Source organism: Mustelus asterias, chromosome 10, assembly GCF_964213995.1.
Source record: "Mustelus asterias chromosome 10, sMusAst1.hap1.1, whole genome shotgun sequence".
NCBI lineage: Eukaryota > Metazoa > Chordata > Chondrichthyes > Carcharhiniformes > Triakidae > Mustelus > Mustelus asterias.
In genome coordinates this window covers 58,731,926-59,204,113 of record NC_135810.1, presented here as the reverse complement: position 1 = coordinate 59,204,113, position 472,188 = coordinate 58,731,926, and the positions used below count along the sequence as shown (strand labels likewise).

Here is a 472,188-nt window from a genome sequence, read left to right as displayed (position 1 = left end):
CTCCCTCGCTCTCTCGCTCCCTCACTCACCCCTCCATCGCTCGCTCACTCCCCCCTCCCTCGTTCCCCTCCCTCGCTCTCACTCCCCTCCCTCGCTACCCCCCTCCCTCATTTCCCCCTCCATCCCTACTCCTCCCTCCCTCCCTCATTACCTCCCCCTTCTCTCGCACACTCCTTCCTCAGTTCCCTCCCTCTATCCCTTGCTCACCCTCCTGCTCCTCCTTGCCTCCCTACCTCCTTTCTCAGCTCCCTCCCTCCTCCCTTCCCTCCCACCCTCTCTCCCTCCATTCTGACCCCTCACTTACCCCACCCTCCCCTCTGCCCCTTCACTCCATTCCCCCCTCCCTCCCATCTCCCACACCCACCCAGTACTCCCCCGCACCTACCCCTCTCCACCCTCCCTCTCCTCCTGCCCCCATTCTCTCCTCCCCCACTCCCCCTTCCTGCCACTACCCCGCCCACACCCCCCTCCCCCCCCATTCCCTGTCCTCCCCCTCCCATCCCTCTCCCCTCGCCTCCCTCTTCCTTCCCCATCCCCTCCATCCCCCCTCCCACCGTCCCCTCCCTCTTACTCCTCCCCTCCCCTCGCACCCCTCCACTCTCCCCCTCCCTCCTCTCTCTCCCTTTCCACCTTCTCCCCTCCCTCCGTCCCACCCTCCGTCCCCCCTTCTCCCTCCACCCCCCCTCCCCACCTCTTCCCCCCCTCCTCTCCACCTCCCTCCCCTTCCTCTCCCTCCCAACCCCCTCTCCCTTTCCCCCTCCCTCTCCCCCTCTGCCTCCTTTCCCCTCTCTCCCCCCTCCTCCCATCCCCCCTCCCCCTCCCTCTGACCCCTCACCCCTCCCTCCCCTGCTTCCTACCTCCCTCGCCACTCCCTCCCCCTTCCTCCCCCTCCCCTTCTTCGTCCTCCCCTCCCTCTGTCCCCTTCTCTCCATACCCCCTCCCCTCTCCCTCCGTCCACCCCTCCCCCTTCCCCCATCCTCCCCCACTCATCTTCCCTCCCTCCTCCACCCCCTCTCCCCTCCCTCCTACTCCCTACCCCACTCCCTCCAATCCCCTCCTCCCTACCCTCGCTCCAACCCCACTCCTCCCTACCCACCCCTCCAACCCCCTCCCTCCGTACCCCCTCTAACCCCCCTCCTGCGTACCCCCTTCCAACCCTCCTCCTCCATACCCTCCTCCAATCCACCTCCTCCATATCCCCCTCCGTACCTCCCCCTCCAACCCCCCTCCTCCAGTCCCCCCTCCACCGCACCCCTCACCAACCTCCGTCCTCCACAACCTCCCAAATCCCCCCTCCCCAAACCCCCCAAATCGCCACCCCCCAACCCCCCTCCCCCGCCCCCAAACCCCCTCCATCCCCCTCCCCCCAATCCCACTCCATCCCCCTCCCCCCAAACCCCCTCCATCTCCCCACCCCCCAAATCCCCCTCCATCCCCACCCCCCAAATCCCCCTCCCCTCTAACCTCCTCCATCCCCCGTCCTCCACACCCTCCATCCCCCTCCCCTCAAACTCCCTCCATCCCGCCTCCATCCCCCCTCCCGCCACCATCCCCCCCAAACCCCCTCCACCCTGCCTCCTCCCAAACCCTGTCCATACCCCTGCCCCCAAATCCCCTCCATCCCCCCTCCCCCCAAACTCCCTCCAACCCCTCTCCCTCCAAACCCCTCCCCCAAAACCCCCTCCAAACCCTCCTCCCCCAAACTCCCTCCATCCCCCTTAACCAAACCCACTCCATCCCCCCTCCCCCAAACCCCCTCCATCCTCCTCCCCCAAAACCCCCTCCATCCCCCTCCCCCCAAACCCCCTCCAAACTCCCCTCCCCCCCAAACCACCACCATCCCCCCTCCCCCAAACCTCCTCCATCCCCCTCCCCCAAACCCCCTCCATCCCCCCGAACCCCCTCCATCCCCCCGAACCCCCTCCATCCCCCCCAAATCCCCTCAATCCCCCTCCCCTAAATGCCCCTCCCCCCACACCTCCAAAACCCTCCATCCCCCCGAACCCCCTCCACCCCCCCTCCATCCACACTTGCCCCCAAACCCCCTCCATCCCCATCCCCCCAAACAACCCTCCCCACAGACACCATCTCCCCAAACCCCCTCCATCCTCCCCCAAATCCCCTCCCCCCAAACCACCTCCCGCCCTCCCCCCCAAACTCCCTCCATCCCCTCAAACCCCCTCCACCCCCCCCAAACCCCCTCCATCCACACTTGCCCCCAAACCCCCTCCATCCCCCCAAACAACCCTCCCCACAGACACCATCCCCCAAACCCCCTCCATCCTCCCCCAAATCCCCTCCCCCCAAACCACCTCCCGCCCTCCCCCCCAAACTCCCTCCATCCCCCCAAACCCCCTCCACCCCCCCCAAACCCCCTCCACCCCCCCAAACCCCCTCCACCCCCCAAACCCCCTCCACCCCCCCCCAAACCCCCTCCACCCCCCCCAAACCCCTCCACCCCCCCCCAAACCCCCTTCACACCCCCACCCCCCCCCAAACCCCCTTCACCCACCCCCCCCAAACCCCTCCATCCCCAAACCCCCTCCACCCCCCCAAACCCCCTCCACCCCCCCAAACCCCCTCCACCCCCCCATACCCCCTCCACCCCCCAAACCCCCTCCACCCCCCCATACCCCCTCCACCCCCCCAGCCCCTCCACCCCCCAAACACCCTCCACCCCCAAACCCCCTCCACCCCCCCCAAACGCCCTCCATCCCCCCAAAAAACCCCCTCCATCCCACCCCCAAACCCCCTCCATCCCATCCCCCCCAAACCCCCTCCATCCCATCCCCCCAAACCCCCTCCATCCCATCCCCCCCAAACCCCCTCCATCCCAGCCCCCCCAAACCCCCTCCATCCCATCCCCCCCAAACCCCCTCCATCCCATCCCCCCCAAACCCCCTCCATCCCATCCCCCCCAAGCCTCCTCCATCCCATCCCCCCCAAACCCCCTCCATCCCATCCCCCCCAAACCCCCTCCATCCCATCCCCCCCAAACCCCCTCCATCCCATCCCCCCCAAGCCCCCTCCATCCCATCCCCCCCAAACCCCCTCCATCCCATCCCCCCCAAACCCCCTCCATCCCATCCCCCCCAAACCCCCTCCATCCCATCCCCCCCAAACCCCCTCCATCCCACCCCCCCCAAACCCCCTCCATCCCACCCCCCAAACCCCCTCCATCCCACTCCCCAAACCCCCTCCATCCCACCCCCCAAACCCCCTCCATCCCACCCCCCCCAAACCCCCTCCATCCCACCCCCCCAAACCCCCTCCAACCCCCCAACCCACCCCCCCAAACCCCCTCCATCCCATCCCCCCCAAACCCCCTCCATCCCTCCAACCCACCCCCCCAAACCCCCTCCAACCCACCCCCCCAAACCCCCTCCAACCCACCCCCTTCAAACCCCCTCCAACCCACCCCCCCAAACCCCCTCCAACCCACCCCCTTCAAACCCCCTCCAACCCACCCCCCCAAGCCCCCTCCAACACACCCCCCCAAACCCCCTCCAACCCACCGCCCCAAACCCCCTCCAACCCACCGCCCCAAACCCCCTCCATCCCATCCCCCCAAACCCCTTCCATCCCCCCCAAACCCCCTCCATCCCCCCCAAACCCCCTCCATCCCCCCCCAAAACCCCCTCCATCCCCCCAAAACCCCCTCCCACCCCCCCCAAAGCCCCCTCCCACCCCCCCCAAAGCCCCCTCCATCCCCCCCCAAACCCCCTCCATCACCCCCCCCAAACCCCCTCCATCACCCCCCCCAAACCCCCTCCATCACCCCCCCCAAACCCCCTCCATCACCCCCCCCAAACCCCCTCCATCACCCCCCCCAAACCCCCTCCCACCCCCCCCAAAGCCCCTCCATCACCCCCCCCAAACCCCCTCCATCCCCCCCCCAAACCCCCTCCATCCCCCCCCCCAAACCCCCTCCATCCCCCCCCCAAACCCCCTCCATCCCCCCCCCCCAAACCCCCTCCATCCCCCCCCCAAACCCCCTCCATCCCCCCCCCCAAACCCCCTCCATCCCCCCCTCCCCAAACCCCCTCCATCCCCCCCCCCCAAACCCCCTCCATCCCCCCCCCCCCCAAACCCCCTCCATCCCCCCCCCCCAAACCCCCTCCATCCCCCCCCCCCCCAAACCCCCTCCATCCCCCCCCCAAACCCCCTCCATCCCCCCCCCCCCAAACCCCCTCCATCCCCCCCCCCCAAACCCCCTCCATCCCCCCCCCCCAAACCCCCTCCATCCCCCCCCCCCCAAACCCCCTCCATCCCCCCCCCCCCCAAACCCCCTCCATCCCCCCCCCCCAAACCCCCTCCATCCCCCCCCCCCCCCCAAACCCCCCCCAAACCCCCTCCATCCCCCCCCCCCAAACCCCCTCCATCCCCCCCCCCCAAACCCCCTCCATCCCCCCCCCCAAACCCCCTCCATCCCCCCCCCCAAACCCCCTCCATCCCCCCCCCCCCCAAACCCCCTCCATCCCCCCCCCCCCAAACCCCCTCCATCCCCCCCCCCCCAAACCCCCTCCATCCCCCCCCCCAAACCCCCTCCATCCCCCCCCCCCCCAAACCCCCTCCATCCCCCCCCCAAACCCCCTCCATCCCCCCCCCCAAACCCCCTCCATCCCCCCCCCCAAACCCCCTCCATCCCCCCAAACCCCCTCCATCCCCCCTCCTAAACCCCCTCCATCCCCCCTCCTAAACCCCCTCCATCCCCCCTCCTAAACCCCCTCCATCCCCCCTCCTAAACCCCCTCCTAAACCCCCTCCATCCCCCCTCCTAAACCCCCTCCATCCCCCCTCCATCCCCCCTCCTAAACCCCCTCCATCCCCCCTCCTAAACCCCCTCCATCCCCCCTCCTAAACCCCCTCCATCCCCCCTCCTAAACCCCCTCCATCCCCCCTCCTAAACCCCCTCCATCCCCCCTCCTAAACCCCCTCCATCCCCCTCCTAAACCCCCTCCATCCCCCTCCTCCGCGAGGCACAGACAGAGGGGCTCCCGCTCTCTCAGACACAGCCCGCGCTAATTGTGTGCCATTTCGCCTGGCGGCCGCCAGTGGCAGCGGCGGCGCTGCTGCTCAGGCCCCGCCCCCTGCTCCCCCCTCTCCGCCCGCAGCTGGATGGCCGGGAGCGGAGCGGCGGCTCTCACATCCGCGGTTCGAGTCCGCCCGCCGTCGGGAGCAACTTGCCAAGTTTCAGCGCTCGCCGCGCTCTCTGAGAGAGTTTTTTTGGTGTTGTTTTTGTTGTGTTTTCTTTCCCTCCCTCCTCTTATCGAGTAGTTTCTCTCTCTCTCTCTGTTGGTCGGGACAGGAGAAGAGGATCGTGTGAACAAGAGATCTTGTGTTGTGTGAGGAGAAAGTATCAGCGGGAGCATTAAAGGGGCCACTTGGAAGGAATATTCCCGTCAACCGGGAGCAAGACATCGGCTTCAGCCATCTGGATGGAGGTGGATTAAATGATGCAAAGTGTTTTTGTGATTTTTAATCCAAACAAAAGGGAATCCGAGACTTTAATTTTATATATGTGTTTAAGTGTGAATATATTGCCAGCTCTGTGGTGAAATAAGAGACATCCGCAGGGTGAAGAAACTTGTCAGCATTGTGGGCTGGGGGGTGAGGATGGGGGATTATAACATGCCCCCAAACCCCAAGCACAGCGCGATCGTGGAGAGGTTGAGGCAGCGGATCGAGCTGTGCCGCCGGCACCACGCCGTGTGCCAGCTCCGCTACGAGCAGAACCAGCCGCAGCGCATCGAGCAGGAGCGCAGGGACAAACTGGCCCTGCACCAGAAATACCTGGAAACCCGCAGCAAGAAGACCCCCAAAGCCAAGCAGCAGCAGCACGAGAGCAGCCGGGCCAGCAAGAACTGCGACAGCGAACAGCCCCCAGCACCTAACGCACCCACTGAACACAGGAATCTCACCCTGATCGCCGTAAGTTCCCTTCCTTCCTTCACTCCTTGCACCTTCGCTTCACAAAACAACCAAAAACAGACAGGCACCGTGTGTTGATCTCTTTGGAATTCCTTTTGTTGTTGCTTTGGTTTTTGTTCTGCATCAGGTTTTATCTATCTCTATATATATATATATATATATATATATAATGTTGCAATTAGACTTTGGAAAGTGTCTCTTCAAACCTCTGCGTTTTTTTCCCAGCCTGTTGACAGACTTTACTTAACATGATTTATGTGAAATTGCGAAGAGCAAAATGTCAGTTTGGTTTCATCTTTTAAGAAATGCCCATTGTAAAGGCTGTCCCATCGCTTTTTTTAAAAAAATGGCCTGTGCCACAAGTATTGTAACCATATTTCTCTGATAAGACTTGTGGAACTTTAAATAAATTAAAGAGGCCCGGTCTATTGACTCCCTAATCTGTTTTGTGAAATAATAAGCAGTGACCTGTGTGGAGGGTTCAGTCTTTAGTGTGTACTTTCAAAAAGCCTGTCTGTACTGAATTGAATGACCCCCACATCCCATTGGAAGAAACAGTCGAGCAGACATGTGATCAATAAATTGAATGTGCTCACTCAAAACTTCTGAATTGGCTAATAAATTGCACTTGCTTATATTAATGGTTGTAAACATTAGGATAAGAATTGTTTGGGTTTCAGCAAGTTTGTTGATGTTTTTATCTATGATTTTGAATAACAGTTATTGTGTGTATATTGTACAGAATAGCAGACAGCAATTAGGAGATAAAAGGCAGTTATATAATTCCCAGGCTCTGGATTGATGTATTTTGCCCAAATTATGTTTCTGTGGTATTTGCACTTATTAGTCGTGTTGGTGGTTTGCACCTTACTCATAACTGTCTGCTAGTGTTTATCTGTATGAAAGATAAGTTTCTCAGTCAACTGAACCCTTTTTAGCATATCACCAGGACTAAAACATGTTGACGTTGGTACATTGGCTCTTTGAGCCACAGTTTTGTGAAAAAGACATTTCAATATTGTACATTTTTCCATTTATTTTCTCCCTTGTCCCCTCCTTCTAAAAGTGTTGGTTTCTAACAGGAGAATGGCTCCACTGTATAGTTGTCCTCTACATATTATCCAAGTTCCATTATTTTTGTGAGCTTGATGATGAATGTCAGCAGGTTATTTGACTGGCAGCAAGAGGAGCATATCATATCTGTGTCTCATTCTGTTCTTTTCTGATGTCCACATATGCATATTTCCAACTGGCTTTTCTCGGTATTGAATAGGAATCCTAGTGATTTTTTTCCTTGCATAACCCAGAGGTGCCGAGGCCATTTGTAGTGTTCCTGTTGTACTCTGGCTGAGATCAGTTAGTGAGTACAGAAGATAGATCATTTCGGGAACTACTCAGTGTGACTTAGTTACTCATTGCATAAACTCGAGACGAGTACCCTGACTCTGTTTGTGTGTGTGTGTGTGTGTATTTATATAAATAGTTACAAGCTGTAATTCACTCAAGCAATTGTGATGACATCTCAAACTGTGAAGTTGAAGCTTTAGCAGATTATAAGGTTCAGCATGACATTGAGATTGAATTACGGCCTTAAAGTCAATGCCAGCTATTTGTTTTTGTATCATTATTACTAGTCGAAATCACTTTCTCCAAAAGCTGCTCATTGACACTATTTTGCATAAAACAAATAATTCTACAAATTTCAGATTTATAAAACAGAAAAATGGTATCTAGGAATAAACATAAACAAATGTAAGAGAATTAAAAAGTATAATAATTATATGTCTATCAGTGTACATAAAGTTGACAAATGGCTTATTGAGGGCATGCGATCTCTCCTCTGTAAGAACAATCACGCTTAAATGAAGGTTCTTTCGTATTGTACCAATACACCTGTATGGTATCTTCACCCATCATTTCAAATTACCGTCACCATTTACCATCACCTTTGGTAGAATTGTAACCATCGGGGTTTTAATCTAGCATTCTTTTGCTCAAAATATTCTTTCCAGACACATTTACTCCAGGACATTTATCACAGTTTGTGTGCTTAAAGTGTGAAAAATTAACACTCAGCGTTACACTTACTTTAAGTCCTAATGTACATACGTACAATATATACAGTGTATATATTGAATGCATGTATAGTTATCTTTGGACAGCTTAATAATTGAGGATGAAGACTTGGATGTAAAAGGAATCCAATTAATTATCATTCAGATAGTGAACAAAAGTTCTGTGTGACATGGATTTTCTTTAAAAGGAGAAATGTCTATATTAAATAATCTTACCAGACCATGAGAGATGGCTTGGTGACAGTAAAGGTGGGGTAATACAGGAATATATGATAGTAGGAGCTGTTGGAGAACTATTGACTCTCTCAAGCCTAACAATCTCAACCATAAAACTTTCAGTTGACTCAGCACCCACAGCCTTTTGAGGGGAATGGAGTTCCAGGTTTCCATTGATCTTTATGTCAACAGTATTTGCTGCTTTTACACATTAACGGCTGAGCTCTCATTTTAAGATTATGCTCTCTTGTTTTGGATTTGCCATCAGAGAACATTGTTTCTCTGTATCTACTCAATTGAATCCCTTTATAATTTTAAACACCTTGATCACCCACAATGTTCGAAACTCAAGGGAATCCAAACCAAAATTAGGCAACTTGCGCTCATAAATTAGCCCTTTAAATTTTGGTATCATTCTAGGTGAAAGGGTAATGAAGCTGAGATACATCAGCCACAATACTGTGTGGTTCCATCAAATTCCTGAGTTTGAAAATACAGTAGTTAGCTACTTTTGAACATACTGTTACATAATGTGTATAGTAGATCTGATTTTAAATATTTTGCGAGACTCCTGAACTGTTTTTGCGAGCAAGAACTGTTAATGAGTTGTTAATGAATGCATTTCGTGAGCAGTGTTTGCTTTAATGCTTGAAAATATTAAGTAAATAAATAATTTGTATATATTTAGCACCTTCGGACTGTATCAAAACACTTCACATCCAGTGTATCATTTGGAAGTCATTAATCTTGTGTAACAAAATGACAACTAATTTGTGCACTGTAGTGATCAGTTAATCTGTTTTTGACATTGCAAGAATGTTGACCAGAACAATCCCCTGTTTGTTTAAATAATATCATGAGATTTTTACATTCATCTCATCAGGCAGACAGTCACAGTTTAATGTCTCATCTGAAAGACAACACTGCAAGAAGCACAGGGCTGTTTCAGGACACCACAAAGTATTAGTTTAGATTATATACTGGGAGAACAAGGCTTGAGCTCACAAACTTCTGACCCTGAGCTGAGCCTGCTACTACTCAACCAACCTGACCCTTTAGGATTATACAGAGAATAATAGCCTGGTTTCATGTAGCAAGACCATCAGCATCTGAAAAGAGAAAATAGGTTGACTCACTCAACTTTCACCTATAATTCTCCAGTTGGTATATTGTGGGGAGAACGTGTTTTAATGCCAGGCAAGTTTTGTTGTAAGAGCTTGTTTCCAATTTTAAAAGAAAGTTATTTGTTTTTTTTTATCAGATTTGATACCGGGTGTAAAAAGAACTCGACCTATTGAACCTGACTTTCTCATTAGAATAGTTTTATTTTGCAGAACTCCTGCTGAATTTTAAAATGTTTCCAGTCAAAAACAGATTGTTGTTAAAAAAATCTATTAGTTCTTTAACCTAAATTTAAGATTGGTTTGAATCAGACCTCAAATAGCTAATTTTGTTTGGACACTGTTTCTCTAAATGTTTGTTCAGCAAGCCTTTTTCAAATGTTCCTGTATTCTAAGTTAACCATTAATAAAGTATTAGTCCATGACAGATACATTTTACGTTAATTCTAAGGGTTCAGGACATATAATGTACTTATCAGAAAATAGTTTGTCACTTTGACTATTTTGACTAATTTCTTAGGCTTTGTTTAAATCACATGTTTAACATTAACCTGGATATCACGGTAAAAATGATGGTGTGGCTATCAGCCTCACTAAAGAATAAATTGGACAGCAACTTCTCTATGTGCGCAGTTAACTGTGCAAATCAGGAAGGTGTTCTTTGAGTTCCCGGCTCCTTGAGAAGATTTGCTGTAACATTACTTCACCAAGAGACTCGGCATTGAAATACCTGCAACCGTGTGAAGTTATGGTGCCAATAAGATAGGTACTCACTGGTCCATTTCACTGTAAATTAATTTTAATGGTGTGACAAGTCTTAATTACTATGAAACAACCTTTCTAATAGTTTTTTTGTTTTTAATCTCTTTTAATCATACCTTTCGGCCCCTCTATTAATTTTTGTACATGATTATACATTTAATTAACTATTCAAGCACGTACGTTCTGATTCAGATTCTATGGCTAGGACTTTCAAAGGACTCCAGGGTTGGGACCCAGTGCGGGTGGACTTTGAAAATCGTAACACCTCTGAGACAATTTCCAATTTTCCAAGGACCATGGGGCTGAGGGAGCGGGGAATATGCTCACTGCCAATTAACAGCCACTTAGAGCTTCTTAAAGAGGCCTTTCAGGAACAGAATGCAATATTCAAACTTTTTTCAGGGAAGCCCCAAACAGTCTTGTGTACGTTTGTACACAACTGTCATGGGGACTCAATACATTTTTTGGGTGATTCTTGAGTCAAATCTATGGGCCAACTAGTGCCAGTATGCTCATTGGTATTACCCTGTCATGCAAGGCCGCTGTCTGCCTTGCTCTACCTTCTGAGGGGCTGCTTGCTCAAAGCAGCAAAACAGTGAGCCCCCAACATGACTGCCACTTGCATTTGTTACTGATGCCAGGCAGGTAGCTCCTGCCCCCAGGAGGCACATGGTGCCTCCAATTAGTTGCTGAGCTCATCTACTGGCCACTGAGGCCATTTACAATTCACATCGTGTTTTGAGAGCGATGCAACTTGGACATAGGGTTGGGAACCGGGATGCATCCAGGTGTTGGGACCCAGACCCTGCATTGAAAATCCGGTCCAGTGTCTGTGTGATAGGTTAATGGAATACACAGCTGCTTCCTGCTTAGAAGAGCCCAAATCCCCCGTAGAAAGCACTGTGCTGCTTTGACTCACTAATCACAGCAAGTTTCAGCATAAAAGCCCATAGGAAAGCCTGTGGGCAAGTAAATGCACGTGGAATAAACAACAGGTGCCATTCCTTCACTGTTAACTGAAAAATCTGGTCCAATATATTTCAAGGTAGTTTTCAGGGTTCTTGTGCTTGCATTGATGTCCAATTTCTAAAGCTATTCCTGTTGGCATAGAATCTCAACAAAATGCCTTATTATTGTACATCTTTTCCTTGTAGATTTCATTTCAAGGTACTAAAGATTATAAAGAAACGTAACAAATAATTTGAAGCAAGATCATTCTAAAGCATCTGTTAACTGACCAGATCTAACATTTTTGTTTTAAAAAGACAAAAGTTTTATTTTCATTATATATAGAGATTTCATTGAGATATAGCACCTGTGTATATCTTTGTATCTACCAGTCAATTAAGAGGAAAGTGAATGCACTTTTTTATAACTTGAAAATGAAGGTGATTAGAAAACCAACGAACTCGTACTGCAGTCAGACAAGTATTTCTTTAGTATATCTTTCCAGGGTAAAGATGAACATTTTAGACATAACAAGGTGGTGAGGCTGAAATAAAGTTGTACTAAGTCCTGAAAAGATATTGGAGTGATGAGTGTTGTAAGTTATTTCTGCTGGGTTAACTTGAAAGCTACTGGACTGGAAGTTGGTGGTAGAGTTCTGCCAGTAATTGGAGGATTTCCACTGAACTCTGAAGATAATTAATTGAATGCAAATGAATTCTGGATTATATCTGTTAATTCCCACCCCCAGCTCCATGTAAAAATTCCTAAATTTGACAATGTTAAGAATTGACTAATATATCAGACTGTTACATACAGTATGGATTGTATTGTAATTTTTGTGGGGTTTAAGTGACATCATGAGATTTCAACTCATTCAAAACCCATTCAGTCGCTCAAATTTAAAGTCAGGTCGCATAAGTCACAAAAACAAAGATATCAGAGTTTATCAGTGTTATAAAAGATTTCATATGTTTGAAACATCTCCATTCTATGGTCTTGGCGGCTGGCTTATTCAGTATTAAACAAATATTTGGTGGCTGCCTCAGTTGAAATGTCTGATTTGTACTGAATTATTACATTCCGTTTTTTCATCCCTAGGACCATGCTTTGAAACCAGCCCAGAGTTTCCTCTTCCTGCTGGTTCCAGACCTGAACTTTGCTTGGGCAGTCCTAGATCAGTTTGTGGTGGGCAATGGGCCCAGACCACAAAGTTGGTCATCATTTTAATTAACATTAAATTGGCAGTTGCACTTGGGCCGTAAGAGTGGTTTGCACGGAATATGGGCAAGATCACACAGGCGCTACTTTGACAGGGTTAAACTGAGCTTTGGGAAGCTGTACATACTCGGAGTGACAACTTTGGCACAGATTACAAATATAGAGCTCTGTTTATTTCCAAGAATGATACATAATGAAATAGGTCACAATTAATTTTATTTCTAGGAACCCTTCCTTGCTGATTTTCTATACTCCTCGGCTTTCCAGAAGGCTTTGGTGCATACCTGGCATCTGATCCCACAGACACCAATCACCCTCCAGTGACTTGGTGCCTGCTACATAAATGCAAGCTTTTCTTTTCTTAGACCCGGCTGTATTGTCCATTCTGCTGTGCTGACTAAAAACAGTTAACCCTTATAGAGACCAGGGATCAAACCTGGAACTTCTTGGCCTGTATGGCTTGTTACTCATTGGATAATTTTCTTGGACTGGTGGGAAGTCCGTTCATATGTTTAAATAAAAATAAATGATTGCCAATCGAAAATAAGTGACATTCAGCATGTCTGGAGTCGAGGGAGCTTTCTCCCTGCAGCAGACCATGACCTGAGTGCTTGATGCTGCTACTGCGTATCCAGATTGAAAAACTGTTCCATGCTTTGACACAAAAAACCCTTCTTTAATGAAAACGAAAATTATGGTAAATTATTTGATACCCCATTACTTGACTAGACTGATGAGTTTTTATATCACTATCCATAACAAGAGGATTAGACATGCTGTGTAAATAATGTGAAACGATTACGTGATTCAGTTTTATTTTATTTAAAAACATATTTTGACATCAAATGCCTTGATAAAATGTGAGGAGATGTGTAATTAAAACTTTGTCAAAAAAGTGTTTCTGTTTAATCATTTGAGTCGAATGTCTTGACTTTTTTTCCCCAGTTACTTCTATGAACACAGTGCACTTAATTGACTGTATTAACATTAACGGGTAATTTTGATAACATTTTGATTTTCCAGTAGTTTACACCCACTTGTGTACGCAGCACTACTTGAGTTTCTGAATTGGTTAAATTCAACTGAGTGACAGATCAGTGAAATGATAGTCAGGGTGCACTGTTTCATAAGATTAAAAATGCAGTCCTACCACCCCTTGATGGCTAGTATAGTCAATAGCTGCCAGATTTGATTCCCAGTTTCTGTTGAGTAGCTGATCCGAGTTAGAGTGGTAGTTGGAGCTGTACAATCGGCTTCAGCATCTCTGGAGCAAGAGGGGTATCAGTAAATGTGTCGGGACTTTGGCTGGGTTCAGGCTAAAACTTTGTTGCGATGCCCCTGACAGCCAGTCTGTGGATATTCATCGTCTAGGTTCCTACATGAAGAATAGCTACGAGGACAGAGTAATGAAGGATTGCTCACATGTGTGGGATTGTACTTGATTATGGACTTTTGAAGAGGAAAGGAAATCTAGGGAGAATGTTAATTTAGAAATGAAGTGCGTTTTTTCAGTACCTTTGAATATCTTTAGAAAAAGTGATACAGAAACGGAAATGTTTGTGCTTAGTATTATGGCTCAGGCCATGACGATGCAGATTATTTAGACGCGCAGAAATCTCATTATTGTGAAAGTAATGAGAATGTAGCAAGCCATTAATGTATTGTGATACTTATAAGCTATTATGTACCATCACTGACCATGTCTAATGCCCATGTTTATGCCTTTATATATTTCATGCTGTTATCTATTGCATTTATATGCCAGGTATTTGGATTAGCAATATTGAAACTCCTGTAAGCATTCTTTATCAGCTTTTCCAGCAACATTTGACTGAGACTGGTTGTTGGGAATGAAGCAATGAGGGAAAGTTCATGTGAGGGAAGATATGGTAAATTAGAAGGAAAGAACAAGGCAAGAGAGCAAGGTATAAGGGTAACCATAAAGGTAAAGTCACCATTGTCCCAGATGACCATAGGCTGCTCTCCACTTTGAGAGAGAGAGCTGACTGATGGTGATTTAAACCTGAGGATCACCACACCTCAGGCGACGGGCAAGGTTGAGAAGGCGGGCCTTAATGAATAACCACAGCTGGTACTGAATAACCACAGTTGGCATTGCTCTGCTTCACAAACCAGCTGTCCAGCCAACTGATTCCCTAAGGGTAACAATAATCAGAGTGAACAAACTTAAGAGTGTGGCAGCAGATGAGGCCATGTTTGCAAAAATAGTAAAAAGACAGAACTAAAGGCTCTGTATCGGAATGCCTGTTGCGTTTGCACAAAATGGCTGCATTGTTGCTCAAATCAAAATAAATATGTATGACCAAATAGTCATCACAGAGACATGGCTGCAAGCTGACAAAGGCTGGGACCTGATTATTCAAGACTACTTAACAGAATAGGAAGCTAGGAAACGGTAGTGGGGTAGCTCTGTTAATTAAAGATGACATGAGTACAATAAAGAGAGATGACCTTTGTTCTTAAGAAAACATAGAATCAATTGGGATAGAGATAAAAGGTAGCAAAGGTAGGAAGTCACTTGTGGGAATATCTTCTCGACCTAACAGTAACTGCACTTTAGGAGGGGATACACAGGAAGAAATAATGGGGGCTTGTGAGAAAGGTATGTCAATAATTGTGGAAAATTTTAATCTACACAGATTAGACAAATCAGATTGACAAAGGTAACCAGGAAGATGAGTTCATAGGGTAGTTTCGGGACAGTTTCTTGGAGCAGCACATTCTGGAGCCAATCAGAGAATAGGCTATTCTAGGCCTGGTAGTGTGCACTGAGGTATATTTAGTTAATGATCTCATAACAAAGGAGTCTCCAGGTAGCAGTGATAACATGGTTGGAGTTCTCATTCAGTATGAGGGAATGAAGGATGAGAAGTATGGGTCTAAAGCTAGTGGTTTATACTTAAACACAATTACAAGGGTATGAGGACAGATTTAGCTAATGTGAACTGGGAAAATAGGTTAAGGAAAACAGGACAGTAGAGAAACAGTGGGATGCATTTAGGAAATATTCCATAAAACTCAGCAAAGTGGTATTCCATTGAGAAAGGGAGATCCTAGGAGAAAGATGCCCTAGGAAGTTAAAGATAGTATTGAATTGAAAGAAAAAGCATACAATGCTGCAAAGGTTAGTGGTTTGTCAGAAAATTGGATGGATTTTAGAAATCAGCAAAGAATAACTAAAAAAGTAACAAGGAGGGAGAAATTAGAGTGTGAGAGAAAACTAGCTGGAAATATAAAATCATAAACTATAAAAACATATAGTAAGAGTTTCTGGGAGTATTTAAAAAGGAAAAGAGTAACTAAACTGAGCTTTGGTCCCTTAGAGGGCGCGACTGGGGAATTAATAATGGGAAACAAGCAAATGTTGAACAGGCATTTTGTGCTTATCTCCGCTGCAGAAGAGACAAAAAACGTACTTGAAAATCAAAAGGTAAAAGGGAGGCAGGAACTTAAATCAATCACAATCACTAGGGAACAGGCACTGCGAAAACTATTAGAATTAAAGGTTGACAAGTCCTCTTGATCTGATGGCTTTTATCCTTGTGTCTCAAAAAAGAAGTGGCTGCAGAGATAGTGGATGCATTGGTTGTAATCTTCCTAGTCTCTGGAATGGTCCCAGTGGATTGGAAAATCATTACTATAACACTTCCATTTAAGAAGGGAGGGATTCAGGGAACTATAGACCAGGTAGCCTACCATTTGCCATAGGGAAAATGCTAGAATCCATTATTAATGAGGTCATAGCAGGACATTTAGAAAGTCAAAAGTACAATCGGGCAGAATCAACATGATTTTGTGAATTTGACTAACTTATTTTAGAGTTTTTTTGAGGAAGTAACAGGCAACGTGGATAAAGGGGGTTATTTTAGATGTTGTACTTGGATTTTCAAAAGGTATTTGATAAGGTACCGCATCAAAGCTCACTTCACAAAATAAGAGCTCATAGTGTAAGGGCCAATATATTAACATGCATAGACGATTGGTTAGCTAACAGGAAGCAAAGATTAGGGCGAAATGGTTCATTTCAGGTTGGCAGGCTATTAGTAGTGGAGGGCCACAGGTATCAGTGGCGTCTTATCTATTTTCTATCTACATCAATGACTTGGAAGGGACTGAATGTATGGTAACTAAATTTGCTGATGACAAAGGTAGGAAAGTAAGTTGTCAAGAGGACATGAAGAGTACAAAGGGATTTAGGTAGTTTGAGTGAGTGGACAAAAAATGGCAGATGGAGAATCATGTGGGAAAATGTGAACTTGTCCACTTTGGCAGGAAGAATAAGAAAAAAAGTATATTATTTGAATAGAGCGAGACTGCAGAACTCTGGCATAGAGCGATGTGGGTGCCCTGGTACATCATAAAAAGTTGGTATGCAGGTCTAGCAAGTGGTTAGGAAGACAAATGGAATGTTGGCATTTATTGCAAGTGCAATGGAATAAAGAAGTACAGAAGTTATGCTACAATTGTACAGCTGAGACCACATCTGGTGTACTGTGTACAGTGTTGGTTTCTTTAAGAAAGGATATAATTATATGAGAAGCAGTTCAGAGAAATTTCACTGCACTGATTTCTGGGAAGGAGGGGTTTTATTATGAGGAAAGGTTGGGCCTGAACTGATTGGATTTTAGAAGAATGAGAGATGATCTGATTGAAACACAATATCCTGAGGGGACTGATAGGATGGCTGCTGGGAGGATGTTTGTCCTTGTGGGGAAGTCTAGAACCAGGGGATTAGGGGCCTTTCCTTTAAGACTGAGGTAAGGAGAAATTTCTTTTCTCAGAGGGACGTTAGTCTGCGGAATTCTCTTTGCAAGAGAGCAGTGGAGGCTGGGTCACTGAAAATGCTGGATTAGAGAGATTTTTGACCAGCGAGGGAATCAGGGTTTAGGGGGGCAGACAGGAAAGTGAAGTTGAGACCAGAATCAGATCAGCCATGATCTTATTACATGGCCATTAGGCCCTTTTAATAGGTTTGAAGGGCCTAATGGCCCACCCGTGCTCCTAATTCTTGTGCATTCTTGTCTCTGAAGCAAGCACCTTCATTAAGTTCAGAGTGATCCATTCAACAACTTATGTTTTTCAAGTTTGGAAACGGTGATCAGATGTTTGCAGTTGCTGGTTATATCTGTTTGCAGTGGGTTGTTCAGTTGCATAGATCATTCCAATGGTTTAATTCCTGGAATATGATGATAAACAAAAATATCAAACAAAGTAGTTTTGCCCATTTTCAGTTGAATTGACAGCTTTGAAGTTGTTGTGGTGAGAATCTAAAGGCCATTCTGTTTATTTTGGATCTTTTGATCTGAATCAAATGATGAGCGATGACTGGGCTTCAAGGAAGATGTTTCGGAGGCTTCCTTCAATCAAAGGTACCAGCCGAGAAGCTTTCAACCTTCCTTGGATGGAAGAGTGCAACTATTTGGTCTGTTCCATTTATTTCACTATCTTCAAATGAATAGATTTGAACCATTTTTCATTCCTTTTCAATTATGCTTTGGTATAATCCATCTTGAATAGAAAGAAAATGAATTGTAAAAGCTGAAGATCACTTCCCCCTTTTCCCCAGATTTCAATTTATCAATACTTGAAATTTATCATCGATGGTTGCTCTTCCATCCACTCTTCTCTTGCCCATTGACATTCCCTTCCTAAATCCAACAGTCTTGCCTCCTTCCTGTCTGCTTGCTTCATAAAAGCAAGATTCATTAAAAACCCTTTCCTTTAAATATGACTTTGCTTGCCTCAGCTTGTTTACTTTCCTACTCTGTATCCCTCATGTATTCTACATTGTGTATGAGATCCCTTTGTTTTGTAAAGAACATAGGAATGTAAGTTGGTGAGTTCATTGTTGATTTGTATTGTAGCCGGTATAATACATGTGATGATTAATTGCCCATGTAAAGGACACTAGCTTTTGGAACGTGCTAATATTTTTCTGTAGAATGGAGTGATCCATTCAACAACTTATGTTTTTCAAGTTTGAAAATGGTGATCAGATGTTTGCAGTTGCTGGTTATATCTGTTTGCAGTGGGTTGTTCAGTTGCATAGATCATTCCAATGGTTTAACTCCGGGAATATGATGATTAACAAAAATCTCAAACAATCTCTCTACTCAGATCAAAAAAATTTCAAACTCTATCTCTTTTTTTTCCTTGAAAAAAATATTGAAATGTGTGCATTTTATACAAAGTATAATAATCTTAAGGAAGTATCTTTCTTCCTTTGAGAAAAAAAGTCCCTTTTCAAAGGTGATCTTATGCAGTCTGCCATCTGCTGTATGTACTTAACAGTCTGGAAATCATTTCTGACAACAATGAGGGAGACATATACATGCTGACTGAAACTCTAGAATCTAGAGAAACCAGAATATAACAATTACATTTTTCCAAGGTGAATTAGTTGTTTCGCTTTTAAGCACCCACTATCTTTTTAGCATGTAAATATGTACATGCAAATTGTTTTTGTACACCTGTGGTGGCACTGATCACACGTTCTCCTGTCTCCTTTAAATATATTGATGTATCCATGTGTCACTGTACTTTGCTTCTATCAGCTTGGTTGAGCAAATCTTTAACCCCCACTATCCCTTTGTTTATGTATATGTCCCTAAGCTTTGCAATCTATTGCATGTGTCTCTCCACTCCAACTTACTGGACTTTTGGATAGAAAGCAGTCTAAATGTATCCAAAATAATTAACATTTTATTGAATAAATGTTGATGTTTTAAGTCCTGAAGTGATATCCGAACCTTCCATAATATTCTTAGTAGCTTTTGAAGTTTTTCCATTTTTTAAAATGTTCAAATCTGGTGCATTAATGAATGAAAGTGTACCCCCAGCTCACGCACGCACGTTTGGTATTACTGAAACTTATGCAGGTGTTCAGCATTTTTCTTTTTAAATGAAAATAACTGTCAGATCATGGAATGAATGGGCTACGAGTGTTATGCCAGGTGGAAATCCTGTCACTTGCACATCTCCAGATGCTGGACGCATGTAGTAAATTATTCAGAGGCATAGTCGGGACCATGTGGCAAGGCATTTAATGACTATCAGGATTATTGCAAGCAATGAACTGTGTAATGTCTTGTCCTCATGTTTTGTCCACCTGTTAAAGTGCAACTTTAAATTTGATCATTTCTTAGTGAAATGTATTCACGTTAAATGCATCTGTATCTTGGTAGCTGCGGATATCAAATAATCACTAAACTGTGTTACCAGGTAGACAAATACCCTGAGGCTGCTGGTCTTTGGATTTGTAGATTTGGATTTGCATGGGTGCAGTTCTCATGCTTTGTGCTGCACAGTCTCAGGCAGACATTAGTTTGGTCTAAAGTTGCTTTGATATTATGACAGGAGTTCACTTGGAGTGGAGTTTCGAAATTTGATGCCTCATTGCCTAGTTGAATGAATACATTTGAATGAGCACAGGGAGTATGTTAATTAGACTCATCAACAAAAGTGTTGCCAAATAATTGCCTTATCAACTGCTAAGCAATTCTGGGAGGTTTGAATTATAAGGAGAGGCTGGGACTTTTTTTCCCTGGAGCGTAGGAGGATGAGGGGTGACCTTATAGAGGCTTATAAAATCATGAGGGCCATAGATAAGATGAATAGCCAAGATCTTTTTTCCAGGGTAGGGGAGTCAAAAACTAGAGGGTATAGGTTTGAGGTGAGAGGGAAAAGATTTAAAAGGGACCTGAGGGGCAATTTTCCACACACAGGGTGGTGCGTGTATGGAATGAGCTGCCAGAGGAGGTGATAGAGGCGAGTGCAATTACAACATTTAAAAGACATTTCGACAGGTACATGGATAGCAAAGGTTTAGAGGGAAATGGGCCAAATGCCAGGCAAATGGGATGAGTTCAATTTGAGAAACCTGGTCAGCATTGATGGGTTGGGCCAAAGGGCCTGTTTCTGTGCTGTGTATATCTCTACGACAATGGGCAGGATATTCCAGCCATGCTCACCCCAAAACTGGAAAATCCCACGCGTGGTCAACGACCTTTTGCCCTATGACTCTAATGCTTCCTTATTCTGGGTAGCCGATGTGATAAATTGTAGCAATCTATAAACACATTATACTTCAGTTTCTTGATATAGAACATAGAACAGGCCCTTCGGCCCACGATGTTGTGCCGAGCTTTATCTGAAACCAAGATCAAGCTATCCCACTCCCTATCATCCAGGTGTGCTCCATGTGCCGATCCAATAACCGCTTAAATGTTCCTAAAGTGTCTGACTCCACTATCACTGCAGGCAGTCCATTCCACACCCCAACCACTCTCTGCGTAAAGAACCTACCTCTGATATCCTTCCTATATCTCCCACCATGAACCCTATAGTTATGCCCCCTTGTAATAGCTCCATCCACCCGAGGAAATAGTCTTTGAACGTTCACTCTATCTATCCCCTTCATCATTTTATAAACCTCTATTAAGTCTCCCCTCAGCCTCCTCCGCTCCAGAGAGAACAGCCCTAGCTCCCTCAACCTTTCCTCATAAGACCTACCCTCCAAACCAGGCAGCATCCTGGTAAATCTCCTCTGCACTCTTTCCAGCACTTCCACATCCTTCTTATAGTGCAGTGACCAGAACTACACACAATATTCCAAATGTGGTCTCCCCAAGGTCCTGTACAGTTGCAGCATAACCCCACGGCTCTTAAACTTCAACCCCCTGTTAATAAAAGCTAACACACTATAGGCCTTCTTCACAGCTCTATCCACTTGAGTGGCGACCTTTAGAGATCTGTGGATATGGACCCCAAGATCTCTCTGTTCCTCCACAGTCTCCAGAACCCTACCTTTGACCCTGTAATCCACATTTAAATTAGTCCTACCAAAATGAATCACCTCACATTTATCAGGGTTAAACTCCATTTGCCATTTTTCAGCCCAGCTTTGCATCCTATCTATGTCTCTTTGCAGCCTACAACAGCCCTCCACCTCATCCACTACTCCACCAATCTTGGTGTCGTCAGCAAATTTACTGATCCACCCTTCAGCCCCCTCCTCTTAGTCATTAATAAAAATCACAAAGAGCAGAGGACCAAGCACTGATCCCTGTGGCACTCCGCTAGCAAACTGCCTCCAGTCCGAAAATTTTCCATCCACCACCACCCTCTGTCTTCGATCAGATAGCCAGTTACCTATCCAATCTGCCAACTTTCCCTCTATCCCACACCTCCTTACTTTCATCATAAGCCGACCATGGGGGACCTTATCAAACGCCTTACTAAAATCCATGTATATGACATCAACTGCCCTACCTTCATCAACACACTTAGTTACCTCCTCAAAAAATTCAATCAAGTTTGTGAGGCATGACTTGCCCTTCACCAATCCGTGCTGACTATCCCGGATTAATCCGCATCTTTCTAAATAGTTGTAAATCCCATCCCTAAGGACCTTTTCCATCAATTTACCAACCACCGAAGTAAGACTAACCGGTCTATAATTACCAGGGTCATTTCTGTTCCCTTTCTTAAACAGAGAAACAACATTTGCCACTCTCCAGTCCTCTGGCACCATCCCCGTGGACAGTGAGGACCCAAAGATCAAAGCCAAAGGCTCTGCAATCTCATCCCTTGCCTCCCAAAGAATCCTAGGATATATTTCATCAGGCCCAGGGGACTTATCGACCTTCAGTTTATTCAAAACTGCCAGTACATCCTCCCTCCGAACAACTATTTCCTCCAGCCTATTAGCCTGTAACACCTTCTCTTCCTCAAAAACATGGCCCCTCTCGTTGGTGAACACTGAAGAAAAGTATTCATTCATCACCTCGCCTATCTCTACTGACTCCATACACAAGTTCCCACTACTGTCCTTGACCGGCCCTAACCTCACCCTGGTCATTCTTTTATTCCTCACATAAGAGTAAAAAGCCTTGGGGTTTTCCTTGATCCGACCCGCCAATGACCTCTCATGTCCCCTCCTAGCTTTCCTAAGCCCCTTTTTCAGCTCATTCCTCGCTAACTTGTAACCCTCAATCGAGCCATCTGAACCTTGTTTCCTCATCCCTAAATAAGCTTCCTTCTTCCTTTTCACAAGACATTCCACCTCTTTCGTGAACCATGGTTCCCTCACTCGGCCATTTCCTCCCTGCCTGACAGGAACATACCTATCAAGGACATCCAGTATTTGTTCCTTGAAAAAGTTCCACTTTTCATGAGTGCCTTTCCCTGACAGTTTCTGTTCCCATCTTATGCCCCCTAATTCTTGCCTAATCGCATCATAATTACCTCTCTGATATGTTCTAGTCTATTACCTCTCTGATATGTTCTAGTCTATTATAGATACACTTCTGGATTTAAATGCCAACAGAAAAAAAAATGCAAACATGTTCACTCCTTATGCTACAGTGAATAATCTGTCCAGCCCTTCTCCTAACACAGTAACTCAGGGTAGCATTCAGTCCATGGGTGCTTGTGGCCTAGCACTTCATCACACGACCATCTTTCAAGTGGAGTTTTGTTCGACAGTCGTACTGTTTGAGAGAGACATCATCACAGAGCCCAATCCTCTCGACCAGCATCTACATGTCCTACAGATGTTTCGACCTTGATGGCAGTCCGGGTCCCTGGTGAATTTATTTTCTCCATAGTCTCAATGTCTTGAAAACTAAGCACCCAGTAGTCACCTCCATGTATTTTTCCCTTCTTTTCTCACTTTTAACCTATCTGCTCATGAAGGTGTTGATCTCACAGGGGTATGTTCCAAGGCCTGGCCTAAATGCTCATTCCTCATGTTCTCCATGTGAATCATCAGTTTAATCACTTAGTCATCTCACTTAACATCAACCATCCTCCTTTTCCATATCTATGATTCCCTTTTTAACCAATTCAGCTTCAAAAATGGGTTATAGTATAGCAGATAATTCCACTTTTTAACTCCCCTTTGTGAATGCCTTAGTCATGCTCTCCTCTCACTAATTAGTGAAAACAGTCTGTCACTACTTACCTTATCATAACACCTCGTAATTTCAAATCTTATCAACTCGTGAAAAACCCACAAGTTTCTCTTCTTAACTGCAAATCTTTCTCCCTGCGAATGTTTGCAGTGAATCTATGCTATTATTTCTCCCATTTCTTTTCATAGTTTTAGTTTAATAGGGTGTCTGAAACTGCAAAAGGTCTTCAGCTATGGCCTAATTCATACCTTTAGATACAAAATCAAAGGGTTAGTTTTCACTTTCAGGAACTCATTTCCATGGTGGTGTTACCATGGAAATATTCATGCATCTATGCACCGCCCGGTGCACCATTATAAAATTTTACAACTGCTTCTGCCACATATCTGCCCATTCTTGCAGGTTTTCAGGATCTTTATTATAACATTTTCATAATTTGTTCTTAGTTCTTGAATGGAAACTCATTATGTAAATAAAATCCACCCCAATGTGGAGCACTACACAACAAATCTTTCCAATTTGAGAAACACTGCTTAGCCCCAATGTATTGCTTTCTGACCTTCAACCACCATACTCCTTTAGTTCCATGCACTATTCATTTTTTAATGTAGTTTTCTTATAAACCGTCAATTGTTTATTTATTAATCACAAGTAGGCTTACATTAACACAGCAATGAAGTTACTGTGAAAATCCCCTAATCGCCACACTCCGGCACCTGTTCGGGTACACTGAGGGCGAATTTACCATGGCTAATCCACCTAACCAGCACGTCTTTAGACTGTGGGAGGAAACCCACACAGAGATGGGGAGAACGTGCAGACTCCGCACAGACAGTGAGCCAAGCCACTGTCATTTTTACTGAGTAATCATTCACAGTAATGCTTGTAGGTTGATGTGGATTGACCGCTTCCCTTTGTCTTGTGCTAATGGGTAGAGTGGTGCAGGTCATGATCAGAAGAGAAGACACTGCTCTCTTTCTCTGCCTCCATATCATTTATCATCATGCGAGCTCATTCCTTGCACTTCTCCATCTGAATTTTTTAAATTTTGGTTTGTAATTCCACAGCACTGTTATAACTTGGTTCACTGTACATTCTAGCTGCCATCCTCTCCTGTTTTCTGTTTGTTCCTCTCAACAACCTGGTTCAAAGATTCAGTCATTCGTTTTGCTGTTTGGGCGTGCGTTGGAGACTTCCTTAGTGTTGAGTCAGCTGATGGATTTCCATGTCCATTGCAGGTGGTGAGACTTGTCCAATTGGTTCAATGCTTTGTGCATATACTTAAAAATATTCTATTCACTGGCAGCATTCTAAGGTCATAAAGTACTTTATAAATTCAATTTATTTCTTCTCAAAGAGAGTCAGTGGAGTAGTTGGAGCTGGGGCTAATGCCGCCTCTCAGTTGAGTAATGGGTATTTGACATTCTTTCTATCTGGTTCAGAGTAGTTCTACTAGACTTTCAAATGCTCAAAGTGAAACCTTCATAATGATCCAAGCCTAGTTGAATTTATTGCCCAAGACTTGAAGATTCAAAGAATAAAATTATTCCTTTGTTTTGATATCTGCACCCTTGCTAGGGGATGAAAGTATTCTTTCTGGAGGTGCTGGGGGTACTTCTTCCTCAGAGCTGGTAGTCAGGCACCTACCTCAGTATATCCTGAGTGGTATATCAAGGAACCGACCATTAACTCCACAGGCATCAGTGAGCTCAGTGGCAGAAGTCCCAGAAAGGCACATCACGACACTTTGCAGGAATATCCATCCCCTACTTGATGGATTTTTGTCTCAGAAATGTAATCATTTTTTTCAAGAAGCGAGTTAATTTGCCGTTGACTAGATTACACATACAAAACAGGCATCAAAATGTTAAAAGAACATAAATTAAACATAGTCGGCTGACGTGGATTGAATTATTGCAGTTGCCTTTGTCATTTTAGTTTATTTATTAGTGTCACAAGTAGGCTTATATTAACACTGCAATGAAGTTACTGTTAAAATCCCCTAGTCCAGATGTATTGTTGCTAATTTTCAGCACTTAATTTGCTTTCTGTTTTCATTATGGGCTGAAGTGTCTCACTTAATGAAAAATGTGAAAAAATGGTGTTCAAAGTAGTTTTGAACCATGAACCAAAACCTCTAGTTTTGAATAGAGGTTTTCAAATGTTGGTGCAGTCAGTGAAAAGGGGGAGATTGTAGAAAAGCTACAAAAGGGATTAAAAGGTTATATCGACAATCTGGGCTATTCATATGTTAATGATTGAGCTGTGCCCACTTACAAATGAAAATGGACATTTGAGAGTTTGTATATTAAAATTAACCAAAACTAGTTGTTTGTAGATGAGGTGACTTTCATTCAGAAATCATTCTGATCTAAACCAATTCTATTATGCCATAATTGTGAGTTTACCAAAGGACAGGGAATGGTTATGCATCTTGATGTTCAAAAATAACTTGGGTTATAATACATTTTGATTGGGATATAATAGTTTGGATTATCATTGTTGGGTTGTTATAATTCACCAATGAGATTAATGACCAGTTAATCATCTTTAGTGGTGGTGATTGAAGAATTAATATTGACCAGAACACTGACAGAACTTCACTGCTGTTCTTGAATAGCACCAAGGGATCTTTTGTGATCATTTGAGCAGACAGACAGGACCTCAGTGTAATATATCACCTGAAAACGCAGCACCTCTGACAGTGCAACACCTCCTCCTAAACAGGCAACATTGATCAGCCTAGCTCAAGTCTTGGTATTGGGCTTAAACACAAGTGTCTGATCCAGAGACAGGAGTGGTAAGCCAAGACTGGCACTGTTGCACGGTGTTTGTAAAACTGCTTTTAATTTAAATAGATTCTTATAAAGGAAGCTGTTGCTGCTCCCTGTTTACCAACAATTACGCAATGTTTTCATTGCAGTTTTCTCTCCTACTCTGACGAAAGTGCTGCTTTAACAGGTGTTGGTGACCTTTCAATACTTGGCTCAGGCAAGTGCTGATGCCAGCTATAACGTCCACACTGCCACTGTTGTTGAGCTCAAATAATTCTGTGCATACTGAGTAACAGCCTGTCACTTTGTGGTCTGTAATGATTTTGCCAACACAATTGGGAAAGACAGGTTAAGGCTTATCTGCTATGTCAAACCTTACTGTCACGTGGCAGAAAGCAGTAACAGAGTAAGCTGAGAAGTGACGGGAACAAAACACAGAAAATATGTCGAGTTCCTGAAATGACTTCCTTTAGAGAGAAAATAAGGTGTTTATTATCCTTAATAATTAGTTTTGCATCTTGTTAACCACACTGCATTTATAAAATAAACTCATTCTGAAAAAAGACATTGTTACTGTGTTATTTTGCATGCTGTGCACAGGGTCCAGAAGTGTGCTTGTTGTATTTTATGTGCATATAGTAAAAATGAATAGAGGAGACAATTTTTGTTGCTGTTTTTTTCCTGTTCTGTTTCCTGAAGGTGCTGACTTATTAATGTGATATGCATCCCACTTGCACTTTGTGCAAGTGGGTATCCTTCATCTGTTGACAGCATGGTTCAGCCGCATGGGGCATCGCAGAGAAACACTTTCCTGTTCCCGATTTACACCAATGTGTGAACACTTTTTATCATTGACTAATGATTAGTGTTGAAGAATGGCTATTCAAGCCAATATTCCCCCTTCCTAACCCAGAGGCGCTTAGGCCAATTTTAGTGGACCTACGCTTGCCTTAGTTATAACCAAAATCAGTGAACTGAACATGGTCACTTGGTTCATCCCTGGTATGGAGAGATTTCCTTACAAGGAGTGATTGAGTAGATTTGATCCATATTCATTGGACTTTAGAAGAATGAGAGGTGATTGTGCTGAGATATATCGGATTCTCAAGGGGTTTGACAGAGTAAATGCTGAGGTTGATTCCCCTTGTGGAGAGTCTAGGACCAGAGGACATTATTTCAGAATAAGGGGTCACCATTTAAGTTAGAGATGAGGTGGAATTTCTTCTCTGATGATAGTGAGAGCTATCATCAGAGAACCCAAGGTTGGGTTGTTGAGTATGTTCGAAGCTGAAATAAACATTTTTAATCAGTAGGGGAATGAGGGAGTGTGGGGATAAGGCAGGAAAGTGGTGTTGAGGATTAGCACATCAGATCAATCATGATCACGTTGAATAGCGGAGCAGATTCGATAGGCCAAAAGGCCTACTTCTGCTCCTGTGTCTTATGCTCTTGGACTCAGCTGCTTGCTGCCATTATCAGCTATAAAATTGAACAATTGCAGCATTAAAAAAATGCCCTCCCCTCAAATTCCCTTGGAACTTGCCTCTCTAATATCAAGAACTCAGTCGGATTTATTTTAGATATTTTAGACTGGCTAGAAGTAGCGAATTATTGCTCAGATTGGCTACTTTGTCCAATTTATCTTCCCTGTACTGAGAGATACATTTGTGAGCAATGTCTTTTGTTCAAACTGACTTTCCAACATTACAACAGTGAATGATGCTTCAAAAGCACTCAATTGGCTGTCAAACAGTTTGGACATCCTGAGGTTGTGAAAGGCGCTATACAAATGCAACTTTTGTTTGGCATGGCGAACCACATTGGATTGAACTTGTTTTCCCTCACTTTGTGGTACAGAGTTAATGCTCAGTGCAACTGTATTGCTCTTGGATAATGCATTAAGTACCATAAGGTTTTGTTTTGTATGTGTTAAGTGCCTTATGTGTTTACATGTTCATTTTCTTAACCTGCAACTGGAGTTAATTCTGCCAAGAAGCCTGAACTGTTTGGTGCAGCCGAAGGAAGCTTTTTAAACTTTAAATTGTCAGTGCTGTGCAAATCTGGTTGAGGCAGGCGTCTAATGGCAGCTACATGAATAAAGTATAGTTGCTCCACATGAATCCTCTTTCCATCTCTTTGGGTCTGAGTTGTGCTGCCTTGACACAAAGGAACACAGCATGGAGGGTAGTGTGTGACATATAGAATACAGTAATTGATAGCTAGGAGGAAGATACCAGGCTAGTAACACAAAGCCACAAGAGCAGAGCTTGAACATTTCAAACAAGTCATTTGAACCCCTGAGGTTATGTTACTGTTACTAACTCCCTCCTGGCTATCTGCTACTTTTCCTTAATAACACTTTCCACAAATGTTTTATTTTGAATCATTTAATTTATGAATTCCTTGGGCAAAATTTCCAGTCATTAATGAATGGGAAAGGGTTTTTCCTTATTTCTTGATCTGCTGTAGATTCTGTGGAGTGCAAAGTGCAAGGCTTTGTGATATAAGCCACAGAGAGATGCATGATCTTCATGAAGAGACTAGTCAAATGATAATATGCTTATTTTCTCCCAGCATTGTAACCTGATTAATTTCTTGTCCAAATGTTGATTATTCACTACCTTTCCTGTTCTGATTTGTTCATCTGATAGGATGGGGAAGTCAGAGTAATGACTCGTGCACCTTTCATTTGGCTGGAAGTGACATTCCTCAATAAAGTCTGATTAGATTTTCAATACCTATGCTAGTGATCGCATTTCAAAGGGCTGAAGCTACCAAATAACTGATGGTTTAATACTCGGAGGCCACAGATGTTACCTATAAGTAATTGGTGCACCATTGCTCGATGTTATTCCTTGTAGATGTGTCAGTTGTGGCTTGGTTTAATGCCATTGTTATTTGTGTGGTGTTTGAATACATCATTGCAGGGCAACTGCTTTTAAAGAGTGCATTTTTATTGCAATTTCAATTTTGTGCATGGTTTAAAAGCAAGTTGATGGTTGAGTCTGGCAAGTTATGCAAAAAGCTCTGGTTATTGTAAGCTTATTTTACCATTGGAAAGTCAAGATTTGAAGAGTAGTTGTCCTCTGCGATCTCTGAGTAATAAACCAAATGTGCAGCCCACACGTGACTTCCTCACCTCCTGCATTAGGTTATTTGTATAGTTAGCCTTTGCCTCATTGGTAGCCCTCCCTCCAATGAATCAGAAAGGCATTGGTTTGAAGACCCACTCCACTGACATGAACACAACACTGAGGCTGAGATTCCAATGCAAAATTGAGGGAGCGCTGCACTTTTGGAGGTGCCATCTGTCTGATGAGACATTGAACCGAGGACCCGTCTTCCATAGTACGAGTGTAGAGCGTAGAGTGCACTTTGACATCCCACCCTCACCCCAAATCTTTTGATCTATTAGATAGGATTATGGCCCAGCAATGATGAAGAAATGACAATGTATTGCTGAGTTAGAGTGGAGTATGACCCGGGTTGGGGGTAATGAACTCAGTACTTTGATTCTTGTTCTTCTTGGTATTAGTTGTTGCAGGGGAGGGAAGTGTTGTCAAATTAATCTTGATGAGTTGCTGAATGACGTGGACCCACTTGTAACCTGTTTACCACAGTTCCGTCTGAGACCCCTTGGGTCTGATTTTAACGTATTCAAAACCTCCCCAGTTGCATGAAGTTAAAATTGGGGTCCCTTAATCTGACTACAGATTAATCTAATTTGCTATGGATGACCGAGAAAGTGCAGTTACCCCTTAAATCAGTAAAGGTTAGAATACATATTGTGGTATCACTTTAATCTCTGGCATTGGCTGAGCTGGTTAGCAAATATTATAAATGTTTTAATACCTGCATTAACCTTTTCCAATCTGGTGTATTTCCTGTACCACTGTTGAGAATAAAGGACTTGGTGAGCTGAATGTAGCTTCACAGTGCCAATTATACCAAATAAAAATGCAACCCCAGAGATATAGTTTGCTGAGTACTGATGTAGCTGGATTGACAGTGGTGTAAAGCAGTGGTCAGGGGTGTGCCATAACCCCAGGGATACAACAGAAAGGGGGTGCTTTACTCTTCATTGTGCAATGGCGGATTTTCACGGATGAGGATTTTTTCCTGACCTCTCCAATGCAAGTGCCTTTGGTGTTTAGGCTTATACTCCACCAGCCAGACTCACTGTCTGGCTGTGGGGGAGGGGAGTCGGGTAGAGGGGCTGGTGGGGGAGGGGAGTCAGGTAGAGGGGCTGGTGGGGGAGGGGAGTCAGGTAGAGGGGCTGGTGGGGGAGGGGAGTCGGGTAGAGGGGCTGGTGGGGGAGGGGTTGAGAAGACAGGAAGCTGAGTGTGTGCATGGGGGAGGGAAGTTGGGGCTGTTGAGTGAGTGATTCTGTGGGGGGGAGGGAAGGGGAAGGGATTTCTTGCAACATCAAGAGCTCATGCTCCAACAAACACGCTTGCCCATCACATTTATGGTTTGCAATTTTTTTAATTACAGTCATATGTTTATCTGTAATGGGTAATTATGGTGATTTACATAATGTGTGGTCATTAGAGAGTTAATTAGAAATAAACAGCCCACCGGGTTAAGGAAAAAGTTTGTAAATCTCATTAAGGGCACACAACAAAAAAGTTTGGGAACCGCTGATGTAAAACAACTTGACAAGATTATTAAATGGGCTGCTTTCCTTTGATGACTGTAATCTGTAGCAGCTCTTTGCTTCCTCCAGGTTAGTATTCAACTGTTTGATGAATATTAATATCATTGGCAATGCGAGGCTTGTGTTTTCTGGTGACATACCTGAGTGAATGGTGCTAACTGACAGTGTCAGATTAGTGAGGAATGCAGCACTGAATTATTGATTTGTCATTGCCCAAACTGCCATCACAGTTCACTCTTCATTCTGTTTAATTTTGTTGTTTTTGTTATCTTCAATTACTGTAGCCACGGTTTTTTGATCAATATAAGGGCGGCAGGGTGGCACAGTGGTTAACATTGCTGCCTCACAACACCAGGGATCCAGGTTCGATTCCTGCCTTGACTGACCGTGTTCTCCCCGTGTCTGCGTGAGTTTCCTTCCACAGTCCAAAAATATGCAGGTTAGGTGGATTGGCCATGCTAAATTGCTCTTTAGTGTCCCAAGGTGTGTAGGTGAGATGGATTAACCATGTGTGGGGTTACAGGAAAGGGCCTTAGTAGGATACTTCGATGGAGAGTTGGTGCAGACTCAATGGGCTGAATGCCGTTATTCTGCACTGTAGGAATTTTATGATTCCAAGATTCTATGATTACTTAATGTTAATTTAAGAAAAAAACTCCTGATGTTGAAATAAAGCTGGTCAGAAGCCAGGCTTGTGTGTTTAAATGTCCAGAGCGCAAAAGGTACATGCACCTGTAGGTACCCTCTATGGATCGTATTACCCATTAGTTTGTGCATAAGTTAAAATAAACAGATTAAATCACTGATGCCTTTTCTGAGCTAATGCTGATGATGACAGCAGCTGCTGTCCCTGCAGGATTGCCACTGGCTTGTAGGTACTCGTATGCAAAAGGGTTTTACCTTGAACTCCAGGCTTGATGTTGTGGGAATGGAGATGTGTGGGAGCAGAGTGAGAAATGGCCTGAATATGATGAGGTACAAGTATTAACTTGCAAATGTAGTGCAGGTAACAATTCAGTGCAGAGGAGTGGGGGGGGTGGGGGGGATGGGGGGGATGGGGGGGGGGGGTGGGGGGAGGAGATGCTGCTGCCAGAAGCTGGTGAATGTTCAATTTGGTGAGTAGGTAGGTGATTGTGTGAATTTTTAAGATTGTATTGCTCTAAATGCGGGCAGTAGTTTAAACTGGTACTGGGAAGACATCAGTATTGCATTAAATTTACAACTTAACTTGTTAAACTACTTGGTATAATTGCAGATAGCCGTTGAGTGATATTCTTAAATTTGAAACCCAATTAGTTAAATAAAAAATAATAGAAATGGAACAGCAGAATGTGTTGCAGCTGTGGCATGCGAGGGCTGTTGGACACCAGTGTGATCCACTGAAACCACGTCTGCAGTAAGTGGTTGCTGCTCAAGGAACTTTGGCTCCAAGTTGCTGGGTTGTAGTATGCACTTTGGACACTGATGCATCAGGGAGGGGGAAAGTTACCTGGATGCTTTGTTCCAGGAGGGAGTCACACTCTTTTGGCTAGATACTGCAGATTTGATCCATGGTCAGGCACAGGGGGGTGTGACTAGGAGTGAGGTAGGTATAGGGGTGCAAAGGTACCAAAGAAGCAACCTTAGACCTTCCAATTATGCAGAAGGTTTGGGGTTCTTGCAAATTATCATCGAATCCCAACAGTGCAGAAGGAGGCCATTGGGCCCATTGAGTCTGCACTATCCACAATCCCACCCAGGTCCTATTCCTGTAACCCCACATATTTACCCAGCTAATCCCCTGACAGTAGGGTCAATTTAGCATGGCCATTCAACCTAACCCGCATCTCTTTGGACTGTGGGAGGAACTGGAGCACCCAGAGAAAACCCATGCAGACACAGGGAGAAAGTGCAAACTCCACACAGACAGTGACCTGAGGCCGGAATTGAACCTGGGTCCCTGGCACTGTGAGGCAGCAGTGTTAACCACTGTGCGCCCACTTGTGTGGATGAGAACAGGGATTGCAGGGAGGATGAGCAAACTGACTATGGCACTGTGATGCAGGGAGCGATTGAAGATGACGAAGTAAAAAGGAATGTACAAAGGACAGTAAAGATAGAGGATAGATACTGCTCTACTGCTGATCACGGTATGAGTCTCAAAGATGCCCATTGCAAATGTTAAGGGCATCTTGTCAATGTTGGGAGGAACTTGGAGTGGGAGAAGAAGGATACAGCTGTTGTGGTCCAGATGGGTGCCAATGATAGGACAAAGAGGTTCTGCTGTGGGGGGGGTATGAGCAGATAGGAACAAAATTATGAAACAGAACCACAAAAGTAATATTCTGGATTACTACCAGAACCACGAACAAATTGGTGGGGTGGCACATGGTTAGCGCTGCTGCCTCACAGAGCCAGGGACCTGGGTTCAATTCCAGCCTCAGATGATTGTCTGTATGGAGTTTACACATTGTCTCCGTGGGTTTCCCCCCACAATCCAAAGATGTGTAGGTTAAGTTGATTGGCCATGCTAAATTGCCCCCTTCGTGTCCCAAGATGTGTAGGGTAGGGGGATTAGAGAGGTAATATGTCGGATTATGTGAAAAGTGTCTGGGTGAGATGCTCCATCGGAGAGTCGGTGTGGACTTGAGCCAAATTGCCGCCTCCTGCACTGTAGGAATTCTATGATTCTATGAAATAAGATTAGAGAGTTGAATGGCTGGGTCAAAGATTACTGTGGGAAAAATGGATTTTGATTCCTGGAGTACCGCGTACAGTTTTAGTCTCCTTAAGGGGAGGATATGCTTGCATTGGAAGCAATTCGGAGAAGGTTGAATTGTCTGGCTCCTGGGATGAGGGAGTTACCTTATGAGGGAAGATTGAGCAGGTTGGGCCAATATTTATTGGAGTTTAGAAGAATGAGAGGTAATCTTATTGAAACATGTAAGATTCTGAGGGGCCTTTTGGCAGTGCAGATGCTGAGAGGATGTTTCCTGTTGTGGGGGAATCTAGAACCAGAGGGCACAGTTTAAAAAGGGATTTCCCATTTGAGACAGAGTGAGAAGGAATAATTTCTTCTCACGTCGGGTTGTTAGTCTTTGGAATTCTCTTCTCCAGAGAGCTGTGGAGGCTGCTGCATTTAATATATTCAAGGCTGAATTCGACAGATATTTGATTGACAAGGGAGTTAAGGGTTTTGTGGGACAGGCAGGAGAATGGAGTTAAGCCATGACCTTATTGAATGGTGGATCAGGCTTGAAGGGCCGCATTGCCTACTCCTCCCATTTCTTATAATTTATTGATTTGTGATCTTACGAATAATGAAGGTGACGGATTTCCATAGGTGCTGCTATAAGCAAATATCTTGCTGTCACTGTTTGCTGGTGTCTTTCGAGGGTCTGTCAGCAGAGTGAGTTTTTAATTTTAGCACCAAACATTAAAGCAGTTAATAAGGTCCCCGAACACCCCTTCTCCATTTGCCAGTATGTGCATGTGTGTACACACACACACACTCTTCAGTTTGGGCTAGAACTAGGCAATTACTCTCATTGAAAAGCTTTCTTGTGTGATTGTTAAAGGCATCAGAATATTTAGCTACCTTTGGTTTATTGTGCTTTATAGAATCATAGAATTCCTACAGTGCAGAAAGAGGCCATTCAGCCCATCGAGCCTGCACCAACAACAATCCCACCCCGGCCCTATCCCCGTAACCCCACATATTTACCCTGCTAATCCCCCTGGCACTAAGGGCCAATCCACCTAACCTTGAGGAGGGAAGTTCTAAAGGTCTACATCCTGCTCCAAAATATATTGAAGACATTTTGAAACTATACAGGATAATTGCCAAGTAATTGCTTGAGTAACTGTATGATATGTTTTAAATATACTGATTTTTCTTCCAGAAATATTACACAATTGATTTTGAATAAAATCTCCCAATTTGCACATTATTGTTTTAACGGTTATGGTAGCTTAGTGTTTATGACACTAGACTAGTCATCCAGTGACCTGGGCAAATCTGGAAATATGAGTTAAAATCCCACCACAGCAGATGGGGAATGTACATTCAGTTAATTATTTTTTTTAAAATCTGGAATAAATAGCTTGTATCCATAATGGTGACCATGAAACCACTGAGTTGTCATAAAAACTCATCTGCTTCACTCATGTCTTTTCGGGAAGGAAATCTATTGTCCTTCTCTGGTTTGACGCATGGACTCAGACCCACAACAATGTGGTTGACACTTAAATTGCCCTAGCAGGCCACTCAGTTGTGCCAAACTGCTACAACAAAGCATAATCACCGTCAGGGCTGCAGTGGCTCAAGGGGGCAGGTCACCTCCACCTTCCTGAGGGCAATTAGCGATGGACATTACACGTTGACCTTACCAGCAATGCCCACAATCAGTGAATAAAACACAAATATTATTGAAGTGTTTGTCCTAGTTTTGTTCCAGTAATTTTTCATCCCAGCAACCATTTATATTAATAAAGCTAATCCATCACCTCAGGATAAATGCTATAATTAAATTCATGCCATATTACAAGAAAAGCACTAATAAGTGCCGGAGTGCTTGCTGCAGATCACTATGTGGGTATCATTGCACACTGATTTTAATGGCAATTGTTTCATAACTTGTAAGCAGAGTTCTAAATGAGCTACAGAAAATTCTTCTCTCTCCAGAATTCTCTGCACTCTGTATCATTGATTTTTTTCCCTCTTTCCATTTCCCTTGTGATAAATATTAACTGTGGTGTTCTAAATGTTATTACTTTGAACAGTTGCTGCTGTAAATAGCTTGTTGTTTTTAATTAAAAGGGTTCATGGCAAATATTATGACCAGTGGGTAGAAAGTAAACTGTTTTATGTTTTAAAAAACGGTCATGTTAAATTTTGCTGTGTAGCTGTCCAATAACAGAAAAGGACATTGGGTATAAATAAGATGCTGCAAAAAAATGTGCAATTTATAAAGCACCACCTCACACATTAAGAAATAAAAAGATATAGCTGCTAATTCAACGTGATACAATAGGTCTTATCACATGGTATTCTGTACCTTCAAGTCAAAGATTATTCACTGTCCCCTTCCCCACCACCACTTCCTTTTCTCCCACCACCTCCCCCCTTGCCAGTAACGATATCCACGTGTACCTTGATTGCAAATTTCTCCGTTGACTGCATAAAGGATCATGGATACCACTCAGTAATTCAAAGGCATTATTTCAGTTCAGGATATAGTTTGTTCATCAATGCTCCCTAATGCAAAATGCATGTGTCTGGTTAGAATGTAACCAATTTTTACGTTGGAGGGCTTGAAGATGTCTGTGCTCTGTAATGTTGATCCAGTTGGGGCTACAGGGTTATTTTTAATAGTATATTGCAAAAATATTCTTCATTTTTTAAATTCCACCTGGTGTACCGGTATAAAAAGCAGCAAGCACATGGTGTTTCCAAATTCACAACTTCTGTTGTCCGTGACTGAGTCACTTTCTTTTGCTCAAAACTATTCTTGCCTATTGCTGTTTGGTGATTAATGTATTTTGTGAATCCACATTTTTTTCTGAGAAAAACTGATACAGTGATATACGGTTTCATTTTCAAATGGAAACTTGACCCCTTAAGGCTTACAGTACGAGTGCCAAGCTCATCAGAGACTCTGGTTCAACAAAACCATATGTAGCTTCATAATACTTTGCTGGTATTCACCCAGTGGCGGGTGAGGGACTCACCATATGGGAAGCCCCAAAAAGCAAACTCTGCCAGGGTTGCTTCAGGGGATCTCTCTCCTTGCCAGGTGCTCAGTGCCTGATCAAGGAACCCCGCATCAGGAACATAAGAAGTAGGAGAAGGAGTCACTTGCCTCCTCGAGCCTGCTCCGCCAGTCAGTTAGATCATAGTTGATCTGATGTGGCCTAACTCCGCCTTTCCCTTCAGTCCCAAATATTGATTCAATCAAGAACCTGTCTAACTCAGCCTTGAATATATTCAATGACCCTGTCTCCACTGTTCACTGGGGGAGAGATTTTAAACACTAATGACCTTCTGAGAGAAGAAATTCTTCCTCATCTCCATCTTAAATGGGAGACCCACTGGTGCCCCCTTGTTCTAGATTTCCCAGTGAGGTGAAATTTTCTACCTGCATCTTCCAATGGTGCACCACTGAGACAGATTCCCCTGCCCTTGCTGCTGACCTTTCTTACACCCTCCCCATGACACGCCACCTGTCAGTCACCTGTGGCGTCGACCCTGGGCCGCAGGTGCATTCTTTACCAGCTGCAGCCTCCCCGATGGTGCAGCTGAGCATCGCACAGTTGCCAGCCTCTGGTCGGCAGCTCTTGGGGGTGTGGGGGCAGGATTTCTGCCCCCCGGCATCGAGGATCCTGGGGAATGTCTCCCAATGTCCAGTTAAATTCTTGATTGGCACTTAATTTGGCATGCCTTCCTGAAAGTAGGCGACACAGGGCTCCCACTGGCTCTCCCACTGGCAGGAGAGAGCCCTGTTGTCTACATTAAATTTTGCCTACGTTAAATTCCACCCATGGTAACAAATCTGACAGGATGTTTGCCAAGATAGACTGGGTGGACCAATGTTTTTCTCTTATCCCAGAGCATGTCTGTGTTACGGTGTGAATGGAAGCCTTTTGAAACCTTGTCTCCTAGAATCTTGTCAAACAGCGAATCAGTTTTGATTGATGGTTTCAAGAGCCCTGAATTAAAAGGCGCCCTTCATTTCAGATTTAGAGAAGTAGTTGTCTGGCTGAATTAGCTAAAGGTATTGTGAACATGTATCAAAAGTTTACCAGCTGCTTACATGTGATTTTGCCTAGGTTCTGATTGGTCAGTCATTGACTTTGTTAGTGGTTGGCAATGTAGGCTGATAAGCAGGGCACTCAGGGTGAAGTAGCTGTCAGCGAGGAAGCCCCAGTACAGTATCTTCCAAGTTATACAAACTAATCTGAGGATAACTGAGAATTTGTCATCCATGGGTGGAAAAAAATAAAGATTTGCATTAATACAGTGCTTTTCATGACCCCTGGACATCTCAAAGTGCCTTATATATAGCTGATGAAATATTTTTAAAGAGTAATCACTATTGTAATGTATGAAATTAATGTTGAGTAAATTGGGTTATGATTCTTCCACAACTCGGTCCTCCAAAGCCTCAACAACCACTACTGCTATCTTCCTGATAAAGTAGATTAGGTTTACTAGCTTTCATCTCAAAGTGTATCTCTTTCTCTCTCTCTCTCTCTGTAACAGGTATGGTTAGTTGACAATTAACTGGCTGGTTTGATCCTAGGTGCTGAAAATTGTTTTGGAAATGTGTTGGTAAATGAGATCATATTATCTGATATATTAGATCACATTTCAGTGCCTTTGGATGGAAAAAAACTAACCTTTTATCCCATCCCACCCAGAACAACGAAAACAATCCTGCTGAAATCCTTAAAAGCCTTCTCAGAAAACCACAACTTGCTTCAGCATCGATTGTTGAATGTAGAATTGAATAGCATTTCTAATGCAGAAATCGTTGGCTCTCCCGAAAGATCCTCCAGGTCCAGCAAATGAGAACGTAGCATGTTCACAACAGGTGACCAGACGTTGACTGAGTGGCCAGAGCTTCTGCTTGTGCATTTGCGGGGCCCTGATTTGCCAGTCCATTGAAATGAATGGTGGAACTTTGGATTGATGGGCACTTGTGCAGTTAATGGCACTGTTAGTGGAACAGTCTTATTGTGTCATCTTTTTAAACAAGAACAGTGCAATACAGTCTTTCAGTAATGAATGTTGGTCAGTTTGCAATGTCATAATTACCTTAATGTTCAGTTGTACAAGGATTTCACTGTGAATGACAATTCAGAGGAGCATCTTGGAAATTCAGCTTGTTTTCTGTGATGCATTGGTTTTGTTTGTTCAGCTATATATTGTCTTTAACTTTATGTTGCCCAGCGGTCGATTGGAAGGATATTTAATACATGATCCAGCTATAAAAATAGACGCTGTTGCATTATATTGGAGGAATCCTAGTCCAAAAGGATTCATGTACAGTTCCCAATCATAACAACGTAACAGGGTATTTGGGATAATTAGGGTACATTTTTTTATTTCTACAGTAACTTTATGTATTTAATGAGTTTGTGCCTGCAGTTATGTGCAGTAAATTGACAGTTTGTGAATTAAACTCCCTTGGATTTTGTGGTAACATTGTTTTAAAATGAAGTCCAAAATATGTCAAGGTTAGTTTTTCCCGATTACGGTAACCCTGTGTACTGTACTTACGTTTTGCCATGACCAGGTCACTTCCGTATTGTGAGGCTGTAGTTGTGCTAGTATGGGAACACGACTAAATAAAAGAAATACAAAAGCATTCGGAACTCACCAGCATATCGGATCCTGTTATTTGGCTGCTGATTTCAAAACAGCGAATTATCCTTGCAAAGGACATCAGTTACTTTTGATAATGAAACTCAAGCTAGGTTCAACACAGGCCACCATTACATTAATTTCTGTGCATTAATACATTTGTGTGGAATATTTCTTTGTAATAGCCGTAACTTTTTCTTAACATGAACTCTTGACAACTGTCAAATTTCTTTGTGCTATTGCAGCTTCTGTGAATGGCAAAGCCTGCTGCTGTCTTATGGTTGTTGTCATGCTTCTTTTGAAACTTGCTTTTGTTTATTTTTAGATTGATATTTTTTCTTTTTCTTCTAATTCAATTTTAACGTTTCCCAAAATAGTTGACTTCTTAATAGTTGCATGATAGTAAGGGATAGTCTCCATATTTAAAAACACATACACTTAGTTCTATTGTGGCCTTGTTTTTTTCACATCTATTGCCCCTTTTCCCCTTTCTTGATTCTTTGCTAATAGGAAGAGAGGGAGTATCTATATATAGACCTCTGCCTATGCCATCACAAGCCTAGCAGCTTGCTTGAGAGGCAAGTCAGTTTTTCTCTCGCTCTCTCTGGAAAGGTTATTTCATGGTTAGACTATGCTATGATGCATCCCATCACCAAGTAGCCTCCTCAGCACTTTGGATCACAAATAACTTGTGGATATTGACTAGTCTAGTTTTTTTTAAACAGTAGGAGATGCTGTTGCTGATGTAGGGCAAACTGGTTGGGAAACATTATTGAGCTCAGCAGTGTGGGAAGGACTGACGCATTGTCAAACAGAGACGTACTAGCCTTTCTATTGGCTTTGTGCCATGTAGTGGTGCCAACTTTCAGCATCTGGGCCTCGCACAGCTAGTGGCAACACCAGAGTAAACATAATAGATTTGCTAACATTGGGAGCTGAGGAGACCTGATGGGGGAATTAAAAATATTAATTCCCAACTGTTGGAATAGTAGATGATGCAGGGTTTACTGTGGTGTTGTTACTAGCGATAACTTTGTTGAGAACTAATGGTAATGGAAAGAATGGACTTGCATTTCATATTGCACCGTTCAAGACCTTGATATCTAGCTGTGCTTCACAGCCGATGAAGTACATCTGAACTATAATCACAGCTCTAATATAGGATGGTACGAAACTAATAGAAAACCCAGTTACTATCATTAGCAAAGTGTTCTGCTATTATCTTGACTTATGGGTGTATATATTAATTTGAGAACAAGCTGCTGTCCTGATAACATCAAAATCTAGCATTGTTGAACTAACAATACTCAAAAAATGGATGTATATAAAATATGGATATGGGCCAAATGCGGGCAATTGGGATTAGTTTAGGGGTTTAAAAAGAAAATAAGGGCGGCATGGACAAGTTGGGCCGAAGGGCCTGTTTCCATGCTGTAAACCTCTATGACTCTATGTATCTGTAGAGAGAGAGAAAAGATTTTGAGTCGACCATTCTTTCTAAATAACTCAACTGCCACCTGGGATGACTCAACAACTAAAATAAAATTTGAGTAAATTAGTAAAATGTTGTTATATTAGACTGTGAAAACAGACATGAAGCTGAGATGGAATAAAAAGTTTGGTTTAAAGCACAGAAGGAGACCATTTTGCCCATCATAGCTGTGCTGGCTCTTTGCTAGGACAATCAACTTAAACCACTGCCTTGCTCTCTGTTTAGCCCTCTATCTTTCTCTGATTCAAATATTTATTTTTTTCCCCAATCAGTGAATGGATTCTGTCTCAAATATGTTTTGGAGTAAAACATTCCCTTCTATCAAAGCCCTTCAAAATATTTAAAACTTTGATTAAATCTCCTCAAGGCTTTCTCTGTACAAGTGGAAATGTCCCAAGTCTCCCCTCATAACTATAGTTTCCCATGCCTGGGCTGGTATTTTCCAGGCCCACCGTGGCGAGACCCACCGTGGGAGATTCATTAACTTTTGGCAGGAGTGGACAATCCCAGCGGTGGGCAGGGCCGGAAAATCCTACCCCTGGCATCATCCTGTTAACTGTAAACTAACCTTCGTGACTTGAACAAAAACAGAAAATGCTGGAAAAACCCGGCAGGTCTGGCAGCATGGGTGGAGAGAGAAAATAGAGTTAATGGCTGGAATTCTCCAGCTGTTCACGCCTTGTCGCCACTGCCAGCAAGGGAAGAGAATTTGTCACTCGGCCAAATCTCTGTTCACTTCAGCAGAAAATCCCGCTGGTGTGAACGGCTGGAGAATCCCACCCAATATTTTGAGTCTGTATGACTCTTCAGAGCTAAAGAGAGGGACAAATATCTGAAGAAGTCATATGGATTCAAAATGTTAATTCTATTTTCTCTCTCCACTGAAGCTGTCAGACCTCCTGAGTTTTTCCAGCATTTTTTGTTTTTGCTTCCGATTCTGGCATCTGCAGTATTTTGCTTTCACTCGATGACTTGAATGTCCTTTCTATAAAATTACCCTAAAATGTTTTGTACAAATTTATCACTTTGCTCATATGACCTATGGCCCTGGATGTAAAACTCAGAATGCTGTTGGCTATTTTGTTAAGCTAACCCCATTCATATTTTAAGGAAATTATGTAATTTCTTTTGTCTGCACCCTTCCTTGTCTTTACATTGAACGTGTCATTTAATTGTGGCTTAACCATTATATTGATACAAAACTTAATTTTCAATCAGTGCCAGGATCATTCATGATATCAACAGGTCGTTGTTTTCTGCTCTGTTTTGAGACTAATATTCCCACAATTTTTAAAGAACCAGAGAGAAGATATAAACTGTCAGTGTGGTTGTTTCTATGTTGTATATTTTGTGTGACTGACAAAATGCTGCACTCATTCTGGTGCATAAACGTCAGGCACTAGTCGATTTTTCAATCAAAGCCAGGTAAGTTCATCAATAAATACAAGGTATGAAATAAGTTCCACCGACATCTTTTTTTCAAGCCGTGCCTAAGTACTTCCCTTTAAACACTCAGATTATGTGAGAAAGTTTGGGAAGTTCCCTAAGAAGTAGTTTGCAATACAAACCCACACACAAGCTTACGTCACATAACGAGATCTGGTTCCAATCTAAATATAGAGACGTTTCAGTTGAAAAGGGCTTAAAAGCCTGGCTTGTTTTTGTGATTGAGATGGATCTGTCGACTGACAAGGCTGAGATTTTTGCAAAAGCCTGAATGCAGAGGTCAAAACTAATAAATAATACACATGTTCTCCTTTCTCAGATTGTGAATCAGTGGTATTTGCTGCTTCTCTGGAATTTTCCCACCAACATACATGATGTACTTGATAATTATTCAGAAGTTTGGCTGTAATACCCAAGTAATGGGCTTTCGTGAATAAAATGGAGGGCTTGTGGGTATTAATCTGTCAATGGTAGCCTGCTGCTGTGAACTTCAAAACCTAATCCTCCAGGCCATGCAAGCAGTGCTGTAAATTATTGGTTGGGGGCGGCACAAAATTTCGAGCTTATCCTATTGTATTTTCAGTTTGGTTCCCCTCGCTCCACTGCTGCTTTTCCAGAATGTCATTTTGTTATTTATCCAGGATGGCAACGTAAACAAAGTAATGATGGATAATTTGATCTCTCTGCCAATGCAGTAGGATGCAGTGCTTTAAACTGCAGCTCTGCAATATATCAGTGCTGCAATTTGACCTGTTGCAACAGAAAGAACAACTGCAATTTGCGATGTTAGTTTTTACGTTGCACAAAGAGTTGTATATTTTCACTTTTTTTTATCAGTATTAGTGAGGTCCATTATTTTTACCTTCAGTTTGCAGTTGGTGCTCCACCACAGGCCCAGGTCTCACACCAGTCGTGGTGAATTCTTCACTACTGGATGGTTCCCATTGGCTGGAAGAAAAAGGGGAGGCTGTGTTGAGTTACACTACCAAGAAATTGCACTTTTGTAGCATCTTTGAGGTGGCAAAATGGCCCAAGCTTCTTCACAGATACATTATCAGACAAAATGCAACATCAAACCCAACAAAGAGGTATTAGGACAGGTGATCAAAAGCTTCAGCAAAAAGGTAAGGCATACTTTAAAGAAGGAGAGAGAGGTAGTGAGATTTTGGGAGGGAATTCCAAAGCTTTTAGGTCTAAATTCTGTTTGCCCAAAGCCAGAAGAAATGATGTGCTGTGCAGGAAACTGCAGTCTACATTTGTCACCAAATACATGCAACCTGATCTACGTTTACAACACTTTAGTAAAGCCCAGGGCATCTCTGTAATGGAAATAGATGTTAGACAGGCTGTCTGAACCTCATGCCCAATGAGGGTTCACATGCAGGACTATTTTCCTGCAACACTGTTCAATGCAATGGGATTATGACCATATGAAAATAGTGTAAAAAGGAATTTGATGGGAATGCGTTAACCAGTGCACTAAAAATACTGCGTGCTTGTGTCTATAAAGGGGAATCTGACAAATCTTCATGTGGCTGAAACTTCTCTATATCTGTGTACAAAAATTCCTCAATGCCCAAATAGCATCAAAAGATGAGAATATTCAGAGAGATGGAAGACAAAGCAAACATCATAGAGCAGCAATAGCCTTTACCAAAATTTATGGGAAAGAAACAGGTATTGTTGCAGCCTGAATAGAAAATGGAGGCTGGTTTGAATATGCGAGCAGAAAACTATTGAGACATGTGGGAGCTGTGAAGTTGAGAACATTCAAGGATGCAAAGCAAGGACAGTTCTTACCCAGTTACGTTCGCTAGAAATGTGTCCAAATGCGTTAGCACAATAACTGCTCCTTTCAATTTTTAAGTGCACAGATTTCTAGGCCACATTTCTGAACCCTAGTGCTGTCAAATAAGTTAACTGTTCAGATATTATTGTGGGTTGATGGCTCAATGAGTTGATGCACTGAGTGGCTGAATCACAGTTGCAGGTTCAATCCCCAGTCTGAGCTGACTTGGCTAGCCTCACTTACAGGATGGGGGCATTGCCAGCTAGGTTAGCATTTATTGTCCATTCCTAATTGCCGTTGAGAAGGTGGTGGTGAGCTGCCTTCTTAAACTGCTGCAGTCCATGTGGTACAGGTACACCCATGTACCATGTCCTGTTAGGAAGGGAGTTCCAGGAATTTGATCCAGTGGTAGTGAAGGGACGGTGATATAGATGGTCATTGCGTGGCACTTTGTCTGGCATGAATGTTACTTGCCACTTAACAGCCCAAGCCTGAATATTGTCCAGGTCTTGCTGCATTTGGACATGAGCTGTTTCAGTATTTGAGAAGTCATGAATGTTGCTACACATTGGGTAATCATCAGCGAACGCCTCCATTTCTGACTTTGTAATGGAGGGAAGGTCATTGATGAAGCAACTGAAGGTGGTTCGGCCTAGGACACTACCCTAAGGAACTCGTAAAAATTCCCTGGGACTGAGATAACTGTCTTCCAACAGCCACAGCCATCTTCCTTTGTGCTCGGTATGACTCTAACCAGTGGAGAATGTTCCCCCTGATTCCCACAGACTTCAGTTTTGCTCACATTCCATACTGGTCAAATGGTGCCTTGATGTTCAGGGCAATCGCTCTCACTTCAACTCCGAAATTCAGCTCTTTTGTCCATGTTTGGTCCAAGGTTATAATGAGATCAGGGGCTGCGCAGCCTGTTGGAACCCCAAACTGAGCGTCAGTGAGCAATTATTCCTGTGTAAGTGTTGCTTGAGAGCACTGTTGATGTCACCGTCCATCACTTTGCTAATGATTGAGAGTAGACCGATGGGGCAGTAATTGGCCAGGATTTGTTCTACTTCTTGTGGATTTCTTACTAGTCCAGTGGCATTAGAACTACACCACCACTTCCCCGTAAATGAGGCTGTTATGCACTCATACCCCTAGGTTCAGGAAGGAAAAATAACTCAGGATTTTCCATTTTTGATTAGGATGTTCATGTCGATTGATGACAGAATTGGGCTGGCTCACAATATGTGCTGTGGATAAATGGCCTGTTGATACACACTGCCTAGAATCACCCATGAATAATTGTTACGTGGGTGAGAGTTCTCACTTAATTCCCGCATTATAACAGAGTTAACATCTTAAAAGGGTGAGATGAAAAAATTGACAGAAACAAAGAACTTGTTGCCAAACGATATGTATATAATTAAAGATCTTTTTCTGTAGATTGGAAGGGGATTAAGCTAGCACCAATTACACCTTACTCCCTCTTCACAGATGTGCCCTGTCCACGGAGAGCGATTAAAGGTCATCTTTTGGGGCAAAATAAAGTCGGTTTCTAAGAGCAAATTCAATCATATCCTGAGTGTAGTTCAGTTTAAAAAAAAAAAATTCTAGTTTTGTTGGCAACTTTAATTAATCTGACTTTTTGTATGCAACAGTTACTGACTTGACATGTTTATGACCAAGGCAGGTGAAGTGTGTGGGGAGGAGGTAGGGTCAGTTCTAAGTCAAGAGATAAGTAAACCCTCTTGCTAACCCTTTCCAGGTAAATGAAATAAACCCACAGCACTTACTGTTGAGTTATTAGACATAATTAGTATAGAATGTTAAGGCAGGTACCCAGGTGTTCTTGGAGGATATAATATCCTGTAAAAGTCAGACATTTATACAGTTATGGAGCCATGCCTGGGAAACAGACGAGAAAGCTGACAGCCAAAATATTAAGAAGTTTGCCCTTGGTGTAATCTGCAATAAAGTATTTAGTGAATGTGGAGGTTCTTTCGGTGCCTGTCAGATTACTGTTATCCTGCTATATTCAAAGTGGCAAAGAGGTAGATTAAGCAGGGGGCTGTGCTGATAGTAACTGTAGCCTGCTCTGACACAAAGTAATTACTGCTAGTCCACGAAGGCTGTCTGGCCTGAAATGCTTTGCTTAGCTGAACGGATGGAACCATTGTGGGTCGAACAATTGTTTGCAACTTGCATGAATGTGATGTTGTCATGGAAAAGCTGAAGACTTAGGGGAGGCTGTGTTTCCTTGGGACGCATGCCAACCTTGTATGATTTACAACTTGGTGACTGCAGCGTTATTAAAGGGAAGCAAGTTATGGAGAAGGTAATTCAATACAGGGCAGAAGAGAATATACCTTTAATCATGCCCTAAGAGAATCTGTGATGTTTACTCCCTTCAGATTTTACGAGCTTGAAAAATCAATCCGCACTGTCCCTGTGCTATAGTGGGAGTTACAGGTAGTTTAGAAGCAGGTCATGTTTCAGAACATGCAAGTTGTGTTGGCATCAAAAAAGAGTTGATATACACGTTTAAAGTGAGGATTTTTCATCTGTTTTACACACATCTTTTCAGTCAGACATTGTAGTCTTTTTGGCTTTCGTGATTTTTCTTGTGGTTTTTAATTTTCTTCATACTTTCATCCTTTCATGCCTGGCCTGTCATTCCTCGGGATGATTTTGAAATATGGTGGCTCAAGAGGCAAGTGCCTAGTAGCGATGATGCCTTTTAACTCTGCATGAATGGGAAATATAAAGAATTCCTGAAAACAATATTACAGATTTTTAAACTGGTAATTAATACACAATAATGTTCTCTAGAAGTTTCAGCTCTTTAGTTGTGGTTTTATAGAAGATAGAGGAAAGAGAAATGCTATCTTTATGGCCCCCATGCTATCAGAAAGAACCATAGAGATGAAAGAGATTTATTCCTGTGTTTTATTGATTATAGTAAGGTATCTGATAAGGTGAAACATGATGAACTGACGAACATCCAAGAGTCTCTTGACCTTGGTGGCAAAAATCTGAACGTAATGAGGAATCTATTTTGTGAACAACTGCAGCCTTAAAAGTTGAGAGCGATTTTGTGAAGATTAAAAGAGAGGTCAGATAGGGGTGTTTACTCCCTAGAATTATTCAGTTTGTATGGTGGAATTATTCTTACAGAGATTGAAGATTCCTGGTTTATTATTTGAAGGTTACAAATAATCAGGTGAACATTGGTGTCAAAGGAAGAAACTGGAGCCAGAGTGCAGACTGCTTTTCCCTTCCACATGTTGCCCCACACAGATGGAAACTGGTTCTTGTTATGTGCCCGGACCGTTCCCAGTTAGTATCAGCTGCTCTTAATCGTAATTAACGTATGCACTCAATTGTCACAGCACTTGCAACATTAACGGATTCCCTTCTTTAAAAGAAAATAATGTTAACAAGTGCATTTTTGCAGACAAGATTTCCAAAACAAAAGAGAAATAATTCTTACACTCCCAAGGTTTCTGTCATGAAGCGTCCTCCTTCTTCAACTACCAATAACCTCTCACTGAAAGCATTCCTTTTGGTAAAACAGTCAGACAATTGATGTCTTTTATCTACCCATTTAAGTTTGGAGATTTATTTTTCCTTCAACATTTGTTTCAAACTTGCCATATCAATTCTTAACATTTTCTCATTCACACATTTTGTGGAGCGCACATGATCCCAAAGGGATTGATTGTCTATGGAACATTCAATAGGTATGGTTTCTTTGGCATCTCCTTGATATAGAATTTCCCCTAATTTCTTTGATAAAAAGTATGCCATATAAACTGCCTCGACAAACTGAAGAGTTTCAGCCACCAGAGTACTTTTTAATATTCTCCTTACTTTCTTGGCTTCTCAAGCCAAGGGGCAATATTTCCCACCTTCCCCCATATGAAATATTATAATTTACACTTAAAAACCCATCACTAAGATTTACATGAGGGGCATCACTAAAAATAATCAATTTTATATTCCAGGGGTCATCCAAAGATGGAGATTTATGCACATAGTTCTCCTTTTGTTTTTCAGTGTTTTGTTTGCCCGTAAATTGACCTAAACTGTTGGATGTTTCATTACAGTATTTATTTCTAAGACATCAAAACTTGTATCCGGTCTTGTATCTGTGCCCCATCAATTCGGGTGTCTAAATAGACTACACAGCTGTTCCATCTCAGCTTTGGAAGCATCTGCATCTTTTTGTGAGGACCTGGCAAGATTGACTATGATAGGGTTAATGCTTTCTAATTAAATTGTTGAAAAAAAGTAACATCAGACCCATAGTGCCTTTTTTGCAATCAAAAATATTTTAAAAAGTCTGACTCCCAGTCTTAAATTCTGTTCTAAGCCTGTCAACAAAATGTCTTTTGAACTTGCTAGTACCCACCCCATACAAAGATATGCATGCATTATAAACATGTCCAAGAGTTTCCCGCCATGGTACCAATGAAACATGGCAGGATCTACTTTCAACTGGAGATGGTCCAACTTTAACAAAACTGACCTAAATGAAAGTACTATACCAATTTTGTCTACAAGTGGTTGTTTGTCCCTGCAATTTATCACTGAAGATGGGCTGAATCTAGTTGTCATGTCCACAAAGTGCAACAAGAAAACCCTCAATCCCTGTCACATATCTTTAGGTCCATAGCCACTACTCATTAAATTTTCAGCCAAGTAGAAGACTCGCAACAGGACATGATAGTATCCTTCAATATTTGACACAAATATTGCATTGAGATGTGATTTGCTCAATAACAGCTTCATATCCCCCATTGACTTCTCCAGCATCCTTCAGCAGAGCATTTAATTTCTGTGATAAAGGGTGTGTGAATTGTCTATGTAATTTCCCAATAATGATTTTCCCAACAGCCGAACTCTTATCCCCTGAAGCCAACAATAATGCCTGGACTTCTTGATGAGAAACATCTGGTTTACTCAATGGTATGCAGTAATACCCTAATTGAGCGACATATAAATCCAAAGCTTTCCCGAATACACATGCTTTGCTATTTTCCATATCGAGTTTCATCTGGGCTTTTTTCATTGCAGTCTTGCTCAGCAATAAAGGTATCTTCACTGGTGACCTCATTAGTGCTAATGAAGAGACTCATTCCAAATATTTTGCAAGGAGTGACCACCCTTTTTAAAGCCTTAGGCCGGAATTTTACCGGCACGCCCGCCCCAATTCCGGGGGCGGGCGAGGTTTGGAGAACGGCATTCTCCGTTGGCCTCGGGCAGGATCATACGAACCTCGGGCAGACGTGCCGGTAAAATTCTGCCCTTAGTGTATTGTTGTCCCCCAAAACTAAAGTCGATGGATCTTTCATACTCTTTAATCTTATGCCGATCTTCCGTATCTAGAAATTCCAAGTGACAATGAGCCAGTCCACCCCACTTGGGGGTGGATCTGCTTTTGAACACGACACAGTTTAACAAATCAATGACCTGATCATCATTGGACTCAGGCTCCCAATAACTTATACAATACCGTCAGGCTGTTCATTCTCAGTGTCAGAATTGCCCAGATCATGCATTACTTCATAGGCTCGATTTTTGTTTTGGACAATTCATGGCATAATGATATTTGGAATCACAAAAGAAAATCTGCTAATCATTCCCAGTGCATTTCCAGGGTTCTTACACCTACAGTTGCCATCCCAGTCTTGTTTTCTGTCTTACCCACGAATGGGCGAAAAGTGGAGCCCTCCCCAAATTGCCTATCAGAAACTAAGTCTTTGTACCGATGACACTGCACCTGGTATCTAGGTGGTCTCGGAATTCAGCAAACATGGACTCCTCCATTCTTTGCATCACGGCAGAGCTGCCTTTTTCTGAGTTGATAGTGGTTAGAAATGATTGCTTCCCCAAATATTGTTTTAGGGCAGCAGCCATTTGGTCTAAAAGAAATTGAACCCAATAAGCACCAGAGGTCTGTCTATATGAGATTTGTGCACAGTCTCGTAACTTGAATGCAAGCACAGCCTCTGGAATCTCTAGCTCAAACTTTGTCAGTCTCTGATATAATCTGTCGAAGTTCATAATACACTCTCCATAGAATGTTGTCCATCTTAACTTTATCAGAAGTTGACCGTGCCTCATAGACATCCAATAGATTATCTTTCTTGTAAACCATATCCATAAACTGTAATAAAAAAGTTAATACCTCTTCAGTATCCAAGTCACCCTAGTTCAGCTGTAAAAATACTTTCCTCCTGATCTTTCTTGTTCCCGGTGGTGACGAAGTCAAAACCATACCTTGTGACTTCTTGGATAACAAGGTAACCTGAGTCCACATTTCGACCTCATTTACCGCTGCTCATCCAATTCAACCTCTGGGGGGGGAGAAAACAGTGGATAATTAAACTTTGAGAATTTGCATCAGTCCTCAGCCATTTTGCACAGGAGGCTGCAGGGAGCGGTACATTTGTCAGTAAAGATCGACAAAAATCCCCTTTTCGGCTTCCAACTTGCACAAATTGACGTCAATCCTCTGCTACCATGTTGTTCCAGTAAACATCTGTCTGGCAAAGAGAGAATCTGGAGCTAGCCTCTCTTCACTGTTATTTTATTCACATAACTCAGTATAACGTAAGTGCAGATACTCTTCCCTTCCACATGGCTCCCCCACACAGGTGGATGCTTGCTTCTATATATGTGCCAGAAAACGTTCTCAATTAGTATCAGCTACTCTTAATCAAAGCTAGAGAATGCACTCAATTGTCCCAGCATTTGCAATATTAACAGTTACATTCTTAATAATATACGACAGTGACACTGGGAATTCTGGAATGCTGCGTCATACTAATTTTGACATAAGGCAGAGAATGTTGAATGATCAATGAAGCAACGCGCAGAAGAATTGAGGCCGCCAAATTGTGGGGTGGCATTCTCTGGCCACCCTGCAGTATGTTTCTCGCGGCAGGAGGTGGTGTGCCGTTGGCTGGTGGCGGGATCCTCTGGTCCCACCATTTCCCATTGACTTCACCCCACACTGCTGGGAAACCTGCGGCAGGGGTGCACCGTCAGCAGTACCAGAAGATCCTGCAGGCGTGAACAGCCAGAAAGTTCCGGCCATGGTGTTTGAGATGATATCTCGGACAAGTCACACTATCAATGAAGGGGTGCGAGTAAAATCTGAGACTTAAAGAAAATGCTGCTGAACAGGATTAGGAAGAGATGATTGGAATTTCTCAGACACGTAATAAGAAATCATGATTTAGAAAGTCGGATGCTAATGGGAAAGATTGATGGTACAAGAGGTCAAGGTAGACAAAGAATTATCTTTTTAAAGAGCCTTACAAATGGGATGAATGTACCACCAACGAAGATGAACCACATCTCTAGAGCAAGATTAACTTCGGGGTCCATGGTTGGCAATGCTCACTTGGGGTATGGACCTGGAGTGAGAGAGAGGAGTTAGAGATCAGACTGAGAATATCAAAGCAGCCGAAGAGACAAAGTTGAGCACTTCTTTCTTGAGTGAAGACTTCTTCCCAGATTGATTCTTCATTCAGAACTTTCTATCACTTTTGCCAGAATTATTTATGTACATTTTATAACGCTGAGTCAAATTGACTGACTGCATGTTGGCAAAATACGAGATAGAAATGATTTTTTCACCATGTATTCATATATCTTTTAAATGAATTTTTAATATACTTTCCATGTGGATAAGCTGCTTTCCAAGCTGCTGTATAATTTGAAAATATTTGTTTGTGGTGCACTCTGAATAATGTAAACATGTATTTTTTAATCTGGCAGAGAATGTTACAGCAGTCCTCAAATGGTTAAAAGTGGAACCCTCTGATTTTAATGGTTAGGCTGGGAGTATCCTCCCAAGTTTTAAGAAAGGCAGCTTCTTTCCCTCTTGTGAAATTTCCCCGAATGTGCCAATATGCTGTTGACTTGTGCCAAGTCAGGTTTGGTTTCATATGAAAACTGTGGGAATGCACAATCATGAACATTAGCAATTAGGGCAGTAACAACCAGTTATTTTGGTAATCAAATATCCTTCATTTAAAAAAAAATAAACACTACTAGGTTCTTCAGACAGGTTAAACTGCTCTGAAAAGAGGAGGGCCAGATAGTTAATCCCATTCCTAGGGCTTGTATTGAGGGAGAGACCTTCGTTAATTAATTTAGCTCTATTGATCCGAAATTTTGATGAATGTTTGGTTTGTTGCTATGCCAACATCAGGTTTACGTAGACAGATCAGCTGGTGGTTTCTTCGATTTCTTTCTAATATAAAAAGTACTTGTATGTTATTTTTTGGAAATTAGTGATGGACTGTCACTTGATTAGTTTGAAATGATTCTGTCATGATCACTAACTTATAAGTCATCCCAAGACTTGAAGCTTTCTGACTCAGTTCTGGAATTCCACCCCCATACACATCTCTTGCTCATCTTCCTCCTTTAAGATACTTCTTAATATCAGCATCTTTGACCAAACCTTTGGTCAACTGACTTAATTGCTCCTTCTGTGACTTGATGACTTTATTTTATAATGTTTCTGTGAAGTACCTTGGGATGTTTCACTGTGTTAAAGGTACTATATAAATGTAAGTTGTTGTCTAGTGAGGCTGAGATGTGGTGTCTGGAGGGGAGTGGAAACTGCATTGTGCATCGAGGCTGGTGTGGGACCAGCCGGAGGCAGAGTTTCAGGGGATTGGAGGTTCATTTTGGAGGCACAGTGATTAATACTGCTGCTTCACAGCTCCGGGGATCTGGGTTCGATTCCCGGCTTGGGTCACTGTCTGTGTGGAGTTTGCACATTCTCCCTGTGTTTGCGTGGGTTTCCTCCGGGTGCTCCGGTTTCCTCCCACAGTCCAAAGATGTGCAGATTAGGTTGATTGGCCATGCTAAATTGCCCCTTAGTGTCCTGGGATGTGTAGGTTGGGGGGATTAACGGGGTAAATGTGTGGGGATAGGGCCTGGAGTGGGATTGTTGTCAGTGCAGACTTGATGGGCCGAATGGTCGTCTTATGCACTGTAGGGATTCTGTGATTCGTGTCACTACTACTACCTACACAAAACGTTGCCTGTGACTTTCCGAGGGACTTGGACAGGTGCCAACATCTTGCAGGAACATGAAAACTGAAAGGAAGACTATTTTATTTTATTTTGAAAAAATAATTAGTCCTGGAGCAGCTTCAGGGAAGGCTGTGATAAGGCAGTGAGCAGCTGGGGTTGAGGACTGGCCTCTCGGCCTGTCCTGGAGATGGAAGAAATATCTGAAGGTCACTGTGGACACATGCCATGTTCTTCATCGTTTTCCCCTCTCATAACTGTTTGCACAGTGACTTTCATTGTTATTGATGACAGAAAAGTCATTGCACAAAATTTGTGACAACAGGAAGTAAGGCTTGTGAACAGCAAGCTAGTTCAATTGCAGATTTTTAAGGTATTCGATTCATTTCAGAAAATGAACTGATTTTGAGGCAGGTAAAAAAACAGAATTGCAGGGGGCAAGCACATCATTGAATCTTTGTCCTTGGGGTTTATATTGTTTTCCAAACCACTTGATAAGATTACTCCTGAATAATCTTTATTTTCTGAAGAGTGAAAAAAGGTTCCAAAGAAGAGTTTTATTGGACTCAACGCTGTTTCTCTCTCCATACCTGCTCAGTTTTTCCACCACTTGCTGTTTTCATTCAGATCGCCAGCATCTGCAGTATTTTGCTTTTATTTTATGCAAAAAGGACATTTTGTTTCTTCGAATATAGCAGTGAGGTAAAAACATCAGTATGTTTGTAATGACCACTGATGCAAAATAGTTGTCAGGGTCAGTTTTGGCTGTGAGCTTTCTGCAGTGGAATAGCCTGTCAACATTCAACATCCAAGGTAAACCTGAAGAATGGCTACGTGGGAAAGTCACCCGATGGTTAATGGTCATATATCAAAAAGTGGCAATGTCCTCTAGACTGTTGTCCAGTTGGATTTTGACGTTTGCAAAACTCGTAGCAATCAGGTCAGCATATTCACCACATAATACAATATTAATAAAACAAATGTGAAATCTTTTGAAAATAGCTTTGAGGCTTTTAAACAGTCAGCAGTCAAGATTAATAGATTCACTGCCAGAGCCCGAAGAAAAGCTTCAGAAGTAATTCGCTATCCAACTGTTTCGCAAGGCAAGCCTACTCAAAGGGTGGTGACAATCTGTTAACTTAAGTGTACTGTTGCTGACATTGTGCTTCAGTTTGTTTTTTTAAAAATTTCTTCAAGAAGAAACTTCCTCTATTATCAGAATTGGTATATTCAGAGACTCGAGGAGGGAAAAGAATTGACAAATCTCTACTTAATGACCTTTGCGCTCAGATTCTTGCCTTGCTTAAGCTCTGTCATATGTCATTTTCAAACATAGCATCCAGACGTTTAATACACCTTTGGTTCATGGCCAACCTCTTGTAATCTTACCTGCTATACCAACAGTTCCTTAGATCTTTTAATCACCTGTTTCAACTGATGTATCAATATAAAGGCAACATCCATTTGGATATTGCTGCACCGAACAGCTTGCAAAAGGTGCACATTTCAACCCTCATTGATAGCTATGCCGCCCTCTTTGTCACTCGTACATCTCGAGTATTTTCATAAACCGCCACTATTACCGAAACAAACAAAATTAGCATCCCCTATGTCACTAGATTCCCCAAGAAAATTCCTGCATATCTGAATGTTGTGTCATTTAGTGACACAAAGAGAGAACATGAACAGAGAAGGTCACCAGCAGTGGATTATTTTTTTCTTGTTTCATTAAACAAGATGTGTAGGTTAGGGGGATTATGTGGATAGGGTCTGGATGGGATGCTCCATCGGAGAAATGGTGCAGACTTGATGGGCTGAATGGCCTGCTTCTGCACTGTAGGGATCCTAAGAGGCTGCTCAGCTTCCAGGTCACTAGAAACCTGACAACTGAGCCATAATCTGGTGAACATATTCGTGGTCTGACCGATTTATGACTCCTGTCCAGTAGCAATGTTACTGACTCTCCCTTGCTCATTTAGGCTGTGCATCACTCAACTGTGAGTGATGCACAGCCATTCCCACTGGAAATTTAACATAACCCAGTATTATGTGGCGCTAAAACTTGGCCACATTTGGCGAGTGGCGAGCAGATTGGACAGCACTGCTCTAGATCGATAGAAGATTGACGAAAGTGTCAAAAATCCTAGCTAGATAGGTAGAGTCAAAGTAAATTGAAAGCAACATGAGTACAACTCTACATTTTATTTTAGTGAATTCATTCATCAATAATAAATCAGTTGACTGATATTAAGCTCTTACTTACTTCTGAAATTTTATGACATTCTGCTACGGTTATACAAGGTACCAATAGTATTAGATTTTACAGAGAGCACAAGGAAGCAATGTTAGCATGATTTGAAGTCTCAGCCTGTTTGTGTTAATTCCACAGATGTATATAATATGAAACGAATTTAAAATTTGTATTTGACTAATCCTCTTGCCTAGATTTGATACCATAATAACGATAACTATCAGTTTATACAACATTGAGGTGCTTCTAATGGGAGCAGCTTTATGTTTACATACTGTGTTTGCATTGGGGAGCAGAGGTTTGTCTATGCTTTTGATGTTAACACTTGTACCTTTAATTGTCTGCCCAATCATGTTTCACGCAAACAAGCAAGACAATGTGAAAACTGCTTGTGGTCAGGAAAAGAATCTGTGCCATTGAAGACACAGCGCCATGTCATTTATATTACAGCACCTGTGCCTAAATTGGCACTGCTGCAGATGGCAGATCCACGATATATCTACAGTAGCAGACTTTGTGTATATCCTGCTAAAGTACTGAAGTAGTCTGCATTTTTATGTGTTAATTATGTCTTTTTGGAATCTGTAAACAAAGGATATATTCAAATTGTTTTCCTGCCTCGACAACACCCAATTGCTGTGGTAAGCAAGCTGCATTGCTGAGTCGAGAGGTCTGTTTGTAAAGCCTGTGTCCTCATATCCGTCCATCTTGGAGTATTCCCAGGCAGACAATCAAACGGTGACAGATCTGCATAATCGTATAGCAATGAACAGGTCCCTTTCGCAAGCATGCTCACACACTAGGTGGAATTTAATGCCCTCCTCTATGGCAGAGGTGTTTAATCAAGTCATAGGGAGGCGGATGGAGAACCCGATTCCTTCCCTTCTCCATCCTGATTAAGTGGGTTGCAGTCCCCAACCTGTTGCTGCTGGTGTTAACTCAGTGGCAAGCAGAATGTTCGCTGTGTGGGGAGTACGACAAGCAAATTCATGTCGTGTGGTTTTTGCGGGGAGTGGGGGGCGGGTGCGGTGGTGCTGCTGAGAACCAACCCTTACTGCCACCTTCATCTCACAAGGCCCCCCCCCCCCCATCTCACTGGCTTTCTAGCTGGGGAGCAAGACCCTGATTGCCGCCATTAACTGCTGCCCATCCCATCATCGGCCCGCTGTTCTGCTCCATTCCTGGTGAAGTTTTGGGGAACTCTGCAGAAACAATTTCTCTGGCACATGTCTGGTGACATTTTAATTTCCTTCCAGTGCTTTCTGAATTCAGTGGTTGTTTCATCAAAATGGCACCCGGCAGCGCACATTTTCTGAAGTGTTGTGCTTTACTTTGCTTTATGAGCAGACTGTTGAAATGCGTTTTCTTGCAATGTGCTGAATAGCCCTTTAAATGGACTAATATCAGCTTTATAGCCACACAATCAGAGAGCAACAAACTGGGAGTGTAACCAGTGGCTAATAACAGTAATCTAATCTGATATTCCTATCGCATTTGAAGCAGGATATCTACAATAAATATGCTAATTAGCAATGTAATACAACCATTGACATATTTACTGTAATGTATTCTGTTGTTGTTGACTCTGGGTGGAGATGGCTGGTGGAGTTACTAAATAATTCTTTTCATTTTGTACCTGTGACAATTGGATGAATGGAACCAGGAAGATTAATTGCTTTGTTGACGACGAAATCATGTTAGTCATTATGAATATAAACGCTGTCTTAGTGTGCCTGTAAAATGAAAATAGTTGCCATTTAAAATTTTCTCTTGTAATATCTCGAGTCAATTACAGACAAACAGTTAGGGCTGTACAAACATGCCCTTGTCAATCAATGTTGCTCTGTCTCTCTGAGTAATGGAAGTTGTCAGTTTCATATACTGGCAGGGTAATCTTTATATCAGAAAGATCCTTCTTGCTGTCCCGGAGGGGCTCATACTGATATTGTAACTGAGCTATACAGGCAGCCTTGACCCCTGTTCCATGCCATGTTATCGGGACTCAGCTGCTGTACCAGAGGGGTGTTGCAATTCATCTCGCTTTGCCTGAGCTCGGTTTCCCACATGGATGTTCCTTCTCAGTGCAGGTTCTTGCTTTCTGCTTGGGTTAACATTCTGAATGATCGACTTCTTGTTTTTATCCGGGCTAGGCTGCGTGATTTACCCTCCTGTTTTCTGCTTAGAAGTTAGGATTAAAATTGCCTTCCAGCTTCCTCCCTTACCCTTCCCTCCAGGACCATTAGTACGGACTTCTAGGGGCAACTGTTGCTTTCTGGTACCTAGATCCAGTGGCTAATTTTTCATATGTGATCCTAGTCCACCTAAAGAACACTAAGGAAATCAGAGGTGACCCAATGCTATTAATCCCAGTGTCCATGCACTTTCAGTAAGGATCATTAGATGGTGACCAGGGGTGGGAACTCTAGTGGACAATTATTCCCTGCCCTCCCGATTTTGGGGTTCTGTAGCTATTTGCAGTACCACAGTTCCTGTCATGGCCTTCATCAGATAATTCGGCACAAACTCAGGATTAAAGCTTGAATCGTGCTGTTTCATATGGCTCAGAGACTCGATAGATAAGTTTGTGCATGGGAGAACATTTAGTTTGTTTTTTAATACAAGTTTTAATAAATCTTATAAAACTGAAGTGGTGGAAAAGGTTTGAATCATTTGGACATGACTAGTGGCTGCTAATGCAGTAATACTTTTTTTCTGATCTAGACTGAGACCTACAACATTCATATTGATTTTTACTCTTAAACTATCAGTAGGAACAACTGAGATCTATAAATTTGTTTGTTTTTATGCTCACAGTACCTTCAGTCCTTGGAACTAATGCTAACCTGGGACTGAAATAGTAGGACCTTGCTGTACCTTCATAATCTCTTTCTTCAGCTGATTACAAAAATGTCTTTATTGTTTTAAACCATCACAACTTTATAAACTTTTATTTAGAAACATTTTATTGAAGTTTTATTTCCTTCAGAATCACATGACAATGAAATGAGTATTCACACAAGGATAATGAAGTAATGTGAGGATGGAATCACAACCAAATACATGCTATATGTTTAAAAAGAACTGTTTTATAGCACAGAACAGCCATTTACAATAGAAAGGCAGAAATTTCTACACATACGGAGCAGATAATTTAGCATCTGTGGACAGAGCAGATGAGTTAACATTTCTGCTGTAAACCCTTCATTTGAATTGGAAGCAGTTACAGGTGAGCAGTCTTTAAAACATAAACATGCAAAAGCACGCACATACACACGTATTCACAGATACAGGCATGCATACATGCATGCACACACATGCATATGTATGCACGTACATGCACAAATACAGAGGGGAGTCTTCCCTCTCGCCCGCCACAGGAATCAGCAGGCGGGGACGGACCATGCAAAGGTCCGTTGACCTCAGGCAGGATTTTCCGGTTTTGGGGTGAGCATGGCTAGAAAACATGCCAACAGTCTTTTGATGAAAACAGGAGATGCATGAATGGCTGATGTGATATACATGTAAGACAGTAGGAAGAAGTCACGGTAGCACAGTGGTTAGCACTGCTGCTTCACAGCTCCAGGGACCTGGGTTCGATTCCCGGCTCGGGTCACTGCCTGTGTGGAGTTTGCGCATTCTCCTCGTGTCTGCGTGGGTTTCCTCCGGGTGCTCCGGTTTCCTCCCACAGTCCAAAGATGTGCGGGTTAGGTTGATTGGCCATTGTAAAATTGCCCCTTAGTGTCCTGAGGTTTGTAGATTAGAGGGATTAGCGGATAAAAATATGTAGGGATATGGGGGTAGGGCCTGGGTGGGATTGTGGTCGGTGCAGACACGATGGGCCGAATGGCCTCTTCCTGCACTGTAGGGTTTCTATGATTTCTATGATGAAGTATTACAAAAGAAATTAAAGACACTTGATACAGAGAATGTGTGATTGGGAATAAGGCAGGTGTGAAGTGCTAACAGGAAAAGTTGGCAAAGTGGAATAGAACTCAGCAGCCCAGAGGCAGTAGGACATGAGGGTCACTGCCTCACCAGTGCAGTACTCTATTGGAGGGCCCCCAGTCCAAATATAACCCTGGTGTCTTTACCACTCCCTCCAAAATCCTCTAACATGATGAGCATCACCTGCTACAAAAAAGTAGAAGTTAAAAGTTAACGTCTGAAATGACTAAAGTCAGTATGAAGATGAGAGAGCTGCACTTGTAAATCTCCCTAAAAACTAAACGTAGAATATTGTCGTGCAGAGCAAATTCAATCCTTACTGTATTTCAAAAGCAAAGGATAATAAAGTACAAATAAATCTTAAAATCTGTTGATAAAGGGTGACCTCAGGACTGAAATGCAAAAATCTATTCTTTTTTTTATCCCATGTTGTTTGTGGTAATATTGTAAATGTGGAACAGATAGAGAAAGCTCACCTGTGTCCGGCTGACTGCCAGTCTCAGTGGGAAGCAAGTTCCCCAATTGTGTTGAGTTATCGTCCTGTGAAAAGTAAATCGCTTTTTCAGATGGAAGTGAATTGTGTGTCTGAATGGGAATTCAGACTGCATTGTACAGAAGGCACTGCATGCTGGGCCAGGACTGAGATTCCAGCAGTTAATTCAGAAGTAATGAATGGAAGTAGACAACCTATTGAATAGTTTAGGAAAAGTATTACACTCTATGCTGATGCAAGCATTTTCATTCACTCTTTAAATTTGTGAAGAGCTACCCATTGGTCAGATGGAATTAGTCTGACCAATAAGAAAATATATTAGTTTGCTGTTGAGAATTTGAAAGTTGATTTAATTTGTTAAAGATGGATCAAATAAAAAAACACAATTAGGTTTTTTTTTAAGATTGTATGCATTACAAGCGTGGTTTGCAGTGTTTCTTAAAGGTAATGTACATATCATTGCAGTTTGTTAGGTATGGTTGTATCTAATTTATACCTTTTGTTTGGCTTAGTATTTTTTTAAAAATTGAAGAAAAATCCTAACGCTATCCATGAAAGTAAAGCACTAGTGATCGCTGGATGAATCAATGGCATTTCCAGAATTAAAGAATTTATAGAAAATCTGTTCATCGAAACAAAGCTCCCAGTCATATGCAGTTGTAAGCAAAGGAGCTGGTGAGAACTTAGAGCTGGCATAATTAGCAATAGCAGCCCATTAAATTGCCAAAATGTGCAATCTTACAGTGCACTGAACAGCGCCATTTGATGAACATTTGGATATATAACTCTACTTTGAACTTTGATGTTGTGGGGACAAGTACCCCTTTCAAAGTAGGACTTTTCTAGTCTAGACCAATAACTATTTATAGGCTTTCTGTGTCTCAGTTCCCCCCTCCCCCTCCATTGCCATGCTGACTTTTCCAATAACACTCGTGTTCATGAAGCCCATGCAAGTGCCTGAGTGGCAACAACAGGCCTAGGACTCTTGAATGTTTACATTAACTTGTTCAGATCTTCACTGAGACTCAATTGAGGGAGGATGTATATTTAATAAATAAGTTCAAAGTTCCAGAATACCTTTCCCCTCAACAGCATACTCTGACTTGTTTGTGATAGACTTGAGATGGGAATAGTGTACAATTAGTAAATCTTGACAGTTTTAAGATTGCATTTCCTGTAAATGATTTTTTGTTATAATTTGGTTGAAATAATAAATTATGTTGGACAGTAATCTTAGTGTAACCATTGGCATTTGAGAAAGACGTACTTGAAAATTCCTAACCCTCAAAACACTATGGACAGTACTTAATGCAGACGATGGATATTTTCCCCCAGTGGCTGGAGTGCCTCCTTTGGGGAAGACCTGTCAGTATTAAGTGCCTCACTTAAGTGGTTAGCGGCAGGCCTTCTTTGAGAGCAAGAACCGCTGGGGAGGGGGACGGGGGAGAATGGAAGCCCAGCCCCCGAGAGTTGCTGCTAATCAGAGACTGATGGAGTATTTATTGCCTACTTAAGAACCTCAATTGGTGATAGGGTGGGAAGGCCGTTCACCAGCGATCTCACCCCAGACTTAATTGGGCAAAGGTGGGAAGATTGCTGGGTCCCCACTCAGCACCCTCCCACTTATTTAAATGTCTTCCCCACCTCCAAACACCCCTTGAGGAAAGACATTAAATTCTGCCACGTATGCTTGAGGAAGTAAGATTCCAAATGTAGTGTTTTTGTACCATTCCTGTTTTTTTTCTATGGTGTCTTTCAGTTGATAAAGATTAGTGAACTAAATTTGACTAATTTAGTTATGTTAATATTAGGTTTGCTTTTCATTTACTTGTCAATTGTTGCCCCTCTTCCGAAGCTTTGACTCCTCTTGTTAGGACATGGCTCGATGGGTAACTCATGCCCTCCTGTACTTGGCTGAAGTCAGCATTCATGTCTATTCCACCTCAGCGGACAATGCAGCTGAGCTTCGTGCTGTTCCTGCCCGATAGTCAGTTAGGAGGAACAGCAATTTGACCTGCTGCATTCTCCAACCACCCAACCCCCACTCCCTCTCACCCGGTTTGCTGTGTTTAGCTGCCGAGGGTTTGACTTCTTACTTCTTGCTGTTCTCTCATTTTCTCAGCTTGTCCAACAAAAGAGTTCTGCTTCCTTGCTCTGCTCTTTCACGTTCAGCACTCTATTTAGAACATCAGCCTTTCACTTTCAGATAACCTGCTGTGTTTTTCCAACATCTCAGTATTTTTTCATATATAGGGTCGATTGTTGTCACTCAGCGCCCAATGGATGTAACTAATTCAAAGCCTAAATAATGATTAATGATGAATATTTGAATAAGTTTTGAGGAGTAATGGTCTCTCCTGAAACCACACCTTCTCCTCCCACCTCCCAGGCTGCCAATGTGATCCCAGCAGCAAAATCTGAATGCCCTTGTATGACTCAAAGTAACGGACTCCGAAGTATTACGCTTTTGGCCAAATCTTGAAAGCTGCAAGTTTGTTGGCTGGGGACATTTAATCAAGTTGGAGGATGGGGACCCATACCTTCCGGCCTCCACCTCAATCAGGTCCATGGGGTGACCTTCCCACCCCGCTGCCAAATTGAGGCCATTATATGAGCAATTAATGCCTACTTGAGGGCCTTGTACTGCCATCACTGCTATTGGGCCATGGCAGGAGGACTCGCCACACGGGTGCATGACAGAGAAACCCCTCTGGGGTCACTTGCAAACTCCCAGGAGGAATGCTAAGAGCCAAACGCTCTTGCTGCTGAACCCCTTCACCAACAGTCCCCTCCACCTGACTTCACCCCATGACTCCTCCACCCACCATCAGTCATCTCTGAATTGGGATCCAGCAAAGATCCAGGGCCTGAGATGGGTGTCATACCAGTGTTATAAAGCAGAGGTGGATCCCCCCCCTCTGAGAACTAAGACCGAAACACCCAAAGAGGAGGACCTCGTCCTATAATCTGTGGAAAAAAAAGTGAGAAGTGGTGTGACCTTCTCTTCAGCAATTTCTAGTGGTTAAATCAAAATAAGTCCCTCACACTCTCTCTAAAATCAACACAATCTAACTAACAGCGAGCAAATTAACTAAACTATTAACAAACTGAATAAATCCCTTCTAACTATTAACTATTCCTGAATAAAAAAAGATTCTAATGGAATGCTGTTCAGATTAATACAATTCCCTCTCATTAACAAAAATAGAATTTGGTCACTCTCTAAATTACAACCAGGTTTTGTGTCTTCTGGAAAATCTGGGCCTTTTCTGTTGATTCTTCTGTCTGGAACTTCTTTCTTTTTTGGTACCTTTGCTATCTAGATGGTGCTTTCTCTAAGACATAATTGAAGCGATGAAAGAAGCAATTTTCTCTCTCTAGAGCTGTTAACTCTGTCAGGTGACAGTTGCTGTCTCTTCTTTGTCCCACTGCCCCCTTCCTTTATACCCATGATGACATATTAATATTTCCCACAATAGGATTGATCCTAGGTTGTCAAAACCATCAGATTTAAATTTAATAGATTGTTGGTATCTAAGTGCCTGATTCAAATTGATTGGCCAAATTCAAAAGCCTGTTGTCTTGGTAAAAACTGCTGCTTGGCCTTTCGATATAAATGTTTCAGTTTGGGCTCTCTATGTACATGCATTTTTTAAACTCTCTAAGCACAGAAAAAGCACCACCTTTTAACAGGACCATGCAATGCTTTGCCCCCTAGCATTTTATAATTTTACAAACACCAAATTCTAACTTCACAACACCAGGAGCCGCCATCTCCTCCCCAGTGGCTCTGCTACTCTGTGGAGCTGCCAACCCCTGATTGGTTGGCAGCACTTGTCGGGCAGGACATCAGCCCTGACCCGAGGGGAAGGCTGGCCACTATCTGGTTAAGTTCCTGAGTGGAACCAAGATATGGAAAGAGGTAACACCATGTTCCCTCGAGCTCTCCAATCAGCGGCTGAGATCCCACCATCTTCACAAGTTTCCACCCTATGTCTAGTGCTCCATGTACTATCAATTGGAAATGAAAGCACTGTGAATTTACCCATTTAACCCAGTTTCCAGTCATTGGTGAAGATGCTACCAGGGTGATTTATAGTGAAATGTTATGATTTGTAGTTTCTTTGGGAATTAATAAACAAGCAATGGCCTAGTGGTATTATCGTTCAAGTATTAACCCAGAAAGCCAGCTAATGTTCTGGGGACCCGGGTTCGAATCAAGCCACGGCAGGTGGTGGAATTTGAATTCAATAAAACACATCTGGAATTAAGAACCTACTGATGACCATGAAACCATTGTTGATTGTCGGAAAAGCCCAGCTGGTTCACCAATGTCCTTTAGGGAAGGAAAACTGCCGCCCTCACCTAATCTGGCCTACATGTGACTTCAGAGCCACAGCAATGTGGTTGACTTTCAACTGGTCGGTGCAGGCTTGGAGGGCCGAAGGGCCTGTTCCTGTGCAGTAATTTTCTTTGTTCTTAGTCTGCTTCTCAATTTAGGAGAATTAGTCCGTGAATTTTTCTGTGCCTTGTTTTTCCAAACAGGCAAGTATTTAAAAAGTCAATGTTGAAATATCATGACATTGTTTCAGCATCACCAACTGACAGATGCGTGTAGGGACGGAGAGTTCCCAATGAGTTGACTATGTTAAGATTCTACAAACTGGTTGCAGTAGCAAACAACATGATCCTGAGCTCCCTGATCTTGGCACAGTGTCAGAGCACAGTTTGAGTTAAAATATGATGGATATTTGTTAATAGTAGCTGTATAGAGTGACTGCTTATTCAGCGAGGTTAAGGAATTTTGACGTGAAATAGCCATGGAGTGTTTTAGTCAGTTATTCTTGTCCTAAGTAACACAGTCAACTTTGTAAGGCAGAATGTGCTGGCTCCAAGTAGAATTACTCCCTTATTCCAATTTGTCGTCTTGGTGTAAATGTACCAGTATTGTTTCCTGTGGTGTTGTACAGTAATGCTGGGTTGCAGTTAATGTTTTCTAGCCCATCTCAGCCTGTAGAGTGTCACAATTATGGCGCCAGGCAGTAAAGCGTGCTTCCTGTGTCTCAGACTGACAATGAAAAGGGCTCGGTAATGAAACACATTTATCATCACAGCATCAAAAGAGCAGGCATCTAATTTTTTACAGCTCGTCACGGAGCAGGGAAGGATTTGGCTCATATTACGCTCAACTTGAGGTGTATTTAACCCTTCGAAGACTATTAGGATGGTCCCTTTTTATTTTCAGTCAAAACAACACGTGGGGCTGGATTTCCACTGAATTGGCGGATCCCGATTCTCCGAACCCAACCCCGTTCCTGTGGTTTCCAATTTCAGGAGGGCCTTTTAAGGGTATGGGCTGGTTCGGGTCGAAACCCACACCCTGCACCCCCGGACCTGGCTGATTCGATTGCAGAGATAGGCATTTCCCTAGTCTTCCATAGTTTTCATGGAGTTGGGTCAGCTTTTCAAAGAACCGTGGTTCAAAGTATCTCAGAAGTGCCATGAACATAGTTTGTGTGAGGGGATCTTTTGTAAAATAAGTTCAAAAGATTCTCCTCATGATCTCCATGCCAAAGGATGCCTCCCAAATAACCACCATGGCCTTTCATGTACCCCCTCTCCCTGCAAAGCCCAGCTATGGCACTTCCATGTGCATTCACCGACTATACATTGTATAGAAGCAATGAACAACATAGTGACAGTAGAATGTGTAATAACATTTTTAAAAAATCATTCATTGATAACTTTCCAGTTTCTTAAAAGGAAAACTTCCTCTTACGATAGACCAATGCAAGTGTTAAATCATCCAGACCGTTCAAGTATGAATAGCTGAAACTTCAAACATTTGATACCTCTTCATCCTGTGCAAATAGGGGAGGTGTTGGCCTTGTGGGTATTATTGCTGGACTATTAATCCAGAAACTCATGTTTCTGGAGACCTGGGTTCGAATTCCAGCATTGCAGATGGTATAATTTGAATTCAATAAAAAAAGTCTGGAATTAAGAATGACCATGAAACCATTGTCAATTGTCGGAAAAACCCTTCTGGTTCACTAATGTCCTTTAGGGAAGGAAATCTGCCGCCCTTACCTGGTCTGGTCTACATGTGACTTCAGAGCCACAGCAATGTGGTTGACTCTCAACTGCCCTCCAAGGGACGGGCAGTAAATGCTCGCCCAGCCAGTGATGCCCATGTCCCATAAATGAATAAAGAAAAAAATAAACATTGTGAAATTGACAGCATAGATGGGAGAACCAGAGCTGTCAGCTAAACAGTGTTTTCCCTGGGGCTCAGGTGTTTCAACAAGTAAGTTGATGCTTGGGCTTACAACGAAGCCTCATTATGTATACTTGTCTGAGAGCCTAGACCTCTAATAGAGGTCTGGACTCTCAGCAAGGATACATGTGTCACAAAAACACCTGAGCCCCAGATGGGTGAGGGCTGGAGGGCCTTTCTGGTTTTTCTTAATTGGGGATGAAGTCCCTCAGCACTAAGGCAGACCTTTTAAACCACCTGCCTCTGCCTGGCAGCCCCCATTTTGGCCTCAACTACTTTGTGTTAGTAAATTTCACAGATTCACCACTCTCTAGGTGAAGAAATTTCTCCTCACCTCAGTGCTAAAAGGTTTACCCCTTATCCCCAAATTATGACCCCTAGTTCTAGACCCCTCCACCATTGGGAACATCCTTTCTAAATCTGCCCTGTCTAACCCTGTTAGAATTCTATAAGTTTCTATGAGATCTCCACAATGAAAATCCTGTCCTTGCAGACCCTTTATCCTGAGATGGGTGGGGGAGCTGGTAATTTTCCTGCTACCTGCCTCAAGGGTGGAACTCCAGCTCGCGACCCCCAACTTTTAAGATTTAATTGTGGAAGAATGGATAGATGTAGAAAGAAATGAAAGATTTCAGGCACAAGCCATAGGATGCTGTCAAAGAATGAGAAACCAAACCAATCTCCTCCTCCCCATCCTAGGAATACTGATGAGACACTGCTATGATCATCTCCATGAGATCAGTCAATACAAAACAGATTGTATTCCAATCTGGGATCTTGCTGCCTTGTAGTTTGCTCCGTATTAGACAGAGCACTAACTGGCTGATGAATTGGTGCTGCTGTGTGAAGTACGATTAAATTAAAGTTTATTTTAAAACTATTGACCGAGTGCTTATTGTCCTAGAACAGTTATTCCGCTTTTTTAAAAAAAACACAACTTTTGGATGTTAGAGCTGAAAGATTGTTATGATGTGTGTAGGCATGTATAAAAGTGTTTACACGCACACTGTACAGACCTGTGGGAAGGCAACAGATGAGTATTTATTTCCTCCTACCACCATAAATGAAAGCTGGAGCATCGTTAGACAAGCACTTATTCTGTGTGCTATGGTAGGTGAGAGCTGCGTATAGAATAGGCCAAATTTGCCTGTCTTTCCTCAAAATCAGATCTTTGATCAGGTCTTGCTCTCATCTGCTCGAGCTGCTGACTTTTCTGAGATCGCTTTGAAATAAAAAGGTAACCTCCGCCCTCCTCCCCACCTTCTTTTCTCTACTACAGACCATCTCCTTAACACCCCCTCCTCTATCCTCTCCACCCTCACCTCCAACAATAAGTGCATGGATCTCTTTGTCACTGAGATCAAGACCATTTGATCAGCTGCTTCTGATTGGGAGGTGGTGGTGTCATGGTATAGTCACTGGACGAGTAATTCAGAGACTCGGGGCTAATGCTCTGGGGACCTGGGTTTGAATCCCACCATGGCAAATGGTGAAGTTTGAATTCAATAAAAATCTGGAATTAAAATCCTAATGATGACCATGAAACCATTGTTGATTGTTCTAAAAGCTCATCTGGTTCATTAATGTACTTTATAGAAAGATATTTGCCACTCTTGCCTTGCCTGGTCTGGCCTACATGTGATTCCAGACCCACAGCAATGGTCAGCATGGTAGCACAGGGGTTAGCACTGCTGCCTCACAGCACCAGGGACCTGGTTTCAACCCCAGCCTTGGGTGATTATCTGTCTGTGTGGAATTTGCACGTTCTCCCTGCGTCTGCTTGGATTTCCTCTAATTTCCTCCGACAGTCCAAAGGTGTGCAGGTTAGGTGGATTGGTTGTACTATGTTGCCCTTCAATGACCCAGGATGTCTAGGTTAGGAGGATTAGTGGAGTAAATACGTGGGGTTACGGGGATAGGGCCTTGGTAAGATGCTCTGTTGGAGCATTGATGCAGACTCGATGGGCTCCTTCTGCACTGTAGGGGTTCTATGATGTCTGAAATTAGGGGTGGATAATAAATGCTGGCCCAACCACCGATACCCACACCCCCTGAACAAATTTTTTAAAAACCTGCTCCCTTAACCTTATTCCCATTAAACTGCTGACCACCTGACTTGCTCTCCATGTTCCCATTTTAGCTGAAATTGTTCATGGTGCTCATTCTTCAGATATTGTCCCTGTTTCCTATAAATCTGTTATCACCATCCTTCCTCTCGAAGGAAAGGACCCTTGACCTTTCAAAGTACCGCCCCATCTCCGACAACCCTTTTCTCTGGTAAGTCTTTGTACCTGTTGTTGCCTCTTAAATCTGCGCCCATCTTTCTCAGAACTCCGTGTTTGAATCCCTCTAGTTAGGTATCTACCTCTGTTACAGTACCAAAACAGTTCTCATCAAAGTCAAAAATAGTATCCGATAGGACTAAGACAAAGATAAACTTTCCCTCCCTATCCTTCTCAACCTCTCTGCTGTCTTTGACATTGTTGAGCACACCATCCTTTTCCTTCACTTTTCCATTGCTGTCCAGCTGGTTAGGACTGCTCCCATTGGTTTTACTCATCCATCTACTTGTATCTGGTGTATCACTTGCAATGGCTTCCCTTCCCACGGTCACACTGTTACCTCTAGTGTCCCCCAGGAATCTATCCTTGGCCCTTTCCTATTTTTCATTAACTTGCAGCCCCTTGGTGATACCACCTGAAAGCACAGCATTAGTTTTCATGCTGATGATACCCAGTTCTACCTCACTGCTATTTTTCTCGTGCACAAACTGTCAGACTGCCTATCTGATACTGGGTGAGATTTACTACTTTTAAATATTGGGATGACTGAAATTATTGGTTTTGGTCCCTTTTCCAAAATTTGCTCCCGAGCTCCTTACTCCATCCCAATCTCTGCCAAAATCTCTTTTCAATCATATTCGACCTGGAGATGATCTCGAGCACATATTTGCACCATTAAGATCACCTATTTTCCATATCAATAACATTACTGGACTTTGCCCTTGTCTCAGCTCATCTGCATTTGAAACCCTAATTTATATCTTTGCTGCTTCTATACTTGACTATTCCAGTGTGCTTCTGGCTGGTCTCCCACATTCTACCCTCCGGAAACTCGGGACCATTCAAAGCACAGCTGCCCATGTCCTGACTCGTGCCAAGTTCCACTCACTCATCATCCCAGTGCTGGCTGTCTTACGTTGACTCCCAGTCAAACAAAATCTTAATTTTAAAATTCTAATTCTTGTTTTTAAGTCCTTCCATTCTTTGTCTCTGTCTCTAATCTCCCACAGACCCACAGCCCGCTTGGTTATCTTGGTTTTGATCTTTGAAATCCCTCCTAGCCCTCTCTGCCTCTCTACCTCACTTTCCTCCTTTAAGGCACGCCTTAAAACCCTCTTTGAATCATAGAATCCCTAAAGTGCAGAAGGAGGCCATTTGTCCCATTGAGTCTGCACCGACCACAATCCCACTCAGGCCCTATTCCCTAACCCCACTTATTATTTACCCTCCTATTCCCCCTGACACTAGGGTCAATTTAGCATGGTCAATCAACCTAAACCGCACATCTTAGGACCAAACTTTGGTCTTGTAACTGCAGGGGTGGCACAGTGGTTAGCACGGCTGCCTCACAGTGGTAGGGACCCGGGTTCGATTCCTGCTTGAGTCACTGTCAGTGCAGAGTCTGCACATTCTCCCCGTGTCTGCGTGGGTTTCCTCTGGGTGCTCTGGTTTCCTCCCACAGTCCAAAAGATGCACTGACCATGTTAAATTCTCCCTCAGTGTACCCGAACAGGCACTGGAGTGTGGCGACTAGAGGATTTTCACAGTAACCTCATTACAGTGTTAAAGTAAGCCGACTTGTGACACTAAGAAATGAACTGAATAACTCCTTAGTGGCTTCTATTTTGTTTTGTGAAGTGCCTTGGGACATTTTATTATGTTAAACGTACTATGTAAAGGTGTTGAACAGTTCAGCTTGTGACACTTCTCTGCTCTTTCTTCAGATGCTTTAGTGTTTCCCTTGTGCGTGATACTCAGGTGTGATCTGACCAGATTACTGGATGGTTTGATCATGATTCTATTGTTTTTGCTAGATAGTTCAACTTTCTATTAGTTTTGTTGATTGTTGCTAGGTATTGGTGAGACATGTTGTGTCAAATCTACTTAGTAGACTCATAAATCTCCTTCCACTTCATATCAAGCTTTTCCAACATCATTATGCAGTACAGAAACTGCCCATTTTTCTTTTGTTCTGCAGTCGTTCACATTTATCAGCATTGAATTTGATCAGTCATCGTTCTGCCCACAGATGGATAGTTTTGCGACTCATTGTGTGACTTCTGAGTAGTCAGCTGTGGTTCTGTGGTTCAGTTAGTAACTTCATTGCTGTCGGAATCAGTAGATTTGACACGCCAGAGTCTCGAGCACAGGATCTCAGTTGGCAGTGCAGTGCAGTACTGAAGGAGTGCTGCATTATTCGTCTTTCAGATGAAACATTAAAAGAGGCTCTACCTGTTCTTTCTGGTTGATGTAAACAATTCTGGGATATTGTTTCGAAGAAGAGTTATCCTTTCTGTCCTGGCAAATATTTACCGCTCAATCACTATCACTAAAACCTGATTGTGTAGTCATTATATTGGCTGCTGTGTTTTGTACATTGAAAATTACTATATCTCACTAAACTAAAGCTCTTCATTGGCTGTAAAGTCCTTTCAGACATTGTGAGGTGATGAAAGTCTTTTCCCAGCAATTTCACCGCTTCTTTTAGTTCCGTATATCTGCAAACCTCATCATTTGGATTTCTACGTCAGAGCCATTGGCCGGAATATTTCAGCCCATCCCACTGGCGGGATATCCTGGTCTGCTGAAGTCAACCACCTACAGTGGATTCCCCGGCGGTGGGGCAGGCGGGCTGTGCAAATTGCTGTTAACTTCTCTGCTGATGGCCAACAGCTCACTGTCTCTGCCACGGGGTTGAGGGGGGCTGGAAAATTCCAGCATTGTAGTAAATTAGAACTGCAGTGGTTGAAACTCTAATCTCTGAGCCACTCCACTCTGCCCTCCTTCGCCACCTTAACATTATAACTCGTCTAACGCATACTTCTTTCCTATCCTTAAGCTAGTTTGCTATCTGTACCCATGCTTCATTCTGTCTCCCCACCACTTTGAACTTTACCAAAATATTTTTTGTGGAATTTTGTCAACTGCTCCTTGGGAGAAGTTGAGTATCAACATGTTGTAGGGTTTTCCACAATCCACTTGAGATGTTACTTCCTCATGAGAATGAAGAAGGGTCATCAGATAAGGCCTGCCGTTATTGTTGTGCAGATAATCTTCACATTTATGTATAATGATCAATTCTATTATCTTATACAAGGCTGACATAAGACTGATGGGTTTATAGGTGCCTGAATCTGATGTCCTCCCCTTTTTGGATAGGAGCACCATGTTTACTTGTTTCCTCTGGGTGCTCCGGTTTCCTCCCACATCCGAGAGACGTGCTGATTAGGTACATTGGCCATGCTAAATTCTCCCTTAGTGTACCCAAACAGGCACTGGAGTGTGGCGGCTAGGGGATTTTCACAGTAACTTCATTGCAGTGTTAATGTAAGCCTACTTGTGACATTAAAAAATAAACTTAAAACTTATCAATCTGCTGGTACCTCATCAGTAACTACTGACTCCCTCACGACAATTGTGAATGTCTCCAAAGTGTCCTCCCTAGTTGTTGAGGATTCTTGGATAAATGCCATCTATCTCTGGGAATTTTTTTGTTTTGAGCTGGCACAGTTTGAACATGACTTCCATCTAATTTGCATCAAAGTCACTAATTTAGCACGGATTAACTTTGGATCAGGCACATTTCTCTTGTGACTGCTTCAAATGTATAAATATTCAAAATATTGTGCATGTCTTTGGTTTTGAATTTGTTTACATTTCTAGGATGAATGAAAATGTACTACGGCTTAATTTGTTCCCCCCCCCCCCCCTCCTCTCCAGCCACGACCTCAGTCATGATGAAGAAATATGTTGCTGTCCAAGTTCAGACACAAGCGATGGTCACTTGAGTAAGAGATACCACACAGATCGGGAGTTTCTTCTTATTCTTTCACAGGATGTGGGCATTGCTACATAGACCAGCATTTGTTGCCCATCCCTAATTACCCGCGAGAAGGTGGCAGCGAGCCACTTCCTTGAGTCGCTGCAGTCCATGTACACCTGCAGTGCTGTTAGGAAGGGAGCTCCAGGATTTAAGTCAGTAGGTTGTAAATTTAAATCTTACTGTAAAGATCTGAACATATAATCTAAACTGACACTTCAGTGCAGTTCTCGAAGAGTACGATACGACATTGTTGGACTTGGTATCTTTTCAATGAGACATGAAACTGTTGCATTGTCTGCTTGTTCAATTGTCTGCTTGTTCAATTGTCTGCTTGTTCAATTGTTTGCTTGGTCAATTGTCTGCTTGGTCAATTGTCTGCTTGTTCAATGTCACTGTTCATCGAAGGTCAAGGGAGTTCACCTTGTATCCTTAACAAAGTTTGCCCGCTGGTAACTACATTTCAAAAAAATACCTTTTGGCTTTGAAGAGCTTTGCAATGCCATGGAACCATAGAATCACTACCGTGCAGAGAGAGGCCATTCGGCCCATCAAGTCTGCATGGACTCTCCAAAAGAGCATCCCATTCCAGGCCCTTGCCTCTGCTCTATCCCCGTAACCCTGCGCATTTACCATGGCTAATCCACCTAACCTACAAATCTTTGGACACTAAGGGGCAATTTAGCTTGGTCAATCTACCTAACCTGCCACATCTCTGCTCTATGGGAGGAAACACATGCAGACACAGCGCGAATGTGCAAACTCCACACAGACATTGCCCAAGGCCCGAATCGAACCCGGGTCCCTTGCGCTGTGAGGCGGCAGTGCTAACAACCACTGTGCCCTGGATGTTTGAAAGGTGCTGTCGATATGCAAGTGATCTATTCCTTCAAATGTACTGGCAGATTTCTCCTTCAGAGTGGGGTGAAAGATAGTTTATTAGAATTTTCTTTTACTTGTGTTGTGCGAATTATTCTTGTTCACCTCTGCAAGTTGCTTTCTGCTTTATTATTGCCATTGTGTGTTAGCTAAAGCAGAGCAGGTTCAGAAAGCTGTAAAGCAGATCAAGCAATTAAAGGGTTACTCTCATCCTGCACAAACCAATGCAAGACAGCTGTCTAATTATTAACAAATCTTTGAAACTGAAGCAAATTACTGACATAAGGCAGGGAAAATTACAGGCACATAACTTGATCTTTGATCATGTTGAGTGGCAGATTAGTGCAGCAATGAAATGTTATCCACGCTGATAGGTACACTTTTTTTATTCTCTCACAAGATGTGAGCATTGCCGGGTAGGCAAATATTTGTTGTCCATGCCTAATTGCCCTTGAGAAGGTGGTAGTGAACCAACCTCTTAAACCACTCCAGTCTGTCTGATGGTAGGTACACCCACCCACAGTGCAGTTAGGAAAGGAATTCCAGGATTTTTGACCTTCATGACCCATGAAAGTGTACCAATATCGTTCCAAGCCAGGATGATGTGTGACTTGGAGGGGAACTTGCAGGCGGTGATGTTTCTCGGTGCTAGAGTTCATAGGTTTAGAAAGTTCTTTGGAAGGAGACTTGCACTCATCCAGGCAGGTGGAGAGTATTCCCTCACACTCCTGACTTGTGCTTTGTAGATGGTAATAGGCTTCCAGGCAAGAGGCGAGTTCCTTGCCGCAGAATTCCCTGCCTCTGACGTTTTGTTGCCACAATATTTAAATGGAAGGATCAGTTCAGTTACATATTGAAGGCTTTTCCAATAATGACTAATAACTGCAGTTATCTTTGAATAAAAAATTGTTTACACTTGTTGTGATCCTTGGCCAGGCACAGGTTGGGAGATCTGGTTAAGGACCAATAACATTTTGTTTAAAGTAGACAAGTTTGAGATTAAATACGTTTACTAAGTGAATTAAGCCACAAGATTACACGTGTTTTGAACAAAAATAAACTTTACTATACAAGTTCAGAAAGATAAAACAATTTATAATAACTAGCTTGAACTCTTACCTTTAGGGTAAGTATCAGCCGCACGTGAATTAACTACACCACACTACACAATAAATGACACATGCAACCAAAACAGATTGCATGGATTTCTCAACTGCCCACACAGACACTAGTCACTCTCTCAATTAACCAATTTCAGTGAAACTTTGTCTTTCTTACAAAGGTTTCCAATCTCCATGTTTGAAGATCTTGCCTTGGAATTTCATCCAGATTTCACTGTAGATATGACAGCATTAACAGTGGCCTACCTTGCAGATTTTCAATCCCGCCTTCTGACATAGTGTTCCTCTGGATTTCCGAGTACACTCGAGCATTAACTACAAGCACAATTACAGCTCCTCAGATGAGCCAAGCAGAACACTCCAAAGAGGTACTTCGGCAGCCCAGAGTCATCGTCCTGCAGCTGCCTTCTTGGGGGATCGTCAGGACTTCTTCCGAGCTCAGTTCACTTAAAGTCTGCTCCCTGCAGCCCTTTTTCTATTTGGAGCATGTTTCTCTGCTCCTCTCTTAACATAACTGGGACCTCTCCCACCAGACTCCCTACACGCTGGCCCCCTGTCCCATATCTGCGACACTTGCTGACTGACTGACGACTGACTAAAACTGGCTGTTTAAGAAGTGCTGTTCACTGACCCTTGAACTGCTCTGGTGACCTATCACAATACTCCAAGAGGATCACACCCTTGATACTAGGCAGGAACACATATCACAAGCAGTGGAACATCCTGTACATTAAATGTTACAATCTCCACAGACCACAAGGTTACATAGCACACAGGAACACTGAATGAATGGATTTCATAAGACAATAAGAATGTAGTCACTGCAGACAATTAGATAACATCACTGGTAGCGGGAATCTAGTTATTCACGGTAAAAGCTGGTATTTTAAACAGATGATTTATCAATTCACTTGATCCTTAGTGTAAACTTCCCTGTCTGCTTTATAAATTTTGAGGGTTTATAAATAAAGGTAAACCTACAGTTTAATTTCTTAGTGGTTTATTAGATATTAGCCTATAGGAGATATTTGTTTTATATTGCTGACGATGTGCTCTTCCGTGATGTTTTGCATGACAGTTTGCCATCCTTCTACATTTGCTTGTGCTTGAGGCAATTTATCACCCAAGTAATTACAGTGTGTAATTATGGAAAGCCCATTATTACTATTTGTATAAAGAGAGAGTTTTTAGCATGGTTGGAAACAGAAATGAAATTTAGCAAAGCTGCAATAGTGACCTGAATTTTGGTCTCCTGAGTTTCTTTCTCTCCATTCCGGTAAAATCAACACTGGTGTTCACAGCACTCTGTCCTTGATTCCCTCCTGATCGTCATTTACACGCTACTCCTTGTCATTTGTAATCAAGGGATCAGATTCACATATATATTAATAATCTCCAACATAATATTTTTGCCACCACCATTGATGCTGCTGCTGTACGATTCAACTGCCTATTTGTCATCAAATTCTGGATGAGTGGATACTTCTTGCAACTCACATTTGGCAAAACTGAATTCATCTTGATCATCTCTCATCAACATCTACACGCTACGAGTGTAACTCCATCATCCTACCTGACTATTTGGACAAATTGGGCTCAGTGGGATGCAACTATAGTGTTCTGCTTGATCCCGAATGAAGCTGTCTACCTCACATTTGTTCCCATCAACAAGAACATTGCTTACACTCTACCCTTCTCATCCACTACTAAAATACTCATTCACCCATTCATCATTTTAGGAATATTTTTCTGAAATACTACTTTGCCAGTCTCCTCTCAAACTGTTAACTATTTTTTGTTCATTGTGAACTACATGAACCATGTCCTCAGCCATGCATAGTCCCAACACCCATCACCTTTGGTCTCATCCAGTTGCATTGAGTTTTACTTCAATGAATCTACTTTGTAATCTGCATGCTTGCTTTGAAATCTCTCCATCAGCTCTTTCTACCCTATTTGAGCAATCCATTCCAGTCATAAACTTAATCTTTGAAGCTTCCGTTCTTCTCAAGGTTGCTGCTTTTCTCCATCCCATCCCCTTCCATCATTGGAGGTGATTTGTTCAGCCATTGAAACTCTGAGCTTTGAAGCTCTCTTACCAAATCATTTTGATTTGTTAACTGTTTCTTTCCCTTTAACAACTAATCCTAATACCTACCCCATCAACTGTAACCTCAACTGAGGTTCACCTGGTAAAACATTGAGATTCTTTTGCAAATGATGTAATTTTATAGCGCAGGAGGAGGACATATGTCCTTATACTGGCTCCTTTTTAAAAAGAAAACTAAGTGATTCAGATAGATAGGGTTGGTAACCAGAGAACACAGATTTAAAATACTTGACAAACAGTGGAGTGGGTGTGTCTGAGGAGATTGCTTTTTACGCAATGGGCTGTTGTAAACTGGAATGCACTGCCTGAAAGGATGGTGGAAGCAGATTCAGTCGTCTAAAAGCATTCAATATATACATAAATAGGAAAAAATTGCAGGACTGTTGGGGGCGGAAATGGGCTTGGGACTACTCTGAACACCTCTATCGGATACCCCTTTAATCTTACTGTTCTCAGAAGAACAATCCCAGCTCCCCAGTTTTTCAATGTAGCTGTTGTCCCTCATTCTTGATACCATTCCAGTAAATCTCTTCTGCATCCTCTCCAGGGCCTTGACATCCTTCCAAAGGTGATTTGCCCAGAATTGTCTACAGCACTCTACAGCGGCCTAACCAGTGAGTTACGAAGGTTGAGCATAAGTTCCTTGCTTTTGTATTCAGTGCCTGTATTTATAAAACCATGTTGATTGCCATATAATTGCTTAGCTGCTGGGAATTCTTAATGTTGATCTGCAGTGACACCAGATCAAGATGAGTTGGAGCTAAAAGCAGCCAGGCAACTTTTATCTATTTCATTTTCCTATATTGCTCCCTTCATCTTCCAGAATTGTATAAACATTTGAAAGGACGAGAATAGATAAGGGTATGTCACTGACCATTTTATAGTAAGAATTCTAATTAATGATTCTAAGTTATACAACTTCTGTTGGAGGTGACTTTGTAGATTGTGTACCATTGGAATATACTGCAGTGTGGAATGATATGATGCTGAGTTTTGCCACGTTAAGTTCTTCGGGGGAGGGGGGGCAGGACTTGTATATAGTGGTAGATAGATTGCTGTTAGTGCGAGCTGCGTGAAAGCCATATGTTGATGGTCTAACTTGTTGTTTGGAAGTGCCAGTCTTTTCAGTGGTGACTCCAAGCTCTTAAAACGCAGTACAATATATGCTTATTGTCAATTTGCTAAAAACGAAGATACTTTGTCCATTAATATATTGGCCACTGCTATAACCTCATGGCAACATCATTGAATAAGCCACCAGTTGGCTAATATTGTCAAGACTGACTCAACTTAAAGGTTTGTAAATTAATTCTAGCATTCCTATGGAGAACAATTTGTTGGGGCTGATTGTTTTAACAATGTGTGCAAGTATCCTATTGTATTGGGAATCTGAAATAAACATTTTCTGTGCATTTATTAAGGCGGAATTAGAACAATAGGCACAACTATCAGGAGAATAAGGTACGGTTGCTTTACAATTTTGGGGTTTTCCACAACTCCCACCCACTAGCATGTTCCAAATCATGGAATCAGCCCTCATGTCCTCCCCACAATTCTTACATCATGACTAGATCTCTGGAAAAGCCAACCTTTACGCTTCATAGCAACAGGCTCAGGATTAACAGGCAAAGACGTGGGAGGAAATTGATTCTCCTCCCCATTAGAAGTCATGTGAAGGATTGAATTTGAGGAGACCACCTTGGATCCACCCAGATGAAACAAATACATTACAATGTTGCATGGGAAACAATTTTTGTTTTAAAGTTGTGTGAAGCGTAACTATTGAGACATACAAAACATTTCTTGATGCATTGTGTTGCTATTTTAAATGAGGAAGCGTGTAACACTGAGAATATTTTCCACAGTAGAAGTTCTACCATGTTTGTATTTCAGTATGGGCTTAAACTAGAATCTGGAATTGAATATCAACTGATGGCAGTGCTTTAGATAAGTTGAGATATTTTGGAGGTCTTTAACTCACAAGTTTGATTTCTCAGTGTTTGTTAATGCGGAATGTTGAATCTTCTTCAAAGTTCTCAATTTGATCACCATTACAACAATGCAGGGAATTGGGGAAATGCATTCAGGTATATAGAAAATCAAAATAAAATTCTATTAATGTCTACTGTGGAAGAAACGAACAGAGAGGACACTGTCTTCGTTACTTTTGGTTCATGAACAGCATTTCAGCAGTATAAATGCTTAAGACTTCTATGTCCACTTATTTCTTGATGCTAAAGTTATAGGCACTCCATGGTGTGACCTAATCATCTAATCCTGTAGATTGGCATCAACCCTTACATGTGTTGACTGCAAAAGATTTGCAGTTCAGTCGTGTAAATCTGTTATATTGGTGGGGTGGGGGGAGGGGTTTCACTATTCACAGTAATAATACTCTGAAACAACACAGTCAACTTTCTGCTTTTCTTTTCTTTTGCTTTACTTGTTTATGTAAAATTATTTTCTATTTTCTGAACTTTCCTCTCCCTCAATATTTATATAAATGATCTGGAAGAAGGAGTAACTGGGGTGATCAGTAAGTTTGCGGACGACACAAAACTGGCAGGACTTGCAGATAGTGAGGAACATTGTCAGAGGCTACAGAAGGATATAGATAGGCTGGAAATTTGGGCAAGGAAATGGCAGATGGAGTTCAATCCTGATAAATGCGAAGTGATGCATTTTGGTGGGAATAATGTAGGGAGGAGCTACACGATAAATGGAAGAACCATAAAGGGTGTAGAGACGCAGAGGGACCTGGGTGTGCAAGTCCACAGATCTTTGAAGGTGACGTCACAGGTGGAGAAGGTGGTGAAGAAGGCATATGGCATGCTTGCCTTTATAGGACGGGGCATAGAGTATAAAAGTTGGGGTCTGATGTTGCAGATGTATAGAACGTTGGTTCGGCCGCATTTGGAATACTGCGTCCAGTTCTGGTCGCCACACTACCAGAAGGACGTGGAGGCTTTGGAGAGAGTACAGAGGAGGTTTACCAGGATGTTGCCTGGTATGGAGGGGCTTGGTTATGAGGAGAGATTGGGGAAACTGGGGTTGTTCTCCTTGGAAAGACGGAGGATGAGGGGAGACTTAATAGAGGTGTATAAAATTATGAAAGGCATAGATAGGGTGAACGGTGGGAAGCTTTTCCCCGGGTCGGTGGTGACGTTCACGAGGGGTCATAGGTTCAAGGTGAAGGGGGGGAGGTTTAACACAGATATCAGAAGGACATATTTCACACAGAGGGTCGTGGGGGCCTGGAATGTGTTGCCGGGCAAGGTGGTGGAGGCGGACACACTGGGAACGTTTAAGACTTATCTAGACAGCTATATGAACGGAGTGGGAATGGAGGGATACAAAAGAGTGGTCTAGTTTGGACCAGGGAGCGGCGCGGGCTAATTGTTCCTGGTTTCTCGTTTCAAGGTTTCATTCTACGATCATCTTGCTGGTGCCAGTACAGAGTGAGACTGCGGATAGTTGGGAAGCTGTCTCGGGGGCAGGGAATTCATATGGTGTTCGTGGAAGTGGAAATGACTAGGGTTGGGAAGCATTTTCCGATCGGGGCCATTGTGATCTCCTGGACTCGTTTCGATCGCCTCAGGGGGTCGGAGAGGAATTTCCCAGATTTTTTTTCCCCATATTGGCCCTGGGGTTTTTCACTCTGGGTTTTCGCCTCTCCCTGGAGATCACATGGTCTGGAATGGGGGGGTGGGGGTAAGTTAATAGGTAATGAAAATAGGTAATAGGTAATGAACAAAGCATCGTAGCTGTGAGGGACAGCTCGGTGGATAGGATATTGGTATGTAGATAGGCTGGAAAATTGGGCGGGGATCCTGGATTCAGGATTCAATCCTGGACCGGGGAGCGGCGCGGGCTTGGAGGGCCGAAGGGCCTGTTCCTGTGCTGTATTGTTCTTTGTTCTTTGTTCAAATTGGACCTCCCACGTGCTGTTTCCCATCAAAGAGGCACCTCCCAATGTTACATTGTAATTGAGTGCATATGATGAAATGCCATTCAGAAGTGATTCATTTGTTATACACTTATTTGAAAAAAACCCTAAAACCTACCACTTTTTATGGCATGGCAGAATGAGGAACTCTTTTGGTGTCATTATCAGTACTAAACCATGTCCTACCATCGCATAATGTATTGGAGCTTGCACAGTGCTGCACCCCACATTGCCTTGGTCATCTGTTCTTGAATAGAATAAACACAAATTACAAGAACATTTATTTTCTTTTTTTATTCATGGGATGTAGGTATCACTGCCCTTGAGAAGATGGTAGTGAACTGCTGCAGTCTGTGTGGTGTATGCACACTTAGAGTGTGGTAACATAGAGCATTCAGGATCTTGACTCATCAACAATGAAGGAATAGTAATATATTGTCAGTATGATGTGTGACTTGGAGAGGAAATTGGAGATGGTAGTGTTGATATGTACCTGTTGCCTTTGTCCTACCAGGTAGTGGAAGTTGTTGGTTTTAGCAGTGCTTGTTGCAGAAGCCTTGGCAAGTTGCTGCAGTGCATCTTGTAGATGGCATACACTATAGACGCATTGCACCACAAGAGAATGTTAAAGATGATGGATCGGATGCTGATCAAGCGGACTGCATTGTTTTGGGTGTTTTCGAGCTTTTTATTGAATTTTCGCTTATTCAGGCAAATGGAGAATATGTCATCACACTCCTGACTTGTGTCTTGTAGATGGTGGAAAGGTTTTGGGGAGTCAAAGGTGAATTATTCTGACCTGCTTTTGTAGCCAAATATTAAATAGCTGATCGAGATAAATTCTGGTCAGTTATGACCCCAATTCGATTGGTAATCTGAAAGGGTAACTATATTGTTTATCAGTGATCTAAAAATAACCACAACATATTGCTTACCAAAAAGAGACACAAACTGGTTTATTTGTAGACAATTTCTGTGCTTGCTTTGAGCTGCAATTATACGTTACACTATTTTGCTGAGAACAAGTTTAACATAAATACTACCTTTTACATATTTCGACTCAAACTGTCCTCTCAGGAATGTGGTTGTGTCTGATGAGAGAATTAAATGAACTTGTTCTCCTTTCAAAAGTTTTATTTAAAAGCACCATATATTTTGTTCAGAGCAAATGGTGACCTTTGACATGTTTCTTTCTTACATCCAGATAGAATGTACTCCTCGGGGGACTAATACCCTGATAAATGAACAAACTATATACAGTTAGTGTGAAAAGTGCTTTGAGGGGGGATCTGATTCTAGGTTTTTTTTCCCCTCTGGTTGTGTTTGTAGTTTGAACATTGCAGTGCAGAGTTCAAGTACATAGGGACTGGAAAAGCCCCTGCAGTTTGACTGGCTGATTCCAAGAAACTCTTACCTACCATTACTGCTCCCACAAATACACATCTACTTGTCCCTTATATATTTCTACACTTGCTGCCTCCCTGAGCTGTCCATTACATAACATTCTCAACCATGTATGCTGTGTAGTTAAGTTGGAACTTTTCAGAAGCCTAGGGTCAGAATTTCCCACTCTCCCATCAGTGGGTTTTTAAGTGGGGGGGGGGAAACATGAATTTGAAGGCGGGGGGAGGGGATTCCCTCCAGGTTTCCACCTGTCCACACCGCACAGCGATTTTACGCGAGGACGGGCAGATGGGAAAGCCTGCCCTTGCCTCAGTCCAAGCCCTTAAGTGGTCTCCGATTCCTGGATTTGGTCTCTGATGTCTTCTTGAACTTCCTCTTCTGCCCATTGAGGGACTGGCCAGCGGCCAGCTGCCAGCCAATCAGACCTACTGGTAGCTCTGTAAGGTGGGTCTTCCTCCTGAGCGAGGGGTGGAAGTCCCGTCTGCAGCCAGTCACTGCTCATTGGAGCATCAATTTGCTGCAGGGCAGTTGGAGCCGGTGGGGATGTGTTCCTCCAACTCTTCAGGAGATGAGAACCAAGACCTTGTCGTCAAAAGAATTCAGGCCTTGGCGTTTATGTTGCATTAATTGTTTTTTTTTGGGGAGAAGGTTTGTGTGGTTTTAGCTTGAGGTCCTTGCATCCTTGTCATCACGGACGCTTACGTTTTAGCTACATGGCTCACAAGAATTTAATCATTCAAACAATAGTAGCCCTTTAAATGATGTAACTATAAAGCTGCTCGATTGAATTCCTTCTCACTGATGCCAGTGAGTAGCTGACCCAGGAAAGGAATGAGAAACTGGCTGAGTGTTCTGAGCAGTCAATTAGCAGCAGAATGAACAAGAGGCAGACTCGTACAATAATCAGTTTGATGTGGAGATGCCGGTGTTGGATTGGGGTGGGCCACCCCAATAATCAGTTTGTGTCCTATTGAAAGGTTACTGAAAGATCTCTGGGTATGACAATATGACTAGGTAAGACCAGACTAGTTATTGTTTGACTGGCTGGTTACTCAACCTGTAGATACAGAGATGCAAGTCCTTGGAACAGATGTGTCCGCAACAAAAAGCAAAATATTCTTAGCTTATCGGATTGTATTCTTCCAACCTGCATTATCTCCTTTTGAAGAGCCAGTCAGATAACACTAAACTGCCAAAATGATCCATTTAGGATTAAGATGGTAGGAATTTAGGGATTTAACAGTGTCTGATTTGATCCTGTAACATTTGAAATCAAAGTATTTTCTATTGTTTTAAATTTTGACTTCTCAAATTTTCTTGCACACAAGCTTCCAAACTTGTGATTCCCAATGTTTACACAGTTCCTGTCTAATCATTAATATGTACGTCTTGAAAGTAGCATATTCTTAAAAAGTCTACACGTGGGTTGTAAAAAATGTTTGCCAGTACCTGTGATTTGGTTGTTTGCACACGGTCCAATGATCAGATCGGTGAAGTGTATTATTGACTTGGAGACCAGGGACAGTCTATCTTGAGTTGTAGAAGTGTAAGCCTCCTGGTGCAGGTGCATGGATGGTGACGTTAGTGGGAAAGTTGGCACTGTCTCCGCTGGTGACGTTAATAGAAAAACTAGTGATATCAGTGCTAGTGATATTACTGGCACAGCTGCTGGATTTGCCAGTTTACAAACTGTTTTCTCTTGAATGCTTTCCAGTGACAGCCCATGTAAAAATGCAGTTTTAAATCAATCTGGATTATTCAGTTCAATTCTGGTTACAGTTACCTATGGATAAATAGTATAAATATGAAACACTTTCAAAGGAGTGATTTGATGTTGATCTGGAGTTCACCAAAACCAAGAGGGCACAAATTAACACCTCAGTGCAAATTTTTAGTGTTTGTGACTGTTACTTGGTGCATATCTTATTTTCTGAGGTCTATTGTTAAATCTTGTGCGCGATCAGCAGGCACAAAACGGACATGTTATGTGCTTCTGGGCGTGATTGGATACCAACCACAATTTCAAGTTGGCTGGCCAATGTACCTGACGGCAGACCTCATAGGACCTCGGCCCTCAAACGTCTTATTCTATATCTGCCCGGACATTTTATCCCACCCTGAAACATGTTTGTTGCGAAAACATGAAGGCTGTCTAGCTGATTAGGCTGTCTGCCAACCGTAAAAGTGGAGGGGCCATGTAAAATTGCCACCAATTGCCTCCTTAATGGGCTTAATTGCCCACTTAATTGTCCATGAACGTGCTTCAGACTCCTGCAGGTGCTTGCTGATCGTGATATAATATGTGAGCGTGATGACCTCCTCTCGCACGATTTCATATGCTTCCCGGTCGGACGTGCACCTGCTCGATCACTGTACAATTCTGGCCTGTGTCTCTTTATATTCTCCACTTCGCTCCCCTTTACCTTCACGCTTAACTTGCTGTGGATAGAAAACTAAGATGGTCTGACCAAAGTAATTTTTCATACCCACAGTCAGTGTCACTTTGCAATAAAAATATGAAATGATGAAATCAGTCTGCAGTGGATCATTCCCAATCTGATGGAAAGCACATTAACATTTAGGGTGTGACTGTCCACCTTGGTGTTGAACTTTTCACCATCTTTGGTGCTTTCTGTTGCATCCTATGAATTAGAGGTGTTTTGTGCAAATATTCAGTGCTTGATGAGAGTTTCTCAGCTCTGGACATCCAACACTCTCATCAGGAATGGTTTTGTTTTCTTTACTGATGATGTCCAACAGTTATGTAGCGATGTGCTGTAGTGTGGCTCTGTGAGCTTTGACCCATGTAGCATAAGATCCATATTTGTAGCATGAGGTGAAAATTAGGGATTGTTTTCCTCCTATAATAATTAGAAAATGCTGTTAATTTTTTTTTCCACCACCTACAAAGCAAAAGCCTGGAGTGTAATGGAATACTCTTCACTTGCCTGGATGAGTGCAGCTCCAACAGCACTCAAGAAGCTCGACAACATCCAGGACAAAGCAGCCCGTTTGATTGCTACCCATTCAACAAACATTCAGTCCAACTATCACCAAAGAAGCACTGCAGGAACTCGCCAAGGTTCCTTAGGCAGCACGTTCCAAACCCACGACCACTACCATCTAGAAGGACAAGGGTAGCAGATACCTGGGAACATCACCACCTGGAAGTTCCCTTCCAAGTTGATCACCATCCTGACTTGGAAATATATCACCATTCCTTCACTGTTGCTGCGTCAAAATCTTGGAACTCCCTCCCTAACAGAACTGTGGGTGTACCTACTTCTCAGGGACTGTAACGGTTCACCCACCTTCTGAAGGGCAACCAGAGAAGGGTAATAAATGCTGGTCTGGCCAGTAACACCCACATTCTGTAAAAAAAAACACATTTTTAAAAAAAAGTTTATTTTTCCTTTGCCATTTTTTGTCCTGACGTCTTCAATGAACTGGGAGCTGAAGTGCTGTCTTAAAGCTGTCTCTCGCATTGCTTCAGAAAAGCATTTCAATTAAAGGGAAGTGAAGTGTTTGTAATAAAATTGAAAGGAGTAATATTAGAAAAAGACAAAAACTACTCTCAGTCAACATCTGAAATGGCTGAGTTTGTGGAAATCTCTGCGAGATGTGGGATGTGTTGTGAAAATGTGTTCACCTGATTAGCAAAGAGTTGGAGTTCATTTCTGCTTAAATAAAATGGCTACCTTTTGGGCTGTAGCAAAGAGGTATTTAATCAATGCCTATTCTTTACGAAAAATCATAAAATCACTACAGTGCAGAAGGAGGCCATTCGGACCATCGAGTTTGCACTGACCACAATCCCACCCAGGCCCTATCCCCATAGCTCCATGTATTTACTCTTCTAGTGCTCCTGACACTATGGGGCAATTTACCAGGGTCCATCAACCTAACCCGCACATCTTTGGACTGTGGGAGGAAACCGGAGCACCCAGAGGAAAGCCACGCAGACACAGGGAGAATGTGCAAACTCCACACAGACAGTCACCCGAGGCTGGAATTGAACCCGGGTCCCTGCCACTGTGAGGCAGCAGTGCTAACCACTGGGCCACCGTGCCGCCGTGTTAAATATGTGTTTAATATGTGGAACATGGTATAGATTGAAAGGTTCTTCCAGTTCCCTTTCCCTTAACACATGTTGCCATTAGCAGTTGTAGGGAATTTGACTGGCACTTTAGAGAAGTATTTTAAATCACTCAAAGCTATCAGGACTTTGATTAAATTGTCAACTCTTAAATTAATTTGAATAAATAGCAATTTTCAACAGAGTTAACTTCCAGCCAACTTAAAATAAAATCATGTTTTGTAAGTATTTTCAGTGTTCCAAGTAATATTTGCTTTCTCCATCCACTACCATATCCCAATTTAAAACGAGTTTTATTTGTGTCTGTTTTTCAGTGGACAAACAGAACTCCTTTGGCTATAGTCTGTAGGACCTGTTTAAGTCAGAAAGTAATAATTAACGCAGCAACACAGAAATTAGGAGCAGGAGTAGATCATTCGGCCCACCGAGCTTGCTCTGCCATTCATAATGATCATGGCTGATCATTCAACTCAGTAACCTGTTCCCGCTTTCCCCCATATCCTTTGATCCTTTAGCCCCAAGAGCTATATCTAACTCCTTTTCAAAAACATACAATGTTTTGGCTTCCACTGTTTTCTGTGGTAGCAGATTTCACAGGCTTACCACTCTCTGGGTGAAGATCTTTCTCCTCATCTCAGTCTTAAATGGTTCCTTAGAATGTGGCCCCTGGTTCTGGACTTCAGTCCCAAGAACTACCTCAGCCAGTGTGGGAATTGAACTTGTGCTCCTGGCATTGCTAAGCATCACCCTCTAACAAACTGAGTTAACCAGCCCTCAGAAATACCTACAGTTGCCCCTGTCGTAGCCAGAGATTAATGAGGCTCAGCTCTCCTGGTTACTACATGTAGCCAAATGGCAGTTTTGTTACACTCTGTGATTTTGCTGTCAGGTTTCTAAAACAACCATACTAGAATGTGCCAGCTTTTGTTGAATGGTGTAAATAAATTTGAAAATAATACCACTGTTTGCTAGATGAGGTTGGCAGACTTTATTTGAACACTGTAGTTTTGTGATTATAAGCATTGAGATACTGTTGACTGGACCCAAGACTGATAAAACCTGATACTGCAATTCTTATGGTACTCTGATTTAAAATGTCACTGATATCTTGTGAATATTTTCTTTATTACAATACGTTTGTAGCTCTCCTGTGGCTTGGCTGATAACTAACACTGGACACAGGCTGGGAAGCACAGTACTCGGGGTCCACATACATAGGTGGTGAGGAAAACATGAAATTTGAGCCACTCAACAATCCTTGCCCTTTATGGACATAATAGAATCATCATAGAATTCCTACAGTGCAGAAGGAGGCCATTCGGCCCATCAAGTCTGCACCGATCACAATCCCACCCAGGCCCTATTCCCGTAAACCCACATATTTACCCTGCTAATCCCCCTGACACTAGGGTCAATTTAGCATGGCCAATCAACCTAACCCGCACATCTTTGGAGTGTGGGAGGAAACCGGAACATCCAGAGGAAACCCACTCAGACACGGGGAGAATGTGCAAACTCCACACAGACAGTGACCCAAGGCGGGAACTGAACCCGGATCCCTGGCGCTGTGAGGCAGCAGTGCTAACCACTGTGCCACCGTGCTGCCATGTTGGGCAGTTAGCCTCATCCTACAGACAGGTTGGACATAATGCCTTGTCTTACAGACATAAGAGCAAAGAAAATTACAGCACAGGAACAGGCCCTTCGGCCCTCCAAGCCTGCACTGACCATGCTGCCCGACTTAACTAAAACCCCCTACCCTTCAGGGAACCATATCCCTCTATTCCCATCCTATTCGTGTACTTGTCAAGACGCCCCTTAAAAGTCACTACCGTATCCGCTTCCACTACCTCCCCCGGCAACGAGTTCCAGGCACCCACTACTCTGTGTAAAAAATCTGCCTCGTACGTCTCCTTTAAACCTTACCCCTCACACCTTAAACGTATGCTCCTTAGTAATTGACTCTTCCACCCTGACTATCCACACTGTCCATGCCTCTCATAATCTTGTAGACTTCTATCAGGTCTCCCCTCAACCTCCGTCGCTCCAGTGAGAACAAACCAAGTTTCGCCAACCTCTCCTCATAGCTAATGCCCTCCGTACCAGGCAACATCCTGGTAAATCTTTTCTGTACCCTCTCAAAGCCTCCACATCCTTCTGGTAGTGTGGTGACCAGAATTGAACACTACATTCCAAGTGCGGCCTAACTAAGGTTCTATAAAGCTACGACATGACTTGCCAATTTTTAAACTCAATGCCCCGGCCGATGAAGGCAAGCATGCCGTATGCCTTCTTGATTACCTTCTCCACCTGCATGTGTGTGATAGATAGGATTTTAATTGTTTAGATAGATCTCTGACAGTCACGTGAGAGCCAAAGTGAGCTCTGGTGAGCCGCAGTGATAAAATAGCTGTTGGCTTCATGTTTGCCTTACACATTTTGGATAAGGTGCCAGAGGATTGCCGACATCAAGATATTAGAAAAATAAGATCTGATTGCTGGAGTCCTCAATTAAATTACCTTTGTGCATTTGCTCCCATCCAACCATGGTTGTCAGTATATATTACAAAGTGTAGCACCTGAAATTCAGGCACTCTCTCCCACTTTGCCATTGTCTCAAGTGGGTCTTTAAATCTATCAATAATTTCATTTATTTTAGGCTTTTGCAAAACCTTGCTTTTCCTCCTGTCTGTCACAGAGGTCTGATTCACAGTGACATGAAGCTGCAGTAAAATTGGGCTGTTGTTCGGTTAGGTAACGTTTCATGTCTGAGAGTTCTCTGATTCCTCCAGACGCACACACATCTGTAATCTGCTGGAGTTATCAATCATTACTTTGTTCTGGCCACTGAAACTTCCTCAGAACCAGAACGAAATGGTGACTAGTGTGGCTCACAGCAAGGTTTATATTTGCTGTGAAAAATAGCAGAGAAAATAAGATCAATTCGCACTTATTAGAACCTTTTAATATAAGAAAAAAAGTCCAAAGCTCTTCAGACAGATGTAAGGAAAACAGATGCAGTTAGGAGGGATGGTCAAAGAGGTGAATTTTATGGAGGGTGTTATGAGGATGTTGGAAAGACAAAGGGAGGGAGATGCACATAAGGCTGGAGTCAGAATAATGGAAGACAGTGGGGGGGGGGTTGGAAGAGTAGATGAGCTGAAGGAGGTTAGAGATGGGAAGAGGGATTCAAACTCCAGGATGAGTTTGATTGGCAAGCACGACTTGGTGTGATGTAGTTTATATGCAACAGAGATTTAGATTTAATTTAGCTGTATAGAAAGGCTGGCCACAAACACTGGAGGAATAGAATTTGGAGGTAACAACGTCATGAGTAAGGCTTCCGGCAACAAATGGACTGAAGTGGAATTAGAGGTGGGTGGTGTTTTGGAGTTGGAAATAGGTGGTCTTTGATTCAATTCTGGACAAGCAGTCTGTCAGCTCAAAGGCAATGGAGCGAGCTGCTGGAGACGTGGAGTTAGGTGCCATTAGCGTATCTGTGGAAACTGGCCCCATGGCTTTGGTTAATGTCCTCGAAGAACAGCATGTAGAAGTGCATGAGGTTGGATTGAGGGTGGGAGGCTTAACAACCACATGGCAATCAGGTGGTGGCAGCAGGCCTTTCCCTGGAATAAAGATCCCAGAGGTCTGACCGAGAGCTGCTGGTCAGTTAGAGGCTGGCAGCCCCTGTGCTCAGCAATGCCACTGGAGAACCTCGGTGCTGCTGGGCAGGCAGACACTGGAATCCCAGGATTGTAGAGTGGCCCAGCCCGCAGGTAAGTAATGTGGGTGGGAGGGGGTGTTTCACAGGGTGGGGGTCACGGGAAGCAGCAAGAGCAGGAGTGTTGCTCTTGGTGGGGCCATCCCCACATTCCCAATATCTCGGCCCCGTCTCCCCTAGGTGATAGGCGAGCTGCACAGCTTTACCTGTGCATTCCCCATGGTGACAGGCCCACCTGCAGCTGGGTGAATATAACTGGTGGCGTGATGAGGCCCTTAAGTAATTAATTGGCCACTTAAGGGCCTCAAAAGGGCAGCAGGGTAGGAGGGACAACCATAGGCTTTCCCACCCAGAACTTAATTCTGACTGAGGCGAGAAGGCGGTGGGGTTTCCATCATCCCATCTGAGTAAATGCTCTTCCTGCCTCTAAGCTCACCACCAGCGAGAGCACAAGATTCCAGCTCTAAACCTCATTGCTCTGATTTACATGTGCCCTGCTGTGAACTTTGAGCTTGTTGTTTAAGAACTGAGTCCGTGTTACCCACACAATTAAAATGTATCCTGGGGAAAGGGGAAAGGGAGGAGTTGGTGAATTGGTGAGTGCTGTGAATTTAATTTTACATCACTGCGGGCTGGTAAATCTCTGAGTGAAAGGAAGATATGAGTCAGAAAGTGCCTATTGTTTGCTGGAAAATGACATTTCAGCAGTTCCTTGAGCTATTTATAGACTTCTGTCGGGAATCAAAGAAAAGGAAAACTATTTTGAACACTATAAGTCCTTTTAGTAACCTTGTTGCCCCACTTACAGATGAGACAGGATTTTGATCCTTGGTACTTGTAGCTTTGCTGGCACCATGCGATGTACAGAAGCCTCTCATTAAATTCACTTCCTGTTACATTCTGAATCATTCTCCCCTTTTCATTGAATGGAAAAGTATTCCATTGCAGATGTGAGGTGAGGCAACCAAAAGACTTCCTTTTCATGGGGATGGAGAGATTCAGCACTTGAAGAGTTAATATGTTGTGGTGACAAGGAGTTTGCAAACAGTTGACCACAAATACAGTAATCAGATATGTTGCTGCACAGCCCGTGGCAGAAGAACGATTAACCAAATCTGCCCTACCCCCACCTCAACTACTTCTGCTAAAGCCATCACCCACAAACAGATGGGTTTAATTCAAGAGCAAGGACCGGGATTCTGCAAGCACTGGAATCAACAGACAGTCCCACCAAGCATGAATTCGGAGAAAAGGGCTAAGACTGACTTCAGCTGGTTTGGAAGAAAAGTATAGTTCATTTAATCAAAACAGTAACAAGACTGAGCAAGGGTGGTGCATTGAATTAGGAGGGCCATGGTTAATGATGTTTTAATTCTCTGCCTGCTAAATGTTAGGTTACTGCTTAGGACATTTTTTGAAACAATGAGTGCAGTGATTGAAGATTTCACTGTTCCCTGGCAGTTCAAGGAGTTTATCCACCAATACTTCGGGGAATAGCTGAGCCATGCAGATTAAGGAGAGCCTTATCTTCGATTTTCACTTTGTCTCAGCTCAGAGTTCTTAGTTGGGCTGGGAGGAGGGCACAGCGCTTGGCCTCAGCATCCTTTGTTTGGAGAGAGGAAAATCTACCAGGATTGCTGCTCCTGTTGGCCATGCGGAAGCCAATGTGTGGAACTATCAGGTGAGGACAGGACCATACTGAGTTTAACTGCCGCCACACCACCCACCCCTGATCCCAGCTCCTACCCCACCCGATAGTTGAATAGTCTGCAGATACTGTCATAGCTCACTTACGAATAATGGCACCTTGGGTGAATGACTTGAGGTAAACAGTAGCTGTGGAACTCTAGCCCAGCTTTTGGCTAAGACCAAGTGTCAGATCAACCCAAGATGGAGTGCAATGCCTTGTCAGCTTGGATCTTGTCTCTGTTGTGGGCACCATGAATTGGATTCAATTTGAAGTTGGTTTTTGGAGCAAGCAAGGAAGTTGATTCGGGCCTGCCTGGCCCACTTTGAGCATTGGCTTTATAACTTTGAGAATGGAGTAAAAATTTTAAAAGAAGAAATGAGGAAAGGAGGGAAAAGGAAAAAGTGATGAGTAGAAAGGAGCTTCTAATATCAAGGTGACCATACAGGACCAAAATCATTCACAGCAACTATTCGTCCTGTGTGGCAGTTTCTCACGAAAACACCTTGCACTCTGAAGTCCCGGAAGCTTGATACAGAGGAATAATCAATCAGGAGCAGATTATTCAGCACTTTGAGCCTGTTCTACCATTGCGTTAGATGGTAGCTGATCTGTTTGTCAGCTCCATACCAGAATGTTTTGGACGTTAGCCGTCCCCCTTTAAAACCTGGATCCAGCCCAGAAATGGTAGAATCATAGAAAGAATCATAGAATCATAAAGAATAAAGAATCATAGAATCCCTACAGTGCAGAGGGGGCCATTTGGCCCATTGAGTCTGCACTAACTCTCTGACAGTGAAACCGACCCAGGCCCTCTCCCCCACCCTATCCTCGTAACCCCATACATTTCCCATGGCTAATCCACCTAACCTGCACATCTTTGGACTGTGGGAGGAAACTGGAGCACCCAGGGGAAATCCACGCAGACATGGGTAGAAAATGCAAACTCCACACAGTCACCCAAGGCTGGAATTGAACCCGAGTCCCTTGAGCTGTGAGGCAGCAGTGTTAACCACTGTGCCACCGTGCTGCCCAAAAAGACATTCATTTTCACAACATGTTACCACATCTCTGAGAAACATCACAAAAGTGATTTATACATATTATTTTACAAATGCAGTCACTGTTATTGGCAAACCGAGCAAGCAATTTGATTACTGAAATATGACAGAGTCGCACAACTTGTGAAAACATTTTGCCGTTCTTCATTTAGGAAGGGACATCACCTAGATAACCTCCTGCTGCTGTTTGAATTGTACCATGGGATCTTTAGTGTTCACCTGAAAAAGTAATAATGCCTAAATCCAGTGTCATGTCTGAAAAACAGCACCCCTGACCGTGCAGCACTCTTGCACTGAAGAGTTAGCCCAGGTTGCACGCTCAACTCCTGGAGTGAGGCTTGAACCCAAAATTTTATTTGTATCCTTCCTGCTGAGGGAAAATAGTACCAACAAAAAGCAGCCACTGATCTTTCAACATGGCGGGGGGAAAAAATGTTTGGTGTCTTTGGCTAGAAATGGTTAAAGAGTCCTTCCTGTTCATAAAGATTGCTAAAAGGCAAAATGATTGTGAATCAAAAGTCCAGTTCACGCCCCTTGTTTGCGAATCAGAGTTTGGCTGCCATTTTATCCAGACATCAGGCTTTCTGGAATGTGTGATCACCTCCTTCAGGCCCCAGACCAACTTTTTGTTACTTTATCTAGGACTGGAGTCACTTGATGATGTATCCTGCTGTGTACAATATTGTGGTTGGTGTATTTTCCAGCAAACCAGCATTTGTTTTAGTTCCATTTTCTGACAGGCAATCTACTTCCAGATATAGGAAATGATCCCCCCCTCATTTTTTTTTTGTTGGTATCTTAAAATAATGGAAAACAAATGATTCTGTTCGGACATTTTCTCCACAGAGCTATGGATTTGACTAGTTACTATCTATCAATTGGAGCCATTAGCCTAGTTGCAGAGGAAAAGTGGGAGGGGTGGAGAAAGTTCATGTAGGAGGATCACATTTGAAACATTTGTTTGAAGTTGCATGAAGAGCAGGGATGCTGCAGTGACAGACTGATGCAACAGTATCAGAATATTCAACCATTGGTGATAGGCCAGCAATACCAGTTGTGTGGCTAAGGCCCATTGTAAAAACAACAAGGTAGTCACATATAGTCACCGGCATGGTGGCACAATGATTAGCACCAGTGACCCGGGTTCGATTCCTGGCTTGGGTCACTGTCTGTGCGGAGTCAGCATGTTCTCCCCGTGTCTGCATGGGTTTCCTCTCTGGGTGCTCCTGTTTCCTCCCACAGTCCGAAAGACGTGCTGATTAGGTGCATTGGCCATGCTAAATTCTCCCTAGTGTACCCAAACAGGCACTGGAGTGTGGTGACTAGGGGATTTTCACAGTAAATTCATTGCAGTGTTAATGTAAGCCTACTTGCGACACCAATAAATAACCTTTTATGTATCTGTTTTGAGGAACATGTGAATAATTAAGTGTCCCATTTGAAGCGCACGCACGCACACACACATGTGAAGTAAAGAGCATCGCAGGTGGCTACAGAAATTCTAGCAAAGACATAAATATTAAACTCATATATCTTATCTATAATCTAATGAACAATGATGAGTGGTACAGTGGTCAGCACTGCTGCCTCACATCTGCAGGGACCCGGGTTCAATTCCAGCCTTGGGTCACTGTCTCTGTGGAGTTTGCATATTCTCCCCATGTCTGCGTGTGTTTCCTCCGGGTGCTCCAGTTTCCTCCTACAGTTCAAAGATGTGCAAGTTTGGTGGGTTGGCCATGCTAAATTGTCCTTAGTGTCCCAAGATATCTAGGTTAGATGGATTAGCCATGGTAAATGTGTGGGGTTATAGAGTAGATACTCTGTCAGAGAGTTGGTGCAGACTTGATGGGCTGAATGGCCTCTTCTGCACTGTAGGGATCCTATGAAGAAAGCACTTGTTGAAAAGATTTTACACCAGATCTTGTACCAGATCAGCATGATTGCCACTGTGTTAAAGCAAACAGTGAGTATATACATTCTCTTTCACTATTGCCTAATGTAGCCAGACAAGAAAGCCAGATGTACTGAAAGGTGTAATCAGTTGTCAGTTGGAGACATTTGAACACAAATTTGAAAGTTGTTTGCAAGTGGCCTGCCCAATGGAGAGTTTTTATTTCAAAGTAGGCTGGATGAAAAGTGTCAATGGTGATTGCAAGCAAAGGACTTCCAAAAAGATGGTGTCGGTTTGGAAAGTTAAAAGCCTCAGGGAGAATGGCAATATTGTGTGTGAGGGATAACTACTGTCCATTGCTCTGGTTTTCTAATGTTGGCAGTTAATTCATAGTCTGTCAAATTGTTCTGATTTACTTTCCAAAGTCCAGTAAATTTAACTCTTGTTCTCAGAGAAAAAGTGAAAGCAACATTCTTTTACATAGATTAAGAAATCAAAACTTGTAGAAAAAAGCCACAACTTGGAATTTTTGGTGACTGGCCAGTCCGTCATAAAACTGTACAAAATTAAATAAAACATGGGTGGGATTTACCCCTCCACCCCACGGTGTGTTTTGCGGCTGTGGCCCGCCATTGGCTGACAGCGGGATTTTCCAGCCCCTTCGCTGTCAGTGGAGTTTCCTGTTTTCCGCATGCTCCGCCGTTGGGGAACCTGTGGCCGAGGGTTGGGGAACCTGTGGCCGAGGGTCGCCATTGACAGGACCAGAGGAATGGGCTGCAATACTCTACCCTGTATCTTTAGATGTTTCACTGACCAGTAAATATTTAAGCTTATTTATTAGTGTCACAAGTAGGCTTACATTAACACTGCAATGAAGTGACTGTTAAAATCGCCGAGATGCCACATTCCTGTTCGGGTGCACTGAGGGAGAATTTAGCATGATCGTTGCACCTAACTAGCACATCTTTTGGACTTGTGGGAGGAAATCGGCGCCCCCAGAGGAAGCCCACGCAGACACGGGGAGAACATGCAAATTCCTCTCAGACAGTGACCCAAGCTGGGAATTGAACCCAGGTCCCTGGCGCTGTTAGACAGCAGTGCTGATCACTGTGCTACTGTGGCTTACCTGAGAATTCTGTCAATTTTCCCATGATAATGCAAAGATGCAAGGGATGTTGTGGTCAGAAATAGATAGGACAATATTAAGCATGAGCAAACTGAAGCATTTTTAAGGGCATGACATGACTGGGCTTTGAATCTTTAGATTGAAGTAATCGTGTTCTTGCAAAATATACTGAAATGCCAGAGGTTTCGAATGCATCACGCAGAGAATAAATTGAGGCATGGAACTTTCTCTGACTAATCTTAACAGTCTGCCATATAATGGTCAATGTGCATAGATTTTGATACTTCAGTTGATATTCTTACATCTAAAATGGTTTATGGAAACAATTTTTCACTTCATGAATGTAGAACTGTTTTGCAAGCAACTTTGCACGTGATTGTTAAGAAGCGGAGATCTTATTCCTCCTTTCCATTTCTGTCTAGCCATATGAACGGAGTGAGAATGGAGGGATACAAAAGAGTTTGGACCAGGGAGCGGCGCGGGCTTGGAGGGCCGAAGGGCCTGTTCCTGTGCTGTATTGTTCTTTGTTCTTTGTCAACTTGATAGAAGACTGTCTTGTAATGAGTAGATAGTCACAGATGTAAATATATGGGGCTGTTAATGTGATGGCGGGCTCTTGATGGACTTCAGTGCACTTTGAGACTACTCACTATTATAGAGTTCAGAAGTGAGCAGCAGCTTCTAACATACCTGAGGAGGCCGAATGTAGATGGTGTATGCTAGGAGCCTGCATACAGGACGCAATTGGTCACCAGCTTTCTTACAGGCTTGATGACTACCCCATAATGTAGCTGGGATTTGGAATTGGCGTAACAACAGGGAGAACGTACTCAGCAGGTGCTGTTGCCCAACTTTCTAAATCTTGTACTAACTTCATAGTAAGGAATGATTCACTTGAAGAATTAGGAAATTAGGTAAATGAAATGATCCCACATTATCTCGGGAGCTCAGCTCGTGCAAAGAATCATGCTGTGTTAATATGGTCGCCCAGCGCAGGGGTCATGCTATCAATCCCTGACATGCACTAAAACAGATTAGTGGTTCCAATCTCATTCTGACACGACTACAAGTGAACCTCCAATTACCTTGGCTAAATGATTATTCTTGGGAGCTAGCAAAATAAAACTTGGTAAGATTCTTGACCAGAGCCATCACAGTCAATCCAGATGCTGAAATGACCTCTAGACAGATTCAGGTTCAACTGAAATCGCATGATATTGACTAGAAACAGGAAAACTTTCTTCTTCCCTCTACTTCCTAACCCACAGGTATTAAAGGCACGGGTTACTATTGCATTGGTGCCTTGCAATTAGCTGATACAGAATAGGCCATACATCAACCCAGTGACTTTGCTGTTCTCTTTAGTTAAGATGTTGCATTTACCTCAGTTGACAACAGGGCCGACCTTTGGACTTTTAATTTAAAAGACTGGTTTTCACCTTTTTTAATGAATGAACGTTAATGAATCTATTTGGTGTTTGTGTATGCAGTAACAGACCTACTTCATTCATATGACAGTTTTTGAAGAATCACCGACCTCCTTATAGCGAGATCTGATTCCAGTCCCACCCTCACTGGGCAAGGTTTATGAATGCTGAAAGTGATCTTGACCAGTTTTTAAGTTTATTTATTAGTGTCACAAGTAGGCTTATATTAACACTGAAATGAAGTTACTGAAATGAATCCCAACAGCTGCAAGTAAATTGGCAGCCAGTGTTTTTTCTCAAAAAATATACTTTATTCATGTAATTTAATTTTGCAAAATTTTAAGACAGTTCAAAGTTGACATGACATTAAATGCAGTTCGATTCAATTGGTTTTGGTACAGAATGTGACACTCTGAGGTACCTTACTACACTTTCAATTACATCTCATACTGATGTCAAACATTCTCGGCTACATGCAGTCTGAGGGGTTTGGCACAGTTTCCAACCCCTTGATGTATTATGACAGGCGGGCCTTTCCCCATTGGGCCTCTGCAGTGGCTGCCTTAAGCTTTAATGCATCTCTCAGCACATAGTCCTGGTCCTTGGAATGTACCAGTCTGCAACACTTGGTCATGGACAGCTCTTTGCACACACAACCAATGCCTGCCAATTTCTGATTTCCTCCCTCTCCTCCTCTGCATGTAGATGAGGGGGATTATGCCTTTCCTCATGGATTCTAACATGTTGCCTGCCAGAAGCAAACTCTTGTACAATCCAAACAAGTCATAGAATCCTTAAAGTGCAGAAGGAGGTCATTCAGCCCATTGAGTCTGCCCTAATTCTCCAAAAGAGCATTGCACCCAGGCCCAACCCTCCCCATCCTATCCCTGGAATTCCATGCATTTACCATGGCTAATCCACCTAAGCTACACATCTTGGGACACTAAGGGACAATTTAGCATGGCCCATCCACCTAACCTGCACATCATTGGTCTATGGGAGGAAACTGGAGGAAACCCAACAGACAGTCACACAAGGCTAGAATAGGTGGCAGAGTGATTAACACTGCTGCCTCAAAGCGCCAGAGACCTAGTTCGATTCCCTGCCAGATCATCCAGTTATATTGATGATGCAGCTGAAGTCCCCGCCTGGATGTCAGCAGCAGTGTGAGCTGCTGGAAGACTGCCAGTAGCCAGTTTTTTCGGGCTGGGGTATATACGTTGATTTACCAAAGTGCAGTGCTTTTGTATGTCTGCTATGGGGTGAAGGCCAACCTCTGCCATCTGGTGACAATGACTTTGCCCCACCTATAGCAGAAGACACAGACCAGGAGAATGGCAATCTTTTTCTTCCTAGCCAGATTGATGGCCTGTGAGACCACCATTTTGATCAGTTCCTGCAGATGCTGAGATGTGGCAGTCTGTGCTCCTACAGAAAAGTGGGTTGGCTTTGGCGAGATTCCCCAAGATCAAAACACATTGCACACTGGCCTTGACATTATGTATGTTGATGGATGCAATTTTTAATCCCATTTAAACTGTGTAAAGGTTACTAGTCCAATTGTCTGTACTGGGCCCAGCCCTTGGTATGTTTCTGCGTATCTGTCATGTTCTTTGCAGCAGCCTTGATTGCTGTTCCTCGTTTAATCTCCGGTGTAGAGTTAGCACTGATTTTGGGCAGCTAGTTTTGCACCATTTCTGATCGTCTTTACCGTGGGATCATTGGGAAACCCAGGCTTGTAAATTCTAATCTGTTAGTTGTTCACCTCATTAAATCACAGTTGACATCTATGATTAATTATCACACTATTGTTGAGTGTAGCGCCCTCAGACAAACACATATTTAATCTTGCCTCTGGTTTTGAATTTTAGTGTTTTATCTTATTGACTTGTAGTAACAGTTCTGCTTTGGTGTTGAAGTGACACAAAATGGTTCACATTTAAAACATGCAAAATATGAACACTTTTTCTTCTTAAATCAGATAATGCCAGTAAAATATGAAGTCATGGTTTTAGCTACATTAGAGACCATTTAAGAAATCAGCATTATCACCTTATGTCAAAATAATTCCCATGATGGTAAAAGCCCTGATACAATCTGGTTTTGTCATTCCTCATTGCTGAAATACTCATTATTCCAGAAATACCCATTAGTAGCTGATTTTGGTGTCAGATTTCAAAGCTGTATATCTGTGCTAAAGTAGAGGTTTTACTTTGAATTGAAAACGTTTATATCTTTGTTGTATTTAGATCGGCAATCAGTCAGCTCATTTTCAGATTTCTCCAGTCAGTTCTAGAGAGCTTTTTATTTGTCAAATTGAAAAATATCCAGAACAGATACATGTGTGTATACTCGTGCAGAAGGACAATGAACTGTTGACTTGTTTGAGGTAGCTGTGTACATGCTCATGTCTGTGTTAGTCCAGGCCCTTTTGGGAGATGGACAAGTGCAGTTTCCAAAACTGTCGAGCATCAATGTTACTGATGGAGATGAAAATATCTCCACGTCTGCAGTGACAGTATTCCAGAAGTATGATCGTCATGTAAAATGCACATCATCCATCTCCAGTTTGATCCTGGGCTTCTCTTCCCCCGACTTCTCTGATGGAATCGATCCTTTAGGTAAATAGTTTAGGCTGCACTAAGCTGTTACCACAATCACACTGTTTCCATCCTCTCAGTGGGATAGTGCATTGTCTTCAATAAGGAGAAAGTCATCTCGAGGTTCCCATGTTCCTACAATGTTAAATAATTAAGTTAATCTTTACCTCACCATTGCAGGGGACTTTTCTCTGTGGCTACAAAGCTATTTTAAGGATGTAAATTACAGAGTAATGAACACAACCAGGCAGGATTGGATAAGGACAATAAGTGTGGAATTAAGAATGCGAAAGGAGTGTAAAAAGAGCAGCGACAGAATATACTCTCCTGTTACTCGATATATGATACAGTCACTTGTTTGAAACTGAGGCACAAATATAAGAAAAATGCACAGAAGCAGGAGAGTTGTGGCTACTGAGGTAGACCAAAATGCAAAATAAAGTACAGGACTTAATGCTTCATGAAGGGCATCTCTTTGAGACCTCCTCAAATGCAGGAGTTGAATTTTAAAAAGTCTTTGCTAGTGACAGAATGCAGAGAAAAGAAATAATTGGTGAAGATGAGCGGGAGGTGGGTGCCCTGCAAACCCAGCTCCTGCCTGTGTCTACTCAATCTGAGCACTAAGAATGACTGGAAAGGTTTGCTTTCTGTTCAACAGCTCTGCACATTGGTAATTTTGAAATTGAGATCTTGCTGTGTGGGGAACCCACCTTCTGTCTCTAAAGCAAACCCATACATAGTGTTGCATATCTCATTGCCACAGGATTTTGTGTTTTAAAAAAAAATGTTGACTCCTGCTTCTCCGACTGAAAGTTCCAACTAGATTGACTTGTGCCTGGACCTGTTGTAGGCTGATTGGCCTGGAGTTTCCGCTTGGCTCTGCAGGTTTTCTCAGTACAATTTCACCTGAGTTTGCTCAAACCAACACAGGAGATGGTAAAATTTCAAATGCAAATCTAGTTAGCACAAACATTTATGCTGATTTTAAAATTGTGCTAGAAGCAGGCCCTACCCACCAAAACTAGCCACAGCTCCAAAGTCAATCATTCAACATTGCAAATTTCTGCCAACTGCATTGATTTGCAGCCCTTTGAGGATTCCCCAAAATCAAGCAGCTTTCTTTTAAGGTGTAAGGACACCAATGGCCACGTTTCAAAAGTTCTTGAATGTATCTTTTTTAATGTACTAAGAAGCTGACTATTACTGTGCTTGCGTGAGTTTCCTCCGGGTGCTCCAATTTCCTCTCACAGTCCAAAGATGCGCGGGTTCAGTAGATTGGCCATGCTAAATTTCCCCTTGGTGTCAGGGGGACTAGCTAGGGTAAATGTATGGGGTTGTGGGGATAGGGCCTGGGTGGGATTGTGGTCAGTGCAGACTTGATGGGCCGAATGTCCTCCTCCTGTACTGCAGGATTCTATGATTCTGTACACCCCAATGTAACTGGAAAATGGTTCTGTGTAATTTTTTTTTAAAGTCTTGGAATCGCTACAATGCAGAAGGCTGCCATTCGACCCATTGAGTCTGCACCGACTCTCTGACGGAGCATCTTACTCAGGCCCACCCTACTCCCATAACCCCATGCATTTACCTTGCCATTCCCACTAATCTACACGGTATCGAAAGAGCTGGAACTCTAAGGGGCAATCCACCTAACCTGCACATCTTCGGAAGTCATTGTTAGTTATTTAAAATTAAGTTTTTCACGACCAGTGGACTGAGGACACTGATTAAAATGCTTACTTTTTGTAATAAACCTTTTTTCATCTATATTAATTAAACTTTTAAGTTACCACTGTTCAATATGTCACGGAATTTATTTTTAAATTCCATTCTGAAACATTGCCCAATTACAGTGGTTCATGGCAGAGTTTGCAGTCGGTGACCTGCGAATGAGTTTGAGTGGGGACTGGAGAAAGGAAACCTCTCAAAACAAATGCAGTTTGTGGCTGGATCCTCAGTTGTGCCCGAAGCAGAAAGTCCACTCCATTGATAGAGATTGATTGCTCTGACTAGTCGGCAACTCCATTATCATCATATCCTGTGACTACTGGGATGCAAATTACCCTAGTTCTTTTTTGGCTAGCAATTCCTGTGTTGCTGCTGAGGCCTGAGTTGCTCATATTTCATTCTGCACATTCCTGAGTTGTTAGCAAAGAAATCATCAACTTAATTCAAATTAAAATACGTTGTTGGAAACGACTCTGTCAGATAAGCTTAAAGCTGTGCCCTGCTGCTGTTTCCCTCCCCCCGCCCCCATTATATGTGAATAAAATGATGTGAAATAAGACGAGATTTGTTACTGAATTTCTTCATAATCTTGTTGAACTTCTGTCGCGCTCAAGCATTTTTATTGACGTAGTTTTAATTTGCCGTTTCACGGCTGGAGCTTTTGGGGGAAAGTGGAAGTGTGGCCTGAAGCAGTGCACCTTTCACACAAACAGCTGTGTGAGCTTTTGCGAACAGAAAGACAGCATTCCTTTCTCACTCCTACTCGCTTGTGAGGTTCTTGAACTTCCTTCCTGTTTCCTTTTTTACATTTTGTGTATTTTCTCACATCCGGCATCAAAGGATGTTTTGTCCCTTTCTGGTGTCGGTTAATTTCAACGCCACCGAAATAAATGTTTCTGCGAGAGGAGATTTTGTGGGTCCTCCCCCAATGACACTGGCTGTTTGCAGAGACTTGTGTAGAACCAAGAGACAGATAATTTGCTTCACTGGAGACAGTGAATCCTATTTAACCCTATTATGGTGCTTCACAAAAGATTGTTTTTTAACTGCAAGATTATTTTTGATGGAGTAAAAATTAAGCCTCAAGACGTTTCACTGTTAAGTGTCAATCTTGATCCGAATTCTGCTGTGGGTGAAAATGTCACATTCTGCATTTTTTTTGCTCTCTTTATCCGTGTATCCCTCTATAATTTTGCTTGTTGATAGTGGACTCCACTAAAACAATAACCACTTGCATTTATTAACTGTGTTTTATATAAAAGGACATTGCAAGGTGCTTTGCAAAGAAGTAAGGAAAAACTGGATCAAAGAATGAAAATGTAGAAGGCTTAAGCAGAAGTGTCATGGTGGGAGATGGGTTTCAAGGAGCATCTTGACAGACATGAGGGAAGTTCAGAAGTGGGCAAGCTTGAAGGAGGAATTACAGAACATGGGTATAGGTGCTGAAGGAGCTACAGTTGTTAAATTCTGGCAGGGAAATGCACAAAGGGCCAGTGGATGAGGAGTGGGGAGGATGGGAAGAAGGTTTTAGGTCTTAAGGTGGTTCAGAGGGGCAAGGCCATGGAGGGATTTGAACACATGGATGATTATTTTAAAATTGAGTCACTGTGTGTCTGAATGCCTGTGTAGTTCAGCAAGGACAAGGGTGTCGAATTGGATGGGAGATGAACCTCCGAGTTTGTGGGTAACAAGGGAATGAAGGAAGGATTCAATAACATGTGGGCTGAGGTAGGGACAGAGATGGATGATGTACAGACAATGCATTGGAATCTTGGTTTAGGATTGCATAAGGCACTGATATAAACTGTTGTTTATTGTACTGAGAAGAGACTTGTACTTGTTTCCATGGTATTCCCATGTTTCATCATGAAATGAAAGAAACTTTGGGTGGAAAATTTCTCATTCTGAGACGCACTTTACAACTTTTCACCAATTCTTTGATACGTCTGTCTACCTTTTGGATTCTGAAACCTGTTTCTGTCCACCTCTTTTGTATAGACTATCTCTATGTGCTCCTGATGAAATTCCTCAAACAATCTCTCTCTAAACATTGGCAGAATGATGACTCTTAAATCTAAAGGAGTCAGTCTTGATCTACACTCGGTTCATGTGATCTACACATGGAATACTCCTGCAGTTTTCCCTCACGCTATTTAGACTAAAAAATTCAGGACGTAATTCAGCACTTTACTGAGCACAGCATCCTTGCACATTTCTTCACTAATTTTTTTGTCAAACTCTGCCATGTCATTTGTATATACAAAGTAATTCAAAAGTGACTCAGTGACTAAGGATGAATCAACCTGCATGGGAAATCTTGAAAAAGAATCTGCCTTAGCATGATCTGCTGACTTAGAATACTTAATATTGTACTGATGAAAATAGACACCATCCCTGAAGCTGTGCTGCCACTAGGGCTGGTACTTGCTTCTTTGAACCAAATACGATTGTATGGGCTTGGTGGTCAGTTAAAAAGTGAATTTCTTACTGTATAGGTATTTGTGGCACTTAATAACATGATATTTAGTATTTATATGAGCATTGAAACAAAACATTCAAGGATATGGAACAAGTGCTGAAAAATTGGATTAGCGCAACTTTACTGGTAATTATTGTCGCTGCAGACTTGATAGGCCAAAGGGCCTTTTCTGCGCCGTATGACTCTATGGCCGAAACTCTACCACCTCGCCTGCCCCGGTTCCCAGAATGGAAATCTCCATTGGCCTTGGGCGGGATTCTATGATCTCGCCCAAGCGAGGCCGTAAAATCCTGCCCCATAACTCTATACATGATCGCAAACGCCTCTTTCACAACTTGTGAGCAATTTTGTTCTGACTTTGTTAAAGTGCATGAAACTACAGAGTTCTCCACATCTTTTTTCAGTATGTGAGATAACCACACTTAACTGTTGTGGTGAGGCATTGCATGCTAAAACCAATTGTTTCTTAGGGTCATAGTGGGTCAGGACAGCATCACTAATCAGTATTTTCTAACTTCTTCAAATCCTTCCTGACACTCCACAGACCACTCCCAAGCTATTCCATCTTTGAACAGTTAATATGGTGGAGTGAATATGTTAGCTAATTTGGGGAATAACTTGGAATAATATCCAACAATCCCTCCAAATCTTCTAAATTCTTCTTTTTCTTTTTGCTTTCCGAGTGCACTCAGTCTTCTCTTGTGTTGGGTGATTACTATCACATCTATTTGGTAAGCAAGGTATATTATATTTGACACTGTGCAGCAGAACTTGTGTGTTATTGCTTTGATGCCATACTCTTGGCATCTCAGACTTTGTTCAGTCTTACAATGTGCTCTTTTTCTATCTTACTGTTAGCAAGAATATCATCTATCCCTAACCCTACTTTCATTTCTGATTCCCACCCAGCTCTTTACCCACTGCTTCTAACTGCATAAGATATTGGCCAGGCCTTGCAAAATGTTGGCTGTTCATTGTTCTTTATCTTGGCTTCTGCTTTGTGATGATGTCTAATTTTATCATTTGGTCCTCTTTGTTCAAAGACCACTTTGTGTTCTTTTAGCAGTTTCTCAATGTCACTTGCTCTTATTGATCCTTACTGTAAATAACTTGGCTCAGCTCAAGCACATCTTCTTAAGCCAAACCTTCCCTCCAACTACCTGTTACCGGCAAACAATAGGATACATGATCATCTTTTACCCTGACACTTGTATTTTAATGCCCTTGCCAAAGGTGAGGTTAGTGATGGATGTTTTGGGGTGGCGGGGGGTGCGTGAGTGATGGGTGGGATCCCAATCCCGATTAAGTCCGGGCATGTTGCACAGGGGGAGTGGTGGTGGGGGGTATGGTTGGGGGCACAGGAGAAGGATCCTTATTTAAAGGTGGAGGCTCGCACCACCCATCCTGCTAGTGGGTGGGACACCCGCTGCCTCCATTAAATACTAAAAAGAAAAGTTAAAGTTTATTTACTAGTCACATGTAAGGCTTACATCGAAATGAAATTACTGTGAAATTCCCCTAGTCGCCACAGTCCGGCACCTGTTCGGGTCAATGCACCTAACTACTCACTAGAGTTCTGATATTGGAATAACAGTGTCACACCAGTTTTGTATAAGGTAATGTATCTTAAGGGACTTTTGTATTTTCCTTCCAAGATAACAGGCACTGCTGCAGCTGTATCAACAGTGAAAGTAAGTTGTGAATCTCTGACTTTTGGTTCTACTGTGGGTGATGGAAATATATTTTCAGCTCTATTACTCTCATCTTTCACTTGCTTTTTTTAACTCTCTGACTGAGTACAACTCTCGATCTTCCTGCTCAATAACATCAACATCTGTTGCCATATACCGTATGAGCATTCAAGAACTTCCAGGCTCCTGAACTAGCTTTGGACCTACCATAAGCTTGACCTAGGGCATTGTTGCAACCTGGTGCTTGACTGTAAGCTACAGCAGTACAGCCTCCTCTACTCCTGCATGTTGTCTGCACATGGGCAGCTTCTCCATAGGCATGGCACTTTGATTGGAAATTGAAGCATTTAGGTGTTTGATAGCAACGGTAACATTAAATTTCTGACTCTGAGACTGCCATGGCCTGGATCTGGCTGAAATCTGCTGGTCCTCCCCTGCTGGTTCAGTTACAATTTGCAACTATCACTTTCTGCCATTTCCATGGCCTCTTTCCATTCCTCCTTCCAGGTCAGACCAAAAGCTTGGTATGGGTTTGGTGTTCTCCAGGACTCCTATGGAAGTGTCTCCCAAACTGATTTCTCCATTCATGCCATACCCATGGTGGTGAGTGAATTTCTTTAGCTCAGGAATGTAACCTGCTACCCATTGCAACTGTTTCCTTTGACTGAGTGCAGCTGTCTGTGCAATTTCATCCTGGTAAGAGAAGTCCAGAATCTCATTAATTTCAGCATATTCCATTGCATTGGGGTTTCGTGGGCAACACTGGTTTGACTCCATATCTCAGAAGTATCTGGCCCATCATGGTGAGAAAAGCATTGATTTATCCTCATCTATTTTCTTTGCTTTCAGCCAAATGTGAAACATTTGTAATTACACCAGTCCTCTTCAGGAATGTTGAATTCCCACACTGCAACCAAATATGCATTCAAACAAATCTACCCTTTATCCCAGGCTTTGCTAACTAACATCTCATTTTAAATCTCGTTTTCCTGCCCAAAATCCCCTCAATTATTGTTTTAATTGTTATAAATTCAATGGGCAGGATTTTCTGGCTGCGTGTGCCCCAAGGCCGGAAATTTCTGCTCGAGCTCAACAGACCTTTAAATGGTCCGCCAAATTTTCTGTCCTGCCCGCGGCTGATGGGACTGTGCTTTAGGGGAAGGAACCATTTAAAATGGGTCAGGGTGGGATCCAAAGGGTCGAGTTGAATGGTCAGGCGTTCAGTTAGATGGAGTTGGGGTGGTAGGAGTTTCTCTCATAGATGAGCTTAGAAAAGATGTACAAGGAAATGGAGGATAAACTAGACAAAGATAGGGGTGCAGGGCTAGGCTAGGCTAGTGAACTGTCAGGAAGTTTTGATTAGTTTGATGGGGCAGTGGGGAGGGAATGAGGAACAAAAGAGGCAGCTGAACAGAAGGTTGCAATCTTGAGGATGAAAAGAACCCATTGGCTCTTTGCATCTGTCAAAGGCAGAGGATATAGAGAATAGAAGCCACAGGTTATCCTGGCCTTCCAAAATGATCTTAAAATAATGACTGGTCTTGGCAGAGGAGAAGGAGCCCTAGCAGGGCTTGATCTGCTTTAATTAGATGGAACATTCAATGGTCAAGTTTGGCTTATTTATTAGTGTCGCAAGTAGGCTTACATTAACACTGCAATGAAGTTACTGTGAATGTCCCCTAGTCGCCACATTCCAGCACTTGTTCGGGTACACTGAGGGAGAATTTAGCATGGCCAGTGCGCCTAACCAGCACGTACGTCTTTTGCACTGTGGGAGGAAACCGGAGCACCCAGAGGAAACCCACGCAGACACTGGGAGAAAGTGCAGACTCCGCACAGATAGTGACTCAAGCTGGGAATTGAACTCGGGTCCCTGGCGCTGTGAGGCAGCAGTGCTAGCCACTATGCCGTCCCATGGTTGTGAACCAGGTGCACTCATGTTTGTGTGCCTTGAACTTGAGGGAGTAAAAATGGAGAAATCAACAGCAAGGAATGACTGAGATGGGGAGACAATGAGGCATTAGCTGGCAGTGAGAGAATTGGAGGTGAGGATGGGTTAAACAAATGAATTCCTGCTGAGGCATGATGGAGTTCGAAAAGCGAGGCAGTGAGTTTGAGAATGCACTTGTAAGCGACTTGGGAAGAATCATTTTCGAGAAGTGGATGGAGATCAGAGACGTGTAACTAGTGAAAGGTAAAAGAATGTGTCATAAATGGTGCTGACAGAGACCATGGAAGTAGAGAGGCTATTGAAGATGGTAAGTGGATGGCTGTGAATACAAGTTGGGTAATTTTTATGGAGCGAGAAATTTGAGAGCTGCTTTTTACCAATTAAAACCTTTCTCCCAGTGCTCTCCACGTGGGTGACAACTGCTTATCATCCAAACTCCGATAATAGAGAGCTAGATGCTGGAATTATTGCCCAGTTCTCAGTGTTTAAAAGTTTTGTAAGAACTACTCTTGAAGAAAAGTAGAAATATCTCTTCTGAATGTACTGATCAGTTATTTTATCTCTGAATCTTCTGTTGTATTATGCATGAGTTGTGCCAGCACAATCAGTTCTAAAGAACAGATCCTGTACTGCTGTTTACTGCTGAAACATGTGGATGGCTGACCTTACTGAGACTGAGGCTGCCAGGTTAAAGAAAAGGGTCTTCCTAAACACTATCTTCAGTAAATCCTGGGAGTGTATCTTGGGGTCACAGCTGACCAGTGTGATCTGTGAGTCAATTTGCCAGCATGATTCTTGCATAGATTGATTTTCTCTCTTCTGCTGCTGCTGAGTTACCCAGGTAACTTGTGTAAGCCTAACAGTGAATGTTGCCAGGGTTTTTGACTGTGGAAGTTATCAGAGCTAAGTCTGTTTCTATCATCACATCACTAATTTTTCAGCAGTGGGAATTACAACGCAATCAGAAGTAGCTGGCTGAATATTGTTCTGATGTGGAGATTGTCTGTATCTTTAAGACCCTGGTTGGCTGTAGAGATTTGCATTCTAATCAGTATTCTGTAACTTGATTTTGTGTCTCTGTATGCCCTGTTTGAGAGCAGAGATCCACTCCATCTGACGAAGGAGCAGCGCTCCGAAAGCGAATGGCATTTGCTACCAAATAAACCTGGTGGACTTTAACCTGGTGTTGTTAAAACTCTTACTGTGAATATTGTTCATCAAGGTAGAAGCCAACCTTGGCTCCATAGTTTTCCAGGATTTGTTTCACCACAGTTCAGAGGCTGAGTAGCAGTTAGACCCACATGTTTGTTTGCTGAAACACTGTTTGGTATTAAGGCCAGTCGGTGTTTTTACTGAACCAAATGGTTCCTGTGGCAGCGGAAATTCATTCAGCATGCTTTAGTTACTGCCTCATTTCCATTAACATGATGCCTTTCTGTTGAGAAAATATGATGTAACTGAAGACAGGAAGTACCTTTATGTATACACATCTGGGAACAAGTATCCAGAGCTGGATTCTGTGAGCTATTTGAATTTGTTCCTTCTGTAGGTCTGACTTAAGAGCAAAGTGGCCTAAAGTTTTGTACAAGACTTCCTCTGTAATACAGGAAGTGCTTGCAACATACACTTCCTTTTGGCCATGGCAGAGTCAGGCTTTCACCAGCGGGCAAAGGTGGACGACTAAATTTAAAAACATGAAGCAACTGCTTTAGTCAGTTTTCCCAAAAATTAACCTTACTATAATAGTTATAGTGAGCATTTTGTGCTTCACACCTATGGCTCAGACTTTAACTTAAAGGCATCACCTTGATGAAAAAATGTTGGACAAATTAGGTTTTTAGTTTGTGTAGAAAAAGACAATGCAGATCAGATCAAAATGTAATTTTAAGCCACTTGTATGTGAAGGAAATCACACAAATGAAGACATTTTGAGCCAATCCACAAATATTCGGTTTTCTATTTTTTTTCTGTGCACTAGATGATCAAAACAAGTCTTCAATTCAACATGTGTTGACCAAGTATCGAGATATGCGTAAGTTGGCAAGAGTAATGATTTATCAAAGAAGCCAGTGTTGTAGATTTTGTGTAAGTAAGGCTGTTGTACACAGTTCCTGAGCTGAGATAAAATGTTCCGATGATTATTGATGCTTTCATATCTGAGCACTGTGGGTGGTGTCAGCTCCCCACGTGTCAATCCTGTTTTGCACACTAACCAACTTTTCATAGATCATTCATTGTTTTTGCAGTAAAGTGTTTCTGCTTTAGCTTCAATAGCAACAGATGTGATTAAATGAGCCTGGACACAAATATTCCAAATGGATCACTAGCTAGAAGCAAGCTGTAGAAATCCTGACCAAAGCACAAAGTGAATTGGCAGGCTTGCTCACAAGTGTCATTTTGGTATTTGATTTAAAGTTGCACTAGCTCAGCAATTATAATCTCGCACATAATGCAACATGGTCACCCAGCTGTGACCAGCGATTGCAATTAGAAAAGCCAGTCATGGGAAATTGTGAAATAAAAAAAATAGACTTCAACCTCTCCTACCCTCTAACCTTTCCCTGACCTGTTTTTGCCTCACTTGTTCCCCACCCCAACTTTCCAACAACATAAACCCCATCATATTTCTAACTCTTTCCAGTTCTGAAGAAGCACGATATTAGACTCGAAGCATTTGCTGTGATTTTTGTGCCTGCAAATGGCGACGCGGGCGCAAAACCTGCAGGTGAGGTCACGTTTTCCGATTCGCCTCACCCCCTGCCCAGGAAGGTTGGGAACCTCACTCACTTAAGTAAATTATAATATAGTTGCAGGGTTTGCCTGTCATATTGCCCCACAACCCGCTCCCCCCTCACTGACATCATGTCACATCGATGAGGTTTACAACTGTTTTTGCAAATGTTAACCAGGCGAAAGGAACCAGCTGGGGGTGCACAACTAAGAATAGCCCTGGTATGGGAGGTGCGGGGGTGGGTGGTAGAGGAAGAAGAGGGAAATGCCCAGGCAGTATCCTGGCACTACTCCCTGGAACAGTGCCAAAGGGGAGTGCAGGGATCCCGTCTGGTGAGCAAACATGGTGGGGGGGGGGGGGGGTTTGCCTTATATGTGATGGGGGTTACAAGTTCCCCTTGTGAATGTTGACGTGGAAGGTTCCCTTTTTCGTGGTGGGGGAGGGGTTGCCCTTGTGTTATGGGTGTTTTCCCCTTATCTGTGGTGGGGGGAAGGTTGCCCTTGTGCGCGTTGCAAGGGAGGGATGTCTATGTATGTGGGGGGGAGGTTACTCTTGTGCATGTGGGGGAGGTGTTCCCCTTATCTGTGGGGGGGGGAGGGGGGGGGGCGGGGCGGGGCGGGGGGGGAGGAATGACATTTTTAAGGGCACCTCAGTTTTTGCAGAGTCAGCAATCTGGCTGTACATTAGGCCCCAACACTCTGGAGATTTCTTCTGCACAAAGTGCTGCAAAGTGTGGCAAGAAAAGCCGGCTCTACAGCCCGCGCACTGCACACCGGGTTTCCTGCCTCAGCCAGCACTCTGAGCAAAAACAGAAAATCCCACTCATTATCTCTGTTTCTCTCTCCACAGATGCTAATAGATTTGCTGAGTTTTCCAGAATTTAAGAATTCAGACTTGCATTTATATAATGCCATTCATTTGCTCAGGGTGTCCTATAGTACTTTACAGTCAATGAAGTACTTTTGAAGTGCTTTCATTAGTGTAATGTAGAAAATAACAGAGTTCCCCTCCTGGTATAGTACATAAATGTATTGTGTGGTTTTAATCCATTTTTCAGTTTGTTCTGAGTTGGGTGATCTCAGTTGGAATCACGGTTGTGGAACTGTAGTTAGCTTATCTGCCAGGGGAAGGGGAAGAGCACCTCATGCTCCGGAAACTGACCACTCCAGAAACTGACCGCTCCAGAAACCCCTGCTGCCTTTATGGGTGTTTGGGGGAGAACATGATGCTTTGTGTTGTCAATAAGGCTGTTGACATTCACTGTCAACGCTTTCACCCGCAGAATCGAACTGTACCATCAGAAGAGTCAATGAGTTCAGGAGAGAAAATTGAAAAGCACTTTAACGACAGACAGTTCTTCATGACTCTGTAATGCCAGAGAAAAATAAAATTGCTGAATCGTACTTTGTGGGTTTTACAGAAATCCTTAGTTAACAGATAAGTTTAGCAAAGAAAGCTCATAGTTCGGATCTAGGGTTGAGTTGTTGGTTTAAACGGGACAGGAAGTATGAGGAAATACTTTGCTCATGTGTGGTTTTCATTAATGGCTGAGCTGATGATACGTACACACAGGCTTCTTACAGTAAATTTCACTTTCATTCCTTGTGAATTTAATGTTTATAGCTAATTATTTCAGGGACCAAGTTTACTAGGTCATGTGTCACCTTTGCTGGGTTCAAAGTTCTTCAAAACAAAATGCATTAGGGGATATTTGGGGGTGAAATGGCATTATGTACTGCAGTTTCCAGCTTTGTGAACTAATAAATTATCAATGAGAGCAGAAATTCTCCAGAAAATAGTTTCACACTTTCAATGGTTTGGTAGATTATTAATGAAGCCCACTCCTTTACAACAACAGTCTAGTCCCCTTAGAGTCAGTGTGTTACTGTAGCAATCTGTGAGTTGCTTAATTGAACAGTAGCACTGACTTCCATGGATATGAAAATCTGAAGACCTTCATAATGGATGGCTGAATCAATATGGCCTATTTCACGCTGTCGTCCAAAATCAAAATTACATCCTTTGCCTCTGAGTACCTTGGGATAAATATCTACCTCCAAAATTAATTTATTTTTCACCATTACAGGTTTTCTAAGACCACCATCTCATTTCATATCAAGACCATCAATTTTACATAGGACACCTCTGTTTGGGAGGCAGCTTGCTCATTATCAGCATTGTGTTTCTTTTGTAATGAATCCAAATTCTTAAATCCAGTGGCATTGAATTCAACAGTTGTTGTGATGAGACCCCACAAATTGCTGATTTTGAAAAGGCTATTTTTAGACTTGGCATCTTTGTCGGTAAGGCAGATGAACAATGGAGCTGTGTGCTCACTGCCTTTCTCCGGATATAAAGAAAACTGTCAGTGTGAGGATCCCACCAGTACTATGTCTGGTACAAGTGTCTCTTTACCATCTTTGTTGGAAGTCAGCACAGTAGCTCTTATCCTCTTTTATTTTCTCGGGATATTGTAATATTTTTAGGACAGTCAATTTAGTAACAACACAAAATGCAGTATTTCTGCCCAGATTTGATAAAGTTCTGTATCGGTATTTTGTGAGCCAATTGATAGGGCAGCAATAAAATTTATGTTTGCATCACTGATTTAAAAATTAACGTATTAACTACCTCCTTGTAAATTAAAGAATGAAAACTTGGTGTGTGTTGAGTTGAGTAATCAAACGAACATGAACGTAAGTTGTTAGGAAGTGGGGATATTGCAGAGGGACTCTCTAATTTCATGTTACTTCCCTGTGCCTCTTTAAATTCTTGGTTGATGAAGTGTAGGCCACACTAGATATATTTAATTATGAACACTAAGGTTTCCAAATATGCCTGGAGGTCAATGCTTCACAGTCAGACTTACCCCTAGAGCTTCCCTCCCCTTCACAGTTGGCAGTTTACATAAGTGAAAGCAAATTATTTGTGAAGTACTTGCATTTTTGTCTCTGCTTGTTAAAATAAATTGATTTTGATTTAGATATCTGTGCTATTCATCCAGTTGCACTCATGTTGATATTTATCTGTCAATTTGGCTCAGTTGTAGCACTCTCAGCTCCCAGTCTGAAGGTTGTGTGATCAAGTTGCACTCCAAGACTTGGCTGACTTTTTGTTGCAGGGAACTTTGTAATGCTGGAGGTACTGCCTTTTGAACTGAGACTCAGTGTGTTTCTTAAGGCTATTTTTTTGTGTGAATAAGGAGAAATCTGAAATCCCAGTCAGTCACTGAAAGAATGAAGACACAAGATTCCATAGTTTAAAATAAAAGAGTTTTACTATTCAAGATCAAACAAAGCAAACACTAAATACTATCTTCGGTAACCAAATATTTTCTAAAATCCAGAATCAACTTGGGTTAAATATGACTTGGAGGCAAATTATGGTTGATTATAAATTACAGATTAAATGGCAGATACAACAAAGATAATCTTACAAATTAGCTCCGCATATATGTCATCAATCTCAGTCACAAAGCTCTCCAAAACTCAGCCTTCTTTGCAAAGAATTTCAACTCTTAAAGTTTAAAGTTTATTTATTAGTGTCACAAGTAGGCTTACATTCACACTGCAATGAAGTTACTGTGAAAATCCCATAATCGCCACACTCCAGTGCCTGTTTGGTACACTGAGGGAGAATTTAGCAGCAAGTCTTTCAAACTGTGGTAGGAAACTGGAGCACCCGGAGGAAACATACGCAGATACTGGGAGAACATGCAGACTCTACACAGACAGTGATCCAAGCCGGGAATCGAACTCGGGTCCATGGCGCCGCGAGGCAGTAGTGCTAACCACTGTGCCACCATGCTCTAAGAGTTAATCTGATCCCCAGCTGACAGCAACGCACGGCCAACCTGAGTTCCACAGGCACGGTCTTCACCAAAATTGGGACCCAACTGTGGAATCTCCTCAACTCTGCTTACAGCAGTCTGGTTGGTGCAGATCCACCAATGTTATCTTCAAGCAACAGAAACAGCCGCAGCAACTGTACCTTTGCTTATTCTCAGCTTCTGGACCTAGTCTCCATTTCCTTCAGCCTCTATGTACTCCACCATTGGAATCATAAGCTGAGTGCTGTGTCCTTTTATATAGTTTCACCCAGTTTCAGTCTTCCCCCAAGCTTTGATTTCTGATGTCAGTTTCAGTCTTGGTTTCCTGAGAAACTGGAAGGATCACCTTCCTTTCTCAGATCCTAATTGAAAAGGGAAACTATCTCGAAAAAATACAAGCTTTGAAACCACAGATTCCATCACAAGGCGGGCATTAAAGACTCAATGGTACATTTGAAGAAGAATAGGGACATTCTTGTACTGCTTTTGCAGCATTCTGCTTTGCGGTGTCAAGGTCAACATTAATCCCATACCTAACACCCGCAAAACGGTGCACCTCATTTAATCTCATTGCTGTTTGTGGGACTTTCTTCTGTGGGAATTAGCTGCCACGTTTGGCTACATAACAGTAGTGACTACATGTTAAAATTAATTCATTGACTATATCATGGTTTGAGACATCCTTTCTTCCTTTGTTGTTAATCGTCTCTTCTGTAACCTTCCACACTATGTTGCTAAGCATAATGCCACAACACCATTGCACTTGTACTAGAGAAGCTTTCCTTCTAAGATTCAATGTGCTGCAACTTGTGGCTATGAAGCTAGTGACTTTGAACTCTCCATTCTCATTAAGGCCCTCACAATACAGTCACAGTAGCACAGTGGTTAGCACTGCTGCTTCACAGCGCCAGGGAACTGGGTTCAATTCCCGGTTTGGGTCACTGTTTCCCTGTGTCTGCGTGGGTTTCCTTCGGGTGCTCCTGTTTCCTCCCACATTCTGAAAGATGTGCTGGTTAGGTGCATTGACCCGAACAGGCGCCGGAGTGTGGCGGCTAGGGGAATTTCACAGTAACTTCATTGCAGTGTTAATGTAAGCCTTACTTGTGACTAATAAATAAACTTTAAAAAATTCATTCTAAGCCTCCAGCACACTTGGCAGCAGCAGGTACTGGGGTTAAAATGTGAAAAATCAGCCATTTACCCCAAAAAGCCCATTTCCAGTTTTAATGAAGTGGATTGTGGGGATTGGGGTGGGGGGGGGGGGCGGTGGATGGTTTACCTACTCCCCAAGATAGGGCAGTAATTTAATATGATAATGAGGCAACATGCCTCAAATATTTATAGAATTTTGGGTTGAACATCTGTGGGCTGGATTTCTCAGGACTCAGGGAAACCCTGAAGGAAAATGAGAGAGGCTGGACCTAGCAGCGAAGTTAATTGGTAAAAGTTTGAAACTATAAGCAGATGTGGCTGACCACTAAATCCTGCATTTCTCTTGAAGAACACAACTATTCCTAGTATTTCCCTTATTGAGTATCACTGAAAAAGAGAGATGTTTTCGAAGCTTGTCATCTTGCACTGCTGAGGACAGATTTACAAGAATGCCAATGCTGGAATTCTACCACCCTGCTTGCCACAGAAATCGGAGCAGGCAAGGGGCGGAGAATGAGAAAGTCCGTTGACCTCGGGTGGGATTTTCTGGTCTTGGGGGGGACTGATTGGTTGGCAAGTGGACTCTGATTGGTAGAGGTGTTGCCATGCAGAATACATGAGAAAACAATTAACTGCCAAGTGTTTGTTTAAATTCAAACCAGGTAGATCAATAAAATAAGGAATTGCTGAACCCCAAGTTTTGTTTAGTTGATTAAGATACAGCTGGAATTTTACCAGCCTGCCCACCACAGGAATCAGAGCGAGCGAGGGATGGAACATGGAAAGGTCCGTTGACCTCGGTGGGATTGTACGGCTTCGGGACAAGCAAGGCCGTAAAATCCCACTCAGTGTGTTGTTTACAAAGGGCAGAGCCCTGTGTGTGAATATATGTAACTTCTAGCATGTGCACGTGAGCCACACTGCCAGCCTGATAATCACAAGTTGATTGCCAGTGTAATCAGAATTGTTTAGCAAATATTGCCCAAACACAAAATCACATCTAATGTTGGACCCTATGGTTTGAGGTTTGTAAGTAAGGACTAGTTGGATATGGTCAGCACTTTGCCTGTTGCGAACCAGCGAAGGGACATGCTGTTTGATACGATTCCCCCTATTATTGGGACATATGGTCTATATACCTGGCATCACACTGGCACTAAAATTCATAAACAACCTTACTCATTGTGTGGTAGGCAGAATGTTACAGCCCCATCGTATTAGGCACAGGTTGGGACCATTTATGATGTTGTTAATAAAGCCAATTTTATAGTATGAGGAACTGTAGGAATCCCATCACGTATATTGACCAGTGAAAGTGGACTCATGGTCGACAGTAGTGGAGAATCCTTAGATTCCATAAATAGGGCCTGAGCCATTTGCTCACAATGCAAGCTTGATGTCAAAATAGGGCACATCAAAGCTATCCTGCAGAATAATGGCTGGCCTGATTGCTTGCTGTATGTTGTGCAAACTTGTGAATGGGCCTCAGACTTCCACATTCCATTCCGAATAGTGGCCAGTCTACTTCAGGTTACCCTGGAAGGATATGATGTCTCAAAAATTTGAGCAGCAGGTGAAGCTAGCCATTTCACACTGCTACTATGCAATAGCAACACAAGTGATATTCGCAACTAACAAGATGCTGCTGTCAAGACAAAAAGATATTCTGCCTATCACACAAATGAACAATGTGGTATATGAATTTCAGTGCTGGTATGATGCCAGGTATGTAAACCACACATCCAAATGACGGGGATCATATCAAACAACACTTCTGTTTGGGAGTTCACAAAAGGCAAAGTACTGACCGTACCCAATCAGCCCGTACTTGCAAAACACAGAACATAGTTCCCAACATCAGATTGGATTGAATGATTGGACAACACTTGTTGAACAATCCTAAGTGTGCTAGGAATCACACTGACAATCAATTTAAGATTATCAGTCAGACTCAGTGTGGCTCGCTCACATGTGCTAGAAGCTACACATATTCACACACACACGGCTCTGTCCTTTACAAACAGAAAGAACATGTCCACACATTGTGCCTTTATCAACTAAATAAAATCTTGGGGGATAGCAGTTCCCTGGTTCATTCCCCATGACATTGTCTTGACCAATCAGAGTTGACCTGCCTGGTTTGAATTTAACCAAAAGCTTGGTAGTTAACTGTTCCCTACCAATCAGCGTTTACTTGACAACCAATCAGCACCCTCTTCTCATTCAATATAAATTGTTGTCCCCTTAGAGATTTGATATTCTTGCGAATCTGTGCTGAGGAGTGCAAGATGAAAAGCTTCAACAGCATGTCCCTTTTTTTCAGCAAAGCTCTGTACTACCAAGTGACTATTTTCTTTCTCTACACCTGACACCAGGACAGGCACAAGAGAAATTCTGTGCTACAATTCTTATGATTTATGTTACATTTATTTAAATCCATAACAAAAATGTAGAGCATCACCTGGCAAAATGTACGGTTTCATCCGTTTATTTATTTGGCTGTGTCAAGCCTTCAGAGTTTAAGAATCCATAACCAGAACTGGTAAAAGGAGTGCTGCATTGTTTGAGGGTTAAACTTTGGATGGAACGAGGCCCCCATCTGCCTGCTCTAATGGTTCAGGTGAATGTTAAAGATCCCATGGCAACATTCAAAAGAGCGTTGTTCCTTGAACTAACATTACTGAAAACAAATGAATTGGTCGTTCATCTCATTGTGTTCAGTGGATCTTGGTGCATGCAGAATGGATGTGCTATTTGTCCGAGTGGGAGAACATTCATTTTGATTTTAGCTGAAATAAATAAGCAGATCATTCGAATAAAGGGGCACTTTTAATTTGTATATCAAGCACTTGGTGCTGTTTCTGGTGCTCTCTGAATGCAAGATTTTCTTTTCAATTCAGTTTGTTTATTTGCAAGATAGATGATTTGAATTATTTGCTTTGTGGACTGTTCTTTGAGAGCCCAGCCTGTGCAAGTGCTTGTAGGAGTAAAGCATGCCAGTTCCCTCAATTGAGGAATTTTCCAACTTTTGTATCCTGGCTTTCACAATGGGTTTTTAGTGCAGGCTTACATCACTGCCATTAGCAAGAAAATGCATACTACCGAAAAATTACATTTTAATCCTTGGGAACTCTGTACATACAAACAATGACCAGTCAATGTTTGTGCAATTCTGGAAGAGCCTGCTGCTGCTGCCTGGAAGCAGCTTTTGGCTCCCCTGAATGGAGGAGTTTGATTAGATCTGAAGCAGATCATTAGAAATAAGAGACAGTCCAATTTAAGTCAATTCATTCATTCAGAAAAAGCAGTGAAATTTGATTGATCTCTTTGCCTTACTAGGCTTTTGAAATAGGCAGGAGGAAAAATGGACTAATTTAAATTTGACGTGAGCTTTATTGTCATCGTTCGTCACCTTTTCCTGTGGGGAGATGGGAGTATTTATTTTCTTGCCTTGATCTTTAAGCCGCTTTGGTCCGGGAGATAGAGAGAGTTTTTGCAAAACATGTTATTGACTGGAGCACAGGAAGTGATCTCTACTTCCTTCACAATCTAAATAACAGAAAGCGATTGGCATTCCAAACTTGGAGGTTCTAGTACTCCATCCTCCACCACCTTTAGTTTGAAAGAAATTGCTTTAAACTCTGAGACCGTTTCTGCTGAAGAGCAGCATAGAGATATTACATTGTTGTCGGTGTCAAATGTCTGACGTTTTTCTCCTGGCACTTTGCAAACTCTGCTAACCTGTTTTTTTTCATCATTTAGCATAGAAATGATGTGCAGCGCAAGTTTAAAGTTATGTGCTCCATAACTAGGTAATGAGTCTAAATTGTAGCCTTGGATTTCTGTCAGGAAGGCCAACAATCCAATCCCACCCCGTTCAGACTGGTGTGCCACTGAACCAAAGATTTGATGAAGGGCCTAGATTTAATTCACGGTTATACAATTTGGGCCAATAGGTGGTAAATAAATTGCGTCAGGACTCCTAGGCTGGGCAGGAGGGTGATGAATCAGACAGAGCTATTGCTATTCAGTGATATCAGAAATTGTATGACCTTGGACATAAGTTGAAGACAAAATTGGTCTTGGCATGATCAAATAGCAACATCAGCACAGACAAGGCTCATGCATAAAGAATGACCATTTGGATGGAGTACTGAAAGTTAATGCTGCTCGTAGAAGTATACTCTGGTATGAATCAGTACCTTTGTGAGAACTGGGTGAGGGGAAAAGAAATTAAAGCACTGTACAGTATTCATTGATGGAGTCCAAAATGTTGAGGATAGCAGAAATTACAAATAGTTAACAACGCTACACTATAGTTACTGGTGACTGCATCCCAGACTTGAGCATAAAAATCACTTTGTGTTTGAGTAGATTTTGTATGCTTGGTTCAGAAATCTTTGTTAACGACTAACGTGGAAAATTTCCAAGTTTCACTGGTGGCCTAATGGATAAAGGCACCAGTTTGCTGTAACACTGAAGCATCCAGACTATACAATCCCAGGTTTGCTGCTTAGACTGTACTGATTTATCAGTTTCAGACAGACAGCAGGTTGCATGCCACAATGAACTTTCGTACTCCTGGAGAGGGGAAAAGTCACTATTGTGTGGGTTCTGTTGAAAAGGCTGCACGTGTATACATGGAACAAGAAATGATATTAATTGGCTGTTATGCCATTTCGTGTTTAGAGTCACTTGGTGAAGAAATGGAAAGCATTCATAAATACTCAAAGTTAGCTGAATCATTGGAAAGAGTTGGGGACCTTGTTGCAATTGAGACATTGGGGAGCTGATAAATTTATATGTTTAAAATAGGTTTTTATTAGCCAACCATTGAAGTACAACATTGATATTGTGCTGTAACATCACGCACAAATGCATTCTAGGAAAGGTCACTGGATAATGATCAGGCTGAGAAATCCTGACAGATCTTTCCTGTCCTTAGCCCCAGGAATACAGAAACCATTCATAACGTTCGCAGCTAACTCAGCATAGAATGGGGATTCAGTTGAGACTATCTTTGATTGGGTAATGCTGTTCACTGTTGAATCAGCAGGGGCAAGGTTAATTTTGGGTTTTTTTAAACCCTACTACTTTATTGCCATGATCTTTGTTTAATATTGCCGCACCCACTGTTTTGGAATATCTGAATACCTAGTAGTCTTATCTCATTTTACATTACGCAGTGAATATTCAGATTTTTAAAAGTTCATGGTTTGTCCTGAATTCTGCAAAGCAGAAATGACAATCTGTTCATATTGGTTTAAAAAGCATTAATTGAGCAAAAATAAAAACATATCTTACTTCCTTGAATGATGATTTAATGAAAGACCATCCTTGCTTTGTTGTACTTTTATCTACCCGATAGTACTCAAAGCACCTCTATCAGCACTTCTCTTCCTGCTACACGCTATTGCCTCTGATTACCCTGAGGACCTGTTCTTGGCACCCTCCTCTTCCACATCTGCACACTGCCTCTTGACCATTCCTGGGGGAAGTCAGCTTCCACATATTTGCTTTCAACACTGAGCGCTCTCTCTCTCTCGACCCATTCAGTGCCTCCGTGCTGTCAGAATGCTTATCTGAGACAGAAACACAACACTGGAGAGATGCTGGATATCTAGAATAGAAACTGGAAATACTGAAAGCAATCACCAGATCAGGCAGCATTTGTGGAAAGGGAAACATAGTTAACCTCGATAACCGTGCATCAGAACTGGAAGAAGTTAATGATTGCTCTGTTGAGGCCAGAAGAAGATAAAGTGTTTAATCAAAAGATGAAGTGCTGTCTCATAACTTGTGTCTGATGGGTCCCAATTTTCTTCTGTTACATTTTGCAAGGACTCCTCCACAAAATCCATGTCCCTTGCCACCAATTCCATTGCCCCTCCCCTTGTCCCTTGTCTCAGGCTGACCGTCCATTTCCAATCTTGCCGTCTTATTTAACCAGGAGTTAAACTTAGGACCCCTTATAGTATTCATCATACATGTGGCATACTTGGACCTCTGTAACATCAGCCACCATTGCCTCTGTCTCAGCCTATCCTAACCCTCACCCACACCGCTGTTATCTCCAGACTGAACTGTTCCAATGCTATAGGTGTCAGTTGTCGCTCAGTTAGTGGCACACTCACCTCTGGAGTCACAAGGTTCCTGTTCAAGTTTCGCTCCAGGGCTTGAGCATAAAAACCAAGACTGACACTCTGGTGCATTACTGAGGAAGTGCGACATTATCGGAGATGTTGCCTTATGGATGAAAAGTTAAACCGTCCACCGTGTCTGCTTGGGTGGACGTAAAAGATCCTATGGGTGTATTTCAAGGAAGAGCAGTGAAGTTATCCCTGGTGTCCTGGCTGGTATTTATCCCTGAATCAACATCACAAAACAATTTAACTGGTCATTGTGACATTGCTGGCCACAAAACAGTTTAACTGGTCATTGTGACATTATTAGCTGTGGGAGTTTGTCGTGTGTAAATTGCCTGCTGTTCTTCCAACATTACAACAGTGGTTGCACTCCAGACATACTGCATTGGTTTTAAAGTGCTCTGAGACATCTAGTGTTGTATAAAATACTATATAAATGGAAGTCTTGCTTTCTTTTATCCTGGCCTCCCAGTCTCCATCTTTTGTAAAGATCTGGGGGCGAATTTTCCCCTTCTGCCTACCATGGGAATTGTAACAGGTAAGGGGTGGACCATTAAAAGGTCCATTGACCTCGGGCAAGATTTTCCAGATTTGGGGCGAGCGCGGCCAGAAAATCTCGTCCCTAATATGTGTATCTTTTCCCTTGCCAACTCTGGCTCGCCCTGTCCTTGGGTGATCTACATTGGACCCCAGTTATCTATGTAACCTCCTCCAGCACTGCAACCATCTTGAACTCGCCATCCCTTTGGGTTTGGCCTTTTGTATCAGTTTCTTCCCTTCACCCCACCAACTAGGGTGTATGAACATAGCATGAGGACAGGAGGGGGCCTGATTGTGATGCAATAGAAGTTAAATGGTCTGCTTACAATCAGACTTGCATTTGAAAGGTAACTATTTGATTAAGTTAGTGGCTCAATACAGGAGAGAAGAAGAAAAAGGTGATTTTAAAAAATCAATAAACCGCAATCTTCAATATCTTAATCAAAGTGAAGTTGTAAACCTTATCCCCATGAGAAAAAAGAGCACTCGGAAAATTCTGTCTCTTAATTCGTCAAAGTTTAGATCATCAAACACTGTTGCCCATTTGGATTGTTGTGTATTGTACTGACTAAAACCAACACAGGATCAGCTCCAGGCATCCATAATTGAACTAACTTTATTTACATCTCCCCAACAGAGAGAACAATATAACAAAATGCTCAGATCTTACAATATATTACACTCCGTTGCTGCTTTAAAAATACAGCTTGTATATTAAAATGTAAAATGGTGCATGTACCTCTTGTGAGGGATCCTCTTGGGTTGAGTGATCATAATATGGTTGAATTTCTGATACAGATGGAGGGTGAGAAAGTAGGGTCCCAAACCAGTGTCCTCTGCTTGAACAGAGGGGAGTACAATAGGATGAGGGCGGAATTGGCTAATGTAGACTGGGCAAGCAGACTGGTAGGTAGGACAGCTGAGGAACAGTGGAGGATTTTCAAGGAGATTTTTTTAAGTACTCAGCAAAAATATATTCCGGTGATAAAGAAGGACTGTAAGAAAAGGGATAACCAGATGTGGATAACGAAGGAAATAAAGGAGAGTATTAAAATAAAAACAGATGCGTACAGAGTGGCCAAAAATAGTGGAGAATTAGTGGATTGGGAAAGCTTTAAAAAACACCAAAGAACGACTAAGAAAGCGATTAAGAAAGGAAAGATAGATTATGAAACTAAACTAGCTCAAAATATAAAAAATGATAGTAAAAGATTTTACAAATATATAAAAAAGAATAGAGTGGCTAGAGTGAATGTTAGACCCTTGGAGGACGAGAGGGGGGATTTAATAGTGGAAAACGAGGAAATGGCTGAGACTTTAAATAAGTTCTTTGTGTCGGTCTTCACGGTGGAAGACACAAATAGTTTACCGAATATTAGAGATCGAGAATTGGTGGGAGGTGAGGTCCTTTATACAATTACTGTTACTAAAGAGGCAGTGCTTGGTAGACTAATGGGACTGAAGGTGGACAAGTCCCCGGGCCCGGATGGTATGCATCCCAGGGTACTGAAAGAAATGGCTGAGGTAATAGCAGATGCGTTAGTAGTTATTTATCAAAATTCGCTGGACTCTGGGGTAGTGCCAGCTGATTGGAAAACAGCTACTGTTGCGCCGCTGTTTAAAAAAGGAAGTAGACAAAAGGCGGGTAACTACAGGCCGGTTAGCTTAACGTCCGTAGTTGGAAAGATGCTGGAGTCCATCATTAAAGAGGAAATAGCAGAGCACCTGGATAAGAATGGTTCGATCAAACAGACGCAGCATGGATTCATGAGGGGAAAGTCGTGTTTGACGAATTTACTGGATTTTTATGAAGATGTGACTAGTGCGGTTGACAGAGGGGAACCGGTGGATGTGGTGTTTTTAGATTTCCAGAAGGCATTTGATAAGGTGCCTCACAAAAGGTTGCTGCAGAAGATTGAGGTACACGGAGTTGGGGGTAAAGTATTAGCGTGGATTGGGGATTGGCTATCTAACAGGAAGCAGAGAGTTGGAATAAATGGGTGCTTTTCTGGTTGGCAGTTGGTGACTAGTGGCGTGCCGCAGGGATTGGTGCTGGGGCCTCAACTGTTTACCATATACATAGATGATCTGGAGGAGGGGACTGAGTGTAGGGTATCAAAGTTTGCTGATGACACGAAGATGAGTGGGAAAGCGAATTGCGTGGAGGACGCGGAAAGTCTGCAGAGAGATTTGGATAGGGTGGGCGAGGATCTGGCAGATGGAATATAACGTTGGCAAATGTGACGTTATCCACTTTGGGAGAAATAATAGTAAATTGGAATATTATTTAAATGGAGAAAAATTACAACATGCTACTGTGCAGAGGGACCTGGGGGTCCTTGTGCACGAATCACAAAACCTCAGTCTGCAGGTGCAGCAGGTGATCAAGAAGGCGAATGGAATGTTGGCCTTTATCGCGAGGGGGATAGAATATAAAAGCAGGGAGGTCATGCTGCAACTGTACAAGGCACTGGTGAGGCCGCAACTGGAGTACTGTGTGCAGTTTTGGTCCTCTTATTTGCGAAAGGATATATTGGCCTTGGAGGGAGTGCAGAGAAGGTTCACCAGGTTGATACCGGAGATGAGGGGTGTAGCTTATGAGGAGAGATTGAACAGATTGGGTCTGTACTCGTTGGAGTTTAGAAGGCTGAGGGGTGATCTTATAGAGACATATAAGATAATGAAGGGGCTGGATAGGGTCGAGGTAGAGAGATTCTTTCCACTTAGAAGGGAAACCAAAACTCGAGGGCACAGCCTCAAAATAAGTGGGGGCCGGTTCAGAACAGAGTTGAGGGGGAACTTCTTCTCTCAGAGGGTAGTGAATCTCTGGAATTCTCTGCCCATTGAAGTGGTGGAGGCTACCTCGTTGAATATGTTTAAATCACGGGTAGATAGATTTCTGATCGATAAGGGAATTAAGGGATATGGGGAGCAGGCGGGTAAGTGGAACTGATTCGCCTCAGATCAGCCATGATCTTGTTGAATGGCGGGGCAGGCTTGAGGGGCTAGATGGCCTACTCCTGCTCCTATTTCTTATGTTCTTATGTACATAATTTCCCAGAATACCATAGGACTAAACCTACATCAACAATTCCTGAAATTTAACAGTTTGGGTTGCAAACTTATTTTTACTGTGATCAACACAAAAGCGTACATGATTGATACTTCCAGAGTCATTTACATTTTAAAAAGTGTTTTTTCCTCAACACCCGCATGTGTTTAGCAAACATATCACTTGACGAGAAATAATGAAAGCACCAATTTTTTTTTTTCGTCTTCCTTTCTGCATATTTTCAAATAATCCATCTGGCTTCTTTCTTTTCCGTCTGGGTATCTCCTTCAATTAGCTTGAGTCTGCTCTCTCAACATCTCTTGGCTTTGACTCCCAACTCCATTCAATGGTTGGAACTGTGACATTGATTTCTCTGAATCATAGAATCAAGATGTGGAGATGCTGGCGTTGGACTGGGGTAAACACAGTAAGAGTTTTAACAACACCAGGTTAAAGTCACTACAGTGCAGAAGGGGACCATTCAGCCCATCGAGTCTGCACTGACCAGAATCCCACCCAGGCCCTATTCCCATGAACCCACATATTTACTCTGCTAATTCCCCTGACACTAGGGTCAATTTAGCATGGCAAGTCCACCTAACCTGCACATCTTTGGACTGTGGGAGGAAACCAGAGCACCCGGGGGAAACCCATGCAGACACGGGGAGAACGTGATCCGAGGCCAGAATTGAACCCAGGTTCCTAGCGCTATGAGGCAGCAGTGCTAACCACTGTGCCACAGTGCTGCCCCAAAGACGCTGGCCCACTTTGCTCCAGTGGTGGATTCTGTAATACCAGCAAACTTTCAGTTTCTTTTGACTTTCATTTTCTTTCTAGCTTTCACTGTAGGAAGAATTTGGATTACGGGATGTTTGTCATGCTCTCCCTTTATCAGATTCCCTCTCTCAAGCAATTGACTTATATGACACTGACAGAGTCTCCAATTGTCACTGGATATGTGAATTCTCGTCTCTTGGTCTCCGAGTTTCTTTACAATAACTCCAATCACATGCTACTTATCACCTCGGTGGTGTTTCACCATGACCTTCTGACCGTACTGAACTCTCTAAGTTTCCTGCCTTGTGTATCATGACTCATCTGCACTTTGTCTTGTTTTTCTCTTACTTTGTTATTGACATCAGGGTTAAGCTAACTAAATCTTGTCCTAGGAATGTGAGCAATCCGTTGTAAACTGTGGGGTTATTCTAAAAGAGAACAGAAAATTGCCTCGCCAGTGTCGGAGAGAAACATGGAAATAAATGCCTAGCCTGTCACTTTGGGAATACTCCTGCAGAGACCACACTTGTTTCAGCAACACCATTGAATGCTGGGTTATATGGTGGGATGAGAATGTGTTTGATTCCATTCCTACTCAGAAATATTTCAAGCTCTTATGATGTAAACTGTGGACCATTAACCAAAACCTTTGGCAACACATACATTACAAACTAACTACTCAAAACCTTAATAATTTTGGTACTTGTGCTACTGGGCATAAATTCAACATTTATCCACTTGCTATAGCTGTTCACCAACACAAAATACTCTTTCCCTTTCACTTCAAATAAAATAACATTTACTTGTTCCCATGGTTTCCTTGTGTTTGACCATGGAATGAAAGGAACATCGGGTCATTTCTCATTCTAGAACACATTTCACAACTTTTCTCTAACTCCTCAATATCTCTATCTACCTTTGGATACCAAGAATAGCTTTTTGCTACTGTTTTCATAGTCTATTCCTTTTGAAGTTCCCAAAAGCTTTCTCTAAGGCTTGGTGCAATTATGAATTTTGAACCCCATAGAAGACAGTCTTGACCTACACTCAGTTCATTTTTACGTGTGAACTACTCCAGCAAATGATCGTCATCACACACTTTAGACTGGCCATTCAAGACATAAATGAGCACTTTATTGAGCACTACATCCTTGAGATTCTTCACTAATTTCAATGGCAGACATTTGCATGTTCTTTGTGTATTTATTTTATTTGTACATGGAATGTGGGTGTCACTGGCTGGGCCAACATTTATTGCCCATCCCTAATTGCCCTTGAACTGAGTGGCTTGCCACCATTTGAGAGTCAACCACATTGCTGTGGGTCTGGGGTCACATGTGGGCCAGACCAAGTAAGGATGGCAGATTTCCTTCTCAAAAGGACATTAATGAACCAGATTGTTTTTCCAACAGTTGATCATGGTTTCATGTTCATCATCAGACTTCTAATTCCTTATTGAATTCAAATTTCACGATCTGCCATGGTGGGATTCGAACGTAGGTGCCCAGAGGATTACACTGGGTCTCTGGATTACTAATCCAGTGACAATGCCTCTGCTGCACTGTCTCCTCTAAATGGAAATTTACGTGGGTGCTGCTGGCTAGGCCAACATTTATTGCCCATCCGAGTTGTCCTTCACTGACTATTCCAATACCAGCGTTCCAGTGTTAGGTGGGGAGACGGTGGTGTAGTGGGTAATGCCATTGGATAATTAATCCAGAGGCCCAGGCTGAAGAACATTAACAAAACGGATGGGCAATGACAACTGATTATAGTCTACAGGCACCATTCCAGATTTTATGAATTAATTGAATTTAAATCTACCAACTGCTGTGGTGGATTTGGACCCATGTCCCTGGTGCATTAGCCTGCTTTTATCTGAGCCGAAATGTTGAAATATAAAATAAAAACTATCCTGATTAAAGGGAGCCATATTTAAGTCGATAGCCAGCTCCACCCATTAATACACTGTGTGATATAGCCCAGCCGTTAAGGGACTGTTTCTTTATCCTATCATTAATAGTGACATGAACTCCTTTAAAACACTCCCATTGTAATATGCTTAAAGTATGGTTCTCCACATTACAGAGACACCTTACTGGACATTTTTATTTGTATCTATATTAACTAATGTATAATAAACGTGACACAAGGAGCTTTAGGAACCATAGATCCAATGCAATCTGTTCCTCCCAAATATGCTCCATTTACCAAATGCCATGCTGCAACATACTCGTATACTGTACTCATACTGTTACCTTCTGAAAGAAATCTAATTTACATTTGAAGAAATTGATACTGACTGACATTCTGAACTGTATATTCTATTGTCTTTCAAATAGGAGGGCACAGTTTAGTTTAGCCCAGAAATGTTTTTTGTCACAGTCTAATTTTTTTACTGTTTTTAAACATATATTTTCCCTGAGCCGACTTTGCAGTTATAAGACCATTTATCAATTGCACATACACAGTTTTATTTATGGCTGAAAACAAGAGCTTCTCTAATTTAAAATAAAACAAACTGAAATCACTCCAAGTTCTTTTATTTTAATTAGATTAAGTGCTGTATCCATTTTTATTTTTTAATATTTATTTTTATTTTTTTAAAAGGTAGGCAGACAATTTGGTTAGTCCCCGAAAATGGGCAAAAGGATTGTGAGTTGCAACTAACCTGCATCCATTCAATGAAATATTCAGGCTGCATGCTCCTTAATGCTGCCTGATCATTTGAATGATTGTTGCGTGCAGCCAGCGCTAACCACACTGTTCAGTGGCTGCATGCATCCAAAGGAGGCCCAAAATTGTAACTTCCAGTTAAAGCTAGCCTGCACTGCTTAAAGGGGAGGTGCATTGTTGCTGGAGCAGTTGCAGGTAATCATGCAGGAAATTAATAAACATAGTGAAGAATGGTACTGCATGGGAAAAAGTGAACTCCCAAGATTTTTAGAGGCTGCATTGGAGGCCTTAGTGGAGGTGTGGGAAAGTAGGATGTCCTCCAGATGCATGGAAACCGATAGCTCTGAAAATCAAGGCCAGGCGTCAAGCTCAAAGAATCTGGATGCAGTGCCATAAGTTCAATGATGTGACATGAATTGTCAAGGTCAGCAAATGCATCTTCAAAAGTAATATTCCACTAACTACACCACAAGCCATAGACACTGCTCAAATCACCACAGCACTATCACTCACCTACCAGCAATCTTTACCGATCAGGACATGTACTAACGTTCACATGCTTCACCCCACCTCACAATTAGCATGGTGTGTGCAAGCCTCACACCCACATCTCTCACATTGCAGACAATGCCAGCTATTCAACCATGGCAGCCACATCACCCATACCTTGCTGATGCACTTCCTTCCCTCATGCAGGGTAAGATGACACTCAACCAGAGGCAGCATGAGCCACCTAGGAGAGACAGTGCTCGCCATTAATGGAAGGACTATTGCTGATCTTGCACCCAGTAGTGAGGTTGAAAGCTTTTGAAGATGATGCCATCTGCATACCTAATCTACTTTGTTGTACACTGATTGCGGTGCAGCACTTTGTGAGAGACCGGTGCAGATCACTCCAGTATTCTTGCCATTATGGCACTTGGAATTTTTTGGGAGAATTCCACCCTATGGATCAATTTCTTTAATTGTTTCAATAAAGGCAGCAATTAATCCACAGGAAAGATCTGTCATTACAATTACTTCAAAATTAGATATTCCAGAAGTTCATTTGCATTTTAATGCCTTGTCCAGATGTGGCCATTCACTCCAGGAACTTGTGGACTTCCATGTTTACGAAAAGGAAAGAAATGGTCACCTGATCTCTCAACTCGAATTTGTTTTTAAAAAAACGGCGCAATGTTCCAAAAAAGTAACTGAGTGTCATAACGGCGAGTTAACTGGAGTGATGGGTGTGGACCAGATCGTAATCATCCCACACTTACTCCTTTTTTGGAGAATGGTGAGCTGCGTGCTGGTTCTGGAAAGGGCGGGACCTAAACACGACGGTGAGCCCGACTGCAAAGCGATCATGTGCCGTTTTGTAAGGACGTTCCAAACCCAGTGAACTGGGAGACCCCCCCCCTCCATTGGCAGCGTGGTTCTCCACCCCCTCCTGGCATGGATTGCTGCCATCAGGGCATTGGAACTCTATCAACAGGTCCCCCTTCATTACCCCTGACATGCTCCCCCCTCATGACTCCCAACATGCCCTCCCACTCCCCCCCCCCCCCCCCCCCTCGCATAGCCCCCAGGTACTGCCCCAGTACACTACCAGTGTGCCTGGTGCGCATTGTCAGGGTGCCAGGTAGGCACGGCCAGATGGGCACTGCCCAGCCATGTCCCTGATCACCCAGGGCGTCGATGGCCTCCGAGCACCACCCCCCCCCCCCCCCCCCCCCCCCCCCCACATTAGAGGAGACCAGTAGTGATTCCCATCGGTCTTGCACTATGCCCAGGAACTGGACGAATCCGGCTCAGCATATTTAAATACAATCTGGTTTGCGACAGTGGAATGGGACAGGGATGATTGCAAACCATTTGGCACTGGGTGCAAAAACTGTTTTTAGGCCTGCACGCAATTTTCTGGGATTGTAGCGATCTGCGTCAAGCGCTGCAAGGCCAGAAAATCGCCCCTAATGTGTCCATTCTCCATGTTGTTTCAAAGAAGATTGTCCATTTTGAATTTCTACTCCATAAGTCTATATTACGTGAGCATGACAAAGAAATGTGAGCATGTGTGCATTCAGTTGTAAGATTTTTAATGAGCTTGTTTCCTGTGCAATTATCATCCTTGCGTTCAGGTGGAAATGGGATGATAATGGGCCAACAGATGCAATACAGCAGTTGGCACTTTGTGCCTACTGACTACCAGTCGATTGAGAAGCAGTCAAGTGGTACGCCTGCCCAAAAGAAGCTGAAGAATATCTGCCCTATGCAAATTTGTGACCCACACATGGTGTTTAGGACCCTGTGGCAAGTTGGTTCTTTACCAGAACATGGAGTGTTCTCCACTCAGTTGGACTGAGAGTGGAGTGACCACACCAGTGGTTCATGGATACATTGCTGTCGATGACTCAGAAAAATAATAAAGAAAATCTTTGCCAATAATTTTGTGAGACAGGAAGGAGCATGACTGGGTCCCTGACTGTAAAATAATATTCCTGCTCTCTTTCATGGTGGCATTTCCTGGATTATCTAGTTGCTTTAATGGTAATACTTCAGGCACTGTCCTGAGAGGATTTCCTAGATGGGATGCCTGGCATTGCTTGTTCACCGTGGGCAGCTCAATTATATTTTAATGAGTGCTGACCATAAAAATAGTTCAGGCCTCATACTGACATCGTCAGCTGCAAGCATTTGACATGCTGATAAAATCAAGCCTCAGTGGTATGTTAGGTCACTGCACTGTGGCTGAGCCCAGTCCTACCATCAATTTCTTTTAGCACATCCTCTCTCACTTTTTTTTCCCTTTGGGGAATAGTGGGGAAGTGATGGAAGGATTCCCACGCTGATTATCAGCCCATTGAAGTGGGTTATGAACACTCACTCCATGGCCAACAAGTCCTGGCGATGACTTTGAACTCCGAGCTTCTGGCTCAGAGGTAGGAACACTACCACTGTGCCACAAGACCTTCTATCCTCAATTGATATGTGCTCACCAACATGGTTCCCCAGCCTTCTCTTAAAGCGGCTTTAACACTGGGATACCGCTTTTAATATTGCACTAGAAGCTTATGGGAGGAATATTTTTCAAAAAAATAGTGCCTGTGCAGCGACTGTTGTGTGCATAGTTAATCTTGTTACCCACAACTTTCCATTGCTGCAGAGAAAGCACAATACAAAATGTTAGTAATGTGGTGTGGCTCACCGACTAGAGGGTGTGGGCACAAGTTAGTAAACTTTCAGTGAGATTAGAGTTTAAGTCCTTGAAATTCCAGGATTGGAGAGAACAGTTTTGTAGCTCACTATCTGTGGGGAGTGGAACTTGCCCTTTCTGGTCTTGCTAAAAATTCCTGTAAGTTTGGGATGTGCTTATAATAGACATCCAGGAGATGTTTAACGTCCTGCGTTCCTGGGCCTGGAGTGTGGGAAGTTTCAATAGCTGGTTGCACAATGCCATCAACTAGAGTGTAATGGACTGCATTGCAGAAAAAGGGGAGACATTTTGTATACGCTTAAAGTTACTATTTGAGCTTGCAGGCCTGTAAACATTCCTTTCTCCCTCCTATCCTCCACCAACCTAGCTTGGGTAACACTCCTTACCTCAACCGCAGGAGCATCCGTGCAGTACATGGCAATTGCCCTAACCATAGGTTTATCTACATGGTGTAGGAGAAGAGTTTGCTCTCCCCCACGTTGGTGCACCCCTTTCACCTAGCGTGGCACCTTCCTTAGAATTTCAGGAGCTGGAACACTTCCTTCCACAAAATATTAGATATATGTAGTAGAATTGCGCTGACTCCAGTTAACATTGTGTCAGTTAAAAAGACATTCATGAATATCTGGTTAGGAATAGGATTGATGGCTAACATGATTTAGAGACTGAGCTACCCAAATATTTTATATTCAATGACTGTTATACTGCTGTGACCATGGAATATGGTCTGCAGAACGTGATCAATAGAGTTGAACTTTAGAGATAATTAAAAATCACAACACCAGATTTGGCTCTCCCCACAAGGCCCTCCTACCCTAACTCGAAACTTCCATTTCCCTGCCCTTCCTTAATTGTTGTCCGAACCAAATTGCCGATTAGCTTGCCACCAATGTGGCTATGGCAACATCAGTTTAGTAAGAAGTTTAACAACACCAGGTTAAAGTCCAACAGGTTTATTTGGTAGCAAAAGCCACACAAGCTTTCGAGGCTCTGAGCCCCTTCTTCAGGTGAGTGGGAATTCTGTTCACAAACAGAACTTATAAGACACAGACTCAATTTACATGAATAATGGTTGGAATGCGAATACTTACAACTAATCCAGTCTTTAAGAAACAAAACAATGGGAGTGGAGAGAGCATCAAGACAGGCTAAAAAGATGTGTATTGTCTCCAGACAAGACAGCCAGTGAAACTCTGCAGGTCCACGCAACTGTGGGAGTTACAAATAGTGTGACATAAATTCTGATTCTAGGATCGCATGATAAAGACTCAGGAGGAAAAAAGCAGAAATATTTATGTGAAATAGTGTGACATAAACCCAATATCCCGGTTGAGGCCGTCCTTGTGTGTGCGGAGCCAGGTTCCGCACACACAAGGACGGCCTCAACCGGGATATTGGGTTTATGTCACACTATTTCACATAAATATTTCTGCTTTTTTCCTCCTGAGTCTTTATCATGCGATCCTAGAATCAGAATTTATGTCACACTATTTGTAACTCCCACAGTTGCGTGGACCTGCAGAGTTTCACTGGCTGTCTTGTCTGGAGACAATACACATCTTTTTAGCCTGTCTTGATGCTCTCTCCACTCCCATTGTTTTGTTTCTTAAAGACTGGATTAGTTGTAAGTATTCGCATTCCAACCATTATTCATGTAAATTGAGTCTGTGTCTTATAAGTTCTGTTTGTGAACAGAATTCCCACTCACCTGAAGAAGGGGCTCAGAGCCTCGAAAGCTTGTGTGGCTTTTGCTACCAAATAAACCTGTTGGACTTTAACCTGGTGTTGTTAAACTTCTTACTGTGTTTACCCCAGTCCAACGCCGGCATCTCCACATCATGAACATCAGTTTAGCCACATGAACTAACTTTAGTGGAAAACATCTTACACCCAATCCAGGTAAATGTGTACAGTTCCTTAACAAACAGCGGCTACCATTCACTGTGAGAGTTTGCAGCCTATTTAAAAGGTTTAGAATTCTGGCACGTATTTAGCAGACACCACAAATCTCAGTGAAGCTTTTAGACTTTTGGCCAACAGTTGTGAGCAATACTTTGCTTTCAGAGTGATTGCTGAAAATGTTGATTCATACTCTGATATTTGCCAGACCCACTCCCATTCTCCATCCAGAGACTGGTTGGATGCTGCTTGCCCTTTGTCATGACATGTCATGTTGGTCCAGCACTTTATTGATTGGACCTGTTTCTCCTGCGTTCCTGAAGCTGTTATTCCAATTGGTGGGACTGAGCATGAGGACAACTCCGCTCTTCATCCAGTGCCGCTGGCATTTCTTTACTGATGATCAAATGTGCTGACACCATTTTAGCAGAACCTAAAAGCAGTAATGAAGTAAGTAAAGCATAAATAACAAACAAAAAACACTTGCATGCTCTGCTTTTCATCTAATTTTACCAACACATACACAAAGTACATAGTAAATACCAAACAGATTTGAATCTTGAAGGGAGGAGGAGGCTCCACTATTATCCTAACCTCAGTGTGCCCAGTATATCAGTGCAAAAGACAAGGCTGAAGCATTTGCAACTATCTACAGCCAGATGTACCAAGTGGATAATCTATCTCGGTCCCCTCCAGAAGTTCCCCCAGCATCACAGATATCAGCCTTCAGCCAATTCGACGTGATATCAAGAAACGGCTAAAGACATTAGATAAAGCAAAGGCTATGGGCCCTGATGACATTACAACTGTGGTCCTGAAAACTTTGCTCCAGTGCCCAGCTGTGTCCATAGCCAAACTGTACCAGTACAGCTACAACACTGGCGTTTACCAAGAATGTGGAAAATTACCCAGTTATGTTCTGTCCACAAACAAGCAGGACAAATCCAAATCAACCAATTGGCTATGGACACAGCTAACACTGGAGCACAAGTTTTCAGTACCATAGTTGTAATGTCATCAGGGCCCATGTCTTTAGCCGTTTCTTGATATCACATGGCATGAATCGAATTGGCTGAAGGCCGATACCTGTGATGTTGGGGGAACTTTTGGAGGGGACCGAGATAGATTATCCATTTGGTACGTCTGGCTGTAGATAGTTGCCAATGCTTCAGCCTTGTCTTTTGCACTAATATACTGGGCACACTGAGGTTAGGATAATAGTGGATCCTCCTCCTCTCTTCAAGATTCAAATCTGTTTGGTATTTACTATGTACTTTGTGTATGTGTTGGCAAAATTATAAGATGAAAAGCAGAGCATGTCTGTCTACTCTTGATCATCAGCAAAGTGAAGGAACATATTGTTGACAGTGCTATCAAGCAGCACCTACAAAGCAATAACCTGCTTACCGATGCTCAGTTTGGGTTCTGCCAGAGCCACTCCGCTTCAGACCTTATTACAGCTTTGGTCCAAATGTGGACAGAAGAGCTGAATTCCAGAGGACAAGTGAGAGTGACTGCCCTTGACATCAAGGCAGCATTTGACCAAGTATGTGAACCGAGCAAATTTGAAATTAATGGAAATCAGGTGGAAAGGTCTCCACTGCTTGGAGTCGTACGTGGCATAAAGAAACATGATTGTGCTGGTTGGAGGTCAATCATTTCAGCTCCAGGACATTTCTGTAGGCGCTCCTCAGGGTAGTGCCCTCGGCCCAACTACCTTCAGCTGCTTCATCAATGACTTTCCCTCCGTCATTATATCAGAAGTGGGAATGTTTGCTGATAATTGCACAATGTTCAGTGCCATTCTCGACTCCTCAAGATATTGAAGCAATTCATGTCCATATGCAACAAAACCCGAACCATTTAGGCTCGGGTTAATAAGTGGCAAGGTGCAACTCAAGCCTCCTGTGACAGGACCTTCTAAATCTATGACCTCTAACACCTAGATGGACAATGGCACCAGATGAATGGGAACAAAACCTCCTGATTCCCTCCAAATTTCACACCATCCTGACTTGGGACTATAATGCTGTTCCTTCACTGATTCTAGATCAAAAACATGGAACTCCCTCCCTTACCGCACTGTGGTTGTATTCACTTGGACAGCAATGGTTCAGGCTGGTGGCTCGCCACCACTTTCTCAAAGACAATTAGGATTGGGCACCAAATGCTGGCCTTTCCAGTGATGCTCTCATTAAAGGAAACATTAAAAAGCATGCACTCAACAATTGGTCCATCATTTATTATTTATGTACCAACCAGAAATATAATTAGCCACATCTGAATTCCAAATTAGCCATGATTAACCCATTGAACATACTGCCTGAACCTCCTTTTTTCACCTGCCTCCCAGCCTTTAAGATCCTCTTTTAAACTCTACCTTGACCAGAAAGTGGTCACCTATGTTAATATATGATTCTCTAGCTGCATTTTGGTTTTGGCTATGTATTGGTTAAGCATCTTGAGACAATTTAGCTTCATTAAACACAAAATACATTTTTTTGTAACAATAGTAGTACTTATTATCCACTTAATGTGGGGGTTGTCGCTGGCAAGGCCAATATTTATTGCCTATCTCTTATTGACCTTGAGTAAGTGGTGGTAAGCCACCTTGAACCATGGTAGTCCTTGGCATGAAGGCAATCCCACAGTTTGTTTATTTTATTAGTGTCACAGATAGGCTTACATTAACACTGCAATGAAGTTACTGTGAAAATCCCCTTGTTGCCACACTCCGGCACCTGTTTGAGTACACTGAGGGAGAATTTAGCATGGTCAAAGCACCCAACCAGCAAGTCTTTCGGACTATGGAAGGAAACCGGAGCACCCAGAGGAAACTCACGCAGACATGGGGAGAACGTGCAAACTCCGCGCAGACAGTGACCCAAGCCAGAAATCAAGCCCAGGTCGCTGGTGCTGTGAGGCAGCAGTGTTAACCACTGTGCTGCCAAACAGTGCTGTTCGGAAGGGAGTTCTTGGAGTTTGATTCAACACCAGTGAAGGGTGACATATTTCCAAATCAGAACAGTGTTGGAGGGTGGTGTTCCCATATAACTGCTGCCATTTTCCTTCAAGGTGGTAAAGTGGAGTGCTATTGTGGGTGAGTATCAATAGTGTAGCAGTATGGTTCAGCATTAGTCCAGAATGTGTGAGAATACCGGAATTTATTTAATACCTTGAAAGTGATGAACCAGATACTTGTATTAATTCTGATTCTGTTTTGAAACTTGGTAAGAAGCATTTACTGTGGTGAATGGAGGTTGACTTTGGCTGAATTTGTCATGCTCAGTAATGGATAAGAGTGCTTCAGTTTTGTACTGTCAGCTCGTTACAATAGAATGAAAATACCTCATGCCCCCTAATACAATGTACAATAATGGCTTGCGGTTCTGTTGCATGGGAAAGAGTTTTGAGATTAGCTCCGTGCAGTTACACAGTGGTATAGGTGAAAATCCCCACTACATGCTGGTAATGTAGAAATGTTGGAAAGAGTATAGGGAGCTGAGAAGAATGGGTTTTCAAGTTCAGCAACAATCAATCATTTTATTTCACACCTAACTAAAGAGGATAGGAAAACAAACGGCTGCTAAACTGTTTGTAACTCGCCCACATCATCTGGTGCTTTCTGCTGTGTGCTGTTGCCTGTGGCTGCATTTGCACAGAGCTGATGAATTGCTTTGTAGCTGCACAGCAAGTCCCTCCCTTCCAGTGACGGATTGGAAGTCAGGAAGTTTTTCTATTATTATACACTCTTCCTTTACATTGTTGGACTTGTCAGATCACTACAGGGCTGTGGGATCATGCAGTTAAATTATATTCACACCAGCTCCTGCAGGCTTCAAGGGCTTGCTTTTTAAAAGATTTAACTGTTGTTCACTTTGTGAACATCCGTGTGCTCCGCAGTGAAATGAAGTTCACCAGAAGAACGCCGATGTACTTGCCTCCAGGCACTTCATTGCATTGAAAATCACGTGATCGTATTATTGGAGGCCTTTTACCCAGACCTGTTTGATTTCTATGCTGGATCCTCCCACCTTTTTGATTGTAGGATACCCAGGGGCTAGAGGCTTTTGCAACTAATAGCAAACTTGTTCCTTCGGTATCTGCCAGCTGAATCTCTGGAAGGTTATTCTGCTAATGATTTTAAATGTCTGCAGCATACAGCGCATTGCACACATTTAAGAATGACTTGGTTTTCCACTGTAGTGTGAGTGGAGGATTCTCAGCGGAAGAATGTTGGTTGTGATTTCTATTGAAATCTTAATTCTGCTTTTCTCACAATGACTTGCTGAGTTCTTTCCAGACATAGTTGTTCAACATCGTTATGTGTTGTGTTCAGTGGTTTGGAAGAGAATGCATTTAAAGCGAAACAAATTCAGAATTCACAGTCAATGCAATGGAGTGCTCCTCACTGACAGCACACTTGAGATCAAGTAGTGGCCACATGTTTAGAAGCTTATTGTCTAACAGTATGCAAAGATGTAGGGGTGTTAACCTGATTCCACGCATGGTGAACTTGTTGTCATTATAGGAGAGAGCCCCAGTCTACCCCTACTCTCCATGAAATTTGCAACAATTTTTGTTGAAGTTATATGTTCCTTAAGGTGTTGAGTGTTACAAGTTAATGAAACTCTGCTCCTTGAACTCATTACCGTCTTAGTTCAAACATGGACAAAAGAGCTGAATTCCAGAAATGAGAGGAGAATGACTGCATGTCATCAAGTGAATTTGATCAAGTGAATGAAGTCAGTGGGAATTGTGGGGGTTGCTGGGAAACTCTTCACGGGTAAAGGATGAGTTGCGGTTGTGGCCGATCCTTTCAGCCCCATGATATCACTAAGAGTTCCTCAGGGTTGTGGTCCTATGCCATCTTCCTTCCATCCTAAGGTCAGAGTGGGGATGTTTGTTGATGATGGCACAGTGTTCAGTAGCATTTGCAACTCCTTAGATACTGAAGCCGTCCATGTGCATATACAACAAGATCAAGATAACAGTCCGGCTTGGGCTAATAAGTGGCAAGTAACATTCATGCCAGACAAGCACTAGACAATGACCATCTCTAACAGGAGAGAATCCAAGCATCTCTCATGACATTTAATGGCATTAGCATCACTGATTCTCCACCATCAACTTCATGGGAGCTCCCATTAACCAAAAATTAACTGGTCCAGCCATGTAAATATTGTGGCTCCAAGAGCAGGTCAGAGATTGGGAATTCTGTGGTGTGTAACTCATCTCCTGACTCCCCAAAGCCTGCTCGCCATCTACAAGATGCAAGTTAGGGGTGTGATAGAAGATTCTCCCCTTCCCTGGATGAGTATAGCTGCAACAACATTCAAGAAGCTTGACCCATCCAAGATAAAGCAGCCCACTTGAGCACCCCATCTACTCCCTTCAACGTTCACTCCTTCCATTGCTGGCACAGTGTACCATCTACAAGATGCACTGCAGTAACTCGTCAAACTCCTTCAACAGCATCTTCCAAACCCATGACTTCTACCACGCGAATGTACAAGGGCAACAGACATTATGGGAACGCCACCACCTACAAGATTCTCTACATTGCTGACCTGGAACTCTATTACCGTTTCTTTACTGTTGCTAGGACAAAAACCTGGAACATCCTCCCTAACAGCACACCAGACCAGATGCACTGCAGTCATTCAAGAATACAACTCTCCACCACCTTCTCAAGGGCAGTTAGGGTTGGGCAATAAATGCTGGTCTTGCTTGCAACATTCACATCCTTAGAACAAATTAAATAAAACGCCATGCTCATCCACAAATAGTAGAACCTCCAACTATTACTAAATTGACAATTCAGTAGGTTATCTGTCTATGCATTGAACATTCAAGGGCTTCTGTTTTGTGCATCTTTTACACAAAATCAATCACATTACCTTCATCAACTCTCTTGTCTCTAAAAGTTTCCCATTCAGCGATGTTAGGCTGACAGGCTGGATTCTTTCCTGTCCCCTTTTAGGAATAGGGGTGTAACATACAATCCTCTAGGCCTATTACAATATGAAACAGCAATGGGAATATTGTGGTTAGATGCTCTGCTATCTCTACCCTATTTCTTTCAGCAAACTTAAGTTGTATCCCAAAGTATTCTACTTTGAATCCTGACAATCTTTATAAGTATGCCCCCTTTATCTATTTTTATTTTAACCGGCTTATTAACTGTCTCAAACAAAAACAGAAAATGCAGGAAAATCTCAGCAGGTCTGACAGCATCTGTGGAGAGAGAATAGAGCCAATGCTTCGAAACGTTGGCTCTATTCTCTCTCTACAGATGCTATCAGGCCTGCTGAGATTTTCGAACATTTTCTGATTTTGTTTCAGATTTCAGCATCAGCAGTAATTTGCTTTTATTTACTGCCTCATCCTTTACTGTGACATTGACAGCATCCTCGTTGTTAGTGAAGGCTGATTTTTTAAAAATATATTAATTTATGTTTGTAGAAGACTTTCTGTTCTCTTTTATCGTACCCACTAATTATTCTCTTAGGCTTTCTTTGACACTTTTATTTCCTTTTTCAGTTTCTCTCAGTGCTCTGCAAAGCTCGGTTATCTGCTGTATTACAAGGCTGACATTTATCATTAGCTTCATTTTGCTGTTTAAGTTTCATCTCTACATCTTTAGTCATCCAAGGACCGCTAGCTTTGAATGTCTTTTATTCCCCCTTTTGGGAATGTCTCTAGTCTGCACCCAAATTATCTCCTCCTTGAAGATATTGGCAGGTAAAACTGTAAATGAGCAATCTGATTCCAGTCTACCTGGGTTAGATTCCCTTTTACCCTCCATCAGTTGTGTAAACGCTGAGTCATGAATGTATCGGTTGTGCCAACAACCAGGGTGTTAGAGCATAAAAGCGAGGAGTTTGTGCTTCAGTTGTACTGACACTTGGTCAGATTCCACCTCGAGCAGTGCATTCAATTTTAAGTAAGACACATCGGGAAAGACATATTGGATTTGGAAAGGGGACAAAGAATATTCACCAGAATGAGAACAGGGTTTAATGGGTTAAATTATGAAAACAAGTTTATAAACTTGGTTTATATCCCTTTGGGTTTAGAGGGTTGAGTGATGATTGACTTGAGCTGTTTAAAATGATATAAGAATTTAATTAGGATAGTTAAGAGAGAAACAGTTCTCTTTAGTGGCTGAATCCACAGCACACGGGTACAGTTTTAAAATTAGAGCTCGGACATTTAAGCACGAAATCAAAAATCACATTTTAGACAGAGTGGTGAAAACTCTCCCTCAAAGGCTGTGGGATGCTGGGTCAATTGGAATTTTTGAGAACGAAATTGATAAACTTTTATTCAGTAGAAGTATCAAGATTTGAAGCACATTTTGCTCACATATAGAACAAACTGCTGAATGGCCTACAGCTTTTCTATGTTTGTACATTGCATGGAAAATTAATGGTGAATTGAGTAATGTGGTGTGTTAGAACCACAGAGTCCCTACAATGAAGAATGGGGCCATTCAGCCCATCAGATCTGCACTGACTCTCCGAAAGAGCATCTTACCCAGTCCCAACCCCCATCCACCCTATCCCCATAACCCCGTTACTGCACAAAGCTGCACAAAAATGGTGAGAAAACACAAGGCTATCTGGGAGGAGCTGGTAGGAGGACCAGTGGACTAGTTGGTGTATGAAAAGTTTGCACTACTGATGCATTCATGAAGCAAATATATTGTCGAGTAACTGTGTTGGATGATGTAACTGAGCCACTGCATTTCACTCTAATGAAGAGCTGCACTAGCTTGATTATTATTGCACTAAATGTAGTTGGTAGTTTCATTAGAAGGGAGTTTTAGGTCATAGAGGTTTACAGCATGGAAACAGGCCCTTCAGCCCAACTTGTCCATGCCACCCTTTTTTTTTAAACCCCTAAGCTAATCCCAATTACCTGCATTTGGCCCATATCCCTCTTTACCCATCTTACCTATGTAACTGTCTAAATGCCTTTTAAAAGACAAAATTGTACTCACCTCTACTACTATCTCTGGCAGCTTGTTCCAGACACTCACCACCCTCTGTGTGGAAAAAATTGCCCCTCTGGACACTTCTATATCTCTCCCCTCTCACCTTAAACCTATGCCCTCTAGTTTTAGACTCCCGTACCTTTGGGAAAAGATATTGACTATCTAGCTGATCTGTGCTCCTCATTATTTTACAGACCTCTATAAGATCACCCCTCAGCCTCCTACGCTCTAGAGAAAAAAGTTCCAGTCTATCCAGCCTCTCCTTATAACTCAAACCATCAAGTCCTGGTAGCATCCTAGTAAATCTTTTCTGCACTCTTTCTAGTTTAATAATGTCCTTTCTATAATAGGGTGATCAGAACTGTTCGCAGTATTCCAAGTGTGGCCTTACCAATGTCTTGTACAACTTCAACAAGATGTCCGAACTCTGTATTCAGATGTCCGAACTCTGTATTCAATGTCCTGACCAATGAAACCAAGCATGCTGAATGCCTTCTTCACCACTTTGTTCACTTGTGATTCCACTTTCAAGAGCTATGAACATGTACCCCTAGATCTCTTTGTTCTGTAACTCTCCCCAACGCCTTACTATTAACTGAGTAAGTTCTGCCCTGGTTCAATCTACCAAAATGCATCACCTCGCATTTATCTAAATTAAACTCCATCTGCCATTTGTCAGCCCACTGGCCCAATTGATCAAGATCCCGTTGCAATCGGTGATAACTTTCTTCACTGTCCACTATGCCACCAATCTGCAAACTTACTAACCATGCCTCCTATATTCACATCCAAATCATTAATATAAATGACAAATAAAGTGGACCCAGCACTGATCTCTGAGGCACACCGCTAGTCACAGGCCTCCAAAGGTTATTTGTCTTTTAATTGTCACAATGTGTAGCAAGTAAACTAATTGTAAAACTACAGCATTTTCGTTAGGAGAGATGTTACATTGTAAAAGGAATTGGGTTTACGCAGATTTCACTAGACTTTTACGAAAGCAGTAGCAACCAGAACCACCAAATGATTCTGCAGTTTTCATATTTGCAGCAATAGCAAAAAGAAATATGCACTTGTTTTATTTCTGTTTAATTGGGAGATAGTGCTAAAGGATGCAGGTCATTTCATAGGGCCTAATCTCCTTCCATCTGCATAGAAAAATCCACTTAGAAATCTTTGGAAATAGAAGTGGACCATTAACAAATTGATAGGAGACTTGAAAACAGAATGATTCTGTTCCAGGAGGAGGAGGAAACTGCCTAATGGAAAAAGCAAATCTTTGTACACTGAGACCTGAGTACTAAGGTGATATCTGTCTTACAAAATTTGTTCGGTTTATGGACCGCCACAAACATTCACTGCCTCCACCACTGACAAACACTGGCAGCAGTGTGTACCATCTACAAGATGCACTGCAGAAACTTACCAACACTCATTAGCCAGCACCTCCCAACCCCACAGCCACTACCATCTAGAAGGACAAGGGCAGTAGACATGTGGGAACATCAGTTCCCCTCCAAATCACACCATCCTGACTTGGAAATATATTGCTGTTCCTTCACTGTCGCTGGGTCAAAATCCTGGAATTTCCTCCCTAACAGCAGTGTGGATCTACTCTCACCACATGGACTGCAGTGGTTCAAGAGGGCCGCTCAACACCACCTTCTCGAGGGCAATTAGGGATGGGTAGTAAGTGCTGGCCCAGCCAGCACTCTCACATCCCAGAAATGAATTTAAAAAACTATCGTACAATGGTTTTCAAACAAAATTGGTATGTACATTTTAAAAGTTTAATGAAGAGGTCAAATGCGCTGGGATTATGGAAGTAGCATCTTCTGTGTTTATCAGATTAGAAGCAGGTAATTTTTTTTGAAGTGGGCTCCCCCAACATTCTTCCCTGTGCCGTGCTGAGTTTCACTTCTAAATGTAGTATTTGTCTTCTACTACATCACTCCTATACCTGTCTTTCATGTGCAAGCCGAGATGGTGAACTTTGCAGGATATTGGACCAGGGGGGCGTCACAACTTGATCCCATCAACCTTAAACATTCACTCCCTTAATCACTGATGAACAGTGGCAGCCGTGTATGCCATCTACAAGATGCACTGCAGCAACTAATTAAGGCTTCTTCAACAGCACTTTCCAAACTGATGACCTTTAGCACCTCAAAGAGCGAGGGCAGCAGATGCATTGGAACACCACCACCTGCAAGTTCCCCTCAAGCCACACACCATCCTGACTTGGGATTATATCACTGTTCCTGGCTCAAAATCCTGGAACATTCTTCCTAACAGCATTATGAGTGCACCTACACCAGATGGACAAAAATGTTCAAAAAGATGGCTCACCACCATGTTCTCGAGGACAATTAGAGATGGGCAATAAACGCTCGCCAACCAGCGAAAGAAATAGAAAGAATAGAAAAAATCCCTGACATTCAAATGCACATTTCAATAATGGTCACGGGGCAATGAGTAGGAAAAGAAATCTGAGAGATTTCGTTTTCTCTCCCTTCAGGAACACTGAGCCTGATTTTGGCACTGTTATTGCCATTTCAGATTACATCAGCTGATCAGTACAATCAGGGTTTGAAACTGGCACTTTTCTGGTCTTGCGTTACTAGATTACATTTCAACATAACTATCTGAGCTTTTGGAGAGCAGTGACTCATTCTTATGCACCTGGTAAATTATTACCAGAATAGATATGTTAACATAAAATCCTTACTCTCAGTTGTTCAGACCCTTACATTACACCTGAGGTCAATCATATTGCAACTAAAATGCTTATCAGTGACAGCGGGGATAGTGTGTCTTTGGTTCAGCTTCTCCAACCCATTTGTAACAAGGACAGTTCAATTTAGAGCATTTTGAAAGTCAGTTATAGCCTAAAAGGCAAATTGTTAGTGAGTTTACAGAATAGTAGAATTGTTTTGAAAGAATACTGCAGCTCCTCATGGCTTCTCAGTGGCTGCCTATTGAACATGTTCTTTGTTAGGTTAAGCCTGCCTCTGAAGCATGTGTGAAAAGTACTAGGCAGTGCTGTGAGGCTATTGAGAAATGACTGGCAGTTATATCAGGTGACAGCTCTTACTAAGTGTTTGTTCTTGCCAGCTGCAGCCTCGCACGCACAAAGTCGCCTGGCCTCCAGTTGCTCCTCCCTTGTTTCTTCCCTACCGTCAGCCTGGTCTGATGGTTGGTTCTCTTACAGGAAGTGTCTGCCAAATAAGGGAAAACCCAGACTGGGGCTCGAGACTGCTTTACACACCAGCTCCGGCAGTTCCCATTGGTCCCAAACCACTGTGTCGGGGCGGAAAGCGAACTTTACTTGATGGAAAATATCCATTTGTCAGTTTGAGATGTTCCAGAATATGAAGCTGAGTGGAAAAGACAGCAAAGAGGAAGCAATTAACTCATTTTAAATAAATCTAAAAACTTAACTTTGTTTACATGGGGAAAATGTTGTACCTTGTACATTGAAGAGGGCAATTTTTGCTGAGTGGATGTTTTCTTTACTGATGAAGCCACACACTTTTGGGTACACAGGAGAAGCAGATGTTTGGGAGGCTCAGAGGAAGTGGTTCTGACAAACGACACAGTTTTTTTTATTGTTCATGAGCAATTCTTTCCTGCCTGTAATTCAATCTGTCTCATTGTGTTTCTTTATGGTGGAAAAGTATTCTGCCTCAAAGACAGGATAAGATACAATAATCATCACACACACACACTTGTAGATTTGCAATCCTGTTAATACAAATGTCATTCCTTAGGGATATTATTTAAATTCACTGCATTTTTCACCCATTGTTGTTCATTATATCACAAGGCATAAGTCATGTACATTGTATACTGAAATGAAATACATACATTATTGAGTGATTATGAAATATCAGCATTATCATAGCATCATATTTACTCTAGCTAGTTCCCTGACACTAAGGGGCAATTTAACATGACCTATCCACCTAACCCACATATCTTTGGACTCTGGGAGGAAACCAGAGCACCCAGAGGAGACCCACGCAGACACTGGGAGAATGTGCAACCTCCACACAGACAGTGACCGAACCCGGGTCCCTGGGACTGTGAGGCAGCAGTGCTAACCATCGTGCTGCCCCTATTATATACAGAGATTAATTATAACAGTATTGATAGAGTATTTGGAGAGTTTAGAGTTTTGTGATCTTCAGCACAGGGGATTTTCACAGTAACTTCATTGCAGTGTTAATGTAAGCCTACTTGTGACACTAATAATGAACTTAAACTTCAGAGTTGGGACTATGAAATACCAGATAGAAGGCACTTAGAGATTTGCCATTGTATTTGAAGGTTTTTGGGCAGTATCAGTTTAAGTGTCTGGAGCTGACTGCTTTAAGACTTGGCTGACTTGGTGACGTATTGGCTGCCAGACTACTTTTGGTGTGCCAAAATATCATCACCAGTCTATGCTACTGTGCATGACGAGGGTACAAGATACTTTTAAGCAACATTTAAAAGAATAATATGCCATAAATTGAAATAAAATATGTGATTAATTGGATTATTATTTATACTCCTCTCTCCTCGGATGTGTGACTGTACATCTTCAATATGGTCAATTCTGCTGCTAATTCCCTCAGTGAGTTAAAGAATTGTCTGGTACTGAATGACAAGAGCAGGAAAGTTTTATTTTGGTTAGACTTTATTTGTAAAATATCTGAAAGAACATTACAAACATTTCAAAATGGCCATCACACACAGTGCAATAATATTCAGGTTCTCTACATAGATCATGTTGCACTTTTGCGGTGCCTCGATACAATCAAAGAAACATTACAGACATTTCAAAATGGCCATTACAAAGGGTGCAATGGTGTTTAAGTTGTCTACATAGATCAAGTTGCACTCTGAGGTGTTTCAATGCATGCACCTCATACAATTGTGATACATGTAATATTCACTGTATGCATTCAATGTGAGTCATACAGCTCGAGGGCGTTCTATACAATTGCATTCCCCTCAGTTTATTGTCGTTGAAAGATCTTAGACAGAGACCGTTCCCCATTGCTCCTCTGCGGCAGCTGCCCCAAGCTTTAACGTGTTCCTCAGTACATAGCCCTGGGCTTTGGAATGCGCCAGTCTGCAACACTCCATCAGGACAACTCTTTGTATTGGATGACCAACAAGCTTTGGGCAGATCTCAGAGCATCGAGCTGATGATCTTCCAACATAGGTGATGTTTGTCTCAAGAGTCTGTCCCTGGGAGCAACCCACAGAGCACAGAGCTGCTCAGGATAAACCTCAGCAAAAAGCACCTCATCTCTGTCCAGTCCTCCTGGAGGCGGCACAGTGGTTAGCACTGCTGCCTCACAGTGCCAGGAACCTGGGTTCAATTCCGGCCTTTGGTGACTGTCTGTGTGGAGTTTGCACATTCTCCCTGTGGGAGGAAACCAGAGGACCCGGAGGAAACCCACATGTCTGTGTGGGTTTCCTCTGGGTGCTCTGGTTTCTTCCCACAGTCCAAAGATGTGCCGGTTAGGTGGATTGGCCATGCTAAATTGCTCCTTAGCGTCCAAAGATGCATAGGTTAGGTGGATCAGCCATGGGGTTATGGGGATAGGGCAGGGTAAAGGGCCTGGGTAAGACACTCTGTCAGAGAGTCAATGCAGACACAATGGGCCCATTGGCCTCCTCCTGCACTGCAGGAATTATGTGATTGCAAAGGCTCATTCTACAAGGAGGTGGGCAATGTAGTAGGAAAGTTTCAGTGGTGACCCCACAATTTATGCTCATAGAATTAGACAGCAGAGAAAGAGAGCCGATAATGCCAGTGTTCAGGTACCCCATCCTGGTCAGATCAAAGAGAACATTCATCTGAACATTTCAGGTTATCAATGTGAAAAAAAGTCAGGATGCTCACTTACATTTACTTTGCATAACCATTGGGTGAGAACTGGATTAAGCCTGGTTATCATGCCGATCCTCCTTCCTGTAATCAAATTGCCTGCTATCTGATTTGCATATGAGGAATCAACACTTGGTCACTGGTGACATGGTAACCCAGCATGATTCAGAGCCTCCTGGAGAAACAGAGGAGAGAAAGTTGGGAGGTGATTAAAAAGACAACACTGAGCTATAGCCCAGTCAAAATAGAATGTCAAATTGTGTTTGAGCTTACCATGTCAGGCTGAATACTTTGTTTTGAAAAAGGCGAAATAGAGGGCTGGATTTTCCTGGAGTTAAGAAGTCTCTGTGGAGGTATAGACATGACGGCCAGGACCCGATTCCGGATCCCTGACCCCATTTCCGGGATTTTAACCAGTACCATTTAACAATGCAGGATAGTTTAGGTCACGGGCCCAACGTTACACTCCCAACCTGACCACCTCCATAGTGGGGATCAGCATGTCCTAGTCCTCTCCAATTTTCATGGAGTCATGCCAGAGTTTGAAGGACTCAAGGTTCACAGCACCTTAAAGGTGTCGTGAACCAGATCTGGATAAGAGAATCTTTTGAAAGGCAAGTTCAAAAGGTCTTACCCATGCCCTTATGTCAAACCATGCCCCCTCATATGCCAAGCTATGGCACTTCCTTGTCCATTTACCCATCATACACTGCATGGAACCAATAGACATTATTGCGATAATAGGATGTGTTAATAAAGCTTTAAAAAAAAAAGTTCATTCATAAGAAATGCTTTTATTGTAGTCTAATTAAGGTATCATTCAGATGCTTTAAAGTATCAACAGCAGAAATTAAAAGCCCTCGAAGTGTTTTTATCTCTGGCCAACATTCATCCCTCAGCTATCACCAAAGCTAAATTTGCTGTTCACAAGATGTACTGCTTCTGGACTTGAGGCTAGATTCAATCCCGAGTTCGCTGTCACAAATAACGCTGCTTGGGTAAGGTGCAAGAGAGCAAATGGTGCAGAAACTAAGTAACAGAAAGAGCCAACCTCTTACAGAGAAGAGTGGAATGAGAAAAGTGTAAATATATTATTGAAAAATATATCTTTTTTCAGTCAAGCCTTCTTTACATTTTTTTTTTACAGTTGTGTTTATGTTTAAGATGTCATGCTAAGTATTGAGCCAGTTTTAATTTATGCTGCATCAAACAATAAATCATAACATTGGTGGCGCCGAATTCTTCAGCTGCCTGCTTCACAGTTCCCGAGTCCAGGTTATTTGGATTTTGCAGTCCTTGTTTCTTAACACATTCTCCCAACATATAATCTGGAATTTTACCATCCTACCCGCCATGGGAATCGGAGCAGGCGGGGGGATGGACCATTGAAAGGTCCATTGACCTCAGGAGTGATTTTACAGGTTTCGGGACCAGTGAGGCTGTGGAATCCTGCCCATAATGATAAAGGGTCATCCAGACTCAAAACGTCAGCTCTGTTCTCTCTCCACAGATGAGACCTGCTGAGATTCTCCAGCATTTTCTGTTTCGTTTCAGATTCCAGCATCTGCAGCAATTTGCTCTTATATAATGTTTCTGACCAGTATTGTGGAGCAGCGTTTTGATTTACTGCACCAGCACCAATCTACTTGGGTGCCATGTATTAAAGAATGGCTGATATCAACCCAAGCCTTTTCTTGGACAAGTTAAAGTTTGTGTGATCTTTAGCTACCAATTGTGGTGATATATTTTCCTGGCTGCTCCCATGAGAAGCACAGTAAGAAGTCTCACAACACCAGGTTAAAGTCCAACAGGTTTATTTGGTAGCGGCATGAGAAGCGGCTGAGTTTAAATTAACAAATGTCCAAAACCCAAGCAGCCACTCCTGCTTAAACTGTGGAAAATTCCAGGGCGCCCAAGAAGCCTGGAGAGGTCTGTCAGAAGATGAAAATGTGGCTCCATTCTAGATATTTTGGGAGCTGCTTAAATTTGATAGCTGATTTCCTCGAGCTTAAGAATCGTGGGAACTAAAGGTGAGCTGGAACAGCTGGATCCAGCAGGCCAGTGCTTTTTACATTACTGAGGTTGGGTCAAGAGGAACAGGAGCGTTGTCCCTTCCCAAGACCTTTCAAACAACCCTTCTACTGTGATCGACAGGGATATCTCACACACCAATTGCTTCTGGACTACCATTGCTCCTGATTTCCCGCTCCCATCCCATCAACAACTTTTAGTGCTTCCTGGTTGCTGGAGATCATTCCCAAAGTTTCCTGGCTGTGGCTTTCCCTTGTGCCTTTTCTATCTGGCACTGCGGGTTGTCAGTCTGCTGGCTGCTCGATGGGAATCATCTGTATTTCTAGATCTCCCCCCCCCCCCCCCCCCCCCCCGGCGTCCATGTGTATATCATATATCACGACAGCAGAGCTCAAAGTGTATTGTGTCTTGCTCATTGCCTTACCTCCATCAGCTTTCCCGATACTGTTTTAAACTGAAGATCAGTTAGCAGTTTAAGAATCCATGGTGGAGATTTACAGTGTAATTTGTGCAAATCACTCTATCAGCAGCAGAAATCTTCTGTCTATGTTTGAACAAATTACCTTTGAGACACTGTTCACTTGAATCTGAGCCAAGAGTGTGGAACCTTTCAAGAATTGCGATACAATGTTTCCCCCATTATTAAGTGTTTTTGCTTTCTTTTTTGCTTTTCCTTTTGCTTGGCTTTTCTCTCAGTTCCTCCTATGGGGTGGTATTTAATGCCCTCCGCCTTGGTGAATTTAGCTGGGGGGGGAGGGGTGGAATTTAATCAGACAGGCAAGTGGGGACCCTGCCATTTTCCACCTGCACCTCGATAAAAGTCCATGGCAAGAAGGCTCATGCATGGCCTTCCTGTTCTGCCGCTAATTGAGGCTCTTTAGTGGGCAATTAATGTGGAGAGCATGACGAGCAAATCCTGGCATGCTTGCTCACAGGGTGGGGGGGGGGGAGGGGGGGGAGTTTGCTTGTTCAAAGGAATACAGTGCCTGTTTGAGGGACCCGGCATCAGGAATGGCAGTACCCATTGAGAGTCACCTCCCTGCCCTTGCTGAATGCCCCTCACCACCTTCACCCCTCACCACCCCCATCATTGATATGTGGCCTGGGCTCCAGCATTGACATTAGGCCTAGGATAGGTGTCATACTAGCAGGGGCCAGTGCCACCCTAATAGCCCTGCAGTTCAATAGAATTGCTGTCCTTTGACCAACAGCTTTTGGTGGATGGGACTTCTGCCCTTACTGTCCTTGATTGCAAAGGAGGCCCGCCACTGTCCAGTTAAGTGCTTACATGGCATTAAATTTGGTGGGTCTTCCCAAAAACAGGCGAGGCGGCACCGGCTTTCTGCTGGCACTGAAGTTCAGTCTTCCCCCTACTCAGAGAGGTGTGTTCTCGGCCTACTGTAGGATTGATGGCATCCCCAATGTATTAAAGGCACTTTCCAGGTCTTAGCATTGCTGTTATAAAGATGGACAAAGTTTTGCTTGGAGGGTTATTTTTGTGCCAAACTCAGGAGCTGCAACAAAATTTTATTTGTGTGTCAAGTTTTAGTCGTTGTCAAAACATTGCTGACTGAGAGTGGTGGAAAATCCAGTTAGTAACTGAAGAAATAGGAACAAGGTGCTTGTGTTTTCCTCTGGCTCAGTGCAGTGAAAGTCTGTAAAGATCCATGGATGTCACAGCTGTCATTTCGGTGTCGACTGAAAGAAATGAAGAAAGGTTTAGTATTTCTAACAAGTAATGCAGATACATTAATATGACAGCATCATTCTAAACCTTAGTAGTGTTGCAAATCAAGAATATTGCATTGTTCGGAACAGCCTTGCTCCTTGCAATATTCAGGTAATAAGATTTATTTTAGATATTATGAGATGTTTATCGCTTGAGAGTAAAACAAATTAAGACATTCCACACGTTTTCCACAGTTATTTGTATTTTAAGTTTTTTTTTGTCTGATGTATTTGTTTCTTTGTCTCTCTGTTGTGTGTGTGTCATCTATCTGTTTCTCCCTCTTTTTCTCATATCTATGAAAACAACAGCCACCAAAAGAGGGAGGGGGAAAATCTCTTTTGTCTTCTATTTAACAAGCGAGCCTCCTTTCATCCACAACTGGCAAGAGCCCAGGTTCAGTGTGTTCTTACTCTCAATGGTTAGCCAGCTGGAATCAAGCCCTTTGATTGCTTCAAAAAGCTCTTTGTAACTACCCCTTCAGGTTTAACTGCTGAAGTACTGCAAGTAACAACTTAGAGTAGGATTTTATTTTGTATTAATTATTTCTAATTTATTTTATGGTGCCACTGTGCAATAATCTCGCAAATCATAATACGAGGTCATTTGTTCCTTCAGCTGTAAATTATATTTTATTCAAACATTAAACAAATTAAGGCTTTTAACACCATGTAATGTGTGCCTGCACTGGAATGCATGTGATGTGTTCTAAAGAGCTATAAACTGAAATAAATTAGAGACTTTTTAAAGCAGGGTTTTCCTAAACAAGTAACAATTACCAATCTGGTCTTTATAACTAATTGACACTTGAAAGTAAATTGTGTGCCTTGCGCCTCAGCTTTTCATAATGGCAAACAAGCTGGAATAGCCAGACCATAGTGAAGCCTGTCTGATGCTGCCATAGGCTGTGACCCTGTGGGTGGAGCTGAAGGCTTGGAGACTGTGCGACTGTCTGCATGCAGAGCTTTAGACAAACTCTCATGATACATTAAATGATCGGTTTAAAATCCAATTTAGTCGCTGTTTCATTGTTCCTTTTTAATTGGAATATCTTTACATTTAATAACCACAATATTGCCATGCTTGTGGATTATTTAGTGCATCTATTTCTACCAAATATTGTGCTATTTATTTTCACAGTACTTACTGTAATAAATATTAAAATGGATGTTCTTCCTAGTGTCAAATTCCTAGAGTAATCTTTGACTCTGTCTTATTATGTCCTAATAATCTTTTCAGTTGAGTTTTCCTTCCAATTATATTTTTCTCTAAGCAGTTTTTGCTTAGAATAAGAACTTACTTTACACCCTTCAATGCATTACCAATTCCTCCCCCGTACCCTTGCCAAACAAGCAGGATTTTCCAGGCTGGAAGTTCCTGCCCGAGGTCAACAGACCTTTCAATGGTCCTTCAGATTTTCTGCCCTGCTCGCGAAGATGCCCACAGTGGGCAGGACTGAAAAATTTACCCTTAAGTATCAAACTTTCAAAATCCATTACATGCAGCATCTCCGCTCTCAAGAGTTGGGTCCTGTTTTATCAATCCTAGCTTTTTTTTTGTCTGGCAATATGAAAATTTGGAAGAATTATTTGAGGAAACATTCTACTACTCAGTCTACAAAATTGTCCAACAGAAAAATGACACACCCTACAATGAGTATTAACTTAGTGGAGGAAGTTTTCTCTGATCTTTTTATTATTGAGAATGGATTTATGATTGTGTTCCACATAAAGCACAAAAGAAACCTTTCTGCTCGGTGTAAGTATCCCATTTGTGGATCTCTATCTGGTCCTGGCTGAAAAGTTCTTGGACTGGAAAGATGGACGGCTTGCATTTTTTTCTTGGCTCCCTGAACACCCATAATAAAGGACAGCAATATTTCTTGAGTTCAGCGCTCTATTATGGTCAGTATTATTGGTGGTAGTGATTGGTGGAGTGTTTCCAACTTTCTACCCTGCCTGTCAAAGGTCTTGTTCCACTATTTTAAGTCAGAACTTAAAGCCACAGTGCTAGCTTTTATTAGGCTACCCAAATTCGAGTTTTAAACTAAAAGTTTGAAAACACACTTTCCTCTTGTGAAGTTGTGGTTTTACTTTTCTGATTCCCCAGCCTCAAGCGTTGTACAAGGATCCACTCTGTTTTAATAGCTTCTGTGTTTTGTTTTATTTAAATTGTGCCAAAACCATGTGATGCACACCTAACAAACTTACCTGAACACAATTCAACCATTGAATTGTTGAAACCTACAAGAGGGAATGGCCAACCTGCAGTTCTCTCAGACTTACTAGTCTGTTAAACTGCCCAAGGGATGTTATAATGCAGAGAATGTTAATCTCATAGCAGCTGTGGAACTATTCATGAAGCACGGCACAAAAATGGTGAATTCAAGATCTGTTTTGGTGAGCTTGTGGAGGAATCTTTGACATATGCAATAAGTGGTCAAACAAAGAGTACACACAAGAGAACATTTGGCAGTAATATGTGGAGGAAAAAGTGCAATTTTCTACAAACTGAGCCTTTTTAAGTTACGAGCCGTAAATCAGTTGACACACTGGACTTGAGTTCATACATGCACTGACTACAAAATGTTCCGTGCATTGAACATTATCTCTCCTGATGGATGTTCACATTTAAATTAAAACAAAATTCAGAAAAATATAATCATGGTGATTTGCCTTGAATGTCGAGGGGTAGTTTAAAAATATGATAGATGCAGTTGTTGTGCTTTTGCCCACTCAAATTTTCTGGTTTCTTCTTCATCTCTCTTCTTGCTCTCCTTGTGAGGTTGGAAATCAGCAGTTGTGTTGTTCACTTACTATTTTTGTCTAGATAATAGAGGTAATTAATATAGCTCACGGAGCTATTTAAACTTTCATTCCTTTATGAAGCAATACATTCCCATATTGAGGTACACATGATTGATGCCTACAGTCTCATCTCACAGGAAAAATTACTTTTTCAGCAAGAAACCAGAAAGTATCCAGCACCATAGTGGGGAGGAGATGACCTAGTAGTATTATTGCTAGACTATTAATCCAGAAACTCAGCTAATGTTCTGGGGACCCGGGCTCGAATCCCACCACAGCAGATGTGGAATTTAAATTCAATTTTAAAAATCTGGAATTGAGAATCTGCTATGACCGTGAAACCATTCTCGATTGTCGGAAAAGCCCGTCTGGTTCACTCATGTCTCTTAGAGAAGGAAATCTGCCGTCCTTACCTGGTCTGGCCTACATGTGACTCCAGAGTCACAGCAATGTGGTTGACTCTCAACTGCCCTCTGAGCAAGGGCAACTAGGGATCGACAATAAATGCTGGCCAGCCCGCGACACCCATGTCCCACAAATAAGCAGAAAAAAAACTTATTGGGACTGTATCCCAGAAAAGAGACAACACTTTCAGGAAAGAAGTGAGGATTGAAAATTAACAGAAAAATATAAAGATTGCCTTTTGCTTTTGGATTAATTTAAACTAACCAAAAAAAAAACTTCCCAAACTGACTTTTAATTAAATAAAATAATTATCATGGAACAGCACGGTGAAACAGAATATTTAAGTTCCAGAGCACCACATGTTGCTCCTGGCAAATTCTGTTGAATTTGTGAAACTGACTGTGGCAAAGTACCAAACAATCTGCATAGGGCAGAGGGAGCAGGCCACCTTGAACTCCAGTTATAGAACTTTCAGTGGCCAACACCAGCATCATAACCAACAATTAACATTTATACAAGGCTTTAACTTGGAAATATTTAGCTTGACATTTCACAGTGGTATCAAAAACGGTAGTCAAAGAAGGCGTTCTTAGAAAGATAGACTAAAAACAAGGTCGAAGAGGTGGGATTTAAGGGGAGACTTAATGGAAGAATTGGAGAGATGGAAGGAATGTGCTTGAGAGTTCCAGGGTGCAAGGCCTGGAAATGCACAGCTGTCATTGGGGGTATTAAGGTGTGCTGGAGGACATGTATAAGAAGCTAGAGTCAGGGAGGAAGCCAATTAGGAAGAGAGGATTTGTAGAGGTATGGAAGTAGTAATAAGCAGTCATTGTGATGGGCAGGATATGAGGTCAGTTCAGCTGCTGAACAAATAGGTTAGTACAATTTCAGACACTTTGAGGGCATATAACCTTCAACTCTGTTAGACATGTGTATGCCCAGAAATAAACAGTGTCTGTATGAAAGCCTTGCACCCTTCCCTGCTGGCTCTCAAAGTCTCATATAAAACAAGTTAGCATTCACACACAGATTATATTTGAAAAGTAAGCAGTAAAGAATGAAGGCATTTTATGATGATACCAGTTTGAGTGGGTCACATAGATTGCCATAATTACAAATCAAATATTGAATTAGTCAGAAACACTCTCAGAAGATTGTATTACTTCAGCTTGATAATTCTCTCCAATTCAATTGACTAACAAAATTTAAAAAGACAAAGGATCCCAACATTTATAAAGGTTCATTATTTTTGCATTGCTGCAGGGAATTATGAGACCTGATTTTTAACCTGGGACATGAGTGCTGGTGCGAGAGCTGAGGCAGGCACTGAACTCTTCATCCCCTCCCCCCATCCTCCACAACACAAGGCCCAGTGCTTTTAACCCCTAGTCCTAAATTAAATATTTCATTCCGGACTCTAGCCCAAACTGAACCGGAACTTCAAAGCTGCCAGCAGGTGGAAATGGCAGGAGACAACTGCTTTGGATCTGATTATCATATCATAGAATCCCTACAGCGCAGAAGGGGGCTATTTGGCCCATCGAGTCTGCACCTACTCTCCGACAAAGCATCTTCCCCAGCCCTATCCCCCTAACTCCACAAATTTACTCTACTAATTCCCCTCATCTACACATCTTTGGACACCAAGGAGAAATTTAGCATGGCCAATGCACCTAACCTGCACATCCTTGGACTGCGGGAGGAAACCCACACAGACACAGAGTGTAAACTCCACGCAGTCAGTCACCCAAGGCCAGAATCAAGTCCAGGTCCCTGGCGCTGTGAGGCAGCAGTGCCAGCCACTGTGCCGCCTTGCCACCCTGATGAAACAGGCTCTTCCACTAGGGGAAGTGATGAGGCAGCCCTGCAGGCCCAAGGTGATCTTGTGAAGTTTGGAGTAATACATCTCTTTGGCCCACTAAGGCCACAAAATCATAAACTTCTCTGGGCTGCTTCTTGCCATGACCCCTTTCATTATTTGCATTCATTGGCGCTTCCAGTAGTGGGCATCACTGTGGTGAAAATCATGTCAGGATCCAAATATATCGGAACATACGAAATGATATAGTTGGACTCGTGATATATAAATGAGGTTCCTGTCCATGTCAAGTGGCCTCAACTCTTAATGCATTGGAAAGCATCTGACTGCCATTTTAACCACCCTATTCCCAAGAGGTTTAAAATTAGGCCTAAGATGTTGTCCAGCAGCCTTAACTAGATCAGAAAGGTTAATGTGCAGTTTAATATGACTTTGAAGATATAGCCCTCCTAAACTATAGTCAGAATAACAACTTTGACTGCTGTCAGCTCTGCTTAAGTATATACTGTGCTGCACTATATATCATGAAATCATAGAAATTACAGAAGCAAAGGAGACCATTCAGCCCATTGTGCTTGTTTCATGCTAAACCTTCGACAGAAGCTGCTCCTGAATGAGGTTGCAACTGGAACTGGCAGTAAGAAGATCCTCAACAAGGGAGAGTGGGAATTCTTCATTTGTTAAGAGACAATGAAATCCCTCTTGCAATCTGAAACACAGAGATGAGGAGGGATTTCTTCAGCCAGAGAGTGGTGAATCTGTGGAACTGTTTGCCGCAGAGAGCTGTGGAGGCCAGGTCATTGAGTGTCTTTAAGACAGAGATAGATAGGTTCTTGATTAATAAGGGGATCAGGGGTTAAGGGGAAAAGGCAGGAGAATGTGGATGAGAAAAATATCAGCCATGATTGAATGGCGGAGCAGACTTGATGGGCTGAGTGGCCTAATTCTGCTCCAATGTCTTACGGTCTTATGGACAGCCTTGGAATGTCAAAACTTGTGATGTTTTTTTCAATCCTGCTGTAGTTCATTTGAACCTATCTGCATAGGTTTCTGCCCATTTTATTCTGTTTGCCACGTTTTAAATGTCACGTGAGCCTCCTGGCAGTTCCAACAAATAGATATAATTGGATTTTAACTAAACAAAAAAGTACATAATGTACAACTTTTGTGCAGTATAAAGAATACTTGTGTTGCACTTTCCCTGAACCATGTAAAATTAAAGTTAAAGAGATGCCAGGAAACGTAAGGCAAATAGCAAAGCTGCCATATGATGTAATACAGCCATGTGTAAAGTGGGAATCTAGGATTAATCAATGGAGTATGGTTTGATTTGTTGGAATCTGGCTGATCATCATTGTCTGCTCTGTTCTTTTTCTTATTAAGCATAACTATTGGTGAAATTTGCTCTTTGTATTTCCAATCTTTGGTGGATTAGCAGGTATAAGGACCTCATGTAGTGTAGGTTTCCTTCTATTGCAGATTTGTTTTTGATGTAACTGTATTCAGGTAAAGTTTCTATTTGATTTCAATTTCCATTTGACCCCCATGGCGTGTTTTCCTGCTGCTTGCCAGTGGCCGCCGGCAGGATCTTTCAGTCCCATTGAAGTTGATGGCTATTTCCTTTGCTAGCTGGCCATGCCACACCGGAAGATCCCGCCGGCAGGAAGGGCTGGAAAATCCCACCATATGTATTCAGATTTTCACAAATTTCAGATTTTTTGTCATTTTTGTTCTGTGTTGCTCTGCGCAATTTTGCTTTTTGTAAGGTCAAGAACACGAACCTCTGGGCTAGACAATTGTTTGTAGTAGGTTTGGCAGCTGTGGGATTAACGGTTAAGTGAAGGCGAAGTCAGAATTGTGGCTTTGAGAAGATTCGCATGTAAATGTAAACCCCCGAGAATACCAATCTGGTTTTAATACACCCAAAATGTTGCAGTTTAGGATGTTTGGGCTAGTTGAACGGAAGTGATTGAGTGGCAAAGTACTGGCAGAAAATGGAGGGAAAGCATAAGGGAATGGGAGAATGGAAGCACTTTGTTAGGCACTACATCGACACCTGTGAGCAGATGGAACTTCCATGGAATGCATGAGGGATTGTAACAGTAGAACCTTGAGCAGACACAAGAGACTACACATTTGGAAGCTATTGAGCCCAAAGAGATTAAACGAGTGAATCCATGCACACAAGGTAACTTGGAGCTGAATAGCTAAAAGGCTTAAACGTGACAAATAATCAGTTGATTTTCATGTTGACTCATATTCAGAAGAATTTTTTTGTTTAAAATTGACATAGATCATTTTGACTTTAAAATAAACTTATTGTACATTTATTGAACTTATGATACTTAGCCAGATACTAGTGATTTTCGTGTCCAGGTTGCTACGTTAGAGGTAAAGTATCTGGAGGAGTTACTTATGGAAATTTAAACCAAAAAATAGACAGCATTTCCTGTTGGTAGAAGAGAACCGGAAAGTGAAATCCTGCAGCTTAACCCTTTCTGGACAAAATAAAAACCACTCATTAAGAACACTGGAAATTCTCAAGAATGGAATAGGCAGGTACAATTAACCAAATCTAAACACTTGATTGAGTCCAAATCATGAATTTCTAAATGAAACCTCCCTCTTAAATATCGTTTGACTTGCACCCAGTAAAGGCTGTCCTTGTTTATGTGACAGCTGGTTAGCTTCGAAAGCACTTGTTGATTTTGCTTTGATTCCCTTCTGATCCTCTTCATAATGGGAAAACAAGGCAGACTGCAGTTCAGAAGAAAGGGAATATAAAAGTGATAAGCAGGCTAATGTACAACACTGTGATGTAGGATTCATCATGCACGTTAACTTGGGGTAACTTTAATCCCCAAGAACAGGTGGATTTGGGTTGAGTGGGAACTAAAGAATTTATAAATTTCAGACCTGCCTCAGACCCACACATTTCAGTTTTAAAGAAGGCAGGAATGGTGGAGGGCAATGAATCTGTTCTCGGGAGGTGTGCCCCTCATTTAAATATTGAAATATTTTAATGAGGCTGTGTGCCTGAAATGTTTCCTCTGTTACAGCTTTAACACTGGCTGAGCAGGTTCCCTGTTTCAGAAACCTGCAAGTTGAAGGGAGGTGAGAACACCTGGATGGAACAGGTATTGGCCCCCAAGCAGTGCTGCAAAGGCAACGAGGAGCAGGAGTGTTTATTCTTGCCCACCAAGCTGTTAACTTATCCAAAAATTGGACCACATTACTGCTGTAGGATGTTGGATATCGTTAAGTAGGTCTTGATGAAGTCTTCATAGTCTTAAGTTGGTGAACTGTTTATTTATTAGCGACAAGAACTATGAACATATAATCTGTGAAGGATTCAAGCTAGGTGCTATCTCCATGCTAGCTTGCACACATGGCTTAACTGAGCCCTAGGCATGAGTGGTGTGTTCTTTTACATCACTGTGTGGATGGTACTGTACTCAGTCCCACATTAACCCTATATGTGCCAAACTCTAATACTACAATTCCCCCGCCTCCCACACCCTTCCCTGCACAAGCAATCTGGTGAGCTCCACGGCTTCCCTGTGATCTCCTACATGGGCCCCCATGGTCATCTTCTCATTTTTCCGGATTTCCAGACTGCTGAACCCCCCCTTTCCACTTCCCCATAAATCTTGGGGCCATTTTCTTTGTACATATATCAAAAATAATGTAATACCTCGCAGGTGTCAATGGTTTTAGTTAGCTGTGGCACAGTCAAGCTGCAATAAGTAAAAGGGAATTGAAGGGGCATATGGTAGAGAACACAGAGCATTGAATTAGGATAAGAATGGTTGGCGGCACAAGGGGAGTTGAAATGCAGCATGGCTTGGGACTTGAGAGGTAGTGGTTGGGGTAAATGAAACTATGTGGAAGAATCTAAAGCTACATTGGTGGAAATACGAAAGTTTTATTTTTCCAGTTAACAGGATAAAGGGACACTATTAATTAGGCCAATACGATGCTCATCAATGTGAGTCTTGATGTACTGTTCATAAATAATTAATTCAATACAAAATGCTCCACCGGTTGCTGAGGTACTTTCATCCATGTGAATGGTCTTTTGGGAGACTGGTTACTTGTTGGTCTGCCTGGGTTAAAGCTTAGAATTGATTGTGAATAAAGCTGTGCTCCTGTGTTAATAATGTATTACATTTTGATTTAAGCCCTCTTGTATCAGCAATTAGAAAAATGTTACAATTGCTAAAAACAGTGACATAGCAAGTGATTTACACTGAGCTGCAGTGCTGAGGGAAGCTTACAAATCGTTTCTTTATTAACCCCTGTGTCTGAAATGTGCCTTTAAAAACAAAATCAGGTTTAGTATTGTATCAGTCGTGGCTCAGTTGCTAGCGATGGGACGTCATATCGAGGCCCTTTCTGACCTCAGGTGGCTGTAAAAGATTCCATGGCATTATCTCGGAGAAGACCAGGAGAGTTATCCCCCATGTCCTGGTCAATCCCTCAATCAGCATAAGAAAAACAGATTATCTGGTCACTGTCACATTGCTGTTTGTGGGATTCTGCAATAGTGACTACATTTCAAAAGTAATTAATTGGCCGCAAAGCACTTTAAGATGTCATGAAAGGTACTATACCAATGCAAGTCTCTCTTCCTTTATCTGTGTACATCTGTACATGTGTGAAAACCGACCTTCTAATGTCCACTTATTCCATAAATGAAAACAAACATTTGTACAACAGTCTTTTACAAATGTAAAAGTCCGAAGAGCTTGGGAATCAGGAGACCCTCATGCTGACACTATAGTTAAGAAAGCCCACCAACGCCTCTAGTTTCTCAGAAGACTGAGGAAATTTGGCATGTCAGCTACGACTCTCACCAATTTTTAGACATGCACCATAGAAAGCATTCTTTCTGGTTGTATCACAGCTTGGTTTGGCTCTTGCTCTGCCCAAGACTGCAAGAAACTACAGAAGGTTGTGAATGTAGCCCAATCCATCTCACAAACCTATAGAGGTGTACAAGATGTTGAGAGGTTTAGATCGGGTGGATTCTCGGAGGCTTTTTCCCAGGGCTGAAATGGCTGCTATGACAGGACACAGGTTTAAGGTGCTGGGGAGTAGGTACAGAGGAGATGTCAGGGGTAAGTTTTTCACTCGGAGGCTGGTGGGTGAGTGGAATCGGCTGCCGTCAGTGGTGGTGGAGGCAAACTCGATAGGGTCTTTTAAGAGACTTCTGGATGAGTACATGGAACTTAATAGGATTGAGGGTTATAGGTAAGCCTATATATAAGCCTAGGTAGGTAGGGACATGACCGACGCAACTTGTGGGCCGAAGAGCCTGTTTGTGCTGTATTTTTTCTATGTTCTAAACCAGCCTCCCATCCATTAACACTATCTATGCTTCCCGCTGCCTCGGCAAAGCAGCCAGCATAATTAAGGACCCCACACACCCCGGACATTCTCTCTTCTACCTTTTTCCATCGGGAAAACAACACAAAAGTCTGAGGTCACATACCAACCGACTCAAGAACAGCTTCTTCCCTGCTTTCATCAGACTTTTGATTGGACCTACCTTGCATTAAGTTGATCTTTCTCTACACCTTAGCTATGACTGCAACACTACATTCTGCACTCTCTCGTTTCCTTCTCTGTGAACGGTATGTTTTGTCTGTACAGCGTGCAAGAAACAATACTTTTCACTATATACTAATACATGTGACAATAATAAACCAAATTAAATCAAAATCAAATATGTTTGTAAAACAGAGCTACAGATGTAGGAAATGTTATGAAATTATTATGGAATGTCATGAGTCACTTTGCAGGATGAAAGCATGGCCAGTGGGAGTAAATTGTAGAACATTCAGAATACAACACAATCAGCAGCACTCCATCTTTTCAAATAAAGAAACCTGCAGGAGAAAGATTGACTCATAGACCAGTTGAGGAGAGTAAAACCAACTGACCTGTCTGAGGAGCTCAAATAGCTGTGTGGAAACAGAGTATGGGGAAAGCCAGCTACAGGAAGGAGACTGTGTAAATCAGCCGATCTGGGGCTGGAGCTAATAGGATTGTGTGCTGGAAGCTGAGGATTAGCAGACCACAGGAAACCTAAGGGGAGAGCAGTGTAAAAAAAAAATGAAGGGTCGCTTGGGGAATAAACTGTTATGTAGCAGTGATGGGGAAAGATACAAGACTATGCAAAAGAGCCCTTGGCAACTAACCAAGGGAATACAGAACAGGGAGTGAAGAAAGAAAGAACAGAGTTTTAGTGTGAGAAATATAACAACACTGTCTATTTGCATAGTGGATTTAAAGTAATAAAGTATCCTGAGGTACTTCGCAGAAGCATTATAAAACAAGTCACATGCCATGTATCACTTAAGGAGATATCGGTCAGATGATCAAAAGTTGGTCAGAGAGGTCAATTTTAAGATGTCTTAAAGGAGGAAAGCGAGGTGGAAAAGTGAAGAGATATCTGGAGGAAATTTCAGTCCTTAGGATCTAGGTATCGGAAGGCATGGCCACCAGTGTTGGAGTGATTATAATTGGGGTTGCACCAGAGGCCAGAACTAAAGAAGCTCATATATCTTGGAGGGTTGTGGAGATTGCAGAGATGGGTAGAGGCGAGACCATAAAAAGGGTTTAAAAACAAGGATCAGAATTTTTAATAGGAGACATTAATTGACCGGAAGCCACTAGAACAGCTAGCATAGTGGTGATAGTGGAACAGAATTTGGTGTAAGTTTGGACCCGGGCAGCAGAGCTTTGATGGCCACAGCTTATGGAAGGTAGAATGTCACAGACCAGCCATACAGGAATGCATTGGAAAAGTCAAGTCTAGAGATAATGAAGGGCTTAATGAGGATTTCAGTAGCAGATGGGCTGAGGCAAGGGTGAAGTTGTGCGATGTTAGGGAGATGGAAATAGGTGGTCTTTGTGATGGCACAGATATGAGGTCAGAAACTTATCGTGGGGTCAAATGTGACACCTTTATAGCCTTGTCATACTCATCTGACTTTGAGTAAGACTAGAAACAAGAAAACCTGTTCATCATGCCAACACTCAGTTGGCATAATCCATGTAATTTAGAACAGCAACTTCAAAAGAGGTTAACCCAGACCTGGAAGTAAAATATAACAGGATAGTGAACCATGTACATGCATGCAAAATGTAAGTGTGATATACTATGAACAGACCATACATGGAATATGGAGAAATCAATCTGCAAATGTACTGGAATCCAGCAAAAACAGCTTGCAATTATACAACACTTTCAACATGCAAAAACATCCTCAGGCACTTTACGAGGAATACAAAAATAATGACTACCAAGTTACGCTGGGAGAGTTAGCAGAAGTAATTGAAAGCTTGGTCAAAAAGATGGATGTTAAGCGAACTTTCAAGGGAGAGAAGTACAAAACTCTGAAGGGACAAGGTAGATTTAATGCTGAGAAACTGTATCTGCTGGTCAAGGAATCTCAGACATAGGGGCACAGTCCAGGAAAAGAGGACAATACTATTGTCTGAGATGAGGAGAAATGACCTCACTCAAAGGGTTGTGAATCTTTGGAATTTTCTACCACAGAGGATTGTGGATGTTCCATTGTTGAATATGTTTAAGGCTGGGGTAGACAGATTTTTGGTTTCTCAGGGAACTAAGGGACATGGGGAGCAGGCAGGAAAATTGAGTTGTAGCCCAAGATCAGCCATGATTGTTTTGAATGGCAGAGCAGGCCTCAAGATGCTTAGTGGAGTATTCCTCCTCATTCCTATGTTCCTAGTTTAAGGCTCTCCTCAAAATTAACCTCTTTGGCAAAGTTTCTGGATACCCCTCTTAATATCTCGTTTGCCTTGGTGTCCACTTTGGCTAACAAGGCCTCTCTGAAATGGCTCCGGAGATATTTCTACATTAAAGTGTGATATGAATACAAGTTGTTGTTTGCACAGAGAGAGTGCCTGGAGACATTTTTTGATGTTAAAGGAGATTTATAAATGTAAGTTGTTGCTTGAATAGAGGAAGTGGTGTTTTGTCAGAGCTACCATGCTGCACATGAGAAGTTAAACAGGTGTCCTGCCTATTCGGTATCAGGATAAGATCAAAAGGTTTTCTTCATGCAACAGTTCAGTGCCCCTACTGGAACTGGTATGAGTGAGGGACAAGATTTAGTCTTGGTTGTGATGCACTCCAGGTTTGCATACCTTACTTACGCTTGTATTAAGGTTCATGTATAAAGGGTGCCTCTGAGCAGGCAGCATACTCTGTACCCCAACAAAGGTCAGCACCTTTAGAAGATGGGCTGAGGTGTCTTATTTTTCTTAAATTATCGGGATTCCTTAAAATCCTTGCAGGGAGAATATATTAACAAAGAAAAAGCTGAGTGCATCAGATTATTGAAGATAAAGGCTAGCATGGTCCTTGGACAGTCAATCTAAAACCAAACAGCCCTTTGCTTTCAAAGCTTTTACCATGTAATGTTTGCATTGTGTTTGGGCATCACCTAGGAGAGTGTGAAGGAACTGTTTGTGGGAGCGAGTGAATATGTGAACAATATTTAATCTCTGTATTGCTGAGTAAGCATTGAGCTAAATTAGTGTTCAACACAAATGGAGTAGCTGGCTAAGAGAAAAATAATATTAGAGGGCATTTTTCTTTCATCTATACCTCTTAGATAACATCTAATGTAATGCGCTGCTGGAAGATGTGTGAAAACAGTAAAAAAAATTGGTCGTACTAATTGTACATAAGAGATTGAAGGAACAGGTGCAATTTGCATTTATATAGCAACTTTAACATAGTAAAACATTACAGGACGCTTCACAGGGATGATTATCGAACATTTGCTACCGAGCCACATGAGAACAGGTGATCAAAAACTTTGGTCAAAGAGAGAGACTTTAGGAGTGTTTAAAGCTGAAAAGAGAATTGGAAAGGTTTAAGAAAGGAATCCCAGAGTTTCGGGCCAATGCAGTTGAAGCTAGAACAAAAAGAAATGAGGGCTGCTCAGGAAGCCGGCATTGGAGCTTACAGAGGCAGAGCATCTTTCAGAGAAAGGAAGGGGTTAGGTTTGAAAACAAAGATGAAGATTTTAAAATGGAGGAACTGGCAGACCAGGAGCCAGTGTCGGTTCACAAACACAAGTGTAATGTGACTTGGTGCAAGTCAGAGCAGCGGGATTTTGAGTGAGTTCAAATTTAGGGAGGGTGCAAGATGCATGCTCCACAATAGAACAGTTGAATCTGGAGGTAACAAAGGCATGGTTGAGGGTTTCCACAGCACATGAATTGAGGCGAGGGTAGAGGTGGGCAATGTTAGAGAGGAATTGGTGAGGAGATCAGCAGCTGAGATCAGCTCAAAATAGGATGCCATGATTATGAACAGTATGGCTCCATGGCCATGGAGAGTGGTGGAGTCAGCCGGAAGAGGCATTGTGGCAGGGACTTGAGACAGTATTGGTCTTCCCACTATTTAACTGGAGGCGTTTCTGTGCAACCCATACTGCAATCAGGCAAGCAATGTGATAAATCACAGGCAATGGAATAGTTGTGGTGAAGTAGAGCTGTGGAGAGCTATACCAATAGCTGGCAGCCCACTTCCACTACCAGGTCAACATTATCTATATCAGTCAAGGTCACTGCTGCCTTGACCCTTTTTCCCCAACGGGATCCTTCCAGGCAGTAGCTGGTAACTTTTGTCACTGTAGTTGCTCAGCATTGTAGAAAGAAGGTAACTGATGCTCCTACAGGTGGGCCATGCAGTCATGTTTCTTCTCAATTGAATCAGTTAAATAAAAGGAGAGAGTTGTATAATTCTACATGCTGGCAGGGTACCGTTGGATGCACAGAGTATTGCTGTGATGGTTACCAAATTTCTAAAAAGCCTGAGGTCTTCCTAATCTCACTCAAGTTGCTGTCCCATAGGGATCAACTTCTGGCAGCCAGTCTGCTGCAATGTCATTGGGTGCTGGGTTTCTGTTTGAGGCATGTTTTGAAAAGCATGGCTCCTTGCATTGAAAAACAGTTGTATAGTCTTGTTCTCTTTGCATGACTTAATCCTAACATGCTATACTATCACTCCACCTGTGATACAATGGGCTCCTTATAGGGAACTTCATCGATTCAAAGAATGATTACAGCATGTGAGGACATTTGGCCTGTCATATCCACGCTGGCTCTCTGAAAGATCAGCTCATAGTCCTGCATAATCTTCTTTTTCAGATAATCCAAGTCTTTATTGAATGCTTCAATTGAACCTGGCTTTCCCACACTCACTCCCAGGTAGTGTATTCCAAATCTTAACTTGCTGCCTGATGAAGTTTGTCCTCATGCCACCAGTGCTTCGTTTTCCAATTACCTTAAATTTGTGCCCTCTGGTTCTCGAACCTGCCACCAATGGGAACAATTTCTCTCTATCTATGCTGCCCAGACCCCTCAGAATTTGGAATACCTTTATCAAATCTCTCAACCTTCTCCAAGGAAGACATTCCCAACCTTGCCAGTCTATCCACACAACTGAAGTTCCTCATTCTTGGGACCATTCCCATCAATCTTTTCTGCACTTGCTCTAAAACCATCATATCCTTTCTAAAGTGTGGTGCCTCGAACTGACGAATTATGCACCAGTTGAGGCAGTATCAGTTTTTTAAATACATTTTAACATAACTTCCTTACTTTTGTACTCTATGCCAATATTGATTAAACCTAGGATATTTTATGCTTTATTAACCCCACACGCAAATTGTTCTGCCACCTTCAGTGATTTATTGCACATATACATCCAGACCCCTCTGCTCCTATGCTCCCTTTTGTATTACATTTGTTTTTCTCTCCTTTTGATCTGCTCGGGAAACAGACATCATGCGATCAGCTAGACAAGTGTTGTCTGGTTTGTACTTTGTACCTCCTCACAGACAACATAACTGAGCCTGATAACTAAGTGGTTGGGGGTGGGTGGGGTGAAATGTGTGTGTTGAGCTTCAGGCTACTCCCTCCTCCCTGTAACAGTAAGGCGAGCATTGATGTTCCACCAGTAATGTTTTTACATTTAAGCTCAGGCATTTATAACCCAGGACAGGTCATAAATACAAAGAACTTCCCTAAATCTCATTGACACACTTCCTCACACAGCTTTGCATGTTTCATCTTAAGAGCAAGGAATATAATGTGAATAAATCTTAATAGTTGCTTATTTGAAACTCGGTGTTTTCAGGCACCTAAATCCAGGGCTGTTGCATATTTGGTGAGCTTGTAATTTGGTTGTATTTGTGTGCAGGAGCTGTGGAGACAAGAAACTAGTGTATGTGAATGGTCTGACAGGAGAAAAACAGGAAGACAGCTTCCCTTCTGCATATGTACTTCTTTCCTGGTCAGGTTTTCTGAAAATGTTTTAGAACATAGAACATTACAGCGCAGAACAGGCCCTTCGGCCCACGATGTTGCACCGACCAGTTAAAAAAAAAAACTGTGACCCTCCAACCTAAACCAATTTCTTTTCGTCCATGAACCTATCTACGGATCTCTTAAACGCCCCCAAACTAGGCGCATTTACTACTGATGCTGGCAGGGCATTCCAATCCCTCACCACCCTCTGGGTAAAGAACCTACCCCTGACATCGGTTCTATAACTACCCCCCCTCAATTTAAAGCCATGCCCCCTCGTGCTGGATTTCTCCATCAGAGGAAAAAGGCTATCACTATCCACCCTATCTAAACCTCTAATCATCTTGTATGTTTCAATAAGATCCCCTCTTAGCCGCCGCCTTTCCAGCGAAAACAATCCCAAATCCCTCAGCCTCTCCTCATAGGATCTCCCCTCCATACCAGGCAACATCCTGGTAAACCTCCTCTGCACCCTCTCCAAAGCCTCCACATCCTTCCTGTAATGTGGGGACCAGAACTGCACACAGTACTCCAAGTGCGGCCGCACCAGAGTTGTGTACAGTTGCAACATAACGCTACGACTCCTAAATTCAATCCCCCTACCAATAAACGCCAAGACACCATATGCCTTCTTAACAACCTTATCTACTTGATTCCCAACTTTCAGGGATCTATGCACACATACACCTAGATCCCTCTGCTCCTCCACACTATTCAAAGTCCTCCCGTTAGCCCTATACTCAACACATCTGTTATTCCTACCAAAGTGAATTACCTCACACTTCTCCGCATTAAACTCCATCCGCCACCTCTCGGCCCAACTTTGCAACCTGTCTAAGTCTTCCTGCAAACTACGACACCCTTCCTCACTGTCTACCACACCACCGACTTTGGTGTCATCAGCAAATTTGCTAATCCACCCAACTATACCCTCATCCAGATCATTAATAAATATTACAAACAGCAGTGGCCCCAAAACAGATCCCTGAGGTACACCACTTGTAACCGCACTCCATGATGAATATTTACTATCAACCACCACCCTCTGTTTCCTATCCGCTAGCCAATTCCTGATCCAATTTCCTAGATCACCCCCAATCCCATACATCTGCATTTTCTGCAGAAGCCTACCATTGCTGAATGCTGCTGGGGAAAAGGTAAAACACCAAATTAAAGGCCATAATTTTAGGCTGGTTCCAGGTTCCTGTCTGCCCTGACCTTGCAGCAATTTTATGCTTGGGCAGACAAGACCTTGAATGGGAAGCCTGCCCTTACCCCAATTAAAGCCATTAAGTGGCCATTTCCCACATTTCCCATTTATACAGTGAGGGAAACCTGGAAGTGAGGAACTTTAGATCTCAAGCTGGAAGTGGAGTGGGTGCCTCTATAAGAAGCCCCCTTCTGACTGTGATCTCTGGACCCCCCCCCCCCACCTATTCCCTGAGACCCTGATCATCCTCCCTTGCGACCCCCTCCCCAACCTCTTCTACCCTCCCCATCCTGGGACCCCTTTCGGTTACCTAAGTCTCCAGTTCTCAGGTCTTAGGCTCGAATTGGTTTGTGCAGATCTTCTTCCAGCCACTGCAGCAATATTGCTGGAGGGACTGGAGAACTGCCAGACAATTTGATTGGCCGAGGCAGGTCTCCCTCCCCTGTGAGGGGTGGAAGATCCACCTGATGCTAATCAATGGTCAATGGAGTTTAATCCGGACAAATGCAAGGTGATGCATTTTGGAGGATCAAATTTAGAGCGGCAGGGTGGCACAGTGGTTAGCACTGCTGCCTCATTGCTCCAGGGACCCGGGTTCGATTCCCGATTTGGGTCATTGTCTGTGTGGAGTTTGCACCTTCTCCCTGTGTCTGTGTGGGTTTCCTCCGGGTGCTCCAGTTTCCTCCCACAGTCCAAAGATGTGTGGGTTAGGTGCATTGGCCATGCTAAATTATCCCTTAGTGAGCTGGGAAGTGTAAATTTGAGGGATCAGTGCTGTAAATATGATTGCCTCACGTGTCGTCAACCATTTTTGCAGAGGATAGCCCAACAACCTGGGCTGTGGGGTTCAAAACCTTCTGGGAGCCATGAATTGTGCAAGATGCATGCATTGTCACTGGACATTGGACCTTTCAGGTGGGAGTTAGTAACAGTATGACAGGGCACTACAGGGAATGGAACCACCAGTGGCTGAGGACTGCATTTGTCGTGCAGGTTATGGGGAAAGTGTAACCCTTAGGAGCTCCCTTCAGATGTCTAATGCTTCCCTTCCATCCCTTCGCTCCCATTACATTGTTTACCAGATCACCTTCCTACCGCTTCTTCACTCCCATCACTTCTCTGCCTCTTTTCAATTGCCTCTTCACCACCAATTATCTACCAATTTCCCTGCTACATTTTCATTCATCTTACTCGATATCAACTTCCATCAAATCCCATCATCTTAACGTCACAAACAGGTGGTAAGGAACTAGAGACCCCTTACCCTGAATTTGTTTCTGTCTGCTCCCTTTCTCTTTCACTCGGAGGTTTTGCTGGCTTTCAAAATTCAAGTTAGAATAATGATAAAAAGTACCAGTCTTTCCATTTGTCTCCCTTTGTGTCTGTTGTATAGGTGGTAGAAACTCAAATCCCTATCTCACCAATGAGGACTGACTTCCTCTGTCAACAAAATATGAATGAGGTAATTAGCTGGCTTCATAATTCAACATGTTTCAACTGAAATGCCATTAACTCGCCCTTTTTTGACGCAATTAATGGCTCTCTTTCTGAACCCTCTGACCCTCTCGTACACTTTGCAAACTTTATATGACACGAAACAACAGATCCAACACTTGTATAATCAGAACACTGCCATTTTCTTCTTACCATACTTTGACCCCATTTGCGTTCTACCTCAATGAAGATGCTTCAGTTTGTTCTTTGGATTATTACATAGCTTTGAAGAACATTCGAATGGAAGCTACTGGACATTACAGGAAAAATATTTCCCAGTACAGCTAACTGGTCCTGATGCAGCCAGGCAATTTAGAAACACGGTGTATGCTCAGACTTCACGATTCAAGTTTGGTTTGTGATGCTACAGCTCTGGGAAAGCATGTCCAATCTTAAGTTCTGGCTATTTGCAGAAGTTGAGGTCTTTCTGTAAAATCTTTAATGAAGGCAATGAAAGATACAAACAAAATACAGATTAAAAATGCAATCAGGTTATTGTGAAACATGTATTTTTCAAATGAAAATATGTATTTTTGTTAAACCTTATTCTGGGCAATAGAAATTTCAGTCACTCAGGAGAAAATGGGAATGTGCACAAGTGTAAATTTGTTAATATATGAAATATATTTTTGCCAATGAATTGTTTTTAATTGAGAGTCAGTAGATTGAATTTTAAATATTTCAGTCCATGCAACCTGGACCCCCATATCCCTCTCTTTAATTTCCATGAAACAAAATCGACTCTGATATAACCTTTGCTGTGCCATGGTGCTGCCGATGTCATGACTTCAACAGCATTCAGCAAATGCATAAAAGGCAGCTCGGAATGAGCTTCAAGGCATTTAATTTGAATCAAAACATCTTGCCAGTTTCTGATTTCTTTTTCCTGATCTGAATAAAGGCCCCATTAGAACTTGCTTGTTTCCTTTTGAACATGGTGTCATGCTGTGACAATTTGGCTCCTAATGCATTTGTTTTTTCACTTTCTTTTACACCAAAAGTTGGGATACTACTGGCTTCTCCTTTTTTCCCTCTTCGCTCTCCTTCTAGCAGAACACCTCGCTTGACATTTTATGGGTTTCTGTGTCAACAGCTGAAAGAATGGGGTGAGCGAGTAATTATTTTATATTGTAGTAGTTACTGCCTGAAACCACCATGGACTAGTGACTTTCAGCCAAGGCATTGCTTCCACGGCAGCGCAATCAATCTATTCACCTATTTTCCTGGAGGTTTCCTTGGTGATGTAATATTCATCTGAGGCACCCGTTTCTCTCTCTCATCCTGGGAATGTTCTCTCTGTAAACCATGGAAATGTTTTTTAAAAAACTGTTTTATTTGAAGACTGAACTAATTTGAACAGGCATTAGTTCTTCTTGGCAGCACTTTCTTTAAAAGCAATTATTCATACTCAGTCAGAAAAGCACCACTGTAAGTATTCATTTTCAGCTAAAAACGACATCTCATTCGCTTAGTTAGAATCTTTGTTTTAGAATCAGTCAGAAGGATGTTTTGTCAAATTTACATGGAATAAAGGACAGACAGGTGGGGGAGTGCTTGACTATCAAGCGGACAGTCACTGGTTCAAGCCTGAGAGCAACGTCTCCTCACTTTATTCATCGGTCTGACCATGGTTGGTTAAGTTTCATCAGCACTCAACACCCCAGTGAAGTGAGCTGCTCCATTTTATTTGGGAAGGAAGAGCCGACAGCATCTATAATATAGCTTATTATAGATATCAACCTGCATTTATGCTGACAATGTAATTGTCTGTGGGCCATTCTATCAATCGGAACAGCATCAGAGCCAGCAACACACCTGGAAAAATGGTCATCATTGGAAGGGGTGGAAAGAGAATGTGAGTAACTGGTACAAAACCTTTTGTACATGGGAATAAAATTGACTTGATGTTGCAAAATGGATTTTCATGCAAGTGTCCAATCTTACCAGTCCTGTTACTGATTTGTTGGTACACCACTGCTTTCCCAGGATAAAGAATCTTTGCGAATCTGTTTTTAAACACTAAATGAATTCTTGGGGTAGCTAATATGCAATAAGAAGTCTTATTAATTCTCAAGAAGTTTTTAAAACATTTATATGTGTGGGGTGCAGCCATGGATGTAAGCAAATTCATAGATACTAGATTTAGCTGGCCTCTTGTCTCTCCATGCCGAATGTGTAGTGAAAGCTCTCTAAATCTTGAATTTCAGCAGTGGGTAATTAGCCAGATTGTGTTAGAGTGAATGGCAGAAGGTTGTAGATGAATGGCTCTTTTGTTTCTGTAAGAAGGACCTTCCTTGCACTTGTGTGCTAGTAGACGGGTGGCGCTGGTCATACTGAGGACCCTTTATCATATTAACGGCATAGAGTCATTGTTGGTGTTGCAGTAATTAGTGAAAATGTGCAGTGCCAGCACCTTTTCCTTCTGCGAACAGGAAACTGTTGAAGAACAGTGGAGCCCTGATAAACAAATTAGTAATTTGCCAAGGCATTTTATTTTTGGATCAGGATTTCTATAGACTTTGTTTAGCAATTTTTATTTCAAGTAGAATTAATCAGATTGTGCTCAGATTGTGCATCTCGGTCCTTTGGTCATTCATTGCACAATTGAATTCGAACACAAATATTTTATGAGGTGCTAACATCTGTAAGATTGGATATGCCTTTGCCTTAAAGTGGGACTGATCTAAATTGTGACAACATTCAAACTGTTGAACAAGCTTGAACATCAGTAGCAAATGTGATGCATTGATATAGATAATGGTCTTAAAATGTTATGCTTTAACTGGGAATTCCATCCGCCATCCGATTGGAATGAGTAGGAAGCAGTACTTTGTGATTCTGAGTAGGAATGAAGTGATATAAAGGGTTCCAAAACTCATGAAGCGTGGCCAAAAGGTTAAAGGGCATATGCAATGATCTGTGTAAAGGAGACTAGATCAATTGAGTTCAACTTAGTATTATTGCTTTGAATACTACCTTTTTATATATAACTTCTGAGGGGAGGGTGGAAAAGTTTACAGCACAGTGATTAGCACTGCTGCCTCACAGCGCCAGGGACCCAGGTTCAGTTCCCGGCTTGGGTCACTGTCTGTGTGGAGTCTGCACGTTCTCTCTGTGTCTGCGTGCGTTTCCTCCAGGTGCTCCGATTTCCTCCCACAGTCCAAAAGATGTGCTGGTTAGGTGTTAAATTCTCCCTCCGTGTACCAGAACAGGCGTTGGAGTGTGGCGACTAGGGGATTTTCACAGTAATTTCATTGCAATGTTAATGTAAGCCTACTTTTGACACTAATAAATAATAAACTTAACTGCTATCTACTCCTGACTCAACCTCCCCCATACTCTTACATTCTCGGTACCAAATTGATTTAGCTATATTCTCATGCACCACCTCTTGGGAGAGTAAAATCTTAATGCTATTTGTTCTGAAAAACACCCTTGGGATAAATATGCTTTCCCAAGTGAAATATAAAATGTAATATCAGCCTTAATGTAGACTTTGTCCATTACCACACAGAATTTAGTCTATGGTTCATGCTCCCAACTATGAAATTGAATGAAGCAGACAAAGACGTTAATTTATTTCACACTTTGTTCCTCATGTTTCTCAAACATCCTGAATGTGTACAATTGTTGTACAAAAGGGTTCTATTAGTGTAGCAAAATGTGGCAGTTGATGTACCCAAACAGTGCTTAGATGAATGATCAGTTGATCTGTTTTTGGATGAGGAGCAAATGTGAGACATTGGGAGAACATCCTGCTCGTTTAAGGATATGGTGTTACAAAATAATCTCACGTACAGGATCACGCTTTACCATTTCATTCGAAAGATGGTAGTTAGAACAATCCGACTCTCCCTTAAGTTTTGAACTGAATTGTCTGCCTAAATAATGAGCTCAAGCCTTGGAGTGAACTGGCAATCTTTCTGATTCAGTGTTGAGCCAAACTGATTTTAATGTGAAACAGGACTAATTAATTCCTACTTTTGTCCTGGGGAGGGCCATTTTATGTTTTATACTCATTCCACCTGCCTCCCCCTACCAAGATAAGTTATTTTGAGCCACATGCTGACTGACCTGCTCTCCACGCCACACTGTGCTAGGGGAGTTCATGATTTGGCCCCACAATGATTTCCAGGCTAGTTTTATGGTGAAATGCTCAACATTGAAACTGTAACTCAAGTGTAGTGAGATTTTAAGTATCTATTTAAGTAAGTACTGTACCAGGAGAGATGATGAATGTGTCCCATTTTTGTGGTTTAATTGGCTGATAAAGGCATTATTTGATGGTTTTAAATGCTTCCATAGCTTGTATTTGTTATGTTATCTTAATATACAAGCAGCATGGAAAAAGATCACATCTTAAGTAATAGAATTTGGTTGCCTTGCAGAATCCATAAATTCAGCAGGACATGAATTATGCATGGTAAGATCCGTCTTACTGGTCAGAATCTATGAATCATGAATTAGTATGCCTTTACTGCATTATGATTTTTGGGATATGCAAGTACTGAGTTTGTTACCTTGGCCTCCCAAGACTTGACCTGCATCATTTCAAAGCTCTTACTAGAATTTTTAAAGTAAGATCCTCCTACCTTATTTTGCCATCCTTCACTATCCTTCTGCTTTCATTCTATCCCCATCATTAATTAATAAGGTTGGCTAACAAGCTGGCCTATGGACTTCCCTGTAATTGGAGTTGGCCTCACTCTGCAATTTTTCATTGATGGCATGCTTTCTGAAACGACTTGGTGTCCCTTGCAGCTTTTCCACATGTGGGGAGATTTATCATTACAACTGAAAGGCCACAGTAAGGTTCTCTTGCTTTGGTACATTGAGTAGTTGGATTCCATGGAGAACCCCATGGTCACCAAAGGATGTTTGACATGAAATATATATGTGCGTTGTAAATTGACCTGCAGTAAATGTAGTGAGACATCTTATGTACTGTATTGAACTATGTTGCACTTTATGGACTGACAAATGCAAGCTGTTATGTCATGTACTTTTTAGAATTTTATTAATTAAGTATATATTTGAAAGAAAAAAAACATTACAATTGAAAAAGTAGTTGCATTTGTCCAGAGATTGCCATCATATCAGTGTTCAGTCCTAACTGGTGCCTGGATTATAGCTTATGACAATTTCTTATATTGCAACTAGTTGATCTGCTGTGTCATTGGCCAGATTTTTCCAGCCGTTCATACCAGCGAGAACTTCCGGTCCCACTGATGACGTACCTCTACTGTGGGTTTCCTGGTGGCAAGGGGGTGCATCGAATGGGAAACCCCGTTGACAACGGCGGGATCAGAAGATCCTGCCACTGGCCAATGGCGGGTCGCCACCTGCTGCCATGAAACATCCCACCCAATGTTTATTGGTGATTGGCGATTTGGAGACTAGGTGTAATGTTTGGTAACTATGTTGCAGCAGTATTTAACCTGGTCTGCTCCTTATTAGCTACTGCCTTTCAGAAGATGATCTAAATAGGAACATTGTTAGATCAATAAGATACTAATCTCTGTTCCTGTGTGAAGTTTTTGTAGATTAAAAGTTGCTCTTAAGTGCTCAACCGTTAACCATAGTAAGAGGTCAGGCTGCAAAAATGAGAAAAGACCTGGAAATGTCTCTTTTTTTAAATGTTGTTTAATATTTGTAATGAAGTGTAAGGAGTGAATACGATCTTGGCAGCTTTTTTCAATATATATAGAATCCTGCTTCTGTGCACAGGGCCTGTCATTTTTCTAACCTGTTCCTGGTATGCTGGCAATTTTGGTAAGTTGCATATATTGTTCATCCTCTGGGATGGGTGTCCTTCTGTGAACTGATGCAAGCCTTGTGGGTGCTGACACTACCACAGCGGTGTTTGGAAATTTCAAAATACTTACCACAGGGTGATGAAGTAACAGCGGCCCATGTCCAAGTCTGAACGGTGTTTGATTTAGGCAGGAGGTAGGAAGTGATGACCTTTGGGCTGTTATCCTTCTTGAAGATAGAAATTCTGGGGGAGGGAACCCCTGTCAAAGTACCCCTTGGTGAGATGCTACAGTGCATTTGTAGATTGCCAGTGATGGCAGGGTTAGATATTGAAACCAGAGATACAGGCACCAGTCAAGCACACTGTTATCCTGGATGGTGCTGAGTTTCTTGAGTGTTGTTGCAGCCGTATTCATCTAAGTGAGTATGGAGTATTTGATCACACTTGACTTGAGCCTTATGATGTTGGAGAGGCTTTGGGAGCTCAAGAGCCAAACCACTTGTTGCAGAGTGTCCAGCTTCTACTCTCTTTTTGATGTTGTGTTGATATGGCTGGTTCAGTTCAGCAGCTAGTTATTGGTCACTCCCAGGATATTGATGGAGTATTTGGTTCTGACACTGCCAGTGATGGTCTAAGTAAAGTGTCTGGGCATTCTCTTATTCAAGATGATCATTATCTGATATTTATGTGGCATGAATATTATTTGCTTTTCGCCAGCTCCAACCTGCATTCTATTTGCACAAGTTGTTTCATTATTGGAGGAGTTATCAGTGTGACTGAATGCTGTGGAATTGTCAATAAACAGACCCCACTCCTCAGCTTGTGTTGGAGGGGAAATTATTGATAAGGTAAATGAAGATATTTGGGCTGAAGATACTCGCCTGTGAGCTCCAGGGGCTGTGATGAGTGGCTTTTGACAACCACTTTCCTTGCATGAAGTTTGACTTCTGCCAGTGGGTTTCTCTCTCTCTCCCCCCCGCCCCCCCCCCCCCTCTCTCTCTCTCTCCCCCTCTCTCTCTCTCTCCCCCTCTCCTCCTCCTCCTTCCCCCCCCCCCCCCCCCCCCCCCGCCGCCGCCGCCGCAACACACACACCCTATTGATTTCCACTTTGCTCAGGCTTATTTGTGCCATACTTAGTCAAATATTGCCTTGATGTGAAAGTCAGCTACTCTCACTTCTCCTCTGGCATTTCCTTTTGTCCTATGTCTTGATTAAGGCTATGCTGAGGTCAGGAGTTAAGCAGTCCATGTGAACATGAGAATGTAAGAACATAAGAACTAGGAGCAGGAGTAGGCCATCTGGCCCTTTGAGCCTGCTCTGCCATTTGATAAGATCATGGCTGATCTTTTCGTGGACTCAGCTCCACTTACCTGCCTGCTCACTGTGACCCTTAATTCCTTTACTGTTCAAAACTCTGTCTATTTTTGCCTTAACAACATTCAACGAGGTAGCTTCACTGGCCGGGGAATTCTATAGGTTCACAATCCTTTGGGTGAAGAAGTTCCTTCTTAAGTCAGCCCTAAATCTGCTCCCCCTTATTTTGAGACCATGCCCCCTAGTTCTAGTTTCACCCGCCAGTGGAAAAATCTCCCAGCTTCTATCTTGTCTATTCCCTTCATAATTTTATATGTTTCTATAAGATCCCCCCTCATTCTTCTGAATTCCAATGATTATAGCCCCAGTCTACGCAGTCTCTCCTCATTAGCCAATCCTCTCAACTCCGGGATCAACCTAGTGAATCTCCTCTGCACCTCCTCTATTGCCAGTATGTCCTTTCTCAAGTTAGGAGTCCAAAACTGTACACAGTACTTCAGGCGTGGCCTCACCAGCACCTTATACAGCTGCAACATAACCTCCCTGTTTTTAAATTCCATCCCTCTGGCAATGAAGGACAAAATTCCATTTGCCGCCTTAATTACCTGCTGCACCTGCAAACCAACTTTTTGAAATTCATGCACAAAGACACCCAGATTCGGGCCTGGGTCTTAACAGAATGCAATTATTGTTCTCACCACTACTCCTGTCTCGGATATTTTTATTTGTTGGGGAGTTCTTTTGCACATTCTAAATGTTTTTCTAATACTTTGAAGATAGTTTTATCAAATTCGCACTGCGGACTGAACTATGGTGTTTTGAAAAGCATGACCCATGTCCATTTGCTTATCGTTTTAGTTTTTTGCCCCGCTCCCACCCTGACCTCTCTGGTCTCAGCTTCCTACACTGTTCTAATGAAGCTCAATATAAGCGTGAGGAAAACACCTCATCTTTCAATTAGGCACTTTATGGCTTTCTGGACTCAATATTGAGTTCAACAATCTCAGATCATAACCTCAAGATCATAATGATCATTGGACTATTGGAAATGATTCTGCTTTTCCCATTTACTATTCCTCTAGACTTAACCTTATATTTATTTGCTTGTCCTATTACCACCCACTTGTGCAATGTAACATCATTTTTTCCTCATTTAATCTCTCCTGCCTCTTGTCACACACCTACCTTTTTACAACCCCCCCCCCCCCCCGCCAAGTCCCCTTTCGCTCTCTGTAATTGTTTAAAATTTGCTGTACATTCCTTTTTCCAATTTCAGTCAAAGGTCATCGACCCAAAATGGTAACTTTGTTTCTCTCTGCGTAGATGCTGCTTGATCTGCTGAGTATTTCCAGTATTTTCTATTTTTTCTTAAGGCCAACCAAGCTACTAATTGGGCCTCTGGATGAATGTATTAATCCTGTGAGTAAATGTGACTCTAGATTATTGATTGTGATAATCAGTTTGTAATATCAAAAATCAAACTCCAGGAACCCCGTTTCCCAATAACAGTTAGATCTGCTGTAAATTCAAGAAAAAATGTAAGGTGAAACGACACTACGAAGGAGTAGTAGTGGCCTTTCTTCTTTGTTAAAATTAAATTATTATAAAAGGCATCAGGGACTGAACGTTTGCTGAATTTGGCATGTAAGATGAGTCTGAAGTGAGACACTAATAATTTCAGTGGAAAATCTGCTATAAGAATTGGTAACTCTCAAATTAATTTGTTTCATGTCAATATGTACCGTTTGAACTGTGTGTTAATTTCAATCAATAGTAAAGTATTATGTAAATGTTTCCTGGAGTTATTTTCTGGAGTATTTCCTTTTATGGTTTAATTTAATTGTCTTTGGGAAGTGACAGTGAGCTCTTGGCATCTGTTTGACTTGCTGTGGCTTCACATGAGTGCATCTTTCCTTCAATTATAAAATCACAGAATCATACAGCATAGAGGGAGGTCATTCGTCCCATAGTTACCTGTGCCGGCTCCTTCTCGCTATCTATTTAATCTCGCTCCTGTGCTCCTTTCTCCACGTTCCTGCAAATATTTTCACTTCAAATATTTATCCAATTCCTTTTCTCCTTGCACCACCTTTTCAAGCAGCACATTGCAGATTATAACAACTCCCTGCTGCCAATGGCCCTTTTGCCAATTACCGTCATTCCCTGGCTTCTGGTTATTGACCTTTCTGCCAAATAAAAAAAGACATTTTAATCTGATAGTTGAAGCCATGCACCTTCTTATTAAATAGCAATGAGTATAATCTATATCCACCTATCTCTGCTTGTCTACTGTTGAAGCAGAGAGAGTGTGCACTTTATAAGAGAGAATGCGGTAATGGGTAACCTTGAACATTTTCCATAATTGCCCTGCTCATTAATACCAGTTGCTCCCTTTTGTTCTTCTGACATATCAGTGCTTTGTTTCCAAAGAGTCTCCTTGGCAGAATCCGTGCTGTTTGTTCCTGGTGCTGTAGTAAAACTAAAGTTAACTCAAAAATAGTAAATCATAGTAGTTCAGCTTGTAAGAGTTGATTTCAAATGAGTAGATTTGACACTAAGGCCAAGTACAATGAAAGGTGATGTGGAAAGACATTGATGTGAAATGCTTTTATTGGAAGCCGGACTTTATTTAAGTAATGTTGCAAGCTGCATTAGCAGCTAACTGGCAGCATGGTTTTAAACTGTGCTGCCTGCTGTGCATTTCCAATAATGGTGCTTCCTGGCAGTTTCTTTTTAACAACAGCTTGCATTTATATGGCACCCTTTATGCAGTAAAATGGCTTACGACACTTCATGAGAACGTTAACAAAAATTGCACACAGAGCAACATAAAGAGAAATTAGCTCAGATTTGGGTCAAATAAGTAGTTATTACGGAACATCTTAAACGAACAGAGAGATGGGTTTCACAAAGGAATTCAAAAATTAGGTTCCTGATGGTTGAATAATGGGCTGATGAAAATTGAGATGTACAAGAGGCCTGAATTGGATGAGTGCAAAGATCTCAGAAGGTTTGTGGGATTTGGGGAGGTTAGAGAGAAAGAGAAGGGCAAAGGCATGGGCAGATTTGAACACAAAAGGTTAGGATTTTAAAGGCGACATTGCTAGACTGGGAGCCATACTAGGCATACTGGGCACAGGGTAATGAGGGGATGGACACTGGTGCAAATTAGATAAGGGTAGCAGAGGGTGGAAGATGGGCCACGAGGGCATTAGCATATTGCATGTGGAGGTAAAAAAGGCATGGTTTCAGCACCTGATGAGTTGAGGTAAAGGTGAAGAGACCGGGGATATGAGGTACCATTGGTGGTGTTTGGTGAGCATACCTTATCAAGGGGGGGGCATGAGGAGCCATAGGGACTGGGGTGGGTTGGGGGAGACATGAGATGGACGTTTTGAACTTGTGTTCCAAAAGGTTTCCTCATGCAAACTACACTTCGCAACACCTGAGGTGCCATGAACCATGACTGTTTGAAAATCTGGCCTGACTCCACGAAAATTGCAGAGGACAATGCCATGCCTGTCTTCGCAATGGAGCTGAACAAGTTGGGAGTGCAGGGTGTGAGGTCACAACCAAACCAGGCCACATTCTTAAAAGACACCCCTAAAATCAGAAACCCTGGGAATGGAGTCAGGAATCCCAGAATTGGGACTCACCCACCATTTCTGAAAGGCTCCTCATTCATCCCAGGTTGGAGAAAATCCCGCCCCAGTTTGTAGGGGGTACGATAATAGCGTAGTTACAAATAGCTGCTTTTCAATTGATGAATCGTTGCACACCTGATACAGAAATACAAATAACTGAGTGTATTGGGAGATTAAACTGTTCACAAAATTGTTGCTTCGCATACGTGAAAAGCCAGACTGTTATTTCTCATATGCTAGTTAACATTTACTGGCCAGCCATAACTCTCACAGTTTTAGAATTCTTCTAAAGGCCTGCCTAACGTTTAGTTCTGGAGAGGGATCAGTGACAGCAAAAGAATACCATAATTCAGAAGTGATGAGTTCTGAACCTTTCACACTCTTCGGATAAGAATTATACTCCTTCACTAGGCAGCTCTCTCATGTTACCATGCCACTAGATATGGATTAGAACACACGTTCCTTTCTCAATAATGCCAGCCTCAACTTTATTAGCACCAAAACATTGATTACTGGATATTTTATTTGGACTGCAGCCAATGTGTACTTAAAGAAGCACTGTCAATTTTGGTTGTCTGTTTTCTCTTGTCTGGAAAGCAGTGATTTATGCTGGTGTGTAGTTCCGTGGATATGGAGAGCACTACTTCTAAGTGGTGCAAGTGGCTGATATTCCTGTGTGTGAGTAAAGTGAGTGTGGTCAATTTCGGGGGTTTTCTACCATCTTGCTCCTGAAGCTCCTCTTCCATGTCATAAAAATTCCATGGGCCTTTCTGTAAAAACAAAAGCTGTACAATTACAGGAACGAACATTGATCTTGTATATTTCATGCTTGGTAATTTAATATCTGCTAATTGGAGGATTTAAAAAATTCATTAGACAGTACTTGTGTACAAATTACCATGGTATACTCCAATAAAACCAAAATCCAACTATCTGTCTTTGTATTTCCTGAAATTTGCAGGGTTAATGGTGACCGTATAATTTTTACCCACGCCTGCGTCTCCTTGGTCCTCATCAGCTCTGATGTTTGAATTTGATGAAGGAAGCTTTATATCATTGTTATGTCAGTTTTGTTCTTTTCAAGCTAATGGTTGAATTAAAAATTTATCCCTATCTGGCACTTATTGTGTGTGTTTAAAAGGATTTTTCCTATTATTTCTCATTTTTCTTTCTCCCGCTAAAATAGCTCTATTGCACCTTGCTTAGTGAGAGAATGTTATTTTTGCATATTCAGCATGTAATAGGCATGTACTAACTCAAGATGGGCAGTCCACATCAGTACCAACAAAATGGATAGAACTAGGAAAGTGGTTCTGCCCGGAGGGTCTGAGCAGCAAGTGGCTAAATTAAAATGCAGAACCTCAAATCTCTGGATTATTACCTGAGCATAGGATAAATAAGATTAGCAAGTTGAATGTGTAGCTCAAAGATAGGTGTGGGAGAAAAAGGTTTTGATTCATGGAACACTGGGACCAATACTGGGGCAAGTGGGAGTTATACCATTGGGACAGGGGACGGCATGGTGGTTCAGTGTTTAGAACTGCTGCCTCACAGCGCCAGGGACCCGAGTTCAAATCCGGCCTCGAGGGACTGTCTGTGTGGTGTTTGCACATTCTCTCCGTGTCTGCGTGGGTTTCCTCCGGGTTCCTCCCACAGTCCAAAGTTGTGCGGGTTAGGTTGATTGGCCATGATAAATTGACCCTAGTGTCAGGGGATTAGCAGGGTAAATGTGTGGAGTTATGGGAATAGGGCCTGGATGGGATTGTGGTCGATACAGACTTGATGGGCCGAATGACCTTCATATGTACCATAGGGGTTCTATGATTCTACGTAAGTCTTCATCAGAACCATGCTGGGACCAGTGTTCTGGTGTGTCGTTTAACTATGGTGGGGCATGGGATCAACTGTAGGAAGATGTGACCAATTAAAGAGAGAAGACAAGGCAAGAGAGCAAGGTAGCAATAAGAGAAGTGATTACCAGAGCATACAAACTTAAGAGTAGGCCCACGGATAAGGCCAGAGATTACAAAAATGGTAACAAGGCAGAGTTAAAATATCCGGATGCACATGGCATTTATAACAAAACAGATGACTTGAAAACTGATAGAAATAAATATGCACAATCTGATAGTTATTACAGAGACATGGCTGCAAGATGACAAAGGCTAGAATCTGAATATTCAAGGCCATGAGGCCATTTTGGAAGAAGAGGGCACTAGGAAAGGTAGTGGGGTATCTCTGTTGGTTAAGGATGGCATTAGTAAAATAGAGAGGTAGGCGACCTTAGTTCTAAAGATCAAGATGTGGTCCAGGGTTTTCTGCTCCCCTTCAACTTGGGCGGGTTTGTCAACAAGAGCAGAAAATATCGCAAGAAGGCTAAAATCACGTTTCACGTTGACATAAAAGTAGGAAGTGATGATCACCTGTCCCCCATCAGTGGTGGGCCATATTTCCTGGCGTTCAATGTCAGGAACCTCATTGCAATAATTTAGCATCTCATTATCGGCCCCTTATGCCAGAATCATACCCCCACGTCAAATAATGCACCCAAGGCAGTGGGATATCAGAACAATGCAAGGCACGACTGGTCTCAGAAGGCATACACCTGTACTCACAGGGGAGCTCGGAAGTGAGCGCAGCATTCACGGGGGAGAGTGTCATACCAGAGGGTGCCAATTTAATGCCAGGGGGTGCATCTGGGTGAGGATTGTTTCCTAGTGTGCTCGCTATGCACTGTGGCAGTCTTTAACAATGGCACCCGGACCATCGAATCGCTGAGTTGATGGCAGGGTGGGCAAATCAGAGGCCACCCATCAGCATGGAACCCCTGCCTGTCTTTTTCTTCAAAGTTCTGCACTATATAGCGGAAAAATCTGCCTTTGCTGTCAGTGGCCTCAATGCCACTTCTTGTTCCTGCCCAATATCATCCTTTGCCGATATCGGAGAAAATCTCGTCCTTCAAATCAGTTTGGGGAGAGATAAGAAATAGTAAATTAGGAAGTTGCTTGTGGGAGTAGGTTATAGGCCGCCTAACATCACTCCATTGTAGGGTAGTATACAGGAAGAAATAATGGGAGCTTGTGAAAAAGATAAGGCAGCAATTATGAGCGATTTTAATCTACATTTTATTGGGTAAATCACATCAGCAAAAATAGCCTTGATGAGCTCATAGTGTTTACGGGTCAGTTTCTTACACTATCATGTGCTCAATCTAATGAGCGAGTGGGCTGTTCTAGATCTAGTAATGTACATTGAGACAGGATTAATTACATAGAAACATAGAAACCCTACAGTGCAGAAGGAGGCCATTCGGCCCATCGAGTCTGCACCGACCACAATCCCACCCAGGCCCTCCCCCCACATATTTTACCCACTAATCCCTCTAACCTACGCATCCCAGGACTCTAAGGGACAATTTTTAACCTGGCCAATCAACCTAACCCGCACATCTTTGGACTGTGGGAGGAAACCGGAGCACCCGGAGGAAACCCACGCAGACACGAGGAGAATGTGCAAACTCCACACAGACAGTGACCCGAGCCGGGAATCGAACCCGGGATCCTGGAGCTGTGAAGCAGCAGTGCTAACCACTGTGCTACCGTGCCGCCCACATAAAATTATTGACCACATAGTAAATGCTTCCTTAGGTAACAATGATCAAAGTTTGATTCAATTTCGCATTTAGTTTGAGGGAGAGAAGGGTGGATATAAGACTAGCATTTTGAACTCAAACAAGGGCAATTATAAAGGTGTGCAGACAGAGCTGGCTAAAGTGAAACGGGAAAGTAGGTTAAGGGATAAGTCAGTAGAAATGCACTGGCAGACATGCAAGGAATTATTTTGTAACACTTATCAAAGATACATTCCAATGGGAAAGAAAGACGTTGGGGAAGGACAATACCATCCGTGGCTGGCTAAAGATGTTAATGTTAATATCAACTTGAAAGAAAAAAAATATATACCTCTGTAAAGATTAGTGGCAGGTTAGAAAATTGGACAGAATATAAAAGCACAAAAATGAGGGGAAAAGCTATCCAGAAACATGAAAACAGAGTATGTACAGTTATCTAAAAAGGAAAAGAGTAAGTAAATTGAACATTGTTCCTCTACAGAGTCAGTCTGGGGAATTAATAATGGAAAATAAGGAAATAGTGGATGAATTGAACAGATATTTCACATCTGTCGTCCCCTTCGAGGATACAAATAATATCCCAGAAATAGTAAGAAGTCTCACAACATCAGGTTAAAGTGAGACTTCTTCCTGTGCCCACCTAGTCCAACGCCAGCATTTCCACATCATGGATCCCAGAAATAATTGTGAATCAGGAGATGAAAAGGGAGGGAAGAACTTGAAACAATTACAATCATCTTGGAAAGAGAACTGAGAAAATCATTAGAACTAAAGACTGTCAAGTCCCCAAGTCTTGGTGGATTTCATCTTCGTACCTAAGTAGCTGCTAAGATAGTAAGTGCATTGGTTTTAATTTTCCAAAATTCCTTATATGCTGGAAAGGTCCAATCGGATTGGAAAATAGTGACTATAACTCCTCTGTTCAAGATAGGAGGGAGACAAAAAGCAGGAAACTACATGCCAGTTTGCTTAACAGCTTTCTTGGGGAAAATGCTGGAATCTATTATTAAGGAGGTTATAAGGTTGCACTTAGAAAATGTCAATGCAGTGAGGCAGAATCAACATGGTTTTGTGCAAGTGAAATTGTGTTTGATTAATTTATTAGAGTTCTTTGAGGAAATAGCAAGCAAGGTAGGTAAAGGGGAACCAGTGGATGTGATGTACTTGGATTTCCAGAGGCATTTAACAAAGTTCCGCATTATTTTTACTGCACAAAGCAAGAACTCATGGTGTAGGGGATGACATATTAGCATGGATAGAGGATTGATTAGCTAATAGAAAACAGAGAGTAGGCGTAATTGGGTGATTTTTGGGTTGGCAAAATGTAACAGGTGGAGTGATATAGGGATTATTGCTGGTGTCTCAATGATTTACAATTTATACAAATGACTTGAATGATGGGTTTGAATGTATGGTTGCTAAATTTGCTAATGACACAAAGGTAGCACATGCAGATCAAATACTGAATGGTAGCCTTCTGCATTACAATAGGCCCTTGTGTTTGTTGATGGTAACAAATTTCAAAGAAAAAAGTACAGCACAGGAACAAGCCCTTCAGCTTTCCAAGCCTTTGCCGATCATGATGCCCTAACTAAAGTTAAAAAAAACCTTTTGTCCTTACTCAGTGTGTATCCCTCTATTCTTTCCCTATTCATGTACCCATCCAGATGCCTCTTAAATGTTGTTAATGTGCCTGATTCCACCACCTCCTCTGGCAGTGTGTTTCAGGCACTCACCACTCTCTACATGAAAAACTTCTCCGGCACATCTCCCTTAAACTTTCTCCCTCTCATCTTGAACCTGTGCCCCCTTCCACCCTTGAAAAAGGCCTCTGACTATCTACCCTGTTTATGCCCCTCATAATTTTGTAGACCTCTACCAGGTCTCCATCTTTACAGTGAAAACAATCCTAGTTTATTCAACCTCTCCTCATAGTCAACACCCTCGAGACCAGGCAACATCCTGGTGAACCTTCTTTGCACACTCCCCAAAGCTTTCACATCCTTCTGGTGGTGTGGTGACCAGAGCTGCATGCAGTACTCCAAATGTGGCCTAACCAAGGTTTTATAGAGCTGTAACAAGATTTCCCAACTCTTGTACTCAATGCGCCGGCTGATGAAGGCAAGCGTGTCATATGCTTTCTTAATCACATTGGCCACCTGTGTTGCCACTTTTAAAGAACTGTGGACCTGCACGCCCAGATCCCTTTGCATGTTCCTCAAGTCTTTCTCCAGTTCAAGCTGTTGATACTAAGTCCAGTTATGTGCACGAGGCCTCCTGCCAGTTTCAATAAAGGTCTTCTATCCTAGAGATGGGATATCTATCTTTTTGGACAGCCCTGTTCATGATCAACTTGTAATCGCCACAAATCTTTACTATGTTGTCTAGTTTTAACACTGGGACAATATGTGTTGCCCATTCAGAGAATTGTGCAGGTTTAATTATCCCTAAGTCTTTGAAATTTTCCAACTCAACTTCCACTTTTTGATACAGGGCATAAGGAACAAGGCAGGCTCTTAAATACAATGTTGGTGTTGGTTCAGGTTTCACATAAAATTCGGCCTTAACTCCTTGTATGTGCCCCAGCTCACTCCGAAAAACTTACTAGTACTTGCACAGAAGTTCCTAGAAAACCCCATCTATGATGCTGAATATCTCCAGCCAATTCAACTTGACTTGCTCTGTCCTTGGACTACAGTCAGGGGTAACTGGGCAGATTGGTGTTGTTATGACACCGGCATTAATGTCATGCCATTATCTTCAGGGCCTTCCCTGTATAGGTTGTTAACTTGGCAGTTGTACTACTAAGCCTCAAATGTTGCAATCCTTCTGGTAAATATTTGTATGTTTGCTCTCCTACCACCGTGGCAGCAGTGCTTGTATGGACCCCATACTCAGTGGACGCCCATTAACCATGAGGACGATTTTGATGGTTTACCTTGCTTTGTTCAAAAGTGCTTTGTTCAGCGCTTTCAGTTGCTTGAGCCATTAAAACTGCCTCGTATATGGGTTTTTTGGATTTTCTGCCAGTTACTTTTAAAAATATTCTAATTATTGATACCACAGACCAAACGATCGCATAACATTTCACTTAGAGATGGGCTGAATTCAATGTTCAGCCATTAAGTGAAGTCTGGCTACAAAAGCAGAAACTGTCTCCCCTGGGTTCCTAATGGCTTGATGGAACCACTGCATAATGATGGAGAGTCGGGGATTATAGTCGTCCGGACTTAGTATCCGGAACTTCTGGAGATGTTAGGTTTCTTACAAGGTTATAGGTTTGTGGGCCGCAAATGTTAGAAGAAAAATTTTGTTTTTCTTCTAAAGTTACGTCATTGGCAACAAATAAGTATCAAAGCTTTTCGATGTACTGGCCCCAGATTTCGACCTGTGTATCAAATGAATTGATTTTTCTGAATAATGCCACAACTATTCGACTATAGTTGCTACGGATGACTCTTTATTTTCCTTCCTCTCAGGCTTTCGAGAGCTCACCCTTTTCCCTCCAAATGTCAAATTATTTGACTGTGGACCAATCTCGTTGTCAATATTGTAGTGCGAAGTAATATGACAAGGAGGCTTTAAATCACAATGGTGATTTATTAAACAACAGTAGCAAACAATACACATTACCTCATCACTGGTACAGTACTTGTCCCTCCAGCTCTCTGGCTTGCAATGAGGGTTTTCCCTCCCCGGACCCATGCTCTGCCACTCCATAGATCAGGGATTGCACGCTCTGTTCCGATTTGTCCTTGGTGGGTCATGTGATCCACAAACAATCACCTCTTAAAGGGGCCACGCTATCACATGACATATTTGTGGATCCTTTGAAGCCTTCTTGTTATCCACCAGTCTGGAACCTCTACTTTTTTGATCATGGATGCTATGTACCCAGAAAATCTACACAGGTGTTTGCAGTAGGTTTCATTGGTGTGTTTGTGCTTCATGGTATTTGTTAATAAACATTTTACAAACTGGAAAACAGTTCCACTACTTAATTTTAGTTGAAAGCTAAGTACATTTACTCTTCCTTGCAAAGAAAAATGGAAAAAAAGATGAAACATTCAACACACGCAAGTAGTTAGCCAAATTATAAGGAAAATACTATTAGCTCATAGTGAATCTGACCAACTTTTTCTGTCTCTGGAGAAAATAAACTATTCCTAAACACTATTGCTGCTTAACTATGATGTACCAGACTGTGTATTCTGAAATTGGGCCATTACCAAGAGTTCACTTGGGTTTTCCAACAGCTAGTTGTTGACTTTGTACAAAATGCTGACAGCTGGTATTTTTCCTTCTGTGCTCCTAAAGACAATCGAGTGTGTCTCTGAAAACAACTAATTACTAAAACACACTGTGCATTGAAGAGCATGCATTACCCTCTTTGAATCTTTGATGAGCAATTTTCCAGTCCTGTCAGCTCACAATGACTAAATTACATTTTGTGATGCAAGCAATAACTCAAAGTAGCACTATTTTGTTTTAATTTTAGAAGTGTTTTCATTGCAGTCCTTTTCTTTTAATGGAGAACTTCAGTCCTTTCTTTGTGTGCTTGCAGCGTTTCCTGTCCTTTCCTAACACTCACACAAGTATGGCAGCAAATTGTCATTCTTCCTTTCCTCATTCAGTGTGGTTCAAGAAACTTCCTGAACCAGGGTGCAGAGCGTAGCCCTGCTCATATTTAACCACTGCACACATGCATTTTCCAGGTCATTTGGTACTGATTTAAGGTTATGAACTCTGGCTGATCTTCCAATTTTTTGCTCAATAATGAGGCCAATTTGTTGTGCTGCTATTGTTGTTATTCTGGACAAGCGCGGTAATAAATGCAAAAATACTAAGGAGGCTGGAAATTGGAAATAAAAACAGTCAGTGCTGGAAATTCTCAGCAAATCTGGCAGCATCTGTGGAGAGAGAAACAGGAGTATTTAAACCCAAAGCACTGGTTCAGTTGAACTATTAATGGCAGAATAAAAGGCAGCTATTTGTGAAAGCAAAAAGAAGTTACAGACTTGGCAAAAGCAAGAATTCAAAGTGAAGAACAGGGTTCAGTGGCTGAAGGTGAACTTGATGTTACGTCCAGAAGGCTGTAAAATGCCTAATTCAAAGATGAGATGCTATCCCTCAAGCTTATGTTGGGCTTTACTGAAACACTGCTGCAGGCCAAGAAACATGAGCATGAGAGCAAGATGGTGAATTGAAATGGCAAGCAACTCCAGCACCGTCCAAGGATCAAATCTTAGGGCCTTCTTCATGTGCACCATACCAAGCTATCTGGTACTTACATGGGAAATCTGCACCTTTTTGTATGTTTTCACAGGTTGCAGTAGGGCCATCTGTAATTGTCTTCTCTTCCACATGAGCACAGTTTGCTTTTCTGCTTTACCTCTGTGGTGACTGTTCCAGAACGACCATTATAAGACAAAAGGGCTCAATAATTTCCTCTGGTGGGGAATGCAATTGCAGCTATGTAAATGCAATTGCAGTTTACGTCGATAGTTTCCATTATAAACACGAACGTAGGAATTTCTAATGGAAAAGCTGGCTGAAATGTGTGCAAAGACTTTTACTCTCAAAATAAATAAATCTGCAAGGATCTTTACCTCTATTCCCTCACTATATACACAGGCATAGCAAATTGTTTCTACTCTTTTAAACAGGATGACATGTGGATGGCCTGCGACCAATGCAACCTTCATTCATTCTCTTTTGGATCTTGATGTTTTGTCTTGAAGAAATTAACCTTCCAGCATTGCAGTCTCTGACTTGCTTTTCCTCGATTTAATTGTATTCCGTGTATCCCGTAAAAATGATCTCAGTGGGGCACACTTAGTGTTTAAAAAATACTGTCCTTGCTCCTGGTTTGTTATCTTGAGATTAGGTGGGATGGGCAGGGGAAGAGGGCAGTATTAATAACCCATGATTAAAATTCAACTCAATGGGTGGAATTTTCCAGCTGTTCACACTGGCGGGGTTTTCTGATCCCCGCTGCAGTGAACGGATATTGGGCTGAGTGACAGATTATTCGCCTTCGCTTGCAGCGGCGGCAGGACGTGAACGCTGGAGAATTCTGGCCATTATCTGCAATAATTGCATTAGGGTTCTTTTTAAAGATAGCTGTGGGAGGTGAGGCAGGAGATTGCAGGGGCTATGACACAAATTTTTAATTCCAATTTTTTAATTCCTCTCTGGCCACGGGGGAAGTGCCAGAAAACTGGAGGATGGCTAATGTGGTTCCACTTTTCAAGAAGAGTGGTAGAGATTAACCAGGAAATTACTGTCCGGTGAGTTTCACGTCGGTGGTAGGGAAACAACTGGAGAAAATTCTAAAGGAGAGAATTAATCTCCACTTGGAAAGGCAAGGGTTAATTAGGGATAGTCAGCATGGCTTTGTCAGAGGGAGATCATGCCTAACAAATTTGTTAGAATTTTTTGAAAACGTGATCGTGTGCATAAGGAAAGTTCAGTTGATGTAGTTTATATGGATTTTTTTGACAAGGTCCAACATGGGAGACTGATTGAGAAGCTTGAAGCACTCATGAAATTCAGGGAAACTTGGTGAGATGGATCCGAAACTGGCTTGAGTAATCAGACACAAAGTGTGGTGGCAGAAGGCTATTTGAGTGACTGGGGGCCGGTGTCCAGTGGCGCACCGCAAGGTTCAGTGCTGAGACCCTTATTTTTTGTTATATATCTATAAATGGTATAGATGATAATTTGGGGGAATGATAAGCAAGTTTTCAGATGACACCAGGATTGGCAGGGTGATTAATAATGAAGAAGAAGATTGTAGGTTACAGGAAGATATCATAGAAACCCTACAGTGCAGAAGGAGGCCATTCGGCCCATCGAGTCTGCACCGACCACAATCCCACCCAGGCCCTACCCCCACATATTTTACCCGCTAATCCTTCTAACCTTCGCATCCTAGGACTCTAAGGGGCAATTTTTAACCTGGCCAATCAACCTAACCCGCACATCTTTGGACTGTGGGAGGAAACCGGAGCACCCGGAGGAAACCCACGCAGACACGAGGAGAATGTGCAAACTCCACACAGACAGTGACCCGAGCCGGGAATTGAACCCGGGACCCTGGAGCTGTGAAGCAGCAGTGCTAACCACTGTGCTACCGTGCCGCCCTTAATATATAGGTGGGTTGGTCATATGGGCAGCAGATACATGGGAACACCACGACCTGCAAGTTCCCCTCCAAGCCACCCATTGTCCTGACTTGGAAATATATCGCTGTTCCTCACATTTGCTGGTTCAAAATTCTGGAATTTCCTCCCTAATGACTGTGGGTCAGTCCACAGAACATGGACTGCAGCGATTCAAGAAGGTGGCTCACCACCACCTTTTCAAGGGCAATTAGGAATGGGCAATAAATGCTGGCCACTAGTGAATAAAAAAAATGGGCAGAGCAGTGGCAGATAGTATTTAATCCTGATAAGTACGAGGTGATGTACTTTGGAAGAAGTAACAAGACAAGGGAATATTTAATGAAGGGCAGGATACTAGGAAGCTCAGAGGAACAGATGGATCTTTGGGTACTTCTTCACAGATCCCTGAAGTTGGCAGAGTAGGCGAATAGGATAGTTAAGAAGGCATATGAGACTGTTGCTTTTATCAGTCGTCGCATCGCGTATAAGAGCAAGGAGGTAATGTTGGACCTGTACCAAAACGTTGGTTCGGCCACAGCTGGAGTACCCTGTGCAGTCCTGGCCACTTCACTGCAGAAAGGATGTGATTGCACGAGAGAGTGTATAGAGGAGGTTCACCAAGTTGTTGTCTGGAATGGAGCATTTGAGCTATAAGGAGAGACTGGGTAGGCTTCGATTGCTTTCTTTAGAACAGAGAAGGCTAAGGGGGAGGACATAATTGAGGTGCATAAGATTGAGGGGAATGGACGGGGTGAATAGGAAGCAGCTGTTCCCCCTTGGTTGAGGGGGCACATGGACTGCAGCGATTTAAGTAGGTGACTCACTACCACCTTCTCAAGGGCAATTAGGGATGGGCAATAAATGCTGACCAGTCAGCGACGCCCATGTCCCATGAATGAATTTTAAAAATGGGCAGAGCAATGGTAGATGATATTTAATCCTGATAAGTGCGAGGTGATGCATTTTGGAAGAAATAACAAGACAAGGGAGTATTTAATGAATGGCAGAATACTGGGAAACTAGCTAGTTTAGGGTAAGGGGCAGCAGATTCAGAGGGGATTTCAGAAAAAAAAAATCCACTCAGAGGATTGTGGGAATCCGGGATGCACTGCTTGGGAAGGTAGTGGAAACCTTATAACCTTTTAAAAAGTATATGGAGGGGACTTGAAGCATCATAACATTCAAGGATATAGGACAAATGCTGGAAAATGGAATTAATGCAACTTCAGTGGTAGTTATTGTCAGTACAGACTCAATGGGCCGAAGGGCCTTTTCTGTGCTGTATGATTCTATTGTCATCTTCCTATGAACTGAAATTTCTATGAAATCTTCATGTGAATCTGAGTTAGTAGCAATTCATCAAAGTTCCAAGAGGAAAAGACTGCAGGGTAAACTGTTCTATGTACTTGAAAAGCATTTTGAAGTTATCATGTACAGATTTTGTAGTGAATTGGCCAGGTGCACACGCCTACACTCACTAAAAAGTGCTTGAATAAAAGATTAACACTGACAAAAAAAAACAAACAAGGAAAGGAAGCTTGGGCTGTTGTGAAGTTCTTCTGCGTTGTTGAAATCCTTGAGACAGAACAATACTGTACAGGAGCTGCTAATGTGTTGGACTCCAGTGCTGGAAATGATCCCAAAATGTAAATGTGTTTACACTAAATTTCTTACCAGATGTACAGTTTTTCTGGAACTTCTCCAGCTCTGCAGAATGTACTACACTAGAATTTTGTAACTCTTGGTTTTATTTTTAGGTTGGTATTTGCAAAAGGTTTGAGGGAGATCTGAAAAAGAATAGTTAAGAGGCGTGGATCTGAAAATACAGACACAACAGCTATACTTTTCCTTTTGCTTTCCCTCAGCCACCTCTCTACTGGAGGTGTTGAAGTATCATTCTAAAGCTGTTGTTGTCCTCTATTATCTTTTCTTAGTGGCTGTACTTCTTTTGTAAACCTAGACCGTCATTACTGACAAACATTGCATTCGTGGGAGTGGATGGGGCATCATAGTCAAGCTTGATCCAGTTTTTGCTTGTGTTCATAAATGTACAATGAAGGTCACCAGGCAGTCTACAAGAGTTAGCCCCCTGACTAGTTCTTCTCTGCAACTGGGGGCCACTGAGACCAATAGTAAGAATGTTGCTCTGACCAAGGTAGATAACATGGCATGTATTGTCCTCCAGTGCACTGAATCATTAGGACAAGGCTTTCTTGTCCTAGTTTTAACAAAGACATGGAATGTGACAAACCATATTTGGTATTTTAAAGCCACAACAGATATCATTTCTGTTGCAGTGCGTATATGTCAGTGTCCAAAATCATGGTTTTTAATGCAATTGTTTTCATCTGCTCACATCTTTATGGAGCACTTTGGGACATATTCTTCGAGATTAAAGATACTGTGTATGTTTAACTTGACATTTCTGGAGTAGGTTGCTTTTGAAACTGTGCCTGTCTGTATAACTGGAAATGCTGCCCCTTTAAAGAGATCCTTACTTTGGCCTGACTCTCCTACTTGCGTAACATGTGGGTAAATAACATGGATATGCCCTTTATACCTCTAATGGGTTTAAAAGGTACATAGACAGCCTATGCTAACCAGCATGCAGAAGAAACCATGGCGACCGCCTTTCCTAATGTATCAAAGCAGTTTATTTGGTCTTGAACAAGTGCTTGTAGCTATTACTCTGGTATTAATGATTAACACATTATTAAGCAGACTCTGCACCTTGTTGAACATAGTCAAAGGGTGGGGAGAAAGAGGTACAATGTGTTTTTATTGAAGTAGTAAGAATTACATACTAGTTGTGTTCTGATATGACGTCAAAATAAGTCAGTGCTTGTTTTTACAGTCAACGCAAAGGGAAAAACCAGTCACTGGACCACCTAGCAACTGTGTATTAGGACAGTTGAACCCCGGCTGTTCCCAGATAATGAGCAGTAGTCATTGGCCAGTTGAAATCATTAGGGAATGGGCATTAAATGTTGGTCCAGCCAGTGGCATCCACATTCCACAAATGAATAAAAATATCACAACCGGATATAGCCTAAATTTGGCTGACAAAATTGGGGTCAAATGCTTTCCGGCTGGTTGGTGGTTGGTTTCTGGTGGTTTTGGTTCACCCAAGGTAAATGTCGGTTATTCCGGTTAGGATCTGACCCGGTTACAACTGCTTTTTCCTTCTGGGAAATAAAGCATTTTCAGAATGGAATTTAGGCCTTGTTTGAAATAGTAATTCACCAATCTTTTAAATAAAGGTGACCAGTTGTATGCTGTATTTTGGGTAAATAAATAAAGTTTAAAGTTTATTTATTAGTCACAAGTAGTTTTTGATTTGATTTTATTTATTATTGTCACATGTATTAACATACAGTGAAAAGTATCGTTTCTTGCGCGCTATACAGACAAAGCATACCATTCATAGATATGGAAGCGAGAGAGTGCAGAATGTAGTGTTACAGTCATAGCTAGGGTGTAGAGAAAGATCAACTTAATGCACGCTAAGTCCATTCGAAAGTCTGACAGCAGCAGGGAAGAAGCTGTTCTTGAGTCGGTTGGTACGTGACCTCAGACTTTTGTATCTTTTTCCCAAAGGAAGAAGGTGGAAGAGAGAATGTCCGGGGTCCTTAATTATGCTGGCTGCTTTGCCGAGGCAGCGGGAAGTGTAGACAGAGTCAATGAATGAGAGGCTGGTTTGCGTGATGGATTGGGCTACATTGACGACCTTTTGTAGTTCCTTGCGGTCTTGGGCAGAGCAGGAGCCATACCAAGCTGTGATACAACCAGAAAGTGTAGACAGCACTAATCAAGCAGGCAGAATCAAGGGCTTTGCTACCCTTGCTGATTCCCCAAATTCTTCTGGATAAGCCTCATGCACTTCATTCAAAAGCATTAAATTCACCTCATGGTTCTATCCAGGCTATTAAAGAAAATACATTCAAATAGTTCCTTTTTATAGCTGATAAATACATAGGCATACACAACAGCCAATTTGTGCACAGGCATGTCCTATATATAGCAAACAAGGTAATTAACCAGTTAAAGTTTTCTTTGGAATGTCTGGTGAGGGATACATATTCACCAATGAGATTTTCTTTTATTCATTCGTGGGACATGGGCATCGCTGGCTGGCTAGCATTTATTGCCCATCCCTAGTTGCCCTTGAGAAGGTGATGTGAGCTGCCTTATTGAACTGCTGCAGTCCATGTGCTGCAGATATCTTTTGTGTCCATCTGAACAGACAGACAGGACTTTAGTTTTACATCTGAACTATGACATGTATGAATATTTATCACTTCCTCATTACTGCACTGAAAGTGTCAGTCTAGATTATATACCCATACTGTTGCTGGGCCGAATGGCCCGATTTTAAGCTCGGACTGAAATTGGCACTGCGGGATTGGCGTGGACAGTATTTTTTGCGGCTCTCTGGAGTGTTAAGCATGGCCAATTTAAATAGTGCGAATGGTGTCAATGTTGCCGGGGATCCAAGGTAACAGGCCTTGTCTTTGAGGAATCTTCACAGAAACGCTTGACTTCTTTGGGCACTTTGTTGCCTCCCAGTTGTTTCACTAGTGGCTTCAGTGCTTGTGTGTGTGGGGCCTCCTGGAATTCAAATTCTATTGTGGCACCAATTGCATCACTTGGCTATGAATTCCAGAATGTTAAATTAGCCCCTTGCCTGATGGGTAGATGACCCTCTCGTGAATAAATTCCAAATGGGCAAAGTGGCAGGGGATCAGGATTTTGGCAGACAGCTGTCAAAAACATGGCTTGACCCTCTTTACACCCCCCCCCCCCCCCCCCCCCCCCACCAGTACCACCACCCACCCCTAAACTGCTATTTTAACAATGTGCCGGCCTCCAGATTGATCCAGAGGCTTTAATGTTCTGTAGTCACTTTTTGAATGAGACAGAAACTTGTGGTAAATGGAAAGCAGCAAACAGCGTTGTCTCTTCAGTATCTGCATTGTTGCTCTGATTTTGTGTGGAGAGGCCAGTACAGAGTCATTTCTTAGAATCAGCTGTTACCACACTGGGATGGCAGGAAGGATGCAGTAACACAGCAGTGCGCTGCTTCAGATACTGAGAATGTGAACCTTGAAACCAAATTTCGCTTCTGGACTCTCATGTTAGCTGATATTGTTAAGATTCTCCCTCCTCACCTAATGTACCCCCAACGTCAAATCTGCTGTCATCACCGATCTCCTTTTTAAAAAAAACCCGACTCTTGACTCCTCCATCCTTGTAAATTGTCACCCCATCTCCAACCTCCTTTTTCTCTCAGTTCCCTGTCACCTCCCAAGCCCGTGTGCATCTGTCTGGGAACTCCATGCCAGCTCCCTGCATAAGCAACTCATTTCAGCCCCTTCCTCCTTCCTCTCCATGTAGCCCTGCATTTTTTCTTTGTGTACTTAACCAGTTTCCTCTTGAAAGCCACAATTGAATCTGCTTCCACCACACTCTCAGATCGTGCATTCCAGACCCTAATCACCTGCTGCATAAAGAGCTTTTTCCTCATGTCACCTTTGGTTCTTGTGCCGATCACGTTAAATTTGGGTCCACTGGTTCTGAACCCTTCCTGCACTGGGAACTGTCTCTCTCCCTCTTCCTACTCGTTCATAATTTTGAACACTTCTATCGACTTTCTTCTCAGCTTTCCCTTCTCCAATCCTCACTTCTCCATTGTGTCCACATAATTAAATTCTCTCATCCCTGAAACCATTCTCATCAATCTTTTCTGCACCCGCTCCAAAGCCTTCATGTCCTTTCTAAAGTGTGGTGCCCAGAATTGGACATGATGGGATGAACTTTCACCAAGCTCGGGTGGCTCTGGACCCCTTTAAAAATTGCAGGTAGCTTCCGATTCCAGAATTCCAATCCCCCATAAAGGGTTGTCTGATTTTTGGGAGTGCCTTTAAAGGCTGTGGGCTGCTTCCAACCAGAAGCCCACACCCAGCACTCCTGACCTGCCTAGCTCCATTGCAGAGTTGGGCATGTCTTACTTCTCTGTAATTTTCATAGAGTCAGGCCAAAGAATTGTGGCTCATGGCTCCTCTGAGGAGCCATGAATTCAAGTCTGCATTAGGAGGTTCTTTTGATAGGTGAGTTCCAAAGGTTGTCCTCATGCTCCTATGCCAAGAAAAGGCCACCACACCACCACTCCATCCACCCCCCCCCCCACATCACTTTCCCTCCCCCCACCTCCCCATGCACCCTTTGTCAAACTTTGGCACTTTAATGCCTACTGACCCATCTTACGCTGTGTAGAACCAGTGAACCCTATAGTGACAAGAGAATATGTTTTAAAAATAGTTTCAAAAACGTCATTGGGTGGGATTTCTCCAAAAAAACATTGAAAGGGCCAAATGGCAGAGAACAGGCGGTTTTCGTGCCCGCTTTTTCAGCCAGGCAGGTAATGGTCATTTATGGCACTGTGCAATACAGAGGCCATCATGTGAATCTCTACAGTCGGGGGGGCGGGGAGTCTCAGCTCGCTTTTCAGGCCGGAGGCTGCTGAGCCCCAGGGGCACCATTGCGCAGGCAATTTTAAAGATGTCATTAATATTTAAATCAACATCACGCCCTTCCTGGGCGCAAGGCTGATTTCCGATGAAACAGGGCTGTCAAGGTCATGAGAGGCAAGAAACCAGGCATGAATCTGATTTTTCTGCCTCTCTTCCTATCTTACTGGCTCGCCACACCAGTCGATCAGCATGGCGAGTCTTTAAGATCCCGCCCATTGTTACAATCATACCTTTCCACTATATATTTTTTAAAAGGTCGTTTTACTACAAGGCAACAAATATGTCAATCATCCAGACACTTTAAACTATCAATGGCAGACTCACAACCCTTGAAACCGCTTAACCTTGTGTAAATAAACATTGTGAAATTAACTGCAGAGATCAGGGAGTTAGAACTGTCAATCGAGCAGTGTTTTGCTGGGGTGCTGCTGTTTCAACAAGAGTAATGTCTGGACTCTCAGCTAAGCCTTATTATGTATGCTTGAGTGATTAAAACTTGCATTTACACAGTACTTTTCATGACCACCTGATGTTTCAAAGCACTTTATAGCTAACAGCTAATGTAGTACTCCTGAAGTGTAGTCAATGTTGCAATGCAGGAAACAAACATAAAATACTTTGCGTGTTCAGCGAAAACAGTAAGAAGTTTAACAACACCAGGTTAAAGTCCAACAGGTTTATTTGGTAGCAAAAGCCACACAAGCTTTCGAGGCTCTGAGCCCCTTCTTCAGGTGAGTGGGAATTCTGTTCACAAACAGAACTTATAAGACACAGACTCAATTTACATGAATAATGGTTGGAATGCGAATACTTACAACTAATCCAGTCTTTAAGAAACAAAACAATGGGAGTGGAGAGAGCATCAAGACAGGCTAAAAAGATGTGTATTGTCTCCAGACAAGACAGCCAGTGAAACTCTGCAGGTCCACGCAACTGTGGGAGTTACAAATAGTGTGACATAAATTCTGATTCTAGGATCGCATGATAAAGACTCAGGAGGAAAAAAGCAGAAATATTTATGTGAAATAGTGTGACATAAACCCAATATCCCGGTTGAGGCCGTCCTTGTGTGTGCGGAACCTGGCTATCAGTTTCTGCTCCGCGACTCTGCGCTGTCGTGTGTCGCGAAGGCCGCCTTGGAGAACGCTTACCCGAATATCAGAGGCCGAATGCCCGTGACCGCTGAAGTGCTCCCCAACAGGAAGAGAACAGTCTTGCCTGGTGATTGTCGAGCGGTGTTCATTCATCCGTTGTCGCAGCGTCTGCATAGTTTCCCCAATGTACCATGCCTCGGGACATCCTTTCTTGCAGCGTATCAGGTAGACAACGTTGGCCGAGTTGCAAGAGTATGTACCGTGTACCTGGTGGATGGTGTTCTCACGTGAGATGATGGCATCTGTGTCGATGATCCGGCACGTCTTGCAGAGGTTGCTGTGGCAGGGTTGTGTGGTGCGGAGCCTTCAACATGTCATTGATGAAGACGAACATCTCGCCAAGGCCATCCCCACACCCCCACTTCTTGCCTTCAAACAACCGCACAACCTCAAACAGACCATTGTCCGCAGCAAACTACCCAGCCTTCAGGAGAACAGTGACCAAGACACCACACAACCCTGCCACAGCAACCTCTGCAAGACGTGCCGGATCATCGACACAGATGCCATCATCTCACGTGAGAACACCATCCACCAGGTACACGGTACATACTCTTGCAACTCGGCCAACGTTGTCTACCTGATACGCTGCAAGAAAGGATGTCCCGAGGCATGGTACATTGGGGAAACTATGCAGACGCTGCGACAACGGATGAATGAACACCGCTCGACAATCACCAGGCAAGACTGTTCTCTTCCTGTTGGGGAGCACTTCAGCGGTCACGGGCATTCGGCCTCTGATATTCGGGTAAGCGTTCTCCAAGGCGGCCTTCGCGACACACGACAGCGCAGAGTCGCGGAGCAGAAACTGATAGCCAGGTTCCGCACACACAAGGACGGCCTCAACCGGGATATTGGGTTTATGTCACACTATTTCACATAAATATTTCTGCTTTTTTCCTCCTGAGTCTTTATCATGCGATCCTAGAATCAGAATTTATGTCACACTATTTGTAACTCCCACAGTTGCGTGGACCTGCAGAGTTTCACTGGCTGTCTTGTCTGGAGACAATACACATCTTTTTAGCCTGTCTTGATGCTCTCTCCACTCCCATTGTTTTGTTTCTTAAAGACTGGATTAGTTGTAAGTATTCGCATTCCAACCATTATTCATGTAAATTGAGTCTGTGTCTTATAAGTTCTGTTTGTGAACAGAATTCCCACTCACCTGAAGAAGGGGCTCAGAGCCTCGAAAGCTTGTGTGGCTTTTGCTACCAAATAAACCTGTTGGACTTTAACCTGGTGTTGTTAAACTTCTTACTGTGTTTACCCCAGTCCAACGCCGGCATCTCCACATCATGTTCAGCGAATCACAGTGTCTGTGAAATGAGAAGCAGAATTAACATTCCAGATGGGTGATCTTTCATCAGAATGTGAAATATTAATTCTTTCTCTTTCCATAAATGTTGCCTCGTTTGTTCAGTACTTTCAACATTTTCTATGAAATTTCCAACAACAGTGTCCTGACCTCCAGATTTTGTTCAGTCTAACGATGACACACAAGCTGGACTTTGCAGGAAATCAGTTCACTGCTATTTATGGTCAAGATTGCAATCTAGGTCTGATGGGGAGGAAAGGAAAAGCAGACCATAGGTGGAAAGGGGGCCAGGATGGAAGGACATGATCTAAATTGAACAAAAGCTGGACAAAACATCCTGTATGGGAGACCCACTTTCCCCTTTGGATCACATCTCCCACTCATCTCACCCCGCCCCTTTTAGACTTGATCATATTTTTCCCCCGCCCTACTGTTCTCTCTGTGCACCAAACCCCAGATGGATTCTTGACCTTCTCTTCCCTCCCTTAAAAAAATTACATGACCTTCTGCCTTCAATTCCTCGATGAGTAACCCCTCCCCCACCACCGAAATCTCCTCAATCCCTCTGCTCCCTCCAATCCTAAACTCTTCTCTTTTTCCCTGACCTCTCCTGATTCTGGTTTCCTAACCTTTTCCAGGCAAAGAACAGTTGGCCACAAGAGGGAAGCAGGACTCAGGCGGCCACAGGCGCATGTATGGTTGGGAATATCAGCAAGCAGACCTGGTGCCAGTCTGGTTGAGTGGGACATTGTTTAGGCTGCAACCTCATATAGGGGCACCTAGGCAGAATGCCTTGAACTTCTTATGCCAGCAATCACTTCTGTCATATAACAATTATGATGTGGCAATGCCGGCGTTCGACTGGGGTAAACACAGTAAGGAGTCTAACAACACCAGGTTAAAGTCCAACAGGTTTATTTGGTAGCAAACGCCACAAGCTTTCGGAGCGCTGCTCCTTCATCAGGTGAGTGGGAGATCTGCTCATAAGCAGCAAACAGGTATGAGCAGATCTCCCACTCATCTGATGAAGGAGCAGCGCTCTGAAAGCTAGTGGCGTTTGCTATCAAATAAACCTGTTGGACTTCAACCTGGTGTTGTTAGACTCCTTACTCTGTATAACAATTATCACAGAGCATAGACACCTACTTATGATCTGTCCATTTTGCTCGAGAGTTAAAAGCAGAGACATTTGAAATATCATAAAAGCATAACTCTGAGACGTTTGGTTGCTCTTGCCCTGCTGTATGTGAAATCCCTGTGGCTAATTCTTCAGCAATATGACCAGTGACCATCTTTACTTCTGCATAAACTACTGCATTATGAATTGAAGCTACAGGCAGAAAAGAATCTTGAGAGGGAGAAGTAAAGCAAGACTTTATTGCCTTATCATATCTTTCAGAAACACCTTATGTACAATGAATTAGAAATGTAGTTACTATTTTGCACATATTCTTTTTGTAACCCTGCTACAAAAGGAAATGCCTGCATTTATCGTATCTTTTACAAGCTCATGATCGCCTCAAATCGCTTTAGTTTTAAAGTTTAATTATTAGTGTTGCAAGTAGGCTTACATGAACACTACAATGAAGTTACTATGAAAATCCCCTAGTCGCCACACTCCGGCACCTGTTTGGGTGCACTGAGGGAAAATTTAACATGCCAATGCACCTAACCAGCATTTTGGACTGTGGGAAGAGCACCTGGAGAAAGCCCATGCAGACACGGGGAGAATGTGCAAACTCCACACAGACAGTTACCCAAGCCAGGAATCGAACCCGGGTCCCTATCGCTTTGAGGCAGCAGTGCTAGCCACTGTACCGTATTTATATAACACCTTTAATGTAATGAAACATCTCAAGGTGCTTCACAGGAGCATTATATAAGTATGACACCGAGCCACATAAGAAGAATTAGGTCAGATGACCAAAAACTTGGTCAAAGGGGAAGTTTAACTTTACAAGCAGTTAAGTACTTTTGAAGCATAGCCACTGGCGTAATGTAAGAAATGTGACAATTTGCACACAGTCAGCTCCTACAATCAGCAACCTGATTCATGACCTGATGATCTGTTTTGTGCTGTTGATTGAGGCATAAACTTTGATCAGGACACTAGGGATACCTCTCCTGCTTTTTTAAAAATAGTGCCATAGGATCTTTCGCATTCACCTGACAGAATCTCAGTTTAAGGTCTCATCTGAAAGACAGTGCAGCACTCCCTCAGTACTATGCTGGGCTGTTAGTATAGATTTTGGTGTACAAATCCTGGTGTGGGACTGAAAATCTACAGGATAGTGATAGCAGGACTTACTCGGTACTTGTGCCTATAGTGAACCCCCAATGGTGATGCTGTATCAGAGAGAGATGCTCACATTCCCATTGAAATGTTGGGCGCCTATGCCTGTAGAAATGCCTGTCATGTGCCCAGAAAGGTTGGTTGGTGGGGTGCAGGGTTAACCAGCTAACCCCTTCCCCCTGAAGATTTCTGTGCCACAAAATAGGCCATGCAAGCTTCATACTTGCCATAAATTCCTAAAATGAGTCCCATGTCTTACATTCAGCCAGGTGAAACTCCACAGCCAGAATTTTCCATACATGGTTGAGGCACGTGCCTGACGCAAAAGCGTGTGAAATCGCACGAGAAGGCGTCAGGTGTGTGTCCCAATATCACTGCGCACTTGTGTGATATTTCAATCGGCAGGTACACACGAGTCAGAAGCTCATCCACCAACAATTAAGGAGACAATTTAAGTGAACTAAATACCAATTGAGTGGAATTTTACATTGCCCGTCTGCCTTTACGTTTGGCGGGCAGGTTGATTGGCACGACAGCCTTTACGTTTAAGCTGCAACCTTGATCCAGGGTGGATGAGATGTCTGGGAACTGAGATCTGTGTATGAATGTGTTGCCTTGACACGTTTGGCATAGTTTTAACATTGATAATTATTTTTCAAGGGTCAGTAGCTCTCTGAGACAACTCCGCAGAGGCTGTCCCCCTGAGGGAGCACACTGGGAGTGCCACCCCGCATCCTCCCTTTCGTCAGCATGTGCCTTATTCCCACCCACTCTCCCCCGCAGTGCTGAGCCTTTCACAACACGTGTTTCATCCCAGCCAGCATGAAATCGAGCTCCGGTGCCAACCATGGCCGGGAACACTTTTCGCTCCCACTTCCGGGCCCACTGAGTGCCCAACAGGTGAAAACCTCAGGCCCCACCATATAGGAAGCCTCGAAGGAAGGAACCCTTGTCATTGTCCCTGCCCTGATTCACATCAATGACCCTGTGTAATGTGATGAGGGCTCCGGCAAGAGAGGCCAAACTGAAACTGTGGACTAGGTGAGTATTACCAGGCTGTGACATAGGATGGGAATTTACGGCCTTGCTCGGGCGAGACCGGGAATTCCGGCCCGAGGACAATGGAGATTTCTGTTGTCAGACCCTCGCCCCTCCGATTCCGTGGCGGGCGAGGGGGTAGAGTTCAGGCCATAGAGTTTACAGCTCTTACCCCGAACTCCTCCTGTTATTGAGGGAAAGTGTGGAGAGCCGCAACTTCTCAGCAACAGAGATTCCTTAAAATATTTGCAATGAGGATCAGAGTTAAATCAAACTGTAAATGCTGGAAAATCTCAGGAGGTCTGATAGCATCTGTGGGGAGAGAATCGAGCCAACGTTTTGAGTCCAGATGACCCTTAGTCAGAGTGTACACCTGCCGAGATTTTCCAGCATTCTCTGTTTTTGTTTCAGATTCCAGCATCCACAGTATTTTGCTTTTATATTAAATAAAACTGTGGTGTCTTTCTGCTGACCTTAGTATATTGGATGAACAGAGGAAACCTTTCCCAGAAAAGCCAACCCGAAGAAAGTGCCTATTTTGTTTTGTTAGCAGCAAATAAAATGTGAGGGTGTATACTTTTGTCGATACAGCAACATCATTAAAATTGCTTGCAGCACTCACTAGCTACTGCTGTGCACCAGAAAATGATAAATTGGGAGTGGAAAAAGGCGTTTGCAAGTCACTGACAGCATCTCTGTAGGATCTTAGTTAGTGTAAAATTCCATCGGGTCCAGTCCCTTCCTTTGTGGATGTCTCAAATTGACCAGTGTTCACAGATGTTTATGGCTGCAGACTCTTTTGAAACTGTGACCTGTGCGAGTTAAAATGACATTAAACTGTGAAATTATGGGTGGCACATCACTTCAGCTGAACATCAAATCTTGCATTAGTGTCTGAAACTGGCACTCGCTACTAACAAATTTGCAAGTCAATGTGATAGTCTGAAAATGTAGCAGTGGCAGTCGCCTACCAGTGAGCAGCTGCGCTGACAAAGGCCTGCAATAAAATAGCAACAGTAAGATCATCATAAAATTAGAGATGAGGGCACATGTACAAAGTATCCTTGGCTTTGCTTCTGGATCACAGCCGTTGTTAAATTTACATAGTGGCTCAGTAATTGGATTTTATTCTCCAGCACTATTACTCAGTAGGGAGGGCAGGTTTTGGTAGAAATTGCTGAAAAGGGAGATTTGTGTTTGAAAGTCCCTGTTCATCGGAGATCTGTGTTGCAGGAATAAGGCCTCCCTTAGCATCTCTGTTGAAGTGCTGTGTGCGTTGATGGATCTCAGACCTACAGTTGACAGACTGCTGCTTGTACAGCATCCCCCTGACTGTTAGTTTAAAGATGTTATCAAGTTATTTGAGAAGCGTGAAGTCAGTGGCTGCAACTAAGGGCTGTTAAAGGGGCTGTTATGTAGTGTAACAGGAACAGCAGCAGCAGAAAATGGGTCTCTACCTGCAGTCAAACATAAACCAAATGTTTCCATTGTTCATGAAGCCCCATTTCTAGTCCCATTTCTAGTCCCATTTTGCACAAACCTTTTTTTTAAACTTCACCACATTCATTCATTCCTTACTTGATTTTTGTTTATATTAGTGCTGGAGAGTGAAACAGAAGCATTTCCACCAGAGTCTTCGCAGTCTGCATCATACTCATTAAAGATAACACTAAGATGCTTCTGTAGAGTGACTTTATCATAGTAAAGCATCCCAAGATGCTTCACAGGTGCATTAGCAACTTTAATTTGGCACCAGGTGTACACTTAAACACAGGGAAGATTGGTACTGTCAACATACCAAAAATGTGTGACCTGTGTTTGTGATGGTACATTTGTCCACAAACTTGCATTGACTTAACGCATGTAAGCAAGTGGAGTAAGTTATTGAAGAAAGTTCAGAGTTGGAAGTCGGGATTTAAGTGGCGGATTAGTGCAAATTAATATGGGTATTATCCAGCAGTCTGATTGGTGATAAAATTAGCCTTAGCAAAGAGGCTTTTCCCCTATCTTTGCCAAATGTCTATTGTGCAAGTGATCAATCTGGTCAGTCCCTCATGCAAGCTCACTTGAGGCAGTCAGTATCCTAATCCAGTGATGTCGTATGATCCTTCAAATGCACCTTTTATTGTCTGAAGATATACAGCACAGATCTTGTCTGTCATATGGACAGTTGACCTCATTTTTAAGGACAGCATAAATAATCTGCATAATTTTTGTAAATGAAAACATAGAAGAGCTTTTATATTAGTCTGTTAATTTGGAATCTGGGACTCTGGTATTCAGCAGAAAGTAGATTCTATTCTTGTAGACTAGGTAACAAATCAATACAAGGGGAATTGAGCGGGTGTATGTTGGGTGACCGGTCAGCTCTGCCAGTCTTCTGCTTCCACTGATGTTGAAAATCACCCCCATTGATTCTTGCACTGGTACCGTTCCCATTAGCACATTCTTTGTGTGAAACCTAGTGCTGTGTACCATCAGAATTTCAACAGAGTTTAATTGCGTTTTCATCCAGTGTTGACATTCACTCATTTTCTATCAGGGTTTACTAGATAATGGGGAAAATACACTGACTTCCATCTTCCTAGTTCAGGGACACTGCCACCAATTATGCATCTTCCAAGTTACCCTAAAATGAGCTAACTTAGCACTATGGATGGAACCTGGAACCTTCCTTGTCTGTACTGCTGAGTGCTATACTGTATGAAGCATTTACCCACTAAACCTTCGGGGAAGGAGACTGTGTAGTGTGCTGGATTAGATACTAATCTTTCTCTTCTGAAATCCAGATTCAAATCCAGTCCAGGTTTGTGGCATGGGAGCCTTTCTGTTTTCTGGCAACAATGGTCCCACGTGAAATGAATTTAGACAATCCTGTTGTTGTTGGGTGTGGTGTTAATGCACAAACCTAATTTAGTACTAACCTTCTGAGTCAAGAAAGTTCTGAGTTCAAGCCACACCCCAGGATTTAAGTATATGATGTATGTATGCTGTTACTCCGGTGAGATAATGAGGACTTTTTGAATTGTGAAGTGTCATCCTTTAGACAGAGACCCGTCTGTCTATTCCAGTGGTTCAGGTGGATATTAAAGAAAAGATGATGCTATTTCAGTAGGAGTTGATAGTTCTGGTACTTGATTAAGCTCACCCATCAAGTTATCTGGTTATTCATATTATTACTGTTTGTGGGATCTTGTTAAGTGCAAAATATTTGTCACGCATATCTATATAACTAAATCATCATAGAATCATAGAATCCCTACAGTGCAGAAAGAGGCCATTTGGCCCATCGAGTCTACACTGACCACAATCCCACCCAGGCCCTACCACCATATCCCTACATATTTACCTGCTAACCTCGCTAACTTGCGCATCTCAAGACACTAAGGGGCAATTTTAGCATGGCCAATCAACCTAACCCGCACAACTTTGGACTGTGGGAGGAAACTGGAGCACCTGGAGGAAACCCACACAGACATGAGGAGAATGTGCAAACTCCACACAGACAGTGACCCAAACCGGGAATCGAACCCAGGTCCCTGGAGCTGTGAAGCTGCAGTGCTAACCACTGTGCTACTGTGTTGCCCCAAAATGTCTTCACTTTACTCAAGAAAAATTAAAACCACCTGGGGAACATTATAAAAATCATTGTCCTTTTAGTATAGCCTACTCTATGCTTGTGATGCGATGGTTTATCATGTAAAATTGAAGATGTGCAATTTCACTGCTATGGTACATTGGGTATATGCAAATTTTCTTGATAAAATTCAAGAGAATGGTTTATCAACTTAATTGCTACACTTCAATTGTGCAGCAAGATTAAAAATGATTGCTAAAACATTTCAAATTGAATTTTGTTTTGGTACATCTGCAAGTTTGGCATTGGTTGGCATCAAGATTGTGCTTGCAATACTCCAAACAGTCATCACTTAATTCAGTTTTTTTTACTCGATCTTGACTTTGGTACATTTTAAATTTAATTTATGAAACTTGGAAATATTTAGTAATTTGGAGAATTTGTCAGTTTTTTGCATTTTTAAAATGAAGTTGCAGTAATCGATGATTTTGGGTGTTTGGCAATAAACAGGCCCATATTTCTGGATGTTATGATGAGCTGGTTATTTTTCAATAGCAAAGGCCTAACTTACATTATTGTCTATTTGTGTTGCTATTTGACAGCTAATTTGATCAATGGGGCAGCAAGGTTGGTTAGAATCATGAATTCCTACAGTGCAGAAGGAGGCCATTTGGCCCATCAAGGCTGCACTGACATCAGTCCCACCCAGCCCTATCCCCATAACCTCACATATTTACCTCACTAATCCCTTGACAATTTAGCATGGCCAATCGACCTGCACATCTTTGGACTGTGGGAGGAAACTGGAGCATCTGGAGGAAACCCACGCAAACATGGAGAGAACATGCAAACAGTCACTCGAGGTTGGAATTGAACCCAGTTCCCTGGCGCTGTGAGGCAGCAGTGCTAACTGCTGGGCCACCGTGCCGCCCCAATAACTTGCTGAATTACATCCACAGGGTAGACATTTAGAATATGACTGAATCTGAGAAAATCAGTGAATTGTGAAATTGTGGAAAAGCAAGGCTTATCTGTGTAAAGTTGGAGGCACATGTTTTCTCGTTGTTTCATCAAGACTGGGTTGAGTTTTGAGACAGAAGGGTCGGTCTGTTCCTTGTACTACAAGGGTTGTAACTTGTTGCGTTGAAGTCTGGAGAGCTGTGGTGCTTCTGCACCTTGGGTGTTGTTAATTATTTATTGTCTTTGATGTACAGATGCAATCCTATTTGCCATTTGGCTTTCAGCAAGTTGACTCATGTTCTGTATGACATAGCATTGTGTAAGCTTCACTAAAGCAGACAGGAAGCATAATTGTTTGAGTCAACATGAGACTGCATTTATGAGTGAAAATATATCACAGAAATGGCAATTTTGGATAGCAGTTTGGGTCTTTATTGAAGATTGTAATTTACACGGCTTGCTCAGCATACTCTGGAGGTAAGATGTAAGCTACACATTTCCACAATGTAGGAATGTTAGTGAGAGCACATGGCAACACCATATTGGCTCCCCTGTGATAATTTCTCTCTCTTCTCTCAAAATGGCATTAACTCAGGTTAGCAAGTGGAGAGTGGCCACCTGAGTGAGGTACTGGAGAGTTGCTGGACAGCAAAAGACTTTATCCGTTGTTTCATTGAGTAATGGCTAAAATGTCTTCAAAGAGATCAAACTCAAATCCCTTTGGGCCAGAATTCCAATCAAGTGAGCTGACTAGAATTGATAAACTACCCTCAAAAAATTTAATTTGGAAAAACGGTAGTGTGGCTATCTTGAGCAGCGCTGTGTACTAGCGTGGAAGGGTACATGCTCAGACACTTGATCCTTTATGGAAATAGTCACAAATGACAACTGTTAAGGAAAACAGACTATTTGTACGTTGATACAAACCAAGATTCTTTGTATTTACTTTTCCACTTGTGCCGAGGAATGTGGGAAGAATTGGGAATACTGGTCTTTGAGCTATTGCCTCAAATTGATGAAGCATGGCCTACTTAAGATTTGGTAACTTGTTAGTTTAATAATTCACTTTTGGGTATGGACACACTGGGAAGGCCAACATTTTTGTGCCCATTCCTAGCTTAACTCAGCCACTTGAGTGGGCAGCAAAGAGTCAGCCATGTTGATATGGGACAGAAGTCACACAGGCCAGGTAAGGACAAGCATTACATTTTTATGATCAAGAGAACTTCATTGTCTCTTTTACTGATTCAGTTTTTTTTAGCTTCTGAATTCAAAATTTTAAACTGCCATGTGGGATTTGAACTCACTTTCTCTGGACTATTCGTCTAAGTCTCTGGTTTACTCATTCAGTGGTGTGGCCACTGTACCATCCTGTTTGTGAATGGGAACTGAGCTTTCTGAGACCTTTCCTCCACAGTTCACTACATCACATAATATAGTACATTTATTATTCTAAAAATGTGAGCAATGCTGGTCTGGCCATCATTTGTTGCCCATCCCTAAATGCCCTTGAGAGGGTGGTGCTGAACTGCCGCCTTGAATTGCTGCAGGTCATGTAGTGTACTTACACACACTCTGCTGTTATGGAGCAAGTTCCAGGATTTTGATCCAGCGAGGTGAAGGAATGGCAATATAGTACCAACTCAGGATGGTGTGTGGTGTGGAGGGGACCTTGCAGGTGATACTGCCCTTATGCTTCTCGTGGTGGAGGCTGAGACGTTTGGCCTCTAACAACCACAGTCATCTCCTGTTGTGCTAAGTATGATTTCAACCAATGGAGAGTTTGTCCCCTGATTTCCATTGACTTCAGTTTTTTTGGGGCTCCTTGATGGCGCACTTGTTCAAATGCTGCCTTGATATTAAGGGCAGCCACTCTCATCTCACCTCATGAATTCAACTTTTTTGCCCAGGTTTGGGGGTCAAGGCTGTAATGAGGCTTTGAACCTATTTTCCCTTAGTGGAACATCAGGAAGGATATTGCTGTGTTAGTGCCATGTAACAGCATTGTTGATGACATCTTCCATATATCTGGGCAATTTTACACATGATCAGGCAGACACCAGTGTTGTAATTATGTTGCAACAACTTGGCTAAGGGTGTAACTAGTTTTGGACCATAAGTCTCAGTACAGCAGCCAGAATGTTGTTTTGGTCTAAAGCTTTTGCTATATCCTATCGCGTGCCTTCAGTCACTTCTTGTTATCACGTGGAGTGAATTGAATTGGCGGAAGACTGACACCTTTAATGGAGCGAACTTCAGGAGCGGGCTGAAATGGATCATCTATTTGACACTGCCAACTGAAAATGGTTGCAAATGCTTCAGCCTTGTCTTTTGTACCGAATTGCTCCAACATCATTGGCTTGGCTCCAACATCATTGAGGTTGGACATGTTTGTGAAGCCTTCTCCCTCCGGTTACTAGTTTACTTATCCTCCACTATTCTGATCTGGATGTGGTAGGACTGCAGAGTTTAGATCTGATCTGCTGCTTGTGAGATCACTTGTCTATGGCATGCTTCTTCCATTATTTAGCATGCATGATGGTGGAGTCTGGAATATTGGCTATATGGTATGATTCAGTGAGTATGATTACATCAACCTGTTGCTTGACTAGTTTGTAGGATGCTCTCCTAATTTTGGCACAAGTCCCCAGATGTTACTGAGGACTTTGCAGGATTGAGAGGCAGAATGTGCATTTGGCATTTCTGGTGTATGGATCAATACAGTAAGAGTTTTAACATCACCAGGTTAAAGTCCAACAGGTTTATTTGGTAGCAAATGCCATAGAACCATAGAAAATTACAGCTCAGAAACAGGCCTTTTGGCCCTTCTTGTCTGTGCCGAACCATTTTATGCCTAGTCCCACTGACCTGCACTTGGACCATATCCCTCCACACCCCTCTCATCCATGAACCCGTCCAAGTTTTTCTTAAATGTTAAAAGTGACCCCGCATTTACCACTTTATCCGGCAGCTCATTCCACACTCCCACCACTCTCTGCCATTAGCTTTCGGAGCGCTGCTCCTTCGTCAGATGGAGTGGATATCTGCTCTCAAACAGGGCATACAGAGACACAAAATCAAGTTACAGAATACTGATTAAAATGCGAATCTCTACAGCCAACCAGGTCTTAAAGATACAGACAATGTGAGTGGAAGGAGCATTAAGCACAGGTTAAAGAGATGTGTATTGTCTCCAGACAGGACAGCCAGTGAGATTCTGCAAGTCCAGGAGGCAAGCTGTGGGGGTTACTGATCGTGTGACATGAACCCAAGACCCCGTTTAGGCTGTCCTCATGTGTGCAGAACTTGGCTATCAGTTTCTGCTCAGCGACTCTGCGCTGTCGTGTGTCGTGAAGGCCGCCTTGGAGAACGCTTACCCGAAGATCAGAGGCTGAATGCCCGTGACCACTGACGTGCTCCCCCACAGGAAGAGAACAGTCTTGCCTGGTGATTGTCGAGCTGGTGATTGCCCTGTTTGAGAACAGATATCCACTCCATCTGATGAAGGGGCAGTGCTCCGAAAGCTAATGGCATTTGCTACCAAATAAACCTGTTGGACTTTAACCTGGTGTTGTTAGAACTCTTACTGTGTTTACCCCAGTCCAACGCCGGCATCTCCACATCATGACCACAGTATGGATCAATGCCAGGTGGTCCATCTGGTTTTATTCCTTGACTTTTCTGTAGCGTTTTGATTTACCTGACTGACCATTTCAAAGGATAACTAAGAGTTAACCACATTGCTGTGTGGCTGGAGTCAAATACAGGTCAGACCTGGGAAGGACAGCAGATTTCCTCATTGAAGAGATTAGTGAACCAGATGAATTTTTTAATGACAATCTGGTAGCTTCATAGTTGCCACTACTGGCCACCTTTTTATTCCAGATCTTATCATTAATTGAATTTAACTGCCAGCAGCTGCCATGGTGGGAGTTGAAATTGTGTCTCCGGTTTGCTATCTGTGGTTTCTCCTGTGTGCCCTGTCACTGCTCCCCAACACCACCTCATGGAATCTCATCTATTGCAGGGATGCTAGTCCACATAAATGCAAAAAATGGGCCAGTGCACGTGATCCACCAGCCACTCAGTTCTTAGTTTCAGCTATATCCGTGTTGCCAGATACCAAATGGCCAGATTCAGGGTTCTAAGCAAATCCAGAAGTAGAAACTCCAGAAGTGAAAGGAAGAATGTGTATTTATATGGTGCCATTCCCACCCAAAACACTTCACAGTCAATGAAATACTTTTGAAGTGTAGTTACTGCTGTAATGTAGGAAACACAACAGATAGTTTGCATACAAAAAAGTCTTGTGAAAAGCAATCTGATAATGACCAGATTATCAGTTTAGTGGTGTTGGTTAGCCATAGCTGATAACATTATACCTGATTCTTAGCTATTGGTGGGCTAGATAAAGATCACATGACTGCTATCCTGGCTGGGTATGGTGCATGAGGCTAGAAGACTCAAGTGCCTAAAATTTTAAGTGCCTCGAGAGCAAATTTAATCAACCAGCCCAGACCCTGGAGAAGCTAATACTGTTCCTGTATTTTAAAACTACAAATTCAAGTTGATGTTTGAGGTTCTGAATCATTTTTCTTATTTTCAAGAGAAATTGGAGTTTAATGCAGGCATGTGCTGGAGTAAAAAGATGCTGTAATGTGGCTGTAAATGACTGCAGCTGTAATGTTAGAATGGGAGACTGACGGCCTTAAATCTGAGAGGTTTCATGATGATAAATGGTGTAATTGTGAGAGTAACGATAATCGTGTAGCACACCATGATTAGGCATTTTAACAGTTATCGATTACAACAACTTGTTGAAAGGTCAGAATTGTTTTAAGCCAAGGGATCAACCATGAAATTAAAGTATTTATCACTAATTGAGGTTGATGTCAGAACCTGTTCCTTTACTGGAACTTATTCTAGTCACTGCAATTTGAAACTCTTGAGTAAAAGAGAAGCATAGGACAAAGAAAATCAAACTATAGTGTGTATGGCCCTTCTTCACTTTCCACCTTCCTCTTCAATGTGAAACAGATTGGGAGCTGAAGGTGGTCCATTGGAGTGGCAAATGTGCTGACATGAATAATAAGATGCCTGGTTCATGATTGCCTATGTCATCACATTTCTAATTTCTGCTACTGAGGAAGTGCTGTAGCTGGGCCAGGTGTTTACAGAGCTATGATAAGAGAAAGTCAGAGGGATAGTTACTCTCTCCCATCAAATCCCACGCCAGGGCTTGAGCACAAAAATCAAGGTGACACTCCAGTGCAGTACTGAGAGAGTGGCACACTGTCAGAGGAAACAGGTGCTGTCAGAGGGGCAATTTAGTATGTTCAATCTACCTAACCACACCTTTGGACTGTGGGAGGAAACCAGAGCACCCGGAGGGGAAACACACAGACATGGTAAGAACATGCAAACTCCACACAGTCACCCAAGGCTGAAATCGAACCTGGGTCCCTGGTGCTATGAAGCAGCAGTGCTAACCACTGTGCCATCATGCCACCCTATGGCATCCAATGGCATTATTTCAGAGAAGAGCAGGGAAGATGTGCCTGGTGTCCAACATTTATCCCTCAATCCACATCACAAATACAGACTGATCATTATTACATTGTTGTTTGAGAGCGCTTGCTATGCACATATTCACCACGTGTTTCCTACATTATAACTGTGACTATACTTCAAAAATACTTACGGTGTAAAGCGCTTTGAGACATTAGGTGGCCGTGATGCAAATCTTTCTTTTCTTTTGCTTCCTATGTATATTATCTGTTCTTTGGAAGTCGCCCAGGAAACATCCAGATGTGGCATTGGCCTGACATGGCACATGTAGGTCCCCACTGTTCTCCTGAGGGTTCCATTTGTGCCTCCCGGGGTTGCAGCAGGACACCAATGGAACTACAATCTGGGTTCACTCATGAAAAGGTGCCACTTAAGTCCAGCACTGGAGCATTGCCACTTCAGGAAGCGAGTCGCGGTTTGCAGGAAGCAAAGGAGGAAAGTTGCAAGAAGGAAAGAATAACACTGTACTGTTCTCTGTGATTATTAATGTTTCAGCATGACATTGTTGAGCGGCTGTGCTGTATTTTCATTTTTCGAAACAGAAAACCAGCACCGCTGAATGTGTTTGGTGTTGTAATCATCGAGCGGTTGTCACTGTGGAGAAACAGCCAGTTAAAGTTTGCAAAACATTCAGAATACGTTTAAAATTAATGGTTATGAGACACTGCTGCTTTCATTGGGTGAAAGTTATAAATCACTTTCTTTTTCCTTGTGTTTGACTGCTAAAGTTGAGAGGAGTAGAAAGTTCGCTTGTGTTCAACACAACTGGTACTGAATTTGGTTCAGCAAGGAGGGTTTGCACAGGCCTGTAAAATGCATATGTTTAGCATATTGAGACAGGAGACATTAGGTTCACTTGTCCATGGTCTTGTTCCATATGCACCTGAACAACACATGTCCCCTTCGTTTCTCCTATCGAAGATAGATGTGGAAACTCTACTGTAATTCAGTGGCACGGTGCACTATGCCGTAGCATGGAAGTCTGTGACAGTTCTTGCCTGTGATTCTTTTCATCACTTGAGCTGCCAATTTTGGAAAAAGAGGGGATGCACCGAGATTAAGAGCTTCTGGTGAAAGAAGAAAAGAAAATGGAAAAATGAGTCATTATAGACTACTCCTGTGCATTTTTCCAGCCACTGCTGACAGTGAAACAAGCAGTTGTTTGCTATCCCACTTTCCCAGCTGGCAAGTGGTAACTGTGTGAAGAAACCTGTAGAGAAGAGAGAAAGTAAAACTTTTGGAAATGAAGATTTGCAATTGCTGGATCCTTGAATGGTGCATTTCAGGTTCTGGTGCTAAGTATTTCTTATGCTTGTGTAGCTGAGGTTGCCCCATACGATTGAAGAGGCTGCACATTGGAATAGGGAACAGGGAGTTATTAAAGTGCCCTTAATAGTCGAGTGCATCCATCAGCTGAAATCCTCATTCCATTGCAGAATTTCCTCAGTCACAGGTTTTAGCTGTTACTGGCTGCTCAATCCATAACATTTCTACATTTATTCTGAGAAACAGTGGGGGCGATTCTGGGGGGTGGGCTATATAGGGTGGGGGGGGCGGGGGCTTGCAGAGATGGATCATGGAGTGGGTCTTGATTGGGGAGTTGAGGGAGGCATTTCAGGCATCTTGATGGGAAGGCACGTCAAGGGTCGGGTAGGGAGACCCATTGAGAGGGCCCCAATGCCAGTGACCCAAGTCAGGGAGTGGGTGGCAATGATGGGGGGGGGGGGGGGGTCCCAATGTCTGCGAGTGAAGGTCTCCCAGAACACTCTGAGATAGGGGCACCCGAGTGAAGCGCTGCCCGAGCACTCAGAAGACGGGCTCAGCGAATATGTTTCCACTACCCCCATCAGGCAGTTCATCACAAATCCTGATTCTTTATTACATAAGAGTTGTTCTTCACGTTGCCTTTGGCGCTGTTCCTAAACACCTAACTCTGTGCCTTCTGGTTGTCAGTCATTGAAAACAGTCCCTCTTTATGTACTCTACTTTCAAGATTTTAAACATGTCCACCAAATCTCCCCTTGGCCTTTTCTACCCTAAGGAGAATAACCTCAGTTTCTACAGTCTGTCCACATTACTATAAACCCTTAACCCTAGAACCATTCTAGTAAATCCCTTCCCCTGATCTCCTTGAAGCCTTAGCCTCCTTCCTAAAGCATGTGCCCAGAACTGGACACAGTCTGGTAGCTGGATCTAAACCAGTGTTTTCCCGTTGGTTTAACTCAAGTTCCTGGCCTTTGGACTCTACACCTCTATTTATCCCAAATGCTTTTGAATTATCTTTGTTTTAATCTGTCCTGACAAATTCAAAAGTTTTGTGCACCAACAATCCAAGTCTGTGTTCTCGCACCTCCTTTAAGATTATACCATTTAGTTTATATGATCTCTTCACTCTTCCAACCAAAGTGGATCACCTTGCCCTTTTCTGCATTGAATTTCATCTGCTATGTGCCTGCTCAGTCCATGAGCCTGCGTCCTCGAAGTCTATTACTATCTTCTTCACTGTTTGCTACACTTCTAAGTTTCAGATTATCTGCACATTTTGAAATTGTACCCTGAACTCCAAGTCCAAGTCATTTATGTATGTTAAGAACAGCAATGACACAAGCACTGAATCCTGGAGAACATCACGTAATTTCTTCAAATATATATATTCATATTTACAAGTTTGACTTTGTTGTCGAATGTTCTGCAGTTGTTAATAGTCGTCAATTAGTTACTTATTGCATTTTCAAGATTTTTTGTTGATATTGTACTTTTTTTAAAAAAAGCTAATGAATCATTTTCCTAAAAAATGAGTGACCATCCATTGTATAAAATAATAAAATTATCATGACATCAACAAAGATAATCAGTGCGCTCGACTTAAAAACGTACAACATTGAAGTATTTTTAAAAAGCTATTAATATTTAGTCAAGAAAGTTACATAGGAACAACATAGAAACTCAGAGTCAGCCAGTCCCTCAAGCCTGTACCATCAATCCGTTAAATCATGCCTCATCTGTAGCTTAGACCCTAATACACTTTCCTAGCAAAGTTTCACCAATCTCAGTTCTGAAATCTCCTACTGACCTAGCCTCCTGTTCTTGCAATTTTTCAAATCTTTCAAGTTAAGTTTATTCCACTGTCAGATAATATTTGGCAGCTGATTTAAAAACAAAATTAGCAACAACAGTACGAGGCCACCATGATTGAAGGTGATGACAGAATGAGCAAGTTAAGAAAGCAGTCCAAAAATCAGTTCTGGGTGGTCAAAAGGTAGATAAAATGAGCTGGAAATTATCAGGCATTACTAAATAATTACAGAAAAAGGCCATTCAACCCAAATGGCCTTTGCCAGTGTTTATGCTCCACATGAGCCTTTCCCACCTTTCACCCAACTCCACCAACATATCCTTCTATTCCTTACTCCATCACGTGATATCTAACTTCCCCTTATGAATGGGTCAACAGGCTGGTTTCAGCTACATTTCAGTAAGAGAAGAGTGGCTTTCTCCTCCCTGTTCTGCCATCTCCTTTGCGGCTAAAAAAAAGTTATACATAAAGAAGGAAAAGTGAAAATCCAGCGGATTGGGAGAGCTACAAAGAGCAACAAAAGGATAAAAAGAAAGAAATAGAAGGCGCAAAACAGGAACATGAGAAAACCTGCAAGGGATATTGTAGCTAACACTAAAAGTTTTTATAAGTATATGGAGAAAGAAAGTGGTCAGGGGGAATGTGGGCCTATTAAAGACAGATGTAGCTGAGACTATAATGGACAATAAGGGAATGGCAGACTTGTTAAATGACTACATTGTATCCATTTCACAGTCAAGGAAGAAGACAAAATATCAGTGGTACAAAGAAACGTAAAATTAAATCAGTGGGAGAGACTTATTTAATTTAGTACAAGTAAAATGACAGTAAAGAAAATAATGGTACTTAAGATATTCAAGTGCCCAGGACCTGATGCTTTCTCCTGCTGGATATTAAAATAAATTATTGAGGAAATTGCAGATTCTTAAAAGTTTATTCATGGGATGTGGATGTTGTTGGGATGTTGGTATTAGGATTGTTCCACCCCTAATTCCCAGTTAGAAGGTGGTGGTGAATGGCCACTTTGAACTGTTGTGGTCCCTGCATTGTAGGTATACCTATGGTGCTGTTAGGGAGGGAGTTCCAGAATTTTGACCCATTGACAGTGAAGGAACAGCAATATATTTCCAAGTCAGAATTGTGAGTGGCTTGGAGAGAATCTTCCAGATGCTGTTCCCTTGTGTCTCATGCCTTCATCTTTCTAGATGGCAGTGGTTGTGGTTTGTAAGGTGCTGTCTAAGGAGCCTTGGTGAGTTCCTGCAGTATACCTTTAGATAGTACACACTGCTGCTACTGTGCATTGGTGATGGAGGGAGTCAATGTTTGTCGATGGGGTGCAAATCAAGCGGGCTGTTTTGTCCTGGATGGTGTCAAGCCTCTTAGGTGTTGTTGGAGCTGCACCCATCTAGGCAAATGGAGAGTATTCCATTACACTCCTGACTTGTGTCTTGGTGGGCAGGCCTTGGGTAGCTAGGAGCTTGAGTTACTCGCTGCAGGATTCCTATCCGCTGACCTGCTATTGTAGCCACAGTACTCAGATGGCTAGTTTAGCTCAGTTTCTAGTCAATGGTAACCCCCTAGGATGTTGATAGAAGGGGATTTACTGATGGTAATACCATTCATTGAATTTCAAGGGGTGAGCAACTGAGGAGAAAAATAGGAGTAAGATGAAGTACAAGAGGAAGGAAGGAGGCAATGTTTCCAGCCCCTTTCTTCTTGGACTGTCCCTAAAGAGCTCATTCAATACGAAACCAGTGACTGCAATGACAATTCCTCCCACACCTTTCCTTCTCTCTGCCGCTGGCCATCACAGTGTTCACTTCGGTCACAATTTTAAAAACAAAGGTTAACAAATCAAATGTTCCAAAACTCAATTTAATTAATTGAATCATACCATATTGCCTATAAACTATTCACCCATGTGCATTCCCCAGTGCCTGTCTTTCATGCACCTTTGCCTGACCTAGTGTTCAGTGGCGGAGACTGCAGGTGGCCTTGAAAGACTTGGAAGGCAGGGACAGGATGGGCCGCAAGTCTCCTTCTGTGCTGTGAATTTCCATGACGCTAAGGTCCGGCTGCGTACTGCACCATCTCTGCATTGGCTGGTAGCTGAAAGGCAGCAGCAAGAGCTCTAATGGAGTATCTGGGTGGGAGAATGAATGATGCCATCCTGAGAGAGGACACCAGCTTCATGCTGCCTGGGCCTACTGCCATTCTCTGGGGACATCATCTCAGCAATCCTCATAATCTTTGGGAGCACAGATTGCAGGACTGTTGTGAAACTCTGCAAGACACTTTAAAATCTCTAATCCACAATAATGATGGTTTGCTGAGGCAGGAAAGTAAGATCACGTGTTTATGTCATCTGTAGCTTGAAAACTAACAAACATTAGGTAATGAGAGGGAAGTTAGATGTGAGAAGGAGGAATAGATATGAGGACTTGTCATCCACAATAGTTTGAGCCTTGCCACTAGCTACAATCTCAATAACAGTTGTTCCAATAATGGCCAGCGCTGTTCAGGAAAAGTTTCCCTGTCACTTAGTGCCTACTGCCTGCGGTTATATGCCACCTTGCCCTGCAAGGGAGAAGAAAGTGCCTCAATGAGTGCCGTGTAATCCATTTGGTTTATGTGGCTGTCAAGGTTGAATGACTGGCAGGTATGTAAGTTGCAAGATGTGGGTGCAAAGTTTGCAGCAATGGAAAGTGTTTGAGAGTGAAGTGAAGCTATGAATGTTAGCTATATGTGCTGATTGAAAGAGATTGAGTGATAGGGCATTGATAAGTAGCTAAGGCATTCAGTAATATATGGCATTCAAAGATGTATTCACTGACCTTGAACACTCTGGTGAGGTCATTGAACTTATTGCAACTTTGCATTCGGGTCCCTGGGGCTTGACCCCTGACATTGACCTCTGTGGACATCTGTTCCCACTGCCTTTTGACCATGTTTCTGGTAGGCTTCCTGCACCGCCTGAGGATATAGGGGATCTCTCCTCACGATTTCCTCTACTGACACCTCCAGAGCAGTGTCCAATTTCCTCTACGAACACCTCCAGTGATGTGCCCAGCCAGCCAATCGGCAAGAGTTAGCACTGGCTGCCTGCAAAAGTCATTCCAGTAAGTAGGCAGCACAGTGTTGGTGTGCTGCATACGTCACAATCAAGGGAACAGGTTAATCATGTATCATGACCCCTATGCCTTTTTCCAGAGTTTATCTTTGGCATATGGGGATAGAAAAAGTGGGAAAAGAACATTTGATAACAACTGATTAGCTGTAATATCAAAATACATGTCTCAGCCAAAGCTTCTAAATAAGATAACATCACTGACCTTGTTGGGAAACAGGAGGGACATTTTGACCAGACTATGTTTTATGAATCTTTGGCTCAGTGCTTCTGTTGTGTGCCATTTGAGTCTGAATAAAACATCAATATTTAAAAATGGTGATTCATGGTTAGTAACCTGAGGCTGTGACTAGGCAGCAACAGTGTCACCAGTGACAAATCCCACAAAGTGGATGGAGATGTAGTATTAATCATGAACAATTTGGGATCCTTTCATCCTTCAATCTGAACTATTTTCAATCCATCCAGTTTACTCCTATGTAGGGATTACATTGCTAATCAGTCTTGTTTCAAAGAGTATCAAAGATTGTGTTCTTTTTCTTCGTGTCTTTATTATTTTTTGTTCAGGAACTTTTAAAGATCTTGCATCAAAAACAACATCGATACTAGAGCTACAGGAAGTGCATGGCCCATGGGAACTAGGTAATGGGAAATAGGAAATGGGTCATTTTCCACTTGACGGTGGGCTGGGAACTTGGTTGAATGGATAGCCTGCACATTGTAGAATCTGACCAGTTCTCATTCCATTAGCGTAGTTGGAAGAAAAATTGGGTTGATTCTGCAATGGGCAGGCAGTCCACTGTGCTGGGTACCACACTTAGAGTTGTAAATTATCCCAAAATACCCTCACGGAAAGTGGGCTGGAAACATGCAGTTTGAATGAAATTCAGCTTGGTGGGGGCAACATTCTACATTCTGTACACTGCAGAAATGTACACTGATAGCATGAGCATTGTTTGGGTGTAATTTAGGATAGATTTTCTATAGCTAGTGTTCAGCTTGTGTTACCAACTGGAAAATGAGATGGAGGTCCACTGATTTTTTTGCCACGTCCAATTTTGCAATTGTGAATTAAATGCATTATCAAAGAATTACTTGCCCCATTGCTTGAAAATGAAGCCAAAGTGACGCTGTCATCCATACGATTTTCCAGCATAGCATTGTACACATTTACAGTCCGTATAAAATGGGTGTCCAAGATTGCGAGGTACTGATCTGCAGCGAAGCTCAATCATTGTACATGTTGATTCATCCTTACCGTTGATGCTTGGGATTGTTTTGAGCTTTAGGCAACAAATCAACAAAAAGCCAGTCAGCTGTCCAGAGACGTGTAAAGCATTGTTTCCGCAAGGAAGCCGTTTTGTTTACTTCCTCATTGATGCTGATGACAGCATATGCAATTTCATTCATTTTTTTTACATTTCTCTATGGGATGTAATCATTGTTCAGTTTATTTAGAATCACCAGCACTGGATTATTTAAATCAGTGCTCACTTCCAAGGCAACTGTCATGATGCTTTCATTTTCAGGGCCATTCATTCCATGAATGTAGGTGCCAGGGTGGTCGATGGGCAGTCAAGACCAGATTGTTGAGCTGGTTGAAGAAGCGGAAGATTAGAACCCAGTGTTCACTACGGGGGCCTTTCTAAAGGACCCTTTGTCCACTCTTTCCTGGTGAAATTGTCATAAGGAAAGTGAGGCATGTAAGCTTGCTGTTGATCCCTCACCTTTAAGCATCACTGCTTCAATTTTTCACCGCTGACCGAGCTGTATCTGGGATTTGTCTGCCCTGAGCCCATACATCTGTATGCAGATGAGGTGAAGGGTGTGGCCACATGCTTCCTGTTGTTTTGCTATCTTTGAGTTGAGTTCCCACCAAAAGAAACCACCTCAAAAAGGATCATGTGATAGATGCAATGTCCCATAGGCAGGAAAACATCATGAAGAGCAAAGGTCTGAGCAACCGAAGATCCTGCAAGAGTTTAAAGACCAGAAACAACACTTGTGGCACTTTGAAAATAGCAACAATTACCTGATAATTATTAAAGGAAATAAAACCAGAATAACTGTATCAAAGTTTTATTTTAGAATTGCACTGTTTGAGGAGAATGATGAAGATGAGGAGACATTAAAGCCCAAATTAAGCATTCCCAAAACATCAACAGAAAAAGTTTTCACTCTCTGAATGTGCAGTCTGAGTCACAGCCATATCACTGGCTAGCCTGGAAGCTGCCATGATTCTTTTGTTCTCTGACAATAAAAGTTTCCTGCATTGTTCTGTCAGAAAAGTGTGTCAACATGTTGTTTAGCGATCAGAGTTACACACTTGAACCATGGCTGAGAACATTCTCTGGAATTTAAAGCAGCGACAGATTTAATTAAATCTTGTGTGGTCCAAACATCAGCACTGAATGCGCCTTCAGTATTCTGAGCTCTTGACTCCATTGTGTGGATAGGTGGAGGGAATCCTGCAGTATAGCCCAGCAAAGGTGTCAAGGATTATATTGACATACTACACGTTGCAGTTAGGAACTGGTTAAACATTTCTTTGTACCATGTGAAGAGGAAGAAGGTGAAGACCTTTAATCTCATCCTGACAAGGATGATGTCCATGGGTTTAATTTGCTTAGACATCTGCCCTTCCTTTCATTTTTCTTTGTCAACAACACCTCCCCAGAACCTTCTGACAACTTTGGGGCTTTGACTACAGAAGATACCCTGATGCTGATCCATTCTACCTTTTACTGTACCTCCATCTCCTTGAGACTTGCAATGGCCCGTGGCACTTGTAGCGTTGCATTTTAGGTGCATCTCTCCCTCACAGAGCTCAAGAGCTAGTCAGCAGTGGGATTCTCCTCCGGTAAAATGCAGTCTGGTTTAGGCAGGATCATGTGAGTGGATTGATGTCTGCTCCACCATGTATCTGACAGATCAAGGATAATCCAGGTCCTTCTGTTTGGTTGGAATGTGGCCATGTTACTCCCTAGCTTGCTGCACTCCTCAGGAAGCAAACTCAGTTTCCAGTTTTTAGTGGAAATTGTAACTGGTGCAGTTCAGCTACTCCCAGTTGAGCTACTACCTTACAAAGCGTCATTCAGACTCAACTTTGGGTCTGTTCTCTCTCCACAGATGCTGTCAGACCAGCTGAGATTTTCCAGCACTTTCTGTTTTTGTTTCAGATTCCAGCATCTGCAGTATTTTGCTTTTACCTTACTGACATAGTTTGTAGCTTTCTTCCTTCTGCATACTGGAGAAATTAACAGTCCCTTAAGCTGTCATTTTAATTTACACCCATCAACAGATGTTCTATAAATCCCAGGTACTTTCCTGTCAGATTTGTCCTCAGTATTAACGTTAGGCTGACATGGAAAATGCAGTTATGGTCAGCACAGGTTGGGTGTGTATGGTTTTATGCATTGCTCCAAATCGTAAAGATGACGACTGCACATGCCATCATTGTTGATCATCCTGTTTAAATCCCACAAATGTCACTCGCCCTTTTCGGGTAAGCTTGCACAAGAGTGCACTAATATTCACTCCCCGTCTCTCCAAAGTGCTTGTACATTCAAAGAGTCAGGAATCAAATTTCTCTTGCTGGTACATTTTAACACTATATGTTGATTTAAGAATCTAATAGTAAAGGCAGTGAATATAGTGAGGAGATTTTTTCAGATTACTCAAAGATCTTGTCACTGTACTACTTCAGATCTTAATAAAATAGCAGAAGGAATATCTGCAAATGTAAACAGCAGCTCTTTTTCAACACAAAAAGCTGTTGGAACTTGGCTAACACATGTTCTCTGGCATAGAAAACTTCAGACGCTGACAACAGCAGAATAGTACTGAGAGCAGGGGAGGGGTTGAGCCAGTATACTGAAGCATTTACAGGCTCCTGTTAGTCTTTTGGATCCTGCCGGAGTCTGGTGTGAGTCATATCTTCTACGTAGAATACAACAAAGACAGCATTCATGTAATGTGCTGTGGGATGTTATGGCACAAGACTATTGAATTACACTAAAACCTGCTTATAATGGATGGTCAGCCGCTGACCTATCTGTGACCTTTATTATACAGTGGTCTGGTTTAGTTTCCCTTCTGGAACCATCGTTTTCTCCGTTAAACACAGTGTGTACCAGTCTCACTACCTCTACCACCATGAAGGGCAAGAGCAGTAATGTCAGGGGAATTAGCAACCCTTTCAAATCCCCTCCATGTGACGCACCAACTGGGGTCAATATCATGAAATTCCCTGCATAACACCTCGTGGACCATCATCATCACAAACACTACAGTGATTCAAGAAGGCATCCCCACAGTAACATCCTCAGGGCAACTAAGGAGGCGGGGAGGGGGAAGAGACAATAGCCTTCACGCCAATAATTTAAAATAAACTAAGTAAATTAAACATTATGAGTGGGACTTTCTGGCCTCGCTCATCCTGAAATTGGAAAATCCTGTCCTTTCCGTGGTCCAACCCTCGCCTGCTCCGATTCCCAAGGCGGGTGGAACAGGAAAATTCACCCCTAAGTACGCCTTGCCCAATAATAGCAGCTCAGCAGTCTGCTCATAATTCAGTAAAATATGGAATAGAATCATAGAAACCCTACAGTGCAGAAGGAAGCCATTTGGCCCATCAAGTCTGCACCGACCACAATCCCACCCAGGCCCTACCCCCATATCCCTACATATTTTACCCGTTAATCCCTCTAACCTACACATCTCAGGACACTAAGGGGCAATTTTAGCATGGCCAATCAACCTAACCCGCACATCTTTGGACTGTGGGAGGAAACCGGAGCACCCGGAGGAAACCCATGCAGACACGAGGAGAATGTGCAAACTCCACACAGACAGTGACCTAAGCCGGGAATCAAACCCAGGTCCCTGGAGCTGTGAAGCAACAGTGCTAACCACTGTGCTACTGTGCCGCCCTTGATAATAAATGATATAAAATCTCAAGACTGATAAAGATTTTGCAAATATGACCAAACTAAATAAAAATAAATGAGATATACAATAAGCAAAAAGATAATCTGAAATATCAACATTAATATGTGTATGGTAATGGACCTCTTGTGTTTAATTGCTGCAAGCTGCAATAAGAAAAGAAATTTTCCAATATTCAGTATCAGCAGCATGTCAGCTATGGCTTAATGATTACATGCTTACCTTCAAACAAGACGATCATATCCTGTAGCCCAATTCCAAGCAATCTCTAGGTTAGGATTTAATTGCAGTACTACAGGAGTACCGTATTCGCAGTGTCTCGTTAAACAAGAGCAGTTAGGTTTTCCTGTAGTTCTGGTCACTGGAAGGTTTTTGATGTTGGCAGAGGAAAGAGGGAGTTGGACAATCTGAAATTGTGAGAGAATGACCTGAAATTGTCGCGATGGTCATAGAAGGGGATGGGTGGTGATAGATAATATTAGCATGTGGAGGAATGATGGTGGTTTGGGGTGAGAGGTGATTGGATGGGGCCATGATAGTGGGTGGGGCTGGTGCTGAAGAGTTTTGAGGAGAGGAAAGACTATGGAATGGGGGTTGGGAGGATAGAAAAAATTGGAAAGAATGGTTTCTGCATTTTGGTCTCTTTGGCTTCTTTTCCCAGTCCTCAGGTTCCTCTCTTTGCTGCCTTCAGGCAGCCTCCTTGTTCTTGAAACACATTAGACAACAGCTGTTTGACTGATTAAACATTCTTAATGACAGAGAAACCAAATGTTATCGTTTAAAAATACTATAATATTTGTAGAATTCATGTGGTCAAATGTCTTATGATCTGATGTCACATGCTGAAACATTGTATGATCAGATGTCATTGTGGTGATAAAGTCTCCAGGAATGCCAGCAACCAAAGTTGGCGCCCCTACTGCACCAGTATATCAGGCTAACAGCCCCTACCCATCACTTCAAACATGAGCAAGTGCAGCATGTGGAGGGAAGGCGTCTCTGGACAACAGCCTGTCAGGCCGACATCCCCAATATTTTGGTTAGGATTTCCCAGACACTGCCATCCTACATCAGCCACCTTGCTCCGTATAGGGTGGCAGTGTTTCAGCTGCTAGGATCAGAACATCCCTCTTTTGATGAAAAAGGTCCCCAGGATGACAACGAGCTGGGAAAGCCAACAAACAGAAAATAAACTGAAATCGTATCTTGTTGGCAGAGCTCCAGAAATAGACACAATTCCAGGGGAGAGCATAAGAAAAGGAACATTATAGAACATACGACCACATGGGAAATATGTCTCATCCAGTTTATTGTAGATACAGTGACCATTTTGAACTAAGGACATCTGGGGCAGAATTTTCCTCCCTCTCTGCTGCGTGTTTCATGGCGACGGGAGATGAAACTCTGTTCGCTGGCAGTGGGGTTTATGGTCCAGCCATTGTCAACAGGGTTTCCCGTTCAACGAACACCTCACCGCCGAAAAACCCGCAGCAGGGTGTGCCATCGGTGGGGCCATAAGATTCCGCCATTGTAAACAGCAGCAAGATTTTGGCACTGATGTACTTCCCTTGGGTATCCCAGATATATGGGTTTCACTGTATATTAACGGAGCTTCTCTTGTATTATTCTTATTGGTACTGGCTCTGGGATAGTGTTTTGCAACTTATATTTATCACATTTGGTTCATAATGTCCATTGTTAAGAAAGTGCTTGTGAATAGAGTCTGGTGCAGTGTGCTAGAATTAGTGCATGCTACAGATTTGGTGCTGAAGTCAAGGACACTCTGCAGTAAGAAGCTGGAGAAATCTGCAGTACCAAATAATGTACGGTTTTGAAAAACTTAGACAAATAGCTAGTGGCAAAAGGTGACAAATTTACTCATCATCATAAATGTCCTATAAACCCAGACTCAGAATGGCTCACGTGGGACTTCTGAACTCGGGCATTCTCTCTGTTGGACGGGCATACACCTGATAGCTCTTTGTGAACATTTGATATAAAGGATCCTTCCTCATCCATGTTCCCTTATTCTTTGTATTTGAAAGAGTAATTTCAGTATATCGAGACCAAATTACAGATGTGCTGTAGGTTGCATTTTTGAAATTATTTTGATTAGAAATCATGCTGATTATTGAAGTGAAAGTGGACTCAGTTGACCACTCCAATATTTGAATACCATAAATTTGGTTTTGAAGATTTTCTTCTTGCATCATATTTTTATAAGATTAAGTGGCCCCTTTAATCAGTATTTATTGCTAATTAGTCCATGTTGCCTTCCAGTTAGCAGGATGCAGTGCATATTTCTTGTACAATTAGTGACAGAAGAATAGTGCTGGCAAATAGATTAATTTCATTAGGTCCTTGAATACTGCGTCTAGCTTGAAGTCACTACAGTTGCTGATTAGAATTTTAATGTTGTGATTCCCGTGTTCAGCAACAACAAATTTTGTGTAAATGTTTCAGGTGAAAAATGCATACCAGACTATTAAAAAAAACCCAGCTGGTACAAGTTGTTGATGCCAGTGACTTGATGGCCCAAATTTACTCTCAAAAAAAAGAGATTGGGATGACTCCAGATTCTGTAATATTTGGAACTTTTGCTCATTTAACCCAAACTAGTTCAATTAATCTACTTTAGATTCAGATAGAGTTTGTGGTTTGCTCCTCCGAATATTAATTTCGATTGGTAAGTGAACTCTTTGTCACTTTATCCTCAAATAGTACATGTAAAAGTCCTGTGTGAGTAAAGAAATTAAATACCACAGAATTTGTTATTGCAATTAATATAGTGATTTAACAATTCCCGCGACATTTCTATTGGCCATGTTGAGTTTAATCTCAGTGTGATCTCTGACCAGTGATATTTATACCAGTTGAACGCTGTAATGGAGTGGATACAGCAATGACAACTAACTGTGGCAGGGGAAAGAAAGCTCGTTGATGGCATGAAAGCTTTGAATACATTCCTTACACTTATGGGACAATTAAACCCTATGAATGATATGAACAGTGTCCATAATGTTATGAGCTTTCCATTACGTTTGTGAGACTATCAGCTGATATGATCAAAAAACCTATTTTGAATGTTTTCTGCTGCTTTTCTCCTGATAAAGCTGGACTCTGGCGGTGTTGACATTTTAGTAATGTTATTGGATAGGAACTATTTGCAATTTGTCCTAATGCCAGATAGAATTACTTTTCAAGGAATTTTAATGAAACTTCTTTCAGATTTTACTCATGGAAGAGCAGATATTTTTTTCTGATCATTGTAATTATGTTTAAATACTACAGATCTGTTTGTCCTTGTGTCGCTTCTAATTTTGTCCCTGATGTTTGTCATGAGGTAATGAAGATGTTTACAGAGTAGAGTTGGATTCTTTCATATTGCAAACAGGTCCTTTACCATTTTAGATTCAGGGAAAGAAGCCCAAATCCAATCGAAGGATTCTATTCTTAGTTATCAATCTTCAGGACAATCTCGCAGTATCAGAAATCGAATGACACGATAAATAAATGTGATATATTCATTGTAATATGACACACATCACATTGTCAGGAATCATGAGGGTTTTGGCCTGCTGTTGGCTGGAGAGCTAGCCAGAGCCCTGTTTTTGCACCTTGTTGCACTTGAGGGGCAGCTGGTGTTCTTTCTCCTGGGATCAAAGACCCCAGGAGTGGAAGTCCCACTCGCCAAGGGCTGCCGGCCAATCGGAGGTTAGCAATTCTGTTGAAGGCAGTAACACTGGGCATTGGTGGCTGGCATGACACCCAGCCAAAGCTTAGGATCAGTGCCGGATACCAGGCAAGATAGCAGGATTGGGGAGGGAGGTTGGCAGCAAGGACAGGGAGCACCACCCTGACCAGCACCCCACATTCCTGATGCTGGATCCTTTGATCAGACATAGAGGGTGTGATTTTCCTGCCGTGCTCGCCCTAAATCCAGAAACTCCTGCCCAAGGGCAAGAGACCTTTGCGTGGTCCACCCCTCCCCGCTTCAATTCCCATGGCGGGCGGATAGGAAAATTCTGCCTCGAGTATCTTTGAACAAGCGACCCATCCAACCCATGCCCATTAATTTCCGCCTTAAGGTCTCAAGTAGTGGGAAGGTTGTTCATGGGTCGCCCGCCATGGACTGAATCCAGGTGGAGGTGGGAATGTGGTGGGGGTGGTCCCTATCTGACACCCTCCCGTTTGATGAAATGCCTCCCCATTGCGAAACCAGCGACAGGGGCGGGGTGAAGGCACAAGGTTCCGCCCATTGTTTCTATTATATTTTAACTTTCAAAATGGTTTTGCAGCAGGAGAGACCAAAACTGGACAATTCCAAAATAGCAAGAGCCTTGTCCCAGAACAGAGATCACCTCAGTGAGCCATACATGGACAGAAGTGGACCTAATTCACTATGTTCTTGATTTTCTGGTTCTTCAAATTTAGATCTCATAATGTGACAGTTTAACTGGTTTTGAGACACAAGTTTTAAAGTTTATTTATTAGTGTCGCAAGTAGGCTTACATTAACACTGCAATGAAGTTACTGTGAAAATCCCCTAGTCGCCACACTCTGGTGCCTGTTCGGGTATACAAGTCTCTAATGTACTAAAGGCTCATATCTATATATGAGGAGCTGGCTTTTCCAATTGCAGGAGAAAATTCGCTGATCCTGTAGCTTATTTGACTGTCTGTACTCTGATATGGTCTTCTCTGCATCTTCCTCACACTGTCCCTCATAGTCTTCAGTTGGCACCTTCTTCCTGAACAGCCTCGCCAAATCTATCACCTAACTATTCTCCCTACCTTTGAAAACATTCTCAATCTCCTTTTCACTACAGTTTCAACCATCTCCTCCCAACACTTATTTATTTAATCCCTTCTCTGCGAAGCATTTTGGAATATTCTTTTACTTTGAAGATTCTATATAAATGCAAATTGTTGGAAACCTAAAGTGCTTCATTCTTTTGCAACATGCAGTGTTCATATCCACAATTGAGGACATGATGATAAGTTGCTATTGGAGTTATTTGCAGTGCGGAAACTATATTTTTCCTCTTAAGCAGAAAGGCTTATTGGAGACAAATTCATTTTGGACTCTTTCTCTATGTCTCTGAGACAAAGGCATTGCTGATTGTCCACCATCTTGAGTCAAGAGTGGAAAGTCCTAAAAATAGACAGCAAAAAGACAAAGAAGGATTTACAAAAGAAATTCCATGCTATAAATATTTTGTGGTCTGCTTTTTAAAAAAAACACATTTGAATTTGTTTATGTTCTTATTGCACTGATATCACGAGACTTAACGATAGTTTCAATTTTAAAAGTGCCTTGTACGTGTCTTGAAAAGTATGCTAGACTAGGAGTTTGTCAATAATGTAAACAAATTTGCGACTACAAGATGTTGTTTTATAGTATAACAAATAATCCAATAGTTCATCTGAAAGAATGGCAGCAAAATAGAAGAGCCCCAGTTTTCCCGCCAGCTGCTATGGGCAGTCGCCTGGTGTCTGGAACAGTTTGGACAGTGTTCTAGTGGCAATGATTTCCGAGTGGCACTATTATCATCAGTGCGCTGTTAGGTAGCACAAAAGAGACTAACAAGTTTGCCGCTTTTCTTAAAAGAAAGACAATTCGATGCAGATTGGCCTACCTCAAAAGCCTGAGTATGATAGCTCTTTATGATAGCATTCTGTTGGGGTCAGACAAAGCATGGTATTTCCTGCCGATGACGTTTCTGCAATTATTTCTTATGTAACTGCAGTTCACACATTTGAATGCATTTGTAAGCATAAATTCCTTGTTTGCAGATGTTGCTTTCACATTGGTTCCCACCTGCATGTCGGAGCTGGTTAGCTCAGTTGGCTGGACAGCTGATTCTTGATGCACAGTGCTGCCGACAGCCCCGGTTTGATTTCCCATACCAACTGAGGTTATTCATGAAGGTCCATCTTTTCAACTTTGCCTCTCGCCTAAGGTCCTTGGGTTAAAATCACCACCAGTCAACTTTCTCCCTCAAAGGGGAGAGCAGCCAATGGTCATCTGGAACTATGGTGACTTTACCTTTACCTACATGTTTACACATTTTATGATGATTTACCTCATTTACTAAGGAATACAAGCACTGAGTGAAAATAGGGGGAAAAGAAATCACCTCCGAACTGAACTGGATCTCATAATTTAACAGTCAGATTAATTACATTATCTGTGGAATCGTAGAAAGTCATTTCGAGTGTATTGTGGTGTGTAAGAAAAGGTCGGGTTTTAACTTCTAAATCCTTTCTGCATGCTGAATCAAAAAGTGTAAGTGACGGAACACATGGTGGTGTCCTGCTCAGCTCCAAGGGGACTCGGTTCTCAATAAGTTAATCATAAGAACAAACAGTCTTGCTTCCAGCAGTGCAACCACATAACCACAGGGGGGTTTGAGCTAATTCCAGGAACAAAAGAGGGTCTAATGCAATAAAATGCCAGCGGCAGCAGTGACCATTTTATTCACAGTAACATGCACTCCTGGTAACTGTGGTGAGGGCAGTGAATTAGTTACAGAGCATGATGGGCTGGTCACACTTGAATTGTAAACACATCAAGTTTTTCCAACAATAAACTGGCAGCTGTGCTATCTGATGGGCAATAGAAATGAAGTGGGCATTTTGTTGACATGAATGTATGGTTTTTAAAAATTAAAATGAAGAGATGTGCCTATCTTTTGTGAAAAGTTGATGAATGAATTATGATACTCAGTCACACAAACCAGGAGGTCCCAGATTTCATCTCTGGTCTGCTTTAAGCTAACTAGTCTCAGATGAGGTGGTGGTAAGGAACCTAAAAATGCCATCAGTATTCCTGGAATTAAAATGAGGAAAATCAGTCCGCTCCTGCTGGGACATTGGTGCGTGGATTCACACACAATCATAACTTTTAAGTAGACATACCTACATAGCAGTTACTGTTTACAGGAGAGAATTATATGTTGTGAACCATTTACTTGAGCAGAGAAGAGCCATAAGTTGTCATGATTATTGTATGCTCCCAGCAAGAGTGAAGGGAGTGCAATCAGAAGATTTGCTATCATCACAGTATTGTAATCCTATCTCTGATTTGTGAGATTGACACATTTCAGGGTGATTTTGCCAATGTGGTTCTCATCACTTTATAAACCAACCAGAATGAATTGTTGACAAAGATAAGGGCCCTAACTAACACTCAATTGTTCAAACAATTGAAGGAATCTTGTTCCCATTTACTTGCAGGTCTCATGTTTGTTCATGCATATTGATCATTTAAGTAACAAAATCAAAATGGTTCAAAGTACGGCTAGTTTATTAGTGCAACATTGATCCTCTGCTATATAAGACTCTTTAGCATTTACCAACCAATGGGTTTTATTTTAAATATTTAAATGCTTTTGTTAAAATACTCGAGAGCAACTTTGTATAAACACATCAAATGTTTGTTAATATTACACAATGAATTTGATCCATAATTTTGACGCTAATCTATTATTTTTATTTTTGTTGTAACAAATAACAAATATTTGAACCACATTCTGAAGATTTGTTTTATGGCATGTGCAGCATATACCAGGTTCCAGTGCAGTTCTACAAAACTTAAGAGTGAGAAGTGATTCGGAGGGCAAATGGAATGTTGTTGTTTATTGCAAGAGGAATGGAATATGAAAATAGGAATGTTTTGCTACAGTTGTACAGGGCATTGGTGAGACCACATCTGGAGTACAGTGTGCAGTTTTGGCCACCTTATTAAAGAAAGGATATAAATGCATTAGATGGAGTTCAGAGAAGGTTCACTTGACTGACATCTGGGATGAAGGGGTTATCTTACAAGGAAAGGTTGGACAGGTCAGGCCTGTGTGCATTGGAGTCTAGAAGATTGAGAGGTGATCTTATTGAAATATACAAGATCCTGAGGCGACTTGACAGGATGGATGCTGAAAGGATGGTTCTTCTTGTGGGAGAGACTAGTGCTAGGGCACACAGTTTAAAAATAAGGGGTCTCCTGTTTAGAACAGAGATCAGAGGAATTTCTTTCTTTAAATGGTCGTGAATTTTTAGAACCCTCTTCCCCAGGGAGCAGTGGACGTAAGGTCATTGAATATTTTTAAGGCAGAGATAGATTCTTGACTAGTAAGGGAATCAAAGGTTATCGGGGGTAGGCGGAACATGGAGTTCTGTCCACAAATAGATCGTCATGATTTTCACAAAATCCCTACAGTACAGAAGGAGGTTCTTCAGCCCATCAAGTCTGCACCTAGTCTCCTACAGAACATCTTACCTAGGCCCACCCACTGCCCTAACCCCGTAATCCCACACATTTACCCCACTAATCCCCCTAACCTGCACATCTCAGGACACTAATGGGCAAATTTACCATGGTCAATCCACCTAACCTGCACATGTTTGGACTGTTGGAGGAAACTGAAGCACCCAGAGGAAACCCATGCAGACAAAGGGAGAATGTGTGACCGAAGGCCGGAATTGGACCTGGGTCCCTGGTGCTGTGAGGCAGCAGCGCTAACCATTGTGCCACCGTGCTGCAGTACAGGAGCAGGCTTTGGCGGGGAGAGGGGGGAGACAATGGCCTACTCCTAATTCTCATGCACGTATGATTTGCTCTTGAGCCATTTTTTGTTCTTCCCATAACGTCACACATTGCAACATGGCCGAGAAAGTGTAAAGCTTGTACACCATCGCCAGTGCTGCACTCAAAGTACCAGCTAGTGTAGGCGTGCGTGCACGCACGTGTGCTCTAACTGCCTGTGGCCGGTGTAACGGTACATCCAACCATGAGTGGCAGGAGGCTTATTTCCTGTGCATTTTTAAAATACTCTTTTCGCATAAATATATATATTTGTACGGTCATTAGCAGCATTAATTGGTTGCTTGTGTTGTGTCTTGCTAGTTGAGGATAGCTCAGTCAATCAGATCTTTGGTCTTATTTTTTTATGGTTGCGCCAGCATTTATTGCCCATCCATAATTGTCCATTCACTATGTGGCTTACTAGGCTATTTCAGTGGGCATTTTAAAAAGTCACACATAGGCCATGCAAAGATGGCAGCTTTCCTCCCCTAAAGTCGTGAACCAGGTGGGTTTTTATGGAAATAGTTTCATGGTCACCATTAGACATTTAATTCCAGACTTCTTTTGTTAATTTCATCACTTACCGTGGTGGGATTTGAACCATGGGTCTCTTGATTACTAGTTGAGTGACATTACCACTATGCCACTGCCTCTCTTAACCCTCTAGTTTGTCAAAATGTTGCACCAGGGACTGTTTAGAACATAGAACATTACAGCGCAGTACAGGCCCTTCGGCCCTCAATGTTGCGCCGACCTGTGAAACCAATCTAAAGCCCATCTAACCTACACTATTCCAATATCATCCATATGTTTATCCAATGACCCTTTAAATGCCCTTAATGTTGACAAGTCCACTACTGTTGCAGGCAGGGCATTCCACGCCCTTACTACTCTGAGTAAAGAACCTACCTCTGACATCTGTCCTATATCTATCACCCCTCAGTTCAAAGCTATGTCCCCTCGCGCTAGCTATCACCATCCGAGGAAAAAGGCTCTCACTGTCCAGTTGAATTCTGATTGTCTGAAAGGCGTCTTCAGTTCTTGTTTGGAAGTTTATAAATCAAAAGGAAGAATTGAGGGAGAAACATGAAAAGGGCAAATATTTCATATTAAAAATAGAGAACCGATATAAGATGATTGAAGTTTGGATTGTGTATAAATAATGTAGTTTACGGCATGGCAATAGTAATGAACATACAAAATAAGCATGTTTTAGAGCTGGTTAGACTCCAGAAAGAAACTAAATTGCTTGATTAAACTTCAAATTAGAGACTGAAGCCGAGCAGATGCATGTTGTAGGCAGTTTGTTTCAGATTAATTAATCAAGATAAATGAGTTTTATTCAAGAAAAAAATCAAATCTTTGAAAGACAAAGGGCGGGATCTTACAGGCTTGCCACGCCAGCCGATGGGGTCGGCGAGCCAGTAAGATAAGACGAGAGGCAAAAAATCGGTTTTGCGCCGTTTCTTGCCCCTCGTGATCTTGCTGGCAAAATCAGCCTCGCGCCCAAAAAAGGTGTATGCAGTGTACTGGGAGATCAGGGTGCCTGCACAATGGCGCTCCTAGCGCTCAGCAGCTGGCTTCCTGACGAGCTGAGACTCGCACCTCTCCCTCTACTGCAGACATTCGCATCACGGCTCCTGTTATGCACAGAGTGCCTAAATTACCATCACCTACCTCTCTGAAAAAAACGGGCAAGAAAACCACCTGTTTTCTTGTCCGTTCGTCACTCAGAATCTTTCTGAGAAAATTCCGCCCATTTTATTTCCTCATATTTACTCATATCAGTTATAGAAAAGAATTGTCATGGTCATCATTCGACTTTTAATTCCAGGTTCTTTTTATTGAATTCAAAATTTCACCACCTGCCGTGGTGAAATTTAAACTTTGGATGTCAGGTTTGCTAGCCCAATGACAATACCAGTATGCCACCACCAAATGTTTTGATTGCTGTTAAAAAATATGAAAGCTTACAGACAAATATATTCTACGGAAAATGCTCAGCGGGTCTGGCAGTGTCTGTGGAGAGAGAAACAGAGTTAACGTTTTACTTTTCATAAGGTCTGAAATGTTGGCTAAAATTCCCCAATGTCATATGCCCCACCACCGCTGCCAGTGAGTATGGTGAATTTGTTGCTCAGCTAAATCTTCATCCATAGCAGCAGGGCTGGAGAATCCCAGCTGCAGACAAGGTCGGAGAATTCCAGCCATTATCCCTTTCTCTATCCACTGATGCTGCTTGACCTGCTGAGTATTTCCAGCACTTTCTGCTTTAATGTCAGATTTCCAGCATCTGCAGTAATTTGCTTTTATATTATATTCTAAACGGCCAAACTGTGAAGGAAATTTTATTCTAAAACTTTGAAATATTTCTAGTTTAAAAGCATTGGCAGTTAAAAACAAATGCCTTATCAGATCCTATAGAATCTACAGTACACACCTTATCTATTGAGAACTCTCAGCTCCAGGGACCTGGGTTTGATTCCTGGCTTGGGTCACTTGTGTGGAGTTTGCATGTTCTCCTCGTGTCTACATGTGTTTCCTCCCACAGTCCAAAGATGTGCGGGTCAGGTTGATTGGCCATGCTAAATTGCCCCTTAGTGTCCTGAGATGCGTAGGTTGGCGGGATTAGCGGGGCATATATGTGGAGTTACAGGGATAGGACCTGGGTGGGATTGTTGTCAGTGCAGACTCGATGGACTGAAAGGCCTCCTTCTGCACTGTAGGGTTTCTATGATTTCTAATTAGAAGTAGTTAATATCTTAATTGTCTTACTATTGAGTCAATTTTGTTTGATCATCAAAAGGCTTTACTTTAACATTAATGTAAAAGGCATATAATTAGGAAACTTCTGTTATTCCAGTTCCTGCTTTGTACAGCCTACATTACATAAGGCAGTGAAGAGGAAGCTTAGAAGAATGAGAGGTGATCTAATTGAAACTTACAAGATGTTAAAGGGGCTTGACAAGGTAGATATTGAAAGGATGTTTCCTCCCGTTGGGGAATCTAAAGCACAGAGGTACAGTCTCAGGTTAAGGCAGTCAATTACTTAGGACTAAGATGAAGAGAAATTTCTTCATTCAAAAGGTAGTGAATCTTGGCTGATGGTGCATTATTGAATATATTTCTGCCGGAAAAGACAGACTTTTGGTCTCGCGTGGAATCAAAAGGTACGGAATGGGAAAGTGGAGGAAACCCAGGTCCACGATCATATCGAATGGCGGAGCAACCTCAGCAGGTCATATGGTTTACTCCTGCTCCTGTTCTCTTGCGACTTCATGAAATCTCCAAATAACACTCCGTCGCTCAATCAAAAGCTAAAGAAAAAACTGTGAATATTTATGAATTTTCTGTGCTTTTAAACAGTTACATTTTGTGTAAATCAAGTATTGTACTGTTGATATCGTGATAGGCAGGGTTCTTCGACCTTGTTCGCCTCCGCCCCTGCTGCCAATGAGAATGGCGAATTTGGCGCTCAGCCAAAACTCCATTCACGCCAACAGCACTGGAGAATTCCTGTTGTGACTTTTCATACTTTTTCAAAGTATTTTTCAAGCAAAGGTCTTTGACATCCCATGTGATATTTCATGCTTTATATTATGATAATTATTAGTTCTGTGACACATAATCCCAATTAGAACATGCATAAGCTTGTAGATTTCAAGTCATAGAAATGTGTGCTGCTTGTGGAGTCATTTTTTTTTTGCTATGAACACATCATCAATATCTTGGGAGAAAGTGCAATTTATATCAACAGAGTTTCCCAACAAAAATGAGGAATGTCCAACAAGTGGGGGGGACTCCACCTCCTCCCTGAATTTGGCGTGAGAGTAGCTACATATCTTCTTCAACTGTTAAAATTTGGAAGTGTGGCTAGCAGCTGGACTGGAATCCTGTTGTCTCTTCCTTCACAAATCTTACCATTGGTGCTAGTTTGCAAATGGATAGTGGGGTGTTTCACCGAACGACACCATCTGCTGATTTACATTCCTCGCCCGTGCCCTTGTCGGGGAAACTGCAGTGGAGGTCAACTTCAGTGGGACCATATGATCCTGCCGGCAGGAAGGACTGGACAATTCCACAATTATAGCAGGCCGGGGATGGAACATCCGTTGACCTCGGGCGGGATTTTCTGGTTTTGAGGTGAGCGCGGCCGGATAATCCCGCCCATCGTGTCTCATTCTGACAATACTTGAGAAAAAGACCTCAGGATATAAATCTCATCTTCATGTTCTGAAGAAGTCGTACTCAACTTGAAATGTTAACTCTCTTTCTCACCACGCGAGTGTTTCTAGCACTTGCTGTTTTTATTTCAGATTTCCAGCACCCGTGGTATTTGGCTTTGTTTTAGCTCCTTTTGTGAATTGGATTTTCTCCACCCCTCCCCCAAGCACCTTCCCTCTTGTTGCTCAAGTTGCTAATTACTGCTCCACGGTTTGGCAAACGCACTGGGGCAGATGGACTTGGTAAAAGTGCTGCAGTTGGATAAAATTGCATTCTACTTTTGTTAAAAATAATCAAAATGCAAACTGTAGCAAATCTGTCTTCATTATAGGAAACAGTATGAAGTATATCCTGTGCCAAGTGAGGGTGCCAGAAAGTTTTAGGTTTCTTTTCATTTATTTTGCTGGAAAATGAAATCAATTCAGAGTTACTTCTGCAGGTGTTTGTGCCACAGCTTTGCTGCCATACAGAATCTGAAACGTCTGTGCGGCCAGAGCCAGCAGGAAAACTGAGAGAAATATAAACACTGGGGCCACAATTAGAAACGTGCTCCCCCTCCCCCCGCCCTGAAAAAGCTTAGCTGGCTTGAAGTTTGTGGGGTGATGTAGTGACATTATCAGCACAAAAGAGAGCACTTTTCAAATAGCGAAACATTTCTCTGCTGGTGGAAAAAGTGCTTTGTTCATGCAGGAAGCACAGTACACACCAGATGTGGAGAAAGGGACAATGTTACAATACAAAATAAATGTTATAACACAAAGCAGGAGAGGTTTCAGCCTATCTTCAGAGAGTTGTGGCCTATACTGTAGACATCTTCTTGTTAAGAAAAGATAATACAAACGTCCATTACTTGCAACAACAGCAATAATAACTTCTTTTTATGTCACCCTTTAGCGTGATAAAATATTTCAGGGCTTAGGTAACTGCAGGTATTCAATTTGGGGTGTTCAAGAAGCCAGAATTGAAAGAGCAGAGCCCAGATAGCTCTGAGGGTTGAGGGGCTGAAGGAGATTACAGATTTCAGGGAGAGAAAGGCGATGGAAGGATGTGAAAAGAAAGATGCGAATAATCAAGCCGTTTAACTGAGAGCCAGCATAAATCAGCAAGCACATGGGTGATAGGGAAATGGGACTTGGTGGGAGTAAAGGTAGAGGTATTACAGCTTTAGGTGGCCCCAGGTTTACGGAGGGTAAAATGTGAGAGACCAACCGGGATTATGTTGGAATAGTCAAGCCTAGTCAATAATCAGGGCATGATAAAGGCTTTCAGCAGCAGATGAGCTTAGACAGGGCTAGGTCAGACAATGTTATAGAAATGGAAATAGGCAATCTTAGCAATGATTGGAATATGTGGTCAAAAGTTCATCTCGGGATTAAATATCTTATCAAGGTTGCAAACAGACTGGTTTAATCTCAGGCTTTTACCAAGGGGAGGGATGGAGATGGTGTTGAAGGATCAGAACTTGGGCCAGGATCCAAAATAATTTTTTCGGTGTTCCCAGTATTTAACTAGGAGAAATTCTGCTCATCCGAATGGGAAATATGGGTACGGATTTGGGAGGTGACAACACATTCAGAAATTTTGGAGAGATCAGAGATGGTTTGGTAGTTTGCAAGGATGGTGGGTCAACGTTTTCGTTTGAGGAGAGGGTGATAGTAAATTTGAAGTTGAGAGGGAAAACATCGCGAGAAAACTCCTAACTATGTTAACGTGGGCACCAGCAGTTTTGGGGTATAGGTGGTTGAGAGAGCAGGAGATGGGTCTCATGGAAGAGGGGGAGACGAGGGAGAAACTGAAAGTTCAGGACGAGAACAGGGGGGAGCTTTGGAGGAAGTTTGGCCAGTGGACTGGCGAAAAGGAGGGACACAGCAGAGGCAGCTGGTTGGATGGTCTCAATCTTAGTGTCAAAGAAGTCAATGAACTCCTCGTACTCGCTGTTGGAGCTTGGGTGAAGTATATAAAAGAAAGTGGTTGAAGATGATGGTTTGAGGCAGAGAAAAGAAGCTGGAGATTATGGGTGGGATTGTCTGGCCTCGCTCACCCTGAAACCGGAAAATCCCACCCGAGGTCAACGGACCTTTCCATGATCTGCCCCTTGCCCACTACGATTCCCGTGGTGGGTGGAATGGGAAATTTTGCCCCTATATTTGCATTCCAGGATGATCCTGGAAAAGTGAGCAGTTTTAGCAGATAGGAGCAGGACCTGACAGTGTTGTTGGTGATCCAGCCAGAACTGGCAGTGAATGGCTAAACTACTTTCCCGCCATATCCTTTCGAGTCTTCCACAGCAGAAAGTGCACATGTGGATGTTGGGTTAGGGCAGGATTAACACAGGACAGTGATGTCCTTCATAGTTGAATTGTTCAGGCTTAGACACACAATCTGACCAAGTTAGCAGAGAGCTAATATTACTTCTATAAACATTACCTGGTATGAATCTCTATCTTCACGAGAAAAGAAGTGCAGGATATCATTCAAAGAATGAATTGAGAAAATAAAGGAGTATTGGAAAGCCATGGGCCAGTCCACTAAAGTCCAATAAACTGAAGCATGTACCTATGCTGCTTTACAAGAAAATTGCACATGGAACGAAGCTTAGTCTTGTGTAAATCACGAAACTATTTATGGTGACTGTAAAGTGATTTCCTGAAATATAGGGCTTGATCCTTCTTAACAAAATCCATTTTAAAATCATGTTGAACATCTGCTGCTGTTTGTACCTGCCATCTGGTAGAGAACATTGTCAGCACAATGATTGGATTCCTGTATTCTCAATGGAAACTTGCCACCTTAGTCAGATACTAGCTTTAGTACATGATGCACACCAGAACTGACCAGCTGTCCTCTCAAACTACAATGTTTAGGTTACATTGACCGTAGAGAAGGAGTAACGGAACAGCATTTCCCACTAAGACTGTTGTTTAAGCAATCATTAAATGACTGAAGATTTTTAAAATGCAGAGCATTAAAATCTAAGTTAATGTAGTGGTCGACAATGTTATTTGGTCCAGCAGAATTCGTCCCTCCACAATTCTTCTCATCGTAAATATATAAACTATTTTCCACTATATTTATATGATGTATTTGCTGAGGAATTAATATAAAGTCGGTACAAATAGCAATCGATTGAGCAGAACAGTGATGCTGTGTACCAGTGCTCTGTACTGTAATGCAGATATGTGAGTAGTGCCAAGTGATTTTACACTGAAAACAGCTATGTTACCTGAACAAAGCAGCAGTTCATCAAAGCAAGGCATTTGAAGGATAACAGACGTGTGATTGAGTTATCATGAGTCTGTCTGCCCTATCCAGGGAATGGGGGGGGGGGGGGGGGGACATCTTCAGAGGAAAGGGAAATAATTCCCAAATGGAGAGCTAACTCCAAATTAACCCAGAAAACTTTTTGTTCTTGCAGCATATGTTGTGATGTTAGCTTAACGTCCGTAGTTGGGAAGATGCTTGAGTCCATTATTAAAGAGGAAATAACAGAGCACCTGAATAAGAATGGTTCGATCAAGCATACGCAGCATGGATTCATGAAGGGAAAGTCGTGTTTGACGAATCTACTGGACTTTTATGAAGATGTCACTAGTGCGGTTGACAGAGGGGAACCGGTGGATGTGGTGTTTTTAGATTTCCAGAAGGCGTTCGATAAGGTGCCTCACAAAAGGTTGCTGCAGAAGATTGGGGTACACGGAGTTAGGGGTAAGGTGTTGGCGTGGATTGGGGATTGGCTATCTAACAGGAAGCAGAGAGTTGGGATAAATGGGTGCTTTTCTGGTTGGCAGTTGGTGACCAGTGGCGTGCCGCAAGGATCGGTGCTGGGGCCTCAATTGTTTACCATTTACATAGATGATCTGGAGGAGGGGACTGAATCTAGGGTATTCAAGTTTGCTGATGACACGAAGGTGAGTGGGAAAGCGAATTGCGTGGAGGACGCGGAAAGTCTGCAGAGAGATTTGGATAGGCTGAGCGAGTGGGCGAGGATCTGGCAGATGGAGTATAACGTTAGCAAATGTGAGGTTATCCACTTTGGAAGAAATAATAGTAAATTGGAATATTATTTAAATGGAGAAAAATTACATCGTGCGACTGTGCAGAGGGACCTGGGGGTCCTTGTGCACGAATCGCAAAAACTCAGTCTGCAGGTGCAGCAGGTGATCAAGAAGGCGAATGGAATGTTGGCCTTTATCGCGAGGGGGATAGAATATAAAAGCAGGGAGGTCTTGCTGCAACTGTACAAGGCACTGGTGAGGCCGCAACTGGAGTACTGTGTGCAGTTTTGGTCCCCTTATTTGCGAAAGGATATATTGGCCTTGGAGGGAGTGCAGAGAAGGTTCACCAGGTTGATAGCGGAGATGAGGGGTGTAGCTTATGAGGAGAGATTAAACAGATTGGGTCTGTACTCGTTGGAGTTTAGAAGGATGAGGGGTGATCTTATAGAGACATATAAGATAATGAAGGGGCTGGATAGGGTAGAGGTGGAGAGATTCTTTCCACTTAGAAGGGAAACCAGAACTAGAGGGCACAGCCTCAAAATAAGGGGCCGGTTCAGAACAGAGTTGAGGGGGAACTTCTTCTCTCAGAGGGTAGTGAATCTCTGGAATTCTCTGCCCATTGAAGTGGTGGAGGCTTCCTCGTTGAATATGTTTAAATCACGGGTAGATAGTTTTCTGATCGATAAGGGAATTAGGGGATATGGGGAGCAGGCGGGTAAGTGGAACTGATTCGCTTCAGATCAGCCATGATCTTGTTGAATGGCGGGGCAGGCTCGAAGGGCCAGATGGCCTACTCCTGCTCCTATTTCTTATGTTCTTATGTTCTTATCTGGGAAAGAAAGAACTTGCATATGTATCGTGCTTTTCACAACCTCAGGATATCTGTGTTTTTTCATAGAGTCATAAAATGGTTACAGCGTAGAAAGCTATTTGGTGATTGTGTCTATCCCATCTCTCTCTGCAAGCACAATCCAGCTAGTCCCATACCCACTTGCCCCATAGTTCTGCAACTGTTTTCTCTTCAAATGTTTATCCAATTCCCTTTTGAAAGCCTCCATTGAAGGTACCTCCACCACATACTAGGCCATTGCATTCTAGGTCCTAATGTTACATACAGGAGGGAAGTTAATTTAAACCACTAATTTTTCACTACCCATATGTATACGGAAAGGTGTTTTGATTTCTTTCTCTCTCATAAGTGGTGCGGTATTTCCCGACCCCCTCAGTTTTGGTGTGACCAAATTTTATATTAATAATCCCACAGCAAACTTGAGATAGGATAAACTTAAAGGGGGGAAGTCTGTGGGTCCATCACAGCAGAGGCCGGGCCAGAAGATGCAGTGAGCCATTCAAAGGTCCATTGATTTTGGCAGGACCGGAAGATTCCGCTGTCAAGGGGCTGGAAAATTCCACCCCTTGAGTTAATTTATTGACACACACTCAAAATTAGAAAGGACTGCCGAAGGACTGCTGCCTCCAAACTCGGACAATAAAGAGAGGGAAAGAGAAAAGAAAGATTTTCAGTACAAAGATCACAAATTATTGGTTCACGTGGGTTGATGAGTCCAGAATCAACGTCCAATGAGGTATTCCTTCACAGAGGTCGGCAGGCTGAAAACTGATGATGCAGAATTCACTTTCCCAGTTATGTGAACTTCATATAATGAGGTAGGTATGCAGAGATACACAAGTCTTTTAAGCAATGCTACAGAATTTCCAGCAGAGGTGTTCAGCTTGGGCAGAGCTCCTTTTCTGTGAGGCTGCTAGTTAGATGGTTAAACAGTGGACTGAGCTATGCAGTTCAACAAGACAATGTTACTACTCCACAAGACAGATGACCATGTCACATGACTCCCACCTCTCCTCCAAGGCAGTTTTGATTCCAACAACTAGTAAATGTCTCAGCCTTTAGAAATTGAAGAGAAGGTTGTGGGTTTGTCTTAACAGATGATCCACTTCCGTCTGGCCATTCTGGGTTACTAAATACCTTTGTATAGTTCTCTTTGAGGTTAAGCTGTACAGTCCCCAGGAGTCATTAAGTGGCTGCTCCGAGAAAGTGAGGTGTGAGTTTTCCTAAAGCTGCCAAGTGCTTTCTTTTGTGCAGGGGTCACTGACAGATGTGGTTTCAGCCATTTTAAATGTCTTTATTCAGTTCCTAAAAAACAGAAATAATAATGAGCATATCTATATATATTTTATAAAAATATACAGTGCAAGGTCTCAGTCCCTTACACTAACCACTTGCTGCATTAAAAGGTTTTTCCTCATGTCACTGCTGGTTCTTTTGCTCACCACCTGAAATTAATGTTCTCTGGTTCTGCCAATAAAAACAGTTTCTCTCCATCTGCCCTGTCGAGACTCCATATGATTTTGATCATTTCTATCCAATCTCCTCTCAATTTTGTTCTCCTTAGAGAAGAGAATGCCAGCTTCTCCAATCTTTCTATGTAACTGAAGTTCCTCATTCCAAGAACCATTCTCGTAAATCTTCTCGTAAACCAACTCTGAAGCCTTCACATTGTTCCTAAAGTGTGGTGCCCAGAATTGAATGCAATATTCCAATTGAGGATGAACAAGAGTTTTATAAAGGTTCATCTTGCCTTCCCTGCTTTTGTACTCTATGCTTTTATTCATAAAACCAGGATCCTGAATGCCCTTTCAGTCACTTTCTCAACCTGCCCTGCCACTTTCAATGATTCGAAAAGGAAAAAGGACCCTTTCTTTCAATGACGTAGAAGAAGCATAGAACAAAGAACAGTACAGCACAGGAAACAGGCCCTTCGGCCCTCCAAGCCTGTGCCGCTCCTTGGTCCAACTAGACCAATCGTTTGTATCCCTCCATTCCCAGGCTGCTCATGTGACTATCCAGGTAAGTCTTAAACGATGTCAGCGTGCCTGCCTCCTCCACCCTACTTGGCAGCGCATTCCAGGCCCCCACCACCCTCTGTGTAAAAAAACGTCCCTCTGATGTCTGAGTTATACTTCGCCCCTCTCAGCTTGAGCCCGTGACCCCTTGTGATCGTCACCTCCGACCTGGGAAAAAACTTCCCACTGTTCACCCTATCTATACCCTTCATAATCTTGTACACCTCTATTAGATCTCCCCTCATTCTCTGTCTTTCCAAGGAGAACAACCCCAGTCTACCCAATCTCTCCTCATAGCTAAGACCCTCCATACCAGGCAACATCCTGGTAAACCTTCTCTGCACTCTCTCTAACGCTCCACGTCCTTCTGGTAGTGCGCCGACCAGAACTGGACGCAGTACTCCAAATGTGGCCTAACCAGCGTTCTATACAGCTGCATCATCAGACTCCAGCTTTTATACTCTATACCCCGTCCTATAAAGGCAAGCATACCATATGCCTTCTTCACCACCTTCTCCACCTGTGTTGCCACCTTCAAGGATTTGTGGACTTGCACACCTAGGTCCCTCTGTGTTTCTATACTCCTGATGACTCTGCCATTTATTGTATAACTCCTCCCTACATTATTTCTTCCAAAATGCATCACTTCGCATTTATCCAGATTAAATCCCATCTGCCACCTCTCCGCCCAATTTTCCAGCCTATCTATATCCAGCCTATCTATTGCCCGACAATGCTCTTCGCTATCCGCAAGTCCAGCCATCTTCATGTCATCCGCAAACTTGCTGATAACACCAGTTACACCTTCTTCCAAATCATTTATATATATCACAAATAGCAGAGGTCCCAGTACAGAGCCCTGCGGAACACCACTGGTCACAGACCTCCAGCCGGAAAAAGACCCTTCGACCACTACCCTCTGTCTCCTATGGCCAAGCCAGTTCTCCACCCATCTAGCCACTTCTCCTTGTATCCCATGAGCTTAACCTTCTTAACCAACCTGCCATGTGGGACTTTGTCAAATGCCTTACTGAAATCCATATAGACGACATCCACGGCCCTTCCTTCATCAACCGTTTTTGTCACTTCCTCAAAAAACTCCACCAAATTTGTAAGGCACGACCTCCCTCTTACAAAACCATGCTGTCTGTCACTAATGAGATTGTTCATAGAAGACTCATAGAATCCATACTGTGCAAAGGGAGGCCATTCAACCCATTGAGCCTGCAATGATAACTATCCCACCCAGGCCCTATCCCCATAGCCCCACATATTTACCCTGCTAACCCCCCTGACACTAAGAAGCAATTTAGCATGGCCAATTCACCTAGCCCACCCATCTTTGACTTAGGCACATGGACCCCCCAGGTCCCTCTGTTTATGCACATCCTTTAGAATGGTGCCCGTTTCTCATATTATAATAGCTGTCTGGGCACTCTACTTTAAAATGCTAGAACAGCTAATCCACAGAGGAAACGTTGTTTGACTGATAGTTCAGACTCTCTGATCTCTGCAGTCACTTTCACAATGTTTTTTGACACAAGTTTAAGTGATTCCAAGTTTTTTGAAACTGCAAAGGGTTTAAATGATTGATTAGTTTATTAGCTTGCAGTCCAGAGACTTTTTAAACACAGGAGAAAGTTATCAATGAATTCCATTTTTTCAAGTTTTTTTTTTACACATACCACTATACACTATGGTGTTCATTGGTTCTAGAAAATGTACATTGGATCAATAGACTAGGAAGTGCCAGAGCATGGTATAGGGTGCTTAAGGGGCCTGAGGGGTAGAGGGTATGTGGAAGGGCAGAGCTTTGTACAGGGGGCATGAGGGGCCTTAGGGGGTAAGTGGAAGGGCATGAGGTGGGTGGGTAGGTGACATGAGGTGGCATGGATAGGAATTGGGGAGTGTTTGAAGGGTGAAGGTGATGTGAGAGGTGAGGGTTGGAGAGCCTTTGACTTTTTCCCCAATGGGACAAGAACCCATGGCGGCAAGATGGGCCTTTTAAACAGCTCGCCTCCAATCCCGCAAGCCTCTGTGGCTTTTTCTGCACTTCCTGGATCAGCAAGTCTGACTCCAGCCAGACTCCAGTACTGAAGATACCAGATTTGTGGGCGCTTTTTCCTGAGGTGGGCGGCCCATGCCGTAGATTTTCCTGACCCCCCCCCCTACCTGCCTGCAGGATGAAATTCTAGACCTTGGCATCAGTCCATGGACTGATGTGAAAACCGCGTGATACACAAATTAATTAAAGGGAGCTAAAATTTGGGGATTATAGGCCAGTTGGCTTGATGTTTGCAGACAAGTTGCTAGAAAGATCTATTAAAATTGCACAGTATGACTGAGCAACAATTATTAGGAACTCTCAAGATTTTGGAAACTGGAGGTACTGATTCTTTCATGGTCAAATTACTTGAAAATGTGACCAAGTTAGTGAATGTTGGTAACCTGGCAGACACTGTACAGCTTGATTTCCAAAAAAACTTCGGGTAGGGTGCCAGAGAGGCAACTTTAAGTAAAGCTGCATTCTGTGGGACTGCATTTTAAGATGCATTGTGAATTTATTAGAGTTGCTGAGACAGTTATTAGTGATGGCAGGTCTATATGGGATATGGTCACTTGTGAGGTTCCATGGGGATCAGTGATTAGAACACATTTATCTTCGCTATCACTGGCAATGATGTAGATTAAAAACATCAGCAGCACAATCTTCAGTTTTCTGATGATAATGTGTGTGTGAGAATTAGGACTTCACCCAAAAATAAATTAACGGCAGGTTGATTCAGATATAAATGGCAAGATGATTCCTATATCTCCAGTCTTCTTTCACAGCCACATGCTTTCATCTTGATATCAATTGAACACAGTGAAGACAAATAGTAGAAATGGATACCAGACTCACAGAAACAAGCATTGGAGCTCATCAGTAGCTAGCTCTGTAGAAAAATGCACCAGGTGACATCGTATTGAACCATACAGATCAGGACGGTCTCATGTTCAGCTCCTGTCATTAAATATGTTGATCTTGGGGCAGCAAGCTGATGTATTAGAAATATTTCTAGATTAGGGAAGGAGAAAAATTGTGATTGTTGCTCCTCTTGGGCCGCTATTTGTCAAGGGAACCCACAGCCTGCATCTGCTGCCACTAGTGTGTGTCAGTCCCACTCCAGCTACTGAGCAGTCATTTTCAGAACAGTCCCAGTTGCCATCACAATGCAAATGCTGCAGGAGGTCTGGGATGCTTTGCACATCTGTTTGAGATGGTGTGACATAATTATGTTGTCTGTTCTCATTGGCTAACCTGTGGCTGCAGCACCCCACGTACAGCCTCTTGTAAGGTGTAATGCCTTTGAGCACAGAACCCCTTGGAACCCACTTTGCTGCAGAGGAAGACCAGCAGCTTCACTGCAGTGTCTAATTCAGGAGGAAGTTTGTTACCAAACACCCAACTGCAGTTTGGAGAGGTTTCTGATTGCATGCTATTGACCTGTAGTGTTGCGAGGATTAATCTTGGCTCTAATTCCCCCATGATCAACGTAGCTTGTTTAAACTCAGTCTGGGCTCTCAAATGAAGAACTATACTCCACCGTGAGCCACTGCACTCAGAAGAGTAAGGCAGAAATTTCAGGAAAGCCAATGTATTACAAATGATAGGTGGGGAGGGAAGAAATTGTACATTAAAATGGTTTAAGTAAATGCCCAATCCGTTCCACACATTTGATTTTGCTTCTGTATTGAGAAACCGAGAATTATTAGAAATAGAAATAACTTGTGAAGCAGCAGCTTATAATATAGAGCAATGGCAGTCAATCTGATCTGAATGAATTGATTGTGATCTATTTATTTAGATCTATGTGAAGCCAAAATAAACGCATTGTCAATGTTATATATTCATATCCGAGTACTGCTGGTTTATCAGCACAATTCAAACAGTAAGAGGACCTTTGTTTTCTTAATTTATTCTATGTTTTTGCCTTTGGACCTGAAGCCACTGATTCATGCTAGGATATAGTTCCAGGGACACTAGCAGGTATCCGATACATCTCTGAAATATCTGTTAGTAATGGGTGAGTACAGCCCATGAGAATTGGTGCATGGTTGCTGCCAGTTGTAATCTTGTCCTCACTTAGCCTCACAAACATGAACACTTTCCAGCAGAGGTCACTAACAACTGGCAGCATGGACTTAGGCTGATATTTTTCCTCTCTTTTGGACCCTCTAGCCTCAGGATGCTGAGGCCAATGATGATGCCCACATCTCAGAATAGCTGTGATCAGCCAACATAATACTGATCTTGGATCAAATCCACTATTTCCCTGGGCGCAGTGGCTCGTCACAATGCTGAAAGTTTTGATTTAATTTACTTGATGAATCTTCTGAATTTGTTTGCTGGGATCTCCTAATACTCAGCAAGATTATCGAGTATTAGGGAAGTTTGATGCCTGGTACAGAAAAAAAGCAAAATACTTAAAGCTGAATTGAAAAATAGAAAATTCTGGAACCGTTCAGCAAATCAGCAGCATCTGTGGAGAGCAAAACTGAGTTAACATTTCAGATCAGTGACCTTTCACCAGAACCCCTTGAAAGATCACAGACCTGAAGCGTTAATGCAGTATGTCTCTCCACAGATGCTGCCTGACATGCTGAGTATTTGCAGCAATTTACGTTTTTAATTAAGTTTGATCTCTGCCTGTGCAACATCATCTGATATCAGCTATACTGGCAAACCTTGAACCTCGCTTGGATTAAGAAGGGGAAATTTCATTAGGGTTTCCATCCTGATCACAATCCAGTGATCTGTGCTTAACTTGAAAATGTGCAGATTTTGAGTGAGGAGAGGATTGAACTCAGCTGTAATGCTTCCCTGAGGTTGAATACAAGTAGTTTACCCACACTCATTGACAAAGGTCACTCGTGAGTAATGGCATCTTAAGTGAGATTCTGAAGGAAGCCGAGTGACCCAGCCAAGATCACATTTCTTCAGGAAACAAATTGTAGGAGGAAAGGAAGTATATGAAATTTTCAATGATAAATCTTTCACTATGATTATTATTCCTCACAAATAAAGTGTAGTTTAATCTAATTTAGCTTTATATACAAATAGATCAATTTATGTTCTATTTTAAAAATCTGATTTTTCCCCTTCCCTCATTATGTAATATCCTGGATTTCCCAACATTTGAAGATATTGTGTGTTAAGCAATGATTTTATGACTTGTAAGGCATTCTGGAGCTGCAGGTTGATAAGATAACCGCAGATAACATTCCACAGAGTCCACCATGTGTGCCCTGTATTTAAAAAATTACAATGAATAAAAAGGGTAGAGTTTTATATTAAGAAGAAATAAAATATTGCAGATGCTGGAAATGTGAAATAAAAACAGAAAATGCTAGATAAACTCAGCAGATCTGGCAGCATCTGTGGAGAGAGAAATGCAGTTAATGTAATCCTTGGGTCATATAGACTCAAATGTTAATTGTGTTTCTCTTTCTGCAGATGCTACCAGACCTGCTGAGTTTATTGAGCATTTTCTGTTTTTATTTTAGAATTATATGGGAATTGGTCAAGTCAAGAGGATATTTTGCCATTTGGAGAGATATCTATTATATGCTTAGATATTAGTCCTAAGGTATCTGGTGACATTGTGATTGTCTTTTTTTACATACGTCAAAATGAATTTTATGACAAAGTAAATTCAACAGGTTATCAAAAAATGTATTAGTAGCAAAGTAGCATCAGAAACAGAAAAGAACTAAGTTGGTTTTTTGTTCCAAGTTTTCTTTTCAGCACCTCACAGAAACAGGCATTTCATTTGCCAGTAATTAATGGGTGTCTAAATACACCAATCACGCAGTTCCCTCAGAGGAACATCTTCGAGACGTATCAGTCCTTGTTAACTGGTTTTGACGACTTCTTGCCTTTCCCACTCTTCGGCACTTCGGTCCACATCTCTGAGGTTTCTAACACGATGATGTTGTAATGTCTGTCGAAGGCCTTGACTCTGCCAAGCAGCTTCTTGTTGTTGTGACAGTTGATGAGGACCTGCGTGTTATTTTTAATGGACTGTGTCAGAACATAGAGAGGTCCTGTGTTAAATTCTTCCTCCTCTCGCTCCTGAAGCTCCTCCGGAGTCATCTCACTCTTGGGCCGGTTAGCAGACTCATGTTGCCTGATGTCCGCTCACTGCCTTTTTAGTGTAATAACTAAGCTATCAATTAAGTTTGATAACACAGAACAAAACTGGCCTGTTCCATATCTGATATCTTCACCATCCAGAAATCTGTTGACATCACACTGCTTTACGGTCCTTGAAAAGTACGACAAATGATTTCAGGAAGTACAGGAGAAATCCCACGGTTAAATCTGTTTTAAGGACGCAATGTCGGCTGTGGTCAAATTTGCACAACATTTCTGAAAATCAATTCAGCAAACATCTCTGAAATGCATATTAATGTTTTCAGTTAGGTCTGTTTCAAAAAAATCTCCATGTAATTGGTCAGGATATCTTAATTTCAGTTCCTTATTAGAATATTAGGGTCATGAGGGGTACAAACACTGACATAACCAGTTGCACTGATATCTTGTAATGACCATAGGCTGAATTATACAGTAAGGGCATGCTCGCCACACCCCAGTGTAAATGTCAGAGGCTGGTCCACCTTCACTTTAATTTTTTTGGCCCTGACATTGAATTATTATGAGACGAGACTTCCCTCCCATTCTAGGAGGAAGTCCTCATAAAGCTGCTGATCAGTCAGAGGCTGGCAGCTCTGCAGCACTGATTGTGCCACCAGGAGTGGTGGCCATTGCCAGTAGTGCACTGAGAACATTGAGGATGAGTTCAGTGATGGACTGGACCTCCAGGTAAACCCAGGATCTGGCTGAGGCCAGGCTGGCATCCAAGCAAGAGGCTGTGGGAGCATGTTGGACAAAGTAGGGGAGAGGGTGAAAGTGGGAGGTAAAACTTGGAAGGGGTCTCGACTGGCACTAGGGACCTGGAAAGGAGGCAACTGCCCACATTCCAGTGGCCTGCAGGGTCAGACCTGTTGAGTTGCACATTGGGGTCAGGCCTTGCTCGCTGTCCATTGAATCTGAGCAGGGACCGGATGAGGACTCTACGTGGGCATTTAATGCCCATGCAAGTGCCTCAATTGGGCCATAGGTGGCAGCCCACCCAAAGTCTCCCCCTCTACTTGTAAAATTGTGGCGGGGCCGGCCAGCTGGCCTATTTTACGGGTCCACCTGCCTGCATACATGCCTGCAATTGGTCTGCAAAATCCAATAGAGACGCTAATGGGCGGGAGCTCAACACCCCACCAGAATATTAAGTAGCCAAATATACTGAGGAATTTCTTGATGTTAATGGGATAAATATGTGTAGGCCGTGCCTGCCAGGCTCAGTGGTTATGGTGATGTTGATCCTACCAAAGTGATCCTCAGTTGCTGCTGATTAAACTCTCAATTGGCATCCGAATTTCAGCCAATCAATGGTGTCACAGCAATACATTTGTATCTGTGAATAGGGTGGTCCATTATAACTATAAACCAATCAATTGTGACAGTAAGTGCACAACCTTCAACCACTGATATTGAATAATATCCAGAGTGACAAGATGAATCCCACCAGATGTGTATATATGTAATATACGTATACACACACACACAAGTGTCTTAGTTATGCTTTAGGTCTGAGTTCTACTTGTGAGCTATATAGACCTATTTTCGGGTTTGAAACTTGGTTGCATTGTTTCAACTACAACAATTCCAGAACCATGCAGGTGGTTTTAAAGATAAATGTTTCTCAACATTATATTTACTTTGGAGGTTTTGTTCTGGGCTTGCTTCTGATTCAATCTGTGGAAGTGTCAATCAGACCGAATTGGTCAAGTTGCCAGAGGACTGATAGCCCCCATAGATCAACACCCACTCAGTGAAGGGAAAGACACTTGGTTCATCCCATAGTTTGATTAACATTATAATTATTGGAGTTGCCTATTACTATAACAGTGCTAATATATTTTACATATATTGAGGTGAGCATCAACAGGATTTATCAACCTGCAGGTTGTGTGACCATGTTATGCATGCCATAGGACTCACATTCCATGTTATTTAAACATGTATAAGTGATGTTTTGAATCATTATTCAGATTTTGTAAATTGTACACTGTTAATTATGGATTTTTTTCCACAAGGGGTGAATATTATCCATGTACAATTGTGCATCAAGGATATATGAACCTCTAAGTCATAATTAACAATGCAGCCAGAAATCAGAGACCATGTATGTTCACTAGCTGATTGGCATTGAAGGAGAGTTTGCCGTATTCATTCCATAGTAGAAAATGGTAATAGCACGGAACGAAAACATTTGACCTATCGTCTAGGATTTTTTACCTGGCTTGGGCAAGGCTCGTAAAATTCTGCCTGAGGCCAACAGAGAATTCAGTTCTGCGAGTCTCGGTGCTAAAATTCTGGCCATCGTGTCTGTGCCAGCCCCCTGTAAGAACCACTCAGCTAGTCCCAGTGCTCAGCCTATTCGCCATAGCTCTGCACATTTTTTTCTGTTCAGATTTTTAAGTTGGAGGTTTATTTATTAGTGTCACAAGTAATAATATATGTGGATCATCAACTTCCTGATGATCTGAGAGGATTGGATATACAGTCATCAATATTCCTCCAATTGTTTTTGAAGCTATAAACTATTTTACCAGCTCAAACGCCACAAATTTTATTGTATGATTGGTGTTGTTTTGGTTGGGAAAAGGAGTACCCATTTGTTAACATTCATTACAAAGAAATGGACCCTTAACACCTTTTGTGTTAGCCATTCCTGCTGTATCTTTGATATTCCGGCCCCACCGTGGGATGTGATGAGCCATTCAAATCTCCATTGACTTTAGTGGGACCTGTCGGTGTGAGGGGTTGGAAAATCCCACCCAGTATCTTTCATCCACGTTCATTGATATCTTTACTTCCCAATATCTAGCTCACATTTTAAATATCTCATTTGACCTCCGGTTATGGCCTTCTGGGTTGTTGTGTTATATGTACTTAGAGGTCTATGTATGAAGATTTTTTTTCCTGGATTTTATTTTAGCAGGTTTAACAATTCCACTCTCCTTGGCTCTCAGCATGTTGCAGAGCTCCCTCTAAGAGAGGGAGAAGATCCTGAGGGACAGGATATATGAGCATTTAGAGAGGTTTAGTATGCTCAAGAATACTCAGCATGGCTTTGTCAAGGGCAGATCGTGCCTTACGAGCCTGGTGGAGTTCTTCGAAAATGTGACTAAACACATTGACGAAGGGAAGGCGGTAGATGTGGTTTATATGGATTTTAGCAAGGCGTTCGATAAGGTCCCCCATGCAAGGCTTCTAGAAAAAGTGAGAGGGCATGGGATCCAAGGGGCTGCTGCCCGGTGGATCCAGAACTGGCTTGCCCAAAGGAGGCAGAGAGTGGGTATAGATGGGTCTTTTTCTAAATGGAGGTCGGTCACCAGTGGTGTGCCCCAGGGATCTGTTCTGGGACCCTTGCTGTTTGTCATTTTCATAAATGACCTGGATGAGGAAGCGGAGGGATGGGTTGGTAAGTTTGCCGACGACACGAAGGTTGGTGGGGTTGTGGATAGTCTGGAGGGATGTCAGAAGTTACAGAGGGACATAGATAGGATGCAAGACTGGGCGGAGAAATGGCAGATGGACTTCAACCCAGATAAATGCATAGTGGTCCATTTTGGCAGGTCAAATGGGATGAAGGAGTACAATATAAAGGGAAAGACTCTTCGTACTGTAGAGGATCAGAAGGACCTTGGGGTCCGGGTCCATAGGACTCTAAAATCGGCCCCGCAGGTGGAGGAGATGGTTAAGAAGGCGTATGGTGTGCTGGCCTTTATCAATCGAGGGATTGAGTTTAGGAGTCCGGGGATAATGATGCAGCTATATAAGAACCTCGTCAGACCCCACTTGGAGTACTGTGCTCAGTTCTGGTCGCCTCACTTTTGGTAGGATGTGGAAAAGATTGAAAGGGTGCAGAGGAGATTTACAAGGATGTTGCCTGGATTGAGTGGCATGCCTTATGAGGATAGGCTGAGGGAGCTCGGTCTTTTCTCCTTGGAGAGACGTAGGATGAGAGGAGACCTAATAGAGGTGTATAAGATGTTGAGAGGCATAGATCGGGTGGACTCTCAGAGGCTTTTTCCCAGGGTGGAAATGTCTACTACGAGAGGACACAGGTTTAAGGTGCTGGGGGGTAGGTACAGGGGAGATGTTCGGGGTAAGTTTTTCACAGAGGGTGGTGCGCGAGTGGAATCGGCTGCTGTCAGGGGTGGTGGAGGCGAACTCAATCGGGTCTGTTAAGAGACGCCTGGATGAGTACATGGAGCTTAATAGGATGGAGGGTTATAGGTAGGTCTAGAAGGTAGGGATGTGTTCGGCACAACATGTGGGCCGAAGGGCCTGTTTGTGCTGTAGTTTTTCTATGTTTCTATGTTTTCTATGTTTCTAAGAGGAGGTAATAGGGAAGGGCAGAGAAAAATTAAAAGGGGATCCATCACCTGAGGAAATTTAAAAGTGGTTCATACTAAATCAAAATAATTTGAAAGCACCTGAATGTACTTATAGTCAGGTGAGAGAAGACTAACGGCTAATGTCAAAAGGAAGCAGGAATTAGAGGGAACACCTGAGAGAAGTTAGCTAAAGCACCCAAGAGAAACAAATGAAGTACCCGAGGGAAATATAAACAAGTAAAGACATGAGGGAAGATAAATTAAAAAAGGAGCGCCTAGCCGGAACAAATTTAAAACAGAAGCAGCTGAATGAAATACAATTAGGATGGAAGCGATGACGTATGTTTCCAAATTATATGGTTGGATTCGATAGAAGAAATTGAAATCACAAGATGTTTTGTTAAAGTGAGTTGGAGAAAAACTATTTCCAGTGGTTGGAGGGTCAATGGGAAGTGTTCATCAATTTAAAATTATCCTGAAGACTCGGTGCCACATTCGTCATCATCGGCCTAAAGACAGATGCTGCTAAAAAGTCTAATTGCCTGATGAGGTCAACAAGGGAGCTTTGCCTTTTCTTCTTTGGGTAATATGGGAATCATGACATTGTCCATCCTCTAGAATTATTAGCTAACTACCACCCTTTGATATTCAGTGGCATTTCCATTGCCCAGTTCCCTCGCCATTAACATCCTTTGGGTCACCATTGATCAGAAGCTTAACTGGACCAGTCACATAAATGCCATGACTACTAGAGCAACTCGGGCATTCTACAGCAAATGTGACTCACTTCATGGTTCCCAAAACCCTCTGAGGCACTAGTCAGGAGAGTAACAGAATATTCCCCATTCTCCTGGATGGCTACAGCTCCAACAACACTCAAGAAGTTCAACATGATCCATGACAAAGCTGCTTCTTCTCCTTCTTTGGCAGTCCCTCAGGGTCGAGGATGACTTGCTTCCACTCTGGGGAGGTGGGTTCTGCGGTGGCTGAATAGTTCAATCCTGGAGCCACAGACTCTGCCACAGGTTTGGTGGGTGGTGTTTGATGAGGTGGGTAGGTTGGACACTATGGATTCTGTGCTCTCTTTCCACTGTTTACGCTTGGCCTCTGCATGCTCCACCCGGTAAACTTGAGGGGATTGGCACCTTCGTCAGTTTGTGCATTCCAAGACAAGTGATTCACATGTGCCAGTGAGGATTATTTAGAGAGGCTTTCAGTGTGCCCTTGTAGAGTTTCCTCTGCCCTGATAGTGATTGTTTGCCATTGCAGAGCTCGGAGTAGAGGGCTTACTTCAGGTGTCTTGTGTCGGGCAAGCGGTCAATGTGGCCCACTCATTGCAGCTGGGAGAGCGTGAGAAGAGAAAGTCGGTGAGGAAGATCAGGACTCCAATAATAATTTCCTTGTCAATGACAAGACGTAGCATCTTGAGACAAGGCCACATAAGGGTTCGAACAACATCTTTGTCCACGTTCCTCTGCCATAACCCTTCAATACAACCATCCACCCCTCCCCCTGCAATTTCCCCGATCGGGCTATTTGTTTTCTCACCAGCCTGGATCCTGCTTTCCATCCTGTGGGAATAAGATACTGTGAGTGGGGATGTGCCATCCAGTGACGCTGGAGAAGTGAGAAGTTGGTGAGGATGTGTCACATTTGCAGTGCAGCAGAAGAGAAACCTGCACCTTGCTTCAGAGTTGTGAGATCCAGAACTCAACTGAAAAAAATGGTGCAGTATTCATGCAGACTCTGCGCTCAGTCTCTGAGGAATTTCTGCAGCTCCCAGCTGTGACGACAGCTACAATCCATAGTCTTCATTTATAGTAACATTGAGGAAGCTTTTGCTTCATCGCATGCATCAATGGAGCAGATAGTCACTTTGTTGAATTGTGTAGCAGTCCCCTAGCAATGAGCCTGGACTAGTTAGGAACATACTACAGAAGCACAGAATGCTGCTCTGGTGGCAATAGGGGGCAGATTATGCATCACTCTTTCAGGCACTGGGAGAACAGGGTGCAAGCTGACATTTTTCAGGAAATGATAGCTGGTCACTGGGGATACAGATCCAGGGCCCAATAGAATGCTGGAGGTGACCTGCATGAGGTGCTGTTTCTTTAAGACATTAAATATGCTAGGCATCCAGCCTTTTTCCTCAGCAGATCACACAAGTAATATTTGGGATATGACACCAGGCTGTTGCTATGCAAATACAAATAAATTAAAAAGCCTGTCAGTGGCCTGATGAATACCCCTGGTGATGTTGTTTGGCTCCTGAACGGTTGTCTGAAATGAATCCGCGCATAAAAGTTGAGTTTAGTCGCTCCCCGATTATCTGTTGTTGAAGTTTGCATCTAAAAGTCTTTCCTGAGAACATTTCTCCAATCTATGTGCCAAATTTGAGACCATTTTCACAATGAGCAATCAGTGCATAGGATGTTATCTTGGAATGGAAGTGAAAACCTTGCAAATCCTTTAAGACCCAATTTTTTGGTGCATTGGGGGCCTTTAGGATTATCCTGGTTGTATCAAGTTGCTTTCATCCATAATTATCTTCTGATCTTGTAATTTCTAAGATTACGTCCTTTTGCTATGGATTTGTCCACCAGAGGAAACAAGTGTTTGCTATTTACTTTGCATATGCCCTTCATTACATAGTTATGGTTTATGTAATTATGTCACAGGAAAGATCATCATATGTGTCTCTTCCCAGATACTCCCTTTGCTTTTGTGCTTTTGTACTAAAGCAGTATTCTCCTTTGTTTTAAACATTATTTCTATTCATATAGACTCCGAGGATAACTAGCACCACTCTTCACATGGACAAGTGGAAAGTTTGGTTTTGTATTAATATGTGCACACAGCCAAATGTGTGTTTTTGTTGAGCCCAGTTTACACACAAGATATTGAATTGGGTTAAAGTCCAGAGCTCTCAGAATTACGGAATTGTTACAGTGCTGAAGGAGGCCATTTGTGTCTGCCCAGCGTTATGGCTGGTGCCATTCCCCTGCCTTTTCCCCATATTGTTTCTAATCAAATAATCATCTAATGCTCTCTTGAATGCCCCGATTGAACCTGCCTCCACCACACTTTCCAGGCAGTGCATTCCAAACCCGAACCATTTGTTGTGTGAAAAAGTTTTTTCTCATATCACATTTGCTTATTTTTCAAATCACTTTGAATTTGTGCCCTCTCATTCTTGATCCTTTTACGAGCAGGAACAGTTTCTCCCTATCTACGCTGTCTAGTCCCCTCATGATTTTGAACATCTCTATCAAATCTCTTCTCAGTTGGCTTCTCAACCACTCCAGAATGGTCTCAATCACTCCAATCTATCCTCATAAATGAAGTTTTTCATCCCTGGAACCATTCTTGTACATCTCTCCTGCACTTTTCCCAGTGCATTGACGACCTTCCTATAATGTGGTGCCCAGAACTGTAACAATATTCCAGCTGAGGTCTAACTAGGGACTTGTATAAGTTCACCATTACCTTCTTGCTCTTGTACCCCATCCCCCTATTAATAAAACTCAGAATACTGTATGCTTTATTAACTGCTCTCTCCACGTGAACTGTCACCTTCAGTGATTTATACACACATACACCCAGGTCCCCCTGCTACTGCAGTCCTTTTAGAATTTTACCCCTTATTTTATATTGTCTCTCTAAAATGCATCACCCCACACTTCTCCGCATTGAACTTCACCTGCCACCTATCTGCCCACTCTACCAACTTGTCGATGTCCTGCTAAAGTTCTACACTGTCCTCTTTACTGATTACAATACCAACAAGTATAGGACAGAGATCAGGAGAAATTGTTGCTCTCAGAAGGTTGTGCGACTTTGGAATGCTCTAGGCAAGAGAATCATAGGTTATTGGGGGGCTAGATGGACACGTAGAACTCAATGCAAACAGACAGCCATGATCTTATTGAATGGCAGAACAGGTTTGAGGGACTGAATGGCCTACTTCTGCTCCTATTTCACATATCTGTATGTGTATATAAGAATAAGATGAATAATTGTTGATGACGACAACCAGAAAATTAAATATTGAAACACACACACAAATGTAGGCTTCTCTTCTAGCACAGTAAAACCACAACCTAATTATCTCAACAAATGTAGATTTTGGCCTGGATTTCTCGGTTAGTGGTGTTTACTCACCCTGAAGAAGGCCACCCACAAAGATGTGGTGATCTCTGTGCCATGGATTTCCGCTTTCCTGTCATCAGTTTGGATCTATCACCAAGTTGAAGGGATCACCAGCAGATATGCCAACTCCATCTTGTCATAAATCAACCTCTTTGAGAGGTTTGATGTGAAAATCATGAGTTGCATTTTACTCCAATATAAATCGATGTAGATTAACAGTTAGAGCTGAATGATGCCATGGGACCAAATGGAGGTCCTGAGTCTGCACTTCCTGGAAGTGAGACCAATGGAGGAATAATCCCAAAAACAGCCTCCTGATTGGTCACTTCTGAGTTTGCTGGGTCACTGATGCTGCTGGTCCAATCAGAGAGATAGCAGCCCCACCAGGAGAGGCGGGCAGTACTAGAGCAGGTAGGAGATTGAGAGGATACCTCAAAATGTAGGCGCACTCAGAGTCATATAAATAACATAATTTTTAATGTTTAAATTCAATAGTAAAATGTTGGGGGTTGAATGACTTCAATTGGCTACTTGCCTCCATAGTGTGATCTCCCTGTCGGCCTGTCCCAGAGAAATGTCTCAGGCAGCAGGTTTGCATCGGAAGCTGTTTCGATGCTTTCAGTGCAGACGCTTGCTATTTTCCCACCCCTCACTCCTCCGAGCCTGCCACCCTGGAGCCCAAAATCTTATTGGTGGCTTTCACGTGGGGGTGGCGGGATCACTTAAAAAAGACAGAGAGCACCCAGGCTATCACTGTTAGGGGGAAACCTTTTGGCTGTATATCTGACGCAGGGAGGCAGAGAGCATCCTGGGGGACACTGGATGCCTGCCTCCAGGCATTTGGTTTGCCCCCATCACATTGCGACACTGGAGGCCAACTGGTAAACCCAAGCCAGTGTCCAAAATTTATCTTGAACCTAATTGCCCTCCTCACAGTGGCTGGGCAGCCTTGCCAGGACCTAAATGCACCTCCCCAGTAATGGATGGCACTGGGAACAGTTCCAGATGCTGGCTGCTGCCAGTCCCTTTGGACCATGCCTGACCCCATTCAGAGAGCCCAAAAATTCAGTGTTCACAGTTTTGCCGACATTACAGCCAGAAAACCCAGGCTATTAACCTAAAGCAGGATTTCGGTGTCGGCGATGACTTATGCTACATATGATGAACATAATCTTTATTGAATACCAAATACTTGATTTGATTTATTATTGTCACATGTATTAGTATGCAGTGAAAAGTATTGTTTCTTGCGTGCTATACAGACAAATATAGTTCTGAACCTTTAAACTGCACTGGAAGGTGGTTTCCAGTGGAGGTTGAATTAATGTTTCTGAGTTGAGGCAATATCAGTTGCCCCACATACAATGAAGCTTTGCTCTTTGATGCTCTTCCTCACTTGTAGAAGGTGTGGAAACAGTGATGTGGGTGTAAGAGGAAAAAGTTATCAACCATAGCGTAGTAGCTGTCTTCCTGTCTTCAGTTAACAACTGTGGCATTTTCTTAGGATTGGCTGTTTAGATGTCATATTTGCTGTTCTCAACGACTCCATTTTCCATTGTCATTCTGTGTACTCTTTATTCTCAAGTGCATTCGTAAGAAACCTAATCTAACCTTACCTTAAAAGGTTTTGACCCATGAATGAGAATTGCTTAGATCATGATTATGATTAAGCCCTGATGTAAAAATATAAAACTCTGGCAATGAGTCAGTTCTCCTTTATAATTGTGGAATAGAAAGCTCTTTCCTTTGGATTTTACAGGACCTGATTCAGATTGTCGAACAACCAAACATAAAATAGTGAAGCAGAATAAAGGGAACAGCCATGTGATTAACCTTGACGTCTGGTTTTTCATTTACTCCAGCAACCTTCCCTCCCGTGTTAAGCACTATTCTCCTATTATCCAAACATTCTGGGTATATAGAGATTAGTCAGAGCATGTGCTTCCTTTAAGCACAATTTCCTCTTAAATGCACTTTATGTAGACAGGATGTCCATTAAATGGTTTGTACTGAATTACCACTTAAATAAAACTTCTCTCTTTTCGGAAGTGAATTCTCGCCTCCCCCTCTCCATTCGGCCTCTTTACCTGCACCGCAAATTCCCCAGCTGAGGGAGCAGTAAAACCAAGTGGTCGCGGACCTCTCTTGAATGTTGTTAGGAGGCCAGTTCGATTTACACTCTGTTCTTCCTCATTGCCACACACCCACACGCACCCACCCCCCTCCCACACGCACGCTCACCCACTCACGCATGCCCCCCCACACGCACACCCCCCCCACGCACGCAGCCGCCCCCCCCACGCACGCAGCCGCCCCCCCCACGCACGCAGCCGCCCCCCCCACGCACGCAGCCGCCCACCCCACGCACGCAGCCGCCCCCCCCACGCACGCAGCCGCCCCCCACGCACGCAGCCGCCCCCCACGCACGCAGCCGTCCCCCCCACGCACGCAGCCGTCCCCCCCACGCACGCAGCTGCCCCCCCCACGCACGCAGCCGCCCCCCCCACGCACGCAGCCGCCCCCCCCACGCACGCAGCCGCCCCCCCCCACGCACGCAGCCGCCCCCCCACGCACGCAACCGCCCCCCCTACACACGCAACCGCTCCCCCACGCACGCAACCGACCCCACGCACGCAACCGCCCCCCCAAGCACGCAGCCGCCCCCCCCCAAGCACGCAGCCACGCCCCCCCACGCACGCAACCGCCCCCCCCAAGCACGCAATTCCCCCCCCAAGCACGCAATTCCCCCCCCAAGCACGCAATCCACCCCCCCGCACGCAACCGCCCCCCCACGTACGCATATGCACGCACCCGCCCCACACATGCAAACGCCTCACACACGCACGCAACCGCCCCCCCAAGCGCCCACCCGCCCCATGCACACGCCCGCCCCCCATGCCCGCGTACGCACGCGCCCCCCCCACACACGCGCCCTATCACACACGCAAGCGCCCCCCACGAACGCACACATTCCCCCCACGCAGGCGCCTCACGCGCCCGCACGCACGCGCCCATCCCCGCGCACGCCCGCCCCTGCACACGCCTGCACACACGTGCCCGCACGCATGCGCCTGCCCCCACGCACACACGCTCGCGCCCACTCACATGCACGCGCCCGCCCCCAAGCACGCGCCCGCACGTTCCCGCCCGCTCCCACGCACATGCCCTACCCCCACGCACGCGCCCGCCCACGCACGTGCCCGCCCCCAAGCACGCGCCCGCCCGCCCCCAAGCACGCGCCCGCCCGCCCCCAAGCACGCGCCCGCCCGCCCCCAAGCACGCGCCCGCCCCCCCAAGCACGCGCCCGCCCGCCCCCAAGCACGCGCCCGCCCGCCCCCAAGCACGCGCCCGCCCGCCCCCAAGCACGCCCGCCCGCCCGCCCCCAAGCACGCGCCCGCCCGCCCCCAAGCACGCGCCCGCCCGCCCCCAAGCACGCGCCCGCCCGCCCCCAAGCACGCGCCCGCCCCCCCAAGCACGCGCCCGCCCGCCCCCAAGCACGCGCCCGCCCGCCCCCAAGCACGCGCCCGCCCGCCCCCAAGCACGCGCCCGCCCGCCCCCAAGCACGCGCCCGCCCGCCCCCAAGCACGCGCCCGCCCGCCCCCAAGCACGCGCCCGCCCGCCCCCAAGCACGCGCCCGCCCCCCCAAGCACGCGCCCGCCCCCCCTCAAGCACGCGCCCGCCCGCCCGCCCCCAAGCACCCGCCCGCCCGCCCCCAAGCACCCGCCCGCCCGCCCCCAAGCACCCGCCCGCCCGCCCCCACGCACCCGCCCGCCCGCCCCCACGCACCCGCCCGCCCGCCCCCACGCACCCGCCCGCCCCCACGCACCCGCCCGCCCGCCCCCACGCACCCGCCCGCCCACCCCCACGCACCCGCCCACCCCCACGCACCCGCCCACCCCCACGCACCCGCCCCACGCACGCACCCACACACACGCACCCCAGCTCCTTACTTAATCCTTTCTTCCCTGAAGTCAGTTGCAGCGCTATTTCTCCAAAATGTATTGACGTCAGGGTGTTTCTACAGTGAGTGAAGATGGAAATAAATTTAGGTTATGACCCTACACAACTCCCCTGTTCTGAGCTCACAAAGATTTATGGAATTGGGGTAGCTTTCCTCTAAACCATCATGGTATGGGGAGAAAGCTGCTGCTTGCTGTATCTCTGTATGTATGCTCGATATCACCCAAGCACAACTTCTCTGATGCACTATGGAGGAAGGTTGGATGCCAAGTGTGTGCTCATATCCTGAGAAATGGCAGCCAATTCTGATCTTCTCCAATCCTCTGCATTCTACTAGGCTTTGGACTTGTATTCTTGCTGACCAGTGGGATGGCTTTCTTAATGGAAGCTATTTGATCCCAAAAGTCCTCAGAGATAATGGACTGGCCCTTAAAATCTGGAAGACGGAACGATAATGGGTTCTGTGTAACCAAGAGGTTTGGGTAAGAAGTCTCACAACACCAGGTTAAAGTCCAACAAGTTTATTTGAAGTCATGAGCTTTCGAAGCGCTGCTCCTTCATTAGGTGACACACCTGAAGGAGCAGCTCTCTGACAGCTCTTGATTCCAAATAAACCAGTTGGACTTTAACCTTGTGTTGTGAGACTTCTTGTTGTGCCCACCCCAGTCCAATGCCGGCATCTCCACATTAAGAGGTTTGAGGCAGAGGAAGTTGAAGAATGATATTACTCCAGTGACTCTAGTGTGCCGATGTCTTAGCATCCTCTTCCTCATCATCATCCTTAATTGTCATCATTACAGATCACTGGAAAATGTTTTCTTCTCCTTCTCCTCTTCCAGTTCTTCCTCACCGCTTTCCTTGACTTCACCATCTTCTGCTCTCAGTGCTGTGATAGATCAGGAAAGAACCACATAAGATAAGAATGGATGAGAATATACCCCCCTTGGGTCAAGGAGACTGCCTCTTCATTGGGATGCCAAGGTTATACTAACTTGCTGCCAATATTGCTGGATCCTGTGATTAGAGTGCCTTCTCAACAATCCCATGACTACCACATGTATGGGTCAGTGTCCTGAAAGACCCATCTACTCCACTACCTTTCACAATGTGACCAGGTTTCTTCCATACCAAGATAAAGGGAATTAGCTGGAGATGAGCAATTGAAGGACGTCCAGGTAACAGCAGACTACAGATGGAATCGACCTGCTGTGTTCAGCAGGTGGAAGAAAGGTTTTCAAGCTCTTTATGCAAATAACTGCTGTTGGTAATTGTGGGAATAACAATGCATATTGCAAGTCTCTCAGTTTGTGAGCCCCTTAGTAAGAGTCGCTGGTGTAATTAAAAATATGAGAGGGCAAACGGTGTGTTAGAGCCCCAGGAAGATGATGAGAGTGGCTGGTTTGCCATCTTGCCTGATCACATCTTTTCCAACAACTGCTGTCGGTCCAAAAACGACGTAAGAATACATGCAAAAAAAAAATCCAGCTGTCTGAATTTCTTGTTTGTTTCAACACGTGTTGTTGGAAACATGGGGCTGTTGTGCTACTCAGTAACTGTGGTGAATTGGAAAGTTTCTGCGAATTTCCTGCAAAGTCAGACTGATAGAGATGTCAGCGTAATCTACAGCAGCAAACCTTTCAGTTTGACCTGACGTTTTCACTGAGTTCGGGAAGTCCAGTTAAACCATGATCGTGCTTTTTTTTTTCTTTTTGATTTCTCATTAATACTGCAGTGATGTGCAAAAAAGGATGAGTGTAATGAGTCAGCCCGACTGGGATTTCCCTTGGGGAAAGCCACAAGAGAACATTTGGCATAAAAATAGTTTCACACAAATTCCCTGAGACACCATAGAGTGAAAGGGATTGTGGGTGTACAGCTGTTTTTATTACTGGTCATGGGCTGGAAAGTACTTTGACTCAGAAAGATACAAGATGTGAATGAGTGGAGATGTGGAAGTGCCATTGAGAAGAGCTCTGGTGTGTTCTCATTTCTAATAAGGGAGTGATATGACTGAATGAAGCTACCTTCTCTTCTGCTCTCTCTCCCTGCACATTGCTGCATATGATCCTGTTTGCTTAGAGGAGGCTGAAACATGAATTTCTGTAGATAAATAGCAGTTAGATACTGATTGTCTGCAGCACCTTGGTTTTACATTAGATTATATTCTCTACAGATGCAGCCTGTAAAATGAATGCTGATTTTCATTATTCTGATCATCATTATGAAGCCATTCTGATAGTAATATTGTGAATAGAAACTAATAACTAATTCATATTTCTCCATATAGCAATAGCTTTATTTTTCCCTTCAGTTTTGACCCATCCTCAAAGTTCACCATTGATATTAGTATGTGGTCTTTATTTTTTTCAGGATTAGTTAACAAACTAATTCTTGGCCAACTTGTCATTTTGAAGATCAACTCTTTGAGTACTTATTCTGTAAGACTACTTTGCCTACTACACTCTTCTGACTCAATATGAGCAGGGCCATAGAAGATCTGTCAGTAGAGATTTAGGTATTGTGTATTTTTTCCCCTCTTGCAGACTGGGATGGCTAGGTTATTTAATTTTCAACCAAGGCATCAGTAGGAGTGGCATGGCCAGATAATGACTGGACCAAGTTCAATTGTGATCATCTTCCTCCATCATGATTGAATACATACTCACTTGTTAGGCTTTTCACGTGAGAAATGGCTCTTTGAGAAAGTGTATCTCGGAAAATAATTACTCTCCAGCATAGCGGGGAAGAGGAGAAAGTTATCGAGAAATAAAATTCAGAATACAAAAAAGAAACACTGACAAAATCTATAGAGCCTTTTCACAACTACCCCGTGCTTTTTAACCAGTGAAGTGCTTTCGAAGTGTGGCCACAGTTGTAATGTGGGGATCAGAGTTTTTGCATAACCAATCCCAATAATGGGATGATTTGGTGATGTGGAGTGTGGGATAAACATTGATCAGGACTGCTAGAAGAGTTTGGAAATAGTGTTGTTGTTTCTTTTACATCCACCTAAGACCAGGTTTTGGTTAAACATTTAATTTGAAAGAAGACAGCTCCGACATAATGCTCACTTAGTACTGTGGTCGTGTGCCAGCCTCCATCTGTACTACTCTGCGCTGGGATTGGAACATTTCTAATTCTGAGTTGACAGTGCTACCATGGCTGGCACTTGTAATATGGAAGTAATATTTCTTCTTTCTTCTGTTGGGAGTATGGTGCTGTGAGAACTGGGAGAGTTCCTGATGCCACATCCAAGTAACCATCTTCAAGTGAGGACCTAGACTATTAAGCTGGACCAACCATGCAGCTATGGTCGGAGGCATGAATCTATCCCCATCTAATATCCTCCTTCCAGGAAGGGTCCCTTGATAACAATTAGAATCCAGGCTAATTCTTTCACTCGTAGCTCAAAACCAATTGTAAAACCTACCAACCAGATCATTTAACTCAAACACAGGCTAGGAATTGAACCTCAGACCTTCCTGAACTATCTGTTTCAGTGTTGTACTGCACCACATAGGGCATATACCCACAGGGAAGCCAATCTGATAACGCAAGAACCTCAATGAAATTAGATATAAAGAGGTTTAATTTTTCCACAAGTACTACAGCATGACACTCAATGCCTTACCCCTGAATATTATTAGCAAATCTATTTCCAGCATTTTCCTTATTGTGTTTCCACTAGATGCACCAGAAACGTAATGGATTTGGTTCAGGTAGTGTATAGTGTACAGGAACAAACTGATGATGATCTGATAATCCCTAATCCTCTACCCTAAAGACACATAATCATAGAGGTTTACAGCATGGAAACAGGCCCTTCAGCCCAACTTGTCCATGCCGCCCTTTTTTTTACACCACTAAGCAGTCCCAATTGCCCGCGTTTGGCCCATTTCCCTGTATACCCTTCTTATCCATGTACCCATGTAATTTTTAAAAGACAAAATTGTACCCACCTCTACTACCTACCTCTGACAGCTTGTTCCAGACACTCACCACCCTCTGTGTGAAATAATTGCCCCTCTGGACCCTTTTATATCTCTCCCCTCTCACCTTAAACCTATGCCCTCTAGTTTTAGACTCCCCTGTAGAGCTATTCAGCTCGAACATATATATGTTCTGGTTGAATAGCTACTTCCATTCCCTCTCTTCTATCCACTCCATGCCTATTTCATGCTCACCCTATGTTACCTCTATTTTAATATACCTGAAATGTATATTTCACTTAAAAATTGGAAAGACTCTTTCTAATCCCAATTCACCATGTGATTTCCTAACTCTTTTCCTGGCTTTTGTACAGTGAGCAAAATATTATCATTATGTTCCTCCCCATGGCTGCTCTTTTGGCCACCAATGGTTATTTTACAGAAATAATTCTTTTTAGAAATTAGATTTCTGGGAAATCATTATGCTTTAAACTGTTCAAATTGTGTGATGAAGCAGTGATACTATCGAAAATGGATTAAATGTAAATTTAAAAGTTAGGCTACAAAATGGGGTGTATCACTTTCAAGTCAGGAGCTTTAGAGGAAGGTGGAATCCCTTTTAACCCACAGCAGACAAATTGATGAATTAAAAAAGCCATGTGTGCTGCTGGGGTCAGCTTGGCATTGAACTAATCCATGAGATGATTACAACTAGCAGGAACACTAGAAGCCCATTCACATTTCCTACGTCTTCCACTATATCCTCCCCAATGGGTACATAGGACACAAATTCAGCTATGTACAGTTTTACCTGTTTGAAGAATTTAAGTTTTAACAGCTTAAGGAATGGGACAAGCAAGGCACACAAAAAATTCTCATGACTGCATCCTAACAACTTAATTTGGCACATTTAGTATTAATACCTCCTAAACATGTAGCAATGGGAATGCAACCTCTTTCCAAACTTTTTTCATTCTCTCTCGCCATTTGGCCCCGCTCGTACTTAACCAAAATGTGTATTTGTTATTTATGACTTTAAACAGAGGGACTGGGATTCCACTTCTGGGGATGGAGTTCTGGTAAGGCAGGACTTCTGCCAACTCCCCGAATGAACTCAAACCCTGACCCATTCTCTGGGATAAGGTTCATTTTAAATGCAAGGTGGAATTCCCACCACCACCAGGAAGCCTGCCATTGTGAAAAGGACGTGTCCAAACATGTTGATGTGAAGATGCCATTCCAACACCCCAAAATGCGAAGCGGTTGTTACTGACACCTTCAGTATTTGTCATTGTTCTTTAGAGCTTTAGAGTTGACATTTTTAAGTTTTAAGTTTACTTATTAGTGTCACAAATAGGCTTACATTAACACCGCAGTGAATTTACTGTGAAAATCCTCTAGTAGCCACACTCAGATACACTGAGCAAGAATTTAGCATGGTCAATCACCCTAACCAGCATATCTTTTGGACTGTGGGAGGAAACCAGAACACCCGAAGGACACGGACGCAGACATGGGGAAAACGTGCAGACTCTGCATAGACAGTCACGCAAGTTGGGAATCGAACCCAGGACCCTGGTGCTGTGAGGCAGCAATGCTAACCACTGTGCCATCTGCCGCCAAGTTTAAACTCTGTTGCAAATATCCCACTCTACATTAAACAATCTTTCCCAAACATAACTGTCATTAAGCCGCTCAGCACATTGATTTCAAAATCCTCCGCTTAGGCTACACAAGAATTTGAAGACTATCTCCTTCCTTTCTTTACAATCTGTTAACCCTCATGTACTGCCTGTACCTTTTAGTTTTCCAGCTCCAATCTGTTACATGTTTCCCCTTCTCTGCACTCTTATCACAAGTGTTCACACATTCTAGAATTCTTTCCCGAAGCCTTGGCCTTGATTCACCTCTGCCTCAACTTCAAAAAGATTCTTCAAATCTACCCCTTCAAATGTGCTTTCTTTTTCAACTTCCACTCAATCGCCAATCACTTTTCATTCCCCTGAAAATAAAAATTATTTTTCGCAATTTTATTTATAGTAGACAAAGGAAAATAATCACTGTAATCTTTGAAGATTTATCATTGACACCTGGGACCTCGGATCATTAAGATTTCACTGTTTTAGTTCATTCAGCAGCTATTAAACTTTGGTTTCACCATAAACAGGAGTAGCCTGTGTGTATTTGATTTCTAAAAGTCTTGTAATGCAAACTATGCAGTCCCACTAACCACCACACAGTGTGGTTACATTAAAGAATTAAGGATTTGAGGCCAATTTGTAAATTTGTCGGTGGAGCTTTTATTTCTGTTGTAAACAGGATTATTCTCCACTGAGAACTGCGTCTCTAGTTTATAAAAGGGAACTCAGATTATTTAAACAAGTGGCAATATGAATTGAGTTCTGAAATTCAACATACAAATGATTAGATTTCCAGCTACTCAAAGGAGCAGTGCTGTCTTTCTAGGCAAAAGCTAGTGACTATGGTAACTGCTTACAACTGTCTGTGCTGTTACCAATAATAATGACTCCATCCAACTTGGACGCATCCCAATCTTTCCTTTCCTCACTAGTTTTTTCCCCCCTTGCTCCAAAGTTGTCAGCTCTTCCTTACCTCACCAAAGTGACAGTTGTTTTGTGCAGTCCTAGACAGTGAGAGGTGAGAGCCTATTACCATGGGTGACATAGTTGAGTTCAACATCTGCTCTAGATAAAACAAGAAATAAGAATGCAAGAATCCTGATGCCAATTGTATCACTTTTGATTAAATGGAGCTAGAATAGAAATTGGGACATTTCCACCTGGTCGTATCAGTATCGGCTTTTGGAAGGCAGTGGTATAATCAGACAAGGTCAACATGGATTTACAAAAGGGAAATCATGCTTGACGAATCTATTGGAATTTTTTGAGGACGTAACTCGTAGATTTGACTGAGGGGAAAACCAGTGGATGTGGTTTATTTAGACTTTCAAAAGGCTTTCGACACGGTCTCACATAACAGACTTACTATGTAAAGTGAAAGCACATGGGATTGCAGGCAATGTCTTGAGATGGATATTAAGCTGGTTAGCAGATAGGAAGCAAAGAGTTGGCACAAATGGTCTTTTTCTGATTGGCAGTCAGTGACTTGTGGGGTTCCGCAGGGATCTGTGCTCTGACCCTAACTGTTCACATTATATGTAAGTGATTTGGAAAAGGGAACTGAATGTATTATCTCCAGATTTGCAGATGATTCAAAGTTGGGTGGGAGGTGAGCTGCGAGGAGGATGCAGAGATGCTTCAGCATGATTTGGACAGGCAGTGTATGTGGGCATTTGCATGGCAGATGCAGTATAATGTGGATAAATGTGAGGTTATCCACTTTGGTAGCAATAATAGGAAGACAAATTATTACTTGAATGGGTGTAAATTGAGAGAGGTAAGTATTCAACAAGACCTTGGAATCCTCGTGCATCAGTCACTGAAGGTAAGTGCGCAGGTACAGCAGGCTGTAAAGAAGGCAAATGGTATTTTGGGCTTCATACTGAGAGGATTTGAGTATAGGAATAGGAATGTTTTGCTGCAATTGTATAGGGCATTGGTGAGGCGACACCTGGAGTATTATGTGCAGTTTTGGTGTTCTTATCTGAGGAAAGTTGTCCTTGCTATAGAGGGAGTACAGCGAAGGTTTACCAGGCTGATTCCTGGGATGGCAGGTCTGTCATATGAGGAGAGACAAAGTCAGTTAGGATTATATTCACTGAAGTTTAGAAGAGTGTGAGGGGATCTCGTAGAAACTTACGAAGTTCTAACAGGGTTAGACAGGGTAGTTTCAGATAGAATGTTCCCAGTGGTGGGGCAGTCCAGAATTAGGGATTATAATTTGAGGATAAGGGGTAAACCTTTTAATACTGAGGTGAGGAGAAATTTCTTCACCCAGAGGGTGGCGAATGTATGAAATTCGCAACCACAGAATGTAATTGAGGCCAAAACGTTTGACCAAAAAGAGCAGGATACGATGCAACACGGTTCACGAGCATGCCAGCACGTTGCCTTGATTTCAAGAAGAAATTAGATATAGCTCTTGGGGCTAAAATTATCAAGGGATATGGGAGGAAGGGGGGATCAGGATATTGAATTCAATGATCACCCATGATCAAAATGAATGGCAAAGCAGGCTCAATGGGCCGAATGGCCTACTCCTGCTTTTAGTTTCTGTATTTCTATCACACTAGACATGATATTCACCAAGAAATCACTGGAAAATTTTGTCCAATATTTTCAGCACAGATACTTTGAAGTATTGCTATATTTACCATTTGCTCCTTCCCCCTCCTCCCTCCCGAGGTGTCAAACAGTCTCTTCAAATGTTCTTCTGTTCCCTTGAGCTGGCCTTTTCTTCTTCAGGTGCTGCACTGACCATCCTGATACTGCTCTGTCCGTATTTGCCAGCTTTGTAGTGGTGGGTTCCCTCACGGTTGCAAAAAACCTATAAGACTTATCCTGCAAAACAACTGATCTGTTCCCCTACCACCACAAAGGAGAATGGGGCAAATTCATGTGTGATGGTTGGGAGGCAGCATTCTTCCCCTGATCCAGTATCTTTAGTGGGAGGAGAACCAAGTGCAGGAAAAGGACCAAAATAGATAGTCTGTATTTTATAAAAGCCCTGTTATGAAATCAGGTCATACAAAATATATTGCTTTACCATAAATTGTTTACACAGTGGATTTTAAAACTCAGCACTGAAGTAGCCCGAGGTACAAACACGTCCTTGCATAAAATTTTCTATAATCTGCTGCAAATTCTGAGGTAAATAATGTTTCACGGCTCAAGGAGATGGCTAATAAATCATGTTACGCATATGTCAAAGTTTACATAGAAAAAATTGCTTCCTCCTTATTCCTTAGAGGCAAATCCTTTAGGCCTCAATTTGCATTGGTAGACCTGGTTTGTTAGCAATACAGTTATTAATAATGAAATTCTATTGCTAATAATTACCCTGTTAAAGAATGAGGTGTTTTTAAAAAAAATCATTTTTAAGGGAATTGATTTTTAAATTCTGTTAATTCAAAGTTAAATGAGTGTTGTTGTTATTTTGCCCTGCCCCCCCACCTCACCCCACCCCACCCCATTTTCAGTGTGAGGTGGACTGAGGGAGCTGATGTTGCTCATTTTTGTCCACTCGATGAAAGCCTAGTTTCTCATGGCATGAGGAGAATCATAAGTGGCTCCTTTTCTTCCTGCGGGTGGCACACTGCTGACACACATGCCAGGGTTCCAGGTTCAGTTCCAGCCTCGGGTCACTGTCTGTGTGGAGTTTGCACATTCTCCTCGTGTCTGCTTGGGTTTTCTCTGGGTGCTCCGGTTTCCTCCCACAGTCCAAAGATGTGCGGGTTAGGTTGATTGGTCATGCTAAATTGATCCTAGTGTGGGGTTACAGAAATTGGGCCTGGGTGGGATTGTGCCAGATTCTGTCTTTAATAATCCAAACTTTTCAATAGAATAGGTGTCCTGCCTCAGTTCTCTATTGGAACCAATTATAGTGTTCCATGCCTGTGCTGTATGAGGTCAACTCTCAACTTAGATCATGAATAAAACACCAGTCTTTTGTGCTGTCTCTGGCCTAAGGCCTCACTGATCCACTTGGGAAAATTATCAAGTTAAAATCTCTTATGATCCAAATATGTTTGAATTCTGGTGCCAAACTTGCACTTACGAGATCTTAGTAACCTCCATTCGATTCCTGTGAACTTTAAGTTGATGACATGTTGTATCTGTTCCTGTAATTAAATTCACCTTTTAATTGAACCAGCTACTGGTGGGCACAGGCAGTACAAATAGAGATGGAACCCATTTTAAGTTTATTACCTGTTAATATGTTAATTACATTGTTAAGATGCACTGGTGGAGGACATTGTTTAATAAGTACCTTGGGCACATATAAATAGGGGACAACGTGCCTAGTGGGCACCACAGGGACTGGGGTGTTTTATTGATCCTTATTATCACATTTTGGTTTAATACTTTAAGTTTCCGTTTATTTTCTGTAGCATCCTCTTAAGGGGCTTCTCTTTTAATCTGCCCCTCAGTTTGTTTAGTCAGTTGTCCTCAAAGACGATAAATCGGGACAGCTGGGACACTGGGTGTGAGAGGAGAGTTTGAGATTAAGCAAAGTCAATAAACTCTCAATAAAGAAAGGCTCTTTTGCTTGGTTTTACCTTCACTAACTGGCTTGGATCCTATTAACATTACAGTTATATTAGCCTCAAGTTTGTTCCTTTGATCATTGCTCCATTTTAAGTCGAATGCTTCTTTTTAAATAGCTTTGTAAAGGTCTTTTGGAGAACAGTGCTATATTTTTCTGGTTAATAGAGTCTATGTCAGACATTCATGAGAATGGGCAGGCTAGTGACCTGTTCCAGCGGCCTTCTCTAGGAGATGGATGAGAATATATAAGGATGATTCTATATAGGGAAGAGCATAGATTCCTCATCATAATTACATTCAGGAACTTAGCAGTGCTGGGAACCATGTGCACGAATTCACATTCCACACTCTGTGATTCCATCAGTCAGCATTCGATACCCTAAACTGTGGTGTTTGCAGATAATTATTTCAGGATTGCGAAACAGACTTAAATTGCATTTTCCTTACAGTTTTTCTTTTCATATAATCTTGTTTTCTCCCCCGTTCATCTTCCTTATTAATTTATATCCTCCAGCACTTCATTCTAGTGTTGATTTCCTCCTCCTTCAATCTGTTCTCCCCGCCTCTTATCCTTGCCTTCTTTATTCACTGCCACTTCTTTCCTCTGTCAAATTATTTATGGTGAGAATGTTCCCACAGGCACAGATTGACTTCCAGTGAAGGTTCAAGCTCTGGGAGAATTGTGTTTTCTCACGTGCCATGATTTGCCTAGTTATGGGACAAATAAAAGAATTCAAATAACTACCATATTAACTTGCATATGGATTACATTCTTTTCAAACAGAATAAATCAAGCTCACTTTGAGGTATAATTTACATGCACATGAACATGGTACTGATCTGCCGGACCAGATGGGAACAAATGTGCTGAATCAAGTACTAGTTTAATATTTGAGTCTCTGGCACAGTTCCACTTACAGGGACAATTTCTTTTGAGGATGTTTTAAAAATTCAAATTGATAAGAGTTGCCATCAGCTTCCACATTCTTTTCTCATTACTTCATGATTGACTATGATGTGCAATTTTGTAGCCCTTGCCTTCCAAAGTGCAGGACTGCATTGGGGAAAAGGAGATCAAGGATGAAGGCAGTATTTTAGGATCAAAGAGAGGCAGGTCAGCTCACAGAACTGAATTTGTTGTTATAAACTGATGATTGGTATGAAAATAGTCGTTGTAAGCAGGCCTCTTTTTATACTTTTCCAATTCAATCAAATCAAGTCCAATTCAGAGTCTCAACAAGTTGAGACATTCCCGATCCAAGCTGACAAGACAGGGTCTGCAACCCCTGTCTTGGGCCTGATCTACATGAGCCAAGCTGATTGGAGTAGGCGCAGGTCTTCCTCCTCCAAGGCTTGATCTCATTTGCATCTTAGCCAAAAGGCCGAGATGCCGCTTTTAAAAATTGCTTCATATGAAAATGAAGCTTAAATGTAACCTAATGACCTCAACCAAGTGCAGCATCCTATCCATACTACACTTGATCTTAGCCAAAAGGCCGACATGGACTGTGTGTACAGTTGAATGACCTAAACACACGATCGATGAACCAGATTCTCCTCGAATGGAATGGCACAGTGGTTAGCACTGCTGCCTCACAGCCATTATGTGGAGATGCCGGCATTGGACTGGGGTAAGCACAGTAAGAAGTCTCACAACACCAGGTTAAAGTCCAACAGGTTTATTTGGCAGCACTAGTTTTCGGAGCCTCAAGCTCCTTCTTCAGGTGAGTGAGGACTTGTGTTCACAAACAGGGCATATAAAGACACACACTCAATTTACAAGATAATGGTTGGAATGCGAGTCTTTACAGGTAATCAAGTCTTAAAGGTGCAGATAATGTAAGTGGAGAGAGGGTTAAGCACAGTTCCGCACACATGAGGACGGCCTCAACTGGGATTCATGTCACACTATCTGTAACCCCCACAACTTGCGTGGACTTGCAAAATCTCACTAACTGTCCTGACTGGAGACAATACACATCTCTTTAACCTGTGCTTAACCCTCTCTCCACCCACATTGTCTGTACCTTTAAGACTTGATTACCTGTAAAGACTCGCATTCCAACCATTATTTTGTAAATTGAGTTTGTGTCTTTATATGCCCTGTTTGTGGACACAAGTCCTCACTCACCTGAAGAAGGAGCATGAGGCTCCGAAAGCTTGTGCTGCCAAATAAACCTGTTGGACTTTAACCTGGTGTTGTGAGACTTCTTACTGTGCCTCACAGCGCCAGGGACCCTGGGTTTGATTCCAGCCTTGGGTGACTGTGTGGAGTTTGCACAGTCTCCTGTTTCTGCGTGGGTTTCCTCTGGGTGCTCCGGTTTCCAAGTTAATGCTGGACTCTCCCAAGTCGCTCGGCAGTAACAGCAGTCCAAGCATTTCATTGTGCATATCCATCAGCATTTTTCTGTATACTACCCCATAAAGTCTTCATCTGATTTTTCTGGAGTGTATCCGGTATGTTACCTTGTCCTCCAGAGAGATAACACCCACATAACACTTGCCCCACACTAGCTGTCAGTCACTCATGACCAGTGACTCACTGGGTGGGATTTTATGGCCTCGTTCGTCCCGAAACTGTAAAATCCCGCCCGAGATCAACGAACCTTTCCATTGTCTGCCCCTCACCCGCTCCAATTCTCATGGCGGGCAGGGCAGTAAAAGTCCGGCCACTATGTTTAGATCCCACCTCTGTGTTAGGGTCTCAAACGTGCGCAGCTCGTGTCTGAGCTAGTGGTTGTGAGTGTGAGTTTGTGTGACAGTGTTTCACTATCATCCTCTCATTTCCCTTGGACTTCCCAAACCACTGCCAGGTCAGGTGGCAGTGGAAAGGTGCAGGAGTTTGGGTTGTGGTGGGGTGGGGGGTAGGTGAAGTGAGAGGTGCAATTTTACATCACCCAAAGCTTAAATAAAAACAGAAAATGCTGGAAAATTTCAGCAGGTCTGGCGGCATCTGTGGAGAGAGAAACAGTTAATGTTTTGAGTCCATTTGACTCTTCAAGAATGCTGCCAGATCTGTTGAGTTTTTCCAGCATTTTCTGTTTTTATTTCAGATTTCCAGCAGTAGTTTGACAAACTTCAGGTGATATAAAAACAAACCGGTAAGATTGTGGGATTGGGTTGGGATCAGGTAGGAACATTGCATCACGTTCAGTTTCATCCCCACCTCTGGCCATACCTCAGCCATTGCTACTCCAATGATGGTGAACATCAGAGGGAGGCCCTGCAGTTATGCCTGTCTCTGCCTATTGGATGCTGCTGCCTCTGATTATGCAGCACCATGTTCTTTAGGAGGGAAGCAAATGTGTCAGTGAGTGTGGCACAATGTATTTTAGTGATGTGGCTGTCACCATTGACTAGCTGGTAGTGTGCACAATCTGTGAGACATGTACGAATGGTGTGTGTGTGTGTGTGAGGGTCAGGTGATGCGACCAATGTGAATTGGGAATCGTGGTTGATAGAAAATGTTGGTTGGTGAGTGAAGCGCGGAGTGATGTTTGGAAACTGTAAGGCTGGTGGTTCATTTGTAAGGGTATGGCATTTGAAGGTTCATTTACTGACTTTTACCACTTGAGGTTATTGAGCCTCTTGCGGCACTGCATCCAGGCCCTCAGGGCTACACTACTGGCATGGACTGTGATGATTATCTGCTCGCAATGCTTCTCAGTGTCTGGCAGGATGGCCTCCTGACAACCTGTGGATAGAGGATATATCTCCACCTGTCAGCCTTCTGCAATAAGCCATCCAGTGTTGCATCAGAGAACCTCGGAGCATGCCCTCTTCTCTCTTGCAACACATTCACTCTTCATGCAAGCCAGACATGCTTCCCCTATCACTCTTATGCTGGAAGGTGCTCCGCTGCAACCAGAATGCTGCTCTGCTTTAAGAGATGCAGCCTGGCATTAGGTTGTGTATTCAAGCTCTAATAGGTGTTAGATTCATATGAACCTGGGCCTCCTGCTATGACATGCAGTCGCTCAACAGCATGTTTAGTTTTGGGCTGCAAGCTACTATCTTTTAAATTAGCTGACAGCACATAGTTTGTATGTTGCTTGTACCACAATGAATGTACATGGGCTAATCAGGGGTTAATCATTTTCGGGTTTCTTCTAATTTTCCCTCCAGTGTATCTGACTCCAGGCCCATTTTTTGGGGGCTTACTGCTGCACTCGTGGGTTACAGTAGGAGCTCATCATAAGGACCCAGATGATTAGCCATCAGGTAAGGGTGGTTGGATGTACTTGAGGTCCCAGCTCAACACTCCGTTGTTTAGCTTTAGATTTGGATGGAGCCCTTGGATATTATAATTCAAAGAACAAAGAACAAAGAACAGTACAGCACAGGAAACAGGCCCTTCGGCCCTCCAAGCCTGTGCCGCTCCTTGGTCCAACTAGACCAATCGTTTGTATCCCTCCATTCCCAGGCTGCTCATGTGACTATCCAGATAAGTCTTAAACGATGTCAGCGTGCCTGCCTCCACCACCCTACTTGGCAGCGCATTCCAGGCCCCCACCACCCTCTGTGTAAAAAACGTCCCTCTGATGTCTGAGTTATACTTCGCCCCTCTCAGCTTGAGCCCGTGACCCCTCGTGATCGTCACCTCCGACCTGGGAAAAAGCTTCCCACTGTTCACCCTATCTATACCCTTCATAATCTTGTATACCTCTATTAGATCTCCCCTCATTCTCCGTCTTTCCAAGGAGAACAACCCCAGTCTACCCAATCTCTCCTCATAGCTAAGACCCTCCATACCAGGCAACATCCTGGTAAACCTTCTCTGCACTCTCTCCAATGCCTCCACGTCCTTCTGGTAGTGCGGCGACCAGAACTGGACGCAGTACTCCAAATGCGGCCTAACCAGCGTTCTATACAGCTGCATCATCAGACTCCAGCTTTTATACTCTATACCCCGTCCTATAAAGGCAAGCATACCATATGCCTTCTTCACCACCTTCTCCACCTGTGTTGCCACCTTCAAGGATTTGTGGACTTGCACACCTAGGTCCCTCTGTGTTTCTATACTCCTGATGACTCTGCCATTTATTGTATAACTCCTCCCTACATTATTTCTTCCAAAATGCATCACTTTGCATTTATCCGGATTAAATTCCATCTGCCACCTCTCCGCCCAATTTTCCAGCCTATCTATATCCTGCTGTATTGCCCGACAATGCTCTTCGCTATCCGCAATTCCAGCCATCTTTGTGTCATCCGCAAACTTGCTGATTACACCAGTTACACCTTCTTCCAAATCATTTATATATATCACAAATAGCAGAGGTCCCAGTACAGAGCCCTGCGGAACACCACTGGTCACAGACCTCCAGCCGGAAAAAGACCCTTCGACCACTACCCTCTGTCTCCTATGGCCAAGCCAGTTCTCCACCCATCGAGCCACTTCTCCTTGTATCCCATGAGCCTTAACCTTCTTAACCAACCTGCCATGTGGGACTTTGTCAAATGCCTTACTGAAATCCATATAGACGACATCCACGGCCCTTCCTTCATCAACCGTTTTTGTCACCCCAACAAAAGTTGACAGAGGATCAGAGAAAATGGGAAGAGCAGAAGTGGGTGTATTTAGTTTTCCTGGTGGGTCAGTGAGCTGACTGAGGCAGGTGTGTGTCAGATTAGAAGCCAATGTTGAGTATTCTGATCTCAATGGGAGTGGTGATATGGTGTTATGATTGGCATAAAGTCCTGAGTTTGAAAGGAGAAAGAGGAACCAGTAACCCCAGTGCACATTGGTCACAAATTCGGGATCTTTGGCACTACTAGTGCCAGCTCTCGGGAAGCCTGAATCTGAAAAGAATGTGCAGGAATGCCATGTGTGTATTGGAAGCAAGCAGCATTCAGGATCAAGATCTCAAAAACCCTCTAATGGTGGTTTAGCACATAATCTGCCATTTTGGTCCATATAGGTCCAGCTTACACCCTCGCTTAATCACTCCCAGGGACACATGCACCAGCTGGACAAGGGTCTCTTTATTCATACTGTTTATATCATCTAAACATCCAGCTTTCAGGTGGCACAAAAGCCACTGTGGATATTGAAAATCTGACATAAAAACAGAAAATGCTGGAAACACTCAGCAGGTCGAGCAGCATCTGTGGAGAGAGAAACAGAGGGGGTGATTCTCCAGACCCACGCGCCCAGGTGCAAATCGCATTACGGCCAGAGAATCTCACGAGAGGAGCCATAATGTGACTTACACTGGGGAGGACTCATTTTGAGGTTCTCCCACCCCCAGCAAACAACGTAATCTGGGCCTGAACCAGATTAATTTATTTAAATTCTAATTTAAATATGCGGAATCGGCTTTAAACTGATTGCACTCAGCCCCTTCGGTTCCCCCACCGGCCGGCACATTGGGAAGCCAACGAGAATCACTAATGGTCTCCACAAATGGAAACCAGCCGTGATGACCATGCTGGGGGGGCTTAGAGGCCAGTGGAACCCCTGGGTGGTCAGGGACATAGCTGGGCAGTACCTGGTACCATGGCAGTGCTAATGGGTGGGGGCTAGTGGGGGGAATGTCTGTGAGCCTTCTCCCTGGCTCGTTTCTCCATTTATTGCCCTTTACCTTTCCAGCCAAGTTTTCCCAAGCCTGTTACAACTGCTCCTGTTGCATTTCCCTTTAGTGCAGTTCTCCTTTAAGAGGGAAAAGCTGTATTTGACTCCAAACTTGATAATCATACCCACTGACAGCATAAATTAATTTCCCCATCTCTGTCAAATAAGGAACTTCTCTCATCATGATCCTGGTTAATGAAACAAAGATTTCGTCCTTCCCCAGAAAAATGACCTATTCTCTGGTATTGGCGGTCACACCCTTCAACTCTCAAACCACCACCGGGGTTACAGAATAAATGAAGATTCTCCAGCCAACTTTCTCTTTTCTTCCCCCAGAGAGATTTCTCATCAAAATCTGACATCTGTCTGTGCAGCACAGCTCAGCTCAGATCAGAGTGAAGCCGTGTTACTCTGCTGTGGCATGCTGTGCACTGGTACTTGAATGCCCAGCCCCAGCATGCCACCCTTGTAGCCATTGTCAAACTGCAACAGAACAATACCCGAAGGAGAAGAAAGAGGACTGTTGTAGTCTGCTCCAGTTTAGTACACTCAGCGCTGTAATGCAATGCTTAATATTCAGGTCAGTACAATTTACTCCCTGTCAGTGTGCAGTCAGCTTCTAGCTTCACAAATTTTAAACAAAAGATTGAACATTATTATGAAATGACAGCAGTGTTGAATTCATGAATTCCAAGACATTGAAGACTGCACCATGCTGATTCATATTGTATTTGCTTTCTCTCCTGTGCGGATAGAGTCTGTTGCCTGCCCTTGGGCAGTGAATTCATTGCAAACAAGCTTTCAAACTAAACTGGGTTATCTTGTATAAATCTTTAATAAAACAAAGTAAAAGTCTGCCTGTTCAGGTGTGTGGTAATATTTCTTCTACGTCTACCATGGCTAATATTTACTCGGGTGCAACAATTTATTTTTATGACTATCTTTTGCAGAAGGCCAGTCTGCTTGTTATTCCAACCCACCTGCCCCCCTCCCCCCACCCCAATGTCTCTGCTGTTCTCCCGCCTCTCTCGAAGGCAGTCATCCATAGTAGAGTGTGGTCTGCCGGGCTCTGGTAGCCGTCTGGCTCTTGCCCAGGTGTATATTCTTCTTGTATGAGCCTGACCAGTGAGTAACCTAAACTGCCATTGTGCAACACACAAGCTACGTGCCGGATCCAGCCCAGAATTCCTCAAGTCCAGCCAATGTTTCACTTGTTGCCTGTGGTAACACAGACAATCCTTGCATGCCCAGCTTCCCAGAACTGAAGAATTAGGAAGAATATTTCATTTTGGATCACTTAGACCATTAGAAAAGCAGCATGATCCAGCTGAACAAAAAGTCTTTATGCCCAAGCAGTTAAGAAACAAACTAACACAAAAGGAGACCTCTTGGAGGTACAACCAGGAGCAGAGCAAAACGATAATGGATCAAGTCCAGCAATGGGAGAAAATGTAGTGGAGCTAACATTGTCTGTCAGGCCAGGAAGACAGAAATACATTAATGTGGATCTGGCCCCCCTGCTCTTCTGTTTAGACTGTGGAGGGTATCACAGTTCAGACTTGTTCTGTCCACATCTACCATATGGACATTTCCTAATCAAATAGCCATTAGAGAGAAGTGATTGTATGATGATAAAGGCAAAATACTGCAGATGCTGAAATCTGAAATAGAAACAAAAAATGCTGGAAAATCACAGTGGGGCCCGTTGTGATAAAAAATTAGTGCAGCAGGCCAGGAGAATCCTGCGGCGGCCAATGGGTGGGATTCATGTATGCGTTCCCGCCGCGATAGCATCTCCCAGCGTCGGATTTCCAATGGCATCTACTCAGTGCCGGAAATCGGCGGGGAAGCAGGGTAAGTATTTGAATCCTCATTTTAATCTAATTTAAATGCTATTAGTAGTTCACTCCAGTGGAATTACACGAGCTCCCTGCTTTCGGGGAACTAGTGACCCAACCCCGCTGGAGTGAAGGGGGGCAATCAAGGCCCCCCAGACAGTCTGGCATGGGGGGGTGGTGGCCCCTGGGCATTGGCACCTGGGCAGTGCCAGCATGTGCCTCTGCCACTGCCCAAGGGGCATCTTAGTATTGCCCAGGAGGGAGGCCAGCAATCGGGGCAGGTTATGGGGGGGGGGCGGGGGGGGGGGGGGGGGGGGACAGTCAGCCAGCTGGGTGGGTTGGTACTGTGGGTGGGTGATCAGGGTGGGTGTTGCAGGGGTCGCAGAGCTGACCAGCAATCGGGAGGCCATCAGTGCAGGACCACTGCGCATACGTTGATCTCGGCTCTCTCAGAGCATGCTGATTTCAGCCTCTCCAGCGGGATAGATCCTTCCCCCTGAAATTTAATGATATTCAACTGGTGGCCTCTGCAGTGCACAGAGATTCTTCTCTGAACTCGCACTGAAAAAACCCAGCATGAATTACTCCAGTTTTCTCACACATTCGACAACCAAAATTTTTTTGGGAGAATTCTGCCCAGCAGATCTGACAGCATCTGTGGAGAGAGAATAGGGCCAACATTTTGAGTGTAGATGACCCTTCGTCTTATTTGCTGACCAAGGTTAGGAACTAAATATTCCAGAGTACTTGACATTTTGGAAGGACAGATATTATAGAAGAGGAATGCAGTGGCCCTGATCATAAATGATGACACAGGACAATAATTGATGAAGAATTTTGGCTTGGAAAAATAGGCATTAGAATCAATATGGGTGGTGATAAAAAATGTGTCAGAAAATACTGTTGAAAGTAGTTTATAGGCTTCCTAACAGTAGTTATGTTGTTGGACATGGTATTAGGCATGAAACAAAAGGAGTTTGTAACAAAGGTAATGCAAAAATCATGGGGGATTTAATCTTTATAGAGAGTGGAAAAACCAAATTGGCAAAAGTACTTTGGCGGATAGATTTATGGAATGCATTCACAATAGTTTTCGAGGATAGTATCCAATGAAACTAACTAGGGAAGTGATTATTTTATAGTTTTATCTTGTGTAATGAGGCAGGGTTAGTAATCTTGTGGGAATGGATCCTCTGGGGATGAGGGATCATGATATGGTAGAATTTCATGTTAAGCTCAAAGTGATGTACTTAATTCTGAAACTAGGGTATAAAATTACAAAGGTATAAGGAGTGAGTCAGCTAAGTTAGATTGGAAAATTAGACAAAAAGATATGACCATAGTAAATAAGCAATGGCAAACAATATAAAATGCTTCATAATTCTCTACAAATATATATTCCCTTGAGAAATAAAAGCCCCATGGGAAAATTGATCCATCAGTGGCCAGCTGAAGAGATTAAATTAAAGGAAGAGGCTAATAATGTTGCCAAGAATTGGAAGAGTTTTAGAAACCAGCAAAAGATAACCAAAAAAAAGATAGAGGGAGAAAATAGAACAAGAATAAACTAGAAAGAAACATAAAAACAAAACGTAAAATCTTCGGCAGGTATGTTGAAAGGGAGAGAGTAGTGAAAGTAAATGTTGGCCCCTGAGAGGCTGAGACAGGAGAAATTATAATGGAATATTTGGAATTAACAGAAATGTTATTCAGATACCTTGATTTTTAAATCGGATGTGGGGAACGTGGTTCCTGGATAATTTCCAGGTCCTGATGCTGCACTGCTGTTGCATCTTTCAGGTGATGCTATCTTGAAATGTAAATGCCCTGATTGAGCTGGGAGTTGAGCTCGGAACTTTAGCCTAATTAGAGGTGAACAAAACCCTTGTCCACTTCCCCTTCTTGCATCATGTTCCGGAGGCAGTGGCATTTTGAAATCACACCCCTTTCAACCCCATGAGCAATTGAAAATCTTGGCTTTGTTATCTGTCTTCAAAGTAGGAAACACAAAACATTTAAAATACTGGGGAACCAAAGGTCTAATAAGAGTAAAAAATTAAAATAAATTAATATTAGTAGATAAGAAGTACTGGAGAAGTTAATGGGACTAAAAGCCAACAAATCCCCTGGGCCTACATCCTAGCGTTCTAAAAGATGTGGTTGCAGAGATAGTGATTGTGATCTTTCAATGTTTCCTAAATTCTGAAATGGTTCCAGTGGATTTGAAGGTAACAAATGTAACCCCACCCATTCAAGAAAGAAAGAATAGAGACAGAAATTAGGGAACTAACAGCCAGTTAGCCCGACATCAGTCATCAGGAAATGACTGGAATTCATTAGTAAGGAAGTGTTCATTCAGTACTTAAAAAATGTGGTATCATCTTTAAAGGGTGTCCTGAAAATCTGTATACACTCCCCTGCCCTGACCCCAAGCCAGCCCACCATTGAGGTTAGAGCAACTCTCACACACACACACACACACACACACACACACTCACACTCGTATACTCGCACTCTCATACTCACTCCATCTCTTCCGTTCACTCCAGGCCACTACCACATATAAATGAATCCCCCCCCATGCGGCTCCCACTGGGGCTGCCCTTTGGTGCAGGTTGGCACTGCTGCGGGGGGCTGTGTGGGAGTAGGTCTCCCAATTCACTAGGAGATCGGGGCGCAATCGTGCCGGTGCACTCTGCAGTCAGCTTCCCTGGCATATTTAAGCTCCATCACCCACCCCCCAACAGCGCAAAGCTCCCAGCTGTTAAAAAAACTGACAAGTGTGCCTGAGCATGCAAAAGACCAGCGTGGAACATTCCCATTTTCACACTGTTACAACGCATACAGTTTTTTGGGGGAAAATTTCCTTGAGAGTCGAGATCGAGGAGGATATTCTCAGGCTTACGGATTCAGCCATTTCACATTGAGATAAGGAGAAATTTCTTCATTCAGAGGGTTTTGAATCTTTGCATTCCTACCCCAGATGGTTGTGGAATGCATCGTCATCGGGTATGTTCAAGTCTGAGATAGATAGATAGATTTTTGAACCCTAAGAGAATCAAGGGATATTAGGATTGAGTGAGAAGTTGGAGTCAGGGTAGAAAATCAGCCAGGACCTTATTGAATAATGAAGCAGACCTCAGGGCAGAATGGCCTACTTCTGCTCCTCTTTCTTGTGTTTTGAACAAAGGCATCCAAGAGTATCTGAGAGTAAATATGGTACCTGACAAAACCTTGACGGAAATTATCTAATTAATGTTGACATTTGGCATTCTCCTGGTCTGTAGTGTTGGTTTACCTACTGTACCATTGGAAAGCCCCAACAGCGTCCTTGTTAAAATCATTTTTAGTGAAAACTGAATCAAATCCACCAGCAACAAAGCTAACTAATCACAGTGTTTTCACTAAAAGCATCTGTTTCCTTATAATGATCCATGCTGAAGTTTTATAGGCTTATGCTGTTCATTACTATTATTGTCTGGCATTAGAATGCAGAACAAGCCAAGTAGCTGTGTATTGTTCAGCACTTTGACCTTAATTCCCATTACAAAATAGTGTGTTACTCCAACATTCTTATTTTCCGTTAGAGGAAAGTCACATTGAAAGAGGATGCTAGGATTGACCTCTGCATCCTCCTGATCAGCCACTGTGTTGTCCGTATAAACCACAAACAAACCAATTAAATAGGGTTTCTGTTAATCTTCTGCCAAAATGATGAGATCTTTAACATGCAAAATGTCTCAAACTGTTTCAAAATTAGGCAGGAAGTAGAAAATGAATAGAATTTAAATAAGAGTTAGGAGCAAAAGTATGCTAACTGAACATATGGTCAAAGGGATGGACTGAGGAAGTTAGGTTGCTGGAGAAGTTCAGAATAGAAATTGCAATGCGAGATGTGAGAGCTAAAGATGTTGTTGTCAGTCATAAACAGATGGCAAGGTGAGGACGTACAGTATGTTAAACAAACTTGGCAGTGAGCCCAGACCCCCAAAAAGCATTAGCTCCCCTCCGTTCAGACAACTGAAGTGAATTATTGACTTTGCTTGATTGACATCTTTAAGTGTTCATAATTTGTTCTTTCTGTGATCTTTTCATCAATGTCTCAATGTTTATTTGTACAAGGTTAAGAGGTGTGAAGTGTTTGAGACTTCTGTTGTTGATACTTCACTAGTCTGTCTGATTGACGTTTTTATAGGGTTGTAGGAATGGCAATTTTTCAAAAGATTTATGAATGGGTGTTTTATTTATCGCAACAGTTCCACACTTGCTATTATTATGTGGCTCATGTAATGGGCATGGAAGGGGCATAAGTTAGCATTGCGTTGGCGTGGGCAGTATGAGGGGCCAAGAGAGGTTGTTCTGGAGCATGAGAGTTCTCATTGAGTTGCTATGGAGAGTATAAGGGACCATTGGCAGTGGTTGGCTTGGGTTTGCATGGAGGATGGAAGGGGGAGGTGAGCAGGTGTGAGAGCTGAGAGTTAGAGTGCCTAAAATCTTTTAACACAGCTGGCACTATATTGCAGAGAATCAAAGTGGGCCTTCTAACCAGCCCACCTTGGCACTTGACAAGCGGCACCTTGGCTCATGGCTGCTGATTTTGCTTCTGGAGTTGGTGGGTCCAACTATATCGCACCATCCCACCCCTAAGCAAAGATTATATGTATCAGAACACTTTGTTAATGAATCAGGTTGTAGAGTCAGGAAATATCCCGACTCAGACTACCTACCTCCTTAGCTAAATTCTGGCCCGTTATTTACAAGTCAGGCTATTTTAAAGAAGGATGATCAATTTTAATATTGTCCTGTTTAATTACATTTACTCTGTGTGAATACTGCATTTGAATTTGAGCTTGTTAGGTGAAGTTGTTGATTACGGAACTTAAGTAACATCAGTGAAAATACAATCATTAAGCCAATGATTGAAATGATGTTAATTCAAGTCTTCAACAATGTTATTTCAAGTCCCTTCTGTGAGTTATTAGTTTGCTATTCTTCCCAGCCGGTTCTTCTCTTAACTATCTGCACTTCAACATAGATATTCAGAATGTTGATCCAGATGTCAAAAATGTTGTTTAATAAATTATGGTACCAAGCAATTTTTTGTTACTAAAGTAGAAACGTGAAGCCTCACAACACTCTTCCTCTATTTATTATGAAGTTGTGAATTGTACATTGTTCACCTCTATACCTACCATCCTCACCACTATAAAAACCCTCATCTCGGTAATACTGCCAGTTCTCTGGCTAGGGGAGCAGTTTTCTCTGGTGCACAAGTCTTCAGTGTTACAGCCTGCACTGTGTTCAATACATTCTGCTGCTTCTTCATATAATAGTGCTGGACATTCCTGGTCACCAGCATCTATGATAGTGGGGATCCAGGTGGTGGGCTGAATTGGATTGTAAACTGGACATTTTAAGCCGAAGTTGTGCAAAATTTAAGCTTTGTAAACATTATACCTTGCTGTCAAGTGTGAGGATTCATTGTTATTAAATAGTGTTGATGGAGTCGGCTTCTCTAGCTAGTTGCCTGATTGTCCACCACCATTCATGGCTGAGTGTCATAGAGCTGGACCTACACAAAGGAGGGTATCCTCACTATGGCGATGAAACTTTTGACTTCACAAAGATGGTTTGGTCATCACTCCTTCTAGTGATTGTGGACAGATGTATTTGTGATAGGTGGCTTTGTTCACTCACCACCTAGCACAGGCCTAATCTGATCATTAGAACAGAAATGCGGTGGAAAGACTATGGATATTTGGCCCCACATTGTGTGTAATTTGTGAGTTGTGGTTTGTACATAGATAAAGTACTGTTGTATAGTTACATGGAAGAGACCGGCTGACTTGGTTGCTATTTTCATTTATAATCAACTGATTCTCAATTACCTTGGCAAATTAGTGATACTGTTAGCTCCAACTTCAGATTTCTTCCCATTCGGCACATATTCCCTAATGCCCAATCAAGACTCACAATGCCAATTGTAGCTGGTTGGAGTCATGCCTGACACAAGGGAAGATGGTTGTGGTTGTTGGCGGTCAATCATCTCAGTTCCAGGACATCACTGCAGGAGTTCCTCAGGATAGTGTCCGAGGCCCAACCATCTTCAGCTGCTTCACCAGTGACCTCCTTTCTATCACAAGGTTAGAAGTGGGGATGTTTGCTAATAGTTGCATAAGTGTTTAGTACTATTCGCGACTCCTCAGATGCTGAAGCAAACCATGTCCTAATGCAGCAAGACCTGGACAATATTCCGGCTTAGGCTGACAAGTATCATTTAGCATCCACGCCACTCTAATGCCAGGCAATGACTATCTCCAACAAGAGAGGATCTAACCATTGTCTCTTGACGTTCGATGAATGGCATTACCATCACTGAATACCCCACTATCAACATCCTGCAGGTTACCATTGAGCAGAAACTTAACTGAATTAGCCTTATAAATACTGTAGCTACTAGAGCAGGTCAGACGCTAGCAATCCAGTGGTGAGTAACTCATCTTTTGACTCCCCAAAGCCTGCCCACAAACTGCAAGACATAAGTCAGGGTGTGTGAAAGAATACTGTCCCCTTGCCTGAATGAGTGCAGCTCCAACAACTCTTGAGAAGCTCGAACAAAGCAGCCCGCTTTATTGGCACCCCACTCACAAACATGCACTCCCTCCATTACCGACCCGACCAACAGTGGCAGCAGTGTGTACCATCTACCAGATGCACTGCAGGAACTCACCAAGGCTCATCAGGCAGCATCTTCCAAACCCATAATCACTACCATCTAGCAGGACAAGGGCAACAGATAGCAGCTGAAAGTTACCCTCCAAGTCACACACCATCCTGATTTGGAACTACATCGTCATCACTGGGTCAAAATCCTGGAGCTCCCTCCCTAACAGCACTATGGATGTACCCACACTACAGGGACTGCAGCGATTCAAGAAGGCAACTCACCACCACCTTCTCAAGAGCAATTAGGGATGGGCAATAAACGCTGGTCTAGCCAGCGAGGCCCACATTCTGTAAATGATTGAAAAAAATAATTTGATTTGTATCGGGTGGCACAGTGGTTAGCACTGCTGCCTCACAGCCCCAGGGACCTAGGTTCGATTCCTGGCTTGGGTCACTGCCTGTGCAAAGTCTGCACGTTCTCCCAGTGTCTGTGTGGGTTTACTCCGGGTGGTCCGGTTTGCTCTCTCAGTGCTAAAGACGTGTTGGTTAGGTGCATTGACCATGCTAAATTCTTCCTCAGTGTACCTGAACAGGCACCAGAGTGTGGTGACTCGGGGATTTTCACAGTATCTTCACTGCAGTGTTAATGTAAGCCTACTTGTGACTCATCATAAATTCACCTGGGTGGAGTTAGGAGAGGCGAGGTAGTTGCAGTAAAATCTGTGACAGGAGAGCCGCTGTTAATAATTTGCAGATCTCTTTTGCAAAAGCTGAAATTATTTGCTTACATATTACATAACCTGCTAGTGCAATGTTTGTTTTGAATCATGACATTAGTTTTGCATGAATTGTTAAATTCAACAGCTTTCCAAATAGTGCTCGTTAAGAGCTGATAGGAAATAAAAAAATATATATTTTAAATCCTGTTAGTATCTCTTTTCCCAAATCCAATTCCTACAAGATACGGATAATTACAAAAAAACAGAATAACAAGTTGTTTGATAATTAAAGCATTTGCTTTATTACCTGGAAGGTCTCTGATGTGTAGCTGATTCTCGCTGGTTTGTGATTTCCTTGTTGCTATTATTTCCAGACAGATTGGATGAACTGTAAAAAAAAAATCAGACTTGCTGAAAGGATTAGCACATTTTCTACATGTCTTTTTAATCCAGAGCCCATTTATAATCTGAATGTTGCATGAATTGCAATATTTTAGAAACAAATTAGGCTCAATTACTTGGCCATTCCAACAGCTTTGCAGTAACTGCTGCAGGAATCCAGCTACACAGCCAGAAATGTGTGGACAGCTGTATGCCCCTGATTCCTGTCTACACTAGGAGCTCCAAGTCAGCCTTGTAAGGATGGAGAATTGACTGGGTGCTGTGAATTTGCATATCCCTCTGTGGGGCACACGATAAGGTTAGAAGCCAGGTGCAGTGATGATGTCAGCTTCCAGAATACCACAAGGGAAAATGGCCTGGACCTCTTAAGAGGGAGGTAGTTAAGTATTGGCCTCCTTGTTGAAAGAGCAGAAGAAAACTTTTCTCCAGGTGGTAAGGAACAGACAAAACTCCACCCCCATCTATCGGATGGGAGCCAGTTGCCAGACAGCCTGGCAGCAGGCAGGCAAGAACCCGCAGTGCACTCTGAATGGCATAGATACATGTCAAACCCTGCAAATTAGATGCCCTCTCACTTTCCCCACATACCTCCTTGAGATCAGTGCCAGAGGGCTTGAGCAAGAGGGATACTGCTCTAACAGCTAAGACTGTTGTCCTAGAATTTTATCAACCAATATTTCGATACTGCTCATTCTTGGGAAGACAAAAATTAGTTCATTAAATATATGGAAACTGATGCGAAAATATTGAAAGCCTGGCAAATGAATTATGTTAAAAACTATGCAGCATCCCTGCACTCCTCCACCTCCCTGATGCCCAAGATGTGCTGATGCAGGCAGAGATGCTTTCTGGGTTATTAGTTGGTACTAATGAACTGAAACAGATTGGCGAGAAAAGGCAATTGCCACTACCTAACAAGCCCTTACAAGGCTATTCATATGAAGGGGACAGGTGTTCTGTATGTCGGAAGTTCTTGCTTCACTGACTCAGGGCATTTTAGTCAATTCAAGTATGAGAGAGATTCCATGCCCCCATCAAAGAGGAGTCTGATAGTGGGCAAGTGATGATTTTCCAACCATGTGAGGCAGGTGGAGATGCACTTAGTGGCATGGCTGCCCATCACAATGAGGTGTTCCCCTACTAACTCTTCAAATTCCAATGGCCAAGATCCCAGTGTAACATGCCAAATTATATCACCTGGAATTTAGCAGTCTTAATGTTTTCAGCATTAAATAATCTATTGGTAGCTTTTTTTTTAGGGAGGGATAAATGATGTGAAATGTTATGAACAAAAGAAGTTAATACATATTCTTTCTTTTAGATACAGGGGTCCATAAAGAGAAAGCTGGAAGGAAATGGTTCACCTGTCAGCAACGAAAGACAAAATGGCATTTCAGATGGGCCTTTCCAAATGGATATTAAGAGAATACGAGTGGATGAAGGTGGTCTTGCAATAGGCCAAAGTGGGCATCAGCTCAGTAATGGACAAGGCCAAAACATGCAGGTTTCAGTCACAATGGGACCCACAACTTCAGGAAAAGACAGTGGCTTGATAGGAAACACTCAAGCCAACGGTAGCGACGTCAGTTCTGGGTTCAGCTTGCCACTCAACAAGGAGATGAAACAGGAGCCAGTGGAGAGTGTTTCATGCGCTGAGAGTTTAAACAACCAAATCTCCAGCGGCAATATGTTATTCGAACCCAAAGATGATCTGGGAATGCAGTTGCTTGATCCAGATTTGCAGGATTTGTTTGATGAGTTGACAAATATGTCTGGTGTTCCTCCGCTGAGTGATATTGATTTGGACAACATGTTAAACCCCAGCATTAGGAATGAAGAATCATTCAACATGGACCTTGGCCAGCAAAACCAGAGCAGTACACCGAAACCACACTCGCAGTTGGAAAATCCAACTGTAAAAACGGAATACTCACCTGGTTTTACCCAGGCACCAGTTGGGTCACCCCAAATGCGACCTCCTTCCGCTGGGCCACCGTATTCCATGACAAATGCAACCATGTCCATTCCTTCCCCCATCTCGTCAGCACCTCAAAGTCAAAACCAGCCACAGCAGCCTTTACCTTCAGCAACAAACAGAGGCCTGTCCAATTGGCATGACATGTCTCATGCACAGCAGCTAAAAAAGATTGCGGACAATCGGCAGCAGCACGCTATGCTCCAGCACCAACAGCAGAATCAGGCATCCAGCTGGCCACCTGCCCCACAGTCGGGTCCTTCTTCAGGAAATTTTGGCCAGGAGAAAATACCCAGTCCTTCCCTCCACCAACAGCCCTTCAGCCCCCAAAATTCTCTGCTCACTGGGGTGTCAACCAACAACAGTCAGGCCAAAAACATGAATAACTGCCTCTACAAGACACCAACTGCAGCGCAGACTAGCCACATGGATATGATAATTCACCAGCAGCAGGCTCACAGTATAAACCGCAGCATGATGAATACCAATTCTGCATCACCAGACCAACTTTCATACAATAATACTAAGCCCTTGTCTCATTTTGATCCAGAGTCAGGCCAGATCTCTTCCATACTGGGCTCCCAGAGCAAACCTTCTGTCTTGCATTACACTCAGCAGCAGCAACCCTCAGCACCAATGCAACAGCAGCCGCCGCCACCACCAACGAGTCACCTCCAAAATCAGCCGTTGCAGCGGGCACAGAATATGCCAATTGCGCTGCAGCAAAAGATACTGCTGCAGAAGATGCAACAGAACCAACAATCTTCAGGGGTGCAGTATCCTCTGGCCCAACACCGACAGGTACGTGTTAGCCTTTTTCAAATGTCTGACTGCAGTCACAATATAAAAACATTAGCATCTTCTTTCCCCCGTTTTTCTTAATCCAGCACCATATTCAGCAAATTTCTTGTATCACTTGTGTATCATAGTTAACCTCCTGCTACTCCATCAACAGGTTTGCCATAGTGGCTGACTGGGGAAGCTACATTGCTCAATATACTTTTCTTATGAGTCAAACACATCTCCCACCAGAAAAGTCAGCACTGATCTTTATCTTTTATTTTGCTCTTACATTCCTGATCTTTAACATACATTAATGATGTAGTGTTCAATGCATCATCGATTTACAATGCCAAACTGGTTCTGCCTACAAATTATTAATATAATTACCAATGTTATTGGAAGTTAAAAGGCATTACTTGAAATTCAAAAACTTGGAACTTAAAAATGATTTAAATACATTTTTATTGTGATACAAACTAAGATTTTTAAAGAACTCCGATTTTAATTTGATTATGTTTAAATTACCTCAGCTGTGCTGTTAGTTGGATTAAGTACATCAGTCCTGAAATATCTTGGGGAGAGTCTCCCGCTGTGAGCGATTGCAGAATATACTATGTGCAGTCAAGCTTTGGATAGTTTGTAAGCATCTATGACAAGAGTTTAGCCTCAATTATTGCGTCCAATTCTGAGCACCAGACTTCAAGAAGAAAACAGTGGCTCTGAAGGAGGTGCAAAAGAGATTTTCTGGAATGGTTCTCTGGATGTGGGGCTAAAATTACGCGGGTAAATTGGAAAAGCCATTGGAGAAAATTAAGAGAGGGTTTGATATCAGTGTTTATAATCAGGAAAGAAAGCAGAAAGAACTTGCATTTAAGCAATCTTTTTTCTCAACCTTGACCTCCCAAAGCTTATAGTTTTGAACTGTGGTCACTGCTATAATGTAGGAAAGAAATGTTTAGATAGAATAAACATAGGGAAACTGTTTCTAACACAGAAAGGTCAATAACTGGAGGGATTTAAGGTGATTGGCAAAAAGTGGCATGAGGAAGTGATATTTTTATGCAATAAGTGGTTAAGATTTGGAAGGCTCTGTAAATTTATGCTGCAATATCTTCAAGGATAGTGTATCCTTCCTAAAGTGTAAACACAAAATCAAAGTAGTCTTCAAAAGGCAATTGGCTAAATGCTTGAAGGAGAGAAAAAAAGCGCTGCGTTTTTTATGTTGAGGGCTACGCCGCAAGAACAGGGAGGGATTAGCTGGATTGTTTTTCAAAAGATCTAGAGCGGACAGAGTGGGTTGAATCACTGTTTCTTGTGCTATATTATTTTGAGATTCTACTAACTCAGGAGGTCAACAAGTAGTGTAATGATGTCTGGGACAGAGGTACAAGAGTAGATAATTAAACCTCGAGCCTGTTCCACCGTTAAATGAAATCATGACTTATCTGTAACATAACTCCATGTATCCACCTTTGTCACCCTTTGGCAAACAAAAGTCTATCAGCCCCAGTTCTAAAATTAACAATTGCTCCAGTATCATTTGATATTGGCAGAAGAGAACTTCTGCTGTCCTGTCTACAACTGCTTCCTACTTTCACTCCTGAACGGTCTGCCTTTAATATTTTGATGTGGAGATGCTGGCGTTGGACTGGGGTAAACACAGTAAAAGTTTTAACAACACCAGGTTAAAGTCCAACAGGTTTAATGGCATTTGCTACCAAATAAACCTGTTGGACTTTAACCTGGTGTTGTTAAAACTTTTAATATTTTGACCATGCTCCCCTAGTCTTAGAACCTGAAGTTTAGGAAATAGTTTCTTCCAACATCCTTTATCTATTCCCCTAAACATCTTGAAAATTGTGATCAAATTATCTTTTAACATTCCAAATTCCCTGCAATTTAACGCTAGTATCTAGCAACATTGGATTGTACACCCTCCAAGGCCAATATATCCTCACCAAAGGTATAGTGCATGGAACTCAGGAGTGATCTGACCAGGGCCTTTTGTAACTGAAGGATGATTTCTGTCCCCTTTCATTCTAGACCTCTTGATAAAAGGGCCAGCGTTCCATCAGCTCTTTCCATTCTTTTCTGTCCCTGCCGCGACATTTTAATGATCTGTCCCTGAACCCCTAAGATTCTTTGGAACTCCACCGTTTCCAGCTGTTCACCATTTATAAAGTACCCTGTTCCATCTCTTTTTGGTCAGAAGTGCGTCACCTCACATTTTCCTACATTGAAATCTATGTGCCCACAGTTTTACCCATTCATTTAATCTACCATTATCTCATAACTTTATTCTAAAAGGTGAGGGTAAGCATTTCAGCGGTAGTGGTGTAAAGTAGGGGAGAAGCAGTGACACAAGTGGTGTTGATGGTCTTTATGTTGATAACAGAATGCAGTTTGAATCTAATCTCCGAGTTAAACAGGATGTTAATGGACCATTGGACATCTGATATAGCAATAACAGCAGAATGGAGATGAATATACATAACAATAGGACCATTCATTAATTTCAAAGGCTCATGCACGGTTTTGTTATACAAAGATGCTAGTGGATAATGGAGTGGAGGATAATTTGAACTATGCATATTTGAGGTACCACTTCGTTACTCATTCACTTTTGAGAAGCATGGATGTAAAATTATAGAATCGTCAAATTCATTCAGTGCAGATGGAGGCCATTTGGCCCATCGAGTCTGCACCGACTCTCTGACAGAGTTTTTACCCAGGCCCTCTCCCCTGCCCTATCCCCATAACCCCACACATTTACCATGACCAATCCAGCCAACCTGCACATCTTTAGATTGTGATAGGAAACCAGAGCACCCGGAGGAAACCCATGCAGACAACAGGAAATGTGCAAACTCCACACAGACACCTAGGCTGGAATTGAACCTGGCTCCCTGGCTCTGTGAGACAACAGTGCTAACCACTCTCCCATTGTGCCGGCCTCTAGACGGCCAGTGCATGTTCTATATGTTGGAAGTTCTCTATAGGTGCAGGTAGCTCTCTGGTGATAGCAGTGTTCCGTTCTATAAGGTTGATTAGTTTTCCAGTGATTACAGTGTGCAGTTCTATAGGGCTGATTGGCTCATGTTGATTGCAGTGTGCAGTTCTATAAAAGTGAATCGCTCTCCAGTGATGGTCACATGAAAATTTATGGCTGTGGTTCTCTCTGGTGATTACAGTACTCTGTTCTCTTGGTGCGTGCGTCATGTTGGTTCATTGCTAGTTTATTTTCCAGGGGTTTTTGCCACAAGGGAAATTGTTGCCATTCAAGAACTGGAGCCTTATCAGTTTTGAGCTTTCCTAATTGATCCAAACTCACATTACCATCAATTTAGTATTAATAATGCTCTTCAATACAGAAGATTCCCCCATCTGGAATGGAAGCATCATCTGCAGGAGTAAAGACTGATGCAAAACAGTCATCTAAAGAGTTCTGCCATCTCCTGAACATCTGGTTGGATCTGTCATATGCTATTCTTTAATGTCTCTATGTGATCCTTAATGGTCTCTGACTTCTAACATAATTGAAAAATCTTTTACAATTACACATAGTCATAGAGTTTTACATCATAAAAAGAGACCCTTCAGCCAATCATCTCTATGCCAGCCATCAAGCACCTATCTGTTCTAATTCCATTTTCCAGCACTTGGTCCACATCATTTTCTTTTCCAGAGATCTCTTAGCTAATCTTATGGCAGTTTGCATCTATCTTAATTGCCTGGGATATTCCCTGTTCTCCTGTAATTCAAATGCCTTCAGTGTGTCAAATGGTTTCTGTTTAAGTTTTCCATTCCTCATCAACCACAATGTTTCTGTTTTACGAGGGCCCTTTTAAACATTGGGACATAAATGGCCTGACTCTCCGAGACTGGTTTTGAATCGAGCCCATTTGTCCTCAGTGTTCGATTGGCCAACCTATTAGATAAGCAATCAATATTTGCCATTTTTGTAAATTTAGCCCTTTTAATATCTGGAACCAGCATTGCCTTGGATTGGCCAATAAGATGAATCATAATTCTAATATGATCAGCACTGGTCGGGTGTACCTCCACTTGGAGGTTTGATGCAACACTAAAATCTGCTAAAATCCAGATCTAGAATTTGTTTTGCCTGCTTTGCACTTTGCAGTGAGAAACCTCACTGATGGTGTGCACAGGATTTTCAGCTATTCCCCCCACTTTGCCAGAAGGTTCATTGTTGCACCAATTAATACAATGACATCAGCTGACGTACCATTGCTTTGTGGTCCTGCAGCCATTCGCATACCGTAATGTACAGAATGACAGATAGAGAGCTTCGACATCATGTCTCAATTTTCAACAATACTCGAGAACATTTTTTTTCTACAATGTTCAAAACATTGATCGTTTTCATGAAGATAAGATCTTACGATCTATTTTATGATTTCTGTCTTCACTAAAAGAGATTTCCTCAATGCAGTGTATGTAATGAAATTGAAAACCTGCATCTTAAAGAATGATTGTTACACAAGGCAACTGAGGAAAACTTCCATTGTGGTGCCTACACAAAGAGAGAGAAAAACGCTAGGCAATTTTAATAAATGCAAATGTTTGATGAGAAACTCTACAACTTTGATACGTGGTTTGTGGTGTCACACTGACACTAAAAGAGGTTGCCTTTCATTTATTTCAACAGCCTGCTTTAAGAGGAAATTTGTGGCTTTGTAAGGTTTCTTTTTTGCCTTTCCTGTGCAAATGGTAAAGTCCCTACGGCAAAAACAATTAAATCTATTGCCAACTGTTGACAATGAATGTTAACGCAAATCTGTGGTATTGCAACTTTCCAAAGTCACTAGCCTGGCATTAATGGATTCCAACAGCTGAATGAGTTTCACATGTTGATATTCCATATATTGTTACTGTAACTCGGTGAGTAAGGAGGCAACATATTTGTCAGAGGTGAGAGCATCATGCAACATGCTGAGTGTGCAAGTGTACAGCTGACAGTAAACTGTGATAAAGTGTTGCTGAGATTGCATTCTGAGGAGCCCTAAATTCGCACCTTTTCGACAGCAGCAGAAATATGTGACTACAGTTTCTTCCAGCTCTCCTTTCATTTCCTAGGTTGACTTTAATCAAACAACTAATTTACATTAAAAAGGAATACCTAAGAAAATTAGCTACAGCAGAAGAGTGCGCTTAAGTATGAAGTTGTATTTTCAGTATAGAGAATGCACATCGTCACCATCTGACAGTCAACCCTCCATTTACTGCCAATCATATGGTGGGAAGAAATCAACTCTCTGTCTCTCTGACCATACCTGACTGACAGAAAACCAAGATTAGGTTAGCTAACATCCCTTTCAAATTGAAATTTATATTTAAAGTATTTTAAATGTAAATGTATTCAAATAGGGTAAATATAAATTATATATATTTTAAATGATCAAAACTGATGGCCCTTAATTTAACTGATATTCCAATCAGCCCCACGACATTTCCGGTCACATCAACAAATGACATATGGCTGTTGTTTGCTGATACCACGCGCGCCAATGTTTACCTTATGCAGTTCTGTGGAAAGTGATTAAAAATAACAGAAGTAAAATACCAGAATACACAACAGTCTATCAAAATCTGAAAGGAGAAAAGATGGGCTAACATTTCAACTGGAGACCCGTCATTAGAATTCAGTGAGATGTGGCAACTGACACCTGAAACATTAATCTGTCTTTTCTCCTTTGAATTATTCACCATTTTTGACAAGACGTTGTGAGTGATGGTTCAAGCTTCAGCAATCTGAGGCATTTCTTGAAGCAGTGGTCTGACTCTAGTCAGAAACTGGCTGTGTTCAATTGCTGCGTCTCCTGCGAACTCTGAGGGAATGGGGGAGGGGGGGTAGTCACAGTGAGGTGCTCCAAAATGTCCACTACATCAATCGCCAACTGACTGCTGAGAAAGATATGTCCTGCAGCGAGTGCAAGTTTCCATGGCGTTGAACCTTGTTTTTAAATCAAAGTGGCTTTGTGCAGCAAAATCTTTATGAAGACATTTATGATTACGGTGCACCCAGCACAGAGGAAATCCTTCCCCGTTATGATTACTTTTAGTTGAAATGCATTTAGTGCAACATTGCATCGTTACATCTCCAATCGCATCGTCTTTTCCTGTCTGCATACAAACATGGGAAAACATATTATAAGAGTTGGGATCAGGTCCTGAAAAAGGATGAATTGGAAAAAGAAGCCAAAATGAATTTTGATTTCAGCGCAATGAAAATAGAGAGGAAGAAATCTGTCAGGCACCATATCTCATCGTTTTAAGGATAAAACTATAATCAAAAGAATAAAATAAATGTTAAGTAATACAAGCAAACAGTTAAACCACAACTCTAACTCTGGGCAAGAGCAGCGAAAGAAAGAAGTGAGCAGCAGCAAATTATCTGGTCTGTGGCAATGTGAAGCCAGGGCAATTTTAACTTGCAGGTTTCAGCTGCATAGGCCCTGGTAGTGTCCGTCCAAACTCCGGTGGGATTTTGAGGTTTTTGGGAAACCAAGGTTCGCTAACTAGAGACCTGAAGGAGCAGTTACCAGCATTCAGGAAAACAGTTGTGAAGGGGTTCCAGAAGGCTTTAGGATCGAGTTGAGGGAGGTAGCGGGGTTATATGAACGGGGTAGGTTGGGAAGGTGCGATAGGAGCAGTGGGGAGATTGGGACGCGGGAGATCAAAATTTTTCCCCCCAAGGGCAGGAGTTCCCTGCCTCTCCTGAAGAGGGAAAATAGAGCATTTACCTTTTTGGGCCTCTTTGGAATTGGCTCCCCATACCACCAAGTTAGTCTGGCAGTAAAGCAGCATTGACTTCCCTGTGTAAGCCTTTGGTTAAAATTAAATTGTGCCTGATAGCATCATCAGGTCTGTGTAGGATCACACTGACTTCCAGCATGCATCCCTCCCCCTACTCAGAAGATCAGACCTGCAGGAAGAGGGAGTTGTTGGTGTGGGTAAAGCCCACAGATTGTTTTAACTATGTGTTTGTCTAGTTTCCAACAAGAGTGACGTTTTTTTTAATTTTCTGTGAAGTTATGTAGGCCTGTCACCACATGCACTGAGATTTTAGCTCCCGGACTAAGTGAGAGCACAATACAACAACAGTGCCTGGCCTTTCAAATTCTATTCAGCAACTTTCTCAAACACAAAGCAATTCAACGTTGACTTTTGTCTGAATCTTAAGGCACTGTTTATGTGGTTCAGTATCAGAATTAGAGGAAAATAAAAGATGGACTTGCATTATTGAACAATTTCCATGACCAGCACCTTCTCAAAGCACTTTCTAGCCAATGTGGTGCTTTTGAATTACAGTCACTGTTGTAATGTGGCTTATACAGCAAACTCCCACAAATTGCCCATAAGTGTCCAGAGATGTGATCATGACCAGATAATCTGTTTTTGTGAAGTTAGTTGAAGGATAAACACTGACCAGAACGCTGGGAATAACTCGTCAGCTCCTGAATCCGTTCCATGGGAGCTTTTAAGTCCACCTGAAGCAGGCAGGTGAGGCTGATTAGGAACTTAAATGAAATAAAACTGCAGAGAACCATTTGCTCACTGAGTCAAAAGCAGCTTGGCTAATTGTATGCAACTACAATGATTTTGTACTACCTTTTGTTTTTGTAGACATGTTGCTTTTCTGGCCCCCACCAATCATTTGTGTTTCCATATCCAGACTTTCTGATCCATGCAGTTCTCCTTCAGCCAGGAATGTCCAAAGATGTGCAGGTTAGGTAGGTTGGCCATGCTAAATTGCCCTTAGTGTCCAGGTGGATTAGCTATGGTAAATGCTCAGGGTTATGGGGATAGGGTGGATGGAAGGACCTGGATGGGATGCTCTTTCAGAGAATCTGTGCAGATGCGATGGGCCAAATGGCCTCTTTCTGCACTGGAGGGATTCTATGGTTCTATGGCTGTAAGGTGGAGGGCTGAGACAGACCTTCTGTCAACACTGCCCGGCTTGACTAAAGGCTGTCATACTCCAAGCTAGATTTTATTATTTTTTTAAATAAATGCCTTAGTAGCAACACTGTCACGTTTTGCCTTCAGGCTCTATTCTTCTTCTATGATTTGGCAGAATGAAGTGCCAGTTTGCAGCAACAGATATTAACAAGGTTATTTACTTCCACTTCCATCGTGCTTTCAAGTACGTTTTCTGGATAGCAATACGTGTGGCAAGGGTGAATGATATCATTTATTGCACAGGACATTCAGTCATTTGCCAAATCCCCTTGCCTGAAAAAGAAACCCTTAGGTCTATTTATTAGAAGAAAACATTGCTGCAAAGTATTTTTCAAAGGAAAGACATTCTGTTTGCTACATTGGCTCTCTGAGTTGTGGTTTGGTGCGCAAAATACCTTTTGAAATTCTTGGACATTGACTCAACACTGACTTGAAGCATTGCACAACAGGGCAGACTGAATAGTTTGAGTGGTCTTGCGGGAAATGCATTGAGAAATGTGTATCAAAATATCTGCGTTCTGACAAGCTGAATAAAATCCAGTTTGGGGGTCTGTAGTAACATTTCAGCATCAAAAGCAATTATTTGAACAAGACTAAATTGGCTGAATCTTTAAATTGTCTTGATTCATCCATCCACTAAATGCTATTGTAAATATAAAATAGCATCCACTCACTGAACCACTTCAGCTGTTACTTATCTTATTTGTTGTCTTATTTTAAAATCAAGGCATTTAACATGTCACAAAGGGGTTTTCTCCCCATAAGTGTAAGAATCTGGACCTGGCTATCACCTATTTAATTAACTTATATTACTATCAAAGATTCATTTGTGGATGCTTGTAATCAAATGTATTGTGATTTTCCAAAATTAATTAAATTAGACAAGGAAAGCTCAAAAATTAATATTTTACCGTGATCACTGCATTTCATGACCGTGATTAATTTCAACTCCCTCTTTTAGAATATAAATGTGACTCTGTGCCAGAATGCAGGCGCCTTAGGCAGTTAACATCGTTGGTTTGAACAGTTAATACTCTGTTTTGCTGTTTTTTTTACAGTTCTTTAAAAGCACTTGGATATGACGTAAATTCCTGAGGCCTTACTAAATCAGCATACGGTGCTCATAATTTCTTTGCCTGTCATACTCACTTCACGTCAGATTTTTTGCAATAGTTAGTACTGGGCTTTACTAATTGGAGGCCTCAAGCCCTGGGGACAATTGAATAAGCTGTAATCTCAGCGAAGTGCTGAAGAGTGCACAGGAATTGCAATCACTCACTCACTCCTTTACACACACATGCACGCACCCAACAGATGCTGTTGCAGATGTAGTAGTGAGCATTTCAGTCAGAGTCACTGCACTTCTTTGTCTTGATTCAGCACGGAAGATGCTTAAATGAAGCAGGATGTGCTCTGCACTTCCCATGCTGAAGCAGTTGCAAAAAAACTATAACTCAAAGCTGAAAACCTTCCTGAGAGTTTAGATTTCAACACCATTTACTGTGGAGCTGCAAATTAATATTTTCTACAGAATTGCAGCTGTTCTTAAAGTTCCTGATATGCCCTGAGGAATGATTTCCATGCTGTGATCTGAGCTTAGTGTCTGAATCCATGAATTTTGAATAATTGGAGCTGCTTTGTTAATGTTGCAGTGGGATAATTCCATGGGTGCGATTTCCTTTCTGATGAACCCGCACTGTGTGTGCCTGGATATATCAGGTGGCAGATTCATACAAATGAATACTGTGTGTGTTTGTGCAGGCCTGAAGGAAAATAATTGATTTGAAAGGTGAACAGAAAAGTCTGGCCCCAAGCAGATGAGACGGGCAAAACAAAATAATCATGGATAGTGTACAGTAGATGAAACAGAGAGAGTTTCCAGACCCCATTCATCTTCCATTTGGCAGCAGACAAGCTGTAGGTTTCATTTCATTCTCTGCTGAAGGAGTGGCTCATCCTTAGTTAATCATCCAGGACTGGAAGGTCTGGCATTTGACCCCTGGTCTGTACTGAATCAGCTGATCTCAGCCAGGTGGCAGTAAGAGGTACTACCCCCCCCCCCCCCCCCCCCCCCCCCCCCCCCCCCCCCCCCCCCCATCCTCCCCAACTAAAAGCAGCTTATTTGCTTATGACCGGTAGCCAAGTTCCCTTTCCAAATTTCATTGAACTATGATTCATTTTCTCCCTGTGAAGATGCTGACACATTATGAAATGGCTCCACGGATCCCAGCAGTCCTCTGGCATCTTACTCCAGCAGTTGCTTAATGTGCCGGCGCCCAACCGAGAAGATCAGGAATTTTCACCCCCCCCCCAAACATCACACAGGTGAATTGCGAGTATGTGCCCTTTCTAAATTCCCTGTCCTCTCCCTCCCCCACCCCTACCCATAACCCCCTCCCAAAAAAAATCATGTGAGTACTGAGGTCTATAGATGTGCTCGTGTTGTTACCTTGACTGAGATCAGAAGACCAAGTAACACCAGGGACCGTTTGAGTGGCCCTCCTCCATTGTACAGCTCACTGTGTATCTTAAACTTTGGATAACAAATTAGTTCTGGAAAAAATACATCCTTTTTAGATTTCCTTTCCAGTTATGCCCCCTGAATATGTAGAAGAAGAGGGTGTTAATTGTTTTTAATTGTATCTAAGTGGTGGGCATTAACTGGGAATTCTCATGAGTCCCTATAAAAAGGAACAGAAAAAAACTGATTCCTAAGTTCAGAGGCGTATGTTTAAAATGCAAAACTATAAAAGTATAAAGATTGGCTCCAGTTCTGTCTTTCACAAGCTGGCTTTCTGAAATAAAACATGGCAGCAGAGAATGCTTGCCTGAAGTTGAAGGTTGCCAGCTGGAAAAAAACGATTCAGACAAAGAAAACTACTGTCCTAGTTGCTGTTGTCAAAAACGGTGAGAAACATGTATAAGTTGCTGGGGTGTGATTCCCCTAATGTTCTCCGTGTCAGAATCACACAACTAGTGGAATAATGAAATGAATATATGGACACGGATAACATCCTTACCAAAGATGAAATATGACCATGACATTGTTGCTTACTCTAAGAAGTAAAATCAGTAATAATGTATTTTGTAAATTGGAGACTGATAAAGTTCAGATTCTTGGATGAAATTTGCAAGAAACGTAATGAGTGGGATTTTCTGGCTGCACTCGTCTCAAGGCTGGAAATTCCAGCCCAAGGCCTATGGGCTTTGCAAGGTCCACTCCCGCCCGCTACGATTCTTGTGGCATTCCACCCAATATGTTTCCAAAGAGGCATGGTCAAACTTTGATAAATTTAAGAAAATCAGATGGTCAATCCATGGAGGAATATATCATGGACTTTAACAGATTGTATGAAATGTTGAAAAAAATTCAATTTTGGAATTCCTGGATCAATACCATTTTAAATTGCTGGATTCTGCTAAAGTGTTTCCTCAGGAAAGGCGCCTGTTTCTAACTGATGTTTGGTTCCCCGTGAGAGAGACCTTGTTGAATCAGATGCCTGCTGCCTTGAAAAAGGTTCCTGGAGAAGCAGTTATTTTAGCCTCCATGGAACAAATGGAACATTCTGTAGTGACATGAAGAACTGTGGACTCAATGATTGCCAGATCGAACCCAGATGTCAGTACGTTGGGAGAGTTAAAGACGTGTAGAATAAAGCTGAAAGCACCATTAGTGCGTTTGGCTAAACCAGCAGAAGACAGAATTGGAACAGCAATAGTAGGCAATTGAATCACAGAAATGGCCAAAAAACGGTTAATAGGTGCTTCAGGGGTGACTCAAAGTATGCTGTTGCGATGAACTGTCCAAAGAAGAGAAGAAAGGTTTTCAAAATGACACACAATACAGAGAATTCTGAGCAAGAGGACTGAAGATATGGATGAATCTACACTGACCATGCTGGTCATCATGAGTTTTAATCCTGTGATAAATATACAAGTTGTGTATCTTAGCTAGTGGTTGTACTTTGACAATCTGTATGTGGAATTAATTAGTTAAACTGTTATCTTGATTAAGCAGTGAGGATCAACTCAAGCTTAAAGAATATTAAAGTACTACTTGCATTTGTACTCCCTTCATAAAAAATGATGTTTCTCATCAGAGTGTTAGTCAAACATGAATGGCATCATGTGATAAGAATCAGAGAGAAAAATAACAGATTTCCCGCTAGCGTGGGGTGATGTCAATGGGAATTCCCAGTGACAGCAGTGGGACCAGAGAATCCCGCCGCTAGCAAACAACGCACCATCTCCCGCCAGCGGGAAACACGCAGCTGGGAGACCGGAGAATTTCACCCAACATATTGTAACATAGACAATTTGCTCACCTTACTTGTATAAAGTTAATAACCCTACCAAATGATGCAGTTGTGGCTGATGAGTATACAAGGATAACAAAGAAAGATTTGGGAGAACACTACCATGTCCCATTGTAAACCTTCCATTGATACATGACTTTAACAAAGTCCTGTAGTTGCTACAGATCTAAAGGTATGGGCCAAAAACAAAAATATTTTTCATTCTGCATGTTGCAAACCCAGCAACCAGATTTAGTCTTTCTACAATAATATTTAGGAAGGACAAAGATGATTATAGACAACCTCATGGAGAAATGGATAGGGTCTAGACTTGGGGGCGCCAGTGTAGTTTCTGACTGATAATGGAGGGGAATTTGCCAATGATGAGTTCAGAGACATGTGAAAACATGAACATCATGATTATCACAGCTGAAAGTCATTTCAGCCACGGACTCTATGAAAGGAATCACGGATGATTGCTGAAATGTCACATACAATTTTAACTGATCAGCCAGACTGCAGATCCACAACTGCCTTGGCATGGGTGGTTCATCCAAAGAATTAGCTCCAGATAGTTCAGGATATTTTCCCTATCAGTTAGTCTTGGGTGAAATCCCAAATTGTCTTTTGTGCTGAGTCATAGTCCTCCTGCTCTAGAAGAAACTACAGTTAATTCAATTTTTCTGTACAATTAAATGCTTTTCATGCTGCAGCGAAGTGGGCATTCACCAACGCTGAGGTCTCAGAGAACATTCAAAGAGCTCTGAGGCATCCTATAAGACCATCCAAGACAGAATTTGATTCTGGAGATTTGAAGTATTATAAAAGAGAAGCTCATTGGGATTGACAAGGCCCTGTAAAGTCATAACAGTAAGATGGTACATATGGCAGTCAACTACTAAGGTTCATTCCTTGTAATAAATCATAATGAATTACAAAATCTCATTCAAAGCAGCTGAAGAGAAGTAAAAGAGGCACCATGTACACCAAGCATTCATATGTTATCTAATGAAAGTGCTGAGGAACAGACTACACTAGATTAAGGATGGAATGGTGAAAATGTGAGTGATCGTGGCACACAGAATAGAGCATGGAATGGATAATTGCCAAAAGTGGGTACACAAGTGAAGTATATTCCAGAGGGATTTAGTGGAAGGAAGTAACAATTGTGGGGTGTGCAGGAAAAGCCACTGGTACATTTAAATATTTTGTGAATGTTCAGGATGATGACCAAGCTGGTACAATGGGGTGAAAAATTGGAGCGTAAGAAAGCACAATGCAAGTACTGATAGTGGATATGTTGGTGACTCTTGCATCAAAAAATGATCACATACTGGAGAAAGACTCTCTTATGGCATTGTTACGGAAAAGGTTGAGAGAGAACTGAAAACCTTGTGCCCTTTACTGTCCATAATCAGTGTAGCTTTGGAAAGGAAGATGTATGTGTTTATTAGCCCCAGGCATCTGTGGTCAATTTAAATAATAGCAAGTTTTTATTGATTTAAGAGGATTGTTTATTCCCGCAAGCACCCCAAAATTGTATACACTATGTCACTCATGTGCAAACAAGCATGTGAAAGGTACAGTTCAAGAGAATAGTGAACTTTTACAAATTGTAGACTGAAGAATAGTTAATTGTTCATACGTTTGGCTCGTCTTAGAAAAACAGTTGTTGTAGGCCCGACAACAGTGGTGTTTTCACTCCAAAAGGATAGTTTAGGTGGTTTCAAAAACTCTAGTACTATTTCAGGGATTATTGCAGGATCTTCTTATAGGGATGGATGTTAGCAGGTCATGAAGTAAGTCACTTGTAGTTCTTTCTTATCAGGAGGTCAACTTCCTTCATAGGTGGGCCTGGAATAGGTATCAGACGAGGAGACCTTTTAGTAGCAGCAGTCTTCAAGTTTAAAAACGCGTGGGTCTATGGCCTTTTCTGCTGATGATGTTCTGCATCTGGTGATCGGTGTAGTCTAACTAGGTTTTTCTCTCAGTCTCGAAAGGAGTACTGTTCATTTTCTGAAAACAGTTTCAGTCACATGATCAACTTCTATTGTCCACCCAGAATGATCATGACGTTTGAAACCATGGCTACATAATGGGGTAATGGATGCTAACTCTCAGGATGAATTGGTTTCTGCCCAAATCCCAGTGTTAAGGTTCAAACTCCGAGATATGGGGCGCAATCTTACCTGCTGTTCATGCCATGCTCCCGCTGCAGTGAGATCGGAGAATTTGGCGGCCAGTCAAATCCATTCGCTGCAGCGGGATGGGAAAATCCCGCCAGTGTGAACGGCGATAAGATTCCAGCCATGGAGTCTGGACTTGTGTTTATGCTAAATCCACAAACAATAGCAAATGTAAATTCATAGCTAGTAGTTTGTCCATTCAACAGAGGAGCACTTCGCTCATAGACATTCAAATAGGAATTTTCTGGAAACTGGAGGTAGTCTGTGCAGAAATTGCAGAGGTCACCTGACCTTTGACAGTCATCTTAGCTGTCTTGTTAGTGTCTATTTTCAAATAAAAGACAGTTCTAGAAAATGAAACACTGAGAGAACTCCACATTTGATGTCATGAATAGGACATGCTTCATGGGGCATGACAGTGTAAAAGTGTAAGCACGGGCAATACGTTGAATAAATCACAAAGGCCATAGAACAGTCTAGAAGCAGAAGTTTTTATGATAGTGAAGCTTTGTTGGCTGTCAATGAATTTGAGGAAGAACTAAGATTGAATGTAAATCAAAATAAATGAAATATTTGGAGAGAGTTTGGAGTTTATTCTGAGATACCAGATTTGTCACAAATGTGGATGTGTCCCGAAACTACATCAAAGATGTGCGGATTAGGTTGATTGGCCATGCTAAATTGCCCCTTAGTATCAGGAGGATTAGCAGGGTAAATGCATGGGTTACGGGGATAGGGCCTGGGTGCGATTGTTATTGGTGCAGACTCGATGGGCCAAATGGCCTCCTTCTGCACTGCATTGATTCTATGAAATAATCAAGAAAAACTAGGGAAACTAAACAAGTCTGTCTGTGACCTGGTAGGTGCTTCTAAGGTGTGGTATTTTTTGGCAAGGCGTGTTTCTTAGTCTTTCATTGGATGAAGGCAAGGCCAGCAGATATTGTCAATCCTTAATTTTCCTTGAACTGAGTGGCTTGCTAGGCCATTTCAGAAGGCTGTTACAAGTCACCCATGTAGCTGTGGGTCTGGAGTCACACATAGGCCAGACCGGGTAAGGATGGCAGATTCCCTTCCCTGAAGGAACTTGTGGGTTTTTACAAACATGAATGATAGTTTACTGAAACCAGCTTTCAATTCCAAATGTTGCCATTACTGAAACCAGCTTTCAGTTCTAGATGTATTAATTAATTGAATGAATTTATTAAATTTAAATTCCACCAGCTGCGGTAGTAGGATTTGAACTCATGTCCCCAGAGCACTAGCTGGGCATCTAGATTACTGGCCCAATAACATTACCAGTAAGCATATTACAGTAAGAAAAATTTGTCTGTGGAATCTGTGATTGTCTTCAAGAATATTTGAAAAGGACGTCAGAGGCACAGTGGTTAGCACTGCTGCCTCACAGCGCCAGGGATCCAAGTTCAATACCAGCCTTGGGTCACTGGCTGTATGGAGTTTGCACATTCTCCCCGTGTCTGCGTGGGTTTTCTCCAGGTTCTCCAATTTCCTCCCACTCTCCGAAGATGTGCGAGTTAGGTGGATTGGCCATGCTAAATTGCTCTTAGTGTCAGGGGGACTAGGGTAAATACATGGGGTTATGGGGATTGTGTCTGGGTGGGATTGTGGTGAGTGCAGACTTGATGGCGGCCTCCTGCACTATATGATTCCATGATCTATGACTTTCAAAAGTTTGCATCGACTGTAAAGGGTTACATTTTTGCTGAAAATTGGTTGCGTTCAAGTAAAGTAGAGCTGCAATGTTTTTTTTTTGGCATCATAAAGGAAAACTTCTAGGCATCTTAATGATGCATATTGATGATTTCTTAAGGGCTTGTACTGTGGAATATGAGAAATGTGTTATTAATAAGATTAAAGTAGAATTTAAAATTGGGAATCGGGGCTTGTGGGGGTTTTGAAATATATTGGTTTAAATGTCGAGTAGAATAGATCTGGAATAACTTTATATCCAACATCTATTCTGTTATTGACATTATGGTTAATCACAAAGATGCTGTCTTATACAAGACATATATAAGACATATATGGCATATATATTTTGTAGATGTAGATATATAGATAAGACAGTTGAACTGACAGACTGAACTGGCTGCTAGTTTTGATATATTGGCATTAAGTAGTACAATGAGGCACCTTAAAATGGCTAATGTTTTAAGAGCAAATTAAACTTTTTTAAGTTAAATCTGGAGAAATGCATATTTAAGTTCCCATCCTTGGATGATCCAAATAACATGAATCTCGTAGTTTTTAGTGATGCTTCACATTCTAATCTTTCCAATGCAAATCGCCAACTGATTTGATTTATAAAAATAAATGCACGTATGAAGAAGTGCTGGGGGTTTCCAAGGAGGGGCATCTCCCAATGTGAATCTTTGCACAGAATATGGAGGTTTTTAACTTGTTTTGAAATTTTGGTCGTGTGCATTGACTATTTTTATTTAAAGAGAGAGAGAAATGCATCAGTTAAGTGTATATTAATTATAGGTCAGTTGTAGGCATTAACTGACACAGACTAGGCCTGTGGTTGAGTTAGAAGGTGCAGGCTTGTAATGTGTTACTCCACAAGCATATATAGAAGTGTATAAAAGTTGGCTCAAGTTATATCCTCCACCAATTGACTTTCTGGAATAGAACAAAGGAAAAAACATAAATTTATATAGCAGCTTTAACAACCTCGGGTCATCTCAAAATGCCAATGAAGTACATTTTCTTTAAAGAGTAATCACAATAATATAAAGAAGTTTGGCAATAAATCTGTGCATAGCAAGATTTCACAAACAGCACAGCCTAACCAAATAATCTGTTCACTTCAGTGATATTGGTCAATGATAAATATTGGTCATGGAAATTCAGCGAACCCCCCTGCCCTTCTTCGTGCCTGAGAGAGAGCAGTTATGGCCTAGGTTTGACCACTGATCTGAACCATAGTAGTTTCAATAGTTCAGCACTCCCTCACTACTTCACTGAGATGTCAGACTTAAGGCCAGAACTTTCCGGCCGTTCACTCCCCGCCGCCACTGCAAACGAGGACGGAGAATTTGGCAGTCAGCCGTATCTCTGTTCACTGCAGTGGGACCAGAAAATCTTGCCGGTGTGAACGGCTGGCAAGCTCCGCCCTAAGTCTTTGGAGTTGGGCTCAGACCCACGACCTCCCTGATTCAGAGCTAAGACTGACATTTATTATTCTTCTCCTGGAATATGCTTTAGACATAGACTGAGTCTGACAGGTGAAATGATCATGGCATTATGTTTTACGTTATATCATCAGTAGGTGAGTTTGTTGGGAAAAGGGAACATAACAGAAGTTTGAAAATAAAATTTAAGTTTATGATGACCTTTGGCCCAGAAGCAGTACAATAAGAAAAAAATGTCTGTGGAATCTGACTATTTTAAAAAATGTTTGGAAATAAACTTTTACGAGTTTCATTAATTATAAAGGGACCAGTTGTAATTCTCTTGAATAATAAAAAATTCTGGTCAGTCCATGTGACCTGGTGACTCTTGACCTGGAAGCACTACTAACAGGAAAGAAATTAAGAAAGAAACCATGTAACTGACAGACACAAGGGAGAGCTGCAGACAAAGAAGCAATGCAGCAAGGGGGAGAACAGTGAGGGCACAATTAAAAGAGACTATGTGTGTGGAATGCAGTTAGCTAGGACAGAGAGCCAAAGACAAGGCTAGAACATGGATTGTGAGTTGCACAATTTTACTGCTGTAATGTTTTGCCAAAGCTGACTAGACCATTTAACGAGGTTTATTGTAAGGTTCAAATTAAGGAGTCTCTGGGAATCTGTGCCAGCAAAACTGTGGTGAACCCAACAAAGGATGTTCTGCAAGAGTGCGCAATTTGGGTGACGACCGTCACCAAGGACCTCGATATAATAAACTGCTGTTTAACACCATTCAAGGACTGAATTGTCTGAGTGGGAAAAGTGAGTGTTCCAACGTATTGGAGGCCAAGTTAAAGGACTTTGGAACTGCACGTGGTATTACCATGTCTGCGGGGAGTGATGCTGGTGTTTATGGTTGTGTAAGATGTATCTTTGTTGTATGGACTATTTAATGTGAAATTAACATTTTATCTGTAGTATCATTTGCCTGTAAATTCATGTTTAATTTGCATTGGTTCCAATTTGGTTAAAGTCAAAGTTACAGAAGATGGAATCTGTTTGATAATTTCTTCATCTGGGGGCCATTCAGTAAATTTGGCCGTCTTGGTTTACAGTTCCTCCGCAGGGATCATCACAAGTTGCACAGTTTGTTTATTAATATTACAATATTTAATCAGTCACTTCGCAAAAAGTAGTTTTATAAAGCTGTATTTAGTAATTTAGTTGGGATTATCGCCCGAAAAGCAATCGGCATTTATTCTTGTTTGTTTTATGATATTGGAAATGAGGACCAGACATGTAGGATCGATTTGAAAAGTTTAAAATGTCTTAGCTGAAGTTTGTGAAGAGAGCTACTTTGTGGATTCATTGAGTATGTGTTTCATTTAATTTCTGTGCATCGCTTCACTGCTACAAATGTGAGGAATCTCAAAGCACATATTAATAAAAAGCTGTGGAAGTAGTTTCAGATGGGGTGTGCAGTTGGTTGCACTGATTAAATGCACCTGTAGTTTCACTGTAACTTTTACCATGCAGTTTTCAAGTTGTTGAAGCTGTGTTTGTCACAGTTGGGAATGAAACGCTACATGAAGGAGGGTTGTTACTGACCATGCTTTTACATTCACAAGTATTGCTCTTTAACATGGTATTTTTTAAAATGTGCTTTACTGAAAAGCACTTTTTTACATATGAAAGCTTTTAATAAATGTACATTTATAATCTACATTGAGAGTGAGGTTAGTACAACATAGCAGCAGATTAGAATTGTCTTAACTTTAATCAAAGCAGCAAGGTCTTAGAATTCTGTTTTAGTGATTTCATCACAATTCCATCGCTAATGTTATCTTCCAGGGAGTCTGCCTCAAGGTGAATGCTCTCAGTGGGAATATTTTTGACATCTAGGCCGGGATGACTGTAGCTGTAACATTACATTCTACTTTGTCTGTATAGCGCGCAAGAAACAATACTCTTCACTGTATACTGATACATGTGACAATAATAAATCAAATCAAAGGATTTTCCACTCCCACCCATGGCGTGAATTGGCATGAGCGCGACCAGAAAATTTGGAGAGTAGCCAAAAGTCAATTGACTTTGGGTGGTGGCGGGAGCGGAAAATCTTGCCCTGGTCACAGCATCAAGCACTCCCGAGTTAGGGGTATCACAAATCAGGTCCAGAGTAATGATGCATTGGCTTTGCCCCAATAATGCCTTGGCCCGAACTTGGGGATTTCTCGATCTCCATTTTACATACTGAACCACTCTGTGATCCTTCCGAATGAATTGAGGAAAAGAAACGCCTTACAAACTATCAAAGCTTATCCTTTGATATTCAGCTGAATTTGAATATCCTTAATGGTTTTGACTGCACTACCTTGCTTGGCATGTTACCCAGACATGTATAACAGTTTGAATAAAAGAGTCCTTCTTAACATCTGTTTTAAATGTACTCTTTGCTCATTTAAATTTAAGTCTTTTGGGTATTGTCTTGGCTTATTTTAAAGTAGTATTCTGGATTATTTTTGTGACAATGGTAGCATGGCAATAATACTAGTGGATTAGTAAACCAAAGGCCCCCCCGCCCCCCACCCCCCACCCGGGTGGGTTCTGAGATTGTGTGTGTGTGTGTGTATGGCGCAGGGGGCAGGAGGGGGTGTAGCGTGAATTTGCATGGACAGGTTTACCTCTGGGTTCCTGCCCACCTTGACCTGGTTATAATTTTACACGAGAGCAGGCAGGGTCTCGGACAGAAAGCCCACCCTTGTCCCAATTAAGGTCCTTGAGTGACCACGTAATGGCTACTACAGCACTTTTCCCACCCAGCCTCAACTGGTGGGCAGATGACAGTTATGGGAGGGGAGCAGAAGGCCAGGAAAAAACAAAATTAAATCTTGGGTATGAAGAGCGGGTGGGGGTCACTTCCATCAAAAGGCCCCTTCTGACTGGGGCACCCTCCCATTAAGACCTCTGGACCTCTTTCCCCCCCCCCCCACTCCCTTCCCCCCTTCCCTCTCCCCTCCCCCCAACCTCGGTCTATCCTACATGACCTTGATCACCCCCATTGTGACCCACCCTGACTTTCTCCATCCTCCCTGCCCTGGGACGCCTGCCACTTATCTGTGCCACTTACCTGAGGATCGCAACAGACACCTCCAGACGCTGAAAGATGCCCTCATAAGAACAGGATATGGCGCTCGACTCATCGATCGACAGTTCCGATGCGCCACAGTGAAAAACCGCACTGACCTCCTCAGAAGACAAACACGGGACATGGTGCACAGAGTAACCTTCGTCGTCCAGAACTTCCCCAGAGCGGACAAGCTACGACATCTCCTCCGGAGCCTTCAACATGTCATTGATGAAGACGAACATCTTGCCAAGGCCATCCCCACACCCCCACTTCTTGCCTTCAAACAACCGCACAACCTCAAACAGACCTTTGTCCGCAGCAAACTACCCAGCCTTCAGGAGAACAGTGACCACGACACCACACAACCCTGCCACAGCAACCTCTGCAAGACGTGCCGGATCATCGACACGGATGCCATCGTCTCACGTGAGAACACCATCCACCAGGTACACGGTACATACTCTTGCAACTCGGCCAACGTTGTCTACCTGATACGCTGCAGGAAAGGATGTCCCGAGGCATGGTACATTGGGGAAACCATGCAGACGCTACAACAACGGGTGAATGAACACCGCTTGACAATCACCAGGCAAGACTGTTCTCTTCCTGTGGGGGAGCACTTCAGCAGTCACAGGCATTCAGCCTTGGATCTTCAGGTAAGCGTTCTCCAAGGCGGCCTTCACGACACACGACAGCACAGAGTTGCTGAGCAGAGACTGATAGCCAAGTTCCGCACACATGAGGACAGCCTCAACTGGGATCTTGGGTTCATGTCACACTATCTGTAACCCCCACGACTTGCCTGGACTTGCAAAATCTCACTGGCTGTCCTGTCTGGAGACAATACACATCTCTTTAACCTGTGCTTAATGCTTTCTCCACTCACATTGTCTGTACCTTTAAGACTTGATTAGCGATAAAGACTCGCATTCGAATCATTATTCTGTAAATTGAGTTTGTGTCTTTGTGCCCTGTTTGCTGTTTGTGAACAGATCTCCCACTCACCTGACGAAGGAGCAGTGCTCCGAAAGCTCATGGCGTTTGCTACCAAATAAACCTGTTGGACTTTAACCTGGTGTTGTGAGACTTCTTCATTTATTTATTTTTCAGTGATTTTTGTGTTTAAAATCTGAGGTTTTTTCCCGAAACCGGAAGTAGGCCCAGGAGAGGCCTGGGAAGGTTTTTGGTGGGTTTAAAAGCAGGCCGCACTTTTCAGCGGACAGTGGAGTAAGCAGGGAGCAGAGTGAGAGCTGTAAGGGCTTTGGCTCTAAGGGCTTAGGCAGAAAGGGTGAGGCGGGGTAAGTTTAATTCATTTTGTTGTCTCTTCAATTGCAAATCCTAAGTTCCGTCCGTGTGGATTCCGAGGAAAAGGGGGGGGAAAATAGCTCATTGTTCCATTGGAGCAACTCTATCTGCTAGTGGTATTGGCAAGGTATCTCGAGGGGATGGGTGTGCAGGCAGTGCAATGTTCCTCTTGCAGTATGTTTGAGGTGAGGGACGCCGTCAGTGTCCCTGCTGATTACACCTGTGGGAAGTGCACCCATCTGCAGCTCCTCCAAAACCGTGTTAGGGAGCTGGAGTTGGATGAACGTAGGATCATTAGGGAGGCAGAGGTGGCCATAGACAGAAGCTTCATGGATATAGTTACTCCAGGAAAGGAAAATAAATGGGTGACAGTGAGAGGAGCTGGGAGGAAGCAGTCAGTGCCGGGATCCTCTGTGGTCGTTCCCCTTAGCAACAAGTATTCCGCTTTGGATGCAGTTGAGGGGGACGACATACCAGTGGTGAGCCACAGTGAGCGGATCTCCAGCACTGAGTCCGTCCCTGTGGCTTGGGAGGGTAAGGGGGAGAGTGGGAGGGCAATAGTTATTGGGGACTCGTTAGTTAGAGGGATAGATAGGAGGTTCTGTGGCAGCAAAAGAGACTCACGGATGGTATGTTGCCTACTGGATGCCAGGGTCCGTGACGTCTCGGACCGTGTTTTCCGGCTTCTTAAGGGGGAGGGGGAACAGTCACAAGTCGTGGTACACATTGGTACCAACGACATAGGTAAGAGAAGGGATGGGGATTTAAAACAGGAATTTCGGGAGCTGGGCTGGAAGCTGAGAGCCAAGACAAAACATGTGGTCATCTCTGGTACGTTGCCGGTGCCATGTGATAGTGAGTTGAGGAACAGGGAGAGAGTGCAGTTAAACATGTGGTTGCAGGGATGGTGTAGGAGGGAGGGTTTCAGCTACGTGGATAATTGGAACACATTCTGGGGAAGGTGGGACCTGTACAAACAGGACGGGGTGCACCTGAACCAGAGGGGCACCAATATCCTGGGAAGGAAATTTGCTACGGCTCTTCAGGGGGGTTTAAACTAATTTGTCAGGGGGGGGGGGGAAAGGAGTTGTAGTCCAGAAGTCAGTGTTGAGGGTAGTGAGGTATTGGGGAAGGTATCAAGGTCAAGGGTGGGTACCGGTAGACAGGAAGGTGGGTTGAAGTGTGTCTACTTCAATGCAAGGAGCATCCGGAACAAGGTAGATGAATTTGGGGCGTGGATTGGTACTTGGGACTACGATGTTGTGGCCATTACAGAGACATGGGTAGAACAAGGACAGGAGTGGTTGTTGGACGTTCCGGGCTATAGATGTTTCAGTCAGTGTAGGGAAGCTGGTAAAAGAGGTGGAGGAGTAGCATTGTTAATCAAGGATAGTTTAACGGCTGCAGAAAGGCACTTCGAGGGGAATCTGCATACTGAGGTCATATGGGCTGAAGTTAGAAATAGGAAAGGAGCGGTCACGTTGTTAGGAGTTTACTATATAATGATGAAGGGGATAGATGGAGTGAACGTTTAAAGACTATTTCCTCAGGTGGATGGAGCTATTACAAGGGGGCATAACTATAGGGTTCATGGTGGGAGATATAGGAAGGATATCAGAGGTAGGTTCTTTATGCAGAGCGTGGTTGGGGTGTGGAATGGACTGCCTGCAGTGATAGTGGAGTCAGACACTTTACGAACATTTAAGCGGTTATTGGATAGGCACATGGAGCACACCAGGATGATAGGGAGTGGGATAGCTTGATCTTGGTTTCAGATTAAGCTCGGCACAACATCGTGGGCCGAAGGGCCTGTTCTGTGCTGTACTGTTCTATGTTCTAAAAAACAGGACAGATTCATTCTAGCCAGTTATTGCCCCGACAGTTTACATTCGATGTATTATCAAGCAGCACTTACTCATTATTGACTTGCTTACTGCTGCTCGGTTTGGGTTCCACTAGGGCCACTTGGCTCCAGATTTCATACAGTCTTAGTCCCAACATGGGTAAAGGAACTGAATTCCAGAGGACTGCCCTTGACCTCAAGGCAACATTTTGACTAGGTGTAGCACAGTAAATCCTTGCTTTAAGTCACCCCATTTAAAATTTAACATTTAACAGTTAATGTGTTTGTGTTCAGTGTTGGGAGTTTCATTTTAAAATCATTTTGTGCTGGGTCTAGGGCCGTGTGAACTGATCAACAAGTCTCTTCCTCTCCCTGACCCTCATCTCATGGAATCCAGTAACTCACCACCTGACTCTCCAGTTTGCAGCTTCTGTTGGCTCCTGACCCTCTTGCTGCTGAGCTCCAATTCCTGACCCTCTCTCTCAGCGCTGTCCCTCCAATCCATGGCCTCTGTCACTCTCTGACCCTCCAGCACTTGCTGATGCTCGCTCTTGCTACCATCTGATTCACTGCTTCTGCTGTTCCCTGAACCTCCCTCTCTCCATTTCTGCAGCTCGTGGCTTATCTCCTGCAAGTCAAAGCTGCTGTTCCTGCCTTTTGTCGCTCACCCCTAGATCCCTCATGTGTGATTCAGGAGAGGGGTGAAGCAAGTGAGAGAGGCAGGGAACAGAAGGTTCTGCGCGAAGAAGGTGTCACAGGGTCAGGAAGCAGCAAACCTGAGAAACTGCAGCATCAGGGTCAGGGAGGGAGTGGCAAACCTGAGGAATTGCAGTACATGGGAGGATCAGGGAGCTGGATGTGTTTTCAGCAGTTTCAGTGATGAACCGGGGAGGCAGCAGGTGTAAGTAGAAAGTTAGTTGTTTCACTTAAAGTTGCACTTTTCAGGAATGCACCTGTATCTTAAGTGAGGACTTGGTGGTCAAGGTGCTGTAACAGAATTGAAGGCAACAGGAATCTTGGAAAGTCTCCACTGGTTGGAGTCATACCCGGCACAAAGGAAAATGGTTGTGGTGGTTCAAGATCAATTATTTCAGTCCCCAGGCATCACTGCAGGAGTTCCCAACCAGCTTCAGCTATATCATCAGTGACCTTCCTTTCATCATAGGGAAATGGGCATATTCATTGTTGACCGCACAATGTTCAGTAGCATTTGCAATTCCTCATATACTAAAGCAGTCCATGTCCAAATGCAGCAAGACTTGGAAATGTCCAGGCTTGGGCTGATAATTGCCGAGTAACATTTGCGTCACACAGGTACAGGCAATGACCATCTCCAACAAAAGAGAATCTAACCATCGCCCTTTCACATGAAGCAGTATTTGCCATCATTGAATCCCCCTCCATCAACATCCTGGGAGTTATCATTGATCAGAAATTGAACCGAACCAGTCACACAAATCTGGGGGTAATAAGTGAAGGTCAGAGGCTGGGAATCCAGTAACTCACCACCTGACTCCCCAGAGCCTGTCCACCATCTCCAGCACACAAGGCAAAGTGTGACGGAATACTTCCCATTTGTCTGGATGAATGCAGTTCCAACAAAAAGAAGCTTGACATCATCCAGGGCAAAATGGCCATCTTCACCACCATAAACATTCACTCCCTACACCACCACCACAGTGACAGCAGTATGTTAACATCTACAAAATGCAATGCTGTAACTCACCAAAGCTCCTTCAACAACACTTCCCAAACCCGCAACCTCTACCACCTAAAAAAAACAAGGACAGCAGACAGATGAAAACACTACTACCTGCAAGTTCCCTCCAAGTCACTCACCATGCTGATTTGGAAATATATTGCTGTTCCTCCACTGTCACTGGGTCAAAATCCTGGAACTCTCTCCAAAACAGCACCGTGGATGTTTTTATACCACACGGACTGCGGCGGTTCAAGAAGGCGGCTCACCACCACCTTCTCCAGGGCAATTAGCGATGGGCAATAAATGCTGGCCCAGCCAGCGACTCCCATGTCCCAAGAACAAATGAAAATTATTTTTATGAAATACAATGGAATTTGAATGCTGTAGTGAAGTCAGGTCCCTCCCTAACATAGTTTTTATCAGAATGTGGAGTTTGTGACTTTTGTTTACAACTGATTATGCATTTATGATGAATCTTATTTCTTTTTTGCATCTTGTGTAATATATCTAAATGTTTTCCTACAGTAACTAGAATTGAATGCAGTACTGTAGCTTGATCGGACCATTGTGACACAAAGTGGTAGCATGTTATCTGGTCACAGATTATCTGGTCCTGCCTGCTGATGGACCTTTGGCAAGTCCATTGAAATTTCTATCCCATCTGCAACAATTTGTGCCGTGGGCAGGGCCAGAAAATTGTGGCCTCTATTTTTCCGCTGCACACTCCAATATTTTGTTAGCATTTTAAAATCATTTTAACATATCGTCCATGATTAACCAGCTCCTAAAACAATTCTCCCTTGCTCTCTCTATCTTCCAACAGCGAGTGTGAGGAGCTGATCAAGCCTTTCCTCCAATTAAACACTGGGAAGACCATTGAGCTGCCCATACCACAAACTCCACTCCCTAACCACTGATTCCAGCGCCCTCCCTGGCCATTGACTCAGGTCAAACCAGACTATTCACAACCTTGTGAACCTGTTTAACCCTGACCTGAAGCTCCACATCCTCATCATCACAAACCCTGCGTACTAAAACTTGATAAAATCATCTGTCTCTGCACATCTACCGCTGAAACCCTCAAGCATGCTTCTTGTACCCCCAAGGTCACCTGTTCCACTAACCTCCCTGGCCAACCTCTCATCTTCCAATCTGAGCTCAGCCAAATGTCTGCTGCCCATATTGTAATTCAAACTGAAACCAATTCACCTATCACCCTGCCTTCAGTAATTTGCCTGAGCTCTTGGCCAACCAACAACTTTGATCTTAAAATTCTCATCAGTTTCAAATCTTTCCATGGTCTTGCCACTGCCTATCTCTGTAACCTCCTCAGTCTGACAACCCTCAGGAACTCAATCCTCCAAGTCTGGGCATCCACCCATTGCCTTAAGTCTTTTAGTTCCTAAGCTCTGGAATTCTGTCCATTAACCTATTTACCTTTCTTTGTTCCTTTCAAGCTGCTTCTTAAAACCTACCTCTTCTACCATTTTTTTGATCACTTGTCCTGATGTCTCTCCTTAAAGCCACAATATAAATGCAAGTTGTTGTCTGAAAGATTGCAGGTGAGAGGTCAGGATCAGTTCCTTTTCGAAGTTTCCCATTAAGTTTCTTCATTTTGTTTTTTTACAAACCTGAGTTTTCAACCAGTAGAACACTTCGCATTTATCAGTGTTCATTTTCTTTTCCATTTGTCAGCCAAATTATATAACAGGTCCATTTCCATCTGTAAATCATCAGCTGTATCATTTGCCTCTACCGCTCATCAGATTTACAACTTTACATTCGGATTTTGTTATCTAAGTCATTAATGCAGATTAGAAACAACAGGGATTCCAGCATTGGCTCCCGTCTTCCCTAATCAACACCTCTACCCAGCCTGACATTGCAGCGGTAATTCCCTGATTTTTGCACTTCCTGCAGAGTCTTACCTGCCGGCTGCAGATGCTGAAAACTTGGGAGTACACTGCACATAATTTCCTGACCCTTAGTTCTGATACACGCTGCCATAAGCAAGGCTCCCTACCTGCAGTGTGAAGTCTGAAAATTACTCTTTGCATCATCCTTCACAAGGATATGCTCATTCCTGTTTTTTAAAATCAATTTCTTATGAAGTCCCATGTTTTGCTTTATCTTCCAATGGATTTTTAAATAATTAAGGGCCTTTAGTATGGAACCTATATATAAAACTATATTATGGAGCATTGTAATGATCTACTATCTCTTAAACCTGCTCTGTTGGGACTGTTAACCAGACAGAATCTGCCCTTGCTGAGTATATGCTACTTGCCTATTAATTTATTGATGTACAGGTACTCATTCAGCTCAGCCTTTAGAATAGTTTCCATTCTTTCATGTTATTGATATGCTTTTCATCTTGGTCACATTTCACTCTTCTTAAAATGAGTGTTATCAACACCTAATGATTGTGCTCTGATGATACTCAGCACTTGTGTGTGTGCCCTTGTGCGGGTGGGTGCCGCCCTTGTGGCGGGTGGGTGCCGCCCTTGTGGCGGGTGGGTGCCGCCCTTGTGGCGGGTGGGTGCCGCCCTTGTGGCGGGTGGGTGCCGCCCTTGTGCGGGTGGGTGCCGCCCTTGTGCGGGTGGATGCCGCCCTTGTGCGGGTGGGTGCCGCCCTTGTGCGGGTGGGTGCCGCCCTTGTGCGGGTGGGTGCCGCCCTTGTGCGGGTGGGTGCCACCCTTGTGTATGTCTAGTGTGTGTATTTTGTGTATGTGCATGTTTTGTGTGCACGTGATTCACGTGTGTGTGTGTGTGTGTGTATATTTCTGTTTTTGTGTGCGTGCTTTTTCTTTGATTTTTGTGGGATTTTTTTGTTTATGTGTGTGTGTGGTTATTTTTTTGTGTATATTTCTCTCTGTGTTTTTGTGTGTATATTTCTGCGTGTTTGTGCGTGTGTGCTTTTTGTGTGCACGTGTTTGTTTATTTTTGTGTGTGTGCGGGGGAGTTTGTGTGTTTTTGTGTGTGAGAGGGTTTTGGTGTGTGACTGGATTTGTGTGTATGCAGGTATATTTTGTGTGTATGTGTATTGGTGTACTGGTCTACTCCAGCATCCTATGTTCTCCTAGTCAGAATTTTAGCCACCTAAACTTACACACCCATCATTCAGAGTACATTAAATAACTCACTTCTATAAAACTGAGATAGATTTTTAGGTATGATAAGCACAAATCTTTAGCAGCATGTGTAACTAGCTACCCATACCCAATACAAGTTTATCATGGTATATGTTTTGAGGAAGTCAATGATCTGTGCTGTTTACAATAATAGACATTATGCCAATTTGGCACCACATTGTGAGTAGACCCTACCAGCTCTTTTTAATTGCATATTTTTTTTAAATTCCAGTTTCTCTTGTTTCGGTAGATGACTGTTATATTAAATGTATAATGAGGGTAATTTTCTTATGTTTACTTTTCTATTCCACACCCCCGTTCTCACCATTGCAAATACTAATCTGTTAATTGTTCCATTTTCTGCTCAAGTCTCACCAGTGTGATTCTCACATTTTAAATTCTTTAAACTATTGTTGTATATCTGAAATAGCAAATTCCCAAACAGTTTGGCCTTGGTTCTGAATGGAGAATTTTAGCCATTGGATTTGGGGGTTGACATAAAATTGGCTGAAGGCTAGAAACCAGTGGGTATTGGTTAGATGGATAATGTCAGGATGTGGGGAAGTACTGAGAGCGTTGCTATAGGATTCATCATTAGGGCTGCTACTGTTTCTAATTTATGTGAAAACCAACGCAAATTGCAGTGAAACCTCTCCAAATGGACATCTGCAGAAAAAGAGTTGACAGACCCAAATAATTTATGTTGTAATAGATACAAGCTACACCTCAAGACCAGATACTCTCAATTTACAAACTATGGACACCTGTAATGCACCGAGTAAAACATTGGACTCGTTGTTTAGTATGAGCTGGCAGCTGATGAAATAAATTAGTTTTGAGGTTTGGAGACCTCTTTATCCAGCATCCAAGGAACGACTCTGTTTCTGGAATTGAATGCTTGCACTTATAAAGGACTTACAAGCCTTATAAAGGAAGGCTTGCATTACGTAATGCCTTTTACAACCACTGGACGCATCCAAGTGGTTTCCAGTCTCTGAAGTATTTTTGAAATGTAGTCACTTGTCATGTTGACAACATGAAATCCAATTTGTGCACAGCAAGCTCCCACGAAGAGCAATGTGATAATGACTAAGTAATCTAATGAATAGATACTTTGGCAGTACAGAATTTAAATATTGCTGAAAAGAGAGACATGCTGTTGAAGCTTTTCATCTTGCACTCATCAGGACAAATTCAAGGCCAATTTTAAATGGAACAGTGATTTATATTTTTTCTTTATACTGATGTTACAGCCCCATTCAATCATTAGCATCACCAACACATGAAGGAAGAGGCTACCCAATAATTGCCTGCAGTTAGATATGGGATCAATTAGAGTCCTTTTCTTGGTCTCAGTACCCCTGAATTAGGAAGGAAAATATTGACCAGAATTTCAGTTCCTGATTGTTCTTTGCTGCCCCCTACTGGAAGTGTATATGTGAAATCGGGTTTGAGTTTTTTTATTGAACATATAGCATTATTGAATATATGTTATTATTGAATGTGTAGTATATTATTGAATATATGCTATTATTATTGAAGAACCAAGAGCTGCTCCCTGTCAAATCTCATTCATAGACAATAGTGAGTGTGACCAGAAACTATAATATAACAAGGAATCAACACATTGGGCGGGGAGGTGAAGAGAAAAGATTTTGTTTAATTATCTGCACTCCACATTAATCTACATTCTCCGATATCTGTGAAGTTATAGGTAATAGTGAGCCCTGCAGATCATCAATAATAGTGATTTTTATTCCATTTGCTTAATTGTCCATAAGCCAACCTTGGTGAGGCTCTGAATTTGTTTTGACCTTGTAGCTGGATTATGATAATCTATGGCTAAATTGCTTTCAGCAGCATAATTTTGATTCTACAAAACTATATTTAGACAAATTTATGTAGCCTGCTTCAGTGCTTTGTTTAATGTTTTGGCATCAAAACAATAAATGCTGGAAATAGTCAGCAGGCCATGTCGCATCTCTGGAGAGAGAAACCGGGTGAACTTTTCAGGTCGATATCTCCTTACCTTTCTGGGGTCTGGATTTGCAACTCTCCGAAGATGCATGCTGCGGGCTACTCGCTGATCAGTTTTGGCTGTTCTCCTGAGGTTGGATGCTGTATTTGGGGGAACACAAAACAGTCATAAGCATCTTGACTTATACAAAGCATTTCTGCCTTTGCAACTGCCTGGTGCCATTGCCATCCAGAGCCATAAATATGTTGATCACTCATCTGCTGTCCAGCCAAAGCCAGAATGGAGTGTTACATTATTCTGTTACATGAGGTTCATTTGGAATAGGGATATGAAGAGGCGTTCTATATATTTGAAGTTCCAGGTAAATATCTGAACTTGTACTGAGGGGAGACGCTGGCCTAGCGATATTATCGCTAGACTATTAATCCAGAAACTCAGCTAATGTTCTGGGGACCTGGGTTCGAATCCCAACACGGCAGATGGTGGAATTTGAATTCAATTTTAAAAATCTGGAATTAAGCATCTACTGATGACCATGAAACCATTGTCGATTGTCGGAAAAACCCATCTGGTTCAGTAATGTCCTTTAGGGAAGGAAATTTGCCGTTTTTACTTGCTTTGGCCTACATGTGACTCCAGAGCCGCAGCAATGTGGTTGACTCAACTGCCCTCAGGCAACTAAGGATGGACAATAAATGCTGGCCCAGCCAGCAACGCCCATGTCCCATGAATGAATAAAAAAATACTCTTAATGGCCTGTACCAGGTTTGAAACAAGAACAGCTTCCCGTTGCTGGTTACTATCAGTGATCTTTATTTTTGCTGCAGGGATTTTTTTAAAATTCGTTGACAGAATATGAGCGTTGCCTGCTAGGCCAGTATTTGTATTGCCCATCCCTAATTGCCCTGAGAAGGTGGTGGTGATCCACTTTTTTGAACTTTTGCAGTGCATGTGGTGTAGATGTATCCACAGTGCTGTTAGGGAGGGAATTCCGGAATTTTGACCCAGCTACAGTAAAGGAATAGTGAAATATTTCCAGGACAAGATTGTGTGTGGTTTGGAAGGGAACTTGCAGGTGGTTGACATGAGGGCTCAGATCCTTTGCTATCTTTAATTGTCCACTAGCATTCACAATTGGATGTGGCAGGACTGCGGAGTGGTCAGTTACTAACTGATATTTGGTTACGCAAAATCTACAGGAACAAATAGGAGGAGGAGATTGGGTATTGTTGGAGATTGTAAGAGCTACACTTAAAAGGAGTGAACAGCAAGGCAAATTACTTATTTAACATGAAGGTTCTCTGTTGTCATTGCATCCATGAGATTTCTTTGGTAAGATATCGATTTATTTTTTGAAAATCTGGTGTCAGTGAGTAAGGTTGTAAAAATTATGATCATTAGTACAACTACAATATTACAGCTTAAGTTACCTGTACTGCAGTTGCCAAGATTGCAAGCTCAATAGAAAGGAGACCTTTGGAGGTAAAGGATTTGAAAAAATACTTAAATATGCAATTGTGCTGATGCTCTAATAAACAGTGACATCAAGTGTCAGGGTATACAATTCCTCATACAAGTGCCAGATTTTCATCAGGCAAAGTCAGCAATCAGAGATTTGTTGCTTCCCCACATTGAGAGGGGGATACTGTGGGTGAGTCACTATCCAACTTTTTAACTCGTTCTCCTAGTTAATGCAAAATCCTGCAATATTGAGACTTTGTACTCGAAGAAGTTGCAAGTTTCTCTCATAGAATGATAAATGGACTGCCAATGACTTACAAGACACTAATTCAACCAAGCATTTCTGATAAACTGTTAGAATTTTGCTCCTGTGGTTTATATCAATAATCACAGAAACATAAGATTGAATTAGTGTATGGTAAAATCTTCATGAGTTGAATCCCAGGGGAGCTGCCTCCAAATTTGCATTGCTAGTTTCATAATAGCCAGGGAGGCTCCATTCCCATATGAATGTGTCTCTATGAAACCCAGTAAGCCTACAATCGCGGTCCATGTCAAAAGCAACAGATTCAAATAACAAATGACAACACAGTAAAGCAGTAAATGTGTGAAAAAGTCTTTATTCAATTTGTTCACACCTTCCAATAACCTGACCTTTTAAAAGGCTGGAGCTTTGCATTGAAAAAGGCCAGAGGTCAACCAGGCAGTTTTGCTAGCTTTGTATTGTGTGGGTAGTGTCTTGACATTCGCAACGCAATGTGGTTTCTTGGACTTGCCTATCACAATAAGCAGCAGATTTTCAGTGCCATCCATGTCGGCACAGACCATAGCAGTGACAGGTTCCTTGCTCCACCTGTCACCATTACACCTTCAAACATGAAAGAGCAAAAGAGAGTAAAACAGTCTGGTGTCATCCACGTTAAAAGTGTCTTTTAGTGCATAATCATTCAAACAGGGGTGAGACCCCTTTGGAGTCAGTCATCTGCTATTGCTGCCATAACTACTACACCCACATTGCCTCTGGCACAGAAGACAATGCTGAGCCTTTTCTTGAATGTGTCCAGCCATCTGTCGCTGCAGGTGAACTCCATGTGGTCCAACTTCTTTGCCAGGGCGATTCCTCTTTTCTGCATGATTGGGCCAGAGATGGGAACATTCTCTGCTTCGGCTGCCTTGGACCACGTTAGCAGAGCTTGTTTAACATCGGGATAGACAGCTGTTCTCATTCCTCTTCCTTGTTGAAGAGAATGCCTGTTATTGAACTATTCCATGATGTTTTCCTTTTGATTCATAATGGTGGACAAACCTGATGGCAAAATCTCCCATTCCTTTTCAATATCTGCTTTCCACTTCTCTTCATGGTTTTCCTCTTTCTGTATCAACATGGGGAGGCGATGACCTAGAAACTCAGCTAATGTTCTGGGGACCCAGGTTCGAATCCCGCCACGGCAGATGGTGGAATTTGAATTCAATTAAAAAAACCTGGAATTAAGAATCTGCTGATGACCGTGAAACCATTGTCGTTTGTCGGAAAAACCCACCTGGTTCACTAATGTCCTTTAGGGAAGAAAATCTGCCATCCTTAACTGGTCTGGCCTATATGTGACTCCAGAGCCACAGCAATGTAGTTGACTCTCAACTGCCTTCCAAGGGCAATTAGGGATGGACAATTAATGCTGGCCAGCCAGTGACGCTCATGTCCCACAAATGAGTAAAAAAAAACTTCACTCCTCCTCTCCGATCTTAGCCATACTTGTAGGTTTTTGCACATCCTTTCATGGGGAGATTTCAATGTCAGATGGCTTGCTCAGTACTTTGCCTTAATTTTGCACTCCTGTGTGATCTAACTCTGCTCTGATTGGTTGGCACGGTCATATGACAAGTTTAGACAAGTTTGGCTAATTGCAATAACCAGTGTGGATTTCGGTTTATCACAGGCGTTGTGTGATTTGTTATTCTGCTGGCAGGAATGGTTGATAACTTCGACATACCCTGAATTTCACGTCACCCAAGTTCACTCATCATGATTTCACTGTACTGCTTTAAAATTAACTACAAATTATAGTTATACTGTGTGCGGTCAACAAACTAATGTATGTTTTTCAATTTATTATTTAAACATGTGTGGTCATGTTGACATGGTCCAGATAGAACAAGTGACAGGGTAAGAGGTTAACGGTGATATAAAGGCTCTGGAGTCGTAAGCATCTTGTAACTTGTACAGAAAGTATGTCCATTTATATAGCATTCTTCACCAAACACCAGTTTGAAGTGCTGCTGTAATGTAGAATCAATTTGCTCTCCGTAAACTCCCACAAACAGCAATGTGATAATGACAAGCTAATCTGTTTTTGTGATGTGGATTGAGGGACAAATATTGGCCAGACATCAAGGATAACTCACCTGCTGTTCCATGTATGCCATGGGATCTTTTGCATCCACTGAAGCAGGCAGATGGGGCCTTGTCCTAACGTCTCATCTGAAAGACAGCACCTCTGACAGTGCAGTGCTCCCTCAGTGCAGCACTGGAGTGAGCCTGGATTTTTGTGCTCAAGGCCTGAGAACCCAGAACTTTGTGATGCAGACGTGGATTTGCTACTAACTGAACCAGAGTCAACACTATCCTCAAGCTGTCCCAGTGAACTTTACAGCTGTCTCTTTCTTTCAATATAGAATAATCACTTGAGAGGGACCAGGAACTTTTGCTAATTGACCAAGGTGAGGATGTCCTTACTGAGGTTTTAGAACATTTTTTCTTGCATAATTAACTTTGTCAAGACTTAGTGAATTTTGAAGGTTTGATAATGGGTGATAGTTTAGAAGTATTTCCGTTTATGATGAACTTTAGTAGCTGATACATGCTGGCATCACGTAACAAGAAAGGTTGATATGTGAGACAGAGTTTTACAGGTACTACCATTTGGAATTCTATCTTAATATTGGCATCTCAGTATTAAAGCTACTTCAGATCAGAATCAGCACTCCTTATGATTTGGGGATCAGTGTAGCAATGCTTCCTATAAGCAGTGGAGCAATCTGAAAGTTCCTCCTCAGGCCACAAGTAAATGAGCCCTTTTAAATCGCCACACTTAAATAAACAACCTGCACACTCCAAAAATAAATGGGTGGGAGCGATGCAGTTTATTCTCAGTACATTTGTTTGTCGATATAATAAAGCAGTTAATGACAATTTCTTGAAACTAAGCCCCGGTCCCATAAACAATTCCGTTCAGGCGAAAACAAACAAATGATGCCATAACCATCTCTAAGAATAATTTTTCCATCTCTGTAATAATCTTTCAACTTTTGAAGAAAAATGAGATACTTCTATGACAATTTTTTTTAAATTCAGAAAATAGTGTTTTATGAACTGGCTCCTACATTTTATCCCATTATTGTAAAAAGAAAAGCAATAACTTGTATTTATATAGTGCTTTTAACATAATGAAACTTCCCAAAGTGCTTACAGGAACATTACAGGACAAAGTATAGCACCAAGCCACATGAGGAGATGTTAGGTCAGATGACCAAAAGTTTGGTCAAAGATGTAGGATATAAAAAGTGACTTAAAAGAAGTAAAGAGGGGTAGGGATAAATTCCATAGCTTGGGGTCTAGGTAACCAAAGGCATGGTCACCAGTGGTGGAGCAATTATGATTGGGAATGTGCAAGAGGCCAGAATTATGAGTGTGGCTGTCTCAGAGGGTTGGACTGGAAGAGATTACAGAGAAAGGCATTTCCAGAAGGCACTTGATAAGGTGCCACACAAGAGATTGATGCAGAAGGTTAGATCCCAAGGCGCTGCAGGTAGAGTAGTGGCTTGGATTGAGGATTGGCCGACTGATAGAAAGTAGAGGGTTGGGATTAATGGGTCTTCCTCCAGTTGGTGATCTGTAATTGCTGGGGTCCTGTAGGATTCAGTTCTCAGACAACAACTATTTACAATCTGTATCAATGATCTACAAGCTGGGACAGAGTGTAACACAGCGAAATTTGCTGACGACACAAAAATAGGTGGGAAAGCAGGCTGTGATGAGGAGATAAAAAGTTTACAAATGGACTTTTTTACCCAGAGGGTGGTGACGGGGTCCCAGAGTGCAGTGGATGAAAATTCAATCAATGGATTCAAGAAAGAGATCGATAACTATTTGATCAAAAGCGGGAAAAAGGGCTATGGGAAAAGGCAGGGAAGTGGAGTTAGGTTGGGATGGAGATCAGCCACAATCATATAGAATGGCAGAGCGGGCTCAAAAGGCTGAATTGCCTACTCTCACTCCTAATTCCTATGTTCCTAAAGGGCCATGGAGAGGTTTGAAAACGATGGGAATTTTAAAATTAAGATGTTGCTTGACCAAAAGCCAGTGTAGGTCAGTAAACGTGAGGGCAATAACTTCGGTAATCTATTTTTGCCAAGATATATTTAACACTAAACTTGTTCTTTTTTAATTTGAAAAACCCACAGAATATAATTGAAAGAAAGCTCAGTTGCACACGAGGCCAACTGCGACAAGAGCTAAAGAAGTAATATTTTTAAATTTCTGTTTGCCATCCTCATGAAATTTGTGTGTTTTCACAAGGAATATTTTGAGCTCCTTTCTTTAGATCAGAACGGGGACTAGCTCATAGTAGTCGTCGGCCTCATATTCGATCAAAGTACAGCTTCTCAATTGAGGCGGCACGGTAGCACAGTGGTTAGCACTGCTGCTTCACAGCTCCAGGGTCCCGGGTTCGATTCCCGGCTCGGGTCACTGTCTGTGTGGAGTTTGCATGTTCTCCTCGTGTCTGCGTGGGTTTCCTCCGGGTGCTCCGGTTTCCTCCCACAGTCCAAAGATGTGCGGGTTAGGTTGATTGGCCAGGTTAAAAATTGCCCCTTAGAGTCCTGAGATGCATAGGTTAGAGGGATTAGCGGGTAAATATGTGGGGGTAGGGCCTGGGTGGGAATGTGGTCGGTGCAGACTCGATGGGCCGAATGGCCTCCTTCTGCACTGTAGGGTTTCTATGACTTCTATGATGTGGCGACTAACGCAGTCAGATGCTTTGCAGTGCCGGAGATCCCAATGCAGGTGCAACCTCTCAGATGCAGCGTCATGTAATTTTTCATTTCTATGTGGTCCCTTGAAAGTCTGAAGAAAAGGAAAGGCTCACTGCAGGTTACATGTGTGAAAGAAAATATAGAAACCAGAAGCAGGAGTAGGCCATTTGGCCCTTCGAGCCTGCTCCACCATTCATTTTGATCATGGCTGATCATCGAATTCAATACGGTATTCAAAACTTTTTTATTATTGTTCATTTAAAATATGCCGTATAAAAGTGGAGAACTCTGCTCTCCATTTGGTTCTCGCAGGTTCACGGAAATAATGTTAACGGGAAAACATGATAAATGTGATACTATTCTTCACACAGGCTGAAACCTTTTAAGAGCTGTCCACGGGTGAGTGAGTGAGGAAATGAGTAAAATGTTTGAGAATGTTACCCTGTTATTTGATGGTAGTGTGAACGTTGTGCCGATTTCCTGGGAATGGTAGTTGCTGCCAAGTTGACATGCCTATGTTTTCCCCAGGGTGCAGCTCAGGCTCAGGAAAGGATACAAACTCTGTGAGAAACAGAGGAGGCAGCTATGTGGATTTGAATCTTTGTTTCTGGATGTGTGCAAGCAACAGACAAGATGTCTTTATTTGTATTTGTGGAATCCCATTGTGCCGTTTTCTGAAAACAAAGATTGCAACAACTACTTTTTTCAGGAAAGCACAGTGAGAATCATTCGGTTGGCAATTAGAATTTTCCATTTGAAAGTCAGCACTTTTTAATTTCAATTCAAGGCCTCCAAAATTAAATCATTGTGTTTCAAAATAGCAGTTGGAAAGTTGCAAATTGTCCTACGTGTTACATATGGGAGGATTGTACTAAGAACCGCTAATCTATGTGTCAACACTCACCTCTGTCTGTGTCATCCCCATGTAGAGACTTAATAGGATTTCCAATGCAGCAGAGCATGACCTGTGACTGTTCCTTGTTTCACCATCATATGGTGAAGAGCCACTCATCCCCCTCCCCCCCCCAACCACAACTGCATCTGCTGTATATTAATAACTATGCATTTTGATCCATTTCACTCCAAGTTACATTTTCTCCCAACCATTCCTTTGCGATTGTCAAGCTACTGAAGTCTCGTTGTCTGACTGCCATAATATCTTGCTCTGACGTAATCTCCAACCTTGTTCCCTGGCCCAAACCCTGGGGGGAGGGTGGGAATCTTAACCCTGTCTGCCCAGCTGAAATAGGGCAGGTGGGAAGTTACAGCCCCCCTGGTTACTTCTCTGCTGGTAAACCGCCTGGATTCCACTATGTCCAATTTTAACTTGCCCTCTTAAACCAGCAGCAAATGGTTCCTCTCCATGATCCTTAAACATGATGTAATTTATGTAATTTAATGTATGCATTAATATCCTTGCCACAACATTCACTACCGCACTCGAATCAACAATGCAACAGTCTAGCGGCCACATACAGAGCTGCAAGAAATGCAATTGGTGAAACTCCAGTATTTTTGACTAAAAATGTGAATATTTCGAACTTCTGGGTTTAGCAGTTCCCGTGTAAAGATGTCAAGAACTTCTGCTCAAATTAACCTACGATTCAGAAGAGCAAGTTTATTAGAGTCCTTATGGGTGTGGGCTCATTAACTCACTTTTGTTCCAAATCTTCCCAACATCCACACCTAAATTATCCTCCCAATCACAGAGTACACTAAGAACCCATTCCACTTCATGGAAATGTACTGGGAACATGAATAACCCTTCTGATTAATTCCCCCAAGTTCTTGATAATTATTAGATCTAAATAAGTGGCAGTTGCAGGATGGTAACCAGGTCATGGGAGCCTGTTCAAAGGACCTATGTGGTTACCATAGAAACCAGCAATGCCCTTAGTAAAGCTAAATGGGGCAGATGCTGGAAATCTGAAATAAAAACAAAAATGTTGGAAATGCTCAGCAGAACGGAAAGCAATGGTAAAGAGTAACAGAGTTAAGGTTCCAGGTTGAGATGACCTTTCATCTCAAGCTGAAATGTTAACTCTGTTTCTCTCCATTGGTTTTTTTAAATTATTTGCTCATGGGATGTGGGCCAGCATTTATTACCCATCCCTGAGGTCATTTAAGAGTTGCTGTGGGTCTGGCGTCACATGTAGGCCAGACCAGGTAAGGACAACAGATTTCCTTCCCTAAAGGTTATTAATGACAATCGACAGTGGTTTCATGGTCATCATGTCAGGAACCCGGGTTTGATTCCTGGCTTGGGTCATTGTCTGTGTGGAATTTGCACATTCTCCCCCTGTCTGCATGGGTTTCCTCTGGGCGCTCCTCCCACAGTCCAAAGATGTGCAGGTTAGGTGGATTGGCCATGCTAAATTGTCCATTAGTGTTAGGGGGATTAGCAGGGTGAATATGTGGGGTTACGAGGATGGGGCCCGGGAGGGATCGTTGTCGGTGCAGGCTCGATGGGCCGAATGTCCTCCTTCTGCACTATAGGGATTCTGTGATTAGACATTCAATTCCAGATTTTTTGATTGAATTCAAATTTCACCATCTGCCATGGTGAGATTCGAACCCGGGTCCCCAGACCATTACTCTGGGTCTCTGGATTACGAGTTCAGTGACAATACCATTACTCCACCACCTCCATGCTGTCTGCCCTGATGAGAATGCCCTTCGAAACCTTTCCAGAGAGATCGCCACAGTCTAAAATTCTGCAGGTTGTGATAAATTTGCTGCAATGTGTTGCAGTTCTTGGGTATATTTACGGAGAGTGTCTCCATTGCCTTCACATGAGGTCCACGCACCTTTATCTTAGCTCTTTTGAAGACTAGGACCCCAGACTGTGAGCCAAGGGTGGTCATTTTTGTACCCTCATTCTTATTAATGTTCATTGTTCCACCAAATGACATTCCATCTAATTCAGTAACTACTTCCTCCCAAGTGGGTATCTCTGCGCTGGTAGTTAGACATTAAAGATGCCATGATGCTGTTAGTGAGGAAGTAGCAGCAGCTGAGATGGTTTCCAGCTGTGAATTTCTCAAAGGAAGTGCTTGGGTGGTCATTGCTGTAACTAGCATCTTCCTGAAAAGCACTCCCTATGATGTAGAACGCAGCTGTGGAAAAGTGACGTTCCACCTTGCTGAAATAGTGACTAAGTGCAAAACTTTGAGAAAGCCTATAAAGCTGGCGGTAACCTAATATCGGCATCTCCAAGACGCTAGCAATCTTCACTTGTCACCTGGTCTCCAACTCCAACTTCTCCCACCAATTGTCCTGTTTGCCCATCCCGTCTAATAGGCCCCTGTCATTGCACTCAGAACTTGTGTGTCTGTGCTCCTTGATCACTTCTCTGGTATGTTTTATTGGCAATTGTTCCCTCCCCACGATTTGTGGGGAGGGAACAATGTTAAAGACGTGTGTGAGACATGGGTGTAAGAAAGCGATAAAGAAAGGAAAGATAGGTTATGAAGCTAGGCTAGCTCTAAATATAAAAAATGATAGTAAAAGCTTTTACAAATATATAAAAAGGAATAGAGTGGCAAGAGTGAATGTTGGACCCTTGGAAGACGAGAGGGGGGATTTAATAGTGGGAAATGAGGAAATGGCTGAAACTTTAAATACGTTTTTTGTGTCGGTCTTCACGGTGGAAGACACAAATAGTTTACCGAATATTAACGATAGAGGGTTGGTAGGAGGAGAGGTACTCAATCCAATTAATGTTACCAGGGAGGCAGTGCTTGGTAGACTAACGGGACTGAAGGTGGCCAAGTACCCGGGCCCGGATGGAATGCATCCCAGGGCACTGAAAGAAATGTCAGAGGTAATAGCGGATGCGTTAGTGGTTATTTATCAAAATTCGTTGGATTCTGGGGTAGTGCTGGTGGACTGGAAAACGGCTAATGTTACGCCGCTGTTTAAAAAAGGAAATAGACAAAAGGCGGGTAACTACAGGCCGGTTAGCTTAACGTCTGTAGTTGGGAAAATGCTGGAATCCATTATTAAAGAAGAAATAGCAGGCCATCTGGATAAGAATGGTTCGATTAAGCAGACGCAGCATGGATTCATGAAGGGAAAGTCGTGCTTGACGAACTTGTTGGATTTTTATGAAGATGTGACTAGTGCGGTTGACGGAGGGGAACCGGTGGATGCGATGTTTTTGGATTTCCAAAAGGCGTTTGATAAGGTGTCTCACAAAAGGTTGCTGAAGAAGATTGGGTCACACGGAGTTGGGGTAGGGTGTTAGCATGGATTGGGGATTGTCTATCTGACAGGAAGCAGAGAGTCGGAATAAATGGGTGCTTTTCTGGTTGGCGGATGGTGACTAGTGGCCGCAGGGATCGGTACTGGGGCCTCAACTATTTACCATTTATATAGACGATCTGGAGGAGGGGACTGAGTGTAGGGTAACAAAGTTTGCAGACGACACAAAGATAAGTGGAAAAGTGAATCGTGTGGAGGGCGTAGAAGGTCTGCAGAGAGATTTGGACAGGCTGAGTGAGTGGGCAAGGATCTGGCAGATGGAGTATAATGTTGACAAATGCGAGGTTATTCACTTTGGAGGAAATAATAGCAAATTGGATTATTATCTAAATGGAAAAAAATTACAACATGCTACTGTGCAAAGGGACCTGGGGGTCCTTGTGCATGAGACGCAAAAACCCAGTCTTCAGGTGCAACAGATGATCAAGAAGGCAAATGGGATGTTGGCCTATATTGCAAGGGGGATAGAATATAAAAGCAGAGATGTCTTGCTGCATCTATACAGGGCATTGGTGAGGCCGCAGCTGGAATACTGTGTGCAGTATTGGTCCCCTTATTTGCGGAAAGATATATTGGCCTTGGAGGGAGTGCAGAGAAGGTTCACCAGGTTGATACCAGAGATGAGGGGTGTTGATTATGAGGAGAGACTGAGCAGATTGGGTTTGTGCTCGTTGGAATTTAGAAGGCTGAGGGGGGATCTTATAGAGGCATATAAGATAATGAAGGGGCTGGATAGGGTAGAGGTGGAGAGATTCTTTCCATTTAGAAAGGAAGCTAGAACTAGAGGGCACAGCCTCAAAATAAAGGGAGGTCAGTTTAGGACAGAGTTGAGGAGGAACTTCTTCTCTCAGAGGGTGGTGAATCTCTGGAATTCTCTGCCCACTGAAGTGGTGGAGGCTACCTCGTTGAATATGTTTAAATCACGGATAGATGGATTCCTGATCAGTAAGGGAATTAGGGGTTATAGGGATCAGGCGGGTAAGTGGAACTGATCCACTTCAGATCAGCCATGATCTGATTGAATGGCGGGGCAGGCTCGAGGGGCTAGATAGCCTACTCCTGCTCCTATTTCTTATGTTCTTATGGGTGTTTCTCTCAGGTGAATATATATATCCCAAGATGATGAGAGATAAGGGTGTAAGTTACCATTAAATGAAGAGATCTTGGGAACTTGCAAAATTCCTCTTGGGAGGCAACATGAGTCGTCAGAATGGTCTTGAGTAAAGGTGGTGTTTGATTGTTTGCAGAGGCTGCTCTTTACATAAATGCATTTCTCTGAAGCCTAGGTGCTGGAACATGAGGATAAGAGAAGACGCTTTACTGATTTAAAAGAGTTGCATGACAATCCATGGATATACTTTGAGCTATTTGAGGCAAGGGATTATAATGAGCAGAAAATGATACTTACAGAATGAAATTATTCTATGTATTGAAGGTAGGTTACCTGCTAGGTATGCATCAAAGTTAAGTAACTTAGTGGATTAGCAGTAATGGGGCATTTATGGATTTTTGGCAGTATCTTAAGTTTCTTCCAGGAAGCAATCCAGTTTAAAGCACTTTGGAACATAGAACTGCCATTAGTGATCAAGTTCACTAAGGAAATTTGTTGTCCTTACCTGGTCTAATCTGCATGTGACTCCAGACCCACAGCAATGTGGTTGACTCTTATATGCCCTCAGGGATGGGCAATAAATGCTGGCCCAACCAGCGACGCCCACATCCCATGATCGAATTTTTAAAAAGTTGTTAACCAATTAATGGTCGATATGCATCTTTATTCAGATTTGCTTTCAACCACACATGTCATTCATGATGTCCGGGAAAAGAAAGATAGTTTCCTCTGCGGGTAGAAAGAAGGAATGAAGCACAAATCAACCAAAGGCACTTTTGCACATCTCACAGCAAGAGGACATGGGGCTGGATTGTGTGTTTCTCTGTGGGACAAAGAGGGACAGAATAGAAATTAAGAGGACAGTTCACCCCTGCCATCTGATTTCAGCAAATCAAGCTTCGGACGACCAGCTAGTGCTTGCTGACAGAAGGTGATCAATTAGAGATGCAAAGGAAGGCTTTGCATTCTGTCAAGAGTATAGGCCGACACGTCATGCTTTTGGAGGGGTTATGGTGTGAACAGAGAATCAGTCACAGCTATAAATTTAAAGACTCCCTGCTTTCCGAATCTCCCTTTATTTACCAAGACAGACTCAAAAAAGTCAATAAATGAAGTCCAAAGTCATACAGATGCTGTCACATTCACCAGTGGAATGTATTGTGACAGGCAGCAATGGTCCTAATGACAGGCTTTATCTTCCACCCTTGTACCTGCTTCATCATACCCGCCGTAAAGCAGTTTCAAACATTTTCCTGTCCAATGTCTGAAAAATGCAGTGGAGAATAAAAACCATTGTGACAAGTGGCTCTTGAACAGAATAGAATCATAAAATCCCGAGTGCAGAAGGAGGCCATTCAACCCATTGAACCTGTACCAACAATAATCTCACCCAGGCCCCACGTGCATTTACTCTGTAAACCCCCTGACACTAAGGGACAATTTCATATAACCAATCAACCTAACCTGCACAACTTTGGACAAAGAACAAAGAAAATTATAGCACAGGAACAGGCCTTTCGGCCCTCCAAACCTGCATTGACCATGCTGCCCGACTGAACTAAAGCCCCCTACCCTTCCGAGGACCATATCCCTCTATTCCCATCCTATTCATGTATTTGTCAAGATGCCCCTTAAAAGTCACTGTCGTATCTGCTTTCATGACCTCCCCCAGCAGCGAGTTCCAGACACCCACCACCCTCTGTGTAAAAAAACTTGCCTCGTACATCTCCTTAAAACCTTGCTCTTCACACCTTAAACCTATGCCCCCTAGTAATTGACTCTTCCGCCTTGGGAAAAAGCTTCTGACTATCTACTCTGTCCATGCCCCTCATAACCTTGTAGACTTCTATCAGTCGCCCCTCAGCTTCCGTCGTTCCAGTGAGAACAAACCAGGTTTCTCCAACCTAGGTTTCTCCAACCTCTCCTCATAGCTAATGCCCTCCATGCCGGACAACATCCTGGTAAATCTTTTCTGTACCCTCTCCAAAGCCTCCACATCTTTCTGGTAGTGTGGCGACCAGAATTGAACGCTATATTCCAAGTGTGGCCTAACTAAGAATCTATAAAACTGCAACATGACATGCCAATTTTTAAACTCAATGCCCAGGCTGATAAAGACAAGCATGCCATATGCTTTTTTGACTACCTTCTCCACCTGCGTTGCCACTTCCAGTGACCTGTTAACCTGTACAACCAGATCCCTCTGCCTATCAATACTCTTAAGGGTTCTGCCATTTACTGTATATTTCCTCGCTATATTAGACCTTCCAAAATGCATTACCTCATATTTGTCCAGATTAAACTCCATCTGCCATCTCTCCGCCCAAGTCACCAATCGATCTATATCCTACTGTATCCTCTGATGGTCCTAATCGCTATCCGCAAATCCACCATCCTTTGTGTCATCTGCAAACTTACTAATCAAACCAGTTACATTTTTCTGCAAATCATTTATATATATATATTACAAACAGCAAAGGTCTCAGTACTGATCCCTGAGGAACACCACTTGTCACAGCCCTCCATTCAGAAACACATCCTTCCATTGCTATCCTCTGTCTTCTATGTCAGAGCCAATTTTGTATCCACCTTGCCAGTTCACCTCTGATCCCATGCGACTTCACCTTTTGCACCAGTCTGCCATGAGGGACCTTGTCAAAGGCCTTACTGAAATCCATATAGACCACATCCATTGCCCTACTCCCATCAATCATCTTCGACACTTCCTCGAAAAAGTCGATCAAGTTAGTGAGACACCACCTCCCCTTCACAAAACCATGTTGTTCCTCGCTAATACATCCACTTATTTCCAAGTGGGAGTAAATCTTGTCTTGAAGAATCCTCTCCAATAATTTCCCTACCAATGATGTAAGGCTCACCAGTCTGTAATTACCTTGGAGTGTGGGAGAAAACCGGAGCACCCGGAGGAAACCCACGCAGACACAGGGAGAATGTGCAAACTCCACACAGTCACCCAAGGCCGGGTCCCTGGTGCTTGGGGGGGGGGGGGGGGGGGGTGACTGTATACTCCAACCCATAGAAAAGCACCGGCAGCAATATCTTGACTTCTTGTTGGTCCCATTCTCTCTACCCCACCCCTCCCTCCACCGCTCAAACATTGACATCAATAAGAGATTTGAATTATACATGTATGCGTTTAATGGGGGAGAAAAATAGCGATAAAAAGGAACACTGATGAAACAAAATTGAAGTCTTATGGTCTGCAAAGGTTTAAAGAAGGTGAAAGGGCATTTTTGGTGCTTTAGTTTTTTTAAAACTTGTGCCCTGTGTGCCTCCTTCAGTTGCCACAGTAACAAAACAAACATTAAAAATGGTCCATTAAAACTCCCTTCATGAATTGTAGTACATGTAAATAAGATGGAAGGTGAAAGCAGAAAGAAACATGAAGCTGAGTTTCCAGGGTACAGGGATAGCCAGGTTTATGATTTAAAACTCGGGAACTTGAAACTCTAGGCAGTCGTGATCCATCATGAATCGAGCCCTTTGATCCAGAGTTTTGCAAAGCTGCTTTATGTGTTTCAGTCTTTATTATTAGTGCGAGCAGTGTAGATTTCTGAAAATGTGATTGGTGCAATTGGCTGCAAAATGTGGGTCACTGATTGAAAACACTTGTTTGTGTGCATTGAAAGCTCCAGTTGAATCTTCACTGATACCACACCCAGACTTATAAAAGAACAGACTGAGAAACATTTCAAAAGACCTGTTTCAGACATTTAATATAAAAATTAATTTACAGAAATGATCAAACCTCATAACCACATCTTTTGTTTCAATAAATAACATTTTTTAAGCTGGATTTTTGTGGAGTCAGAGAGACTTCTAACTGCACTGCCGACAGGCACAATTTTCACCAGTGCGGGTTAAGGATGCAGGCTGGTGCAGGTGGTGAATCCAGCACCCTGCACTCCCAACCTAGCTGGCTCCATTGTGGGGAAGTACATGTCCTAGTCCTCAGCAATGTTGGTGGAACAGGACCAGCTTTTAATGGACTTGTGGTCCATAGCCCCTCGGAGATCTTGTGAACCATAGTCTGGATGAGGGAACCTTTTGGAACCAGGCCAACTCACCCCATCCACGTCCATGGCTCCTTATACCCCTGCATGCCATATTATGCTCCTCACCCACTTCTCCATGGTCCCTCTTGCTCTTCATGCCAATCTGTGGTATTTCCATACCCATTCCCCCACGACACAATCTGTACAGAATCCATAAAGTCTATCGTAACGATATATCTGAGAAAGCAACACCCTATTGTAACGATCAGGTTCATTGACTCTATACAAACTGTATAGTGGATGAATGGGCAAGGACATGCCATAGCTTGACTTGGAGAGTATGAGGGGCCATGGAGACGTAGGTGTGGAGCATGGCTTCGTATGGAGGGGTATGAGGGACCATGGGTGTGGATGGGGGTGGCATGAGTTGGCATGGGGAGTGTGTGGGGGATGAGGGCTAGAAGGTTGTTCTTTGTCTTGCTGCCAGTACAGATGGGATAATGTCCCAGAGCACCAAGGTGGGCCTTTTAAATATCCCGCCAACTTATCCAGCATACCCGATGGTTCTCTCCGAATTCTTTCCGGGGGCAGCGGCCCAACTCCAGAATTAATATCCTGTCTTTGCTGGCACTTTCTTCCAAAGCAGGCATGCTGAGCTGGGAAATGCCCCCCTACCTGCCTCAAGGGTGAAGATCCAGTCACTTGTTTCACTTGGTCCTGATGGTAATAGCACACGGCCACACATACTAGTAATCAACTTTAAAACATAAAGTCAGCTTCAGGTTAAACAACATGATGAGGATTGACTGGGGGTGAAATACAACAAGGTGACTGTTTCCAGTGCCAAATGGGTGCTGTGGTCCAAATGCTTGTCTGTAGACATTATCCTGAGACCTTATGTGCATGAAGCCAGTGAAGGAGGGAGTGGTGTTGTCACTGGATTAGTAATCCAGAGACCCAAGGTAATGCTCTGGGGACCCGGGTTCAAATCCCACCATGGAAACTGGTGAAATTTGAGTTCAATAAAAATCTGGAATTAAAAGTTTAATGACCATGAAACCACTGTAAATTGTTACAAATGTCCTATAGGAAAGGAAACCTGCCGTCCTTACCTGGTCTGGCCTACATGTGACTCCAGACCCACAGCAATCTGGTTGACTCTTAAATGCCCTCTGAAATGTCCTAGCAAGCCACTTAGTTGAAGGTCAATTAGAGATGGGCAATAAATGCTGCCCCAGCCAGCGACGCCCACATCCCCTGAAAGAATAATAAAACAAAATCGGGTGCAATTGTCAGTTGAGGTTTTAGGAATGGCAGTGAGCTCTGGTAGGTGTTTGGAATGGGTTGAGAAGCTGAGAGGTATAAGCCCAGGCTAGCAGCAGCATGCAGTATTTTTATGGAGCCAAAAGGAGCACGCTTGCCTTTTTCTGGATGGCTTTCATCATTCCCTTTAAAAATTGCTGGTTAGGCTGCTGAAGACCGGAGAATGCTTGGCTTCCTATTTGAGGATCAATTATACAACAGGGTACTACAATGGGTACTAGGACCCAGATTGGTGTATGCATGACGTCAAATATCTATCTCAGGCAGATATGCCGCTGTCTTAGAAGTCAGCAGCTTCAATATGGCAACTAGTGTACTTCCAGGGAAGGTGGGGCACAGGACACTGACCTGAAATCCATGTCCACAGTGTTTACTTTTGTCTTAAAAAAACAAATGATGTTCCATTTGTCAAACTGCCACATTTGAAGTGCTTTTTAGTTTAAAAATCGTTTAAATAATTTTCCTGTTTTAGTTTCCAATTTTCTCCAACTTTTTACCCCTTCACTCTGAAGATGCAAGAACTGATTTAATGAGATCACCCTACAGGTCAGGGTCCTCTACCATAGGAAGGCATGTCAAATGGGAAATGATGTCAACTATGTGCCTGAATTCATGGGGAAGGAACAACGTTTTGTAAAATCATGTCTCCTGCTCGAATACGTTTGGATGATGCGGTCAATTTTTTAGGCAGCCTGTTATAGGCACCAACAATCTGAAAATTTTATAATTTTCCACTAAAATTATACAAAACATCCAACAGTACAATTAGATACAAAAACAGAAAAAGCTGGAAAATCTCAGCATGTCTGGCGACACCTGTGGAGAGAGAATAAAGCTAATGTTTTGAGGTTTGACCCTTGTTCATCCAGACTCGAAACGTTGGCTTTATTCTCTCTCCACAAATGCTGTCAGACTGGCTGAGATTTTCATAGAATCATACAGCACAGCAGAAGCCCTTTGGCCCATCGAGTCTGCACCGAGACATGAGAAACACCTGAACTCCCACCTAATCCCATCTGCCAGCTCTTGACCCATAGCCCTGAATGTTATAATGTGCTAAGTGTTCATCCAGATACTTTTTAAAGGGTGTGAGGCAACCCGCCTCTACCACCTCCCAGACAACGCGTTCCAGACCGTCATCACCCTCTGGGCAAAAAGGTTTTTCTTCACATCCCCCCTAAACCTCCTGCCCCTCACCTTGAACCTGTATATCTTGTGACTGACCCTTTAACTAAGGGGAACAGCTGCTCCTTATCCAATCTGTCCATGTCTCTCATAATCTTGTATACTCCTCAGTCTTCTCTGCTCCAATGAAAACAACCCAAGCCTACGCAACCTCTCTTCATAACTGAAATGTTCCATCTCAGGCAGCATCCTGGTGAATCTCCTCTGCATCCCCTCCAGTGCAATCACACCCTTCCGATAATGTGGTGACCAGAACTGCACACAGTACCCCAGCTGTGTCCTCACCAAAGTTCTATATAACTCCAAAATGACTTCCCTGCTTTTGTAATCTATGCCTCGATTGATAAAGGCAAGTGTCCCATATGCCTTTTTCACCAACCTACTAACATGCCCTTCCGCTTTCAGAGATTTGTGGACAAACACACCAAGGTCCTTTTGTTCCACAGAACTTCCTAGTGTCCTACCATTCATTGAGTACTTTCTTGTCAAATTACACCTTCCAAAATGAATCACCTCACACTTTTCAGGATTAAATTCCATCTGCCACTTATCTGCCCATTTGACCATTCTGTCTATATCTTCTTGTAGCCCAAGACACTCCGCCTCACTGTTAATCACCCGTCCAATCTTTGTGTCATCCCCAAATTTACTAATCCTACCACCCACATAGTCATCTATGTAATTTATATAAATGACGAATAACAGGGGGTCCGACACAGATCCCAGTGGTACGCCACAAGACACTGACTTCCAGTCACTAAAGCAGCTTTCTGCCATCACTCTCTGTCTCCTACAACTGAGCCAATTTTGAATCCACTTTATCAAATTACCCTGTATTCCATGTGAATTTACCTTCTTTACAAGTCTCCCATGTGGAACCTTGACAAAGGCTTTGCTGAAATCCATATAAACTACACCAACTGCACAACCCTTGTCTACACACCTGGTCACCTCCTCAAAAAATTCAATCAAATCTTTTCGGCATGACCTCCCTCTGATGATGCTGACTATCCCCGATCAAGCTTTGCCTCTCCAAGTGGAAATAGATGCTCTCCTTCAGAGGTTTCTCTAATAGTTTCCCTACCACTGACATGAGACTCACTGGTCTGAAGTTCCCTGGTTTATCTCTACATTTTCCATAATTTTCTCTTTTTGTTTCAAGTTCCAGCATCTGCAGTAATTGACTTTTATTATAGTACAATTAGATTATAGACTTTGATCATTTTAAACTTTGGATTGCGTCTGGAAAAATAATTAAATAGTTAATATGATACATGGGTGAATTACAGGTTGATTATACAGCTGCCATTTTGGTGTTAGCAAATGAAGATGTTTAGGGTACGCAGAAAAAGCATCTCTGCACAAAATCAGTCATTGGCGATCTTTTTTTGGCACAACTGCATCACTAAATAAGTTCACTAAATAAAGACAACATCGGCACCTAACCAAGCAGATCCTCTGTCTGAATGTGAGCCTCAACCGGGGCAAACGAGCCCACCATGATTGAAAATCATTGCTCTATCCTCTCCCAATAATTATACACATTCACAATTCATAGGAGTCAGAAAATATTGATTGTTTCCTACATTGCAACGGTGACTACTCTTAAAAAGTACTTTGTTGTCTGTAAAGCACTTTGGGATGTCCTGAGGTCATGAAATGTGCCATCTGAATGTTAAAAACTCCAGTCTTGGGCAATGCTGGCCCCCACCCCTACCAGTTCTGGAAGACCTGACCTAATCTATGTGTATTAGGCAATTAACATCAAAGCTCCAATCCCTTTAAGGGGTGCTGATAAAATACCAGTGGATGTGGAAAAAAGCCCTTAAGTGGCTGTTAATTGGTCACTTTTGGGCCTGAATTGACCTCTGGGCACCCACCCGCTTCTCTGCTACTTGTAAAATGTTAGTGGTGGCGAGAAGGCAATGGGCAGGTCATGATCCCCACCATCCCACCAAATTTTTTGTCCCTATACACCTGGAAGAGGCCAGCCCCCCACAGCCATAACCATTGTGGACTGACTGAAGTGGTTGAGAGTGGGACTTCCACTCCTCAGTGAGAGGAAGTCCTGTCTCTGGGCAGCATCAGAGCTCAGAAGGAGCACAAGGAAGCTGGATGAATGGCTTTGCCAGGAAGATAAGTCCTGGAACAGGGAGAGAGCCTGGAGCCCAGGGGAAGAGGGGTGCGGGAACCAGGCTTTGGAAGGTAGGTGGTGCAAAAAGAGATGGGGAGGGGGGGGGTTCCATCTTGTGGGTGTCCTCGACGCATAGAGCTTGCCTCCACCATCTTTTCCCCCATTTTTTCAAGTAGGCCATAAAGAAACAGCCTGCCCACTCCCGCCCTCCTGCCCATACCAGCTGTATTGTGGGCATGGGCCCATCTGATTTCTGAGTGTGGCCCACAAGACGTTTTGTTGACCATTGTCCCTGTGCAGGGTTGCCACATTCTGCTGATTTCCATCCATGTTTTTTTTTCCTACTGGTATGACTGAAGTGATAGGCACGTAAAGCAAGGGCAAGTGAGGTGAGGTGCATGCTGATTGCACGCAACATTGACAGTGAAAGTCGTGCACTCCTTCTAGGTCCAATCAAAGTGTAAATATTTCTTTTGTTTTTAACCATTTGAAGTTGATGATCATTCTATTAATATATAAATGATTAAGCATTTTCTATAACTCATTCTGAAATATTCAGCATGTATTAGACATATTTAATCTTATTCATGGAGTCATGGTAAGTGAACAAGCCCGATTTCAATTTTACGGCCCATTTACGAGATGAAAGAGAGCCACTCATACGGCCCACTCACAAGCCTAGGTTGCCCATCCCTGTCTTAGAGCATCTTGATGGATGATTTGGTTCAAAAAATCAAAAGGAAAGGATGTCCCGAGGCATGGTACATTGGGGAGACCATGCAGACGCTACGACAACGGATGAATGAACACCGCTCGACAATCACCAGGCAAGACTGTTCTCTTCCTGTTGGGGAACACTTCAGCGGTCACAGGCATTCGGCCTCTGATCTTCGGGGAAGCGTTCTCCAAGGCGGCCTTCGTGACACACGACAGCGCAGAGTCGCTGAGCAGAGACTGATAACCAAGTTCCGCACACATGAGGACGGCCTCAACCGGGATCTTGGGTTTATGTCACACTGTCTGTAACTCCCACGACTTGCCTGGGCTTGCAAAATCTCACTAACTGGCCAGGCTGGAGACAATACACATCTCTTTAACCTGTGCTTAACCCTCTCTCCACTCACATTGTCTGTACCTTTAAGACTTGATTACCTGTAAAGACTTGCATTCCAACCATTATTTTGTAAATTGAGTTTGAGTCTTTATATGCCCTGTTTGTGAAGAGAACTCCCATTCACCTGATAAAGGAGCAGCGCTCCGAAAGCTAGTGGCTTGCGCTACCAAATAAACCTGTTGGACTTTAACCTGGTGTTGTGGGACTTCTTGCTGTGTTTATCCCAGTCCAACGCCGGCATCTCCACATTAGAGCATCAACTGTAAGGGTTTGCAGTAAATTTCCTTCAGGGACAGACCTTCGCTGTGGAGTAGTAACAAGAAGCAGGCTTATTCCCTTCTTGAACCTTTGACAAGGGAGTGCCAAACTATGAAGCAGGAGTCAAGTATTTTCTCATTGAAGGAGAAGTTTTCTTGTGGTTACGAGTACTGAAAGATTTTCTCTGTTAGCAAACGTGTAAATCTATCCTTTTATGACTGCTTCTATAATTAGCAAACGTAAGAAAAGTGCATTATTTACAATGTCGTTAGCATTTAACACTGAGCAAAGAATCTCCTGCAGGTTGAGTTGAATCAACCTGGGTTCCTTATTTATGTTAACTAGCAGCTGTTTCAAGAACAGCATTAGAAAAGCTCTGTGAATGGCTAGCCTCCATGGCTGGGGAATGTGGTATGACAAAAGGAGTCCAGAGAAGCATTTCAAATAGAGCCAAACAAAGAATAACAACCAAATTTGGGCCTGAATTTTTAGGATGGTGGGGGCTCACCTCCAGAGTCGGCAGAGAACACATCTCTGACTGCCACCCCTGTCACCTCTGACTGCCCCACAGCCAATTTACACTGGAGTGAAAGTTGATTAAGCTGCAGGCTGGGCTTCCACCCCTCACTGGGGAGGAGGTCCTGCCTGAGAGAGCTGCTGGCCACTCTGCCTGGCAACTCTCCCGTCCCTGCAGTGACAGCGGACAGCAGAGGACCCACGCCAACCTGCCTGAGCCAAGGTGCTGGAGCTGGAGAACAAGCTAAATGTATGACATCCCAAGGCGGGGAGGGTGGGGAAGACCTTGGAGGGTCATTGTGAGGAGAGGGGGAACAATCATGGTCTTGGTGGAGACATCAAGGGGGGAGGGAGGTCCAGAGGTTGGCGGGCCTTAAGTGGAGGTGGTTTCTGATGGGGGCACCTCCTCTCTTTCCTGCCCAAGATCTGACTTTGATTCTTTTTGGCCTTCCCTCGTGGTGGTTCAATGGTCCTGCCAGCCTATAAATTGAGGCCAGATGAGGGCCTCAGTTGGGGCAAGGGCAAGCTTCCTGTCCGAGGCATTGCCGCCCCAGCGTTAAATCACTGTGTGGTTGCAGTAGGCAGGAACGTAAGGGTATCCCTTCCCTTTAATTGCACGCATGTGATTGAGCAGGAGAGCATATTTCTGATAGTCACAGACATAGCACCACTTTCTAGACTGATAAATGGTACACCAGTTAATGAAACAGTGTCTTTAATCAGACTTAAATTAATCCTTTAGACCATTTATTTGGTATCATGTTTTTTTCCCTAAACATCCTCTCTCTCTCTTGCCATGATGTATGTCTTTCTTTCTTGAATGCATACAGGAAGCATGGAGAATAATAAGTGGAAATGTTAGGATTAAATGCCAGTTGCTGTAACATAAAAAAGAGCCAAAACTGTGCTTGTGGGCAGAATGTCCCAGCATGCAACAGGCATCTGGGCCAATCTGTGTCCCTGGCACAGCTCCCAGGAAGAGTGAATTTTAGCTGCAACAGAGGAACAAACTCAGCCTGTGTTCACAAAGAACAAGGCACGATTTTTAATGAGGGATAAGAAATGCAACTTAGTGCAAGGGAAAAGTGCATGGGTTTAGACAAATATCGGCTCTCTGTTCATTTGAAACACAGATATAGCAATGCCTTTTCATTTTTGGAAGCCTCATTAATAATTATATTGATGTCTAATCTGCATTTATTTTACATCTTGACTGGATACATATTAAAGGTTCAAAAGCTCATTCACAGCCCTTTCTTTACAGAAGAGCAAACTCCTTCATCAACAAAGATTGACATTTTTAAGTAAGAAGTTGTTTTTACGTTTTCCCCCATATTTTTTTTTAATGTTCACCTTGCATATGTGGTTGTCCAGTCAAGAAGCCAGAAGGTGGTGCATGAAGCTATTTTAACTCCTCTAACTCCATGGGGAGAATTTAATGTCCTTCCCCAAACAGCGTTTGGAAGTGAGGGGAATTTAATCGATGAAGGGCTGGGGTACCTGGAGGGGACCCCATGCCTTCCTCCCTCTGTCCCAATTAAGTCTGGAATGGGAATTCTCATGGCCAACCTTCCTGCCTCAACACCAATTAAGGATTTTAAGTGGGCAATTAATGAGGTGGTGACCATGCAAAGGGCCCACAATGCAAATCCTGGTAGCTTTGCTTGCAGGCTCCTCAGGACGTCTATTGTTCCAAGTTTGTACCTGATCGAAGGACTTAGCATCAGTATGGGGGATGCCACTGACAGTCCCCTGATCTTGCCTCTGACCCCCTCCCTCCTGTGACACCCCACCCACAAGCCCATTCCACCCTTTTTCACTTGTGGCCTAGGTCCCTCATTGATCCTGAACCTCTGGAGGTTGCATTGCCAGCAGCTACCACCACTCCCTAGGTGGTGTTGGTGGCACTGAAGAATTGTTAGCCTTTCCTTGGCTAGAAGCTCTCAGGGATCGGAATTCACGTCCAGTGGTCCTTGATCCTGCCACTACCAATTTAAGTGCCTAACTGGTACTTAATATGCTGGTTATTCCCAAAAGGAGTCAACGCAGGTTTCTCGCCAGCTCTCCAGCCAGCCAGTAAGACCTCCGTCACCTGGATTAAATTCTACAGTGTGTGAGAGTTTGTGGGGGGTGTGTGGAGTTTGTGAGGGGTGTGTGGAGTTTGTGAGGGGTTTGTGAGGGGTGTGTGGAGTTTGTGAGGGGTGTGTGAGGGGTGTGTGGAGTTTGTGAGGGGTGTGTGGAGTTTGTGAGGGGTGTGTGGAGTTTGTGTGGGGTGTGTGAGGGGTGTGTGGAGTTTGTGAGGGGTGTGTGAGGGGTGTGTGGAGTTTGTGAGGGGTGTGTGGGGTTTGTGACGGGTGTGTGGAGTTTGTGAGGGGTGTGTGAGAGTTTGTGAGGGGTGTGTGGAGTTTGTGAGGGGTGTGTGAGAGTTTGTGAGGGGTGTGTGGAGTTTGTGAGGGGTGTGTGGAGTTTGTGAGGGATGTGTGAGAGTTTGTGAGGGATGTGTGAGAGTTTGTGAGGGATGTGTGAGAGTTTGTGAGGGGTGTGTGAGAGTTTGTGAGGGGTGTGTGAGAGTTTGTGAGGGTTGTGTGAGAGTTTGTGGGGGGGGGGAGTTTGTGGGGGTGTGTAAGAGTTTGTGGGGGGGGTGTAAGAGTTTGTGGGGGGTGTGTGAGGGGTGTGTGGAGTTTGTGGGGGGTGTGTGGAGTTTGTGAGGGGTGTGTGAGAGTTTGTGAGGGGTGTGTGAGAGTTTGTGAGGGGTGTGAGAGTTTGTGAGGGGTTTGTGAGGGGTGTGTGTGGAGTTTGTGAGGGTTGTGTGGAGTTTGTGAGGGGTGTGTGGAGTTTGTGAGGGGTGTGTGAGAGTTTGTGAGGGGTGTGTGAGAGTTTGTGAGGGGTGTGTGAGAGTTTGTGAGGGGTGTGTGTGAGAGTTTGTGAGGGGTGTGTGTGGAGTTTGTGAGGGGTGTGTGTGGGGTTTGTGGGGGGTGTGTGAGAGTTTGTGAGGGGTGTGTGTGGAGTTTGTGAGGGGTGTGTGGAGTTTGTGAGGGGTGTGTGAGGGGTTTGTGAGGGGTGTGGAGTTTGTGGGGGGTGTGTGGAGTTTGTGGGGGGTGTGTGAGAGTTTGTGAGGGGTGTGTGAGGGGTTTGTGAGGGGTGTGTGTGGAGTTTGTGAGGGGTGTGTGGAGTTTGTGAGGGGTGTGTGGAGTTTGTGAGGGGTGTGTGGAGTTTGTGAGGGGTGTGTGGAGTTTGTGAGGGGTGTGTGGAGTTTGTGAGGGGTGTGTGGAGTTTGTGAGGGGTGTGTGAGGGGTTTGTGAGGGGTGTGTGGAACTTGTGGGGGGTGTGTGAGAGTTTGTGAGGGGTGTGTGTGTGGTTTGCGAGGGGTGTGTGTGGGGTTTGCGAGGGGTGTGTGTGGGGTTTGCGAGGGGTGTGTGTGGAGTTTGTGAGGGGTGTGTGGAGTTTGTGGGGGGTGTGTGGAGTTTGTGGGGGGTGTGTGGAGTTTGTGGGGGGTGTGTGGAGTTTGTGGGGGGTGTGTGGAGTTTGTGGGGGGTGTGGAGTTTGTGGGGGGTGTGTGGAGTTTGTGGGGGGTGTGTGGAGTTTGTGGGGGGTGTGTGGAGTTTGTGGGGGGTGTGTGGAGTTTGTGGGGGGTGTGTGGAGTTTGTGGGGGGTGTGTGGAGTTTGTGGGGGGTGTGTGGAGTTTGTGGGGGGTGTGTGGAGTTTGTGAGAGGTGTGTGAGAGTTTGTGGGGGGTTTGTGGGGGGTGTGTGGAGTTTGTGAGGGGTGTGTGAGAGTTTGTGGGGGGTGTGTGGAGTTTGTGAGGGGTGTGTGAGAGTTTGTGGGGGGTTTGTGGGGGGTGTGTGGAGTTTGTGGGGGGTGTGTGGAGTTTGTGAGGGGTGTGTGAGAGTTTGTGAGGGGTGTGTGGAGTTTGTGAGGGGTGTGTGAGAGTTTGGGGTGGTGGGAGCTGAGCTCTGCAACACCTCCCCATTTTGGCATACTGAAATTCTGATTCTATAGTACCTGGAATGATATTTGCAGAGTTGTGCCTTACCAATCGCTAGCGCAGAGCTGTTTCTCAAGTGGCAGGTTTTTAACTCAGTTCAGAGTTTCAATTCCCCTCCTCTGTTAATTCTTTGAGTCTGCCAGCCTGCGTAAACACTAATAGGTGCTGGCATCTGACCAAAAGGCATATTTTTATGGCTCATATGCAGCTACCTCCCAGGTTAAAAGTTGTACAGATGTCAACATATGCTAAAGCACCGGCTCATTGTCTCAATTAAAACAGTAAGGTGAGTAATGTGGTATATGAATTTCCGTGCCAGTGTAATGCAAGGTATGTAGGCTGTAGATTCAAAGACTGGCAGATTGTATCAAGCAGCATGTCCCTTCAGCTGTGTGCAACAAGCATGGTACCAACCATACGCAACCAGCTCGTACTTGCAGAACTCAGAACAGAGTGTCCAATGTTATATGTGATTCTACAATTGGACAGCATTTGCTGAACAATTCTGAGTGTGCTAGGAATTACACTGACAACCAATTTAAGATTATCAGTTGGGCTCACGGTGTGGCTCACTTGCACGTACTAGAAGCTACTTAGATTAATGCACGGCGCCTGTTCTTTGTGGACAGAAAGAACAAGTACTCACGTTGTGCCTGTTTCAGCTAACCAAAATAGGTGACAGCTATTGTCTGGTTCATTCCCCAGGACAATCAGTCAACCTATCTGGTTTGAATTTAAATAAAGCTTGACATTTAACTTTCAGTTAAACAAGTACACTCTCCATGACAACACTTCTACCAAACACAGTCCACTTGCCAACCAATCAGTACTCTCTTCTCATGCAGTATAAATTGTTGTTGCCTTTAAATTTGGTATTCTTGCAAATGGCCCTGATGAGCGCAAGGCAAAATGCTTCAACAACTGAGGGTCTCTCTTTCAGCAGTACTCAAGTTCTGTACTGCCAAAAGACTATTTAAAAACAAGAAATTCTGGCACAAAGAAACACTGACCCAAGTTGTCTTACACTTTGGCCCCATTTGCCTGCATTATACAAATGATCACTTACAATATAATTGAAGTTATATTTTATTTACTCTGTTACTGACTCTGTGGAAATGGCACTTTAATCCTTGCTCTCAGGACAGTTTAGTGATCTGTATATTCCAGCCAGGGTTCGAGCTGCTTGGGGGCTAGTTTTTTTTAAAAAACACCATGAGACTAACATATAAACTTCAATAAATTAAGAAGAATTTCATTAAAACTGCATAGCCCAGTCATCAATAGATCAGAATCAAAGAATCTCACCTGTCAAGAGAAAAAAAAAGTTCCTCATGTGGTTCTTTATTAATGAATTTTATTTTTTACCACTGAGATTGAAAACACTGTCAGTACATTCAGAGTGCTGCTAATCTCCTGGACACAATACCTGGTTTTGTATTGTTAAATTTGGAGCTGAAGATTAGATGTTATGCTGAAGGACACAAGTCTTGCAATCTCAGTTCAGATATAGAAACCAAATATTGGGCGCAATCTTCTCGGCCCGCCGCATTGCTCGAGTAGGGCTGGGAAATGTCAGTGGAAGGGGAAGAAGATCGGGATTTGCGACTGGTGTCTGGCCAGTCGCGATCTTCCCAGTCCATTTTTTTTACAGCGTAATCAGCCTTGTGCTGGGGAACAGCGCCAGGCTGCTTACTATATGCAGAAGCTGCTCTGCATCTCTTTAGCGAACCCGAGACTCTGTAGTGGCGCACGGAGTGCTGTAAATTTGTTCAACTAAGCCTGCCCAAGAAAATGAGTAGGAAAAAACTCCTGTATTCCCGCCCATTGGGCATTTAGTTTTTTTCAGGAAAATCGTGCCCATCATCTTTATGAACAATACTTGTGTTCCTTTTGCTCCAGGGATGAAGACAAAAAAAATTACTTTAGGGTGCCAAAAATAATAGGCTAAAGTATAATGTTAACCCTCAAAATAGAGTGTCAGCTGACATGACGGACAAAGTAATGCTGGCATGGGATATTTTGTGCAAATCACTCTATTAATGTTTAAAGCACTTGATAAATATTGAACTGCTCGTTACTTCACTTAAATCAGTTGTTAAACTATTTGTTACCTGTTTATATACTTGATAAACACTGAAATGCTCTTTATTTCACTTGTTAAAGTACTGACTATTTGTCAGATACAATGAATCACAAGACTCACAGCTTGGACTTAAATACTACCCATTGCAAGGTGATCAGGCTCCTTCCAATGGGTCTTCTTCTCTGACTCCTGAACTCAGGGCAGTCTTCTTATGTGATGATTGATCTTGCAAGTCTCGCTGCTGAACCTGCTAACTTCTCCCTTTTATCCAGTTTCTTCCAGCATAAAGAAAGTTATTTTGCCACGTACCCTGATGACCTGTTATCTGTCTTCCTCAATGCTAGCTTGCAAAAACAGCCCACTTTTGCTGGCCTTGATCTGTGTTAGCAACTGCAGCGATTTTGTGTTCAGTACATCTTATCACACTTGTTTGCAAAAGCAAGCTGTTTCACAGACCTTGTGCTATGTTAGGTTGACTACTTTTCCCATCATGCTTTGGAGAAGTTTAGCTTGTTAGCCATCCAGCTACAACTAGAGTAGATTATTATAATCCCAGCCCCAGGGAACTCAAAACCACAGCTAATCTCCCATCCGCCTGCTCTCATCTGGGGACTTTAAACCAATTTTGACCTAGGCCCAGATTTTTGCCAGGAAGGAGGGGCTCTGCATCGTGGCGAAAATAGCAGAAATACCCAAAGTCCCATTGCTGAACATGGCATGCGCCATTTTTACAGCGGCAGGATTGAGGGCATGTTTCTCTGCATTTCAGCAGCTGGCCATTTAAATTATCAGTTGCCTTCATTAAAATGGGATCTTGGTAGGCCGGAAACGTGAAACCCAACATGCATTGGTTAGACCTGAACTTGGTGGATTCATTTGGATAGTCGCATACTGCTTTGGAAAGGTAAAGTACCCCATTGGATCTGGTCCCTGGGTACCTTCAGGTACTTCTGGAATTGTTAAAAGTAGGCATAAATGTGTGTTAAAAGTGCATTAGTTCATTAATATTGAGCTCATTGGAACCATCAACAGCCTTGTCAAAATAAACTGTCAGAAGCACCTGTGAAAGGGGTTTGCCAGAATGGCCTGTCAAAGGGTTCTGTCATGCATTTAAAAATCTAGCCCTTTAAATAAACAAAGAACAAAGAAAACTACAGCAGAGGAACAGGCCCTTCGGCCCTCCAAGCCTGCACCAACCATGCTGCCCGACTTCACTAAAACCCCCTACCCTTCCGGGGACCATATCCCTCTATTCCCATCTCATTCATGTACTTGTCAAGACGCCCCTTAAAATTCACTACCGTATCCGCTTCCACTACCTCCCCCGGTAACGAGTTCCAGGCACCCACTACTCTCTGTGTAAAAGATCTGCCTCGTTCATCTCTTTTAAACCTTGCCCCTCGCACCTTAAACCTATGCCCCCTAGTAATTGACTCTTCCACCCTGGGAAAAAGCTTCTGACTATCCACTCTGTCCATACCTTTTATAATCTTGTAGACTTCTATCAGATCTCCCCTCAACCTCCGTCGCTCCAGTGAGAGCAAACCAAATTTCTCCAACCTCTCCTCATAGCTAATGCCCTCCATACCAGGCAACATCATGGTAAATCTTTTCTGTACCCTCTCCAAAGCCTCCACATCCTTCTGGTAGTGTGGCGACCAGAATTGAACACTATATTCCAAGTGCAGCCGAACTAAGGTTCTATAAAGCTGCAACATGACTTGCCAATTTAGAGTTAAGAAGAGCCAGGAGGGGACATGAGAAGTCTTTGGCAGGTAGGATCAAGGAAAACCCTCAAGCTTTCTATAGGTATGTCAGGAATAAAAGACTGACTAGGGTAAGCTTAGGGCCAGTCGAGGACAGTAGTGGGAAGTTGTGCGTGGAGTCTGAAGAGATAGGAGAGGCGCTAAATGAATATTTTTCGTCAGTATTCACGCAGGAAAAAGACAATGTTGTCGAGGAGAATACTGAGATACAGGCTATTGGACTAGATGGGATTGAGGTTAATAAGGAGGAGGTGTTAGCAATTCTGGAAAGTGTAAAAATAGATAAGTCCCCTGGGCCGGATAGGATTTATCCTAGGATTCTCTGGGAGATTGCAGAGCCTTTGGCTTTGATCTTTATGTCGTCATTGTCTACAGGAATAGTGCCAGAAGACTGGAGGATAGCAAATGTTGTCCCCTTGTTCAAGAAGGGGAGTAGAAACAACCCTGGTAATTAGAGACCAGTGAGCCTTACTTCTGTTGTGGGCAAAGTATTGGAAAGGATTATAAGAGATAGGATTTATAAGCATCTAGAAAGGAATAATTTGATTAGGGATAGTCAACACGATTTTGTGAAGGGTAGGTCGTGCCTCACAAACCTTATTGAGTTCTTTGAGAAGGTGACCAAAGAGGTGGATGAGGGTAAAGCAGTTGATGTGGTGTATATGGATTTCAGTAAAGCGTTTGATAAGGTTCCCTACGGTAAGCTATTGCAGAAAATATGGACGTGTGAGATTGAGGGTGATTTAGCGGTTTGGATCAGGAATTGGCTAGCTGTAAGAAGACAGAGGGTGGTGGTTGATGGAGTTCAGTTACTACTGGTGTACCGCACTGATCTGTTTTGGGGCCACTGCTGTTTGTCATTTTTATAAATGACCTGGATGAGAGCGTAGAAGGCTGGGTTAGTAAATTTGCGGATGACACTAAAGTCAGTGGAGTTGTGGGCAGTGCGGAAGGTTGTTGCAGGTTACAGAGGGACATAGATAAGCTGCAGAGCTGGGCTGAGAGGTGGCAAATGAAGTCAATGCGGAAAAGTGTGAGGTGATTCATTTTGGAAGGAGTAACAGGATTACAGAGTACTGGGCTAATGGTAAGATACTTGGTAGTGTGGATGAACAGAAAGATCTCGGTGTCTATCTGCATAGATCCCTGAAAGTTGGCACCCAGGTTGATAGGATTGTTAAGAAGGCGTACGGAGTATTAGCTTTTATTGGTAGAGGGATTGAGTTTCGGAGCCAGGAGGTCATGTTGCAGCTGTACAAAACTCTGGTGCGGCCGCACCTGGAGTATTGCGTACAGTTCTGGTCGCCGCATTATAGGAAGGATGTGGAAGCATTGGAAAGGGTGCAGAAGAGATTTACTAGGATGTTGCCTGGTATGGTGGGAAGGTCTTATGAGGAAAGGCTGAGGGACTTGAGGTTGTTTTCGTTGGAGAGAAGAAGGTTAAGAGGTGACTTAATAGAGGCATACAAGATGATCAGAGGATTAGATAGGGTGGATAGTGAGAGCCTTTTTCCTCGGATGGTGATAGCTAGCACGAGGGGACATAGCTTTAAATTGAGGGGGGATAGATATAGGACAGATGTCAGAGGTAGGTTCTTCACTCAGAGAGTAATAAGGGCGTGGAATGCCCTGCCTGCAGCAGTAGTGAACTCGCCAACATTAAGGGCATTTAAATGGTCATTGGATAAACATATGGATGATATTGGAATAGTGTAGGTCAGATGGGCTTTAGATTGGTTTCACTGGTCGGCGCAACATCGAGGGCCGAAGGGCCTGTACTGCGCTGTAATGTTCTATGTTCTAATTTTTAAACTCAGTGCCCTGGCCAATGAAAGGCAAGCATGCCGTATGCCTTCTTGACTACCTTCTCCACCTGCATTGCCACTTTCAGTGACCTGTGTACCTGTACACCCAGATCCCTTTGCCTATCAATACTCTTAAGGGTTCTGCCATTTACTGTATATTTCCTATCTGTATCAGACCTTCCAAAATGCATTACCTCACATTTGTCCGGATTAAACTCCATCTGCCATCTCTCCGCCCAAGACTCCAACTGATCTATATCCGGCTGTATCCTCTGATGGTCTTTGAAAAATCTTTGAAAAACTATGTCAGGACTGTTATAAAAAGGTTGCTTACTATTTCGCTCTGTTTTTTGACATGCATGAGAACCTCCATTACTGGATTAGTGATGCATGACTGATTTCACAATCATCCATTATCACATTAGGGTACCTGCAATTTCACAGTTTGATTGACAGTGACAATTTTCCAGCGCGCACAGCCGGATAATCCCAGCCTTAGAACTTTACTTTATCAAACTTTATTTTATCTCACCTCTGAATGGTCCCGAGGTCTTCCCATGGTGAATACTAGGTGAGTTTGCATAGTAGATATTAAGGCCAAAGGTTGGGGCATACATTGGCATTGGGCTACAAAGGGCCATGGGGGTTGAGTACAGGGCCATAGGTTGATGTAGGAGCAATAAAGGGCCATGGGGGTAGATATAGGGCATGAGGTGACATGGATGGGCATGGGGACTGTGGGGCTGTGAGAACTGGAGAGATGTTTCATGTTTTAATCTTTATTAATATTGGACACCCTGACGAAGCCCAAAGAAGGCCTTCCACTCAGCCCATCTCCATGACCAGGAGCCGCCGCCTCTTCCCATGGCCTGCCCTGACTCCTATTCTAGCTGTCTCTGTGCACCCAACCTAAGAGCAAAAACTGGGCCTAAGTCAGCTGTACTGGGCAATGGTGGGGGTAAGACAAAATCCGCAGTACCAGGGCTGCCCTGCAGAAGCTCAACCTTTGTCAATCGATAAAAATAAGTCATGTCAGTTATTTTTTTGTTTTGGATCATGAACCTTTTATACATTGGAGGTTCTTCAAACATCCATCCAATAGTTTCTGATCTGTAGCATTTGTGGGAGTAAGAGGTGGGAGTTCAGTGAATTTTCTAATTTAGAAAAACTAAAACAAAATTTCAAATGTGTACAAATATGTTATTGTGTTCTTCAGAAGCTGAAACAATGATGGCGATTTTGTAAAAATTGCATTGTTCTGGCTTTCAGGATCCAGACTCTCAGCCCCCAGGTCAGGAAGAGGCAAATTATCTTAGAGTTCACTTCTGACTACAATTCATTCACCCCAGCTGTGAAGTGGATGTTGAGATGGGATAGAATCATTGCAATGCTTCCACCATTGAATAGCCTGACAACTCTGATTGACTGCTTGAGTGAGGTGCCAGAGGGCTTTCTGCACATGGCCTGTACAGCAGGAGCCCAACATAAAGCAAGCTTTTGATAGTGGCAAGGGAAAGTGAGGAGGTGTGTGAACTGGACTGAAAAATCACTTAGGTTAACTATTTTTTGTTATGGTGTCAATTTGTGTGGCCAACAAAATGTTATCTTTAAAAAGACACATACCTTGCTACAGGGCCAGTGCACTTTTCTTCTCAAGGTGATGAGATAACCAAGAACCGAAAGTTCATTTTCAAAGCAGTTCTCTAGCCACCTGGATCCCTTATTGCAGAAGCTTCCTCTATTTCTTTCTTCAATTGTTCCAGTAGTATTGTCATCATTCCTCTTGCAGGAAGCACAATATAAGAGAAACTTCCTGCCCTAGTTGTATTGATTTCTAACAACCCTCCATTAAAGTAATTGTGAAGTATCCAAAAATGTTACGGTGAATTTTTTTATTATCCAGCATGCATGGGGATTAGGTGATGCTGTTAATCAAAAAAGCCGGATAATGGAGAGTTCCATTCTCCAGTGCAATACAGAACAATACCTGCAGCCTGAAATAATATGCAAGAACTCAGGAAGTAAAGAGCAGTATTTTTCTGACTTCTTCAATAGGACATGAAACATAAAGTATAAAATAATACAGTAGACAGGGACAGGTTGTGGATCACTTTGTAATTGTTTCTGGTTGATGAAGTGATGATTCACATTATGGGAACATCAGAAATTCAGGTTAGTAAAGATTTCTAGTTGTTGGGTGCCGGATAATACAAAGATTACTGTAATAATTTAAAATTGGCCACAATAATAATGAGTCTTTCAATTCATTGACAGTCCAGCTTAGTTTGTTGCATGTGTTCTGATATAATTTATCTTTTGGATGTTTGACAAGCATATTCAACCAACTACCTTGAAAGTTAAGATAAAACTGTTTAAAAAATGCAAATCTGAAACATATAACAGGTTTCTTGGCATCTGAAAAAATAATTGAACATTAAGACTGCAGGCCCTTCATCAGCTCTGATGAAGAGTTTCTACATAAAACGTTAACCTCTCTTTCCTCTCTAAAGAGGGTGACAGATTTTCCACTATTTTTGTTTCTTTTTTAAAGATGAACACCAGCCTGAGAAACTCAGATGGTTCTGATGAAAGGTCACATGAACTGAAACTTTAACTCTGTTCCTCTCCACAGATGCTGCCTGACCTACTGATATTTTCCAACATCTATTATATTTATTGCAAATATCAAGAATCTGCAGTATTTTGCTTTTGTATTATCAAGAAACTCAGAACTCAGCATTAATAAACATCTTAGAGAACTATCTTGATGCCAGAAACCAGATGCAGCTGTTTGAAACCTTTTTATCTCTGCACAATGTTGTGATACCATTGCTTTCAACATGGTATCTCAAACCTTATTTCTATCAGAGCAGTGTCATTGAACATATCCTGACTAAGTAACGTAAATGAAGCAGCATAATGGTTCCAGGAGGAGTGTAGCACCACGGTGATGTTTAGCCGATCTGCTTTTTCATTTTCATGGTATCATCCAGAGACATGGGGTCTGCTGCCAATGACCAACTCTACCTTTCTCAGCCCCTCCACCACCTCTGCGTCGTTGGATGACTTGTCTGACATCCTGAGCCACAGTTTCCTCCCTATAAACTTGGAGAAAGCCATTGTCACTGGCAATATCCTTGTCTCCAATTCCATGCCTGTTGCCAGCTGCTGTCTCAGCCCAAGCTAGACTGTTTGTAATCTGGATCCCATTTGCGCCTGAGTGAGTTTCTGACTTTCCTCTTCATTACAAAGACTGCCTACTTCACTTTTATAAGGTTTCATTGACATTGCCCTTGTTGGTTTGCATTTGGTTCCTCATCCCACTATGCATCAAATTTAAAATTCTTCATCCCAAATCCCTTCATGACCTCACCCCCCCCCACCACCACACACCCCAAGCACCTTTCCCCCCCCCCCCCCACCACCACCACCACCCACACACATCTAACCTCCTGTCGCACTACAATCTCTTCCCCAAATGCTCTACTTTCCAAAGTGCAGCCTGTTGTACATGATCCACTTCCTTTGCCCTAATATTGGCAACCAGGCCAATTTGACCCCACGTCCTGGATTTTCCTCCCAAAGTCTCTCATTCTCAGCTCTTTCTCTCTTTTAATTATTTCATTAACACAGATCTTTTACCTCCTTTGGTTTGGAATTCATTCTTTCTGATTGTGGCTCCATGAAGCATCTTGTAACATTTTTCTAGCTAAAAGGCGCTATATAAGTGCAAGTTGCTGCTGTTGCTCCTCCAAATGAAAAAGTGTAAATGTAAGCAAACAGGTACTTGCAGCGAGAATAGAATCCGCCTTGCAATGTCAATCCCGTGCATTCCATTGCATTTCGCAGCCTTGTCATAGTCCAGAGCCACCTCGACATCGAGTTGTTTTGTAATAGAAAGGAAACATTGAAGCAAATTGGATTGGTAAACTGGTGGTGGTCAGTTGATAATCCTGAAGGAGAGATAGGTTTCAGTGCAAAAACTATCTAATGCAGGCTCCAAAACAGCTTTAAAGCTGTCTTTATATTCTTTTAGTTCAGTTTCTTTGCATCTGCAAAATGGTTCCAGGCATTTGTACTGTGAATTCTGTAGCATAGCAGCGTTTGTAGGCTGTTCATTGGTTGTACAGAAAATTGACTCAACAGTAGCAACCCTCGGTGCCTGCTCTGGACCTCTGACTCCCAGAATCTAAATTGAAGCAAAATTGAAGCAAAAGCAGCACAAGGGGTTTGGTTTAAGATTTTAATATCAGCACCTAGTATCAGGATGTGCCCTTTTCAAAACATTGGCATTATGACATTTTATTCAGGTCATTAATGATTGGTCACTGTTGCCACCAGAACATTACACTGGCTTATTAAAGAAATGGCCTGTTTTGCTCTGCTGCAGTTGAAATGAAGTAAGGAAAAGCTACTACTGCACAGCAGGATCTAGTTTTGAAAACGGAAGCAAAGCCTGGCTTGTTGGTTTCCAACGAGCTGCTTGGACATGTGCAAAAAGACTTAGGAGCTAGGAGAGTTTAATTATTAATCACTGTCAACCTTTGTTCCTGTTAAAGACCTGATTATTGTAGCAAGCTGGTAATGAGGCACAGTTTATGTGTCTGTTGCTATGAGATTGTGAGGGATGATCTTTGGTCTCTGCGAGATATCGCTCTGAGCCCGAATTTAATGAGTTTGGATGCAGACTGTTATTGATAGAATGGTTAAGTAATACAGCTGCTTTTCAGCACCAGCATGCAGATTTACAAAGACAATATTCTCTTTACTTCTAGTCTTGGCTGCATTTCAAAGACATTGTTCAAATAACCTTTTAATATATTCCAACCCTCTTTTTCAAATGATCACTGCAGTTTCTTTAAACGTTCATGTACTAAACAGTGTAGTCCATATTAATTACAGAATAGCGAGTGGTGTTGCTGCAGTGCTGATAAATGCATAACTAGTCTCCCAGGGAATGTTCTGCTTAATCAGGATTTCTGCGAACAGGGCAATTAACACTTAAAGCTCCATTCCTCTACAAATAAAACAAATTAAACAATAATATGCACTTTCCGTAGGTCAGTCCTGGTCAAATCGCCTTTTTGGTCTGTTTTGAAAACGTTTGGCCTAATTGTTAATTTTTCCCACAATTAAGATAATTTACAGGTTTTTACATACTAATCCCTCAGTGGTTATACATTGTCAACTGTGGCTAGTTGGTAACACGCTTGTCTCTAACTTCATGGGTTCAAGTTCTACTCCAAGACCTGAGCACAAAATGCACTGTCAGAGATGTTGTCTTTTGGATACAGTGTTAAACTGAAATCCCATCTGGCTTCTTGGGCAGATGTAGAAGATCCCATGGCATTATTTCAAAGGAGACCAGAGAGTTATTTCTGGTCAATATTTATCCCTTGATCAGGATTACAAAGACAGATTACAAAAGCAAAATGCTGGAAATCCAAAAAAAACATCAAAATGCTTGAAATACACAGCAGGTCAAACAACATCCCATAGAATCATAGAATCCCTACAGTGCAGAAGAAGGCCATTCACCCTATTGAGCCTGCACTGACAACAATCCCACCCAGGCTCTATCCCCATAACCCCATGGATTTAACCACTGCTTATCCCCCTAACAATAGGGGTCATTTGAACATGGCCAATCAACATAACCTGCACTTCTTTGGACTGTGGGAGGAAACCAGAGCACACAGAGGAAACACATTCAGACAGGGACAATGTGCAGACTCCACACACACAGTTACCTGAGACTGGAATTGAACCCGGGTTCCTGGCGTTGCGATAAGGGTGCCACCGTGTCGCCCTTATCACAGTCATTCTCACCTTGCTATTTGTGAGTGCTGGCCATATTCTGAAAAGTATTTTGTTGGTTGCAAAGTGCTTTGGGACATTCTGTGGTCATAAAACACATGATAGAAATACAAGTCACTCCTTTTTCGTCCAGTTGCAAAAGTGAATACTCATAAGGCCCCTCCGCAGGGCAGCATAGTATTTGAGCACCAGGTGTGATGAAGTATTGCCTCAGTGATTCGCTGTTGAATGAGTTGAAGAACAGTACTGTCTGAAACATTATAAGATCATTGTATTGTGATTCATTTAAAGCAACTGTAAAGAAGTCATTGAACCCTTTTCCAGTGGTAAATGTAATATAAAATGTGATGTTGAGCTGCACGGACTGAGAAGAGTCCAAAACTTGAACCCTGGTCAATTGACATCCTGATCCCAGGCTCATGGAGAGGAGAAATTGATTAGGTTTCCTGTTCCTGATCACTGTCCAGCAACTTTTATTTTAGTGGACATCATGCAAGGTCCAGGTTAGGCTCAGCTGTGAAGGCAACCAGCAGCTTTATGAACTGTTGGGTTCATCAGTCAGTTTCACATGTGACAAACAGCTTCAAAAGCAAAACTATAAATCCAAAACGCAGACATAAAGTGCTGGCAACAAAAAGCACATCAGTCAGCATCTATGGAGACAGCAAATCTGTTCACATTTCAGATGTAGAGCCGACTTTAGAACAAAGAGTCTATGTCTGAAATGCTAACTTATTAGCTGACCTATGGACTGACTGACTGACCACCTCAGCGTGGTCAGAAAGATGGCAGCAATGTATGAAACTGCCCCCATAGTCTCTGCCTCCAACAAAGGAGTGTAAAGGGAAAATCAGTTGCAAAGGTTAGAGAAAAATGGGAAGGGTACAGAGGCCTAGCTGGGTCAATTGATAACATGGTAGAGGGGGATTTTATAGTGCCCACAGGACTAGGAAACATGGTGTGTGGGTGATTGAATGAGGCAGGATGTAAAATTTGACAAAGGGTCATCTGGATTCAAAACGCCAGCTCTTTTCTCTCCTTACAGATGCTGCCAGACTTGCTGAGATTTTCCAGCATTTTCTCTTTTGGTTTCAGATTCCAGGATCTGCAGCAATTTGCTTTTATGCAAAATTTCACTTGCCTAAAGGCCAGTTGAGATGCAGAGTTATAGTCAGTGGCTTGTTTGCAGCGTGTCAGGCTTCAGACCGGGCTGTGGTGGGTTCATATTCATCATACTTTTGCAAGCCATGAATTGCAAGCTACTCATTAGCGTAAAACTTTTTAAAATAAAGCCCTACCATCAAGGGGAAGTCAGCAGTGCACAAGAGTCTTGTTGCATCCAGTTCATATTTATTTAAAGGTGACCTAAACTAGTCGGCCTTGTGCAGTGGTGTCTGAGGTCAGCGGTTTTCTTAGTCGACTCTATGGCACAAGGAAGGGGAGCAGGCAAATGGAGGCTCAGGACCAGCAAGGGCGAGTCAGTGGTGAGGGGCATTTGGGGATATGGATTTGGAGTGGGGTCAGGAGTATGGAGGAGTAGAAGAAAGATCAAGGGATGACAAAGGATAGGGTTAGGGACATGGAAGAGTGAAAGAGGGAAGGGCCTGGCATCCTGGGTGGAATGTATATAAGAAAATGAGGGGCCTAAAGAGCAGTGATAGTTCTGTCTATGTGTGGATCCATCTCAGGGTGTTGGTTGAGAGAGTTCTTCCAGGACTTTGAGTTCACCAACAATATTACAATTATCCCAACTGAGAGTGATCTCAGACAATGTCCTTTACAATGCATAGAAGGGAGGACCAACTGAGTCTGAGTTCAATCTTGTCCCGCAGAGTGATGAGCACAACACTGGACACACACGATCATTCAATAAAGAGCGAAGAAAAAAAAACATTGTTTCTTCCACAATAAAGGAAATGTCCCTAACTCCCCTGTAATTATCAATGTGTAGTAAGAAGTCTCACAACACCAGGTTAAAGTCCAACAGGTTTATTTGGTAGCAAATACCATAAGCTTTCGGAGCACTGCTCCTTCGTCAGATGGAGCAGATATCCACTCCATCTGACGAAGGAGCAGTGCTCCGAAAGCTTATGGTATTTGCTACCAAATAAACCTGTTGGACTTTAACCTGGTGTTGTGAGACTTCTTACTGTGCTTACCCCAGTCCAACGCCGGCATCTCCACATCATTATCAATGTGTGCCAACTGTGAGGTGTGTCAGTACAGCTCTCTGACTAGGCTAGCCTCAACAAACAACGATGGTGCACAGATGAATAAGGTGAAAACAATGTAATGTGAAATATTTATAAATAAAATTTAAAATTGTAAAAACACGTGCCACCTTTGTGATCTCAATAAGCGCTTTTGTTAATGGCAGTGGAGTTGGGCGGAAAGGCTTTGGTTGTGATGCAGAGCCCCCCAGGTTTACGAGGGAGACTCCTGTACACCCACAGCCGCAGCATTGTTTGCTCACGACGAGTTTCACCACTGAAATTAATCACACGTGTCTCCTGGGAACGCCGCCAGCACTTTAAATTTTAATTGTAATCCTATGGGAAACAGGATAATGGAAGAGAGTGTGAGCGCAACATTCCTCCCACAGTCTCCATAGCACCAAAACCTGCGATTAATGGTAACTGAAGACGTGGAAGGCTCTGAAGGTGATAAAAGCTCTTCTCATTGACTGTAAATACCCCAATGTGAGACCTGCTCAGATTGTTCTGGTCAGTTTCCTCGTGGGTGTTGGCTTAGAGGAACATCCTATCCCCAATTCTACCTCAGGGCGCAACCACAAAGATTGGGAAATGGAAGATTTATACAGGTGCATTAGGAAGTAATATTCTGATATTGGGGTTCTGACACATAAAGGGAAGTTGTTCCTCTTTATTTATCACAGAACTATTCTGGGGAAAGTTGGTGCTATTGTTGGAACAGAGGGAGAGCATTTATTTGCATCTGGTGTGAGGAAAACCAGTGTGGGAGTGCTCAATACTGACACCCAGTGGCCTGAATGGAAAATAATTCCATTTCCAACACGGGGGGGGAGGGGGAGTGGAAGAGAGGGCAAAACCCAAAAATTAAAATGAGAAATTCAGTTTCTTTAAAGAAAGACTTCATTTAATCTTAGCTTAATTTCATTTGTAGCTTTTCCCTACCAGCACACAATTCACTTCTCTCATGCAGATTCGAGCTTCTGTCACAAATGATGGGGCTGCCTTTGGTTTGTTGTATATGTAGGGCAGCCGCTTGGTGACATCGGTGGGAGGCCTGAACCTTTTCCGCAGTCCAACCCCACTCTAGTATTAAGAGAAAACTGTCAGAGCAATTCGCTCAATACATTGGCAAACTTCTCATTGTAAGAGTGGGCAAACCTGTCAGGGCTTTTAAAATATAAAAACTGTCAGTGCCTCTAAAAGGGGCGATGCACTTTTCTCGTGGCTGAACATTTGAACGGTATCTTCACTCTCCAAGCAGACAATAACTGCAACCAGGTTTGCAGAAGTGCTACTAAGTCAAGTTACCATTGGACAGGAAGTCCTTTTCCAGTGCTGAGGGTACTGCATTGTTGGAGGTCCAGTCTTTCAGATGAGATGTTAACCAAGGCTCTCTTTGCTCTTTTAGCTGGAATTAAAAGTTCAAATGGAACTATTTTGAAGTGTCGATGGCTATTTTGAAGAGCAGGGGAGTTCTGGTATCCTGATCAAAATTTACTCCTCAATCAATATCATAAAAACAGGTTATCTAGTCATTATTACAATGCTGTTTGTGAGAGCTTGCTGTCTGCAATTGGCTGCTGCCTTTCCCTGCATTACGACAGTGGCTACACTTTAAAAGTACTTCATTGGCTGTGAAGCATTTTATCAAAATGATGCTGGTTGCCTCTCCCAGGATGACAACCCATCTGCTCCCTCGCTGTTGCTTTAACCAAAACTCATTCACTGTAATGCCAGGAAATGTAAAAATTGGGGAAATCTGGTTTTGTGCTCAATGTTTTGAATTATGCTTTTCACTTGTGTGATTGTACTGGGCTCTGTATAGGTGGTTGGACCTCATTGCAGGATGGAGGGAATGGGACAATGTTGTGCATGTGACAGGAGTGGATTGTAGTTACCCTTGTAGGTGATGACATAGGTCCAACACTGCCTTCCTGCAGAATCACAAGCCTCTTGATCCATTGCTGCTCCTAATGCTGAAGACATGAGGATCTGAAGAGGTGATGTGGGTAAGGACGACCTTCAAGTTCTCCTCTTCTGGTTTGTTCCCATTCCTCTCCGGCTACAGCTCTGTGTGGAGCCTCCTCCTGTCTTTCCTCTTCGTCCTGACACAGCGATGGCCCAAGCACATTTCCTTACTGCCACCCTGAATGCTGGCAGATGCTGCTTCTCAATGGAATGAACAAGAAACATTGTCACAACTATAGCAATATGTCCAGAAATTCAAACTAGCAATCCTGTGGTTTACCTAAACGGCTCCCAGAATGATGCTCTCTTAACCTGAAATGCCAGTGGGTCATTGGCATATTCTAAAATGGCACCAGCAATGGGGGTGCATTGGAAAATAGCCTGGCAGTGAACCATGTCTTTAGCTAGTGAAATGAGGCTGGCACCACATCTGGGCATGAGTATTGGGCACCTACTTTGAGGCTCACCTGAAGATCGAATGGTTGATTTTTCATGAGATCTGGCAGGATAGCAGCCTCTCTGATTTTCATGCCATTTGATAGGAAACGTGCAACCAACAGATAAAAACTCGCCCCAGTGTGTCCTCCCAATCCTTTAAAAAATCCTCTTGGTGTATTTTTACTTGGTTCAACAGATGATGGTACGCTATCATCCTCTGGATTCTTTTTATAAATGAGTCTGCTGGGAGCTGTCATTTCTTTGCACCATATGGATGTAAATATTCTGTAATTGCGCATGGGCTTGTCATGTCCACTTTAAAACATTTTGTTGAGTTTTAATCGAAACAGATAAAGAGCTTCTTTTATCATTCTCTTGATTCCCTTTAATATTAGAGCAGCTGGAAACAGCACCATCTACGTGTCCAAGTGGCCAGTAACAGATGTGCAACATGAAAGATTGTATTATCGCAGTCCGATACCAAATTTGATTCTCCCCCACCCATCCTCCAGAGCCCCCACTAAAGTGTTCTTTTCTAGGGCTGGCCTGCACCCAATCCGTGCTGATGCCACAGTATGACGAGTTACAAGAAAATGTGGAATTAGGAAAGGATACTTTGCGTGATAATTTTTCCATGACTCCTTGCTGGAAAAGTGTTTTATTTTTGCTTCAACAATTATTTATCATATTATGCACATAGCTTGCACAAAGCTTCATCTAATTTTGAATCTTTTACATTGGCATTTTCCCAGAGAATTAGCAGCGTTAACTGTAGGCATCTATAGAAGGAAAATAACCATTATTAATCCAATGCAATCACACCAATGATAGAAATCTCCAGTTCTAGTCAATTTTCCAATGCCCCAGGGAGCTAGAGTCCACAGATTAGATGCCTGGATTAGAAATTCCAGTAAAATGTCAGAACTTCAAATTTTCCAAACTAAAGTGATTATGGACATTTTATAATCGTTTTGTCGCAATTATCATTTGATCTCTAGTATCAACGATACAACGTTTAACTAGTAAATTGGGTAAAACAGTCCTTCTGGGAAGAGGAATGGCAGCATCTGTGTTTGCAAGAACGTGATAACCATCTTCACATTTTCTTTGCATTGCCTGTTGTGGCTCAGTGCAATAAAAGTGTAGATTATTGGGCAGGGAAACCTTTCACTGGTGAAGACTGCCAAGAAGCAAGCTCAGCAACTCTCTGTAGACACAGCACTCCTTTGTGTTACTCCAGCAGATTTATTCAAACTATTAGCACCTCCTTGTTCACCTCCCTGCTCAAATTATGGACAATTTTACAATCAAATGAAACCACACATAACATGCTTGGCAAGAACCATTCAACCAGAAGAAATGTAATCTTCAATAAGCTATACCAGATTTGAAAATCGATTCAAGAATTAAAGCACAACGATATTGTTCCAAGAGTATTAGATGTGGAATTGAATTGTATTGGACCAAATGAAAGCTGAACACTAGAAGCAGGTTCTGGTTAACCGAGATAGGAGCAGGAATAGAACATTTAGCCCCTTGAGCCTGTTCATCAGTCAATAAAAACATGGCTTAACAAAAATCTTTCAATCTCTGTTTTAAAGTTAATTGACCTAGCATCAGTTGCCACTTGTGGAAAAGAGTTCCAAAATTCTGTCACCCTTTGCTTGTGGAAGTGTTTCCCAATTTCACTCCTGAGAGGTCACACTCTAATTTTGAGAGTGTGTCCCCTGTCCTAGACTCCCCATGTGGAGATGCCGGCGTTGGACTGGGGTAAACACAGTAAGAAGTTTAACAACACCAGGTTAAAGTCCAACAGGTTTATTTGGTAGCAAAAGCCACACAAGCTTTCGAGGCTCTAAGCCCCTTCTTCAGGTGAGTGGGAATTCTGTTCACAAACAGAACTTATAAAGACACAGACTCAATTTACATGAATAATGGTTGGAATGCGAATACTTACAACTAATCCAGTCTTTAAGAAACAAAACAATGGGAGTGGAGAGAGCATCAAGACAGGCTAAAAAGATGTGTATTGTCTCCAGACAAGACAGCCAGTGAAACACTTTTGACAGAGTTTCACTGGCTGTCTTGTCTGGAGACAATACACATCTTTTTAGCCTGTCTTGATGCTCTCTCCACTCCCATTGTTTTGTTTCTTAAAGACTGGATTAGTTGTAAGTATTCGCATTCCAACCATTATTCATGTAAATTGAGTCTGTGTCTTTATAAGTTCTGTTTGTGAACAGAATTCCCACTCACCTGAAGAAGGGGCTTAGAGCCTCGAAAGCTTGTGTGGCTTTTGCTACCAAATAAACCTGTTGGACTTTAACCTGGTGTTGTTAAACTTCTTACTAGACTCCCCAACCAGCAAGAAGAGTTTTTCATTGTTTCTTTAGCTAATGGGGTACTTCAGGGCCACCTGTTCATATGGAGCAGATAGCCAACACAGCCCATTAGGAACCTATTGAAGCCAATTGAAGGCGCGACTCTCTGATCAGTCATCAGATTCCTGTAGGTGTTGTGGGGCCAGTTTAGCTGCCTGGAGGTGATCTCCTGTCAACAGGCCAGTGGCCAATGCTGCAGGCAGACCTAGAGGCCCACCCTGCCTGTTTGGTTACTGCAGTAGTCACAGGGTGCTGCCCTGTGGAAGCCTATCACCTCCCTATACAGTGCTGGCCTGGAGGCAAGATCCAATCTTGAATTACCTCCATCTTAAAGTGTCCTCTGCCTAACTTACCCTGTATTGCAGCCTGCTGCGCCTTCCGAGCTGTAAGGCCTCTGGTCCTCCAGCTTTGAGACCCTGCCAGATGTCCTTAACTGGATGGCAAGCTCATTCCTTAGCCAATTGGCAGGCACCACCAAGAAAATCGCAATGAGTAACTGTTGTCCTAAAAGCAGGATCCAGAGCCGGAAATGATCCTCAGCTCTGTTCCTTATCCCCAAAGGAAAATCTTGCCCACAGTTCCTCTCCACCTCCCTTGTCACTTCTGTCTCTCTGCTTGTCTCTGTCTCTCCCTCTATCTGCCTCTCTCCCTCTCTCTCTCTCTCTATGTCTCTCCCTCTCTCTGTCTCTCTCTCGGTGTGTCTCTCTCTCTCTATGTCTCTCCCTCTCTGTGTCTCTCCCTCTCTCTGTCTCTCTTTCTGTGTTTCTCTCTGTCTCTCTGTCTCTCTCTCTCTGTGTCTCTTTCTCTCTCTCTCTCCGTCTCTCTTTCTCTCCCTCCCTCTCCCACCCCCCCCATCACCCCCACACACACACGTACACACACACACACTGCCCTGCATGTGTACACACACACCGCCCTGCATGTACACACAAACACCGCCCTGCATGTACACACACACACCGCCCTGCATGTACACACACACACCACCCTGCATGTACACACACACACCGCCCTGCATGTACACACACACACCACCCTGCATGTGTACACACACACCGCCCTGCATGTACACACACACACCACCCTGCATGTGTACACACACACCGCCCTGCATGTACACACACACACCACCCTGCATGTGTACACACACACCGCCCTGCATGTACACACACACACCGCCCTGCATGTACACACACACACCACCCTGCATGTGTACACACACACCGCCCTGCATGTACACACACACACTGCCCTGCATGTACACACACTGTTTACCTAGATCTAGAAGGGAACGGAAAAAATCTGATAATTCATCCCCAATCAACTTAGAATATTTTATTTTTATCATGAATTTATGGAAGCTACAATTGTTTTAATATAGTCCCTTAAAGGAATACAAACACTGAGCCAAACCATTAACAAGGTAAGCACTGCCCCCTCTCCTTCCGTACTCATTTTTGGAGCACTCTTGTCTTTCGTTCATCCTTACCCAGATCCATTTGCTCTGACTCACAATTTTCCCAAGTTCCCTCCCTTCTCAGTCCTGAAGTTTTTACAACTCCAACCCTCCACATGCTATGTCATAGGAAATGATTCCTAAAATAAGTAGACAGCGATTTTCCTTTTCTTTTTGAACGAGTGCAGCGATATGTAAATTGCTGTTTGTTTTGGTTGCTCCACACATAAACCTTTGTTGATAATTCATTTACAGGAATTAGGATAAAACCACATACACTTTAATGGTGACGATCTCCTAGAGTTGACAACAGAATAATAAAACCTGGAGGCAGCCGGATGTGGGTGTTTTAAAAAAAATCTGATGAGAATATGAACTGCCTAAAATGCTGAAGTGATATGAATAAAAGCACAGCAGGATCGTCAATTTAAACTTATCAGAGGAGTAGAATGAGAGTACAAACTGCCTCTTATTTGTTGCAGAATATACAATTATTAGACAAAGCTGTTGGCATATTGACAGCTCAGCCTAATAGATTTTGGAACTGTGTAGACAGGCTCGGAGGACTAGGAAGCATTAGGACCTTCAGCTGCTAATTTATCACTGACTTCAAAAATGTAGGTCCTTTTTTCCAAGATAATAGAGCAAATTTTACATTGAATTTCAACTTGTTCTTCCTTGTTTAGAAAGTAGCTAATGGGTTGTTCTACATCTGTTCCAGGTTTTTTACTTAGGAATTTAAAAAAAGGGGAGTACCTCAGAGACTTTAATGCAACATTATTGTCCTGTTTAAGCAATTACTACTACTATGTTTGCAACAATTAAATTAGGAGGAGAATAACTTTATTTATTAGTGTTACAAGGCTTGCATTAACACTGCAATGAAGTTACTGTGAAAATCCCCTAGTTGTCACACTCCAGTGCCTGTTCAGGTACACTGAGGGAGAATTGAGCGTGGCCAATCTACCAAACCCACATCTTTCGGATTGTGGGGGGAAACCGGAACACCCGGAGGAAACCCACGCGGACACACGGAGAATATGCAGACTCCACACAGACAGTGACCCAAGCTGGGAATCGAACCTGGGTCCCTGGCGCTGTAAGGCAGCAGTGCTAACCACTGTGCCACCGTGCCGCCCAACTTGGGCTCATACCTATTGATTAGTTTGATCCGAATCAAATATATCGCAATGGCTCCTTATGATCTGTTGTAATATCCTGTCAGCAGGCTCGATCTGGAGTGACATCTGTTCTAGAGACATATATCAACATTGAAAAAAAAATTGAGAGTTTTAGAAGGATTATTTTCTACCGTTGGATTCCTCCATAGCTTTAATAGTTCACTGTGAAATATCCTGCCTCTCAAACCTGCAAAGCTATAGGAAGTTTTTTAAAATTAAAACCAAGTGAAAATCCTTGCAAAATAACAGTAATGTTGAACTTGAAGAGATATTAGAACAAAGAACAATACAGCACAGGAACAGGCCCTTCGGCCCTCCAAGCCCGTGCCGCTCCCTGGTCCAAACTAGACCATTCTTTTGTATCCCTCCATTTCCACTCCGTTCGTATGGCTATCTAGGTAAGTCTTAAATGTTCCCAGTGTGTCCGCCTCCACCGCCTTGCCTGGCAGCGCATTCCAGGCCCCCACCACCCTCTGTGTAAAATATGTCCTTCTGATATCTGTGTTAAACCTCCCCCCCTTCACCTTGAACCTATGACCCCTCGTGAATGTCACCACCGACCTGGGGAAAAGCTTCCCACCGTTCACCCTATCTATGCCTTTCATAATTTTATACACCTCTATTAAGTCTCCCCTCATCCTCCGTCTTTCCAGGGAGAACAACCCCAGTTTACCCAATCTCTCCTCATAATTAAGCCCCTCCATACCAGGCAACATCCTGGTAAACCTCCTCTGTACTCTCTCCAAAGCCTCCACGTCTTTCTGGTAGTGTGGCGACCAGAACTGGACGCAGTATTCCAAATGCGGCCGAACCAACGTTCTATACATCTGCAACATCAGACCGCAACTTTTATACTCTATGCCCCGTCCTAGAAAAGGCAAGCATGCCATATGCCTTCTTCACCACCTTCTGGTCACCTTCAAGGATCTGTGAACTTGCACACCCAGGTCCCTCTGCGTATCTATACCCTTTATGGTTCTGCCGTTTATCGTATAGCTCCTCCCTACATTATTTCTACCAAAATGCATCACTTCGCATTTATCAGGATTGAACTCCATCTGCCATTTCTTTGCCCAAATTTCCAGCCTATCTATATCCTTCTGTAGCCTCTGACAATGCTCCTCACTATCTGCAAGTCCTGCCAATTTTGTGTTGTCCGGAAACTTACTGATCACCCCAGTTACACCTTCTTCCAGATCGTTTATATAAATCACAAACAGTAGAGGTCCCAATACAGAGCCCTGCGGAACACCACTAGTCACAGGCCTCCAGCCGGAAAAAGACCCTTCCACTACCACCCTCTGTCTTCTGTGACCAAGCCAGTTCTCCACCCATCTAGCCACCTCCCCCTTTATCCCATGAGATCCAATTAGTGGTGCAGATGTACATTGGAGAATAAATCTTACAAACATCAGTCCCGGTGTAAAGCTTCACCCCTGGAAGTATATATTTAGAATGCAAGAGGCTAGTGGGCTATGCAGGATTTTCTGTACATTAGCAATGAGCTAACTCTTGCTGTAGATAATGCTCTGTACCATCTGCCCAAAATTGTAAATTTTGCCTCTCAGTAGCTGGATTCTCACCACTGAGGTGGATATCAGGAGTTGGGAAGATTGCGAGCTCGGCACGCCTGCCCCAGGAGAATGTGCCCAAAGGCAGGATTTCCATTGCCGGGTGCAGGCTGCAGTTGGGCCAGCTGCCTCGGGAAGGAGATTGGAAACAGCCACGGGGCTGCTAGGTGCGAGGCAGGCTATTTAAAAGACCCACCTCAGTGCTGAGTGATATCATCTCAGTAACATAAAAGCCGAAAAGCCCTTCAGCTATTGGTCCCCACACACACACACCCCATTCCCCATCCATGTCACCTCATGCCCAGCTCTGCCACTTCAACAACCATGATGTGGAGATGCCGGCGTTGGACTGGGGTAAACACAGTAAGAGTTTTAACAACACCAGGTTAAAGTCCAACAGGTTTATTTGGTAGCAAATACCATTAGCTTTCGGAGCGCTGCTCCTTCGTCAGATGTTTTCCATGTGGTAATGTGTGTCAGGGCTCTCAGTCCAGCCTCATTATTTATTCTGTCCAGTTATAGTGGACTGGGGAGTTTTGATGGATGTTAACAAATGGATTTCCAGAAGACCTTTCTTTTATCACACCTCATGCAAGAACTTATTAGCAAAGATTAAAATGCCCAGAATTGGAGATTACAATGTGACATGGGTGGTAATTGGTTGCAAAGTTGAAGACAGAGAGCAGGGATAAAGGTAAACTACTCTGAATGGCAGGATGAAATAAATGGTTTTCCCAGTGATCTGTGTGGGATTTTCACCATGAATAAATAATTGTGTGTTCAAGTTTTCAGATGACACTAAATTAGTATGTGCAGGAATTTGTATAGATAAGAGCAGAAAGTTAAAAAGGGATACAAACAGGCAAAGTAAAGAAGTCTTAACAATGGCAGATGGATTTCAGTGTGGGACGTTATCCACTTTTAATCCATGGAAAACAAATTGAGACATTTTAATAATGTTGAGAGACTATGAAAAATTTCCATGTGCACAAATGACTAAACGTTAATGAACAAATACCAAAAATAATCACAGAGGCCAATGGAATCTTGTCCTTTGTCTCAAGGGATTGGAATACAAGGGGAGGGAATGATGCTTTACTTGGACAAAGCCTTAGTCAGACCCCATTGGGAGTTGTGATCTGTTTGAGGCATCAGTTCTCAGAAAATATATATTAGGCTGAATTTTCCTGACCCAATGGCAGTGGGCTTGAAGTCATGGGGAAAGAGCCAGAAATTTTCAGAGATCAATATTTATTTAACATATGGATGAGGAGGAGCATATAATAATTAAAATGTGTAAGTAGGTTATGTGAGGAGCACAGATTTATTTACATGTTCATTTATTCCTTTATTAATTTTTATCCATAGGTAACACCACAGGCGAGTCATTACTGAATTTCATTATATGTTACACTGCTGAGCAGTTTTTCAGAGACCTATTTGAGAGATTTCTCTTTAATAATTACAGCTCAGCAAATACAAAAAACTCACAGAGACAGTAATTCTGGTTGCAGACGTACTTTATTTGCCCAGGCCTGGTCCACACGTGTGGGAGAATGGTCTTGAGGCAGCCCAAGACCATTGGGGGGGCGGCACGGTAGCACAGTGGTTGGCACTGCTTCACAGCGTCAGGGACCCGAATTCAATTCCCGGCTTGAATCACTGTCTGTGTGGAGTTTGCACATTCTCCCAGTGTCTGCGTGGGTTTCCTCCAGGCACTCCGGTTTCCTCCCACATTCTGAAAGACATGCTGGTTAGGTGTTTTGTTCCAAACAGGCGCCTGACTGTGGCAATTTGGGGAATTTCACAGTAACTTCATTGCAGTGTTAATGTAAGCCTTACTTGTGACTAATAAACTTTAACTTTTACATTAAAACTATTCTAGATTGCATTGTTATCAGCAGTACAATTATAATTTTTCAAAAATCATCTGTCCACCTCTTTCACTTACCCTAGCTGGACAAAGAAATCAGTTTTTAGCATGAGTCATTTATCTTGGCCAGTAACACCCTACTCTCTGGCAGCATGAGAATTCATTGGTCCGTAGAATTCAAAAGCTCCCACCCATTGTCTCTTAGCAACCCAATTACGTCAGTCGTAGAGTTCAACGGGGCTCTTTCAGTGACTCTATATTCTCATACTAAGTTGATCTGAAAGCATTACTTCATATATAAAAATATAGTAAATAGCAGCAAAAGTAGGCCATTCGGCCCTTGAACCTGCTCCACCATTCAGTCCTTGAGATAATGACTGATCCTCCAACTCAACACCATACCCCTGCCCTCTCCCCATACCCATTGATGTCTTTAGAGTATAAAATTATTTCTATTTTCTTCGTAAATATATTTGTGACTTGGCCTCCTGCCTTCTGTGGTAGACAATTCTATATGTTCACCGCCCTCTCAGTGAAGAAGTTTCTCCTTATCTCAGTCCTAAACAGCCTACCCCTTATCCTGAAACTGTGACCCCATGTTCTAGACCTCACAGCCAGAGCAAACAAACATCCTTGCATCCAGTCTGCCAGTCCTGTCAGAATTTTATACTTATCAATGAGATCCCCTCTCATCTCTGTAAATTCCACTGAATACATGCCTAGTCAACCCAATTTCTCCTTGTATGACAATCCTGGCTGGCATTCCAGGAATCGGTCTCGTGAATTTTTGTTGCACTCCCTCTATGGAAAGTATATCTTAGGTAAGGAGACCAAAACTGCAGATAATATTCCAGATGTGTTCTCACCAAGGCCATGTACAGCTGCAGTAAGACACCATTGCTCCTGTACTCAGGTCTTCTTGCAATGAAGGTCAACATACAATTTTCCTTCCTAATTCTTTGCAGTAACTGCATGCTTTCTTTCAGTGACTGGTGTACAAGGACACACAGGTCCCTTTGAACATCAATACTTCCCAATCTATCGCCATTTAAATAATACTCTGCCATTTTATTTTCTTACAAAAGTGATTAACTTCACATTTTATCCATATTATACTGCATATGGCATGTATTTGCCCACTCACTCAACTTGTCCAAAATGCCTTGAAGCCTCTTTACATGTTCCTCACCACTCATATTCCAATTCCTGTTTGTTAATGAATTCTCCATCCATGCCAATATATCATCTTCAATACCATGTGCTTTAAGTTTGCACATTAACCTCTTATGTGGGACTTCTCCAAAAGCTTACTGAAAATATCGGAAAATATTGTAAGATACTCATGTGTCAGCTCGAGAGCTATGAAAACATGTAGGGCAGAATTCTCCCGCCCCGTCCGCCACGGGAATTGTAGGAGGCAGGACACGGACCATGCAAAGGTCTGTTGACCTTAGGCGGGATTTTCCAGTTTTGGGGCAAGCGGGCCAGAAAATTCCACCCATAGCGTTCAAAGAACTTTGTGGGTCCATTTGCTCCTTATGTGATTATAAGAATTTTCAAATGTTGAGGTCTCTGTGTGTACAAGGCTGATCCTGATTGACTCAATATCTGGAAAATTCAGCCAGAGAGTTGGTTTTTTAAATATGGAGAGTGAGAGGATGTAAGAGCAGCATTATTTGTTTACACAGGTTTAGTTGACAGCAGTCTGATATAAAGGCCTAAATGAAAGCTTTCTGTTTAAGTTGAAATCTTATTGCACGTCTGCTGCATTAATGGAAATTACCCCCAAGGTCTACATTCTGAAAATAGCTTGACCGTTTGCTCATTGTGGTCACTCATTGTTATAGTTATCAATAATTTTGAAACTGACCTGAAATGTTTTGTTTCATAAAACAGGATGCTTTTTATTGTACTGTAGTGTTTTTATTTCTAATAATGATGGGGGCCTAACCAAAACATCTTTTATTAGTACAAAACTTGAATATTGCTGAGAAAAGAGACATGCTGTCAATTCTTCTTACCTTGCACTCATCAAGACAGTTTCACAGGAGGGAACAACAATTTATACTGCATCAGAAGAGATTGCTGATTGGTTGGCAAGTAGATTCTGATTGATTAAGAATTTATCATTGGGAATGAACCTGGGAATGGCTGTTCTCCCAAGCCTTTGTTTAGTTGAAAAAGGCACAATGCATGGACATGCTCCCTCTGTCTGCAAAGGACAGGACACTGTACTTGAATATATGTAGCTTCTAACACACTTAAGTGAGCCTCATTGCAAGTCTGACTGACAACCTTAAGTTGGTTGTCAGTGTAATTCTTAGCACAAACAGGATTGTTTAGCAAGTGCTGATCAATTGCGGAATCATATTTAATGTTGGACACTATGTTCTGATTTTTACAAGCATGTACTAGTTGGATGTGGTCAATACTGTTGCGAACAGCTGAAGGGATGTTCAGTTTCATACGATCCACCAATTGTTGGGACATACAACCTATACACCCAGCATTGAAATTCACAAGCCACATTACTCATTTGTGTGATAGGCAGAATGTCTTTTTGGCTTGATGGCAGCATCATGTCCATGGCCAATACCACTCATGCTGCCATTCCATAATAGTAGCATGAACTGGTTAGCTTCACCTGCTGCTTAAATTTATGGGCCACCTTGCAGATATGTGCTAGGGTAACCTGAGATAAAGTGGGCACTTTTCAGGACCGACAAAGCGACAAATATCAACAAAATGCTCACCATTCTGAATGAGCAAATTCACATCCATTGAACCTGCCCCTCAACATGACCAGACAGCCCTTCTCAAAAGCAAGTTACAAAAACACCTGTTGACTTGTGTAAGTGTAACGAGCTGTTGGGTGGTGTATATGATAGGATTCATCCTCATGGCTCACTACATCTGTGTACGTTTGGGCTGCCAAGACTCAAGTGTCCCTTTATGCTCTGTCTTATCTGGTTCTGCACAATATGAACCAGTCAAATGATTGGACAAGTTGCTACAACCAGTTCTGAGCATTTTTTCTACATACTGGACTTGTAATCAATCGCAATGTGCATATTCAACATTGCTAGCCTATTCAGCAATGCTCATGGAGGCCATAGACATTTGCACCATGTCACTCTATCATGGTGATCTAGACTCATCGCCATTGTCAGAATCTGCTTTAATTGAACTTATGAACTCAGCACCTCAAGCAGTTGAGTTCAGTTTTAACGACACCATGTATGTTCAAATACATAGTGTTGCCATGGCATCCTGGCTAGGCCCAGTTTTTGTGAACCTTTTTGCTGGTTTCTACAAGAAATGTGTCTTCAATGGAATGACCTACCCGTTGCATATTTCCAATATGTAAATGATGCACTTGCTAAATTTAAATCCACAGCTGCATGTCAGAACTTCCTTGTGTACTTACTGGGCTCCATCCTGTGCTCAAATTCATATTTCAAATGGAGTAGTCAAATAAGATCCCTTTCCTTGATATACTAGTTGAGAAATCTGCCATTGGATATCTACTATTGTCTACTGCAAGCCCACTTTCACAGATCAATATACACGCTGGGATTCTTGCAGTTCCTCACACTATAAGATTGGCCTCATCAGCAACCTTGTAAATTGGGCCCAAGCCACTTGCTCATCATACAAGCTTGATGCTGAAATAAGGAGATCAAAGCCATCCTGTGAGATAATAAGTGCCCTGATCAAATCATTGCTCATTGTACGCCACGCAAACTCATGAATGGGCCTAAGTCCGACACACTTTCAGTCCTGGAAAGCGATCAATCTACCTCAGGTTATCCTGGAAGGGTAAGATGTCTCAGAAATTTTAGCAACAAGTGAAGCTAGCCATTTTGCCCTGCTGCTATGCAGCAGCAACACAATTGGTATTCTCCACTAACAAGGTGCTGCTGTCAAGCCAAAAAGATGTTCTGTTACCACACCATAAGGCCATAAGACTTAGGAGCAGAATTAGGCCACTCGGCCCATCGAGTCTGCTCCGCCATTCAGTCATGGCTGATATTTTCTCATCCTCATTCTCCTGCCTTTTCCCCATAACCCTTGATCCCCTTACCAATCAAGAACCTATCTATCTCTGTCTTAAAGACACTCAATGACCTGGCCTCCACAGCCTTCTGCGGCAAAGAGTTCCACAGATTCACCACTCTCTGGCTGCAGAAATTCCGCCTCATCTCTGTTTTAAAGGATTGTCCCTCTAGCCTGAGGTTGTGCCCTCTGGTTCTAGTTTTTCCTACTAGTGGAAACATCCTCTCCACGTCCACTCTATCAAGGCCTTGCAGTATCCTGTAAGTTTCAATAAGAACCCCTCTCATCCTTCTAAACTCCAACGAGTACAGACCCAGATTCCTCAATCGTTCCTCATACAACAAGCTCTTCATTCCAGGGATCATTCTTGTGAACCTCCTCTGGACCCTTTCCAAGGCCAGCACATCCTTCCTTAGATATGGTGCCCAGAACTGCTCACAAGACTCCAAATGGGGTCTGGCCAGAGCCTTATACAGCCTCATAAGTATATCCCTGCTCTGGTATTCTAGCCTTCTCGACATGAATGTTAACATTGCATTTGCCTTCCTAACTGCCGACTGAACCTGCATGTTAACCTTAAGAGAATCTTGAACAATGACTCCCAAGTTCCTTTGTGTTTCTGATTTCCAAAGTATTTTCCCATTTAGAAAATAGTCTATGCCTCCATTCCTCCTTCAAAAGTGCATAACCTCACACTTTTCATCTGTAACATCTGCTAAAATTTCTGAGACATCTTACCCTTCCAGGATAACCTGGGGTAGATTGATCACTTTCCATCTGTATTCCATCTGCCACTTCTTGGCCCACTCTTCTAACCTGTCCAAGTCCATCTGCAGCCCCCCTGCTTCCTCGATACTACCTGTCCCTCTACATATCTTTGTATCATCTGCAAACTTAGCAACAGTGCCTTCAGTTCCTCCCTCTAAATCGTTAATGTATATTGTGAAAAGTTGTGAGCCCAGCACTGACCCCTGGGACACACCACTAGTCACTGGCTGCCTTCCTGAAAAATACCCCATTATCTCCACTCTCTGCCTTCTGCCAGTCAGCCAATCCTCTATCTGTGCCAGGATCTTACCCTTAATACCATGGGCACTTAACTTATTTAATACTCTCCTATGCGGCAGTTTGTCAAAGGCCTTCTGGAAATCTAAATAAATCACGTCCACTGGTTCTCCTTTATCTAACTTCCTTGTTATCTCCTCAAAGAACTCTTAACAGATTTGTCAGACGTGACCTCCCCTTGACAAAGCCGTGCTGACTCAGTCCTTTATCATGCACTTCCTGCGATCTCATCTTTAATAATGGACTCTAAAATCTTGCCAATGACACACAAATTAGTAATGTGGTGTATCAGTTTCAATACGGATCTGATGCCAGGTATGTAGGCCATATGCCCCAACGAGAGGGGGATTGTATCAAACAGCATGTCCCTTTGGCTGTTTGCAACTGCCAAAGTAGCGATCATGTCCAACCATCCTGTGCTTCCAAACTTAAAGCACAATGCCCAACATTAGATGTGATTCCTCATTTGGACATTACTTACTAAATGATCCCAATTGTGCCAGTAAGATTGGCTCACTTACACGTACTAGAAGCTATACAAATTCACACACAGGGCCTTGTCCTTTACTGACTGAAGGAGCATGTCCAATCATTGCATCTTTTTCAACTAAATAAAAGTTTGGGGGACAGCCATTCCCTGGTTCATTCCCCATGGCAATGCCTTGACCAGGAATCCACCTGTCAATCAATTAGCATTCTATTCTCATGCAGAATAAATTGTTGTTCCCTTTACAATTAGTATTCTTGTATAAATGCCCTGATGAGTGCAAGGTGAAAAGCTTCAACAGCATGTCTCTTTTTTTAAGCAATAGTAAAATATCTTCAACAGTTATCACATAATTAAAGTTTCTGTGGTTATGGAAATCTTTAAACGCAGCACATTGGAATGCACTGTTTCCACTGAGTTGTGATCTGTGTGTAGGATTCCACCACACAGTGACTTCTTGACTTCAGCTGTCACCATTGATGATTACAGAGCACATTGATGAAGGCCTTTAAAAAGGTCACTTGGCTTCTGTATGAGTTGCAGTTCCTTGGAAAAATTGAGGATTAGATTTCTTTAAGAACGAGCTTGCAAAGATGTAAACAATCATGTAAAACAATTCTGAATTAACATACTCCAAATGAATTTTTTTCCGGAACTCATGCCACATTCCTGATACATTTTTCCCTTTGCAAAGCTGAAATTTATGAAGTTTCACGCAGGACAAATTTGTTCTTTCTTTCCCTTCTCAGGATCAGAATTCTCTGGTGAGGCCAGTTCCGGTCCCAAGCCAAACTACAAATACCTGTCCAAATGCCAGTCCTGGCAACAGCTACATTAACAGTTCACATCAGGCTGTGTTAAAGCAGCAGTTGATGGAGAAGAAACAGGCCATGCAGATGCAGATGATAGAGCGTCAGAAACAGCTGCTCCTTCGTCAGCAAATCCTGACAGACCCGGTACAGTATTTTCCACATCACTTTGATAAATGCACATGTGTTTTATGAATAAAGTTTTAATTTTATTTACGTAGGACCACGAAGTACAATATCTAAACATTTTACGACTCAACCTCCCAGCCTTTTTCAAGTTGTTCCCTCCAACTTCCAGTTCATTATTGAGAGAACCAACAAGGCAATGTTACTCCTGGCCTGTGCTACTCTTTAACTTGTTTTGCCTGAAGGAATGGCCATTGATGGCCCTGATTTCAACTTCCTACAAGGTTTTGGGCATGGCTCGTGAGATGAGTTGAATGAGACCCGGGCTATCTCATTTAAATGCAACCGGCTCCTCTTCCCACTGTCTTCTTCAGACAGGAAACAGCAGAAAATCGCGAGGCCCCAGGGTTGCCCATGGCCACACAACAGGTAGGCTCATGAATGGCCTTCAGGTTTCCTATTACGATTTTCACAGTAACTTCATTGCAGTGTAAATGTAAGCCTGCTTGTGACACTAATAAAGAAACTTAAACTTAGAATGTTCAGGTCTTGATTTGCTTCTATTTAGCAATGTGGATTACAGACCTCGAGTCTCATTCAAGAACAGCAGCAACAATAAAAAGGTAATGGGAGAGAGCAGTGCACAGAGCTTGTGGGTTTTCATTTGAACATAGAACATAGACATAGAACAGTACAGCACAGAACAGGCCCTTTGGCCCACGATGTTGTGCCGAGCTTTATCTGAAACCAAGATCAAGCTATCCCACTCCCTATCATCCTGGTGTGCTCCATGTGCCTATCCAATAACCGCTTAAATGTTCCTAAAGTGTCTGACTCCACTATCACTGCAGGCAGTCCATTCCACACCCCAACCACTCTCTGCGTAAAGAACCTACCTCTGATATCCTTCCTGTATCTCCCACCACGAACCCTATAGTTATGCCCCCTTGTAATAGCTCCATCCACCCGAGGAAATAGTCTTTGAACGTTCACTCTATCTATCCCCTTCATCATTTTATAAACCTCTATTAAGTCTCCCCTCAGCCTCCTCCGCTCCAGAGAGAACAGCCCTAGCTCCCTCAACCTTTCCTCATAAGACCTACCCTCCAAACCAGGCAGCATCCTGGTAAATCTCCTCTGCACTCTTTCCAGCGCTTCCACATCCTTCTTATAGTGAGGTGACCAGAACTGCACACAATATTCCAAATGTGGTCTCACCAAGGTCCTGTACAGTTGCAGCATAACCCCACGGCTCTTAAACTCCAACCCCCTGTTAATAAAAGCTAACACACTATAGGCCTTCTTCACAGCTCTATCCACTTGAGTGGCAACCTTTAGAGATCTGTGGATATGGACCCCAAGGTCTCGCTGTTCCTCCACAGTCTTCAGAACCCTACCTTTGACCCTGTAAGCCACATTTAAATTAGTCCTACCAAAATGAATCACCTCACATTTATCAGGGTTAAACTCCATTTGCCGAACGTATCTTCCCCAGTACCTTTGTACATAAGACCATAAGACATAGGAGCGGAAGTAAGGCCATTCGGCCCATCGAGTCCACTCCACCATTCAATCATGGTTGATTTCAACTCCATTTACCCGCTCTCTCCCCATAGCCCTTAATTCCTCGAGAAATCAAGAATTTATCAATTTCTGTCTTGAAGACGCTCAACGTCTCGGCCTCCACAGCCCTCTGTGGCAATGAATTCCACAGACCTACCACTCTCTGGCTGAAGAAATTTCTCCTCATCTCTGTTCTAAAGTGACTCCCTTTTATTCTAAGGCTGTGCCCCCGCGTCCTAGTCTCCCCTGCAAATGGAAACAACTTCCCTACGTCCATCCTATCTAAGCCGTTCATTATCTTGTAAGTTTCTATTAGATCTCCCCTCAACCTCCTAAACTCCAATGAATATAATCCCACGATCCTCAGACGTTCATCGTATGTCAGGCCTACCATTCCTGGGATCATCCGTGTGAATCTCCGCTGGACCCGCTCCAGTGCCATATAGTGTAGAGCCAGTCAGTACAGAATAACAGAGGGTTGCTTGCCTCTGATTTTTCCTCTATCTCTTCGGATATACACCTTGTCTCTGCTGAAGTTTTCTCACCAGTGCGTAATTGGCTTTTTTATCCTTTTTTGAATATTTCAAATAGCCAAGTAAAGTTATTGGACGCAAAATCTCTTGGGCCCAATGTCTGCCAGTGACCTCTGAACTGTTCACTGAATGCATACAGCATTGACTGAACTCTCATGCCTGATAGCATATCAGATTCAACCTCACCATCGAGGTGACCAACACTGGATGAAGAAATTGGGGGACACCGTCATGGAGGGTGTTGGCGAGGTCTTAATATCAGCGAGTTCTGGTGAGACTGTGGGAGCGAGGTTGGAGGAGCAAGGTGGTTTCTGGCGAGGACCCTCCCCGAATCTGATAATACTGGCCCGGATTCCACATCCCAGACTATGACTAGACAGCCCCAGACCTAAGCCACCAATCTCCTGAGGTCAGGATATGCACAGACACTAAGCCTACGGAAACAGAAATCTGGGACAAAACATGTCCAGAAGGTCTGACCTGGCTCTGGGGACAGAAGGCCTAATTATGGGATGGCCTCACAAAATCCAGGACAGCTGATCACCTGGCACAGCCTTATTCAGGGTCAGCACAGAAATCTGGAAGATGCTGACTAAAAAGAAAAACTTCTATTCAAGTGGACCTCACGACCTCAGGCTGCTCTTTACAACCAGTAAAGTACCAATTTGTACATAGCAAGCTCCCACAAACAACACTGACCAGCAATCTTTTTTAATGTGTTGATTGAAGAATAAATAACTGCCAGAACATTAGGAATATCTCCCCTGTTCCTCTTCAAAATAGTAGCCTGGAATCTTTTACATCTGCGGTTTATCATCTCCATCTGATTGACTGCACCTCTGATGCTGCAGCATTTCCTCAGTACTGCCCTAGAGTATCAGCCTAGATTGTCACGCACAGTAATACAGAAATATTATGGTGGATGATGATCCTTTGACCTGCTCCCAAAAGTTCCTGAACTATGGGCACAATGCAGAGGTATAAAAAGTTGCTAATCCCGCTTCATGGCTCTGTGCCGAAGTGCAGCAACCAAAACTCCTCCATGGCTTTCCTGATGCTTGTGCGAGAGAGCACCACAAGAGGGTGTAGCAGTTTAAATTACATGCACATTGTACTAAACATGTCATAGAATAGAATCATTGAATCCCTAAAGTGCAGAAGAGGCCATTCGGCACATCGATCCTGCACCGACAACAATCTCACCCAGGACCTATCCCCGTAACCCCACACATTTACCCTGCTAATCCCCCTGACACTAAGGGACAATTTACCATGGCCAATCAACCTAGCCCGCACATCTTTGGATTGTGGGGGGAAACTGGAGCACCCAGAGGAAACCCACGCAGACACTGGGAGAATGTGCAAACTCCACACAGTCACCCAAAGCTGGAATTGAACCCAGGTCCCTGGCGCTGAGAGACAGCTGTCCTTCAAGCCTGCATCCAGGTTCCCTCCAGTAATATTAGGTGTAGATGAAAGGCAGAATACTTGGTGCCTGAGCTGAGCTTTGGCACTGGTTCCCCTGAAGGAACTGAATGTTATTGACAGAATAGGATTCTATCCTTGACTTTGGCATCAAAGACTTTTGTCGCCAAACGGTGCTCATCTCCTACAAAGTGATAGAAGGCATAGTTGTGTTCCTCTTGTGTGTCACCCATTTCCTTCATTTCACCTCTGGCAGCCTTGCCTTCATCCATTTAGGCCCTAAGGGCTGCAATTCCCTCCGTAAAGCTCTGCATCTCCACCTTTAAGAAATTGCTTACCTTATTATGCTGTTTATCCTGATTATTCTCATACAAAGTCAATTGGAATGTCTTCTTAGAATCAAGACACAAGTTGTTATTGTTGAGATCACCCTTCTTCTATTCCCACATCACCATCCTTAACACCCAGTGATTTTTTTCCTGTTCATTTAATATTAAACTTTTAGACCAGCACTAGCTCATGATTAGCATGTGTCCACTGCTTTTCATCAACATGCTTCCCTTTAGCCCTTTTTCCAAGGTGCCATTTAAGTTGTACATTTACTATCCTGTGTTTCCAAGTGGACTCCTATCGATAAGGGGATCATCTGAATCTCCTGTACAGTCTCAGAAATACTCTGACCACCGATCATGGATTGTCCTACTACAGACTGTAATATCTAGCTGTTACAGTGATTCCTGACCAACCTGCCTTCTGACTCCATGTTCATTGAGGGATGGGAGGTTGGGTGAGGGTGGATAGAGGAGTAGTGTAGAAGTACTGGTTACCTTAAGAAAGACAACCTCAGCTTTTGTGGCCACTGCTGTCCTGCCCCTCTATGTCACTGTGCATCCGATCTGTGGTTCTGCAGAACGATTGGTGGCAATTGCATTTTCGGAAGTCCATCATTGGGGAAGCTCATTAGAAACTCTGTTCAGTTATGTGGCTTGAGTACAGCCCACAGGCTGGTTGGAACTGAGAGATTGCACTGCCGATGACCCTGGCACTGCCATTCCTTCCAAAACTGACAGCAGGTTCTGAATGCAGCCCTTCCACATATAGTAGATGGATTCCTCCATGATTAACTGGGTAGATTCCCCAATGACATCAACAAATTCTTATTTCTCAGATAGAGTTTGTTTGATTGAAAACCAGGGATTGAAGGAGGTTGGGAGACAACCTCATTGTTTTCTGCTCCTCTCCCTCTATGTGTTCCCACTCTACTTCCTGTCCAAATGTATCTATACCTCAGCCTCCATACTGAGTACCCAAACCTTCCAGGGGTGATGCCCCTGGAATGCTGAGTGGATACTGTGATGTACTGACAAAGTGATAGGTGTGCTGCTGCTGGTGAGTGCTAGGAGTAGCCAGCTCCTCCAGTCTGAGGGGATCCTGAGAAAGTATAAAAGGGAATAACTGGGATAATTGACATTCTTCCTTTTTCAAGCTCCTGAGGTTGTTCCTGAACACTGTCTGTGGCACTTCTTCAAATAGAGTGTTAGGTTACAGAATGCATGAAGGAGCCTCCAGATACCACCTCAATGCTAGGATTCACCCGCCTGCTTTTCCAATTCCAATCAGCTCTTGGCACAGTTACTCTTCAATCTGAATGACTCATTTCTCAACAAGGATGAGATTCCTGATGGAAACTTCCCCAGCTCTTGTTCCCTGTTATTTTGTGATGATTTCTCATGTAACAGATGAAAGCAGGATATATTAAATTAGTGTATATAATTCCTGTTACCAATCCAGTCTGATAAGGGAGGAGGGACTTGTTTTATGTGGATGAGGTAGATACCTTACCAGTTTATCAGTGGGTAAGCTTGTGTTGGGGGAGGAAGTCATGATCAAGGAGTTGGATAATACAGAAGCGATTTCAGGACCTGTACTGAACAATACAGATTGTAGGGATGAAGCAAGTTGATCTACACAGAACCATCCCTGTTGTAAAGAATAGCCTACCTTGTTACATCTGGTGATGTCAAGGAGCATTTTCTGTTGCAGCAGCCGTATACAGTGTACAGCACTGACAGATTTAACCTATTTGTTAAGGCCGTGGAATTTTAACTTTGAGAAAAGATTGGACAAATTGGGATTGTTCAGAACACAAAAGGTTGAGGGGAGATTTGATTGAGATGGTTAAGGAGGACCTATTTCTCTTAGCAGAGAGGCCAATAACTAGGGAGCATAGATTTAAAGTAATTAGCAGAAGGGTTAGAGGGAAGTTGAGAATTTTCTTTTCACCCAAAGAGTGGTGATAGTCTGCAACTCACTGTCTGAAAGGGTGATCAAGATAAAAACCCTCATCATAAAGTATTTGGACTTGCACGTGAAGTACTGTAACTCACAGATCTGTGGACCAAGCGCTGGAAAGATGGATTAGATAGGAGAGCTCTTTTTGGCTAGCACAGATATGATGGGCTGATTGGTCTCACTTCTATGCTATAAGCTTTCTGTGGTTTTGTATCATACTCTTTGGCTCTCCAGATGATAGACAAGACAACCTCTGTGAATGCCCCGCCCTCCACGTTAAATACTGCCCAGTGGTTTTCTGATTTCAGTTATGCTGCTGTGTAGAAGTGTTAAGTGGAAATCTACTGCTTCCCCACACAATCCCCCTTCCGCCCAGACAGGCCTCTGTCACTCATTTCTTGCTATTTGGCTGATAAGCAGCATTGGTGGAGTCCTGGAAAGCACATGCCCCGCTCAGCCTGCGAAGGTGCATGTTTACTGAGGTTCTGTGAGGGGGAGAAAAGGGGAAAACTAATTGTCTCAGCTTCTGGAAAGTTTAATGACTGAACATGTTTTTTTTAGGAGAAAATGAACACACAGGATCAGCTTAGCAGACATTTGACAAGGCCACCTCCAGATTATAAAGAGCAAAGGCGAAATCTGGTTGGAATCCCACAGCCAAGTCAATATCCAGGTAAAAAAAATAGCATTGCACTTTGAACTTTATTTTCTATACTTGCAATAATAATGTAGTATAGTATCAAGTTAATTTGTGTTAATTATTCTTTTTGGTTAGCACAGATTCTAATAGATGTTTAAGGTTGCAAGTTGTTCAGAATTGGATGATCTACAATTAACATGATTTTCTCAGGCCTGCAGCTGCCAGAGAAATGCCACGAACAAATAAGACAATGATATGTTGCCTTTATCAATCTGAGCAAGGTATTTGACCATGTGAGCAGAGGGGGTTTATTCAAGCGGCTGAGAAAATTGGTTGCCTGTTGAAGCTGCTCAATGTGAGCGCTTCTTTATGATCCGCCGTGGTGTCAAACAGGGTCATGTTTGCCATTTTGTTTCTCTTTGCTGCTATCATAAGCCTTCAGGTCCTTTACACAGCGTGTATACTTACAAACCAGAACTGACTGAAAGCTGTTCAGCCTTTCTCCCAGGACAAAAGTGCACCAAATCATCAGAGAGTTACTCTCCATTGACGACCCCGCACTAACATTCCATAACTTCCTGATGCAGCAAATGAATGGACTCTCTCGCTCCTATAAAGAGTTTGGTCTGGCCAACAGCACCAGGAGGACAAATGTCATGTTCCAGGATGTTGCCATACAGCCATCTATCAGCATGACAATGTGACGCTGGAGGTTGTTGATAGCTTCACAAATCTAGTTCTACAATCGCCAGCGATCTGTCACTCATTGCTGAAATTAACATATCACAAAGTCTGCAGCTGCCATGTCCAAGGTGGGTAAGAGAGTGTCAAACAACAGCAACCTGACTGAGTACACCAAATAGCAAATCTACCAAGTCTATATCCCCAGCTTACATCTTTAAAGTAGTGAGACCTGAGCAACATAAACTAGGCAGGAGAAAGGCTTGACAGTTCCCACCTTCGCTGTCCCAGATGGATCCTTGGTATCTCTTGACAGAACAAGGTCAGGAAGTCAGAGGTCCTGGATCATGCTAGTTCCATCAGCATACACTCATTGCTAAGCCAGTGACATCTGAGCTGGCTCATGTTCATCGGATGGATGGCAGCCATGTATCCAAAGTCCTCCTGTACAGCAAACTGGCCACTAGGTCACAGCTTCCTGAGCATCCATATCACCACTACAAGGACACCTGCAAGTGAAATATGAAGGTAGCAGACATTGACGCTGACAACTGGGAGACAGATGTTGATGGTCGTGCCCTCTGGAGGCTGACTGTTTGGAGAGGCACTAGAAAGGAAAAACTCAGCTGGCCGGGAAGATGGTCCAGAGCAACAGCCCACTGTCTTCCTCTGTAGTAAATATGGCAGAGGCAGCCATGCCAGAGTGGGGGTTCCTAAGCCACACCAGACAACATTTAAACACTGATTTGCGCATCACTGTGCAAACCATCATCTTACAAGGCAGCTAACACAGTGTATATAGAGTGTGGGTTGCACACTTTATACCCACATGCAAGGCAAAAATTAATGCAGTTTAAATTAAAATGAGAGCGTTTTCTTACTTGCAAGCATAAACTTCAGGATTTTAGGTGGTGTAGCTCTTTATACAAGCTGTGCCTTTTTTTTCACTTCCACTTGTCTTTTAATTTTAAAAATAATATAAGATGGAAGTTGAAAATGGTCTTTTTAGCCTCTACCGAGCCTACTAATGGAATTTACTTTGTGTTCTGCTACTCAGCTGGTGAAGCAGGTTGAGTACTGCTCTTGTAGACGGTATGTGCGATGCTGTGGTTGGCAGGAAGTGATGGAAACTTGTGGCCTAGAGACCCACCTCCAACACAAATTAAGTGAAAGAATCAGATTCCAGCGTCCTAAGCCAACTGACTGGAGTCTAAAATTGCAGTCCTGTCCTAATGGGCTGGCGATTTAACTAACTGCCTCGGCACTTCACAAGAGCCTGGGCAATTAGTTAAAATTTGGTTATAAAACCAAATATGACACTGAATGACATGGAGACATTAGGTCAGATGACCAAAACCTTGGTCAAAGAAGTAGGTTTTAAGACGCGTCTTTCAAAAGAAAAGCTAGGTAGGGAGATGGGCAGCTTTCAGAAACCTATTTCAGAACATTGGGTCTCAGCACATACAGTCATCAATGGTGGAGCGATTACATTTGGGGATGTTCAAGATGCCAGAACTAGAGGAGCACGGAGGGTTCTTTGACTGAAGGAGATTACAGAGATAGGGAGGGACAATGTCAAGGAGCAATTTTGAAAACAAGGATATCAGTTGAGATGGGAATGCACAGGAGTGATAGGGGAACAGGACTTTGTCACGGGCAGCAGAGCTGCGGATCACCTCAAGAATATAAAGAAAGAGCCTGCTGGTTTTCAGTGAGTGACCTTGCTCCCGCCCGAATGCTGCAACCCTCACAGTTTTCTGGCTGGTACATAACCTGAGTGTTTTTAACTGTCCATCCACCTGGTGGGGGGAGGAGGCATAGTGATTAGAGGGCTATACTTGTAGAAAATGGGAGGTGAAAAGAAATACCCTTCAGAATAAAAAGAAGAGAGAAGACTCCAATTAATACTTGTATGCGGGAGAATTCTTGCCAACCTTTGCTATTGTCGTCTAATTGATTGCCGGTACTCTATGGTTCTGATGTTATTTTCTACAGACCAGATTTGTTCTCCACAGCTGGACTAATTGTGCCACCTGGTGCCTTCTCAAAACTAAAGGCCGTGGGCACAGTGCCAACTGATGTTGAGTAAGAACTGATTGCTGACCATTATGCTATTATTGGAGAAAAGTGTCATTTTTTCTTTGAAATTGTTATTCCTATTATCCAGAAATTGATGTTTGTTTATTTATAGATCTAGTTGTCCCAGAAATGGTAAATTATAATCCTCAGGTGCCAGATTATGTTTCTCTTGAATCTTTAACTCCAATTTTAATCTGAAGCGGCTGAGACAAGTGGAGGCTGAGGCAGGCAGAGTTAATATTTGCTGCATTTTCAGCTGATAAAAATATTGGATATGATAAAACTACCAGAATTGTTGCATTACAGAATTTAAAGTGGGAGTTTATATTCACCATGAGCCGAATTCTCCGACCTCGCTCGCAGCCGGGATTCTCCCCTCCCGCTGCAGAGAACGCAGATTTGGCTGAGCACCAAATTCTCCGTCCTCGCTGACAGCTGTGGCGGGGCACGAACGGTTGGAGAATTCCGGCCTGTATTTGTGGAACAGTGTGCATGTATGTTTTAAATGTCACTTTCAAGTTGCCTGTCTGGCCATCAACCTGATGATGCTTGCTACAGTGAACATTTTCAGGATGAACTCTTTTTATATTAAGTGGAAGTGTTATTTTAACCTGTGGAGATAGTTATTAGAGAGATATGGACTTGAAATAGAAGAGGTCACATTGAATTTTGGCAGGGACACCAAACAGACTGCCAGTTACAAGAGCATCTAGTTTTCCATTCCATTGTGTAGGCAGCTGAACTCCTATTCCCTGTTCTGCATTCACACCAAAGTTGAGTTCCACGGCTGATACAAGAAGGTTTGAGAGATAATTGTGAACAAGCAGATAAATTGAGTTGAAATTTGACAAAATGAATAAGTTTATTCTGTTGCTGCTTTTTGGCTACTCCCTGTTCATTTTCTCTCCTGTGAGGACACTAGTGTTGCCACCCAAAGCAAGACCTGCTAATTCAGCGCAGACTAGGGATTAAGCTGAGAGGATTCATGATTGATGTGAATAGCTCAGCAACTAATAAAAGGGTACATTTAGCTACTGACCTGTTGGTTAAAAGAGCCAATAAATAATTTCAACTACGTGCAGCATACAGCTGAATGGTGAGAGATAACATTGCCATTTCCCCTTCCCCGATATGTGTAATTACATTGAAATGTCTGACCTTTGGAATTAATTTAAAACCATTGTGACCACTCCTACTAATAACCCCCCCCCCCTAGGGGTGCAGGGAAAAGCCTGGGAACTATAGACCAGTGAGCCTCACATCTGTGGTGAGTAAATTGTTGGAAGGTGTTTTGAGAGACAGGATCTACAGGCATTTAGAGACACAAGGACTGATTAGGGACAGTCAGCATGGCTTTGTGAGTGGAAAATCATGTCTCACAAATTTGATTGAGTTTTTTGAAGGGACAATCAAGAAGTTGTTTGAGGGCAGTGCAGTTAATGTTGTCTACATGGACTTTAGCAAGGCCTTTGACATGGTAGGATGTTGCATAAAGTTAAATCTCACGGGATCCAGGGTGAGGTATCTAAATGGATACAAAATTGGCTTCTTGACAGAAGCCAGAGGGTGGTTGTAGAGAGTTGTTTTTCAAACTGGAGGCCTGTGACGAGCGGTGTGCCTCAGGGATCAGTGCTGGGTCCCACTGTTATTTGTCATTTATATTAATGATTTGGATGAGAATATAGGAGGCATGGTTAGTAAGTTTGCAGATGACACCAAGATTGGTGGCATAGTGGACTGTGAAGAAAGTTATCTCCAATTGCAACGGGATCTTGATCAATTGGGCCAGTGGGCTGACGAATGGCAGATGGAGTTTAATTTAGACAAATGCGAGGTGATGCATTTTGCTAGATTGATCCAGGGCAGGACTTACTCAGTTAATGGCAGGGCATTGGGGAGAGTTACAGAACAAAGAGATCTAGGGGTACATGTTCATAGCTCCTTGAAAGTGGAGTCACAGGTGGACAGAGTGGTAAAGAAGGCATTTGGCATGCTTGGTTTCATCGGTCAGAATATTGAATACAGGAGTTGGGATGTCTTGTTGAAGTCGTACAAGACTTTGGTAAGGCCACACTTGGAATACTGTGCGCAATTCTGGTCACCCTATTATAGAAAGGATATTATTAAACTAGAAAGAGTGCAGAAAAGATTTACTAGGATGCTACCGGGTCTTGATGGATTGAGTTATAAGGAGAGGCTACATAGACTGGGATTTTTTTCTCTGGAGCATAGGAGGCTGAGGAGTGAACTTATAGAGGTCTATAAAATAATAAGGGGAACAGATCAGCCAGATAGTCAATATCTTTTCCCAAAGGTAGGGGAGTCTAAAACTAGAGGGCATAGATTTAAGGTGAGAGGGAAGAGATACAAAAGTGTTCAGAGGAGCAATTGTTTCACACAGAGGGTGGTGAGTGTCTGGAACAAGCTGTCAGATGTAGTAATAGAGGTGGGTACAATTTTGTCTTTTAAAAAGCATTTAGATAGTTACATGGGTACGATGGGTATAGAGGGATATGGGCCAAATGCGGGCAATTGGGATTTGCTTAGGGGTTAAAAAAAAGGGCAGCATGGACAAGTTGGGCCGAAGGGCCTGTTTCCATGCTGTAAACCTCTATGACTCTATTAGTAAAATCTCAACTAAAAAAGACATTACTAATGACTTTATCTTTAACTTCCTTTCTGTATTTATGTCACCATTTTACTTGCTGTATATTAATGCGACTCTCTATTGGAGTATATTATGGAAGTTAATTAGTTGAATTTAATTTTACAGGTGCTGCAGCTGCAATGGGATTGAATGCCTCTCAGCCTCTGTCAAACCCTGCTCCAAGTCACCGGGTGATGCCTGCAAACTCCAGTCTTTTGCAGGTAAATTCACCAAACAGCCAAGGGCCGAGAATGCCTCCTATATCAGGAACGCAAAGTGACAGAAGTATAGGAATATATGGAAGTGTATCAGCTTCCCAGCAGGGAATATTTACCGTTTCTTCCAGTATTAATCAACTGCAGCATCACACAAGTCAAAGTCAAATGGGAATGACCCAGAGCAATGTAATGATGCCAAGGCAGCCAACATTAGGTCAAGGGACCACAATGTCTGGGTTTGGCACTGGGTCCGTTGGAAGTTCTGCCATGTCTCCACAGCAGTTGAGACCAGTTTTGAATCACATAAACACAAGTATGTCTACACAGAGACTCACAAATATGATGACCAACTCCAGTTTGGCAGCACAGAACTGGACACCCCAGGGGGTGCAGGTAACTCCAAAACAGACACAACTGGGGCCTAATGTACGGTTCTCTAATAACCCTTCCTTCTCAAGTCAGTCTGTGCAACCTAACATGTCCAACCAACATTTCACTCAGCGAGGCCTGGCACCACCAAACCAGATAGCTCCAGGAGTTCAGATGCGACCTTTGAACCAAATGAACCAAGCAATGAGTGGACAGACACTCGGCTCACTGAGTGGGCCAACTCCAAGAGCTAATCAGCCCAGGCCGCAGCCTCAAGCCATGTCTGTAATGAGCCAGTCAGCAGCAACAATGTCTGTAATGAGCCAGGCACCTTCACTGCAAACGTTGCCCACAACCAATTTTCCTTCCACCAATCAGACTCCTCGAGGTTACCAGGGAACAAATCACAGCACTGACTTAGCATTTGACTTTCTCAGCCAGCAAGGTGACAGTGCACTGCCCGGACTCAGCAGTGACTCTGATTTCCTTGACTCATTGATAAAAAGTAGCACTGGCAACGATGACTGGATGAAGGACTTAAATCTTGACGAAATTTTGGGACAGCATTCGTGAAAAATCCTGAGGATTGGTAAATATTATCTATCTTTTGGAGAAGTACTGATGGACAGAATTTATCTGTGCCTATAACAAGTTGGCAAGGAGCCCCACAACAAATCGCAGGTGTGCACAGTTGTGCCCGATTAGGTACAGTTGGCTGAATGGAATATTAGTGGAAAGACATACAGTACATCCTTTCCACCAAGTGTATATTACTGGGCTCAAAATACATAGATTTTATGTGCTTAGAAAAAAGAAGTTTTGTAAAATATGTTTTTTACTGAAAATCATATTCTCTGCAAGAAGATTATATTTATACTTTTTTTCTGAAAAAAAATTCTGTGAATCATTGTAGTGAAACATTTTTACTTACAAAAATTAAATTGTACATGTTTGTTTTCTGTCATAGTTTTAAATTGACTTATATGTTAGATCAGCAACCTACTTATTATCAGTTTCAAATGCATACAGTAGTTTCCTTTTAAAGTGTTTTACAGTATAGTTATTGTTTTATAAATGACCTGTTCTGGTTTCATTGATTTACATTTATCCATTGTGAACTTCTGTGGCAAAACTTGCTAATGTTATTAGTCTTAATTATAAATTCCATTATCATTCTGCCACTTCAGCCTATTTGAAAGTGAAACAGTATACACAGGATTCAGTGTCACTCTTTCCGTTTTATCACAAAGAAAGGATGTGTTCACCAACTGTAGCCCGGGCTATGCTAAAGAGCCTCTATATGTCTAAATACAGATCTGGAGCGTAGGTGAAGTTCCAGCCTGCCTGGAACAAATTGCTTCCTTCGTTGTCAGCTTGTCAATGTGATGGAACTTTGAACTTGTTGTTGCCTCCTAAATCTGTTCCCATCTTTCCCAGAACTTCATGTTTGAATCCGTTCAATCAGGTTTCCGCCCTACTATAATACTAAACAGCTCTTATCGAAGTCGCGCATGGTGACTGTTACAAAGATGAACTTTCCCTCCTTGTCCTTTTTGACGTGTCTGCAGATTTTGACAAGGTTGACCGTACGCCCCTGCAATGTTGTCCATCTGGGCAGGGCTGCTCTCACCTGGTTCCATTCTTACCTAACTGTACCAAGCGAATCATGAGCAATAGCTTCTCTTTCACACCGTTGCCTCTAGTATTCCCCAAGGATCTATCGTTGGTCCCCTCCTATTTCTCATCTATGTGCCGCCCCTTGGTGACATCATCCAAAATCACAACGTTAATTTTCCCGTGCATGTTGACAACACCCAGCTCTACCTCACCACCAGCCCTCTTTAATCCTACCCTAAACCTAAACAGCCAGACTGCGTCTCTGACATCCAGTACTGGATAAGCAGATATTTCCTCCTATTGCATATTGGGAAGACTGAAACCATTGTTTGTGGTTCCAGCTCCAATCTCCATTCCCTCGCTACTGACTCAAACCTTCTCGGTGGCAACTGTCATATTTAAACCAATCTGTTTGCAACCCTGATGATCCCCAGGTGTGCTTCTGACCTCACACCATCACTAAAACCTCCTATACCACCTCCTTACCATCACCTGACTTCACCCTTCTCTGCTTATCTGCTGCTGAACCTCTCAATAAAGCCTTTGTTACCTCTAAACTTTACTATTCCAGTACACTCCTGGCAGGCCTCCCACATTCAATCCTCCCTAAACACGAGGTTATCCAAAACTCTGCTGCCCGTGTCTTAATTTGCAACAAGTCCATTTACTTACCACCCCTGTGCTCACTGACCAACGTTTACTCCCAGTCAAGCAGCATCTTGATTTTAAAATTCTCATCCTTGTTTCCAAATCCCTCTGTGGCCACACCGCTCCCTATCTCTGTAATCTTCTCCAGCCCCATAACTATCTGAGATATCTGCTCTCCTCTAACTCTGTCCTTCTAAGTATCCCTGATTTACCACTGGTAGTTGCACCATCAGTTGCCTAGGCCCTGGACTCTAGTATTCCCTCCCTGAACCACTCTGTCCCTCCACCTCACTTTCCTCCTCTAATACACTCCTTAAACCTACCTCTTTGACCAAATTTCTGGGTCATCTAACCTAATATGTACTTTGTGATTCGGTGAATTATATTTGGTTTTGTATTGCTCCTGTGAAGCACCTTGAGAAGTTTTATGACTTTATGAATCTAAGTTCTTGATGCTGTTGATGCAGTCAATCTGGAAAATGCAACACCCTTAAAATTTTGATTTTGGTGGTTCTACTTCTAAAGAGCCTAAGCCAAGGAGCCATACAGTTACTCATTTTACAGAGTTCCTCTCGGTTTGAAGGTTTAATGTGGATGTGAGACATCTTAGAAAGTAGGTTTGAGAAAATGGTTATAAGTTGCGCAAAAGATTTTGCAGAATCATGGTAGTACAAAGTGCGTTTTTCTAACTTAACATGGTGAAATGGGAGGGCCGGTTAGCTCAGTTGGTTAGAGTGTACGCATAATAACGGCAACACCGTCTATTCAATCCCTGAACCAGTTGAGGTAGTTCTTGGGACCTGTCTCTTCCCCTTGCCCTAATGTGATATCATGGAGCCACGATTAGCATCTCACATACCAGAAGAGAAAGGTGACACCCTTAACCCTTGATAAAGTATTGCTAATGATACAATTGCACATATTCATCTGATCCCAAGTTCTTATTAAAATCTATTTCAAATCAATTGCTGTATCATTGTTTTTTGTATTTTCCTGGACAGTTAGCTCAACTCCCCATTTTCCACCAACAGCTCAGTCGGAGCTCATCCAGAGTATTGAGGTGTTTCTAGAAAAATGGTGCTCTCACAGCAGGTCAAAATGTGCTTCACAATAAGAGGCGCAGTGACCACAGGGTGATTCAAAAGATTTACTGCAGTTCTGAAATCAACTAAGAGTCTTCAATCAGTTCCAGTACAATTAGCCTCAGTTGCCCATGTTCTACGCCCAAAGGTTGCAGAGAATTCAAATAGTCTTTTCTGGTTGAATTTCGGCTGCAGTATTGAAATGCATCTGACATTGGTGCTTATCATATCACCAGACACAGGATGGAAACATATCACTCTGTACCAGAACCTAATACCCACAGTGAAAAAAACCCCACAGTATTGTACTTATACATGCATTAAGAAAAAGATTTGCCCCCTTAATAGAAGTTTAATATTGTTGATAACGCTAAACAGAGGATGGCATCAACGTCAGAAACAAAATATTAGAATTTGTCATTTTCATTCTGCACTTTTCAGTGCTGAGGTTAGGGGTGAATAGATTATGACTGAATTAGCTGGAACCTCAGCACTTCCCTTTTTTAGAGTTGATCTGAAAACAAATGGACTAATCTAATCGTCACTGGGCCATTTCATTGCTGTTAGAAATTATTCCAGTCAGACACACCTATTCTGCATGTGTTCCGAGTCAAGATTAACCCCACAGAAACAATAGGCCTTTTCTTCAGCTAGGTGGCTAATGATGTTGGTGTTTTTAGTTCATGCCACAAGGTTGACTTGCAAACTGAAACAATCAATGAATATGACAGAACCAAGTCTTTTAGATATGCAGACCATGAGGAATGGTACTTTTGTATAATAGATTTTGTAAAAGTTCTATTGAAACTATTATTATACTGCATTTTGTATTTTATTGTAATACAATATCTTTCTTGAAATATTTCCAAATACACTACTGCAGATGCAACAAGCAACGTGTCGTGAAAGTGCTGTGATTTATTTTTCTTTGTAATTAAACAGCAAGCAGACCACCTTCTGCTCATTCAATGAACTTTAAACCGATCAGTGGGACTGCAGCTCAAAAAAAAGTGAAAGAATAATCTTGATCCCTAGTGTGTTGACCTTGCTGATCTCAGTCAGGGGAATTTTGAGGGTGGGACATTCGGTGTCCTGTGTCTAAGGGCAAGAGTAAATAAATCAGTTCTCTTTCCTTTCCTTCATCGCAATCTTGTATCTCTAGCTAGAAAGGATGTGTATGAACTCTGGCCAGATCAGGCAATGCAATGATTCCTCCCATTTCGGTAGTGGAGGCTTACAAAGGAGTTTAGTTCCACAGATCACTAGTTCTTTTGAAGGTCATTTAAAGTGCTCTTGATGTGTGAACTTGGATATTGGGCTTTCCCTGGGGAAGGTGTGCTGGGGACCCACATAGTGTTCTTCATTGATATGGGTGAATGCAGCTCCATTCCCGGTGTGGACCCAGACACATTGAATCAGTGCCATCCTGATGGCACACAGCCCAACTGGATATAATACTGGGATTGCAAATTATGGATTTAGGTTCTGTCAACTCTTGGGGAAAATAAAAATGTATGAAGCAGGAAGATGAGTCCTGCAGCAACTTGGTTTAAAAGACAAAGAACCTTGATTGCACGTAAGTAAAATTTATTAAATTTTTTCTATTGGAAGGTGTCTGCCATTTTGTTAAAGCGTTTCTGTCCATTTGCAAGAGTGAGTGTCTAACCCCCACGACTTGCCTGGGGTTGCAAAATCTCACTAACTGTCCTGGCTGGAGACAATACACATCTCTTTCAACTGTGCTTAACCCTCTCTCCACTCACATTGTCTGTACCTTTAAGACTTGATTACTTGTAAAGACTCGCACTCCAACCATTATTTTGTAAATTGAGTTTGTGTCTTTATATGCCCTGTTTGTGACCAGAACACTCACTCACCTGCTGAAGGGGCAGCGCTCCGAAAGCTTGTGGCGTTTGCTACCAAATAAACCTGTTGGACTTTAACCTGGTGTAGTGAAACTTCTTACTGTGCTTATCCCAGTCCAATGCCGGCATCTCCACATCATGGCAGCCAAGCTAATACATCTAGTATTTTGCTGTGCATGCCCATTCAGTGTTCTCCTGCATGCTACCCCATCAAACTGCTCATCTGTCCTCTGCAGTGCTACTTTGTTTGTGACATTGGCCTCTGGTAAGCTGGCAAATTAACCAGAAATATTAGATGGAGAGTCATTCCTGGATCATTTCTTCTGTAAATACAATTGGAATTTGCACCTGAAACTGTACTCTTTTCTTGTTATCAAATTAGACTCAAGTATCCTCCCGGCCTCAATGCACCAAATGTAAATTGGACAATAATCAGTGTAAACAACGGGGGTGCAAGAAAACACTGAAGCCATGTCAGTATTACTACTACTTTGAGTCTTAAAATTTAAGTTTCACCAATTTTTATCCATTCGTGCTGAAACAGAAACAGCAGCAGTTAAATTTGGAAGCAACCACCTTTAGGCATCCTCAAGCAATGATATATTCCCCTGTATACAAAGGATGAGATCCGAGGAGCCCCAGATATTGGGCCCCAGACCATATCATAATCATGATGGCACTTCAAGAGAAGATACCTGCTTAGGATTAGGATCAGGTTCCTGCAGTCAGCATCAGCACTGGGAGGAATGACCATGGGCTGGAGGAGTGATCAAAGGGCCAAGAGGAGGATAATTAGTGTGTTGAAGCCAGGGCCTGGAGTACAGGGTCCTTGAAATCAGTCGTGGGATAATCAGGATCTTGATGACTTTTAACTTGTGCAATGATTAGGGTTGGTTTTCTTCTTGGGATGAACCAATGTCGTAGCAGAAAGCTGAAGGAAGTGTTAAACCCATTCTGATGTGCAATGATCTAGCACCTGCTTCAGTGATGGGTAAAGGGTGCTTTTTGTTTGTCCTTACCCAATGTGTTGGGCAACATACTTTTAAGTTGGAAGAGTGCTGACAGTTCCTGCTCACTTGTGATTTTGGGACATTAGGATCTACATAGTTCCTGAAAGAGCGTATTGTATGGTACAATGTGCCCCCAACAATCTGCGATCAGGGAAACTTTTCCATTTTAAATGTGATGTAAATAATGTCATGAAAATAAATTGAAGGAAACAGAAGAGAACTGGGCCAGAATTTAATGCCACCCCTACCCTCCTCAGGTTTTTAGGTGAGGGGAGTGTGAAATTGCAGGAAAGGGATTCCCTCTGAGTTTTCGTCTGCCCCAACCTCACAGCAATTTTACTCTGGGATGGGAAAGACCTCAGATGGGAAGCCAGCCCCTGCCCCAATTGAGGTCCGTAATTGCCAATTAAGTGCTGCTTCTGCCCACCTCAAGTTTTAGGCGAGCAGGTGGATTAAAGCTCTGGGATATAAAGAAATTTGATCTCGGGCGGGAAAGGTCACCTCCATCAGAAGCTCCTTTGTATTGGCGGCATACTCGCCTTAAGACCCAGTGACCTCAAGTTATCTCTCACTTCCCAGCCTGTTCCCTGTGACCCCGATCATCCCCGTTGCCACCCCAAGGCCTTCCCTACCCTCTCCACTCCACACTGGGCCTTACACTTACCTGGTTACTGGGATTTAGTCTCGGGCAGCTCCTTGCACTTTGTCTTCTGGCCAAAGCAGCACTGTCGGTTCAGGGACTGGAAAGCTCCTAACCAATCTGATTGGCCGGCAGCTCTCCAAGGTGGGACTTCCTCCCAAGTGAGGGGCAGAAGCCTCACTTCATGCCAATCAAGACTGAGTGTAAAATGGCAGTGGGACAGTTGGACATCCCTGCTGACTCTTCTGATGGTGGATGCCAAGCTCCTGTCATCCTAAAAATTCAGGCCCGGGTCCTTGATGACAACTTTTTTGAATGTTCAGAAGATTGCAGTTAAAAGACCAGAAAAATGACTTTGCTTCCTACTTTACTGAATATTGGACTGCAATGTTCAGAGACTTCGGAATAAGCACATTTGAAGAATTGTAGCATTTGAGAGTTGGAGGCTAAAATGGAGATTCATTACAATCGAGGATTTGATTGACGAACAGAAAATGAGACAGGGCATATTGTAATTATGGGCATACCTGAGCACAAATGCAAAGGAAACTCCAGGAGCTGGAATTTAGTGTTGGGTTCAGCAAACGCGAGTTATACCAATTCCCGACCTCAGAAACGTGAGCCCATCACCTCAGCCCATACTCACCATATTTTCATCTCCTAGGCAGGGAATACTTTGAATTGGACTTACAAAATAATTTCTAATAACCTAATAAAGCTGTCAGTCAAACACACTGTCATCCATACTGCAGAAAAAAACTTAATTCCCATTGAAAAAGATTTTAAATGCCCTTAAGTGATCATTCAGTTGTAAGAACAAACATCTATTTAGTAACCACATTAAAGACAATTTTTAAAAAATAACCTCTTAACACTATTTGTCAAATTATGCGCATAACCTGTTGCTAAGATAAATAGTTCAAAAGCTTTTGGACCTCAGCCAAGCATTCATTGTGGGCTCAGCTGTCAAAACAAACACTTGCAACTCCAGACAATGGAGCCTAATGAAACTGAAGGAATGGAAAGTTTATTTTTCTATTTCAAACCAGGTAGCCTGTCAGTCAAAAGAGTGAATCAGGTGGTTGCATTTTTTTAAAGTTTCAGCTGCAGGGATATTTTTCCAAGTTAAAGAACTCTAGACATATAAATCCCTGTTCAGATCAAGATGACAGACTTCCCAAGTACATTTTTCTCTAGTTTTAAATGCATTAATGCACTTTTTCCATTGGAGTTGAAACAATATTATTTTAAGTTGTCAAAACATTTAACGCTCACCTGTCAGAATGTTCCTAACTCCTCAGCAGGCTTCCCCCAAGCTTCCTGAATTCTCAAACAAGGCAGATTTTCGAAATAAAAGCGAAGTACTACAAATACTGAGAATTTGAAATAAAAACTGAAAGTGCTGGAAAAACTGAGCAGGTGTGGCAGCATCCATGGAGCAAGAAACAGAGTTAATGTTTTGAGTTGCCTTCTTTGTAATGTATCCTTTTAGTACTGGATACATTAAGCCCAAATCTAACTAGCAAATAGGAGAAAAGAAGATTTCAAATACAAAGAAGATTATTGCCATGAACATGATTTCATATATCAATCAAAATCAGTTGTGAACCAGCTACCTGGTTTGAAATAGAAAAATAAACTATCCATTCCTTCAGTTTCATTAGGCTCCATTGTCTGGAGTTGCAAGTGTTTGTTTTGACAGCTGAGCCCACAATGAATGCTTGGCTGAGGTCCAAAAGCTTTTGAACTATTTATCTTAGCAGCAGGTTATGCGCATAATTTGACAAATAGTGTTAAGAGGTTATTTTTTTTAAATTGTCTTTAATGTGGTTACTAAATAGATGTTTGTTCTTACAACTGAATGATCACTTAAGGGCATTTAAAATCTTTTTCAATGGGAATTCAACTCAAAACGCTAACTCCACTTCATCCTCCACAGATGCTGCCAGATCTGGAGGTTTTCAGAAGCTTTCCAAAACCCAGGAACACCATGGAAATACTGGGGGATGGGGAGAAACAACTTTCCCATATGGCTATCAATGGGGGCCTCAATGTCTGAACCTCTTCCCACCTGTTGAGCCCATTTCTGTACAGGAAAGTAAAATTTCTGCTGTGAAAAAATGACGTTTTGTCTATTCCTGACCCCATTCCCGATTCCAGGAGGGCACAAAATCCGACTAAGCCTTTATACCTTACAAACATTCAATTTCCGAGAAACGCTTGTCGAGGTATTGAAGCTAGCTCAATGTATCCTTTTAGTACTGGATATATTAAGCCCAAATCTAACTAGCAAATAGGAGAAAAGAAGATTTCAAATACAAAGAAGATTATTGCCATGAACATGATTTCATATATCAATCAAAATCAGTTGTGAACCAATTGGGGCTGGTGCAGCAATGCAAACATGCTCAAATCTGGTCTCAGAATGTGGGCAATGCTGGCAAGGCCCATCCTTCATTTTCCTCAGAATTTATTGAATTGCTACAGTCTTTATGGTGTTGGTGTTCCCTCAAGCATGGTTGGTACGGAATTCCAGGATTTTAACCCAGGGATGACAAGGAACAGCGGTATTTATATTTTGTCAGGATGATGTGTGACCTGGAGATGATGGACATTCCCTGAGATTGCTGCTTTTGAGCTTCTTGATATGCTGATAAGATTAGCTGAAGAGCAGTGAGAAGCGGGGGGAGGGGGGGGGGGGGTTGAGACCAGTTAGGCTAAATGCTCCTGGGGTTTTGGAGTTGTCATGGGGGCTTCGGGGATTGCTGAACTATCAGCATTGGAGGGCGGGGATGGGCAGAGCTGTTGCTATATATTCAGTAATACAAATTGCTGTAGCACATCCTGTAGTTAACAAATACTTCAGCCACAGTCCGTCAGTGATGGTGAGAAAAGTTGGATGTTAAATATCGGAGATAGTTTTCTATAACAGTATGTTGAGGAACCAACTAGAGAATGAGCTATTGTAGATCTAGTATCGAGCAATGAAAAAAGGCTAATTAATAATCTCATTGTGAAGGAGCTTGTAGGGAAGAATGATCATTACATGACAGAATTTTACATCAAGTTTGAAAGCGGTATTGTCAAATCCAAACTTAGGGTTGTAAATCAAAACAAAGGAAACTACAAAGGGATGAGGGGCAAATTGGCTGTGGTAGATTCAAATGTGTAATGTGTAATGATAGACAGGCAATGGCTACATTTACATTCCTCTGAACCACAACTAACCCAGCAGGAAAGGTGATCCAACTGTGGCTAACAAGAGAAGTGAAAGATTGCATTAGATCAAAGGAAGAGGCTTTTAATTTGCCAAAAAAAAATAGTAAGCCTGAGAATAGGGAGCAGTTTAGAATTCAGTAAGGAAGACCAAGAAACTGATAAAGAGAAAATAGAATATAAAGTTGCAATGCATTTCTGTGTGATTAGCCATATGATGTGCTGTGATGTCACCAGAGGCATTGGCAGGGTTCTATCTCTCTTCCATCTTAGACTATGATGAAGTAACACCTATCTCAATAAACTGACTGGTTGGTTAGGTAATCCCTGGTGTGGCTACCTATTCTTTTGCTCTTTGTTGTAGAAGAGGCTAGAGCCCTAAAATGTAACAAAAACAAGAAACACAAAAACAGACTGAAATCTTCTACAGCTACAGAAAAGAGAAAAGATAAGCAAAGGAAATATGGACACATGATAGGAAGAGACTGAAGAATTTATAATGGAGAATAAGTAAATGCCAGAGTAACTAAACAATACTTGAGTCTTGTCTTAATGGAGGAAGATTTTGAAAACTTTCCCCCGGAAATACTGGAGAACCAAAGGACTAGCGCGAATGAGAAATCCAAAGATTTTGTAAAAATAAAGTAGTACTGGAGAAAGTATTGGGACTGAAAGTTAATAAATTTTATGGTCTTTATGATCCACATACCAGAGAGTTGAAAGAAGTGGCAGCACAGATAGTGAATCATCAACTTCCAAAATTCTATAGACTCTGGAATGCTTCCTGTCAATTGGAAACTGGTAAATGTAACCCCACTGTTTCAAAAAGGAGAGAAAACAGGGAATTAGAATCATAGAATCTACAGTGCAAAAGGAGGCCATTTGGCCCATCGAGCCTGCACCGACCACAATCCCACCCAGTTCCTATCCCCATAACCCCACATATTTATCTTCCTAATCCCTCTGACACTAGGGTCAATTTAGTATGGCCAATCCACCTAACCCGCACATTTTTGGAGTGTGGGAGGAAACCGGAGCGCCCGGAGGAAACCCACGCAGACACGAGGAGAATGTGCAAACTCCACACAGACAGTGCCCCGAGGCTGGAATTGAACCCGGGTCCCTGGCGCTGTGAAGCAGCAGTGCTAACCACTGTGCTACCGTGCCGCCCCTAGAGCTGTAGTCTGATATCAATAGAAGAGAAAATGCTATAATCTATTCTACAGGATGTGATAACTGGACACCTAGCAAATAATGGTTGTATCAGGCAGAGTCAATATGGATTTATGAAAGGGAAATAGTGTTTGACAAACCTGTTAAGATTTTTATGAGGATGTAACGAGCAGAATAGATGAGGGGAAACAGTGAATGTGGTGTATTTGGATATTCAGAAGGCTTTCGATAAGGTTCCACATAGGAAGTTAGTAAACAAAAAATGAGTGTATCCTAGCATGGATTGAGAATTGGTAAATAGAAAGAAAGCAGAGAGTGGGAATAAACAGTGTTGTTCTTCCAGTCTGCACTGGGCTTCATTGGAGCATTGCAGCAGGCTGAGGACAGACCTGTGGGCATGAGAGTAAAATATTGAATTGAAATGGTAAGCGGCAGGAAGGCTGGGGTCATGCTCGCACCCAGTTTGCCTTTCGTCTCACTAATGTAGAGGAGACAGCATTGGGAGCAGCGAATAGAGTAGATCAAATTAGAGGATCATCAAGTAAAATGCTGTATCACTGAAAGGAGCATTTGGGCCCTTCCTTGGTCTGTGAGGAGGTCGGGGGCAGGTGTTTCACATTCTGCAATTTCACGGGCAGATACCGATAATTATTTTCAGGTCCATATGAGAGCCTGAAGCTGCATCAATACAGTCATCAATGTAACAGAGAGGGCCTGAGTAAAACTGCAACAAAAACTCTTCTACATGCACCCACAAAAAGACAGGAGTAACTGGGACCCATGCCGGTAGCCGTTTATTTGCAGGACGTAAAAAGGCAAAGGAGAAATTGTTGAGTAAAATTCTACTTTTTTAACCAAGAAGATGACCTGATACTAAATTCTATGTTAAATCTTTAGCCCATCCCCCCATCCATCCCCCCCCAACCTGTCAATATCACTTTACAATTTCATTGAACTATCCAATCCTATTTCCTAACCAGATCCAGCAATGGAGTGTACTTTTTCGAATCCTCCTATGTGCATTTGTGTGCTGCATGCTTACCACTTGGCATGTTTCTTTCTACAGTAATCAGTATAATTACCATCAGTCTACATTTTCTGCTTTAAATTAAACAATGATAGTGATAATGGATTAGTGTACGGTGACTAAAACACCAATTAAGCATGCTTAAAGACAGTGGATCTGATTAAACTAAGCCAGCTAGTCACTTCCAGCATTAAAATCCACGTACCCATGCCTGCTATAATCCACAGTTGAAGTAGATTTTAAATTCTGGTAATTCATTTAGCTTTGTAATTGACTTCATCCGTGTCTCAAATAAATGAAATATTTGCAGCTGTTGGGTACAGACTGGACAATATGGGATTTTTCTTTCCATATAATTGATAAACCAATAGCTAACTACCTGCTATGAGTAATGGTGGCACATTGGCAAGAGCTGCCACCTCACAGCGCTAGGGACCTGGGTTCAATTCCAGCCTCAGGTGACTGTCTATGTGGAATTTGCATGTTCTCCCTGTGTCTGCGTGGGTTTCCTCCGGGTGCTCCGGTTTCCTCCCACAGTCCAAAGATGTGCAGGTTTAGTGGATTGCCCATGATCAATGCACAAGGTTACAGGGATAAGGTGGGAGAGTGTGCCTAGATAGAATGCTCTTTTGGAGGGTTGGTGCAGACTTGATGGATCAAATGGCCTCCTCCTGCACTGTAGGGATTCTATAGATATTAAAACAGCAGTATTGGGGATGGTTTTTGCCTCACAGAGGTGTACTTTATTGGTCTGTAGTTTATTAAATTCTGAGATGATTCTATTTGAGAGGGACTGTTATCTGTTGCTGTGCTGATAACACTTGGTCATAAACTTTGCAATAGAAGCCCCTAACTTGTTACGCTCATGTGAGGTGGGGCAGATTGGCTCCTCTTTTTTCCCACTACCGCTTTGACCCCAACAAGTTTTTTTTTCAAGGATGTGCTTACCAATTCAGTGAGTGTTTAACTGTTCACATGCTGTGATTGTAAAAGAAACACACTGACAGGTTCCTTTGTAGGTTTTAACAAAGAGAATAATATTTATTGTACTTAACCCAGGGGTCTAAATAAAAGTAACAATTCTCTGACTTTCATCCACACATGTCCTCCAAGGTTCACACATGAGTAAGTTACAGAGTCAGATGGTAGATTAAGCAGTCTTTCTTAAAAGTCCAATAAAAGTTAAAGGTGTATGAGCAGCACGATGGCACAATGGTTAGCACTGCTGCCTCACAGTGCCAGGGTTCAATTCTGGCCTTGGGTGACTGTAGAGTTGGCACGTTTTCCCTGTGTCTGCGTGGGTTTCTTCTGGGTTCTCCAATTTCCTCTTACACTCTGAAAATGTGCAGTTTAGGTGGATTGGCCATGCTAAATTGCCCCTTAGTGTCCAAAGATGTGCAGATAAGTGCATGGGGCTGCGGCGATAGGGTGGAGGGGAGGGCCTGAGTGGGATACCTTTTGGAGAGTCGGTGCAGACTTGATGGGTCAAATGGCCTCTTTCTGCACTTTAGAGATTCTATGGATCAATGGATAGTTTCAGGCTGAGCTTGATGGGCTCTCTGGATTCGGCATCAAGATGATTTAAATACGTTGACAAGTGATTTATATCTGTTCTTACAGAGTCAGCAAATACTGGGTAATGCTTAAAACATTGCCTGTGGTGTGTGGATGGTCAAATAGCAAACAAGGCTCAAATCTGCAGGCTGGATGGAGAGAGAGAGACTGTTATGTATTTGTATTAATTCTTATTGGCTTACTAAACTCCACTGTGTTCATGTATTCACCAGAAGGGGTGTCATAATTGATGCGCGATATAACACACGAGAGGCGTGATGTACTCGGGAAATAAAGGCTTTTATTGCCAACAATAACAGAGCTACCATATACAGTACACGATCCCAGACTAAAGGGTCACCAGGCAGAGCAGTGACCTTTATACCTCTCCCAGGAGGCGGAGCCGACTGGGGTGTACCACAACAACTATATTAACAGGTAGAACAGCCCAACCCCAACCCCAACAGTAACATATATACAGACTCATAGTACTGGCCAGACCATGGCTCAGCACTACCTGGTGGGAACCAACAATGGTTCACCACAATAATTCCCTAGAGCAGGTCACAGGCAGAGAAGAAGCAGAGAACACACACACTGTAAATAAAGCTCCATTGTTTTAAATCCTCCGTGCTTCTTGGCCTTTTGGCTAAGATCAAGTGTGGTCTGCTGATGCTGCACTTGGTCGTGGCCATTGGGTTGCATTTAAGCTTCATTTTCATATGAAGCAATTTTTAAAAGCGGCATCTTGGCCTTTTGGCTAAGATGCAAATGAGATCAAGCCTTGGAGGCGGAGACGTCTGCCTACTCCAATCAGCTTGGCTCATGTAGATCAGGCCCAAGACTGGGTAGAGGATTGCATACCCTGTCTTGTCACCTTGGATCGGAAATGTCTCAACTTGTTGAGACTCTGAATTGGATTTGATTTGATTGAATTGGAAAAGTATTTTAAAAATCCTCCGTGCTCTCAAGCCTTATTCTCCAATGTAGAACTTAAAAACTGGCAGTGAGGATGACAAACAGCACTTGATAACACCTGGGAAGATGAATTTACTGAGGAAAATAATTGGGAGCAGAAAAGTTAGAAAAAAAGCTTCTTGCATGTGCTCTGGACCTGACGGCCTAGGTGAATGTGAGTAACAATACTCTCGGCACGGTAGCACAGTGGTTAGCACTGCTGCTTCACAGCTCCAGGGTCCCGGGTTCGATTCCCAGCTTGGGTCACTGTCTGTGTGGAGTTTGCACATTCTCCTCGTGTCTGCGTGGGTTTCCTCCGGGTGCTCCGGTTTCCTCCCACAGTCCAAAGATGTGCAGGTTAGGTTGATTGGCCAGGTTAAAAATTGCCCCTTAGTGTCGTGGGATGCGTAGGTTAGAGGGATTAGTGGGTAAATATGTGGGGGTAGGGCCTGGGTGGGATTGTGGTCGGTGCAGACTCGATGGGCCAAATGGCCTCCTTCTGCACTGTAGGGTTTCTATGTTTCTATGAAGCAGTTATAGAGCTGGGTGTGTTAAATAGAGGTTGAAGCTTGGATTGTTACCTTGTGTGAAAGAAAAATCAAGGTAGCTGCTGGAAAAGTGCGGTGAAGTGAGTATATGAGAGACATTTGTAGAAAAATGATGGGAGTTTATGGGTCATAAGACTCTTCGATGAAAATGTGGAGCAACAGAGATCCTACCGATCATTTTGACTACTTTGTGCAGGCAAACAAAAACGCTGAAGATATTAAGGTGCCCTTTGTCCTGAGTGTGATGGAGGAGACAGATGTTTAATCTCCTCCGAAGTTTAGTGCAACTTGAGAAGTCAGACACTAAAATGTATGAACAGATCGCAGATATTTTGCAAGTACATTTTTTGCCAAAACCCTTGATGAATGCAGAGCTCGCTGCGCTGCTTAAGTAGCGTAGTGGTGTGGGAAACATCGGTGGGGCCATTTTGTGGGCTTCCCGCTGGATGTCACGGCCACCGTGAGTTTCCACAAAACCAAGACGAGGGGCAGTCAATTGCCCAATTCATGACGTACTTAAAAGACTTGCAAAATATTGTGAGTTTGGAGATGTGTTGAATGACACTATTTAGGACAGAATTGTCTGTGTCTGTGAAGTGAAGCAATACAGAAACGTTAACCTAAAGTAACCTACTCTGAAAAAGGTCATGGAAATTGCTGTTTCTACGGTACCGGCTGCAAAGGAAGCTCAGCAATTGAGTTTGTGTACTCAAATACACAAAATGGCCACTGAATTGACACTGAAGAACCTTAGAATTTGTACATGTCTTTAGTGTGCAAAGCTAGGGCATTCTGCAATTGAATGTTACTGCAAAGACAGATTCTCCCCAAAAACATTCTAAGCTCCCAATGTGCAGGAAAATGGGTGTAAATCCTGCTGGTTTTTTCAGTGTGATTTCCAGAGCGCATCTCCAACGCCCTGTGCATCACAAGAGAACCCTAGCAGAATTCCCTGTGAAAATCAGGGGGCAGGGCCTATTCCCGCCCGAGAGGCCAGCAGCAGAGCGTTGAGTGATGGGTATGCGTCAATCTGTCAAAGTGGAGATCGGCGCATGCGCACTGGCCCCCTATTGCCAGCCCCCTTCTTGCTGGCCAGCTCCACACCCTAATCCCTGGTCTCCCAGACCCCTCGAGGAAAGCCCCAGTTCTGCCCTGCCAGCCCTGATCTCTCCAATCACCCAATTCCCCCGCGGGAGCCCTGACAACCTCCCGCACCCGGATGGCCAGCCCCGATCATCTCCTTCCTCCATCTTCCAGTCATTGCAAGTGCAGAGTGGCAGTGAGTTACTCCCCACCCCAACCGATCGCTCCTCCAATAGGCCACGTCTCCAACAGGCCCCTCCCATCTGGCCTTGTCCCTTGGCACTGGTGGGCAGTGCCAAGGTGCCCCTCAGGCAGTGCCAAGGTGTCCCTTAGGCAGTGTCATATTGCCCCTTGGGAAGTGCCAAGGTGCCAGCGAGTGGGGAGCCCATCCCAGCGGGGGTTGGGTTTGGTGGTGGAGGCAGGGGAGATGCTCATGGGCCTCGAGACTTCAGTCCCAGACCCGCTAATCAGATGCAAATGCAGATTCCATATTGAAATCAGCTCCGTGCCGATTACACTGGAAATCTTCGTCTTGGAGACTCACGGTGGCCGTGACGCCCAGTGGGAAGCCCACAAAATGGCCCCACCGATGTTTCCCACACCACTACGCTACTTGAGCAATGCAGCGAGCTCGAAGAATCATCTCCCTGATATGTTGAAGCTGTGGGAATGAAGGACGCATAGACCGTGCCTGCTGAGATGGCATCTGCTGTTGATCTGTTGCAGTGGTAGGTGAACTGTAGTGGATCCAGACAGTCTGGGAGGCTGGAATTGATTTGATTTGATTTATTATTGTCATATGTATTAACATACAGTGAAAATATTGTTTCTTGCGCGCGATACAGACAAAACATACCATCTATAGAGAAGGAAACGAGAGAGTGCAGATTGTAGTGTTACAGTCACAACTAGGGTGTAGAGAAAGATCAACAAGGGAAGTCCATTCAAAAGTCTGACAGCAGCAGGGAAGAAGCTGTTCTTGAGTCGGTTGGTATGTGACCTCAGACTTTTGTATCTTTTTCCCAATGGAGGAAGGTGGAAGAGAGAATGTCCAGGGTGCGTGGGCTCCTTAATTATGCTGGCTGCTTTGCCGAGACAGCGGCAAGTGTAGACAGAGTCAATGGATGGGAGGCTGGTTTGTGTGATGGATTGGGCTACATTCACGACCTTTTGTAGCTCCTTGTGGTCTTGAGCAGAGCAGGAGCCATACCAAGCTGTGATACAACCAGAAAGAATGCTTTCTATGGTGCATCTGTAAAAATTGGTGAGAATTGTAGCTGACATGCCAAATTCCCTTCACCTTCTGAGAAAGTAGAGGCGTTAGTGGGCTTTCTTAACTATCGTGTCGGCATGGAGGGACCAGGACAGGTTGTTGGTGACCTGGACACCTAACAACGTGAAGCTCTCAACCCTTTCTATTCATCCCCATTGAGGTAGACAGGGGCATGTTCTCCTTTACGTTTCCTGAAGTCGATGACAATCTCCTTCATTTTGTTGACATTGAGTGAGAAATTATTGTTGCCGCAACTGTTCACCAGATTCTCTATCTCATTCCTGTACTCTGTCTTGTCATTGTTTGAGTTCCGACTCACTACGGTGGTGTCGTCAGCAAACCTGAAAATCGAATGGGAGAGGAATTTGGCCGCACAGTCATAGGTGTACAAGGAATATAGTAGAGGGCTGAGAACACAGCCTTGTGGGGCACTGGTGTTGAGGATGATCGTGGAGGAGGTGTTGTTGCCTATCCTTACTGATTGTGGTCTGTGAGTTCGGAAGTTCAGGATCCAGTCGCAGAGAGAGGTGCTGAGGCCACGGAGTTTGGAAATGAGTTTTGTGAGGATAATAGTGTTGAAAGTTGAGCTGTAGTCAATAACTAAGACTCTGACATAGGTGTCCTTGTTATCTAAATGTTCCAGGGTTGAGTGCAGGGCCAGGGGAATGGTATCTGCTGTGGACCTGTTGCGGCGGTAGGCAAACTGTAGTGGATCCAGGTAGTCCGCGAGGCTGGAATTAATTCGTGCCATGACTAACATTTCGAAGCACTTCATAACGATGAATGTCAGAGCCACTGGCCAAAAGTCATTAAGGCATGTTGCATTGCTTTTTTTTGGTACCGGGATGATGATTGTCTTCTTGAAGCAGATAGGGACCTCACATTGTAAAGAGAGGTTGAAGTTGCCTGTGAATCAATGGCAACGAATGCCCCCGCCAGCTGATCCACGCAGGATCTGAGTTCTTGTCCGGGTACCCCATCTGGGCCAGTCGCTTCCTGTGGGTTGACTCTCGAGAAAGCTGCTCTGACATCTGCAATGGTGACCTCAGATACAGGTTCATCCAGGGCTTCCAGGGTGGAGGGCATGCTCTCGCTGACCTCTTGCTCAAAACAGGTGTAGAATGCATTGAGCTCATCAGGGAGGGGTGCGTTGGAGCCGGCGATTTTACACAAAGGTCTGCAAGACATAACAGGCTACAAGATGAAGGCATGTAAAATTGTCAGCACCAACGCACCCCTCCCTGATGAGCTCAATGCATTCTATGCCTGTTTTGAGCAAGAGGTCAGTGAGAGCATGTCCTCCACCCTGGAAGCCCTGGATGAACCTGTATCTGGGGTCACCATTGCAGATGTCAGAGCAGCTTTCTCGAAGGTCAACCCACAGGAAGCGACTGGCCCGGATGGGGTACCCGGATGAGAACTCAGATCCTGCGTGGATCAGCTGGCAGGGGGCATTCGTTGCCATTGATTCGTGCCATGACTAACCTTCCAAAGCACTTCATAATGATGGATGTCAGAACCACCAGATGATAGTCATTAAGGCACGCTGCCTGGCTTTTCTTTGGTACCGGGTTGATTGTTGTCTTCTAGAAGCAGATAGGGATCTCAGATTGTTATAAAGAGAGCTTAAAGATGTCTGCAAATACCCTCTGCCAGCTGATCCACGCAGGATCTGAGTGCTCGTCGGGATACCCCATCCGGGCCAGTCGCTTCCTGTGGGTTGACTCTAGAGAAGGCTGCTCTGACATCTGCAATGGTGACCTCAGATGCAGGTTCATCCAGGGCTTCCAGGGTGAAGGACATGCTCTCACTGACCTCTTGCTCAAAACAGGCGTAGAATGCATTGAGCTCATCAGGGTGGGGTGCGTTGGTGCCGATGATTTTACATGCCTTCATCTTGTAGCCAGTTATGGGGACCAGCTTGGGGACCAGTTTGTCATAGTGTATATGGTGCGAAGTAAAAGCAGCAGTTCAGGTCAAGAGGCAGAATTAGACGTAAGGGAAATAGGAGCTTTTAGGGTGTGAATCCAAGCAACAAGGATTTGTAGTGGGATCTTTCCAGCTGTATTATGCTGAGTGACAGATGTAGTGGGGTCCTAAATGAACTGTGCAGAAAAACGATCTAATTTCAAAAATTTTAAAAACTAAAGACCCATTTTAAAAATGGCTTTTGCTACATCAGTTTGTGACCCTTGAACAATAGGAGCTAATATGGAAGTTCCGCAGAAACTGACACCTTGCTGTTACTGCAGAGACCTTAATGAATGCCTGTGGGCTGCAGAGACCAACTTCAAAGGGAATTATACAAAGACCATCTATCTTTCATAAGCCATGCTGCCTGACTTAACTAAAACCCCCTACCCTTCCAGGAACTATATCCCTCTATTCCCATCCTATTCATGTATTTGTCAAGACGCCCCTTAAAAGTCACTACCATATCCGCTTCCACTACCTCCCCCGGCAATGAGTTCCAGGCACCCACCACCCTCTGTGTAAAAAATCTGCCTTGTACATCTTCTTTAAACCTTGCCCCTTGCACCTTAAACCTGTGCCCCCTAGCAATTGACTCTTCCACCCTGGGAAAAAGCTTCTGATTATCCACTTTGTCCATGCCTCTCATAACCTTGTAGACTTCTATCAGGTTGCCCTTCAACCTCCATCGCTCCAGTGAGAACCAACCAAGTTTCTCCAACCTCTCCTCATAGCTAATGCCCTCCATACCAGGCAACATCCTGGTAAACCTTTTCTGTACCCTCTCCAAAGCCTCCACATCCTTCTGGTAGTGTGGCAACCAGAATTAAACACTATATTCCAAGTGTGGCTAATGTGTAATGGTTAGAACATTGACAATTTCAGGAACCCAGATAAAGGGAAACACACCCCTTGTCAGAGCTTGTGTGGAGAGATTCATAAATAGCTTGTTGGACTTTGATTTGGAAGACTAGACACGCATGAACCATAATTATTTTCATTGTAGCCTTTGTCTTGTAATTTTTAAAATCTCTCCACATCCCTCTTTTGCTTTATGAGTGCACACGGAGCTATACATTACCCCCTCCTGTGTTTTGATGATGTGCAAATAAATTAGCTCTCTGAGTTCATCCTATCTCGAATTTGCTGTGTGGTTAGCAATAGAAAATTGGATCACACCAAAACACCACTGCTTATAAAGGGGGAAGCAAATCAAAGCACCTTTCTGTTTTTGGATGAGTGGTAAGAGGAGAAATTAGGGCTGTTTAAATTAACCCACCTTAGGACCATAACAAAACTTTAATGAAGAATAATTTTCATTACATTAAAAATCCTTATATCACATTTGGAGAAATTTGAGCATGTACATATGTAAATTAGTTTTTCAAGGCCAACGAGGTTGTTCATCAGCGATTGTGAACCTAATATACCATTAACAATCCAGTTGTGAAGAAAATATCATGGGCATGATCTTACCTGCCGTTCATGCCATGCTCCTGCTGTGTGTGTGTGTGTGTGCGCGTGCGTGTGTATATAGACGTGTGTGTCCAGTAAATAACATGGATGGAAATTTATATGACGAGATAAAGGAGATCTGTTTGTGTTTACTTATTTGATTCCAAAGAGAGATAAAAGGAACATTTAAAACTGTCAAGGATCATACATGAATAAAACAATGACATTAAGTTTATTTTTCCTGAAAGTAGTGGTCATAAAGATGAAACATTTTTATATGCTGGGAAAGATAACTTTGAAAGAATTTTAAGAACAATAGGTGTAAAGATGAAAGAAAAAACATGTTTAAGGAAAGATTGAAAATTGTACTAGGAAGAGAGGCCATGTGATATCTTGAAGAGTGTGCTGTGCTGAGAACAGGTCTATGAAGTAAGCATCTTCTAGCCATTCCCCAGAGAAGAGTTGTTTGTTCCAGGCAGCAAGGTTTTATTACAAGCCTTTAATTTCCATTGTTGAGTGGGAGAAAGAGAGAAGCCCTTTGAAATATCTCCTCTGTAATATTACTGGAATTATTATAGGTTAAGAATCTGTAGGGACTGTTGTGTGGAAAAAGGTGTTTATTTGTGAATCTAGCAGAGTAGATATCTTTTGGGAAATATTGTAAGACTAAATTTAACTGTGTAATTGTAATCTTGTGTGTTGAAGTTTTCTTTTCTTTTGTTAATAAGCGTTTTAATTTAATATTTAAAAATTCCAAAAGTGGCATTGTATTTCTTACTCCTGATTTCAGTGCACATACCTTCTCGGAATAAAATACAAATTGCAAAATGTTGTGATAGCTTGATCAGTTTTCCCTTTGGGATTTGGTCAGTCCCAAATTACTGTCTGCCATATCATTACACAGTCCACAGTTCAATCAACAGAACATAACTTTTTCAATGGTTCTTATGGTGAAACTAATAACATGAAAGTTAGAAGTTCATGTCAAGCCAAATGATTTCCAGGATTTCCATCAGTGGCTTCAACAGCACACACCATAGAAGACTAGGAAATCACTGACTTCTGAATTCCTGCATTGAACTGTGAGTGTGTAGACTGCAGAAGTTGCTGCCACCTTCACAGTTGGAATGCCAACAAATGCTGACAGTTTCCCCATCATTGCAAGCACAAAATCAGGGTCACTGTCTTCCTAGTGGGGACAGAGTGGTATGAACAATGATGGGAAGGTGTAGTTACACTTTGAGGAGAAACCATTAATAATGCAGCTTTGGGAATATAAATGTATGACTTTTAGAATGGGAATGGAATGGAATTACCCTGTTCTAATTATTCTCTGCTTTCTAAGTTTCATCTAAGCATGCACTAAATCAACACTCTCTATGTGAAAGACCATAAGAGATCATCTGAAATTTTAAAATGGTCTATGGCTAGATAATGTGTAATTTATTTCACAAATGAAAAACACATCATTAAAGAACAGTTTCCTCGAAAGAATGTAGCACAATTCATCAAAGAAAAGAAGCTTAAAATTAGCATGACCATTTACATGCAATTGAAAGCAAATTACCGATGTCAACATTTTGTAAGAATAATTCAACAGGATCCAAAACTGCACGTATATACCTGGGGAGATTTGTTTGCTATTTGTAACTGTGACTATAAGATTTATGATTTTAATACAATGTGAAGAGGATCTATTTTCTTTCTTTATTTAGTGTTATTTTGAAAATTTTCCTATCTCAGATTAAGTCAATTTAATTCAACAATCTGGGCAATGTCTGCTCCACAACGTGGCATATGGAAAGATTATTTTTAATTAGATAATGCAATAAGAGGATTATTTTGGCATGGCAGGGTGGATTAAGAAGCTTTGGCACATTCACGAATAAAGGTTCCTTATAAAGACTCAGACAAATGTTTTTGACAGCTGATTTAGTCAACAAAGAGGGTGGGTACAAACTAATTGTATTATATGATCTAGTTTTCAAATAATTGTGTATTTCTGTAGTAATCATAGTCCAGCTGCAGTCATTGATAACCCTCCCATCCTTCAACTCGGATCAGGAGATGTTGCTTTTGATGGGGCTATGTGCTGTTTGCTGACTTCTATATGATCTCTTGCTATTTAAGATAAAGAAATGTTACAGACAGAAGTTCCCTACTGGAAAGAAAATGGCCCGTAACATCTGGCCTGAGTCCCAATTTGAGTTGATTTTGTGCTACACGTGTGTGGGGACAATACAGAAGTCCGGATGCATGGACGTGCGTGCTGGAAGCATGCCAAATTTAAACTTCCGATTGGGGTTTGTAAAGCTGCCGGTATGAAGCGCTGAACTGAAATCTCTCCCTAACTTCCGTCACTTACGCTGATGATAGGTGAGTATTTGCACACTTTATTTTGGGTCTAGCTGCAGCGAGTCGAGGCAGCAAACATTCTTTGGGTGGGTTAATTTTTCAGTAAGTGTTCTAAAAAGATGTTTAACACATATGTAATGTACAGAAAGTGAAAGAAAGATTTGAAAGCATTATTTTTTACAACTTTGTCATGACATACTAATTCCAATAAAAAGTACGTTCATGTATAACAGGTGGATATTAGTGTCTGGAATCATAGAATCCCGACAGTGTAGAAAGAGGCCATTCAGCCCATCAAGTGTGCTCTGATTCTCCCAAAATATTTTACCCATTTATCCCGCTAATCTCTCTATCCTATACATCTTTGAACACTAAGGGGTAATTTAGCGTGGCCAATCCACCTAACCTGCACATTTTTGGAGTGTGGGAGGAAACCAGAGCACCCGGAGGAAACCCACGCGGACACAGAGAGAACATGCAAACTCCACACAGACACTGACCCAAGGCTGGAATCGAAACCAGGTTCCTGGCGTTGTGAGGCAACAGTGCTAACCATTGTGCCACTGTGCCGCTAGCTGAAGTCCATTTGTTTAGCCCAATTTTAACAGCCTCCCAGATGCAATGTTGATCCTTAGATGCCTTCAACTTGGTTAGTTCAAATGCTTTAGGAAAATACCCCTTATTATGCAAGTCTCCTCTGCAGGCTGATGTGAACTCTCTGTTTGACAGGTATTGCAGAATCCAGTGCAGATTGAAAATCTTGAGTCATGTTCCACCACCGCTGGTACATCACACTTTTAGTTTAGCTTCTTAACTGAAGTTCTTTTTGAGGCTTCGACGTAAGCACAGAAGAGTCAGGCTACATGTAAAATGTACAATTTTTATATCCAAACCCTCCACCCCTCTCTCCCCCACTCCTTACCCCTACCTCCCCCACCCCCTCCCCCTCCCCTTCCCCCACTCCTTCCCCCTCCCCTTCCCCCACTCCTTCCCCTTCCCCCACTCCTTCCCCCTCCCCCACTGCCTCCCATACTCCTTCCCTCTCCCCCATCCCCTCCCCCGATTCTCTCCTCCCCTCTCCACTCTCTCCCATTCCTCATATCCCTCCCTTGTTTAGAGACAACAGAACTGTTGTGTTAATGTATAAATATCTTTATTGATTGTTGTGTTGAAGAGAAAAATATATTTTGTAAGAAATTTGAAAAGATGAGGCAATTAAACAATTTGTCATAGAGCAGCTGCTAAAGTAAAATGTTTAGTTAAATGTTAACATGGTATCAAAGTTCTGTATTTATAACATTAATTTTGTTAATAAATATTTTCCATTAAACTTTACAAAATTCTACAAATGCTTTATTGAGATAATTATAAATGAAGTAAGCAAGGCAGAAGAATACTAATGATAAACACACTTAGATTTTCCACGGCCCAAAATGTGAACTCTCCTTTGCTCAACCTCATGCAATAAGGTCTCCAAATCATAGTCCGAGATGTACTGACCTCTCACCTTCCCAATGACATTTTAGTTTCCATATTCTGAATTAAAACATACAAACACTTATAAGCATGCCACATGTAAAGTTATATAATGTGATGCAGATTTAAATAGTAGTTTCACAGATTCAGAACAAGTAACAAAACTTATGTTCATTTCTACATTAAATAATACTAATCTTCAATCATAAAAAGCTACACTTTAAATGAGCCAATAACAATAGAATTAATTGTTTAAAATGAATAGCAAAAGTAAGCAAGTTTGCAGATGATACCAAGATTGGCAGGGTGGTTAATAGTGAAGAAGAAGGTTGTAGGTTACAGGAAGATATAGATGGGTTGGTCTGATGGGCAGCAGATACATGGGACACCATTACCTGCAAGTTCCCCTTCAAGCCACTTGGAAATATATCACAGTTCCTTCGCAATCGCTGGGTCAAAATCCTGGAATTCCCTCCCTGACGGCATTGTGGGTCAACCCACAGCACGTGGACTGCAGCGATTCAAGAAGGCAGCTCACCACCACCTTCTCAAGGGCAACTAGGGATGGGCAATAAATGCTGGCCAGCCAGCGACGCCCATGTACCACGAATGAATAAAAAAAAGGTAGCAGCTGTGGGTGTCTGAAAGCAGGAACTCAGAAGGGAAGGTTGTTGTGAGGAAAGGAGTTTGGAGTGAAACACAGGCGGTCTGTGCTTATACCATCAGCTTATACCATCAGCAGCTTACTAATCATGCTAGATGTAAAATGAGGATGTATTGGGAGGTTAGAAGGGGCATAAAACAGGAAGATGTCATCATCCTCAATACTGTCAGGAATGTCAGATTGAAACGGAAAACCAGGCAATAGGGAATTCCTTGCACCACACTTGGTCTGTTCCTTTCTATCGTGTGTTATCTTTTTCTGCGAGAGGGGAGAATTCTGCTCCACGGTGTTGGGGTGAAGTGCCTGCATAGTTAGATATATGAGGAGGCAGTGCATGGCGTTGTGAAGCTGGCAGCATCGGTAAGTGGGTGAGAGTGAGGTTAGTATCTGATTGTTAGGTGTGAGTCCTGGCTGCTAGGGATCGTTGCTAGTTGGGTGACGGAGATGTGATGTATTGAGCAGGTTGCTGTTGTGGGTGGGAGATATCATGTGAAGATGTATTGACTGGTATTGAACAGCCAGATGAGGTCATTTGAGATCCTATGGCACTGCTGCCAGGTAACCAGGCCCAGATTCCAGGAGTTGACCTTTCTGTCTACCTGCCTTCACACTCACGCAGTACAAACATCTGTACTATAAATAGAAACCAATGAAGTACAAACGCGAGTAGACACTTTGCTGTAACAAAATGAAGTTGAGAGGTCATGTGACAGTTTCCTTGCCAAGTCTTGGCTAAGTTATTCAAATGCAAATAACCTTTCCTGTGATAATGGCTGCATTTTCCTAGCTAATTAAGAAGACCGACTTAAAAGACTCTTGCAGCCTCTTTGACTCCAAACTTGAAATCCAGAAACAATGGGTGGAATTTTCCAATCCCACCAGTGACAGGAAGTTTGGCGGCTGAGGGAACTTCATTTGTCATGAGGCCAAAAATCAGTTTCCTGACATCAGCATGAACTTGAAGAATTATGTTCTCGAGATTTTAAAAGCGGGTTAAAGGCAGTCTTTTGCTTGTATTAGCGTGTCACGCATCCTGATTGAAAGCTACCTCACCAGAATTAAGATTCACCCTTCAAATAAGTTCCCGCCAGCGAGGTGGCTGTGAGGGGAGAGAGGGAAAGCGGTGCTGAATGGTTATCGAATCCAGGGTTACAGTGGGACATTCAAGGGTGACAGAAGGGAGAGGAATGGTTAGATTGGGTGGGTCAAAGGTGATGTGCGGAACTGGTAGATGACATGGGGACAGTAGAAGGTAGTGCAGCGAGTCTGAAAAGTAACACACCTATTTTCCGAGTAACAATAATGCGATGCATTTGATGTAAAACTGCTATCATGAAGTGAGAGGAGTGTCTTTATGGGTGGGTGGAGTTTAAGGTCAGCACAAATGGTCACAGAAAGCAAATCCTGCATGAATGTGCTCAGTTCCCAGGAAACTCTTGCGATATCTACATTCTCACCCACTCCCAGGAGCCAGAGACTTTTCATGAACCTTTGCAGGTGCAGAGCTGGCTCCTTCCGACAAGGGATTCTCCCAGAAGACCCGGATGATGGCGTTAGTTGACCATCTGCAGAATACTTCTGAAGGCTACAATGCTGCACATGCTTCCACTCGGTCCCTGATACACAGACAATGATAGGCCTCTTAAAGATAAGGTTCAGATGGGGCACTCCAATATTCAGCCAGAGAGTATCACAGATTGTCATTGCCTCCTGCGCCCTGCACAATCTCATGCTAGAAAGCAGCATATATCAGCTGAGAGAGACATGGAGGATCGAGAAGGGGATGGAGTTGATGAGGGACAGGATGTTGATGAGCCACATGCAGAGGCTATAAGAGGGCAAAGATGCAGCAGACAGGCCCGTGACAATCAGAAAACTCCTAGATTCCAGGCAGAGTAAAGTTCTTTAACATTTTGGTTTTCTATTCTCTATTGGCTACAAGACACCAGCTCCTTTTTGGTTGCAAGCATTCTACTTTGCCCTAATGTACCTTGATTTATGATAGTTGAGTTAAATTGTGTCACTTAATGGCTGCCCTGCTGATATTTTGATCCTTTGCATCTGCTAAACTATGCTAATATACAGAGCACTCCATTCTCCCAAGACCTCGGGAATCTGCAAATAGAATGGAGATTTTACCCAATCTCAAATCTAACCTCGGCACAGATACACTCTGGCCAACTTCACACCTGATCCCAAAGCATGGGTAAGGGGGGCTGACCTGGCAAAGAGTTCTTTCAGCCAATACCAGATGAATGGGTTCACAGGGAGCAGCAGCACGAGAACACTATTTTGTCCCATGAGATTGCTGCTTGATGCAGATTAATCATATTCCTGCCCCCAATCATGGCTCAAGTCATAGTGAACCCATATCCTTTGACACCTTTATCATGCTGAGGAGTTTCGAGAATATTTTGGAGTCCAGTCGTTGAGAGTCCCACAACTCCACTATGGGGTTGCAGAGTTGCAACCAATCTGGACCCACCAATGGCCTTAGTGTAGTGGAAGACAATGATCCGTTACTGTGGAGACCCCAGACAAGATAAACCTCTTTTATGCACGGAGCCTGTAGAGGCCTATTAGAGCTGCAGATGGTTCACACAGATAGCCTCACAGTTGCTCAGCTTGGTCCAGCACACAGGCCCATTCTACTCTCCCTCCTCATGCACTAAAACCATAGACTTCCAATTATCATAGAATCATAGAATCATAGAAACCCTACAGTGCAGAAGGAGGCCATTCGGCCCATCGAGTCTGCACCGACCACTATCCCACCCAGGCCCTATCCCCACAATTATGTTTTGATTTTGTCACATGTATTGGTATACAGTGGAAAGTATTGTTTCTTGCGTGCTATACAGACAAAGCATACCATTCATAGAGAAGGAAACGAGAGTGTGCAGAATGTAGTGTTACAGTAATAGCTAGGGTGTAGAAAAAGATCAACTTAATGCGAGGTAGGTCCATTCAAAAGTTTGATGGCAGCAGGGAAGAAACTGTTCTTGAGTCGGTTGGTACGTGACCTCAGACTTTTGTATCTTTTTCCTGACGGAAGAACGTGGAAGAGTGAATGTTCGGGGTGCGTGGGGTCCTTAATTATGCTGGCTGCTTTTCTGAGGCAGTGGGAAGTGTAGACAGAGTCAAAGGATGGGAGACTGATTTGCTTGATGGACTGGGCTTCATTCACGACGCTTTGTAGTTTATTGCAGTTTTGGGCAGAGCAGGAGCCACACCAAGCTGTGATACAACCAGAAAGAATACTTTCTATGGTGCATCTGTAAAAATTGATGAGAGTCATAGCGGACATGACAAATTTCCTTAGCCTCCTGAGAAAGTAAAGGCATTGGTGCGTTTTCTTAACTATAGTGTCAGCACGGAGGGATCAGGACATGTTGTTGGTGATCTGAACACCTAAAAACTTGAAGCTCTCGACCATTTCTACTTCGTTCCCATTGATGTAGACAGGGGCATGTCCTCCACTACGCTTCCTGAAGTCAATGACTATCTCCTTCATTTTGTTGACATTGAGGGAGAGATTATTGTTGCTGCACCAGTTCACCAGATTCTCTATTTCATTCCTGTACTCTGTCTCGTCATTGTTTGAGATCCGACCCAATACGGTGGTGTCATCAGCAAACTTGAAAATCGAATTGGAGGGGAATTTGGCCACACAGTCATAGGTGTATACGGAGTATAGTAGGGGGCTGAGAACACAGCCTTGTGGGGCACAAGTGTTGAGGATGATTGTGGAGGAGGTGTTGTTGCCTATCCTTACTGATTGTGGTCTGTGGCTTAGGAAGTTCAGGATCCAGTCACAGGGGAGGGGCTGAACCCCACGTCGTGGAGTTTGGAGATGAGTTTCAAACAAATAATGGAGTTGAAGGCTGAGCTGTAATCAGTAAATAGAAGTCTGACATAGGTGTCCTTGTTATCTAGGTGTTCCAGGATTGAGTGCAGGCTCAGGGAGATGGCATCTGCTGTGGACCTGTATGGCGGTAGGTGAACTGTAGTGGATCCAGGCAGTCCGGGAGGCTGGAATTAATTCGTACCATGATTAGCCTCTCGAAGCATTTCATAATGATGGATGTCAGAGCCACCGGATGATAATCATTGGGCACGCTGCTTGGCTTTTCTTTGGTACTGGGATGATTTTCTTAAAGCAGATAAGGACCTGAGATTGTTGTAAAGAGAGGTTGATGATGTCTGCGAATACCCACACCTGATCCACGCAGGATCTGAGCGTTCGTCCGGGTACCCCATCCGGGCCCCATCCGGATATCTGACGCACTTTGGCTGAAAATCTTTTATGCGAGGTCTGCTGCCACCCTTGATAAGGACACAGGCCTGCCAAACAAACCTCCATATGAAGTCTCACAAAGGCTTCAGTTAATGAACTTATACCTGATTAATCCTGCACTAAAGCACTCCTGCAATCAAGGGAAATTTATGGGCGGCATGGTGGTGCAATGGTTAGCACTGCTGCCTCACAGCGCCAGGGACCCAGGTTCGATTCTGGCTTTGGTCACTGTCCGTATGGCGTTTGCACTTTCTCCCAGTGTCTGCGTGGGTTTCCTCCGAGTGCTCCGGTTTCCTCCCACAGTTCAAAGATGTGCGGGTTAGGTTGATTTGCCATGCTAAAATTGACCCTAGTGTCAGGGGGATTAGCAGGGTAAATGTGTGGGGTTACGGGAATAGGGCCTGGGTGGGATTGTGATCGGTAGACTCGATGGGTCGAATGGCCTCCTTCTGTAGTGTAGGGATTCTATGATTCTATACCCATTGCCTCCTTTCTTGCTGCCTTTACCTGCCTATTAATTTAAAAGTGACAAAGCACCTCGGAAGGCCATTAACGATTGAACATGTCCACCACAGCTTTCTCCAGTCATATAGGGCAGTCTCCTGTTTTCTACTGTAAAGGTGCAAAGTTTCACTTTCTCAGCCTAAACTATATCTAGTGTTCCCTGCCACTCACACAGCAAATTTAACTTACCTCAAGTATTCGTGGCATCCAACCACATCTGACATCATTGCAAACGCAGGAGATGCAATGACCTCAATTAACAAACTTTCAGAGATCACACCATGGTAAGCTGCAAATAGCAGCTTTCATGATGTGGGGCCAGGTAGCAGATTCACAACTAATAGCCAGTGCACTGGATTATTGAATACTCACCATATTGATAATGTGGGAAAACTGAACCTATGAGAGTTCATGATCTGACTTTATTGGGAGCCCACATTCCAGACTTTAAATGTTCTTGGCTATTAAATTTACTAGCAACATGATGGAATCCAGGAGACTTGCAAACAGTCCAAGTGAATAAATCTATAAGTGCCAAAACTATACACAATAGTTGTGTACTCATGTCACATATGCCTTCAATAGTTCTTATTTTTTGTTGCCCTCCATTACATCAAGGTCCAAGCCTTACATCTGCAGCTGAGGGAGAGGCATCCTACTGACTGCTATGCACTCGGCTGTGACGACTTGGTGGGTGTCCTCCAGTGGCTCAAGGCCTAGCCTGCTAAGTGTCTCCTGCTCAGCCTGATCTGCTGGGGACAATGGCAGAGGAGGGATGGAGTGGCAGGGCACCCTTGGAGTGTCCTGTGATGAAGATCTGGGGTGCCTTACCTCCTCTCTGTGGCTGCTTCATGCCACCTCTCTGACTCCTCGAGGACAAGGGGCACCCGGAGGGAGGTGGAGGTGCCCCATCCCCCTCTCTCCTAAACACGGCTGCACTGCTCCCATGGCTAGGTGATGGAGTTCAGGTCTGAACGCATATCCAGTAGTCACCATATGTTCTTCTGGAACTTGGTCTCTAAGGTGATCGCCACCCTTTCCATGATGGTAACTAAGTGCTTGCTTGTTGGAGCCACAACAGCAGACTCTGCCAACGTTTAGCCTAGTCTGTGCATGGCCTCAGGTAGGGAAACATCAGGCAGAGTTGCCAGTGTCTGCATCTTCAACAGGTCTCTTAGGGCCGAGTCCAGAGACTTGTTGCTACATGGGACTGAACAGGGGTCTTGTCTCCAGGAGTCCTCTGAGTGTCAGAGACTTTGACTGTCGCTTCCTTTACCAGCTGTGGACCTGTGTCAATGATGTGCTCACCCGCGCCTACTCCAGAACATGCACTCCTTGAGGTGAAGGCCTCTGCGCTGGTGGAGGGAGCATTGAATGCCATTATTGTGCATCCGCAGAGGTTTGGTGAGAGATGGGGCTCTGTCTGATCTCCCTTGTTGGCCTCCCCTATTTTTGCTGGTACCTGGAATAGAGAAAGGGAACAATTTGTGATTGCCTAAACAGTCTCCTTTATTAAAGCAATGTGTTACTCTTTGGATGAAGACTGGGAGAGTCCTAAATCACAGTTAGCTTATGCACATCCTGCTCCTCCCTGGTTATCTAGGCAGCCAAATCCTCATACAGGGTGAAGAACTAAATGTCCAGAATCTGTCTCCGGCCACGTACATCTCACACCGATTGTGGACATTCTTTTCCTGCAGAAAGACAGAAGGTTTGATTGTCATCTCATTGGTTGCATGAGCAGTTCAACAGCATGCATTCCATTGGAGGCTGCTGAGCCACTCCAGTAAGTGACTAAAAAGCAGGATGTCTTCCCACTGATAGAAGATTGAGAGCACGAAGTAGTTTACACACATTCTGTGTATCTGTTGGTAAGGGCTACTACCCAAACTCCTACCTGACATCTCTGTGCACTAACACACTTAGATTGCCTGATGCTCTGTCAGTTCACAGTGAATGGACGATGCACTTACCCTGGTGGAGACCAGCAGATCATTCACCCACTTCCTGCACTGATGGGCATTTCTGTGCTGGGGCTCATGGGCGTTGTCCTCAACTGTGACCTCCATCCAGGCTACCATGATTAGATGGGAGGTCCACCTCCATTCATCCTGGGAAACAGCACCTCCCACCTTTCCAGGACGGCTTGGGGGAGAGTCTCCAGCGAGGCTCCGCTGAACAGTGAAGCCCCACATTGTTTTCTTCTCTGTGACATTCTCCTTCAGATTTGAATGAGATCTAGACTGAAGCCTCCGGTCTGCGGTGAGTGAGTGAGTAAATGTCTATACAGCTGTCCTTTAACTATGTCACCCAGACCTTCAGCTCCATGAGGTGGTGGCAGGAAGGGTGACTTCTTGCCCATCCCTGCCATGAGATTCACTGTGCTCCACACGGATGCATATGTAATGAGCTGAACAGCGCAAGATCTCACGTGGATTCACTCCCACATCCGTGCCAAACTGGAGCACAATAGTTGTCAGCAGGCATAGCCATCTGAAGTCATGTCCTAGCTGAGAACCTCACACACTATAAGAAGCAAGCCCTCGAGCTGGCTGGGGAGGAGGAAGAGCGTGCCTGCACTGCTGGTGAAGTGGGAGCAGCAGAGATACATGAGAATCCTCAATATGTTTGCTATTGAGTGAGTAATTGCTGTTCCCTCCGTGTCCCCTCTAATGCACTGATGCCATGTGCATTCTCTTGCAGGCCAGCCAGTGGCATAGTCTGGACCATCCTTGCGCCCCCTGGAACCAACAGACTCCAGCAGCTCACTCCAATCCCATCGTTTAAGAGGCATCACAGCTGTCACACCTCGGTGGGTCCAATAAGTAGGCAGGCTTCTGGGTCGCTCCCCGGTGAGCACCTCACAACTGAAGATTCACAGCAGGTAGAGGCAGGGATGTCCCAGGGAACCGGCACTCGGAGGGATGCCAGAACCCGGGACTCTGCTGAGCCCCAGGCCAATGGTGTGCCACTGGGCCCGGTCATCCCAAAGCTGCTGGAGCTGCAAAGGGAGTCACGAGTATCAGGAAAGGATGACAGCAGCCTACTTCAGAGTGCAAGGCCGATTGGAAGAATCCCATCGCCTTCTATCCGAGGAGATGGGAATGTGGAGAAGATTAAGAAACTGTAGGCATTTAGTGGGCACGGGTGAATATAGGCACTAGTGTAGATAGGTCACCATTTTGTTCTGAATGTTTGGCAATAAATTTCACTTAGTTCACCCACAGAGCCTCCACCCTGTCTGTTCATGCCACCAAGCTTGGGGAAACCACCGCACTCACGCAGCGCCTCATCCTAGTGGAGTGTAAGAATGGCAGTGCTTTGTCCCTCCCACCCTCTTGCCAGCCCCCACCAAGGAAGGGCACTACCTCAGCTGTGATATAGCAGGAACCCAGGAAGGAGGACACAGGAAGCTCTGCCCGCAAACCACCCTTCACAACCCCTTTGAAGCAAGAGGCATCCCAACATGAGGGGAAGGTAAAGCCGGCAAGTGACCCCTCCCGACCCCTCTCCTTGAACTAGTGATTCTGGGACCCCCACCCCCCAGCCCTGAGTTGAACTTATCTTTGTTACCAAGTCCTCTCCGGTGCCCCCTGAGCTGTGAATACCCCAGAGGGTGCTGGCTGCCTGAGCACTCACCTCCCAAACCCCCTCGGATGTGCAGGCACCAGGTTCACGGTTATGTCGAGCTGATATAAATGGTACGGGTGTGATGTCATGCCGGCGCCCGCTGAATCTCCGGTGAGGAGGGACGTTCCGGAGAGAGTGCTCAGTAATGACACGTCAATGTATTAAAATGAGCTTTCTGTGGTTGCATAGCCTGTTTCACGCCACTCCATTGGTGAGGGACCAGGAAGATGGGAACTCAGAAACTCGCTGGCGCGAATCGTGCTGTCTGGATTTTGAGTGCGCCCCGCCACTCCCGCAGGCAGAGAGTGCGGGCTCAAAGTCACCCCGCACCGCACCCCCCTCCCAAAAACCTAATCGCAGTGTTTTTCCTGAGTGTGTGTGTGTAAGTATGAGTGTGGGTGTGGGTATAATTGTGTACATTCGGGTGTTGAACAATAAACATATTTTTTTTAAACTGACAAACTGCCTGTTCCTGACAATCGCACCACTCGGGTGTTTAAGCACCTTTTTTTTTTAAAACACACTTTGGTCTGTGATGGTGAAGGAAAAAGGTGAACTCTTCCTCTATCATCTCATCCCTCTCTGTAACACTCCCCTCTGAGGGTGACAGTTTCCTGAGTCTCCACAGGACCATGGTGTCTTTCACCATGCCCACCTGCTCTATTAATGCTGCCAGCGCTGCATCCAATGCAGCATTTCTTTTTGGACAGTTTTGCTTTAAGAGACAGCCTTCCTTTAAGAAGGAGCAGGCAGCCTGTAGCATGTGATCGGTAAGCAGTGCTGCTGGGGCCTCCTGCTGAGTGCCGAGTTAGCTGGCACTGTTACGAGAAAGAGATCAGGGTCAGAGGTGCACCAGCCACCACCACAATCACTCAGACAAGCTGGGTACATGAATTCTGTGATTCATAACCACATGCTCATGAACTGGGGCAAATGAATTTCTAGCCCCCAGTTGAATTGTTGAATAAATAGTACGTGGGGTCAAAGAAGGGGCATTGTGCTCTTGAAAAGTTCCTCCTTTAAAATTTGGGCAGGAATGTTGTTGCCATTCACGCCGGTGGGATTTTCCCATCCCGCTGCAGTAAACAGAGATCTGGCTGGGTGCCAAATTCTCTGACCTCACTGCAGTGAGAGTGTGGCGTAAATGGCCAGGAAGATCCGCGTCCTTGAAGTGAGACACAAAATTTGAGTGTGACATTTGAAGTATGGCACGGATGTGTAAAGAAATTAAATGTTAAACCTGCTGAACAAGATTTTGTGCTTTTGTATTCATGAAAACAAGCAAAACCCCCAAGCTGTAGATCTTAGAATACGTCTCCTGTGGCAAACAGATTGTGATGGGTAAGATGTCGTAGGAAGTATGTATTGCCTTTTACAGCAAAACAAGTTCCAGTGAATGGTATTGGCTTCCGCATAATTAATTAATGAAATGGTGTCTGGAGGAAGCTTATTCTGGTTTTGCATATGGAAACTGGAGCCATCCAATTAAAGAATGCTTATGAATTTATGCCCCGCTCTCAGCGAGGAACGATGAATTGCAAACAAACAACTCGATATATTTAAGGAACACCAAGGATTGATCAGCTGAATATAAACCTGTTAGATCAGGAACAGAGTACAGGAACCAAATTCATAGCAACAAATCAGAAGGGTATGACACTGAATTTAACTCATCAAATGTTAGTTTAATGGATCAAGAGATAGAAGTGGATAATGGTAGCAATAAGTTAATTAATTAGCAGAACTGAAGTGGCATCAAATTAAAGATGAGTTGTCAATTAATAGAAAATAAACTGTTGACCTCTTAAAAAAGAATTTAAAATATAATGAGCTAGAATTTAATTCAGGCCTACTTTCAGGCATGGAGCTTGCAATTCAAGATCTACCCACATCAGTCTTCATTGAGCCAGACAGCTCACAAACTTGGTGATGCCTTCTTGTTTAGATGATTACAATGTTGGTCCAGGCAGGACCAGGCAGCCCGAGTGCTTAAAGTGCAGTCAAACAGTGTGCCTTGAAATCATGTGGTACAGACAGTCTGTTCCTCTTAAAGGCAGTCTGCCCATTTTAAAGGAGAGCAACTGCTGACTGCCTGTATTGGTATTGGCTGCAGGTTAGAGCTTCATAAGTTAACCACGAGGTGAGGGGTTCAAGGCCTTCCTGATTGACAAAGGGTCATTCAGACTCAAAATATTAGCTCTATTCTCTCTCCACAGATGCTGTCAGACCTGCTGAGAGTTTCCAAACTGTTCTGTTTTTGTCTTAGTATAGAGTTGGGGTCTACATGTGGTAAGCCATCAGGGATGTTGAGCCATAGCCAGGCCAGAAAGAAAGGATAGTTCATGCACCATTTCATTGTGGAGATCTGCTGAGGAGTCTGATAGGACAGCATACAAGAGAACACAGATGCTATGCACACCAAGATGGTGGGTGACATTGTGCAGAGTTTTCCCTCTCCATAGCCTGTGCTTTATCATCTCTCTGTCATACTGCAGACTCAGAGACACTACAACTGCAGTTCTCATGCAGCCTTTGCATGGACAGGCCACCAAATCACCTGCCCTTCCTGCGCGGATGCAGTAACTCTCCAGGTCAATTCCAGGAATTTTGCCAATACCTCCAAAAATGCTCCAGAGTATTTACAAACATTTAACAATAGCAGAATTTAGTTCAAGTCACATGATCTGCATGTTGGAAGATGTGATAACCCCCAGGACTTGCATGGAGAATCAGTGATTGACCTCCCTGTAGGACTCCTAGGATATGAGCTCCATGATGGAGCTTTCCAGGTGGAGTTTGTATACCGAGCCCTGTATAAAGCAAGCCCCTGAGGTGGGTCCATTGTTATCGTCCCGTTTGGGACCTATTTGTGTTCACCACAGGCTTGTGGTTTTGTGTTATTTTACTTTGTGCAATAACGCACTGTTCTTTTACAGCTGACTCCTGGAGTTATTATAGAAGACTGGCCCATTAATCAACAGAGGTGGGGAAGATCCCTCTTGCAGCAGACTTTCTTTGGAGAGGGACAAGCGAATGTTTTGAGTAGACCCAATTGGTCCAATTTTGGAAATCATACTCCAAATCAGCCAGAACAGCTGATTGACATCAAGATCTGGCCAGCGGGGTACACTCTGGCACCAACTGGACCATGTAACATGGGGTGCCATTTTGGGACTTAGCAGAAAGCACTGAAAGTACTGCACACTCCACATGGTAGGCCTCTGCTTTCTATTGTGGTGGTTCCATCAGCATTGCAGAGTTAAATGTCTAACTCCATGTGCTTGACTGTGGGAACGGGAAATATAAATCCATTTTTAAGTTCTCTGGTCAGCTTGGGGAAAGTGAAACGAATTAACTAAATCACACAGCAACAAAAATGAAACCATACTGAATTAAAAATGAACTGCCATTCACAGAGCATGTGACAAGTTTCTCCTCATCAGCAGGACCTTCCTGATCAATGGCGCACTCAATGGAAGAGAAAGGGGCAAAATTAATCTCAATTCTAGTAGTTGCAGTCTATCTGACTGACGCATACATTCACACCACAAAGACACAGAGTGACACTGCTGCATTTTGGGAGTCAGCTGATTGGGTGAACCAGTATTTTAAGGAAATTCTAGAATCAAAAATAAAACTTGCAGAAGACAAGCAGAATTAAGTCAGGTTTCAAGCTTTAAAGGAAAAATGGATTGCCAAACATTCAAAAATGGCCAACATTCGACTAAAAAGTGTTCTCTTTAAATTTTAGGACATTTATTAAACTATAATAAGGGATGAAATTACTAAACACTTGGAGAAACATGACAGGACTAATAATCTTTCCTTTCTAAAGGAGAGGTTATGCTTGACCAATCTAATAGAATTCATTTAACAGATAACAGAGAGGATCACAACATAACTCCAGATGAGGGAGGATGTTTGGCCCAATTCAGTTCATCATTGTAGCCAAACATTCAAAAATGGCTAATAATTTTCTCTCCTTAACAGCACTGTGGGTGGAACTACACCACATGGACTGCCGCGGTTCAAGAAGGCAGCTCACCGCCACTTCTCAAAAACAATTAGGGATAGCCAGTGAATGCTGGCTGAGTCAGCAAAGCCCACGTCCCATGAATGAATAAAAGGAAATCCACCCAGAATGATTTTAGAATTTCCCCATTTATGCATCCATTTGGATCTTAAATTGCTCCAGGATTTTTACATCCACTATTTTATTCCAAAGTCCTCTCCATGTGTTGATGACTCTCTGTGTGGAGCAGAACATCTTGATATGAGCCTAACTTAGTCTTTTACAGCTTTGTTTGCTCACCGTTTGCCCATTCTTATTTAGTATAATTTTCTGAATTTACTTTTTTCATGACGCTTACAATGATTTATCTCTTCAATATTTCTCTCCGTTGTTTCTGTTCATGGAGAAAAAGCTTAGGTTTCTTGTTTCTTTCCTCTGACTTAGACCTCAAGACAAGGGATTGTTCTTTGATATGCATTGTTTCCTTGTGTTTTGGTGACCAGAAATGAACACAGTGCTCAAATCTGACTTACATTTGACTTTATAGTGCACCATTTGACTGGCTTTGTTGATGCTATTTAAATTTAGTGAGATAAGTTGAATGCTGAGTTTCTGAAGAAATTACCGTCCCCGGAGAGACCAAACAACCCCTGCCGCAATGGGACCCACCAGGGCAGAAGTGGCAAACCAGCCAGAAGTCCATGAGTTTGGCACCGGTAATCCTACCAGTGGACAGGACCAAAAGATCCATTGTGTGTGTGTATGAGACCTACACAAATTGTAAACTCAAAACTTCCAAATTCATTTCTGTTTGTCTTTTCTTAGCTTTGATCTCCTTGGCAACCTTAGAAACATAGAAAAACTACAGCACAATACAGGCCCTTCAGCCCACAAAGTTGTGCTGAACATGTCCCTACCTTAGCGATTACTAGGCTTATCTATAACCCTCTATCTTACTAGGTTCCATGTACTTATCTAAAAGTCTCTTAAAAGACCCTATCAAATCCGCCTCCACCACCGTTGCTGGCAGCCCATTCCACGCACCCACCACCCTCTGAGTGAAAAACTTACCCCTGACATCTCCTCTGTACCTACTCCCCAGCACCTTAAACCTGTGTCCTCTTGTGGCAACCATTTCAGCCCTGGGAAAAAACCTCCGACTGTCCACTCGATCAATACCTCTCAACATCTTATACACCTCTATCAGGTCACCCCTCATCCTTCGTCTCTCCAAGGAGAAAAGGCCGAGCTCACTCAACCTATCCTCATAAGGCATGCCCCCCAACCTAGGCAACATCCTTGTAAATCTCCTCTGCACCCTTTCTGAGGCTTCCACATCCTTCCTGTAATGAGGCGAACAGAACTGAGCACAGTACTCCAAGTGGGGTCTGACCAGTGTCTTATATAGCTGCAACGTTATCTCATGACTCCTAAACTCAATTCCTCGATTGAAGGCCAGTAGACCATACGCCTTCTTAACCACAGCCTCAACCTGCACACCTCCTTTGAGCGTCCTATGAACTCGGACCCCAAGATCCTTCTGATCTTCCACACTGCCAAGAGTCCTACCATTAGTATTATATTCCACCATCCTATTTGACCTGCCAAAATGATCCACCTCACACTTATCTAGGTTAAACTCCATCTGCCACTTCTCCGCCCAGTCTTGCATCCTATCAATGTCTTGCTGCAACTTCTGACATCCCTCCACACTATCCACAACACCTCCAACATTTGTGTCATCAGCAAACTTACCAACCCATCCCTCCACTTCCTCATCCAGGTCATTTATAAAAATCACAAAGAGTAAGGGTCCCAGAACAGATCCCGGGGGCACTCCACTGGTGACCGACCTCCATCTATATGACCCATCTATAACCACTCTTTGCCTTCTGTGGGCAAGCCAGTTCTGGATCCACAAAGCAATGTCCCCTTGGATCCCATGCCCCCTCACTTTCTCAATGAGCCTTGCATGGGGCACCTTATCAAATGCCTTGCTGAAGTCAATATATACTACATCTACTGCTCTTCCTTCATCAATGTGTTTAGTCACATCCTCAAAAAATTCAACCAGGCTCGTAAGGCATGATCTGCCTTTGACAAAGCCATGCTGACTATTCTTAATCATATTATACCTCTCCAAATGTTCATAAATCCTGCCTCTCAGGATCTTCTCCATCAACTTACCAACCACTGAGGTTAGACTCACTGGTCTATAATTTCCAGGGCTATCTCTACTCCCTTTCTTGAATAAAGGAACAACATCCGCAATCCTCCAATCCTCCGGAACCTCTCCCGTCTCCATTGATGATGCAAAGATCATCACCAGAGGCTCAGCAATCTCCTCCCTTGCCTCCCACAGTAGCCTGGGGTACATCTCATCCGGTCCCATCTAACTTGATGCTTTTCAAAAGCTCCAACACATCCTCTTTCTTAGTATCTACATGCTCAAGCTTTTCAGTCCGCTGCAAGTCTGCACTACAACCACCAAGATTCTTTTCCATAGTGAATACTGAAGTAAAGTATTCATTAAGTACCTCTGCTATTTCTTCCGGTTCCATACAAACTTTCCCACCGTCACACTTGATGATAGGTCCTATTCTTTCACGTCTTATTCTCTTGCCAAAGTCTAACCATCCTTAGCCAAAGTCTTGCCATCCTTCGCCAAAGTCTAACTTCTCAGAAGTCACCTCATATCCAGGAATTCCATTTACCCCTTTTTCTAACATTGGGGGTAATTTTCCAATCTCACTGCACCTGGCGCAGATCGTGCTGATCCCTTAAGATGGCGTGAGGGCCTAAAAATCAGCTTCATGCCCGGCGCCAAACAGTTTGCAATCATCCCGATTGCACCCAGAAAGGGCATGAGGCCAATTAGCATATTTAAAGTAGCATTTAAATATGCTTAGCTCTTTCAGCACCAGATTCTCCCAGCTCCCAGGATCTTCCAATCCTCAGGCATGGCCCAAGCCCAGCGAGAATCACTACTGGTATCTACTAGCAGTGAGCAGTCCTGATGGCCATGCTGGAGAGCTCAGAGGCCATCGGAGGGGGGGGGGGGGGGGGCTGAGCAGGAAATATGTTGGGGGAGCTATGCAGGGGTTCATGAAGTGGTAGGGCATGAAGGAATGGGGCATGAAGGGGTTTATGAAGGGGAGGCATGTTGGGGATGGCATGTCAAGGATCATGAAGGGGAACCCATTGGGTGGGCCCCATGCCCCGATGCTGGTGATTCATGTCAAGGAGGGGGTGCCACCTTGTGTGGTGTGCCATCGGGGTCTGTGTTGAAATCACTCTTATTTGATAAATACATAAATGACCTGGATTTCAGAATCTAAGGGAACAACACTGAAATTTGCTGGTGACATCAAATTGATAAATGGAACATGCCAAATTTTGACAAGTATTCTGAAGGACTTGATAGATTAGCTGGAGGGTTGTCGTTGGTGACAGATGCAATTTATGTTGTGAAACGTGAAGCCAGATATTTTGAAGTAACAATAAAGAAAAAAAGTGCATCTTAAATGGCAAGATTTTAAATGGAACAGAAGAACCAAGAGATGCTAGTGTGCAGGTCGCAACTGGCAGCAATAGTTCTGAAGCCAAAAGCAAGACAAACTGATTACCTGATTCATTACTGAAGGCATAGAATACAAAATGAATGAGGTAATAATGTACATGCACGACCTTAGCCAGGCTTCAGTTGGAATATTGTGCATTGCATTTGAGAATGGTATTAAAGGAAAAACACAAAAGCAATGCAAAATTAACAGCACAAATTTACTGAGATATTATCAGCGATGAGCAATTTACAGTTATGAAGAGAACCTAAGGAGGTTGAAGCCTTTTGTCAGAAGTTGAGGAATCGTGATTTAATGGAGATCTTCATGATTTTGAAGGGTCACAATAAGGTAAACCTGTTAGATCATTTCAATAGATTGAGAAGTCAGTTAATAAATGACACAACATGACAAAAAGAAAAAAGTATCTTTGCCTACAGAGTGGTTAAAGTAGAATTCTCTGCCATGAGTCCTTGTTGAAGCTGAATCAATAAGTACTTTAGGATGAAATGAAATAGTCGTTTGAAAAAGTGGAACATCAAACGATATGGACAGCAAGCAGGAGCGACAGAATTGAAGGAGGCAACTCTGATTACAGAATGATTTGGGCAATGGAGCTGAAATGTAATACAAATAAGTGCAAAGTATTGAACACAGAATAGAACATGGGCAACACACAAACTTAATGAATGATGATAAGTTAGCAAACAATGAAACTGCAAAAGACCTAGGTGTCTTAGAAAACTGAGCATTCAACATGTCTAACCAAATTTAAATGGCAACAACAAAGCTGTTTGTCAAATATAAGCGTGTTAAGGGGAGAAAAACACTGGTTTAGACTTAAAGGGCCAAATGATCTATTTTTGTGCGGTGGCTTTCAATGTCATATAAAATGTGCTTATTTATTCAGATGGGTCAGATGATGACTGAAAACAATTTGAAACAAATAAACTGGATGTTCATTGCACGATAGTGAGCTGTGTGATGGTTTGTTACATGGTAATTGATGTTATCTTTTTGGTATTATAAGAAAGAAAGAATGAATTGATTGGTTTTGTGTAGGACGCTCATCCATGATTGATAGCTTTCCTGATCTATTCTTAAAGGAATCAGTATATTTGCCTTAACAGATGGGCAGTCACTTAAGCTCGATTAAAAGTTGTGACACAGATTTGTTTTGCACTATAGGAAGATTTAATGTGCCAGCCTTCACATTTAGGGTTAACTTTTTTGAGGCTCCAACTCTGGTGCACAGCCTCATAAGCGACACATTAATGGAGATGGGGCTACAATATTTTAGTTCCAATTTTTGATTCTGTCCTCAACACTGGTAGGATTTTATGGGAGTAATAGAATCTGCCAAAATTATTCCCTTAAGGTGTTATTTACGAAAGTTTTAGTCATATAGATCAATGACACGTCATTGGGTATAACTAGCAGTGATATCTGAATAGCCTGGGGTTGTTTTCTCTAGAAAAGAGTATGTTGCAAAGTGACATGATAAATGTTTTTTTTAGGGTTCTGAAGGAGGATGATAAGATAGACAGATGGAAGATGTATCCATTTGTGGGGTGTCTAAAGCTAAGGGCCATAAATAGCAGGTAATCAATAATGAGTCTAATAGAGAATTCAGTAGAAATTGTGTGGAACATGCTCCCACATGGAGTAATAAGACAATTGGCATGGATGCCTCTAAGGGGTATATGAGGGAGAAGGGGTTAGAAGAACATGCAAGTAGGGTGAGATGAAGAGTGATGAGAGGGAGGCTGGTGTGGGGCAGAAACACAGTTGAACAAAAAGGCCTATTTCTTTCTGTAATTCTTTGTAATTTCACAAAACAAGTAGAGGAGCATTTAATACTTAAGAAAAATAATTTTCACCTTTTAATACTTTACGCATGTAAAACGTATGTCACTGGTTGGAAATTTTGGTGAGTCTGGTTTTGGAGACAGTATGGAAATGTTGAACAGTTTGGGGTTTTCTGATGATTCAGGTTTCAGATCTGTATAGTAGGACCACTGATAAAACTCAGTTTAGTTTAGGCTTCATTTCCAGACCACCTGAACTGCACCAGAGCCCAGACTCCTGAATCACGATCCTTTGCGTGTTTACTAAAATGGAGAGCAGTGTTCCAGTGAAATGAGGAAATGAACTAATATAAATCAACACTGAAATAGGTCCAGAAGCTATATATAGTGCAAATCAGTTCCAAAAAAAAACTAACCACGCCTGTTTATGGCTGGGCTCCCAACATAATCCCAATCTTATCCCTCTACAGTAGTTATTTATATAATGACTTCCCAAGATATTGAAAGCAAACAACATCCTTGTACAAGATGGCATTGCAGCTGCTGCCATTTCCAATAATGCTGCTGTGACCGGTGTTGTATTTTCATTACAACCATTAGTGTTTAATTTGATTTTGAACGCTGATTTAATACTAGGCATGATATGTTTTTATATGTTTATGATCAGTTCAGCACCAACATTTGAGAGCAGCAAAGTGTAATCAGGAGGATTTTCTTTGCAGTGTAAGTAAGGCAGAAGCAGCATAAAAACGGCTTAATGGCCAAGTTATGCTGGTTCTTCAATCCCCATTGTGCTAAAGGGGGCATCCATTGGGTGTATCAGATGGTAGACCCTTCTAACATGTTACTGGGGTCTTATGATGTACATACTTGTGCAGGTTGGCGAGATGCAGGGGGGTGGTGGGGGCTCATTTCACGCCTGTAGCTTACCAGTGATGTATGATAATGGGACCTGTCCCCATGGTAGACTGGGCCTACCACTGGTAGGATTAGACTGTTAGTCAGTGCCCTCTGCTGGTCAGCTCTCAACAGTTAAATATTACCCCAGTGTGAATAAATTCTGTAATGGAGAGAGTAATAATACAAGTTATGATATTATCTAGTTGTTATTAAACCACATTGTAGCAGAAGAGAACATTTTACTGCTTTTCAGAAAAGTAAATTACTATGTCTGGCTTTTTGGAAGACAGTTTAATGGAGAATGGAATTTAATGCCAGCATTTCATAAACATATCACCCAATAACTAAATGAATCCTCTGCTGCCATTTTCTATTGTTGCCATCTATTTTATTTTCCTTATTTTTCTCAATGCTTCAGGATCAAATACATAGTTATCGAGAGAAAAATTATTTTAAAAGTCTCATTAATTTGCTTCAGATATTTTCTGAATGAGTAACTATAACTTCTAACTAAATATGCTTCCAGCTAACAAATATTTATTGTACTCAGAAAGGTTAGCTCCAGTAACTATCACATATATTTGCCTGAAAGTTTGAACAATCACTCCAGCTAACCTTAAATTCACACCCTCAAAGCTGGTTTGGCTTTGCAGCAAATCACTAAGGTATTCATTAGGCTATGAGATTATTACTGAGATTCTCGAAGTCTGGTTGCTTGTTGGTAAGTGAGGTGAATCCCATGATGAATGCTTGAATCATCAGAAACCATTCAAATAGAAAAAGAAAACTAGCAAATAAAATACTTATAATTGTGTGCCAATACAAGTACAAAATTAAGTTTAGCTTTGCTCTAGTTTACAAGGAATAGATTCAACATCAGGATTTTTCCCAAGCCATAATCATTTTTGGTGGTGCAAATTATTCAATAAATACAAAACTCTCATTGAAAAGCTTTATGTAAAAATAGATTTCCTTCTCAAGGGATAATGGGACATGGAGCAGAGTCCCAGTGAAGGAAATTGTTTCGGGATCAATTGAAAAAAGAAACAGATCATTATCTTTTGAGAAGGGAAATTGAGCATCATAAAGATATTAACAGCACAGTTTGAATTTTTGCTTAAGGGAAGGAACCAGCAGAGTCTCAGCAGTTAGCAATGTAAATTAGAAATTCATGACTTAAATTTATTGCATTCTAAGCCTGCAAAGCGCATTTCAATTGTGCTGTCGCTTGCTGTAAACTAAGGCTGGAATTCTCCAGCTGTTCACACCGACGGGATTCTCTGGTTCCTACTGTGGCGCACCACCTGCTGCAGGTTTCCTGGCGGTGTGGGGTGGCTTCAATGGGAATTTCCATTGACAACCGAAGGGCCTGTACTGCGCTGTAATGTTCTATGTTCTAATGGTGGGACCAGAGGATACTGCCGCCAGCGAACAGCGTGCCACCTCCCTCTGCCTGGGCTTGCTACTACCCTGCAGAATAGAGCAGGCAGGAGATCAGAGGACTAGCAGCCTCCTGGCGCAGACAAGTGGCCAAACTGCCAATGAAAAGCGGCTGAACCCAATCTGTGTGAATCGCCCGTTTTTTCAACACTTTTACTTCAGATATATTAGTGCAGGGGTGGGAGTGGGTGTGTAAAAGGGGCAGTGAATTCTATGGGGCCTGCGGGAGGGGGAATCGCATTGAGCAGAGTGATTTGATTAGGTGGAAGTTGAAATTTCATTTTCCCAATGGCGGGCTCAAATTTAGAGATTAAGTCAGTGGGGTGTTTGTGGAAACTTCGACCTCACAGCGTCTGTCACAGTTTCCTATTTGTAATATATTTGCATGTCACAAATATTGATTATATTCAATTTTTTTGTAAATACGTCCTACCTTCATGACAAAATCAGCGGCGCACAAGAATCTCACGGCACTTGGTTCACGTTGTTTAAAGGTGACTTGTGCAGTTAGCAATTTTCCTTTTTGAAGGAACAACAAGGGACAAGTGAGGGGAGCAGGAGAATGGAACTTGTATGGAGGCTCGTAACTGGCAACTGTGCAAAGGTGGTGAGGAGGTTGGGACTTTGATGTGGGGACAGTGGCATGGAGGATTGAAGTGGGATCCGGGGAGGACAAAAACTGGGGTCAGGGGCATGGAGCACTGAATTGGGAAGGACCTGGCATCCTGGGTGGGATGGGAACAGTCATGCAATGTAAGAAAATGAGGGGCCTAAAGGGCAGTGTCGGTAGTGTCTATGTGTGGGTCCATTCTAGGGTGTTGGCTGACAGAGTCCTTCCAGGGCTTTGAGTTCACTGACAACATTACAATTATCCCAACTGAGAATGATTTCAGACAATGTCCTTTACAATGCATAGAAGCGAGGACCAACTGAGGCTGAATTCAGCCTGGTCCCACAGAGTGATGAGTACAACACTGGACACACATGATCATTCAGTAAAGATTGAATAGTTACACAATATAGTTTTTTCCACAATAAAGAAATGTTCCCAACTCACCTGTAACAATATGTATTAAGCATGAGGTGTGCCAGGACATTTAGCCCTCTGACTGGGTCCGTCTGAACAAAGAACAATGATGGACACATGAATAAAGTGAAAGCAACGTTAATGGAAATCTAGTTGGACGGGAAAGTTGTGGCAACAATGCAGGGCCTGGTTGATCAGAAGGCTGTTTTATAGCTTGTCCATATCTGCATCATTATCAGCCGATGCTGGGTTTCACCACTGAAATACTTCTGCCGCTGTATGTTCACAGGTGTCTCCTGTGCATGTTCACTGCCACTTTTAATTGTAATCGTGTGGGAAACAAAAAAGCACGAGAGTGGAAGCAATGGCTGGAATTTTATCACCACGTCCGCCCCAGAACCGGGGAGGGCACGGCTTGCAGAATGGAATTCTCCGTTGGCCTTGGGGTTTTATGAGCTTTGGGGTTAGGGTTAGGGCGAGGTTGTAAAATACTGACCATTGTCTGCTTCCTGTCCCATCATCGAGAATAACACGCCACGGTTAAAATGACACCTGTCATTCAATGGCTCCCTCATTGCTCCCAACAGTTGTTCACAAACATGCAACATACTGTTCACTTTCCCCCATTTGTGATTTGAAAACCGCCTTCTGGTCCTCCCCACCCTATTAATAAGTTCTTTAAGGAACTTGGAGGTGAGTGGGTTTCCATATCCCCCTTTCACCATTGCTTTGAAAATAGTAGCACATCCTAAAGGTGACAGAAGACTGATTCACCATCTGAGTGCATTATTTTCATAGTGTGCCTGTAGTGGATAAGAAAGCAAAACCCTTAGATTGTGAAATTGGGCTCAGTATCGCTGGTGGTGTTGACACTATGAAAAACTGAAACTATAAAAATGTCAATCGGGACACTTCAGCATAGCCCACAGGGTGTATCCTGACTGACAAAGCACAGACCAGAAGCAGGCAAGGTGAAACAAATTGTAAAGTCAAACAGCTTTTAATGCTGACTCAGTGCACAATCTGCCACTTTGGATTGTGCAGATAGAGTTAACACTTTCTCTTAGTCACTTAACTCAACAGGTGTTCAGCTGCAGTATGGAGTTTAGTGTCATCCGCAAATATAAAAATGGTTTTATTTGATTCCAAGGTCCAAATCATTCATGTAAATTGTGAATAGCAATGGTCCCAGCACTGATCCTTGTTGAACAACACTTCCCACCTTCAAGTACTCTGAGTAACTACCCTTCCACTTTCTGCTTTCCGCCTTGAAGCCAGAGAGCAATCAATTCTGCCATTGTCCCCTGACTCTGCAAGCTCACAACCGCAATTCTCAGTTCACACACCCTGGGACATATTCAAGCATGACAGCCACATCACACAAACATACTGCACAACACTCACTGACACATTTCCCTCTTATAGAGGGCAGCGGCAAAGAACTGGAAAAGAGCAAATGCATCTACATGTTCAAACCCCCATGTTCAGGAGAGTGCAGACCATCATGGGAGGAAGTGCTAAGGCTACGGCCACTGGTGATGTGGAGGTGATTGGTGAAGCTATCCGTACACTTAATCCTCCTTAATCTTCCCATTTTTTCTTCTTCCCTCTATCTCTTCTGAGTGAGAGACTGCTGATAATGTAAACATACACTTCTTACTCTCTCCCTCCATAAGCCAATCCTGTCCATTCTCCACTGAGATATCCAGGAACTGGAACCTGGCCAGGCAGTGAAGAAAGAGCAAGAAGAAAGTGAAGATGAAATGGTATCATTACTTGAATCAATAGTCACAGCATTAACTGAGGTAGGAGAGAGGAAACATCTACACGTGGAGTTCATTAACAGTCATTGGAGCAGCAGGATGAGAGGCATGGAGAAAACTGAGTGTAGGACATATTAGGGTGCAGCTGTCATGAACACTGTGGTGAACTATGAGGACCAATGGACATATTGGTCAACCTGTGTGAGAAATGGGAGATTTAAATGCAATGGCACAGATTTATTATCTTTGGTGCTGAGAAGTTTGCATTTGAGTGGTTAGACTCCTGAGAAGGATGTGAGGTTGTTATCATCACTTAGACATCAGACGTGAGTTGAGGAAGCCCTGGCAAACTAACGAGCGCTAGTTTGATTGGCACCCCATTCAACACCTTAAATATTCACTCCCTCCAACGCCAACGCACAGTGGCAGCAATGTGCGCCATCTACAAGATGCACTGCAGCAACCTGTTAAGTCTCCTTCAACAGCATCTTCCAAACTTGCACCAGTATGTATAGGAACAACAGAACCTGTAGGTCCCCTCCAAGCCACTCACCATCCCAAATGGCCTACTGCTGCTCCAATTTCTTATATTCTTATGTTATGAAAGGAGAAAACATAAGCTGAGGGAGTGGAAGTGCGGGCAGGCTACTCTGAAATTGGATGAATTAATGTGGAGGAGTTTCAGCAGATGCATCCTCCTTGTCAATTGGAGGCAAGAGGAACACACCGAGAGGCTGAGAGGGGAAGAAGCTGCTACCCAAGACATCGAGTGTACAGCCCAAAAATCAGCTAGCAGCAAATGACAGAGTGCCAGTACCTTAGCAGGCAGAGTCTGTCCAGGCAAATGGTTTCAGACATTTGTGCTGTAGTCCACAATGAGGTTTCATGGCCCCCATGGCAGTCCCCTATCAAGGTCACTGTGGTGTTGAATTTTTATGTCTCGGAGTGGCATCTTGTAGCTGGCAGCTCATCACGTCATCAGACAGGTCTCAGATGTCCTATTCCGGAGGGCATAGGACTACATCCATTTTGATGCAGATGGGCCAATATAGGCAAAGTGGGCATTCAGGTTTGCCATCATCGATGGATTCCCCCAAGTCCAGGCATCATTGATTGTACCCATGTAGCTGTAGCTATCAATAATTATTAAAGGATAGGCTGATGATCATACAGACTGAAAAAAAACAACCACCAAGTAACCCATAAAATGTGTCTAGCGATGCTGCACCATGTGTTCCTGTTTGCTGAGGATGAGGTGGATTCAGCTGGCTCCATTGTGTCTGCATTTGGCAGAGATGCCCATGGCTCCCCTCATTGCAGGGGCAGCCTCTGTCATAGGGTCTTGTTGTGGAGATGTCGGCGTTGGACTGGGGTGAACACAGTAAGAGTTTTAACAACACCAGGTTAAAGACCAACAGGTTTATTTGGTAGCAAATACCATTAGCTTTCGGAGCGCTGCTCCTTCGTCTTGGAGCAGCGCTCCGAAAGCTAATGGTATTTGCTACCAAATAAACCTGTTGGACTTTAACCTGGTGTTGTTAAAACTCTTATAGGGTCTTGTGGCAGGGATGGTTCTTCAGTCAAACAAGTCGAGGAGGTGAGGAATGACACTGGTGCCCTCAGGAATGCTGGATCACAGCTGGCATCCACTTGAAGCACCTCTGTGCCATCAGTGACACTCATGGGTCCATGCTACAGTGAGTCTTACTCACACGCTGTTCCTGCACCCAATCAGTGGTGCTGCATATGGCTGTCCAAGACAGTGGCCACTCTCTCAACAGCGGAGTTTGTGAACTCAAATCCCTAAATCATAATGCTGCACATGTGGTGTGACCCCCCAGAAAAAAACCCTTCTTCTCTGTGAAACACGAAGTCCAGCATCTTTGTCCAGTGAAGCACGGCTGTGTCTATCCTCCGTCCTCTATATGGGACTGCCCACACTTGACTCTGTCTCAATTTCTGCCTCCTCCTGCTCATTCGTGGTGTGCGGTGGACACTGTCCTCCCCATTCTAAACTAGATTGAAGTCCAACTGAGGTGAATATATCCGCCCTGGCTGAAAGTGCGGAGGAATTATGTGATGATGCTGTCTTAGAGACTTCGCCCATAATGGGGCCAGTGTCAACAGCTTTTCCTTCGCAACTGGCACAGAGGGGAATGTCCCTGCCTTGGATCAGAAGCTCCGGGTTTGAGTCCCATTCCAGGACTTGATGATCACAGAAGGTGCACTTGCAATGTGGCCAAATAGGTTTATCATCAACCTGCAAATCCTTGCAAAATGTCCATGGCAGGTGTAAGAGTGGGAGAGTCTCCTGGTCAGTCAGAACCTACAGCAGGCACCACTGCAGCATCTTGCCAAGCATGACCATGGACCAACAAATGAAAGTCTGTGATTGCCACCGGGATGGTACCTGAAGAGACAGAGAGGGAGAATGTGGGGGATTTTCCCATCCCGCCGCCATGGGAATCGTAGCGGGCGGGACACAGACCATGCAAAGGCCTGTTGACCTCAGTCGGGATTTTTGGAACTTGGAGTGAGTGCGGCTGGAAAATCCCGCCCAATATGTTTTGGATTAACTATCCTTCACTCTACTAGTGAAATAATCACTTTGTATTTTGTAAATATCCCAAATTCAGTTCATATTTCTGGAGAAACCACTCTGTTTTTATTGGGAGATGTTGCTGTGGTTCCAATTATGAGTTATTATAATTTTAATAGTTATTATAATTCCAATTATGAATAGGGCCTGGGTGGGATTGTGGTCGGTACAGACTTGATGGGCCAAATGGCCTCCTTCTGCACTGTAGGGATTCTATGATTCTATGATTCTGTTTGCTATAGTTCATTGAGACTCTGTTTAAATGGACTCTGCTGAGTAAATAGACTTTGTGTACAGTTAAATAGACTGTTTGCTGTAAGTCCTGTCCTGCCTCAAAATCATTGGCTAATACTGGATGTTAACCAAGCTTGGAAAATAATCTAAACATTATAAAATAAGAACATACAGATTGGAAGAATATTTTTTTCAGAAAATACATAAGCTCACTATATATTGTAAACAAATATAACTCAGAAACACAACATTTTCATTCAATAACTAGAGAACGAGTGAAATGAAAACAAAGGTGATCATATCATTCCTCCACTCGATGTGCTGACAAATGATTACAAGAGGACCTCTACTGGGCATTTTGTACAACAACTTCCAAAATAATTTGAACCTTAAAATCTTTCATTGTTTGACAAAGCAGTTTAACGTTCCTTTTGAACTTTAAACAAGCTAAAACAATCTAAGGATTCCCTGGAATGAAGTAAACGACATTGGAATGCAGCATGGCTCCTCAAAATAAAGGAGGTGTCGGTTTAACCCTTTCGCTACATTGCCATCCTTAACTGAATTGTCCAACGCAAAGTAAAGGCTGGGCAACTGCTGGGAGAGACAGGGGAAATTGGATGGTTTATTTTCATTGAGCTGTTCTTGGGTATGTTGCGGGAACCAGTTGAGAATAATGGACTGGATCTTCCGAGGAATGGCAGTCAACCTTGGAGTGCCACACCGCTGCTGTTTACTTACCTTGCATTGAATCGCCACATTTCTTAGTTGGCATCCAAACTGGGTGACCTGAGAAATATGGAGCCTCCTTTGTGGTGCAGGAATATCAGGGGAAGAAAAGCTATGCACCCTTTTTCTATGGCATTACCTGCTATAAGCTTATAGATACTAAAAAATACTTTCAGAAGCTGCAGGGAGAAGCTAGGTTGGTGAGGGAGTGGTATGGGTGGTACGTGGGTGAGCAGATAGGGTGGGTGAGGTAGTCTGGGATGGTCGGGGGAATGGTCGGGAAGGTGGTCAGGGGAGTTTCAGTAGTATAATTAACCAGGAGTTAGAACTGGTTTTAATCCTGCTAACTTTTCTTGGGTAGCCATGATATGGAGATGCTGGCGTTGGACTGGGGTGGGCACAGTAAGAAGTCTCACAACACCACCTGATGAAGGAGCAGCGCTCCGAAAGCTCATGATACCAAATTAACCTGTTGTAATTTAACCTGAGGCTTCTTAGTTTTCCTAGGTATCTGTCCTGGTAAGTGAGTAGGAACCATCCGAAGCCTCGGAAATCAAACTCAGTGATCTTACCAGCCATTCACAAGACACTCCCGCTGCAGCAAGGTCGGAGAATTTGGCGCCCAGCCAAATCTCTGTTCACTGCAGCGGGATGGGAAAATCCTGCCGGTGTGAACGGTGGTAACCTTCCAGCCTCAGAGTTTTGGATGGTTCCAGCCACAGGGGAATTGCCCTTCAGAAGTTGAAACTTCCTGGGCAATTCCTGTTGAGTTCTTGCACTGGTACATCTGAAGAGTATTTCAACACATCTTCCAGGATACGGTTTAATGTAACAAAGATAAAAGAAATCATTCAACACTAAACAGAACACTAGAGATGCTATTTCCAAAAGCATTCTGAGGAGATGTGGGTTATACAGTTTGGAGTACCACTATCACATGTCATTCAAAGACAATTGGGATAAAACTTCATCTTCGTTACCTGGATTGTAATCTGGCACAACAATGTCTACCTGCTGTAGAATCTCCATTCTCCTTCATACATTTTTCATAGAATCATATCATTATAAAAAAAACAATCACATTGGAAATATATTGCCGTTCCTTCGCAGTCACTGGGTCAAAATTCTGGAATTCCCTCCCTCCCGACATTGTGAGTCAACCCACAGAACATGGACTGCAGCGATTCAAGAAGGCAGCTCACCACCACCTTCTCAAGGCAACTAGGGATAGCAATAAATGCTGGCCAACCAGCGATGCCCATGTCCCATGAATGAATAAATAAATAAGTACAAAGAAGCTACACTGTGTGCTAACACTTGAACTGGAACAATCTAACATAATGCTAATATTTTCTAAACTCTTTTTAGACATCAGTTTAAAACCAAAGTCATTGAATAGTGCGATTAAAAACTCAAAGCATATGAACAAAGACAAAAAAGGCTATTTAATCTATAAAAGCTCATCCCTCCAATATTCCTAATTCTCCAAGCCAATTATCCAACTGCACTTTGAACACCCCTAATATTTACATCTCTGCTACCTTACTTGAAACATTATTTACTACTTATCACCTTGTGATACATATATCACCTTGTAATATTTAAATCTGTGTCCTCTGGTCCTAGAGGCCTTAAATATTGAAGTGTGATTCTAAATTTTCCTTGTATAAACCATTTAATATTTGATAAACAAGCATGATTTTCCCTTCTATGCTTCTTTCTAGATTATAGATCTTCAGTATTTTTCATACAACTCATTTGTTTGGCATTTGGGACCTTCCTTGTTGTTCTTCTCCCAAATGAATACACATGCTTTTGTGATATGGTGATTAGAAATAAATAAATTACTCAAATTTTGAATGAAAGGTAAGACTGAAAAATCTAAAACAGAAAATGTTGGAAATGCACTGCATCTGTAAGGTGCTAGCAAAATAACTTGGGTACCAAAGAAGTAACTTGTCTTTTCTCTTTCTGAATGGTGACTGGTTGGCTATGTATTTCCAGTGTTTTCTATTTGTACTCAGTGTAAAACCAAAGCGATCATAGAGCATTCTACCTACATTTTTAAAATTTAATTGATTTGATCACTCCCTGGTCCCTTTCTAAGTCACCTTGTACTTTTCATTTCATATTGATTTTGGACACATTTTCTTCCAGGCCCAATAATTAAAAAGCTGTTGAATATGTGCATGTGATTGACCAAGCAAACCATAAAGAATGTGCAAAAGAATCATCACAGTGCAGTCGCAGAGAATTATGTAACGTAAAAAGATGCAATTATTTAATGTAAACCTGAAATTTCTGGTGTTACCAGTAAGAATCACCGAAGTCCATTGGGGTAGGTTTTAACTATGAAGTGATTAGCTGGTGAAGCATGTTGACTAGTTGGTGATCTATGTGATAGTCCCTCACACTGAGAGCATTCTGTACCCTTGCGTCCCTCAGCGCTTCCTTCAAGTGATGGTCAGCATGAACATATGCTATTTCATTAGTTAAAGGAGTTAATAGATAGTTGTCAGCAAGAACTTTTCATGGCCTTGACTGATGTCCGGACTGAAGGATGAATCTGATCTATTTTCATGAAGCAGGCAATTTCCCATGTAATTCATTCAGTGACAAATAATACAACTGTGAGAAGAAAGGAGAAAATGAGGAAGTATAATGACCTCCAGAAGCTCATTGAATGAAAGTGATTTCATCTGAAATGCAATGTATTTGGGAGATTTGTTATTTAAGCACTTGTCTAACACCAACATATTAGTCATCAGCCATATGTGCCTAATTGGAAATCCATATGTGCATTTCTGAGTAGAAAATCAAAATTGAGTAATAAGTGCCATAGCACAGATAGTAAGATGAAGCATAGAACTGGAGCAAATCTTCACATACTTTTACAAGGTTTTATTTACAGAAATACGCATCACCTACATGCACCTCCTAACCCACCGACAGCATCAATTACAGTCTGTTCACTCTAAACTACCCAGGGCGGCACAGTGGCAGAGTGGTTAGCACTGCTGTCTCACAGCGCCAGGGACTCACATTTAATTCTGGCCTTGGCTGACAGTTTGGAGTTTGCACATTCTCCTCGTGTCTGCATGGGTTTGCTCCAGGTGCTCTGGTTTTCTCCCAGAATCCAAAGATGTGTAGGTTAGGTAGATTAGCTGTGGTAAATGTATGAGTTTACAGGGATAGGGTGGGGGGGGGAGGGCCTGGGTAAGATACTCTGTCAGAGAGTTGGTGCAGACTCAGTGGGCCGAATGGCCTCATTCTGCACTGTAGGGATTCTATGAAAGAAACAAAACTAAATCCGTATTTAAGGCCTACCACCTGCGCACAATTAATATACAATTAACAGATTCCCATCCCTCTCTTTAAGTGAAAATTAAAGTTTGCATATGCAACCAAAATTTCAAAACAAATTATATTGAAACAGCTTGAGAAGCATTACATAGCGAGACACCCCTCCTCCAGGACCCCTAACAATGTCTTCATGCCTGCATCTCTTTTTTGTAAAACAATCCAGTAATTGGTAATTTCCATCCACCCATTTAATTTTAGGGATTTCCTTCCTCAATAGCATTTATTCCAAGCCAAAGTCAATCTGTCACATTTTCTCACTCACATTTTTCATAGAGTGTACATTATCTCACAAGGAATGAATATTTATATAACATTCAATGAATAGACGATCTTCAGTTCACCTCTTGCACAGGACCTCACTTAAAATATTTGACAAAATAGAATCTCACATTCACTGCCTCCACAAGAGTCAGTATTTTGGCAGACAGACTACATTTTTTAACAACCATTTTTTTGCCTTCGCTTCCCAAGGTAAAAGAACAATATTTCCCATTTTCACCCATAAATAATGAAAGGTTCAATGAAGAGTGCAGGAAGGCACGCCAGGAACATCTGTAGGCATACCTAAAAATGAAGTGTCAACCTGGTAAAAGTTACAACACTGGACTATGTGCATGCTGAAGAGCAGGAGTGATAGTCAGAGCTAAATGATTCCACAACCAATGGATTAAATCTAAGCTCTGCAGTCCGGCCACATTCTGTCATGAATGGTGGTTGACAATTAAACAACGAGCAGGAGAAGGCTCCAAAGATATCCCCATCCTCAAAGGTGGGAGCTCCCAGCAGATCAGTGCAAAAGATGAGGCTGCTCATTTGCAACCATCTTCAGCCAGATGTGCCAAGTGGATGATCCATGTTGGCCTCCTTCTGAGGTCTCCAGCACCACAGATGCCAGTCTTTAGCCCCGATTTAATTCACTCCATGTGAATAATAAATGACTGAGGACACTGGGTACAGCAATGGCTATGGGCCCTGACAACATTTCGGCAATGATACTGAAGACCTGTGCTCCAGAACTAGCTGGATCTCTAGCCAAACTGTTCAATACAGTCACAACACTGGCATTTACCCAGCAATATGGAAAATTGCCCAGATGTGTCCTATCCACAAAAACCAGGGCAAATCCAAGTTGGCCAAGCTGGCTCCTGAACAGTAGCAATGTGATGGAAGGGGTTGATGACAGTACTATCAAGAGTATTTATTCAGCAATAACTTGCTCACTGACACTCAGTTTGTGTTCTGCCAGAGCAACTCAGTTCCTGACTGCATTAGGTCCTTTGTCCAAGCATGGTGAGGTGGGAATGGCTGCCCTTGATATTAAGGCAGTATTGGACCGAGTATAACACCATTGGCCCAGCAAAACTGAAGTCACACTGTTGATGTATGATTACTACTTAGTAATGAAAAGTTAAAAGAGTCTGCATCTAATCCATTCATCACATGAGTAAAACTCCTGGTGACCAGTATAATTTGTTTAGATTCATTATTATAAAGAACAAAGAAAATTACAGCCCAAGAACAGGCCCTTCGGCCCTCCAAGCCTGCACCAACCATTGCTGCCTGACTGAACTAAAACCCCCAACCCTTCCGGGGACCATATCCCTCTATTCCCATCCTATTCATGTATTTGTCCAGACACCCCTTAAAATTTAAATCGTATCTGCTTCCACTACCTCCCCCGGCAGTGAGTTCCAGGCACCTACCACCCTCTGTGTAAAAAACTTACCTCGTACATCTCCTTTAAACCTTGCCCTTCGCACCTTAAACCTATGCCCCCCTGGTAATTGACTCTTCCACCCTGGGAAAAAGCTTCTGACTATCCACTCTGTCCATGCCCCTCATAATCTTGTAGACTTCTATCAGGTCGCCCCTCAACCTCCGTCGTTCCAGTGAGAACAAACAAAGTTTCTCCAACCTCTCCTCATAGCTAATGCCCTCCATACCAGGCAACATCCTGGTAAATCTTTTCTGTACCCTCTCTAAAGTCTCCACATCCTTCTGGTAGTGTGGCGACCAGAATTGAACACTATATTCCAAGAGGCCTAACTAAGGTTCTATAAAGCTGCAACATGATTTGCCAATTTTTAAACTCAATGCCCCGGCCGATGAAAGCAAGCATGCTGTATTCCTTCTTGATTATCTTCTCCACCTGCGTTGCCACTTTCAGTACACCCAGATCCCTCTGCCTATCAATATTCTTAAGGGTTCTGCAATTTACTGTATATTTCCTATCTTTATTAGACCTTCTAAAATGCATTACCTCACATTTGTCCGGATTAAACTCCATCTGCCATCTCTCCGCCCAAGCCTCCAACCTATTTATATCGTGCTGCATTCTCTGATGGTCCTCATTGCTATCTGCAAATCTACCAATATGTGTTCGTCCGCAAACTTATTAATCAAACCAGTTACATTTTCCTCCAAATCATTTAAATATATTACGAACAGCAAAGGTCCCAGCACTGATCCCTGAGGAATGCCACTTGTCACAGCCCTCCATTCAGAAACACACCCTTCCACTGCTACCCTCTGTCTTCTATGACCAAGCCAGTTCTGTATCCACCTTGCCAGCTCACCTCTGATCCAATGCGACTTCACCTTCTGCACCAGTCTGCCATGAGGGACCTTGTTAAAAGCCTTACTGAAGTCCATGAAGACAATATCCACTACCCTACCCTCATCAATCATCTTCGTCACTTCCTCGAAAAACTCAATCAAGTTAGTGAAACACGACCTCCCCTTCACAAAACCATGTTGCCTCTTGCTGATACATTTATTTCCAAGTGGGAGTAAATCCTGTCTCGAAGAATCCTCTCCAATAATTTCCCTACTACTGACATAAAGCTCACCGACCTGTAATTACCTGGATTATTCTTGCTACCCTTCTTAAACAAAAGAACAACATTGGCTATTCTCCAATCCTCTGGGACCTCCCCTGTAGCCAGTGCGGATACAAAGATTTGTCTCAAGGCTCCAGCAATTTCTTCCCTTGCCTCTTTCAGTATTTTGGGGTATATCCCATCAGGCCCTGGGGACTTGTCTACCTTAATGTTTCTCAAGAGCCCCAATACCTCCTCCTTTTTGATCTCAATATGACTCAAACTATCTACACACCCTTTCCCAGATTCATCATCCACCAAATCCTTCTCTTTGGTGAATACTGACACAAAGTATTCATTTAATACCTCGCCCATTTACTGTGGCTCCATGCATAGATTCCCTCCCCTGTCCTTGAGTGGGCCAACCCTCTCCCGGGCTACCCTCTTGCTCTTTATATATGTATAAAAAGCCTTGGGATTTTCTTTAATCCTGCTGGCCAATCATTTTTTGTGACCCTTTTTAGCCCTCCTTATTCCTTGCTTAAGTTTCTTTTTACTTTCCTTGTAGTCCACACACTTACTTCGTGTGTTCCCAGCCTCCTAGCTTTGACAAATGCTTCTTTTTTCTCTTTGACTAAGCTCACAATATCTCTCATTATCCAGGGTAATCCTTTTTCTCCAAGTTCTCTTCATCACATGTCACTTTAAGGACCTAAGTGTTTTGAACACTTCATTGCATAATGCTTCATCTCACACCTGAAGCACCAATGAGCTGTTCGTCAGGCTTTCTTGGGATTCATACACCAATTATTGTTCCAATTTAGTCTTCTGCTGCAATAGCCAGATCTGCTAAAGGTGCTTTCATCCTCATTCTGCCTGTCTTTAATCCTTCCATTATATTGACATCTGTGTCCGAAATCTGAATTATTTTAAAATCTGGAAATCATTGAGTCTGCTATTCTTTATGCCATCACCAAATTTCTCATTTATTCCATGGCGGCAAAAGGAAATCACTGCTTCCCCAGGATTATTTTAAGGCAGCAGACACCTCAGCCAACATGGCTTCCCTCTAAGAGAACCAAACACCAGTCTGAAACTGTCCCTATGTGACGTATTAGCACAATCCAGTGATTTAAACACTAGTACCAATCCAGAGATCCCCAAATTGTATAAAAACAAGATGAAATTCAATCCATTAATGTCAATGATTTAATCTTCCACTGAATTCCCATCTGTTTTCTACCAAATTCTGACCATGCCTTATAAGCATTTAACAGATCATCTTTCTTTTGGATGTTATACACGAACTCTAATAGAAAGTCCAAACTTTCATCACTAAGCAATTGACAGGAATCTATCTCCCAAGATATTTTACTAGTCATTTTACTTCTTGTAGAAAGCAACAGTAAGCAAAGGCAACAACACCTCCTCCACAATCATCCTCAACACCGATGCCTCAAAAGGCTGTGTCCTCAGCCCCTTACTATACTCCTTATACACCTATGGCTGTGTGGCCAAATTCCCCTCCAACTCAATTTTCAAGTTTGCTGAAGACACCACTGTAGTGGGTCAGATCGCAAACAGTGAGATGGAGTACCGGAAAGAGAATCTGGTGAACTGGTGCGATAACAATAATTTCTTCCTCAATGTCAATAAAACGAAGGAGATAGTCATCAACTTCAGGACATGCCCCTGTCTACATCAATGGGACAAAGTGGAAATGGTTGAGAGCTTCAAGTTTCTAGGTGTCCAGATCACCAACAATCTGTCCCGGTCCCTCCATGCCAATGCTATAGTTAAGAAAGCCAACCAATGACTCTACCTTCTCAGGAGGCTAAGGAAATTTGGCATGTCCACTACGACTCTCACCAACTTTTACAGATGCACTATAGAAAGCATTCTTTCTGATTGTACCACAGCTTGGTATGGCTCCTGCTCTGCCCAAGACAGCCAAAAATTGCAAAGGATTGTGAACGAAGCCCAGTCAATCACGCAACTGACCTTCCGTCCACTGACGCTGTCTACACTTCCTGCTGCCTCGGAAAAGCAGCCAGCATAATCGAGGACCCCACGTACCCCGGACATTCTCTCTTTCAGTTTCTTCCGTCGGGAAAAAGATACAAAAGCTTGAGGACACATACGAACCGACTCAAGAACAGCTTCTTCCCTGCTGCTGTCAGACTTTTGAATGGACCTACCTTGCATGAAGTTGATCTTTCTCTACACCCTAGCTATGACTGTAACACCATATTCTGCACTCTCTCCTTTCCTTCTCTATGAACAATATGCTTTGTCTGTGTAGCACGCGAGAAACAATACTTTTCACTGTGTACCAATTACATGTGACAATAATAAATCAAATCAAACAAAAATCAAATCAAGCACCAAATCAAACACCAAGGCCATACCTTGTTTTCTCTTTGATAGGGATATAACCCATGTTCAGATATCCACCTCATTTGTCAACAGGTTCATAAAGGCTCAGACTCCTAGAACATTGAAGGATAATCATTCCTCAAATGTACACTTGCTTACTGCCATTTTACAGAATGGCCACAAAGATCTTATGCTTTGTGTGAAAGATTTTCTTTATTTCCAACTTGCACCTTTCAACAACCATTCTCTGCTGTCATGTTATGGTGCAACTAACCAGACAACAAAGGCTAGAGCTGGAGCCTATACTTACATACAGATACCTACCTGCATCTCCTAAATCAACAAAGTTTGAATCCATTACTCCTTATAGAGACACAAGTAAATACCTAATTAATGTTTACTGCCTGTATATAGTTAAATTAACAATAGGTACCATTATGGCCTGAATACTTAGTCAAATATTTTATTCATGTGTACATTTTATGCAACTTTTGGAAAATGCAAAACAGCACATGATCATTGTGAGTACTTTATGTCTTTAGTTACTTAATGGTGGAGGATGTTAATTAAGGATATAATGGGGTACCATACACCACAGGGACATCAGCAGTTCAAGAAGGTTGTTCATCACCATCTTCTCAAGGGCAATGAGGGATGGGCAATAACTGCTGGTCTAGCCATGATGCCCACATCTCGTAAATGAATTAAAAAGGGTGTTCTTATGCCATAGATGTAGTTAATAAATGTAGGTATTAGCAAACCTAAATTTCAATCAAAGATGGCCTGAGATTTTGCGCCCACGATTACAACAGGCACAAATGACATTTTGGCAATAATTCCCGCAAAATACCAAAAACAAGAATCTCACTGGCGGGATCACAATGCAATCATCCCCGCCTCTGCCACTGATGTAATGAAATTCCCACCTAGGAATCTCATTTAAATAGATTTAAATTTCATTAGCCGGTTTCCCTGTTGTATCGTCCCCAACATTGGGGTTTCTCACATCGGTGTGGTTTACATCAGGTCTAGAACAATGTGAACCAGGCGAAGAGACCATGCTGAGGGTGCACTGCCAACTACAGTCACCTTGGGGGAGAGGGGTATGCCCAGGCAGTGCCCCCTGGCACTATCAGGGGGCATGGCCAAGGAAAAGTACCATGGGGACTTCCTCTGGGGAGCTCCACATGCTGGGGGTGAGGGGTCCCTGTATGCATGAGGGAGGATGTTCCCTGTGTCTGTAGGGGAGGTCCCCCTGTGTGCTTGTTGGGGGTGGGGTGGTTCCCTGTGTCTGTAAGGTGGGGATTTTCCTGTTTAATTTTTAGTGCTGGAGATCGGGGCATCCTTTAAAAAGAGGTGCCCCCCATCTCTGGAAAGCCAGTGTTGCCAGTTGGACAAGCTCTTTCAGAGCGTGCCCCACCAGTGTGATGTCGTGAGACATGCCTCAAGCATATTTTTTCTCAGTGCTGGGAAATGTGGCAAGAAAAGCCAGCTCTATAGCTGGTGTGCTGCACACCTCTTTTCTCACCTGAACCAGCACTTAGAAAGAAAATAGAAAATTCGACCTACTAATATGAGCTATTTTGAATTCAAACTGTTAGCCAAAACCTTTGCTTGTTTCTTTAAGGCTGACAGTGTAATTAAGGTAGATATTAAACCGAGATATCTCAGCACCTAATTAGGTCATTAGTTTATAGAACATAGAACATAGAGGTTTATAAAATGATGAAGGGGATAGATAGAGTGAACGTTCAAAGTCTATTTCCTTGGGTGGATGGAGCTATTACAAGGGGGCATAACTATAGGGTTCGTGATGGGAGATATAGGAAGGATATCAGAGGTAGGTCCTTTACGCAGAGAGTGGTTGGGGTGTGGAATGGACTGCTTGCAGTGATAGTGGAGTCAGACACTTTAGGAACATTTAAGCGGTTATTGGATAGGCACATGGAGCACACCAGGATGATAGGGAGTGGGATAGCTTGATCTTGGTTTCAGATAAAGCTCGGCACAACATCGTGGGCCGAAGAGTCTGTTCTGTGCTGTACTGTTCTATGTTCTATATTACAGCGCAGTACAGGCCCTTCGGCCCTCGATGTTGCGCCGACCCGTGAAACCAATCTAAAGCCCCTCTGACCTACACTATTCCAATATCATCCATATGTTTATCCAATGACCCTTTAAATGCCCTTAATGTTGACGAGTCCACTACTGTTGCAGGCAGGGCATTCCACGCCCTTACTACTCTCTGAGTAAAGAACCTACCTCTGACACCTGTCCTATATATATCACCCCTCAATTTAAAGCTATGTCCCCTCGTGCTAGCCATCACCATCTGAGGAAAAAGGCTCTCACTGTCCACCCTATCTAATCCTCTGATCATCTTGCATGCCTCTATTAAGTCACCTCTTAACCTTCTTCTCTCTAACGAAAACAGCCTCAAGTCACTCAGCCTTTCCTCATAAGACCTTCCCACCATACCAGGCAACATCCTAGTAAATCTCCTCTGCAACCTTTCCAATGCTTCCACATCCTTCCTATAATGCGGCGACCAGAACTGTACGCAATACTTCAAGTGCAGCCGCACCAGAGTTTTGTACAGCTGCAACATGACATCATGGCTCCGAAACTCAATCCCTCTACCAATAAAAGCTAACACACTGAACGCCTTCTTAATAACCCTAAAAACCTGGGTGCCAACTTTCAGGGATCTATGCACATGGACACCGAGATCTCTCTGCTCATCCACACTACCAAGTATCTTGCCATTAGCCCAGTACTCAGTATTCTTGTTACTCCTTCCAAAGTGAATCACCTCACACTTTTCCACATTAAACTCCATTTGCCACCTCTCAGCCCAGCTCTGCAGCTTATTTATGTCCCTCTGTAACCTGCAACATCCTTCTGCACTGTCCACAACTCCACCGACTTTAGTGTCATCCACAAATTTACTAACCCAGCCTTCTACGCCCTCATCCAGGTCATTTATAAAAATGACAAACAGCAGTGGCCCCAAAACAGATCCTTGTGGTACACCACTAGTAACTGAACTCCAGGATGAACATTTCCCATCAACCACCACTCTCTGTCTTCTTACAGCTAGCCAATTTCTGATCCAAACCGCAAAATCACCCTCAATCCCATGCCTCCGTATTTTCTGCAATAGCCTACCATGGGGAACTTTATCAAACGCTTTACTGAAATCCATATACACCACATCAACTGCTTTACCCTCATCCACCTCTTTGGTCACCTTCTCAAAGAACTCAATAAGGTTTGTGAGGCACGACCTACCTTTCACAAAACCGTATTGATTATCCCTAATCAAATTATTCCTTTCTAGATGATTATAAATCCTATCTCTTACAATCCTTTCCAATACTTTGCCCACAACAGAAGTAAGGCTCACCGGTCTATAATTACCAGGGTTGTTTCTACTCCCCTTCTTGAACAAGGGGACAACATTTGCTATCCTCCAGTGTTCTGGCACTATTCCTGTCGACAATGATGACATAAAGATCAAAGCCAAAGGCTCTGCAATCTCCTCCCTAGCTTCCCAGAGAATCCTAGGATAAATCCCATCCGGCCCAGGGGACTTATCTATTTTCACACTTATCAAGAAGATCAGTTTCTTGCAGGCAGCTGCTTTCCTGTTCTCAGGTTGCTTTTAACTGTCTGATTGTCTCACTCAGCAAATAGGAATCTGAACTATGCTATTCAAAAAGACGGCTAAGGAAGAATCCTAAAATGTTAGTTCAAACTGACATAGAACACTAAAAATTAGTGGTGTTTTCAAAATCTTACACTTCGGTAATGCTGATTGCAAATGCGAATGTCATTGCTTCCAGATCAGGGCCCATACACTGGAGCAACTTAGACGAAGTAATGAATCATTGAATCATAGATTGCAGAAGGAGGCCATTCGGCCCATCAAATCTGCAGAGCCCACAATCCCACCCAGGCCCTATCCCGTAAACCCATGTATTTACCCTATCTAGTCCTCCTGACACTAAGGGCAATTTAGAATGGCCAATCTTCCTAACCCACACATCTTTGGACTGTGGGAGGAAACCAAAGCACCTGGAGGAAACACACACAGAGACAGGAAGAATGTGCAAACTCCACACAGACAGTGACCCAAAGCGAGAATTGAACCTGGGTCCCTGGTGCTGTGAGGCAGCAGTGCTAACCGCTGTGCCACCGTGCCGATAATGGACTAGTGAGTGTATAAAATAATAACATTTTTATACAGTATCAAAGACAGATTTTCATATTTATATGATGTATCATATATTGATTTTTGACATGGGAACTTTAATAATTGTGTACTGAATGTTGCTATGCTGCTTCACTGTTGTTTATTTTATGTTGCCTTTTGGAGTCACTTTAATTTTCGAGTCTTAAAATGGGGTCACATTGGAAAATACTTTGGGAAGCACTGGCCTAACAATACCTGTGAGATGTGGTTGAGCATTGACACCCTCGGTGATAGCACGGAAGAAGGCCATGCACAAAACCATATATTAAATGGTGGAACAGCAACTGAATAGTGCAGGCATCGTGGAGTCATCTCAGGCGATCTCAACAGGGAGGGACTCAGGGCAATGTTTTGTCATCTGTGGGCAGTGTGGTTGTGTCAGCTGACTGACTAAAAGTACAGGCTGTACAAGGAGAATTTTGGATAGATTGTGAACATTGAAATATGTTGATATTGAAGATAAATTTGAACTTTAGGGTCCTTACCTGCAACTTTGTACTTCTATCAGAATCGCACACCTGACCAAAAATAGAAGCCTACAGGTTCAGAAGAGAACTCACTAGGCTTAACAATATATTGGTGTGCACGGTATCTTGTTTTTCCATTCAGATGCTGCATGTCAATACTATAAATCATATTTGCAGCAAGTTGGCTCCATTGATCTTACTTCATTTAATCTGGTGAGCAATTTTGTTACATTTCATGGCTATTATATCCAGTTTTATTCCTCATTTGCCAGGAGATATGACTAATTGTAGAGTCAGTTAGCCGCCTTCAAGAAACTCCTTTAGTATCTTTCAATTCTCACAGTGGACCTTTTGTCCTTGTAATGGTTGGAGTCACAGTCTGCAAAAAGATATGTGGCTCCAATATTTACCCGTGGTTTCTCAAACATACAACTGAAATTAACCACAAGACATATTTAAAACTTTTTCCTGCCTAGTAGTCTGCCCCACTGGTAGACTGGTTGCCTGTTGGGAAGGAAGATAGTGGCTAACAAGTAAATACAAATGAGTGTGGGGCTGAGGTGGCTGGGATGATTTGGAGTTCGCAGGGAGTCAGAGTTTAAGGGGGTGAGGGAAGGCAGAAACTACTGGAGTGGGGAGTCAGAGATTTGGGGAGGTTGGTTGCAGCAAATAGGGATGGTGGGGTAGAGAGGAGTCAGTGATCAGGCAAGTTGGAGATTGGAGGGGGAGTTGAAGATTAGGGGAAGATGCTTGAGATCAAGGATGTTTCTGGCGGGGGTGGGGGGCAGAGTCAGACCTCGGAGGGCGGGGTGCTAGAACTTGGAGGTTGGAGATTATGGGGGTGGTCAGAGATTGGGGGAGGACGGGGATTTGGAAATCTGGGGAATTCAACACCGGGGAGTGGAGGAATCTTGAGAGTGTGGCATCCTGGGGGAAATTTGAGATTGGTGGGAGTGACACTGGAGCTTGAGAGCAGAGGGTGGCTTTTGCTGTAGATTCTGGAAATTAGTTGAGTTGGAAATCAGTGTTTCTGGGGGAGTTAGAAACTGGAGCGTTGTGCTGTTGGGAGTTGGGAATTGAGGGAAGATGGACGACCTATCACTGAGTGTATTAGCTTCTTGGACGAGTGAAAAATATTCCTGCTCCTTCTGGCTCACAACATGTGCTACAAATGCATTTACCTCATGGATCCAGTCTTCTGTTTATGTGGCCAGATTCCCAAACTCCGGGCTTGGAAAAATAAGACTTCTGTTAAAATGGAGGCATGCAGACTTATTAAAGCATTTATTGATCAACATGTCTCCTGAGAGCAGATTGGTTGTCCCCTCCCTACAGGCACAGGGAACACCCTTCTTCATGTACAGCTTGCCTCCATTGAAAACCAAAGTAGATGTGATGTGATCAGGTTAAGGTTAAAAAGGTCTTACTCCCCATCCACGCCAAACCCACCCACCTTTAGATGTTAAAATTCCTCTCATGTGCAGACAGTCTCACAGCACTCTAAACTGGAAATTTCCTTCAGGTGATTTTATGAATGGAAAATACTGTCCAAAGACAACTCTCTATGAATGATATACGTACTACTTCATTTTACTACAAATAACTATTTTAAATCTGATTTAAGGGTTTCTCTCCTCATTTGTGACATTCTTCTTTTTCTTCAGTTCTCTGTTTGAAGGCAGATCCTTGGTGATTATTTGCCAAACTAAAGCAAAGTGCTGTGATCTTTCTAGTGTTGATAGGGTGCAGAGGCAAGCCCCAAGTCTACCACAGCCAGAACATGGATCAAACCCCATGCTGTTAACATTCACCTCATCCTTATGCAAGCCATCTAGTCAACTGAGCTGACCGGTCCCCCAATTTTTGACATTATTGAAGGGGAAATTTACAGATTCTCCTTGCCTTCCAAATCCATGCCCATATTTCCTGGAACTCCATATTTGAATCCCTTTCATCAGGTTTATTCCCTGACCACAGTACCAAAATTCCTCTTATCAAAGTCACAAATGTCAAGCTATGTGACTGTGTCAAAGGTAAGTTATCCCTCCTCACCTTTCTTGATCTGCTTGCAGCCTTTGACATGGTTGACCACACCATCCTCTTCCACCACCATCCAGCTGGATGAGACTTCACATGCCTGCTTCTATTCTTATCCATCTAGCCATAGCCAGGTTTTTACTTGCAATGGCTTTTCCACACCATTACCTCTGGTGAACACCAAGGATGACCCTTGGCCCTCTCCTATTTCTCATCTACATTTGCCCCATAGTGACATAATCTAAAAACATTACATCAGTTTCCACATTGACAACATCGAATTCTAATTCACCCCCACCTTTCTCTATCCCACCAATGTCTCTAACTTATCCAACATTTAGTTATGAGTAAGCAGGCATTCCTCCAACTAAATATTGGGATGACTGAAACCATTGTCTTTGGTCCCTACCACAAACACTGCTCCCAAGCCACTGACTCCATCCCTGTCCTTGGCAACTATGTGAGGCTGGACAAGTCCATTTGCAACCTTGATGTCATATTTGATCCTGAGGTGAGATTCCAACCACATTTCCATGCCATCACTAAGACCACCTATTTTTCAGCTCAGTATTAAAGTTCTCTTTCTTGATTTCAACTCCCTCGCATTCTGATCCATTCTGATCTCTGTAATCTTTCTCTAGTTGCACAGCCACCTGAGAAAGCTGCAATTCTCCAATGAGTACTTTACCTATTTTTGGGCTGTATAAAGGCATAACGTTATTAGCTGCTAGCCGATTGCAAAGCTAGTCACTGATCTTATCTGCACACTCTTACAATATAAAGTATCGTTGATCAGAATGCCATGCTAATGCTGATGCATTATCACGCTTACCTTTATGTAGTGAGCAGATGTCACAAACTAGTGTTGCTAATATTCTTTATTTTTCACTAATAAATCATTTGCCTGTACACATACCCAGAAATCATCCCATGATGGGGAAGGTGATGCATATGGTATTGAAAGGAACAATATCTGGAACACATTGTCTACATCCTGATTTGAAACTATAAGAGTCAAGAAACTTTGAGTTGACCATCCAACATGGGTATCTACTGTGGGGAATCCGAGAGGTCATTCTTCCAAGTGTGCGTGGAAGAGTTCTTGAACAACTACATGAAGGACATCCTGGTATAGTTCTGAAAGAATTAACATGTAGTTGTTTTTGGTGGCCGAGTCTGGATGCTGAAATTGAAGAAAGAGTGGGACAATGTCAATCCTGTATACAAATACGAAATACATCACCATTGTCTCCTTTACACCCTTGGAAGTGGCCTAAAATGCCATGGTAATGATTGCATGCAGATTTTGCTAGTCCTTTTGAGGGTTGCATGTTCATAAGTGATGCAAATTCAAAGTGGCCAAAAGTTGTTATCATGAGATCTATTACAATGTTTCATTCTAGATACCTCACTCCCAGCCACAAATGCTGGGGATCATTGCTTCACACCTCTAGAAGTGATTATGGTTCAGCTGAGAGTTTGGGTTAAAATTGCCCACATTGCTGAGGCCTGGATGGTTTTCAATCTGCCTTGGTCCCTGCATGCATGGACTTCACCCCAGTTAGGGTAAATCCTTAATTAGATAGTGGTGGAAATGAATTGAAACTCCATCAGTTCTTCTCTTTTTAATTCAAGTACTTCCAGGTTTCTTGTGTAATCTGCAGCAGTCAGCATGATGAGGGCCCACATGATGTGATCTCAACTCCAGTATTTAAAAGGAAGGGCCAATCCAAGGGTGCAATTTGCAAGAGCTTAGGGTTGGAAAGAGAGAAAGAACTCTCAGAATGGAATCAGGATCCCAAAGGCTATGCCCCATTTTAATGATGTTTCCCTTTAAGCACTACAGGGGGCTGTGGAGAAACAGAGAGAGGTTTCCCAGCACTGGGAGGAAGAAACTAGAGATTTGATTTGATTTGATTTATTATTGTCACATGTATTTACAGTGAAAAGTATTGCTTCTTGCGCGCTATGCAGATGAAACATACTGTTCATAAAGAAGGAAAGTAGAGGGTGCAGAATGTAGTGTTACAGTCATAGCTACGGTGTAAAGAAAGATCAAATTAATATGAGGTAGGTCCATTCAAAAGTCCAATGGCAGCAAGGAAGAAGCTGTTCCTGAGTCGGTTGGTATGTGTTCTCAGACTTTTGTATCTTTTTCCAGACGGAAGGAGGTGGAAGAGAGTATGTCCGGGATGCATGGGGTCCTTGATTATGCTGGCTGCTTTTCCGAGGCAGCAGGAGGTACAGACTGAGTCAATGGATGGGAGGCTGGTTTGCGTGATGGACTGGGCTTCGTTCATGAACCTTTGTAGTTTCTTGCAGTCTTGGACAGAGCAAGAGCCTTAACAAGCTGTCATACAACCAGAAAGGATGCTTTCTATCGTGCATCCATAAAGGTTGGTGAGAGTCGTAGTGGACATGCCAAATTTCCTTAACCTCCTGAGAAATTAGAGGTGTTGGTGGGCTTTCTTAACTATAGCCTTGGCATGGAGGGACCAGTTCAGGTTGTTGGTGATCTTGACACCTAGGAACTTGAAGTTTACAACCATTTCCACTTCATCCCCTTTGATGTAGACAGGGGCATGTCCTCCACTATGCTTCCTGAAGTTGATGTCTATGTCCTTCGTTTTGCTGACATTGAGGGAGAGATTATTGTCGCCGTACAGGAAAGAAATCCCCTATCTCTTTCCTGTACTGCATTTCGTTATTGTTTGAGATCCGACCCACTACAGTGGTGACACTGGCTTGAGATGAACAGCAGAAAACCTGTGCCACACTGGAGGTTTCATTGCAAGAAGCATTTTAATGATTCAATCAGGTCAGAAAAAGTGAGTAGAGTTGTACATTCACCTACACCCTGTAATCTCCCCAGCCTTTCATTCTACCTTCAGAAACCTATTCCATCACACCCCTCCATGCACCCACTTAGTTTATACATCCACCAGTCTTCTCTTTCTATGCACTTCCTCACATCCACATCTATCCATCCACAACTGCCATTCACCCTCAAAAAGTGCAACATCAAGCCTCTCCCTGCTTTCACTCTCACTAAATGCACTCAATCCATCTGCTGAGCATGCGATTACTCACACTCATAGCTTTCTCCAGTCTGGCTATCAGTTATGGGGGAGACAGGGAGCTCCCAGCTATCTGGTGACATCATTCAATGTTAATCAGCAGCATGCCATATAACACTTAGTCATCTTAGACTCGTTTGTAACAGTGAGTAAAATATGATGATTTTCAGAATGATAGTAACAGAGTTTTCACACATCAGTAGGAGCTCCTGGAAGTTTCCTTTTTTATTTCTCAGAGGCGCAGAGTCCTTTGATGTATGCACTGTCACAGGACTCACACATACCATGCACCAGCCCACAAACTCGCACTTCAGTGGGACTTTGTAGACTGATGAGTTTTCAACTGGCGTCTCAGTCTTCACAAGTGAACAAGAGTGGAGGCAGGGGCGATAGTGGAGACTCTGTATCGGAGGGTGAAGTCCTCTCCAACCTCTGCTCAGAGGAACACAGATGCTGCACTCAATGGATCATCAATGAAAAGGAGGATCATTGAGCAGCAACGCATGGTGGCTGGTGCACCTACAGTCCTTCCAGTTCCAATACCAATGCACACAGATGGAATCGTCCACCTGAAGCATGAGCAACTTGATGTCACAAGTCATGAAGATAATGAGATTGTCAAATGAAAGAGCAGCCGTGACTGTGGAACATCAAACATTCCAATTTCAATCAAATGAGTCCATATGTAGACTGACCATGGTGTGCAGATTCTGAGGCCAAGATTTTACAGGGCCCCCGGGAACTTGCTGGGAGCCAGGGGGTAGGCATAAAATTAGGTGGGATGGTGAGGGCTGCGTGTCTGTCACCTTCCCAACTTGCTAGCATTTTACCAGAGGCAGGGAAGGTGGCAAATGCCATCTGATCTTTGGCCAAGTGAAGGCCTTAAGTGGTCAATTAAGGGCCTTTTTGCAATGATGCCAGTATTTTTGATATGAGAGACCGCCAGGATGAAATCTTTGATGGCCTCCTTGTGGGGTGGGGGGTCCCCTTATAGGGCATCCTGTTCTTCTGGTGGGCTGCCCCACTTTCATCCAGGGCCCCTCCCACTGAAAGATCTTCGCCATCCTCATGAACAGTGCTCAATGACCAGCCTGGTCCCAGTGAGGCCCACAGATATAACTGAGTGCGGGGTCTCTTCAATCTGCATCAGTCTGGATGGCTACAGTGGCCTGTGCTCCTGCTGAAGGGTTGCTATCCATCCTACAGGCTGGGAGCTCTTGATGGAGGGACTTCATCCCTTCAATGGCCAGAAGCTCCAATTGCAAGCAATTAATTACCTGAGGTTCAAAAAATTCGCTCAGGGCTTCCATGACTGACCAAGGTGAGAATACTGACTTTTTGGCCAATGGATGGAGTCACTGCTGCCCTGTAAGATCCTGATCTGGATGTCAGAATGTCTTAAATATGTTTACAGGTGCCTAAACTTTGCCTTACGCGGCCACATGGATCTACACCAATGTGCTCATCATTCATTCTTATTTTTATTTTTCCACTTCTGAAATCTTGCTCTCCATCTTGTCTTCGAAACCACCCCCCTCGCTTCCCAAACCCCCCCGCCCGCCCGCCACAACCAGGGCCAACAGTCATATTCCTCAGGTTGTTCTCTAACAATCTGTACCTTTGTTCTGCCATTCACTCATTCCGATCTCTTAATGAATGCTCTTAGCACCTTTCTCAGCCTTTATCATCATCATTTACATTCCTCTTGCCTAATTACAGCCCCCCAAACTACCCCCCCGCCCCCCACCACCACCACCATCACAGTATATTGTCTTTAGCACTGATGGAGGATCATCCTGACTCAAAACTTTGGTTCTATTCTTTCTCCACAGATGCTGTCAGACCTGCTGAGTTTTTCCAGCATTTTCTATTTTGGTTTCAGATTCCAGCATCCACAATAATTTGCCTTAATTCTGTCTCCAAGTTCTGCTTCCAAAATATCACAGTACATACCCTATTCTCTGCATCTGCTGATGAAGTGATCTATAGATTCTGCAAGCTGTTATCTAAATGACATGAACGTTAGTTGATGAATATGGACATTTAACCTGATACTGAACTGATCCTTCATTGAAGTCCATAAATTTTGGGGATATTTTAGTACTTCTGCTGTTAATCCTGATGTGTTTAGCTTATGAAGACCTTCCTTCCCAATTTCTAGATGAATTTTTATGGCTTGCTTGTCTGGTTCAGATACAGATACATTAAAAAAAACCATAGCTCTATGCATTGTTTAAACATTTAGAATTTGATTAGAAGGTCAGCTGCATCTTAATTTAAACTGGGGAATTTTGTGAACATTTTGACAATATCGCTTTGACCTTCCTTTTTCTATGATATCTGGGATGATTGTCACTCCAGCTGCTTTTGCATGTTTTTCCAAAGCATTATATAATTTTGCCACAATTCTTGCATTGACTATCATTGCTCCAGCATTCACTCACTGAATGGCCCATATCTGTGACATGCTTGTTGCTGTTTTGGGCAGTTCCCAACTTGTGAATCTTCATTTGTGCACCAAATTGTGAAGGCTCTTTAGCAGCCAGTTTTATCGACATTGTGATTTCTACTGCTCCCTTTAAAGTATGTTCAATAAGCAATTTTCGTTGGATAGCCTCATTTTGGTAACCACAAACTAGACAATCTCGACGAGTATCTTCTAATGTATCATCAAACTCACAATGTTGTGTCAGCCTTTTTAAGGTTGCCAGAAACTGAGCAATGTTTTCACCTTCCACTTGATTTCTTCAGTGGAACCTGAACCGTTCTGCGATGATCAATGGCTTTGGATAGTAATCTCTTCAAGGATCTTTAAGTCATCATATGTTTTGGTTCCTTTGCTGGATGAACCAAGTTCCGGAGCAAATTGAAGGTTTTACTTCCTAGTGTACTGAAAAAAACTAGTACAAGCAACTCATTTGCAATTTTATTCACTTGAACATAGTACTGAAACCGCTCTGCATAGGAACTTCATGATTAATTTTCTTCATTGCCCGTGGATCCTAATTGACCCATCATTTCTCTTGCATACACCAGTGACTCGAGACTGCTCAGCATATTTTTTTTATTTACTGTCTTCCCAGTACTCCCCTTCTTACCCTAGGGACCATTGACTTGGTGCTTTTTCAAACGACTCCAGCTGTACAGCAAAGCATCCATTCTTTTCAAATATACCAGATACTGCCCTTCTCTCATCAGGAAAACCTCTTTTAAAACCATACAGAGAGCTTTTTTTTTTATTCAGTCTTCCTTCACTGGCACTTCAATCTTTAATCTTGTTGTTGCTTCTTCGCAGCCTTCTAATATTTGAAGTATGAGGACGCACAATTTTTTTCTCTTAGGATGTTTCCTTGATGTTCTTGATAAAACAAAATCCCAGTTCACTGCCAATGTTCTTTTGGTAATGTCCTAACTATGTTAGGGGTTGTGGGTTTTAACAGAAAAAAAGAACATGGTTTGTGCACATAGATTCAAGCTAACACACAACAGGTTTTATTGAAAGAGATGTTCTCTGCTCTGCACAGAATACAAACTGAATGTAAAACAACAGCCTCTGCAAACACCCTAATGACAACACCATGAAATCATGTGATTCGCTCTTAAAGCAACCTGTAACTCTTTTAAATATATAACACCTCAACATTTGGGTTACAGGATGTGATCATCAATTCAAATTGTCTATGGCATTCTCATTGGTCATATTTTCTTTTACATAGCACAGAGTTAGGAGGGAAATTTCTGAAACCTGCTCTATAGAATCATCTAATGTTCAGAATTCGCAGCTACATTGTGACAGCTTGCTTAGCAAAACAGAATGGGAAATAGTAACAGTAAGCTAGAATAGAAATTAGTGACAACTGAACATAATGGGTTAGAACAGATTCCTCTGACATTTCCAGCACTGCCTGCAATGTCCAGTGGCGTTTCCCACACTGACCTGGTTCATTCACTTGCTTAACGGCATTCCTTGCTGGTTCCTGTTGTCTTAGCATATTTGGGATTGTAAGTGTTAAGGTGGGACTGGGAAAATAGTACTGCCCACATTATGATGTAAACAATCACATGGCAGTAGTAGTGTGTAGGCATGAGTCTGGTAGAAGTCAGCATGAAGTTGGCAAATTTATGATATATATTATTTAACTGATAAAGATTCCAATAATATTATCAACAAAACTCAATCCACTGTTGCTATAGGGGAAATGTTCCACAGGGCTTTTCTCAATCCCACTCAGCTGTGGAAATTGAAGAGTTTAAAACAAAATCCTGCTTTCTGGAAGAACCAGATACTTTTCTGGGGTGGCTGAAGGCTGCCCACCTCACTTCACTGTTCTGTTCCAGCACGCAGTAGTCTTGTCAGTAGACTTTACGTAACTACACCAAATACAGTTCCCAACCTATCTTTAAATAGGTTTTTCCCTCTTTCAACTTTCCATTGTCCTTATCTTCTTTGAAATTTACCTTTCCCAGGATATAAAATCTATTATGTTCTTCTTATGACCACCATTTTCAGGTAAAATAAAATTGAATAACTTTGCCTTATTTACATATGATCTTTTCCCAGCTGTAAACTCCTTTTTACTTCCCTTTGAAATTTAACAACTGAACACAACAAATGTTCCTTATCGCTCATGCAAATTTCTACCCATGTCTTATTTGCCTGTACAACATCCAACTTGGCCCTATTCACTTCAAATGCCTGCATTTCACAACTGGCCCCTTTGATGTCCTCAACTTCGTAGATGCTCAGACTTCAACTTAATTAAATTAGTAATGCACACACAAGCTTGTTTTACGGAATACCAGAGTAGACCCCAGGATTATTTAAAAAATAACTTTTTCTTCACACTGGATTCCATTTAAAGTTCAGGGTTTCCCATTTTAAGGGGTGGGAGCAGTGCGATGACATCATCACAGCCTTGACGTGATGACACCATCACACAATCAGGCCCAGAGTTCTGAGTGGGGTGTAGCTTGTGATTGTGTTGGCACCAATAGTCCTTTCTGCACATTCAAGGAACATTGATGTTTTGCTGCATTTTCAGGTAACCTACCCCCCTCTCTCCACCCCGTATTAAACTGGACTTCATTTTTAGAATTGTTTCTGCACTCTACCCTGTACCAGTCCGGGAAACACAGTAAGAGTTTTAAGTTCGGGAACTCCATGGACTTCTTCTGGTGAACTGTGCAGATACTGTTTTGTAAGTTTTGTGCTTCAAGTTTCTTGTACAGTCCTGAGGAACTGCTGTGAAATTTTGTTAAAGGAACCATTTCCTGTACAAGGGTACTGCTATGTACTATACTGTACCTGTGTTTGAGGAACCTGCTGTAAACTTAGTGTTTTAAAGAAGTCTCTGCATGGAAGAAGCCTGCAGTCAATGCAACAATTTAAAATGTGTACATTATTTCTGTTATATTCAGTAATTTATCTTATTTTGTAAGTTATTTCAGTTAGGATAGCAGAGCGCTGCACATTGGTGCAGTGTTTCAATTTTTACATTGATTTTTCCAAGCTATAGTTGTCCTCAGGAACCTAGCTATGGTTTTAACATTGATTCCTGTGGAAACTATTTGATTTGATTTGATTTGATTTATTGTTGTTACATGTATTAGTGTACATATAGTTTCTTGCGTGAATACAAACTAAGCATACCATTCATAGGGAAGGAAAGGAGAGAGTGCAGAATGTAATGTTACAGTCATAGCTAGGATGTAGAGAAAGATCAGCTGAATGCGAGGTAGGTCCATTCAAAAGTCTGATGGCAGCAGAGAAGAAGCTGTTCTTGAGTCAGTTGGTATGAGTTCTCAGACTTCTGTATCTTTTTCCTGACAGAAGAAGGTGGAAGAGAGAATGTCCGGGGTGTGCGGGGTCCTTAATTATGCTGGTTGCTTTTCCGAGACAGTAGGAAGTGTTGACAGTGTCAATGGATGGGAGGCTGGTTTGAGTGATGGACTGGGCTTCATTCATGATCCTTTGTAGTTTCTTGCGGTCTTGGACAAAACAGGAGCCATACCAAACTGTGATACAACCAGAAAAAATGCTTTCTATGGTGCATCTGTAGAAGTTGGTGAGAGTTATGGCGGACATGCCAAATTTCCTTAGTCTCCTGAGAAAGTAGAGGCGTTGGTGGGCTTTAACTATAGCGTCTGCATGGAAGGAACAAGACAGGTTCAACCATGGTAGCACGGTAGCACAGTGGCACAGTGTTTAGCACTTTTGTCTCACAATGCCAGGGACCCGGGTTCCATTCCCTGCTTGGGTCACTGTCCGTGTGGAGTCTGCACATTCTCCCTGGGTCTGCGTGAGTTTCTTCCGGATGCTCCAGATTCCTCCCACAGTCCAAGATGTGCAGGTTAAGTGGATTGGCCATGGAAAGTTGCTCCTTAGTGTCCCAAGATGTGTGGGTTAGATGGGTTAGCCGTGGTGAATGTACGGGTTACATGGATATGGTGGGGGATAGAGCCTGGATAAGTTACTCTGTCAGAATGAGTACACAGTAAGAGTTTTAACAACACCAGGTTAAAGTTCAACAGGTTTATTTGGTAGCAAATACCATAAGCTTTCGGAGCGCTGCTCCTTCGTCAGATGGAGTGGAAATGAGTAGTCACTCCTCTGCACTGTAGGGCTATTATGCCAAAGATATCAGCCTCTGACCTCTTTCATGAGACAACATTCAAACTCGCAGCAGTTCCTGCACTGAGTCGGCAGCGCTCCCGCGTGGTTCGGGCATTGACACAGCAGTTACCTATCGGCCGCTGCACCCAGCAACGCAGCCTGCGGCCCCGGCCCCTTGAGGCCCCGCCCCTGCCAGCCCCGGCCACGCCCCTGCCAGCCCCGGCCACGCCCCTGCCAGCCCCGGCCCCGCCCCTGCAAGACCTTCCCCCGCCCCTGCAAGACCTTCCCCGCCCCCTGGGGATCCAGTCCCGCCCATTTCCCCGCCCCTGCCCTCTGCTGGCCCCGCCCTCTGTTGGACTCGGCCCCGCGCCCCCGACCCCCCCGGCAGCGCCCCCGTCCCCCGGCAGCGCCCCCTGGCGGGCGGAGGTGTGTTTTTTCGCGGTGCAGGCTGGGTGGAGGTGGCCGGTTGCTGAGGTGCCTGAGCCGGTAAGCTTCACTCTTCAGCCCGGGAACGGCGGGTCTCCCTCAGCCATGGAGAAAAGTGTCAGTTATGACAGTATTGGATCCAAGCGGTCGCTTCAGGGGAACGGCTCCGACTCGAGGCCGCCCAGCGCTGGATCCGTCAGCAGGTGAGAGACCCGGAGCGGCTTCGGAGAGAGAAAAATATCCGAGTCTGAGATGGGTGATGGGGGGTGGGGATGAGATGGGTGATGGGGTGGGGGGATGAGATGGGTGATGGGGTGGGGGGGATGAGATGGGTGATGGGGTGGGGGGGATGAGATGGGTGATGGGGTGGGGGGATGAGATGGGTGATGGGGTGGGGGGGATGAGATGGGTGGGGGGGTGAGTGATGGGTGACGGATGTGGGAGAGGGGGATGTGGGGGTGGGGTGGGAGAGGGGGATGTGGGGGTGGGGTGGGAGAGGGGGATGTGGGGGTGGGGTGGGAGATGTGGGTGGGGGATGTGGGTGGGTGGGGGGGGTGGGAGTGGGGGATGTGGGAGAGGGGGTGGGAGAGGGGGTGGGAGAGGGGGTGGGAGAGGGGGATGTGGGTGGGAGAGGGGGATGTGGGTGGGGGGGTGGGGAGAGGGGGATGTGGGTGGGGGGTGGGAGAGGGGGATGTGGGTGGGGGGTGGGAGAGGGGGATGTGGGTGGGGGGGTGGGGAGAGGGGGATGTGGGTGGGGGGTGGTGGGAGAGGGGGATGTGGGTGGGAGAGGGGGATGTGGGTGGGAGAGGGGGATGTGGGTGGGAGAGGGGGGATGTGGGTGGGAGAGGGGGATGGGGGTGGGAGAGGGGGATGTGGGTGGGGGGTGGGAGAGGGGGATGGGGGTGGGAGAGGGGGATGTGGGTGGGAGAGGGGGATGTGGGTGGGGAGGGGGAGAGGGGGATGTGGGTGGGAGAGGGGGAGAGGGGGATGTGGGTGGGAGAGGGGGAGAGGGGGATGTGGGTGGGAGAGGGGGAGGGGGGATGTGGGTGGGAGAGGGGGAGAGGGGGATGTGGGTGGGAGAGGGGGAGAGGGGGATGGGGGTGGGAGAGGGGGATGGGGGGGGAGAGGGGGATGGGGTGGGAGAGGGGGATGGGGGTGGGAGAGGGGGATGGGTGGGGAGAGGGGGATGGGGGTGGGGAGGGGGGATGGGGTGGGAGGGGGGGATGGGGGTGGGGGTGGGATGTGGGGGGGGGTGGGGGAGGGGGATGTGGGTGGGGGGTTGGGAGAGGGGGATGTGGGTGGGGGGTGGGAGAGGGGGTGTGGGGGGGTGGGGAGAGGGGGATGTGGGTGGGGGGGGGAGAGGGGGATGTGGGTGGGGGTGGGGAGAGGGGATGTGGGTGGGGGGGGTGGGAGAGGGGGGAGTGGGTGGGGGGTGGGGAGGGGGGTGGGTGGGGGGGTGGGAGAGGGGAGTGGTGGGGGGGGGTGGGAGAGGGGGGACGTGGGTGGGGGGTGGGAGAGGGGGAGTGGGTGGGGGGGGTGGGAGAGGGGGAGTGGGTGGGGGGTGGGAGAGGGGGGAGGTGGGTGGGGGGGGTGGGAGAGGGGGAGTGGGTGGGTGGGGTGGGAGAGGGGGAGGTGGGTGGGGGGGTGGGGGGGGGGAGGGGGGTGGGGGGGGTGGGAGGGGGGGGAGTGGGGGGGGGGGGTGGGAGAGGGGGAGGTGGGGGGGTGGGAGGGGGGGGAGGGGGGTGGTGGGGGGAGAGGGGGGGTGGGGGGAGGTGGGGGGGTGGGAGGGAGTGGGTGGGGGGAGTTGGGGATGGGGGGAGGTGGGAGATGGGGGGGTGGGAGATGGGGGGGGTGGGGAGGGGGGGGTGGGGAGGGGGGAGTGGGAGGGGGGGGAGTGGGGGGTGGGAGGTGGGGAGGGGGGAGGTGGGGGGGGGGTGGTGGGGGGGGGGAGGGAGGGGTGGGGGGGGAGGGGGGGGGAGGGTGGGGGTGTGGGAGATTGGGGGGGGGGTGGCAGAGTGGGGGGGGTGGGGGTGGGAGGGGGGGGGGTGTGGGGGGAGGGAGTTGGGGGGGGAGGGAGGTTGGG

General features: G+C 43.2%; 1 protein-coding gene and 1 pseudogene across 1 annotated transcript; one reads left to right on the top strand and one right to left on the bottom strand.

The window, feature by feature from the left end:
• Positions 1-5,119: 5,119 nt before the first annotated feature.
• On the top strand, positions 5,120-397,837 carry maml2 (mastermind like transcriptional coactivator 2). Its single transcript, XM_078221773.1, has 5 exons — positions 5,120-5,930; positions 290,498-291,952; positions 379,923-380,129; positions 386,483-386,594; positions 392,095-397,837. The coding sequence occupies exons 1-5, from the start codon at positions 5,616-5,618 to the stop codon at positions 393,126-393,128; spliced, it is 3,123 nt and encodes a 1,040-aa protein (XP_078077899.1). The 5' UTR covers positions 5,120-5,615; the 3' UTR covers positions 393,129-397,837.
• Positions 250,055-250,393, bottom strand: LOC144499616 (small nuclear ribonucleoprotein Sm D2 pseudogene; annotated as a pseudogene).
• Positions 397,838-472,188: the final 74,351 nt, after the last annotated feature.

Excerpts from the sequence above, each read along its gene's own strand:
- maml2 (XM_078221773.1), top strand. The coding sequence starts at position 5,616 with ATGGGGGATTATAACATGCCCCCAAACCCCAAGCACAGCGCGATCGTG. Across the intron at positions 5,931-290,497 it reads GGAATCTCACCCTGATCGCC|ATACAGGGGTCCATAAAGAG; the intron begins GTAAGTTCCCTT and ends TCTTTCTTTTAG. Across the intron at positions 291,953-379,922 it reads CTCTGGCCCAACACCGACAG|GATCAGAATTCTCTGGTGAG; the intron begins GTACGTGTTAGC and ends TTCCCTTCTCAG.